Genomic DNA, 566,195 nt, shown 5'->3' on the forward strand with positions numbered 1-566,195 from the left:
ACCCGCAGCCCAGAACCGCAGCGTTACCGTGACGACCCTCCATCCCCTCAACGCTACCGTGACAATCTCGATACGGAGCCTCAGCGTTACCGTGACGAGCCCCTTCCTCCGCGCCGTTACAGTGATGACCCCCCCTCCTCCTCCTCTCAGGCGCGCAGGCCCGCCCGCAACCAACACCACCGCAACCAGAGCCAGGAGGACCACCACAACAGGTATGGACACACATGAAGACACACACACACACACACATACAAACATACACACATATGCTCACTATCTCTGCCTCATGTTGTATTTTGTAGGTGGAATCCTCGCTCAGAACATCTGCACAGGAAGACCTTCCGTACGGCTGGCCGGACCGGCTCACTGGAGGAGCTGGAGGAGTTTGCTGCTTCTCATAGGCAGCGGGGGGGCAGAGGGGTGGAGAGAAGGGAAGAAGAAAGCGGGGACTATGAGCTCGAGCTTCTGGAGTTCAGCCGGTACCCTTCCTATCGGGATGGCCCACCACAGCGTTATCACAACGATGAAGACGATCTTGGCGACGACAGTGACCGCGATGATCGTCCCAGACGAGACAAGAGAAATGGACACCACATAAGCCCGCTTTCCTCACCCACAAAGCGAAGGGGCACTTGGGATAGTGACCGCCCCGTCCCACCTCCTCCACGCGTCAGTCCACCCTCCACTTCTTCTCGAGACAAGGACTACGATGGCACGTTCCTTAGCAACCTGTTGGAGCGCAAGGCCAAGCTGCGAGGGGTCGGCCAGGGGAAGAGCGGGGCCCGGGGGGAAGAAGATTCAGACGCGCCCTCAAAGGGCAGCTCGAAAAAGAGCAGCGGTGAATCTAGCCGCCATTGTAGCCGCTCGCCTAGTAATAGGCCTGAGGCGGGGGAAGGAGATTCTCTACCAGCGTACTCAGAGACGGAGCGAAGCAGGACTGACAGGCCCTCGCCACGGCCGCTCGCCACACACACCCGCCCTTCTCAACCTCCTGCCCATTCCCTGCCCAGCCGCAGAGAGGATCCCAGAGACAAGTCCCGGAAAGTGGTGAGTTACCGCTAGAGACATGGGCTGTTGGATTACGTGTAGGCTTAGGATGGTGTATTGGTTATGTTGATTGTAGCTATTTAACACCCTGCCTTGAATATTTTATTCTGCATTAAATTCATAGCTATGGATCCTATAAAATGAGAAGTTTAGATGGGTTTATTTCATCTATAGTATTAGTCAACTTTATTCATCTGAACACCTAACCAAGATGTCATACCTAATCTGAAAAATTATATCAGTTCTGGTTAGATAGGATATTTGTTTTTTCAAACGACAAACAAAAATCAGCAGCTCTGTAGTGTGCCGCCACTAAAAGTGTGACTAAAAAGTGACAGGAATTATATCAGCTAGTGCAGCACAGGTGTGACTGACTCTGCACTACAGTATCAAAAAGCTTTATAGGCCTAAGTGTTGTTGTTGTACCTTTGACAGGTCAGGTTCAGATGCTACCAGAATGAAAACTAGGTAGAATATTCTGTTCTGTATCCAACCAACTTTATAACACTAAATGTCATGCCTGGTTGCCTCCTCCCTGCCACACCTGGGCCAAAATGGTATTCAACACCAAAGACTTGTCATTTGAAGAAAATTAATTCACCAGAGCCAACTCTGTCCATTCTGGCCCTCCAGGAGGGTGTTAGGCAAATCTTCAAATAATGTGAATAAAGTTGAAATGCAATTTGTCCCAGGTTCTACTGTACAGGACCCCAGACCAGCCTCACTCTTTACCCCTCCTGTAGTTAACAGTATAAGTTTCTAATCTACAGACTGGTGGCAGGAGGTACTCGTCCAGCAGCTGTCCTGAAGCCTTCCCTACTGCCACCCTAACTGCACCCTTACTGGCCCCTTTAAAGATACAGCATAGGGCCACTTCAGTTAATAACAGCTCCTCCCTAAGTGCAACAATGGTTAGTGTGGTTGCTGGATTAGTATTTAAGCAGCAAGTATACTTTTACTGCTTTACTCTAGAGCATTAAAATCTATTTTACATCCCCAAGCTAGTCCCCTCAGATGGGAGATAATAATAATACTTACAAAATTAAGTTAAATTAAAATGTATTTATGGAAAGAGAGAAAGAAAGGTTTCCCCGCCTAGTCTAACTCTCTAAAGGGTCTGAGAGGAGTAAGACCAAAAATCTGTTCAAAGGCAATGAAAAAGAGATTTCTCTGAATTCTATGAGTCTCGAGCAAAACTTCCTCCTCTTTGTTCAAAGGCAGTGAAAAAGAGATGCCTCTGAATTTATAGTAGAGTGAATAGTAGTATGAATAGTAGAGGAGTGATTCTCAAGACTTTTTAGACATTTCTTTCTCCCCTCCTTCACATCAAATTCTACAGAATCAACCAATCATCCACGGGTCATCCAATAAAATCAAAAGTAAAATTTTTTTTAACTACAAAATTACTCCTTACTACTTTTTGCAAAGGTTCCCATTGCTGAGCTCTATCAGCAATTCCATTATTGGTGCATCTGGTACCATTCAGCCAACACTCTAAAATTTAGAGAACTCTCCTATCCTCCCTTTCACTGACAGATGTTTTCTGAAGATGACCAATAGTTCCCCCGCATTCAGTTAACACTACAGATGTTTAGAAATATGGTGTTACTCTCGACCCATAACACTAATGACAAATTAACAACCATGATCACAATATTACAACTCTTAATATTGCTTTAACTTCTTCATAGTTACAGTATAACTACACAGTACCTAATACACATTCAATCATAACTGTTTATGATTGCAATGCTAACATTATTGTGTAAAAGTAATGAATAGATCTCTGCCTCCCTCAAGGGAAAATCCATATTTCCCTATAGGTCAGGCTCTTCTTGCTTTACTTCCTGCTTTGCCCCCCTGTAAAAAAAAAAAAGATGCAGAGGTCCCTGATTCCACTGATGGAGGAGGATATAACTCCCCTCTCTCTGTAGCTGGGTCTGGTGGAGGGTTAGGGCCTCACATACAGGCTGAGCTGTGGCAGGTTCATAGCGTCGCTTACGTTCAGGAAGCGAGGCAGCCAAAATGTCCGCCCTTTTGACACTTCACTACCCCTAACACAGTTTGGCTAATGTCTACTGCCTCTTCACTGTCTCACTCCACTAAAGAAGATAATGTTTTCATGATTGCCGACGCTCTCTTCTGTTGCTTTGATCGCTTGTGCTTTTTTTCTTCTCTCCAGAGCACGCTTCTCAGCCGAGACTCTCTCATCGTCTGACTGACTGAAAGCTACAGCGGACGGAGTGTACAGCCATCGGTGACTGTGGGACCTGCATGTCAACCAATAGGATGACAGAATCGCCTTTGAGGATATCCAGAGCGTGGATTACAACAACCGAGGAAGGCACAGCTGACCATGAAAAATATTACATTTTGATTGGAGTGGAAGCAAAGCTGAATCAATGCTGATGAATGAAAGAATGGACAACACACACGCACACACACAAACACACACTTTTACAACACCATCTAGACTGTTACGGAGCTTTCTGTCTGTGACGTCGCTGAATGATGAAGTCATCGCTGCTCGGTTTCTGTCACCAGCTGCCCCGTACAGCTCAGTTAGACTAACACTGAACTAATGTGGGGATACCCGGACTATCCCCTCGCAGCAGAACACGGCCAGTCACCCCTAGACACTTTAGAAAAGGCCCGGTCCAGAGAGACTCCCTTTACGCTCCCAGCACAATGAGCCCATTCATTTCCACTTGGTGAGACAACCACATTAAACAATCATGGTTGTGAAACAGTAGGTGTATGACAACACCATTATTGTAAAGGATCTAGACACTGTACTATAATACACACACTGTGTCGTTCAGTGTATGCCATGCAGTAATGTATCTAGGAAAGGAAATTAAATAGTTAATAAAATTGTTCCATGAAAGCAGTAGGCTAACCGAAAATTACCAAATGCAGATATGATGTTTATCTTAATCTTCATCTTGGATTTAAAGGTGTCAGAGTTGGCACAAAGTCATTATTTTTCTCAAAGGGACTAAAGCCTGACGGAAAGTCGAAAGAGGTTTTTGTACATTTTGGTGGAATTGAACTGCCACTTGCCTTAAAAAGATTTTTGTACTTTGGTATGATTCCTTTTTTTATATGTAAACTCGACCTATTTATGTGTGTGTTGCGTGTGTGATATTGTATGATCGCTGTAATTTGTAAATCATTATGTTTGTCTAAGCACTTGTGTATGACTGTGTATATAAGATCAAGTGTTTTTCTTAGGATTAATAATTGGTAAATAAATTGGTCTTTTCTTGTCTTATCAGTGCTGTGTCAACAACTAAACCAACACTTTTATCTGTTATCTAACACACACGCACACACACACACACACACAGACACACACACTACTGATAACATAATTTGTGGGAACCTGTCAGTCTTATTTCTTATTTTGTCATAAAATTATGTCTTACTTCCACTATGTTGGGTATGCTTGCTTTGAGGCAAGACTTATGTCAATGTATTGATCTGGCTTTGTTCCATCACTGATGGATTGTGTTTTCTGCTCTCTGGTACTTTATGTGTGTGCGTGTGTGTGTGTGCATGTGTGTGTGTGTGAGAGAGAGAGAGAGAGAACAGAGAGATGACTCCTTAGTTTTCTGTTAACGAGACAATGTGTAATTGAGTATGACTCATCACCCACAATGTCTTTGTCCATTGTTGTAATCACAGACTGCCCGTCTTTACTACACAACTGGGTCAACACGATTTCAAAACACACTAACCTCACACACACACAATTCTGTCAAAATGCAGTTCTGCTAGCTCAACAACAGATGTCAGCCTTATAGTTGTTTCATCGACATAATTTGTTATGTAACAGGAACATTTTTGTAATTTCATTTTTTGTAACACTTGCGTCCATTGATGATCTATTTATTAAACTGGCAAGATGCAGTGTAGCTTAATACAGACATTACAACCAGCAGTGCTTATCTTTGCATCTTCTCAGCAAATAAAGTCAGCAGAAACAATGAAAACCAGGTTGTATTTTATTTATTTATTTATTATTTATTTTGAAGCCTGTTTTCAACTCCCCGGGTCCAATAAATCATGACACGCAGGGATGTTTGGATTGGATAATATGCCACTGCAAGAGGAATCCTTTTTAAAACATTCAGTACAGGGAGAAGAAGACTGGCTCTGCTGGGTCCTTTTGTGTGTTTTCATATCTGTGTGTGTGCGTGTGTGTGTGTGTGTGCGTGTGTGTGTGTGTTTCAGAGAGAGAGAGAGAGAGTGTGTGTGTGTGCACGCAGGTTCACGTATGTGCGTGATGGGGAGGAGTTGGCCAAGTGACCGCTCACAGCTGTAGACTATGCCAGGAATGTAGTTGAGCAACTCCCTCCTGGGCTTTGCAGAGGCATCAGCAGGGAAATATGACATCACCATACTGAGGATACAAGTGTGTGTTTTGTGTGTGTGTGTGTGTGTGTGTGTGTGTGAAATAAACCTGTGCAAGGTGGAAGGTATAATGTAGTTCTACTGTATTGTTATTGGATGAGCTGTCGTTTTACATAAGCAAATTTTCCAGTGTTGATTTTTCAGTGACAGTTAATTTGAGTTGACAAGTGTTGAATGGAGTGTTGTTTGTTCATTCATAGCGCTGATGTTGCTCTGGGGCGGCTGTTCAAAACTATCTAAAAGTGTAAAATTAACTTTAATGGGTTTGAACTTGCATAGAGACTGGGATACTGTTGTTGTTTACACTCTCAGAGTTCAATTAAAACTGACTGGTCAAATGTAAGATAGCGCCGGTTTAATCTCCACTTGAACGCAGAGTGAACTGTTTGTGCTTCAGGGTCTCGGCAGAGCGCAGCAGAGGAACAGGAAACAACTGAGCACAAGTAGGAAAAACAGAGTGGTTCTTGGCAGAGTTTCTGGGAGGACAATACAATAGCAGGAAAAATTGCACTGGAGGTCTGTGCTCACAGGTGCAGAGTGGGTGTGTTTAAGGGAGAGAGGGAAAACAATCTTTGGGAATTTGAAGGACGCACCACGTATCTTAGCACACAAATAGACACACACGCTCACACACAAGTTAGTCCCATTCATATCCAGATGACTTATGGCCAAGCCTTTTGTCAAAGAAGCAATGTTTAAAAGCATATATACATTACCAGTCATTTCATTTTAGAATAATAGTAAAGACATCAAAACTATGAAATAACACAAATGGAATTATGCAGTGACCAAAAAAGTGTTGAACAAATCAAAACTATCTTATATTTTAGATTCTTTAATGTAGCCGCCCTTTGCCTTGATGGAAAGACAAAGGCTTTGGAAAGAAATTCATACATAGGCATCAACTTCACTATTTATATTTGTCTAAAAAACAAATTTTAAGCATTTAAGCATAAGCCTTTAGGTCAAAATGGTTTTAAGATAATGAAAAACATAGCACATTCAATCAGGTGTGTCCAAACTTTTGACTGGTAGTGTAGGCATAAATAATATGCAGATAGCAGCCATGTTGTTTAGTTTGAATTGCAGAGAATTCAACGGTTAACTGTCAAACTTATCCATGGCCAGAAATCAGAGCATGCAGAAGCCCACCTCAGATTAAAATAAGTTTAGGCTGACATCTAGTGGTTTTAGCCAGAACAGTCATTGTCACACAGACCCTGAGTGTTAAAAAAAAAAAAAAACATGTTTTCTTAAGTGAAATTGGTGTGGTCTTTTTCAAATATGGAGATGTTCTATTATCACTTTAGGAGGAAGAACTAGAGTTTGTTGTTTTCAATAGCTGCATCTATGCTATAAACTAATGAAGTAATCTAATCATGCATAATTTGCTGGAGAACACAGGCTATTCTGGTTTAAATTGAATCACTGTAACCTCTCCCTTCCAAGTCATGTGTGTCTACATCCTATCTACTACGGTGGGAAATAACTAGTTACAACTATATTAGTTGGATTTTTGAGTAGTACTGCTTACATTTCCAGTATTTAGGTGACACTCTTATCCAGTCCAACATGATGGATAATGACAGAGAGGAGCTCCTGAAGGAGATGAGGAGAATGGAAGAGGCATTGACCAGAGGGGGGAGTGGGGAGGAAGAAGAAGAAGAAGAAGAAGAAGAAGAAGAAGAAGAAGAAGAAGAAGAAGAAGAAGACATCTTTTGTCGCTTCTCTGTGCAGTGGAAGTTGCACAGTGTTAAACAGGGCTCTTTGTTTATCATTCATTCATGTCTTTGACATTGTGTTAAATGTTTATTATAATTTATATTTCTAAACTTGCCTTTCAGATGGAAGATTCATGTTGACCCATATAGGATTAAGTGGAGTGCATTTACCCTGTCCCATTAGGCCTATTTTATTGAGGAACTATATTTTACAAGATGCTTGTTGTTTGTGGAGGTGATTTCGTCACAGCAAAACTATATAAAACGCTATTTGTAAAAAAGGCCCCAAAGTTACGAGTTAGAGTATTAAGTACTGTTGCCCATATGGGGCTTCTATGTCTGATGTGCTGTATCTGTTTATTCAGTGCTGGTAATTTTATAGGGTGAGCCAACCCATGTGATGGTGTTATATCGTAACTGACGTCACGCAGTAAAAAGTCGTGTGCTTCAGTCAAGTGATGGGCTACGGTTGTGCAGTGCAATAACTTTATTACAAGTGATCTGTGCGTGAATGAAAGAGAAACCACAACCATAACATCCAGTTGTTATTGCATGAGCACTGGAATACCTGTATGTGTTGCTGCAAAAGGAGAAGTAAAGAAAGGAAGTAAACCGCATATCTACCTCTCTCAGCCCTTTATTTATCCATACTCTGAGAAACATGGCCTTAAGTGATGTTCTGGCCGAGACCCCGGGGTGAACCTAGTGACAAGCACCAAACTAGCGCCCAGTCTGAGCATATTATTATTATCTCCACTACACTATTTATCTATTTTGTGAAAATGTTGCTACCTGAAATTCAATAGGCAATATTTGAAAAACATAAATGATTTTGTCCTCAAAAATCAAAAATGAATAAGAAGCAAATGTCTTAAGATGACTCTTAACTTCAATACTAACCCATGTGTTTAGCTTTCATGCCAGTAGTCAATATGGGGGAGTGGGTGCCATTTTTTTCATTTTGGACCGAAACTCTTAGAATATTATATCATAGGAGATTAAAAATACCACTAAGGTAAATCATTTAAGGTCGTCATTTAAACTCTCTATTGATTATGCTATTCACTATGATATAGAGTCTATGGTATAAAACCTTATGGTGATTTTTCATAACATGGTTAGCATTCTTTCCACCACCGATCATTTGTCAGTCGGCTTTTCTGCCATAAACTGCTTATTTGGGGGGAATTTCTGTAGGCCTACCTGGTGACGTCACAGGTCTGAGAGATACTCACCTGTTTCGGGGTGTGGCCAGAGAGGATGACTCCAGTCCTCAGGCATCAAGAAGAAGCTTACTCTCACCAGACAAACTCACATCAAGACGGAGTAATGGGCAGTTGAGTAAGAGGTGTTTTAAATTAAGGTCAGACAACGTTTTGTTTTTGATTCCAGTAACTGTGCCTAACTTACTTCGCAAGTTTTATTCGGACGTCGGTCGTTTATTTGAGCGTAATTGCAGTGGTTTCAGTCAACCACAATGTGGAGACTATTAGCTGCTGCGATCCTTCTCCTCTTACTACCAAAAGGTAATTTACATTTCTTTCAATATAGGCACTATGTTGTTATATTATTGGTTAGTTGAACCTCTCTTATTTGTGAACGAGCAACGTTTCAAACTTTTTATTGAAACGACCTAACCGGGGGTATCGGTCACATGACAACAGTTTTTGTTTTTTTTTGATGGATGGATGCCAATCTTGCCTCATATCATACTTGCCCTACATAATGGCTATATATCCATCTATTGTTAGAGTTTTATTAGAGTATATCAAAGGCCCTTTTTTCAGTACTGAAGAATTATTTCTTCATTTTGGTTTTAGTTATAAAACAATTATATTTATGCTTATGCTACTGGTTAGTTACCTACTTATGGTTGGCTGTTATGGGCCTATTGGTAGTTATGGTTTTAGCCTGTAGATTTCAGGCACTTCATGGTGACCTGTTTACATGAGAGACAGATAAACCTAACAGGTTTCATTCTACCATTTGAATGTCGGGTTGGTGGTTTCAGAGTAAGCTATTTCCTGTCCCTTTGTCTGTGTCACTAGTTTTTCTGGTTCTGCCACTTTGAACCAAGCTCCTTGGTTGTGTATTACACACACACACACACACACATGCATACGTATTGCTACTTTAATTCTCTCCCCACTCTCTTCTTCCTTGACTTTTGGCACTAGGTATGTCAAAGCTAGTTTGTTTGTGAGTGTGTCCCCTCTCACACACAGACACACACAAATACACACACAAACTGCTGTAGCTAATCATCTGATTGTCCTCCCTCCCCAGACTTGGTGTGTATTCAGGTGAATGTTCCCCAGCAGGAGCGCACCACGGCTCTGTTTGCCTCTGTGATTCTACGTTGCGACTTCTCCACCTCTGCTAACCTCCAAGATGTTCTGGTCACCTGGAGGTTCAAGTCCTTTTGCAAAGACCCTGTACTTGAGTACTACTCCACATGTAAGTAATTGCACACATCCTTGGGTGTATAAGAATATATGCAGGAAAAAAAGTGATTGTACTTCACACAAAGGCTTGTATATGTGCATGTGACTCCCACAACACTACCTCATCACTGCTTCACCTTGAGAGGATTTATGCATTAGGTAGTTGGAAATTGAAAGGTCTTTATGTGAAAGAGAGGACTCGGGGTACATTAAGATTTATTAAAGAAAAGAAAGAAAGCTCAATGCATTGTGGAGAGAAAAGGACCAGCCATGACACAATTTCTTGTGATAGCCAAGACCAGCAGGATGTTTAGATACATTATCAGTCCCCTCTTCTTTCAGCCTATTCCTCTGTGCCAGGGCAAATGCATTGCAATATGCAGTCAGCTCAATCTAATTGGTTTATTAGATCAATTTAGTTGTCCATTGTCCCCATTGTCCCCTTATCAGTAATTTCCCCAGCTCATGGGTGATGACGACAATTAAGGGATTTGGGGATCAAAGTGGTGCATCGTGGTGCAGGGAGTTACAGATATTTTAAATATTTCAATAGATGATGATGGTGTTCGCTTTGGATGGAGAGTAATCCAATACAGCTGGCCCTTTTTGTGTTGCTTCACTAGCAAGACATGATGTGGATTTAACCATTATATCTATCTGGTAGACAGGCGTATGAAAAGCCGGGGTAAATATGGGTACCAGTCATAGAAAGCCTGTACTTTATCATAATCTGTGTTTTAATTAAAATATTGCCTCTGGTTTTGCAGCGTACCAGGCTGTGTTACAGTTGGGGCAGGATCCAGCGAACGACTGCCCAGATCGCCAGCGGACGGTGCGCACTGTGGTCCAGAAGAGGGGAACCAGTGAGCCTATACTGGGCGCAGAGTACCGCGAACGCAAGATCACCATCCAGAATAGTGAGTTCATACAAATACTTGCACTTGTATGGCCCCATCCAACACAGCAGTGTTGTAGTCGAGGTCAAGACCAGGCCCAAACTTGTCCTAGCTATGGGTCTTGAGGGTGAAGTCTCAAGAACTGCAACACAGTAACACTGCTGATACATCGATGGCTTCACTTACGATACACCCAAGGCTTTCATGCTTCTCAGTAAGGTTGGTCATCAGGGGAAAAGAAACGTGTATTGATAAATGGCTATAGTTTAGGAACAGAGTGACCCTTCCTCCTGACAGCTGATTGGACAAGCTCACACAGTTGTGAATGGTAGGTGTGAATAGGCCAGTCACCAACAATAATGGCCACTGCACCCACTGAGAGGAAGTTTGCTCTGAATATGAGAAGAGGATCTTGGAAGTTGTGTGAAAATGTGCTGCAGAGGTGAGGAGTTTCATAGGTCAAGTTACATTTTCATAATTATAAAACGTTTACTTGCTCTTAGATTCTGCTCAATGAAGAACAGACTATTTGTAGAAAATGCTGTAAACAGTGAGGACGTTTGATAGTGCACAGGTACAGAGGAGGTCTCAACCCAGACTGACCTGAATTTGGCTCTTGATGCTCATGTTGCTGTGGCAATAGTGCTGTGGCGAAAAAAAATCATGCATACTAGCATACCACAAATGAAACACATAGAGCGGTTCCAAACGAAGCAGCAGATGACTTTTACTCCAAATGAACCACTTCTTTCCGAAACATGAATTCTCCTTAACACCACTCGTGAAGCAATGTAGGGCATTTGGCTGAAAGTGTGTGTGCGTGTGCGCGTGTGTGTGTGTGTGTGTGTGTGTGTGTGTTCGTACAGAGGCAGACCTGGTGATCAATGAGGTGATGTGGTGGGACAACGGGGTATATTTCTGTTCCATTGATGCTCCTGGAGACACCAGTGGGGACTCTGACAGAGAAATCAAACTCATCGTCTACCGTAAGAAACCGCACAAACATAAACATAGTTGGCACCACAAAATGAAACCTGTATATGGTCAAAATGAAGACACACAGAAATACCTGTTGGCACGGCATCTGTATTTCTTTGATTTCTTCTGAGTTATTTATATTAAGTGAGCATCTTCCTCCCTCTCCTCTCTCAGACTGGTTGACAGTGTTGTTCATCATCATTGGAGCGCTCCTTCTGATCATGCTCTTCTGTATCTGCTGCTGCCAGTGTTGCCCTCAGAAATGCTGCTGCTATGTCCGCTGCCCCTGCTGCCCACAGCAATGTTGCTGTCCTGAAAAAGGTATTGCCCCCTAAACACACACACACATAACCACCACCAAATACTCATGCATGTATACATTACTCACCCCTGCTTTTCACAGACGCACCACACCCTCTAACATGGACTGAGAAAGTGAACAAATAATGCTCTCTCCTTCCAGCTACAATTATAAGGTGCTCTTGAGCAAGGCATGTAAACCCCAATTAAACCAGCGCAGCCGCTCACTGTTCAGCTGTGGAAGACTGTGGTGTAGCTCCCAGGTGTGAATGTGTGGATGAATTTAAAGCAGGGCGGTGCAGAAAAAAAAGCACGCATGCTCAGAAATGACATCCCTGGATGGACAAAGGTTAAAAAATGGTGTTGTTCTCATTTTCTAGCAGTGATGCAGCATCGTATGATCAAGGACGCTCAGAGGGCCATGGCCCCCTGGATGGGGGGACAGCCTGTATATGGGCCCATGAGTCACGTCTCCTCCTCCCAGATGAACCCGCTGCTCTACGCAGGTACAGACACACACACCCTGCCACACTGTAAGTTATTGTGCGTTCATATGCTGGTGGGAAGGTCTGATATCCGGGACTTCCAAGTCGGCTGCTAAACAGCGTTGCATTGACCTGCATTGTGCTACTTTGTCGGAAAATCAAACCCGGAAGACACAAGAACTTTGCACAGAAGATACAAAGATACAACAAACATGGACCTCCTGCAGCTTAACAAGCTAATTCAAACTACATTCAAACAAATGTTAGGTTAAAACCAGGTAGAAAAAACCTGGAATTTTCGCCTTGTTGAGAAGGTTAAAGGTCACCATTGCGTCATAACTCAGAAAGCTGGGGTACCAACATTTTCTCTGAGTTTAATCATCCGACTTTTGAGGCCGTTCATGTGAAATTTCTAAGTAGGAAATTCAGTTTTCCGATATATCTGATAGCACATGAATGCACAATCAGTTGATAAGCATATAGCTCAAATACCTGGTTTGATGGAAGGTAGTTATTTTTCCACAAATGTCTCCAAATGCTTATAACTTCCGTTTGTGAACGGTGATGTCTCTCCAGGATCTGCTTCAGGGAAGAGCATCCCCATGAAGCCTATGCCCCTCCCTCCTCCTCAGTCTTTGAACTACAGCATGCCCCCTCCCAGTGTCCATGGGCACCACACTCCTGCAAACACCAATCAGATGCTGGACTACCTGGAGAGCCAGGTGAGGGGGATGGACATGAACAGTCCTCTGCTACAGGTATGTAACTGCCCATGTTCTAAAATCTGTTTATAAGGAATATATCGGCATCAAAGAGTTTTTCCTAATCTCATCATGTTCAGTTCTTTCTTTCTATAAACACTTGCTGCTCACCACTTCAGCTCATTTCTTTTTTAGTGTGTTTTAGTGTGTGTGTTTAGTCTGTCAGTTTATATGCGTACTTGTATTGCAAACATTGGCTGCTGATGTTGTGTTTGCGGACAAAGTGCTTTGTGTGGGAAGGGGCTGGATTACCAGCAGTTTAGTTTAGACTGAACTGACTTCATATCTGCGTTTTTGAGGCATGTCTGAATTCTGTTATCTAAATAAAAAATAAATACAAAAATGAATAAAATATCTAAAGCAGTGGTTCTCAAACTTTTTCACGTCAAGGACCCCTAAACTGACACAAATTAGACCACGGACCCCCATTTGATAAGATTTTGTCCCAGGGTCCCCCATCTGATAGGATTTTTGCTTTTAGATGTTTTATTACAGAAAGTGTATGAAACCCATGACCAAAATAGTCATACATTCTGTCATTGTGTTACTTATGGATGGAATTATAGTGAAAATAAATTATTCCCCTTTTTGCTGGGGACCCCCTGGAACCCCCTCAAGGACCCCTGGGGGTCCCCGGACCCCACTTTGAGAACCACTGATCTAAAGACTATTCTGCACACAAGCTAACAAACAATTGTCATATTCATAACTTGTACAGAGAACGAAAATCAGTGGAGAGTGTTTTGGATGCATTTGCAGGTGCAAGGAGTGAAACTAAATTTGTTTGTGGCAGATAGAAAGTCATTGGTAGGCACTTGAATGAAACCTTCTGTCTGTGTGTGTTTCAGTTTGACTGAAAAAGACAATTGGTGGATTTCATTTGTATTTACTTTTCTACTTCTTCTTCTTCTGCCCCCCTCTGCCCCTCAGCCCCAGCCAGTTCCTCCCCCCCACCTCCAGCAGATCCCACCTCCTCCCCAGCACATGCCCATGTCTGTCCCCTTCTCCGCTGGCCCTCCCAGCATGCTCTCTGCCCTCGACAACCACGGCCCTACAGAGCGTCGCGTCATCACACTTCCGCCAATCGGAGAGCAGCAGTCAGGCAGAATCCCACCCCCTGCACCCAAGACACGCCCCCCGAGCTCCAGTGAGAGCAGCCGTAGCGGCTACGCCCATCGCCGTGACGACCGCGGAGGAGGAGGGGCGAGACGTTACCCGTCACCAACCCGGTCTAGAGGTGTTCCTCGGAGCTACAGTGAGGAGTCACTGGATGGACGAGGTCGCAGCGGGACGAGAGGAGGGATGGACCGCCCTCGCTCCCGTTCCCGGGACGACGTGTTTGAGACAAGGTCCCGAGGAAACTACTCGAGAGGGGGGTCCTGGAGCTCAGATGACGAAGACAGCAGTCGGAGAGGAGGAGGAGGAGCAAGGAGAGGAGGCGGAGGCTGGGCTGAAAAACCTCCCAGCTACACAGAGTACGAGCCTGGACAGAAACCAGGAGCGAGGAGGAATGAGCGCTACTCTGTAAGACAGTCACTGCTTTAAGAACAAGTTATACTTCTGCGTCGAAGTGCCGCCGTTGCTACGCTGTAGGTCTTTGCGGTGTTGGCGTAGCCCGCTGAACCTGCCACCGTAGCTTACACCCACCTCTCCAAAAATGTAAGGCAACACAAGACCGCAAGAACTGTGATTGGCTAGATTCACCCTAGATTGTGATAGTGAAGAACAAGATCGAAGAGAGACTAGCTGAAGAAGTTCGCAGATATGTTCATTTGCACAACACCTCATCTCTGAATTATAAAGACTACCAGATGTCATTGAAGTTGTGGTGAGAAATATCCCAGAACATGAGTTTCAGAGAATGTCAACACTACCACTACTACTACTACTTCTGTTATTACTTCCATGGTAACAAAGCACGCCACTGCCATCTAGTATTTGGGTGGTCTACGCGCAGAATCGCCAACGCAGAACCATAACTGCTCACACCAGCAACGGCGGCACTTCGACGCAGCAGTATAAATTGGCCTTTAGTTGACACACACACTCTTTTTAGATGACACACACTCTTGCCACTACACAAATGCACTTACATCAAGACAGATACACCAATACAAACTTTGACTTATTCTGATAGAGTGAATCTAAAGCCAGTGTGTCTCTCTCAGGACAAGAGTTCTCGCAGTGGCACCAGTGTCGTCATCTGAGCCTCCCTGCTGTGAAACGCCCTGTGACCTCTGTTTAGGAGAACATGCACACCTCACTAGAACTGGAAGTCGTTTGTTATCTTCAGGGGGAAAAAAACATATTGTTTGCTATGCTTTTAATATGCCACCATTTTTATCTAGAATATTAAAAAGGAAGTGCTGGCTAAGTGTTTTCCTAACTTTGTTAAGTTAGAAGCTGGGCAGTGGACTTCGCTTTACTCAGGTGGCAGCTGGCTTGCCCAATACAGAAGGATTCATGAAATGTGAGATGGAAAACTTTTACAAAATTACAATTTTATGTAATTTTTAGCCTCAAAATGTGCAGTTGGTGAAGCAAATGTTGGATGTCAAATGTAAAGTTGTTAAGTTTAATGTTAAGCTTTGACTAGAAGCCTGCTGTTACAGATTTGTATTTGCACAAATTCTTGTATATGTGTTTTTAGGGTAGATTTATTATTCCTTTGTCATTTTACATTAACCTATATTTTGTTGTCTGTAACACATATCATTATTGTATTACATTTTTAATCAAGCCATAAAACCAATGTAGGACCCATGAGCTTTATTCTTGTTTGTCTAAAACCAACAACTCTAACATTTGATGTTATATTCACTATTTAATGCTACATGAATAGCATGACTCTTGTGAATGCTCAGGTTAATTTTTGGCATTTTTTATTCATTTTGTAAGTAGTTATTTTTCATATCTCCTGGATATCTTGAAGTGACTTGTGTATTTTTTTTTTTATTAATCTTTTGAAGGAAAATCTGTGTGCCATTATAATGTGTAGCCTATGTTGAGACAATGATGAAGTGATGTTATTATGGGAACTATGTACTATATGCTAAATTAATTATCTTTAGACACAATGCATACAGTTATAACATGGTGTTGGTAAATGTCCTGTAGGAAATGAAGTAATGTCAATAAAGTTACAGGTGACCTGCAACGGGTGTGGGCTGCTGTTTTTTTTTTTTTTTTTTTAATTCAGAAGATATTACCACAAGCTGAAAATGTGTTAGAGTGCTCTGGGTTGCCATTTATTTTCCCTCTTTTTGGTTTTATCGTGGCAATTTACAGAAACACAACTCCAATGAAAAATGACTAGTATATTCCTATATGAACTTACAGTGTGTCTGTGGTACTAACATAGTATCCTGACACTTGTCCACCCAGTTTTGGATGTGACAGTTGGAAAGGTTTTGCACTTAAGCAAGAGAGGTCCTATACTGTCCTGTCATCCCTCCATTGTAGTTTATTTCTCATGTTTTCAGTTCCTGTTTTCACATTTCACTTTCAGCTTTAGTTTTAACCTGGTGCCTTACAGTGTAGTGTGTGATAACTGTTGTTTCCTGTGGAAAAGATGCGACTTTGATAGTCTTAACAGTTTAACTACAAAATGGTGATAGTGTGCCAAATTAATCACTGGTATCAGTTTCATAGTCTATATCAGTAGAAGGAAATAGTGATACTGACAACTTGGAAATTATCTGCTTTGCTATTTAGTTAGTATCACTGGTTGATGAAGTGGGTGGGACTACAAGAGCCATGTTTTTTTGTCCATTGAGGAAGAATGATGGGATACATTGTATGTAAAAGCCTCATTATTTGTATACTTTCAAAAATGATTAAAGAATGACTTATTATAGTTTTTTTTCATAAGGGAAAATGAGAAAATACTGAGACATGGCTTGGAATATTTTGTATATATATCTTGACAGACAAAAAGTAAGTTTTGAATTAACTGATAAAAAAAGAGAAGGTAGGCTTTCTCCATTTACAATACAACCATGAATACAGTAGGCTATGTACCCAAGACTATAATTAAATTCACTAGATCATGTACTCATTTGACGGTTGTCCATATAATAAAGAATATGTAGCATATAGATTCGAGAGTAGGCAGGTTATTAATCTTAAAAAATAACCATCCATGAATATATGGCAAAATTGTAACAGTAGAACATGAATAAAAAATGTACTTAAGTCTTCGCAGTATAAAAAGTACAATAAACTAACATGAGTTATAAAAGTTTCTGGACTGCACATCAGTGTATTAAAAGCATAAAAGCAGAACTGACTCCAGGCCAGCGGTCTGCTTTGCCCAACTGCGACTGTGCAGCCGATAGTACAAGTCGCACGCTGATGACGCTCGAGTAGAGGAGGTGCAGGTTTGCCACGTCGGTCTCTGTGCAGTGCGTTACACTGTTGCTCATCCAGCCCAGGGGCTAAGTTTTAAACCCGTTTGTGTTTTAAATCGGAGTGAAAGCAGCACCGCAACACCGTCGGCGGCACCGCAGCTCGCCGCAGCAGAAGTGCAGTTGAGGATATCGAGGCTGGAAGGCGGAGAAATGCTCGCTGCTGTCTGGACTCGCCAGCCTGGAAGCCACACAACTGACTGATGCATCCTCGTTTAGTTCACCCTCCGTATGTTGTCGATGCTGTGTGAGTAGCGGTGGCTTATTGAAGCGTTTGAGCATGCTGTGTCTGATTCTGCAAGCTACCGGGTTACTTATCTCTTTAGTAAAGTGTGTTCCCAAGTTTTCCTGGTGTGGAAAATGACAGCGGTGCATGATGTCATGATCCAGACGGTAGCTTAAATGCATGCCTTAGCAAGCTTCTGCAAAACACCACATAGCTAACAAGTGTCTCCCAGAGAGCCACGCAACACTTCACAAAAAAGTTCAGGTCAACAAATGTGTTCGCGACAGCTTGATTTACGAGAACATCGCGACCCTTTTCCACTTTGTTGCTCGCTTTTACAAAATACTTAGAAGCAGTTTTGGGATGTGACGACTGGAAAAGTTTTTTAGCAAAGATACGTCGCAGGCTTTCCTTCCACAAGATGCCATGCCGTCCTGTCATCCCTCCATTGTAGTTTATTTGCTTTCAGTTCCTGTTTTCGCGTTTGACTTTCAACTTTTAGTTTTAACCTGGTGCCTTGCAGTGCAGTGTGTGATAACTGCTGTTTCCTGTGGAAAAGATGCGGCTTTGATAGTAAGTGCAACTACAAAATGGTGATAATGTGCTGAATTAATCACCACCATCAGTTTCCATAGGTTATATCAGTATAAGGAAATACTGATACCGAAAACTTGGATATTATCTGTCAATGGTTTCTATTTATAACTTATTAACCCCCTATGTGCCTGGGCGTTCACTTGGATCGGTGGATAGGGCTCTGCTGGTTATTCCTAGGTCTCGGCTAGTGACCAAAGGTGACCGGGCCTTTGCTGTTAGAGCCCCCAAACTGTGGAACAGTCTGCCTGTCGAGATCAGACAGGCGACATCTGTAGTGTCTTTTAAATCTCTTCTTAAAACATTCTTTTATCGGAAAGCTTTTATTAATGTTTGATATGTTGCTGTGTTTTATTATCCCACTTTTGACAGTCTATACTTTTGGGTAACTTCATTTTATTCCCCTCTGTTTCATGATCTCTGTTTGTTTTTCTTTTGTTTTTAATTGTTGTTTTTTAATTCTTTTTATTAAGCACTTTGTAACTTTGTTAAGAAAAGTGCTATATAAATAAAGTTTTATTATTATTATTATTTACGCTATTATTGGCTGATGAAGTGGGCGGGACTACAAAAGCCAGTTTTTTTTTTGCCCATTGAGGAAGAATGATTCGATACATTGTATATAAAGGCTACATTATTACTCCCTTGGTAAACCTATTGGTTTGGAGTAGTCCATGAAGTAATTGGTTTTTCGAGTTCAGTTACAGTTGACACAAGTTCAGAGGGAATTTTTCATAGTTTTTCTTTCTAGCCAATGCATTTAAAGTGTGGAGAGCTATCAAGGATGAATGTAGCATTCGGAGATGCTGCCATCTGTGGCAAGGATGTGTGTGTTTTGTGCTTATCACAGAGGCAGGAATTGCTGTTGTAAAAAGCATTTATCAATACACAGGATATGATCTTACTATCCCTTGTGCCATAATCCAAGGTGAGCATTCACATAGAGGCCCAATTCTAACAGAATGATATACTACCATGCAAATGAGTCCCTTAGCAAACATAAGGCTATAGTGTAATAAATCTGCAGCACCATAAGACGGGCAGCAACATTCACCAGCTGCCTACTGTAGCTTTCAGGCTGAGTGTAGCCAAGTCATTGGGGTTATCAAGATTATAAAAATAAGGTACAGTCTTGTTAATTAAGCCTGTTCTTATCTGCTGTGATTTTTTTCATAAATCCTCTTGGTCTGCAAACACAAAGACAAACCTGCCGCTGTTAAAGAAACAAAAGAACTGACGTAGTGTATGTAAGTAATTGGTCATTTGTCAACACTGTATTTTCCAATATCTAGCAGCACCAGCGGTCTTTGGCTTGTGATGCAAGAACAGAAAATGAAAGCACAGACTCAGTCAAGATGCCGTTCAGTTTTGTATATTGTAAAATAGATCAATGTGCAACAAAAGGTCTTTCATATCAATTTCAAACATGCATAAAATAGACTTCCTATTGCAGTCAACAGAAAAAGACTAAAGACAACATTTTGAGGATTTCAATTCAGAGTGAAGTCCTATTACAAAATAAGTTGGGCTTATAGCCTGTCAAACAAAAGGGAAGTATGCAAAATGTGCTTTGCTGGCAGAGTGACCTAGAATGCAGGACTCTTAAGGCCAACCATCCGTCATCATCAAGGTTCTAGACAAATACTTTAATTTTGTGTAAACATAAAACTCTTAATAAAACAATCCAGTCTACTTAATCAAAATAACCAAACAGTTCTGTTACAGGACTAGGCTACACAGTGTGTTGAGATGAATCAAAACAAGTGGAAATAGTAAAACTACGCAAAGACTAAACGCCACCAAAGCGATCTAAAAAGTGCGGGCCGAGCAAAACAAATATAAAGTGGGCCATCATTTACTGAGTGTGCCCCTATTGCACACTCAGCCGTCCTGAATCGTCCCGCCCAAGGTTTGCATATAAGGTTTTTCTTGGGATTTTTTCTTCACTGAGGGTCTGAGGCTGCTGGTGCCGGGTAGACTAGGATCGGCTTGGTAGGATAGGTAGGTCTTTTATGTCATTTCAACATACTAATTTGTGTCTTGTATTTTGTTTTATTTTGTTGCATACTGTATTGCATCATTTTATTTCGGTAGGCTTGTTCTCTGTGAAGTCCATGCTTGTGATGAAGGGCTAGCCTATATGAATAAACTTGACTTGATCTCACAATGTTCCACATTATCAAGGGAGTTATCAAACATCTCAGAGTATGAAATTGAAATTTTTGAGAGTGACACAAATCTGGCCCTTCTTTGAAGCACAAGAATAAAAGCTAGTTATGAACATTTCTAATTTATGTAAGTACTCATACCTTCACAGGAATTAAGGACAGGCTGAGGCGTCCTAACTCAGTAAAAATTGCCAACCGATAGTGTTTTGGGACAAATAAGCGTTCAGGATGTGAAACATAACTACTTGGACAGCTAGAATTACAAATAACAGTTCAGTAATTTAAATCCATATCAAGTGTTCACAATTGAAGAACGTCAGTAGTTGATTGTTATTTTTTATATTGATAATATTTTTATACCCCATATAATCCATAATTCAATTTGGTGATGATAGTAACTGTCCTAATAACTGCTAATGTTGTGCTGAAGCTGGCAGGGCGTCACCATGTTATGCCTGAGCCTACAAAATGATGGTCAGTGTGGTCTCATACCATCACAGTTAGCTGTGTTATATTGACTGTGTTTTACATTATTAATTTAATGAACGTTAAAACATTCTGATAATCACTTCATGTAGACATTATCCCTAGAATCTGTCTACATGAAGTGACTGTCTCTGCAAACACCTCCTGCAGATTGTTGTCCAGCGTGAACTTAAGCAGGGAAACTGCACTTATACAGTTCTGAAACTAGGTTGCCGTAGATCAGTGACAGCTCCGGTTGTAATCGTGACTCTCCGAGCGTCGGATAGGGTTTGACAGTAGCCAGCAGGGCTGCCAGTGGGAAGGCCTTGGGATGGTCCTTGAAGTAATCGCTCTGCAGCTAGGTGGCAGCGGTGATATGATCTATCGCTCCTCTGCAGACGATCAGGTCACACACCTCTGGGGGGATAATGCTCTTGAATCAGTTTATATGCCACTTTGACTATATATGACGAATACATAGGGTATAATGTTATCAGTGCTTAGCAAAATGTAGCCTATTTTTTGTTCCATGATGCAGCAGATCATGGCCTAATCCAAGTGATAGAGTTCATTACCTTATATGCCTGTTTTTGGCATTCTTCACTGTATCTGCCTCTTCTGCCGTCTGTGGCAGAGCGCTGCTCCACGAGAGAGGGCACCGACTCCCACACCTTAAATATGGCATCAGTGAATGTGGTGATGGCCTTTTGTGCTTTGACAGTGTGAGTGTTTCTGACTGCAGGTGTGCAAACAGAAAATCCACACGCAACAGGATATGGTGTGACAGGTTGAGGTTGAGGAAGAGGAACACTTCCTCGTCCTTGAGCATCTTTGTAAATCCCCCGGCCTCTGTGAAAGTCCTGGGACTTCTGTATTGTCTGTGTTGTCATGCCCCCTCAAGTTCAAAAGCACCACAGAACCTGATACAGGCAATCAACGTCGTTAAACTACGTTGATTGTTGTCAACCTCCCTGTTCTGCTTCTTGATGTTAATATGATAGGCCTCATCTAGCTGGGTGGCAATGTTAGCTGTAATAGCTCTACCTAATGTGGACAATTTCAATGATGCCTCAATGTGTGCTTTGCTAACCTCATGTTTCTTCACTCTTTCCAAAGCAAAACTTTTCCTCTGCTTCATTGCCCCGATTTTAGTCCACAACTTCCCTTCCCAGAACTGAAGGGAAGGTTAGGGAAACAAAAGGCTGTGCTGCAAATGGGACAGCCACTTAGACACAACTTTTCCTAATACCAGCTCCTTGAAAACACTGGTATAGACACATACTCTCCATTAGTCACTGGACTGTTGCTGGATGTTTATGTCGGGCTTATACGGGCCAAGTCGCTTGATGTGGAGCTTTTCTTGTTGGTTTAGCTTCTCGAATTATGTATTTACCATAGCTTTCACACTGTCCGGTGCTAACGCTGCAGTTGTCATTTTAGCTATGAGGTAAATAGACTTTAGTGGCAGATGTCACTCTGTTGTTTTGGCGTCAAAATAAGTAGTCAGTGTGCATCTGTGCCCCATAAGGCCTTTTAGGTGCTAGCTGAGGTGCACTTATTCTCCCAACTGCTGGGGTGTAACATAATTCAATACTAGGAGCAGCACTGCAATTCCTGGCAAGATGGCGCACTGAGGACACAATTTTTTGTGCCTAAGGGACTTTTGTTCCTTCAGTAAGGCCTGTCAGTCAGCGGCCTCCTACAAGGCTGACATTCAGCAGCACGCCTCGTTCTGCAAAGAGCCAAGTGATGAACACTCTGCTCCACATGAGTCCTGAGCCAGTGAAAAAGCCACAGACTACACACTTTGCTTGTGAAATCTTAAAAAAACAAATTCCAAAAGTTTGTAACATGATTTTAGGCACAAAACCTTGCATTTTAGTGAAAGCGTGGGGTGAAAAACCTCATATGACTTGATATATGATTTGATTTGGAGATATGTGAGCTGCAGTTAGCTGGCTAGCTAGCTAAGCTAGTAGCTAAAGTTTTGGATAAGTGTCGGTAATTCACATGAGTTTTTTGGTGTATCACTAGCTATAGTAATTATGAGAACACACTTCATATTCTGTCACTGCTGAAATATTAACAATTCAAGTAGCATTGGCCTGCCGGACTGCATTTCACAATGAGTCTTCAAAGGCAGCAGGAACAAAATGATACTAACTACATGCTGCTAAACAATAAGCGCAGTGACACCTTAAGCCTCTCAGGAAGCCAAGCGAGAGCAGGTAGCTGCCAGGCAGCTTAAACAATGTTAGACAACACCAGATGCCTGACAGGAAGCAAAGCAACACAGGACAGTCTGTCAGCCTTGGCCTCAACTCTGAATAGGCGGATAACTCTGTGATAAAGTCAGCATAGAGAAATGTAAGAGATGTATGTGCATTTTTTTGTCACAAGATGCCGATGGAATGTCAACAGGACACAAACTACTGCTTTCTTTCTTTCTTTCTTTTTTCTTTTTAATTCATTGCACTATAGATTAGAGCCAATGTCCTTTTTAAAGGAAAATTCCACCCTTGGATACGCTTACCATGTCATACATCATCCATCGGTGATGTTAATGCAACCCAGGACTTAATTTGTGATAAAGTGTTGTAATTTACCTTTTTTGTTGTACCCACTTTCCTTCAATCTGGCTCATCTACTTTTACTTCAGTTAATGATTTCCTACATTTCCCAGGATGTCTTTCGACAACCTCCAGAGAACAGGCATGAACCTTTTCATTTAGCTGTGGGTTGCACATGACTGGAGTAAATTTAGCTTAATATTGGATATTGGCTATTTTCTCAAATTTTGAAACCAGTGGTAAATTGTTCTGTCTCTTCTAGTAACCACACATATATTCGTAAATGTTTGCTTTACAAGGTATTGAAGGTGGACAAAATAAATATCCGCTTGTGGAAGCAGAAGTGCTGAAGAGATGGAACAGCACTGCTAAACAACTACAGATGTGATAACAACTCTCCTCTTCTTCTGAGACTGTATTCATTCATTTTTTACCCTTGACGTTATATATTAGCCAGTTTGCAAACTATGGGTGCCTAGCACAAGACTGCCACCCAGTATTATATGTTTGCTGTACCATTTAAAGATTTTGAAACTCAAGATGCCTTTTGATATAGTTGATATATTTACGAGCACAAGAGTTGCATTCTTTCTTTCCTGAGGCTGAATGTTGGCATGGGGGAGTTCAGATGTGCAGCTGTCTCTATCTCTTAGATAATGGGAGGTTAGGAGTCCTTGGAGAATAATGAGTGTTTGTGACCAGAAAAGAAGGAGTTCACCTTTTTCTTAAAGTGTACATTTAACAATTATTATTGGTTGGCATAAGGAAGAAGTAACCTTTAACCAGTGGTAGTAATAGAAATTACCTTTTATTATCATAAATTCAACACTATAAAATTCTGTGTATTCCCCTCAGAGTTGAGTTTCTTAGCTCCCAAACTGCAGCTTGACTAAACTGTCGAGCGATAGTTAGGGGCCGACCAGCTCTGCTGTCCCTTTTGCACACCGGTCCAGTCCCATGCAAAACAACACCGACTACACTTGGACTATTACTGGAGCCAATAGTCCTCATGGTGGCGTTACAGGAATCAATCAAAATGTAAAACTTTAAAAACCTCTTAATCAGCAGTACATGCAACAGACCTTTTAATTTTCACAGTGACACTGTCAACGTGACGAAACTGTGCTTCACTACAACCTGTAGTCACTTTTGAGTCTATTCACTGTGATTTGATCAAAAACTGTAAAACTTTTTAAACCTAACTCCTCCCACATTTTACGTTCAACTGACACCAGACTTGCTGCACAGCATCTTCAGACTGTATAGGTTACCATGGTGATCTACAATGGTTAATAGTGAGACTGAAAAGCCAGGGTTAAGCCCAAAATTGGCTCGCTAACACTCGTTTCGTGAGACAGGGCCCTGGTTCCATTTGTATACTTCTCATGTGTTCATATGCTCAAAAAAAAAAAAAAAAAAGAAAGTGCACTATCATCTAATTGCAGGGACTGGAAAAAAATATATAATAATATAATGTGAAGGTGATATTTAACTTTAAAAAAGACAAATGGAGCATGATTAATGTAGGAGACACTTAAATGAAAACAGTCCAGGATGAGTTATATACATTTTTGATGGTGAATTATTGGTCAAATGCCACACTGACAGCAAAAACAAATGCCCCAAAAGGAAACTAGACAAATCATGAAATGACAAATTCAACTGTTAATATATTAAAGAGAGAACACAGTTGTGCTAAGAGCAGGGCAAATATATTGACTTTATAATAATCAAATTAAAAAAACTTGTTTGGGGCACCGCACACAATGCTCTAATAGGCCAGCCGGCATTAGTTCTTCCTCTCTTAAATACCTTTATATTATAACTTCACTTCACTTGTGTTTTACACATTAGTTGCTGCATAGTGTAAGTAAATTCCTATGGTAAATACCTCTGGCTAGATTTATTGGCTAATTATACTTAAAGAGGCCTCAGGATGTTTGGGTATAGTGTTGTAAATGTTGACTCAGGTTTGTTGGTCTTTTTTTTTATTTCTCCCTAATGTGTGTGTGTGTGTGTGTGTGTGTGTGTGTGTGTGTGTGTGTGTTTTCATGTACTAACTCGGTGCTCTCTGTTTGTATCTTCTCCAGTGGTCTGGGTGTGTTCGGTGGCTCATTGAGGAGAAGGGGGAGGAGTCCCAGTGGCTGTTGGTTGGTGGGCAGAGTCCGTGGTTGCCACGGTAACTGGCGACCATGCCAGGAGGTCGCAGGGGTCCCAGCAGACAGCAGCTAAGTCGCTCTGCTCTGCCGTCCCTGCAGACTCTGGTTGGAGGCAACCTCAGCAATGGCACAGGCCTCAGGAACAGGTATACACACACACACACACACACACGCACAGCCTCTGCAACATGTGGTTGGGCAAAACATGCATATCATTCTGTGTCGTGACAAGCCTGGAGTATCAGACTTCAAGTAGTTAAGACTGTGGTTGGTGGTTAAAGGCTTGTATTAGTGTCATCAGGTTTTTTGCTCATCTCCAGATGGTAGCAATAACTTCCCATCTTTCCTGCAACATCATAAGTGTCATCTGTTGCCTTGGCTGAAAAACTGAACTGAAATGGTCTTGCATAGTAACTCCCAATTCCTCCAAACTGCTTGTAAAACGCCCTCAATTTCAAGTTCTCTATCATTGTCACAATAATACTGCCACTTTGTTGACTGCTTGGATGGAAATTGTTTCAGAAACCGAATTCAGCCACGCCCCAAATAATACTGAAATAATGTCAGCTTTGTCATTTCTAGAAGTTGACCATAATGCAGTCTTAACTGTTGGTAACTCTGGAACCTCCCCATGCAAACCACTTCCTCTGAAAAACACAAATGTTTTGCAGTGATGGCATACCAACGCAGGCACAAACCGAAGACCTTTTCATCAGATTAGATTCGTTTTAGATGCATATTTGAGCTATATAAGACGGCATGAAGAGCCGACATTTTGTCTAAGTAAAGACAAACATGATTTTGATGAAAAGACTTTGAGGCGGGTGTCCTCCTTTTTATAAAAACTGGCAGCAGGGTGTCTTGATGGGGATGTTTCAGTAAGTCACTGACTGGTTTTGGCTGACATTTACTCTAAATAAGAGATTGGTGATTGGTCTAATAGGTATTAGGTTTACACTTAATACTGCAGCCAGGTTTTAGAAACAGAAAACAGTAATGATACTCTATTCTAACTGATTTTGTCTGTGTGTGTGTGTGTATTGACTGTGTGTGTGTGACTGTGCCTTCTTTCAGGAGCAGTAACTCGGTGGGTCTGTCCGCCCCGCCTCTCTCGGCCCTCATCACTCCGGAGCCTGTCCGTCACTCGAGGATCCCTGAGCTGCCGTTGGACAGTAGTCTGCTCTTTGAGTTCCTGCTCTTTCTTTATTTGCTGGTGGCCTTGTTTGTCCAGTACATAAACATCTACAGGACAGTCTGGTGGTACCCCTACAGCCACCCTGCTGCCTCTACCTCGCTCGTGAGCACACACACACACACACACACGTCACTGCTGTAGTTATGAAGATGTCCTGTTTACTTGCATTCATTCCCTTTCCCTTGACATTAACGATCACAAGTAAATGCCTGACCTAGATTCTAACACTAACCCTAAACTTTAACCCTAACCCTAAAATACATTTTGGCAAAAAATGTCCTTTCAAGTCCTTTTTCAGCAATGGACCTCTGAACCTCATTCTTATGTTCCACGTTTTCCACCTCTACCTCATGATAGTTCACAAATTTCGGTCTGTCTATTTAGAACGTCTAGGCTCACAACATGATAGATTTTGATTGAACATGTTTAGTTCTGACTTTAGATGGTACAGAAACAGCACAATGCTAAATTGTCTTCTTCATGGGAAAACTAATGATAACTGTGTCCCTGCAGAACTTCCATCTGATGGACTACCACCTGGCTATCTTCATCACAGTCATGTTGGCCAGGAGACTCGTTTGGACTATAGTTTCAGAGGTAAACACACCGACACACACAGACCTGTATGTACATACCACATGAACATATGCCATTTGGTGGATGCTTTTATTTGAAGAGCCTTATAGTGCCATGAGTGTATACATTTTTAGCATGGGTGGCCCCAGTGGGAAATGAACCCATTCACTTTTTTTTTCATCTATTTCCAATTATTGGTAAACATATTATTATATTATTCCATCGGCATAAGTTTCCTCTGACAATATTTTGGTGTTACACTTGTTCAAACTGAAAGGTTTAATAAACATAAAGAAAGTGACTCACTTAACCACAATTCAGCCACAGGACTAGTTTTTATATATTGTCAGAATCTGCTTTGTTCGCGTTTGTTTATTTTGAGGAAGTGTGATTTTGAGACCTGTTCCGCCATACGATGGCAGTGAATGGAGAGAGAAAAAAACGCAATTCTCCAATCCCCTCTCATGGAGCACAGGAGCAACCGATAAATAACCGCCGATTTTGGGGCTTATATCATGGCCAGGAAGCCACACAACCCAAGGTACTAGCAAAGTTCAACATCACTTCAAGCTACAGAATCTCTAACCGTGAGCGCTTCTGCCATGTGTCCACCCAGGTGTCTCAGAGCGGCGGAGGATCGCTGGTCCGCTATGTGGTTCTGATTGCAGCCCGGCTCAGCCTGCTCACCCTGTGTGGCTGGGTGCTCTGCTGGACCCTGGTCAACCTCTGCAAGAACCACTCTGTCCTCAACCTCCTTTTCCTGGGATACCCGTGAGTCTTTCACACACACACCCCCTTCCTCTCAATCCCACCAAACACACACACACACTGTACACACACATACGCAGAGCCAACACACACCGCCCCCCCGTAGAAGTCATGGCCCGCCCCCTTGCCCACCTCGAACCAAACATCTCATTGCTCCGTTTCTCTGTCCTCACTCTCCCTCCCAGGTTCGGCGTGTACGTCCCGCTCTGCTGTTTCCACCAGGAGGGAGGTAAGAGCCAAACGGCGCCGGTTGACTGCGATTACCCAGCCGACCACCAGCAGACCGACCTGACGGAGGCTCCGTTCTTTCGGCCGCGCGACTTCCTCTTCCTGTTGCGAGAGAACCTCCGAGAGCAGTTCGCCAGCCCCCCCCACACGCCCACGCACACCTGCCCCCCTCACACACACTCGCACACGCCGGAGCTGATTCGCGCCGAGGTGGAGGAGCTGAAGAGTGACTTCAACCGACGAATCAAGGAAGTGCTGTTCAACTCGCTGTTCAGCGCTTACTACGTAGCCTTCTTGCCTCTCTGCTTCGTCAAGGTCAGTATCTCTCACTTCATCTTTTTCCGGATTTCAGTTTGAATGGGCACGCAACTCCTATTCATTTCCTACAAAGTTTCGTATTTGTTTTTTTTCTCCCCAGACCCAATCATTTCATTACCCTTCATTAGTGCTGAAACAATTACTTGATTCATCGATTAGTTGATCAGCAGAAAATTAAGTATAATTTAATTGTTTTAGTCATTTTTCAAGTAAAATACCGAACATTTACTGGTTCTAACTTCACAAATGCTAAGATTTGCTTGCTTTTCTTAGTATCAGTGTATCAATATAAAATGAATACTTCGCCGTTTTTTGGCTGTTATTCAAGCAATTTTAAGAATATTTTGGGTTCTGCTTTTGTCATTATTTTTGACATTTTATAAACTAAATAATTTATCGACCAATCTAAAAAATAATCGATAGATTAATCGATAATGAAAATAATCGTTAGTTCCAGCCCTACCCTTCATGTTGCCTACACCTTGTACTCGTGTTTGTTTTTGTGTGTGTGTGTGACTTTACCTATCTCTAACACACTCTTTACTCCCATAGAGTACCCAGTACTATGACATGCGCTGGTCGTGTGAGCATCTGATCATGGTGTGGATCAATGCGTTTGTGATGCTGATGAGCCAGCTGCTGCCCCCCAGCTACTGCGACCTGCTTCATCGCTCGGCAGCACACTTGGGCCGCTGGCAAAAACTAGAGCACGGCTCCTACAGCAATGCGCCTCAGCATGTGTGAGTGGCCCTTTGTGCACACATTCATACACACAGGTCACACACACACACACGAGTATAAAATCACACTCTCACACATGTCTATGAATGTGTGGTGTTTTTTTCTTAGTATCTGTAACAAAGCTGTGTTTATGTGTTTTGCAGGTGGTCAGAAAGTACCATTTGGCCTCAGGGGGTGTTGGTACGACACAGCCGCTGTCTATACAAGGCAGTAGGGCCCTATAATGTGGCACTGCCCTCCGATGTTTCCCATGCAAGGTTTTATGTGAGTAACTGTGCATGTTTGTGCTTTAGAACATATTGAGAGCAGATGTAAACTATAAAATCTTCACTTAGAAGTACATCAAATGTTTTATTTGTGGCTTTCTATCTATTTTGTAGTTCGTTCTTTTTGTAGTTCTTCCAATCTGACCCTCTCTTCTTGTCTTTGGGTGTTTTAGTTCCTGTTCCACAAGCCATTGCGGATCCTTAACCTGTTGATCTGGATTGAGTCCAGTGTGGTCCTGTACCAGTTATACTCTCTGCTGCGCTCTGAGCGCTGGAACCACACCCTCTCCCTGGGCCTTATTCTCTTCTGCAACTACTATGTCCTTTTTAAACTGCTCCGAGACCGCATTGTCCTAGGCAAAGCCTACTCCTACCCGCTCTCCTCCAACAGCTTGGGGCTCAAGTCACAATAAAGGCACCCGATGGTTCCCCACTACCTGCCCCTCACCTGAGAACTCTGGACGTCAAGGGGAGATGGGTGAAGGCTTGATAAAGTGGAAGCAGCAGGCCAGGGGAGATGCTTAGTGCTGATGCTTGGAGGGTGAGGGACAGACTGTGAACTCATAATTGTGTTTTGATACGGTTCTATTTTTCATGCAATGTTTATATATACCTATTTAAAGAATATTTTTATTTTGTATACTATTTCGAGTTACGCCGGGCATTACCACGCTGACAACATCAGTATGTTGTGTTATGTTGTTGCTAGGCGACAGGAAAGTCAGGGAATGCCAGGAGGTGACTTCCGCCAAAGATGTTTTAAAGTGCAGATGGCCAATCACGGACTAGATTTGGCTTCTGTCAGTCTGTTAGATCGTTTGCACACCTAGTCATCCACAGAAGAGATTCAGAGCAGAGGAAGGAGTCGTGCCTAGATGCTGATCCATGATCAGATTATTCTACTTTGAGGCCCTCAAAGCTTAAATCTGGAACCAGTGACATTGATACAGCTGTTTGGGGTAGCAGGGTGGTTTGAACGTCAGCATTGCAGGTTTTCATAGCAGCAATTAATGCTAACCCATTAGGGCTGTAAATAATGGTTACTGCTCTTAACATTTTCAACACGTTTTTACTCCAATTTGAAGCAGGGCCTCAACGTGTGGTTTTAACCATCAGGTCGGATAAAATAAAATCTCTGACTCTAGATCAGTTTGTAGAAACAACACCTTAGGTACTCCTATCCACTGCCTCTGTAGAGAATGCTGTATTCTTCCTCATTCATTTTGTTACTGTATTTTAGTACGAGTATCTGCTTTTTTCACAGCAGTGGCTACCAAGAAGGCAGTTACAGCACCCGTCTTTACAAAGTTACAACATGTGAGAAGGCATTGGTTTCAGGCCAGATGTATGTCACTGGCATCCTTAAACTCAAAGCATCCACTTGGAATAATGTTAAATGCAATTCGACCCAGTTTCTCACCTCGTGTTATACCCCTGCCCTGGTTGTGGACACTTCAACGTGTAACTTTTGAAGGACATCTGCTGTAGCTAGGTGATGAATAGAGTTAACTCTCTGCCTGTTACTGATGTCTGTTCATGTATGGGCATGGCCATGTTGAAATTTTCTTCCTATGATGTAGCCCTATGACGCATTTGTTTTCCTTAAGGTCATCCAATCACTGTTTATTTTATTTAATCTCTGTGCCTGAATGCTAAAACCATAACAGAATTGACAACCATATCACATCAGGTCCACCTTTTTTATGGATTGGATGCAGACAACATAATGAATGTGGCTAATAGAGATGTCTGTTGGTACGTCCCAGGACTCGTACCCTTCTCCCCCTACAAGTATGTACTTGTCAGCACGCCCTCATATGGATTTGACAGCACAGGATTTCCATTAATAGCATTTTCACCAATGCTTTGCTTTCATTTCCATGGGTGAGTGCAGAATTAAGGGTGAAAACAACTGGAGGGGAAATACTGTATGTCACGTCATTACCAATACTTGTATTCTCAGTTACCAGAATGGTGTTACAAACAGGTTGCCTTGCATATGTGTTGCCTTTTTTGTTTAGTCACACTTCATGTGCATCTTTAAAATTTCAAGTGGTTTCCTCTCCTTTGTGCCTCCCCTCCTTCACCTTATGCTAATCTGCAGACAGTGGATAAATTGAGCTAATATTAAGGAGTAATGTCAGGGCTGTAATCAGGACACAGTATTCAGATATAAATTGATACAATTTGAACAGAAAAAAAGCCTTTTTGTTAGGAGGTGATGAGAAAATCTGAGAATCAATATTTTCTGCGCTGTCCTGAATTCAACATCGATTGCTTCAGTTCAGTTGTGTGAGTGTAGGTGAGGAGGAGGAGGAAACTACTTTTGAGATGAACCCAAGTGTACGTCTGGGTCACCGGTGCTACACAGTGCCTCGGCTGAAGTGTAAGGAATCTCGGATATGTTCAAAGTGCCATACATGTGCCCATTCTTCTGCTCTGTTTGTAAACTCAGCCCTAAATCAACTCCTTGGTTCCCCTTACATACTTGTGGAGATCTGAGTGAGTTTGGTCATTTTCCACTTGAATGTAGCAAACTTTGCAAGTCAATGGTGCTGTTGAATTAGCATGTTTTTGTAGTCGGTGGCATGGACCATCATTTTAGCACATCAGTGAAATAGTCAATTTGGAATGGTCATTGTGTTATATCATCTTTAACTTGCCCACATCTCCATTAGATAGCAAGGGGGACAGCTTATGGGGTTGGTTTAGATCCAGCTTCTCTGTCAGTTCTCAGTTGAATCTGAAGTCTTTCCTCAAATGACTCCCATCTTCTCTCCTTTCTTCTGAAATTACATTGTTTGGTGGAACCCATAAGTTCACTTCTGAAGTAGAGGATGGAGAGTTGGCTTTGGAAAGACTTGAGACTCGCCCGCCTCTTGCCTGTGGCCACAGTTCTCCACATTAACCTGAAGTGTACTTGCTCCTACTCTAATACTCCTAATCTACTCTTGGGGAAAGGATCAAAGCTGTTACATCAAAGCAAAAATTAGTGCAGAGTAGTTAATGCGTGTACCCTTCATGATAAAAGTTGTAGAATTGAAATGCAGGGTTTGTTTTCTACGTGCCATATCCCAGGATGCAGTGTGGACTCCTGGTTGATCCTGTTATGGAATGTGTGGGTGCTTGAGACGTCATGGGAGCTGGTCCTCATATTTCAGCTTTTTACAGTGTTCAGTTTTCCCACTGCATTTCTGAAAATGCATTTGACATCTGAAACAATAAAAATGGTGTTAAAACAAACATATGTGTGTGTATGTGCATAAAATATGGTGTAAGAGAAGAAATAAGTGACACGGTTGCTTATTTCAAAGCATATATTTCATAAATTGCGCCAGAGTCTCCCATTTCTTAAACACAAATAATACAATTATGCAAATGTTAAACAATGGAGAATGTAAAAAGTGCTTACGTAGGCCTAGGCCAAGATGGGATAAAATGTTCACTGCCGGTTTGTCATCGTGGACACCTGCAGTGTTATGTCTTTCCCACCAGAGGGAGCTAAGCGTTAATGATTAAGTACAACATTCAAAGAAATGTGCTTCATAGAACAGATCGTCGTTAACCTTGGTAAGAGTCATCTGCATTCATCTGCATCCATGTAAAACAAATGGAATGTTTTGCCACAACAGTGTAAGTTAGCTGACAGAATATACTATGCACATAGATATGCTATGTCCAGTGAGAGGAAATACATTAGAGTTTGGAGAGAAAGAATTGGCACCTTTGGCAGCTGACAGTTGTACATTCATCCACAAAAAATAACAATCGTTTACAGTAGAAATTCTTCAAGAGTTTTAACAGTGCAATCTTTAGTATTAGCACAATGAAGAGGCTATAATGCAAAGTAAAACAGTTCTACTCTGCCCCTGTCCTGCTCCTTGTAGTCCTGCTGAGTCCTGTAAAAAGACGTGAGCTAATTGTTTTCCCAATCTGTATGGATACAACTGAAAGTTCAATATTGTTGAAATGTGTTAGTGAACATGCACTACTAATTTGTAAATGAAATGAAGAAGCTTGCCCCCTTTTATACTATACACTGTCACTACTGGCTTTGTGTCTGTCATGTCTGTGTCAATGTCTGTATTTACATTGTTGGTGTCGGTGTCTCTTTATGGTGGCAACAAACAAATTTTGACCTATTTATGTTGATGACATCCTCACTCCTCCCCGCCTTCCCCTTCACCCCTCTCGGCAGTCCACATAGTTTCCTTTTATCCAATAGCAGATCTGGGCGTATTTGAGAGGGGTGATTCTCACTGCTACATTAAACTCCTGGGACGTCCCTTGTCGCTCCACCCACTGATGCCCAGAAAACACACCTATCACCTTCCGCTCCCAGCGCCGGCGCCGCCCGTCCCACATGCGGGCGTAGACCCCTGACCCGCTGGCGCCGGGCTGCGCGTCACAGTGCTGGTACAGCAGGTCTGACGTCTCCTCGCCGGCCCGACAGAACCGGTACACCAGCTGGCCCGGACGGTCATTATCGAACCCTGAGAACTGGACCCGCTGACCGGGCAGCCGCTGAGCCGGGGGGCTGACTCCCAACTTCATGTGGCGCCGCTTGTGGGGCTTCTTGAGTTCAAGGAGAGCGTAGTCATAGTCCATCCCGATGTCATTGGCGTTCCCTTTGATCCATCCTTTGGGCACGTGGGTGCGCTTGGCTCTGATCCACTGGAACTTCATTCTGTCGTTGGATGGAGGGGAGTAAGGAGCGGGGCCACCTTCAACGTGATTGGTGAAGTTGGAGGGAAGGGAAGAGGACTGTGCGTCTCGTTGCTTGGGTTTTAAAAACCCAACACGGAGCTTCTGGGCTCCTTTCACATAGTTCTTCCCGTCATGAACACAGTGGGCGGCCGTGAGAACGTGGCGGTCTCCCACCAAGGTGCCGGAACACCCAGTGGACAGTTTGACAGCCACTGAGAACGGATATTTAAGCAAGAAGTTCTGCCCGGCAATGCTAAAACGCCCATCATGGCCAAAGATCTGTCGTTTCCGCCTGACGTGTGACCGCTGAGCCTTTCCAGGGGCACCTGAGGAATAGGCGGGGCTGGTGTTAGGGCTGGGGTTGTAGCCATAGATGCCAATGGCGGTCTCAGTGAGTTGTCCGTTTGAATGGAGCGTCTCGTAGGCCAGGAGACGCCGCAGGTCCCAGTAGCTCGGGGGCGGGGCTTTCTTGTGGCACTCTGGGTCACAGGGGGAAGTGACGTCAAGGCGGGCTGGGGTCAGGAAGTGTGGGGCTGGTCGGTCCTCCGTCTGCTGGGGAAGGACCACAGGGACGCGCTGGAGCATCCACTGGGGGCGGGAGGATGAGGAGGAAGAAGAGGAAAAAACAGGGGGAAGGAAGAGGAGAAATAGGAGGGGGAGGATGGAGGTAAACCTGGGGGAGGAGAGGAGGACAGAGCAGGTGAGACAGCTAGGCATCATTGAACTACTTTCCTTGAAAGATGGGGTGTAAATTCCCGACCCCTAATTCTTTGGTGATTCTGTGCTTTAGCCAGTCTCTCCCTCAGACCCTGCATTTCTGCCAAAACACAAGGGACTGTGGTTCTACGAAACGTGACCGGATGTCTGGGCCTTCGTACAGTCAGCATGAAAACATTCCCATTCCTAAAACCAGCCAGCGTTGTGTATTTATAACTAATAGCAGGGGGGTTGAGCGAGGTTACTTCAGATATTTCAACTTAAGAATTTTTTTTTTATCTACAATGGAATTTGCCAGCTGTAAACTTCCACTGTTTTTGATACTAGAAATATGACCGACAGAGAGCAAAGATCAGGTCAGAGGCTCTGATGGAAAATTCCTGAAGTGGCCTGAAAGCTTGGTCTTATAAGTGTGGTTGAATCACATTTCATTACACTGGCTCTATATCGTTTCTAAATGAGTAAGGGATCATACAAGTCATATTTTTGTGACAGCTCAACCATACTGCAACAAATCAAACAATTTTCTTCATTTCTACTTCTTTGGTGCTCTCTCTCTCTCTCTCTCTCTCTCTCTCTCTCTCTCTCTCTCTCTCCTTATCCGCCTACATAAACTGGTATACAACATTAGAACTCATTTTACCAACATTTGTAGGCTGACATCAATATTTATAATGGAAATTCAACAGCAAGTAGGCTACTATCAAATTTATGTTAAATTGAAGATGGGTTCTTTTAAGGGAAAAAAAACAAAACAAACAGAATTAATGCTTTTCTCAAAATATAATAATTTAAATATTTTGTTTGTTAATATTGCTAGTTGTGTGCCTTATAATGATCACCATCCTGAAGTCATACATCACTGAAACGGTAGCCAATGCAGCCTAAATGTGCCATTGCTTCGTCTTCTACAAGTTTCCCCGTGCTTTGCAGATTCCCGTATCTGCAAAGCCCTCCGTTACGCACAGATAACCTAACCCAACACAGCTGACTTACCGAGAGAGCGCAGCCCAGGAGCGCATGGCTTTACTTCTGCAGGTGAACCGGTGAGCAGACAGGGGAAATACTGGGGAAACCCCCCTTCAAAGCAGCAGAGAACAGAAACAAACAGGGCTGAGACTGGTAAACTCCTCTGCTGAAGTGAGAGAGCGCTCTTCTCGCGCTCTTCCCTCAGGAACTGACTCCTTTAGTTATTCCGTGAAAGGTTGGAGCAATCCAGCAGCAGCCAGGCCGATAGCGGTGGAGAGGAGCGTCACTTTGAATCATGGTGTGTTGGTGGAGGTGGGTTCCTCCTGTCTGTCTGTCTGTCTGTCTCTGAGCTGTTTGACAGACAGTGCTAGGTCTGCCTCCTAGGGTCTGCAGTGCGAGCACACATCCGACCCCAGCACGGTCATGTGACAGATACAGCAGCAACTTAACTGTAAACCTGTTGCACATCATCTGTTTTGAGGCTGCTCCTTTCTGTTCAGTGCAGTAGAAGAAGACCGTTTGTGACTGTCCAGTTTAAAATGATGATTATGGTTGAGGGCCAAATATAGTTAATGCCATCTGTGTTTTGTGATTTATTTCCAAGCATTTGTTGGAATGTCTGCAGTTTGTGTCAAGGCAAATTTTGATGCACCTTTTGTAACTGAAATTTCATATTCCAATATTGAGGAGGAATATCCCTGTAAAAAAAAATCCCTGTAATGTTCCTATAACATTCCTATAGGGACTTATGGTTTGTCTTTACTCATTAGTAAGTTTAGTGACCTTATCATAGTTTATTGTTTTGATTTCTTTTTAATCTCCTATAGTGTCACTATAATATTCCTATAATATTCTCATATATATATATAGACATATAGTTTGTCTGTGGTACACAATAATGAGTTTAAGTTACCTTATCATAGTTTTATATATTTATAGTGTAAGTATAATATTCCTTATAGTGTGTTTGTGGTACTCAGTAGTGACCTTATGATATTTTAACTCAATAGTGAGTCTAGTGGCTATGGTATTTTTTCATCTCCTATGGTATCTCTATAATATTCCTATAGGGATTTAAAGTGTGTCTGTGGTAATCAATATGTAGTGACTTTATCATACTTTATAGTATTTTATCTCGTATGGTATCACTCTGATATTCCTACAGGGACGTTTTTGTGATATTTTAGTGTCTTTCTAAACTTTATTACAGGATGAGATCTTTTTCGTACGGGTAGACAGAAACCCACAGAACAAATGTACAGTCACTTGAACTCTGTCCCAGGACACAACAGCTGGACTGTGAAGTGTGATGCCCATCCAAAAGTGAGTCCATGGGGAGGAGAAGAAAGGAAATGAGAAGAGAAGGATATAAAAGGGCAGCGTGAGGGCAGAGAGGATGATGAAAAATAATGGTGTGTGTGTGTGTGTGTGTGTGTGTGTGTGTGTGTGTCTATGTTTGCGTGTGTTTGAGAAAAAGATAGAAACGCACACATCATGACCTACTCATCACACAAACACACACACCCACTGACCTTCATCCATCCACAGCCCCATGCCTCTCTCTCACACACACACACACACAAACATACACATATACAGTATACACACAATGCTGCCAAACAAATGATTATTATGGAATACCCATTACATGGTGTTTTGCCCAGACACACTGGGGTTAAGAGCCTCATTACCCTGGCATCATAAAGACTGGATTTACAAAGACTGTACTGTTTGTTTATTTCACATCCCATACCAGAATCTTTTCCAATGAAGAAACATACATGACATTTGCTGACTACAGTTACATGTGTTTCGATTTGAGCTGCAGCGCTGGCCCCTAACTTTCCTCTCCTTTGTATGCACAGAAAGACACTAAGGGAGCCGTGCATATGGGACAGTAGGGGAATGTGGAAGAGCTCTTGAGCTACTTGTCATGACTTGCTATGTAGTTCAGTGGGTGGAGTGTGGCAAGAATACTGCCAGGGTCAGATGTTTGACTTCCACTGTGGTACCACCCATGCTGAAAATGCGCAAGCGGTTGGTAGATATTATGCCATGTAATGATTTCATTATGAATAACGGCCACCAGAAAGAGAGGGAGAAAGGAGAGAGAGAGAGAGAGAGAGAGAGAGGAATTGGGACTCATGCATGGCTGGATGGTTAACGAACCCCCACCCATTCCCGTTGTACAGCAAGGGATCGTCATAAATGTAGCCATTGATGAGCTGACCTGGACTTCAAAATAAAAACAAAATGTAAACGTAAATATCATTGGATTCTGGTGCAGTGGATGTAAAATTTGTGCAGGGCTTTTAAAGAACCGAGGGCCAAATATTATTTCTGCAAAAGATGAAATTCAATTGGATTCTATTGGAGGTCTTCTGTGACTGATTATAGATCGGCACCTTTGCCAGGACACAGGGTGGACCTGCTGGCTCATCAAACACTACTGTGAATGTCCCACCACCCCACCCATCTCGCAACACAAATTTACAATCAACACACACGCAACTCTCTGTCTCTCTCTCTCTCTCTCTCTCTCTCTCTCTCTCTGTCTCTCTCTCTTTCTCAGGAACTGTATCTGGGGCAGACGGTTCTGCCAACTAAGCCTCTCATCTCCCTCTTGTCCACTTAACTCTGATCAGCTCCACAGTCTGGGCAGCCAGTGCAGGTTTTTGCCATTGAACTGAACGCAGATTTACCTGTGGTTTCATAGCTAGTTGGTAGAAATTCTCCCCAGATATGTTTTATTATTCATATCGTTCCAACAAATCAATATCAACTCCCTGACAGTTATCTCTTCTGGACAAGTATGCATTTGCACATACTTAAAATGTGACTATGGAGCACAGTGGCTAAAGTGAAGGGAAAGGAAGAATCTGGAATGTCTTTTTTTTTTTCTTCCGCAGGACAGTAGGGTGGGATGCCCCGTTTGGCCGATGTATGGGTGCTAATAAGGGAGAAATTTCTGTTTGTTTTGAATTGTTATGAAAGGGCTCATTTGTTTGGCTATGTCCACTGTTGTCATGGAAACCCGCATTCCCCAGAGTACTGCTCATGTTCATTGTTTTTTTCCTCCTCCTCTCCTCTCCTCCTCTCGCTTCTGGCCACAGACACAATCAAGCAAGTGTGGATGGCCTTGCATATCGGAATTCACACACACACACACACACACACACACACACACACACACACACGCACACTTCACTCACCCTTTCTCTCTTTTGTCTTTTTCTGTCTCCGTGCCTCTCGGTCTCTCCCTTCTTATTTGAATCGTCTCTCCCATCCTGGACCTCTTGCTTGTCCTTCCATTCCTTTTCCCTAGTGGCCATGAAACAGCTGTTTGGCAAAACTAGATTACCACAGAGGTCTTCTGAGAGGTTATTTACTGTGAAATGTAGAGGAATGCAAACTTGAAGGCAAGCCAGTTTGAAACCCAAAGCAAAGCCAATAGAAAGACAATAGAGCTGTTGGTGCAGCAGCTAGCACATTGTGACAAATAACTTTCAATTCCCTATCTCAAAGATGGTACAAGTCTTTGCTCAGCTTCAGTCAGAGGAAAATTCCACCCTTGAATATTCCTGCACTGTTATAATCAATGTGTTGCTCAATGTATTCCAGGAGTTATTTTGTGATGATAAGTTGTTATTTACTTTTTTGGCGTACCCACTTTCCCTCAGCCTGCCTCGTCTGCTTCTACTTCACTTAGTGATTTCCTATATTTCCCAGAATGTCTTTGCAGAACCTCCAGACAACATGCCTGAACTTGTTGTTGTGTAGTTGGGTAAGAGCAATAGCGATAGTAATAGCGACGATAGCATAGTAACAGAAACAACAGCTTTTCAACTTGAGAAACTCAAACACAACACGTCTTGTGGCTGCATTGCATTATGGTCTATTGAAGCTGCTGTTTGTGGAGAAATTGGTCTCTCTTCCTCTTCTACGATGGATTTCTCCCTGTATGATTGTTGAACATTTGTGCAAAATGGTGAGTCTAGAAAGAAGCCCTTGTTCTTTGATTCTGATGGACTAAACCAAAACCTGATGTTTGATTATTTTGATTTTTCTATTAAACTCCATTGTAGCTGGACTGGAAATATCTTTTTATGGCCAGTTATCTGTGGGAATAAGCAAAAAACACAACAAAATGGGCCCAGAAATGCAAGGTAAATCACTAATAGCTTTTAACAGTGTTAAAGTGTTTAAGTGTGGACTTCTCCTTTAAGGAGTCAGGTCTTTAGGTCTAAAGGAATGGTAGTTAAACTCCCTGACTGACGTCAATTATTCTAGTGGCCACAGGAAGTTTCTCAGAAAGAAGGATTTACTTTATTGTTCATTATATCTCCACACCCAGTCATTCATACAATCTCTTTCAAGTGGTCAGATAAAGGAAGCAAAACTAACACAATGAATAGGGAATCAGAATGGGAAGCAGCACACAAACTAGTCTTCAGTCGGTCCACTACAGTTCTTTCACTCCCTCAGCATCCTCCTGTCCTGACAAATGCTCTTGATGACTGAGCAGCTCTAAATAATTGTAGCCTACAGGAAAAGGATTTTGCACCGTGACTATGGGTAAACCCCTAAGATTTGGCAGGGCATATGTTCCTCTGGCTCCTCATAAAATGACTCACATCCTTGTGAAAGATATGGCAGAACACTTATGAAATCCACCAGGCTTGTGGTTTGCTGTTTCTAGTTTTTCTTGTTTACAATTTGATATAATTTGATGTACTCATAAACTTCATTTTGCTAAATTTTTTAGAAGGTGACGATTTCTCCTCTCCTCTCCTCTCCTCTCCTCTCCTCTCCTCTCCTCTCCTCTCCTCTCCTCTCAACACCTCTCCTCCCTCCTCTTGTATCCTCTCCTCATGTATCCTCTCCTCTCCTCTCAACTCCTCCTCTCCTCTCCTCCCTTTTCCTCTCCTCTCCTCCCTTTTCCTCTCCTCTTCTCTCTTCTCTCCTCTCCTCTCCTCTCCTCTTGTATCCTGTCCTCTCTTCTGCTCCTCTCTACTCCTCCTCTCCTCTCCTCTCCTCTCAACTCCTCCTCTCCTCTCCTCCCTTTTCCTCTCCTCTCCTCTCCTCTCCTCTCCCCTCTTGTATCCTCTCCTCATGTATCCTCTCCTCTCCTCTCAACTCCTCCTCTCCTCTCCTCCCTTTTCCTCTCCTCTTCTCTCTTCTCTCCTCTCCTCTCCTCTTGTATCCTGTCCTCTCTTCCGCTCCTCTCTACTCCTCCTCTCCTCTCCTCTCCTCTCCTCTCCTCTCTTGAATCTGCTCCAGTCTCTTTTCACTCATAAGGCCAATGTGTATAATCAAATCTAAAGGTAATTTGATCAAAATGTTTGATTATGCTTATAGGCCTGTGGCTGCCCATCCCATCTCTGTGGTATTTACCGTTCAGTTAGGTTCTGCTGGTCATGGGTGCAGTCTGTCCCAAACAGACTTGTGACCTGGCAGTAAAGAGAGATGTAGAGGGAATGACTAGGAGGAGCTGCTCTACACCCTCATGCTCGCTGGCTTCAGGTCTGTGAAGAGGCACAAACAGGGAACACTAAATGCAACACATGCCTGGATTGAAACATATTTCTGTCTTCCACACCAGGCTATGTTTTAGTTAAAAAGGTAACATATGTAGCTTTGAGCTCCAGCTCGTTTACACAGCTGAATATTTTTTTTTCTGAATTCATAGCTAGAGGGCAAAATACCGGCATTTATCAGCCTGTCCTTGGCTGAGCTAGTATGATATTTCACTTTGGTATACAAACTCACACATGCACATAATCAAGCTGGTCTTAATTGTGTTTTTTCTGTGTCCTTGGCTGCAATTTTCAAGCCTAAAAGATGTTAGTGCAATACCTGTGGCTTCATACTAGACATGGTTTATTGGACAATAGGGATCAAGCTGTCCATTAATACTTGAACACTAATTATAAATGATGTACTCCGTATATATTGGTGTAGTGTATATTTGCTTGAAGTATTACTTCTAGACTGGGTTCTCCAAATGTATGTACTGAACAGAGAGTGAGGAAAAAAAACATTGGCAAGTAGCATTGGTGATAATGACGTAGCTGATTTCTGTGATTCTCTGATTTTCCTCTGTTTATACACATAAGATGTGTAATGTAGACTTTGTTAACATTTTGTGTGAGTGGTTAAATTTAAAGTTATTGCAGTTTCAAAAATCCATCCTTTTTTCAGGCTGTTTCAACTAACTCCGGTCAATGCATCACAACTGGACTTGGTCTCGATTGGCTCTTCTCACTAAACAACTGCTAAAATCCTTTCAATCAGGTAAATTTGCAGAATTTGAACTGACATCCTCGACTGAAAGCCTCCACTCAGCAGGTTTAACTCATTTAAATTAGAGGAGCTGATATTATCTGTCAATCAGGGTCCAGTATTGTGACTGTTCTGCCTGTGAGGACTTAATCTTCAAATTCCTTTAGTAAATACCCTTTTAATTAAACTGCATGTATTTGCAAAACATCATGAGGAACATTATTGTTATCCTGAGGTACAGTGTATTTGAAAACAATCACAAAAACTGAATAATTTGTGATGTTTAAGGAACAACAGTTGAAAACACAGTGGTACGAAGTATTTGCATTTAGAGATCAAAAGTAACTGATCCCCTCAACTCTGTAGCCCATCTGAAACAACTACCCAACCACACACACACACACACACACACACACTCACACTCACACACTCTCACTCACTCCCTGCCTCCGAGTGCAGGGAGGTGACTCAAAGATGAGAGAGTTCATGTTGCACTGAGGGGCTTCGTCATCATAGGACGTCCTACAACCATAAGAATCATCAACCATTTGAATAAGAAAAACAGAAAGAAAAAGTACATTTTCAGTACAATGGGCAGGATCAGAGCAGAAATCTAATAAGGATGCACAATCGTCAAAGAAGTCTAACTCAATTGATCAGATACAGGCCTACTGTCAGTCTTCATCTGCACAGGAAGAGAGGTCAATTGCATAATACAGTGGCTATTTGTGTTTTTGGTATGTCAGTCCCGTCTGTGTGAAACCATGGCGACACACAGACAATAGGGAGGCTTTCATGGGCTTTTATTGGCTGTTTTAGAACGTAATTTGTCTGTTCTCACTGCTTCATTTCAGTGGCACACAATCAGCAGGTGTGTGTGTATGTGTGTGTGTGTGTGTGTTGCTGAGTGATGATATCCAACCTCAGAGGTAAGAGGTTAAAGGCAGTGCAAGCAACTTTTGTGTAAGCTTTATCATCAGTGTTCAAGGGAAAATAACTCCTAAATGTATTCACTGAGACTAGTTTACATTGCAGAAATGTATATTATGGAATTAGAATGCCATAACCTTTTTTATTAGTTTATTCAGTTCCTGTATACCATATGAGATCAGTGCAAGAACCTAGATTAATAAATTACCATACTGATAGATAGATAGATAGATAGATAGATAGACAGACAGACAGACAGACAGACAGACAGTGATTAAAGAGCATTTTGTTTGAATTCCTGGACAAGTACAGAAGTTTAGGGATGGGTTAAAAATGAGCAACAGGTTAGTTACTCATGTCCCCACCTTCCAAAATAACATTTAATCATGTGTGAGCAAGCCACATAATCCCAATTCCTCAAATGCAGTTGCTCAGTGGCCGACAATAAAAGGCTGTAGTTGGGCTGGGCAGCTTTCTGTGAGAGTGCCGAATGATGTGGGTGTGTAGCGCCGTGTTGTGAAAAAAGGTGCTCAGTCACCCTATTCTGAGTAAATGATGATACATAATAGACACTTTATTACTGCCAGAGGGAAATTAATTTGTCTCAACAGCAACAAACCAGACACAATAAGCAATATAACAAAACGTTACAGTAAAACCTAACCAAAACTTTATTTATTAGTGCACCAGTAACATGCTTTTATAGTCCAAATGCAAAGCCCTGTCAAAGGACGCTGTGACTCAGACAGCACCTTATTTGCTTGTGGTTGTTTCCATCCTGATCCAAGTTGAGTCACTGTGAGAATCCACCCATCCCAGAGAGAGCAACCTCACACCGAGGAGAGTGACAGTGTGTCGAGCACAGAGAGACCGCAGATATAAGAAGAATTCCTCAGAATCAAATCCATCTCTAAACCCCATGGGCCTTTAATAAGGATTATTGAAGGCTGTCATCCAAGGATTGTCTCATTCTCAGAGCAAATTATATTTATCCCTGAGTCTGTATCAGTTATGTGTGATTGAGAGGCTTCTTTCCCACAGTCAGAGCACATCTTGAGATGATATCTTGCCTCTCAAGGGAGCAAAGAGTGGTACAGTGTGCGATGCATTGTCACGGTGTCGTAAAGAAATGGTCTCATCACTCCAGTCAGCTTAGTTAAGCCTGAGACAAACACCGGGCTGAAGCTTTGTCTATGTGATCTGCTGTACAGGAGTCGTGGGATAAATCTCTAAGATCGTCAGTGTTCCAGTCGGGTTCGGGCTGCAGGGACAGTGCATGTTAGTCTCATTGAAACTATCTGTGTGACTCAGATAACCCAAAACATCATCAGCACAATGACTGTTATTCAGCAGAAGGTTTCCTGTTATGTTCCTCCGACTTCTGATAGGGAGAATGTGGTTTTCTATTTTCTCTTCTCTCTGTCTGTCTCTCTCTCTCTCTCTCTCCCTCTCTGTGTGTGTGTGTGTGTGTGTGTGTGTGTTATGATATTGCTGAGTGATGATATCCAGCCTCAGAGGTAAGAGGTTAAACCCTTCCAGCAAGACACTAGCATGAATATGGAATTATATCAGCATGTCAGTGTGTGTGTGTGTGTGTGTGTGTGTGTGTGTGTGTGTGTGTGTGTGCCTGTAAGGGTCACGTCCCAGCTTGAATGATCACTTCTGACCATAAACACCCAGCATGGCTCAGAAGAAGCTGCCAGAATCGTCTCCTTTGCTAGTTTGTTATGGAACGAGCTCCATTCCTCTGGACCGGACCCAGACCTCTCCACTGTAGCGCAGGGAAGCTGTGTTGGGGTTGGGGGGGTGAAAGGGTACAGGGGACAGGGTGAGGTCGGGGCTGGGGACCTGTGACTCACTCCTGGGTTGATGAGCTGCTAAGTTCCTGCCTCTTTTCAACCAGCACTGACATTGTAGTATTTCTAAAGGCTACATATGATTTTTTTCTCTGTATGACTGAGTCTGGGGAATGAGGTTTTTTTACATTTTACACATTACAGCAACTTACAATGAATGCAATGGTAGAATGAGCCCAATATGCCTAATTGCAAACATTACAAGCAACCAATACTATGGAGTACAATGTTTAGTTTAGTTTAGTTTAGTTTGACAATTATAAAAAGGAAAAACAGAACCTTCTTATTTCCATTGTGGTCCTTGGTTGTGAAAGAGGCATGGTGGCAGCATACATTAACATTAATACAACATATTAAAAGTGGCCCTTTACAATCCTCCCAAAGATAATATTATAGTGGTGCTGTGTGTTAGTCCTAAGTTGGTAAGCAGTGCTTCTGGAAATTATGTTGCAATGGAACAGTTGAAATGTTTGTCTCATGATGAATCAGTAGAGGATAGTGTATGTTCACAGTCTAAATAGTTTTGTTGGAAGAGAGGGAAACACAGAAGGGGGGGGGGATGCAACCACTCAGCTGATCACTATATGCCAGGAGGGAAACTTCATGGAGACTTTGCATTAACCCATTGATCTAGCCTGGTAAGACCATGCTGATCACGTGACCTCACATTCTGTTTCGCTCCACAGATCAGTCTGGACTTCTAGCCGCCCACATCGATTTCAGTGGGCGGGAGTACTTGCCTTGACAGACAAACTCCTTCAGCCAATCAGCGAATCCAAATTCAAATCCAGTCGGAAGAACGGCGAAAACGTCTTTTCCGCCAAGAAACTCCGCTAGTGCATACTCTTGTTCTTGTTTAATTGTTGTTATTGAGTCTATTTCTGCAATAACTGCACTTATGGCTGTGTTTACTCTACTAACGTTAACGTTACCGCTCGTTGCTTCGGGAGACGCCATTACTGTTTTGCCAGCGGTGGCCTGTATTTCACGTCATCAACTACGACGCAGTCCCTGATTGGCCCGGTTACACTGTAATTTCAGGAAATCGATGTGGGCGGCTAGAAGTCCAGACTGATCCGTGGAGCGAAACAGAATGTGAGGTCACGTGATCAGGATGGTCTTACCAGGCTACCACTGATGTGCTAAAGCACAATAGTGATTAGAAGAAATTAGTAGAAAGTCAGCTAATACCTTCGCATTCGTATGATGGAGTTTGCCTCTTCTGTTTTCTCTTTCTACATTAGCTGAAGTGCTCCCATTTGACAAGAGTATAGACTCCTACATAACCCTTACAGTTTAAATTAGAACAGAACTAATTCTAAACTGCTGAAAGACAAAAATTGTATTGTTTTGCATTGTATTTGCAACCTTCACAATGTTCCTTTAGCAGTGACAGAGCATGATGATCACATGAACAAAGAGACAGGGCTGAGCTGCTGTTGTATGCATTATTCAGTACTACTGCTTACTGTATGCTCCTCTTCTGTTTCTGCAACAGACAGACATTTCTCTGTAGCCGTCATTTGACCGATCTGTGTTCCCAAAGACCCTCACGCCCCCAAAACACCCTGTTACCATGGCAACCCCTTAACCAGGGTCCCAATCACTGACCAGCAGGAAGTGTGCAGCTTTTTGGGTTAATGAGAGCTTCTGAGTGTGTATATCTGTGTGTGTTTGTGTGTGTGTGGGAAGGGGTGTGTTCACAGCGGGAGGGAGACCTCCTCTGCGTCATTCCTCCGACAAAAGGGGTTTTCCATGTTTTTATGATGACGGGAATGTTCCAGTGTTATTCTGCTACTAAGTATCACTCCATCAGAACACTTTTCTGTTAAGGCCATTTTCGTTTTTTCCTGTCTGGGCTTTGTGCAGTTTCTTCCGTTCATTGTGTGTGCAATACCTTTAATGTATTTCTGACGACGTGTGTTTATTTTTCCACACACCTTACACACAGATTACACACCCAGTTGCATGTTGGGAAACAATGGCATATAAAGTCTGCATGCTTGTGCATAGTACACTGTACCAAATTAGGATGTCCATTTTAATAAGACATTTAATCCTGTGTCTAAAAATCTTAATTTCTTTACAACAAATGTGAGATAATTTCAGTTATTTTCAATGTTCATCAACTAATGTCAAGAATTTTCTTGAATCAAGTGTAAATTTTCTGATTCGAGTGGCTTCACCTGCCTTGCCTTGTTGCAAGATATTGACACTTGTTTCTAGAAAACTCTGACCAAGTGAAACTGCATTGGAAACAAGAGGAATTATCTCATTCCACTGGCCGAATATTTCACTTTAAAAAAAGTTTAAATTTAAGTTAAGATGGATGCATGTATCAGAGTTTTTCTCTCAATGGGTTACAGATGTAATCCAACATTTCCTCTAAGGATCCTTGACTGTGCTGATTGCAGTTCACTTAGGTCTTTTACGGCAATTTATCAAGTGAAGAGTGAGCTGTTGTTATATCAAATTCATAAAGCCCTGATCCACAGGCTCCGGCAGGAAATGGCCTGTATCCAGTTTGGCTCGACTCCAGATTGGCGAATAATAGCGTTGCGTGCTGTTATTGAATGTTCATACTCTGCGATGGATGATCCTGGACCTGACCTGAAGTCCACACACACACACACACACACACACACACACACACACACACAGTAGTCTAGACAATAAATATGTAAAACTAAACACCACAGCTTCTTGGTTTTGGCAAATTATCCACATTAATCTCAACTCCATCTCCCCAAACTGTCTACCTTTTCCTCCACTCACAGCTGTTCCTGTCTATCAAGACTCCATTCATTACCAGCAGGCAATTAACACATACACACCCACACCCACTCACACACACACACACACACGCACACATAGAACGTGATGTTCGCACTCAGGCACAGAGCAGCAGTGTAATCAGTCACGCTGTAATACCTTTACCCTAATCTACTTACAGCTGGATAATAGTGAAACCCCCAGAGTCTCCTCCAGAGAACCTCTCACCACCTGCTGACAGTCGTGCTGGGCCCGCAGGAGCAGCTCACTGGGACCTGTTCCTCTATCCCAGTACAATCCTCTAACCCAGCAAGAAGGAACACCCTCTATCCCAGTATGAAGGGACATTCTCTAATCCATCATCGTCTAATCCAGTATAAAGGAACATTTTCTAACCCAGTATCAACATCCTCTAACCCAGTATGAAGGAACATTCTCTATCCCAGTATGAAGGAATATCCTCCAACCCAGTATCAAGGAACATTCTCTATCCCAGTATCGTCCTCCAACCCAGTATCATCCTCTAACACAGTATCAAGGGACATCTATCCCAGTATCATCTTCTAACCCAGTATCAACATCCTCTATCCCAGTATGGAGGAACATCCTCTAACCCAGTATCATTCTCTAACCCAGTATAAAGGGACAGAATGCACTGCACTGCTGTTGATTACCAGGTGTTGACAAAGGGAATGGCCTGTATGCAATTACCATTGTTACTATGACTCACACTGTGTGCATGCGTGCATGCGTGTGTGTGTGTGTGTGTGTGTGTGTGTGTGTGTGTGTGTGTGTGTGAGTGAGTGAGTAAGAGAGAGAGAGAGAGTGTGTGTGTGTGTGTGGGTGTGGGTGCATGCCCTTATCTGGTACATGGGTTTTCTGTGCTCTGCTGGTTATAGGAATCCGTAGTATTTGGAATATTTGAGAGAGCAAACATTCGTTGACTTTTTTTCATACAGGCGATTTATGGGACTCAACAGGCTCATTATGCCAAGTTACAAAGCATCTAAAATAAATCAGTCAGTGTTGGAGCTTTAAAACATAAAGGTTTGGTAAAAGGTGGTGCATGTGGAGGAACTGTGATGAAGTGACATACATGCAGTTACACATCTGTCTCTCTCTCTCTCTCTCTCTCTCTCTCTCTCCTCTCTCTCTCTCTCTCTCTCTCTCTCTCTCTCTCTCTCTCTCTTTCTCTCTTTCTGTGCTCTCTGACCCAGCTAGCATAGTTTGTCCATAAACAGGCATGAGAGAAGAGCTGAAATCTAAGAAATCACACACAAACATGACATACACACACACACACATTCATTTGTTTTTACCCAGAAAACTAGCCCGGAGCAGTTTGCAATGCAAAACCAGCCTGCTACTTGCAGTAAATACAGTTTTAAAGCAACATGATGCTGCAGGATGCACAGTGGACTAGATGTTTGCTACCCAGGCAGCTCAGACTCTGTGTGAGAGGCTTTAGAGCTAATTTATTCTCCCACCCATATGGAAATAATTACGTAAAGTGTGGATTGCAGCTTGCTGCATGAGCAGTGCAAGTACTGTGAAGTAACTGTCAATTTGAGAAATAGTCTGTGATGATGACATAGTCTGCTGAACATTCAATGGCAATATAACACAATGCCCCCCCTCATCCACCCACCCACACACACACACACACACACACACACACACACACACACACACACACACGTGTACACACACTTTGGCATATCCATGTTGACCTCGCTTTGTTGCTGCCAAGATGGTTTCCCTGGAGCAGCTGTGGCTTTATGCTTCTAAATGAAGACATGTGTGCTGTAGCAGGATGGACAGGAACCTAACCTTCTCCTGAAAACACTGGGGACGGGCAAAAACAACTGATGAAGAAGATACTGTCGAGATGGAAAGAAAGGAAGATAGGACAAGTAAGTAGAGAGGTGGCGGAGGAGGAAGGGAAGACAGTTGGGAGGAAATTGAGATTAATCGAAGAAAATGAGACGAGCAAGGAGGAAGAGATGGGGAGGAGGGGGGAAGGGAGAGGAGAACAGCAAATGATGATCTTATAGCTGTGATCTCTCTCTCACAGGGAGAGAGAAGGGCGGATAAAAGAGGAAGAGACGGAGAGGAGAGGGGAAGGGAGGGGAAACGAGGAGAGGGGAGTTCGAATGTCAAGACTGTATGAAGTTTTGTCCAGAACTTCCAAACCACAACCACTGCTGCCCTTGAGCAATAATAGAATTATTTTCTGTGTGCATGCGTGCCTGTGTGTATGTGTGTGTGTGTGTGTGTGTGCAGGTTATCCATGTGTATACCATTAGGATGTGCCGTGTGATCTGTGATCGGAAGAGGAACAGGATAGGTGGAGGCTTCAATGGAAGTATATTTCTGTCAGGAAGTGAGTTTTTGACATGCAGAGACAGTGAGATGCCCTCTGGAAGTGTGTATGCATGTGAGACAGAGAGGGATAGTGTGTGTGTGTGTGTGTGTGTGTGTGTGTGTGTGTGTGTGTATATACACTCACTTGTTCATATGTGAGACGCACTGTTCAGGGACCGAGGGAACAGGCGGGGTCGTTTCTGTGTTCTGGCCTGCACAACACCAGTTTCATCACAGGGAACAAACAGCTTGCAGGTCGCTTACAGCTCGTCTCAGACTTCATGAATATTACTCTAATCAAAGACAGATCTCGCTCTTGAAGATAAATATTTTTTTCCCTAATCTCTATCATTTTTTTCCTACTATCTGAGACTCATTTCTTTTGTCAGTGCATAGTGTGTCATTAGATATTTAAATTCTGCTCATACCTTCTCATTCAGATTTAAAATATCCCGATAGCAGATGTTTTGGTCAAAAAGCAGCCGTAGTCCAGCAAACTCCTCAGTGCCACTTTGACAGCTTCCTTGTTCCTTTCAAGTGAGGATTTGATTGCCACATTTGAATCAAATTGCACTGTAACAATACAGGATAACCCTATAAAATACAAGCCATTAATTAGGCAGTAATGAATGGAAATAATATCCAAGTTAAACATGTAATAACCAGTTATAGCATTACAATGACTGGTAATTAGTAAAGTAAAAAAAAAGGTTCTTTTACCTGTAATTGCATTAGATAAGTGGAACTACCGCACACTTTTGAAAACTTGTGCTGGAAGTGAAGGATCAACTAGTTCAAATTTGTTTACAATGTAGGATGCATACAATTAACAAAACAAACAAAACATGGCTTCTTCTGGGGTTTCTGTTATTTTCTGTTGTCATTTGTATAGAGTTGGTATGGAGTATGTTTGTATACATATGTGAATATTATGTATTCCCCATTATAAGCAATTGAAAACCTAATGAAATTGTTCCTAATGAGATTGTTTCTGCACAGATGTCGTCACTTTCTGTAATGAATGTCCCTCCCGTCTGTGGAAGATAAATCAATGCAACTAGTTTATCCTTCGCCTCCAGCAACCTTTCTATGTTTTCAAAAGTGTGTGGTATAGTTTCACTTATCTAATACAATTACTGGTAAATCTTTTTTTTACTTGTATATTACTCAGTAATTACCAATCATTCTCATACTAAAATTAGCTATTACATCTATGTAACTTGGATATTACTTAGTTATTTCCAGTCTTTACTGCGTAATTAATGTCATAATTGATCATGTTTAAAGTGCAAGCTGTAAACTTTCGTTCCATGCATACAACACAAGCAGAGGGACTTTGCTTTTAATTTCAACAACAAAGCCATGCAATGGGAAGTAGCCTGTGGATAAAGCAAAACTGAGGTATGATGAAGGAATTTACCCAAAACCCTAAAAATAAAAACAGCATATGCCTTAAAAGAAGTTTGCTCACTTCACATTTTCCCTCTATCCAGCTTACACATCTTTCAGTGAAATACTGTCTATACGACAACCTTTGTGTTTCACTGTTCATGTTATTTAAATTCTGACCACAGTCCACATAGAACAGGTTGTCTTGTGGTCAACATATACAACAGTGTCAGTTCCCCATTAGCTTCTGTCATGGTGTGAACGACTGATGTTGTGTTGGTTATTATTCAAGGACACAGACGGCCCGCTCTCAGGGTGTGTTTTGGTTTTGTGGGGATTGTATTCTTGTCATTGTGGGATGGCGTGTGGTGGGCTGGGTGGGAACATCTGGATCTGTAACGAAGCTCAGAGACTCACTGTCAAAAAGCCAACTACAATCTGGTTCCCAGTAACACTAGGATGGATATCCATTAGATCTGCCTGCCTGGGAATCTGGAAACACAGACACACACACACACACACACACATACAATGAGAGAGAAAGAAAGAGAGAGAGAGAGAGTACAGTATGTTCACAGATTGTACGTCCTGTTTTTTACAGTTCCACAGATTTTCTCCAGAGGAATCAAGTTCACATTTGACCCAAATATACAGTAAGTGGACCCTTAAGTTCCTGTGAATTACCCAAATCGCCTCTTCTTCCTCCTCCTCCTTTTTGTGACCTCCCAGAGCTGTTGCAATACAAACATACCCCCCACTAAACCCCACACACACACACATTGTTCAGTGGATCTTGCACTCTCTAACAGGCAGTATGTTCTCACTGGCCCCCTGCTGTCTGAGTCTCTCGGGAAGCACAGATGCCACACCAGGCTGAGCTCTCTCCCCTCTCCTCCACTCCTCCCTGTACACCAATGACGGCATCTCAGTTTGGCCCTTCGGTCAAGCAGCTCAAGTTTGTGGACGACACCACCTTAATGTGTCACCAAACCTTGAAGTCTGAGTTACCAGTTCGAGTAATCCATGCTAGAACATGGAATCAGAAAGATCATATACAAATTAATATCTTCCACATTAAACCGTGGTTATTGGTTATAATCGTGACGCTTTAATGGGAAAAATCCACTCTAAAACACCGGCGACACACCTTGCAATCCTGGGCCCATTTTTGTGTATTTTTCTTATTCTTGTGGATAATTTGCCAAATGTAGACAATGTAATGTTACGTTGAGTTATTTCCAGACCAGCTACAATGGAGTTTAATAGGAGATAAAATGTCAACTATCTAAAACAGCAATGGTAAACGTCAGGTTTTGGTGTCAGTCCCTCAAGGGCTTCTTTCTAGACTCGCCATTTAGCACCGATGTTCAACAATCATACAGGGAGAAATCCATCGTAGAAGAGGCAGAGAGACCAATTTCTTCACCGATAGCAGCCTCAGTAGTTCATAATGCAATGCTCTCTCCACCTACACGTAAAAACTGGAGTAAAGTTGTTTTTCCACCTTCAATAACGGTAAAGTAAAGTAAACAAATGAAACCAGATTGTTGAATATATTTGTGATAACTGGAAGAAGAAGAACAATTTACAACTGCTGGTTTCAATATTTGAGAAACTATATCCACAGAACGTCAGTATCCAATCTCAATCTAACTTTAACTTTACCCCTCTTCTCCTTTTATACCATTATCCCGCTACACCTCCCTCTCCTCACTTTCTCACCATCCTTCTCCCTTCTTCCATCCTCTTCTCCTCTTCATATCTTCCAGCTGTCCAGGTCCAGTGACTGGATGCGGAGGCAGGGAGGAGAGCTTCTCTTCTCTCAGATCTCGACCAGAGTTGTTGTGTTTGGCAGCTCTTCACTGGCAGTAGTGGTGTACACAAGGCCAGGGGAGAGAACTGGAGATGGATATTTTCACTGAGTGATGCTAATTTATGATGATATATTAGGTGGCCATTTGTGCTATGTGATGTCTCAAGGAGATTGGTAAGTAATGGGCAGCAGAGTGGCCTCATAGAGACTGTAGGACTCATTGAACCATACGACCTGGGCTCAAGACCCGATGGCAGCAAGCACACACCCTGTTTAATAGAGAATACCAGTGTCATTTAGCGTTACAGCCCATTTACTACTATCTAGGTCTAATTTGCATTACCCCAATGATTTTGGAATGCATGCCATATGCCATTAGGTTTAAAATACAAACTTTACGGTGTCAAATCTAGCGTGAAATGAACTAAGACACCCTCAATAAAAAGACATGGATGTGACAATTACGTTTGACATGTTTTTGAGTGATCATTTCCTGTCAGAGAAATTACATTTCTTTGTGTGAGTGTGAGGTGATTGACAATGAGCAGAACCTAAGAAGAGCCTGAAATATTCTCTGGTCCAATGGGAGATCTCTGAATCTGTGAACTGATATGAAAACACTCAACTCAGGCACACTGAAACAATAATGAGAAACTTTGACAAGACCAAATTGAGGCCTCATGTTTACTGTGATGGATTATCTAGCTTGGGCAATTTCCAAGTCTGTGGAAGTTGTTTTTCATACTGTACAAAAATGAAATGTAGGAAAACGCGTTGATATCTCCAACTATGCTGTGTGCAGACAGACAGGAGAGCAGCAACCTAGTTAATTGGCACAAGTTTAAAAACGTAAGTGTCCCCAAGCAAGACGCTGACTCCCTACCAGCTCAAGAGGCGATGTTGCAGTGCAACCTGCACTCTGCCCTACCTGGGGATGGAGACGGGATCAATAGAGAGATCAATAAAGTATCACATTGTTATTATTAAATGCTCTAGGTCCACATGACATGAGATACAATATGGTTCCATTTGTTGTGAGTGAAATTATATTTAATGTTCCATAAATCCAAAGAAGAGGAAATGTTCCATATGCTATTTGAAACATATGTGATCTCCTATTTTGACAAATCCCAATTGTAACCACTGGACTACAGTACTTAGAATCATAGCGGATAATGATTTGTGGCTTGCAGCAGGTCCGCAAGTCTAAAGTCTAAGGGCTGGTTTACTGGGAACTCCATTTATCCATTTATCAGACCCTGCATTGGAGTGTGTGTGTATGTTCAGTGTGTGTGTGTGTACATGCTGCACAAATGTGTGTGTTTTTCAGGGGCCTGTAGACATGTGTTTCAGGGTGGATCCTCATCTGGAGCACGTCTCTTTCCTGAGATAGAGTGTTTCTGTGCCACCAGGGTTAAGGCGGGCTGCATACACATGCATGCTATAAATCAACCACACATAGACAAAACAACACAAAACACATGCACACAGGTACACACACACACACACACACACACACACACAGATACCTATTTGTCCACACACATAATCTATCAGTCAATTAATCAACCAGAGTGCATGGGACAGTCATTTGCTCTCTCATTTTTTCAACTCAGGAACGTTTTTGTGCATCTGTTTTAGCACAAAGACCTTCAAAATGCCTCTCCAAACTCATTAAGGGAGTAGAGGCTTGACAGAGAACTGGGACTAAAGCCAGGAGAATATTGCTGTGATCCTGCAACACAACATTCATCATCTATATAAACTCCACATTGCATGAACTCATCCTCCCATGTTCAAGCTACATTCTTTCTGTCATTCTTATCTGGTGTCCCTCTTTCTCCTCCCTTTTCTCTCTGCTCCACTTTCTTAGTTAGTCTGGTTGTGTAGGTGTGTGTTTGTGTCTGCATGCATGCATGTGTGTGGGTGTTATTCAACTGATCCCTAATGGGAAATTTTCTTTGCACTTGTCCCCCTCCACAGAGGTCAGGGGTCAGGGTCAGCTACAAAACAGTGACTCTGGAGCTAGAAAGGTTTTAGTGTCTTGCTCAAGGACACTTCAGCTGGGTGTCACACTCGCTTGAACCAAGGCTTTTCAAATGAAGGATGGTCTCCCTACTCACTGTGCCACCCTGCTGCCCCTGCACTGGTGAAAACCTTGCATATCCAAAATGTCAGCAAAATGTCTACAACTACAACTACTACTTCTACAACTACAGTAACAAAAAAACGCCTTGTTTTTAGCTTGGCAACCATGCATTTCTGACTTATCCAATGGGTTTTGAAAGGGTTTTAATAAGCACAAGAGTTGTCAACCCACAGAGGAGCATGTAATCCTTCAGTTGAAGTTAAAACACGAAAATCATCATGGAGATCTGAGGTTTTCACATAACAGTATGCTGTTTTTAACAAATCTTGTGTTGAAAAGAAACACAAATGTGTGTTGTCCCAATAAAGACACACAGATGTGTTACACACACAGGCACACACCTTTTGTGTGTGCCTGTGTGTGTCTGTGTGTACATTGTGTGCAGGAGAACAAAAGAGAGAACACAAGATCATTTTATTGACTTTTATTTTATTGACTTGAATACCTTATGGCCGAGTTTCAAAACACATAATCATGTGACACATAAATCGCATAATCAAAACAAACCTATTATGTGCAGAGGAAAAACAGAACAAACATGAACTCCAGAGAAACAAATTTAGCAGAAGGAAATGATTGGACCTCTCTTGTGTCCCTGCTCTGGATTTTTTATGGCCTGGCTAGGAATTGTGATTTGGAGTCTATTTAATTTGTTTCTACTAGGGTAGGGTTGTTTCTTTCTCTTTCCATCTTTTTATCTATTTTTTTCCTCCTCTTCTTTCTCTCTCTCACCCTACCTGTGAACATGTGACTGTCACCCAATGGGTGGTGCAATTCATTTTTTTATTAACCACACCTGTCTTTGTATGTACTGAGCACCCTGAGGAAGGCCTGCGTGTCACAATGCGTTGGTGTGTTTTTTAATTCTTGCCATGCATATAGCCACACCAATAAAGGCTTTTTAATTTTTGTACTTAAGGTAGTGTGCCTTGGATTTTTTTTCTTTTTGGATAATCTTAGCAGAAGGAAAGTCTCACATTAACGCAAAGGAAAGCACATACTGCAAACCATCACATCCAAGTATGCTTCACAGATGCTTAACTTTAATATTTCAATCACTGCTGGCCATGACATGATGAATTTAAACTGCGAGGTGTTGATGTTCAAAGTTCAAGCATGGCTAGGCTACGCTGATGATCAGATCATGAGCCGTGAGCCAGAGACATAATGAGAGTCTTTCCAGATGTTGCTCTCTCCCTGGTTGAAGGTCTTCCTCTCACACTGGTAGCAGCGCCTGTACTGCTCACACTGATCTATCAGGAGCTGACCGCCGGACCTGACAAGGAGAGGATAGATGTATGGACGGGTGAATAAACAAGTAAGCATGTCTTTCCCCATGAATGAGTAACAAGCTGCATCAACCATTCAAGTTTAATCAAAATTGGACCAGTGTTGTAGCAGCTAAAATGTTTATCTCAGACACCACTGGTCTGGGAACTCGGAGGATAATGCATTTTGGCAGTGTTCTGGTGTTTAAAAATTACACTGATTGCCCTAATGAGGACATTATCATTAAAGGTCAAAAGTTTTAACTCAAACGTTATATCGCTGACTCCACTGGTCCGATTTTGACAAAACTTGGAGGGGTAACGCATCTTGACACTGTGTTCTGGCATTTAAAAAATGTACTGATTGGCCTAATGGTGATACAAAAATGGTCGAAGGTCAAAATTTCAAACTTTCAAAGGCTTTAACTGAAGGCCAATCAGTGTAATTTGTAAGGATAGCTAGATTTGTGTATGAAGTTTCATGTCAATCAGGCTTATTGTGTAATTTTTTAAACGCTGGAACATAGTGTGAAGTTGCTCCATCCCTCCAAGGTTCATAGTATAATAAATCATGTTTGATGGGCGGACAGATGGACACAGCCCGATCCACAGTCCCCCCATTTCATCGATTGGGGCACAGTGATTGAGCGAGTGAATCACAAACTGATGAATGTATGCATGGATGCAAATGCATGAGTGGATGATGATGGGGAAGAAAGCAGGCTCAAGGTTGAGGGGTAATGTTTGATAGCGATCCTACTTCCACCCACCTGAGGAACCTCCTCTCTTCGTCCTCTCGTTGGTGTTTGAGGCCGGCGCTGCGGCTCCATGTGTCCTCCAGTGACGCTCTCATGTTCCGCTTCTTCTCAAAGCGAGAGATGCGGTCCAGAATCAGGCTGGGAAACAAGACAAAAGAGACAGACCCTTTCAGTTTCCTAAACTCGATCTGTTTTGGACTGTGGCATTTCTCTCCACTTCTTTATTGCTATCCCTTCCTTTCATTTTCCTCTCCCTGTCGTTTCTGTACTCACTCCCTCCGGTTGCGGGTGAGCATCTCACTCTCTTTTTTCTGCTGTACTTGGCGCTTGTACAGTTCATTCCTTTTCTTCTGAGTGGCAGTAATCAGCTGCTCCTGGAAGACCTGCCGGTTCAGAATAACATCACATTAGCTTAAATATACTCTAGACCAGAGTAATATATAATATATCGTCGCTGTCGGGTGAAAACCTTGTATCTCCAAAATGTCAACTTTTCAAGAGCTGAGAAAACAGTTTTAGCGTGACCACCATGCATTTTTGAGTTTATCCAATGGGGTTTTAAAGGGTCTCATTAGACCAAGAATTGTAGAATTTTGTCAATTCATAGAAGACCATGCAATCCTTCAATCGAAGTGAAAACATGAAAATCACCAAAATTTTGAGTTACAAGGTTTTCACATGACATCAGCAATATACATATAATATACAACTTATATAATGGAAGATCTGGCGAAAAATTGCAGGAAAATCCAACCTCTCAACCCGTGATTGATGAATCTACAATAGAAAAGGTGCAGAGACTTCTAAGGTAATGACACAACTTTTACTTTAGTTACATTTCTGCCACATGCCTGAGGCCTGCATTATAGCCACCAGTGAAAAGCAATATTAATACACAGTTAACAGCATCACTTGAGAAATAGAGATGACCTTCTGTGCTCTTTCTCGACCCTCGGCGTTGGTGGCTGGTGCCTCACAGCGTCCAAACCCTGAGCTGCTGGGCTGGTGCTGTGGAAGCCCTGTGCCCTTCCTGTCCTCTACCTAAAGGACAAAGGGTCAAATTACAACCTGTATAAAAAAAAAAAGCCCTGAAATAGATTCAGTTCAAAAGGTGTGAGGTCCAGCAGAGCGTATGCTGTGGTTTGTGAGAGGAACATGTGAAAGTTGGCTACATTGACTTGTCTACGGCAGCCTGCCTGCACTGTGTCCCTTGACTGGCTGATTTTCTCCTGGATGGGCGGGAGCCTCACTCTCCTGTCCGCCTTTGATCTATGCCCTGCCTCAACCTGCACAACACAGCAGCACATTGGGACATCGATCATCTCATGGTGAAGATGGGATCCTCCTGACTTCAGTGGCATCACAACAGAGTAGAGGAGAGACAGGCAAATAATCATCCCTAAAAAAAGATCTTCATCCCTCTTCATCCCTTCATCCCTCATCCCAGGCTTTGCAGCTATTCTACAATTCTACAAAATTGGATTACTCTAGATGTTTGTTTGAAGACAGTTTGGATATGTTCTCTGCAAAATACAGTAAACCTTGAATGCATCACTGCCAGGCTAAACAATGTGAAACTGTCTCTGTCATCTAATGTAAATGTTTTTATTGTATAAAGGTGAACAACTTAATGTAATCACCTAACGTCCTCATTTGACAATACTCTCTCCGTTGCCCCCTATACTAAACCCTCCATTTTTATTTTTATTTTCACTTTTTCTTAGTTCCAGCTCCATGTTGTCACTGGTGATGATTGCTTGTATTTTGTTGTTTCTTGAAAAGCAAGACAAATTATTCACCACACACAAAAAAAGAATTTCAAAAACAAAATATATATACAGCCAAATATCTCTGGGTGTATTTTTGAGTATTTTCTTGCCTGTGTGTCCAGAGCCATTTTATAATGTTTAGTTCTCTCCTGTTTCTGCTGGAACTGCTGGGCCTTCTGCAAATTAATCCTAACACACACACACAAACACAGCAGATTACACACTGGGTAACTCAACAGATGATTATTTGGAATGACTGTTACAGACTTACTCCTGGACCAGCTGGACCCGGTCTAGGTGCTCCAGCAGAAGGCGGTTCTGCTGGTCTTGGGCGTCGTGCTGCTTCCTGTTCCCGACCTGAGCCTGCAGCTCGTCCATGTAGCGATGCTGCTGAATCTTCCTGGCAGGAGTGAAGGGCCGATCCAGGAAGATGAATGAAGTCTAAACACAAGCACGCCCGAAGGGGAGTTTGAATCTAAATAGCCACTAGTACGGTAACAGGATGTAGACAGACAGTGAGGAGAGTTTTGACGTGTGTTTCTGTCCTTTAACCTCCTGCTTCTACTCACATGGTACGGAGGACAGTGAGCTTTCTCTTCCTTCACAGCCTCCGACACTTCCAGGTTGAATGCAGCCACCTGTTTGGCGTGCGCACGTTGCTCGTCCATGTTTGCCTGCCAGAGGAACACACACACACACACACACACAAACACACACAACCCATTATACCATTATACTAATATGAAAAAGAAAAGACACTGTCTAAGTATCATACAAACCAGGGTAAGAAATTAACTTTTTTTTTTTCAGAAGGCATGTTTTTATCCCCTTGATCTGATTTTTAGGGGCATTTTGGTCCTTTTTAGCAGCAATTTTTATATTAAATCATACTATACCACACAGCCCACACTTCTTTCCCACTGCTGGAAACTGGCAGCAGGGTTTACAAAAGAGGATGGTGTTGTTTTCCCAACTCTATTGCTCCAGTCTTCCTCTCCTACATTGTTGAGTTGGTTTTTTTTTACGAGATGAGTTTTTAGTGGTTCTTTTATTGTCTCTATTGACATACATCGTGGTTTGTGTGGGGTTGGAATTCTCTTCTACTGCCCGGCTGTGTGCTGTCAACACTTTCTACTGCTTCAGTTTGTTTTCTGATCAAAAACCGCTGCATTTTTCTCGCCCAGAACGCACTGGAAAGAATCCCCAGGGCCCCCACAAATCACCTACGGTGGCTTACGGGGGACAGTAGTCGTATTCACGCATGGATATTTGACAATGCAATGAATAAGTGAACAGGGTGAAGTGTAAAAAAAGGGTACTTCAAATTATCAGGGGCATTTTAGGAACTTTTTAGGGCATTTTTTTCCCTAAGCCCCTATTAATTTCTATTCATACTTTGTTGTCATAAACATGTACACACTCAGACACCTCCAGGTGCACACACACACACACCTGTTCTTTCTCCATGTACAGCTTGTCTCTCTGCTGTTCTTTGAGCAGTAAGAGCATCTCCTGAGCTTGCTCCTCTGCCAGCTGTTGCTCCCTCAGGTAGACTGGAACATTTCTTTGGGCACGCTGCATACACAGGTAGCACAGCTCCTGCAGGGACAGAGCCACAGGGAGCTGACACGGCCGCCACCAAGTATGAATGACAGGGTTCAAGTTACGGGGAGCCTGGGGGAGGTCAGCTCCCTTGACAGAGACCTGAACTCCCCTGAAAGCAAGTTGAAGCACTGTTCTCTTATTTATACTTTTCTCTTATATGTATAATTTGCACTAAAATCTAACTTCACAGGGAACACAGCAGCCTAATCTGTCTCCCCAGAAAATGAATCCTGTGCTGTGCTGGTTTGATGTGTGTGTGTTCATCTGCCTCGGCTGCTGGGAGCACACATTGTTGACTGTCACTGAAGCTATGGCGTGTGTGTGTGTGTGTGTGTGTGTGTGTGTGTGTGTGTGTGCTTGTGTGTGTTTGAGTGTGTGTACTATTGCCATGTATTAGAGGTGATATTTGCAACCTAACTGATGTAGACTTGCAGCACTGTGTGTCATGTATGTGTAGCCCCTTGAAAGCCTGATTCGATTTCAAACCCTGCTGGCTGGCACACACACACACACACACATACACACACACATTCTCACCTGTCCAGCACGGGTGTGGCCAGAGCAGCTAACATTCATATGAGATTCCTCCACTCTGAGAGTTCCCTCTGGTGGCGAGATGGTGGACCTGCGAGAGGAGACACATACTCTACTACTGGACTGTATATTGTATCATTGAAAATAAGATCCAAGTATTTGTGTGTGTGTGTGTGTGTGTGTGTGTGTGTGTGTGTGTACGTGCGTCTGTGTAAGCTTGCATGCATGCACTGTTGTTGGTGAAAACCTTGTATCTACAAAATGTTAACTTTTCAGGAACTAAAGAACCTTGTTCTTAGCTTGATGGCAATGCATTTTGGAGTTCATCTAATTGGTTTTGAAAAGCGTTTCATAAACCCAGGAGTTGTAGAATTTGTGTGTAAAGAAGCATGTTATCCTTCAACTGAAGTTAAAACATGAAAGTCTGGAGTTTTGAGGTTTTCACCCGACAGCGACCATATGTGCATGCGTGCATGTCTGTGTACATGTGTATGTACGCGTATGTGTGTGTGTGTGTGTGTGTGTATGTGTGTGTATGTATTGGCGAGGCAGGTAGCTGGTGACAGAAGAGGATCTGTCCCACAGGTAGATGTGCATCATTGATGGAGCTGGATGCTGCCCCAGGCCAGTAACAATATAGGACCACCACCGAGCTCTCAGTTCTCACCGACTCATCTGCCAGCAACAACAGCAAATGAAACTGCTCCGTCTGGTGTGTGTGTGTGTGTGTGTGTGTGTGTGTGTGTGTGTGTGTGTGTGTAGTACTTGTCAGTGGCCTCCATGGGGGTTTTTGGATTCAGTTCTTCAGAGAGGCTGACAGCTTTCATCTTGGCAGGCTGCAGTGTCTGATGGGATTTAGATTCTCGCGGTTGGGGAACTTCTGTAGAGACACACAACACTCTGTAAGTCGGTTCACTGGTCCTATCACAATCATAACTGTACTTCTCTATCTCTTCATGAAGCAGCTTCAAATGTATGTCTTACTATTGATCCTGCCACTTTGCACTCTATAGTTATTCTTTCCCTGTTGTATTACCATCTATTAGGCAGATTGTCGGCCTTGTGCGAAAAGCTGGAGTTGGCCAGATGCAGCATCCCTCTTTGCCATCAGTTTTGCTGCCTGGCTCAGGAGAGCAGACGCGGGGCAGGGTGACGGGGTCGGCGGTCTGTGGCCTCTGGAAGCGGGACAGTCTGCCTGACATCAAAGAGGCACTACTTCCAAGTCTCTGGAAGGGCGAAAATACAGATGATATGCATGCATACATATAAATATATAGGCATTTACACACATGAATCGCACACAGACTTAGAAACACATATGTACACACATGCAGATACACACAGACATGCAAACACACACACACACCCCTCTTCATTTACTCACATTGGAGAAGGCTAAGAGTAGTCTCCCAGTTCCATCCATAGCATTAATAAAGTCTCTGTTGAACTTCATCCGCACCTTTGAAATACATTTGTTTAGATTAGATTTAAAGTCAACGATCAACAACACGTCAACGTTCAGTGGAAATGTGAGAACAGGAGAGCCACCTTGTTTTCCTTGAAGGACAGAACTCCGATTCCCTGGAAGGTAAAGAGTAGGTTTTGTTTGGAGGCCAGAGCTCTCGGGAGGAGCAGCAGAGTTTCTCTAACGCAGCCCTCCACCGCGTCACGATCGAAAGGACTCTGCCACGACACAGCTGTGAAGTTCAGCTGCACCACTGGGATGTGTGTTGCTGCCAGGGACAAACACACACACACACACACACACACACACACACAAACACACACAAATGCAACAAATGTCTTTCAACACATATTTCACACTGGTAAGTAGAACAAAACTGAACTGATCTTCTCTTAGTCTTAAGATTATTCTTGTGTGTCCAATGCAATTCTAAAACAGAGACACCCAGCTATAAGATTCAAATCCCAACCGCTTATAATGCTGTCAGTCATATATTTTATTCTCTTCCTCTTTAAAAGCATCACTGTTTGGCCTTGTTTGGCTCACCTGCAGCCAGAGGCCTGGCCTGCTTCAGGCCCTGGGACTGAGCCAGTTTCTCTGCCAGGAGGAAAATGGGCCGCTGGATCATGATGAACTTGTTCCCCATGTCCAATTTCTGCTGAGAGAAAGTGAAGGTCCCTAGCCCTGCCAGGTGGACCCCCTGTCACAACGGATCAATCACTCAGTCAATTAGTCTGGCTGATAGATAGATAGATAGATAGATAGATAGATAGATAGATAGATAGATAGATAGATAGATAGATAGATCCATCCATCCATCCATCAAGTAAAAAACAAATCTAACAAATGGGATAGCACTCAATTCCAAACAAACAAAAAAAATGTTTTTAGTTAACATAAAATATAGGCTACTCCAAAGATATACTTAATGGACCTACATCTTATAAATAAATACTCACCTTTTGTAAGGTCATCTGACGTTCAATATAGGCGGACACATAAGCCCAAATGCTGTCGATATCTAAAAGACATGAGAGACATGATATAGTAGGTTATACAGAGACATATTATAGACTAATGATACACCTGCACACTAGCTTATTGGCCAATTGGAGAATCTGCATCACAGTTCCATATTTTGCATTGACCACAGGTACTAGAAATGTAAATATGTCTTTAGCCGACCGTTTTCCGACAGCTGGGAGAGCGCCGAGAACGCATTCCTCTCCGCATCTGACAGTAGACGCAGTAGATCAGTCATTTCAGGAGAGAGACCTGGAAATCTTCGCACTGTTGAAGTTTATTTGTAAACGAAACCGAGCAGACTTCGCTGTGAATCAGTCACTGTGTTTGTCCTGATCCTCTCCCCCACTTGGCTGAAAATGCTTGAGGTCAAGACCAGTCCCTTGGAGCCGGTTGCTATTAGCAATGATACAATGAAAGCGCTATTCACCCCCGCTGGGCTCCGGCCAGGTACCAGTGCCGGGATCTTGACTGGTCAGTTTCTCTGGAAAAAGTAACTGGCAAAAATAACAATCAATGCCCCGAGGTTCAATAAACCACTAAGCCGAGAGTCACTTTGCAAAGAAGTGAAAGTTTCCAGAGCGCAGTGGAGTGCGCCGCGTCATAATGCGTCTGTCGTCACTGGGGATGAGAGAACTGCAACAAAGCTAACGAGGAGAGTTTCACCTTGTCTATGCCTTGTACTGTTATCATTATAATGGAAATTACAATGGCAAAATCACCACAAATCTATTAGTTAGATTACACATATTACATACTTAAATACATAATAATAATATCAACAATAATAATAATAATAATAATAATAATAATAATATAATAACCTTTATTTGTATAGCACCTTTCATACACAACATGCAGCTCAAAGTGCTTTACATCAATAGAAGGATAAAAATATATAAATAAAAAAAGATAAAATTCATATAAAAGAACAAGCGAAATTAATTGCATTAAAAGAATCAAATCAAGTAAAATAGAAAGATAAAAGAACACAACAAATACTCCTATAGACCAACATTTCTCAGGAACTGCTTTAGATATAATTATTATAATATAGTATGGATTTAATATAGATATAGGCTAGGCTAAGGATATTAGTGGATAGAAGGGTATTATTATTAATTAAGTATTAATAAATACAATTGTTATTGTTATTATTAGTAGTAGTACTAGGCTAGTAGTAGTATTGTTGTTAGCTGTTGTTTTTGTTGTTATTATCATTATTATATTTTTATTATGCTAAATTGTATATCATTATAGGCTACTAAACTGAGCTTGAACTCAGTGCGTGTGTGTGTGTGTGTGTGTGTGTGTGTGTGTGTGTGTGTGTGTGTGTGTGTGTGTGTTAATGTTATTGCCATCACGTGGATGAGTGGCCATGGACGGACGGCTGGTTGCTCTTATGAATGACAAGGCTATAATGAGCAGACGATGGCGCTGTTGCAGTAAAATGAAAGCTGCATATACAGGCTGATTCTGAATCCTCACATTGGCACTCTGACTTTAATATGAACTGATACGGCACGTTTGGCCACTCCTCGTAAGGACAAACTCATTTTGAAACTAATAAATAGGTACAATCATATACATCCACAGGTTCTCCATTAGCAAATAAAAAGATAATGCATAATTAATATTACAATAATGTAATATTCATAATGTATTTTAATTTCTAATATTTACATACATGCTATTATATTATAGTATAATATGTCATAAATTCATATTGTATATTATAATATTATACTAAAATGAATTATTGATTTATTATTTAGATTATGTACATCCGCCTTGCTAATGCCCGGAAAGTTACTGATTAAACCAAAGATTTCCCCATCGCTCTTGGTGTGGAAGAAAAATAACACAATTCGGGGAAGTGGAATTACGTGTAACCAGACTTCCTTCACTTTCACTTTTCCTCAGGACAGGTGGTTGGCTCGTTGCTAGATAGATTTGGCTTTGAGGGCAATGTTCAAATGAAATTGATGGATTGGATTTTACAGCCAATCAGCAACTCATCCGCTGAAATTAAGAGACAGAAGTAAGGTGATGAAGGTGACTCATTCGCTTCTGGATCCTCGACTTGGAAGTGCTGCAGATTACCATGAAGCTGACAATTCTTCTGGCTCCTCTGCTTTTCCTCTCTACATTATTAGGTAAGAATATTTTAGTACAGTATCGTATGTCCCAAATGGCAATTTGGTATTTACAAAATCACATATATCACAAATCACAAATATTCAGAGCAGGTGTTAACTATAATAGGCGAATCTAGCCTCTAAACATCCATAGCTATACATTCAAAATGTTGTTAATCCTGTGAAAAGTATACTGTTGTATAGCATCTATAACTATAACTTGTCATAACAAGTTGTTATCCTCTTTGGACACACACACACACACACACACACACACACACACACACACACACAAACGCACTGAATTAATAATACTAATAATACTAGTAATATTACTACTAAGGGTGCACTTAGTACAAAAAATTGTTAAGAGGTCATCAACAAACATGGTAAAAGGACATGGTGAATTTCAAATCTTTTGTTAATGTTTGTGTAGTATCTGTTCTGTTGCCTTGGATGCCTTGGTTTTTATGTTATTTTGTGGATTGTTAGTGTACATGCTTAACGGTGTGTGTGTGTGTGTGTGTGTGTGTGTGTGTGTGTGTGTGTGTGTGTGTGTGTGTGTGTGTGTGTGTGTTTGGGGGGATCAAGCCCCTTGATCAGTATCAGTACATACTGTAAAGTGTCGTAATTGGTTTCCTCTGTATCACAGACCACCATAAGTTCTGAGGCCTGTACTACGAAGCAGGATTTGGGGTTAGCGAGGTAACTTCAGGTTTAACCCTGGGTTTTCAGTCTCACGAAGGTGGTTCACTTTTAACCGGGGTAGATCACCATGGTAACTTATGCTGCACGGCTAACCTGCTCCGGAGCAGGTTAAGTTCAGGGTATCGGATCAAAACGTATGAAAGGCCTTCTGACCAATCAGCTCTCTGGAAACAGGGAGTCACCATTCCTACAGGATCCCGATATGAACAAATATACAAATTAAAATCACAATAAAAAACTGAAAACTGTTAGGCTATTTTTGAATTAACAGACAGTAAAGGCCCTGACACACCAGGCCGACGGTCGGCCGTCAGGCAATGTCGGGCCGTCGGTAAGCGTCGGTGTCCCTAGTTTTTGCGGTGTGTCCCGCACCGTCGGCACTAGTCGGACCCTGTCGGCGTCTTTTCGGCCGATTGAGCATGTTGAATCGGCGTCGGAGCCGTCGGTGAGAGAGATCACTCTGAATGGTAGTTCGTGTTTTGCCTCTGGATGATTGGACTGATAAATTCCTTCAACATGTGGAACTGAACAGGAAAGAGCCGAGCGAAATTTTTAAAATCGGAGGTTTCATTTATCTCCAGCTCTCGACACAGGTTCGGGAAAGCCCCTTGAGCCTGTCGCTGGAGTATCTATGATTTCACCCATTTAGTGCGGTTTCTCCTTATTTTTCGCCTCCGCCTCTTCCTTTCTTCTTCCACAACCAAAAGTCCAAGGGCTGACAACGCCAGTGCCATTTGCAACTTCTTATCAGACATAAGGTATGGAGAGTTATTTCCCCTCACGCAGGCGCAGAACGTACGTGCTAGTTGGCCGTCGGGTGTAGTCTTTGCGGTGTGTTCAAGTGCAACTTTTTGGACCAGACGCAGGCGATGTGAGGCGACGCAACAGTCGGCCTTCGTCGACGCTGGTTCTTTGAAGTCGGTTTGGTGTGTCAGGGCCTTAAGAAGTGCTGTTCGCAGGGCGACGTGTTTACAGACCAGTAGAATCACGTTGTTTTCCATGATAACGTATTATATCGGAGATATAGCAGGTAGGCTACTTAATTGACCATATTATTAACGGATTAAAGTTATGTTGCATATATTAATTGCGCTGACTTTATTTAATTGGATTCCCGACAGTGTTTGGTTCAATGTAGGCTATTTCATATTCCATTACCGCAGCCCCGAAGAACATGAGGCCGACTTTATGAATAGAAAATCTTTTTACAGCCTCAATGTGTCCACAAACTATTTTATCAGTGAAAAATATGATCACTGTGTCCTAATGACGGGGCAGTTCCTCCAGTAGGCTAATCCTCTCTAGCCTTGGAAGCAGAAACAACTTTTACTTTTCGCGGTTATGTTTTGTAATTGTAAGAATTTGTTCTTCTTGAGAGAAGAACCCAATGTTAGTAGCTATCCATTTCTTTCCGATACCCATGTGTTGAAAATGTCAGCAGAACATATTAGGGCTTATATCATCCTATAATTAGGTCTATTGTCTATGGCTTTTATTGTTTGATTAGCCTATTTTATTATTTTCGCCTATTATTAGGCTATTACTTATTTTTATAGTTTTGCCCTTATATTCTATGTCCTTTTCCCCGCTGAGTCATATTACTTTTGCTGCGCAACAATCTAATTTCCCCACGGGGATCAATAGTTTCATCTTATCTCATCCGAATTGTCTGATCTGGATCTGTCCATGTTGCATGTGATTGGCTATTTGTTACAAACCCCGCCTGTTTCATGTGAACGCGCTCATTGCTAGATTGGGAAAACCTGGGTTGATTTATCGAGTTGATAACCACCGTCGTGTGACCGCTTAGCGTGATTGCGGTTGTTAGGCTTAGTGAGGCCAGATAACGAAAAGATATCCTGGGTATGTTGAACTTGCTTCGTAGTACAGGCCTCGGATCAGTTGAGTCACACAACAGCATGTTTATCTCAATGAGGAAAGCATGCATCAACATGTTTACTTCCACAAAACTTGACCCCATACCCATCATACTGAAATCACAAGACTAACAGTCACTCTGATAATGGGATGTGGTAATACCTACTGTGTTATTCATCCTCTTAAAGGTCCAGTGCCATAAGAACCACATGTCCCAGTCTCATGGTATTGCTTCACAAAGGGCATGTTGAAGGGCATGTCAGTTCAGAATCAAACCAGTTTAGATATCCAATCGACTTCCTGGTGTAAATAACATCATATACACCCATAATTGAATGAATGCTTTAATTGTCATTTGGATGACAGTACTAACAACCACTTTTCACCTATTGTGGGAATAATTTAATGATATTTCAGATATTTGGATCTCATTATTTTACCCTAACCCTAACCCAAGTCTTTTCATGTCATAGCTTGGTTAAAAAAAAAAAAACTATAACTAAAACACTAAAATTAACTACATTTTGTTAAACCCAACCGCAGGTGTGTGTCCTGTGAGAGCCAGGGCCCAGGAACCAGTGTATGTCAAGGAGGGTGACATGGTGATGCTGTGGTGCCCTGTCCGTATTGATCATAATCATAGTGATGTCAAACTGACCTGGACCAATCACACTGACCAGGAGATGGATCTGACCAATAAACTGCCATCTGCTGGGGACAGAGAGTCATCTGTGTTGACTCATGAGAGGAGCCTTGTCATTCTCAATGTTTCCTTTAGTCATCAGGGGAATTATTCATGCTGTCTGGCTGGGTAAAGTTTTCAGTCACACCTACACTGAGCAAATTCAACTAAAAATAAATAACAGTCATCTACATATATTAGAACTCAACCAAATTTTCACAAAGGAGCTGGTCTTGTTCCATCTCTTAATAGCCTACGATTTCAACAGCACATCTTCCCAAACATTTTTCCACTGCCTAGGTTTCCATACCACATTTGAGTTTGACATTAATAGCAGCATACATGTAGACACACTTTTCTTAATCTAAGTCTCTTACTGTGTCTTCAAACTATTATAATGATTGTCAGGCATTTATTGTAAGTGGAAGTGGATTTATTGTTAGCCTCAGCTAAATGTCCAAAATGTGAATGTAAAAGTGAAATCTTCCTAATGACCTTGTCTTGGATTGTTATGACAGGAATGCCAGAAGACGTTTTTGGTTTAAGTTGACAGTTTACCCAGCACTGTCACAGTCCAGACATAATCCAGAGATGAACCAGTACAGTAAACTGTGTTTTCATGGAGAGTCCTGCGAATTAACATGCCCTGATGTTTTACAAATCCCAAAACTTGCCATCAACAGCACCGTATGGCACAAGGTATTGTTTTTAATGCATCATCATCGAAAATTGATAATTCAACTTGAAATCAAGAAACAGTTTTAGGTTACATCACAGTGTGAGATTTGTGGGACACTTCAAATATTCAAATGATAAATATTAAGGATATCCTTTCTCAGTAGCTGCAGTTACATAAGTGAGGTCTCCAAAGCAAAGCTGCTGCATCCACTCTGCCAACTGGTTTCTTACTCTTATTTTGTAAAGAGATTATGGTGCAAATTGTGAATTTTACTATCCATTTACTACTATAATTTTAGGATCATGGGTCACCACCAGCTTCATTTACAGAGGATTACTTCAGCAGTGTGGATGAGAAGGACAGTGGTGTGTACACCTGTACCAGGTCTTACCTGCATCGCGGTCGACTATATAACATGACCCGCACAACGGACCTGGAGGTGCATCATAACAGTAAGAAATACTCGTTTTGGAAATGTTCCATTTTGATAGAAATCCCTTCACAAAAATATAAAGCTGTAATGTGTTTTCTCTTTGGGTTTCACAGAACACGTAGGACAACTTCCAGAGATCATTTCACCACGTGCAGAGGATGTATTTCCTGTAGATTTAGGTGAGCTTCAGTTTCTTGTGTGGCTACACTTGGCTATGCCTTTCAAAGTTACTGCTTATAAAAGGTCTGTGTAACCTCTGTTTTTTCTAGACTCACCAGCAGTGATTAATTGTACAGCTGTTGTGTACTCAGACTTTGACGAGGTGTTCTGGTTAATTGGAAAGTCGTTTGTGGAAAGGAATGAGAGCTTACCAATATACTACAACACTACAAAGTAAGCACTTCACACACATGCACAAACACTAAACACATAAGCACTAAACATGCGTGCACAAACACACACACACACACATACACACACACAGACAGAAACAATAACTAACAGTCCTCTTCTCTTCTCTTCTCTTCAGCGAGACAAGTGGTGAACAGACAAAGATCAAAGCATCTCTAGTCATCAGAAAAGTGTCAGAGGAAGACCTGACAAAGCGCTACACCTGTAAACTGGATTCCACCACCCCGTCCTCCAATGTCACCATCTCCCTGGCCCGAAGGGGTATGATAGATAGATAGATAAATAGATAGATAGATAGATAGTAGGGATGGACGATGTGCTTACCTCACAATATGATTCAATACACGATATGGGGTTCATGATTCAATACAACCACGATACGATGTAATAAATAAAAGTTCAATGAGAACAAAGTCTAACTGTGCAGACTTATGTTTATTTGTGAGCTGCTTTCTACCGATGGCATTGGCTTGTTAGAATGTAAACAACAATTTTAAAAATGTCATTACAAAGTGGAAATAATATAATTTGGATGGAGAGCTTGTGAAATTGTGATGAGCAAGTCATCTGATTTGTGATTACTACAGATAGATAGACTACCACGGCAGGTGGAGGCTGCTGTGGAGGAGGATGTTGCAAATAACAGCAGCAGTAACAGCGGCAGAGCGCACGTCAGCGTCTGCCAAATCAGTGCAGTGAGATGCAATAACTGTGGCAATGGTCAGCTGACACAGCATAGCATGACTTACAGTGTCCTGCCAGCACTAGCTTATTTTCTTTCTTTTTTTTAAGTTTTTTATTTGATTTCCTGGACCAGTAAGGAGGTAGAACAGGTTAGTTAAATTCCCACCTCCTGAAATAACATTTACTGTAATTGTGTATGAGCAAGCCATGAAATCCCAACTGCTCAAATGGAGTTCCTCAGCAGCCGGCAAACAATAATAGGTTGTGTTTGGGCTGGGCAGCTTTCTGTGAATATGGGTGTGTAGTGCTGTATTGTTGAAACAAGCTCAGATCCTGTACAGACCCACAGCGCATGTGTTCAGTTCTATGCACTGAAGCACTGCAACATGGTTCAATTACCTAGTTCCATAATGTTACTTAAATAACACAAGATAATAACGTTACTTTTCAGTCAGTAAAATATGGCCGCGGCTGGAGTGTTTAACTTTAGAAATGAAACACCATTTTAATATTGGTAATCATGGTATTCCATACTTAAAATGATGTAAATCAGGAGGTTAACTTTATTAACTCACCAACTCACTGGCTCCATGCAAACCGTCCCTGAGTGAGTGACCTGAAATAACCCGGAGGGTGGGGGGCGACAACTGATTTGCGCAGGTTCCATGCAAACTGTCCCTGAGTGAGTGAGTGAGTGACCTGAAATTACCACTTTCTGCCCAGGGCCGCATGACGCGCCATGGGAAAAAAGTACAGGTCCTTAGTCACCCTACTCTGAGTAAATGAAGATTACACACTGCAATGTGTATTCACTGCTCTAATTACTGTACACTTTTCTACTTTGCTTGAACTAGTTTAGTCGAGCCTGTGATTAATTGATTGGTTGCATTTTTTCTTCCAACTTTCTTCTCACTGTAAGATCCACAGATACAAGTGACATGAAAGTTGGATCTGACTGTGTCATCTTGCAGTCTAGATTGAAACAATCTGATTGTTTAGGCTATTTATTAATATAATATTTAATATAGCACTGTCTCTCCATTATATCCCTACAGCTCGCCCTTTCTCCTCCTCTGGGGTTCTCCGCATTGTGGGCTTCATACTGGTGATGGTTGTAACGCTATCAATTATTTATGTGAAGTTGAAAATTGACATTGCTCTGTTTCTGCGAGACACTCTTGGTTGCTACAGCAGCACCCCAGGTAGGAGTTATACGTTTGGCTATTTATTTCCAACTAACCAATTCTGGGTATTTGCCCCGAAATTGTACTGGTCTGGTTTCTCAGAGTAGCCAGCCATGTTGTTTTCTACCAGCAACATTGAGATAGCATCACTGTGATATGCTGAGCTTCAGACAGTGTGACGGCAGTGACAGAAATGTTATTGTTTGTTCCTTAGATGGGAAGAGCTATGACGCCTATTTGATGTCCTATAAGAGTGACACCGACACAGGACTAAATGAAGAGGACAGAAGATGGCTGGAGAAAGTTTTGGAAGATGAGTTTGGTTACAATCTCTGTCTCTACGATCGCGATGTCTTACCAGGAGAAGGTGCAGAATCTACTCCAAATAATGAATATATTAATGATAATATAAGTGCTACTGCTAAGATATACTTGGAACAAAATCAGCATACAATATTTGAGGTTGGACAATCTAACACTGCAAATAATCTCCATTTTAAGTCATTTAGTCTATTATTGAGTAATTTTCTTAAAATAAGTGAACAAATCTGCCAATGGCATTAGATAATTTCACTTGTTCAACTTGTTTCCAATGCAAATCACTGGACTAGCAGTGCAGTGATCTGAACTTTTTCTGACTTATTTCAAGATACTGACACTCTTTTCTAGAAAGTTCCTGAAACAAGTGAAACTGTGTTGGAAACAAGTGGAGTTATCTCACCTCACTGTCAGAATTTTCTCTTGGTTTAAGAAAAATAAGATTTGAAGGTTGAATATGAGACTAAATGACTCAATTTCGTTTTTTGCAGTGAACATGATGAAGTTATGCCTAATCTGAACTCTGGTTGGTTGCAGCTGTAGCCGAGGCGGTGCTGGGCTGCACAGAGCAGAGTCGCAGGGTGGTTTTGATCCCCTGCTGTCCAGATCCCGGTCCAGGGTCTGGCCTGCTGAGTGCCATCCATGCAGCCCTAGTGGAGCGTCAGACCCATCTGGTTCTAATCAAAACGGAGGCGACAGAAGCACCATCAGGATCTGAACCGGACAGCTCTTTACCAGAGGTCTTACAGCTTCTTAGCAAGGCTGGCCACTCTGTCACCTGGAAAGGCCTGAGCTCTCAGCCGCTCTCCTCCTCCTTCTGGAAGCAGCTGCGCTATCACCTACCTGCCCCACAGCACCCCAAAACTATGGCTGTTCCCACAGACCTAGAATGTTAGCTCATGTAAAAAAGGTAAAGTCAGAGTTAACGCATTTTATTTATTACATCTATTTTTTCAATATATGAAATAATCACGGAATACTACGAATGAAAAATAAATCACTCACTAATGACACTGACACTCATTGATGCAGTGCAACATGAACATCAACAGCTGATATATTGTATTTATATAGACAGTTCCATTTGAGTAGTTGACCAACTTTGATTAGTTGCTGAACATATTTTACTTATTTATATGCTTTGTAGTTATAGGCCTTTAGCAAACCAAAAGCACCACTTTTCAGCATTGTCCGTAAGCCCTTGTGGTTAGATTGTGTATATGGATGTGATGGTTTTTGTTCTAGCTAGATCAATCTTATCTTTAGGCACTGGGATGGGGAGTGTCTGCACACCTAATGTTTGCAAGTTCCAGTTAATAAGATAAAAATATAAATGTCGCAAAGGAGGAAGAAATTATGATTTATTGTTATATATTGCTTAGTCAAATTATTGGGAGTTAAAATACAAAACAAAACAATCTCTCATGGACGGCTCATATTACAGATCTTTCTAAAAGAGTGATGAAAATGGCAGGAATGGTTGGACGAATTGCAAAGTTTTTATCTAAAGACATTCTAAAGGTAATATCTCATAGTCTAATCTACAGTCACATTAATTATTGCTGTGCAGTGTGGGGCAATGCAGCTCAGAGAGATATGAGGAGACTGCAGATCACACTAAACAAGGCAGCAAGAATGGTCTTAAGGTGTGGGTTTGAAAAAGGAGTGAGTGAACTACATATCACAATAGGATGGCCCACAGTAGTAGAGCATGTGAGACAACATTCTGTTGCACTAATTTCAAAAATTCAAAAGTTTAAAAAGCCAGTTAGTATTAAGGACAAACTGTTATTAGTATGTGATAAACATCAAGTTAACTTAAGAATAAGAGATAAAAATCATTATGTACTACCAAAAATAAAAACTGAAATGGGAAGACAGACTTTTATTTTCAGAACTGTTAAATTATGGAATTCATTACAATAACTCACTCAAGAACAGTACGGCGGTTGGATTGTTGATTGCAAGATTTCAAGATTCAAATGTAGTTATCATCACAGTATTGTATTGCACTGTCAGTAGGTTTGTAGAGTGAACACATGTAGATGAATATGTGTATATATGTAGGTCCATACAGGATAAGTGTCAATGTATGTAGGTTATATGTGTCATGCATGTATGTATATGATATGTGTGTGTCAGCAATTATGTGTTGTATAATATGAATTATTGTATGCTTAAATGTTTTTAATGTGGACTCTTGGAAGATTAGCCAATAGGCTAAAAGAGATCCAAATAAAATCAAATCAAATTGCTTGATTTTCTTTTCATGTTTTTAGCAAAGATTTGTTCTTGAAGACAAAGAGAACTGAACTTTGACTTGACTTTTTGTTGTTTAGTGGAACCTCATTTGTTTGTTCAGATGTCCTCACTTTCAATAATGTATTAGCATTTACATTCTCAGTGATTGTTTATATACATCTTGTAATATATAATAAAATATAGTATTTAATCTTGGGAGAATATGTTGAAATGATCATGGATGTCAAAATAAAAGTAATCTTGCCATTGGAAATAAATAGCACAACAGCCGACACCACTGAATCTATTTTAGTTTATTTTAGTTCCTTTCTCGTGACCTCAAGTGTTAAAACACTTCCATCACAAAAATGGCCATGCAGAAAATATAGGAATTTTTTTTTTTTTTTTTTTAAGAAAAGCAGAAAGGCAACTCTTCTTTCATTTATTTAGGTCAGTGATTCTCAACCTTTTTCATATTGAGAACCCCTAATTTACTACACATTAGGGCCATGGACCCCCATTTGATGAGATTTTGTCTCTCGGACCCAAATCTGAGAATATTTTTTATTGTTAGATATGATTTTGTCCAGAATTCCGTCACTATCTGTATTGTAGGTAGAGAGAACAGTGAAACTATGGCCAAAATAGTAGTTTCTTCTACATTCTCTAATTGTAACTTCTTGTAAATGAAGTAATGGTGAAATTTAATACTTCATCAACTCCCTGAAGGACCCCTGGTGGTCCCCGGAGTTGGGTAGCCGTTCTCTGTCCAAGGAAACGTTACAGCAGGATTAGAAACCAGGCCAGCAAGAGTACAAATATATCTCTGAAACTGGGGGGCTTAACCACTAGCCTACATGTTAGCCCTACTTACCACTGATGAAAAAGTCAAACGTACGCACCGGTGTAGGGTGGGTTTTGACATCCACCTGGGGCCCCTTGTCCTATATTGTCATCTGTATGTTGCACAACAAGTCTTGCATAATCTGGCCAACATGCACATATCTGCCTCTTTCGTCTTTCACAATTCAATATTGATTCAATATTGATTATACTTTGTTGACTATCTTTTTTGTAACATATGTCGGTCTATATGTGTCGTTTTTTGTCCCTTCTTTGTTTTTTGTTGTTTTGGAACCAAATTTAGCAGGGCAACAGTGACTGTTAGGGTTAGGGTCTCCCTCCCTGAAGCAGGATAAAGCTACTGATATCTGCTCCCCTGCAATGCTTACAGGAAGTGGCTAGCACCTTCTAACAGTTTTTCGTAGTAACAGGAACACATCACCAGGGCGGGTTTCAAGTGAAAAACATTTTCAATGAAATATGGAACCAAACAGGAAACTCTTAGATACCACCTACAACATCGATTAGATGTTTTGAGAAAATTGTGCAGCAGGTTGCGTGGAATCTGGCTAAGTGATGAGGAACAGACATAAAAAAAGATGAGGAGAAAACGCTGCAGACCTGAGCCAAGCTGAACTACACAGACCTGGTTATGCATGCAGGGAAAATGAAAGAGAGGCGCTAAAATGTATAGAAGATGTATTTCTCGGCATCGGCATCATGACTGAAATCAACAAGCAATGTTTACAGTTCCAGTTCCAGTTCCCAGTTTACAAGGGATGCAAACTGGATACACTCTGTTTTTTGCAATCATCCCCATTTTTTTGGAGGGATGCTGTGTGGAGCGCAACAAGGAAAGGATAGGTATTTCATTTGCATTTTGTTGTGCACATAACATAATTATTCTCAAGTTTTCTACTGCAGTAGTATACACTAAATTGTATTTCATTATCAAAGATGCATCGTTGAAGAAGTGTACTTGTGTATGTGTATAGAGGGAGGTGTGCATGTAAACATACGGTATGTCATACATATAAGTATGGGGCGCCGACTGTAAAGTGGCGCACACTGAAATTAACAACAAGATTTCGCCACATTTAGCTCCAAACGTTTAAAAAAGTGATGTGAATTTTTTAAAGTCACTTTTTACCAGATTTACAGCAATATTTGTGAACTTTGTCATATTTACTTTTCTTGTAAAAAATATATTAAATATAATGTCAATGTTAAATCTAAATATTAAATGTTAAACCTAAATGTTTAATCTAAATCTAAATGTTAAATGTTAAATCTAAATATTAAATGTTAAACCTAAATGTTTAATCTAAATCTAAATGTTAAATGTTAAACCCAAATGTTAAATGTTAAACATATATATAAGAACTATGCAATTAAACTAAAACAAACATTTAAATGAGACTACAGCCAGCAGTTAGCTAACCTCCTATTCTGCCTCCAGATCTGCAACAGGCAACCACAGTCTACCACTACAGAGCTGTGGAGGGGGAAAACTTTATGATGCAGTGTGGAAACTCTCTGAACCAGGAGGTGGTGTGGTCTAATGACCACCCATCCATCGTCACAGGGTGGCAAGAAGGAAGTGGGATAGGTGTGGTCATTAGAGACAATGTTCTCCAGTTCCCAGCTATTGAAGCAAAACATTCTGGAAAGTACAAATGCCTCACAGGGTAAATTATCATGTTTCTTAACCCCTTGAGTTTCCCCTTAAATTCCCTCTTAAGTACAAAGTTAGAAAAAATACATTTTGTTTCATACTGTATAACACAGTGTCACATACATATTCTGTATCTGTTCGTTCCTACGCTTCATTGAAGTTATAGTACGTTGAGTACGTTGAGTGATATTGAGTGAAATATTCAAACCCAAAGTGCCATCTTTTTATGGCTTCACCATTACATCAAATGGAAAAAATATAGCCGTTTGTGCACCATTTTATGCACGTCCCTGTAATTCAGCATGACGTGAATTTAAAATAAAGTTATGTGGGTTTAAAGAAAGCTTGGCTGCGAAACGTGTTTGTAATCATGGTCCTGCATGCGGGACCGGCAAGGTAGAAGTGGTTTTAAAACCCATTACATCTACATTGTTAGCATGACTACTGCTTTTCCTAAACTAGTTGACCTATTTACTACTAGGGCACACTTTCCATCTGAAAGGGTATTGGTCAGTGACAGCAAGCTTTACAAGCAAGTTACATTTGTGAAACTTGTTTTATGCATTTATTTATTTTGGAGACAAATCTGACTCCGTACCAAACACACACTTTTTTTTGCTTTGTGATATTGCTGTGGAGAAAATAATGTAGAAAGAGACAAGGTAGATCTCTATTTTCCTCTCTTTTTTTGTCTCTGTGTGTGTGTGTGTGTGTGTGTGTGTGTGTGTATACTACATGTGACTGATGATGCAAGTGCTCATGTCCCTGTTGTCCAGCGGCAGGGAATTGGCCTTCCATTTACAGGTGTTGGAGAAAACCAGTCTGGGCTGCACCAAACCTGAGGAGAGCAGTGCAACCCTGATCCTGGGTGCGGGTGGCAAGATACTGTGTCCGGGTTTCAACTGTAGTGACCAGGCCTCCAACGTAGACGTCATCTGGTACAAGGTGGCATAACATTCCTGTCATACATCCGTAAATAGAATTATCTACTACTCAGTGTGTCTGGATCATAGATAAAAAAATCGGACAGTCTAAGCTGGTGTGTATTTCTGCAGGGTGACAGAGCGGTATCTGAACTGAGGAAAAGACCGATCTGCGAGGAGAAAGGTCACTTGCGTCTCTGCAAGGTCTATGAAACGGACCATGATGTATATTTCTGTGACATACGCACGCGTGAGCAAGGGGTCGTTTGGACCAACAGGAGAGCAGTTAACGCCACAGTCATACGTAAGTGCTTATGTGTGTGTGTGTGTGTGTGTGTGTGTGTTTGCACTTCTGTCACTAGGAGGAACACATCCTCACATGGACAGAAAGATGAGGGAATTCCTCCATAGTGAGTATGATTTGTTGGTCTTAGGTTTAGGTTTAGAGTGAGGTTCAGGTCAAGGCAGTGCGAGGCCTAAAGTTGAGTATCAGTAAAGGTGAGTAAAGATTATGAATGGAGTCTGTGCACATACAGTATATATACAGTATATACATGTATTCATATTCCGTAAGTCCGAGGCTGCGTTGGATAGTAGTAGGATCAACATCCAGGTCGAGGTCCTTGAGTCCTTTCGCACGATCTTCGGCGGGAAACGCTTCCATTACTTCCTTGCTGTTAGAGGCAAACTTGTGAAGTCTCAGATTCGAGATGGCGAGCATCTCCTGTGTCCGTGCTAACAGGTCGATGGCTCCAGCAGCTGTGGGCATTGACAGAAGTCCATCATCAACATAAAACTCTCTCTCAACAAAGCGCTTGGCATCTGAACCATACTCCTCTTCACCGTGGGCAGCTGCGCATCGGAGACCATAAATGGCCACAGCAGGAGACAGAGTGTTCCCGAACACGTGCACCCTCATGCGGTATTCAATGATTTCTTTGCTGGTGTAATTGTCCTTGAACCAAAGAAAACGAAGGAAATCTCTACTGTCCTCTCTTACAATGAAGCTGTGGAGCATCTGCTCAATGTCTGCAATCACAGCCACTAGTTCCCGTCTGAAACGCAGTAGAACCCCAAGTAGACCAGAAAGAAGAACATCATTCAAAGAGATGCCTTGTTTTTGCGCGCTAGAGTCGAAGACAACTCTGATCTGACCCGGCTTCTGTGGATGGTACACCCCGAAGATAGGTAAGCACCAACACTCCTGGCCTTCTTGCAGGGGAGGGGCCATCTCAGCGTGGTCACGACTAAAGATGTTCTCCATGAAGGTGACAAAGTGAGTCTTCATCTCAGGCTTCTTCTCCAGTGTGCGTAGAAGAGAAGTTAGGCGTGTTAATGCCTGGTCTCTATTGTTGGGGAGCCGCTGGCGTGGTGTTCTGAATGGGTGTGGTGCCACCCAACTGTTGCTGTCATCCTTGAACATCTCTCTATCCATGATTTCCAAAAAGAGTCTGTCTTCGATAGATAGTCTTCTCCTTGACACAGAACCGGTTAGGACATGGAGGATGAAGGGAAGGACGTCCATTGTCAAGTACATGGGTGCGGTAAGTACTTACAGCTGTAAGCTTGTGCACTGATCCTAGGCAGACATCTCCTACCACGACCCAACCTAGGTTGAGTCTCCGTGCGTAGGGGGTGTTGTTGGGTCCATTCCGTTGCTCCTGCACTTTGTGGACCTGGAGGATGTCACGACACAGGAGAAGAAGAATCTGGGCTTCCGGATCCAGTGGAGAAATGCGATGAGCAATAGGCCTTAGGTGAGCATGCCACTGCGCTGCCTCAGGAGTTGGTATTTTGGCCCTGTCATCTGGCATATTGTTGCATTAGATCAGAGTTGGCAGTTTCACCTTTGTCGCTCCATCTAAGGACTCCACAATGAAACCTGTGGCCCTTCTCCCTGTGGTTTCTGTCACACCTGCACAGGTGCGTAGGGTGTATGCCGAGTTTGCTCCCTTGACATTCAACAGGTCGAAGAACTCAGTTCTGGCAAGCGATCGGTTGCTCTGGTCATCTAGGATTACATAGAGCTTGATTGCCTTCTCTGGGCGGCCCTCTGGGTAAACCTTAGCCAGGCAGATCTTGGAGCAGGACCTTGTACTTCCACCATCTCCACAGACTTCGGTACATTTCGAAGTGACAGCAGGTTGAAGTGCTTCAGCTTCTCCCTCCCCGCCATGCTCAGTTGAGGTTAAAAGGGGTGGTCCTGGATGAAGGGCTGCAATGTGAGCGTCACTGTCACATTCCTTACATTTGATGGCTGCCTTGCAGTTCCTGGCCAGATGAGTGGTTGTAGCACAGCATCTGAAGCATATGCCATTTTCTTTTAAGAAAGTCTTACGCTCCTCTAGAGGCTTGCTCCTAAACCCCCTGCAGCGCTTGAGAGGATGGGGCTTCTTATGAAGTGGGCAATTCTTGTCAACATCATCCAAATCACTACTTGAACTGCCTGTCTGACTCACAGTATCTGGCAAGACCTCTGTCTTGTGGGTGTAGACTGAGCTTTTCCCTTGCCTCTTGGCTGGCTGCTCCAGTTTCGACAAACTTTGGTTCCCTGATAAAAGAGCAAAGCTTGGATCATTACGTATCTGTGCCTCTCTACAGATGAAGTCACAGAAGAACGAGAATGGAGGAAAGGCAACATGATGTACAGCTTTGTAATGGGACCCTTGAGCCATCCACTTCTCTTTAAGACCGTAAGGTAACTTGTCTACAATGGGTGCTACACCACGGGCGGTGTCAAGATAGGTAAGTCCAGGTAAGTAACCTTCATATTTAGCGGACTCCACCTCCTGCAGGAGATCTCCAAGCTCCCGAAGTTTTACGGCATCTTTATTACTGATCCTTGGAAAGTTGTCAATCCTGTCGAAAAGAGACCTTTCAACAACCTCCGGGGAGCCATAGCAGTCTTCCAGGCGCTCCCAAGCCTTTCTTAGGCCTGTAATAGGATTACCTACGTGCACGGCCCGAATCCTCCTCACATGATGTGCAGACTGTTCTCCCAACCATTTTGACAAAAGGTCTAGCTGCTCACTAGCTGATAGGTGCAATCCCTCTATGGCGTTTATGAAAGATGACTTCCACGGCCAATAGTTCTCGGGACGATCGTCAAACTTTGTGAGTCCTGAGTTAACGAGCTCATGGCGCGCTAAGTACCTTGCGACGTCACTCATGTTGGTATCTTTGTTGAGCGGTGGCTGTGGTGTAGTCTTAATAGGTGAGGAAGTGAATGGCGGTGCTGGGGAGTCGTGATGAATCACTGACGTTGACCTCTGAGGCTGCTGTGTTGTATCATCATTATCAAGCTTTTCGCAAGAAGCTCTAACATTTCAAGCTGTAGAGCGATGCTGCCTCAATGGTGTTTCAGGTCTGTATTCATGGATGATGGGCTCTAGAGGTGGTTGATATGGCTCAACCCCTACAGGAGTTGTCGACCCTAGCTGGGACTGACACTGGATGTAGTCGCGAATGCGTTCAGAGTCTACATCTGAGTTCTTCTCTCCACGCTCACCTTCTGCTGCTGCCTCCAGCACTTTCGTCTCAGTGATGGCTGCAGCTACCTCACTTTCATGCCTTAGAGCTGCTAGAGTCGCTTCCATACGAGCCTCTGTAACTTTCAATTGAGCCCTTTCAATCATAACTTCAGATTCCTTCTTGAGGAATTCAGCCCTGGCTCGGGCGGCCTCCAGCTTGGCACGAGCCTTGGCAGCGGCTATGCTAGCTGATGAGCTTCTTGATCCTCTTGTTGAAATGGAGGTTATGGATCTCGTCTCCAATGCTTTGTTTTGCTCCGTTGAACCTTCAATCTTAGGTGTTTTCTCTGCCATCATGTATTGTTGATGCCGTCTAGGCGTATGAAGCGTGATGATGAGCGAGGAATGCTTGAGGTGAAGCTTGCTTTCCTTGAACTGTAGCGCCCGCTGTGAGGTTGCTTTTTTACTATTCCATCCTTGATGTGTGTTCCATCTACGCACAAACTGACAGATAGCTAACAAACAAGATTCAGAGAAAGTCGAACACGGGAGTAAAGTTAAGGTGTTTTACTGAGTCCTCTTTTCTCTTCTCATTTCTTTGTAAAACTGAAATAAATACAAAGTTACAATGCTTTGGTTACAGACTGTTCTCAAAATACAGCACAAATGAATTTTCATTGCTTACAAATTGCCTCCATGCACATGCTACGACAAGAAGCTACATTTAGCTTAGCTTAGCATTTTTAACCTTAGCAAATGAAATTATCACAAAGTAGTTCGTTTTTAATCCAAACGTATGAATTCCAAATTATTTATATGCACATTTGCACAGAAAAGGTAACAAAACTTACAAGCAAAGGCTCTCCAAGGCACAAACGCAAAGGAAAAAAGGAGAGGAGCTTTCTGTCTGACCACATGGAGAACTTCTTGCACACTACAGTCTTTTCCTGGTTGACTTTTAACCTATGAGTCACATGATCTGAACTGACCACTAAGAAAACAGTTATCACCGTTTTTACAACAAACTGCCACAAGTTGGTGCCAAAGAATATAAATGAAGGAATTGAAGGCCACAGAATGTGTGCCACGACATTCTGTCTACCTTGGCATGCAAGTCTATCTTCTAGTTACACCCACCTCAGAAGGCCAATCAAGGGGCTCAGGTCTGATTTGTGTGTGTGTGTGTGTGTGTGTGTGTGTGTGTGTGTATGAGTGTGTGTTTTACAGTAAGAGACACAGTGAAATAGACAGAATATCATACTGAACTATGTGACAATATTCCCATCACCCCATCAGCACAGGATACGAGGGACTCTCCAATGATTATCTTCCCTCATGGCAGTGAGACCGAGGAAGTGGAGCTAGGTAAGTGTATCCAAAAGTGTTACCTTATATATTCCCACAATGCCTTGACATGCAGCAAAAGCGGCGTCAGTGTTAATTTAACTCTGAGACTGTAAAATTCAGGTGTTGAAATAAGTCCACACCCATCAGAGAGTTCATTTAACACTTTTGGATGGTTTTGAACAGCCGCTCCAGAGCCATATCTGCTGTCAGAATGGACGAAACACACTCAAGTCAACACTTGTCAAATCAAAATAACTGTCAGTGGAAAATCAAAACTTAATAATGGAAAATTTACTGTGTGGCATGGATTCAGTCCAATCTTGAAAATCAGTCATGATGCCAAATTGTGGTGATAATCAGCCTAATAATTATGTTCACAGCCAATATTCCAGTGTGAACAAATGTTTTTCAGTGACAATTGTTTATAAGTGTTGATTGGAGAGTTGCTTGTCCACTCACAGAGGTGATATGGTTCTGGGGTTGCTGTTCAAAACTAAAAGTGTTAAATTAACTCTGATGGGTGTGTACTTCTATAAACACTGGCATAGTGTTAATTTTTAACACTGACAATTAAAGGCATAATTATATGGCATAACTTTAACAGCCCTTATAATGATAAGGTGAATGGTTTCTCTTCTTTGAAACACTTGTTCATGCACCTTCAACACTTGTTGTGCAAGTATGAAAGGGCAAATAAGACATGTGATAACTCCTATTTGGCAGATGAGAGGTTACACTTTCATTATCTAGCTTTCTGTATTACCTCTAGGTCAGTCTCACACTCTGAAATGTGAGGTGACATTTGGTTTCGAGAGAAACTTTTCCCCACTGGTCCAATGGTACGCCAATAACCATGGCAACGAGGATGACATGAATCCGCTACAGATGGAGGATCAAAAGTGAGTCATTGGACCGTAGGGAAGGATGTTGTTCAGGCCCAATTAAGGAAATATTGTAATTGATCATCTTTTGTGTAGATATTATACTTTAGGCCCCTTATTAAGTCTTTGCTACTGCCACATTTTTCTGTCTTTCATTCCACTATCTGATTTTAGTGTGTGATAAAGCTATTGATGATTTGGGATGACTTGCATGATGAAATTCTTTCCCTGACTAAGAAAAAAAAGACGGAGCCTCACAGAGTACGTGGTCACACAGACAGCCGTCATACAAGAAGTGACATTAATAGACTTGAACCACACCTATACCTGCATTGCCAGTAACGTTGTGGGGAACAGCAGTGGCACTATCAAGCTCAAGAGGAAAACTGGAGGTACTATTTTTCTACCCTCAGTTCCATATCTGTGCTTTATTTATACTTTCCCGTGAAAGTACTACTACTTTGTCATAACATTCTCACTTTCTATCTCACCTATCATGAAGTAACCACCAAAATCCCCTGCTTCAGGGGTTTGTGGTCACACATTTGTTTTTGATTCTCCATGCAGGAAATCCTTAACATGTCTTATGAACCTTGTATACAATCATACACAATCTAACACATATATGAACTGTGGTGTGGATCATATGGGGGCAACTGCTGTTGGTGGTTAACAGTTCATGAACTCATAGAAAAAGTTAAACATTTTCAACTTAACTACCGTCTTCTTACTGTGAAGAAAACTCAGGACGAGAGAGTGGCAGTTTGACAGGATTATTCAATCTGCAGGTTGGGAGCCAAAGAACTCCAAATAATCTGGATGAGTTTTATAGTGTTGAATATTCATGATTATGTTAATACAGATAGAATATAATAAAACTATAGGTCAAATTGTATAAAGGTCATATGAACAAGACTGAACAACCAATGATAATTATAGTTCTAGCACTTTAAGGAAATGCGTAATAAGAAGTCACCACCTTCTTCGAGAAGACAACACGTTATTATTTTGTCAAGGCCACTTGGTCAATGTTATCTATGAGATTTGGGCATTTGCACATTCCAGGCTCACAGTTCTGTGAGAAACACACAATATGTTACTTTAGAGTTAAATCTTGTAATGGTGAAGCAGATTCAGTATTCTGGAGTTTTAGGCACTTCAGGTGTAAATATGGGTCAAACTTACATATTAAGTGAGTATATAGGAATGTTGCTTAGTATAGGTACTATTCCATTTCTTCCTCAACAATACCTCCAGTATCAAAAAAATATGGCCACTGGCTGTTACCGACAATCTCAAAATTTTCCTAAATATGTTATTGTTCAGGTGTTTTTTGTTCCAGTCAACCTTTAAACACATAATACAGTATCTAATGGGTGTATGCTGGACTATCTTTCAGTCAAGTGGCCTGCACTGGTTGGGTATCCCATTGCATCTTTGCTGCTGTTAGTTGGGCTGGGAATCATCGTGCGTGTCAAATGGCTGGAACTGTCTCTGATCTACAGATCCCACTGCCAACAAGCTAACAATGGAGAGGGTGAGAATTTCACAGACACACATTCGTGCTCATACATACACACACACACACACAGGCCTACAGACACACACACATATAAAGACACATACACAAAGGCACGCGTACACACATACACAGGAACTCAATCAGCACAATAACAAATAATAAGGTTACTATTGGAATTGGTACTAGTGTGCACTGAAATTTTATTTCATCAATTCATTATCAATTCCTTATTGATAAGACTTAATTGTTCTTTATATTCACAAGGGACTTGACTTGATAGTGCACTTTTTCTGACTCCTAATTTATGAGTTGAGTTTAGATGTCTTGGGTCAGAAAGTTGATGCTCTATCTGTCTCTGATTATCTTGTCTGATAATCAGAATATCAAGAACAGTTCTCATGCAGCTCATCTCCGGCATCATGACCGCTACACCTACATGCCTGTCTTTACAGGATGTGGTTTAGATTCTAGATAAAGCTCTACCACAATAGGAAAGTTTTTCTCTTAAAGAAATTTCCGTATACTAAGGGAATCGACTATCATTTTTGCAATAGCTTTTTTATTTTATTTTTAATCCTACTTGAAAAGGAAAAAAAATCACCAACTCTTGGAGGCCGATGGATGCTCTCCAAAAAAACTTAATTTGACGCAATTTATTGCATCAAATATTGGAAGTACACAATAATACTATACTTGATGTAGTACTTAATGAAAATCAAATTGACATTATGTTGTTACACCCTGGCCAGCACATTACCTATGAGGAAGATATTCATTAAGTATTATTGTGTGCTTATAATACTTTTCCATTGGTTAATACACTGGAATAAGATCAGTGCAAAGTGTCACTAAAGTCACATATAGAAAAGTATGTATAGCTAAAAAGAGAACTCAAATTTCTAATGCTGTGATGTCCAATTTTTCTCTCTCCCATCCATCGTTACTGAACAGATGAGAAGGAGTTTGATGTATTTTTGTCGTGTGTGTGGAGCCTCTCAGGACAGAGGGCGGCAGGTCTGGCCCTGCTTTCACCATCTGGCCCGGAAACTCATGCGGAAGGTAGACCTACCCGTTGAAAATATTTTTTCTCCACCCAGGTTTCAGTTACGTGGTAAAATAAGATAACAACAACTAGAAAAGGCTAAATTTTCTAAAGAAAATTTAAGTGTGCTTGCCGCCCTTGCGATGCCCCTGCCCTTAGACTTGGCGTTCACTAGCTTTGCTAAGCGGTGCAGCATTGCAATTGTTAGCATTTTGACAGACTAGACTCAGTAAACAGAGCCAGTTGCGTTCAAAGGCACTGGGAAACTTTTATCATCACTGCACAGCAACATGTTTGGTATCGAACGAAACTACAGATTCCCAGCTTTCCAAGGATCCTAAACGCATCACAAAGTCGGCGCCGAGGCTGACAGAAAGCCCATGTGGGGAACTCATGGTCTCTGTCGCCATCTGCTGGCTGTGTCGAAGCACTGACATGAATGAGCTCAACCATTTCATTTCATGTCATTTTATACAGTAAGGTCAAGTTATAAAAAATGCTGTCATCACATTGAAATGGTTACTATGAGGCCATATTTAATCACACATGAATGCAATTGGGCTCTTTGGATTCACAAGAGTCTCAGCTTTGTAGCCATGCCCAATTTCTACAATTCCATGACTGTTTAGGTACCACAGTGTGCAGAAATAGGGAAAGAAAAAAAGGCGAGAATAACATCTTTTCACTGCATGCAGAACACTGTGTCTTTAGTACCCTGGAGCTCATATACCCTATGTAGCTGACATATGTCAGATATGGCTGTAAAGCTAAGACTCTTGCGGTTCTAATGAGCCATTCAGATATCTTGATGTGAGAGGTCAAGGGACCCGTTTGAAAATAGTCATGCCCATTTACCTTTGTCAAAAACTTCGCAGACTTTGGAGCTATGTTACATAACATGGCTGGTACCTACGTATTCGTCTGGATGTCTAGTTTCCGCTAATAAAAAAAGCTCCGCTCTAGCTTAAACACTAAGCTCGTGAGAAGCTCCGTTAAGCGTCGGCCGACGCGCAGAAACCACGATACTCTGTGTGTGTACCTTAGCTTCAGTTAGATTCAGCTACTGTGTGTGAGAAACCAGACATACCTCCCAATCTCCGCAGCGCGGTCCGTCTGTCCCAAATGCATCAAGCCAGCCATTAAAAACTCTGCACTAGACTTTTAATATACAGAATAAAAGTCCAAATACATCCATACTGATCTGATTCTACCTTAGCTTCAGCTACTGTGTGGGAGCCTCCCGATCTCCGCGGAGAAACAAGGACAAAACCAAACTTAAATTTCTGGCTCTGTGATCCTGTGATTGAGTCCACACGGTTCTCAGGTTCTCATCCTTTTACAATGGGTGTGTATTGCGTCTAAAAATGCCATTTAATCATTCATATCTCAAAGAGCTTATGATGGATCTCTTAAAAAAGTAATAGCACACGATTCCTCAATGAGCTCGTGAGAAGCTCCGTTAAGCGTCGGCCGACGCGTAGAAACCACCATACTCTGTGTGTGTACCTTAGCTTCAGTTAGCTTCAGCTACTGTGTGCTAACGTACCTCCCGATCTCCGCGGCGCGGTCCGTCTGTCCCAAATGCATCAAGCCAGCCGGTAAGCGATCCCTCTGTCCCAAATGCATCAAGCCAGCCGGTAAAAAAACTCCGCAGTAGACTTTTAATATACAGAATAAAAGTCCAAATACATCCATACTGATCTGATTCTACCTTAGCTTCAGTTAGCTTCAGCTACTCTGTGGGAGCCTCCCAATCTCAACGGAGAAACAAGATGGCGGACAAAACGAAACTTAAATTTCTGGCTCTGTGATCATGTGATTGAGTCCACATGGTTCTCATTATTTTACAATGGGTGTGTATTGCGTCTGAAATGGCAAAATTGGCATTTAATCATTAATATCTCAAAGAGCTTATGAGGGATCTCTTAGAAAAGTAATAGCACACGATTCCTCAATGAGCCACACGTTTTGATGTCTCATGTGTATGTACTGTAAAAACTGTAGGAGTAGCGTGCCAAACTTTTTGGCGGAAAAATAATAAGAAGAAGTATGTGAGATAATAAGAGTGTGCTCTGCCTACGGCAAGCACACTAATAAAAAGAATAATAAGTATGCAAGATAGTAAGAGTGTGCTCTGCCTACGGCAAGCACACTAATAACAAAGAACCTAATCATCTTCTTGGCAGCATCTCCATCCAGCATGGACCAGCTGAACACTGAGGAGGGAGACGCCACCCAGAGGCCGCTGGAGGTGCTGCTGCCCCGGGTGCTAGAGGACCAGTGGGGCTACCGCCTCTGTCTGCTGGACAGGGACCTGCTACCTGGAGGAGGTCAGAGCAGGAGAGGGAGAGGGAGAGCGAGAGAGACACAGAGAAAGAGACAGAGAGAGAGAGAGAGAGAGAGAGAGAGAGAGAGAGAGACCAGCTGCAACAAATATCAAGACATCAGAAAATTTGATAAAATATTAAAATATCAAATACATTTATATATTTTTCAAGTACTGTCCAGACAATCCTAGGTGGGATTATGTTGCAGCCTGCCATAAAAGGAGGGGCAATGAGCGACTCTTGACTTGTGTCCAGATATGTTCGTTTGTTTGTCTGGCTGTTCTTTTCCCACATCTGTCTCTTCTAATATTGTATGTCTGTTGCTTGTTTCCCATTTCGGTTGTTCTTTATTATTCTTAGGCTATTATTACTACTGCATTTGTTTTGTTTTGTTTCATCATTACGCAATTTGATGCTTTGGCAATATGAGAATACTTGTCATGCCAATAAAGCAAATTAGAATTTTAGTTTGAATTTGTGTTACAGCGTACACAGAAGATGTGGTACATGCATTGCAAAGAAGCCGAATGCTGATCTGTCTCCTGTCTGCTGACTACCTCTCCAACAGCAATGCTGTGTTTGTGCTGGAATCAGGAATCCAGGTGGAGTAGGCCTGTACATCTCATCACCTGTGCAACCTTTTTTTATTATTGGAAAGTCATTTCCCAATGAAGACTGAACAATAGTGTCAAACCAGAGGGTGCACTACTACGTTGCAAAGCCTGATTTCTAGTACTAAACTAACAGCCTATCATAGCACTTATTTCTTTGGCAAAATAATCAGTGTTATAGCAGAATAACCTCTCCTAAATGCTAGTGTCTGGTTTGTATGAATATTCACCACAACAGCCTCAAAACATACTTCCATCCATGTCTTTAGGCTTTGCTACAAGGCTCCCAGCTCAAACTCCTGCTGATATGGACCAGAGGAACCGCAGCCTCCTTGGGCCAGCTGGACCCGCCTCTGCCCCCGCTGGTCTGGAGGGCCTTGAAGGTGCTGCCTTCTCTGGACTGGGCTTCAGGGAGACCAGCAAGAGCCAACAGCAACTTCTGGAGCTCACTGAGGAAAGCTATGCCAGTGCAAAGTAAAGCAGGTTGCGCACATGCAGAATCAGAGTGATTAGAGTTAATCACCATATTTCTTTCTGATTCGGTGCACGGCACAGCATAATGTATCCATAGATAATTATAAGGCAGAAATGTAACTTATGTTCACTGCACTCTTGACTCAAATTGATGTGGATGGCCAAGTATAACCGTCTAAAAATTTTTCAAGGGGGTTTCCACACAGAAGAATGCAGTCATAATGTGTTATTTCCAAATATATCGGAAAAAAACGTTATTTCATTATTCATGCTATTGTCAGTGTGTGGTAGCAGTGGGTAGTCTGACCTTTAATTTCCACCTGTTCACAAAATAACCAGTTTGAGTCGATCACTGCAAAATAATCACCTACCAACCCCAAGATTCTAAAAACAAGACACAAGGAGCATGCCTTCAAAAGAAAAATTGTAATTGTACATTGAAAAGTCTTAAATGTAAAAAATGCAAAAGAACTACATCACTCAGAAAAAAGTAAATCTATACTGTACATTTTTCTATATCAGCGACTGACTTTTTGTTGAAAGATGGACAGTGTTTACTACAATTAAAATGAAAACATTAGGTCTTATAGGCTGTTCTTACATCAGTTTCAATTCAAGAAACTGCAATAAAAGCAATAAATGCTTTACACAATACGCATCATCCTAAATCTTACTTCACTGTATATCAAATATGTATTCAACACAGGTCTGTTTGATGAAGCAAGCTGTTGCAGTGGATATTATTATTATTCATCGGGCATTCTACACAATAGGTACACAATTCACAGAGGAATTCAATGTCTTTATTTCCAATCAAAGGGTTTTTCAAAAGGAGTTTGAGGCACAGGAGAAGTCAGTGAGGTACCACAATTTTCAAATTATCTGAGCAAACAGTGGATCGGGTCAATGTTGCTGAGGGGCTTTCTGATGTGACAGGGGCAGTGATCAAAAGCATAAAGTTATGTAAACGTGCCCATTCATTACTAACCTAGGTACATAAACTCTAGGCAGTAAAACGCATGAAATATGACTGAGATACCAGAATCCTGGTAGTCAAATCACAGCTGTACTGTGCTGTTCTCCACAGGAGAGTTATTGACCGTTGATACTAAAACAGTATCAGTCCTTTCATTTTGAAGATCAACAGCACAACCACATTTCTAACTTTGCCAGATTCACGGGAACAGGGAGGAATTACATGTTGGGTAAGCAATACCAGAAACATTGACAGAAAAGGTTCATACAAATGAGAAAAAACAGCCTATGCAGTGGCACAGTTGGTGAAAAACCAATTGGGGTTGGACATTAATGTTGAAAGAAAAGATAAAACAAACTTCATCCTTCTGTGTCTAGGCTGTCTAGCACATAGTTTGCCACACACGCACATTAACATACACGCTGACACGCACTCCAAGCTTTGAATTTAAAAATAAAACATTATCACAGTTCATTCTATGTACATTTTTACACCAATAGCCGACAAGCAAAACAAAGAGCTTGCTCAGTACACTTAACCAGCTTCGACTAGAAACAAGCATGTATCACAACAAAGGGGTGTGGGGGCTTCGAGATGCAAGATTGTCAAATTAGCCAGCAAACAAGTCAAGATTTATTTTGGTAGAATCTTGACATTGTTTGTAGACTAACAGAAAATAACTCAGTTTATACAGTGCCATTGCAAATTTTAGACAGTTTAAACAATTTTCTGGCTAATTTGTTTGTACCATCTCTGCTAGAGAGATGCCCACCCTGCACCCCCTGCCCAGAGCCACGGCTCTCTGGCACATCTCCTATCACTTAGTGTCAGCTGGTAGTGATTACAATCGTAAAACAAGAGTCCAGTCACTGAAAATCACAGAAGGCTTAAATAGTTCCTGTCCAAAACACTAACCAGTTTCTGGAAGAACGTACTCAAAGCTTGTCGAAACATGGGCTACAGTTAGGAATCATTTGAGCCTCCGTGGATCTCTCTGACATGGTTTAACCAATAGAAAACCATCCCATAGTGACAAAAACTCTGGTAGTCGTTTACTATTGGTCTGACTGGGCCTTCAGCTTCCTCTCCCAAAGTTTTTGGTGGTCGGAGAAACCCTGCTTGCCCTTGTTGAAGGAGTTGGGTCCTGCAGATGTTGGTGTCTCCCTGAAAGCGATAGCGGGTTAGTCATTTCAAACGTCACATTAAATTTATTCTCACAAGATGGTGAGAATACTGTGAATGACAATGTAACTTCCTAACAAAAGGTCCTCATCCTTTCAGTAGGTCGTACTTAGTTGAGAGAATCGGCGAAATAATTCAATGTTGTCATCAATTTAAAAGTATTCAGAAGCTCAAATTAGCAGCTGAGGCAATATTTGGAAAGTGAATCATGTATATGTATGTGTGTGTATATACCTGCCGATGTTCTTCATTCTCATCTTAGCTTCTGGAGGCATCTCCTCAGGTTCACTCTGCATAGCAAGACAAACTTGTTAGCCTTGAAGCCTGTGCATATTTGTGTTTGTACACTCAGGCCTGTGTGTGCACTTACATCATCATCCTCATTAAAAACAGAGGCCAGCCCTGGCTTTTTAGCAGGAACCGTTGGTACAGGCTCTTTGGGTTTCTAGAACAGGTTGGGGAGGAAAAAAATAGAAAAACATAAATAAATAAAAATCTAGAAGCATCACAATTCTTCAACCTGCTCTCTGGAGTGTTTGCCATCAGATACTACGTTCATCTACATACAGTTATTTTGCATGACTATTTCTACACTCACTGTTGCTCCAAGTTTGATGGAGATGGGGTTGGTCTTCTTCCCCATCTGACTGCTCATGCTAAAGCCTATCTTGGAGATTTTGAGCGGCGCCGGTGGGCCTGCAGAGGACTCATCCTCAGCTTCAGGTGCGAGATGTTGGGCTGTGCGTTTGGCTGCAGTCGTTCCTCCTCCCACAGTGCTAGAAGAGACAGGCTTATTTTTCACTCTGCCTCCCTCCTCCTCCGGCCCTGCTTGAGGCAAGACAACTTACCAAGGTGAGCAACTGTTGTCTGAGAAATGGAGAATGAGCTATCACCATTACCTGAGTGGCTGAGTTTCAAGCCATCAATGAACTGAAGGTACATTCAACTCGACTACAATTTATTACTTTACCAGCCAGTCGGGACTGTGTGTACAAGAACCACCTAGCTAGAATATTAGGGTTTGTGTACACTGGACGATAACTTCTATGGGGCACGGAGGGTCTGACTCGAGTATTCATTCTCATCAAAATGACGTTGACCTAAGCTAAACTACGTACGTTAACGTAAACATTAGTGAGCTAACGTAACGCTAGCTAGCTAGCTAGCTAGCACGTTAGCAAGCAGACTGTGTCTTGTCATTGAGATTTAGCATGCCAGCATTTGTTTTGAGAATCGACCGTTATTTGCACTGATTTAGCTAGCGTCAACGTCCGCTAGTTATGGCCAGTCCCTGTGCCTTAGCTTAGCAGCTAATATATAATGTTAACGTCAGCATTACTTAGCATTAGCCAACGAGAAGTGGCTAACATTAGCTCTATAACTGATGTTACGATTTGTGAACTTGCATAATTTGCAACCTGTTAAGTTACAACAGCTAAATAATGTTTATACCTAAACATTATTTAAGACATTAAAACTGCACAAATATCACCTCCATCGTCGGTGTAACCCTTGCTGTGATGCTTATTATCCGCCATGATTTCTTCAATACTACGTTACTTGCAAGCTCCAACGCCTGTTAACGCCGCTAGTCCTCGCCAAGCGCTGTGCTCAAACTAAAGTGGTGTGTGCCTTCATCCCCTATTTACAAGAAAAGAAGAAGAGTAATGGGGAAACATGACAGCAAGCTAACGTAGCAAACAGGTAAGTTAACGTCACCCAATCCAGAATCGACATGTCCTGGCTTGTTTGGCATTGTATTGTATATGTAGATGTAGTTAGGGATTCGGGATAGATATCGACATTTATGTGGCATTGTGGCAGTTGTAAGTTAGCTCGGAAGTAGGTTGTTAGACGTTGACGATATGCATCTCTATTCAGCTTCACGACGGTAGGCTACTTGTTAGCCATTTGTGACACCAAATACAACCCAGGGCATACTCTGTGCCGTTACACCTGACTAGAAACAACGTTTAAACGACTGGCCCAACCATTCAGCTAACGTTACCTTTTAATTAGCTAAAGTTAACCAATTATTTAGCTACATTGCTCTCTCTCTCTCTCCCTCCCCCTCTCCCTCTCTCTCTCTCTCACTCTCTCACTCTCAGATGACTTCATTTTATTTTTCTATCAGTCCCTCATTAGCTTGGTGTTAAGCAATGTACCAGACAAGATGGGCCAGACCCTGTGCATATGCTCCCGTGGCTCCATCAGCATCGACAACAAGAGATACTACTTCATCCAGAAACTAGATGAAGGGTAAGATCACATGTGCCCAATGCAGGTTCAAAATCCAGGTCACAGTCCCAGACAAACCCATCATAGCCTCTTATGCTCTGTCTCTCTCTCTGTCCCCTTGTCAGTGGGTTCAGTTATGTGGATCTGGTAGAGGGGGTGCAGGACGGGCGCTTCTATGCCCTGAAGAGGATCCTGTGCCACGACCGTGAGGGCCGTCAGGAGGCCCAGACAGAGGTGGAGATGCACCAGATGTTCAACCACCCCAACATCTTGAGCTTAGCTGCACACACCTTCGTAGACCGTGGGGGCAAGAGTGAAGCCTGGTTACTTTTGCCTTATGTTAGAGTAAGTTGGTGCAGCGCTTTGTTTTGTTTTGTTTTTACCAGGAGTGACCTCTTTGGAGGGGTTGTGACACGTTGGTGTGTTTGTGTGAACAGAAGGGCAGCCTCTGGTCAGTTCTGGAGAAGCTGAGAGACAAGGGGAGCTTCATGCCTGAAAGACAGATTTTGCACATCTTGCATGGCATCTGCTCCGGCCTCAAGGCCATTCACGACAGAGGTTATGCACACAGGTACCTCCCTCCACACACACATACACACACGCACACACACACACACACACATACATAGAACTTCTCTCACAAACATGCACACATTGGAAATGTCTGACGAAAATAAGAATACATTCTTTACTGTTGTACTCTTTCCTAACCCTAACCCAACAAAAGCGTCTTAATAATCAATAAATAAAAAATCTAAAATTGCAATACAAAATTCTTAAATTTCCAAATCGCATAAGGCTGCAATTATTTTATCAGAGTGATACGTGCTCAAAATGGACTCCTAAACAGGATATTGTGGTGCTGAGCCCAATTTCTGGCCAATAAATTAAATTGCACATTGTAAAAAAACTTTCATTGTATTCAAACAGTGCAAATCTTAATCAACATCATCTGTTGTTTTATTAAAAATATTTCCAGAAAAATTTTAAATAATAAAAAATCAGTTTCTGTATACTTATTGCAATTTATATCGCAATTGCAATATTCAGCAAAATAATTGCAATATGATTATTTGCCAATATCGTGCAGCTCTACTTCATAAAAACACATTCATAACTTCTACCACGTCTTCAGTAAAATACAAAGCCAAAATAGCTATGAACAGTAAAATTATAGTAGCTCATTAATTAGCCTTTGTTGTAAACACAGACCACACTTTAAACATTCATGTTACCATTTAGTCATTTTTTCCAAACGGCAACAAAAATTGTTTTCTGCGTTTTTATTTTAACATGCACATGCCTTTCTTAACATACACACACAAACATTTTCTGTTATGATTTGTTGTCAGAGACCTGAAGCCTACAAATGTGCTGCTGGAGGAGGATAACAGGCCGGTTCTGATGGACCTGGGCTCTATGAATAAAGCCAGGATTGAGGTAAGGGGCCGGGTCATTTAGACGGTTCTTAAGATTTTACTGATCACTTTATAGGCATAGATACTGTAGGTCGGGCACCAAGCTATATCCCAGACTTGTTAACCCCATAAGAGCTGGATCATAGCCTGAGATCAGGCAGGCCCTCAGTCGCTGTTCCAAAGTCTAGATTGAAAACGACTGGTGATCAGAGCTCTTAGACTTTCAAACAACCTGCTGGAGGAGCTAAGGCTGGCTAAGTCAGTACTATGTTTTAAAAATAACTTTCATAGACTCTTCTGTAATGATCTATTATTCATTGTCTGTCACCCCCTCTTTATATGTTGCTTTTGTTTCTTAGTTTTTGTTTCTTTGTTGCTTACTATGCTATGCTTGCCTCCTACTATGTTTATATATATATTTTTTTTGCTTTTACTTACTTCTTGTAAAGTGCTTTGTAACTGTGTTTTCAAAAGTGCTACAGAAATAAATGTAGGTACAAAGAGCTATCTATGTTGTCAGTGCTAATCTCCTGAATAGTAGGTCCTGTAAATGAGTATCAATATGTGATGATTTTGATAAAGACTGTGAATTGATTACAGGTGAGAGGAACTAGGGAGGCTATGACTGTTCAGGACTGGGCAGCCCAGCGGTGTACCATTTCCTACAGGGCTCCCGAACTCTTCAATGTAGAGAGCCACTGCATCATTGACGAGCGCACTGATATCTGGGTAAGGTTTTGTATTTGTACTCGCTGTATATGATGTCTTCTCTAGTAACATTGTGTGACAATAGCTCTCTCAAACCTCAGGTCAAAATCATGCATCTGTGCACCTTTTAGTGACTGGTTCTTATTCTCACCTTCCTCTTTTGCTCTCCATCCCCTTCCCTCCTCCCCCTCAGTCACTTGGCTGTGTGCTTTACTGCATGATGATGCTGGAGGGGCCGTATGACCTGATATTTCAGAAGGGGGACAGTGTTGCCTTGGCTGTCCAGAATCCTGTGGCCATCCCACAGCCTTGCAGGTCAGTCCTGAACGTGTAGCAACTGAAAGTGTAGCAATCAATCTATCTTACAGTTTCCTTTTGTGGGATAGGTTTCTATTTCTGCCCCAGCTAGTGGTATGAACAACAACTGCTGGTGTTTCCATTTCTCCAACTTGCACAACATGTTTCCCTTGGCCCTCTGTGTCCTACAAGGGTGCAACCACCAGCTTGTGCCAGCTTGGAACACAATGGCCATCGGCCCTCTCAGGTCGAGTGCCGGCAAGCACTTTTGTGATTTGTTTGAAAGATATACAAACATCTAGGCCCTTTGAAAGGATATTCCTCTTAAGTTTCCCCAGACAATAGCTTATGCTGGAACATAATTCTTGACTCTTGGGTTGAATCCAGTTCACATCCCCTTCCCTTCCCTCATGTGAGCCCTCTGGTGGCAACTTTCTGCAGTAACCTATCTAAAGCATTTGTATTTAACTCTGTTAGCAAGTAAAATAAATACCCAATGCTTTTTTATTTCATGCAATTGCAAACCATGACTTTTGCGCCGCTTTTCTCTCTGCATTTACTGACAGCCTTTATTAGCCTGCATGTAAGCTGATACAAGCTTACTTGCAAATAATTGAATGGAGTTTATTTATCTTGCATATGAAACAGAAATGGTAAATAAGAACATTAATTTGTGCACATTATTTAGATTAGTGTATTTATATTGCATAAACTCTGCCCTGTCCTGGCAACCTCACCGATATTTTGTGCAGCATAAACAGAAGTAAGACTGATGTGGCTGTTACTGATATTTCCGATGATTAGTTGTGATTCAGTTATTATGTAGAATTTTTTTGTGCAGCAAATCACTTGTGAAGGATCATATAACTATGTTTCTTTTCTTACCTGGATCAAACTGAATTAGTACTATTTGGTGTTTGTTTTGTGCCCAGTTACTCGGAGGGCCTGCAGATGCTGCTTAGCTCCATAATGGTGTCCAATCCCCAGGAGAGACCCGACATCAACTGGGTTCGCGACCAGGTCCAGGACCTGCAGAGTCGCAGCCCCAACACCCAAACCAACATGGTCTGATCTGCCTGATGCCCATGGGTTAAAACAGCCTTGGAATGAGAACTTTGCACACTTGAATGGAGCATCTCTTTATTTGAGCTTGAACATGTATATGTTTTATTTATTGAAGTCTAATATAATGGCTTGGGTACAGAGTTTCATCCAGCTTGGGGAGCTTGGCAAACGGTTAGCTTTCAGTTTGTGTGATCAAGCTTGCGTATCACAGTGGACTCTTCGATTCCTGATAGGTTTAGGCAAATTATAAAAATATTTGAAAGGCCTTACATATAATTCTAATAATTCAGGTCTGCAAGACCAGCACCAATGTGGAGTTACGATGCTTCTGACTTGGGGCTAGTGTTGTTTCTAAGTTAATGAAGTGGCATTATGCTTCACCTTGCAATCAATAGACAAGAGAAAGGATTTTTTCTAAGTGAAAGTTTGAATTATATAATGTAACTTTTTGTTAACCCAAAAATGTGGTCAGAATTTTAGGTGAGAAAAGGGAAACCAAATAAGCATTGCCAAACTTTCCAATGGAAGGAAGCTTCCCTGAGTACAATACAGAGCAGATTACATTCCCTACCAAGATGTTGACATGATCTTGAGGCAGTATTAGGGTCCATTTCCAAACTGGACTCTTTTATTTTTACACTGATCACTGATTTTTTTGGGGTCTCTGTAACATCTTGGGGGTCACACCTGACTGCTGTAACCGTCTTAGCTCCAACTAGAACTTGACCTTCAACCTTTCTCCCCACCTTCACCCACACCGTATGCCTCTACTCGGAAAAGCTGAGAAGCCGAGCGCTCCTCACCCGCAATGCTGCATTTGAACACACAGAGGTGCTCCACCATCACAGTCCCCTTCTGTACATGCCTGTGCGGCAAATTTCATCTTTCTGTCTGTGTAGCTGATAATTTGTGAATGGGGTCTTTGTAAAACACATCAAAGATACATCAGGTATTTATTTACAAAGAAATGTAAGAAAGGAAATAGTGGGGTGCTACTGGTGCACACAGACCCGATTGGGGAGGGGGTGGAATTAACTTTGAACATGTCAAAGTTTTATTCTGCCTGCTCTCTAATAAGGGTCAGGCCCTGTAAAATGGATCCACTTTTAGAAATCTTTTATTAAAGCGAGAATTGATATCATCATCATATCCTGCTATTGCAGTTTAACCTTTGTACTTCACTTTTCACTGTATTCATTGTATTTTTAAACACAGTCAAGTATTTTCCATTCCAACTGCTTTTGCATAATGCGTGTATTTAATTTGTTATGTTTGAATGTTGAATATAAAGAGGATAACACGTTTTTGTTCTCTCAGGGTTCACCTAGTTCTCTCAAAAGGTCTGGCAGTCTATCTCAAGATCTGAATGGTACTTTTGAAATTATTTTTAAATAAAAAAATACTTCGGGCATTTAGGTGAAGGTTAATGCTTTGTTTTATGAAGACTAATGCTTTGTTTTGTGACTTAACCAGGTGATAATGGACCATATTGGAACTTAAACTAAATACATTTTATTTCCTTGGCAGTTGTCTTATACAGTTTGTTTATTGTTGGAACAGTTATTGACACAAAGCATGAATATGTTTTAATGGTACATTTGGATTTGTCAAATCACTACAAATTTTGTGCAGTTGTTAGTGGTAAACCAATACTGCTATCGGCCCAATAACAATCTAACAAATTTATAATTGTACTGGTCAAGTTCACAGATATAAAGAAGTAAGATTGCGTTGTTACTGTATTTGATTATGCAAAATTCTGTTGAAATTATGTTTATCTGTTACTCACTGCACAGGAAAAGGGGATATTTGATTAGATAAACCCTTCAAAATATTGTATATGTAGCAGTCTGTGTACAGTTTTTTAATACAATTTTCTGTTGAATAAAACTGCATTATCATCCAAAATTGTGAATCAAGAAAAGTAGGTTATTTGAATTAATTAAATACAATTACTTGCACTTGATCAGCAAAACACAGCATTTAGTGCTAATGAAGGTTGTGACTTTTTGACATTCATACTTTGCAAATACACTGCAACATGTACCTTGATATGTAAATTTATAAAGTGAGTTGATCTGGTATTAAGAATCATTATTATAATGAACTTGGGTGTGGTTTTACTACTTTAAATAATTTGTGGGCAACATTAATTCAAAGCTTAAAAAAGGACAAGTTTGTTTTTCATTGCTGTTTTCCATTGACACATTAAATGAGAAAGTGAAATACAGTACTTTTTTTTTAATGTAGAAGTTGCTTTGGTTCAGCCTCAGATGAATAGTATGTCATGGCAGGCAAGCCCAGCGTTACTCCTATTGACAGTGTTAAATGCAAATGGTCATTTCCTAAGGTCTGTGTGTGTGTCTGTGTGTGTGTCTGTGTGCACGTGCTTGGAAACCAGTATCAGAAACTGTGGCTGGATTTACAACCCTTGCGTTCACTCAGATCAATGGGACGTCGTACCTCACTCCTCATCCTAATTATTCTCAAAGGTGATTCTTACCCTACCAAGCACAGACACACACGGACGACCAATCTTACAGAACATATTCACATGCCCTTTTAGATACACACGCAAACACCCTATAAGGATTCATTACACTTTAATTAATAATATCCCAACTGATTTCTTCTCCAGGCCCACCTACATCCCCAGACTCCCATGGGATTGGGTTTAGGATGGAGGGGCTGTGTTTATGGGTTCAGCGTACACACACACACACACACATATCGCCCCCACCTTTATATTCACCATCATCTGCCTGTGAGGGTCTGAAATGATGTCATGCAATACTAGCGCAAGGTCAACTCAATGTTCGCCTACATTTTAGCACCCAATTTCATGTGCTTTTGTCTTTGTCATTCAGTTAGGGGGATTTGGATACTGTGTGTGTGTGTGTGTGTGTGTTTCATTGTACCCCGGCCACCCTCCCCAACACAAACACACCTCAGCTCTCACACCATAAACATAAACCATCTGCAGGCTTTATTGATTTGGCGATGAATCAATTAGTGAATTATTTAATTAGCCAAGCATTATGGGTCAGTGCTGAGCTGCTCCCACCCTGCAGTGTTCCTAGGTCTCTTTAAATCATTACGCGCATGTGTGTGTGCCCGTGCGTGTTTGGGTGGCGTGTCATATGTGAGTGTGGGTGTGTATGTGTTTAACAGGACTGTACTAGGTATTTGTAACTGATTCAGATTCAGATATTTTAGTAAAGCCTCCAAAGGGTCAGAGGAGGAGTGATGATCAGAGACCAGTAGGCCTTGGAAAGAGTTTCTGTAGTTATATTTCCAGACCAGAGATCCTGAGTGCTCCTATTCTCTGAAGCTTTATGCATAAGGACCTAGAACTTTTCCTGTCACTCAAGTCCAAATTAGCCTTGGCTGCGTTGAGAGAGAGAGAAATATGGACATTACGTCTACTCCGTTGAGTGGATGAGTTATGGCTTGTGCTTATGATCGGGGCGTTTTTTCTTCCAGGAGCTTTCTTTGTGCTCATTAATTCCGGGGAGTGTTTGGGTTAAAATGCATAATGAGTTCATTAAGGGGGATTGGCGTAATCAGGAAAGGTATTGCCTTAATTACTGGCACAGGGCCAGACCTATCCGTTCTCTGTGAGATCGGCAACCTATCCTGTCCACAGAGCTCGCTAATTTAATTAAGTGTACAAAATGCTACACACTAACGTCGCCCTCGGGGGCAATTATGGCGCTAGAGATTGAAAGATCTCCGCTGGGGGTATTTTACTTACTGGCAGGAGATTGCCTGTGTCAGTTAGCTGATTGCATTGATTATATTGATTTGTAACAGCTTTTCGGGTAATTTCATCTGCAAAGGTGAGAGCAACACGTTGGCCCAGAGACTTTTTTATTTATTCCTTCTTTATTTAGACCCTGGGCTGTTTTGCCAAGTGATTAGATGAAATGGAGCTCCACAATAAGTCTTTTAAAGTGGGAGTTGGGGAGAAGGTGAGGGAGGATCGATAGTTTTTATTTGCTGTATAAGGTCAGTACAGGTTGGGTGTTATGAATTCTTTTAAAGGCATCACAACTCTTTCACCTAGCTGCATGGCTGTGCTGAAGCAGCAAGAAAGTGGCATAAACGGGCAACCGGGGACAAGATCATCAGCACACAGCTCCACGGGAAAACACACACACACACACACAAGCTGGACTATGGAGATATATTCCTCCATTTCCAGTGTTGTCTTTGTTAATTAACTCTACACTTAATTCCACAGAGTTGGAAAGACCGCATCTCCATATGTTTCCCCTCCCATTCTGTATACCACACTGGAAAGATGGATTCTGTCTCAACCAACATGGGTTGCACCAGTTGCCATCCATTAAAAGTCTTACTTTCACAAATAATTTATTCAGATCTGCAAAGGTGAAAGAAAAAACTATCTATCTTCCCTCAGAATGTATTGGTGATGTTTCGATGAGCATGTTGCACCAGTTGTTGCCTATTGCATGCCAGTGCACCAACTTGCCACACTGTGGCCTTTACTGCAGGACACACTCCAACATAAGCTGTGGTCATATGTACTGCTATACTTTTACAGCCTGGAATATGTTTTGGGTCGTATCTCCTCGCTGGTGTCAATTAGGGTTTCACCAGTATGCATTTTTGAAGGCCAATACCCATACTGATATTTTTTAATTGAAGCTGCTGATAGCTGATATTTTATGCCATATTCAATGTCTTTGATTTTTTCCATTTTCAAGCCAAAAAATTACAAGCATTCAGTGTTTCCCTCAGAAGATGATTCTTGTCAGAGTGGAAAAGTCTCTGAAGCAGCATTTACACCATCATGGGACACTAAAACTCTCCATTGAAACCCAGACTAATGAAATTTGTTTTGGGTTAGCAGCTCCTTAAGGCAGGATGCCCCACTTTGCATTCAGTGGCAGGGAAGCTGAAGAATTAATTTACAAAAACATTTTTGAACAATTAAATGAACACATAAAATGTGCATAGTAAATATAAATTAATAAAGAGTAAAATTTCATTGCAGGTTTTACACAGTGTTTTATGCAGCTGTGGTCAAGGAGGAACCTCCATCATATCAGCAGTGGATCACATGACTGTCCCATATGTTTAATATAAGGCCAATGTTGGCCTGCTATATCAGCAAACTAATCCTAGTCTGTACATTAAGAAAGACACAAAGAGGGAGAATTTTCCATCTTCCCTTAGATTAAAAAAAATCTGGTATGTAAATAGAACATGGTGTCTACATGAACACCCACAGTGGAAAATAGTTTTGTGGTTATTTCCCTATTTAGATGGCTGATTTTTTTTATTTAAGGGAAGATGGAAATTCACCCTTTTAACTGTCTCTGCACGCCTCACAAGACAGAATCAGAATAGTTATGGACTGACAATTAAAGAGAGAAATGTGGCCCAACAGATTAGACTTAAGTATAGGCCTCTAACCTTTGCTCAGCATGGCAAAGGCAACAACAAGCTAATAGTTTGATGAGCAGTTCATCAGTGCAGATTAAGAGAATGGGATGACAAGATAATCCAGAGGTGGCATGGTCATTAACGCCGACCAAAGAAGAGCGAATTAGCTGATTAAACAAGTCCCCGCCCAGCCAATGCCAGGCAGGCAGCAGGGAGGGGCCTGGTGAGTGATGGATGAGGGGCGTAGGGGAAGTGTTTATGTAGAGTTGTCACTGAATGAGTGAAGTGTCTTCATCAATTTGGAACCATTACCATGTCAAAAGGAGAGGATGGTGCTTAAAGGAGGGGAACAGACAAGGGGGAGGAGAGGAGCAGCGTGCCCATCTGCATACGACAAGCTTATTCATTTTCACACACACACACACACACACACACACACACACACACACACACTCCCTCCCTCTCTCCACGCTGCCTGCTCCCAGCCCCTCCCCCGCAGGCAGCCCGGTTTACCGTAAGGCTGTTTAATTTTCCTGAAATAGGGCTGTGACAGCTGTGTCATGCTGATGAGAAGGTGTTGAGAAGAGTGGCAGCCTGTCACATCTCATCTGTCTCCATGCTGATACTGCTGACCAGCCTCCTCTTCCTCCTCCTCCTCTTCCTCCTCTTCCTTCACCTCCTTTTGTCTCCTCGCCCCTCCTTCTGAGATGTCAGACCATCAAATTTCCTCAAAACAAATGCAGCGGTCCCAGTTGTTGAAATGTATGTATGTATGTGTGTGTGTGTGTGTGTGTGTGTGTGTGTGTGTGTTGGGGAGGGGCATTGATTGACGTTGGAAAAGGACAAAAGTAATAACTGAGAGCTGTTTTTTATTTCACCTGTATTGATTGTTATAGGTCCCTTTATCATCTGACCCGGCTCAATTATGCCAATTGGATACTGCAGTGACACCATAAGGTTGTGGGGACAGTAAAACGAAACGGAGAGAGAGAAAGTGAGAGGGGGATTAAAGTGTGTGAGTGTGTGTGCGTGTGTGTGTGAGAGAGAGAGACAAACTGAGGAAGGTGGAGAGAGAAGTAAAGATGAAGTAGATGAGGGTAAAAATGGCCCGTTGGTGGAATATGCATCACTTAGGATGTATTACTCTGCAGAGAGAAGGACAACGATTGAAATGTTAGTGATGTCATTTCCACCTGTCAGTCATGTCAGGGTGCGATAAATGTGGAGCCATTACATAAATGAGATGTTGACGTGACCCTCTCTATATGCATGGATACAGACACACACACTGGTATCTTTGTAGTTTTATGTAAATAACTAATAACCTACAAGCCAGAATACAAATCTTGCAAATGACCTGAATCCCTCACGTCAACGAGGAATGTTTGTGCAGGTTGCATATCCAGAGCATACAAAAGCAACAGATCAGATTTGAATAAGTTCAAGTCTTTTCCTGTGTCAAATAAGTATAAAAAGCCAGGGGTTGTATCGCCATCCTGTCTCTCTTTCAACACATGTTGTCACCTGATCAGGTCAGCGGGCTTCCTGAACGATTCTAACCACTGAACTAGATCCTTTGAGTTGGGCCTGATCTCACAATCTCAGAATACAAAATTTAAGCTGCTCCTAAAGGAAAATTCCACCCTTGGATACTCTCACCCTGTTATATAATATCAATATAATCTCAATAATATTAATATCAATCTGTGATGTTCAATGCATTTCAGGAATTCTTTCGTGATGTGTGTAATTTACTTTTTTGGTGCATCGTCTTTCCCTCAACCTGCCTTGTCTACTTCTACTTCTGTTAGTGATTTCCTACATTTCCCAGAATGCCTTTCAAAAAAAAAACAGAACATGCCTGAAGTTGTTGCATTCGATACGTGTAGGTGGAGAGAGCAATAGTGATAGTAATAGCATAATAACAGCAAGAGAGCAAGAGTTTTTCCAGTCAAGAAAAAGTGAGAGTCACCAACCTTACTCAAAATGCAACATTTGGTGGCTGCATTGCATTCTGGTCTATAGAAAAAGGTATCTCTGCCTGTTCTACGATGGATTTCTCCCTGTATGATTGTTGAACGTCGGTGCAAAATGGTGAGTCTAGAAAGAAGCCCTCGCTCTTTAATTCTGAGGGACTGACACCAAAAGCTGACGTTTACCCTCTTTTTAAATAGTTGAAAATTGTTTTGCTATTAAACTCCATTGTAGCTGCGCTGCAAATATCTCAGCATGACGTCACCTGGTCTATGTTTGGTCAGTTATCTGTGAGAATAAGAAAAATACACCACCTAACACAATATGAGCCCAGAAATGCAAGGCACATTGCCAACAGCTGTTTTGCACACTGCTTAGGTTGGATTTTTCCTTTTAATATGTGTGTATTTGCATGCACACAAAAATGACGGTACATGTACATACATGCAGGTAGTGCAAGTGCATGTCTAACCTTCGGAGCAAACATGGATGGAGCCGCTGTGACTACGCCTCAGCCTGGGACTGTATTAATGATGCCAGCCTCTTTGATGCTGTCAGCCAGACAGATTGCCCTGCTCTTAACCCCCCTTTGAACCCAGTATGCCACACAAAAGCCAGCTGTATGCCTTCATACCAATGCAAACACTTCCTCACATTAATGCCACTTTATTCACTGTCATTACTTAACAAGTGAAGGAAGCGCTCATTTATTTTGAGTCAGTATTAAGCTCATATGCCACTCGGTGAAAACGGCCTGGATTAGAAAAGGTCAACAGCTCAGCAAATGCATACGTACTTAAAAGGGGGAAAGAATCATCATCATATGTCGATTAGCTCAACAACCCTGGGAAAGCAAATACAATTAGGAAACCTTGCATCACACAAGTAGATCAATGTTGGAAGAGTATTATAGAGTTGACCACAGTGTTCCTGTTTTCCGAAGAATAAAATGGGTTCGTTTGTTGCTTTGAGGTCATCGTTTGTGTTAATTCCATCCGTCAAAGTGCAACAGAGGAGCAGATTCTTAAGGCAGTAATCCACTCTCTAAAGCACTGTATGGTCTTATACCTGACTGGGTCAACATAGTTTAGTTATAGTTTCCGTAACACTTTACTTGAAGTACACTGTAAGGCATCATAACCCCATTATAAGCATATTATAAACATGTTAACCCTAAGCATGTATTCACTGTTCCATATTTAAAATCATATCAGAAAATGTCATGCAAATATAAAAATATTCAACTCCTGGAGGTACTGCATATTGTGATTGGTGTGCCTAGGATGCCTTACAATACCTTGTGACTATTACTTCAAGTAATGTGTAACTGTCATTTCTTCTCTTTCCATATGACAAAGCATACAAGATTACAGGTGTGGATGAATGGAATGAGCACTGAGTTGCAAGAACTGTCCTTCATGAAGCAGTGTGTGTCTGATCCAGTGAGGGCTACCACACAAAGCTGTCAGCCAGTAAGAGATTCTTCACGCTCTCCCGTTATGTAAAATTCAAAGATCCTAAGTGTGTATGAATCCTTGGTTAGCAACTTATTTCTCAAGTCTGTCAGGTAAAGATGGAGGTGTAAACCCACGAGAAGGAAGTGGCAGCAGAACTGAAATCTATTTCCATGTCTCACTTTGCAGTTTGCAGAGCTGAGGTGGGAGATGCAGGGGGATGGCTAACCTGGAGGGGGGAGGTCAGTGTCTTCCATGCTCAAGGAGGGGTTGCTGTGTGTGTGTGTGTGTGTGTGTATATGTGTGTCGGGGGGGGGATGGGAGGGGGGGCGGCGGTTTAATTAGAGCAAGTGCCTGCATCCCCTTCTGGTCCCCTGCTCCATATTACAACTTGCTGCCAAGGGTTAACTGGCCTGATAAATGGGATCAGCCGCACACACACTCACGCACACACACACGCACACACACACACACACACCCACAGAGACACCTGTCTTATAGAAATCTTGTAGAAAAGGAATAACACATGTATGATACTAACAAAGACACAGATACAGTACAGAAACAGATGTATGCATTTATGCCATATTCTGTCTGCACACTGCAGGCATTCATCTGGCAGTCACCCGTTCTCTCTCTCTCTCTCTCTCTCTCTCTCTCTCTCTCCCTCTCTCCCTCACACACACACACACACGCACACACACACACACACTGCAAACACACACACAATCAAGTTTTGCAGAGGTTATATTTGTGAGATGGCAATAGAAAGAATCCTAAACGAGCGCTCGTTAAGAGTTTGATTGGTCAGAAACCTTAACGAAGCGGGCCTGGCAACACGACACCGAGTGGCTGCCAATAAATTTGAAACTACCTTCACGTTACATTTGAGGTGATGTACCTGGCTCCGCTCTCAGAGCAGTTTGGTAAGTGCACTCATTTCCGCACTCAGAGATGTTTTAAATATTACTGGGAGTTTGGTCAATGGCATCCATCCATCCATCCATCCATCCATCCATCCACTTATCCATCCATCCATCCATCTGTCTATACTGTATGTCTATCTATCTATCTATCTATCTATCTATCTATCTGTCTGTCTGTCTGTCTGTCTGTCTGTCTGTCTATCTATCTATCTATCTATCTATCTATCTATCTATCTATCCGTCTATCCGTCTGTCTGTCTGTCTGTCTGTCTGTCTATCTATCTATCTATCTATCTATCTATCTCTCTGTCTGTCTGTCTATCTGGCCATCTAGTCGGACCACGATAATGTAAGAAACCAAAATATATATCATTATCAAATGTATCTATGCAAACTACATCAGTGTGAATTCTTGAATTGTATATGTAAAATATTTAATGACAACACCTGGGGGGTTCTGAAAATCATTCCCATTTTATAGGGTGCTTACTGTATGTTTCTGTTACTGTGGATATCAATAAGCCGAAAGGAGAAATTAGGAAATTGTCTTGTGTATCTGTCAAATTATAGAGGGCCCACTAATAATGCAGAAGCCTCCTAATTTGGTAACCTTCATAAGGTCACTCCTTGTCAGTGTGTGTGTGTGTGTGTGTGTGTGTGTGTGTGTGTGTGTGTGTGCGTGCGTGTGCGCCCACTTGCGAGAGCACGCTTCAATGAGCAAAAGTGTATTGAAGGGTGGTACGCCACCAGTGCGTGTTTTTTCATAAATCTTCTGTCTTAATCAAAGCGGAGGCCGTGTCCATTAATAACCCAGTGTGGTTGGCCTGATGACAGAACACAATGCACCTAATGGAACAATTTATTTCCATAATGCTGCATTGTCACTGCAAGCGCACAGCCTCAGGGAGGGGGGAAGCAGAGGAGCGCGCAGGAGACAGAGTGGGTCCAAGAAAACGGAGAGGACAGTGAAGGAGGCTGACAGTAAAGCCCCATTCTGGGATTTTTGACTATCAGTTATGGATATATTCATACTGATACATGAATGGCAGGACTTGCAGACAGGAAAAAAACTTTCTGCAACTTCCATATCTATCTATCTATCTATCTATCTGATATTTCTACATTCATATTTCTAGTGTGTGGTATAGTGGCGGAGCTCTCTTTTTGTTTCTGTTTAGATTACAGACTGTCCCTTTAAGGGGAACATGAAAGATCTGAGATAAATAGACAACGTGAGTGAAGAAGAGTAAGGTGTAGGCTGCAGAGAGGAGAGAATAGGAGGTCTAATTAGTGAATGAAGTTTTGTGTCGGGCACAGTGTGAGACGGGGCAGCAGATTAATCACCTAGTGGCAGCTTCAGCCTCTCAGCTTGTCAGAACCTCTGACAGAATGGCCAATTATCGAATTGCTAATTCCTCAGTTAGCCCACTCTGGGCCCATCCCGCCTTGGCAGCTCCGAAACATTTCCTGAAACTCAACACAGCACATCTCAATGCAGAAGTGCACAAAACAGTAAACAGCATAGCCTAGCTGGTCATATTAGGGACAGAGCCAATAGGAGTGTTTGAGCAAAAAACAAATGGAAATAAACTGTATTATATTAAGTTGTTATGTCATATATATAGCATTTTGTGTTTCTCAAAATTAAGACATATGTTGCTACTTGTCTGCCCTGACCCTCCCTGTTTATGTTTTGAAGAGCAAGAAGAAGGATAAGAGCCAATAACTGTCCTTGATAACAGCGAATATACATTCTGAAGCTAAATTGAAACTATGCCATTGGAACAGTGGAACTGGAATAAAATTGTGTATTATTTGCAAAGCAAAATGGTTCCTGTTTTGTGCCATAAAGTTGAAGTTGAAGTTGCGCACACATTTTTGAAAATGGCTGTAGTGAAGATTATGGTGTAAATAATGGTGTAAATGCAGGTCTTTTCCACTCAGTGCGATCATTTTGGATTATGGTGCACGAGTTGTATGTAATCATTTTAGGGTAATTTTTTGCCCTTTTTGGAACTTTAAAGAACTGGTCCCCACTGACTTCAGTTGTTTTTAGAGAAGGCTGCTAAGGAGTTGTGCTGGCAACCTCCCTGTGTGTTATGTGGACAAACAAACTGCATCTGTGTTTCAGTTGGCATGAGGGTGAGTAGATAATAACAGTCATTTTGGGGTGAACTATTCCTTTAATCTATCAAAAATTAATGTGGTAATGATTTGTTGATGTTAAAATGCTGCATGTAGCACCTTTAATTGTACTTCATGGAATTGTACACTAAATACATTTCAAGAATGGGCACATCTGTATCAGCACTATATGAGCACAGGTTATCCTCAAAGTTTGCCTGATTGTTCAACATCTTGTTCAACATCAGTGCAATTTTAATCCAAGTGCAATGGGAAATTTGTCCTCTGTAAGACTCCAAGATGTCTGTCGATGGCATTGCTTCTCCAGTCATTTGTGACAGGCTGAATAAATGATCTAGGCTTCCCACCAGGTTGAGCACATCTAGTTTATCAGGAGGAGGGGCAGCTTATTCGAACCAATTAGACACAACGACAAAGAGGGATGAGCTCTCTGACCTCTATACCCTTGTAGCCGTAAACAGAGGAAATATAATGAACAAGGAGGGACTAAAAATTAGTGAATGAGGTAGAGGATTGTATTTGAAACCACTTCAAATTTGTCACTTAACCTTCCCTGCTAAAAACAAGCACAGGCTACATAACATCTGTCTCATGGGCTATCATGATCTTAAGAAAATCCTTTTACAGTAAATATCATTGTGTGATATGTGAGCTGTTATGTTACCAATGAAAAGCTGTTGAAAGGCAAGTAGTGTTAGCTTTAAATTACATAGTTCTAAATTGTTAAAATAGCTCTAAATTGCTCCTCTCGTCATCTGTATCATATGCTAAGATGAGTCAAACATCTTAGCATAGTGAGGAGCAAGATCTGTGTACACATGTACTCTTGTGTGAATGTGAGGGTGTTTGACTGTTTTGGCTGCTTGTCACTTCATCAGAGCTCTGGTGCTCAAGGAGCCAGAGTGACCACACTTTGTCACACCTTTGGTGACATTTTGATCAATTGAAAGCCATCAAAATACGACACAATGCTATGATTTACCTCTTTGACAATTTCATAGATTGACAAATCTTAACAGCACTCCATTAGTCTATTGACAAAGTCTAGTGACTGATCAATTCATTTCAATTTTTGGAATATTGGCTCTGTGTCCTTACAGAAATGACCTGATAGTAGGCGGCACTATACTAGCATTTACCAGATAGTGATTTATTTGCTTAAAAGATTAGTCCGCTGCATGATTTAAGTTGTTTTCCAAAAGTAATAGTCTATATGGCCCATCACATACTGCTCTCAATAACTCAATAGTTTTCATTGTATTCTTCAGACCATTTGAGCAAAGCTACCTTGAATTTGTCCAAAAAGTCCAAACCCCCCCCCCCTTCGCCTCTCTCTCTCTCTCTCTCTCTCTCTCTCTCTCTAACTCTCTCTCTCATATTACAGGCGGCTCTGCAGCTCTAGCTTCTCTATTGTGTATGATTCTACCAATCTGTTCCCATCTTTACAACTCGCAATGGAACAATGGTGCAAACAAGGTTGCCTTTTGTCTGTGTGTGTGTGTGTGTGTGTGTGTGTGTGCGTGTGTGTGTGTGTGTGTGTGTGTGTGTGGTGCCAGTGTCGGTGTGTATATGATTAACTCCAAAAGAGCTAGGCGGGTCAACAACTACTCATGTCATCACTGAGGATTACCATATATACCATTGCATGACTAAATGACGTAGTGATGGGGCAGTGGGAGCCTAACTGTATCAGACTTCAAGCACAGCAGTTGAAATGTGGTGGGAAGTGATGTGGAAACTGAAGAGTTGCTCAACTTGCATCAACAACCTTTTATCAGCAGGTTTGGCCACAACTGTCCTCCTTACAGCTGTTGATCCTTCAAACTGGCCAGTGAAACTGTACTATCATCATGCTTCCTCTGTGTGTGTGTGTGTGTGTGTGTGTGTGTGTGTGTGTGTGTGTGTTTTGTCCCCAGATTGGCACTTTGAAAAATGAACATGTTATCACTGATATTATCTGGTTGAATAAAAGTGAAAAAATAAATAAATAAATAAATACCTGTCTGCTTCTTGCTCTCACTATCTTTCCCTCTGTCTGTCTCCCTCTCCTTAGTAACCTTTGGTTAGTGTTAAGCGGTAAATTGGGCAATAAGAAGACATTAACCGAGTGCTAATGGCAGTGGGTGATTTCCTCACAGCGGAAAACATGGCAGAAAACACGCTATCATGGGCAATAACCCTCACCTTCAAAGTAGCAATTAGATACAGATTGAAATGTCAGTTTAGAGATTGAAGTTCGGCTCACTGGGGAAAGAAAGACAGAAAGACACTGTATTTATAACAAGATGTAAAATTGAAACTGCATTGATCTGCCCATATCTGTGTAGTGTAAATCAAAGAGAGAGAGGGAAAGACTGAAGGAGATCTTCAAAGCGTTTGATGGTTCTGAATATCCTCATAAGTGGCCAGATAATGCATGGTGGAGAGGGCCGGTGAGATAGCAGGGTGAAAGTAATGATGTCTTGTTGTGGCTGATAAGCCGTGTTTATCTTCTATCACCCATGGCTGTGCACAATGGGCCCCTTGTATGGTGGGACAGTAAAACACAGGGCTGTTAGATGGAAGGACCCATTAAATGGTCATAAAACTCACACCAGACTGGATTATGTTGAAAGGGAGCTTTTGTTACCAGTGTGGAAAAAATAAACAGGTGAGCCTTTAACTGTGAGAGAGAGGGGAGAGTCGCAAGGTTGGAATTTCCCAATTTAGATATAGATTGTTTCTCAGCAGACTCTGAACCTACGCTGTGTTTTTTGTTCTAACTTTATTGTGGTTTATCAATTGTATCCACTTCATTAATCTGCCATATTTGATGAGCTGAGTTGATATATGAAGTATGCAAGGCAGCTATTAAAAATACCCCTCCAAAAACTATTATGTCATCCACTACATTCAATATTTTCCTACAGTCAGCTAATCTGATGAACACACACCCCATTTATTGTAACATTTTGAAAATAAACTGTTAAAATTAACCTGAGCATTTTGATGATACAGCATTCAATTAGACCAAATTGCTTGACTTCTACTCTCAGCAAGCAACTGCATTTTCTCTTCATACACACCTGATGAGAAAGAGAGAGGGGGGGGGGGGGGGGGGGGACCAAGCAAAGTAGACGGACAGACAAAAAGAGATTCACATGCAGTGGGCTAGATGTCATATGGCAAAGCTCAATATTAGTTAATAAATGATGGGTACAGGGTATGAGAACTGAGAAGAGAAGTGAACTCTTAATAAATTACCTTTATCTCCTTAATGAGCCGACATTAATTTGAGTCTCAAGGTCTGGCGGAAAGCAAGCTGATTTATCATCCGCCTCTAACGGTGTGAGAATTAGTCTAATTACCGGAGGGATGGAGAGCTGATTTTCACTTCATAGAAAGCCCATTGTGCACCCAAATCATTTATCAGAGCCGTGGTCCATACATTGTATGCCAAGCCTGGTGGGAAAACTCAGGTGCAGGTCCACGGCAGGTCCCATGGCAGCCACAGGTGCACAGAGTCACAAGCCTGAAGAAAGAGAAGATACGAAAACATGCACACACCACACACACACACACACACACACACACACACACACAGCAAAGAGAACCTGTAGGAAGCGACATGTGTTCCATGTCTGGACAGTTATCACACAGTCTCAAGTCAGGAAACAATTCAGACCGAACACTTAACCATAAATCAATAATCCTTATTATCGCTGTCAGGAGAAAAACACAAATTTCCAAAATGTCAGCTTTTCAGGAAATAATAATAACAGCCTTGTTTTTAGCTTGATGACAGTGCATTTTTTTTTTTTTTACATTATCCAGTGGGTATTGAAAGGGTTTCATAAGCCCAAGAGGTGGGAGAATTTTCTCCAACCTCCAGCATGTAAAACTTCAATTGAAGTGAAAACAGGGAGTTTTGAGGTTTTCACACCACAGACAACAGTTTTTATGTTTCATTGTCCAAGTCTTCCAGGGTGTCGTTGTGTTTTAACATGATCTGAGCAATCTTTTTTTTTTATTTTATTTTCGCTCCTGAATGGTCCTTAGTCTTACCCATCAAAGACATGGAGGGTCTTATCAGTAGGTTGAATAAACCGCTGTGACCCAGAGGGAGTCAATAAAGTCCTGACTAGGCCAGTGACGAGCACAGCGAGCTCAAGAACGCACCTTGATGTGTTATATGACAGGGCAAGCTGCCTCAAAGCTGTGGTAATGATTGAAAAATATGCCTGTAATTGCTGATAAGCCCTTTAATGTTTCAGTAAACTCCCGTTGGCCACTAAGTTTACTGACGCAGAAATTATTGATAAACTTTGACTTTGTAGTGCAACGGCAACAGCCTGCGGTCTCTTTGATCCAATTGTCCTGCTGTGAAGGGTGTACACTGCGCTTTGAGTGTTTGTATTCAGCAAAGGTTTTAAGTGTGTGTGTGTGTGTGTGTGTGTGTGTAGGTGTGCGTGCATGCGTGCGTGTGTGTGTGTGTGTGTGTGCAAGAGAGGAAGGGAATGGTGTAACAAGGGTTAAGGATAAATTCATGTTTTTCTGAAATTATAATTTAGTTTGTTTAAGGGTGGTTATTTAGCTTATGGTGATCATGGCTGGCATAGTGTATCCAACTTTATATTTACCACTGCAGCAATAGGTGACCTGACCTCTGACCTCTGGAGGGGAGCAAGAGAAAAGAAAATGTCCTAAGGGGATCAATACAGTATCACATTATTTTTTCACACCACAGGTTTACCTCATAGGACGAAGGAATTCTGGTATAAATGCTCATCCTGCCTGCAAGTTTCCAAACGTGTCTCATCTCTCAGGGGCGTCAGTTCACTAAAGCTTCAGCAGAGTACTTATAATATCATCCGGCACCAGAACTTCCATACTTTGTCAACTAAATTTCTGGAGACAAGTAGAGCAATGACTGATGACTGACAACATAATATAAGTCTAAATTATTAGGTGTCGGTCACCCAACTATCTTGCACAGATGAAAACATCCAAGGAACATTGGTCTTAAAAGCTCCCCTGATGTTAATTATGTTTTTAGGTATTCCAAATGGAATTGTGGTATTTTTGGACGTTTTGCTCTCCATTATAATGATAAAAACAAGATTAAATTTGGACTCACTAAGGCCATGCTATGGCCAAAGAGCACATAGGCCTACCTATACCCAGTTGACGCCCATTTGATCTCTGAAGCAGACTCAAGGAGAATGGCAGTGTGCAAAGCGCTGCTCACTCCAAGGGAGTTGACACTGGAAGCAACAGTGCAATTTCAGGCATTGATTCAATTTAATTTGTGCGCCTCTGTCAACAGGCGTGGATGACGGATTTACCCGCGGCCTGGCTACTTAAATTACTTTCAAATCATAAAGGCAAGGAAACGAGGCTAGGGGGGAAGAGGTTGAGAGAAACAGGTAGAAAGCACCACTGGCTTCCCTGGAGCAAATTACCTCTATATCAGAGCCAGCGACAGGCGGTAATCTGCCTGATAGGGAGCTGAGGGTGAGAGACATAGGGAGGGAGAGAGAGAGGGGCGGGCCTGCAGGAGTGTGTCACCGCTCCAATCTTCTCGAGGTCAGACATAACAACACAGACACACACACGAACACACACACACCAGCCAACACCATATCGAGAGTGGGGGTCTTGAAAAGATCCCCCCATTTAAGTGTTTTATTCATCTCCTCAGAATGGATTTCAATTTCTTGAGATATAATTTAGTGCTTTTTGGATTAGGGTTAGAGTTAGAGTTTGGATTAGGCTGTTGCCCCCTGGAGATGTTCACTTCTGCAGACATGATTTCATAGGATAATTGTTAATAATTAACAATCAATTGTTTCATAGAATAATTGTTTGTGTAGCCATCACAAACAGTACATATCCTGTACTTCAGATAAAAAGCAGTCACTTTCTTGATTCACGTTTTAACAAAGATACAACAAACAAGCATAACATTATCTAATCCTATATCACATAGATTTACACACATGCTTTATCCATTGTTCAGTGAAACAACAATGAAAGACAATAGGCCTCTTGCATTTGCACACCTTGCATTTCATCTTTGCAAGCAATTGGCAGGCATGCAGCCAGAGTCAGAGACTCTGTTTCAGCTCATTCTGTAGCCTTTTTTATACTGAAGGTCTATAAGAAAATGCCATAAGTTCACATTAAGCAAAAGGCCAATTAACTTATAGCCCTCCATGCCAAATCATTACACTTTTATATGGTTTGTGTGCAATTCTTGCTCATAAAATTTAATGACATTGGTATGGCCTTGGTATGAGAATGAAGCAAGCCATTAATATTACTGATCTAAATATAGGCTGTAATATTTTTTTTCTGATCCTCACCCAGTCAGTCACAGACAAACCCAATAACATTAAGCCTGCATTGAAAAACAGCCAATGTTTGGTGCTAAGGTATGGAGGCTGTTTGCACCAGTAATAATTAGTTTGGACAATCAAGCAGCATATATAATTCTTAGTTTATTGCAAGGTAGTTGCAATCTGTGGTAAGTAACAGGAGAGAACAGGGGAGCTGGCAATAAGATAGATACTGAAAATACAATTGCCTAATCTTCTAATGTACCTCAGAGCTTTGATGCAGTTGAAGGTGTTTGCAGGCGGGACAAGGGTTGGACATTACCTCACTCAGAATGCTTTCTGGGGGGAGAAACGAGCGAGTAATTAGCTGATTAGAGGCCCGTCAGAGCAGCTCCGCTCCAGCCAATCCCATCTCACACAGGCCGACAGGGGTGGAGAATGGACGGCTGATGGAGTGAAGCACATACCTCTGTAGTTTGTTAACTTACTATTAAACACCAGGAGGGACGCAATCCTGCAACCTGTCAGTTACTATCCATAGATAGCATAGACTCGAGGAAATAGGCTACATGGAAGGTTGTAGGCTATAGCATGCAAACCCCTTATAAATTAGGCTTGGCTTGTTAAAATTAGCTTGTGTTTTCTTGGAATAACATGTCAGTTGTTACGCTATCAGTTGATAATGTATTAGTCTGATTGCTTATTTTATCAGCCTATATAAGGGTTGTGCTGATACGTTCAGACAGGACTTTTATAAGAAGATAAGGAGGGACATATGAGTCCGTGACTGGAAGTGGATCCGCTGTCTCTGCGCGCTGACGCAAGGCACAGGTGCGCATCCGTAAGGTTTTGTTTGAGCAAGTCTCTGCACTCCTCCTGAGAAAAGCCGTCATGGAGAAATCGAAAAACTTCAGAATTGACGCCCTGCTTGCTGATGAGACCAACCGGGGCAACCGAGACCTCTCTCCGGGTCTGAGCAGCGACAGCCCCGCGGGAAGCCCCGTGTCCTGCCGGCGTGCGGACACCCCATCTCCCCGGGCCGTACAACTTCAGACCGGAATAATACCCAAACCGGGTCTTCTAAATCTCCCGCATCCAGGACTCGCTTCACTGCCCCAAGGGGCAATTCCAGGCATGTATCCTGCCCCCATGTACCCATTATCGGCTCTGGGTGGCCAGCACCCTGCCTTTGCATACACCGGTTTCACACAACTAACACAGCCGTATCCAGAGCACCTGAAGGCGGCTGCCATGGCAGGATCTCTCCCTCTGGAGCACTGGATCCGGGCTGGGATCATGATGCCGCGGCTTCCAGACTACAGCTGTAAGTAGCCAATTGGTCTTATTTTAAAGTAAGTTTTTTTAGGGGCCAAAATTATTCAAACTATTCATTCAAATAAAAAAATATTCAAAAATTAATGTAGGTATATTGAACTGAGAGCATTTTCAGGTGACAAAGTTAAATTGGCCTCTTTGGATCTAACTGGTTCCATAATGCAACTATATTTAGGCCTATTTCTCCATAGATAGGCCCAAGCCTATCACTTACAAATAGCCTAATGTATCTTCCGATAGCTTATCGTTTTTTACAGGAAGACAGAGGATTGTTTAGCCTAATCAGACCATTTTCTTAAGAACTCTACCGCCGAGATGTTGTAAAATCACTGAACACACACACGCACTCGCGCGCGCGCGCGCACACACACACACACACACACACATACACAAATTAAATTGGGTTAATTTTTGACTGAACCCTAGTTAGCCACAATCAAATACATTTTGAGAATATGCAAAGACCATTCAGGCCATTCTTTATTAGGTTATTATCATTAGGCTATTATTATTATTATTATTATTATTATTACTTGCTACTACTAGGCTATTATTATTGTTATTATTATTATCATCATCATCATCATTTTTCTAAGATAATAAAATTCATTAAAGTATTTGTATAGCCTCATATATATATATATATATAGGCATCATATATTTTAGCCTTTTCTTCAGAATTACAGACTACAGCTTGCCTTATTTAATTTCTAGTATTTTTTTTCCCTCATGACTAGATTAGGGAGTCCGAGATAAATTAGCCTGCCAACAATGCTGAAAAAAGTTCCACCAGCTTCAATCAGCCGAAGTGTTCGGTGACAATAGGCCTATATATAGTCTAAATGACATAATTGAACAGCCTAGGCTATATAATTATAATTTATAGCCTATTTTTGGAAGCAGGCTTTCCAAGCCCTGCTTACTCTAATATTTTATTCAAAGAGAAGGCCATACAGGCGATATTTTACTATTTTATGTGGAGGCATACTTTGTCTTTGTCCTGTACCCTGGCCTCGGTTTACTGCTTATCTGTATGTCATGTTTTAATTTTGGCCTATTTATTTCTCTATAAACGCCAACCCGATGAAAATTGTCTTTGTGTGACGAAGAAACTATAAACAAACACCTAAAACGTTCTGTAGTTCATCAATAAAATCCCAAAAGCCTTCATTGAATTTTCATTAAGTTAATGGCATGCCCGTGTTTTTATGGCCCCCGCGCCCGCTTCTGCCGTGTCCCCCCGTCAACAATAAACTGGAGTAAAGCTATTATAGTTAATGATGGCCAGAGAGTGCGGGCATATGTGTGCGTGTTCCCTCCCACAAAATTATATTGAACTTCCTATGTCCTTGGTATTATATATAAATAAGACAATTGACAGTCTCAGACCAAACCCTTTGAGGCTCATCTGCCATAAGGCTTGGGAATTTTCTATCTTCTTAAATGCGTCAACATCCCAAATAGGTTGTAGTTTAGAAAAACTTTCACCCAGACAAAAAAAGAACACTGATTTCCAAGAAACCAATGTATAGTTTCTATATAATTGGAAGAAACTGCTTTGCAAAGTATGATAAATCCATTATATATCAACTAAGAGTTGAGCTGTCGTAAAATAACTGTAACACTGTAACCTATCCACTTACATGTGGACATGAAGCTGCAGACATACAGGTCCAGCTGTCTCACTCTCCTCCCTCCTGTTTCCTCCAGCCGCCCCTCAGTCCGGTCTGCTGGGGAAATGCCGGAGACCCAGGACCGCCTTCACTAGTCAGCAGCTGCTGGAGCTGGAGAACCAGTTCAAACTCAACAAGTACCTGTCCAGACCCAAACGCTTTGAAGTGGCCACCTCGCTCATGCTGACTGAAACACAGGTAGGAGACACAGTCGGAGCAGAGGCATAGCTGTTTCGCTTTTCAAGGTGGAAGTAATCGTCCATCAACTGGTTTTATTTTCAAGGTGAAATTAATCTTAAATCATAGAGACAAGAAAACGTCACACTTTATGCTCCAAAACACCTTTATTTACTGAAAAAAGAAGTTCTGTCCTCTTTAGCCTCTTCATCTGGTCTCAAAGTGAATACACTGCCACTATATATGTCAGCAAGTAATAAAAACACACCCACTCAATGTCAAAACAACGTGTTTGTATTGGACAAATGGTTTTTAACTCAGACTTACCTCCGATGACTAAGGGCACCTTTGTGGATATAACTCCCAGAGGTAGCAGACCTTATGGCCATCGCACTGCAGTGAAGTGTCACTGTGAGATGTTCAATTCAGAAACCCCCATTCTGGGAAACTGCACTGGATGAAAGTATTCATTAATTGCTCAACCAAATGTTGCAGACATGCTTAAATTTCTATGTGGGCTTGCATATGGATTCAGCAAAGCGAGCGCCGAAGGCAAGGATGTCTGAACTTCAGAGTAGTAAAAGACCAAAGAAGTCCTGTAGCGGTACACTTTGAACAAGAGACACATGCCTCCACTTTACATTCTATCAATTAAGTAATACCACCAAGAAGTGGCAGCAATATAAACAATCTCTGACTGAGGACTCCAGTACGCTTCCCTTCCTCTTGTGACTGTCTAAAATTTGGTGTTGTAGGATTTGATGTTGAATGTTGTTCCACTGTTGCAAATGCACGTGGTACTTTTTCTGTTTATTTTCTGTTCGAGCAAAAAATTCTGTTAGTTTCTAATGTGGAATTATATTTACCATGAATTTGATTATAGAGATCTACTTTCAAATGTTTATGCATTTGTAAAGATTGTACGCAGTAGGTTGTTGGGTTTTTTTTCACAGCACATATATTTTCATCTGTACAATGTTTTGACATAGGGAGGATGTGTTTAACTGGATGTCCCATTATAGGTGCAGTGTATAGGCATTAATCTTAATAGAATCGAGCAGAAACAATGTCTTTTTTAATTAATTATTAAGTATTTTGGAGTAAAGTTCAAGTTCATTTCAAGTTCATTAATTTATATAGCCGTTCATCACATGCATGTTTCAAAGGACTTTACAGAGAATGAGCCCAACTAGATCTAACTGATCAACAGTCAATCACAGAACAATGATGTAATACAGTATGAACAGTAGAAGAAGAGTTGCAGGTTCTGCTCTTTTTCTTGAGTTGGATTTTACTCAAGCCAGCAATGGAGACCAGATGTCTGCACTTCTGACAAAAAACACACCAGCTTCGCTTCCAATGGGAGAAGAAAAAAGGGAATCTTAGAGGCTGAGATGAGAAATTGTAACTTGGCACCATAGATTTTTTTTTAAAAATCACTAAATTTAAAAAGCAAAACAAACTTGCAGGTTTTAGAATGACTTGTGCTCTAGTGTTGCATTGTGTTGCAAATTACAGGTTGTTGTTTTTTTGGCTGGTGTAATGGCAGAAAATGTGTGTTCAAATCTACACACACACACTGAATTGATCCTATAGCCCTGACCAACTTTTGACCACATTTTCATTGCTCTGTCGTCTCTTTCCAGGTCAAAATCTGGTTCCAGAATCGGAGAATGAAATGGAAGCGCAGTCGCAAGGCCAAAGAGCAGGCCAGCGCCTCGGCACAGTCTGAGGCAGAGCGGCAACGCAGCGGGGGCAAAGCAGCCACCGACAAATCAGATGAGAGCAGGCGGCCCGTTAATCCAGACGACAGAGGGATAGATCTGGAATTGGAGGAGGGAGAGGAGGAGGAAGACGAAGAGGAAGAGGAGGAGGAGGAGGAGGAGGAGGCCCAGCGTGGTTTTCCTGTTACTATGGCTGGCGGTGTCGGGTTGCCACGATCCACAGACTTCTTGCAGCGCACCGCAGACCTTGGTTACAATCCCCACAGCCCTTTCTCTGATGATGAGCTGGAGGGGGTGCAAGTAGGGAGTGACAGGAAGATAGGGGCGGGATTGTGAGAAGACAGTTTGCACCCAGGAAACGCTGGTTTGCTTTCCTTTTGTGTCAGACACTGTAGGACATTAAGAAACTCTGGTGCGGTCACTAGAAAAGACAAAAAAGTGACAATTTCCAAACGGAAAGATCTTTCTTTGGTGTGAACTATGTGTGATGGTCTGCCATGTGATGTTTGTGTGTTCCAGTTGGGACAAGGTGAATCTGTTCCTATTTGTTAGGATCACAAACCTACATTGTTATGTATAGCTACCAAATGCACTGTTTTTCTGTACATTTCCCAGAGCAAGCTATACAGTTACACACAAACACACACACACACACACACACACACACACACACTCACAGGATCATCACATACATACATAAACTGTCTCTGAATAAAATCATTTCTCAGTACTGTACATTTATTTCATAGCATGCCAAAAAAGGTGCTGCTTTTCCCCCAAAATTTAGCTGTTTACATGCCATCACCTTCTGGTCATCTTGTCTTGACTCCGCCCACTGACAGCTGAAGCTCCGCCCCTTGGACATACATGACTGAAGGATGTGAACTGATAAGCCAAGCGAACTGTAATGCGTTCTGCATCAGACAGCGTGAGAATGTAGGTGCCGGCCTCCACTGCACCAGTGGAACCCAACAGAGACAAAGTTCTGCGTCATGAGGACAGAAATGTGAAACGCTGTGATTGAAGACAACAAAACAAGCCGAGTAACATCAGTTCTGGATGTTTGTGGGCACAGACTTTGCAGAACATCTCACAAACTATCAATTTTGTGCATTTTATGTGAATATTGATGTGATGTTGGACTCTGTTGGTTTTTGTTCTCGATGATGACGTTTATGGATTTGTTCTTGTTACTTAACATGTAAATGCATCTAATTTATTTGAATGAAGAGGTGATTGCAAAGGGGAATCGTAAATGTATTTATCTGGAACTTGTTTGTGGTGTAACTGTGAAATAAAAAGAAAGTGAAAAAGAAATGAAAAATAATTGCAAAATGTATGATTTGTTTTACTATTGTTCCTGGTTACCACTGCAGTATAGTGTCAGTGCCAAGTAGCCTACCATTAGTACTACAGCTATTACAACTATAATGTGAAGACATAAAAGTTATAATGGGTTTGATGACACCCAAGATCAAGCCAACTCTCCCACAAGGTGAAAAATGTGACAGATTCTTTGTACAGGTCGAATGCTCTTCCTTCAAATAAGGGATGGTACTAATAGAGGTGTGGGATGGAGAACAATTTTTTTTCTTTTAAAAAAAGCATGTAAGCAAGAAAAATTACATATAAAATGTCCTAAGACCAACTTGTGAGTTGTGTACACGAGATTGAAGGGAAGAGCGTAAAGGTCCACCTGGAAATCTCACTCTTGGGACTTTAGCCCAAATTTTCACTTATACACATTGAAAAATCTTTGTCTTTTTTGTCTCAATCTCCTTCAACTCCCCCATCTGCTTTTAGGGCCACCTTGTTGTTTCTGATAGAGGATCGCAAAGCAACAGCACATCCATGGTAAACCCGAGTTCACAGTTTTAATTTATGACAAAGGCTCTCAGATATTAATTACTTGGGTTAGGTTTACTGATAGCCAAATAATTAAGTTAATGAAGGGGATGTAAAGCAATCAACGCCTGATGGTGATGTCACACGGGCCCACTTTAATTTCCAGGAGAAATACAGGATGATGAGTGTGTGTAGCCGAAGTGGGGCGTTTTATTGGGCACCCATGTAAGGGCCGTGATTAAATAGCAGACTGGAGGACATGCGGTATGTGGTATAACTTGTCCCCTCCCCAGACCACAGCCACATATTTATATAGTGATTAAATGTATTCTTAACTGGCTGGACAGACACTGGCTTGTCTTGTGAAAGAAACCAAGACAGAGTTGTATATAATTGGAAGTGCCTTTAAGCACTGATGTGTTTTTTAGAGGGGGGTTTGCTGTATTTGCAGGCAGAAGCTGCATGGTATAGTGGATGCTGCTCCACAACAATTTGGAACTGAAGAAATTCTCATTGTTACTATTGTCAGGTTTTAAATATATTCCTTTTTTTCACTAAATGTATTTGAACAATCTAAACAATCATTTTAGCAAGTATTTCATTCACAGATAATGTCATAAAATTTCCATGAGGGAAAAAATATCCACTAGAGGCAACATGACTTTCACTTGACCAAATCAATTTACAGCTGAAAAAGGAGACAAGTGAATTTGTAGTATAGAGAATGATTCAGATTCAGATTCAGATTCAGATTTTATTTACTCTAGACCACACATCTGGAGTACAAACATAAAACAAAACAGCAGTACAATGGTAAACAACCAGAATAGATCTTCAGCACAATTAAGTCATTTGAAGAGAGGCAGAACATTACTCACAAATGCACCCAGTTTACATACTATCCTTGGTTTATCTGTCTGCAATAATAATATAAGTTTAAACATAGACGGATGGTTAGCCACATTACACGGGCTTATAGTAAATTCTGTGCTGTGGTTATCTGTCAAAGTAAGGTTTCTTCATATATGATTCTGATAGTGAATTGTCTCACAGGTGTAATTTATAGCTGCATGGGCATCAAGCCAAGAATAGTGTATTTCTTAAACAGGCAATGCACTTTTTCCAAGATATTTGATTGACCAATTTCAAGTTTCGTACTAATCTATGAGATCTATGAGGTCTCCTTGTTTTCTTGCAGGTGTGGAAATTTCCAATGTGTAACATGTGGTATTATTTGAATCACTGAAAATTCATGCAAATCAAATCACTCACTCACACATTCATCACAGTATATGACTGTAGTGAAAACACTCGATTAAACTGAGTGGAAATGCAAAAAATTTATGAACACTATAAATATTTAAATGATAAAAATAGCAATTTGTGTGTTAGAAACAATCCATCTTCTCATCATTAAAGTCATATTTCTGTCTGATTTCACATCTGATCATCAACTGTGCAGTCTAATTCAATGGAAATTTCAATTGAAAAAAAATTCTTGATCAAGGACTTAATCCATGTCTCACCATTTATGGGAACTGGGCAAGCAAAATCCACACAATTACAACTGGTCAGGAGACACCACTTTGATTGGAGATATGGGGCTAAATGTGGCATGCAGCCATTTGTGTGACTGTAAAAGCTTCATCCAGGCTAGTCAAGGCCTGCAGACAGAAAGCTGCTCTTACAAGCCCAAACTACAGGGTCAAACCCCCTGTTCAAACCACCGAATCAAAGTTACAAGGATATATGTTTAAATTAGAGGACTTAAAAGGAGTCTTGACTAAACTTTTAGTCATGATTTAATAGGGGTGAACTGAATACATAATACGCTTGCAGGCTAAATGCCTACCAAACTGCAGCTTTTAATTTGGCTGATGAAAAATCATGTGAATCAATAGGAGCTCATTTAGTTGTGTGACTTGTCAGCTGTATGACAAATGCCATTTGGCCTGTTTTATGGCTCAGGCCCTTTCTGACACAGTACAGAAATCATAGCTAATTGATAAGGCAGTGGAGCAATATATGGAGATCATTGATTCCGTTTCTCGATTCTAATTTAATCTGAATACACCTGTCATGCTGATTAAAAATTCTCTGCATAAATTCCAGCTACTGGTGATAACGCTGTCAGTTTTCTCAGCAGCCGGCCTGACAGAAATGCTGACGGCCTTATGCCTCTTTCTTTTTTTAAACCAATAATGCAATCACCCGATATTGAGTGAGCCTGTGTCTTTCTATAAAAAATGTTGCACTGTCTATTGCTGTGTAACAATCACTCAAGTCACCCCCGAGATGTCAGCAGTCCTCAAACACAAAGTGTTTACCAGAAAACCCCCCATTTTCATAGTTAAATAAATAAATAAATCGCCCTCTTTTTTTTACTTTGTTGGATTATAAATCAGGGACAATAACTTAAGCGACACGACCCCTTAAAATATTTACACCCTGTAGTTTAATCAATCAGCAAAATGTCGGGCTCATTACGGAAATATGAACAGATTGTCCGATCTTTTAACGTAATCACACGTATTGGTTTAGGTTTCCCCCGGCCCTGTCCTGTCACTTAACTAATGGGTAAGTAAGGGAGTGAGTGACGGGGCCCTATAAATTCACATCTGTCCGACTTAAAACGCTGTTCCAAAGCATGAAAAAGGCCAAGTTTTCGCCAATAAAGTTTATTGAAAAGGCGTGGCCGGGGAATGTATTCATGAGCGTCATTTATTGTTGCAGGAAATGTATGTTACAGGTGTTTACCGAGGCAATGATCATAACGAAGTTCTCGGTCCCAATGTCACTGTCTCCTTGGTGCAGCCTAACATTCATGATGCCTGTTTGTGATCAGCAAAGGAAACCACTGACTAGATTTATCCTGCAGCAAACAAAAGCAGATTAATGCATTTAGGCTATATTGTAAATTCATTTAATCAAAAAAAAAAAAAGCATTGTTTGAGACCTGAGAATGGTCTAAGTTTGTAAAAATGTGGTTTTATTATAGGCTTTTTATTAGGCTATAATAAGTCAGCGTTATTTAAAGTGCGTCAATTGTGCAGCGAAAACGGATTTAAATATTAGGAATGAAGTCCTACAAAACTATAAGGCTATATGGGACACAAATAACAGTGGTAGGCTATAGTCCTTTAAGTTTTCCAAGGTACGGATTATAGGCCTATGTGGAGAAAAATATGGAGCTATGAAACTTGTCTAATGTACAAATATCCATAGAAACAAGTGGGAGAGAAGTAATCACTTAAAACATTCATTTAGACATTGTATTCCATCATTTGTTTTGTGATTGATTGTTGATTAGTTAGATTTGGGTAGGTTTTTTTCTTTGTACAGTCCTTTGAGACATGCTTTTGTGATGAAGGGCCATATAAATAAGCCTGAGTTGACTTGATATAATACAGATACTGAGAGGAAATGACCGTCAGTGAACGTGCGGTCCAGATCTGCCCTCTTGTGGCAAAGGAAGAAACTTTGCCTGCCTCGTTTCTTAGGAGAGTTGAATATATTTATGGACACATGGACACACAAGCAAAAAGACAGACAGACAGAGAGAGGCTTGTGAATACACACAAACATTGCAGTGAGTGTGAAAAGATGATGGTAGGTAGGCTAGATAGACCAGGGAGTGTCCTTTCTATCCATCCAGTCTCTCTCTCTTCTCTCAAATAAAACAGTAAAACCTTTACACGAATCATTAATTAATACTAGAACAAACACTGCAGGAAGAAATAACACATCGTAGATAGTTTGCTGTATTTTCTGTAGGATTTGCTGTATTTTCTCTCATCTTCGACGTTTCAAACTGTGCTTCAGATCTGATGTTTAATCACTGGACAGCCTAATCTCTTTGGACTTGTTTGTGTGTAAACTACACTTGTATGTTAGGGTTATACCGATATAGCCTACAGGTTTGGCGATAACGGGCTTTTAGGCTAAATTTCGGATATGGACCTGCATGTTTTCCACTGCAGATATGACGGCGGTTCCTCTTACAACTACATCAAAACAGTCTGACATTTTATTTTATTTGCACGTTATTTTTGCATTTCATAGTTTCATAATGTTTTAGTACATTATTAATTGAAGGCAGTAGCCTACCTAATCTAGGAGTTTCCTGTGCCATTGAATCAATGGGATGTGTCACCCCTAACTGTTTACCATAAAAGGCTTTAAGTTTCAATGGAGAGTTGTAGTGTCCCATGATGGTCTAAATGCTTTTCCACCCTGACAGGGAATAAAAGTCTGGTGGAAACACTTAACAGTTAATAAAGCACATTTTTGGGCATAAAAATGCTCAATGAATATCAGCACAGAATATAGGCTAGGTGCTATCATCAGATTCAATACAATCCTATCGATATTAGCAGCCTATCGGCCTTCAAAAATCCACCAGTCAGACACCAGTAGCCAATGTTCAATTATAACGAGTTAATATAATGGTTAAAAATATATAGCCAATATTTTCTATCTACAAGTGAAATTCATGAAGAAAATATGTGAATATACACATTTCGATGGCCAAATAGATTGCTGTTAATTGCTGGTTGTAAAATGAAGTTTTGATGATGTTTCTTGCATGTGGACCATTTGCAAAAGAGATTAGAGGGGGAGAGAGAGAGAGAGAGAGAGAGAGAGAGAGAGAGAGAGAGAGAGAGAGAGAGAGAGATTTGGTTAGGCCTACCAGCATTAAAATTAAATCCTTTAATTTTATCTAGGTCTACTTTTTGAATTTGCATTGACACCTATGAAACAATATGAAAGAAAAATTAAAGGAAAAAAATAAATCAATACATAACGGATTGCATGAATTGAAAAACTAACGCATATTTGAATATTTGCGTTCTCTTTTGAATTATCGCATATGGTTCAGTGGTTCTCAACGTGGGGTCCGGGGCCCACCAGGGATCCTTGAGGAGGTTCCAGGGGGTCCCCAGCAAATTGATGAATTGTGAAATTCATCAATTTGTGTTTGGTCATAGTTTCGCTGTTATCTCATACAGATAGTCATGGAATTATGGACAAAATCATATCTAACAATAAAAATATTCTCAGATTTAGGTCTGAGATACCAAATCTCATCCAATGGGATCTGTAGCCCTAATGTGAACTAAATTAGGGTCCTTGATATGAAAAAGGTTGAGAATCACTGTGGTAATGTCTTGCAGAGGGAGAATGCGCATTACTTGCGCCGCCTGGCTCTCTTGGGTGCGTTCGCGGGTCAGTCAGGGGCGGTTCGACCCCGGCAGGGCGGCTCTTTCTACTCATGAAGCATGACAACTCTTTTGATTTGTCTCTCCTCCCGCACGCCTCTTCCTGTGCAAAGTAGTGCTTGCTTGCTAAATTCAGACACCAATTAGCAGAAACCTGCTTAACATCCAGGCAAGTTACGGACTGTAGCTACTTGTGACTGTGGACATGGCCTGCTCAGAGCTCGGTAAGTTTCTCTGACATTTATTGAAGTTTTGCCATCATAAGTAAGCTGTAATATTCTGCACGGTGCTAACTTAGCTCGCTGGCTAACATTAGCCAACGTGGTTGACAGTACCTCGCTGAAATATGGTTTCTCCCTGGACTTTGGATGAAATGAGCGAAGAACTTTGCAAAGTTTCTCTTTTCTCTGGCTTGCAGCACTGTTGAGTGTGTCGGACAAGACCGGACTGCTGGACTTTGCCAAACGGCTGGTGAATGTGGGACTGTCTCTGGTGGCTTCAGGTGGCACAGCCAAAGCCCTGCGCGATGCTGGACTGGCTGTCAGGTGGGTGCATTCATATTCTGTGCAGTTTTGTTTAACTAAATCTAGCCACCTCTCAGCGGCCTGCCCTAACCCGTCAGTGTGTCTCCTGTGCGGCAGGGATGTGTCCGAGCTGACCGGGCACCCAGAGATGCTTGGAGGCAGGGTGAAGACTCTGCACCCTGCGGTCCATGGAGGCATACTGGCCAGGAAAACCCCCACAGACAAGGCAGACATGGAGAAGCTGGGCTACAGCCTGGTCCGGTGAGAGAAGCAGGGAAAATTACTGATGCTACCTGTAAAACTGTGGTTTGGGTAATATACATACCCAGGGGTGGAAAGGGTACTAAAACATCCTACTCAAGTTGAATTACTATTACCTTGCTGAAATTTTACTTATTGTAGAAGTAAAATTACCAGTGTAAAAATCTACTCAAGTAAAGCTAATAAGTGGTTCATTTAAAATGTACTCGGAGTAAAAGTTCTGAGTTACCTTTTAGAAAACAGGCCTTTGTCACATGTGATCCATGCAATTCTAAAAGGATGAGAGTACTGAGTTCAAACTAGACTCTTTTTAATTTGGAAAAACTAGAAATAAAGTGCATAAATAGTAAAGTACCGCCAGATTACTCTTCTCTTGATTGTTGTTCTTCTCTGATTGTTCACTGCACATGGCTCCACAATTTAAAATGCAGCCAAGTACAATTCAGCAAAAACTTGAGTAAAAATCAAATGACTGACATTAAAAAAAATACACAAAAAGCTACTAAATAACAGTAGCAAGAGTAAGTGTAATTAGTTTCCTCCACCCCTAGTAATACTCCATCCATTCCCTCATGTAGATTTACACACAGGCTATTGTCTTACAGCAATCCACATTTTTGAATAGGCTTCTGCTACGTATTAAGAAGTTTTGGGTGCACATTGAAAATAGGGGTGTATTAACTGCAGTAAAAAAAGAAGATAACGACCTATAGCCCAGTTCACTCAAAGAAACACACATGATCTGTGTATATTAGGTGGATTGCAAGCTAATAAGGTTAGAGTGCAGACTGTGGTGTGGCATCAGGAAGCATGTGTCACTGATTTAGTAACGGTTTAATTGAAACACTGCTGCCACCGCAAGCTCATCTTGTGATTCTCATTGTTGAGGCGTAGAGGAATCTGATTGGTTCACAGACGAACTTCGCTGCTTTGCGATTGGTGTGCGTGTGCGATGGGGAGGATAGAAGTTAAGAGGATTATCAGGTTCTGATGGAGGAATAAGGATGGAAGACATATATAGTAATATCTTCTCTAATGAGCTATGAATGGCTGGTCACTTCCTCGTGTAATTTTTAGCACATGGATCCTCATGAGTTCTCACAAGTTCAAAACCTTTGAAATGACCCAAATGTGTTCCCACTTTTTCCCAATTTTCAAAGAAATACAAACTGTGCAGGTGAGACAAATTCCAATACAATACAATGACACAAATGATATAAAAAATTAAACGAGGAGGAGAATGTAAAAGATAACGTAAATAACAACTAAGGGAAATGAGTGTGATCATGAGTAGGAGTTTGAGGTGTGTGTATGCAGTGTTACTGAAAGTGTGTGTGTGTGTGTCTTCAAAGAGAGAAGGATGATAATGGGAGTATGAGGTGTATTTATTTGCTTGCTCTTATCCAGGGTGGTGGTGTGCAACCTCTACCCATTTGTGAAGACCATCTCCAGCCCGAATGTTACAGTCGAGGACGCTGTGGAGCAGATTGATATCGGTGAGTCGTTGTGTGAATGTTGCTTCAGAATATTAAGCAAAACAACGGGAGGAGGGAAACCACTTGTAATGCAGAAAGTAAGAAAATGTATTCAACTTTAATATCACGTAAAAAAATCTTGTTGGAAATCTGTGGAACACCAACGCAATTTATAAATAAATAAATAAAATGTGATTTTATGCTTGCATACATTTTCTTACTTTCTGCATTACACGTGGTTTCCCTCATCCCATTATTTTGCTTAGTATTTTGGAAAATTCGGGAGCCCTTTGTTGTTTTCCACCTTTTACCAAGCTTCACAATATCGAAATGGCCATGATTATGGGTATGTGTTGTTCATAACTGCTGTTTTCTGTGTTTCCAGGCGGCGTAACTCTGCTGAGGGCTGCGGCCAAGAATCACGCCCGCGTCACCATTGTGTGCGACCCTGCCGACTACCCGCTGGTCGCCACGGAGATGGAGAGTAAAGAAGGCAAAGATACGACCCTGGAAACACGCAGGACTCTGGCCCTCAAAGTAACCACACAAAAGATTCACAGTTCATTTTGCTGTTGCTTATTTCTTTTGTTGTGTTTTTTTGCCTTTTCCTCCATGCAACTTTTCTTTACTTTAACAGAGTATCTGGGTGGTCTTTTAAAAAGTAAATGATCTAAATTTAAGGCCTTAAAGTAATAAAATGTCTTAGATACAGTTAAAGGTCTTTTTTTCACCAAGTAGTGACAGGTTTGGCACTGGATGTGTCCACTATTAGATGAATACACAATATGGATAGCAATACAACATGCAACATTGTTTATTTCCCCCATTGTATCGCTTTTCTAAATGATGATGTTTTGGACATCATGTCTCTTAGTAAGTTAAGTCTTGTTAGTCCTTCTAGTCCTTAGTGCCCTATGTAGTTTCAGGCCTTTCATTAACTCTTTTCTGTTGGAAGTAGGCTTGATTGCCAGATGTTTCTTTGTTTTTAATTGGTCTTAACTTCGATTCCAGGTAGCTTTAAAAAGGTCTTTTAATTCGGCTCTCTGAAACCTGCAGATACCCTTCTTAAAGTACAGAGACAGATGGGTTCACAGGTTCGAACCAGGAGAGAAAAGAGGACCGGGACAAATAATTTCCTGTTTTGCTCAAGCGTAGTCCAAGGCATGAATTATTATAAAAGGAGATACTGAAATGAGTCCAGCTCCAACTCAGAAATGGAAGGCCTTGATTTGCTAGTGTTGCACTCTCAGCCTTCCTTGAGCTTTTTATCACCTCTTCCTCCTTACACACACACACACACACACACACACACACACACAACCCTCCCTGTCGCTGTTCAGAGTTGTCCTCATCTAACCTCAACTATGAACAAAGATTTCCTGAGCTGTTGCGATGAGAGCTGCATCATGCTGTGATTTTTCTTATCTCTACCCTTCAGTCCTATATTGATGGCTGTATGGTTGCATAATAACAACCACATGCAGTGAGAGTGTTATGAAACAGAATAGTAGGGCAGTAGGTCTCTGAGTCAAAGGTCAGTCAACTTATTGATTATATTCACTATCTTCTGAGTCAAGAGGCCGATCATATCACTCAATTTCAGGTAATTTCATGATTACCAAATCATCAGTCTTGCTGAATAACGATTGAGCCTGTTCAGTTGGATGGTAATCAAGAGTCAGTCGGATTGTCTCCAAGGGAGTTTGGCCGCTGTACTTATTTGTTCTGTTTTTGTTGTGTTTGCTTAAGGGTGAGGGTCAGTACAAGACAAAGTCCAGTGTTGGCTTGTTATCACAGGTGTTGAAATATTCATGTTTGGGTTAGAGAGTTTATCACCTCCCTGATGACCCTTGAACTTTTACCCCATAGGTTGACCTCCATCTGCACATTGAATAGATACCTTTAAGCCTTTAAGCTATCAAATCTGCTGTAGTAGTCAGCAGATTTGTATTAAATTCAAAATTGTCAAATGATAAATTGTAAATGCCTTGAAGCTGATAACTCAGACTTTGGCACACATTACAAGACAAAATTTTTTCAGTCTGTTTTTTTTTTTCTCTGATCAGAGTATATTCTCTGTGATTCGCTTCTCAGGCCTTCACACACACAGCGCAGTACGACGAGGCCATCTCTGAGTACTTCCGTGGACAGTACAGCCGCGGGGTTTCCCAGCTGCCCCTGCGCTACGGCATGAACCCCCACCAAGCCCCCGCCCAGCTCTACACCCTGCGCCCCGTCCTCCCCCTCAAAGGTAAAGGCCTGCACATCACAACTATCACCCCCGACCCAAATGTTTTGGTGTTGATGATGTTTAGTGATTCATCTTCTACATTGATGATGTTTAGTGATTCGTCTTCTATATTGGTTTAGATAAGTGCCATACATATAAGATTATTTTTATTGTTTAGGGATTTAGCTGACGCTCTTATCCAGAGCAACTTGCGAGTGCAACAATAGAAAAAACTAAAATTCAAAATACAAGTAAACAATAGTAAGGAGAGAAAGGATTAGGGTCATAATGCCATGAAAATACTCCTGTCACCATAAAATGACCATGTAAAATAAAAGAAGAGTCAAGGAGTGAGAAGGGATTTCTTTTGAGAGAAAATGGATAAATAGAAAATGAGATATGATTCAGTGGGGAGAAGGTGACATGAGGTGTTTGAAAGCCTCTGATGGAAGAGGAGAGGATTATTTAAAGATTTAAAGATCCCCCTGATCCCCCACAACTGCTATCCAGATACACCCAGATTATTTTTGCTTGAACATCTATTTTGTCATATGACCCTTTACTAAAATTATCCATTATTTTCTCGCTCTCTGCTTCCGTCTCCATTCCTCTCCCTGCACACTACCAGTGGTCAACGGTTCCCCCGGCTTCATCAACTTGTGTGATGCGCTGAACGCTTGGCAGCTGGTCAGAGAGCTTAAGAGCGCCTTGGGCATGGCTGCTGCCACCTCCTTCAAACATGTCAGCCCTGCCGGTAAGAGAAACACCTACACACACACACACACACACACACACACACTGACATACATGTAGACACCTTACATGTATAAATGAATCTCTGTCCTTTTCTTCTGAAGGAGCTGCAGTAGGAGTTCCTCTGAGTGAGGAGGAAGCCAAGGTGTGCATGGTGAACGACATGCTGAAGGATCTCACCCCGCTGGCCACGGCCTACGCCAGGGCAAGAGGTCAGATAGTATGAATTATAGACCGTAGGGATCACTGGGAGTAGTTTTATCTTTAGCCTGTCTTCCTGTCTTTTTTTTTTTTTTTGGTCATGAACTCTTCCTCCTTCCATAGGTTCAGACAGAATGTCTTCTTTTGGAGACTTCATCGCTGTGTCAGATGTGTGTGACGTCCCCACAGCCAAGATCATATCAAGAGAGGTAGGATCATGTGTCCACTGTCCTAGTGTCGTAAAAGGACAGAATATAACAAGTTGAACAGATGAAATGGGGAAAGAATTCAGTGAAAATGGGGTTTCCTAGTGGCAACTTGCTTTGCTTGACCACGATTTTGGTCGTTTGCTCTCAGGTGTCTGATGGTATCGTCGCCCCCGGTTATGAAGAGGAGGCCCTCAAGATCCTCTCCAAAAAGAAGAATGGCAACTACTGCGTGCTTCAGGTAAGAGGCACCAGGAAAAAGTGAAGCAGCGATTTTTATAGGAATGATTATGATCAGAGTTAAGTAAAGGGATCTTGCATTTGTGGAAGTGGCCTTGTGTGTCTTTGTCTCCCAGATGGACCCAGACTATGAGCCTGATGAGGCTGAGGTGAGAGTGTTGTTTGGTCTCCATCTCAAACAGAAGAGGAACGGAGCACTCATTGATAAGGAGCTCTTCAGCAACGTTGTTTCCAAGGGCGCGGTGAGTCACACTTAATATTTACTTACACAAATATAAAAATGTATAAATGTATTTTGGGCTGATGCCGTACTTTCGTTACTACATTGCATTTTATAGATGTTGCGGCGCAATCATTGCTGTTTCACAATCCTTCATCCATTTATCTAAATGTCAAGTGTTAACCCTTTGATTGCTTCTGTGTCCACAAGCTGTCGGAGAATGCGGTGCGTGACCTCATTGTGGCCAGCATCGCTGTCAAGTACACCCAGTCCAACTCTGTCTGCTACGCCAAGGATGGACAGGTAATCTACAGGGAAAGGACAGAGAGGAGAAGGGGAAGGACAAAGGAATCAAAATGAGCCATAATCAGTTTTTGTCTTGTGTGGTGAACAGGTTATCGGCATCGGCGCGGGCCAGCAGTCTCGTATCCACTGCACGCGACTGGCGGGCGACAAAGCTGATAACTGGTGGCTGAGGCACCACCCAAGTGTCCTGGGCATGAAGTTCCGCAGCGGTGTGAAGCGGGCGGAGATGGCCAACGCTATCGACCAGTATGTCAGCGGCACCATTGGAGAGGTACGGGGTCACAACACACGTCAACAGACGCATTAAGACTACAGGCCATCTCGGCAAGTTATTGGAATAGTTAGTTAAGACTGTTAGACTGTTAAGAAGAAGTTAAGACTGTCTGACATACCTAGATATATCAAATCTGTGTCTAACAGTATGCAGGATTCCCATGGGCCTTGAAAATGCTTGTGGATTTGAGGAAAATAAAATAAGGCTTTTAAAAGTTTTTGAACATGAATGGATGGCCTTGAGAGTATCTGTTTTATTCATATAGTACTCAAATTCATCAATATGTCTCAACTCTCTGGTCCTCTCTCTGGCCTAGGGTCAACATTTTATGTTCTGATGATATAGCAGATATAAAGATATTGCAGATATAGCAGCAGTTTTAAAATGAATGATTTCACTGTTACTTATTGACTTGAGAAAATCATGAGTAAAAACGGAGTCCTCATGATGTCAGATTTTTACCAATGTCGTGTCTTATCACAAAATATGCTATAATCGTATATGTTTGAGGCCTTCAATTTCACCAAACAAGACCTTGAATGTCCTTGAATTTGATGCTCAAGTGAATTTGGAAACCCTGAGTGTGTTCTGTGTGGCAGGGCCCGGACCTGGCAGTGTGGAAGTCCATGTATGACGAGGTTCCTGAGCCGCTGTCAGACACTGAGAGGAGGAACTGGATCAGCTCCCTGCAGGCAGTGGCTCTCAGCTCTGACGCCTTCTTCCCCTTCAGAGACAACGTGGATCGTGCCAAGCGGGTAAATATCACACACACGCATCCTTACTGCACGCCTGCCAATAAAGCATGGGTACATACGCACACAATATCAGGGGAAATAGCATGGGTCTGGCCTGCAGACATCTACTGTAATCTCCTAGAGTCACTCTCAAAGTTTCGATGCTCTATTGACTCTGAAATGGGCGATTGAAGTGACTAGCTTGCTAACCGTCTTTACTGACTTTTCCCTCCTCCTGTCTCTGTCCGTCTGTAGAGCGGTGTTGAGTATGTTGCAGCTCCGGCGGGCTCCGCTGCCGACGAGATTGTGATTAACGCCTGTAATGAGCAGGGCATCACTCTGGTGCACACCAACCTGCGGCTCTTCCACCACTGAGCACCGCAACACCGCCCCACTTTTTCTCGGTACTAAACTCACAGTTTTGCATCCTTGTGTCTGAAGTCACAGCATTATTAAGAAAACAATCTAACATCCTTTTTGTAACATTCCTGATACTCTAAAACATTCCCACCCTAATGAGATGCACAAGAACGTAGAGACGTCACAAATGCACTATTTTCTAACGCATTAATTACATTCCTTCCTTGTGATCCTGCTTCTGAGATAACTGTTACTGTTCATTCAAGGTCAGTCACGTTTCAGTATGAAATAAACTGTTTCTGATGGTTCACAAGTATTTTGTCTGTTTCATTGACAGCTGGGTTGCCTCTGTGAATTCTCATGGACTAATACAATAAAGAAGAGTTTTAAAGTTACACATTGGGAAAGTGGGGTCTTGGAAGCTCCCAGTGGTCCTTAATATGGGACCCAGAAATATAAAAATATCTCACCTTTATTCCATTCACAATGATCTCATTCAAAAGCCTATCTTTGAGACCCTTGAGTCGATGCTCTACAAGCAAAGAGTTTGAGAACTGTACATGATGTAGAAAGCAGAACAAGAGCTTGTCTTTCTTCTCCATATTATTTACCAATGACATTGTCAAAACTATTCACACAACATACGGCAAGGCAAAGTTTGACGTTCTCTCCAGCTTTATTAAAATAAGGGATTCTTTTTGTCAAAGGTAGAAACAACTTTGGCACGAACAATAACGTACAAAAATAAAACAGTTCAAATTCACACACCCCAGTTCAAGCATTCACACATCGTGATTAAAGGGATAAATTAGAAAAACAAAAAGTTAGAAAAATCAGAATTCAGTAAGTGTCAATCGCACACAGTGCTACCCCTAGCGACAGAAGAGGGGCTACAGAAAAGAAAAACGCACATTTTCACAGACATTATAAACAAACCTTGTTAATCACTACATTGACATTCTTTTAACAGTGCTTAATTTCTGACAGTTTCTGCTCTTTGATTAGGAAAAGTTATTGAAAATTATTAGATGCAAAACACTACACGGCAGTTTTGTAAATATGTAAATCTGAAAGTTAACAAGTCCTAAATGAATTCCCATAGGAGCCACACACACACACAAGTAGGACAGAGGGTCTTACCCTCTTAAAGCCACATGAACACAGGAAATGTTACTTTATGTGGAAAAGGAAATTAAAATGACAGAAGTTGTTAATCCCCAATAGAGCATGGATTCATAGACTGATGAAAGACATATGAACAACGAAAAGATTGGCATTTGAAAAGTATCCAATAAACAATAGCAATTTGGTAAGGCATCGGGGCAGTGTAACATTTTCAGTTGAATGTGTGTCACAAAGGCACAAGGCGGTTAGGTCAGTTCAGTCACAGACAGGATGGCTCCCATAGGGCGAGGCAGTACAGCGTTTGGACGGTGGGGGAGCAAAGCAGATGAGAGACGGGCGGTCCTTTACTCCCGAGGATTCTGGGGAACGGGTGCATGTGCGTCTGCCAGCAGCTCAGGTCGAAGGCACTCGATGGGGCAGTGAATGTTCTGGAGGAGGAGTTGGGGAGAGAATTCGAGTGGGTGTTTTTGCAAGATGTTGAGGTAGAAACATGCACATCTGCATCAGATTTTGATTCTATCACATACAACACCTAAAACAGGGCAATGCTGTGATTCTCATAAGACTTAGACTCTTGCTTGTGTTTTTCTGTACTGATACCAAACACATTTATCATTTGTCTCCTGAGAAAAATGAATATTAAAATCATTTTACTTTAATCCCACTCACCAATTTGCGTAGAGTGTTGTCTCCATATCTGACAGGCTGCAGCAGGCTGGCATCGACCTCAGCACCCGGTCTGCGGCAGTTCTCACATCTCCAACCCTGATGAGACCAAACACACACACAGACGCACACATTTGCCCATGTTTCACTTGAGTCCTTGAATACCGTCACAAGTCATTCTGTACTGTGTATAGGGCTGGGTATCGAGAACAGGTTCTAATTTAATCCCCGTTCCAAAAGCCACCGCACTAACGATTCCTTTTATCGATCATTAAACATTTCGAACAGCTGGATGCTTCTCCAGTAACTTTTTGACCCTTTCTGTGCGGTAAATACAGTCAGAGGCAATTATTTTGTTGTTGTTCTGTGATGTTGACCTCCATTTACTTACATTTTTTTCACATGTTCATGTATTTTGTTCTCTAAAGTAAGGCATTAATGCCACATGTGCCTTAGCTGTTTTGAAAAGTAATTCTGACACTAAAGTAACTCTTCACAGCAATGTCTGTCTTGAGTAATAAAACAAAGTTAACTACACTAAAGCTGGATGTAGTCTTTTACCCCTGAAAATGTGTACGGTAGGAATCGATAAAGAATCGGATCGATAAGAAGAATAAAAAATGGCACCAGAATTGGTCAAATCCTAACGACACCCAGTCTTAACTGTGTACTGACTTTCAGAACCAAAGAAAAAGAGAGGCTAATGTGTCCCACCTGTTGTCCTCCAAAGCAGGTGCAGGTGCAGATGGCGCCCAGGTACTCCTTCTGCCACTGGTTGCCCACCTGGTACGTTTTTCCATCATCATAGCACACCGATTCATCTGCATGGGTACACACGCACGTTAAAGTTTACATGCAACTCAAGAGGGAAATAATAAAACACTTTTTTTTTTTTTTTTTTAGACACAGTCCTTGAAAACTAAGAGGTCTTACGTGGTTCACACTTGAACTCTCCCTTGCCGTTGCCCAGGCAAGTGCAGCTCATCATGTGACCGTTCTCTGCGCGGCGGTCCCACTTCTCTCCAATGCGATAGTTGTTGCCGTTGTCATGGCACCACTCTAATGATGGACAAAGCAAGATGTAGAGAGAGAACGAGTTAGATATATTCCACTCTGAACTCCAAATATATGATTTCGATATTGCAGGCGAATAACCAAAAAAGCCTACTGGAGGAGTCGCATCTGAAGTGGCCACTTCCCAGTCCCAGGCATCTGCACCACAGCTTGAAGCCCGTCTCGGACATGCGCTCCCATTCAGCACCGACATCATGGTAGGTTGCAGTAAAGGTGTCATAACATGAGTCCTTATTGGAGGGCGCCCCGTCTTTCACTGAAGGAAGAGGAGAAGAGAAGAATATGAGCAAAGGTTCTATAAGCCATTAGTTAGACACAAAGCAAAGATGCTGTGTTCTGCAATGAGGCAAAGTGACTGCTGCCCTTTTGGAATTTACTGCAACTTCTTTTAGGTCATGTCAGATTTTCAGGTGGGGGTAGTAGCTAAGCTGATCCTAGTTCAGGCATTACAGTTGCTGTATCCTTACCAGTGTTCCCAGCTGTGATGACCTCCTCCAGAATCTTGTGTTTGAGCGCCCCCTTCAGGGCCTCAACGATCACATTATAGGACGCCCCGGAGGTCAGCCCTATCAGGGTGGCACTGGTGGCGGTACCTGGCAGGCGCATCTGGGACAGGTAGAGACAGGGTTTGACCATGTACACATTGAATAGGAGTCACTCGAACATGAGATTGTATCCAATATGGCAACCGTGAGTGGTTAAAGACTGAATTCAGACAATGTGGCCTATGTCTTTCTGTCTTACCTGGAACATCTTCTCATTTATTTGCGTGAGTGGATTGCAAGAGACCAAGTAGGCGTTGCTCTGCCTGTACGGCTGCCAGGAAATGGTGGTCTGGGTCTGCGCCTCCTGTGGCACCCCCGTCTCGTTCTCGGGGAAACCAAACGCAGAGCCGACGGGCACGTTCAGCTTCACGATAGGCAGTCTGCGGCCCTCTGCGTCGGGAAGGGGTACAAAGACAAGCGGCTCACGCACATGCCCATAGGGTGTCTGTGGGTTGCCACTATTCCCGTTATACCCGTTGTCTCCATTGTTGTTGTACTCTGTGTACTCCACATGCTGGCCGTGACCGCCAAGCGCATCCTGTCCATTGGGGCCCACTATCTGGACACTGTTGTCCGCATCAGTCTCAGGCACATCCAGCCTGTCCCCGGGGCGGCTGGGCAGAGGCAGCGTAAGCAAGTCCGAGTCTAGGCGGGAGAGACGGGGTTAGGAAAGCAAGCAGGTTAGACTAGGGTTAGGGTAAAGCGGGGCTGCAGTAGCATATCTCAGCCAACAGATGGCGATGGATATGCAGCATTGCTACTGTACTACTTCATGGCAAAGTGTGTCATAATGCAGTATTACTAACACACCAGGAATATTTTGAATGACCTTTCTGAAGGCATTCAAAATAAAAGCTGTATTGTTTGTTTTAAAAGGCCGAGCCTACTGTTGGTTGACTGCATAGTTTATTTCCAGGCCTCAAGGCTGTTACAGCAATACCTTTAATGCAGCTGAGCACACAAGAGCTGTCATTCAAAACCTTATATTTGGTAAAAGGTTTTGCATATTTCCCATAAATCATTTGAATTTTTGCACTCTGTCACATCACTTTTACCATCACTTTTGTCATTCTACAAAGCAGACATTTTTCATCTGTGTTATCTTGTTATTTGTGTGTGAGAGAGAGAGACTCAAAATACTCACGAGTCCGGACTTTGCCCACCAGAGGAGTGCTTCTCTGTGTATTCTGGAGGGCAATGATCTTGATGATGTACTCTGTGGCCGGTCTCAGGCCTGCGGAGAGGGATCATTATCACATCTCACATCTGACTCACTTAAAATTACCATATGAGAGGATGAGCCTGTGGGTAGCTTTGAATTTTTCCATGAATCACAGAGTCGCAATTCTGAACTGTTTTTTGAATCGAAATGGAAATGAAAAATGAGACATATTATAGTCAGAGTAAGTGAAAGGATTTTACTGGGAAATCCCTCCCTGTATCTACACAAGTGACAGTTTTGGACTCAAAGACAGGCACCTACCGGATATGGTGGCGTAGTTTTGGCCAGCGTGCGGGCGCGGGGTGAGCTCTCGGGGTGCTCCTCCTGACTCCTCGTAGGTGATGTAATATCCTGTGATGCGTGTGGCAGGGGGCTGCCAGGTGAAGGAGATGGAGTTGGGGGTCAAAGATGTGATCTGGATGTTGGTTGGAGCCTGGACCACTGGTTTAGCTGCAAAGAAATCATATTGGGTTAGATCATCTGGTCACTTGGTGTGTGTGTTTGTGTGTGTATGTCTAGGGTTACCGTTATGGTTTGTTTCAGTGGCTACGGTTACACTCGTCATTTCAACTTGATTTTTGAGATTTGATTCTAAACATGAGCACACATTGCTCTATGTCCACACTTGGAAAATGACTGTTATGCATCTCCTTTATCTAAATCTGTTTGTATTACTTTTCCCCGCTCTTCCTCTCCATCGCTTCACATTTCTTGTATGCACATTGTGTCTGTATTGCATCCAGACTTCACTGAATTCTGATCACAACATGAGCTTGACCACCTCCATATATGCTTTTGAAGATCCAATATGAGCAAAATCCTATTTTTGTGCGTCCAGACCTGTGACTTAATGTGTACTGCTGGGATGAGATGATAAAAGTTGGTGGTTAAGCCAGGACTTATTAATCAACATTATCATTTTTGCTCATATTTCTATAAGATCTTCAAAACCAAGACTATGGAAGTGTCAGGCTTGCATTATGGATGTAAGTCAACATAGTCTGGATGCAATACAGACACAGTGTGCCTACAAGCAATGTAAAGAGATGGTGAGGAAGAGGGTAAAAGTAAGTCAGACACAGATTTAAATAAATGCAGCATCAGAAGAAGTGCAACAGCCATGTTGAGGCCAAGTATGGACATGCTGCGATGTGATCTCATAACATCCAATGTCTAGAATCAGATCCCAAAAATCACATTGAAAAATTTGTAAATGTAAATTAAGCATGTGCATTCACATACCTGTTTCAGCAGTGAGAGTGAAGGGAGCGCTCTTTGTGTTGCCGTTCAGGGTAAAGAGGTGGATGGTGTAGGTGGTGCCTGGCTCCAGACCTGCAAAAAATCAAACATGACATGAGGTGAAGCAAGACCGCACTACCAATCTCACACACACACACGCACACATACACACATGCAATCGCACACACTTCCACATCTCTTTCACATCTGGAAAAACTCTTTCCACCTTTCACCAGGTGTATTGGTAAGGCAGGTCCAGTGTACCTGTGAGGGTGTAGGTGCGCTGTTCTCCTGGGATAGTCTTTGTGATTGTGGGCTGTGAGCCACCGAGGGGTGTGGCATCGATGAGGAAGCCGGTGATGGTTTCCACCTTGGAGCGCCAGGTCAGCGTGATAGAGGAATCCTTCACATCAGAGATACGAACACGTCTAGGAGGACTTACCTCTGCATGGAGGGAGAGAGAAAAAGAGATGGTTGTGAATAATAATTGGTGATAATTGGTGTATTATCTGTGTGTGTGGTGTTTGGTTTATGAAGCAGCCACTTACCCTCCAGTGTGGTAGCTTCTCCCTCCAGCGGTCTGCTGGTGACAGAGTTCTTCAGAGCATAGACATGTATCTGGTATGTGGTTGCCACCTACAATGCACATACATACAATAGATATTAACCCACTGACAGAATGTTATCCATGTAAATATAGAGACAAGAACTCAGGCAGAGCTGTGTTCACCATGAGTCTTGGTATGACAACGCGGGTGGTGTCTGGAGCAACGTTCATCTCCTTGGTGGGGCCGTTGTTGTTCTTGGGGTTGACGACCACACGGTAGCCTGTCAGGCGCGAGGTGGGAGCGTGCCATGACACAACGAAGGAGGAGGAAGTAACCTCTGTGAGGTGCAGGTCGGTTGGAGCGGGGATTACTGAGGGAGATACAAATGCAAGCAAACATTTAGAATTTGAGTGTATTGTACCTACAAGTCAGGATACATATAAATCGAACCATGCATGTGTTGATGTTTTCTGTGCTGGAATCATTCATTAAGGAGTGAGTCCCTACCTGTGGCCTGTGTTCCCACCAGCGGGGTGCTGGGTGTGCGGTCATGGAGGGCGATGACTTTCACAGTGTACTCTGTCCCGGGGCGAAGGCCAGTCAGCATCACGCTGTCCTGGTCACCTCTGGGTGCTGGACGTAGCTCCCTCTCAACCTCCTCTGGGCTGGAGTACAGCACGCGGTATGATGTCACCGTGCCGTCGGGACTGTCCCAAGTGATGCGCAGGGAGGTGGAGTCGATATCGGAGAAGGTCAGGTCTTTGGGACGGTCCATCGCTGCAGGAAAGGAGGAGGGGGTTTTCATTTGCGTGCTGCACACCTGTCTCTCTATTTCTTCAAAGGCAGATTAAAGTAAAAGACAGATGTTAAGTCATTCTTAAATAAGTTTCCATTGAGTTGAGTCAAACCAACCAGTGATAGCATTGTCCACCAGAGGGGAAGAGGGCTCTCCATTGGTTCCCAGGGCATAGACACTCAGGACGTACTCTACAGTGGGCATCAGACCTGTGAACGTCATCTCTGTCTGATCTGTAACAGGAGAGCAAAAGGGAAGAGAAGGAGAAGTAAGGGTAAGACCCAGATGCAGGAAACACCAGAGGGTATTATACTGGAAATATATGAAAGTTATATATAAAAAGAAAAGTGAAAGCCTGACTGAACAGCTCTTTCTTACCAGGGGCCACCACCTCCGAGAAAGAGGGTCCCAGGCCGTTCTTGGGGACGCTGGTGACTCTGTAGCCTCTGATGGGGCCCTGAGCAGGGGACCAGCGCACTGTGATGGCATTGTCTTTCACATCAGTCACCGTCATGTCAGAGGGGGACTCAATGTCTACAGGCAGGGGTGAAAGACAGAGATGGACACATGACAAGCCATAATTTTAATTCAACCTGGAACATGTATATTTTGTTTCTGGAACAATTCTGAAACAGTCATGTTGCTGTACCGGTCTTGTGTGTGATGTAGATAGGGGTGCTGGAGGCGGGGCTGTCCCCTCTCCCGGTAACAGCGTAGACCGTGATGATGTAGTCAGTACCAGGGTTCAGACTGTGGATGGTGGTGGTGGTCTGTGTGCCTGGGATGGTGAACTCCTGAGGAGTCTCACCGCCTAGCATAAAGAGACAGAGGGAGAGGAAGAGAAGAATAAAGAGTCAAACCCAGACTATGGCTGAGGTTTATCCGCAGGCTAGAAGGCAATGGAAACTACAACAGGATGTACAGACCTGTCCCTCCGTAGGTGATCCTGTAGTACCTCACTGTGACAGAGGGGGCGTCCCAGCGGATACTGATGCTTGTGGGGGTGGATGATGTCACCTCCAGGTCAGTGGGAGCATCAGAGACTGGGAGAGGGTAGACAAATAAAACAGAGGAGATGAGAAGAGAGGGCAGAAGAGAGGAGAAGAGAAGAGAGGAGACACATTTTAATCGAGCCAGTGAAAAAGAAAAAGAACATAATCATAATCAAGAATGCCTGTTTGTCTGTTGGCACCAGAAGGAAGAGTAGACGTGACTACAGAAACCAATCAGCAGCCGTATAGAAACTCACTGGTGGCCTGTGTGCCAGTCAGAGGCTGGCTCTCCTGGTCGCTGTTGACAGCGTACACGTAGATCAGGTACTCGGTCTCCGGTGCCAGTCCAGTCAAGGTGTAGTAGGTCCTGGTTGGGGGCAGCCTCTCATCCTTGGCCCGCCCGCCGCTCGTCATCTGATAGCGAATCCGGTAGCCGGTGATAACGGCAGTTGGGGCCAGCCAGTGAACGGTGAAGGAGTTGGTCTGGATGTCAGAGAAGTCCAAGCCAGTAGGAGAGTCCAGAGCTGGAAGGAGAGGTATTGGTAGAGATGGAGAGACATTTAAAATCACATGCAATGATATTTCTAAAAAAAACACAAGGCGTAGTTTCTATTTGGATGGGGGGTTTTTGTACTAGTCATCATACTCACTAGTTCTCTGAATTCCAGTGACTGGTGCGCTCTCTCTTTCCCCGTACACACACACAACACTGATACGGTATTCTGTGTTGGGCAGCAGGTCTATATAGAGACAGAGAGGTAAATATCCAGCCAGATGGTCAGAATGGCTTGAGACAGAGCGACAGAAACAAAAACAATGCATTTTTTCTCACTCCGGTGTAGTACTCTCCTGCATTATTGTTCTGCCAGCCTGTATTATAACTTTTAAGTCAGTTTTCTGTCAGACATCTGGCTAAACATAAGCTCAGTATGGTGCAGTCATGATGTCATCAGTCTTACTCTGCAGCAGGAAGGTGTTGGTGGCTCCGCCCACGTTAACCTCCTTGATGTCATCATCAGTGGCTACAGGGTGGTAGCGGATGACAAAGCGCGAGATGTCGCTCGGCGTGGGGACGTTAGGCACCGTCCAGGTCACCCTGATGTGGTCAGGACCCACCCCTCCAAAGTTCAGGTTGGTGGGAGCTGGAATGGCTGGGAGAGGGAGGGGTTTTAAGTTTTAGAGACAGACAATATAGTAAAACAAAGCAGTACATCTTTATAAGTAACAGAAAGAGCAAATACAGGCTTTTTTTCCTCATAAGACAGGAGTAATTCACAGTTATATATCCAGATAAACATTTTTCTGCACATTTACCAATGAATTGCAAGAGTATCAGCATGACTTGATGAGTCCCTACCTTATTTTGATAACTGCTAAGAGGTTAACTAAATAAAAGTTGGTTTATATATATATTTTGATATGTGTTACATTTTTTTCAAAAATTTAGTAAAAATTGAGTTTAATATGCAACTTAATGAAATGAGGCTTTTTATATGTTTTCTTTCTCTGATATCAAATCCGAAGCCCTCCCCACTGATGGAGTGAAAGAGTTAAATCACCAGCATGTGTTTGCTTTGTGTATGTGGTCGGCTCGCTCTCCCCCTCCTCTGTAACCGTGAAGATACTGATGACATAGTCCACGCCAGGCTCCAAACCGCGAACCGTGTAATAACCGGCAGATATGTCCACCATATCTTGGATGATTGGCAGGTTCTCGCCCGCTGTTACCACCGTTATCCGGTAACCAGTAATGGCAGTATAGTTCAACGGGATCCAACGCAGGCCAATGGTGGTATCAGTAATGTCGACAAAGTCAACATGACTTGGTGGGGGTATGTCTGAAAGGGTTAAGCCGTGTGCAAATAGCAGGCAAAATTAGAAAGAGAGACAAGCACATAGACTCAAAAGCTATAATAATTACATTGATTATGTCAAACACACAAATTGAATTCCCAGTGAAGCATTCAGAGACCCAGGAACACCACTGAGTGTAACAGTAGCCATGCTTGATAGATGCATTACAAATTATCATTATCAAAAAAAATTACCTTTAAACTAGTTAAAAGATAAATCTCAAGCAAAGATTAATGCTATTGCTCTAGGCATTCTTCACAAACATATTAATCCACTTTCCCAATTAATAAACAATGATATTATCTCCATGCAAATAAGTAGGTCAGACAAATTAAGGTGTAGTTAACCAGACATGGACAGACATGTGGCTGAAAGAACATTCAGCCGATGACCATGTTAGTAGGACTGTGTAATTACAGTATCACAGCAAAACAGACAATTGAAGGTTATGATGATTAAGAAAGGGTGATATGTTTTTGAGGTTTTTGAGTTTTTTTTCATGAGAAACTAGGTCAGTTCCAGGAATAATGTTTGTGTGGAAACAGTCTCGGAGTGAAGAGGGATAAATCTTGATGGCGGGAATAATGAAAATAAAGGCAGGAGGTGGAAATATTGGAGTCGGTGCCACTTTGACTCAGACCCAACCTTTCCTGGCAAATCCATCTCTCTCTCTCTCTCTCTCTCTCTCTCTCTCTCCCTCTCTCTCTCTCTCTCTCTCTGTCTCACTCGAGATGTGAATGTTAGGTGAGACAGTTGTGTGTTCGAGGCCTGGCTCCTACCTGGTGTGACCGTGGTGGACAGCGGCACACTTTCCATATGGTCTTTGACAGTGAACACGCTGACGTTGTACTCCACTCCCGGACTCAGGTTCTCCAGTGTGCATGAGTTCTGATCAGGCCGGATTAACTGCTCCTGGGAGTTTCCTCGCTGACCATCGGTCGGCGTGCCTGTCACTCTGTAGCCTGTAATGTCTGCAGGAAGAAGAGGAGGTGGAAAATAATGTGAGAACTTTATGCAACGAGTCAGTGTGAGAAATGAGGAGAGAGAGAAACAACAGGAGGAGGAAGAGACGGTAACATTTGTCCTGGCAGAAAAATACCATCGGAAGGCCAAGGTCTAGACTTGCCTAAACCAGTGGTCCAATGGGCTAGAGGCGCGTGGGGAGCACAGTCAATATTTACCTGGTGTTTTGGCGCCTACCCACTGGACAGTGAGATCTCCTGTGTCCGGGTTGGAGTCCAGACTCAGGTCAGTGGGAGGAGACAGGGCTGCAGGGAAGAGAAACCAGAACAGAGACAAGCATATGAGAAAGTCTTTTCAGTGGTAAATTGATGGGATACAGCAGTAACATCTGATACAGACTCATGCAAAATGGAATGAAGCAGAATTAAATCCCACTGTCTGACAACCAGCTTCTTCATTAGTAGCTTTCGTCTAGCAATCATAGCCACGGCTCTGTTTTTCTCACAGGCGAATAAGCTGAGTCAGAAAGTGAATCACTAAAATCACTCACGGGTGACAACATTGCGGGTGACGGGGTTTCCACGGTTACGTCCGTTGAAGATGGGCTGAACACTGTAGATGTACTCGGTTCCAGGGGTCAGGCCAGACACATAAATACTTCCAGAGTCAGAGGTCACGTCTCTGGGAGCCTCGCCTTCCTGGCTGGGGCGCACAGACAGCTGGGAAGCAGGAAGGAGACACGCAGAGATCAGAGGTCAAAAACAAATTTAAAACGATACTATTTTTTTTTTTAAATACCGTTGGGCACAGAAACAAACTGGGCACAGAAAGACAAATGAGGAAAAAAAAGAACTTGCTGCATATTCGCACAAAGTTGTCACTCAATCTCAACTAAATCAACATATTTACAATCTTTTTAATGGTATTTTTTTACCACTGAAAAGACTGTAGAACTTTTAACTTAATTATGAACAACTGTTTTTACTAGATGATGAACTGATTTTCGATGCAGGTTTCTACCTTGTAGCTGAACCTGCGGACAGGTATCCAGGTGATGATGATGGAGGTATCAGTGACCTCGGCGCTGAAAGGAGGAGCATTACCCATCTGGGGAGCTGGAGGGAGGAAAGAATGGGGAAAAAATTGTTATCATTATCATTACTGCATTCAATTCTGCTCAACACTGATATATTCTGTTTCTCCTAATACTCACTGGTGGTGAAATATCCGGTGACGCCCTCGCTGAGCACATTGTTCTGCTCAGACTTCAGGGTGACGGTGTAGTGGGTGTCTGGGCTCAGTCCCTTGAGAGGGAACTGGGAGACGCCCTGTGGGACCCTCTTGGTGGTGGGGTTGGAGCCCTCGACGCTCAGGAGGAGACGGTAGCCCGTGACGACGGAGCGGGGGACCTCCCAGATGACCATCGCGCTGTCGGGGCCGATGTCAGTGAAACGCACATTGGTGGGAGCATCAGGCTCTGGAGGGGGGAGCGCATGAAGCAACACATGTAAGACAGGGAATCTGACAGGGTTGGGGTCAATTCATGAATGAGCTCATCAATTCCGATTCAACCTACAGGAAACTTCAGGTAGCTGAATTTAATTCAATGAAATTCTGTGAAATTCCATATTTTTTTTGTTTTTTCTTACCACATATCTGAGATTACATGTAGTGTGTAGTGTAATATATTATCAATACTGAATATCATAAAATGTTAAAGGGACCTCTCAAGTGGTATTTGATGCATAACGTAATTGTAATACATACATCATGAATGAATGTATTTGATTTGTGTAACTGTCTTTTATTTGATTCATAATGTTTAATTTTTAATGTTTAGCAAGTCATAACAACCTCTCTTAGAAGTGGAATTTCATGGAATTCAATTCTGTTTTCTGTCATTCCAATTCAATTCCAATTCTGTTTCCTTAGATTCCGATTCCAATTCATTTTCATTTTCATTATTTCCACCTTCAAGATTTATCCCTCTTCATTCCCAGGACCGCTTCCACACAATCATTATTCCTGGAACTGACCTACTTTCATGTTTCGGTCTAATCCTTACGGGTCTAATTTGGGCTCCCTGGTCTGATACTTACTGGTAGACCTCTCTCCCACCAGCGGCTCGCTCTCCACTCCTCCGTTGATGGCGTAGATGTTGAAGCGGTAGAGCGTGCCGGGCTGCAGGTGGGTGATCTCAGCGTACGCATTGGGTGACATGGGCAGCTGCAGGAGCCTCTGTTGTGTGCCGTCGGTAGCAACGGGGGAGAAGGTCACCCTGTAACCGGTGACCTCGCTGGGCGGGCCGGTCCAGGTGATGACGATCTTCACATCTGTAACCTCGTAGAACTGCAGGTCTGTGGGGGACTGGACCTCCTCTGTGGACAGGAAGTGGTAGATTGATTGACAGGGGGTATAATCAGAATCAGAACATATTTACAAGGCTTGCAATAATATAATAGTTAATTGTCATAATTATACATTATACTGTAATGTACAGTCAGTGAACCATTTGGCAGGTAATAGCTAGATTATTCGAGATGAATGAAACAACTGAGGGTCATCCAATTAAATATACAGTAAAACAACCTATAAACCTGCTTGTCTTTGTCATGTCAGTTTTGCGAAAGTTTGTAGCTCAAACACAAAATATTTGCATGACGCAAAGGGTTGAGCTATGTCCAGTCTGAAACTTCTCACATTAGAACATATTCCAAGAGATTGAAGATGCATTCAAACAGACAAGCTCATTATGAGCGACAAATTACAGTCTGAGTAAGGCATCAACAACAATGACCCAGTTGTAGCAGAAAATAGAAATAAAATATCAAAGCCAGACTTGGGTGGGGAAATTCAGTGCCACTCACTAGAGCATCTGGTTTTGCTCTTTTTGAACATAATAAAATTGCTGTGCCAGGCACAAGGAGGAAAGAGGCTTAAATGGAAATCTGAGTGTGTGTGTGTGTGTGTGTGTGTGTGTGCATGCATGTTCATAATGCATGTGCATAGGTGTGTGTTTCTCTGGAGCCCAGCATGAATTAATGAATTAATGACAGGTCATTTGGGGGCAGGATGAAGATGAACACCCTCTAAAAAGAATATTATGATGGTATGGAGGGCTATGAAAGCAAACTTTGACGAAGTGTTATGACAAGCTCAGTCTTGGCCCGAAACACAGGAGAAGCCCTATCCAAAGATCCCTGGCCCTATAAGGAAACTTCGGCTCCAAGTACTAACTTAATCTGCTCACTGTCAGTCACACAGCTCTCACTGATGGCCAGAAGACAAAGAATGATTTAAATTTTTCCATTTACTAGTAGAGAGAAAGAATAAATTAGTGTGAAGGTTGAATAAAACAAACATGGGCTCAAATTAAAAGGGCATTTCTATTCATTTAAAATGTTTATGTTTGTCCAAATACAGAGCAAAGTTGTGCCACCTTTTGTAACAGGAGTATTTCTGTTTTTTATAAGTTGAATGACACAGTATCTGTTTTACAAATACATGCATGCGTACCTGGAAGAGGTGAGCCGGCGGTGTTGACCTGAACAAAAACAGGCTCGCTCTCCTGGTCCTCCTCCACAGCGTAGATGCTGATGTTGTAGAGCAGACCGGGGCGAAGGTCCACCAGCCTCACTGAGGTCTCAGTATCTGGCAGCGTCAGCTCTGTGCTGCTGCCCTCCAGTGATGGCGTGTACACCACACGGTAGCCTGGGAGGCGGGAACGGACAGTTATAGACAGCCAGGGTTAATAACTCGAATCCCTAATTTGAATCACACGCATTTACACACACATACATACACATCATAGTTTCTTACCAGTAATAGGAGCCTGAGGCCTGGACCAGCTGATCTGGATGGAGGTCTCTGCCACCTCGCTGATCGAATGCTGAGTAGGAGCATCAGGAGCTGAGGAAGGGGATGGAAATCATATTATTAACAATAATAATAATAATATTACATCCACAAATTCCATAAACTCCATAGATCTACTCCATGGAGAAGAGAGCAGTGTTGGGGTGGTTACTGGAAAAAAATAATAAATCGCACATTTCTCGTTACTTTTCTTAAAAATTACTTTACTTATTACTCCTTGAGAAAAGTAATTAGTTACACTACTCGTTACATTACTTTTGCGTTACCCCCCTAAACGATTGTGCTAGGCTTACTTGTGTTCATTGGACCAATAAATATTGTAGACTTAAGCCCACATTAAATCTGGCAAATGAGAAAACATGGTGTGCTGTGGTAGGGGCAGGAAAGTCATGCAGATAGACCGGAGGAGAGAGATGTTCCTACCTGTAGTCTGCGTGGTGGAGAGGATGAGGGTGGGGTTTTTTCCATCGGTGGGAACCTCATAGACGTTGACGTTGTATCTGCGTCCTGGCAGCAGGTCAGTGATGCTGACGGAGGTGGCTGTCTGTGGCAGGTCTGTAGGAGCATGCAGCACGCTAGTTAATACACCTACTCACTAGATCCTATGTATGTACAGTACTTCACATATAAAACAACAAATCTGTTTCCCCTGAGATCCGTCAGTCAGAGCTTCAACAGAGAAACCACCCAGTCAGTCTATCATGCACGGTATAATGGAGGCAATCTCGCTCATTTTAACCCGTAGTTGAGGGTGCAGCAGTGGTGAAAGGCGCTCACCCAGTACTTTACGCGTAGTCCCGTCCTCGCTGAGCTCGTACTCCACCCTGAAGCCAGAGACGGTATCAGAGGCTGACGTCCAGGAGATGACGAAGCTGTTGGAGGTGATTTCTGTCACTGACTCCGAAGTGTCCACTACTGGAGGAGGCTGGGTGGTCTCTCCCTCCGATGTTTCCACTGGAGAGACGAAGAGAGGGGTTGTGGGGGGAAAGAGACATTAAGAGGGGTGTGATGGGTGTGAATGTTATTTTAATAATAGTGCCGTGCACCATAATTACACTACCAGTCAAAAGTTTGGACACACCTGATTGAATGTATTATGTTTTTCATTATCTTAAAGCCATTGTGATTTAAAGGCTTATGCTTAAATGATTGAAATTTGTTTTTTAGACAAATATAAATAGAAGTTGATGCCTATGTATGAATTTCTTTCCAAAGCCTTTGCCTTTCCATCAAGGCAAAGGGCAGCTACTTTAAAGAATCTAAAATATAAGATAGTTTTGATTTGTTTAACCTTTTTTGGTCACTGCATAATTCCATTTGTGTCATTTCATAGTTTTGATGTACTATTATTCTAAAATGTGAAAAATAGTAAAAATAAAGAGAAATGCGTGTGTCCAAACTGGTAGTGTATGCAAACAACCACGGTCTAGAATACCATCAGTGCTGATATTTCCATCTAATAGTATTCGTTTAGATTTGGTTACTGCCCAACTCTACTCACAAGAGCCATAGGTCGTGGTGAAGTCAAAGCGTGTGACCTCACGGCGTCCGTAGCGCAGGATGCTGATGAGCTGACCCTCGTAGGTGATGCCTGGCCGCAGCCCAGAGATGGTGTACGAGTTCATGTGTCCTGGGACGTTGGCCTCCCTCCAGGGCGCACGGGTATTTTTCTATCAGAAGGGGTGAGTTAGAAGCTTTTAGGTCAAGTTTCAATGACAGATAGCATAGATTAAAGAGGGCATAATCTACTTTTTCAACTTGTCTTTTCTGTTTATTATTGTTATTTTGTTCTGCTCTTTTTTGTTTCTTTCTTCTCATTTTCTTTTTCCCCACAAAGTATAGGCTCTTAAGAACTGTTTAATTTGCATTTTTATTTATTTGACTATGCTTTTTCTTCAATGTTTCAATGACAGATAGCATAGATTAAAGAGGGCATAATCTACACTGTCACACTGACTACTAAAGTTGAATAATAATATTATAGGACTTGAAAGAATTTAGTAGAATTATTAATCAAATCAGAAAGTTAACACTTTGTATAGTAGTGATGCCGGTCTATGAATATTCCCGGATTGGACGTTGGCTAAAACTCTTTCACTGCAACTTCATTTAGGTTGGCTTTGCACTCTGTCGGAAAACTCTAAACTTTCTCAGCAAGAGGGGGGACGAGTGAGAGTGGCTTTGCCAAAATATACAAACCACTTAAGAGGAAATGTGTTTGACTTCAATTAGGGGTCATAAACATTTCAAACAGCTTGTCAGACCTAGAGGTCTTCAAAGAGAGAGAGATGCGTGAAGAAAAACAAGGGGAGGGGGGGGCGTTTTCCTTTCATTCCCTCAAAAGGCAATTTGTGTGCGTGTGTGTGTGTGTGTGTGTGTGTGTGTGTGTGTGTGTGTGTGTATACACAGGGAGTTCATGCGCCCCTAATCACCTTGTTTGTCCATGCTCAAACCTCAGTCAACATTACTAACTACAATTTGACCTCATTCAGACAGAACAGCAAAAAATTCCACTATTTATTTGTTATCGTCACCACCTTTCAGAAACCCTTCCGAGAAGAAATGAGTGTTCACTTGCAATTACAAAAGGTAATTTGTAAGCACTTTGACCAACGAAAGAGGAGGTGGGACTAACTCATAACACATAGCAACAGTATAGCAATGGATCACAAAATCTTGAAAATTAAAAAAAGTTTGGGATTAGAAATCAAAAGGCTCACTCACCACTCTCCATTTTAGGATGTACTGGGTAATGTGGGCAGAGGCAGGGGGGTTCCACTGTATGGGGTGGGAGTCTGGCTGTTTCCCGGCCTCTGTGATGATCACCTGGACGGGTCTGTGGCCCCCTGGGGAGTCAGGGTGGCGTGTGTACGAAAGGATGGAGGGGAAGAGACGGGGAGAGAGTAGGAAGAAAAGGAACAAAGCTGCTATTAGTAACGAGGATAAGGCTCTTGATGAGTGAGAAAAGGCATGACACACTTATGTTGTACGTCAAGTCACACAGTGCCAAAGGAATACACTGTTGCCTATAGAGGGAGTGGGTGTAAGTCGGCTGCTTTTTGGCGAGGCTCTGTCAGACGGATTCGTCTCGTTGGGACAGAACCAAACCGCCAGACGGCCTGCTCAAACACTGCGTTTGCCATAGAGCGCTAAGTCCAGCTCAAACACCCGCTGCCCTCTTGACAGTCTGAAATAACACCGGAGTATTATATTCACCGTACCTTGTCCATCCCTGTGCCCGCTAGAAAACACACACACACACACACACAGCTGCCCACTCTCTTTCACAAGTTACACAGCTGTACTGCAGCTGAAGGTAATTTAGTGCACTGTTAGAAGTCCATTGACCTGCACAGACAAACACACTCTCCTCTGCGGCTGGTGACAGCAGGATAAATGGGTCAGCTGAGCGAGGGCAACAGTACTTTACTGGGTTTTATTCAGAATACATGGTGTGCTGCCATGGAGTGCTGCCTGAACTTGATCAGTTCATTGAACAAATAGTTAAAAAGTTCTCATCTAACAGACCGTTAAAACAAAGTATCACGTGGCCTTTACATATCCAGTGGGAAAAACTGTATGAGGTGTGGTGTTGAGAGTGACTGAGAGGCAGGAAGTGTGCACATGTTATTAAACCCCCCCTCCCCACAAAGCATCCCTTGTCCCCTAGCTGGCCAGGAAAACAACACAGGCGTGGGAGCAAACTACAAAGCCCATAGGGAAGACAGGGGTGATGTGATTGGCCCGCCCTTCTCCATTTGCCAGACTTCAAAGTTAAGCAATCAACCCCCCCCCCCCCCCCCCCCCCGCGCTAATCTGGCAAGTGAGCCAAGCCGCCCCCTCGTTTCATTTCAAAGACCGATGTGTGATAGGGTGTTAGGGCAAGGTGAGAGGTGGAGGGACGTCAATAACAAGTGGGTGACTTGACAAAAAAGAACAGCAAACACAAATGAGTTTCAGTTGTCTCATTCAGTGGTAAAAAAAAAAAAAGAGGGGGAAGGACTGAGAGGCAAAGGAGGAATGACCAGGAACTGACTGAGGAAGCCCAAAGACTCATCATTTGTTGGCCTATTGCCCCAAAACCTGCTCATCTCTTATCAAAGTCCTGTGTTTAGTCCGGCAAGCTCATTCACTGCATCACTTTTGCTGTTCATTTGATGTATATTAAATTGGTGAAATTGCCACAGTGATGTCTCCTACCTGCGAAGGTCTGCTGTGGCTCGCAGCTCAGCTCGCCAATCCCGTTGCCATAGCAATAGCAGCGGTAGCGGCTGCCGTGGATGACTTTGTCCCACGACTCTCCGATCTGATGGAACGCCCTGGTTTCTGGCTCCTGACACTGGTCTGGTGGGGAGAAAAACAGAGGAGGTGATGGGATGGGAGAATGGGGCGGGGCTGTAATGTGCTCAACGTGTCACTCCCTAACAGCTGAGCCAACGAGCCATGAACGCACCAATAGCGTCACACTTCCAGCGCCCGCGTCCCTGTCCGAAGCAGGTGCAGTTCATCATGTAGCCCTCGTCGTGGCGCTTGGAGAAGGCCTGGTTTACCTCGTAGGTCAGACCGTCAACAATACACTGGTCTGGACACATGGAGGAGAGAGGAAAGGAAGGGAATGCAGTGAACATACAACTCTTCACTCCGTTGTGTCTAATTATACAACCGCTATATACTTCAAGACAAACTCTAAGATGAATTAGCATTTAGCCCTCTGACCTCGCAGCTGAGAGTAGGCAATGCAGCTCCACTCCCCGCGGCCGTTGCCCTGGCACGTGCACTGCATCATGTGACCCAAGACATCATGGCGTTTGTCCCACTTGTCACCTACACGGTGCATCACTCCATCATTGGTGGTACACACTTCCTCATGGGCTGCGCACAGAAAGAGAGAAATAAGATTTAACAGTCAGTGTGAGTGAGAGAGAGAGACCTACTTTGAAACTGTGCCAAACATTTTTTGCAAGAAAGGCATTGGATTAACCCCTCTGTGTGCAGGTGTGTGTGTGTGTGTGTGTGTAGCACACATGCCTCTGTATCTGTTAAGACAGACCATTCTCCTCGGCCCAGTTAAGCCCAGTGTAATGAGTCTGTAACAGCCTTCAAAGACACATCACTCTCCCATGACCATAAACTTCCTCTCCTTTAAAGAGCAGCCATTTAGTCCCCCATTGACTGCAAGTGACCCATGCAGCCGAACAGTCATTAGCAGCTATGAGAACAAGATTAGATAAAGTCCAGTGCATTTAGCTTGATAATGTCCTTGCCAAAGAAAGAAATCTATTGAGTGAATAATTGAGTGTGAAAAATAACTAGTTTGGGTGGCGGTTCTGTGGTTAAATGGGCTCGGCTATAGGCTTAGATACATTAACTAACAAGCTTCAAAGTAACTGCCTCGTATTGTATGTTAAAAAAAACAACTTTACGAGCACAGCCCCATAGCCACAGCTCCCTCCCCTCCAAAACCAACACACACACACACACACACACACACTCACCAGCCATGGGGCAGAATCCAAAGCGCTGCTCTCCATCGTAGTTGTGGGTGGTGCCGCACCACTTCATGCTGTCACGGCGGCCATCAGAGGTGCAGTCGGTGTAGTTACGGCCGTTGTAGAGGAAGGGGAAGTGGCACAGGGCGCCATTGGAGTTTCCGCCTCGTGTCATCACCATGGCTGGAGATGAGAGAGCAACACAAGGGTTACATCTCTGATCTGGCTGTCCATCTTCCCACACTGCCTATGTCTACACTAGGGTTTGGTCCATATGGGTAGTTGAAGGCTGATACCAATGTTTTTAGAGTGAAGTCACCAATAGCTGATATTTTATGTCAATATTCAATATATTTAAATTTCACCATGTCAAAAATTAAAAAGTATTCAGCAGAATGTAGACCAATGTGACAGTAAAACTCCACTGCACCTATTCAATAGTAAGGGGAACGCTGAGATATATTAGGCCTTTAAATGAAGAATTCATTTACATAAAAGATAAATTACAATTGTGTGAAAGAACAAATGTGCAAAGAAAATAAAATTTCCTTGCAGGTTTTACAGACTGTTTTTTGTGGCTGTGATCAGGAAGAAACACCCATCATATCAGGTGGTGGAAGGCACCGACTGGGCAATAGCCAGTATTGAATAAAAGGCCAATATCAGCCCTATATATCGGTAAAACCAATATATCAGTCTAACCCCTTTTCATCTCTTCCCCTTCTCTCTATCCCACCCACCACTCCCTTCTCCCCTTCCTCCTCCCTCTCTCCTCTCCTGTGTCTCACCGTTCTTCTCAGTGCAGAAAGAGTACTGCTGGTCTGTCTCATAGTCGGAGGTGGTAGAGCACCAGAGCTGTCCGTCTGTGCGTCCGTCCGAGGTGCAGGAGTAGTAGGTCTTCCCCATGAAGACGAACGGGAACGCACACGGCTGGCCGTTGGAGTTGCCGCCATACACCTGGGACCGGGTCTCTGCTCAGATGGGAAGGGGAGAAGGGGGGAAACACAGGGCATTCGTAATGGAGACACAGTAATGTACATCCTACAATGATGAATATTTGAGCATTGATACCTAAATCAGGGATTCACAAACTTTTTCATGTCAAGGACCGCTGGTGGTCCCCGGATCCCAGTTTGGGACCCACTGATCTAAACCATGCCCTACAGAGTAACCACATACTCCCTCCCCTCCCCTCTTACCTCCATCCTTCCCTCCTTGCATCTCTACCTGCCTCTCTCCCACCTCTTTCCCTCATTCAGACCCATTCTGTTCCTCCCTCCTGCACTCACCCCAGTCCTGGCAGCTGACTCCATTGCCCAAGCAGGTGCAGAGAACCTGCTTGCTGCCCTGGTTCTTGATCCAGCGCTGGCCGTCATTGAAGGTGGCTCCTGAGTCTGTGCGGCAGGTTCCCTCGGTGGGGGGTTCGGGCTGGGGCAGAGGCTGGGGATGGATCAACACAATAGAACCTGTGCCTGTGGAGACAAAAGTTTTGAAAGGATGAATGATGACAGGATCCGAGGCATATGCCATTCAGTGAAAACTTTCATCAAAACTGCTTTTGAGTAAGTGGATATATTTCTATATTTCTCTCACTGGCAGTGTTAGTACCAAGGGTGGAAGTAACTAATTCCATTTACTCACACGTTACTGTAATTGAGTTTTTCTGGGTAGCCTACATGTAGTTGTTGGTTTTTTTGGTATTTTTTAAAGTCCTCTTTTCTAAAAAGTAACTCAGTAACCTTTACTCTGAGTACATTTTAAATGAGCTACATTTTACTTTTATTTCAGTAGATTTTTACACCAGTACTTTTACTTCTACTTAAGTAAAATATCAGCAAAGTACTGCTACTTAAGTAGGACATCCCAGTACTCTTTCCACCCCTGGTTAGTACCATGCTCTCCCTACTAAGCTACAGAACCACAGAGGAAACACTATGCTGCACAAAAGTGTAAAGTTTAAGTATTAAGTCTCACCCCGGCCTGCGTTGGAGGTGTGTCTCTCGCACTTCCACTCTCCGCGGCCGTTTCCTGTGCACAGGCACTGCAGGGTGTGTCCGCTCGCGTCGGTCTTGGTCCAAGTGTCTCCGATACGATAGGACCTCCTGACCTCCTGGTCATTGCAACGGTCTGGCCGGAAAACAACAACCGCAATGGTCAATGGCTGACACTGAAAAGTACAGTGCGTGTGTGTGTGTGTGTGTGTGTGTGTGTGTGTGTGTGTGCGCCCTACTTACTCCTTGAGGTACATGTGATGCGCCCATTTCCCTCTCCTAGACAGGTGCAGTCAATCATCATCCAGCCTTGGTACGGTTTCTCCCAGGTCTCTCCCACAACGTAGGATGATCCAGCAGTGTTGTCATAGCAACGCTCGGCTTCACAGAAAAGACAAGAGACCCTTAATATTGCCAGTTCATTATGCAACACAAGTAGCTAACTTGAATTCACAGCATTTAAATCACCAAGGATTACAGTTTTCATGAGAAACAAACCAAGTGATAATAATAAGTTGCAAAAGCCTCCTAATAGGGACTATCTACAAAGCAAAGTGAAAAGAGTCAGGAGGCAAATGATTGCTTATTAGTTGTTACTGTATTAAGTCAAGACATACAGAGTACAACAAACCAAGGGGAAATGAATAGTTGTGGCGTAAGATGGGCAAAGAGGAGAGGCGTGCTCTCTTGCTCTGACCTTGTTTGTCTGAACTGCTGTCAAATATTTGCATTGACATCAAACACAGACCTACTTCTGAGAAATTACCTCAGTGTGTGTGTGTGTGTGTGTGTGTGTGTGTGTGTGTGTGGAGGGGGGAGCTGTGGTGGCTGAACACAGAGGATTGCATGTTAAAGTCATGATATTTAATATTTACTTGCATTCCATAGTTCATATGGAATGTGATCACATCCTGCCCTATAGTTTACATACTATACATACATTTTTTCCCCTGTGTGCCCCTGATCCATCTTTTCACAACAAAAGGCTGAAATAAAAGAAGGATTGTTGGCCTGTTTATAGATAAAAATACTCACCCACAGGTTTGCAGGTCCACTCTCCTTTGCCATTCCCTAGACACACACACTCCAGCATGTAGTCAGCACTGTCATGAGGCCTTTGCCAAGTATCCCCGATTTTATAGGACCTTCCACCTTCATGGCAGCGATCTGAGAATAAAACAATTCAGCAGTTAATTCTAGCTTCTTTGGTTTAAAGAGATGTGCTTATGCAGTACAAAAACTGCCCATCTTAAGTGATTGAGTCTTATATTCAGTCTTCAAATCTCATATTTCTGTGTAATTCTGAGATAATTCCACTTGTTTCCAAGGCAGTCTCAGTTGTTTCAGGAATTTTCCGGAACCAAGTGACCATATCTTAAGAAACAAGTAATAACAAGGCAGATCAGTCCACTTGCATCAAGGCAGACTTTTTTCTCTTCTTGTAAGAAAAGTAAGATTGTATGATTCCATACTCAGTGACTTGTTAAGATTGATATTTTTGCATTGTGTTTAGTAATCAGGCAAACTCACTTGCGATGGTACAGCTGATCTTGCCCCGACTGGAACCAATGCAGGTGCAGTCCCACATCATCCCGTCCTTCGGCCTCTCGTAGGTTTCCCCGACCCGGTACGACTGGTCATTGTACTTGTCGTAACAGGACTCCTCCACTGAAAAAAAAACGTGACAGAGAAAACAAGGAGAAGGTTAGAAGTTGTTACTGTGAACTTGTTGGAATCTCATCGGTGCGTAAAGGCGCACTGGCGACACCTTAAAATGTCCATCTGTTTCAGGATTTTTCTTTAATAAACTGTATTTTCTTAATACTAGTAGACTAAATTGCTCTCTCTCTCACTAACCTTCGGGTTTAGTTTTACATTTGATCCCTGCTACTCCGTTGCAGGTGCACAACAGTGTACTTCCACGGTAGGTTTTCTCCCACTGCTCATTCAGTCTGTATGTGCGACCGTTTTCATCACAGCTGGCTACAAGGAGAAATAATATTGTATAATACCGTATATGTATAAAAAATAAAGTAGCCTATGCATAAAGTTGCTATAACCACAGACACACAGTAAGTGCCTATATCGGTATTACATTAAAGTGATACCCATAGGAGATAAAAAAAATAAAAAAAACATACCATAAAGTAGGCTACGATAAAGTCACTATAAACTCACTATTAGGTTCCACACACTGACTCCCTATAGGAATATTAGGCCTATAGAGATGTTTCAAATTGCGTTTTTATGCAATGGGAATGGGGGTTGAGGCTTGTTAAATTCTAGCATGCAAACAAACATTGAAAATATAAATCCTTGTACATACCTTGAGTAAGAGGCACTGTGTCCCCGAGCTCGGGAAAAACTTGCTGCTGCCCAATGTGTCTTTTGCTCTTCCCTTGGCTCTTTGGCATACAGTGGACCGCGCTGCTTACGCACAGCGCAACCAGCAACCCTGTCACTGGGCTACCAGTCATTTTGAAGAAGAATAACGGAGATTTGGAAGGTAATTAAAGTAAGCGTTGGTTAAGAAGGTAGAAAAAGAAGCGAGTGCAGGACTAAAGTTTTGCTTGGAGAGAGCGATTTTTTTCCCCCCTTATATTCAACTCTCCCTGCTGCTGCTTGTCCAGGCGGTTCTGTCTGTCGGCCGCCTCGCAGCTGGTTCTCCAGACCGAGGAGAGGGGTGCGCACTGTTTTTATACCTGGACACACCGACTGTGTTGTAGGGGGGAGGGGCGTGGAGCTTGGATGACCCCACCCGAGTCTGAGCAATGCTGACACCCGACTCTAATTTGCAGTCAGTAAGTAAAGAAAAGATGTTATGGCATGAAAAAAACATCCCACCAGATATGGTCAGGAGGATGAGGGAGCAGTTGAAGTCTGTTCGGCCATTTAAGACATGAAAACTTTAACTTGCCGTGTTTTGATGGAGAAATGACACACAGACCATGACGAAAATTAAGATTAAGATTAAGAAGCACTTTATTAACTATAATCCTGTAATAAACTAATAATAACTTGCTACTAATATCACTGCAAAAACATGTGTCCATATAGGAATATCATAGGAATATTATAGGGATACTATAGGAGATAAAATACCATAAAGTACACTGAGCTCCCTAGAAACCCTTATTGAGTACCACAGACACACTACAAATCCCTAAAGAAATAGTCTATTATATAAATATTACAGTGATATTTCATAGGGGAGAAGAAAAAGTCACATTTTAATGATTATTCCATGGTAAATCAAGCAAAAAGTAGCATGAGCTGCAGTGTCCTAAATGTACAGGCTTAATACAACTTTTTGTTGATGGATGAGGAAGATTATAACTGTGTTCTGCCACTGTCCAGATGGGAGTTCCCTGTAATGTATTTCTGCATGTTGAGAAATAAAACACACTCATCATGTTTCTTCAACACCTCCCTTGATTCATTGCTTATAGCTGCAGTTTTTCATCACTTCCTACATTAAACATTAAGCTGAAGGAATGTTCTGATACCACTTGACTTGTAGCATATACAGTTTAATGCTTTTAAGATGTTGTGCAAGAGTTTGTTAATTGACTTAGTGCCCAGTACAGACCACTGTAATCTGTATTCCCTCACACCTCACCCATGTCTCACCTCACCCCCCCCCCCCCCCCCCCCCGCAACACACACACACACACACATACACACACACACTGCTATACATCCATCATGGTGTAGCTCTTCTCTTCATCTATCTGTTTGATTCAACCAGGCGTCTGTGTGCTTTCACCTGAGTCAGTATGTGTGTGTGTGTGTGTGTGTGTGTGTGCGTGTGTGTGTGTGTGTGTGCCTGTGTGTGTGACAGAAAGAGAAAAAAAAAAGGGGGGGGGGGGGGTAGATAGATTAAAAGAAAGTGTGTTTCCATGTCCATATGGCCTGTATTTTTCCACCAAATATTTCCATGTTATTCAGTATTCACTCAAACACTATAAACATTGGTCATATTTGATTGTCTGTGATTGTGTAATTTTCACAAAGTAACATGAAGCGATTCATTCCAAAATGAGATATCCACCATTTGAAGAAATTGTTGGTTCCTCTGACAAAATGATTGCTGGTATGAAAGTAAAGGACATTATGAGTTACTGTTAAAGTTATGAGTCATCAGAAGAAATAGTGCTGTTTTTGTGGATAGGACATCTGTGTTTTTGTAGCACTGACTGATGAATTTCAGGTTTCTTTTCCCAAATAGATAGATAGTCTTTTGGATTGAAACCCTTATGGTGTCTGATGAATTTCTTTGCCCAGGAATAGAATATTTTCAAATGCAAAGAGAGAAAGGGGGAGAAAGCCAGCCACAGTATGCTGCCTTGCAGTAGACTGTTGGCATAAAGTGAGCAGTTGACATAGCTTTGAGCAGAAGTTACACGGCTCCACCAGGCTTACTCATGGGTCTGGTCTAGAGAGCGGCTTCTGTATGTGAGGCTGTGGTCTAGTTCCTGTCACTGGGCTTGTGAAAACGAGCTGGGCCTGGAGGGCTGAGGGAGGGACAAACAGCGGCAGTCGGTTCTGGAGGAAACGGCGGAAGAAAACAGCAAAAACATTGTCCTTGTTTTTGAAGTAGAAACTGACTCACCAATCTCTCACGTGTGGAGAGAGCTTCCACATACTTTCCACTTGTGAAACAGCGCCAAGTTGTGGAGAGTCAAAACGCGGGGCGGTTTCACGCTGCAGGATCCAAAGTATTATTTATATAAAACAGTGTTACTTCCATATTCATTGATGTTATGAAACACCTTTTTGCCTGAAGTGTACATTTGTGCACTATTGGTGCAAGAGAACATATAGATATTTCTGAACAAAGGGACATTCACTCCATAGTAGATTGGTGTGACCCCTTGAGTATTTGAGTATGACTTAATTTCCTGGGCTGCATTCTGAGCCTCCATCAGATTTACGACCTGTCTCTCTGTCTGAGCCTCTGGAAGGCAGCCTGGGTTGGATCAAAATGACTCACCTCATCTCTCTCTCTCTCTTACTCTCTCTCTCTCTCTCTCTCTCTCTCTCTCTCTCTCTCTCTCCATACATAACATCCATATCGAATGACCATTTATCCCCACTCTGGTTGTTTTCACACTGATTTTTTGTAGACCAGCTTGGTGCGAATGATTTGCATTTGGAGGCTTAGTGGACTAAAACCATGATTTAATGAGATTAAGAGAAATGTTGCAGCACATTAAATCAGGTGTGAACAGAGCAAGCAACGTAGGAATCTGTTGTTCCTCAGAAATGTCAGTTGTTTTCCCATCTCTGTCCCTTCTGCACACACACACACACACACACACACACACACACACACACGCACACACATGTTTCTAACTTTAGCTATAGCACATGCAGAGTCCTGGGACTGCTTGTTTTTAATCTGCGGTTTCCCACCCCTGCTTCACCAAACTGTGGATGGGCAGTTTGGGTAGTGAGAGCCAGATGGCCACAGCTGGATGACAGGGATGAAGGCCTGTGGACTGGAGGGGTAAGCCAGGATGGGGGTGGGGGCGGACAGGTGTGGGGATGAAGTGAGAGAAAGATGTAGAAGTGGGGTGAGACAGATGGAGAGAAAGCTGGGGGGGGTTAGAAGAGAGAGGGCTGGATGAGCAGCAGTGAGACTATGGCACTCTGTCACACCCATGTCTAGCTGTTTGCTCGCTGCCTGGGGATCTGTAAGCAAGCACTGGAGTGGTAGAAGAGGCGCGATTTGCGATTTAGTCAATGTTCAGAAAAAAATGAATAGAGGAATGGATCAGACATGTATGAGGGATAAAACATGGCGCTATGCACATAGTTTATAGGCTACTTTAGATAGACAGCCACGGGGTGAATATAAAAATGGTTGAGCAACATAATTTGAGGGTGTCAGCATTCTCACCGGTCCTCGTCATTGCTCAAGTCTGAATCAGTCTGCTTTCTGCACAGGATGCGAAGAGCGTTTGCTGGTTTGGTTATGATGAAGGCTATAGGTCGCTAAAAGAGTCGAGCACTCTGACGCAGCGCTTCCCAAAGATTCCACAACAAAGTGCTACAATACAGAGTTACCGTGGAAACCACAATGGGCGGGGCTAGCGGGAGAGTGACAGCAAGGGTTGAGTTGACAACTGAGGGGCTTCGCTGCCTGAATTATATGTTGAGTCACACGCAACACACACACCCTTGTGATGAGGTAACTTCAATCTTAGGCGCCCAGAAGGACAGCGAAAAGACTTCTTCTGGCCAGCACAGTTTCATTTCTCTCTCTCTCTCTCTCTCTCTCTCTCTCTCTCTCCCTCTCTCTCTCTCTCTCTCAATCTCTCTCTATCTCTCTGTCTGTCTGTCTCTCTCTCTCTCTCCCTCCCTCTTGCTCCTCTCTTTGACTCTCTCTCTCTGGTCTTCAATCTACACTGCTTTGTTTGTGCAATCTCAACTTTAAAAGACACCTTATTCACTGTAACACAAGGCTGCATCTGGCCTTTTAGTCCAGCTTGATCCAAGAACAGCACTCCTACTGTGAAGCTTTGTGAATCCTGACCCAGGCCCTGCACCTCTGCAGACTGCCGTTTGTCCTCAGTTTAGTCATGGTTTATGCATTCCCCAGTCAGACTTGACATTAGTTGTACTGCCATCTCCAGTAAGGGAGTCTTTCTAGCCACTTCTCCTAAAGGGGTGTGGAAACCCTGTCTGTGTTTTCACACCATGTCACCATGGGTGTAAATAAGCATGACCTTAACAGTGTTTGTGTTTCTATTTGTGTGTGTGTGTGTGTGTGTGTGTGAGAGAGAGAGAGAGAGAGAGAGAGAGAGAGAGAGAGAGATTGGAAGAAATGTGTGTGGTAGCGGCCGGTTGATCTGATAGTTAAATGAGTGTGATACATGCCTGTGTGATCATGTGTAGTTTTTTTTTTTGTATTAACACACATTCACTAAGGCAAGGCCACTGTGTGTGCGCATATGCATGCCTCTGTGCTAATGCTGTGTTTTTTTCAGCACAACACAACTCTTGCCATGGTTTGGCCATAGTAAATGCAGTCTAATTGGAAAGGAAGAGCTGGCCCTTCCCTATGAAGTTCATTCCCCAGACTGTCCCCATGGTTAATAAGGGCAATGGGAAAAGTAGAGGAGACAAGTCTGCATCTTGTTTACCCGCCGGAGTGAAAAAATAGCCGCTTTGTTAGTACTGCGAAATGAGCTTCGCAGACATGCACAGAATTTGGGACCCATGTGAAAACGTCTGTGCCTTTTCCTGTTGTCACACCAACTAAGACTGATTGTCTTATAAAACAGAAGCCATAATTCATCACATTAATGAATCCTTGATTATGCCGGCAGTGGAAAGGTGATGATATTCGCACAGACGGGGCACTTTTCCAGCGGACTTCCAGTAAGCCCTAGAGGAAGCGTGGTAGAGAATCACTTTGCCTTGACCCTGGTCAGCCTTGTTACTCACACTGTTGGCGTGTGTCTGAGACGTGCGTTTGAGCGCGCCCCCTCACCACAACCTGCCTCATCATCTCTCACTGAGCAAGCTGTCCTCAAAAGCTCCTGGAGGAAAGAAACAAAGAGGGGCTTTGAGTGGGCAGACCTTTCACTTGGCCTCTAGGAGAGGTGAAACAGTCCAATGTACAGGTAAATACAAATAAGCATACTGACGGAAAGGCAGATCAAAAGATACGCAGAAAAACACAATGCTTACATTGTTGTAAACTATAAACATAGATTCCATTCTGCAGTAAAAGCTGTTTGTGCCCAACAAATTACATGCCAATTTGGGTGATTGCTCTAGCTGGTTTACTTGTTTTCTTTCCCCATCTTTTTAAATGTCCGGCCTTAATGAGAAAGTAGTTTCCATTATGCTCTGCTTCACTTCCTTTTTTATATAGGGGCAGCTAGACAATAGGTTGTTTTCACTAGACCACAGTAGGCCAACTTCTCCACAGCATATAGTGAGACAGGAGGGTATATTCTAGTAAGGCATTAACTCTCTGCCTCCTAAAACTTCTTGATGACATTGCCGATGTTAAGCAGACTTTCACTATATCGATCCCATAGGAGAAGCAGAATCTAGGTTTACGGGACCCTAGCAAGTAACAAAATGTAATTTTGAATCTCACCCTCCCTCCGCCTTGTGTTTTTCTAAATGTCGGCCCTCTCCCCACCCCTTTCCTCTCTCCCTCTGCCAATGTCTGCTTTTAAGACCCAAAGACAAAACTATTTTCTTGCCAAGGCAGCAATCCTTTGTTCAGAATCCCCCCCCCCCCCCCCCCCCCCCCCCATGTGTGCCACAAACACACGCAAACACACACACAAATACAATTCCTGTACACTTTTCAGAGAGTATTAGCTCAGAAAATCTATACAGCCTTGGGGATGCAAACACACTTTCCAAACCAGTGAGGGGAAATATCATTAACTGAGTACCTTGCTGTAACCATCACCATTACTCACTCATTCCCGTCTAGACTACGTAGACATGCCAGTTCACCTGGGGCCGCAAGGAGGCGGGGGTCCACCTGCCTCCTGCCTCACACCAGGTGAAGTGAGTCTTTTTTGGGAATTGCATCACAAGCCTCGTAGGTCTGGCTCTCCACCGATTCTACAAACCTTATGTGTTGCGACGCGGTGAGCATTTAGGCTAAGATAACAACTTCTGCCATTTGAGATGCATGTTTTGGAACCACAGACTGGCTTCCTCCTGAACCCGACAAGGTCTGCTTAGCTAAAATAAGAGGAGCTGTGCCGACAGAAGCCTGTAGTGAAAACGCTCAAGAAGCGGGAGCTGTGTGTCAGACCATCACAGACCACCACAGGCCTCCGGCACGCTCACAGTCAGACACCTCCACAAACATACACATGCACAGAAACGTGCACAAACTCACAGACACCTTAGCAAACACAGTCTGCAAGGTACGGTGATATGTTTGTTCTCACCCTCCTCCACCTGTGTGTGTCTATGTCACTCAGGACCTTGTAAATGAAACAAATCTAAATAAATTCTATTTGAATAATATTTCATCAATGGGTAAAATCCTATTAGGTAGGTGCAAACATACTGTATATGAATATAATCCTTTTTGCAGCATTTTTTTTGGTGTCCACCCCCAAATCCTATTCAATACCCCCCTCTCACTCCTTGTCTTCCCCTCCCTTTCTCTTATTTTGCAGACAGAGTCGTGGTAAGATTCTGTTTTGACACCACTACTAGAACTGATATCCAGCCCTCTATATCAAGCCACAGTACGCCTGGGGAGAGTTGACTTAGAGAGGGTGAGGCGGTGGGGCAGGGCCGGGTGGGAGCGTGTCCAGCTGTGGATGAGCAGCCTCTGTCTCTTTCAGCTGCTGAGTAAAGCTTGGTTCACAGTTCACACCCAGACAATTATTCTACCAGCGGCTAGCAGGGAGGGTATGGTGCCATTTATTAGGCAGTGGTGGGGTGGTGATGATGTAGGGGCTCTGTATCAGGGATCTTTCCCGTAAAGACAGACAAGCAAGAGCAAAAACGACACGTAACAAGTTCGGAGATTTTGGACCTGTATATAATTTGTCTCTTACACACCTGTAGTACTTGGACCCGCAGAGAATATTGGCTCCCGAGTCAGCTGTCGGTTGAAACGGCGAGCTCTGTTGCTGGTCTCTTGCTGCTAACAATAAGTCCCAATGGGGTTTGTCAAAATATCTCCAAAAAAGCTAATCTGTGAAAATGACATGGCCACCAACCAACATACTTATATCCACAGCCCGGAAAGCAGCAGCACCGCACCATTTACACTCAGTGGATAGTCTTCTACCAAACTCTACCCAACTTGTGCAATTGTTTACAATCTGACCTGACCGTCCGTAAAGCTAGATCACACCGCCAGTAACGTACTTTCACCCCACAGCAGTCTGTGCTGCAGCAAAGAAAAATAGTTCTGTGATTTCCTGATTAGTCAAAGTGTGCGTAATGGCAGAATTGTGTCATGTACTTTGCAACTTTCCTGTTTACTCTCAACTCAACTGTGGAGCCCACAAATGGCTTTTTTGGAGATATTTTGACAAACCCTGTTTGGACTCATTGTTAGCAGCAAGAGGCAACGGGAGCGCACCGTTCCAACTGACAGCTGACTCGGGAGCCAATACTGTTTGTGGGTCTACAGGTACAGTATGTAAGAGACAAAGTATATATAAGTCCGAAATGGCCTTATTTATCTTTTCAGCTCATTGACATTGATCACAATGGTGATGAGGCAAAGAGAAAATGGAAGCAGTTACATCACATCAGCATCATCAGAGAATAATTTCACGTGGGTGAGGATATCATTCCACCTTGTCTTGCATTATCCTTTCCTGTTTTCTTTTCTTCTCATTTCACCCCCCCACCCCCCTCATCCCTCTCCCTCCCCCCTCATCCCTTTTACCTCTCCACTACCATTTTTGGTTTGAATGAGTCTGAATGATTCTCCATTTGGCTCCATGTGAGACTTAGCCTACTTCCAGCCCTTCTCGGACCATTTGCCATAGTGGTGTTTTCTGAGGGAAATGCCAGGGTATTTTAATGACTGTGCCACAGAGAGCCAGACACTATTACCACACCGCTCTTAGCTTACAGAGTACTTGCTATTTGGATTGTGACCGTTAACAGTTTACTGGACTGCATCTTCGACTTCTCAGACAGACTGAGAGACACAGGACAGACAGGTGGACACACACACACACACACACACACACACACAAATTTGCCAGGAAATAGGGCTAAGCAACTGCAGGACTCATTTGGCTGTGGCTCTAACAATACCCAAAGTTGGCAGTGACTTACATGTGGCAGTACAGCACAAAGAAATCATAACCAGACTATGCCATGACTCACAGTCTGTGGATGGGCACCCTGACAGATCCTATTAGAATCATTTCCCAGCATAATGCTTTTTTACATGGAGAACACATTAAAACAGAACTGTAAGGAGTTGCACTATGCCTTCCCCAAAGCCTGCCCGGTAAGCCACAAAGGACATGCGATATAGTAGTCGCACTGCACTGCAAGTAGAGTTACAAGCATATTAAAAACACCCTCAAACTCTTGGAAGCAAAACAGTCCTGTAATAAAGCCAGAATAGTCCAGTATATGACTTGTACTTCATTACTCAGTTGTGCCAGTCACTGAACGTTCTGGGCTGCATGATGCTTACAAGAAAGAGTAATAAGCATGGAGGATATTGAAGATCACAAAGGAGCTGCAGTACAAGACTCAGTCCATCCTTCTCAATAGCTTCTGACCCATGCCTGACCTCCATATTGGCTTACTTTGTAATTACAAACCAGGCAGAACATCCGCTGTTAACTCAGGATAATCAAACCTCACCGAAACCAGCTTTGAAGCGCACTGAATAGTTGATGAAAACAGTTCTTAGGCCATATGTATGAGATGGTGACGTCGGTGATGTGTATGTGCACGTGTGTGATGTTTTGCTCTATTGCTAACCTCCTATAATTACACAGCTCTTCTCCCCCTGGAGGTATCCAGCGGATGACATCACAGTGGCAGACTGTGCTTCGACCACAAGCCGGTTATTTATTTAAAGGTGACTAGATGGAACATTTCACATGTCACACATTATGGTGGATGTGCGATCTGCTCAAAGCTTTTGATCTGACTCACTGCAGACTGGTGACCAAACACCTACAGGAACAGAAGTTTGAAGTGCCAAGCACATACAGGTAGAGGAAGTGACATGTCAGTGATTACACACCTTTCAAAACCCGTAGATAAAAAAAACCTTTCTCCTGATATTTACGTTGATACGGTAATATCAGGTTGAACTATGGCTGAACTAACCACTGCATGAAAGGATTTAGAAACCTTGGGACAAAGCAGTTTCATAATAATATTAATAATAATAACTTTATTTGTATAGCACTTTTCTAAAAACAATGTTTGCAAAGTGCTTTAGACACAATAAAACCCAAAGAGACAGTGATGTACAAGTACCACAATTAAATAAAATAAAGTTGAATAAAAAGGAAAAAATAAATTAATTAATAAATAGAAATAAACTGTAATACAAGAGATACACAGATACAACTAGAACACAAACAAGGGATAAAACTAAAAACAGATTGAATTTTACATAAAAGTTTGTGCCTAACCACATGAATGCCCAGTCAGTACAAGTTGTCTCCTAAAGAGACACTAATAAATAAGTTAAAAAAAAAAAAGTAATAAAACGAGAAACACAATTACAAAATTAAAAATAAAATGGAAATACAAGTATAGAGAGAAATTCACATAAAAGCCTGTCTATAAAAGTGTGTTTTTAGAAGGGATTTAAAGGATGAAACTGAGTAAGTAGTTCTAACATAAGTAAGAACTCTAACATAAGTAGTTCTAACATACAGCAGCAACTAAATATAAACTCTGCTGCTGTTGGCAAACACGATGTGGGAGTGAAATGGACATGTGAAAGGCTTTGTCGAAGGGTGCTTGTTGTGGAGATGCTTTGGTCAGCAGTGAGTGTCTTATAGCCCAAGAGGAAGTCAAGGGGCGAGAGGTTACTGTGGTTAAGCCACTGACGAGGTATCAGATTGCCTAAACTTTTTCTTTTTTTTTAGCAAATTTGGGAATAATATGAAAATAGGAAGTAGTCTTTAACAAGTAGATGTAAAAGTTTTTAATGTAGCTTTTCTCATTTTTGGATTTGCAGTTGGATTTTTGCAATTGTGTGCACAAACGCAACATTGTGTTTGATGCATATTTGAGGAGCCTATCATTTTACAGATGCTTCATGCATCTGCATATCCTAAATTACAAGTGTGTAATTTGAATTCCACAACAATACTACTTGCATCTTGCAACGTCAGGAAATTTGTAAATGGTTCTGATGCCTTGCTTCAGAAAGAACTGATTTCTTCATCACTTAAGAGTCTAAACAGTTTTAGGAGGTCTTTGGCTGATATTTTGGCCACAGCGATAGTATTTCAATATTGTTTACCTTATTCTGAGCTATTATCTTTTTGAATCCCTCATTCTGGTCTGAGATTGTTTCTTTTTCCTCCAGTAGCCCTATCAAATGCTTATACTTTCTAACTGCCATTACAGTACATGTAGCAATGCATTATCAGTTATCTGCTCTATAGTGAGACCATGCATAGCCTTTTTTTATCCTGAGATAATAATTTTTCGTCTAACAAATGTTAACAATTTATGGGAGTTCTGTTGGCGGAATGGCCGAGGTTTCCCCAAAGTTAACCCAAATATTGAATAATTCCAGTTAAATTTTTGAACAATATGCTTTATATGTGTACTACAGGATTTAAAAGCAAAGTAATTCCATATACCACACATATTTCAATCTCTTGAGTGTTTCTGCAGTTTTTTCCATTTCTCATGTACTACCCACCATGCATCTCTCCATCTCTTCCTCTCTCCACCCTCCTGCCATGAGGGTGAGAGGAAGAATCTCTTATATAACCATCAATGAAAGGACAAAGAGTAAACATATTAGTCTCCTCTGAAAAGGACATGTGTAGCTTGTAGTGTTTTACCTCCGACATGTTTTGCTTTTCAACTTACTTTGTAGTGTGTGTGTGTGTGTGTGTGTGTGTGTACGTGTGTACATAAGTGTGTTACAGAGTTCACTGCTGACTTAAATAACACTGAGCCAGACGGTGAGTCCCTGAAGACTAGACCAATGAAAACAGCACCTCTCTTTTGTGGTTCTGTTCAGCATGGTCCTCTTTCCCTATGCAAACGCAGCCGCAAACTCACACACACCCACTCGCTCCATCTCCACAGGCCCTCCGCTGTGGAAACTCTGCGGACGGTGACATCATCATTCCGAGACCACTGAGTAACATTACAGAGAAGAGTGGAAATGTAGTCCTGGGCAACAAGCAACATCACAACATCAGCTAATGGTGTTGTTGTCATTATTGTAACACAGCTGTGGAACGCAACAATACTGAGACACAGAAACACACACAGATACACACACACACACACACACACACACACAAAGCAAAGAGAAGTGAAGCAGCTCTCTGGACTCTGAAAAAAAAAAATCTAACTAATTTATTTACCAAAATTTTCTCCCTGCCAAAAATTGAGCTTCACGATTAATACATTAAAGAAGGGAACATTACTGACACTGAACAAGCCATATTCGGGACAGCCCAGATGAGCTTTGTGTATTTCTTTTTTTTTTGTTGTTTGTTCTCAACAAAACAACATACACAACATACAATATTCAAAATACATAACATAAAACATACAACATGCCATAAACAAAAAAAAACATAAAACATGAGAGCACAATAAAACAAAAACACTGCAACACAAAAACAGAAAAAAAAGGAAAATAATAAATCCTAATAATAACAATAATGAAAAGGTAAAAATCATCATCATTCTGATAAACTTGGACTTAAACTGTTCCATTATCTATATCCTGTCTTTTCTATGTAGCTTTGTGTATTTGTTTGCTATCATATCGCTGTTGTGGGAAAATGTCATAACTCCAATGTTGGTAATTTTCATGTTTTTACTTCAGTTGAAGATTACACAGTTCTAAATCCTCCGACCTCTTGGCCTTGTGAAACCCTTTCAAAACCTGCTGGATAATGTCAAATATGCATCGTCATCAAGCTAAAAACAAGGGTGTTTTTCTTAGTTCCTGAAAAGTTGATATTTTGGAGATGTGTGGTTTTCACCCGACAGCAATGATATACTTCGCTTCTATCATTCATCTATCCAACATCTCAAGAGCCACCTTTAAACAAACACATTGAGGGGGGTTAGCCCCTCACTGATATGTTTATCTGTGTTTTGGAAGATTAAGTTCTGGTAAATTCTTGTGCTTATTTGCTCTCGACTCTTTCCCATGGATTGGAAGCATATGGCCCCATTGCATAACATAAACGAAGAGGGCAAACAGGGAGGAAATGACTTCATTAATTACAAGAATTGGTAGGACGGCAGACTCCCTGTGTGGCAACAGGTTTGGATGTTGGCTTTTGGCCTTCCAATAAAAGCCTCTCTGCTTTGCACTTTCATGAAAACATGAAATGGAGTCTTCATCAGTGACATGGCCCAGAGCACAAGGAGTTCCCCATCCACATTATTAGCCCAAATTAACGTCTCTAGAGCATCACACAGACACACAGGCAGTTAAACACCACTATTAATAAAATCATAGCATTGTGTGTGTGTGTGTGGGGGGGGGGGGGGGTGTCTGTGTGTTCTTTGACAGGAGGAGGGAGGCAGCGCCAGGAGTGAGTCTAGAGAACAGACTACACCTATGAGTCACTGTGCTGATGGATGGGGGTCAGAACAGGTCAGTCTGACTTATAAGGACATACTTAGAGAGACTAGCAGGCTCTCATCTCTCCACACCCCGACTATTACACCCTCTGCTTAACAGAAAGGCCAGGGAACGGGTCCATTGTTACACTGCTGTATGTTGGGTTTCGTGTACTAAATACAGATCAGAGGCTAATACAACTTGTTTGCGTGTGTGCCTATGCGAGCATGCGCATAGATGTGTGTATATTTATGTAAGAGAGAGAGAAAGGAAGGGAGAGAGAGAGAGAGAGAGAGAGACAGAGAGACAGAGACAGAGTTTGGGAGCTCCAGTGAATGGACGGGAAGTATATCAGACATAAACATTACAAATCATTTCATTTCATCTTTGTGAATTATGTTTTAACCTTTCCATATCAGCTGTTATAAGCCTATCAAAGAATTAAGGAGGAAAAAAAGAAAGAAAAACATCAATCACCATCACCACACCCTCCATTTCCTTCTCATATTGTTTCTCATTTATTTTTGACCTTACCCTGTTAAATAGGTGTATATTCTGCCCGGTAACAGCTGCTCAGATGAATCCACCCTCTCTTTCAGTCACCCATATAAGGAGCAAATGCACTCATACCACAAGTACGGGTGAATTTTCCTGAGGTGAAACTGTGGTTGGACTTGCCATCTTAGGCCCGCATGCTAAAGTCCAAGAAACAGCATCACTATTTTGCCAGCACTGTATCCATGCATTCAACATGTTCTCACTTTGGTTTGGGCTTGGCTCGCTCTGCAGATGATTAGTGATTCTTCAAACAATGATCTAACACCTCTGTCTGGCTCTGTGTTTGATTCAGAGCTAAATGCAAATACAATCCACATCCCACATATCTCAACCACAGATACCGTGCCCCCTCTTACAGTAGCAGGCACCATTTTTCACATCTTGTATACATTACTAATAGCCAGAACACATTGCAGTTGCCCTGCCCGTCTGTCTTGTTCTGGCTGGGAACATGACTTGAACTGAGCGGAGAGTGGAGAATTGTTTATTTCTTGGCTGAAGCGATGTGTTGAGAGAGTTAGGACTTCTGCATTTAGGGCACTCTGACTGATAGGGCAAGGCACACAGAGGGAGTCGGGGCTCTAACCTGATATAACACAGCTGTCTGGCAGATTGCATTACGCTCAAAATGCCCAAACGGGCCACGTTAACTTAGCTTGGTCACATTTAATGGGCAGTGAAGAAAGGTGAAGAACAGTTGGGAGAGAAAAAAGGAGTGTGCTTCACAGAACATTGTGCACATGGGAGACTGTGTGAAATCAGATCTGGGTCGGTGGGTGAGTAGGTTATACCCCCAAAGAGATCCTCCTCCAGATGTGTAGGACACACCCTGACAGTGGTGGAAAAAGTGCTCAAACCCTTTACTTAAGTAAAAGCAGCAATACCATAATGGAAAAATACTCCACTAAAAGTACAAGTTCTGCATTCAAAAGTTTACTTACGTATAAGTATAGAAGTATTAGCAGTAAAATGTACTTATGTATCAGTACTCATTCTGAAAAACGGTCCCTTTCAGAGTGTTAAATTATTGATGCATTAACCTGTAAGAGGTATTTTAAAGTATTTAACTGCTCCATATACAGTTGGGGAGTTTAAACTCGAACAATGCATTGTATGTTTTGCATGTAAAACCTTATTCTGCAAAGTAACTAGTAACAGCCATCAGATAACTGTAGTGGAGTAAAAAGTACTTGAGTAAATGTACTTAGTTACTTTCTTCCTCTGCACCCTCACCACCATACACACATGCAATCACACATACACACACACACACACATACACATGCACATGGACAGACAGGCAGAAACACGTACAGATGCAAAAGCACTCACACTTGCTCACAAATGCAGGCAAGTACGCACACACACACACACTTGTTCCTCCCATTGGACTGGTAAAAGATCTCTGATGGCAGATGTGTCCGTATCCCACATGACAACACTAAGAAAGGAGTTTCTCAGATAATTCATCATGGGTTCCGCACTGTCAGGGAAATAAAAGAACAAGCTGTCCCACTACCTCATTTCACAACATCTGTCCCAGCAACCAAGGATTTTAAGTATTTGACAATTCCCAAAAAACAAGAAATCGTCTTTGTTCATGTAGTAATTGTTCACATTTTTATAACACCCTATAACACTCACTGTGTGTCCGTGTGAGCACTCACTCATCCCTACAAAGCTTTCTTATGTCATCTTCTGGATCCCATCCACTGAGGCCGGGCAGAGAGCTGTGTACTCGACTGCGGCTTTATGGGAGTGATCTGTCCTCTCCCACCGCACCAAACGGCACCAGCATTTATTAAAGCCCTCATCTTGTTTACCAAGTCCCCCTTCAGCTCATCTGCTTGGAAGTGGTTTGCCACGTGAGGGAGCCGGGGAACACAAACCCAAGCATCAAAACACTCCTTTGAGCATCAGGAGGAGAAGAAAGGATGGGAAATTAGGACAGAGGTTCTCAACCTTTTTGGCTCGTGAGCCCTTGAAACAAAGGGATGCCTTCTCACGACCCCCGTCACGGGCTGCATATGCAGAGTGGTGAACAGCTCAACCAAAGAATTTTCCCATTTCAGGTTGTTTCATTTGATCATCAGAGGAGACCTAGAGGCTGAAAACTATCCAGTATTTCATGAGAAAAAAGCAAAAATTTGAGGAAAAATCAGAAAACATAGACATAACAATGAATTCATATAGTAGAAATATGTCTTTCCCCTATCCCATAATCCTGATTTTCAAATTTCAAGCTGTTTCATTTGATTATCAGAAGAGACCTAGAGGCTGAAAACTATTCAGTATTTCATGAGAAAAAACAAAAAAATTTAAAAAATCAGAAAGACATAAGACATAATGAATTCATATATTAGAAATATGTTGAGGTTTTTTCGATCCATAAGTCATCTTGTGACTCCTCAAAATTATCCTGTGATCCCCTGAGGGGTCCCGGTTGAGAACCACTGGTTTAGGAGAGGTGGAGGAGAGACCCAAGCATTTTCTTTCTGTATTTATCACTTGGAATGCGTCTCCATCTCTCTACATCCCCAGTGGATCAGGCTCCCTCTTATACAAACTTGGTATGCAGCATCCACATGTTCCATAGCGGCTCAGATGTACAATAGACCTGGAGTCTGGTATAGAAAGAGTGCTGCAAGAGAGGAAGCTATAAGAGAGTGAGATTACAGCTGTGTGTGTTCACAGCTGCCCAACCAAACCTCCACAGTATTAATGCACACTCATCCAAGGTAGACAAAGCATAGTCTAATCTTCTCCCATGTGCAGAAAGAGAGAGAGAGAGCGGGAGAGAGCTGGTTCAGACTTGTGTGCTAAAGTGAAGTGTGCTGAGGGGAAGTCTCTTATCACGGCCCTACAGCGATAACATTGTGTGAATCACTGTCCCATTATGCTTTCTATGCAGGACGCACGCGGACATGCACACACACACATTTGAGTCTGTAATCTCCATGAGACATCTCCTGACTTTTCTATCAGGACGGGCCATGTCTGCAAAGGTCTCCACGGTTTCAACTGGCCAGAATGAAAATATCTTGGTTCAGCCCTTTAAACACACAAAGGAGGTTACACATAAGCATGCATGAAAATTTGTGCTCACACAAACACAGACAGTTGGAAAAATCTGTCCCCCTTCATGTCTTCACCTTTCAGATCTTTTCCAATTGTTACACACAATGGACCCATGGAGGCAGATTATAAGTATGTTTTTGCAAAATAAAATTACAAACCGTCATTTTCATATATCATTTTGAAATTACCAATTTTTTGCTAACTTATCTTAACTTGTGAGGCCACCATGACAGTAACCTCAATCGCTTCTTGTACCATGTTAAAAGTTCAGCTTTTTACATCGATTTTTAAATTATGTAAAATACTTGGACAATCCCTCAGCTTCCTTGCTCACACATTTAAACGAAACAAAAAGTAAAGATGCTGGTTGCGCTCAGATGAAGGTCAATTGTAATGCAGGTGCAAGAATCAAAATATTGTCAACTAGAAAAATGGGAAAATAATTCTGCACACTGCAAGTAAAAGGCAAGGCAAAAAAAGGTTATTTAGTTCAGAAAAACTAATTTATTGCATAAGTGCTCAACTTAAAAGTGCAAGTGATAAAAAGTATATATACAAAAGAACTAAGGAGCAAACATTTCAGCCTTTTACTTGCAGTGTGCAGAATTATTTTCCCATTTTTCTAGTTCACACATTTATTTTAACTAAATACTCCAATTTGATTTTTAGAAGCATCTCAGCAATCCTTCCCTAAAACTAGGGATAGGAAGATTTTTTTAAAGATTATAATAAAGCTGGGAGTTCAACACATTGAAGGGGGATGATCTATACTGCTGGGTCAGTAGTAACATACATTTATCTTGGCATTTCTCTTCTGAATGTTTTCCATAAGGGCCTTATTTCTCGAACATTTGGGTTATGAATTTACCGTAAGGACTATGGTGGGGCCAGCTTCGACATTTCCCAAACGGCCAAAAGGAACACGTTTCATTTCACAGCCTGAAGCTTTCACATTTGTTGCAGTATTCTATAAAAGGATAAAGGCCAATTTCTGTGTGGGTTGCAAGGAACAAAAATTATGTAACTCAAAGACCCTTAAGGTCCATGCATTGGCAGGCAACCAAGTCTGTCATAACACTCTGTCTAGTTAGTATATATTGGACAGGGAGGAGAAAGACCATATGCTACATGTTCTCTGGTGTCTTTTGAGTTACTGCAATACTAGCGGTATCTCTGGCTGAGATCCTGTAAACCCATTATGGAGACCTTTTTTCACCATATTGTAATAAACTAAGAGTGAAACTGGCTGTTAGGCCCAGTTCCCACTATGAGAACACGACTCCCTTAGAAGAGGAGAACATCCCTTTGGATAAGATAATGTTGATGCTCTGCAAATGTTTCCTCAATTGCTGCTTGATAAGAGTCCTCCTCCTCAATCCAAGTTTAATCAACCAGGGGATTTGTCAGCTATATTGTTTGTACGGCATGTGCTGTTCAAGCCAAATCAGATATTAAATAAGTCTGTGATTCTATCCTAAATGTGTCAGGTCTTGTCCACAATGTACCACAGGCCATCAGTTAAGACCTCTTACGGCAGAAACCAAGGATCAAACCCTACCAGAAACGTTTTATTATCCCTTATTCCTCCTGTCCTGAGAAAAACAAAAAGATGAAAGAAGCTGTCATCAGAAATGCTTCGTTCAATGGAAATATGATTCTAGACTGAATTCCTCTTTCGCTTCCTCATTGCTGATGACTTCATACTGAATTTGATACCTGTCTACTGTACACTGCAAAGACAGACGCAAGTCAGACGCAGGCAAGAAAGGGAAAAAGTTAATCCTTTCTGTTAGTTAAGCTGCTTTCAGCACTGTTGTGCAAACCTATGACGCATATTTGTGAATTCATTGACTGGCTGCCTTTGAACTGACCTCCCCTTTCTTGTAACTTTGACTTTTCTGGTAAAGTCTGTGACTAAGCTCAAGAAAAAGTTTCAATTGGAAGACATCCTATTTTTGCCATATTTTTGATATTCAGGCAGCCAGCCGCTCACTCACGTGGACAAAGACAGACACACAGTGTGCTGGTAAATAGACAGTGGGAGAAAGAATGAACCGTATGCATCAAAGATGAGTAGTGATATAGTTTACAGTGGAGGTCACAGAAGAAAAGATGTAAAAAACATTAATATGTCTGTTTTGGCAGAGGAATTAATGTCTCTAATCCCTGCGTTTTACCTTGCCAATTATCATCTCTCCAGCAACTACAGCATACTGCCAAATGAACATAAAAAAGTCTGCCTAGGATGCTTTAACTCTGAAACAATAACTGGGTTGACATGTTTTATAGCATCTTTAAATGACTTCACCTGCAACTCAAGCTGCCAAGCCTGTTGCAGTATAAAAGTACTAACCGTGAATCAATGCATTCCATCTTGATCTCAGCTTGTAAAATAAGTTTCTCTCCATTTAACATTGGCTGAATCCATGAACTAATCACACAGGGCACCACACAGTGGTCAGAATTGGTATGACAGCAATATACCAACTGGCTCCATGTAGGATTTGTGAGCGCATTAAGAATCAGTTACTCAGCCTTGTGGTCGACCATTAAGCCATCAATGAGTGGTCAAACATGTTGATAAGAACGCAAATCCACAATTTTCCTCAACAAAAACAAGGTAGTTCGCCCCTTATTAGAAATCAAGGATGTGTCCAGGGAAACACAAAACAGAAAACAATGAAGTATTTGTCTAAAATACTTTACATAAGGAAAAAATCCTATAAATGATACTTAATAGTAGTATGATGTAATGATAGTAAGAAATGGCACACATACTCATACCAGACACAAGTCAATGGTCATCATTTCATACATACATTTACTTTATATAAAAGAAAACAGGGGTTGCAATATTAACAGTTATACACATGGGGCCCTCACTGGAAAACTACAGTATCCAACATGGCAGCTAGGCACTGAACGATGTTGGATGTCATTAAAACGTCTACATGCTCCTCCAAGTGCCTCTTGGGATCCTGCAGGAGTGACAGAGGAGCAAAAGATTAGAGAACGAAAAGGACAACAAGGAAAAAGCAAGTATGGGCTGTGATTTGTGGTAAACATATTTCAAGCAAATACAAAATTACATTTTGACTACTCTTTTGACAAACTTAATTTCTACAAACATAGTCAACTGTAATGACAAACAAAATGCACCCTGATCTACAGATTCTCGGCCTGTACTGGCATGTCAGTCTGCACACACTGGCATTCCTGGCATTCTGTCTTGATAGATAATCACCATCAACACGGGTCACAAACATTGGCCTTGGAATTTACATTTTAAAAATCAGGATACATGAAAATTTTGCTGCAACTTGAAATTTCATTGTTACCTGTTTTCCAACATTCTTGATGGCCAACTGCTCTGGGGTCATTTTGTCCTCTTCCTCGACAGCCTGGGGTGGAAAGATGCCAGTATTTCATTATTAGATGCTCGGGAGGAACGCCGCTGTAAGAGCCGGGCTCTGTGTTTGCATTTGTTCATTCGTGTGTAACGCATTTTGCCATGCACAGTGCTTAGGGCAGTTACGGTATTCACTTTTTAGGCCACACAGTGCTGCAAGAGCTATACATAAGGGAAATACAGCGTGTGCTTGTACACCAGGCAGTACGGTAGAAGTCAAGCAAGCATCAACCAACTCGAAGCTGGTGCGCTGTACATCCGCACACCAGGAAGTAGCTTGGTGATTTTCTAACTATAGCGGCTAAGTCAACGCATAACCCTAACCCGCAATGAAATATTTTGCCTAGCGATTCTTTCAGTCACAACATTGTGCTACCACAGCACTTTAGTGTTAACAGGTGTCGTTTTTAAAGTCAACACAATTTCACTCACTCCAATCACGTAAACTCCGCCACCCACCCCTCCACACAAGCACCTAGAAAGCGCTAGCGCACCATATTTGATTACTTTCAAGGCCATTTCAGTTTTGTAAAGAGACCAATAAAATCAACTTTACAAAGACCTAAAAAAAGCTTGTTGGAGAAGGTCTAAAATCCCTGAAGCCCGGCAGGTTTACCTTATTGTAGTTCTTAGCCAGCTCCAGCATTTCCTTGACAATGGTCTCATTGAGCTTGCAGTGCTCGCTGTAGTCCTGCAGGGTCAGGCCCTCCATCCAGCTCTTCTTATGCAAGTTCAGCAGCATCTAAAAATAATAATAATAAAACTGATGTTTCACATGTCCAGTTGAACACACCAGAGAAAACCCATATGTATGGTGTATGATTCAAACCTTTTGCTCCAGCTCGTTTTTCCTGTAGTTGATGGTGATGGAGTAGTAATGTCTGTTTAGTCCGTGAATCAGAGCCTGAAAACATAAAAACCTAGGGTTAAGAAAATTACACACAATATACACAGCAACTACAGCCTTTGCATTTAGGTCATCATCTGAACTGGTTAAAGTAGTATTTCAAAATCTATGTGACATTTCTCTGATCAAGCAAGGCTGGACAACTGAGCTCTGAAGAGTCCCAAACACCCTGTGAAAATGGGGTCTCTGTTCACAGAGTTTTGGATGAAACTTTAACAATCCCATGGGGAAATTAGGTGACGGAAGGAAAGGATTCATGTCAGGATTCGATCCAAGGCCGGTATGAGTGCATGTCTGGTTCCAGAGATGGGCGGGGTCACCACTCAACCAACCCTGAATCCACTCTTAAGCCATTTTAAAAGAAATTCACATATGACCCAAGTGGTGTCGCCATAAACAGTGTGTTACCTGGATAGAGGGCTTGTTCAGATGACCCAGGTTTGATGTGGTTTGTCTTGGTTCATGGCCCAACACCATCATGTTGGCATTGATCAATCTGAAGGCATCGATTACAACCTGTAGAAAATAAAGTTGCCTCACATTAAATCAGTTTAGCTACTGAAAAATGTATAATCCACTCAGTATTCATGTATTTCATGCATGTAAAAAGATGAGAGCTATTGAGATATATATATAAGAAAGCCAAATGATTATTTGCAGCAGCCATACATCCCTACCTTTCCTTTGACACTCTGAATGGGGTCGACCACCACTGCGACAGCTCGCTCTGACAGGGCCTCGAAGCTCTGCTGTGTGTTGATGTCCACCCCCGACAGCCAACAGCCAAAACCAGGGTGACTGTGGTACCAGCCCACCACCATCTCAGGCCTGGTGAAGGACATGGGCAGAGGACAGCGAACATGTTTAGAGGGCAGAGAGGATGGCCAAGGGAGGCTCGATTACTACAGACAAAAGACCCTACATTTTCTTATTCAATTCATTCAAAGAATATTTAAAGCAGATAAGATCATAGGAGTATGCCTTGAGTACTATTGAGAAAAAAAAGTCAGTATATCTGCAATAAACAGAAGAGGGAGTGATACAGCTTAATGCAGGAGGCAGTAGTTTCACTCAGAAAGAGAAGCTTATTGCAGACATTGTGTGCTGTATTTAGGCCTATATAGTTTTTATATAGTTAGTTGTAGTTGAAAGCTGCCTTGTAGCTTTAAGGAATTCAGCATTTGCTGACAACTTTGGAGGTGATTTAACTAGGTCATCTCTTTATTCGCATGCAAGACTTATGCATCTGCAAATGTCATGTCTAAGCAGTTGGTCATAGGGGGGCAGACTTTCCATGAACAATACATGCAACTTAATCGCGCAACAGAATCTTAAAAGAATATTAAAATAAGACTATTGTCACTGAAACATGTTTACGGTTGGTTAAGGAGGAGCTAGCTTCCACTGAACTGGTTTGACACAGTTGAGTATTGCGCAAAGCTATATATAAGGGATCACACTATAGCTCCAATGAGCACCTTTTTGCTGTCTGATTATGGCCATCATTTTTCTGGTTCACAAAAGGGCCTCTGAAAAATACATTTGCATTTCTAAAAAGCTGGATTTCAGATTGATTTTTTGAACCAAATTATTCATGAACATCAGGAATTTCTTGGTCAATGTGGGCAAACAATGATCCTAAGAAATTCTTCAAAATATGCATCCCTAGTGATATGTATAACAGTTTTACCTGCCAGTCTGCTTCAGCATGTCCAACATCTTGGCCTGGAACACTGGGTCCACCGCCTCAACACTCACACCCTGTTGGGTAGAGAATTGTCAGCAATTACGAGCCAAGCCCAAATGTTGTAATACACAGTTTCTTTCAAAACTGCCAACTACATCAAGGATACAACCAGGTATTTACTAACTATATATCAAATGAGAATACCTTAACTGTATTAACTACATAGGTGGCTAACCGGTTGAAATGTTCACTATAGCAGGTCCACAGTGATGCATAATCTTGATATCAGAAAGATACATACTGTTCCTGACTGGGGCATGGCAAACACATCAATCACTCGCACTGTGTAGTCATCAACGAATTCTCCCAGCATCAAGCCCATGACCTCCATTGGCACACCAGCACGCCCATGCTTCAGCATCTAACATGGATCAAATACATATATGGAGTCATGTCACAGGATAGGAAATGACAATGCTAAAATGAATATGATAACTTATTTTTTCACAGTACAGTTGGAGTGCGGTTACCTTGAGAAGAGCCAAAGACGAGATGTACACCTGCTCTGCTGTGTCCACAGCAGGGGCGTCTGTAGGGGGCCCCTGGTGGTCAAACCAAGCACAGTAGCTGTTAAATTACCAGTTCAAGCTTTTCAAATAGTTTCTCGGGACAATAACTACAATCCAACTAGGAATTCATATTTTATGTTTTTATACTATGAAGATGAGCCTCACTTCAGCACAAACATGTTTGTGGACTGGATAATAGGCAGGGATGTTGTGGAGGGTAAACTCACCTGTACTCAGTTTATCCAGCTTTTTATTTGCAGGACATATTTTACTCACTGTGTTTTTAGCCTGACGTAAATCTTTCTGACATAAATTCATAATATGTATCAACTAATTAGTATCACACTGACCTAGGTTATGTGAGGATAGGGTCGTTCAAAGGGGAAAAACATGAGTTTATGAGTTTCAGAAAATCTAACTGATTTATTTCTTTATACTGATGGCTGTTGCCTTTTCATCTACCACTATATCACAGCTTATAACGAATGACACAAAGAGGTATCTTAATATTGACAATAAAATAAAAACATTAGGGAAAAACGAACAGTCTCAACTACCAAACCTACCTGACCAAGACCAGGCATTCCGCCTCCAAGCCTCAGCAGCCGGTCCATATCGGTATCTCTCTGTTAAAAACATACACAAAAAAAAGAAATTAGCTTAGCGTTACATTGTCTAACTAGCATACTGCATATCACTTAAATTAGCTAACGTTAATGTAAATTGGTTAGTAAGCTAGGTTAGTTAACTTTAGCCAGCAACGTTAACCCAGTCACGTTAACACAACATAGCTAAACATTAGGACAATTCAAACCCGAACATTAATTTCTGGTTCAAAGTATCCTTGTATATAACTTGCAAGGTAACGTTGACGTTACTGGGTTATGACATTTGTAAAACTTTTTGTTGAAGCTAATGTTACATTAAATCGTAACTTACTAACGCTACCTAGCCAAGTTAGCTAGAAGCAGTGACTTGCTGTTAGCTTGCTGATGGTAGCCTTCGTCAGCTAGCATAACAAAAGCAACAACAAATAATTTACATTCATTCCGTTTTACAGTGTTTTCCTGTTAAATTGAAAATGCAGCTAAGTTTCCTATATTTTAACTTCAGTTACCTGTTGTCAAATCTTTCAGATCGTGAGAACAGTCAGATTTCTTCAGCGCTATCGAGTCAGACCAACTGGCTACAATGAATCAGCCAGAATTCTGTCGCTGTCTGAAAAATGTCTTCCGTCGCACTAACATGACGTATTTCGTTACAGCCCGTTTGGCATTTGCAAAATTTATACGCTGGGGGGCGCCACAACCATTATATTTGGGTAATGCTGCAGAATGGATATTAATAGGCCTAATAATAATAAAACTAATATCTGTATAGCTATTATTTATGTATCTCGAACTAAAAACTGTGATACACTCAATATTTCCAAATTATAGCTGAATTTGATAAGAATAATGAGTTTCACTTTTTACTTTATTTATTATTATTATTACACTGGTTCTGCTACATAGTGGCTGTCCTATGAGCTGTCCAGGAACTGAAATTGGGACAGTGTGGGGATATTTTAAGTACAACATATTCTTTTAAGAAAATAAAAATACTTTAATTCTAATGTACTTTGTACTCCCCACTGAATACAGAAGTTTGACTTTTGAATTGGTACTTCATATCAGTAGCATTTCATATCAGTAGGCTACAGTGCAGCTTTGATTGATCTATGCTGTTTTAGTCGTCTGAGAGCATTTCATCCCAGTATTTTTTTTACCTGGAAAAGATAAAACCCAAAGCTTCTCTTTTCTTGTGGTCCCCCTGAGTAGAGTGGTTGTGACTTTCAGTCTGAAGCTTGTGTAAACCTTATCCATAAATTATTATTTTGATAGCCAACAAACTGTCAAAAATGGCTTAATTTTTGAGAGTAAATGCTCTCAAAATAAGGAAATATCAGTGCTTCATTGGATATATATTTCCACGTCATCAAGAGCTGATATTTTTGTTCTTGTACATAAAAAAACATCAAACATTTATGTCATATTTGCTACATATCTAAACGTGCTTTCATTTTGAAAATATCAGAATGGAAGTGGTTCATTCTGCTTTTTTGAGCAGATTGGCTAGAGGTGCAATTAATATAAACTGTAACTGGAATGTTGATCTTCAAGTTTTGAGATGATTAGCCATACATTTTCAAACTGAATTGTAGGATCACCCAGAACTTTCCCTCAAGCATGTGCCTCCCTCATCTTGATGAAACACAGTATTAAAAATGATATACAGGCTTTCTCTTTCAAAAAGTGGAAAGAATGAAACGCCTGTGATTTTATTAACTGTGTGGTTTCTCATATTTCAACATGCAAGCATTTCATTATTCCCCAAGGAGCTGCAAACCCTGGGTCAAACTTCTCCATCACTATGCTGAAGAAGAAGCTTCTCCGTTTGGTCCCATATATTGCGGCTCGACAGCAGCCATCCAGCAGGGCAAACTCAGTCTAGCTAGCAGTGCAGTTGGCCCGTCTGGCAGACAGGTCAGCGAGAAAACTGAGGTCCCCACCTGGACTTTTGTTTTCCCTAATCCCTCATTAGATGAGGGAAAAGCAGCTAATCTTCCTCACTCCTCGGTCCCTCCCCCGCCACACCCACAGCACTTGCCTCACTACTAAATAAGGGAATACAATCCAATACACAGAGCAACAGTCTAATAGTTTCACACATTGCCAAGATGTTATTCCTTAGAGATTATACACTATTTTCTATAGTCTACTAGGTCCAGATTGGGATGCCATTCAGGAATAGAGATATAGATTATTATCACTATTTCTAATTTTTTTGGCATTAGTAAACATTGTTTCTTCTATTTCTTTTGGGTAATTGCAAATATAGGCATATTGCAATTTATTATATTGAGAATTAGCTATTATACATCTAAAGAATCTGATGTCAGTTATCATAATACATGACAAGGAGCTAAAGTCAAAGTGTCATTGTTTTTCCTTCGAACTGGATGGAGTTTGCCGTTGGCTGAATCACAATTACTCACTGAGCTAATTCACTGAATTCAGCAAACCCCCAAGACTGAACAGGCTTGATTCATATCCTGAAATTTTAAGTCTATTCACTATATTGTTCCAACCACATCGAATGGCATTCCTAGAGCTTTCTGAGATAATGATTGTATAGGTGGATAAATGCATCGAAGGCTGCAAGATCAATAGACCTATTGGCTATTGGACCCATATGATGTATCTCAAGTTTAAGGCTTTTAACTTGTGAAATATAGTTTACTCACATTTAAGCCAATATATCCTTTGGTATAAATTCATAGCATATGCTTTGTAAATACTATTCGTCTCTTATGAGTTAAATGAAAATATGGACATTTCTGGAAAATAAAGGATTATTTTTGGTGGTTATTTTCCTTACGTGTGCATATGTATTTGTATGGAAACCTTGCCTTTCACCAAAGGGAGTTGATGGAATGCAGGTTTATTAATCACTAACTACAACACTGGGTAACAAGCACAACAAATCATCTAGATAAAGGCTACTGTTGCAGCTGATTACCTCTTATTCAGATGGGATTGAACATTACACTTTTCAAGGAACATTAGAGGCAGCTTTGTAACATGACACCACCCTGAAACCATAATCCTACCAGCAGAGGAAATAAGGCAGAGAAATTTGATGCTTTAAGAGCCTCCCTGCATCCTGATGGGATTTGGCTTCACTTTATAAATCTCAAGGAGGATCTGCAGCAGGATGGGTGCCACTGGCAAGCACCGCTGTGAGCCTTTGTCTGATTGCATGTGAATATAAAATGAGTGTAATTAGACAAAAGTGAAAGCCAAATGTGTGCCCAGATAGTGAAGTCGTTAGGTCCGCTGCCTCTGGGGCCACATATGTGCCCCTTCTGGCCTGAGACTAAGAACTTTCTCTCCTCTACCTCCCCTACTCTGTCTCCCTCTCCTCTTTCCAGCTGTCAGAATAAATTTGAAAAATGCTAAACATGAGTGGACTGCCCACCAATAGGACTGTGTCATTCCATGTTGAAAGTTCAATTTTATTTGCCAAGTGCATTACATGGAATATGGTTGGCAAAGAGATACAGGTCAAATAATGTGGAGTCACAAGGCAGAAAGATATACAGGACCAAGAAAAGGGAGTTCCCAAATAGTGTGGTTGTCCAGTCGCCATCAGATTATGGTCAGATAAGTCATGTTATGTCATGACATATCATCATATGGTGTCACACCTTATATTGTATCGTATCCTATCGTATCCTATCGTATCCTATCGTATCCTATCGTATCCTATCAAGCCAAGTTTATTTACGAAGCACTCTTTTATCTGTACAAGAGATATAAAAAACAAAGGCAGACAAGGAAGACAGAGCAAAAGGACTAAAATAATTTTGCACAAACAGAAACAAACACATGAGGCCTAGAACTGGTTACGACATGAGTTTTGATTGAGTCCATTGAGGGGGTTGGACCTGACACAATGAGGGAGGTTGTTCCTCAGTCTAGGGGCCGCAACTGCAAAAGCTTCAGCCTAGACCTATAGGCCCGTGTCTGACGACCTGAGGGTCCTCGAGGTCAAATGAGGATGTAGGAAATCAGAAATATAAGAAGAGGCCGATCCATAGTAGATAGATTTGATAAAAACAAACAACATGAATCCTAAAATCAATTCTGAATCGCACTGGGAGCCAGTGAAGAGAAGCCAACAAAGGGGTGATGAGGTCCCTCTTCTATTATTTAGGTTCCCTTCAACAGAGCGGTTGTGACTTTTGTTCTGATGCCTTCGTGAGCTTTATCTGAAAAATACTTATTTGCAGAGCTTACAATCTGCCAAAAACGACTTAATCTCTGTGAATACTGTAAATAAGAAAAATGTTAATGATTCACTCGATTTATTAGTTCAGATCGTATTAGGAGTTAATATTTTTGTTCTTGTACTTTAAAAATACCCTTTAAACCTCTGTCATATAGGCTACATGATCTACAAACATTAATGCACAGACTGTCCTTTAATGAACACATGTTCCAGGCTCCATATCAGAACAGAGCTATATCAAAGATAGGCCAAATGGGAAAAAAATACAGAAATACAGACATACTAATTTTCTTTTCTAGCTTATAAATCTAATTCTCTCTCATTCTACCTACACTTGGATTCACGGGGAGGCTGTGACCTCCAGCCCAGGCCAGTCCCTGCTTATATTTCATTGCCTCCTGATTCTCTGACATGTCAGTGTGTTGGATGGGGGGAAGGGTTGGAAGAGGAGGAGGAGGAGGGGAAGCGGGGGGAGGAGGGGGAGGGGGGGGGGGGGGGGAGGAATGCTTGGTATGTGCGGACGATAATAACATGAAAGGGCGTCCAGTGTTCAGCCAAACTGATCGCACGACTAAGATCAAGCGCAAACGCATTCTGTGTCCGATTAAACCTAAAGCGGCAGACAGCAGTCGCCGTTGTGCCGCTCTGTCGCCATAAACAAATGAAGAATATGAGTTTTTTATGAGGCGGCCACGCAGTTTATTTGATGTGAAACACCCTGCAGTGGCGGAGATGGTTTGGTCTGTAGTAGGTGGGACTGTGGAGCGGTCTAGGACGTCGTAGATCAATGAACCGGACCGCTAGGGTTGGTCCATCGCCTGGGTGTTTGCATCTGACTGTATAGATGTGTCAGTACCTATGTAGGCTGGAGAGGACGGAGCGCGTTACAGCCTCGCATTAGTGTTAACCATCCTGATCAATATGCGGATGTTTTAAACCCATAGGCGATTTTGTATTCCATTCGGATTGCTCATTCTAGCGGCTCTGTGTTACAATTTTCGGATCCAATTAGGATATAAACTATAACTGTAACCTCCAGGATGATCTTTGCAAATACAGGCAACCCGCTGAAGACAGCCAATCGTAAGCAGGTAGGCCGAAAAAGAAAATAAGCACATTGGTTTACCTACTTTTCGCTCTACACTTGAGGTAGCATTTGAAACACCTCAAACAGTCTTTCGATACATTGTAAATAACATAGCAATAACTTCATGCCAAAATGACATTGGAAAGCCCTTCTCGGCTAACATATGGAATATACTGTATAGGCCTATATATATATGTAGGCTAATAGGCTAGATATTTTTTAACATTGCTTCTAATATCAAATGAATAAAACTCTTAAAAGATTGTGATTATAGACCTATTGGTCCTATTGCACCTTGGTTTAGTGGTCAAACGGGAATGTAGCTGATAAACCGATAGGCTAGATGGAGAGATGATCCCAACCGTATGTGCTGACCCATGTCTATAGGGCTATAACCTTGTTTTCCCCCAGTCATTCATCCTCAGTTCTTAATATGCATGTCGGCTGTGGTAGTCCATTTAGGTTAATGCATTCTGTCACCGTAGTGGATCCAGAGGCTGGGTCTCCTTCAGTGTGCTGGAGTGAACTGTTCACCACTGCTGCATCCTGAATTTTGACCTCTCAGGTGAAAAAAATGTGAATTCAAGGTCCTGTCTCCTTTACTTACCATATTACTCCCCTTTGATTCTCATTCCAAAACAAGATGGAAATATTAAGTGAGGTACAGCCTGGGACAGAGGTAGGAGGCCATTGTTGGTATAGCCATAATGAGAGGAAAATATATATATATATTTTACTCCTCCTGTAGATAAAGTGGATTGTGGTTTCTGCCATAGGGAGGGATCAGTTTAGAGCCTGCAGCCCACATAAACCCAAATATCCACCATTAGCATCAGAGCTAACTTGGATTTTTTTCATGTATTGGGTAAGAATAACCATCGGGAGATAGATTCAGCTTACTTTGCCACCAAGCAGACATGGATCTGAAACTAACTACAAATAATGGCTTGTTCTGCCTGCAAGGAAGAAGTCAATGAGGTTGTAGAGTAGGTGTAATAATGGTTTAGTCTGCTATGGTGACGACGTCTCTTTGAAATGTACCAGTGTAACTGCCCTTGGCTGTTCACTAATGTAGTAGGCGTACAGGCTCTGAGGCCTGATGTGAACCCTGTTGGACTCAGAAAAAGTCACCGTGGTAAATGTATAGCAACAACAGTGTGAGGGTTCTGCTTTAAGCCGTACAGGCCCGACAGATGTTTCGGCCATAGCAATCAATTCATCTGGAAAGGAAAAGAACTGGTATAAACATTTCGACATCACACGGTTGTGTAAGAATGTTCTAGTGTTCTTGTTGGCTTTGCTATGGAGGCATTTCTGGCTTTGGCACTTGATGTGTTACTGACTTGAAATGGATTGTCTTTTTGGTCATGGACAGATGGTGTGATTCTGCTGTTCTGTTTTGTTTCTGATCTGATGTGGAGCGGGTTTGGGTGGCTGGGAGCTATTTTAATGAATGAGTAAGGGGAAGGAAATGCTTTGCAGGGCAGTGCTGCGTGGTTTGGCTCAGAAGTCAAATGTGCACAAGACTGTAGGTTTCTGATGAACTCTAAAACAGGAAGTAAGATGTCGACACAGATTTAATTACATGGTGATTTTTAATGGCTCACACACAAGCGTAAATGTGTTTAATAAACTCCCTGATATTTTGGCTCATAGGAATCGGGGATAATTTCTTTACAGCAGCCAGCAGCTTGAGTGAAAACTAAACTGCTGCTGAGAGTCTAATGTTGTAGAAAAACCTAAGCTGTGTTGACTGTTGTGTGGATCATCGATGTGCCGTGCTCATCACCTTCAGAAGGGCACTCAGACAACAACAAGAGGACAATACAACAGTTCCTGCATGTATTGACCTAATACAGCACGTACAATAAACAATGATGAAAATTTAATGCGTCCAATTGTGTTGTGTGTGTGTGCGTGTGTGTGTGTGTGTTTCTGTGTTTTGGATCACACACATTAGATATTCTTGTGATCAGTATTGACCTAAAAAATCTCAATTAGATTATCTGGCATCCATACACTCCCTAACAGTCGCTTTCCTGTGTGCAGTCCTACCCCATGACTCCGTCCAGTCCCAGCAGCAGCAGCAACAGCAGCAGCACAGGCTGGGAGCAGCTGAGCAAAACCAACCTGTACATCCGCGGCCTCCCGCCCGCGACCACAGACCTGGATCTGGTCAAACTCTGTCAGCAGTGAGTACACACATGTAAACATACAGGCACTGCCCATGTTCACACACACTAGGATTAGACTGATAGATTGCTTTGCCGATATATCAGGCCGATACCGGGCTTTTATAAAATACCGGATACAGGCCGATCAATGTCATCCACCTCCAATATGAGGAAGGTTCCTCCCTGACCACAGCTACATAAAGACAGTAAAACCTGCAAAACCTCCACGTGTCATTTAATTGTTCAGTAATGTTTTTTTGTAAAATAAGACCCCATGAAGTGACATCTTTACTTCTTTGCTTTAATGTATTTCCTATTGAAACAGGATGCTAGGGCGGGACATAGCGCAGTGAGGGATCATTCAAAAGTCTTAACCAATGGGATATCAGTCAGGGACAGAAAGGTTGTTTTATTTGATGGGAGGGGCGGAGGGGCCGGTTTGTTCAAAAATCTGTGTTGTTTTATTGGCTGGAATTTAAAGTTACGCCTACTGGTGCGACATGAGGTCGCCATTAAAGATATTCTGTTTTCCAGGAGGTAAAAGTAATGGGAGTTAATTTCATGGGGACTTCGAATTCTTCGTTTAAAGGAAGGAATGTATCCCAGAGTTTCCTACCGTATAGGTGGGGTAGGTCACCTTGCCTAACCCTAAAAGAATTTCATTAGTCTGGGTTTCAATGGAGTTTTAGTGTCCCATGACGGTCTAAATGCTGTTTCTGAGGCTTTTCCACCATGACAAGAATTAAATTATGGGGGAAAACCTGAATACTTGGAATTTTGGGCATAAAAATTGTCAAATTTAAAGAATATCAGCAGCTTCAATACAAACATATCAGTATCTGCCTTCAAAAACCCATATCAGTCGAACCTTACTACACACTCACACACATGAATTGCCATGAATTGTACCAACCACAATACCCCACACAGACACATGCATGTAAAAACCCATAGTCCAATTGTGAAACGGATTGTAAAAATGTTAGTTTTCTGAAATAACAAAGTCATGTAAAGGGGCCCAGTGAATATGTTTGACACTACAGGCTGCAGTCCTATAGTAGTTAGTGTGGTGGATGCCATAATTAGCGGAGTTTTTGTCTCCTCTCTTTTTCCTCGGAATTACAAGCATATGGGGAGAGGCATTCAACCATGTAACCAGCAGCAGCAGCTGTTTGTGTCGTGTTTGCTTGTGTTTTGTTCCTGTTCCCAATGGTGTTTGCCAGCACAAAGCAGAAATGAAAGAGCTTTTCATAGCAACAAGGTTTGAATGGTGATGTAAGCTAGGCATTTAGCCTGTATGGTGTGTGTACTCAGATACCAGTTCTGCAAATGGTGCTTGTACCACAGTTCAACTTGTGTATGAATGATAAAACACTGGCTGAAGCATTGAAACTGGACACAAAGTGTATAGAAATATGTAGGGAAATGTAGTTCACACTAGATAGCTGCTGTTTTCACATGCATCACATGTATGTGTCTCTAAAATTGCCAGGTATCATTATGACTTTAGATGCTCGTTTTTTATTAATCCATTTTTTCTGCTATTATTGCTCGGCCTTTTCTATTTTTAGTCATGACAAGGGAAGGTAGTCTCTCCACAAATGTGTACCCCAAAGTGGAAAGGGATATACAGTAGAGAACAGGTGACTGACACATAAAACAATGTTGTGATGTGACCAATATTATAGATATTGTTATACATTAGGAATAGTGCAGGCCCGTGAGGTGATATTTGGTATAAATGAGAAATGATTAGCCTCAGTTTTCAACATATAAAGACACATTTCCATGACAGTAATCTACATGTTGATGTGTGCCCAGGTATGGCAAGATCCAGTCAGCAAAGGCAATCCTGGACAAGACAACCAACAAATGTAAAGGTCAGTATGGTCGTTCACTCATTCACTGACCCTTGTTGACTAGTATTGATAGCGGCAGGATAAAATGTAACATTAGTGGGTACATGTCTAATTTAGCGATGCTGTTTGTGAATACTGTTCTACCAACTACAGGTTATGGATTTGTGGACTTTGACAGCCCAGCAGCAGCTCTAAAGGCAGTGCATGCTCTCAAAACCAGCGGCATACAAGCCCAGATGGCCAAGGTGAGACTGATGTAGCCGTGTGTGTGTGTGTGTGTGTGTACATATTTGTTTTGTTTGTGAGTGTGTGTGTCTCTATGGGGCTGTGCTTTTTTTTTTCGACGCGTCCGTGTGTCTGTGTGTGAGTTAGAGAGAGACATTGGACCGGTCACATGGCCTCAGCTGACTGGCTGTTCTTCCCATGACCCCATTTACATTCACTGTAGAAACCAGATGTCACGTCTCTCTCTGCCAAGTAACCTGTCAGTCAACATTACACATTACACACAGGACCACCAACTCCCTGCCTCCCACACTATCCCTCCATCCCGGCTAGGTTATATAGATTAGTACAAATTAGCACTGTATGTATCATGCTAATTGATGTTAGCATATCTGCTCTACAACAAGTACTGTCATGTGCTTTGAGCTATCCTCTTATTTTTAATGAAGTATAGTGGCCTGATTTCTCATTTTTCCCAAATCTTTTGTAGAGGAAAAAAAAGTGTTATTTCTGTGATTTGTCCCGCCCATCCTCCTGGTGCATAGAGGAAATTCTCTGGATCGTCACATTTCTTTCAGTCCCTTTCCCAGCCCTGCCTGTGTTCCTGTGCTTAAATTCATGGGCGAGAGTTCACTGATGAAGGGTTGCTCTCTGGAGGCTTGTGTCGAGCTGCTCTGTTTGGACCAAGCGCAGCAGAACACAGTTTGTGTGTTGTGGTAGCTAGGCTACGTTACTCTCCTGCTGTTTCTAGGGAGGGCCTTAGAGGAGCTGATCTGCTGCACATAGTAGAGATGAAGTGCGTGTGTGTGTGTGTGAGTGTGTGTGTATGTGTGTGTGTGTGTTTGTCTGTGCAAAAGAGATTATTAAAGATGTTTGTTAAACCAAATACAGTACCTTCTTCTGACCTATAACTCTAGTTGGCCTGACTCTCACCCTAAATCAGATCAGACTAACTAGTTTCATAGTAAATCAAAATGTCATGTCTTTTGTTTGTATCATGCATTCTGTCTGCCAATGAAGGATTAGCATAGCATCGAAACAGGGCACCATGAATGTCTGATTTCAAAGTATGAAACAAACCCCACAAAGTCCTGGCACCACGGAAAGCAACGTTATTTGGAATAGAGAACATCCAAACTGCTTTCATCTGTGATACAATAGAATACAAATTCGTCTGATTTCCGAGAAATTGGTCTTGCATCGTAAGTGGTTCCATTCCGGTTATCTATTATATTACATTCACTGACACTGATGTCACATGCAACACATACTGTAGTACACATGGCATTCATTAAATTCCCTCTCAGGGCTTGGCGATATGGTTGAAATCAATATCACGATAATCATGAGGATTTTATTTTTATATTATGATTTCACGATATGGCTCACGTATGCAAAATCAAATGTTAAATAATCAAATAAATGAACTAAATGGTAATGTGGTGTCAAACAAAACTGAAAATTTCAAGTAATATTCCTAACATACCTCATTTTGTCAGACTTTTAAAATAGAATTAGCTTATTATCATCAATTTAGACAGCAGAATTGTGTGTCACGATATCCCAAAATCACCATATCGTCACGATATGATTCCACTGAAAGACGATAAACAATAGTATTGAGTTATCTCCCTATTTCATCCTCTCCATTCTCTGTTATGTGAGCAGCAGCAGGAGCAGGACCCCACCAACCTGTACATCTCCAACCTGCCTCTGTCTGTGGATGAGAAGGAGCTGGAGAACATGCTGCAGCCCTTCGGCCAGGTCGTCTCCACCCGCGTCCTCAGAGACTACAGCGGCAACAGCCGAGGCGTGGGCTTCGCCAGGTCAGTTAAAGGAGAATTACAGTTTAAAGGATCGCTCCGGGCCTCATTTCTGCCTGGCTGAATCACCTTTGAAAAATAAACGTACACCTGTGACCGCATAAATGTTCATTTAAATATTAATGCGCTGAACCCAGATGTTGTTTAGCTACTGTTCAAGAAGTATTGCTCAGGGGAAAATATAAATTCAGTTAATATTGATTAAAAAAAAAAAAGGGTTTCCTGAACATTTGCATTCTTCTTTTTTACAATGGTGTGTTATTGCCGTTTTACAAAAGGAATAAGCTACTCAAAGCTGAGATTTACAGTGATTTTAGAAGAGCTAGATTCAAGATTCAAGATTCAATACTTTATTGCCATACTAACTTAGTTGTTAGGAATTTGTGTGCTCATAACAGAACAACATCAACAACAAGGACCTCGGGCATAATATAACATAAAAGACACATGTTAAAATACATGACAAAAACACATGAACCCCCTCCCATCCCACCCCATAAATAAGAAAGTGCATACATCCATGGATAAAAGACATAAAAACCCCAAAAGTCAAATCAGCAGATCATTTTAGAGGTGTAATAAGAGATCTGGCACAATGATAGGGTAAAGTGACGGGTGCATTAAAAAGACTATTGTCTAACTGCATTGTCACTTGACATAATGTGCTGAAGTATGATTGGGGAGCCATTCAGTAGCTAATAGTAGCTAAGATGGCTTCACTCCATTTTGTGTCGTTCCTAACCATACTGCTTTCCCGTTCTAAAATCACTGTAAACCTCGGCGTCTTGTGGCTTATTGCTTAATCCTGCAAGTGGCGATATTTCTTCAGGAAGCCTAGCTGGTGGAAAGTGGCTACTTTTAAATGTGTCTCTGCGTGTTTGATGATTTAGCCATGGCTGTTGTTGCATCTTCCCCCGCTAGGATGGACACAACAGAGCAGTGTAACGCAGTGATCTCCCACTTCAATGGGAAATTTATCAAGACAGCTTCTGGAGCTCTGGGTAGGAATGAATTTATTCTTTCTCTCCTCTGTGATGAAGACTGTGGAGGTGGTGATGAAAACGATCATTAATATGTCAGTAACAATGACTGTCACGCTCTTCGTCCCCAGCTCCCTCTGAGCCCCTGTTGTGTAAGTTTGCAGACGGCCAGAGGAAGAAACACGCTCACAGTGCATTTGTTCCCAACGGACGGACATGGAACAGAGAAGGGGATCTGAGACTAGTATGTATCTGCCTATCGTCTTACATCTATTGTAACCTATCTCTCGCCGGTCTCTCTGTGTACTTGATACTGTGATGAGAAACGAAAAGGTAATACACTGAGAAAAGTCAAACGCTGAATTCATTCTCACAGAAACTGATTATAACCGACAAACTGATGATTCATTTTTAATTGTACTGATTTGTTCTGGGTTCTGGGTTCAATGGCTATGACACAGCAGTAATATAATAGTATCATGATATAATATTATGTAATTCCATATTATCTATCTTCTCATCTCAGGGTGCGATGACTCTTACCTATGACCCCTCCTCAGTAGCTATGCAGAATGGGTAAGTCACACAGATTATGGCAGATCAAGAGATTGTTATACTTCTTTCTTGCAAATGTTAAGCTTTATTTTAAAATTCCTCTGTGTCGGTTAGGTTCTATCCTTCTCCTTATCCGGTGACCAATCGGATGATGACTACGCAGCCTGCCATGTCTCCCTACATGTCCCCGGTCTCTGCCTACCAGGTAATGTGGAAGATCCCTCCCCTAACAAGTTGGTTTACACAATCAATGGGACTCCATTGGCCTGCAACTGTACTTATGTACACTAGTCACACTGTTTACACTGTGCTTATGTAAACATGTCCGAGAGCTAGAATTGGGGTTAAATCATCGCCATCTCTCTCTCTCTCTCTCTCTCTCTCTCTCTCTCTCTCTCTCTCTCTCTCTCTCTCTCTCTCTCTTTGCTCGCTCTCCTCTCTCTTTCTCTCTCTCTCTCTCTCTCTCTCTCTCTCTCTCTCTCTCTCTCTGTTATCTTTGAGGTGGTATGTGTGGGTGTATTTGTGCTCATGTGTGGGGGTGTGTGTGTGTGTGTGTGTGTGTGCCTGTGCGGGTGTCGTAGATGCAAGAGTAGGTGGTTTTATTTGGCTGAGTCAAAGCTGCACTAGGCAACTTTGAACTTTGGCGAGCCCCAAGTGGCAGCAGCAGATAAATGTTTGAATTTTCTGAAAAGTTTGAAGGACTTAATTACATCCAGAAATCATGTAACGCGACATCAGAAAGCTGCACAATCCTCAGGCCTAAATTTCGTGGCTCGTAGGGGTGGAGATGGGTAAAAAAAATCTTTTCACAGCAGGTTCTGCCATCATTTGTGAGTCTAGGTTTCTCTGAATGGTGCACTCGCTCGCTGCTGTTTAGGAAACAGTTTTTGTATTTCGTTCTTCAGTTTTGATTCATCACTTCCTGTGCGTCAAGGAGATTTCCCCTGCCAGTCACAATACTCAACACCTGAAACGAATTTGGGCAAATAGGGTGAATCTGTGGGGTCTCAATTAACGGGGATGGGACATTGCAGCCCTAATTTGTCATTTTGACTGATAAGACCAGTGTTTTTCTTTACCAAAAAAAACTTGCCTAGTGTAGTTTTAAGTTTCTCTCTCTGTAGTTTTTAAGTGAGATGTTTCATTAAAGACAAGTCAATGATTCTACTTTTCTCTGCCCATCTCTCTCTGTCTTTTTTCCTTCCCTTCAGGTACAGAGTCATTCTTGGGTGGCACATCCACCATATATCATGCAACACCCGGTAAGGGAACAACAGCACTGCCTTATAACCCCCCCTCCCCTTCCCTGTTCTGTGTAAGGGAAATGGGCGTATGCTGCTGCTGCTACAGCTGAAGTTCTGGGCTCGTAGCAAAGCAGAGAGTGTTACTTTAATCAGCCTGTTCTGCTGACAGTGTTAAACCAACAACTTCGAAAACTTCCCACTACGTAGGAGAAGAACACAGAGCTGAGTTCTAGGAAATTGCCAGTGTGTGTGTGTGTGTGTGAGAGAGAGAGAGAGAGAGAGAGAGACTGAATGTGTTTTCTGTGCATGTGTGCCATCAGACTGTAGCAATGGAACAACTAAAATGACATACAGCCACTGGCCTCCGCCCCTCCCTTCTCCTCTCTGGATCCAGCAGGAAATGCCTGCAGCAGAGACAGTCTTATGACTCTTGGGCTGTTTGACTCTTCCAACAGATGGTTTCCAGTAGAACAAGTGTCTGTGCTGATTTCCCCCCTCCCCCACTTTTGACTAGGAAATGGTATATTCCCAAAGGGCATCTTGTTTAAAGGAATACCCCATTTGAAAACAGAACCAGAGCTGACAGCTTCATACTTTTTCACGTATTCATCCCCTGTTGGAAACTAGAAGCATTAGAGAATACTTTACCTCAGACTAATATATTATCACACAGAGTTTGTGCTACAAAAGCATTAATCATGAGCAGAATTACATTTTGTCAAAGCTCTCAATGAGAAAATCTCCATTTTTCCTAGCTGAATCTACATACTTACGTTTTAAACTAGTCATGGGATATTTATACTCTTATCTACTTGCCACTGTTCTTTCAGACTATATGTGCTATTTGTGTATGTCAGAATGTGTGGATTCAAACTGTAATTCACTTTGTACAAGGCTGTGGTCTAAATATGATAGAAACTAAGCTCCCTTTTATTGCAGGCTGCTGTGATGTCTCCCTCTGTGGATCCCTCCATGTCACTGCACCCCACAGCCATGATTACTCAGCAGATGGGCCATCTGTCATTGGGAAACAGTGGAGCGGTGAGGAGGATTCTGGGATATATCCTAGATCACCATACACACATAGAGATTGCTCAAACACATAAGGACCGAATGCTATTTAATTAATATGATGCAAAATGTCACGATATTCACAGTGAATAAAATATTTTATTGTGTCAACCTATGTATGAAGTATGAATATAAGCTATAAGTTGATTATACCTAGTGCAAAATTAATGTATAACAAGGTAGTCTTTCAGTCCAGACTATATGAACATGCAATAGTTTTTGATTTGGAATTAAAAAAATATATTTTTTCCCAATTTGACAGTATATTGCTGCCAACCCTGCTGTGCAAGGAGCTTACATGCCCCAGTACCCGCCCATGCAGGCAGCCGCTGTAAGTATATTGAGCGCTCCTCTCATCTAATTCTCTAGAAGGTCCACCACATTCAACTTCTACCTCCCCATGCATAAATTATACATTTTGCATGTGTTATATACAGTATACACCATATGATATGATACATCATATCTTTTTAAAAAAAGAATCTGAGTAATTTATTTTCATTGCTTTAGAAAATTACATGTCATGACAGTCCAACACTTCCATTAAAGAGGCTTTGAGTTTATTTGTGAACTGTTCATCCTGTAAAACTATCAATTACCGTAGTGCAAACAGTGAAGATAGTCATTATCAGCCTCTAAATGAGAGATGCTGTTTTGCTCTTCAGGAAAATGGCACACAGCAGCAAGTGGATTCATCCAACAACTCGTCTCCTTACAGTCAACACAGCAAGTAATCCTAGGTATGCTCCAGTTTCTGAATGTAGGCCATCTTGACTTAAAGCAGGTTGTATATTTCAGCATCAACATTATTGCCACATAGTATAATTTATTATGCAATAAATGTTGAGGACATATCAACAACCATGGTTATTATCAATTATTTCATGATAGCACTAATACATTTTATTTGTAATGGACTTTTCATTACAAGTAAATCTCAAAGTGCTAAAGAGTAAATACTGAGTGCATAAAAACTGGTCAAATAAACCAACAACAAAGACCCATTAAACACAAAGGAAAGGCCTTGTTAAAATGGAAAGTTTATAGACAAACACATAAAAATAAAGAAATAAAATCAACACAAATTTAAGGAAAGGCTCTATTAAAAAGGAGGGTTTTTTACGAGGTTTATTAAGAACACATGGAACACATTTGTCATTGAATGTAGGGTTGCAATTTATGTGTTAGAGATATTAGGATTCGAATGTTGCTGGCTATAATAGTCTGTAGTCTTTGCTATAATAATAATAATAATAATAATAAACTTTATTTGTTTAGCACCTTTCATACAAGAAATGCAGCTCAAAGTCCTTTACAACAGAGAAATTACATGTACCGAGTGCTTCACATAAAACTTGATAATGATAGTCAGAATAAGATAAAGAGGAGAATAGAATACATAAAATGCATGACACTATGCTATGCTATGACACTTATGTTTGCTGTGTTTTTATTTTCAGTCTAGATTACCCCTCTGTGAGCCAGAGGATGTGAGCAGTTTCCGATGACATCACAGTGATAACTAGTCATCGCCTTCTCTGATTGGACCAGACACATGAACTTTTTGCACAGCCCCAACTTTTGTGGTGGAAAATGAGGACAGTGTAAATGGACTCAAGCAGTTGGCTAATCACGGAAAAAACAAGATTTATTTTGATAAGAAACAAACATGTACTTCTTTTTCTCTTTTCCAAGGATTCTCAAACAAATGCCAGAGGAACCCCAAGTGTGATGTGATATTCAAAATGCATGAGATTGAAATATTTTTCCCCAAGGTTTCTATGATTTTATAGTTAGTTTATTTGTGATATATGAAAAACCTTGCTTGCACTGAAGTTTCAAGTTTCAAAATTGCTTCATTTTGGTTTTGAAAGTTGTCATGAAGTAGCTTGCATAATCAATTAATTTTCAACTGCACTGACAACTGATACAGACAACCATTTCATTAGAAAATTAATGAATTTATTATTGGAAAAGGTGCCTTCTTTATGTCACATCAAACATTCTCCTACCTTTTTCATTGAACGTTATCTTGACAAGGTATCATATTTTCATTAATTGATCACAATGTGTGTGAAATCATGAAGATATCAATGGAGTGTTATGCTATCTAGTCTCCTGGTAGCAATAAAGACAATGAGAGTCCAACTGCAATACAGAGAAAATGAGAACCGACAAGCTCAGAGCAAGGTAATTCCATATTTTTCTCTTTACTTTGTTTTTGTTTTTTACTTCAAGACATGGCAGTAAGCAAGAGCCGTAGTTTTATGAAATTACAAGTTTTACACAGAATGGGCATCTTTTAGGAGGTTTTTGCTCTAGAGGTCAGTTTGACCAGTGATCTACCTCATGGTTCTGTGTCTGCTGGTGCTGCAGGGTTTGCAGGTACAGCCCTTTTCACCAGAGTGGACGAAGCAGAACAAAGCCATGCTCAGGAGCTGGCTAAATAGGACTTTTATGTCTCCCACATGCAATATTTCTCTTCTTGGTCCTCAAAGAAACATTTGCCTCATCTTTATTTGTCATTGCTCCTGTTCATAGTGTTTTTTTTCTTTTTTTAACATGTTGAGTGTTGTTCTGTTGTGATGCTCCATTTTAGCGATCCCAAAGTAAGAAAACTAACTAGCTTCTCCTTAAAATAAAGTTTGTTTACAAGGTGCTTGGAAAAAATGAATGAAAAAATGAATGGATTTACTTGGTGCATTCTCCTGCCTATGGTATCCTAGGCAGATCTTAGGTGAGACACCACAGTCCCTTACATCTTCTCTGTTTTCTTTAGAAAAATGACAAAAAGCCACCATCTTGGATTACACTGCTACAGTTACAAAATAAGGCTGGGATTTAATCAAATCTGAATTTTTGGTTTCTTCAACAATACTGCAGCTTAAATAAATGCCAAACAACAATATTACTTTTTGATAAGTAGAAAATCTACTCTCACTCAATTCTCACCACTTGTATAATAAATGTAGGATTTAAGGAAAGGAAGTTTATTTATGAAGTAGTTTGAGAACGGTGATATTTCATTAGTAACACAGGGAATGGGAATTTGATAGAAGTTCAATTACTTTGTGGATGTGTATTGATTGACTTTAACAGGGGCAGTTTCTGACAGCATGTCCTTCAAAGGTTGGATGACTGAAAAAAAAAAAAAAAAAAAAGAATTGTAAATTATATAAATTTATGGCCAAGAGAGAAAAAATGTGACTTTTTATGTTTGCTTTTTTTTGTTTTACATGTCTGGCTGATGTAAGAAATCTACACTATTATGAGACCTCACAGTCAAGAAAAAAGGGTGAAAGCTGTAAGGCCGCGGTGCATTCCCAAACCAATAATAGCAATAAATGTTCACTTTGGAGAAGTACACACGATAGCCAGGCTTTTACTGCATGTGCTTCCCCATTGTGTACATTTATTGCTGATGAAAAACGTAAAAATGAAGAAAAAAAAAAAACATTTTTCTTGTACATGTTACCCTCATTGTTTTCCCTGTCACTTTCACCTAAATCTCTATCGATCTTTTCCTTGCTCTTTCCTTTGAAAACATTGGAATAAACAGTGCTGAGACAACACTCTTGTTTATCTCAGACATGGATCCTGTCAACTTTAACGAAGAAAGACTCATGCTAACAGAGAAGTAAATGACTGGTCTCTTCATTTGTTCCCACTCTGTTGCTATGACTGTTGCATATTTTCACTGCTATCATTAACTGTGCTTTTAACAAGACTAGGTGTCACTATTATGGCTGGGACTTTCTGGCTGGCCACACCTCCAGGCATGCACACTGCAAAATGTTAAACTGGCAACATGTAAAACATCTGCTGTCAACAGTAGACACATTTCAAGCCTGAAGTCTAGTCTCTAAATGTGTCTAGTGTTGACAGCAGAGGGTGCTGTGACTCAAAGTTGTCCAGCATACAGTATTTTCAATCAGAACATTTTTGCAAGTTTGAATATCCTTGTGTATGATTACCCTATATCTGATCGTATGCATGCAATGCATGACATAAGATCAGATGAGTGATTAAGACAAAAAGTGCAACATGAGAGTTGTAACCTATAGCCCTCTCTGGCACTATTTCCAGCACACAGCCTTTGTAGTTTCAGTCTTATACCGGATCTTCCTTCTTAAGCTCAGAGACTTAGCGCAGCTGATCCCGGAGACATAAAGGCACCATGCCCCTATTTCTTACCAGTCAAAGGGATCAAAACGGCCGGGGTGCAAGATTATCCATCACACCCACTGTTACTCACCCCATCCCCACCTCCAGGAATATACTACATATATGTTCTGTGCACACAGAGATGTCAATCAAATGCCTGTTGTGAGGGCATCAACCCTATGAACATAAGGTCTCTCTCTCTCTCCTCTGTCTCTCTCTCTCTCTCTCTCTGCCCCCCCTCCTCCTCTCCTTCTTCCTCTGTCTCAGTCCCTTTTAATTCTCCACAGCTGAGGGGACACATGGCACAATCCCTGGAGAGAGTCCAAGGTCATATTAGGGCCACAGACTTGAGGAGGGGCGGCCTGCTCTAATATCCAATGTCATTCATTTATTACGGTACAGCAAATGCCGGTTCATGCTCAATGTGTTTCTGTATCCACAACTAATAAGAAGATAAAAAAAACACTAATACTTTGAACACACGTTACGATGCCCGCTAGTAATGAATTCAGCATATGGGATGCAATTGGTTACTCCATGAAGATGCAGGTATATTGACTGCTACTACTGGTAACGCTCAATATTAAATAACCACTCTGCCACTCTTTGATAAGAGGAAAAAGGCAGATAGGTGGACAGGCTAACAGACAGATTTAAACTGTACTGCACTAAATAGCATGCTACATGTTGTTAAGCCAGGGCCAATAAATCTTGTAGCCAAGGTGCATCTGAACATTTAAGGGCATCATTACAAAGAGAACAGCCTGGTTTGACCAGGACTGTAAATTTGTAGTACTGCTGCATTGCTGTAATCTTTCATTGAGTTTCCTAGTGTCTCACATTATACAGCGCTCACTGATCAATCCATTTAACCTTCTTTATGTATGTATGCCAGTCGATGGAGGCTAAGTGCATGTGTACAACCGATGAAGCTGCTTATGACATGTTTATCCTTTTATTCTGTGTATCCCTCTCGTTCTATTTGTCTACCTTTAATCTTCAATTATTCAATTATGTATCCTCTGTTACCTACACTCACACATGCATGTGTACACACACATTCCAGCCATACCACTGGAGAAAGGAAATTGCATTAGCCTACTGTGTTGACACTCCTTTTCTTGCCAGCCTCCTCCTCACTGGAGAAATTAATTGAACTTGAGTAAACACACACACACGTACACACACGTACACACACACACACGCACACACGCACACACACACACACACACACTCAGAACTAATCACAAAGACTAGCATTTGCAGGCAGGAGAGTTGTATTGCTGTTTACACCGGCTTTAGCCTCTAGAGCGCAACACTAGCACATCAGTCCGGTCTCTCGCCTGTTCCTTTATAAAGGAGCTGGCTGCTGTAGAGGTCTTGCAACTAGCAGTTGTTACTGTCACTCATTATCATCACAGCCTCCCCCTACCCCCTACACACACACACACACACACACACACACACTCACACTCAGACACACGCACACAAACATGCACATCCACACAGGGACAGACAAGCCGGAGCTTGTACAAACACCCACACATGACCCCAATATGCACGTACAAATGGGTCCACATACACTCACCCACTCTCACACCCACACACTTGAATGCACACGCGCATACACACACACATACATACACACACACACACAAGCCGGGGAGCATGGGCAGTAGGGTCACCCTAGCGCCATGCTTCATAAAGGGCTGTGTAACAGTAGGTTTACTGTTACTCTGGCCGCGGGGATACAATATAACTGAAGGTACTGGACTGATGCGTCTCCATTTCTCTCCATTTTTCACTTGATGACAAGGAAGAGAGACTCAGAAGGGACAGCATGGTATCAGAGGACGGCCCTGAAGGTGAGCTGGGGTTAATGGAACACCTCCATTTCCATGGATAGTAAATGTGAATGTCTTGAGGAGTACTGGGGAAGATATTTGACCACAAAGAATAGTTTATGAGTTGCTGGTTATTGATGGGATTCACTCCCTTTAGAAATCCCATTCAAATGAGCATACAAGAATGGAGTGGGGAATATATCATAACATGGTTGACAGATTTTTTTTAATGGAAAATCTTGATTTAATTTTAATATAAGTTTAAAATTCTGAATAGTAGTTAGTCAAATGAGATCTTTTAGCTTTGGGGTGTAACTATGGCATCTTATTAGACTTTCAGTATCTAACCCACAGACTCAAACTGGAAATAACACAACCTGACATCGCCTAAATAATGAGACATGCAAAAACAAAAAAAAAAGATGGGCTCATTGTGTTTGATTGTCTCAGATGTATTGATATATTGCTGTTGTTCATTCAGAAAATATGATGGAGAAGGGAAGGGAACAGAGTAGAGAAGAGGAGATGTCAAGAGAAGAGAGGTGAAGGTTTGTGAAAGATGACAGGAGAGGAGAGGGGAGGAGAGGAGAGGGGAGGGGAGGGGAGGGGAGAAGAGGAGGAAAAGAGGACAGGTAGACTGAGGACAGAAGATGAGAGGAATTAAACTGAGATTATATGAATGAAAGTAGAAGAGTCAGAGGCAATTTCACAAAGACTGACACTGCAAGTACTAAGTACAAAGAATTAGCATATACAGAGAATTGAGGAGAGGGGTGTCAATAAAAAAAAAAAAGAGACAGGCAATGAAATGGGAGGGGGGTGTGAGAGATGAGAAGAGCAGTGGAGGGGGGTTTTGGGGTAACAGATGGGGCTTACTGAGATTCAGAGGGGTGTGGTGCTGAATTAGGAGATTCCATTGAGTTGGGACAAGCGGGGAAATTTGTACCGCAGCTGTCAGTGGTTCAACACCTACGCATGCAGCTCCACACCCGCTGCCCGTGCTGTACACACACACACACACACACACACACACACACTGCAATCCATAATCCTCATAACATTTACGTTTTTATACCTACTACACAGTTAAGTGCAGAAAGTTTTCTGAGAGAGTATATCATGAAATGTTCACTTGCAGATTTCCTTTTTTCAGGCCATGTTTGTTTCGCCTCGTGTTAATCGTCAAGCTGAAAAACTGTCTTGTGACATGACACACAACAATGATCCATGCTGGTTATGTTAAATATTAACATTTCTGTTGTGCTGTCTGAGTAATGCGGGTATATTTGCTTATGGCGTGGTCTGTCTGTATTTTATCTTTCACATTTTCTCACAGTCCAGGAATTCATTTTATTAGACTGAAACCTACATTCAACATTGATCTAAGCACAGAATAAAACAGTTGTAGGTTTTTGTGATATTCCCTTCCGTTTACCAAAACGAACCTATAGTAATCCTATAATAGCCTACATTTTAGAATGACACTAATCATCACAAACTATAGGCCTATATTATATCCCATAGGATTATTATAGAAAAAGTGTGGTGATATTGGAGATAAAATATAATGTAGCCTACCATAGTACGATAAGGTCACTGTAAACTCACGACCTGAGTACAGACACACTATAAATCCCTGAAGGAATGTCATAGGAAAAGGTGATTTTTCGACCCGTGGCCTTCAACATTAATACATTGTTTTGTTTTTCACTGAGTTTTTCCAGCTCAAGGTTGCTGTCCCGTTTTTTTTTACGATTTGGATTCATTTAATTACGGAAAAATATTTTTCTCTCTAGCTTATCTATTCCCTTTTTAAATCCTTAAAAAAAATTGAATCATTGTCGGTTTTTTTAAAAAAAAAAATCGAGGCAGCCAAATTTATTTTCCCATACAGTTATATCGATTTCAAATGACACCCCTCGCGCCCGCCTCGTTTGCACCTCCAGTGCTCTCACCTGTACGGAAGTGAACACAACTTAAGAGGCAGGACAGGTAAAGCAGCACTCACCTCCTCCTGTCCAGGTAGGGCTGGAGCGCGCGCTATCTCTCTCTCTCTCTCTCTCTCTCTCTCTCTCTCTCTCTCTTAGCCTGCTTTTGGTCTAACACTGTCTATATTTCACTTAGACTCCTGTAAATATGAGACAACTTGAACTGTTTACATTATCTTTCCTCATAATCAGTAACCGCGCGGACTAATGGGGCTTGTACTACTGAGCCTAATTCTCCGGTATTGGATCAACAACGTGGAGGGTAAGGAGAGTTTTGTTTGGCTTTGCTTTATTTAAAACTCAAGGGCAACAGATTTACAATGTCTGAAAAAAACAAATGAATGACAGTTTCTCGTTTACAGTGCGGCCCATAAATATTTCCTCTTGGAAGCTGTGATTGGTTAATGTGTTCCTATTGCTCACAACACTGTTTATCAAACAATGTTATCTTCCTTTATTAGATTATGAACCAAAGGACGCCTAAAAGTTTTTTACTGCACTTCATCATGAGAGTTAAATGGGTCATAGGTGTTAATCAGTGCATCACATTATAAACAAACCACAAGACATAATGTTTTAATTAAGTATAAGAACTTAAGACATTTTTATTGAGTTATTTTCCACTGAGAGCCTTTAAGATGAGACTTCCCTATAGATGGCCGCATCTCAGTGTTCTGCTTTTTAGTCACCTCTGTTTTTCCCTGTTCCTATGCAGGGTCATGCTTAGTTGGAAGCGCTGTGAGTTGTGATGACTGTCTCCAGCTCAGTCCTCACTGTGCCTGGTGCTCGCAGGAGGTAGGCAGCTACGCTTGGCTTTATGAAACCACATGTGTAAGATGACCATGATCATAAATTCAGAAAAAATTGACTTTGATTTTGAGCTGCTGGTATGCAATAAATTACAGAGAAAACAACTTTTACTGACAATGGTTGGAAAGTTGCACATTCGGACGATAATACAGTTGCATATTATAATGTAACTAAATATTCATAGCATTGCACAGTAAAAGTGAACTCAGTCTTCAATCTGTGGACAGCTAAACCTTTGACTTTTTCTTCCATCTCTCAGAATTTCACCGACTGGTTCTCTGTCAGTGAGAGATGTGACACACCGGACAGCCTGCGGGAGAAGGGATGTATCAGCGACCGGCTGGAATTCCCTGATTCCCACGGCCAGATCCTCCAGGATCGCCCGATCGGGAAGAAGTCAGACAATAATACTAACAGCACCCAGATCTCCCCGCAGAAAATGACTCTCAAGCTACGGCCTGGTACGCAATCTGAAGCATTTTGATGATTTGTCTCCAGAAACCGTTCTTCATTTTCAGACAGCAATAAGCTGTTTATTTTGTTTTTGCGCAGGCAGTCAGATGACCTTCCAGGTCAGAGTTCAACAGACAGAGGACTATCCTGTGGATATCTACTACCTGATGGACCTTTCAGCATCCATGATCGATGATCTGGAGATGATCAAGGACTTGGGCTCCACTCTGTCTAAAGAGATGGCCAAACTCACCAGTAAGTTCCGCCTGGGCTTTGGATCTTTTGTGGAGAAACCCATGCTGCCCTTCATCAAGATCACAGAGGAAGACCTGGCCAACCCCTGCAGGTAGGCTGTAATTCAGCTGTGAAAATTAAAACAGAACCAGTGACTCATCTTCCACCACATTCTCTGTAGACTTATGGTTGAGGTTGCAAATGTTATATGGAACTATTTCTGAATCTCAATCTGAAAGGTCAGGTTGTATCAATAGTTGTTGCAATTGCAGAATGTTATTTTCTGAATGCTCATGCCTGACCTCTGGTGTGTCACAGGGGTGTAGACTCTGACTGTCCGCCAACATTTGGCTACAGACATGGATTGTCGCTGACGAGCAGCACCGACAAGTTCAACCAGATAATTTCCAAGCAGCGGGTGTCTGCTAATATTGATTTGCTGGAGTGTGGCTTTGATGCAATCATGCAGGCAGTGGTTTGTGGGGTAAGACATGCAATGCATCAGAAAGATTTATAATTTTGCTTACAGTCTGTACAAACAACAGGAATTTGTCAACTAAGGATGCAAATTTGTGATTTTGTCTTGTGTTGGGACATGGAGTAACACCCTGCTCTTGTCATTTAACCTCTTGTGAGTTGTCAGAAATCCCTCCTGGGTTTGCTCTGCTTTTAAAAGATATCTAATGTCTCTTGATAGGACAAGATAGGCTGGAGGAATGATTCGATGCGTTTGCTGGTGTTCGTCAGTGATGCTGACTCACACTTTGGGATGGACAGTAAGATGGCTGGCATTGTGATTCCCAATGACGGGCAGTGTCATCTGGACTTAAACAACGAATACTCCATGTCCACCATGTTGGTAAGCTCACAGAGGCTCATGTCCCTCAACTGAGTAATAGTTCATTTGATGTTTTTTTTTTTTCTTTTGTATTATTTATTGTTTATTGATAAGGATCCCCATTAGCTGTACACAACGGTGTTAGCTATTCTTCCTGGGGTCCCACTAAAACACAATATAAATCCAAAACAAATGCACAAAGTTTAAAAACAGGATACAATAAAATTACAAAAATTAGGACCACTTTGTCATGGCCCACAGCATGAAAGACAAATAGAAATATTAATAAGATAAGTCACATTTGTACAGTAAACAATGATTCTTACATATCAAAAGGCTAAGGAAAAGCTCAAATAAACAAAAGTGTGAATACAATACATATGCATGGATACAACAGTATAAAACAAGTGGAATTAAAATGAAGCATTTGACCTTAACTCATAATCAAATGTCTCTTTCATTATTCAGCATGAAAAATCACTGCCTTCCATTTTTAATTGTTGAAATTTTACCTAATTTTCCAGGAGTACCCAACTCTTGGACAGCTGATTGATAAATTGGTGGAGAACAACATCTTGCTAATATTTGCTGTGACAGAAAACCAGAAACACAACTATGAGGTGAGCCTTCTTTCCCATAGTGGTATTCATTTGACATTTGATTGGGGAAACCCAGCAGCAATTACTATAGGTTCAAACTACAGAACTGTAAAAAAGGAAATGTTTCTCTCTGAGTGCAACGTCACTGAGGTTAGCATATTTGATTCATTGAGCAGCATTCTCATTGGACCTGTTTGAACAAGCCCTCTTTTCTTCCCCTTTCCTTGCCATGGTATTCTTTCCTCTACGGGACTGAGCCAAGTCCGCCCGCATTTCTAACTGTGCTTTTGCTGTTATGTGTTTTTCTCATAGAACTATGCAAATCTCATACCTGGCGCCACAGTTGGAGTCCTGGCGACAGATTCGCGGAACATCCTGGAGCTGATTGTAACAGCGTACAAAGTAAATAAACAAAGTAAATCTGAATGTGTGGGCAGGCTGTATGTGCAGGTTGTACAAAAAAATGCTGCCATTATGATTCAGTATTACCTTCTTATTTTGTTTTTTATTTAACTAGGCTAATCTAATTGAAATTGACGTCTTTTCTTTTTAGGCGAGCCCCAACAAAGAGTTTCAGACAAAAACGTGACACATTAACATCAAGCGTACATGAATCAATCCTCTGTACATCATTTCTTTCTCTCTCATTAGAGCCAATATGACTCAGCCTTGCCTTCTCCATTCTTTCTTATTCTCTCGCTTTTCCTGTTTCACACTTTCTTCCTATCTCTCTCTTTTTCTTCCCGGCTCTGGGCCTGTCCTTTGCATCAGTATGTTTAACAGCAAGTCTATGCCTGTCCCAGTTGTTTGATCTCCTCGCCCCCTTCTATCTGTGGCTTGCTCTCTCTCTCTCTCTCTCTCTCTCTCTCTCTCTCCCCCTCTGTCTGTCTAGCTCTTGCACTTCATCTCCTCTTGTCTAAATCCCCCCTGGCGGCAGTGACTGGTGGCAAGCCTGCAGTCCTCTAATCACTTCATCAGATACATCCTTTACACCCACTTTTAGGCTCTGCCACGTTAACTACACTGAAGGGGAATCCCTATTATTATTGCACTGAACGCAGTTAGTGGTGGTTCTGAAGAGAAAAAACAGAGGGGTATATTGTTGATTGGTATTTCTTACTTCAGAGCAATTTTGGATTCATGTTTGTTATTTAGTAGATATATATTTTGGGCACCTTATATTAACTACCATACAACATATTCAGTGAAGAAGAGTTAAATATATATTGTACCTTTGCCTGCAGTACTGCAATTCCACAGCATCTTTAGTTGGGTGTGTCCTGTAAACTTTTCCTCATTTTCTCTAAACATCATCCCTAGCAACATAGGCAACACAGTACAATGGGAAGGGAAACACACAGCTAACCCCCTGTTAGCACCCAGTCAGTTTAGTTAGTTAGTCAGTCAAACAGGCAGTCTATCCTCCAGCTGGGCTGAGGTCAGCTGTCACTCTTCCCTCGGGTGCTGTGTACACCCCAGCACACCTGGGATGATGACTCACCCATACAGAAATAGCTCGATAGGAGTTTTCAAACAGTCTCAACATGTTACAGGTCAGTGCGGTCTGATGATTCCACCTAAAATGCCCTGACAGGTCCCGCTTAATGATAAAACAAGTCAATATATTGTTTTTAGATTTGTGTTTTTGTGATCTTTGCTGTCTTAGAGTGTATGATGGAGGAGCAACTTCTGCTCAGTACCACGCCTTACTTTTCAAACTGCATCCTCCTACAGGGGGCTACAATCTGTCTGTCTGTGCTGTTTTCCAGGAACTGCGTTCAGAGATCGAACTGGAGGTCCTCGGAGACACGGAGGAACTCCAGATGTCCTTCACAGCCATCTGCCCGGATGGGACAGTCCTCCCTGGCCTGAAACGTTGCTCCAACATCAAAGCTGGAGACACGGTCTGTTGATTTTTTTTCTCATAGATATAGAATCCAAATCCTCTCTAAATTGTATTCTCTATCTGGTCTGTGGTATTAAATTGAATGACAATTGGACAATTCTGGTGGATTGAATTTGCCTTTATGAAAACAAATCACAGGTTGCCAGGATTTACAATAAGGACTTACAATATTGTAGAGTAAATCACTAATTTAATATCACTCATGGGAGCTGTTCAGATTTTTAGTTGATATTTGCATGGAAAATTGTAATTAACAAGCTCTTTTATATGCCTGTTTTGTATAGAATTATTTATCTGTGTTTTCTTATGGTATGTTCTGTGACTCTCGGTCAGCCAATGACATGTTTTCTTAGCCTTCTTGTCTTTTAAAACTACACTGAAAATAAGTTTTGGAAATTTAATGTGTTGTCCTCAATGATTTTAATGAATGCATGACTGATAGCTGTGCATTATTTTTGATTATCAAACAAACAAACAAACAAACAAAAGCCTCCACCACCTCTTTGCTCCTCAGGTAGTGTTCAACGTGTCCGTGGAGCTGACAGAATGCATGCTGGGTCCGCGGCGCTTCTTCCTCAAACCGGTGGGCTTCCAGGACAGTCTGGAGGTGGAGCTGGAGTCCCTGTGCTCCTGTGACTGCCGGCGGCCCTCCGAGGCCAACAGCAGCCTCTGCACCCGGGGCCAAGGGGCTCTGCAGTGCGGTGTGTGTGTGTGTCAGCCGGGGTACCTGGGCCCGCAGTGCGAATGCAGTGAGGACAGCGCTCTGAGCAGCAACTGCCGTGCCACCGAGGAGGCCGAGTCCTGCAGCGGTCAGGGGGACTGCTTCTGCGGACAGTGTGTGTGTCACCCATCCAGCTTTGGACGCGTCTACGGACCCTACTGCGAGTGTAACGACTACTCCTGCGTTCGCTTCCGTGGGGAGCTCTGTGGCGGTGAGAGCCTGGATCACAGTATTACTGATCATGTGTGTATTTGGCAGGGGTGGAAAGAGTAATAAAACATCCTCCTCAAGTACAAGTACTGTTACCTTGCTGAAATTTTATTTAGGTAAGTAGAATTCAAATTACCAGGGTAAAAAAAAAAACTACTTACACTACCAGTCAAAAGTCTGGACACACCTGATTGAATTGACTATTGTTTTCATTATCTTAAAGGCTGATCATGATCTAAAGGCTTATGCTTAAATGCTTGAAATTTGTTTCTTAGACAAATATAAATAGTGAAGTTGATGTCTATATATGAATTTCTTTCCAAAGCCTTTACCTTTCCATCAAGGCAAAGGGTGGCTACTTTAAAGAATCTAAAATATAAGATAGTTTTGATTTGTTTAACACTTTTTTGGTCACTGCATAATTCCATTTGTGTCATTTCACAGTTTTGTGTTTCATAGTTTTTCATGTCTTTACTATTATTTTAAAATGTGGAAAATAGTCAAAATAAAGAAAACTTTTGACTGGTAGTGTAAGTAAAACTAAGAAGTGGTTAATTTAAAATGTACTCAGTAAAATTTACTGAGTTACTTTTTTAGAAAAGAGAACATTGTTAGATGTGATCTTTCCCGTGGAATTTTAAAAGGATGAGAGGACAGAGTTCAAACTAGATTCTTTTAATTGCAAAAATTAGAAATTACAAAATAAAGTGCACAAAGTAAAACCAGATTACACTTCTCTTCTTTGCTGACAGACCGTTCAATGCGAATGGCTCCACAATTGGCCAATTTACGACTTTCTAGTTTCTGATTCTTATGGAAAGCCTCAAAATTTGTAGTCTGTAATGGATGTGATTTAAAATGTAGTGAAGCACAATACTTCAGCAAAAACGTACTTAAGTAAAAGTAAAATTACTGACTTTAAAAAATACTCAAAAAAGTACAAGTACACCAAAAAGCTACTCAATCAACTCGACTCAAACAGTAACTGGAGTAAGTGTATTAGTTACTTCCACCCTTGGTATTTGGCAATGTGTATTGTGAGCCTTATGTATGTATGAACATATGATTGTGTGTGTGTGTATGTGTGTGTAGGACATGGACAGTGCGACTGCGGGGAGTGTGTGTGTCAGAGCGGTTGGACGGGGGAGTATTGCAACTGCAGCACCAGCACTGAGGCGTGTGTGTCGGAGGACGGAGCTGTCTGCAGCGGCCGGGGGAAATGTGAGTGCGGCCGGTGTGTGTGCTCCGTACCCGGAGCTTTTGGGGACAAGTGTGAGAAGTGTCCCACATGCGGAGACACCTGCAGCTCTGCAAGGTGAGAACACACTCATATCGTCAGCTCTTAAAGGTGAACAAGGTTGTAATGTAGAAGCTTCTGTCTGCTTTGCCTCGGTCATTCTTGGGTTGTTGTTTTTTTTTTTTGAACTAAAAGGTATAATATGTTGTCTCCTTAAACCACGTGATCTGTCTGTTCTTTTAAGTACGAGCATATCATGTTCTGGGCCTCTTGTTCACATTTGTCCACAGATTCCAGGTGACATCAAAAGACAACTAATGTCCCCAACACAGGGCTAAAAGATTTCCTTTCTCCATTGTAAAGCAGCTGTCAGGGCTGGTGCATTTGACACCGCTGTTAAAGGGTAGACGGGTGATAGGGAGCGAGTGAAGCCTTGGGAACACTCCGATAAGTGGCCAAGACTCTGATTTCTCTGTATCAGTGATTATAAAGCCTCATCAAACCATACCCTCCCAAGAGACGAGAACTCTGAGAGAAAAAAATGAGCGTTTGTTTGTCCGCTTGTTTTCTCCCCAGGACCTGCGTAGAGTGCCATCTCCAAGCGAAGGACAGCGCCGAGGTGTGCGTCCAAAGGTGCAGCATTCCTAAAATTTCCATCAACACAACAACAGGTGAATGTCTCCCAAGCCTACCTCGTTCTGTACCGGCATTTGAGACCATCGTTATTATTATTTTTACGTTTATTTAGACAGGGACAATGCACAACAACACATAAATCTCAAAAATAATGAGATAATGTGTTGTACCAGCTTTAGCTAATAGCCAGCTTCAAATATAAGATTCATCTCTTTAGAAATGATGAAATAGAGTTAGCTTCTTACTCTGAAACAATGCCTTATGTTCTTAGCAAAATCTACAGGTTTCTTTAATAGGAAATCTTTACCCCACCTGATCAAAACAATAGAAAACGTTGAGATTTTACTGTATGTGCATTGAAAGTAAGAGAAAGAAAGATTTACCATAGTGGACTGACTGTAAGTCTACATGGACCAGGCTCTTAGCATGATCCTAACTGTAACCTAACTGTACTGTAAATGCTCGATGTCGCTGGAGTTTGTTTTCCCAGCACAGTTCTTTTGATAAAGGTATCAACAGAGGGCCATGCTAAGTTTCCCCATGGGTCAGAGATTTGGAGGAATGCCGACCTGCATCGACTCAGGTGTCTCTCTGAAGCCCGCGCCCCCTCTCTAACAGAACACCGTCCATGTCCATTCAGCCAACACCAGACAATGGGGAACATATTATTTACCTTGTCGTACAGACAGTGCTATTGTAGTGTAAATGAATAGGCAAAGACCTCGGGTTCCTATATAGAGGGGATTATTTTGAACTCGGTTACACTTGTGCAAGCCGAGAGGTATATCTGATTATCACAGAAGATTTTCAGGCTTCAGATGTGAAAGACAATGGTGTGGGACATACACACACACATGCACACACATAAAAAAAGCATACACACACACACCAGATTGTAGTCTTTGATATGGAAATCACACTGACAGCAAAACAGAGGCGAGTGTATCCTCTTACGTTCTTAGCACAATGCAGAGGGGGAAGGCGATACACAATGGAGTCATGCCTTCATCCCTTCCTTATAGATATGTATGTTCACATTTCCTTTCAGAATATGACAAGAGCCATTCTACGCAATGCACCCTGAAGACTGAGAATGATTGCCTCATCTCATTCACTGTAGTAGCCAGTGACATGTTAACCACCGCCTACAATCTCCAGATGTATGGTAAGCTTTACAACAGCTACAACCCCTTATGTTTTAACATACGTAAAGAGATCTAGTTCCCACTTTTATGTTGTCTCCTCTCTTCCTCCTTCCCTCCCTAGATTGCCCTGAGCCGCCCAACATCCCCATGATTATTCTGGGGGTCTCCCTCTCCATCCTGTGCATTGGCCTGATCATTCTGGGTGTGTGGAAGCTGCTGGTATCAGTCCACGATCGGAAGGAGGTGGCCAAGTTTGAGGCTGAGAGGGCAAAGGCAAAATGGCAGACGGTGAGATCTTTTCTCTTTCTTGCACCTTGGATTTTAAATGTCCTCTCGTTGGAAGTTGGCTGTTGGTTGGAAGTGATTATGACCTCTGACCTCTTCGTGTGTTTTCTCTCTCCTCAGGGAACCAACCCTCTGTTCAAAAGCTCTACGTCAACATTCAAAAATGTAACTTATAGGAACACAGGGAGAGAAAAGGTTATCACAATGGATCACTTCTGACGATAAAGTGACAGCATGTTTTGGAGGCAATGCAAATCACCATCTGAGTGCACTGGATGTGTATATGTGCATTTGTTTGTGTGTGTGTGTGTGTGTGTGTGTGTGTGTGTGTGTGTGTGTGAGTGAGAGAGAGAGACAGAGAAAGAGATATGAACATTGTACAAATCTCTGTGTTGGTCAGAGAGGTTATAAGACAGTAGACAACACTATGAATGTCCTGAAACTAATAACAGGCATACACTTTTGATGATTTTGCTGCTGTAAGGTGCATTATTCACCTACAACTGTATGGTGCAAGTGCACAGTTGAACACTGTATTTTCCTGTTGCATGATCCAACAAGTTTTGAAATAACATACTGTAATGTGCAGCTTGGAAACAGACTCTACAGTATGAGTGGTGTACTACTGAAAACTGTTTTTTAATTAATGTAAATATATAGGTCCATGGTTATGATTTGTTAAATATTGTGTTTGTTTTATTGTAAAGCAAGGCTGAGCCTTGGACATTGATTACTGAGACTGTTGATAATTGAGAGGTGTTTTTTTTTTTTTTTTTGAGCTGCATGGCACATAAATAAAGTTGAACTTTGCCTTATTTTGAAATGATGCTTTAAGCATTTATGCTTAATTTTGTGTTGGGGCACAATGCTTAATTGCTATGTGGTCAACTCTTACTGTACGTTTACAGGTTATACCAAGGTTTCCCATACTTTTTCATGCCAAAGACCCCCAAATAGATAAGTATTGGACCACACACCCCAGTTTGATAAGATTTAGTTCCAAGAAACCCCAGGATTTTTGTTGTAAGATACCGTCTGTGCTGTAGGTAGGGCAGTAAAACCTGTAACCAAAGCAGTCATCCCTCTACATTATCTCTTTGCCATACTCTAAAATAGTAGTCAATTTAAACTATTCCACATTTTTTCATGGGGACTTCCTGGAACTCTACTGGATGCCCTACAAAGGGTTTTTTTGTGGGTGTTTTTCAAAGGTCAAATATAATGACTCAAGTTTGGATTTTATTTTAACAAAAATTAGACCCCATTTGCGACGAAACCATATTATCCACTTCTAATAATAATAATTTTATTTCTGTAAATTCTGTACCAAGAATACTTCTATCAGGACATGAGATAATGACAATGAAAATAATAAATTTCACTCAGTCTTGTACAATGCGCTTCCGTATTATGCAGTTGCTGCCCTTTAGCTATGTAGGGCAGTATGTATATTTCTTTTTCTTTTCTTTTTTTTTGTCGAAAACAACTTGAAGCCCTTATTTTTTTTTCTTTTTAAAGTAGAAAGCTTCGGTGCGGCTCTACCAGTGAGGAATGTGTGTTTCTCCACTGCAGACAGAGATGCAGACCGAAGAGCAGCGGCGGCTCCGTCAGACGTGACGTCGCGATTCCCCCTCTAAAAACTTTGCGGAAAGTTTCCTATGAGGGCAAAACAACAACCCGAAAATATACTTTGAGAATCTCGGAATGTGCGGACCTTTGCACCACAATACTGCATCCCGTCGTCGAACTGATAATGCAGTTGTTTCGCTGCATCGATTCCGTGGCTGTTGTGGCGACTATTTGTGCCGTGTTGTTGGCGAAAAGCTGCGTCTGTGTGAATGAGGAGGATGAAGTCCTGGAGAAAAACCAGCTCATGGAGTTTTACAGTAAGTCATCCGGCTCCTGCTGCAGCACAGAGGTCCCCAAACCTTTTCATGCCAAGGGCCCACCCACCCCATATAAATCCATATTACACCATTTGATAAGATTTTGTCCCAAAGAATCCCATCTGCAACGATTTTACGCTCTTAACACGGTGCAGAATTATGTAACTGTTTCTACAGTAGGTGGGGAAACCGGGGAGAGTGAAACCTCTAAGCAAAATGATCTTTCCAATACATGCTCCCATTGTGCTAATATCTAGTGCATGAAGTAACAGTGAAATTAAACTATTCCACATTTTTGCTGGGGACACGGTGAAACCCTGTCAGGGCCCCCTGGTGGTTCCCGGACCCCAGTTTGTGTCCCACTGCTGCAGCCTTCGTCCGGTTCATTTTGCTGGTGATTTCTATTATCCTGGAAATTAGGACAGCTTAGAAACTGAGTAAAAGCGGTTTCTCCTTGTACAAAATTGGGGATAAATACAAATGCATTGGGTCTTAAGTTTTTCCCCCCTTTGTATCTCCATTAGATATTCAAAATAATTCTTATCCTGAGTTATAAACGTTACTGCATCATCGTAGACATGCGAAATGAAGGGCATATTATACCTATTTAACATTTGGATACTGTGCAAAACTAACCATATTATCATTGTCTTTCAATAGAATCATATGGAGTTACCATGATTTACTATTCTGTTGTCTAAATTAATGATAAAAAGCAAATCATACTTAAAATCTGTAATAAAATGAGATTTGAAACAAATTAGGGAATCTTGTTTGAAAAATAGTTTTATCATATTTTATATTACAGTTCAGTGTGTTTAGCATCAATATGATTATTTAAGTGATTTTGCATATGTTGCAGATAGCATATGTTGCGAATATAGTTATATATCAATTTTGAAATAATTTATGATTAACCACACAACACACACACGCGTGCACACACACAAAATGCTTTGCAGCTAATGTCCTGTACAGCTATGCTATAGCTTCTAGTATAAACTTCCAAAACAGGCAACATGAACATTGATCTAGTGCTGTAACATGCACCCTGTTTTTTCGCTTTGGTGTGCATGAGTGACATAAAGGAAGAGGTTATACCCTCAGATGTGTAATCAGCCAGTCGGGGCATATATACATCCTTTGTTTTGTTAGTATATCCAGTTACACCGAAGACCCCTTTGACCTCGGAAAACAAAGGCCCCTCACTCTCCTCCAGGCTTTCATCTGGCTACAATATTACTCCATTTTGGTGCAAAGGCATCTAAAACTAGGGTGATTTCAGTCTGTCTAATAGTCCACTGGTTCTGAATGGTTATGTGATAGCTGATAGTACAAATATTCTCACTTTACATGGTTTAAAATCAGACATTACATCCTACTGAGGTGATATGCCATGATTTATCCATCTATGCCTCTGCTCACACAAGATAAACCCCTCACATCCATCCATCCATCCATCCATTCATCCCTTTATCTATCACCCAGCTCCATTTACGCATAAATTCCCCACTTCCTCCCTCTCTTTTTTATCCCCTCCTTGTCTCTCAACCCCCCCCTCCTGTCTTCCCCCTCCCCTCATCTCATCTACTTTCCCTTCTCCCCGTCTCTCGTCCATCCCTTTCCAGAAAAGGGTCTGTTCATCCTGGAGAGTTCTCAACTGAAGCGCTGCGTCACGGTGGATCGCTCCAACCTGGTGCTGGAGAACTGCGAGCGGCCGACGCGCCGCATGCTGTGGAAGTGGGTCTCCCGCCACCGCCTCTTCAACCTGGGCACCAGCATGTGCCTGGGCGTCAACGCCTCCGACGCGACGCAGCCGCTCGGCACGTTCGAGTGCGACATGGCCCTCCGCACGCTGTGGTGGCGCTGCAATGGAAACTCTCTGTACGGGCCGTCCCAGATGAAGCTGGCTGTGGCGGGCCGTTTGGTGGTGGTGAAGAAAAACTCGTACCACCAGTGGAGAAGGTACAACACACCTGGAGAGGGGCCCTGCTCACACCCATATGATGGTAGGCAGATTTCAGTGAAAAATACCCTGTGTATCTTTTGTATTTTCATGTAACAGCTCATCGATGAATTTGACACACACACCCACAACAAAATGTCTACCTTGGTTATTGTCTGACTAGTCATTTTCTATTTATTTCATTTTAAATCATACCGGGTGTGTTTTATATGCAGATATCCACACTTTGTTGGGGAATGCACATGGCATGCCCTGTGCTTTGCCGTTTAAATACAACAACAAGTGGTACTCAGAATGCACAGCCGAGGGGCGTGAGGACCATCGTCAGTGGTGCGCCACCACCACCCGCTATGATGATGCTGAAAGATGGGGCTTCTGTCCAGTTCAAGGTAAAACACACACACACTGGGGTAAGAAATTAACGTTTTTTTCAGAGGGTATTTTTTCCCCCTTGATCTGACTTTTAGGGGCTTTTCAGGGGCAATTTGATTGAACTATGAAATAATATTTGCATTGCATATTGGCAAATAAACCCTCAATTTGTACCACTAAGATTGGTTTCATTTTAAATCATAATATACCATCACATAAACAGAGTAGTAATAAGAGAAATGTACCGTTTCAGGATGCGCAATCGGTCAAAACTGCTCCATTTTTCTTGACCAGAGCACACTGGAAAGAATCACGCATCACATATTGATTCATTTTACCTCCTCCTTTATCATGTAGTGCTCTACTTTCTTCTGAACTCCTGGCTGTATAGATTCAAGCTGTGAGACATTCTGGGACTCAAACCAGGAGCTGCGTGCGTGTTACCAGTTCAACCTGTACACCATCCTGACCTGGAGCCAAGCGCTGTCAACCTGCCAGGCCCAAGGTGGAAACCTGCTGAGCATCACCAGCCTGGCAGAGCACAGGTACATCAGAGGTAGGCATCCCAGCTGGTAGAGCGACATATAGGCACCAAACCAGAATACAAGCAGCTCGTCCACCTGATGTAATGCAGGCACAGAGTCTCCTGTTGATATTTTTCCTGTTCGGTGGGAGAGTATGACTTCTGCCACTTACATTTCTAGGCTGTGGGGAGACATCAAGATTTTAGTCATTGTCACCTACAGTAATGAACTAATCTCTGAACAATGCAGAGATTTGGAGTTGTACAATGTTAATTTCTATCTCGCTCTATCTCTCTCTCTCTCTCTGTCTCTCTCTCTATTGCTCACCCTCTATCTTCCTTCTTCTAAGTTATTTTATTTGTCTTTCTGTCACTCTGTCTTTACTATTCCATATAAAAAGAAACAAAATGAAATAAAGTTATCGCACACTAGAGGCCTGCTAATAATTTGCCTCCGAAATTAGATATGAAGTTACATTCCTAGCTGATTTTCACAACTCATGCACAATTTTTGCACCATTTATGTTGTGTCAGATCGACTGGCTGACGTCGGGGTGATGGTGTGGATCGGACTGAACCACCTGAAGGATGGGCGGGGGTGGCAGTGGTCTGATGGAGCACCTCTGTCCCTGGTCAACTTCACCACAGGTACCGAGCCTTTACTTGTTCACTCCAGGGCCGAGTGAGGGGTGGTGGCTCTCTTAATGTGATGACATTTTAACATGGATATGTATGTAAGCATATGTATTTATCTTTGTTTGTATGCATGTAAAGATGTATTCAGATCTGCATGCATAACAGCATGCATAATGTGTACATGTACATGGATGACTATTATAATTGTTTAATACAGTATATTGTAATAGTGCAATAGAATAGGTTTATAGAGATTGAACACTGGTACAAATGTGGGAAAAAATGCTTCTTTCACATGTTTTTTTTTTTTGTTATTTGCCAAGAAATATTATACAGCACATTTACAAGCTGTACCTGACTGTAGGATTTTTGTAGTTACTTAACTCAAATCAAAACAGAAGTTTTTATATCGGGTCCATGTAGACCTAATAAAGAAAAAAAACTCTTTTTAAAATTTTCAAATAAAACGTGGAGGTGCAGCGCCGCTCCTGACACTAAGCCCCTCCTGTTGCTGTCTTCCCATCAGCTCTGTCTTCCAGCCCGCTGCAGGACAACAGGCAGTGTGGAGTGTACAACTCAGCCTTCGAGGGTCACTGGCAGAGCCTCTCCTGTGAGTCTGCTCTGCCTTACATCTGCAAGAAGACACCCAATGACACCCGGAGAGCCGAGCCGCTGGGTGAGAACGCATACACACACATGCTGCACACATGCTGCAAACACACACTTTGTCTGAACACTAGACATCCAGACAGTGTTTCCCCTTCCTCAAAGTTGTCCTAGATTATAGCAGGAATAAATTATAAGTCAAAGTGCAGAATGTGTGAGAGGCTTTTTGTAGCTCCTGTGGCTTTAGACCGCAACAGCTGCACTGCACCTGGGGAGCGAACGTTTGACCTTTCTCTCTACAGCACTGCTGGCTGTTAGACCAAAACAATGTTTGCTGGAGCTCATGTTTTAAAATGTGCGTCTCTCCTCTCCTCTCCTCTCCTCTCCTCTCCTCTCCTCTCCTCTCATCTCCCCTCATCCTCTTACAGAGAACTGGCAATATTACAGTACGGTGTGTCCAGAGGGCTGGTTGGCCCATAATGGTTTCTGCTACCGGGTGCTGTCAGAGGCAGAGGCAGGAACCTGGGAGGATTCATCCCAGGCTTGTGGCTCTCAGGGGGCAAACCTCACCAGCCTCCACTCGCTGTCTGAGGTGGAACTGCTGCTCAACCTCCTGGCTAACGGTAAGTTCTGTTTATTACACCAAGTGGATGCTAAACACCATTTTGTGTGTGCGCGTGTGAATGCTATATTGTGTGTGCATATCCGTGTGTTGCAGTCTCTGGGGAGAGTCCAGAGGTGTGGATCGGTCTGAGGGCACGGGCATCGTCGCCGGCTGTGGAGTGGTCTGATGGCTCTCCAGTTACTCTCACTCTCTGGCACCAGTACCACCCGCCTCACAACCTGACTGACGGGACTCTCTGTGCCAAGGCAGACAGGAAGGTGAGAGACCCTGTTTGTGCATTACTTGTATAAAAAACCCTTGTGAAGCTCACAGTGTAACCTGTGGCATCTAAACTATGGAACGCTCTTCCACTGGACTTAAGATCTGCGGTCTCTGTTGACACTTTTAAAAAGCAGCTGAAGACTCATCTGTTCAGACTAGCCTTTGTCTAGCCTCTTGTGTCTGTATTTCGGTGTGTTTTTATGTCCTTTGTTTTTATGTTTTATTGTTTCTTACTATTTGATGGTCTTATTTTAACTTTTTTACTCCTGTGAAGCACTTTGTGACTTTGCTCTGTGAAAGGTGCTATATAAATAAACTTTACTTACTTACTTACTTACTAACCTCTTCCACCCTGCCGGTCCCACTGGTGGTTCCATCAATGCATACGAATGTCTATACAGATGCATGTTGAATGGCCAAGCTTTGTTCAAACCCACAGAACTTTGTTTTCTAGTCAAGATCCCAAGGTTTCCAAAGATACCAAATATGTCATGTGGAGTTACAGGGAAATGTGTATAAAACGAAACATTGGAATACAGAATATCCATGTGACATTGTTGTACAGTATGGAAAACATGTTTTTTATAACTTTGAAGTTACTTGAGGGGAAATTTAAGGGGAAAGTCGGGGTGTAAGAAGTTAAATGATTATAGTATCTTACAAAAGATACATTAGTGTGAGTTTACCTCCTCCATCAAGTGGATTGAAATTGAATTGATCCCATGACACTGTTTTTGTATGTGTGTGTGTGTACACATCCATCAGGTGTTGTGCTTGTGAGAATAAAATGTAAGCTCTTCCACAGGAAGGTAACTGGCTGTTAGCGTCATGTGACAAGCGACTGCCTGCTGTGTGTAGGAGAGAAAGCCAAACTCCCTATCATCACGCTGGAGCGTGGGACGAGGGCTGTCCTGAGGTAGGAACACGAATACATACAGACACACGCACACACACACACACACACGCACTAAAATAGAAAGAGATACAGAAAATAATTTATATTGTAATAACCAAGCGTCTGTGTGCATCCGAACTGTTGAAATGTCCTTGCGCAAGACAAGGAGCCCCTGCCATCCAGGGTTAGTTGCTGTTAGGTTGCTGTTTTGTAGCTGAACCTTTGCTCTGACCTCCCAGGAGAGGGGGTGGCAAGCAAAAATCACATTACATTATTACGTAACATGCAATCTACGAGATAATCTGATAAGACTGGTAAGACAGCTCTGCTTCCAAGAAACGAGAAATCTGGCATCTTTATATTTGATACATTCTTTTTGTAAGGGGGTGTTTTAGTGTGAAAAATGCTGACATGAATTCTCTAAAAAGGCAAAAGGCAGTAACTGTTCAGAGTGTAAACAGAGTAAAACTCAGAAAAATGGCCCTTATAGTTTTTTGCTGAGCCAAATGACTTGTAAGGCAATCTTTGAAAATGTGGTGATTTGTTGACTTGGTCAGAGGTAATTCTTTTACCGTCCTCTGACGTGACAGCGATTAAGAAAAATGACCAACTTCTGTTTTGGACCAAAATTGAACGTACTGCTTTTTAACTTTGTGGGGCAGAATTGTTCTGTGCAGTTAGAGTAGCTCCATACATATCGGGCCGTGTACCAGGAGGAGCCACGCGCCCGCCAGAGTTCAAGTTGTGGGCGAGTCGGCCCATCCTGCCTTCAGAAGCACAATGAGCTGATTCACCCGACTGCTGACGTATTGTCTAGCATTCATGTTGCTCCCTGACTCTGTTTACAAGAATATCAAACGCTTGACTCATAGGGCTACTTGATAGGGGCCGATTCACATGCAGCGCTCTAAAACGCTTGGAAAACGCGAGGCGCGCTGAGTGGACAGCGAACACAGAACGTTTATCAGGTGCGCTTGGACGGTTGCGCTACGGGTGCGCTTGGCGTTGCCAAGCAACCAAAGACAACAACTTCACACGTTTGTTAGTAGTTATCTGAAATAATGGCTTACCATCGCAGTAAAACTGTCGTAGTAGCTTTACTTCTTGATCTACATGTGGAGCAGAAAGATCTCGCCATGAATACACCCCTCTCTCTTTCGCTTTCAGGCTGTGTGACGTGATGTGGTGCGCTTGGGGCATTCCAAAAAGTTGAGATGTTTTTATGTGGAAAAAAAGGCACGACCGCATCGGCCTCCATTGAAATGAATGGATTTGAGCGCGCAAAAGACGCGGCATGTGAACCGGCCCTAATACTCTGGCACTTGGGGGCGAAAATGGACAGAGGATCAGTGGACATGTTCAAGCAGTCTCTGAGGAGTCTTGCCAGGGTTTTAGAGGCAGATCTACTTGTTACATATCTACATTTTACACTTTAGCTTCTACATTTTCTATGTTGTGCGATTTGGTAAAGTGCGCGATCTGATCCGGTAAGGTGTTTCCTCTAGGCTGGTCTTGTTGATAAAATGACTCCATCAGCACACAGAATCATTTCTTACTCTAGTCTTAAAAAGAGGTGTTTTTGCGCTGTGGATTCCTTTTTCATGTGAGTTTTGGCATAGGCCTCTGGTCCCCAAGTTCAGGGGGGGTTGGGGAGGCCAAATGGACACCACTTGTGAAAACATGCCAATACCAATACCCCCCCCCCCCCCCCCCCCCCCCCACCCCCAACACACACACACACACACACACACACACACATACATACACAACCATGCACATATATGCAGACACTCATAGAGTATGAGTTTTGCTTCACAGATGGGCTTTGTTGGAGATGAATGGCTAGACGTTGCCCCCAACACCCCCCCTCCACACACACACACACACACACACACACACACACACACACATATCGCTGTCTGTCCTTTGTCTCTCTTTCTCTCTCTCTCTCTCTCTCTCTCTCTCTCTCTCTCTGTCTATCTCACTGACTCTGTGCCCCACTCACTTTTTTATTTTCTTTGTGTATGTTTGCTTGGCCTGCAATAGCCACTGTTGTCTGAAGTTAGATTTGCAGAGTGGGCTCTTTGCTGAACATTACTCTTGTAACTCCTTGTAATTCTTTTCAGGAGCATGTGTGTGTTTTATTGTGTCTAGTCCGCTGAGAAAACATATTTGCCAACATTTTTTCTTGGAAATTACAGAAAATCCGGACATCATAAAATATTCCTGATGGATAAAGTTCGTTTTTTTGTGTTTTTTTGCTGTTGCTCAACACACTGTCTGTGTCCTGTAGGGCTGGAAGCGCCATGGCCACTCCTGCTACATGGTGACCAGCCATGAACAGAGCTACAATGATGCACTGATGGGATATTACTGCAAGGCTCCTCTCCTTATTGTGGAAAACAGGTTGGCTGACCGATTTATTGATCAATTGAGTGGCATCATTTCAACTTATTCTGTCCTACTGTTTTGTGTTCAGTTCAGTTCAGTTCAGTTTTCTCCTCTCCTCTCCTCTCCACTCCTCTCCTCTCCTGTCCTGTCCTCTCCTCTCCTCTCCTCTCCTCTCCTCTCCTCTCCTCTCCTCTCCTCGCACTGACAGGTTTGAGCAGGCGTTTGTCAACAGTTTACTGAATGAGAGGGGAGCCAACAGCAGCGTGCGTTACTGGATTGCCCTCGACGACCAGATGACGACAGGAGAGTACAGCTGGCTCGGTCACAACGGCTCCTCTCTGCCGCTCACCTTCACCAACTGGAACAAACACCAGCCAGGTAGCCAATGGATGGGAAAGTTAGAGCTTTAAATACACTGTGGTTGTGCTTTCTGTGTATTCTTTAATATCCATCTTTTCCTCTCTTCATCACCTTACCCATTATTTCCTACTCCTTCCCTCCCCGACACCCAGTCAGTGCTGGTGGCTGTGTTGCCATGACAGGTGGCCCGGCTCTGGGTCACTGGGAGGTGAAAGACTGCAACTCCCACAAGGCCTTGTCAGTGTGCAAGCAGAGCATCAGCAGTTACCAGGATGTCCAGCTGCCGGAGCACCACATCGACGCCTACGCCCCCTGTCCCCCAGGCTGGGAATCACAGTCTGGGCTGCTGCACTGCTTCAAGGTCAGATCAGACTGTCTCTACATCCTCTGTATCCTCATCTCTTTCCTCCGTCCTGACTCGCAGCTCTGATCTAGCTTCATGTCTCCTTAAAACCCCTTGCACTCTGAGTTTCCCCTTAAATTTCCCCTTACGTAGCTTCAAAGTTATAAAAAACATTTTTTCCATACTGTATGACAATGTCACATAGCTATTCTGTATCTGCCGATTCCAACGCTTTATTGAAGTTATGTCATGCTTACATTGAGTGAAATATTATAGCCCAAGTTGACATTTTTATTTTTTACATCAAATGGAAAACATGTAGATATCATGTGAATAATTTTCCCTGTAATTCTGCGTGACATATTTGGTGTCTTTGGAAACCTTGGGATCTTGACTAGAATTTAAAATAAAGTTCTGTTGGTTTGAACAAAACTTGCCTGCACATCATGCGTTTGTAATAATGGACCCACCAGTGGGACCGGCAGGGTGGAAGAGATTTTAAACTATCTATCTATCTATCTATCTATCTATCTATCTATCTATCTATCTATCTATCTATTTATCTATCTATCTATCCATCCATCCATCCGTCTGTCTCTCTCCTTACACCTTCCTATCTCTCCTCATATTATCCACCTTCCTCCCTCATGTCATCCTCTTACTGCAGCAATCATTATTAACGATCAGAAGCCTATAGAATGTGGACAGTAAATCAATACTAGGATTCACTAGGTCACGGTCTGAAGGGGCCCTTTAGCTGGGGACACACTAGAGGATTATTGGACTGATTAACACCATATTTGACCATCCTGTCAATCAGGAGGAAAACCCCTCGATCTGAGTGCTTGTCTGGACCGATGGTCTGTGCTGTGAAGGATTTACAGATTCAATATGAACCACTCTGATACACTGGCAGACTGATCTGAGCAGGTCTGATCATATTAAACATCTTTGATATTTATAACCTGGCATCTGGACCGGTCCTTTGGTTGTGTGTGTGGGGAATCCAGATTCATTCCAAGAGTGGAAACTGCCAATAACCAGTGAGAGACGAGTTTACAGTATTATATTAAAAAGTTATGTTAATGATAGTAATGCAGGGATAACTCCTGTCCTACAATGAATGTAAGCTACTAGCATTAAAGCCACTACCATTACCTTTTTTCTGATGAAGCCTCCTCACCTCCAGCTCTCACTAAAAACTGTGTCTCTCCAGCCACAGCATTCCCCAAATTCCCTTTTTGTGTTTTTTATCTGTGTTTTTTTCCCCAGTGATGCACATTGCATCAATGTGCATATTACAGTAATACATGTTGATTCATGTTGGATCGCATGACTTCCTGCACGATAAGAAGTCCTGACGCCAGTTCAGGAGTCAGCAGGATAATCTCAGTTACATGGTGAAGCGTGTGATGCCCCATCCTTGCCTGATCATCTAGTGCGATCATGTAGTGTGACCATATTTATGACTGAGAGAGAATAAATCTGTGAAATCCGTCAATATGTATGTGATGCAAAATTAGTTAGGGTTTGAAAAGTCTTCTAGTGTGTCCACAGCCTTAGTCTGTGGTCCATCTAATCCGAAGTGATGTGTGGTTCATCTAGTTTGAAGAGGGCCTGCAGTAACCCTGAGTTGACAGTATGTGTGGTTCTTCTAGGTGTTCCACGATGAGAAAGTCCTGATGAAGCGTTCCTGGGTGGAAGCAGACTTTTTCTGCCAGGCCCTGGGGGCTCAGCTGGCCAGTTTCCACCACTATGAGGAGCAGGTGTTTGTTAAGCGGCTCCTCAGTACCATGTTCGAAGGGTTGGTACAGCCCTCTGGGCCTCGTCAGCACAGGAATATTATGGGAACTGATAGATGGCTGGGTTGAGGTGTTTTTGTTTAACTTTGCAGCGTATCACCTGCAGTTGTTTGCTATTGGCTTTTGAAGATGAGATATGCTTTAGGATTGCCTTGTAATCTGTCTACACTGCAAAAAAGTCCATCTTAACAAGTCATTTAAGCTATTATTAAGTCCTAAATTGTTCACTTTCTTAAACCAAGTGAAAAATCTGTCAATAAGGTCAGTTAATTTCAACTGTGTCCAATGCAGCTGGATTACAAGAGTTTAATAATTTTGTAGAATCAAGTGAAAATGTCCTGATATAATATAGATCACTCCAGTATTATCAAAATGATATTACCTGATTCAGAAAAAATCTTCACAGAAGTTCATTTACATTGCAAACAAGTGAAATTATCTCAAACCAGTGACATATTTTTCACTTGTTTTAAGAAAACTAAGATTTTTCACTAAATACAAGATTAAAAGACTTGTCAAGATGGACTTTTGCTACAGTGTGCTTGTGTTCTGCTGTTCCTCTTTAGAACAGAGGGTCGCTGGTTTTGGGTGGGCTTAAATAAGAGAGACCCTGAGGCGCCCGCGGCTTGGGAATGGTCCGATGGTTCTCCTGTAAGTACATATAGATTCACACACATTCACAAAAGTATTCTCTTGTCTCACTGGAACGCTTGATAATATCCAACAAGATGTGCACATTAATGTATGCCTATCTATACCTAATGGTTGTTTGCTGTTATGTCTCCTGTTTGTGTGTGTGTGTGTGTGTGTGTGTGTGTGCATGTGTGTGTGTGCAGGTGGTGTCGTCGTTCATAGAGGATAAGAACGAGGAGGATGACAGGCGTGACTGTGCTATGTACAGCGACCTGACCAACGCCCTCCTGCCGCAGCCCTGTGACACCAAACACGAGTGGATCTGCAAGATGTCCAGAGGTACGGGGTCCTGCCCACCCACCCAACCCACCCATCCCCCACCTACACATAGACACATCAACACCACATGACTTACCAATCTCTAATTTATTTTGCAGGTGATGAACTGAACAAACCATATTGGTACAGCGAGCGTAAGTAGCATTCTTACATTCCCGCAATCCTGATTACATTCAGGATACATTTCATTGCTTTTGGCAAACACCTCAGTTTATAGATACTGATACATATTCTTCATGTCTCTACAAAAAATAAAAATAATAAATTGCTATGTAATGGATAATGAACAGCAAGCTGGTCATTATTGTAAAATAATTGTCCTAGCAGGATGAATCAAGACACTATTGTGCTGAAGGGGCTTATTTTTTTATTTATCCTGCTTAATGCACAGTTACTTACCAAAAACATTTACCATTTGACACAAAATATTAACCTAAAATTATTTTATTTCAAGCTAAAGCAATTTGCAAGCTTCCACCAGCAGGACTGTAACCATAGAAACATCTGTAGCTAACATCCAAGCGCTACACTGTAACACTGTAACCATAGAAACGTAAACAAATCCATTAAGCTCTCTGTTCAGCCTCTAACCAGCATCCAAAGGTTTTGTGCTCTCTGAATAAATGAAGTTTTATTGGAACCTAGCTGAGTGTTTGTCTGCAGTAACCAAGGAGCAACGTCTTTTTGGCTCAACGTGTTGCTACTTAATTTAATTAGAAATCAACAAAATCAAGTCCACCTCTTGCTGGTGGAATGAATATTTGGATGTGAAATAAGAAATAACAGACCTCAGAATGTGTCTATTGGGCAATTAGAATTGAGCTTTCAACAAAGTCATGTAATAATTATTGATATTTTTGAAATTTGATTCATTGAAATTGCCCTGTGTGTAGTTTATATTGTCAGTTCTAGTTCACGTAGGAAGACAGATGTGTGATTGAAGTGTGGCTGACTGTGTTCCCTGCCCCTGATCGTCTGCAGAGAGCGAGCCCTGGGTGTTTTACCGCGGAGCCGAGTACCTGCTGGCCAAGCAGCTCTTTGACTGGGACGCCGTCTCTCTGGCCTGTCAGATGATGGGAGCCCAGCTGCTGTCTATCCACTCCAGAGAGGAGCTGCACTTTGTCAAGGAGCGCATGGGGAGGGTCTGTAGATCCGTGCACATGCACAAATACGCAAATACGTAGATTCACAGACATATGGGCACAGTGTCTTTTTTATTTTTTTATTTACAAGCTGGCATTTATTGTATTAGCATTTCAACAGTTTTGGGTGTTCATGCGCTACTGAAATACTGTTACTTTTCTCTGTAACAAGAAATGTAACAAATTCTTATTTCAATTACGCTGAAAAATATTACAGATGCCAAAAAAATTAAGTTGGTGTTTTTGTTGTCAGCCCTGCTAAACAGATTGAACCAACAAGCTGAGATGGCAGTGAAGTTTACTTTCTCACTTGGTTTTGATTAAGCAAAACGATAACAAGAACATTGGACATCAGCATTTTTTGGTTCTCCTGGTCATTCACACAGAAGGACACTGAGTTATCCTAATTGTTCAAGATAAAAGGAGGATACAATCATCAATTACTTTTGCTTTACGCTTACTTTGTTTGAGTAACAAGCCCAACACTGCATGTAAACATATACAAAGGCATGTTGCTGCGCATGTTGATGTGCAGGCCAGGAAGTTGTGGTTGTTGGACAGAATTGGACACAGATGCTCGTCTCCAGCCAATTGCCCATTAAGCCCTTCCTTCCTGACATTTCACACATACACACACACACACACACACACACACACACGCATAGGAAAACACACACACACATGCATGAACAAGTGTCACAACAATTGACACAATCTTTCCTCATACAAGTTCAAGTGTTTGCGCACAAGTGCACCCGGTCTCTGCAAACAAACACACACACACTTTCAATGTGCATGCACACACACGCACACGCACACACACAGGCTAAAACACACCTCATATGTGGACACTTTCATGCTTGAGTGCCCCCATGGACAGGGAATAAGAAAAGACCATTTTGGACCAGACTAAAGAACTCTCTTGTGCTTGTGAGGCTTGTGAGGGATAAAGGGACAAAACAAGAAGATGAAAGAGGAGAGGCACGGGCCAAGGAGAGCGCCTGAATGGCTGCTCATGTTGGAGAGGCCCTGAAAAGCCGAGTGAGGACAGGATTGCAAAGGAGGAGGGTAAGAGTCCTTGAAAGAGTGGAGTAAGTTTTTATTCTCCTCTCCCCTCTCTCTCTCTCTCTTTCTCTCTCCCCAGCTCTCCCTGGGCCCGACCGACTGGTGGATTGGGCTGTCCATTGACCCGCATAGAGAAGTCAGGTGTGTGTGCTTTTGAGTTTGTTAAACATTTCCTGTCACTGTCTTTGAGTCTATTACAGAATTCCACACTTTATTCAAGTAAAGACATTTTTGTGTGTGTGTGTGTGTGTTTGCAGCTGGGGTGACAAGACGGAACTAGACTTTCAGAGCTGGGCAGAGGGAAGTGCCTTTGGTGGCCCTGTGAAAAATAGGTTATGTGTTACCATGTCCTCTTTATCAGGTAAATTCACACACACACACACATACACAGAAACACTCACACACGCACACACACACATACTAACACGCGCTAGCAAGTATTGACGTGTTCCTGGTCTGTTCCAGGAAAGTGGTCGATGGGTGAGTGCAGCGATCATCATGGCTACGTGTGCAAGAGAAAGACAGTGTCTGTGGTGGAGACTCCCAGAGAGCCGCACTACATCGGAGGCTGTCCGGAGAGATGGCTGTACTTCGGACACAAGGTTCACACACACATAAGCACATGTACACTTGAATCGTTGATTTATGTCCATATTTAAACAAGACTAAAAGGACATAAACAATTATGCAACATGATACAGCGATGAAGTCTACCTCTCTAGCTGCCAGAGCGTACAAATGTAAAAATCACTAACTTGCTCTGGGAATGATGAGAGCCAGTTGGTACTTCAACAGCTTTGCAGACCTTTCAGCTTCCAGGGGAGAACGGGGTAAATTGAGCCGGTGGGTAAGATTAGCCACCCCTTGTATCTAGGCCTCCATACAAAAAATGAATCATGTGATCCCTGAATCTGTGATGGAGGAGAGTACATGGAGAAAGTCTTTACATTCACTGTCCCCAAGTGATCCCAAGTTATTAAAATAACTCAGATCAGCCGACAAAACAACTGATCTTCTGGATCTCCTCTTCAATTCAGGAACGCTGCGATAAATATCGATCTTAACAAGTCATTTTGTCAAGTATTCAGTCTTAAAATCTTGTTTTCTTTAAACTAATTAAAAACCACTTTTTTGAAACAAGTGACAATATCTTGAAATAAAGCTGATCACTCCACTAGTGTCGGTAGAATGTTGCTGTATTCAAGAAAAGTCTTGAAAAAGTTTATTTCCTTTGGAAACAATTGAAATCATCCCACCCCACTAACAGATTTTTTTCACCTGCTTTAAGAAAAATACGATTTTAAGATTTAATACTACACCAAATGACTTATTAAGATGGATATTTTTTGCCGTGCAGCAGGGTGTGAATCTCACTCGGCAGGGGGACCTTGTGTTGTGATAGATGCAGGAACAGAGTGGCTCTAGCTAGACTATCATTGTTAAGCATATTTAACAGATAGGAAAGCCTTTTAGCAATGTTTGTCCTCTGAAAGCCTTTCGTCTCATTCGTACCGTGGGTATTGGGTAATATGAGTATTTATCTACTTGCTTGTAAGGTTCCTGTCTTTATTGTTCATGCTGTGAAGTAATTTTCATGGGATATGAATATTGGAGATCTGATGTCATGCCAGTTGCAGTGTTACCTGTCTGATTGCCTCAAATTTCATAATAAGAAGCATTAAATCAAGTCCCGTAGAAAACCGTGGAAAGTGGTGATTTCAAAATTTTGCTGTTTTCTCTTTTCATTTGGCACCATCAAATTATGTCCAAGGTAGTTATATGTCTCATGCCAAGAATAGGCTCACAGCTGTTTATCACTGATTGTAGACATAGGGGACTTGTTTAATTTAGAGTGATTTCACCAACTCCACCTGTCAAAGAAAACAGCACACTTGGATCCTTTTCACCTTGTATCCTGACCTCTCCAAACAGCAGTCCTGGAGAGCTGGTGGTGATAGAGAAATGAAGAGTTGCATTTCAAAATGAGATATCTGTGTGTGTGTGTGTGTGTGTGTGTGTGTGTGTGTGTGTGTTGGCAGTGTCTCCTTCTGCACCTCCCTGACAGTCCTGAGGAGGGAAAGAGTTGGAAAGATGCCCAGTCCATCTGCTCCTCATTCCAAGGCTCGCTGGTCGCCATAGAGGACGAGATTGAACAAGGTAACAGCACCAGGCAAAGTGAATTGTACAACAGTCCACTGAACGGCACATTTCATACAACTGGTACAAATTCAACCAGAGAAGTTATCAGATCACTTTCATTTTGTGCTCCTCGGTCGATGTACCTCGGTCGCTGTTAGGCATGTCAAAAAGGAATACTGCTCTGTTTCAGTTTGTGTTTCCTATTTTCCTGCTGTCATGCCATAATTTCTGCAGCCTACATCACCATGCTGCTCCAGGGCAGCTCTGTCGGCGTGTGGATCGGTCTGCGGGATGAGGACACCATGAAATGGACCAATGGGAAACCAATCAGCTACACCAACTGGTCTCCGATCGAACCAAAGAGCTCTCTCACTGTAAGCTCCTGTGACTGCAGTAGGTTAGCCTACATTGCTAATTGTCACCACTGCATTGGTCGTAGTTCCAGTCGTTCCAAGAGCCTGTAATCTTATTGTGTGTGTGTATAAGTGTGTGTGTGTGTGTGTGTGTGTGTGTGTGTGTGTGTGTGTGTGTCCCTCACAAGACCTCTAGTCTGATCGAAAAGAGTCCAGGCTTTTGCAGAAAATAGCCTTGTCTTATTCCATGGGCTCAAGTGTGAAAGAGTCTACATATCGTGTGCTTTAGCTTCTCTGTGTGTGTGTGTGTGTGTGTGTGTGTGTGTGTGTGTGCAGAGACAGGGTGAAATTGCATGTAAACACAAGAGCATGTACAAGGAAAGAGTGTGTCAACTGAGATGGCACATGTTCATGAGTGTGTGTGCGTGTGTGTGTGTGTGTGTGTGTGTGTGTGTGTGTGTGTGTGTGTGTGTGTGTGTGTGTGTGTGTGTGTGTGAACCCCCAGGAGGAAGAGTGGCGCAGTGGGCCTGCTGACGAGCCTCTGTGTACTGTTCTGTCCAACAACCACAACTTCCACCTGACAGGGAAGTGGTACGATGAGAAGTGCACAGAGAGTGGGTATGGCTTTGTGTGTCAGAAACCACAAGGTAGGATTCCTTCAGTTTGTTTCTCTTTCTTCTTATCCTGTCGCCGCCTGTCTTTCATTTCCTCTCTGTGTGTTTTTCCGTGTCACTGCGCACTCGGCAGCGTGTCACTCTGTTCCCTGCCCTGCTGTCGGTCTGTGTGCATTCCTGGCTGTCAGTCTCTGTCTATACTTTTGTTCTTTTTTCTTCGCGCGCGACTCGTTCTCTGCAGTTCGCGGTAATCGGCGGCGTCTTACAGTGGAATCTGGAGTGTCGACAGATGTTTCTGTTCCTGACAGCTGAAACAGCGGAGGTCTGGAGAAATTCTCATCAAAAAAAATGTGAGATAACGAGACGTTGCTGAGTCAAAGGCAGCATCAATTGGCTCTGAATGTGAAACGGCCTTCTCGCACAAGCCCCCCCCGGAAATGGCACTTCTGGTTTGTTAGCTTAGCTACAACGCTAGCTACTTCGCCGAGTAAATAAACACACACTCTCTGGGGGAAATTAAACAAACGAGATAAAAATGGATGAACATTTTCTGGGGGTAATAACAGCCGCCGCGCGTCGTTTAAACCTCCCCTTTGTAACGTACTGTTTTCGCTAGCTAGCTAACTGTAGCAACTTCCTTGTTGTTCCTAAGACGGTAAACAAGTGAGCGCCAGTGCCATGCTCCGCCATTTTCTAACCAGCTGTGTTTGAATTTCTCCAGACCTCTGTCGTTAAATAGACTAATGACTATGGAGCAGTTGTATAAAGCCTCCGCATTAGTAAACAATGAAGTTTATGTTGGCCTCCGAGAGCTAAGGAGCTGTTTTTGTGACACATTAACATCTTGAAGCAATCATTCTGACCCAACCTCTCTTTCTTCCCTTCTTCCTATCCCCCCCCCCTCTCTCTTTCGCCTTTGTTTTCCCTGTCACAGATACATCCAAACCCCCCACCCACTCCTATCGCCACCCTCTCCCTGACAATATTGAGTACAGGAGCCACAGCTACAGGGTCGTGCCCGGCAACATGAGCTGGTACGACGCGCTGCATATGTGCATAGAGAATGATTCTGACCTAGTGAGCGTTACAGATCCCTACCACCAGGCTTTCCTTACTGTCCTTGTCAATAGATTGGCAGTCCCGCACTGGATTGGACTGTATAGTCAAGACGTATGTATCCCCTCACACAATACGTACTGTATACCTCTGCACTGTGTGTCTGTGTTTGTCTCTGAGAGGTGGCGTAGGAGCTAGAGCTGTGTGTGTATGTGTGTGGTGTGTGTGTGTGCATTTATTTGTGTTTACTGGTTAATGAGCATGAATTGCAGGCAATACATGTCTGTATGCATGGATGCCTTAATCCCACTCATTTCCCACTTACAGAGGAAACCGCAGGTGAAAACAAACGATGCTTTTTGCGAGGGAAAAAATAACAAAAAGCATAGTTTGTTTTCACCTGCGGTTTCCTCTATAACAGCATGTCTGCATCCTAAACCTAGCAAGTCTACCAGTCTTTTCCTATTCCATTGTTAGCCCTTTTAAAGTAGGATGCGGTTTGAAGGACAGTGCCACCACAGAAGCTTCCACTGTCTAAAAATGTACCTTAACACATCCTAAATCCATGAAAATCACAACATTTGATCACATGTAATGCTGAATATAGAGCTGTCTCTAAGTTGCTCTATCACAACATTAGAAGACAAGCCTCAATTTATTCTTGAGGATTTTTTTTTTTTCAAATACACACACAGGAAGCCTATGGTCAGAGAAAAAATGGCTAGAAAAAAAGGGAAAAGATGACAACAAAGATCAGATATCAAGGCAAGAATTACAAAAGATCCTCAAAATGCTAGTATGTTCCTTTAAATGGACACCTTAATTTTTCTGTGAGTTTATTAGATTACAACGCGACCCCACAGCTAGTTACAGTTGTCTAGCATGTCCCCGGGGCTTTTCTCCTGGCCCTTAGCCCATGTAGAAGTATGCTGCCCACTAGCACATGCTTTCCCAGCAGACAGCCAGAGGAGCCTCAACATTTGGATCCAAGTATCTCTGAGCCCCCGTGGAATGTCTTACTCATGAACACAGGAAGTGAGGGAATTGATTCTCTCTCTGTCTCTTTCTCTCTCTGCGTCTCTCTCTCTCTCTCTCTCTCTCTCTCTCCCTCCTCTCTTTCTCTCTGATCTTGTTCAATTTCTGACTCATCCACAACCTCAGCCTGTATGGTAACAGTTCATAATAACCATCCTTAATTAATGGTGAGTTTATCATTATTTAATGTTAGTTCATGTTATTGTTAACTATCAAATAATTTAGTTAACTAAGGATTAGTAAAGGCTTTAAATAATGTTATTTGATCATTAATTAATGTAGTAAAAAATGAGCAATTTACCGTTAGTATAAAGTTTCAATCCTACTCTTCCTACGCTTCCTGCAGTAGCACTGAGTTCATGCCGCTTCCGATGAGTCACTAGCTGGATACCATTCATGGTAACATGCACTTTTGTTTGCCTCCTGGACTGAAGCAAGGGCCACCTCTTTTGTTAAGAGGAAAACATGTAATAAAATAAAAAATAATAATAAAAAAAAGAAATTGTTTTTATATACACATTCTTTAAAGGCTCAACAAGAGTTTTACTTTTGAGGGTGTAAACACAAGAAAAACAGACCTGTGGGTATTTCAATAAATTATCAATAATCACCAAGTTATCAATAATCACGAGCAACACTTGAAGTAATTTAATACTTTTAGTAATCTAAGTGGATAACTGTACCTCTTTAACCCCACCCCCACCCCACCCCACCATATAAATGATAAACTGTTCATTTTTTATTGCATTAATGAATGATCAAATAACATTTCTGGCATTTACTAATCCTTAGTAAACCGTTAAAAATAAAGAATAGTTGTTAATTACTTGATAGTTAACAATAAAATAATACTTAACTAATGTTAAATAATGATAAACTCACTATTTATTAAGGATGGTTATTACAAAGTGTTACCACCTGTTTTTCTTTAGCCAAATGACTTGCATGTGTTGAATGACATCCACTGCTGTTACAGTTCAGGAGTCCACCAACATGCAACAGTGTTACTGACCCAATGCTGCCGACACAAGTGTTACCTCCTGACTGATCGATCTGTGGCACCATTTCCTTACAGAATGGTTTCAATTACCACTGGTCAGACGGCAGTGACACAGTTTACACACACTGGGATGCTGCTGACGACGAGGATGAGGACTTTGTGACGGGGGAGTGTGTGTACATGGATGTGAGCGGAGGCTGGCGGAGAGCGGACTGTGAGGCTCCGCTGCCTGGAGCGCTGTGTCACGTGCCGCCACCAAGTCAGTGCTGTTTCTCTGAAATATCAACATTCACACAGCTTCACACGGCATCGTTTCAACTGCGTGATTTCTGTTACTCCCTGTATGCTTTCATAGTGGAAGATTGACTGTGTTCCTCCGCCTGTCTCTCTCATAGGGAGTAATGCGTTTGTCACGGATGAGGCGGTGTGTCCCTCCACTTGGGTGAAATTTGGAAACGGCTGTTACAACTTTGAGCCTGTGGAGCAGAGACTTACTTTGGAAGAGGCCAGAGAGCACTGCAGACAGAAAGGTAGGAATTCATCAGATCTAATCTGCGTGAGAATTTATCTAAATATACTATATATTATTGCCAGATGAATTGTGGTAACATCTGTCAGTGCTATATTAGTAGTTTCCCGGCAGGTGTATTTGATATTCCTCCTTTCTCCACTGAATTTAGCGTGGAACTCACCAGTCCGCTATCTACCAGAAATAATTTTTGAGAACTCCCAACACATTAATGGGCCTACTGTTTGTAATGGTGACAGTTTGCTGCAGCATGTTAACGAAAATAAAGCCTAAAGTTTGATCGTTCTTTAGTCAGCACCATAAGTTGAACAGCTAAATTATTTCTCCCTGAAAATGTTAAATTACAGTTTTCTTAATCTCCTGCTGTATCACTGTAATCTGCAGGACGACACACACACTCCCCCTACAGGTCAAATGGGGGAGTGGTTCTGAAATGCGGTAGGCTTGGGAAAAACAATGTTGGTTCTTCTTGCTTAGTGAAGTGACTCATTGATTTACTCAGTAGGTGTTTATCCTGTTTAAGGCTATACCCTCTGTGCCAATGATACTGTTACATTTTCAGTGTTTATCAGTGCTTTGTATTCACCCTTTAGCTCTCTCTTGAGTGTTATGCTGCACAGTAGTTGATGGTTAAGCTTCATCACCTGGAATATTAAGTTTGCTGTTATGCTGTCGATTTCCAGCCAACACTTCAGATGTCCTGACCATCGAGAGCGAGATAGAGAACCGCTTTTTCCTGGAGGAGCTGTGGTCGTCCGGGTTCCAGCACCAGACTGTGTGGTTGGGGATGTACTTCAACACTGACAGTAGGAACTCACGCTTCTCGAATTCTCCCACACCCTCCCCATGATAACCCCCCACCCCCCACCCCACCACTCTCCATGTTGTAGCTGTTGAACTGTGTCCTCTGTTTGATTTTAGCTGATTCTATGTCGTGGGTGGACGGTTCCCCTATGGACTACACCAACTGGCCCTTCAAAGCCCCAGACGCCAGCCTGCTGAACGCAGACGTCTGCGTTTCTACCAGGTTGATTGACGGAGTGTGGCACCTGTCACGGTGCACCGAGCGGCTGGGCTTCGTCTGCAAAACCCACTCAGGTGGGTCGAACCATACTGTTGAATTGATATTTCCGACCACCTTGCTGTGTGTTTACACCTGGCCTCAAATGTGCATTGGGCATCTTCTGTGGCTGTGTATTCAAATCAGCGTCCACATATATTTCATGTTTCTGCACATTGCTCATGAGTGCAGTGTAGCAGAATTACACCCAGGTTGTGCTGAATTTGAATCCTAATATATGACCATCTCCAAATCAGGCCTGAAAGATACTACAGATATGCAAGTGGCACCTACATGTGTCACTGTATGCAGACAGTTGTGTGTTTATTCATTCATGATACATTTCATCTGCAGTGTGTTTTCAGTTGAAAAGTAATGACCAAGAGGATTGTTAGTTACAATATGGTGACAATATTAAATACTTTTCCACAGCCTTGAACCCATATTTGCTTGCCATAGATAACTAACACCCAATTTTCAGCAATGTGTCAATAAAGATCATCAAAACAATAACATCAAAAGGTTTTCCTGCTGATGAATTGTATTAATGTATTAATGCCAGTGTACTAATGTTAAGGTCAGGAGCAAATATTCCATAGCCATGACCATACCACATGGTCTAAATATCTGAGCTTTTTTTTCTGAAGTTATATTGAATTCTGCTTTACTTGTTCTTTTGCAGATGTAATTACTGAGGTGGAAGTGGAACCTTTAAATGGTAAAGTGCACTATCATTATCAAGCACTTTAGACAGCGTAAAGTGTGTAGGTGCCGTAAGCCTGAGCACTTCCATTCAGACTGCTAGAAGCTGAGTGAGCATACAGCACACGCAGATACGATTAACTACACTGACACTCGTTCTTGTGCAATAGAATCTGTTGCATTACGTAATGCGTGTTTCAAACATATATCAATATTTATGTTTTTATACAAGCGATTCAAAGAAAGGATCATTATATCGCACATGAAACATAAAAACACAAATACATGACTACATAAGAGCTGATGATGTCTCACAAAACTGCATAATAGCAATGATATCTGTCTGTCTCTCTGTCTGTCTGTCTCTGTCTACCTGTCTGTCTGTGTATTGCAGGGCTACATCACGGTATCGTCCCCGCTGCCGTCCTGGTGGCTATAGTGATCTTCGCCATGCTGGCAGGAGTGATGTGGTTTGTGTACAAGAGGAGCGGCGCACGTTTTCACAGGCTCCCCACCCTTGGCAGCGCTTATTACAGACAGACCAGCTCACAGGCAACAGAGTCAGACGGAAACGTGCTGATCACAGACCTGGAGGCTCACTCAGGAGAATAGTACTTTATCACTCTCTCTCTCTCTCTCTCTCTCTCTCTCTCTCTCTCTCTCTCTCTCTCTCTCTCTCTCTCTCTCTCTCTCTCTCTCTCTCTCTCTCTCACTCTCTCTCTCTCTCTCTCTCTCTCACCATTTCACTATCAGTTATGGATGCTGACTCCTCAGGATAGTGGTGAGACGATAACAGCAAACAGTTCAGTTCTTTCATGAATTTCTAAGTGGATTTGAAGGATGCCGGTGCCAACCTTTGTGTTTGTAAACCTCATTGTCACCCACTGAAGGAGAAAAACCTAAAGTGATGGGTCAGATGTTCTTTTTTGAGTGGATGGATTTCATTTATTCATATGATTGAAATGGGCCAATCTGTTACCAGGTTAAGTCTTTCTGTTGGCATTGACGAGCCATAACAATGGAATTTTTGTTATATGAAGTAGGTTAATATTTCACATGTTCACAAAAAGGAGACGTTGCATCAGGTACGCTTGAGAGTTTTAATCCTGGAAAAAACAAAAAAAACAACAGGTACTGAACACTAAATGTTTGTTAAAGTCCTAAAAAGAAGGATTCTGTCCAGGAGAAGGATTTGATCAATCCTAATTGGAAAGATTATAATTTTTTAGGAAAATACTTCAGATAATACAGAGACGTTTTACATATGAAGATTAAGATAGTTTTCATACTGTTGGGACGGGAAGAAAAGTCTTGGTCTACTTGTTAGGGTCAGGAGAAACTTTCCTTATTTTGGTCATTTGTATTCATTTCATATTGTGCAAAAAACACTGATAGGTAGGAGACAAAATAGAAATGACAGTGATGACTGTAATGTATTTGTAGCTTTTGATTCAGAATTCAGGACTCATATGAGCTGTCCATTCATATGGTACAGTCATTTTTGTCAGTATTACCTTTTTATTTTTAGTTTTTTTTTTACACATGCTGTATATTTGATACCAGAATTATTTGTGTGTTCTATGCTATTATAAGAGAAAATATATAAGGGGCATCACCGATGATTGAATTTGTTCACTGTTTCTATTGTCTGCTGATGATATGCATAACAAATTCGGTGGTGTATTTTGCACAGTTGTCTTTTGTGTTAATAAATTGAAGGTAGGCTTAACAATCCCAGTTTTATCCTTCTTTTATTTGCTACATGGCACCAACAAAGAGTCTAACTGCGTGGAGGTCACACTGAAGCAATGATGAATACTAGAAAAACAAAGAAAACATCCTGTCTGATAAGATGTATTGCATGTGGTTAAAAGGAAATGTGACTCAATCACTGCATGTTGATCTTATCAGTCTCTCAAGGAATTCACTTTTTTTTAGTTTAAGATGCTTTGCAAAATCAATCTCCACATACAGCATGAGCGTGCAACTTTGATCTTTTCCTGTACAAGACCCTAACCCTTAATGAGAGCGATCAGAGAATTCATAAAACAGTGTAATGTTACTGCACGAACTAGACTAATCAAAACAGTCTCTGATTCTTTGCAATTTTGGGCTTTGACTTGCAATTTTGCCCAATCCTTTTGGACCAATTTCTTGTATCCTTATGGAAAATGATGGTGAAATACTAACTTGTACTTTTACCACAAGTACGCACACGCAGGGTCACAAATTGTCTTGCATTTTTTTCAGAAAAGCCACATCAAAGTCACAGTTATAATAAAAAAACCTGTCTGTGAACCTATTTGTGAACACGAACAAACACAAGGACCAGAGAAGCAACACTGTCCTGTCATCTAATCAGCTTGTAGCGGCTCCATTAACAATGAGAGGGTACAGTCATTAAATAGGCTGCCCAGATACTGTATATAGCCTACAATGACTGACTTTGTAAACTCAGAGGTCTGTTTATTTATAGATCAAATTAGTTTCATATTGCAGAAGCGAGTTCCACATGAGAAAACACATCTTTGAAAATGATCCGGTGCTGTCACCTTTCTCCATTGAATTTGTCTGACATTGCTGTGAAAAAAAAGAGCACAGGACAAACTCTGCTTCTCTGGGTATTGGAAGCAATGCTGAGTTTGTATGCATAATAGCCCTATATGATCTTTATGTTACAGTAATCTCAATAAAGTTTCAGAAAATAGTAGCAGATTCCAAGAGCATTGATTTTAGATTGCTTATCAAAGCACCCAGTATTTGGCAGCAGCACCAAGGAAACCTCTGGAAAACAAAGAGGCTTGTGGGCCAAGTGTAGGTTGCTCTTAAAGCATTAATAATTCACAACAGCTACTGGATTTCAAAATAAAATGTAATGTGTAGTTGACATTTGTTAGGTAGGGTGGGGTCTTACACTGCGACGTAACTGCAAATTGGCGATTGAAACAGAACACGGACACAATCGAGTGGGCGGTGTCTGTGCGTAATCATAGGATAATATCTTGGCTATCAGGGAACGTGAGTTACTAACCTAGAAAGTGAAACAGTCAGATCGAGCTGCGTCAAGCTAGCCGTAAAAAAAAACAGGACAAGACCGGAATTTGGGTGATGTTGCCTTCAAAATTAAAGTGTATATTTTTCAGGTTTGGGAAAAAAGTATGGTACTGGACCTTCCATTGTGTTGCCTTTAAGAGCAGTTGTGCCACTTCTATAGTTTAAAATAACCTTTTCAAAATAGTAGACATCATTTCATGTTATCTGGTATAGAGATCTATAGATTAGATTAGATTAGATTAGATTATAGCCCACAACTGCAGGAAAAAACAGCCCATATTGCCTTATATGGTAGAGACACCTCCCTACATGCACTGAACTTCAGGCAAATATCTTTCTGATGGCACAATTATTTAAAAAAAAAAAAAAAAAAAAAAACATAAGGAGAGACATTGAAGAAACACACTTATAGTCATAGAAGATTTCCCTTGATCTCATTGGTTTACATTGAGGTGGGTGGACGTGCATTCGTCACCACCGGGGGGGTTTTATATTGAAAGTTCTAACCGGAAGTTGTATTTTATATTCTCGCTAGCTTGACGCTCGTGTCGGAACGGGATTCGGTCTACAGTTGACAGTTGGGACAAGTGGGTTAGTTAGTTAGATGATCAGTTTCGGTTTGGAGCTCAAATATTGATCGGCCTATATTCGCAGCTCAACTCGCCGGGAGGCATAATCTGTATGAATCCGAAAAAGAGACTTTGTGGTGACCATGTTGAAAATACCCAAAGCAACACTTTGCCTTTGTTTCTTGATTGTGTGGGAGACGACACTTTTCTTGGGAACTTGTGCGCAGGCTGTAAATTCTGGTAAGTACCTCAACCTACGACGTTTCATTTATGTGCCATGTCTGCCTGTATTTACAACTACGACAAAGGCTTTTCTGCAGTTCAAATTCGGCGCAGTTGGATAACCGCCCCCTGAAGCGAGACCTGATCCAGATCCATGACGGAGACTATTTAAATGTGCCAAACTATAAGTCTAACTTTTAACGTTAGTTGTTAAGTAATTTGACCTCGCTCCCGTTCCGCAATGAATTTGCTACCATGCTACATTTGACAGGCAAACAAATTGCACACTCATCGCTACTTCCTCCCTGCCTCCCCAGTTGTAAGCCATGTGTGGCCTGTACCTGTTACATCCATAAACAATGGTCATTTACATCCACTCTTAATGTTGTTTATATTCAGTACACTATATAGGCCTAGAACTAATTGGCCGCAAGTGAAGCTGTGATAAGATTTTTTTTTTTTTTTTTTTTTTACCATTTTATTTGGAAAGTATAGTCCCTCAAGTAAAGTGACTGCGTAGGTGTGTGTGATTTTTTTTTATTTTGCCTGGCTATAGTTTCCTTCTAATTTTGCTATAATCATCCCTTATTATGTCCAGTACTCTGTATGGGAAATGTTTTGATGTGCATGACGTCACTAAATACAAATAATTTGAGTCCTTTTTTTAAATCAAGGATTTTAGTTTTTTTGTCTGTTCTACCTATTTAACATAAGACATCACAAATAACCAGTAGCATTCATTTAAGCCCTTTAGAGAACTGTAGCCTCAACTTAGATCTTGATGGAGACAAAAGACACTCAGGAGATGTGTGGCTGAGGTAACCGCATCCTTTTGGACACTGATATTCCCTCTGTTTTGCTCTATCATCACAGATGGCGATGCGTTCACCATCCAGCACACCAGCACAGGGAAGTGTCTGGTGGCAGAGGCCCCAGCAGGTGTGAGCCTCGCCTCCTGCAGCACTAGCACCGGGTCCCAGTGGTGGAAGTGGGGTTCGGGCCACCGGCTCTTCCACGTACACACGTCCCTCTGCCTGGGGTTGGAGCTACGGTCCAAGACCCTGTCCCTGTTCGACTGTGGCTCCAAAGGCTCCAACAGCATGCTGTGGTGGCGTTGCCTGGAAGGGGCTGTTTACACCGCTTACCAGATGGGCCTGACCGTCAGCAACGGCAAAGTCGGTGCCAAGCGGGACTCGAGCGATGCCTGGAGGAGAGACGGGTCCCAGGACAACATCTGCCAGCGGCCGTACCGAGGTGAGCGTGCTTTCCCCTGTGTGAGGGAGAGACTGTTTACAGAGCTGAAAGCAGTAAGAAAAGTGAGGACTGAAGAGGTCTGAGGTCTGACTAATGCCTGAGGAGAATCCCCAGTCATTAGTCAAAGGATTGAATGTAGTGTGTTAAATGTAGTGTGAATGTAATTTTGAGTATGTTCATTCTGACAGGGAATCCAGTCCCTGAAGCTGAATTTACAGCAACCTTGTGATGTTTTACACTCCTGGATTTACAGCCTCCAATTTGGTGACACGTGAACAAACTGGTTTTTACACAGTTGAACTGTAGCATTTATGCGTGGTGAAAAGAGCTTGAGTGGTTTGTTATCTCTGTGTGTGGTTAGATGAAGGGATTGGCCTACTTTGAAAACTTGAGAGCTGAAGTGTAATCAGTGGAACGTCTGTGTCTTCGATAAACTGGGGGAATTCCTCCTGGTTTCCTTATGATTGTTGAGTGGCTTTAATTGTATTCATTTGTTCAGTGTCAGGTGACAAGTGTTATATAGGCCTGTGCAGGGCAAGATACAGTGTTGCTTTTACTTTTGTTTCACTACCCTGTTCTGATGCGTTTAAAATCCCCTGCACCTTAAAAATATTTTAAGTTCTGCTTACTGTGTAAAGCAACAGAATTTCATGTGATCTCTTTATCTGTATACAACACGCCCCAACTGTCTATAAATGTAGGCTATAGTCAAGGTTCACAGCTCGGAGTCCAGTTGGCCATTTTTCCGACTTAATTATCTGACTTTGGAGGCCGTTCATGTGAAATTTCCAGGAAATTTGTTTTTTTCCACTATATCTGATAGCACATGAATGCACAATAACATACCAATGGAAATTGCTTTAGCTTTTTAGCTAATTTCAATAACCATGCCTAAAATGTACTAAACCTGCCCAAACAGTAATACTTAATCTTGTATATTGGCTAACAACACAACAACTCAAAAGCAACAATAATTAATTATACCAGTTGACTCCCTACTGTATATAACCAAGGATATGATGGACTTCTGCTAATGCAATATAGGACATGTAGTGGTCAGCAGAAAAACTACGCCTGTAAATAACTAAAAAACTAAAGTGCACAAAATAACAATAATATATCTGAGGGGATTTAATAGGATTATTGATCAATACCAGTGACTCAGCGATTACTTCACCAGATGCTGAGATTTCTGGCTCTCAAAACTCACTTTCCGGCCTGTACTCTGTTTTGGAAAAAGCGTCTCACTATTGGAATCTCAACCCCCCTTACATTTCAGTCGTATTACGATGAGTGACGTTATCATTGTGTTTTGGATTTCTCTATTTATCACTCAGCAGTTGTGATGTTATCCCAGACTGTTAAGATATGACTTGTAACATGTTTCTACAAACTTTTTGTTGCCTCAGCAAGTGGTGCTGCTAAAATATGAAAGGTGTTATTTGTATCCACGACTGTCATAGAAAAAAACTTGTTTCATTATTTGGAAAGACACTCACATCTGGCAAGCATACAAGTAGCACTTAGAGTAGTTTTCTTAGTATTTTTTTTTTAAAGTAGTTTTTTCTAGATGTGTGTCCACAAGAAATAAACAGAGTCTTGAGTGGTTTTGGCTATCTCCGTAATAAAATAAGACAGGCATTGGATATAGAGGATCTACACTGTGGACTCAACAATTTCAAATACAGAATGAGAGCCTTTTTGTTTCTTATTTCTGTTTCTTGTAATCTATACATTTTTGTCATACTGTTTCTCCTTGTTGAGTCTTATTCACTCGTTTTATTTACCAATACACAGGATCTGATGTAACTTTCACTTGTGCTACTTGGGGTGTAGTGCTTACGAAATAAGATAATGTCTAATAGATCTTCCCCTTCTCCTTGTGAATTGCTTTTTTGCCACAAATCAAAGCATCTCTGTCCAAGTCTTAAGTTCGCCAACAGTCGTTCATAAGTAAATACTCGCCTCATTCAGTATCTATGTCTTAGTTTATTTTGGTCTCATTTTATGGAAATTTTCTGCTTGGCCTGTGTTTGCTTGTCATGAGATGGCGAGGCGGTTTGGTGTTACGCAACACCACACCACCTCTCAGTTCACTTTCAACCGATCACTGTCCTGACATGATTTCAGTTGGGGTTTTTTCACAAGTGACGTGAACGCCAGAGGCTTGTAATTGGTCTAAAAGTTTTGTCTTTGTTGTCTCTGCTCTTCTCTCCCCTCTGTGTAGTCGTCCACACCACCGATGGGAACTCTGCCGGCGCTCCCTGCGAGTTCCCCTTCCACTACAACGGCAGCTGGCATTACGGCTGCCTCCCAGTTGAAAACTCCCCCGGACTGTCCTGGTGTGCCACCACCTCTGACCATGACCAAGACAAAAAGATGGGACACTGCCTAAAACCTGGCATGTTGCATTTCATTACTTCTCATCATTCTCAGCCTTTTTGCTTGTTAAGATAGTGACTATGGAGACCAGCAGACGCTCACCAAACCATTTTGAATATGACGTAGAATTTCCTGGTTGCCATTAATGTGAGGGCAATCTAAATTTGTCTCCTCCATTTCCTTGGCATGGCTGGTTATTTTCCAGCATGCAGTCTTTGATAACAATGACCTAAAATGTCTACTATCAAAAGAATGCGTGCAGGCTATTTTCTTTAGTTTTTTTTCTCTCTCTCTCTCTAATGAAAAATGTTAAAACACATCCAGGATCAACAGAACTGAATAATACACATCACACACACACTCACACTCTCTCCTTGCCTTCACAGAGGAAGGTTGCCAGACTCTGTTTGCGGGGCCGGAAGGAGAATCCTGCTATGAGTTTGTTACCAGTGCAGCAGTGAGCTGGCAGGAAGCTCTGGACTCGTGTCGCAGCCAGGGAGCTGATCTGCTCAGCCTGTCTGCTCCAGAGGAACTCTCCTCCACCACCTGTAAGACTGACTCGCTGCCCTTTGCTACTAACAAACTTCTAGTGTAAAAGTGTAGCCTTCTTCTTTTTGTTTCGAGTCATTTTGCGCCCAGTTTGAGCATCTCTCCGCCTACTGTGCGATTTTGAAAAATGCAAGAAAGTGGGCGTCAAGAGCGGAGGAGAGGAGGGGGGTTTGGGGTTTGGCCGGGTTGGTGAGAAGGGCAACGGGGGGGAGTGTCTCAAATCTACCTGTATACTGGGGGTGGAAACAGTTCTTTATCAAATGTCGTATCTTATGCCAGTTTTGCAAGATGAAAGCTAATTTACTTTCTTTTGGTTAAATTTCCTTTTGATTTTGTTAAATTTTCCATGACATGGTGTTTGCAACTTTGCATATAATGGTATGATAGCCAGTCAGTTGGTTTGCTTCACAGTATTTGTGACTGTAATTGATTCTTAGCTCTCTTAACTGAGGCTCTCCAATCTTATTTCCTATTTTTGACAAAAAATCTCTTAATGATTTATGCTAGGCTATAATGACAGAGGGTTTAGAACTGAAAATGACCTGCCTTGAAATATCTGGTACAGTGAGCACTGTAACCAACTTATCATTTTGGAAAATGTTGAATTATGACCCACACTATTTCAGTCTCAAAGAACACTGACAGCACAGATGATCGATGCACTACATGTTTTCCGTAAGTTTTACATAAGATAATTTAATGAAAAAGAAGAAGAATTTAGACAAAGTTGAACAAACAATATAAATATTTCAGATGTAATCTAACCACAGTTCAAGCACTTAACCCCCAATAATGGCCTGAAGGTATCATCAGTGTGGTGAAGCACCTCTTTAACAATAGGGCTTTTGCATGATTTTGATCCCAGTTGTTGTGTCTTGAGGGTGTCACATGCAGTCAGAGCTTCTGACGCTCTTGTTTTAAGTTAATGTTGTTTACAAGGGAGTGTAGCAAATTCTTAGGAAATAAAGAAAGAAGCAACAAATCTGGAACCAACTGGTTATTGGTGTTTGTTGTTGGTTGTTGTCTTGCTATGAAAGAAACTTCAGTCAGTGTCTTGAGCTGACAGTTGAATACCATGTCGGGAGTGACTCTTGTGGTTAGATCAACAACAGTTCCTGTAAACTGGCCTAACAGGCTGATGGCTTCGCCTAAAATAACCTCTTGTCAGTTTCACTTAAGAATAACGCTCTACAGCTATTTTATAAAGGATGATGAGTTGGATTGGGTTGTACTGGGTTGTACAAACCGTTACAGTTCAAGTTTGGACTTCACTGTTAGCAGTGTCCTTTTGAATGTAAATATACACACAGTGAAAGCTACAATAGTACAGTAGTAGAAACTCTTTTTCTCTGTCTGTCTCTTCCTGTATCTTTTTTTTTCTCTCTCTCTCTCTTTCTCTCCCTCAGTGTCTCTTCCTGTATCTATCTTTCTTTATCTATCTATCTATCTATCTATCTATCTATCTATCTATCTATCTATCTATCTATCTATCTAGGTCCAAGATAGATAGATATCTTCTTGGTCCATTTACAGTATCCTTGTATTTTATTATATTACATTCACTGGTAGAAAATGATCTAATTTGCTCATATTAGACTCACGATTTCTAGTTTTTATCTCTGTGCATTCCTGTGCTGTTGTGTAATATGTGTGTGTGTGTGTGTGTGTGTGTGTGTTGTAGTAGTGGGCGGCCTGGGCAGAATGCCTGAAAAGATGTGGATCGGCCTTCACCAGCTGGACACATCTCAGGGCTGGCAGTGGTCAGATGGCTCCCCTCTCTCCTACCTGCGCTGGGAATCAGGTGAGAGACACGTTTTTGCCACGATGATGGTGGTATCGGTGTTTTATTTCCTTTTTCTTTCCGTTGTGTTACTTCTTAATTCTTGCCTCATTTCATTATCATTGTAAAGGTTTTGGGAGAGTGTTTGGAATAAGGGATACATATCTTATCAAATTAAAAAGAAATGTTTCATAATGGTTTCAGAAACATCACATGTCTGCGCTTTTTGGTCTCTGCCCAACAGTTAAGAAGCATTGAGCTCAGGCCCAGTCATGGTAGAAAAGGCTGCACAATGTTGACAAAAAGTCATATTGCTATTTTTACTGTTGTGTTTGTGATAGGAATTGTGAGACATGTAGACACCTATTTTCCTACATATTTTCTCTTTCAGCACCTATAAAATTAGATGAGATGCTAATGCTTGGGATTTGGACAGTCTGAATACATTTTTTTGTTTTTTTCTGGCATGCAACTTGATTTGCAGGCCAGGGATTGTACATGGCCCTAGAAAAACATGTTTAGGAAGCTGTCTGAAACACCTTTTCTTCTAAGAGGGAAAACCGCATCCTCTTGTGATATGATAATTGCAGCAATCAGTACCAGGATTTCAATATTTTTTCAATTCATCTTTCAGCCCTAATGGTCAAGCTGTGCTGTTGTTGCTGCCCTTCTATAAACTGAGACTCAGTGTCAGTCAGAGAAACAATGAGGCCAGTGTTGTAAACAAGCTCATTGTGACTGGTTATTGGACACAGTGTGGCATTGGGATTGTTAGCGTTGTTGAATAACCCATTAATGGTACTGAATGGAACGCTTTATAAAACCTTCAAGCTATTTGTAATTCGTCATGCTGTTTTCTGTGTCAGAGGGGAAGTGTTGTCCTTACTCTGCTTTCTGACCTGCGAGATTTCTGCAGCCATCCAGCCTAATACTGATCTAAGCTGTTTATGGCTATTATTCACAATTAGGGCTGAAACGATTCCTCGAGAAACTCGAGTAACTCGATTACTAAAAATCATCGATGCAAATTCTTTGCATCGAAGCTTCGTTTAATCCATATAACTATATACACGCTCAGTGTTTCGCACGGATGATTATTACTGTTGCACAACGCGCTGGAGAAAGAGAGAGAAAATAGCGAGGGGCGAAGAGAAGAGACAGGCCAGAGAAAACGACAGAAAGTGTCCAAAGTTTCGGATCCAGTGTTGCCAACTTGGCGACTTTGTCGCTAGACTTAGCGACTTTTCAGACCCCCCTGGCGACTTTATTTCTCAAAAGCGACTAGCGACAAATCTGCCGACTTTTTCTGACCATGGGAAGCAATGTTAATGTGTTGAATCCCAAAGCATTTGGCAATAAATTGGTTCGGCTGATGCCGGTTTTCTCTACTTGCTTGTCTAATCCAGAGGGGTCTGACGGTCACAGCGCTTCCCACACACAGCGTAGCTCCTTCCCTCCGCTGAGAGCAGGGACTGTAGGATAGGGTCCACTTGTAATTGCTACCGGCGTACGCCGAAACTGGCCGGGTGGGCGGAGTCAGCACTTAATATTAAAACGGGATGAGATGAAGGCTAGTAAAGAATGCACGTTAATTATGGCTATATGTAATGGCTAGTTAAGAACGTAAATCAATATGGTGGCTAGTTATGATGTCCCTAAGTTAGCTAAGTTTTGCTCAAGAAAATAACCACAGAAAATAAAATGCTGCAGTCAATTTGTGAAAGCCTGAGCTTCATTCATGTTATTATTATGATAGTCACACACACATACACACACACACACACACACACACACACACACACACACACACACACACACACACACACACACACACACACACACCTACTCCCCTCACAGTGATGCATAAAATACCCCAGAAAGCAAAATATCAGGTGGTGTAAGTAGCAATTGGAGCCTAAAATGCACCAGTCCAATACAGCAGGTATATTCAGTTTAGTTTGATTGCAGTGAGTAGGGTCAGCAGGTGTAGGGCAACCCTTCAACATAGTAAATAAATGTACATTAGCCAGTCTTATGAACTTGTATGATATTTAGGCCTAGTAATAAATATCAATAATAATTATTATTTCACCTCGTTTTCAGTAAATCACAGTGTCGTATGGACAGCTTCGTGCGGACAGCTTTTCTCTTTTGTATATTTACTATTGCTCTTTAATAAAGCAAAAGTATTTCTTATCCGATTACTCGATTAATCGATGGAATAATCGGTAGAATACTCGATTACTAAAATAATCGATAGCTGCAGCCCTATTCACAATGTGTCAAAGGCTTTACGTTTACTGGCAGCAGCATGTTGAACAACATAAAGATTATTTTCGGTTGAATTTTTATGTCTGAAATCCGATTGGAAAACTGAATCTAGAAAGATGCGTAGAGGTAAATGCCACTTAGTATTTTCTCTGGTCTGCTGTCACGATCATTCACTGATTTTGTGTGTGTGTGTGTGTGTGTGTGTGTGTGTGTGTGTGTGTGTGTATGTATGTATGCGTTTGTGTGACAGGAATGCCATCCACCAGCCTGATTACAGAATCGGACTGTGGAGTGCTGAACTCTAAACAGAACTACGAATCCGAGTCGTGCAACAAACGTCTGCCGTATGTCTGCAAGAAGAGTGTGAAAGCTTCTCACACAGCAAAAGCAGGTAGGTTAGCTGTTGCTTTCCTTTTCTGTGCTGACCTGTCTTCTAAAGCTTGGTTTATGCTTAGTTCTGAGAGGGTTTCAGATGGTCGGACGGGGCTTCTGTTTAGGGGGGGGGGGATGTGACTCTCCGAAACAGAACACACCGCCCACCGCCGCAGCTATTGGCCAAGTGTAATGAAGTGTGAAGGGGGCTGGGAATTGGAGGGAGCTGCAAATTTCTGCCTGTAGCTTCTCTTTAGAGCAACTTCCGGTAAGCTGCTGTGTAGACCGCTGCGAAGCTTTCAACTCCTGGAGGGAGACAGCAGAGGCTGGGATGCTGCGTTTATCCAGTGTTTCCCCTAGCATTTTATCTTATAACGGCAGCACGGTCCGAGGGAGAAACACTATAGCAGTTGCTATAGGAAATGACTGAGTGATTATAGAAACATTGTAGGTGCAGTTATTATAGGAAATTAATGATTTTAGAAACTAGTTACTATAGAAATGACTGAATGAGGCAGCAGTGTGTCTGTGTGTTTCTGTTGCTCTGTCTGTGACCACATGTTGCCATTTGTCACTTTGATCATGGTGTGTCTCAGCAGAAATAGGCTACATTGTTTAAAAAAAATCTGGCACATTTTCAACAGCCGCGCCTAGAAACACTGGTTCTAACAGCAGCTTAGCCTACCAAGTGAGACCATTTCAGCCAAAAACAAAAATTATTTTGAAAATATTTTTAGCATGGCTTGTCATGATTTTACGGTGGCGGCCAGCCACAGTAGAATATATATAGGGGAAACACTGAGTTTACGTGACAAGCTCAACAAAGCCAAAAAACGAGATGCAAAAGCCAAGGCACTTGCCTACAGCTACAGCTGCAGGAGTTGTAGGTGGAGCTGCTTGTTTTTGGCGGACAGCCTGCAGCACCTCCTAGATATCATAATGTTCTGAAAAACCATGAAGGTTCAGGGCTTTCAGAAGTTAGTTTCGGGCGGTTCTCAGAAGCACATCTGACGAAGCATATGCAAACCTTAAGTCATATTCCCCCCAAAATGTTATACATACAGTTGTTGATGGTGTGGTTTTGTTCTCTCAACATTGGATGCAGAATCAATAGTTGCCTTTTCCCACTCCCTCTCTTCCGGTCTCTGTCTGTCTTGCTCTCTCTCCCTCTCTTTCTCCTTCTCCCTCTATGCAGAGTCGTCTGTGTACAACGACACAGTGTGTGCGGACAACTGGGTCCCATGGAGCGGCTGGTGCTACATGTTGGTGAAAGACACGCCGCTGGGCTTCGCAGACGCCCAGTCGCACTGTGAGAACACCGAGGGAGGAAAGGGAGGCTCTCTGGCCAGCCTGCACTCCCTGGACAGCAAGGAAATGATCAGCACTAATTTCCATGCAGGTAAATATGGATATGGTCTCATATCTTAGGCCCATTCAAAGGCCCATTCAGTCCTAAAATCTTACTCTTCTCAAAACAAGGGAAATATCTGTCAGTGGCGTGAGTTAATTTCACTTGTCTCCAATGCAGGTTGGCTTGTTTCAAAAATGTAGTAGAATCCGGTTTGCCTGGTGTCTAGCCCCCATGAAGGGGTCTGGATGCAAGCCTATCCACTGGCAGTTATGTCCGACAGATACTGTCTGACATACCTGATTGGATGGTCGATGTAGGCGGGACAAACCTACTTATAACGAGTGTTACAGAGTGTTACAGAGTGCACGACAACAACTAACACAATGAAAGCACCGGCAAAGGAATTGGATGGATAGCAAGCTAAGATTTATGGATTTCATCAGTCCTCAAAAAACTTAATGGCATCAATGAATTAAAACAATCAGCATGTTTAAAAGGTTGGAAGTGAACACCGCCATGATTGTTGTTAGCTCTGAGGCGCTTCCAGATTACGTCAATCTCCTTTGCTACTGTGTTTGGCCAAAGATTTTGATAATTGACAACTAGAAGAAGTTCCGACAAGAAATTCCGTCAGTGAATCAGTCGTGGATAGGCTTGCGTCCAGACCCCTATGAATCCCAATGCAAAGAATCAGGCAAGGTGACATTGTCTTGAAATAAGGCAGATGACCCCACCCATATCCAGATAATGTCACTTGAGTCTAGAAAATTCTTGAAACATGTTGATTTGCATTGGAAACATCTGAAATGATCGCATCCCATTGGCAGTTTTTTTTCCATTTGTTTCGAGAAACATAGGATTTCAAGACTCAACTCAGGATTATATGAGTTAAGTTTGAAATTTTTTTGCTGTGCAGTTTTAACCATGGACGAAACAAGGGTTGAACCCAGAATGTTTTCTCACCTGACCCCCTGCCTTGACTGCTTGACTTTAATTTCACATCTTAAAAGTTTCCTTAAAATGACGTGCTCATGTGTGTTGTGGTCCATCAGATGGCAAGTTGTTGGATGTGTGGATCGGTCTGATCGGTACAAACATGAGCGCCACTGTCTTCAACTGGGCCGACCAGGCACCCGTCACCTTCGCTTACTGGGGCCCAAGCCAGCCCTCCCAGCCTACACAGGATCCCAGCTGTGTCTTCTACTCTGGACAGGTGTGTGTGTGTGTGTGTGTGCGCATGTATGTGCGTGCGCTTTTGTATAACCCCACTCATCATATCCTGCTTTTTGTGTTGTACCCTGTGTGTGTGTGGGGTGTGTGCGTATCACCTAGATCGTGTTTGTGTGTCTTCTTCTGATCGTCTGTTCCAGTTTGTTATTTTTGGGTCTGCAAAATCAAGCCTGTGTCCGTTCTCCCCAGTCTCATGGTTGGATGGTCGGGAATTGCAGTGAAAAACTACCTTTCATGTGTCAGAAGAAAGGAGAGGTCAGGGAGTCAGCGACAGTGGCCAGATGTCCGCCGGGGGATGTAAGTATTGTCAGCGTGACCTGATTTTTGCGTGTATGCTTTCATCTACAGTATGTTTTACCAAGGGAGGCCTGCAGTATTTTGCAGTACCTTTTTAAATATGGTAGTACATAGGGATGGGACGATATGCTTGTCTCACGATACGATTTGATTATGCAATATGGGGTTCATGATTCGATACAACCACGATGCGATGAAATAAATAAAAGTTAAATGACAACAAATTATGACTGCAGAATTATGTTTATTTCTGAGCCACAAGTGTTTCTAGCAATGACATTGGCTTGCTAGAATGTAAACAGTTTAAAAATGTCATTACAAAGTGCAGAAAATATAATTTGGATGGAGAGCTTGTGAAATTGTGTTGGGCAAGCTGCCTCATTTGTGATTACTACAGCAGAATAAAGTGTAGCTAATATTGCGATTCAATGTTCTGCTCCACGATACATATTGTCACATTTTTGTATTGCGATATATTGAATTTCAATATATCGTCCCATCCCTAGTAGTACAGTATGTGTGCAGATTTTTGTTGGCCTGAGAGATTCAACTGATCATGCTGAAGTTCTGTGATCGAGGTACAACTCTCCTTCCCTCAGGGGTGGAGGAGACACGGCAACTCCTGCTATCAAGTGAACCACAAGGAAGTGTCCTTCAAAGACCACTGTAACATCACCATAAGAAACAGGTAGGAGTTTGTTCAAATTGTGACCCTCCCGTCTGATCAAAGAGTGACACTTTGTCGCTTGTTTTTCCCCTCAGTTGTCCACATAAAAGCTTTCCTGGTACCATTTCAAAAGAAGAGCTGAATTTCTACAGAAAAACTTAGTCAAATTATGACTCTTTCATGCCAGTATGCCACTGTAACACATTTTAACTGTCCTTTCTATGTTTGAGCAGGAAAAAAACACTCATATTTTATTGTTCTTTCCAGGTTTGAGCAGGCTTTTATCAGCCGTCTGCTTGGGGAGCAGATCAGTAGGGAACCTCAGTATTTTTGGATAGGGCTCCAGGACATTAAGAACACAGGGGAGTACCAGTGGCTGAGCCAGGATGGAGCACACGGTGCGGTTTCATACACCAACTGGGGCTGGTTTGAACCAGGTTAGTATAGACCACACTGCTTGGCTTTATTACTGCTGGACAAATCCACTAGTACCGAACGGGTGAATACTGCGGGACTGGAAGATTTGTGTCATGACTGGCTCATGGGAATGGCAGAGTACAGTATTATAAAGTGCTGAATTGTCTTGCCAAAGTAGTTGGTGGTTTCTTCAGATGCGGAGGTTCAGATGAAAAATACACCAATATTAGACAATAGAGGAACCCACACACTGATTTGCTAGGACATAAAAAAGCCTCAAAAAGGGAAATCAGGGAGCTGATACAGCAAAAAGTGTAATTTAATGAGACAAGGAAAATTCCATACAAATACTGTTGTTTAAAAGCGGCAAACTTGAAGCATTTTTCACATAAACCCAGCTTGTTTTCCGTACTAAAAGGCAAGGGGTGCATGAAGAGTCCACAGGGGGAATGTTAATCTAGAATAATGCTTGGACAGAAGGGAAACCACAGTATGAATGCTATATGCTCCCCTAGCCACAACAGTATTATATGCAATTACCCTGTGTGAGCCTCAGCCAATTTGCTGTCTACACCTGTAACTCATCATCCAATCCTATGTCCTGTCCTTTGTACGTGATATGTTCTTTGCACTTATGATGGCCTGGTGGACTGAAATATGATAGTAATTATTCTTTGGTACTTTTCACTTTTTTTGTACCATCTCTTATTAAGGAACTCTTTTTGCTGTCTCAGCTCCCTGATTTCCTTATTGAGGTTTTTTCTATGCTCTATCAAATCAGGGTGCTTGTTCTTTTCTTGTCTTTGAGTTTAGTATTAAACTAGACATGAACAGCACACTGATTGTGCAATCACAAACAGCACAGTAGTGTTTTAGTAATATTAGTACAACTATTGTATAGTGATTTTGGCCAGCAATACCAAATGGCGCAAGCTGTGTGTGTTTTGATCTGTGTCTATATGTGAACAGGATCGTTTCTTTCTCATACTTGTATCTGTACCTTCATTTTTGTACAATATGATTATTTTCTTTGTGCTGTATCTGCTTGTGTCTGTCAGACCGGCCTGGAGGTTGTGCAGTCATGTCCACAGCAAAACCCCTGGGCAAGTGGGAGGTGAAGAACTGCACTATTTTTAAAGCCGGCACCATTTGTAAGAGAGACATCACTTCGCCACCGCCTCCAGAACCAGAGCCCGACCCCAACATACCTTGTCCTAATGGATGGATGTCCAGACCAAGCATCAAATACTGCTACAAGGTGTGTGTGTGTGTGATTGTGTCCTTGGAACACTTGTGTGTACGTAGGGCTGGGCAATAATTCAATATTATCGTTATCGTCTCTCAGTAGAATCATATCGTCAGGAAATTGTGATATTGTGATACATAATTCTGTTGTCTATATTGATGATAACAAGTCAATTTTATTTAAAAACTCTGACAAAATGAGGTATAAAACATTTTGAGGAATATTATTTACAATGTAAAAAAGATGCGCACACTGCTTCAGACTTGCAGTTAAAACTTTTAATGCGACGTTTCGGTCGTCAGACCTTCATGAGGAATAAATGGAGTAGTTAATATAGAATAAAATAAATAAATGGATAGAATATAATAAATAAATACATTTGGTCTGACTACCAAAACATTGAAAGTCTTTTTTTACATTGTTAAAAAAAATTGTGCAAAAGTACCTTTTTCTTGAGGAATATTATTTAAAAATTCAGTGCGATAAAGTGATTTTGCACACGTCAGCCATATCGTGATATATATATTGACACTGAAAAAAACCTTATAATTATCGTGATATTAATTTCAACCGTATTGCCCAGCCCTTTGTGTATGTGGAGTGTGTCCTCCCCCATCAGCAGCCTTGGTGCTGTGGGACAGACAGGCAGGAGCAGTTTTCAGGAGCTGTTGTGAACTGTGTCGCCTTGTCAGGTGTTCCACGAGGAGCGGCTGAGCAGGAAGCGCTCCTGGGAGGAAGCGGAGAGGTTTTGTCAGGCGCTGGGGGCCAACCTGCCCAGCTTCACGCAGCAGGAGGAGATGCTGGCCCTGCACTACGTCATGAGAGACACCATCAGGTACACACACACACACACACACACACTCACATACTGACTTAAAATGTAGCTAAGTGCAATACTTCAGTAAAAATTTACTAAGAGGACACAGTAATGTGAGTAAATGGAATTGATTACTTCCACCCTTGGTAGTAATAAAGATATCAACAAATCCATTTAGAATGTTGTTACACCCCTACACACACACCCATCACGCAAAACGTTGTGTGTGTGTGTGTGTGTGTTTATACATGTGTGTGGGAATCATTCCATCTCAGACTGGTAGTGCCAGTCTCTTCACAACAGATGAATGCTAAACATGCAGGTCTGTCTTCCCAGACACATATCTCAGAGTTAAACCTCCTGAAAGCTTCTCACATAAACACCCAGTACTTCACTTGAACACTGAAATAAACACACACCATCTTCTATCTCACACTTCACACTTGTTTGGGGAGAAGCAGAGTCGACACAGTAATGATATCATGCAGTTTGGATAAGGTACATAAACTTTTAACAGTTTGTATCCCGATCAGTAAATAAAGTGTAATGAATGACGGTGGTTTTCTCATGTTGTCCTTGTTCCAGTGATAACCGTTTCTTCTGGGTCGGCCTGAACAGGAGAAATCCAGCAGACCGCTCCTGGGAGTGGAGCGATGGCCGACCTGTGAGTGCACAACTAACACACAGAAAAAAAAAATTTAAAATAAGTGAAAAAATCTATATTAAAATAAGTGAAAAAATCTTCAAAAATAAGTGAAAAAATCTTCAAAAATAAGTGAAAAAATCTTCAAATGGGGTGACATAATTACATTTTTTTCCAATGCAAATCAACTTGTTTCAAGAATTTTCTTGAATCAAGTCACATTATCTTGATACCAGTGGAGTGATCGGCCTTATTTCACACACATTGTCACTTGATTCTACAAAATTCTTGAAACAAGTCAAAGTGAATTGGAAACAAGTGGAATTATCTCTCTGCATACATATGTCTTACTTGTACGGGAAAATGACACTTGAGGACTAAATATTAGATTAAAAGCCTTTTTAAGATTGTCATTTTTTTCAGTGCATAACCCTGCAGCTCTGTGTTCAACTCTTTTGTAAGAATAACACCATGATTGGTTTGGACAGATTCACTACATCTTGATAAAAGACATTGTTTACTGAGTGTAATGTCTATTTTTTCTAATGTCTCCGCAACAGGTGTCTATGGGTATTTTACACCAAGATTTCCATGAGGATGATGCATACAATCGGGACTGCACAGCATTTAAGGTAGGCTGGGTGGACTTGGAACAGATTAACAAGGGCCATGGCATTTTTAAGGCGGACTGGGTAGATCTGTACAGCCTGATCTGTGGATCAAGGCCATTTGCTCAGCTGTTTGTGGGTGGTCGTGACAAATGTTACAGCTGAAATCCGCCCACGTTGACCACAGTGATTTCATTTCCCACATGCTGTTTTGAAGGAAAATGCAGTAAAAGACTAAAAAACTGTGGTGGAACACATTTTTTTGTTTTGTTTTTTTTCATATCAAGAGGACATTGTCACATGCGTCTCTGTCATACAGCCGGTTTTGACCGGCCATGATCATATTGTCTTTTCTTTGACTGACCTTTCACCAAGTTGTTGGATCACTTCCCTCCCACCATGACACCACTGTTCCAGATGGAAGGAGTGCCATTATATTTTTCTCTTGGCACGCTCTGGCTTTGACCTGACTTTGATCATTGCACTCATTTACGTTGCTTGTGTTGGCAATCAAGGAAGGTCATTCTTCATAAACTATCACTGGATAGATAGCAACAAGACCCATAATGTCACAGACTATCTTATGCTATCAGCAGACAGGATAGCATTGATTAATCAGGGTTAGGGGTTGCAGTGTCATGTTTTTTTGTTTGTATGTTTTCCTTGTGATAATATATGATTTCTCCAAGTTTTGATTCAAACAATCTCTGTCCTCATCAGACGATGAAGAGCAGCTTGAAACACTTGTTTGAGTTCCTGCTCCACGACTTCCCTCCCAGGCCTTTCTATGCAACACCATTCCACTGTGATGCCAGGCTGGAGTGGGTCTGCCAAATACCCCGGGGTAAGATTACATGGTAAAACACTACTATGATCTGTATGTGTGCATGCATTCAAGTGTGTGTTGTTTTTTGTGTTTGTGAAGAGCTAACATTTCCTCATAAAGGCTGCTTATTAAAAGGGATTTGTAATTTCATAGATGTTTAATAAAAGGGATTTGGTATTTGACTAGTATTTGGCAGCCACATAATGGCCTATCTAATTAGTTTAATTCATTTATTTGCACAGTGATAAAACACAGTAGTGAAGTGATAAACATTTGTCCAAGTGTGATTTAAAAACCTTAGGAGCTTATAAATGAAACCAAAAAAATGAACTAGAATGTAACACAATCGGGTTATTTGAACACTTTTGGTCATATTCTGCTGCTAATTCACTCTTTGATTGTGTTTCAACAGGAAAGACACCAAAGAACCCCGACTGGTACAATCCTGGTAAGCCCAGTCTATGAATATCTTTTGAGTCTAGATTTTGACCTATCAGTGGCCAGAATTTTCCTGATTCAACATTGTCTTTTGCAATGGGTAGCACACCCAATTATTGTCGTCCACAGTATATCCTGATTTTAGACTGCTGTCTGTTGTGTTTTTTTAGGTGGACACCATGAGACGTCCATATTTGTAGATGGCCGGGAGTTTTGGTTTGTGACGGAGCCAAAGCTGACGTTTGAGGAGGCTAGACTCTTTTGCAGTGGGAATGGTAGCCAACTGGCTGCACCACTCAGCTTCACTGCTGCCAGACAGATCCACCAGCAACTATCAAACGTAAATGACAGGAGACCATATCTGACCATGGCAGGACAGACTCATAGTAGTGGCATAACATCCTATGAGATATGAATAGCACACTGAGTTTACAGTCCCAAATTATTATAATAATATTTCAATATGTTTCTTCATAATATTATTGTGTGTGTGTGTGTGTGTGTGTGTGTCAGGGTCAGAAATTAACCAGGGCTCGGGGCAAAAAATGACTTTGAAAGTTCATCAAATGCCTGTGAAATTAGAATTGAGAGGGCAAAAACGCTGTTCACATTTTTTTCATAAAAATGTCAATATTCATGTGTAAATACAACCACTGTCCCCCGTGGGCCACCATAGGTGATTCGTGGGAGCCTGTGACTGTGGAGATTCTTTCCAGTGTGTTCCGGGCAAGAAAAAATATACTAGTTGATTAATCAGAAAACGACTGCGCAGTCTGAAGCAGCAGAAAATGTTGGCAGCACGCAGCCAGCAGTAGAACAAAACACAGACTTCACACAAACCACCAAAAAATAAAATGACCAATATTGTAAAAAAAATCAAGGGGTGGAAGATGGACTGGTTCGGGACAGAGAGTGGGGAAAACCCAACTTCCTTGGGGTTCATTTGTATGCTAATATGCAATGCAAATGTATTGTATTATAGTTTGATGTAACTGCCCCCCGAAAATGATCGAAATGCCGCTAAAAATTGGCTCGGGGGTAAAAAATGATATAAAATTTATTGTGTGTGTGTATGTTTGCGTACGTGCGTTCATGTGTTGTGAGTAGAGCGCGGCACTACCCCTGCCATTTTTAGGGTTTTGATTTCCACTAGGGCCACCCATGCTTCCGTACATGCACTTTAGATAAAAGCATCCACCACATTGCATATGTTATGTCTTACATATGTTGTTATTTAATCCCATGATGCCGTTCTGAGACTTGTGATGTTGTTGAACAGATGTCAGGTTCTCCCAAGCAAAGCTGGTGGGCCGATATGAGACAGCCTGGGCGATACTACCCAATGACGTAAAGCAATACAGACACGCACACATATTCTCACAAACACAGTCAAATATTTATGACACATCCCTATATATATATACACACAGTAAAATATGATGTTATGAGCACAGACATTGGCTTTAATAATGTGTGCTTCATGTCCCAGGTTCAGCCAGATGCACTTCTACCATTCAGTTTTCCTGGGCAGATGCACCTCTATCAGTCCTGAAAACCTCTTCCCGGGTGAGTAAACATCACTCTGTTTCTATACAGCTGAGCTTAGTGGCAAACCCAATCTGGAGTTAATCCCTACAGAGAGCAGAAAAGGCTTCATGCGCATTATACTTGATTTGATTATGATTAATTGAATGTCAGGCGCACTTGTAGTCTCTCTTACTCACACACACACACGCTTGCTGTCATATATTTACTTACAGAGTATGAGTACAGTTGTGAGCGCCAGCTGCCCTTCGTGTGTGAGCGGCACAACGTCACGTCGGTGGAGAGAAACCCTCTGGAGCCTCACGCCGGAGGGCTTCCCTGTGAGAAGAACTCCTTGGCCTTCAGAGACAAGGTCTGACTCTCCTACACACTGAGTGCCTGTTTGGCTGACACTCTTACACAGATCGACTCACAATGAGTGCAGCAGCAGAATAAGGGTACATTCCTGGGCCGCCAGCTTTACAAGTGCCTAATAGTAAAAGAGTGTAAGGGTCAGATCCGCCAATATTCTTTAATCCTGGAATGATCATGTAAGAGAGAACTGCTAAGAAAAGAGAAGAGAAAGAGAAAGTAGAGCTAAGAGCAAAGAGGATGAAGGGATTTTTTTTTTTTTTTTACTTAAAGGGGAAATCCACTGTTAAAAAAAACAGGTATTGGCAATTCATGGGTACATTTTCTTCTTTGGTATTTTTTAGGAGGAAGAGATACCAAATTCTCCACTGACAGTAGCCTAAATAGTCCATAATGCAACGCAGCCACAAGACATGTTGTGTATTGAGTTAGGGGCGCGACTCACTTCATCTTGACAGGGAAAAACTAGATCTCTTTCTCTTACTATCGCTAATGCTATCACTAACACTATTGCTCTATCCAACTACGTGTATAACCCACAGCTGAAAGCAACAAGCTCAGGTTCGTTCCCTGGGGCTTGTCAAAAGGCATTTTGGGAAATGTAGGAAATCACTAGCTGAAGTGGATGAGGCAGGTTGAGGGAAAGTGGGCACACCAAAAAAGTAATTTACAGCACTTCATCACAAAATAACTCCTGGAATGCATTGAACACTGCAGATTAATGATACTGTATATAACAGTGCAAGAGTATCCGAGGGTGGAATTTTCCTTTTTAAAGATAAGAGTTTTCAGCACTAGCTGCTGGTTATCAGATGGTAAAATCGCTGACAGAAAGAGACAGACAGCAGGATCTCCTGATGAACACATTGTCTTTTTTTCCAACATGAGTGGAAAGGAGCAAGAGCACCAATAGCTCAAAATGTATCAAACACTCTATGGATCATACAGGTGCTGGTGAATTACCTAGGACCTGTAGACTCTTTGATAACCCACTAATACACAGGCTGAACCAAATATTGACTTAGTGTTATCACTCGCCTGGCAGTGAGTCTGGGATGTTGACACAAGCAAACATGGCTGTCACCACTGAGTACGATCTCAAAACATGAAGAATTTGAATTATTTTGGATTGCTGACAGCTGATAAAAATAACTGACAATAACTAACGCTATCTCATTACCAAGTGGTCTTGATTTGACATTTTGAACATACGCCCATGCTGACAAAAACACAAAATTATTTCGTTTAGATGGGCCAACATTGAAAAAACACTTTACCTTTGCGTCCTTTTGCTGGACATCTGTGAGCAAGGGATGAGATTATACACTGCTGGTGTCTAACAATGCATGTCTGTGTATGTCTTGTAAACGTAAACACATGGCTTAACTGATTGTGATTCTGACCTGTATTTTCCAGTGCTACAGAGTGATGAAGCCCAGTCTGCACCTGACATTCAAGGACGCCAATGAGGTGTGCATGAGCATGAAGGGAACTCTGGTCACCATATCTGACCAGGTGGAGCAAGGTGAGGACATCCACCCAGCTGTTCTTCTGGCACTACTACAGTTAATGAACATGGCAGGCATGGTCAGCATATCAGGCCTAGCATGACGCACATGGTGTCGACTGGCACGTGCCTCATCTTGTTTTTTAAGCCATAATAATTTCATGTTGACCAAGAAAACATGCTTTTGTTTTACAGCAGCAGCTGGTCAGATTAAGTTAAAGTGATGTTGAATTTTGGTAGTACCTTGGGCTGTGTAGCTTCCTGGACATTATATAACCCTAAAATTGAAGAATTGCATGTTTTTTTCTGCCATTGTATGAAACATTGTATGAAACAGGTCTGACAATCTAGCACAAACGCAAACAAAGCAAATTCTGACAATATACAGTATATAAAAAAAAATAGTAATTTTGCTGAATTTGTTTTAAGTTTTGTTTATGTTATTAAACCAACAAGTGTAACACCGAAATCCGGTCGGATGTCGCTGTTACACTTGTTCAGACTGAAAGGTTTAATATCGTAAAGAAAGCGATTCACAAATTAAGCAAAATGACTAGTTTTTATATATATTGTCAGAATCTGCTTTCTGCAGAATCGGCAGAATCTGCTACCAAAGTTCAACATCACTGCATGCCACACAATGCCACATTGAACCACTCCAATATTATTGGAGTAAAGTAAAAATATTTACTTTAATTGATTGTATTTAGACTTTATCACCACCCTGCTGCCGAACATAACGGAAATGGAGAAGATATGGATTGGTCTGAAACTGAAAACTAACAACCCAGAATGGGTGGATGAAAGCCCAGTCTCCTTCCTCAATTTTAACCCCCTGATTCACGGCATGCTGAGGCCCATCCGCATCCAGGTAAGTTCACTTCCCCTTCCCTTCAGTTCTGTATTCGCAGTTCTGTTTTCATGCTAACCTCAGAGTGCTGAGTTGTATTTTACCATGCATGATGTTAATTCAGCTGGAAAACACTTCTGCTACGTCATTACAGCTACTTCAGTAGTTAGAATATGTTCTCTTCTAGCACTGGCCTATGGTAGCTCATACTGAAGTACATTTTGAATGGAAAAAAAAAGACTCCACTTGAATAGACATTGTCATTTTGTTTGTTTGTTTGTTTGTTGGTAGGCGTTTGTTCCAGACCCTATGGAGTTGTGTGTGTTTATGATCAACAACCCCAACTCTGCCATGATGGGTACCTGGGACTATGGCGCCTGCACAGAGCAACAAGATATGGGCATTTGCCAGCACTATGCAGGTAAATCACGACCACCAGCACAGTAATGTGCACCGCAGGTGTGGTACTGCTTACATCAGATTACACTGCAAAAAGTTTTTAAAATGTTTCTATTTTTTATTTTACTTTTTTCAGAATATAGAACATACAAAGCAATTTCTTCTTTAAAATATATGTAATTTTCTCCAGGGGTTCACATCTATTAATTTATGAGAGCCAAAGTCCTATTGAGAGGTGCCAATTAGAATTTTCCGCCACACAAAGAGCTATATCTATTAATTTAATTTTTATTGTAGAATTCCCCTTAATTTTTGCAAAAACGATACTGAACAAAAAAAATGTATTTAGATTTTTTGCAGCACAGACTTTGACGTCTGATAGGGTACCTCTAGATCATTCCATTTTAAAGGGACAGTAAGTAACTTAACTTTTATCAACCGCTATTGGCGACCAAGCAATTGAATCAACATCGATGGTTCTCTGTAATTGACACAAATGATAAAGCCTCGTTTTTCACAATAGAGACGAGTAAGCTAGCTCATAAGAGCAGGGATCCAACAGAAACGTCTTGTGAACAGATAATAAATTACAATGCAAAATTGTGTAAAAATAATACTCCTTTGTCATTTGCTTGAGGATAAAATGTCTCATAACACCGTCCTCCATCGTTGAGCAGCTGAAAATACAAAGAAATAACTGTTCCGTTCAGAGGTTTAGCCTACTATCAAGATGTTACACAAGGCTTACTAACTTCCCTCTAATGTCAGATAAGCCGGAGGAGCCCCAGGTCCCCTCGGAGCCCTTCCAGGTCAACAACCACACCATCCTGCTGCTGCAGAAGAATCTCACCTGGTTCGAGGCCCTGGAGCAGTGCAATCAAAAAAACATGGACCTGGCAAGTGTGGCCGACACTTTCCTGCAGTCCGTCCTCAGCGTGCACGTGAGCCGCGCACGCACACCCATGTGGATCGGACTCTTTAGTGAAGACGTAAGTGTACCAAACAATTCATATTTATCAAATTACCAAACATATTCATATTCCAATTCACCACATCTTTTTTTTTTTTTTTTTTTTTGGTAAATCATGCATATACACTACCAGTCAAAAGTTTGGACACACCTGATTGAATGTACTATGTTTTTCATTATCTTAAAGCCATTTTGATCTAAAGGCTTCTGCTTAAATGCTTGAAATTTGTTTCTTAGACAAATATAAATAGTGAAGTTGATGCCTATGTGTGAATTTCTTTCCAAAGCCTTTGCCTTTCCATCAAGGCAAAGTGTGGCTACTTTAAATCATCTAAAATATGAGATAGTTTAGATTTTTTTGGTCACTGCATAATTCTATTTGTGTTATTTCATAGTTTTGATGTCTTTACTATTATTCTAAAATGTAGTAAATATAAAGAGGAATGCATGTGTCCAAACTTTTGACTGGTAGTGTACTTCTCTAGTTTTCCACAGGTTTCATGATTTGTTTTTATTTATTTATTGGTTTTTTGGTGTATGTGTTCAGGACGGGATCCATTACCGCTGGACCGACCACAGTCACACCGTGTTCAGCCGCTGGTCTTCAGAGGAAACCAGCGGCTCCTGTGTCTACCTGGACACTGACGGCTTCTGGAAAGCCACGGAGTGTGAGGAGGAGCTAGGAGGCGTGATCTGCCACAAGCCACATGGTGAGTGGTGGTACAGCACACAGAAAGACAGAAACAACTCCCTCCTATCTACTCCTGGTTCCCGCTGATCGTGGAATTTCTGGAATATTAAGAAATTAGGACATTTCATTAATTCTCTGAGGGATATTTGGGAATTGTATAAATGGGTCACTTCCTTCCATAGAAAGTCAAAGAGAAGTCTGTAAGAATTTTACATTCACCCCAGGGTGGAAAGCCTTTACTGCATTTACCATCCTTCACATCCACTCCAGTATTTCTGATGCAGCATGAAGGCATATTGATATATTGACTAGTGTTTATCTGTTTGCGTTGGAGTTAAAAAGCTTCACTATGGCATAACTATCTAGCCCATTTGATCTCTGTACCAACAATATATGAATACCCATTATTATCGTGGTCTATTGGACAAAACACTGGTACATAAAGAATTTCAGTCAGCTTGCTACTCTGCTAAGACTGAATAAGTCAGTATGGTGTTTTAAGTCACTTCTCAAAATATACTTTCTATAATTGTAGGATTATCTTCATTTTATTCTTGTTACTGTGTCTGTTCTTTATTTATTCTATTTGTCTTATCCCTATGGCTGGGACTATTTCTTACAATTTTACTTTATTGTTCTTTATCTTGATTTATATATGTAATTTGTTCTTTTTTATTTCGCTTTGTTGTAAAGCACTCTGTTTTGAAAAGTGCTCCATAAATATAGATTCTTATTCTTATTATTGTCTAGTGATTAGAGAGCCCTGTAACTAAAAGTCCACAGGTTTTATCTCCTATGAGAGTCCCTCCCTGCTGTTGTGTCTTGAGAAAGACAGCCTACCCTCCCATGGCTTATGATGGCCTTGTTCTGTAACCTCTGACCTCTCTGCTGACATGCATCAGTGTATGTGTCTCAGGGAGATATGCGAAGAAAGAAGAGCATTTTTGTTTTTAACTTTTTGTTAGAAACTTTGGTAGAAGTTGTTGAATTTTTGTTTTTTTTACACTCAAAAAGGCAGAGATGGGTCAGAGAAACATGAAATAGAAAAGGTGGGAAACCGTATAATGCACAAAAACTTTTTTTTTTTAACCTCCAAATTAGAAATGTGAATATTCTGAAATAATCTAAATAAAATGTTCAACTTATTTATTATAGAAGAGACCATCACTACACCAGAGGATGTTGCAGTGAGGTGTCCCCACAAAATCAACAGTCCACCCTGGATCCCCTTCAAGAGCAACTGTTACTCCTTCCAGCTGGTGGCCTCCAGATGGGAACACTTCGACAAAGGACGGATTCATGACACCTGCAAGAAACTCTGTAAGGATTTGACTGCGGGCTGTTGTATGGCTATTTCCTAATTAAACAATAACAGACTGATGTATAGTAAAAATGATGATGATGAAGGTGCTGATGATTGCATTTATGTTTCAGATGAAAGTGCAGACATCCTAACTATCCGGAATGCAGAGGAGAATGAGTTTATCAAGCAGCAGCTCGTACCCTTCAGTAACCTGGTCCAGTTTGTGTGGCTGGGGCTGTACAAGGATGAAAACGGTTGGTACTTTTCTATTTTTACCACAAAGTTTAGTAGGTGTATCTGTGGCCAATATATGTGACTACCTCTATGGACACCATGTCTTTCTCCATCCCTTTCTCTTCTACAGTTAAGGCTGCACTAGGCAAGTTTGTTATGTTACAATACACTTGTCATTCCCAAATCACAAAGTGAAGCTGCAACAGAGAAGAGCGTCCCATCCCCACTAATTGAGACGCCGTAGATTCACCCAGTTTGCCCAAATGAAATCCTGGTGTTAAGTATGGACGTGTCTTTGGCTGTTGTGTTCTGCTGTAGATAACCAGATGACATGGTATGATGGCACAAAGGTCCAGTACTCCAACTGGAGGTTCGGCAGGCCAGACATAGATGGAGACTTCATGGCGGGTCTCAACGCTGACGGAGTCTGGGAACTCATCACCAACAGGCACTATTTCTCGCCCTTCAAACAGAGGAGCATTGTGGTCTGCAAACTGGACAATGGTTGGTGGATCCCACTTTACCTCTCTACGCCATTCTTCTTCCCTCTCCTGACACCGTTTACTATACTTATTGCAAACATTTCATGGTCAAAATCATCTTTTCTCATTCGTTTGCTTTAATCCTCCCCTCCTAAGAATCAAAAAAGGAGTACAACCAGTCGTCCAAGGATTTTCAACAATACGGCAACCTGACTTACCAGGTTGTTACCAGAAAGTTGAGTTGGTTCCAGGCGCTGGAAGAGTGCGGTCGGCGTGGAGGGCACCTGGCAAGTGTCCATGACGTCCAGCACCATGGACATGTGGAGCTCATTGCCAGGACCGACGGCTTCCCGCTCTGGATTGGCCTGTCCAACCAGGAGGTAAGAACCACCGCTGAACCAGAACCTGTGCTTTGAATGTTCCTATTTTCTTTTCTTTTTTTTCTGCTGAATTATAATTGAGCTTCATTATGAGACAGTAGGTCCATTCAGATCACATTTCTGCTGACAAGTAAGATTGTGTATTTTATTCAGATTGAACTCAGATTTAATTTTCATTACGGTGAAGATGCACGCAGTCATGTGGTATGAGGCATGCCAGAGCACCTCATACGTCTTTGCTCATATTTCTCTCCGACTGTTAACCAGATGGGCTAACATGACTGTGTCGCTTCACGCAGGCTAGTGGCTCAGCCTATGAGTGGTCTGATGGGACCAGATATGACTACAAAGCCACCATCTCTGACTCGCGGGAGGGGTCCAGCTCGGACCGTCAACAAGGCGGCTGTGTGTTCATTACCCCTACCGGAGGCTGGGTGAGAACCAGCTGCCACACCTTGGTAGACGGAGCCATCTGCTACAACACCACCATCACCACCGCTTCCCAGAGTAAGACACTGATGTGTTTTATGTCACAGGCATTGTTCGACTTCCATCACACAGGATACAGAACTGATTGAAATTGTCAACATTGAATGGTTATTAGACTCCTAGCACCTCCTTGCCCCTCCTAGCACTGAATCCTTTAGGGCAGTGGTGCTCAACCTGGGGGTCGGGACCCCCCGGTGGGTCGCGAGATGATTTATGGGATAGGAAAGAAACATATTTCTACTATACAAATTCCTAATCATGTCTATTTTTTTTAGATTTTTCGCAAAAAAAAAAAAAAATTCTTGTGAATACTGAATAGTTTTCAGCCTCTAGGCCTCCTCTGATATTAAATTTCCTGAAAAAGGAAAATCATTCTTTGGTTGAACACTCTGCATATGCAGCCTGTGACAGGGGGGTCGCAATTTGAGGGGTCACGAGCCAAACAGGTTGAGAACCACTGCTTTAGGACATTACAGAAAAAGTCATAACATTGTGTAATATAGTTGTGCATCTACCCTTCGACCTATTTCTGCTAACGTTACATCAACTGTCTTCCATCTTGTCTCTGTGATGTTATGAATCAGGGGCCAAACTGCAAGTAGCCCCAGTGGCCAATGACTGTCCTCGGAGCAACGGTGCGTCCAAGTGGGTGCAGTACCAGGACCACTGCTACGCCTTCGACATGAGCTTCTACAACTACACCGTCTACGACATGGAGCAGGCCAAGAGCATCTGTCAGAGTCTGGGTGAGTGGTTTTTATATCCTCTGCCATTTATATCCTATATTGTTGTGTTTGGTGCAGGAAGCAATTGAATTATGAAGGGTTGTTATTATTAGTGTTCATCTGAAGCACTAGTAGTCCATTGTTGCTGGATGGAGTTCAGTAGACATAGCATGGCCTCTAAAGTTGTTGTTTTGTTTTTTCCTGACAGATGCTCATCTGCTGACTATAAATACCAAAGAGGAGAATGACTTTGTGACAAAGTACATGTCTGATAACCCTCTCATCACCAGTCGAGTATGGCTGGGTATGGACCTTGATACTCAAGGTAAACTCCACCCTTTGATATAGAGGCTAGACAGTAAAGACTTGGATAATATTTAAAAGGAAGAAATAAAAAGAACTTGCAAGTAATTACATCAGTGTTCAGCCGGTAGCAGAGAGCAAACCACAGGAGCATTCCTCTCTTGATTTAATCAGAGAACTCATGACTAAAGACACTAACTTCTGTTGAGTAAGACAACACAATTTTCTTCATTAGCTTGTATCCCATGACCTGACTCTTCTCTCCGTGGATTTGCCGTTAATGTATAATCCTCATTTGAGTGTGATATTTACCCTACACATCTGACAACTGCGCGTATATAGAAGCACACACACTATGTGAAGTGTGTATTGTGAGCAGTGATAGTCCATTCATCTATTTTCTTTCTCCCGCTCCCCTCCTCTCTCCTCCCCTTTCATCACCTCTCCTCCTTTCTCTGCCAGGTGCGCCTGTAGCCTGGCTGGATGGTTCAGCGCTGGCCTTCTTTAACTGGAAGGGCGGGGAGTCTGTGACTGGGGGGAAGTCGGAGCCTTCCTGCGCCGTCATGGTGTCGACGGACAAAGGCGCTTGGAGTCGCGTCAGCTGCAAGGCTAGCCAGAGTCGAGTTGTCTGCAAAGCTGCTGCAAGTGAGTAGTACTGCACAAACCCCTCTCAACACCACAGCTCCACCTTTTTGAATGGTTACACACCCTAACGATACTGGACTGTTCATAAATGATAGGCAGGATTGTTATTCATTTTGTCATTCATTGCATTCCATAATCTAATTTTATATTGGGTACTGAGCAAATTCATGAATGGGCTTCTTTGCTCATAGGGATTGGTTATGATTTAACATTACATTGACCTTAATAGAGTTTATATTTTAGGGTGATAACAATAGGGAGAAGGAAACCGATGATCTTAATGGTCATTGTTATACATTGTGTTATTGTGCTAGTGAATAGAACACATAATTAACTGTTTCTCGTTTTGCTGGGGACCCCCTGGAACCCGTTCAGTGGCCCCTGAGGGTCCCCAGACCCCACTTTGGGAACCGCTGGAGTAGAGGATAGAGTCTTTAATATCCATGAGGTGAAATTTGCCTTTCAGACTGCAGGAAAAAAAAAAAAAAAAGCAACAACATACAATAAACATAACATAGTACAAACAACCAAGTGCAATAAATCAATAAATGAACAGGCTCCTCCACAGTTGCACATGTAGCAGGAGAACATCATCTATAGTATTAATGTCAGCATTATCACCCTCCGTAAAACCATGATGACATCAATAGGCCAATAAATTACACTGTACACTACTAGCATCGTCATCACAACCCCCAACCACCAGCCATCAGGTTTAGAGGACATGGGATCATAAGTAATATTTGTCGATGAGGTTATTTGCATCTGGAATAAATTTGTTTTTAAATATATTCGTCTTGCACACAGACGCATATGCACTCACCCTCGATATCGATAATGTGACAATATTTTTGGGATGAGTATTCGTGCTTTCATAAGATATTTACTCTACTGAAAATTAGTAATGATCTTTAGTAATCAGTAATGGGTAATCAGTAGTAAGTAATGTGGATATCATGAGCAGGTAAAGCCAATCATTGTTCATTTTACTACAATAAGTTCAGAAAATTGTATCACTTTACTGTAACGCAGCCTTTAAGACCAGGGAGAAGTAACATTTAAGTTATTTAACAATATAACGATAACCAAACTCCCAGACGATATCTAGTTTCATATCACGGTATCGATATTATACGATATATTGCCCAGCCCTACTTGTGATCGTACAACACATCTTATTGCTCAATTATAAAAACAAACACTGGAACCACTTGATGACTGACTGACAGGCTTACTGTCTCCCTGGCTGACCCTTACCGTCTGCTCCTCAGGGTCTGGAGGCTCTCCGGTGGCTCTGGGTTTCTTCCTGGTCATCCTGCTAGCTCTCCTGTCGGCCATTGGCTTCATCATCTACAAGAAGAAAAGAGCCTACTTCACCTCTACCGTCCGCTACAAGAGGAACTTTGACGAGGCAGACTCCACCAGTATTATAACAGAAGCTGATTGAGTCTACTGAAAGTAATCAGCCTCAGGAAGTAATGATGTGCCTACCCTGTGAGCATTTTAGTACTTTCAGCAACAGCAAATGCAGCCTGCCTTTTTTTTATTATTTTTTTTTTTTATTATTATTATTATTTATTTGAGTTTCTCAAGCCAGCGGAGTCTTTAGAATTGTCTCTAAAACTGACTGTAAATATTGATAGAATTATAAATTTCCCCAATTTCATAGTTGTTTTATTTGTATTATTTTAGATCTAGATTTAGATTATTTAAGGGATTGATACCCTCTCTTTTTCCCCCACGTGGTGAAGCCCTATAGTTCAGCATGAGTTTGAATAGTTTGAATGCTTGGTTTGGTTCTCTTTGGTAATTGCCAATCATGCCAAATGAATTTTTATTTTTTTTTAAATCCTCATTTTTTTAAATGAAAGAAAATGTTTTAAGTTGATTTCAAGAAATATGCAACATGTCAATTGCCCCTAGAATCCATTAATTTTGCATTAACTGTGGCTAAATTCCACTGTTTGTGTGGCTGTTATCAGAGAGCCAAACCATGCACCATCATCCTTTAAAAGAGACTGTCAGTGGTTATAGGCCAACTATTTTGTTTTTCAAACTCATAAAGTTTGAGTTCCAAACAGATGCATTTTAACTCTTGCAGCGATAAGAACCTATGTCATGGATGAAAAATATCACTGACTGCCTTTTAAGACTATTACTTGAGAAAACCTTGTGAGTTTTCAAAGGAAAGCACTGGATAGTGTATGTGCATTGTTCTTCTAGTAAGAACTGCTTTTTGTTTTTGTTTTTTTAATATTTACCCATTCACCTGGCATCTTTACAACCTAACAATAGGTGTTCAGTAGTCAGAATTTAATTGATGAAAGAGAAAATCTGATTAGTAATTTTTTGTCCTGCTGATTAGTTTTAAGATGCGTAGGACTTTGTCTGAGCATCAAGATCTGAAGCACACCTGTTTGTAGAATGTATATGTTTGTATATGTATATCTGTCTTTCCTATGCACTCAAACTACTGAGCAAGTACGCACTTTAATATGTCATGGAGCAACAGTTCCTACTGCGTTTAAGCACAATGAAGTTTGGAGATGATTCTTCTTTACTGCTTTCTTAAGGATTCTGAAATTGGTGTTTGCACTGGTGTTTGCTGTAAATGCTTTGTAAATATGTGATGTATGTTTTTATAACTGTCTCAGAACTGAACCAAAGATGCTTTGAATCTGTTGAATGTCGATAGCCTGGGCATTCCTCTCATTTTCGGGAACTGCCTCAATATGGCTGGTTGGGCTTGCTAACCCATTCATATCAAGATGTAAACCAAATGTGTTTCTCCTTTCCCACTGGTCCCAAACACATCCATCAGCTCAAATCAGGTACAGTCAGTATCCTTCCAATAAAATGACCTGCCTTCAAGAACTTATTTTTGTATCTTTTTTCATTGTGGTTTACTTAGTTTGACATGTGGTGTGTATCCCATCATGATCAAGTGAATGTGTTATTCTTTATATGCAACTAGAAAAACATATTTATGCTCATGTCTTAAAGTCTTGAGAATACTCTCAACACACTTTTCTAGCAATGAAGGGCTTTTTACTTTAATAGAGGGAGCTTGATCTGTTTTAGTGAGAGTTGTCATAACGTGTAGTGCAGAATTTAGCTCACTGCATTAAAGTGATGGTTAACACTGTTTTCTGGCCCATGGTACACTCTACAGTCTGTGGGTAAAATAAACAGTGACAACTTTGGCACTTTGCAGTCCACAATAACCACTGCCGCAAGTCAAACTATCAAAGCCTACCCAACACCAAACAGGCAATTTAATTTGAATATCAATATTTGATCTATGTAACCACAAAAATATATTTTTTGGGGTGGATGCGGTATTTACTTTACTCTAGCAGTTTTGCCAAAGAAAAACTGGTGTGTGAAATCTGAGAAACACTGCCTAAGTGCCTTTCTAGTCTAAATGTAAAAAATTAGATCCAAGCCACATTTCCAGCCAGATTTTACTGGAGTTGCTCTTTCTGATTTGGACAGAATTCCTTGTGACTTGAACCTTTCTTTGGACTCAAATCAAGTTGACTTGGTACCACCACTATTTCTAATTCACATTGCGGAGATGACTTTATATTTTCTCCAACAATTCAACTCTAGGGTAAAGTCAGGCAAAATTAAGAAAGAATAGAGCCAAGATTCAACTCATCAAGGAGTCCTGTCAGAAAGGGCAGATATCACACATCAAATGCAGATTTCAACATTTCAGTAACAAGCGACTCCTCCCTAACCAACTCTTTCCTGCAATAGTTCTGTAGAAGCATGACACTTGATTACTTAAAATTATACTGCGTTCGCATTCAAATCTTTATTGCAAAAATTAAAGCATTAAACTAGATTTTAACATACATAAAGCATTTCCAATAGCGACACTGAAACAATACAAATGGAGAAAAGAAAACTTGTCAATTCAGCTGTGAAAAGGTATCAATATTCACATTGCATCTTCACATATTTTAGAATACTCCGTGGGAAAGGTCACACAGGAAAACAGACAGTAAAGGGAATAATTGTTTGCCACTTTTTAAACATCCTCTCCCCTAACAGCATCTGTTTTCCATCACAGCTAAAATACAAATAACTGACATCTGTCACTGTTGGCCAAATCCATCCCATTGGTTACAACATTTCTCTGTTGCCATTTCTGCCTTAGCCCAGTAAACATTAAAGCACTCATGGTATAACAGTGCATTTTTATAACTGAATAAGTTATTAAAGTGCACTCAAAGCTCAAAGAGGAATGGAAATACATTGGCGGAAAACCAAAATATTTCCCCACGAGTTCATTTCAAAAGTTTGCATATCTACGAAAGCCGCCACCTGCCAAAAAAGGCAAGATATGTTCTTTCTGTGCACTTGGCATTTTGTTTACAATTTTCTTCAAGGTTCCCCCACAGCCCCCCCCACCCCCACCCCCAACCCCACCCCCAGAGCCATTGCATTCAGTTAGACAACATGACAACATTAAAGCATGTGTGGAAACAACGGGGTGCGCTACCACATGGCATGGAGTAGCCAACCAAACTTCAGTTCCTCTGCCCCACTTTCTTTTATCCTTATTCTTCCACTCCCTCATAATCAATACTCCTCTTCGAGATCATCATCCAGGTCAGAAAATTCAATTGACGGTCTGCTGTCCCGCACCACCACCTCGTCCTCCTCCTCATCCGTTTCCCCATGGGGACCTGCAAGGGAGAGAAAGCGATGTTCAAGAAAAGATGTGCAGCCACATAATGCTAGTCCATCAAAAAGTGAGTGATCTATACTGGAGTGCAAAGAGGGCTGGTAGCTTTGAACCCGTTTACTGATGTGAGCTTGATGTTAAAATTCATTGCTGGAAGCAGATATGGGCTGAGTTCTCCAAAATCTTCACAGCCCATTAAGCATTAAAATCACTTAAGTGTGGCAATATAGGATTTCTTGTAATTAATGTCGGAAAGCCAGTCAGTCCTCATAAGACACTTTATTGGTCTAGGAAATACATGATTATATAAACAAATTCCACACTTTAAGCTACAGACACTTTGGGAGACGAGCCATTGAGTGGCTGTCAAATGCATACAGACAATACTTTAGCTGCTTTTCCACCGCATGGTACCGGCTCAACTCGACTCGACTCTACTCTACTCGCTTTTCCACTGCAGATAGTACCCCCTCGATGTGTGGCAGACGGTCCTGGTCCCAAATCTCCAAAAACATCACAGCAGATTTACAAACAGGCGTTATTTGGATAAACTGACCACATATTGGGAATCTACATGGTTACTTTCTCGCCTGAAAAAATATTAAAACTTAATAAAGTGACATATTAACAGTCGTAGAGCCAAAATTACAACAGCTTTTAGCCTGCTTTAAAATCCCCGCTATTGCTGCCGGCAATGATGACGATTCTCTCTGACCAATCAGTAGTCTGCAGTGTTTTCACGTCACCTTTTGGTATCGCCTCAGCTCGCTTGGAACCTCGACGGAGGTGCTACCAAAAAAAGTACCAGGTACCAGGTAATATGGTGCCTGGTACTTGCCCAGTGGAAAACCAAAAAAGGCGAGTAGAGTCGAGTCGAGTCGAGTTGAGCCGGTACCATGCGGTGGAAAAGCGGCATTTGATTCAGAAGCCATGATATTTAAGAAGTTCATTTCATTCATTCATCCTCTAATACCCAATTTAAAATGTCTTAGATAAGTGTCCTTTCAACAAATGCATACAGTAAGCATGGGAGAGAAGGGATTGAGCAACATACTTTCAAGATTGTCCATGTGTTCGTGAAGAGTTCTCGCCAGGTTGAAAAACTGAGCAAGAGAAGGGGAGAACGTTTGAATTTCTACCACATCTGAGATTATTTCCATCCAATACATTCATAGCGTATCTTGAAACTAGCAAAGTTTTAAAAAATGCCTTTCGTCAGTGAATAACTTTCTTTTTTTTTTCGTCAATCAGTATTGACTTCAGTTGGCTGTGGTTCACCGTGTAAGACAGCTACATGCAGATCTAGAGTATGTCATACAATATCAGTACTCTGCTGCTGCTATATAGGACTTGCAAGGTTGGATCTTACAGCCAATGTTAAGAAAACCTAAGTAAATTCAATCAACAGTATGGTTGAATTAGCAAAATGCCGAAATCCAGTGCAGCATTCTAATAAACATTCACATCATCCCAATGAACACTTGTTTTCGCGTAGCAATTAAAGATTCCTCAACATTCATATGAAATCAACATAATTCAGCACCTTGAACTTGTGTGTGTGTGTGTGTGTGTGTGTGTGTGTGTGTGTGTGTGTGTGTTCACCCCGGCTTCATTGGCTGCTCCCAGGACATCAGAGAACCTCTGCTCACACAGATGCAGCAGCACCACCAGATAGAGACCGCTGCTGATGAACTCATACTCCGACTGAGGAAGAGCAAGAAACACCAGTCCAGACATTAAGGTGCAATCTACTTTAGTTCTTTGCCGAGTTTGTATATTCAATATTTTATATACAATTGTAACCTCCTACTATGATGTGATCTTCTGTGATCTTTTAGTCTATGATTCGATGTGTGGTGTAATGTGTGTGTGTGTGTGTGTGGGTTTACAGACTGAATTTACCCTGGATGGACAATAAAGATTGATTGAGGTTAGGGCTGGGCAATATGACCTGAAATCCATATCACAATATATTGTCACATTTACCTCAACGATAAATTAAACAATAATTTGTTTATATTTTTTACCTCTGTGCACGAATATTGCATTCTCCATTAGTGTTGTGGCCATTACTGTTGTTAGCATTGCCCAAAATTTATAAATTCAACACCGGTTATAATTAATATTCGCAGGCAAAGATATTTTTGGTCACACAGACTAGCGACTGCAGTTACACTGGGATACTAACAACCAGGCAAGCAAGCATCACTCAATACAAGGAGAGAGAGCGCCGGTTCGTCAGCATTGGGTAGCCTTTGCTAGCCAAATCTAGCTGTAATCAAAAATATTAGCCAGCAAATTATTTTTGCTGAGACAGTTACAAGTCATCTCTTCTATACATATTTGTCTTATTTCTGCAGTCTGCGGGAGATTGCATTTACCCAACATACAGAGGTGGAAAACTAGGCCGGTGAAAGTGTTGGTATACAGCCCGGCCCTAATGGAGTTTATACCGTACAGGTGAATGCAGTAAAATTAGGTACAGTAGTTTGCATCTTTCCAATACTTTTATCCATCCATACAGCCCATGTCTGTATATGTGGGCTCACTGTTTACAATTTTTGCTGATAATTTGACATGATTTAGGTACAATAAATTAAGCTGCTAAGATATTCTACTTTTCAGATAGCTACACCTATTTCTACAAGAGTGCAACTTGAGCAGAGATGACGCATTTGAACACTCCAATTCTCTTATTAAAAAAAACAAAAAGGGGGTGAAATGGTGACTCACTTGCACATGTGTCCTGTATAACTCATTAATGTCAAAGTTGTCTATGTTCAGATGCAGCTTCTCCTTGCAGAGTTCACATGTTGTGATGGCCTCAAGATCTGTGCCTGAAAGGGAAAAAAAAACACATGAGGCTGAAAGAAAAAAAAAGAAGACTTGGGACACACTGTTGAGATAATCAGCTAAAAAGCAAAAACATTTTTAGACAGCTTGCTTTTGGTGAAACCCCCTGCCAAATCAGAGCTCTGCGTTTACCTGAGCTAATTTTGGAGCGAAGCCACTTCTTGATGCATTCCTGGTGGACGTATTGCAGACTGCCTGTGCAGCTGCACGGCTCAATCAGAGGGTTGGATGCCAGTTCCTCTCCCATCTGGCAGATACGGCACAGGTCCCCTTCTTCCTCGTCAGAATCCTCCAGCAATAGACTACAGCAGGGAAGGGGGACATTTTATTCTTACTAGGACTTTGATACAGTAGCTATTCTTTATACACCTCCATTCCATTTTGTGAAGCTATTCCACCATCTTGCTTATACCTATACATTTAACATATTTGTTCCAAGAGGACTAGGAACAAAAATAACACATGCATGCTTTGCGTGGGAAATCAAAATCTCACACCTCTCCTGGATCTTGCGCAGCCTCTCAGGATCCCTAGAGGGGATGGGCTTCTCCTTCTCCCGGCCCTCTGGTTGGCTCTCAACACCATCCATTGGGTCCACAGCAACCAGTATGTTTTCATATAGTCTGACTCTGGGGGGCGCCGAAAATGCAATCCGTTCATTCCCGAAGGTACCTTGCATCCGTTCCACCAGGATAGTGCTAGCACCAGCAGCACCAGGGACCTCCACGCCGACTGCTCCTACCGCTTCCCCATCATCCTCTTCTTCCTCCTCGTCCTCTTCCTCTGATGCTTTATGCTCAGGTTCATCCCACCTCCTCAGTGAATGCTGAGGATGACTGTAGCCATCTTCCAAGCCTGCGGCTGAGTGCGTGCTCTCGTCCCTTCCCTCTCTTCTGTGGCGTGAGAAGAGGGGAGGGCAGCGGTTACGGAGGGAGGAGGAAAGCCAGGAGGAGCCGCCGCCGCTTCCACTACTACTGTTATTACTACTGCTTGAGCCGGGCTCCCTCCAGGCGTCCAGGCTGGACCGGGCCGGGCCGACACGATGGCTCTCGCTGCGAGTTTCCTGGATAGGGGAGAGGTCCAGTCTGCGGCGCCTGAGGAAGGCAAAGGCCTGGGCGGTGTCCGAGCTTCTGATGTCAGGCTCCACACTGGAAGTCCGGGCTCCCTCCTCACTGTCCACAGCCTCTCCACCCGTTGGCGGACTGTCGTCGGTTGATTCGAAGGAGCGAGTGCTGGAAGATCCGCTGGAGGAGTCTTGGCTGGAGCGGCGCGAGAAGAGTCGGGAGAAAAGGCGCCGAGTGGAGCGACGTCCATCTGGCTCTCCGCTCTCGGGGGCCGGCCTTGGCGCGGGGGGGACAGGGGCGGTCGGGGACGGAGGGGGGTTGGTGTCCTGTCTGGCGGCGGGAGGGGTGTACCAGTAAGAGATGTGAGAGGTGGAGGAGGAGATGACTGAGACGGATTCAGGGTTTGCTGTCTGTTCCTGGGATGAGTGGTTTGAGGAGCTGGTGAGGGTACGGGCTGTGGTTCTGGTGCTGAAGTCACGGGCTGAAGGAGAAGACCGGTAGAAGGAGGAAGCGGAGGAGAGATGCCGACTCAGGGAGCTTTCTCTAGCAGTGGAGGAGGAGGAGGAAGAGGTGGAGGAGTACACAGTCTCTTTGGGCCGTGCTCCCTGCGCATAGGTGGAGGTTACCCTGTCGGGCTGATCTGAAATCAGAGAAGAGAACGGCAGTTTGTGTGAGACTGGCTTATATGTAATAGCGCATTCAAGCATGTTGTATAGAGTGTGTGTAAACATCGTAGCATATCCCTACACAAAGAGGAGGACAATCCAGGGGTCCGAATCCTGCTTTCTCCCAAACCAGAGAGACTGGACTCGTGCCTCGTCTCCAGCTCCCTCCTGGACAACAGCGGCTTGGAGGAGGAAGTGGAGGACGATGAAGACGATGACCGAGACAGTAAGCGGCACGAGCTCCACGATGAATCTAGCCAGGTATCACTTTGTTTTTCACCTGTACCTGTTTAGAAAAGATATGTTCCAAAGGACAACCTTATTAGAGCTTTATTAGAGCTTTGGTGGCTTAATTTTCAAATTAGTAGTAGTTTCATATTAGCAGAAATATGCAGCATTGCTCCACATCACAATTCAGTTCTCTAGTACTTAGAGGCACGGTCAAAATAATAGGGGTGCACCGATACCATTTTTTTCAGACCGAGTAAAAGTAATTTGAGTACTCGCCGATACAGAGAACTGATGTGAGTATTTCACATGATATATACACACCAATCATGCAACCTGTTCAACAAGACAATATTTAATAACCAGATTCCTGCACAAGCCACCTTTTTAAAAACATTTTGGCTGAAACGCACACAACCCAGGCTGTGGCCTGCACAGGAGTACGCACAAGCTACGGTATTGAATCTCTTGGCATCGTCTCACTTCACCAATGCCAAGTACTTACTTTTTGGACTGTATTGGCCCAGATACCGATATTGGTGCATCCCTAAAAAACAACATGGGCAACATGAAATACATGAAATGTGTGAAAAAATTATGACCTCTAAAAGCCTGATGCTCAGTACCTGTGCCACTGCCAAGCCCATTACTGGAATAGGTGGATCCTGTAACTGAGGTGGAGGACGTCCTCGAATAGGCTCCTCTGTTGCTGCACGACAGTTTGGCCCTTTTAGAATCGCCATCATCGCTGGCGTTCAACAGTCCCGAGTACGTCCCCAACCTCCTCTCAGAATCACTCTGGAAAAATAAACCCAAAACAGCAATCAAAAAGTCCCCAACTGAGGCTTGACATTTCACCGACATGATTCAACAATCTTATTTCTTAACTATTAAGTACATTTTCAAAACACTTTGAGAAATATACATTACAGTAGCTGCCTGCTGTAAACAAATAGCACAGAACATCCTCAGTACCAGTTTGCTCCTGCTGCTGAGAGCGGAGTCAGTCCAGGGTCGGTCGTATGATGAGGTGGAGGACGTCAGAGAAGACGGCAGCTTCCAGCTGGTGGAGCGACTGTCAGAGCTGCTGTAGTCTCTGGGCGAGCTAAGGCGGCGAGAACTCTACAAGGGAGAGAGAGTGTAAGACACAGGGGGGTGGTCAGTATTCTTGAATGGGCACCATTATTAAAAATTAAAAAAATAAATAAAAAAATAAAAATCCAGTACTGGTCCCATGCTAGCATATGTTCTGGGGGCAAGTTTTTGACTTTTCATCCTTTTTTCTTTTAGTAGTGGTGACAATTATCACACTTTGTGGCCCATGCAGAAGAATAACATTTGTGTACACACATTTGTGTTAGTCTAACAATTTCTTCACATGATTCATCAAAGACAGAAACCCAAGTTTGACAAAACTCATTGTTTTTCTCTAAGCAACCAAGCCCACTATGGTCACAGTGTTTCCGCTACATTCATTTAATGAAATGTCAAGTGGAGTTGTTTTCAGAGCCACTTCTATTCGTGCATTACCAAAGCTACGCGCCTTCCATTGTGGTGAAAGTACACACATCCATTGTGGGCGCAGAACCAAAGCGCCTGAACACTTGGCTGTTCAGCGGGGGAAAAAAAAGCATCTTTTTCAGAGTGGGGAGGGTCAAACTAGAGCAACAGAGAGAGAATCAGCCGACGTTGCAAGGAAAGTAACAGCAAACAGCAGCGGCTAGATTTCACAGTTTACATAAACATTCATAAAGTATCCTAAGGTCTTGAATAACAAATGTGTGCTAAAATTAGTTATGTCATTAACTGTCATTTTATTTCTTAGTTGCAAATTTTGCCAGTGAGGCCTTCAATATTTCCATTTACGTGACCTTTATAAAGTTAAGAATAAATTCTTGTTTAAAATTTTATGTTAGGATAAATGTTTGCATTTCAAAAGTAAAGGTCTGGGATAGCAATAAATGTGTGAGAAATAGGTTTATCATCAAGTGTAATTTCATTTCTTTTAGTTGCAAACTTTGCCAGTGAGGCTCTCACTTTTTCTATTTACCTAACCCCTACCGTTTTATGTTAGGCTACATTTTGCTGTTTCGAAAGTAAAGGTCGTGGACAGCAATAAATGTGTGATTAATTAGCATAATTATGTCATCAACTGTAATTTTATTTGCAAACAGCACCCCCACCACCACACCCCCCCCCCTCTTTTCCCTGCCACCACTGCTGAAAAACTTCCTATGGATTGGTTTCCTATGGTAAACACGTAAACACTGGGTATGCTCAGGTGACATAGGTTTGTTTCTGAAATCACACCATTTTAAGAGCACAGTTCAAATGTATCCTCGACTCATTAAAAATATTAGTAATGCATAAATAAAGTCACGGAGGGATAGCGCTAACTTTGGCTTTGCACCTAGCCTGGACTCTTCTGGAAAGAGCAGGAACAAGCAGCCGGGGCACAGGCCAAGCAGTAACTCTATCTTTCTATCGAGACGGGCCTTGACGAGCAGCAGGGCTAAAATACACACCGAGCGCCCAGGAATCTAGGCTGGCCTATTAAAAGCCTCACCAAAGTGGCTGCTGTTGGGGCACCACAGATAAAGTCGCTAGCTACCACGCTCCTGAGGGAACTCATAGGAAAAGAACTTGCTAGAGTGTTCTCTCTCCAGAACGCTCTAGAAAGATGTGTGGCTAAAGTCCCAGCAGCAACTGAACCACATACAGGCTGACAGTCTAGCCTAATAAGTGCAACTGGATTGTTTACTCTTGTTAGGTTTGGCTTCGTAAAACGGGCTGTTTTCTCCAACTTACACCAACATTATTCCAGTTGAGATATCATTCTGTATTCGGGTTGGACCTAAATAAAGTCAGCTTTGATAGACACAAAGAGAAAAATATAACAAAAACACATAAAACAAATCCTGAGAACCCAAACATTAAAGCATTTCTGTGACATAAGCTGAATCCAAAGGCAGCCTTCTAGATACAGTACACTAGGGAATTGGTGTAGTCCAGTTGGATTATACATGCAAAATAGAAAGCGTTGTGTATTGTGCATATGTGCATTAGATAGCAATGCCACGGTTCCTAGCCTTTAGTCATTTCAACCCTGTGGTTTGTGTTATCAGCCTACCTGGTGGTCTAGGTCTGGTTTGAGCGCTGATGAGGTCCTGGGGAAGCAGTCACTACTCAGCACCCTGTCCCTGCCATACAACCTACTGGAGCCCAGTGAGGAAGAGGAGGACGAGGAGAAGGATGAAGGGGACGTGTAGGAGGACCGTGAGCCGGACACAGAAAAAGGAAGTCTGCGAGACCTGGAATCCATCATGGATTGGCTGTTGTAAGACAAAGATGAGAGAAAAACAAAAAGATATAGGCTATTACTGCAGAACAAAATATTAACATTGTCTAAGACTTAGGGCTCTAAATCGCAATATGAACTTCTGCAATTTCCAAATCACAGAGGCTGCAATTAATTGCTTAAGAGAGGGGCGTTCAAAATGGACTAATAAACAAGATGTTTTAGAGCTCTAGGTAATCTTTGGTCCTAAAAACCTTTCATCCCAAACAAAATCCTGCACACTGACATTTTTTTTTTTTTTTTTTTTTTTAAACAAAATCACTTTTCTTTAAACAATTTCAAAAGTTCTAAAGAAATTTGAGGATTTGAATCACAAATATCTTTCACCCCTACTAGATGTGCTAGCAGGAAGCCGACTTGCTCACAAGCACATCTTTTATTCCCCACCCAACAACAAGATGGGGCATGCTGTTTACACTCGGCTAGAAAAAAAAAAAAAAAAAAAAGGACCTGGAATCTCTCAATCAGATAAGTCGGTAACACTCAGAGCTTGGTGGAGCGCTAGTATGTCTGAGTTTGCTGATGCAGCACATGTGAATGCAAACGTAAACCACGCCAGCATGCTGCTAACTGGACTTGGTATCAAGCCTCAATGCCTGTCCCTGGGACTGTGAACCCAGTCACTTGAACGTGATATTTCCAAGGAGCCAGCAGTAACACTGACAGCCGAGTGTCTGAGCAAGCAAGACGTTACACGTGAGAGTAATAAAAGCTACACGGAGATAATTTATTATTAAGCTGCATTCCCAAATCCGGCATGTATCACAGTGGCACCAGTAGCATGTGTGGGAACAGACACCGGCCTGACCTGGCCCTGTATCTTAGAAAAACACTCCTTCATTTCTTTAACTCCGGAAAAACACAACACAACTCAAAATATGAAGATTAAAAAAAAGACCCAAACATACGTATTTTGCCCCAGGACTACCCACGTGTTTTTGATTGAGTACTCAGATAAGCTGAGGTAGACTGACTGGTGTAAACAAAGTCTCATATGCTGCAGTAGTAGTATTTGTAGTAGCTGTAGTTGTATGAGAATGAGGCTATCCAGGGAGAGAGAAACCTGCAAGGCTTTTTACCATCTGTACTCACAGGCAGGAGTGATACTAAACTTAGCAAACCACCAGCATGCAAGGGGTCCTCCTGCACTCTGCAGACCAGCTGTTTTGCCAACAGTTCAATATTTAATCTGTAGACACTTCAACCATGTTGGGTGTTAATGGACCAACTGCCAAAAAAACAACATCTATGCTAGTTGCATGTAGGTGAAGTTGGGCTATAACTAGGACAAGTTGCAATTATGGTTTCCAGTTCATTTTTGTCTATTAAGGGTCAGGGTTCAACGATGTGAATTTTTGAAGGCTGACATATTTTTGGATTGAAGCTGCTGGCAGCCTATATTTTTTGTTGTATACTTCAATCTGACCATTTTCATGGCAAAAAAAAAAAAATCCAAAATGATAACAAGCATCCAGTTTTATTCTTTGCACAGTGGAAAAGCCTCTGAAACACTAAAACTCACCATTAAAAGCCATGCTAACAAACAGGTTTCACAAATTGCCACTCCTGAAGTTGCTTGAGTGAAATCATAACCTCACCTCAATATTAGGAGTGAGCAACACCGACTGGCCGATATTAGATTTTTATTGAAAGGCCAATATCAGCACAATCTATCAGCTAACCAATATATGGGTCGAACCCTGGTAAGGATACAGGCAATAGCTTTGATCCATGTAAGAAAGATACTTAAAGCAAGAGGCATCTTCTTGTCTATGAGCACAATCTCACCCCAGCCCTGACAGGAGAAATTGGCGCCATGCTTCAAGTTCTTCATTGCCAGTTTCATATTTCAAAAGTAGCAGAAATTGGGATCTACTGACAAACTCTGTTTCCAAGTTGATGTGACCAGGTCTTCCAATTGGGAAGCTTGCTCACTTTCACCTTATGACATGCATCCAGGGTGACCTCTAACCTCAGCGTGCCTCTACGCAACATCACGTGTTCACTTGTTATATTATTAGGCCAGTTAATGTCTGAAGGGTTGCATTTGAGAATGTTATATAAAAGGACATATAGCTTTCCGTTTTTATAATCCAACATGAGCAGAGGTTTGTGGTCAGCCAATAACTTCAAAAAGGTGCTACATGGTGAGGTTTACCTTCATGCAAGTCAGCAGCCATTTTGCAAGAGTAAGTTTCTTGTTTGAAGAGATAGATGTATCATTTTGGACTGAAACAATTTTACATCAACAGTATGGTGTCCAACTTGTTCTTGTGCTTTGTAGGGCTGAAACGATTCCTCGAGAAACTCGAGTAACTCGATTACTAAAAATCATCGATGCAAATTCTTTGCATCGAAGCTTCGTTTAATCCATATAACTATATACACGCTCAGTGTTTCACATGGATGATTATTACTGTTGCACAACGCGCTGGAGAAAGAGAGAGAAAATAGCGAGGGGCGAAGAGAAGAGACAGGCCAGAGAAAACGACAGAAAGTGTCCAAAGTTTCGGATCCAGTGTTGCCAACTTGGCGACTTTGTCGCTAGACTTAGCGACTTTTCAGACCCCCCTGGCGACTTTATTTCTCAAAAGCGACTAGCGACAAATCTGCCGACTTTTTCTGACCATGGGAAGCAATGTTAATGTGTTGAATCCCAAAGCATTTGGCAATAAATTGGTTCGGCTGATGCCGGTTTTCTCTACTTGCTTGTCTAATCCAGAGAGGTCTGACGGTCACAGCGCTTCCCACACACAGCGTAGCTCCCTCCCTCCGCTGAGAGCAGGGACTGTAGGATAGGATCCACTTGTAATTGCTACCGGCGTACGCCGAAACTGGCCCGGGTGGGCGGAGTCAGCACTTAATATTAAAACGGGATGAGATGAAGGCTAGTAAAGAATGCACGTTAATTATGGCTATATGTAATGGCTAGTTAAGAACGTAAATCAATATGGTGGCTAGTTATGATGTCCCTAAGTTAGCTAAGTTTTGCTCAAGAAAATAACCACAGAAAATAAAATGCTGCAGTCAATTTGTGAAAGCCTGAGCTTCATTCATGTTATTATTATGATAGTCACACACACACACACACACACACACACACACACACACACACACCCCACACACACACACACACCTACTCCCCTCACAGTGATGCATAAAATACCCCAGAAAGCAAAATATCAGGTGGTGTAAGTAGCAATTGGAGCCTAAAATGCACCAGTCCAATACAGCAGGTATATTCAGTTTAGTTTGATTGCAGTGAGTAGGGTCAGCAGGTGTAGGGCAACCCTTCAACATAGTAAATAAATGTACATTAGCCAGTCTTATGAACTTGTATGATATTTAGGCCTAGTAATAAATATCAATAATAATTATTATTTCACCTCGTTTTCAGTAAATCACAGTGTCGTATGGACAGCTTCGTGCGGACAGCTTTTCTCTTTTGTATATTTACTATTGCTCTTTAATAAAGCAAAAGTATTTCTTATCCGATTACTCGATTAATCGATGGAATAATCGGTAGAATACTCGATTACTAAAATAATCGATAGCTGCAGCCCTAGTGCTTTGTGATGTAGGTGTTTGCTCAGTGGTAACTACAACTAGGTTTTGGCACTGGCAAACCCTCTTCTTTCTATAGGTTGACTGCTCTTCCTCTTAGACTTGGTAACCATATATGCATTGCTTGTCTCTCATGTCCTCCATTTTACTCTGGTGAAGGTTTCTGACTGAAAGAGTAATTAAAATTCGGCAGTATATGAATGAAATTTTATCTTTGTGTCATGCCAAATTAATTGCCCATCCCACATGAGATTATATGACACAAAACGTCACAGGGTAAGGCTCAGTAGGAGAGGAAGTAACCCAGTCAACTTCCCACCCCCAGCACAACAAGGTACAACTTCCATAATACTGTTTTACCTGTATAAAGCATATCTATGATTATACACAGAGAAAGGCAATACAAAATAAAAGTACTCATTCCACTTACACAATACAATGCCTTTTTTCTCATCTCCCATGCCTTCTCTCTATATAAATTGCAACTAAAAAATTTTCATTTTCAAAAGGCCAACTAAGTGTTTCAGTATCTTCTATAGACATGAAAATCAATGTCCCCATATATCTTACTAAACAAAACCTTTCTCTATGTATAATAAAAAGGACAGTACAACTTAATGAATTTCATCCTCAGTAACATTTAAAATACCACATAACAAAGCACAAAGCTACCCAGGAACCACATGAAAAGGTAATATAGCCTACCTGATCTAATTTGAGCACACAATGATCTTTTCTTTTTTTGTTAAATTATGCTTCACACAATTTTCAGTAACAATCACTTTTTAATCACACAATATGTTCTATTATTTTGTCATTTCTGCCCCATCTAGCCTCGACTCGTGCCATTTACTCTATACATGGGAAGAACTTCAAGCCAAACTCCACAGCGAAATATGTCAACAATTGTCGGCAAACACGTCAGGGGACAGGACTTGAGACCTTTTCCGAGTCGTTACGGTCCACTGGTAAATTCGGCATAAAGATGATCCACCGAGCAGCACTAAATTCTTTAAAATTTCAACTTCTACAGAATTAATTTGCCTGATATTCCTAGTCTTTTACGGTGACGGCAGTAATGACCGTACGCCTTGAAATTGAAGTAAGTGTTGCATCATCAGTATGCCGAATTTACCAGTGGACCATAACATTACGGGTATGGTCTTACGTCCTGTTCTGCGACGTATGCATTTTTGCCAATAAGCAAGGCAAGCTTTAAGTGCCAGATTTCTCAATGGAGTTTGGCGTGATGTTTTCCTCCTGAAACGGCACGTATCGGGGCTATTGGTCATCGAGCTAAAAGTTAACGCGTAACACTTAGCCATGCTTCTAGAAATAGTTTGGACAACGTTAATCTTCTTAATTTAACATCACCATTTCCTGCTCGGAACTGTTATTTCGTGTTTTGCACAACACCTCTGATTGACGCTAGCGTTAACGTTACACTTCTCATGAGCTAACGCTAGCTAGAACAAGCGAAGCAAAGAAGGTGCTAAGGAAAAGAACGCCCATTTGCATGTTTAGCTACATATTAGCTAACATTACTTCGCTGGCACGCTGACATCATAGATAACGCTAGTTGTTTGGATATCCAACAGTTCAGCTCCTGTTTGAGTGTTATCGACAGAGCAGCTAGCAGTTAGCTGCTGCTGCGGTTGACAACTATCTGTACGCTAACATTACGAAGTCTGGAAATGTAATTAGCAAACGCTAACCGACATTGGTGTTCGGTTGAGATGATCGATTTCCTTACCAATTGACATACCGCATAAGTCATATTCACGACACAAAGCACTGGTTAACATAAGCGGTTTAAATTCTCACCTTTGATTTCAATCCCTCTTGCGTTCAGCATTGATGATGGCGTCTGTGTGTTGACAGAGAAGGTCATGTGATTTATAATGGTCGCTGAGCCCATGACCCATAGACCTGGTGGGCGTGGCCGGGTCTGCAAAACACTCTGGTTCATTTATTCCCAACAAAGATGTGGCAAGTTTATGCACCCCGAGTAGAATAAACACAATGCTTCCAGTTCTATCACTGAACGTAACAAACCCCACATTGTGTGTCTCCAAAGAAAATGCCAGGCAAAAATAAACCGACAGTAAACATGTTATCCTCCACAAAGCAGCGCCTCTTGTGGCCCAAATAGAAAAAAACGATTCAAATTTCCATGATGTGCGAGACTGGGGGGAATTCCATTCCAAAGGGGGTCATCCTCCTTAAACCAAACTACAAATGCTCGCAATGCAATACAGTGTGTGGGGTAAAACTGATCTGCTGGTGGTTTTAGGGAGTAATAGCCTATAATCTTGGCTGTTCTGGTGTTAATGAATTAATTGGCCTATTCACTGTTCCACTGCTGCATCAGTAATTCAATTAGCCTTTGGTTGCTACACTGCTGAGGAAATCACTTAGCCTGGTAGAGAGCACAACTCACAGCACATCAGAAACAGATGAATAAACTAAAGATTTAGGAGTTTATTTTGCTGATCCATTTTAAGGTATAGGAGTATATTCTCCTCAAGAGACCAGTGGTATCCTATGATCAATCATTTCTTAATGTCATTTTCTTAAAAGGCCTTGAAACATGTCAGGTGTTGGTATAACATTTGAAACTTCCTTTGTTACTTTCATTTCACACCAAGATTTCGGTACCCAAACAAGTACATATAGAGCCATCTGATCCGCAGCTATCAACACAAAACCTCAACCAGTTGCAATTTCCTCTGTGTTTAGAAACACCGACACACATATTCTATCAGGTTGCAAAGTAACTGTTGCCCAAGTACCATAGCTACACTTAGCGGCATAACCAAGTATAACCAGTAGGCCTATAGTTCCTGGCAGCAGCACTCAAGAGTAAACAAATATAAATTAATTCTTTAACTCTTAGTACGGAGAGTCTGGTGTTTCAAATTGGCTTTGTATGTGAAGGTAAGGAAAGAATTACTGAGTTGGCACAAGTTAGGGCAGTTGGAGCAATCTATGGACTGAGAAATGTGAGGAGACACAGGGCAGCAGCTTAAAGCCCGGCAGAGATAGTCGGCACCAGTCTAAGACCTTACCAAGGAATTATGGTCCGGATAAATGTTTGCTTTATAGAACTCACTGTGTCATGGGAGGACACGGTACATGAGGCGTATAAAAGGAAGAAGCCTGAGCCAGCAGCTGAGTTTGAGCAGCAGTGGTAGTGCCAGGGTTCGCCCTGGGGAAATTGGGTGCCATGGATTTGTAGCCACATCCGCTACTTGTTTACTGAAGGAGTTAGGGATTATGGAAGGGCACAAAGGCAGTTTCTGAAGCGTCCCAAAACACCAGCCAGTGGCTCTGGCTGAAAAGAAAAGACACCAGTTGGGGTCCAAAGTGTGGAAATATATCTCAAGACTAAAGCAGGAGTTATATATTTGATATGATGGCATAGCAACGGTTGCAGGAGTGGGTTGTCATACATCATTCTCAGCCCTGAATTTGTTAATTAGCAGCTATTGGCAGCTTGTCAAGTCAGCTAGTTTGTAAAGTTTTATCAAGGTAGTCTGAAACTGATGGAGGGAGAATCCTGTCATGCCTGTAACATTAGTTTAGGCTTCCTGATAGGTGTTCAGGCCATTAGGTACGACAGGACAGGGATTCTCTTTCCATCATTTTTTGACATGGCTGATCACGGCGGACTAGATTGATAACCTTTGCAAACTAGACGACTTGACGAGCAGCCAAGACACGGATGAGGAAAAACTAATTTAAGACAGCCAAAAAACACCCTGTAATATAAGACTGCAAATTAGAAATTCATAAACACAAGGAGAATAGAGAGACTATATAGAATTTATGTCCTGATGGAATATATTACCCATCTCGGTGGCAAAGTGCAAATATATGGAAAGAGATTAGTGCCAGCAGAGACTGTATTGGAATTGCATAAATCTGAATTTGTCATGCTCATGTCGAACCACTGAATTCAAAAACATGAACTTGTTGAATAAATACATTCAAAACTTGAATTTGTAAGGCACAGTTTGAAATAGAATGTAATGGCTAGAAATGTAATGTGATTCTTATTAAAATATAATTTGTAACTATAATTTCAAATTCAGTTTTCCCAAACCAAATTCATCTTTCTTAATTCAGATTCACTTTCCTGAGACACAAGTCTGACACAACAGACTTTTGTTCCCTGGGTGTCGACTGACAGGCTGCCGCCTCATCCAAGGCCGCCAGCATTGGCCCCGCCCCACTCTTCACCAAAAGCCACAACAGACAGAAAATTCACCTGATCACTACCAACACTAACTTAAGATGCTTGCTTATCCAACTATTCCAGCATAAAATTGGGTGTTTTACTGCTACAATCAGGTACAGCCATGTAATAGCTTTGTCAAAACCAGCTGTAATTCAACATCTTGGCACGTCACATTTGTATGGATTCATATGGATCGGTCTCCCATCCGTCTGTGCATCCATTCGTCCATCACACGCAGAATCTCAGACATCACTGATCGAATTTTAATAAAACTTGGGGAAATGATATCCAAAAAGAAAATAGAAACAAAATCCACTGGACTTAAAATGAAGAGTTGAAGATGTTTCACCACTCGTCCGAGAGGCTTCAAACGTCTTCAACTCATCATTTCCAACCCGTCAGTGGATTTTGTTTTGCTATTTTCTTTTCTGGACATCTTTCTACCCGGATGAATGAAATGACATATTGGGGAAATGATGCATCTTACCACTGCATTCTGGCATTTTCAAAATTACACTGACTGGCCCAAGGGAGGCACTCTAATTATGGGTCAAAATTAAGTGAAAACTAGCTTAGAGCTAGTTACATGCTTGCCGGCTGTGTGCATCTTGGCAAATAATGTAACAAGTGTAAGCATTTTCTATTCCAGTCATGAATACAGACAACAAATCTAATATTTTAGCAACACCTCTTATTGCGATGACAAAGGATGGATGTTGCAACTTGTTTATTTACTTAGATAGCAACATGACAACTGAGTGATGAGATTAATAGGTTGGGCAGGGAGAACAGCAAATTGTATTAATGATCTCATGTATTATATTGCAATTGAAATGTAATGGTTATTGCAAATAGGTTCAATAAAAAAAGTGTGTAGGTGTGATAATAAAGTGTGCTTGAGTAGTTACATCGTTCAATCATTAAATATTCTGTATTTTAATAACTGATTTTGCATGTGAGGTGAGAAGATTTTATGAGGTTGTAACAAGTAGTAGTTAGTGATTGCTTTGAATAGCATAGCATTACATAGGCTATTTTATTTAGACTTCTGTGCTCTTTTACTCTGAGTTTTATTTTCTTCTAACTCTTTAAGGCTTTCCTGACAAAGACATAATGTATGATTTTGACGTATAAAAACATTTGTCTAGGTGAGGAGTTATTTATTGTATGCATTGATTGTAATTGTGGTGGCAGTCCATTAAGTTTTTGTGGGATGGGGGCCATGCAGCTTATTTCATGATGTTGCATTTGATGAGGTATAAGACTACAGTAAGTTTTGTACTCTGGCAAGGATATGGAGATCCAGTACTCAAGATTAGTGTAGAATAGCAGGTTATACTATAGTTGTGAGTATTATTAAAGTTTAGGCATGGCAGTTGAAGTTAAAGTAGTTTTCAATAAAGCTGGTTAGTTTTATGTGTTGAGTGATAGTTTTGAATGATAATCAGGGACTGCATCCATTGGTGTGCTGCGTCTTTTTACGACGTCATTTGTTTCACTATGTTGTGTCTTAAGGATGATCTTACATGAGCGCCATCAGGAGGCCTATAAAGGTTACTACTGCAGGCATTTCAGACATGCACAGTTCAGTAAGGACCCAGTAAAACTCACTTAGCGACTTTAGCAGATCAAGAGGGATCTGGATGTAGATCCAAATGCTTGGCTTGCTGGCAAGCATGGACATTTTTTTGAAATCTCCCACATCACGAGTTCAAGTGAAATTTGGAGGTCCATGGCAAGGTGTGGCTGCCAAGCAAAACATCCCATTGAAAGACTGCGTGCCAGTTTATTCAGTGACTACCTCAGTTGTTTTGAAAGGAAAATGTTTCCTGGCATATTAGCCTGATCAGTCACTGCCAACAAAAGTTTATGGAAACACAGTCACCTGCTTTACTGTGGACTTATCAGAACTGCTCACACAACATGGTCAAGAAATTGGAGCATGAGATGGTCTTGGTTACACAGTTATCAGCAGGGGTTGAACTCACACAGGTGTGAAGCTTCTCCACTTTGACCTGACAGTATTAAGAGTGAATCAGGCTGCAAAGACTGAAATTTTGCGAGGTGTCAGTTTTCTGCCCTGGATTGTCATCCTTTGTTCAAGTCTGATCTGTGGTGTCTGAACAAAGCCCATGTGAACATAATCTCTGTCCAGGCCCACCATCATCACTTCATGAGCAATCCAATCATCAGTTGATATATGAATTGCATCATCTACACTGAGATTTGCATCACTCACCTTCCCACCTGAACTACAACACTCTCTTTGTGACAGTGATTTCAGTGCAACATTGCGTCCCCATGGAGCTCATAATCGTGACATGGCAGCAGTCTGGACATCTCTGCATTTCATTTTGGCAATCTTAATATCATGCAATGCATAATCAGATTTTTTCTGTCGTGTATCACTCACCAATCAGTGATATTTCAAACATTGTATTTATCCTGACCACATTAGTCAGTCATATTCTTGTGATAGTGATTCACTATGGAATGATCTTCAGCTCATCATCTACTCATCAACGTGGAGGAATTTTTGACCTCATCGTCACCAACACTGCAGGCCTCAAATCTGGACTCATATCACTCATTAAATTCATTAAAACGAGTCAATTTGCAAGGAAGCATTAAGCTGTAGCATGCCTGCCCTCTGACACGCAGTATGGCACCACTGCACTATTCTTTTTCACTTTATTCTCCATTTAGATAATCTTTATACTATATCTATCTGTCTATCTGTCTATCTGTCTATCTATCTATCTATCTATCTATCTGATTGTTTGCTTGTTTGTTTATTGCAGACTGATACTGTATATTATTTGGCGGTGCATACATTATTTCTTTATCTAGCTATGTTGATTGATTAATTGATTAATTGACTGATTGACTGACTGAAAAGGGAATGTTCAGAATCTTTTCACTTACACCTATGGGAAACTTTTTTCTTTATTCATTTTGCAAAAAATAATCCAAGAATCAACATCATGTTCAAGTCATCCTCAATGGCTACAAAATCCCTAATGTTCATTAAATCAGAGTCAGAGGGTAGGCTGCATGTACAGAATGATTAATAATACTGATTCAAGTTTTTATTAGCACTGCAATTCAAAACATATGAAAAAGACAACCTTCAGAATAGAGGTTAATTCCAAGAAGTGTAACTAGTGTAACATAGTATCTGGATGGGCTGAAAATTCTCAAAACAGCTGCTAGTAGCACTAAACTAATGCTATGCTCGGCTATTTGAAGTGGCCTATCTCATTTAAAGCCAGATTGGAGATCGTGTAAGAAGTAAATGCATGTATTTATTGGCTCTTTCAATTAGAGGGCAGGACAGTACGGGCCAAGCACCCTCCTGAAGCACAGATGGTGGTTCTGCCTGGTGGCTGCTGTTGAAAACAATGGTGAAAGGTGGTAATAAAATGAAGCGTTAATGGTTCAAAATCAGAGAAGCAAACTGCATTCCTAGAAGTTGTGGAATTAAAGACTCATTTCTATTGAAAGGCAAGCCATTCCAAATAGGGTCATTTTGTGTCTCTTTCTAAATTTAGAGGCTGCTTAGGAGTTGATAATAAGCAGAAAATATTTTATCTGATGGCCAGCATTTGAACTTTCTACAGAGTCAGTAGCTTTGTTCACATTCACCTAGTGAACTGCAGTGAAGAACCACTGACCAAGATGCCAGTGATCCAATGTCTGTGTTTCTGTCTAGGTGATCAAACATACTTTCTCTTACAGGCCTTCATCCAAACAGTTTGTTGTAATTATTGTTGTTGATGCTGCTGCTGCTGATGCTGCTGATGATCTGAGCTCACTGGGAAGTTATCAGTATCTGGGTCATCTGCAACAAAAGCAAGAAGGGTAGCCTATACACACACTATAGTCCAAGGCTGACGTCATTATGAAAATAAAGGTTAAACTAACGACCACTAGGGGGCGCAGTAGTTCACACTTTGTTCACACTCCTTGGAAAAACAGATTGAGCTGCACTATTATTTGCATGCCAGAACTTGCTGTTTGTTTAGTCAGGGAGGTAATTAAAGCCAATTTCAACAGGTTTAATTAGATTGATTTGAATAATTGTTTTGAAAGGCATTGTAGATCCCGTCATCAGAGTAAATCCAGGATTAGAAGCCTTCATATTTGATTTGCAATTTTAAACTCCACACCTAATTTAGCAGACCTCAGCAAGCATTGATCAGAGATATTCTACACACTTACAGTCTTTGCAGTTTTTTCCCCCCACATTTGCAGCCATTGCTGTCATAATTATTTGAAACACTGTAAAACAACATTTGATATCAGCACAATTAATTTGCTATGTAAAACTGTAATACACTGCATTCATGTTAAGTGTTCGGGGTCCAGAAAGGTCAGTGTGAAGCAGAGAGGGAGTACCGCTGTACAGCAGATGCATAATAATGTCAAGGTCAACAAGATACTCATCGTGCCTGGTAAAATGTAGCACTTAGAAAGGCGCAGCAATCCGTTATTAGCCGCATGTATAAAGCAGAACAGTGATCAAACCAAGTGTAAATCTACCCAAGGCCAACAGAACAGGAGGTGAAGGAGAAAGAGAGAGCGAAAGGGATAAATATAGGGGGGCGGTGCTGCAGATTAATTGCTGACAAAAAGGACGCATGACCTAGACAAATGAGGAAGTGCAAGGTCTGGTGAGTTGGGGAGGAGGCTGCTCAACCCAATTGCAGGTCTGTAGGCCAATGCCATTCACTCCCCTTCCTCCTTCAGACACATGATTCTGCACACTGCTACGTGAATAGAGACTACAAGCTCTCCTCCCCCAGTGCCGCTGATAGGATGATAATGGAGCATTCCTCAGAGCTGTTTCTCATTCATGCTAGCTGTGGCAGGGGAGGAACATGCATTTTCCATTGGGGGTAGCTCACTCTTTCAGCCAGGCTTATGGGCATGTAACCTGAGATTTCACACAATGCTCTCCTCTTACTTGAGTCCTCTTTTCTCTGCAGCGGATAGGAGATGGATACTTAACTGTCCCTCTGAGCTGCACTTCATTCACTCCAGTTGGGCAGGATGGCACACTGCAACATCAAAGTAGCTTGGTATATGGAGCTATAAACTAAATGGATAACTACTGCAGATTGATGGTGCATTTTCCCAAGTTTTTAAACAAAATGGCTTGATAAAATCGTTGGAAAACAAAACTCCGACAACGTCTCTCTACATCTATAGGAACAGAGAGGTGTTGATGTTTACACCCAGTTTATGAAATTGAATTTGACTTCATTCTACTCAGGCTTCAGACACAGAATGGCTGCAAGAATGTCTGGATTTCTCCAGCAATGTGTAATCACAAAGGAATGTCCTGAGACATTTCTGCTTTTCCTCTACAAGACCCCTCTTTTCCCACGGCTCGTCCAGGTCTTGAGAATCTCTTTCCGCTCTCTCCCTCTCCTTCTCCCTCCCTCTCTCTCTCTCTCTCTCTCTCTCTCCCTCCTTCTCTCTCTCTGTTTGTGGAGACACATGAATACCACAAAGGGTGGTTTATAAAGGAACTACAATACAAGCTCAGTGTCTTCAAGAGCACAAAGAGCAAGAGTTGATGCCTCCTGTGAAACCTCTAGGAAGGAACATCTAGGCTAAAGTTTTGTGGTATTTCCCAGCTGGAATCCAATGAAGATCAAATGGAAGAATCATTTAAAATGAAGTACAAAGCCACACAGCAAAGTTGCTTGACCTTGCTAAGCACATACTGTCAGCTGTCCCAGAGGAATTTCCTATGTTTGGGTGCTTTGAGAAACCCACTGACTGAGAGATGACATTTTCTTATCTCTAGAAGTCCTGTAGGATGAAAAACCTGAGGCTAAATCTGGCCAAATCTTGTACTGTAATCTTATGGAGTTCGGTTCTATGCTTACAGTACAATGCTTCTCTTGATGATACTGTCATGACAAGTTGGAGACAATAGACAGAGGGTAAAATTACTAATATTCCTGTTGTTTGTCTAATAAGGAAGTCTTTGTCCATTTGATGACCAAGTTGGACTGTGAGTAAACTTTGTGTGAGCGCAAGAAGTCTTGAACCTGGTTCATTCTCAGGACTGGAGACATACATCTGAACAGATCAGTAACAATGGGAAAAAAGCGAGGCCACATGTGTTAACACTTTAGGTCACATGTCTGAGGGGCACCATCTAAAACACTTGTGAGCTATTTACAGACATTCCTCGTTCTCCATAGGTTTGCTCTGTTGCAATGCAAATCCTAATTTATTACATTTTATATCAATTCATTCCATGTACATATACGTATACAAAAAAACACATAGATGACACATATATAGAGCGAAGGAAGCCATTTTTTCAATCTTACTGTTTTTTCTTTCAGGTGCGGTAATCAGTGACACGATCACACAAACCTAGTTCAGAGTTTTAGAAGCAGGGCTTTACTCCATACAGCCACTAAAAGCCTTCTCAGAGGATTCGAAGAACATTTGTTGGTCTTAATGTTCCCCAGACACAAAGTGACATCTGCCTCCCTCCCTACATGCCTGCTGCTCTTTGTTCAGAAGAGCACCGAGGGGAGAGCACATTGAAGACAGAGATGATGTCACCATTGTGATCATTACTGTGCTGTGTGGTGCCCTATTTTTGACCAGGCGTCACTGAGGGCAGTCCAGCATGTCTGCCTGCACACTGCCAGGAGGAACAGTGGCCTGCCAGTATTAATTAACACAGCGCCTGTTTTCATCAGTCTTAAAACAGTCTGATAAGACTGCCTGCATGGGCCCACCTAAGATTAAGCTCAGATACTTCTCATCAAATAGATTATTCAAGCAATCTAAGGTTTTGGATGGATTCTTAAACCCAGAGATATTTTTTAATATCACGCTATCTCTACTATCCACTGGCTAAAAATGTTGATTAAGAATTCCAATACTTCATTGATTTTGTGTTTCTAGATGTATAAAAATCCTGTGAATTCCTCAGATAATTGTTTGTCAAACATGGGAAATGGACCTATATCTCAGACTCTACTTTTCACTCTGTACAAGCGTGCATTGGGCTTCCTGGAGGAACAAACTGAGGGTCTTCAGTGTGTGTCTTAAAAGACTTAAAATTACAAAGCAAGAATTTTATACACCTCCCAGTAAAACCAGCACTTGGCCACAATACAAAAGCTAACATCAAACCTTTGTTTTTCATGTGTCACAGAAAAACTAGAGCCCCAAAATTGATATACTTCATTTATCATTGTAATACAGAGCCAATCACTGTAGTCCTTGCCAACTGTAGTAACAGTATATAGGTCCATGCGAATACATTTGGTGAATAATTTAATTTTATTGATCAAAGAAATAAATAGAAATACACACTAAATCACTTTTAAAATTCTAAAGGAAAAGATATCAATGAAAATATTTTATAATTTCTTATATGAAAATCATCTAAAGAAGTTGCTGGATGGAATAAGTGTATATAGTCAAATTTTGCAAATGCAGGCCACAGGTTGTGTCGTTTTTAGTGTTATGTTATGGTTATTTTATATTCATACTTAGTACAATGGATCATTTATTTCATACCAAATATGTATTGTGTTTCTGAAAGGCAATATTCCCTTTGACATCGTCATGTATTAATGGTTCATTTACGTGCAATTAGTCATATTGAAACTTTCAGTCAAACAGGCAGGTGTGATAGTCTGATTGATAAATGTCATCACTGATTCACTTGAATATTCCAGCAGCACATTTTCTGAAACCACCATAATGCTTGTGCTGTGTGTTAATGCTGGAAATGCATAAATTCATTTAATCTTTGAGGGAACAGAACTAAATTTTGGCGGGAAAAAAAAATCAGTTTTAATGGGACATATGGCTTCATTAATCTCTGACTTTTAATAATATCAAACATTCTTATCCACTTATGTTTAAAAATCATGCCCATTTCTCAGCTTTCCAACTACTACATGATGAAGTTTCATAAAAGCACATTTCACATAAGCTGAGTTACAAACACCAGATTGCCTCAAAAACTAAAACGATAAGCAGACGTTACTGCGCCAAGAATCATTGTCATTTCATTTTGTTTTATTCATTTGCTTATTTAAAAAAAAAAAAATAGAAGTTGGGAAGCATTATGTATGCGGACCTTATGGGGGGGCTTTTTCATACATTTTATAATAGCTCTAAGGATTTATGCACAGTTCAAACACAGGCCTAGAATAAATATGAGAGCTTGTTCAAAAGATGGATTTTTGATAGCCTTGATGCACTCTATATGAAAATAGCTCATATGCATGTCTGTCAATTTTTTTCACATTTAAATTAGGCTTTAATGTCTATAATTAGACTCTAAGGTGGCATTCTGATACCATATATCAACAGCTATTTCACCTTTGAATAATTGGTCTTTTTGCACTTTTCTGAAATGATCTCTCTGAAGGAAAGGTAATGAAATGCTATGGGAATAATAATCAACATGGAGGGAAGCCCAAAGCCTCATTCACCATGCAGACAAATACATGCCCTCAAAAATCCTCCTATAGTGTGCAAAAACCAGAAAACAAGATGCAGGCAGATGTGTTGTTGAAATCACTCATGTTTCGGATTGCTCTTATAATCATTTTAAACCACAGACAAAATGTCAGATCCAACCCTTAATAATTTCAATTTTGATGCTGAAATGTCACATATCATCTAACCACAATATGGATGTATATGACAATAATGGAAATTTGTATGTGAGACTTTAACAATATTATGACATGTATATAATAAAGAGCAACACTTGTTCAGAGACATTTAAGGCAAATTAAACAAATTCATCTTGTTATTTTTGTAAGTAGCAATACCAAACACAACCTTTCAGAAGCACAATTGAATCTAATTATCCTTTTTCTGATGTTGTCAAAACACTAAGCCTCACACACACACACACACACACACACACGCACACACACACACACACACACACACACACACACACACACACACACGCACACACCTATTTTTAATCTCTGCTGGCGCTTCACTTGATCCATCAGATTCATTCTGAAAGCAATTAAAGATTTTTGAAATATCTGATAATCTGTTTTTTTCCCCACAGAACTTGTTGATTTCTTCAACTATGTACTTGAAAGGAACTGATGAGTTTCACAGTTTTAAATAACTGCAAAAAAGCCATCCACAGTTGCGATGTGACTCCTGCAACACTGAGATTGCAGGGCGGCACAGCAATTTGAAACTACACCTCTATAAGATAATGTCTCCTACCATCATGCTGACTAGATAAGCTTTTAAAAAGTCGGCTGGAGAGGTGTGTGTGTGTGTGTGTGTGTGTGTGTGTGTGGGGGGGGGGGGGGGGGTAATTGGGGGTGGCTGTTCAAAGTGAATTATCATTGAATTTGACTTTTTGGTCAATTTTCCTCATCACACCTCCATCATAAATGATCCAGGAGCTATTTCTAGTTGCATGGCTTTGTTGCTGTAATTGGGGCAAAGTCCCTTAAATGAAAGCTCACATGATGCTTGGTCACATGAGTTTGTATTATGTCTTGTAAAAAGTTTGTGTTCATGCTGAATGGTGTTTTCATATAATACAAGGCATAGCAAATTAGAGATTACAGTTTCAGTGCAGTGCAGCGTAAACAACACCTTTCCTGTTCCATGCTTTGGTGCACATGTTCAAGAACTCTCCGCCAAATCAAAGTTTGGTTTTTTCGTGTGTCATAGATTGTCGTAAATTGCTTGAAAAGAACAAGGAAGCGCTTTCCCTGCAGAAACTGAACACTGATAAATGTAATGATGATTGATTTTGGCAACAGTGATGTCTGTCAGCAGGAGTTGACAGCATTTCAGCGGGATAGGATTTGGGTGGAATCCCATGGAAGGTAATTCACCTTTGCATTATAAATCACTACTGGATGACTTTCTATCGCCCAAAAGTAAGCCTAGGTCTTCCCGGAATTAAGATAATAATTCTTGTTTTCCAAATAATAATGTGTATTTTTATTTTCTTTACATGTTTGTAATAGGCCATGTGAACTTTGATGTAAGAGAATGAAAAGAGTGGAGTTACAACTGCACACAGCAACAGCGATAACTGACCGCATGCTGTGCATTGATCTAGGTGGGTCTGAGCAGAGAAATGAAAAGGGAGAACAGCTAAACCTCAATAACATAATGACAAAACCTCAACATTTTCCTGTAAAGCGTATAATGGCTACATACAGTATCTTCTAATGCTGGAGAAACTTGGAAGTATGTTTTTTTTTTATGTTATTTTCAAAGATATATGCTAGCTGTGGGCAGGAATCAAAGCTGGTTTATAACTTACCCTAACCCTGACCACGTTAAAGTAATGCACTGAAGCTTGAAATCCCTTCAACTGTGACAGTAATTTCCCCTGAAATTCCCCCTTACCTTCAACTGTCACACAACACAGAACGAGGTCAGAAGGTATCTTAACGACATCGTTTTTTTGGGGGGTATTGACCCTTTGGGTAGTGACAATTTCATGCCACTTTTTTTTTTTGTTAATTCAATTATAAAAGTAAATACACAGCTAACTAGAAATGATTTTAGTCAGCAGTGAGGTTTCTCCAGGGTGATTCTGATGAAAATACTAGTTTGCTTGTCTTAGCTAAACCCCCTGCGCTTAGGAGTAGATTTAGCGAATGGAAAACCTGCTGACATTTGTGTGGTGTATGTGTGTGTGTGTGTATGTGTGTGTGTGTGTACACATTCACATGGGTAAAGATGTGTTTTTATTTGATTCAAGGTCATTTGGCTTTGCTCAGGTTGGGGTGACATTTGCTTGTGATCTCATCCTTCATGGAGAGATGCATCACTGTAAGGCCGTGACTTGTTTCTCCACTTTCCTGGCACAAATGACTCCTCGTTCCCAGAAAAGGAAAATACTAATGTACTCTCTCTCTCTCTGTCTCTCTCTTTCTCTCTCTCTCTCTCTCTCTCTCTCTCTCGCTCACACACAGACTGCCTCTCTTCACTGAATGACAGTGTGAATGTACCTCATCAACGAATGAGTCACTCTACTACTCTGCTATTATGATGATTTCTCCCTTCTGTGTATTACATCATACAACAGAGGGTTCTGCTCTGTTATATTCCTCACAGTAAACACTCTCCTTGTACTGTCATTTTAGTCGGTGCGCACGTTTATTTGTCTACCCTGCATGCCAAATATTGTTTTGTAGCTAGATCTCATGAATCACTTTTTTTTTCCATATCTCATTAATTTCATCTGCATTTACTGACAAGCTCCTACATGCTGCCAGTGCCTCATTCCCCTAAAGTAAGGCTGATATTAACATGGCTAAAAGCATTTGTGTGGCTAAAACACTTGATAAAACACTTGATGTACAAAGGCATGCAACATCCCCTAACGTGCTTCCTGTAGATGTTTCTGTGCTGGGGTTAAAGGTCAAGGATTAATACATACTTCACTGTCACATGTATTCCCATGAGCCACTATGTCTAGCGTGGCTTTCAGAATATCTGCGACTAGAATGTACACACTCGAAGCCATTACATTTATTGCAAAACCTTTTCCAGCCGAGGATGGTGGGATACCAATCAATAGCTGTGTTCATCTGGCATAATTGCTGAATTTCATGTCAGTGAGAGAATATGAGCATTACTTCAGGCTCACCAATATTCTACATATAGCAGCCGCAAATTGGTCCCTTGCGCTTCAATCACACAGGCAGTTCAATTCATTGACTTTGCAAATCATTACATCTCACAAGGAATTGTGTTCAAGACTACTGATGTATTGAAAGGACGCTACAAAGAGAAGATACTGCACGGATGGGAAGAATAATTACGGTCTGGTTACAGGGTTCTTACATTAATTCAAAACAAAAGATTAAATTAAGCCCGACTATTATAGCACTGTAAGACGTCAAATGCAGAGGGGAACAATAGTGCTTGACTCATTCTATACAAGAGAACATTGTCTTAATTTAATTTATTGGGTGTTTATTTAATGCTTATTATGTAGGACACAACAATAAGTGAGGCACTAATTCAATTGCATAAAAAGACATCCTTAGGCCAGTTTTCTTGTGTGTGAACACTATTTTAAGCTCCATTTGTGTTGTTCAAATTAAACATCTCAGAGTTGCTGGAAGCTTCTTGTGTTAATGGAATCCCACATAGTGGATTGTGTGGGGAGGAGAGGAGATGAATCTGTATTCCCTGAATGTGTCTGGGCAAAAATCAATAAATGCAAGCACAGCTCCTCGCTTCTGACGGCTGTCCCTGTCTTAGCATGGTGGACTAATAGAAAAATAATAATTAAATCCAAATCACCAGATTAATTTGTTTTCCATCAGTCTCAGGAGAGATCATTTTTTTGCCTCCTTCTTTAGTGGCTCATTATACTTTCTAATCAACACAAAAAAAAGTCCCTCTTTTAGACAGACATGCTGTCTCCCTTCCCCCTTCTCTTCCCTGTGGTGTGCTTTCTCGCATTGCAGTCATTGTGCTGGCACTTATTATGTTACAAATGACCGAGGTACGGCAGGCATTCTCAGTGTGCATGCAAAGAGGGCCCACCCTTCTAGGCTGCTAGTGCCTTCTTCTAATGACGATGCTCCGAGTGCCCCCCCAACGCCGCCCCATACAGCCCTCTTCCCCATACCCGCCCCCATGCGCTCTCTTTAATGAAGATTCTCCAATGCAATTAAAAATCCTTGCTTCTTGCTGCTACTGTATGACAAACACAGCCACTGTCATTCCTCATGGCCTGTCATTCCTACTACATGAGGCGGAGGAGGTGGAGAAATACACCAGGGTGCCAGTGGCTAGAGAGAGAGATAGAGAGAGGTTTTGTGTGTGTGTGTGTGTGTGTGTGTGTGTTTGAAGAGGAGCAACCCCCCCTCCCTCCCCCTTCCGCCCACCCCCCCCATCTCAACAGGTAATGGAAAGGGGCAGAGAGAAAAATCAATGACCAAAGAGCATGGAGAGCAAGCTTATAAAATGGCTTTAACTGCACACCACAAGCTGAATAAGGGGTTCTGTGTCCATCCTCCAAACTCAGGTGATCATGAATGTTTCATCAGACCCCCCCCAACCCACCCCCTATATTGTTGATGTTAGATGTTTTTTTTTCTTCCCTAAAAATAATTAACATATCAATCAAATAATTAACATAACAATAACATATCTTTGTAACTCTTACAATAAAGTCAGGATAGGTAGGGTGCCACTTTTGTACATTGTGACAAAACAGCGGAAGAAAAAAAAACCCAGAAAAAAAACCCAGAATACATTTATGGTCATTTATAATGTTTATGAAACATTAATATGAATGCGCTTGTAAACCAACACTCCATCACAGTGGTAACAATGAGTTCATTGTGTTTGCGTTTGATTTACGAGGTGTCTATAAACCAACAGTGAACAGTTTGTTAATCCTGCATAATACCTGTTAAAATGGATACAACTGGTGGCGATGTGACGTGCGGGGACACACCAGTTGGCTCTCTGGCTCTCTGTGTGACCCATCCTCATCCTCATCCTCATCAGGGTGGGGCATAAGAACAGTTGCCCATTCCATCTGCAAAACTCCCCCCCTCCCCCTTGTTGTTTTCCAGTTGAATGAAATAATCTTCCCCCGTCTGGAAACCCAGTCTGGGTCAGAGGGCCTGCGTTCAGCCTGTTGCTTATTGTGTGTTCAGAAGAGGAGGTAAAGCATACAATTAGGCACAGATGGCTGTCTTTGCCAGGCAATGTATTGATCCTCTCCTGAGGAGGATCTGTCCCATTTTGTTTTTTGTTCAGCAAATGCCTTCTAATTTCGACCCTGTGTGGACTTGTGTACTGTTTGATCATGTATCATCTTCCCAGGTCTCATCATTTGGTCAGTTAATAGCGAGTTACATAAACCTTTTTTTTCTGCCTCCGCATCGACACATGACTATACAGTTTTTCCAAATCCAAAACTTGAAATCCATTAAACACAAGAGTTTAATTGAAGTAAATTATTAAGTGATTAATTCATTACATACAGTAGCCCGAGGATGAGAATATTACATGCCTAATAGCCTTTTAAAATTAATTAAGTCAATGATGATTCTTCCTCAGTCCAACATCAGCTGAGCATTCAATTTAAATTACAACAGGTTTCTTAAATATAATAATAAACTTTATTTATATAGCACTTTTCAAAATAAAGTTACAAAGAAAAGGGGAAAAAAGATAAAAGGACAGTTTACTATGCTGTCTGGTAATATCTTATGGAGTGGATTTTATAACTTCTCTCTCCTAAACAAGCTGCCTAATCTATGTACACATTGTTGATTTAATGCAGACCCATGTTCAGGGATGCAGTGGAAGATAAACCCACCTAAACCCAGTTTACTCACCAGTTAGACTAACATAAATCTTCATGACAGAAATACAGACCATACATCATAATAAGTAGCCTACTAACAAACTGATTTAAGTGATATGAAAATAGGGGAGGGGAAAGGCACGAATTAATGATTTTCTTAAAAATAAAAAAAAATGTATATAAAAATAATTTCTCTTTACATTGTTGGATGCTTGCCTCGTGATTATCACTCGCGGTTTAAGTTACGACTACATCATTAAAGTTACCGCTATGTTGTAGAGCTAATTACAATGTGACATTAAAAGTAATAATGGTCAGTAATTGTATCCTCCGTTTACTACTGCTGCTGCACAAATAATAAGTTTTCTTTGTGTGGCAGTAGTGAGCTGACGTCAGGTCGGTTCCTTGAAGTGGAGCTGAATAAACCTTGAGAAGAGTCTCCTTCAATCTGCTGTTAGTAACTAACACACACACTCACACACCGAGACTCAATTACTGCCCAATTCCCTTCTTTAGCATTCGTCCCCGACCTCTTTCATAACCATAATCGAACAAGGAAAAAGAGACAAGAAGAAGGTCACCCGAAGTGTTACTTGAACTAAAAAATCCACGTTGGAAATAAGTAAAGTGTCGAAACTAAAAAAAGGTAAGTGTTTTATTTCACAGCTACGCTCGGTGTTTTTTCATCCACAGAACAAGCGATGAGCAGTGTAGCTGGCTTGATTTCTAGTTTCTTTGCTTTTCTGCTTGTGTCAACTGGATATTGGTAGTAACTTGTTATAACGTGACGATGTAATTCATTCAATCGCTATCCGGCAGTCGTCGGCGGTAGATTCGGTTAAATCCATAAAGTTTTTTTCTTAATATAAAACGAAGTGTTTTTTCCTCTTCAGAGTGGTGACCTGATAGTGGGAATCGTCTTTGTGTCCCTCTCTCTCTCTCCCTCTTGCGCCGTTGACTTAAGCTGTTGTCTTTGATAACAACAACTTGTTTTATCATTCAGAAATTAAACTTTTGTATGCTCTAGGGTATTGTTTTTTGCTTTTATGTACCGCGGATATATATACGGTTGTTCGTTTTGGGTGCATATTTGTGTTGATGTTGTAATCGTCAACGTAAGGGGGGTAACTAGGAGGCACTGGACTGCCGTTGGTCCTCGCTGTCCGTTAAATCCATCCAGTTTAATAGTCCCTCAACGCGAAAATAAAACAATTAGCGACAAATACATAAATATCCCCTTCGACTCGGATTAAGTTGGACGTATAATATTCATTTCTTTTTCCACAGCTGGTCCGAGTTTGAGCTTCGTGTTGCTAATATTGGCCAGCCAGCCAGAGCTGTTATCGCTGTCGCTTCCTCAAACGGAGAGGCATGCAGGCAGGCTAGGCAGCCGCCTGGCCGAGTTGTTGAAATTTATCCCTTTGTGTATATTACAATATCCTCCATTTTTTCTGCCCCTTCCAAAACAACAAGCCTCTCGCCATCTTGGTTGATTTAAATTCGTCCCCCAAGCACCTCTACCTTTCTCTCTCTCACTCATACTTGAAGGAATAGGATCCATGTTTTTTTTTTTTTTTTTTTTTTTTTTTTTTTCACACTGAGAAAGTTTTAGACTTGTAAAGGGGGAAAATGTTGCTATCACGGAGGCTGGCGTGTTGTGAAGTTTTTTTTAGGGAGACATTTTTGTCGGTTTAACGATTGTCAGCGATGAGTTGAAACATATTTAACACCGTGAAGGGGAGGGATAAGGGGCTTCGCTGTTACAGTGACCAAGACATTTGCTTTGAAAAGCAAATATAAAGTGACGTAGTGGTATATGACAGGATTATGCTTTTTGGAGACAGGTGGAAATGGCATTTCTTCGTTGTAAAGAGACAATTTTAATGAAATAGATGGTACTTGTTTAGTAAATGTTGAATTTGATTTCAGTGTGCTTAATCAGTGCTGCTTAACGTACATATGTGCAACTGAACATGAATGAATGAATGGATGGGGGAAGGAATTAAGGAAAGAAGGAAGGAAGGGAGGAAGGAAGAATACTACCGGGTAATTACCAAGAATGAGATTAAAGGAAGTACAGCCAAACTGAAACATAGAAATTAGATGTCATTATAACAGAAGTTTTTTGTTGATTAGCCAAGAATTGCATCTTGCCGTTGTTTAAAATAATAACAATAATTTAAAAACAACAACGTGTCCCAGAAAACCTTTATGTTTATTTAGTGTGCTGATCACTTACACGAAGTTGAACAAAAGTACGAGTTATTGATTTGCCTGTTTGACAAGCTTAAGACATGCACACTCACATGTGCATCTCTCTCTCACGTGCACGCACGCACGCACACACACACACACACACACACACGATGTTTGCTTTAGCCCTGACTGAGCTGTAATACTCAAATGCTTTGCAACAGTTTAGAGATTAGATAGACTCTTTTGCCAAAACAACTGTCTAGTGACTGGAATATGGTGACCGACCTTATTCAGTTTCTATCAGCGTCCTGAAAACTGCGTTACCTTAGCTCATCCATTTGTCCTGTCCTCCGAATTTAAACTTGATCTCACTTCTGCCTCATGTCCAGTAAGCACTTTAAGAAGAGAGGGGAAAGAAAACACACCATACAAATGCTTTGAGATGGAAAATCTAATCATTTCACCTCCCACCTCTTTTGTTTGCCCATTTATTGCTGCAAAGCTGAAGTGCAGAGGAGCAGATGTTTAGCCAAACATGAAGGCGCGATGCCTCTGTCCTTATGGGGATGACTCTCCCTCCTCTCACTGCTGATGCATCGACATGACAGCTGCTTGATTTCATGGAGCTGCTAAGAAGCCATTAGTGGTATCAGTGAATTGAAACGGAACAGTTTCTCCCAGTTTTCCACCACTATTACAAATGTCTATTGTTAGCTTCATTTTGCACGTATTTGTGTGAATGTGTGTGTGTATTTTTGTGTGTCTCTGTGTGTGTGTGTGCTATGTGCAAGTGCTGCAGCTGCACACACAGCCCAATGAGAAGCACTAATATACTTGTGCAGTGTGTTTCCCCATAATTTGAGTGAGAGAGCGAGAGCAAAAGGGGAGAAAGGGGGAACAAATCTGTCAGAGTTTGTTTGGGATGTTGGTTTGAAATGAAAGCACACTGTGCTACCTCAAGCACACTCAAATCAGAGATGTCTCTCCTTGCCAGGCCAAGAGAAAAAAGAAAATCAACTCCGGGGTTGGAGTTTCATTCATTTCATTCTCTCTCTCTCTCTCTCTCTCTCTGTCTCTCTCTCTCAAATTGGAAATGTTGTTTTTGAAGAGATAAAGAAGGACTTCCGCTTGACTTGAACATTCAGGAATTAAGGATAGACATAGTTAAGCCCTATTTGCATGTCTACCAAAGTCACAGCAAACGGTTGCTATTGACTAAGCTGATTAGGTGAAATTAGGTTCACGAGCTCTGTGTCTGGGGGTGCTGAATCTGACAGAACTTGGACAGCTTTTGAGAAGACAATCCCATGTGCACACAAGGCTGTATTCTCTGTAATCCTTTACTATTGAAATGGGGGCTATCAATTTTGGAGGAAGCCCATTGCTTTTTGTACTTTTGAAATGAGGTAAAGTGAGATTGATGTACTCGATAGTCACAGTTTGTCGCTGATTATCGCTGATTGTGTGAATTTATCTTGGGATGAATATATTCTAAGTGACAGGATGTATCATAATATAAAAGCTGCATGTTTTAGGCCCATACGCAGAAAACTACATAGAAAGTGGCAGCTTTATTAAGACTCCATGTTGCATGTTTCCTAAATGGACAATGTGTTGTCTCTTACCGGTAAGATACATTTACATAGCCTATATAAAGCATTTATGACTCCATCTCTCAATGTCTGCCAGCCTAAATATTTAGTGGCTTGGATTTCGCTTTTTCATAATTTGACAGAGATTAATTAGACATATAAACAATCTATTGATAATAATGACCATCTGGGAGCCCTGACAAATCTCTGCATGACACAGAACTGTGAAATTTACAGAGGAAGTAGAGGTCTGCTCTGTGTTAACAGAGCGATCCAAGAGCTAATAGTTAGACAGGGTCCTGCTTATATTTCCTTATCCCTCTCCATCCTTCACTCATTTACATATGAATGTGCGTGTACACACACAGCAAACAATAACGACAAATGAAATAATGTACCAAGACATAAGGACTTTAACAGATGTTTTTGAAGTAGACATTAATCCTATAAGGGCTAATGGCCCTTTGAGAAGCAGCAGCATTTTAGCAAAAGCCCTAAAAGCTTCTAGGCATTAGATTGATAATGCCTCTTATTGTTGGTGATCAAATTGGTGCTGCTGTGTATCCACGCCTTGGCTCACTGTTTTGTGTTGTGCTGCTGGCCCATGCAGGCAGTGCACTCATTGATATTTGTTTACATAGCCTCGCAGGTTAATGTCCTCTCAGTTGGAAAGTTGGTTAGCTCTCAGATGATCTACCTAACCTTACTTTACCTTGCTATTTTGGTCACACCGCATGTCCACTGGATGTCCTGATAATCATCAGGGTACACAAATAATTGTCTAAAGTGCATGCACAGCCATAGCCATATTACATGTGAGCCTTTTCAAATATTGTGGTTATCTTTGGCAAGCGTTGTCTGTGTGTGTCTGTATGCGTATAATGAGAAATGCATCTATGTTTTCTCTCAGGATAGGGCTAATGACATTGGTTACTTGATTTTTCAGCAAAAGGATGTGCAAGTCTCAACTATATAATTGAAAGAAAAACAGCCACATTGTAATTTTTTTTTTGTCTGGATTACGTATGGTGGATTAACTACCAGACAACAAGCAGTGTAAAGTGCAACTGGGTCACCCCATGTTGACTTTCAGGAGACACAGAAGACAGAGCGGCCAAATTTGGGAGGGGAAGGCGATAAGCTGCTTCTTTGCTGTTCGTCCCCTGGGCCTCTATTTATCATTCAATGTGAGAATTTCCTTGATGAAAGTCAAGGTTGTTTGTGCATGGGCTGTCTCGTTGGGATGCCTGTTTTTCCACCAGCAAGGTGAAAAGGTTGATTTTCCCCTCCAAAGAGATGCCTTGTTTGGAAAGTCTAGGCTAGTTTCTTTAATGAAGTCTCAAAAGGTCTTGATGATTTTTTCCACTTCAGGGCTGTTTTTGTTTTCTACATTAGCGAGAAGGTGAAAATACAGATGCATTACTTGCTTGGCAGAACCACGGTACAGATGCTTAAAAGTCCTCACAGTTCACTGTTTCTCTCCATCACATATTCATGCAGTACAGATAAAGCAAAGAAGACCATCACCTGATGTGAGCTGAAAGCATCCATTTAATGTGGTCTTTACAAAACTGAGTCAGGGAGCAGAACAAACATGGCAAAAACAAGTGTGCATTTCTCCCTTGAAAAGAAATCGCATTAGCGTCATTTGGCATCACGAAACATCGAGACGTTCAGTGTGTCTTAGATGGACTATGTTGGGCTGGAGCAGTACAAACCTGATGGAAAGGGATTTTGTTTTTCTAAGAAACCAAACGTCTATGTGTTTTTGTCATTGTAAGCCCTCCCCCTCTCTCTTGCCTAGATGACAATCATTTTGGTTTGGCAGGAACGTGATAATGGAGCCAATGATAATGGAAATGAAGTCTGAAAACCCCACTATTTGGTTTGGTGTTTATCACACCTTGACATTCTCAATCCGTTAGCAGGGGGCCTGCATTTACACTTTTCCTGGAATTCGCCCATGCTGGAAATGCTCAAATGGGAAAGGATACTGGGATGGGAAAGGAAATGGGAACGAGGTTTTGGATGTGGGAATGGGAATGATATTGGTTTCTCTATTGGTGTGCCACCTGGGTCAATGGGATTCTTGATGATACTATAGAAAAGCTTGTAGCAGCCAGGCAGAGGAGCTGAGAGCCTTGGTGGCTGTTAAGACGCACGTATACACACACACACATAGCCTACACATACACACACACACTTGCTGTCAGAACACATGCGTTTGCACACAGGCAGGGACAGGACACACACACACACACACACATATTCGCACAAATGCATGAGATTGCGCCTCGACAGCCCCCATTTATTGATCTTCTTCAGCATTTAAAATCTGGTCACTGCTGCCACAAAGGCTTTTTATTTTAGCTGTGCTGGCAAAGCTTGCTCCCAGCTAAGCCAGAATTTTAAATATTTAACTCCTACAGAACACCATGAGAAATGACAAGGATAGAGAAAAACAAATAGGAAAACAGTTTTGAGCTATGGAATAGCCATATGTATATTTGTTCAGAGGCATGTTTTATGTAAACCATGCTGCTACAGTCACCTCTCACTGTGTAAGGCTGTTAAAGTGCTTCAGTTTTGAATACAAATCTGCATATACAGCACCTGATCCTTCATGGAATTTTTATTTGGTTATTGCGGGCATCTTTTATTTCTCTCCAGAAAGAGTTATAGAAGAGAAACACATCCTGAATTGAGCCTAACTCAGTACTCAGCTACATGTTGCCTTGTTAGCAGAGCAGGGTGAAGTGCGAGCAGTCGTTGGATTAGTCATTATTGGACCTGAGACAAGCTGCTGTTTTTAGCATTTTAAGGTTAAAAAAAGGATACTCTTCTCATGTATGGAGAAGGGAATCAAGTATGTCTAATCCACAGAGGCACTATAGCACATTGACTTACTGTTGTACTAAGTGCAGTCATTACCATCTCTTCCTTTGAACAGATGTCAGGTGTGTTTGTCTTAGTCTGTTCTCACTCCACACAAAACAAGAGAATGGAAAAATAAATGTGCCTTTTCTTTTTAGGAACCTGTCAGACCGTATCGTCAGCTTTACACCGGAGTGAGGTGCTACAGAGAAAATGCCCTGTCTAGCTCTATTCACACCACATTTAGAAATAATTTGCCATGAAAAGGTCAAGGCACATTTCAGTGGTTCCAAAATACTTTCACACTGTAGTGAATATTTACGTTTCATTTACATTACTTACTAAGGCCCTAATGCACCAGGTAACTGAACCACAGTGAGGGCTTCTCATGCAATTGAACCTGCTGTTGTTGTTTTTCTCCTATCCAGCCATGAAAGCCTAGCCCGCTCAGTCTGCCTGGTGCTGTGGCATTGTCCCGCTTTCCCTATCTCTCGCCCCCTCTCCCCCTCTCTCTCTCTCTCTCTCTCTCTCTCTCTCTCTCTCTCCCTCACTCGCGCTCTCTCTTTCTGAACGATGACACTGAGAGACAGCTGTAACGTGAGACGCCTCTCGATCCTGGCAGGGGCTTGGAAAGCCGAGGCAGAGGGAGGGAGAGGCCTTTATCTGAGGCTGGGGGCGCTGACCTCCCTCATTCCCCCTCTCTTTTCCTCCTCCTCTCTCGCCCTCGCTCTCCACGGAGCGGGGAACGTCTGGTAGTATATCCTATCCTCCCCCCACCAACGGAGGCCGAGACTGCACTCTTAAAAAGTGCCATGTGAAAACATCGTGTCCCCATCGCAGAAACCTGATGAAATGGTGGGTGTTGTTTCTGTTTAGAGAAGTTGGAGCTGTGTGTGGCGATTTTGTTTTAGTGACTGTGGGGGAATAGGGGCGTCTAGGTTGCTTTGAAATAGTTAACATCTTTGCGTCTGTTCTCTGAGTTTGATGGATGCGACTTTAGTGATTTTGTCAAGGGTTGACAGAATATGATCTGTGATATTTGCTTAATATGTGTACGTGTGCGAGGATGTGCTTGCGTGCATGTGCACATCGCTGTCTGCCCATTTGTTATCTGTATAAGGAGACTATGAGTTGGGGGAGGGGTGTGTGTGTGTGTGTTGGTGTGTTGGTGTGTATGCGTTTGCATGGGGATGGAAACATCCACACATCCCTTGGCCTCTAGGCTATGGCTGCTAAATCCTCTGTGAGAGCTCCCGCGTGTAATCCAAACATTTAGAGCTAATTTAAGCATGCAGGCAGGAGCAGCATCCTTTAGGAAACAACAGCTCTCTCTCTCTCCATCCTCTACTGTGTGTGTGTGTGTGTGTGTGTGTGTGTTTGTGAGAGAGAGAGTGTGCATGTCTTGTTGTCGCTGGAGGGAAATGAAAGCACTCAATCACTCACCTGTCAGAGTACTTCAAATTCTGTCCAGAACACGCCCGCACACACACACACACACGCACACGCACGCGCACATGCACACACATGTACACACACACTTACCCCGGAGGGTTTGACAGGACTGGCCCTTTATTGACTCCCTGATCGAGGAGACAGCAGATCCATTTAATAGAAGCTCCAGACACAGAAGCATAGAAACCAAACGGGATTCACATCTGCTCTCCACACTGTAGCCTTTTCCTCTTGTACAATAGACCTGGCAGTCATTTAGAATTGTGGCTACACTGTGTAGTAAATTCAATTTTGAAAAAGCCAATACTAATTGATGTCACAAACAATGTTGATTAGAGGAAAAATATGTCTTTGATTGTGGGGTACGTCAAGGTTGGCCAACAGCTTCCTTGTCACTGCTGCGATGTAATTTCCCCAAAACAACACTGATGCGACTCGTAGCCACATCTGGAGATTGTTTGTCAGGAGGGGGAGCGGTGTCATGATACGGGTCCAGCAGCCCGCGTTATAGGCATATTCGGTCGGCCTTGGCCCCCCGCGCTCCCCAGTTGGCCCTGTGTTGTGTAAGGGGCCACTGAGTGTTTTGGAAGGCCAGTTAGCCAGGGGGGTGCTGGGAAGAGGTGTGACAGCTGTGTTGGTGACGGCTACTCTGACCTTCACGCGTCATCTTGATGGATCATCAAGGCTGGAACGATGCACTGAACCTGAGTGGCGTAGGCCTGATCGCACACTGGTGACGATCTGGACACTTGCTGTGCTGATATTACTGCTCTAAATGCAGCCATGGACGGCCAGCAGCCAGGCCAGGTAGTGTGCATTTCTCAGTTATGTGTGGTGGAGTTTATCTTGCGAAGGATATAGCAAGAAAGGAAATGGATTGACTAATACAGAAATGGGCTCTCGGCCATAAAGAGAGAAGAATTATCATGACGACACTGAAACATGCGTAAACAGAGACAGATAGGCACTCACATGCACGCACTTACACACACACACACACACACACACACACACACACAATAGAGCGTGGTGTTTCGAACGTCTTCCCTCTCTCATAAATGGATTGCACTAATGTTCCGAGCTTTTCGCCAGTCTCAAAGCGCTTTGCTTTGTGTGTGGTGTAACCCATTCCCTTGAGATGGGACTTGCTCCATCAAGTCAAGGAAGAAACCATTTAGTGGAATGACACACACACACACACACACACACACACACTCTCTCTCTCTCTCTCTCTCACACACACACACATACACACATCACTTTTGAGAAAGCTGGAAGGATTTGAATTGCACTTAGACAAACGTTTCACACACAAGTTCTTTATTCCTCCACCCGTTCCCTTCTTTGCCCTGAATACACACACACACACACACACACACACATACAAAGGTACTCACACACAGATTCCATTTTGTCAGCTTTCAGCCCCAGATCATGTAACGATAAAAGATGCTGCCCTGCAGTTAAACACTGCCAGTAAATCACAGGGCAAAGAAAGCTGGGAGAAGCACTTATTTTTAAGCAGCATGAGAGACCACACTGGGGGAAGGGGGCTGAGGCAGATAGGGTAAGACAGAGAGAGAGAGAGAGAGAGGAAGAGAGAGCTTCTTTGTGTGCTGTGTACTGGCATTGTGTGTGATGAAGAGATGAATCACTGCTATTTAGGGATTGGTTTCCTGCAACTGATTGTGTGACGACTCGGTGGCGGACAGACTGTCAAGACTTGCCTGTTTTGTTCTGGGGGCTTCAGGAAAATGTCTGCGGCCAAGATCTCTCTCTAGTTCACTCCCACAAGGCCCGGTGTGCCAGAGATCAACAGAGACAAACACCTCACCAGTGTCACTCTAACAAGGCATCAAATATTAAAAAGAAAGGGATTTTAGGCCAATCTCAATATGTGTATTTTCAGAGTACACTTGTTTTCCATGCTGGAATGCAAACAAAGTTATTTGTGAAGGAGGCTCCCTCGCAGCAAGATGTGATCTTTCTTTTCTTTCCATTCTTTCTCTCTTTCTCTCTTTCTTTCTCTCTTTCTTTCTTTCTTTCTTCTCTTTCTCTTCATTCATTCAGTGGTCAGGCTGAGCATTCGCAGACTGAACCGTAATGATGCCTCAGCTACTCTATGTATCCTAAAGTAAAGCCAACGCCTGTGTGGCCGAGGCGGGGAGTAGATTAGGGAAACCAAACAGGTTGTTGCTGAGACGATCCAGGGAGACGTCATGACAGTTATACATTGGCCATGTGCAAGCATGCCTGGAGTGTAAAGGCAGATAATTATAACTTTGTGGATCGTTCCTGTTATTCTGTTTGTTTTTTGCCCTGGAAGTTAATTCGATGGAATCTGTAATTACAAAGTAATGATGGCTATTACAGGAAGCGGCATTTGGCTTGTTACTCAAAAAGTAATAAATGCAATAACATTACTTAGAGCAGTAATTTGTCGTATCACTTGTTCATTTCTTTTGTGTTACTCCAAAAATAGGTGACTGCACCTCTTCTCTCTTATTAGGTTGTAGTCACAGCTTGTAGGGTTAGGATTCAATGTAGCGATTGAATTATAGGCTTTATTTCTTAGGGAAAAGTGCATGTATCGTGCTATTTTATCTCCCTCCCTCTGCCATTGATGTAACAGTGGTAAGATCTTACAGTAAGATGAGGTTAATACACTAACAGCCTGATTCTCACTCAGGTAAGTGATGGCAGACAGCATTGGCTTTCTTATCCAGTGTAATTCACCTGCTTCATGGCTGGCAAATCATTTTCTGAGCTGAAGCCCTATGAGCAAAGATCCTTTAATCATCCACTAATAGGCCTTTATGAAAAAGCTGAAGATGAATTCAGCCTACCTGGCTCTCCGTTATCATTATCAGTGCTATGAGTAATCAAAGTATTTGTGTGTGAGTGTGTGTGTTTCTGTGTGTCTGTGCAAGAGTGTAGATGATGAGGGGAGCCATTACAGTTCGATCAGTGCAGTTATTATGAACACTGTCAGTCTAGGTGATGTCTGTTCAGTGATAAATTGAGCTGTAATGACAGATGTGCGTTGCATTACGTGCTGGAGACTTAGACATGGCTGGAGGGCATCCAGCGAGGGACACAAAGACAGAATCGCTTGGGCTCTTGAATCACAATCTTCTGGGTTATGGGATCTTTTCTTATTTCGCCATGGCAGTCAATTCAAAGTGACACTTTGTGGAATTACTAAAACATTGCAGATTTATCAGTTTAGCCGAGTCAAAAATCTGAAAATACGTGCAACGTTTGATCACCAAATTAAAAATTGGAAGTAGGCTATTTACTAGAAGAGAGTTTCAGACATCGTTTTTTTTTTGTTTGATGTATCCACAGACCACAAATGAGCTCTGAGACTGAAAAAAAAATGACACTTTGTGGAATTGCTAAAACACTGCAGATCCATTAGTTTAGTCGAGTCAAAAATCTGAAAATACGTGCAACGTTTGATCACCAAATTAAAAATTGGAAGTATTTAATAGAAGGAGTTGACCCTGTCCCTGCTGACGAAGCGTTCGCCAGACTTCAGTGTGTTGCTGTTGACCAGATGGACGTGTTTACTGTCAACAAAACCTTGTTAGCTGGCTGCCCACACATGTGCTATAACACTGTGTGTTTCTGTGCGTCTATGTGTCTGTGAATGTCTGTCAGTGTTTGTGTCCGCCTGTGTGTGTGTGTGTGTGTGTGTGTGTGTGTTAGTCTGTGCTTTGCTTTAGTGTGACATAGTTAGCAGTATTCTGCATTGAGGGTGGTGTCTGTTATGGTGAACTGCTTAGATCAGTCTCTGGCTCTGAGAGCACAGGAGGGCCTCAGAGACAAAGCATGAGAGATGGGCGTGAGAACGCTGGCAAGGCTTGGTTCTCTGCAAGAACTGTCTTGTGTTTGGGGAAAATATCCTCACACTAAAAGCTCCAGTGTCTAGATCCATTTCTAACAAACAGGTTTTGCAAGAAAGGGCTCAGGGAGAAAGAGAGTTTTTGTGTGTATGAATATCTTTCTGTGTGTGTGTTTCTGTGTGTGTGTGTGTGTGTGTGTGTGTGTGTGTGTGTGTGTGTGTGTGTGTGCGGCCACAGCTGTGTTTCAGACGTCACTGTGCTTTCTGTTTGATGTGTCCGTAGACCACGAATGAGCTGTGAGACTCTAACTTTGATATCCGGGTAGTTTGGGGGCTTTCTCCCCTCAGGCCCTCAACAGGGACACATTCATCATTATCACCACACTGCATAAAATCCCAACCATTTCATGATCATATAAATCAAAGCACACTGGAAAAACCGCTTGTATTCTTATGACTCAGATTGTATTTTTGTCCTGAATAACAGAGATCTATGGTTTCTGCTTTTCTTTTCCTTTCAGGTGTTACAGCAGTAATGTCAAAGAGCTGAAGACATCTCTAACAGTGAGTACACAGTATATTCTAAAAATGAATATTCAGGTCTCCCTGCTTTTCACTCCATGCCACTGGTATGGCCACGCATGTTATAAAATAGTCGACGCTTGACTTTCTAAAATATATATTTTCACACACTTCTGCTTTTACAGTTTTTATGGTACGCCAGAACAAACTTGCAGACTCCTTCAGTTTCAGGCCTAATTTGATTTTCATTCATTCAGTGAAAGAGGATGTTTTTTTTCTCCCCCAATTAAATTTAACAAGAGCCCCTTGAAAAGCAGTTGTTTTGATTACATTACAAATTCGGGGTTCATTCAGTGAATCGAGCAATTAATTAGATTTCTCCCATTCTAATCAGAATATTTGTCTGAAGCGTACGCGCCTAATAAACATCTTTTGAGTTTGCTATCTGTTCAGAGCTAACACTGAATGTAAATGGTTGTTAGCTGTGCCCTACTGTGCTGCTGGGTTAGCTGGATCTTGGATTGTGTTTAGTTGTTTATGTGTATTGCTACGTGCAGCTTTGATCTCCCTCCCTCCCTCATGCTCTCTATCTCTCTCTTTCTCTCTGCGTCTCACTCTCTCTCACTCTGTCTCTGTGTGAGAGCTCAGTTTAGTCAGGGGCGCGGCTGCGTCCTCAAGGCTTCACTTCACACACACCAAGGTGGCAGTTTGTTGTTCCACACACAGACAATGACTTGCACTTTTCTCTCTTCCCTGACTCGATGGCCTTGTGCCTGTGAGTGTGTCACCAGATCTAATGGGATCCTTTATAAGGTTTTACTGAATGTAGAGCTCAGGGAAATTCTTGTCTCCGGCGTGACTCGCTCTTTAGCCTTGTGTGTTAACTTACCATTACTGGTTCTATCAGCGCTGGACGTTACTGCTTCATCTCTAACTGTGGATGATATATTCCTATAGGTTGGGGCAAGGTGGTTGTATCATTTGTGATAAGTATTGATGAGCCCTCTCCTGGGGAATCAATTTCTAGAGGGGGTGTAGGCCTGTAGCAACAACCCCCATCGCTGGCTGTGCCTAACTGGTGTCTTGGCTGCCTGACTCTTCCTGCAGCCCATAGAGAACAAGCAAGCAGAGCACAGGGAAACATGGACCCCATCCAAACAGCTATGGTGTAATTAGCTGACATTTGTTGCTTGGAAGACAAGAGAAGGAAAAGGGAAAGAGCTGCTCAACTCAAACACCCAAAGGAATATGCAAATGTTGAGAGAGAGAGAGAGAGAGAGAGAGAGAGAGAGAGAGCGAACGAAAGAAAGAAAGAAAGAGAGAGATGTGTGTAATAGCACAGAGATGTAATTATATTATGTGTGTGTGTGTGGGTGAGTCTGTGTGTGTGTATTATGAACCCATTGAACTTTTTGTGAGCGTTCTTGCCAGTGTTTCGCCACTAGAAGGCATGAAGCATTGGTCTCCAGAAAGGACTAATAAAGTCATTAAGATAGAAGTGACTAACCAGGACATTTTCTCTGCCAAGAAATGATACCTTTGTCTGCTTTTCAGCGTTCTTGTCTTGTAGAGCGAACCTCAGGAAATACACTTAGGGTATTCAACTGCATCAGCTAGGCAGGAAAGAAACACAGTACACAGTACCCACATGAAGCAGCCATCCACAACCAGGCACTGATTCTGCTGTTCCAGGAAGGCTTGTGCGTGTGTGTGTGTGTGTGTGTGTGTGTGTGTGTGCGGGCGTGCTTGTGCGCATGCATTTGAGGGAGAGTGCTGTAATGCATGTGGGCTATCTGTACTTAAGCCAAGGTGCTGCGTGAAGGAGCAGCAATGCTTACACAGCCCCATCTGTTTGATCCGGGCTTGAAATGCAATGCCTTTTAATGACAAAATACTGAGTGGCTGGGAGGTGTGCAGAGAAGGGAGGAGTGAGTGTGTGTGCGTGTCTGTGTGTGAGTGAGGGCGTGTGTGTGTGTGTGTGTGAGCGTGAAAGAGAGAGGGATAAAGGGAGAGGGGGGAAGGAGAGAGAAAAACATCTCGAAGGTCAGGAGCAGCGGGCGGCCGTAGGGGAGAGACACGTGAGACAGAGATAGTCTTGCGTCAGCCCCACAGCAGTCCTCTCTTTGTGTGTGTGTGTGTGTGTGTGTGTGTGTGTGTGTGTGTGTGTGTGTGTCCTGTGGGGCCAGCATTTCCATCCGCATCCCACCGTGTGTTACAGCAGGGCAGCGTGTGCAAGTGTTTCTATTCTGAGTGCCTAGATGTGCAAGATAGATAGATCGACGCATGCATACATACATGTTGTACATTACATACAAATTAAATAGAAGCAGTCAGTCATCGAGCTACATATAATTTTTTACACGTCTCTTGTCACAGTGGAAGGGGAAATTACACCTTGTAGCCTGAGGGGGAAGAATTTGTGCGTCTCGCTGCCGGTTGGAAAAGCTGAACAGTGTTTCATCAATCCCACCAAGTACTATCATTTTTCAGCGCTTATTCATGAGCCTTCTTTGTTTCTCACAGTGTCTTCTTCCCGGTGCCCTTTAGACTGGTTCTCTTTTAGATCGGGGAAGTGTTAGAGATAGCGCCTAAACATTTAGTACTTTGTACTTGCCTCGAAGCTAAGATTGTTAAAAAGCCGCTGAGAGATTGTCCTCGGGATAGGCAGCAGCGCAGATTCAACACACACACTCAGGCATTAGTTTGGGCTTACCCATTTCTGTCTCTTTCTCTCTCGCTCTCTCTCTCTGTTTCTCCCTCACTCTGTCTCTCTCCCTCCACCTAGAGACCCCACACACACGCACCAGGCTCAGACACACACATTCTCACGAGAACACTCTGACCATTCCCCTCCTGCCCCCCTTGACCCGCGTGGTCTCAACAGGGTTCACTCCTCTAGCCGGGCTCTGATTCATCCCCGCTGCAAAACAGCCTCTGCTCTCCTTGTCCCCATGAAGGGCCGGGGCGCAGGGAGAGGCTGCTCTTTTACAGACCAGTGCACCATGAATCACTGCTCTCACACGGGGAGCCTCGGTCCACTCAGGGGCTGCCTGCCTGGCCAATAATGTGCGTGGTCATGAGGGGGCCATTTTGAATGGAGGGCCAGACAAAACAGGGGCTAAAAACCCAAGCTGTGAGCTTTCCCAGCGAGGGCGAGGACGGGAGTGGTCTGAGTACTGTGGCTTTGTGTGTGTTGAGAGTGTGTGTGTGTGTGTGTGTGTGTGTGTGTGTGTGTGCCGGTGTGTGTGTTAATGTTTGTTTGAAATGGAGGAGAGATGTTGGACATCTGTGTGCTGTGTTTTGGCTGTTCCAAAATCACAATGGAACAAAATTGCATGGTAGTAATCTATGAAACATTAGGACTGGACCTTTTAACCCCACACATCACCGACCCTTTAACCCCACACATCACAGGCCTTTTAACCTCACACGAGCAGGAGTGCAACTTGAGCTCCTTGGACCTGGCCTGATGGCTCTAGATTGAAAACAAGAGATGATCAGGGCTTCTAGACTTTGGAACGGCCTACCTGAGGAGCTTAGGCTTAAGTGTTAAGTTTCTTACATCGGTTTCATCTATTAAATTTCTTCTTAGAACTTGCTTTTAGGTAATGATGTAATGGTATTTTATGTTTTATGTTTCTTGCTTTGCTTATATTGTTTTTCGAGTTTACTGGTTGATTTTGCTGTTGAATTTATTTTATTTTTTGTTTTTGTTTAGTTTTTTAAAGTGCTAATCAAATTTGTTGTTGTTGTTATTATTATTATTATTATTATTATTATTAGGCAGCCTATTGTTATTGTAGGTATTTTCTTCTTCTTCTTCTTTTTCCTCATTTCTTCTGACTAAAACTGCCTTCCCATGAATGGAAATGCACTTTGCAGCTACTATTATTATTAGTTTGTGTGTATGTGTGTGTATGTGCAGGCAAGCGGGTGTGTCAGGCTTATCCTAACTGTTTCGGTGATGATTAAGCAGAAGGGTAGAAGTAGTCCCTGTAACCCCCACCCATCCCCCACCCACCCCCACCCCTGCTGTTGCCCTCCGAGAGCCTGCAGGTTTATTGGGCCTATCTGCTGCGCTAATGGCCAAACCACATCTCTTCATCTCTACTCTGTTTCTCTCAGTCATTCACTTGGTCTCTGTCTCTACCTTGGCTCCTGTCTCTCGCCGTCCCCCACAGCTTCCTGTCTCCCCCCACCTCTTCAAACACCCACACACCAAAACACACAGTCCACTACGGGCCTGGCTCTCTGACTACAATGCATGGCTGTGGCTGGGAGTAGTTTATCCGTCCTGGGCCTGTGCGTCCCCAGGCCTGTGGGCCGGGCCGGGCTGTAACCTGGATACAGCTGCAGTCCAGAGGAGCCATTAGCAGTGCCAGGAGGCCCCCAGCTCCCAGCGAGAGCTCATTACTGTATTTGTGCAGTCGCACTTCTCCTATGAAACGCAGCAGTGTGCCTGGTGAAACATTGAGCCTCGGGGAAACCATTACGGCTCCATTTGGAGTTCTGAGAGAGAGACAGAGAGAGAGAGAGAAAGAGACAGAGAGAGAGAGAGACAGAGAGAGAGAGAGAGAGAGAGAGGTTTCATCGAAATGCCCAGGGCCATTTCAGATAAATAGGTGAATGAATACTAAGAATGATATTAATCATTAAACCCATCCAGCTTTTCCTGTACTTAACTGTGAGGGTGTGAGTTTGAGTATATGTATTTATTGGATTTGATTTGCTCTTTGTTCCGTGTGTGCGTGTTTGTGTGTGTGTGTATGTGTGTGCGTGTATGTGTGTGTTTGTGTACTCTCTGAGGCCCAGTTCAGCTGTCTGGTCTGGTGTGCAGATGGCCAGGCAGGGGCCTGCTGAATGAGACACCCCTCTTCTCTTCTCTCTCTCTTTCTCTTTTCCCTTTCCTGTTCTTTCCTGTCCATTTCTTCCCTTCACTTCCCTTCACTTCCCTTCCCTTCCCTTCCCTTTCCTTTCCTTTCCTTTCCTTTCCTTTCCTTTCCTTTCCTTTCCTTTCCTTTCCTTTCCTTTCCTTTCCTTTCCTTTCCTCCCCTGTCCTCTCCTCTCTCTTCTCCTCTCCACTCCTTTACTTTCCCCTTCTCTTTTTGCCTTTTCTGTTGGGTTTCATTTACCAGTTACATCCCTGGCTGCCTCCTCTCTTTCATCACTGCATCTGCTGAGGGCCATCTTGGGCAGAGGGGAGTTTTCCACCCCTCTATTTTCTCTCTCCCTCCATCTTTATGCGCCTCTCAGGGCTCGGTGCGGCAGCTATACGCGGCGGCTTTGGAATGAAATGTCTCTTAACCGAGCCATGTGCCCCGGAGCTACGGTAATTGCAGGTGAAATTCAGCTTCCTCTTTAAAATGCCATCTCTCATTTCCAGTTACCGGCCCCCTCCGTATCTCTCCCTCCCTCCCTCCGCCCCCCCCCTCTCCCTCCCCCTTCTCTTCTGCCTTTCTCTCTCTCTCCCTCTCTCTCTCTCTCCCTCTGGCTGTCTTTCAGAAGCGTGTGAATCCCTCAGCCCCTGTCGCGTCTCTCTGCCCCAGAGACACTCCCACAATGCACAGCGCTGATGGTTGCACAGTGATATCAGCCATGCAGAGGAGAGGGAGGGCTGCTGCCTAGACACATAGACACTCTGTGTTTGCGTGTGTGTGCGTGTGTGTGAGTGAGAGAGAGAGAGAGAGCGAGAAAGAGAAAGAGAGAGTGAAAAGATAGTATGTAATGACAGAAACCGAAAGAGTGTGTGTATCTGCGTGTGAGAAAGAGAGAGACACAATGAGGGTATGTATATGTCTGTGCGTGTATGAGAGGAAAATGAAATGTGTGTGTGTGTGTGTGTGTGAGAGTGTGTGTGTGTGTACAGCGTCAGCAAGGCGTGAGCCGTGTAGAGGTGACATCAAGGTGAACGCGGCGTGTGGAATGCTCTGCCGACTCGGGAGGCAGCAAATGGCTCTGTGGCAGATGGAGTCTTTGTCAGGGAAGAAAAATGGCAGCTCGAGAGCGTCAGAGAGCCATCCCCCCTCCCTTCACACACACACACACACACACACGCACACACACACACACTCACACACCACTCTCTCTGTCTCTACCTCTGTTTCTTCTTTTTTTTTTTTTTGCTCAGTTGGTCACTCATTCACACGCGCACTCGTACACACATGCGTAGATACACGCACACTCGTGTACGCACACACACACACGTATACACACACGCGTTCTGACACACACACATCTCCCCTCCTCCTCAGCGAGCTGGGCTGGCGGGCGGTGACCTTCCCCTGCTCAGAGGGTTCCCTGGCTGTTTGATCAATTATCCCTCTCCCATTGTTTACCAGGAAGCGGGAGTAGAGAGGAGAGAAGGCTCAAAATGGCCACTGTCAGGTGGAGGGATCCATTTCCCTGCCAGAGTGGGGGTGGGGGTTAGGGAGGGAGAGAGAGAGACACAGAGAGACAGAGAGAAAGAGAGAGAGAGACCAGAGCTGTGAAGCATGCTTAGAGGGAAGGGAGGAGCGTTGTTCCCTGGCAGCTGTGATGATATGACATTATACTGGAAGTACAACTCTGACAATGGTTGCCATTTGTGTTGCCAAATATCATCTGCTGTAAGGCGTTTCTTACTTCCCTAAACTTTGGAAAATCAACCATTAGTTTTCTTGATTGTGATCCTAAGGAAGCGGATTTTTTTTGTCCCCTGCTCTCACCGCGTTTCCTGCTCAAATCAAGTCTGTATAAATTCCTGAAATAGCATGAGTGTATTGTCATGGCCCACTAATGCTGCATACACACACTCACATGTACATGCATAATGCCACAGTACTGCAGGTACACTTCCTATTTTTAGCGCGGAGAAGTGTGTGTGTGTGTGTGTGGGGAGGATGGAGGGGGGGGCGCATACTCTAAAGGTCAGGTGGCAGAGAGAAAAAACCGAGTGGGAACAAATGATGCACTAAGCGAATGACACTCCGAGGTCCTGCTTTAATATGTATGTATCGCAGGTTGATGGCTGATTTCATTAGCGCCTCTCATTGTTATGCATAGATTGTCCTCCTGCAGCAAAATGAATATTGTATTCACACACGCGCGCGCACACACACACACACACTCATACACACATAACATCCGCGTTTTCCAGGGAATATGTTTGGATCTTGCGGAGGGCTTGAAGAAAAGGTTGATGTTTCCACGGGCTGTTATCTGTGTCGGCCATAATTAAAACAATTTACAGTGCTGTCGTTTTAACACGGGTCTTCGGCGCTCCTGTGGACAATTCCTGTCGGGTAGTTGGTGTGATTATTTAAGGGTCTTTGTTGATATTAGAGCGAATTATTTTCTTAGCGGAAAAGGAAAGCTGTCTTTGTTTAAACAACTTGAACAGAATAAGTCTACTCGTGTGTGAGGGTTCAGCTTACATCACTTCAATTTACCTACGTCTGTGTGTGTGTGTGTGTATGTGTGTGAGAGGGAGAAAGAAAGAGTCTGTACATGAACACACATTTAAGAGTGCATACCCATTAACGTATGTGTTTATGCGAGTGTGTGTGTGTGTGTGTGTGTGTGTGTGTGTGCTCGTCCTGCTCATAGAGAGTGCATATGGTGAGTGTGTGAAAATGCCTGGCCGCCTCGTTCTAATCCTCCAAGTTGACTGTGTTTCAGCAGGAATTCCAGTCCTTAGTGGGACATGAGCAAATGTTCTGCGTGAGATATTAATAGCTATTGTGGGCGGAAAGGGAAAATGCTTCTGCATTTTTCCATATGTTTTGTAAGGAAACAGTCCAGATGGATTATCTCTTGGTCTGGAGCTTTCTCTTGCCTCCACCAGCTCCAAGTCCAAGTGGCGTTGGGCTTGCCAGGGACACACACACACACATACACACACATACACACACCCCTCCCGTCTGAAGTACAACAAGCTATTACTGATTAACATGTCTCATCTCACTCAGCTCAAAACCCCATTCTAATTCCTTTTCCACCTTACTCTTATTTTTAAATCCTGGATGATGTGACTATCTTTCTTCCTAACATACCTCACGTTCCTCACAATGACAGAGATATGTTTGTCGCCTTTCTATTTGTTGCCTGAGAAACCATGTTGGCTTGTCTTCTCACATTTCACACTTGGTTTCATCCCCTTAACCCCTGCGCTCAGCCTGGATGGGCTGCCTGACCTCTTGAGTCATGGATGTTAGAGACTCATCGGCATCACAAGGGCCACGGTTAGGTTTTATTTTGCCCAGTGATTGTAAGCACGGACGGGGCGAGCTTGTTTGGATCATGGATGAAAAAATAAATCCCTGACATATTCTTTGTCGACATATTCCTTTTGTGTCCATTCCAAACTTTAATTTCCAAGCCATTTGTCCGGTCTTTTTTAAAATTCTTTCTGTGGATTTCTGTTCCAGTGTTCATTGTCCTTGTGAGCATCATACATCTGAGGAGGTGTCAAGTATTTAAACATAGAGGTTCATACATGCCCTTGCACCTTTAATGCGGAAAGACAAAGCAAAACACCCACACTCACTCCTTCATTCCTGAGCGTGCACGCACACACACACACACACACACACACACACACACACACACACTCCTTGGTGTGACAGGACGTCACATATTCGGAGATTCACAGCAGGCTGGCATTCCAGGACAGCAGAGAAGAGATAATGTCAGTGCGCTGCTGGTTAACTCAGTGTTTTATCCTGTTTCTGGGCCACAAGGCGTGAAGGGTGTCTGTTTATTACACACACACACACACACACACACACACACGCACTCAAACAGTCACACATACCACACACACGCACCACTTACACAGACCGCTCTGCCTCCCCCAGCCTGTTAGACGACAAAGTCTATAAAAAAAACAAGTGACAAAAGATGGCACAAAAGATGCCCATGGATATGGCTGCCAGTATAGACAATAGCTTTGTGGGATCATGTTTGGATGCATCTTTTTATCAAACATGTTTTTTTCTGGAATCAGGAAGTGTGCCACACTGACTGACAGGATGTAGGATGATGTCGTGTTGGCGTCTGAATCATACTTGGCGTTCTTGGAGGTCGCAGTCCCCTAAAATAGCTGTTTTGCGTATTACTGTGGAACGCATTGCTATCGCAGCTGTTTAAAGGGCAGGCTTTGCGAAAGTGTTGATTCCAGAGTGGTGAATTCATAAACCAGTCGTGCAATATTTAAATGAAGAAATCACGAAATTCACCTAGTCAGCAGCAGGGAAAAAAAAGAGCTTCCCCTCCAAACCGCCCACACTGCTTTCAGCCTTGTTGTGACTTGTTTGTCTGTCGTTGCGGAGGATTTCTGCTTCTTCCAGAACAATTGCACTTTAAAACTCCCAGCTCCAGAGGATGGGGGCTGGTTACACAGCAACAGAACAGAGGTAAAAAAAACACAAAAACACAAGTGGAGCCGATGAGAACGAAAGTGGAAAATACTCCCTCTCCCACCTCGATCTAGCTCTCTCTCTCTCTCTCTCTCTCTCTGTATGCATGTCAGGTGCGTGCATGCTGTTGTTACTTTCATCACTGGTGTGTGTTGTCATGTGCAGCTGTTTGCTCTCCAGTTAGTGTGCTGTGTAGTGAGTTAGTGGAGCTACGGCAGTGTGGAGCTTCTCTTCACTGGGAGCTTCTCTCTGATTTATTCTTAACATCTGTCTTTGGCAGGTGTGTGGAACCAAGAGGTCCTCTCTCTGAGCCTGTGATATAGCTATCATTGTGGGCAGCGTGCATGTGTGTGTGTGTGTGTGTGTGTGTGTGTGTGTGTGTGCAAAACAACAGAGAGAGAGGGCCTCCCTCCACCTCCACCCCTCCTTGGGATGAGTCATATTTGAGCCCTGTGTAATCCAAGCCTGTGTTTCATGTGTGTGAACAGACAGACCCTGAACAGTGGTCTTGGTCCTGACTCCCTCTGGGGCACTGAGTGGGTGAGACACGGCTATCAACAACAGGCCCAGGCAGCTTTGGTTTCAGCCTCACCACATGAGGAATCCACTCATCGTGACATAGGCACAGGCACACACACCACGACACACACAGACACAAGGATACAAATACACACACAGGGCAGAGGCTATTATTTGTCCCCCTCCACAGCTCCTCCTTAAATAATATCAGGTAACAAAGGAGGCTGATGTAAGCTCTGTGATTGGTTCAACTATAAGGAAGTGTTAGGATCCAGAGGATGGGCCAGTGGATATAGTTTCACATGAAAAGATACTGTGACACAACGGTGGCGCTAAGTCTGAGACAGAGAACTAAGTGTGTGTCTGTGTGTGTGTGTGTGTGTGTGTGTGTTTATGGTCACGTGTGTGTATCTACCTGCCAGAGTGTGATTGCAGTGCAGATGTTGCAGCGGTGTCAAGGTTGGATTTGACACAGTCAACAATGGAGGCTCAAATATTTTGACTTTTTTCTATGAAATCACACCGGTGAAGTGTGGTGCCACAGGAAATAGGGCCATGTCACAGGAAAAAAAGGAGCTCTATTCTGTTGGATATTCCATGTTTCAAAGCACTCCACTGCGGGTGTGACAGACGCTTTTAAAGGCACAGCTGGACTTTTAAAAGGGTCTTTTACATTTGTCCCCAGGGGGAAAAAGAGGTTCCAGGACAGAACTGCAGAAAGGTGATATGGGTAAAATGTTAAAGTGAAGCCGTTTCCTTATGACACTCATTCACCGTTGACTTATACACAGGAGTAAAAGTGTTAGGCTGTATGTTATCACACGCTGGAAAATCAACTGCAGAAAATCACTGTTAGAGTAAAGAAACCATTACAGAAATACATTTGTGAGGAAAAGATTCTGGTCACAATGTTAGATTCATTTTGAGAAGCCAAGCAAGAATAACGTTCAGTTCCTAGATATGTCTTGACCTGATTTTGTCATTTGACAATGATGAAAAGCTAGGTAAAGGCCTAGAAACAAGAAGACCAGGATTGGACAATGGTATTATCACATTGTGAACATCGTTCATGGCATCAGTATTGGGAGCAGCTTTTTTTCCCCAGAACTGCTTTGAATCAGACATCAAGAAAACAGAGCAGAAAGAAAGAGCAAACCATGTGAAAGTAACGTGCTGCCTTGAGGCAAACTGTGGTGACCACCATGTTCTGCAGTGCTGGTCCTATCTCAGCTCAATGAATTGTGGATTTCCTTAAATCTTGACTCTGTCTTGTAATTTTCAGCCCAGGCAGATATTTGTTGTATAGCCTACATTATATTATAGATACACAATGGCCATGTGAGTCTTTGTGTGGTACAAGTAACTTGCTTCCTATGCTACCAGTCTGTCTTTGGTTTATTAGCATTTTGTTATTAAATCTTGCATTTTACAGTCGACGAAATACAAAAATACAAAATAGGTGTTTGGATTTGGTTCACTATGATTGAAACATAGGAAGATGTTTCTCCTTTCTGTTTTTCCCAACTCACTTCTGCCTCTGTGTGTGTATGTTTGCAACAAGACACACTGACATACTGTGTAAATTTCAGATGAAAACCCCAATTCAGCACACACTCATGCCTACTTTTCCTGTACTACCAAAGAACAAATAACCTATTTTCACAAATGTGCATGGATCAGTGGAGCTCAAAGTGAAACTGATTAATGGCAGCCTTTTCCAGCTCCTGATGCGTCCTGAATTGGCATTTTGCTTTGATTTATCACCTAAAAATTCAAAAACAAGTGGAATCCAGCTTTGTTCTAGTTACATGCTTGTCAGCCGTGTGCATTTTGCCAAGTTTTGTAATAATTGTGTTTTCTATGACTGTCAAGGATACAGACAACACCTAATCTTTTAGCACACCTTTTCTTGGGAAAATAAAGGATTTGGAGTAGAAGTATGTTTCATGTTAGTGTACAGTCTTGCACATCTAACCAGACAAAGCTATTTTTGACCAGTGTCTATAGATCAGTTTCATTGTTTGCAAACATTGCCGCTCATGTGCACAAAGTGGTGGCAGAAAACAACATTGCACTGCTTCATGTGTTTGGTGTCAGTAAGCGTCTCAGTGCTTAGCTAGCCAGCTAAATGTACAAACAATCAAATGGCTTGTCGAGACACTTGGTTTGATTAATACAGTAGTTTATCAGCACGAGACAGAGAAAGTTACGCTAACAAACTTACCCTGAGTGATGGATCCAACCTGACAGAACCATTCTCCCTTCTGTCCTGTTGGTGGATTTACGACACGACTAAATGGCTTAGCCTCCAGTGGACAGATATCTACAGTATGTGTATCTAGTTGAGAAACCTAGTGGATATACAAAAGTAAAACTGAAGGCATACCGGTTGCTAGATGCCTGTAATTATGTTGTATGTGGTCATGTTCAGGATTAGAGTTCCTGTTAATGAGCTAGTTACTAATAGATGAAGAAGAAAAGCCTAACCCTAACCCTCGCTGCCGTCCAAAGATTTCACTAACTTTTTGGGGCATCTTGTTTGTGTTTGGTTCATGCCCTCCATGCTTATGTTACTATCATCATAATTTAGACCATATGTCATAGATGTGGCATGTAGTTGTCCAGATGTGTGTCGGTGTGTTGGACGCAGATTTCTCCATGTATTGCTGTCAGTTACTGGCAAAATCCTTATCTGCTACAACACAACGTTTTTCTTGTCTTTTTTATTACTTTACAGTTTGGATTCCTGTCTCTCCTAGATGTGTCACTGTTTGTTTTGCCACCACTGCCGCCTACAGCATATAGGCGTCGTAAACATGACATCGACAGAAAATGTTCTATCTATTGAAGAAAGAGAAAACTAAGATAACATCGTGACCATATTCAAGTGCTTACCTCATCAGATAGTCGGCCAAATGTGCTTACAATCTCCAAAACAGCAAAATCCCAAACACTTTGGCACTGTCTCAACTACAGCTACTAGGAACAGGAACTCAAGTCGGCAATCCAAGGGAGTTTCTCTACCTGTGATCCTTGCAACTATCAATTACATGGAATTAAGATGACTCCTCTTTATTTTTTATCAAGAAATCATGCAAATAAAAAGACAAACATTTATATTTAAAGGCGTTGTAAAATTCAGTGTTATAGTTACACATAAGCATCTTAACACACCATGAAAGTTATTCCTCTACAGAAAGAGAGGTATATAAAGGTTGCACTTGCTTCCCTATACACCATTATGGGGTGCTATCTCACTGAATGTGAAAACACCCAAGTAGTCAATCAGCACTGTCTGCAGGCCAGTAGGGATTACCACCACAGCTTCAAACACATGACAGTCAATTTGGACATGTGCAGTTCAACACTGACTTCATGAAAACCTTAGTCACTTAACCTGACAAACCAACATGTAGATGCTTGCCACCGCCGCTGCCAAGCCTTACAAAAGGGACGTGTCTAACGAGCAAGTGGACAGTGTCGTCACACGACATCACAGGAGCTCAGGATGGGGAGAACCACAAACATGCAGTGGCAGGTTTGAAAAAAATGTGATGAGATTGTTGAAGATTTGCACTTGACACTGTCTTCCTCCCCTTCTCTCTGTCTAGAGCCGTAGCGTGGGAGTGAATGCCAGGCTTTATTTGTCTGGAATTTCCTGCTCAGTTCATCAGTAAAGGTTGAACAGATTTACTAACTGTCACTGTTAGTTTGCAAAGACTTAGCTGTGATATTTCATTATAAAACCTACGCAAGTATAGCATTTGCTCACTTCTCTGCTTCGGCTGCATTTTGTGATTCTTGTGTAATATGGATGTAAATCAGTGCTAGATGTTGAGTCTTATGTGTTTGTGTGTGTGTGTGTGTGTGCGTGTGTGTGTGTGTTCATATGTAAGTGTGTGTGTGTGTGTGTGTGTGTGTGTGTGTGTGTGTGTGTGCATATGTGCTTTTTGTAACAGTACAAAGATGTCCCAAGGGTCTTTTCCCTATTCTCATTACAAATGCTAATGTCACATTAATGAAATCGGCTTAGTTTAAGGTTTATAGCATAGCCTACACTGAGAGATTTGGCCTTGACACTTCCCACATATTTCAAGTTGAATCATATTTTTTTCCTGTGGGCATACTATTCTAAGTTATTCTAAAATGCACTGGCCCTAAGTGAAACTTTGGGGCGAAAAGTTTCGAGCACGAATGCCAAGCTTTGTCATCGTTGTAAATTGTGGAGCCGCTGCCTGCCGGCTGCCCGGCTGCCCGGCTTCTGAAGGAGGCTGTTAGCTTAGCTACAGCAGTAATGGCCTCAATGAGAGGCTGGCTAATGTAAACATTGTGTTAGTGTGCTAGCAGCGGTTTGTGGAGTCACTAGCTGTTAATCATTGCTCAGCAGAGAGTTTGTCAGGCACAACAACATGCCAGAGAATTAATCACGGCTATAGATCCCTGGTTTTATGGAGAGGACATTTTAACTGCTATGTTTCTAATCATTAGGCTTTTGCAGTAAGCACATAATATCAGCAACCAAGGCTCCAAGGGTCAAACGTAGATGTGAGGAAACTACAGCTTTAAGATTTACACCTCCAAATTCATTTTTTTTTTACCATCTAAAATAAAAGTGATGGGACATTTACTTGATCACTGATTCATAATGTAAGAGTGACTGGAAAACATTATTTCAAAAAAGCCTGCAATTTAGAAATAAATCCCAATGATTTTTGTGTTGTTGTTTTTTTTTCCCCTGTTGCTTTTTACTTTAGCCATCAATCCCTAGTCATTTCTCTCACTTGAGTCTGATGGGTAGCATGTACCCTTTCACTAATTTTTTACTCGTGCCTCAGTGTGGCATTTTGGAAATACTAAGACATTCAAAGCTTAAACTGAGAAGAGAGCGTTCTTGGTAATTAAAAGGCAATTTTCTAAAATTGATTAGATTATGCTAATCAAGGGAGATAATATCTTAAAAGCGGTGTGAGAAAGGGAGATAGAGGGAGTGGGAAGAGAGGAAAGGAGTGACAGTCCAGCCGCCATTACAAGCTGCTGATTTCTGCAGAGTGCTTCATAAAATGTCAGAGCGCTTCTCCCTGAGCAAGACACTGAAAAATGGCAGCGCTGTGATGCGCTGGCACCTCACCTGCTGCACTGTGTGTGCGTATGTGTGCGTGTGTGTATGCATGCATGCGTGTCTGTGTGAGTGTGTGTGCGTGCGTGCATGTCTGTGCGTGCCTGCGCATGTGTGTACATCTGTGTGTGTGTGTGTGTGTCCATGCTGGCCTCCCTCCCATGTTGCAGTGAAGCAGAACAGAGTGGCTGACTGCCCGCTGCTTTGCCTCCCTCTCTGTCAATACAACACTATTCTCTTCCAGCCAGTCATTTTCACATGTTTAACATTAAGTAAAGCATCAATTTGAACAGAGTAATACAAATGATTGGCATATTGAGTTTAATGCTTGTGGATTTTCTCTCATCAGAGCTTATGTTGCCAGATTGTTGTTCTGAGGCTATTCAATATCTTTTAAGACTTTCATCTGATTTCAATACGCGAATACACACTGCAGCACTGGATCGTGCAGCACTCTGAACACCAAACATTTTTTTTTTTTTTGTTCAAATAGACTGATACCTGATGTGGAGCACATATTTACCTTCATGTGCAGTGTAGCATTTCTCCGTGTCTGAAACAGAAAGCAAGCTCTTTTAATGGAATCAGTATTACACAATGTTTCAGGCCCAGGCGTTATGAATGTATTGGGATTGGGAAGGACGTAAAAAGAGACGAGAGGAGAGTAAAAGGAGTAGACTGAGAGAGGAGAGAGGGAATGAGGGAAAGGTGTTGAGGTAGATGCGGGGACAGAAGAGATGACAAACAGGTGTCAAACCAGAGATGTGTGCAGGATTTTATTTAGCAATGTTACTGTAACAGCTGTGTGAGCTCATTATTTCAGCACTGGGCAACTGGTGGGCCCACAGTTTTTTTTTTCTGTATGTGCACTCACAGAAACCAGGGAACTAAAACACTTCTAATAGTGATTTTAGGACGATTATGATTCTGCAATTTGTATGAATTTAGTATCATTGGAAAGATAAGATATCATTTTCCCTAAATGCTCTTCCAGGGTTTGGTGTGACCTCAAGGCATGTCAGATGCAAAAAGATATTAGAAGATCATGTGGTCACATGTTAGGGAGTTGTTTTAGGGTCCTGGAATCTGTGAGGACAATTTCACACAATGAAACAGTGACCTGTTGAAGACTAAGCAAGGTCTTTTGAAATGTTATGGCTAATATTTTGAATTAATATGAATTACTAATATGTTTGGTCATTTCTGCCCATACAATAAGCATAAATCTGTGTGTAACTACAATGGTTCAACCCAAGAAAAAGTTTTTTGTTTCACTGTAAAGCAGAATCAAATTGAATTGAATTGTCACACAGAATATGTAACACTGTAGCAATTGTAAACCTGTAAACATTTAATAGGATATCTCTATTCCAGACTCTTCTTGTGCCATAGATGACACAGTGTTCTCCTGCATTAGCTATGTTAAGTCCATATTTTATTTTGTAGATTTCATTACAGTAAGTCCACTGACTTATAATTCTGCTCTTTCGAAGAACACACTGTGTGTTCTAGGAACAGTAGCAAACAAGGCTGTTGTAGTTGGTAATCATGAATGAGCTATTTGTGCCTCACAATGGGCATCTGAATTCCATCACATTTGCACAGTGATATCAGTTATCTCTTGCAAGTAAAAATGCAGTTCAACAGAAATGACTGTAAATGGTTTCTTCCCATGGAAAGGGACAGAAGGGGCTCCAGTGAATGCTTAAGCCGGCCTTGCCGCTCTCTGGATATTCCATTGTTCTGTCAATGTCAGTTTGTTTTGCGTTTTGACATGCATGTCATCTGCATTATGCATATCTTAAGTATTGCGCGCTCTCTCTCTTTTTCTCTCTCTCCCTCTCTCTCTCTCTCTTTCTCTCTCAATCTATCTCTCTATCTCTTTTTCTCTCCCTATCCTTTTTTTTTCTTTTTCCCTTTCTGTCTGAATCTTTATCCTCCCCCATTCTCTACCTCGATATGCCCACTTCCATGATTGGAGTGGCCGAAATACAATACCTTCTGATGCTATTTCCCATTGTTCAGTTTTATGTACTTTTTGTTCCTTATATTTCTTTAAATCTGTGCAGTTTGCACAATAAGGGATATGCTTCTGGCCTGCATCTGCAGATTAAAACAGTAAACCACACTCCACTTGGATATTCCATGGTTTAAATCAGAAATGTACGCTACAGTTTTTTATAATTGCTTTCACTCAATTTTCACAACAGAGTTTCAAAGTGCAAAACTCTTGTATGCAAAATGCTTTACTCCTGATTTTGAGAAAAATCACATACAGCATGCAAAATAAAAATAAATGAGGTGGTAGGCCTACATCATGCAAAAGTTTATCCCAGCATCAGAACATTGGATTTGTTGCTTGGTTAATTTTAGTCCTTGCTGAAGTTTAATAAAATAAAATGTTAATTATAAAATCATGCCGTCACGAAAAAAATAATTCTCAGTGGTCAGATGCAATGTTCATTTTCTAATATTTAGATTATCTAAATAGCACTGAGCAAAAGGTTTTCAACCCCAGTTGTAATCATTTTTGAAATTATGTACAGTGACCATATTGTACAAGGCAAAATGAATGAACTGATGTCCATCCTGGTGCAAGAAAAAAAAAAAAAATGAAGTTGTTTCCAAAACACAAAATTTGTGCAAAATGAGATGAAACACATTCAGTGATTGTAGCTTATGGCATCAATTTGATGCCTACATTCTCTGTTCTGCAAAACACCAAAGCATGAGATATTTTGGTCACTATACTGAAAGCAGTATGTGTTAGTTGTAAGTAATGAGACATGATTGAAAATGTGTGTGAAGTTGATTTAATCAACTGTCTAGTAATAAGTACAGGAACATTCTTATGTGGAGGGTGAATTCTGAGAAGTGAGGTTGTGATTTAGAGTTGTGCACTTTGTATCTAAGCACAGTATTTTGGGTCTTATGTTAAGATTTTGGCAAGTCCCTTTGGCTCTCAGCATTAAGAGTTTTGCACAAAATTGAAAATTGGGCCAAAGCAATTGTAAAAAACTGTAATAATCTGTAGTCTAAATGGTAATTAACTTTAACAGGCATTGGCTTACCATTCATCTTGCCCATGTATCGTGTGTGTGTGTGTGTGTGTGTGTGTGTGTGTGTGTGTTCGTCTGTGCGCGCACTGGGGAATGAAGAAGGGAGAAATAAAGGGAGTATGCATAATATGCATACAATGTAAATGTGTGATTGAGTGTGTGTGTAGGTTTCTGCATGTTTTTATGTGTGTGTGTGTGTCTACTTGTGTGTGGATACACGGGCATGGTTTTTTTTTTCTAACTTTTTTCCTAAGGACTGGGAAGTGTTATTCTGTGCTTACAAACTGCTCCAGAGTCATTATGGACTCTTGTAGACATATGCAGCCAGTGGCGGCCAGATCTGGTTTGGTCTGAAGAGAAACTGTAATGAGCAGTGAGACTGGCTGATGAGTGTGAGTGGCTAGCAGAGGGAGAAGGGCAGATTCATCAGGGATGATTGCCTGATGCACACTTCTGGTTTTTTGATGTGAAGACCCTGCTAGGTTACCATGGGGAGAATAATTAGCTTTGGCTGGATGCAGATGCGAATGAGCGTAAGAGATGGGAATTTTCTTATTGAGCTTACTTTATGATAGTTAGAATTGTGCACACGGGTGTGTGTGTGTGCAAAAATACACACTCACACACACACAAACACACACACACACACAAAATAGACTCAGGCAGAAACACACACACACACACACACACGCACAAACACACACAAAATAGACTCAGGCAGAAACACACACACACATGCACACACACACACAGCCGGCTCATTCTCTTCTATTTATGGCCAGGAAATGGGACTAGTGCTATGTCTGGTTGAGCTGAGTAACACTATTCTGTCACACATAGGTTTGACATCAAACACAAGTGACAAGCCTATCCTATTCGTCTTCACCGAGTCATCACCATGTCCCAAAATCACATTATTGTCAGTGGGAACCCAGCAGAGACGGATGGTGAGTAGGGGTGTTGATTCCAGCCTGTGGCATCTACAGTATGTTCGCAAAGGCAAATAAAGCCATTTGGCAAGAGCTGATATCCTGTCGTTTCAAAAATATACAGCATGCGTGTGGCATGACTTTTGGCTTAAGATTTTATTTAAAGCGTCTTACAGTGACATGGGTGCATGTGTGCGTGTTTTGACTGGGTCCAGCAAATATTGAAGCTGGAAACGTTTCAATGCTAATGCCATGCTTTACTATTTGAGACACACAGGACCATATCATTACCTTTTTGCCCTGGCAGGCAGTAAGCAGCTCCAGTGTGGTAAGCTCCAGTGTTACATGGAGGCAGGCAGGCAGACAGGCAGGCAGTAGTGGTGTGGCTGTAATAAGACCTGTGGCCAGCACCGCTGCCAAGGCTAGCCAAGGCGGGGTGAGAGATGATGCCCATCCCCTACATGCCCTGCTCTGCCATCTGTCACTGGGCAGGAGTGGAGCAGAGGGAGGGGTCTGAGTCACTCTAGTTGTTGTCACCTAGATAGGCCACACTGGGGCATGCTGTCTCTTTGTATGCCATTCAGGGCTTGGCTCAATCCACTGTCACTTCACAAAGTATTTCCGCTTCTGCAACTAATATCAGCATTTATTCTGTTCTCAGTCGGGCTTAATAGATTGAATGACAAGTTTCTGAACAAATGTTTCAGCGTTGATTTTTTTATTTCCTGAATTGAACTGAATTTGACACAAGCCTTGGTCCAAATTGTCAGAAATTGCTACAGTCAATTTATAAGTTAGTTATACTACTACTGTTATTACTGTTCAGTGGTGAATTCTGCTGCTAGTGGTGTAGCATGATATCAACTACTGTCTCTTTAAGTTTTCTAAGTCAATGTTTGACACTGGACAAAGGTTGTCACTTCATTTTTGCCAAGACGCCTGGTTATGTCATTTCCTGGCTGGCGGAGTGCAGGGAGGGAGGGGAGGGGAGGGGAAGGATGAAGGGAGGAGGGGAGGAGGGGAGGAGAAAAGGGGTCAAGGAAGCTTGTGCGTGCGCTCTGCTATAAGCAAGATGATCTGGCTCAGTTAGTGTTCATTGCAAACAAGCATGCAAAGTACAAACATGCACATCCATATGCGCATGTCGTGCCTGCAAGAGCACACTCACACAAACACAAACATGAAGAAGGAGAGAGAGAGAGAGAGAGGGAGAGAGAGAGAAAGTGAAAGTTAAAACAATAGATCTGTGCTGCACAAGGTCAGAATTAAAAGATGTTCTGGCAGATCCAGTCAGGGTCAATGATCTCACTTACTCGCACACACACAACTGCAACCAAAAGTACCTCACTGTACTGTGTGTGTGTGTGTGTGTGTGTGTGTGTGTGTGTGTGTGTGTGTGTGTGTGTGTGTGTGTGTGTGTGTTTGTGTCTGGCCACATCAGTGCCTTTCAGTAATAAGTGATTTATGGGGACTGACAGACAAACACAGTGTGTCACCTGGCAACCATGGCTTCAGTGAGGCCACTGGATACAGGAATTGTCAATTTTCAGAAACTGAAAAATGGCCTTATCATTCACTGGAAATGGCAATATCATCAAAACAAATCAATACATTTTGTGTTGAACAATGGGTGTTGAAATTGAGTTTAAAACAGTGATGACTGCCTTAGACCGGTTAAACAAAACGTGCTGGTGTTGGATTACTCATTCTCTTCCACTTCTTTACTGGCAAAGGTTGACATTTTCTCTTGTTAGCGTCGTGGAGCAGGACAGAGCTAAATAGAGGGCTGCGTTTGACACAGTAACGGATCACAATAGAAGACGGAGAGCAAGAGATCCAGAGGAGAGAGTGAATGTCGCGGAAGCAGTGTTGATACTGTCTTTGTCGGCTGCGGCAAGGAGAAAAAAGAAAGAGAGCTGGGAGCCACCGTGTGTCTTTGAATGGGGTCAGGGCATCATGGGGAATAATGCATTTCCCTTCTCTTGCGCCAGGCGCTCCTTCCATTAGGGCTGGAGAAGAGACATTGTGTCCACACTCTGATTACCACTGATCCATGCTGATGACTCTGTTGGCGGATTATCTCAGTTAGTATCAGCCATCTGTTACTGTGTGTATGTGTGTGTGTGTGTTTTTTGTGTGTGGGCGTGTGTGTGTGTGTGTCTGTTGAAGGAGAGAGGAGGAAAAGGGGCAGGAGGAGTGAGACACACAGGGGGTTGAATAGTTTGAGGTTGAGACACACACACACACTTCCACACGCACACGCATCGCCGGCCCATGTAAAACCGCTGCGTATGTAAGTCGGCACGGTTACACATGCAACACAGACATGCAACGCCATGAACCAAATGCATGTAAGGCCACACAAACTGAGCGGCACAGGCCATCACACCGCCGCCGCACGCACACACACACACACACACACACACGCTCTGTCTCTCCTTTATACGATTCTACAGCCAGCGCCGCCCGCCTTTCAGATGATGGTGACACGTGAAGGCTCCTATATGAAGGCCACATGCAATCATAAAACCGCAGCGCTGTTTATAGCTACACTATCTCCTGAAGGACCGTTGCATCCAGCCACTATTAGCTGTGTGCGCTGACAGCTGGGTGCTGTGTTGTATTTGTGGACGTGACTGTGAATCCGGTGTTAGAACACATCTTATAAATCATAGTTCAGCCATTAGCATAAATTCTACCTCTACTTGCATCTGCGGGACCTGCTGTTTCTGGTTGCAGCGCTCCGTGTTGATTGGTTGGCGTTGTTCAAGTCAAATTGATTTAGCCTTTCACGGAGATTATAACACTTGCCTTATACCGCCGCTGTGGTGTGCCGTTAATTACCTATAAAATCAAGCTAATTCTGATGCTAAATCCATTTTAATTTCTCATAATTAAGTCAGGATTGGATCCTTAAATACCTTGGCGCTCCATTATTGTTGCAATCATTGTTGTTGCTGTGCGTTGGGTGGTACATTGCTGAGCTCAATCTTATTATTGTTATTAGATTTAATTGCGCTAAGTGATCAGTTTGTGGTTGTCGGAGGAAGATGGACTTGCCTCGCAGTCGTTTTTTCCCCCCTGTCCTTCTCCCTCTGTCTCTCATCTCGGAAAGAGGCCCTTTGAGAGATTGTGAGGAGATGAGAGGAGATGAGGGGGAGGGTAGCTATGCTTTCCACCTCTGCAAAGGAGGGATTGCTTTTTTGTTGTTTGTTAGGGGGGAAATCAATTCTGTTCACATCATCACGTTTTGACAAGGCGAGGCATTAAGTGCAGATATTGAGAAACGACAGGAATGGTTTACAGCCTGTCCTTCATCTCCTCCACTGTTTTCTTTCCGCTATTTCTTTTTTTTTTTGACAAATTCAGAGCCTATTCTCTCCCTCACCCTTTTCCCCTCTCTTTCTTTCTATCTCTCTTTTCTCTGTCTTTCTCGTTGTCTTTCTCTCTTTACCTCTCTCTCTCTTTCCCTCTCTCCCCTCTCTCTCTCTCCTTTTCTCTCTCCTTCTCCCTGAAAAGGTAGGGAATGATCCGCTTCACTTACCAGCTGACACCACATAAGCTTGCTCGTCCTCTGAGACATGAGCCTTTTGTTTTCATGTGCATTATGATAATTATGAAGGGCCACAGCTCCTCTCTATTTCCATCACACTTCTAATGATCCTTACTTTTTTTTTTATTGTCAAGAGCAAACATCAACAAAATCACTCCTTTTTTTTTATCATGGGAAGGAATCCTCGCTTTTTTCACCTTTTTTTTCCCCCTCACCTGACATTTAAAGGGTGACAGTAGAAGTAAAGGAGCGCAAAGTGTGACAGCCGTTCATGCAAGAAAATGTGGCAAAAAGATAACAGTTTTGGTGAGACTACAATAAAGAACTTTGCGTCATCTGCACTCAACCAGAAATTATTTCTGCTCACTAATAACGTTCATTCATTCGGCGCTCTAGTTGATAATTTGGCTCTTTAACCCACATCTTGTCACCTTGCATGAGGGGCCTTCCTAAGGACCTTTGACCTTGCTCATAATTACACACCCGCCATCTTTTCACTGCAGCAATGGCAGTCATGGCTGCCCAAGTCCGATGGCACACCAGCCTCCTCCCCGTGGACTGCAGCAGGTTTTCTTGTCATCCGCGCCTCTCCCTCTCTCTCCCTCTCTCTCCCTCTCTCTTGTCAGTGTTGCTCCTGGCGAAAGGCTGATACTTGATATTCAGAGGATAGCAGCTTTTGTCTCAGAGATTTAATCAGTGGCTCTGCTCCCACTGCAGAGAAGAGAGGGAGGAGGGGGCGAGGGGGGGTGGTGGTGGTGGTGGTGGTGGTGGGGGGTTGGGGCAGGAGAGAGGGAAGGAAAGAGACGGAGGCAGAGACTGTTTATGTGTAATGACACAATAACAAAGCCTGCCTGTAAAACACAATCTGCAAACTGTGCTTTTGAAGGGGATTTTCAGTCCTGGATTAGTGTCAGGCAGAGGGATATGGAGAAAGAGGGGAGAGAAAGAGTCAGGTTGACGTGATAGACAGGGGAGGTGATTTTGTGTGTGTGTGTGCTGTGTACGCATGTGTGTGTGTGTGTGTGCAAGTACATGTGTGTAGAAGGTATTTTGTTTTTATTCGGGTGTGCAGTTAGCAGATGTGTGGGCATAGGCGCATTGTGGTCTTGCTTGTTAGCAAAAGGGGATTAGAGTTAAATAATGTAAGTAAAATATTTGGCTGCAGAATGGCCAAATGTTTCTTGTGAGGGCTTATGTTGTTGGTTGGTTGATAATGGCTGGCATGGTGACTCTGTGAGGCTGATAATGGAAAACTACCTAGTGGTTAATGCACCATCATCTAAAAGCCTGCCCATTTAGTTCTAGTTTCAACAGAAAGGACGCCAGGAGCAAAGTCTCTTTAAAGGCCTCAATAAAGCTCTTGAATGTAAATGAAATTCTTTTTTAAAGAGAGTGTAAAGGGATCTTGGTTGTCAAACACAGGTGTGTGTGTGTGTGTGTGTGTGTGAGAGAGAGAGAGAGAGAGAGAGAGAGAGCTTGAGTGTGCATGTGTGAGTTTGTGTGCCTGTGTGTGTGTGTCAGAGAGAGAGAGAGAGAGACACATAGAAAAGTAAAAAGTGTGTTATATTTGTCCATTTTGTTTGGTATTTCACGTTTTTCACTTTCAAACAGACCACTTCAAACTCAATAGAAATACATTCACGGTAATTAGCTCACGATTACAAGTGAAGGCACTGTTGCAGACTGCATTTTCAGGTCCGGTGTTTCTTGTGTGAAACCGTAACGCTGTTTTCTCGTCCAGTACCTTAAAGATGTCATCCTCCTTCCTAGCCCATATAGAATCAATAGAGCTAGGAGCCAGTGAGCAGGGCTAAATAGAAATATTGTTCAGGGGAAGTGAGATGTGAAAGGGAGAGTGGCGGGAGATGGGTGTGTGCGTGCGTGCGTGTCTGGTGTGTGTGTGTGTGTCTGTGTGCTCGTTCACTTGTGCGTGTTAGCATATGTTGTGTATGTGTGAGGGTATGCATTTGTGTGTACGTGTGTGTAAGTGTGCGTGTGTGTGGGTGTGCTTTGCTATTGTAACCCTGCTGATTGGATTGTGTTTGACAGATATGGAGTCTGGAGAGCGGCTGGCCTCCCCTGCGCCCACCCTGTCTGCTGCTCGCACCTCCTCCCCTGCGGCCTCCTCCTCCTCCTCTTCCTCCTCTTCGTCATCCCCTGCTCCCCACTCCAAGAGCAGCCTGGCCCCCAGCCCCTCAGCGCTGGGATCCACCCTCAGCACCTCCGGTAAGACACACTTTTTCTCTGTCTGTCTGTCTCTCTGTCTTTCAAAAAAAAAAAGATAAAGTATGCACAAAAGAAAAATGCCAATGCACAGCACATACAGTTTCAATGTAACCATAACAACATGCCACATGTGCTCACCTTTATCTCTTGATTGCATTCAAAATCCTCCTAATTTCTTTCCCATGAAAAAAAAAGACTTTCCTCCAGTATTAATTATATAGTTATTTTGCAGCCTGTGTGAATACACCTCTCTCCCAGCTACAAGCCTTTTTTTTTCCTGACAGCTTGGGTTGCAATTGAAAAGCTGCTGCATTAATGAAGCCCAAACAATTAGGGGGCTCTTTTGTGTGAGAAACACACACATGCTCCGCCATGTCTCCTGACAACCTTCAGCTCTCTGGCTCCAGCTGCCTCGGAGTCAGGCTCAGCACGACACTGGGTGTGTGTGTGTGTGTGTCTGTGTGTGTGCGCATGTGTTTTTGTGTGTGGGTGTGTGTGTGTCAGCCTCTGCCTGCATGATTTAACATTTGTCAGCCACTCAATGTTTAGTCAGCCCTGTCCAACATCCAACCTCCTTTCTATGTATTGGTCAAAGCCATTAGGCAAAGAGGGGTGTGTATATTTGTGTGTGTGTGTGTGTTTTTCAAATATCTCTTGTGAGAGTGAGTGAATCATTTGCTCATACTCTCTTTCTCCTCCTCTCTTAATCTCTCGCTCTTTTTTTTTCACACATACATCCTCCCACCACACATACACACACACACACACACACACACACCAGATCGCACTGTCCAGGAAATGCCATGTATGTAGCTTTCTCTCTTTGATTGCTGTGTTTTCTCTCTTTTATGATAAGAGGAGGAAGGAGAGAGAAAAAATAAAGCCCCTTGTTTTGTCCTCCGTCTCTTCAGTGTTGCCCCAAAGAAGAAGCCATTAGGAGCATCTCCTCCTTATGCATTATACATCCCTCTTATCCCTCTGTGCCATTACGTGTGCTCAGATTTTCTAGATAAGCGATTTTGGACTGAGCGTCAAATGAAATGCTGAGAGGCAGGCTGTTAGCTCTGAAGTTCTGCTGCGCTCTGTGAGGATCAAGCAAGCGCAGTTCTTTTGTATGAAACGCCTTGTTCCCCCCACGGACGGTAACCTAACCAGGATATATTATATATATCTGAACGAGCGGTGGTGTTATCTTAGCTCTCATAACTGTAGAACGACCGAAAGAGGCAAAGATCTGTATACACATACCCAAACACCCACACACACACGCACACACACAAGCCTAAGAAGGTAATGTCATCTTTTTCCCCACATCCAAGTATCATAATCAAAGGGTTAGAAAATTCTCAACCAGAACAACATGAATATGTCAGGTGTATTGCGTGGGCAGGTAACATTTCATCAGTAATTTGGTATTGCAGAGGTACAGTATCATCAAAGAATAAGGAGGCATTGATTCAAGGTCCTTTGCCAATGTGCCAATAACACTTAAGAAAATAATCTGAAGAACACTCAAATGAGCAAGGGCTGTGTGTGTGTGTGTGTGTGTGTGTGTGTGTGGGGAGGGGGTATTTTTTGGTAGGGGGAGGAGGGTTGGCAGAGGCTGCTTGTCATTGATGAGGATATCACTTTGAGAATAAAAGCTGATCGGCGCTTGTAGCACTCTCTCCTTCTGGGATCAACTCACGGATGCAATTAACTTAAATCTGTCTGTGGAAATTTGATTGACTGCAACAAACAACAAATTAATCCCCCTTCGGCAGCATCCAAACATGAAAAAAGCAGGCGGTGCAGTTTGTCAGAGTGGAGGGAGGATTGAAACGGAGTGAGAGAGAGAGGGAGAGGGCGAGAGAGAGAGAGACAGAGACAGAGAGGATGAGGAGGAGAGAGAGTAGGTAATCCTAGGTATGTCTTTGCTGTGCTTCTCTCTCACTTCAAAATTTTCAGATTTAATTATTCGCCTTCTGGAAGCCTGCATTAATATTGAAAAGGCATTTGCAGATGTCACTTTGTGTTGCCTGGGAAGGAAAGGGGTGTGCGTCGAGAGGCGAGGTGGGGGGAGAGAGGGGGCACCCCAGGCAGAAGTGAATGCTGTTGCTGGCCTTTCTGGGGGTTGCATTGCAGTCGTTTATCTTCGTATCCGCTAGCTGACTTTGGCAAGGCAGGCTCTACATATTCAGCATATTCTAATGACATTCACAAGGCAGATTTTGCTGTCTTGTGGCAGAGAGGGGCCTTGAAGCCAACACAAAGGGCTACACTCTCATGCGTCACACTGCTGGCATGCTGGTAAGGCTTTGTTTCTCTCCACATAACCACTAACACTTTGATTCCCTCTTCAAAATAGCCTCTGAGAAGAGATATAAGAAGAGACGTATCTGTGGAATCATATACCTTTACAGCATCCTTTGGCGTTTCGGTGTACATTCCTGCGTAAGGTCTCCCTCTGGATAATTAGATCTTGGACTGCATTAGCTCAAAAACACTGTGTTCCGGTGTGTCACTGTCTTTTACGGTTTTTGTGGCGTGTGCAAGTGTATAGTGGTTTGACATTTTCATATGCTCCATGAACAACACTTTTCTTTTCTTCAGTCATCACTTTTTATGCATGTGTATTACCTGGCTTATGCAGAGGCATCAAGCAGGCTTGCTCCCCTTCTCTGGAATAGAAATTGAATTTGCATGAAATATGCTCGGACCAAATTGCATCTGACTCTGGGAGGAGGTAATACGTGGCAGTCGCCCCTGCCAGAAATGATTGTGCTCAGGAAAACGCTAGACGATGATGATGTTGATGAAGTATTCTCCTGTGCTGAAATTGAATGCCAAAAGCACAGAAAGAGGTTAGTTTTATACACCTTATACACAGTACCTTTTTCTGACCAAGAATATCTCATCCAGTCGTTGTCACACAGTACATATTCTGACACTCAATCGGAACTGAAAAAGTGTCAATAGACAAATTGTTCTACTTTGAAATTGGATCATGACAAAATGCTCTGTAATTTGAATCTGAATGTTTTACTGTACTGAGATAAGCATCATGCTGGAGCAATCGGCAATCTGTCATATACTCACAAACACTACTGATACCTTTTTAAATCATCTACACTGCAAGCTCAGTGAAAGCAAAATCTAATGTTAATTCCTACGCAAATGGTAGGCAGTTGTTGGTCTTCTCTGTATTTAATTCTTCTAAAAACAGGATGGATAAGTAATTACAGCTTGAAAAGCTATTTAAATCTAGCTTTCACACCCTGTCAGTCCTTGTGTCAAGATCTCAGTGATGTAATTTGAGAGCAAAAAAATGTCTTCAATAAAAAAACAAACAAACATAAACAAAGCTAGTGTTGGGGCAATAGGTGGCGCTATAAACGACTATCATACAGCATTAGCTGTACTTCAATTCCGAAATCGGACTTTCAGGAAGACAAGGTTTGTTAAACTTGTACATAGATCTGAATTGAATATTTTTAAAACACCAGGGTTTAAAACAAAATCCACCTCCAGAATGAAATTCATCTGTCATTTCTATGATCTATGACTGTTAAGTCAATATCTGAGTTTGTGAACATCTCTCTCCCAAGGCTAAAAACCACACGAGCAAGGCTCCAATCTGTGATGTCATCAAGAGAATTTGGAGCTGCTCCAGCGACAACAAATGAAAAGCTGACTTAGTGAACACAGAATGTTTCAGCATTTACATCCAGTTGAGCTTTATTTCATTACAATACTAAGAATTATCAACCAGAAAATGTGCCCATTTCCCTACAAACTCATCCAAGACATTAGATTACTGTGTTAACAAACTCAGTGTCCCATTCACTGTCAAAGGAGCAGCTCTTTGGGTGTCTTGTTTCAAGCTTTGGTGGAGACTTGTTTTTGATCTCAAAGACTGAACTGTCAAAAATCCTAACAACATAATTTCTCCTTTATGGTAGATTTTCCCTGCAACAGCACAAAGGGGCTTGCGTATTAATCAGACATGGCTTTAATAAAAATCACTATCTGTCAACTAATAGAAAGCCCTCCTCATGTATCACCACTTGTTGCTCTGCATCATTGGCCAGTGAGTTGCTTTGCCCACGCTATTTGTTCTGGATGACATTTAAAAAGTTTTGAACTGCTCCCCCTTGATTTACATCTACCGCAGGCCGTCTGTTTGGAGCAGCGGGAGAGCAGCCCTTCATCGGCTCCACGTTGTCAAGTGCCTTCCCTCTGGTCAACCACCCAGCCTTCGGAGCCATCTACACCACCGGAGCAGGCAGGCCCGAGTTTGGAGGCCTGGGCTCCCTGGGCATGTCAGCCGCTCTGGCTGCCCACCCCCAGCTAGGAGTCCTCTCTGGTAGGACATAGGAAATGTAGGAGGATGAGTGCTGATGCATTAGGTTAAATAGGAGATGCATCTACAATTCACCTCTCCTCTCCTCTCCTCTCCTCTCCTCTCCTCTCCTCCCCCCTCTTGTTCCAACAGAGTGGTGGCGAGCTGCAGAAGCCCATGGACGGGGAGCTGCTGCCTTTCTCCCTCCTTTCCTCAGCTTCCCTCCATTATTCACCCCCCACATCCAGCCCAACCACAGCGTCAGCCCTCTTCAGAGCAGGATGCCCAGCAAGAATAGCCGTGCCCCACCTAAAGGTACAGCATCGCCTTGAGCACCCGCTGTATTGATCCACGCAGTTACATCACTTACACAGGAAATGGGTTATTTGTTCTGCTCTCACAAGTTCTCTTATAGCCAGGTTGTTAATGTACAAGATAATGTGTTCTCACCTATTTGAGCTGCATAACCATAGTACAAAAATATCACATTGAATATTTATAAGTAATAGCAGCAGACAAAGGGGCATTTTACATTTTCATTTACATTTGTTTTCAAGCTTTGTTTTCTAATAGGCGAAACATCAACTGATATGATAGCACTAGTTCTTTTACATCCCCCCCCCCCCCCCCCCCCCCCCACCACCTCTGCTATAGCGGGAAAGGGTTGGGTGTAAAAGAGATGGGGTTGGGGTTGGGGATGCTCCGGCTCTTTCAAAGTATGTGAATTAATTAATCACTTTTGTAGGAGGTAATGGAACTTTGCACTGGAAATAAACGAGCCAACTCTCTCTCTCTCTCCTCTCCCACTATCTCTCTTTTCCCACTATCTCCCACTTCTCTCTTTTATAGCTGCTGCTCCTCTCCCACAACCTAAATCCACTTTGTCTTATGATGAGATTTCTCTTTTCGAGAAGCATTTAATGACTTTCAGTCCTCAGTTAGTGATTTTGTCAACCCCTCTCTCTCTCTCTCTCTCTCTCTCTCTCTCTCTCTCTCTCTCTCTCTCTATCTCCTTCTCTCCTTCCCTCTTGTAATCTCCTTTTTCTTGCACTCTTTTAATTTAACAGTATCTTTTAATTTATCTTTTATTATGTAAACCACTCATGTTGGGCTTGTGCCATGCGCAGCCAGCATGTTTGATGAGATACACGCATAAATCAATATTTTTTTTAGCCTTATTCCATTCTGTACTTAGTTCCAGATATTTCATTAGCCTCTGCAGCAAACTCTGTTCTGAGAAGAGATGGAGCTGATTAGCAGTACGGTAAATCTGTCTTGTGTTTCTAGGAGTGAATGGGGCAGTGAATGGAAGTGGGGTGTCTCCCCCCACCACACAAGCAGGGAGCTATTCAGTGAGTCCGGCCCCCATTCAGGCATCAACCAAGCCAACCAAAAATTCAGACCCCTCTAATAGTCACCGTAGCAGCCCCCAGAACAACCCAGCAGACGTGGTGGAAAAACAGCTCCAGAAACCTAAAGATAAGGTCAGTACTGCGTTTATCTTATTGTACACTTTGAAGAGAAGTGACTTTGCATCTAAACACTCAAGTTTTGCATTATACAGTGAAGCTGATTCTTTCACTTTTTCCCCCCAACCCAGAAGCCTCGTAAGAAGCCAGTAGATGCCTCTGGGGTGAGCAACAGTGAATCAGGCACATCCTCAGACAGCTCAAGTGACGGGTCCCTCAGCAGCGATCTGGAGGACCTCGCTGAGGAGGATGATGATGATGATGATGATGACGATGAGGATGACGATGAAGAGGACAAACAGAGCGAAGTGTCAGACTCTGAGAAGCGGACAAAGAAAAAGACGAAGGTAAAGAACAGCAGGACAATCGAGGATAACAGCGTTTTTTTGTCATTTGGCTGTGAAACTGAAATAATACTATATGGAGACAAAATGTTTATCGTTTTTTTTAATTAAAATATATTATCAGAGAGTAAAGTTATGTTTTGTACTAACAGGATTTTATTCCCTTTCCTCCCCAGGTTTTGATACCAAGCTCTGGAACTGGAAAGACAGACAGACAGACAGTAGCAGAGCCCCAGGATCAGAGAGACAGCCAGCCCCACAGCCTCGCCTCCAATCCCCCAACCCTGGTGCCCTTACCCTGCTCCCCCTCCCCACCTTCCCTGTCCCAAACCTCGCCCCTGGCCCTACACGGCTCCAGGTCCCGGACAGAGGGGCTGCAGCAGCACTTCAGTGTGATCCAGTCCACAGGCCTGGCTGCCAGCTCCAAGCCCCTGGCGCTCCTCACCCAGCCCCGCCGGGAGTCTTCACCGTCTGCCTCCCCCATCACCACATCCCCGAAGGCGCTCTCCAGCACTGCCTCTCCCAAACCTCCCAAACTGCTGCCCTCTTCCTCCCCCCAGCACCTGCCCCTCTCCCTCTGTTCTTCCCCTAAGCCTCTCTCCGTCCCCTCTCCGCCCCGCTCTGCTCTCCCTCTGTCTACCTCCCCCAAACCTTTTGGTTTGACCTCACCTGTAACAAGCTCCCAGAAGCCTTCCCTGAAGCCACCTCGGCAGGCTGCACCTGGCGGTGCCAAAGCCCAGAAGAGGAAAATGTTGGAAGCTTCACTTGCGCAGATCAATGAGTTCAGGATGAAACAGGTAAGCCAAGCATCCTTGATAACAATTACTAGAATAGTCTTTTTTGCTGTGAAACAGCAAAAAAGTGGTGCACATACCATGTCCTGCACTGTGAGAAAACAAGGTACAGATTTATACCTTTTGTCACTGGGGCTGTACTGGGGCTTGTTTTCTCACAGTGTAGGTTTGAATCTGGCCCAGGACCTTTGTTGCGTGTCATCCCCCCCTCTCTCTCCTAATCTTTCCTGTCTCTCTCCACTTTGAACTGTTAAAGGCAAAAAAATGGCAAAATATATGCAGTATATATATTTATAAATGGTGCAGCCAGCCAACCTTACTGTGCAACCCACAGTTTTTAGATTCTGCTGACAGGTTACCATCTTCACATTGACATCACATTAGTACACAGTACGCATAGTACTGTGAGATTGGTAGCAGCAGTGTCAGGCACAGAACTGGTGCTGGTGAAGGTGGTAATAGAGCTGCACAGTCAATTGAAAAAAAAAAAAAAGAAATCATAATATTGACTACTGCAGTTTCTAATTCGCAAGAGGCTGCTAGTTTCTATCAGAGGGAAAAGTGCTCCAGAAGCCTCCTGAACAATATATCACGGTGCTGAGCAAAATCTCCTACAACTCAAGTTGCACATCAAAGAAAGTCTTTCTGTTATGTTCAAGCCAAGCATATCGGAGCATTATACTTTCTTCCCCCGTTTTTTTTTTTTTTTTTCATTTTCTCAAGTGATGAAAAAATATTGAATTAAATAGCTGTGCTGACACGTATCAGCATATATTGAGATCACAATGTTAAGGAAAATAAAAGGCAATAAGATTTTTCATCAATATCCTGCAGCCCTAGTGAGGGTTAAGTGTCTTTCTCAAGGTAGTATAGCATCTTCACAAGTTAAATCAATAGTCGCAATCCAGTATTTCCAGAATAGCTTTTTTCAAACTCAGAGTTTGGAAAAATGTTAATGTTGTTGGCCACTGGTCAGTTTGTCCAGCACTCAAAAAAACACCCAAATGTGCAAATGTTGCATTGTATCACATAAATTTAAGAGTGATCCTTCCATATATAGGTCATTATTCTAATGATCTATGTGTTTTCATACTATATCTTCCTTATCATAGACTAATAGTTACAACAATATTTAATAATATTTACTTTGCGACAGAATGACTGCCATTTGGGCTGATTTGGTTAGTTCTGCTACTTTGAGGATCAGCCAGTTAATATAAAGGTTGATGCTTTGAGCCTCATTACCTTGCTAAAGCAGACAGTGGCTCTGTGCATACACACACATGCTACTATTTAGGGTTTTCGGTCTATTCAAATAAAATGATATAAAAATATTGACATTATTCGTTGCCTTTTACTGCACAAAGGCAGTTTCTTCAGATGAAATATGAATGATAGTACAATAATCAATAAGCTAAACCCATTGAGATCAGCGTTTCCTGCGAAAATCTATTTCCCCTTTTCTATTTTACCAGTAGAGAGAAGTTTCCAACGAGCCAAATTCCCCCTGTGGTTTCAGCACTGTTACTGTATTTCATGGTCTGTGAAATTGATTTGTTTCACTTCATATCACATCTAGTTGAAAGTGGACGTCAAAGCCTAACCTGCGTTTGTTTAAACACAGATTGAACCAAACTTTCCATCAGTGTGAAAAACCAAACATGCCCAGGTGCATGACGATAATGACGATGGAGCTTTTCAAATGTACACACAAGTAATTACACTTTTAGAGAGATATAGAGATGCTCAAAGTCTCGTTTCTTGAACTTTGCCAAGTGTAATGCCTTTGGTTATTGCATTTATGTTCTTTTTGTTTCCCAGAAAGGGGCTTAGACACAGTTAACTGTACCAGTGTTGGGCATTGTGGTTTTGTCACCTGCTCAAACAATCAACAGTGATGCGAACTGACAGCTAGAGCAACTCCACTTTGTCCCTTTTCTTTTCTAATTTTTTTCTCATCTGTCTTCCTCCCTCCCACTCCGCCGTTCCCTCTCCCTCCCAACCACTGACTCCCTCTCTCTCCTTGTTCCCTCCCTCTCTCCTCCCTCTATTCCCAGTCTCTTCTGTCCCAAGGGCAGCCGTTCCCAGCTGATCTGAAGAAGCAGCAGCAGGGGTCGAAGAAGTCCCCCAAGAGGACGTCTGTGTCTTCATTGCCATTGCCCCCCGCTCCGCCTCCACCCCAGAACAATCACTCCAACCTCTTCCTCTCCAGCGCCTTGCTGGGGCTCCCCGAACCCCACCACCCCAACGGAGTCATCCAAAGCACCACTCAGGACGCGCCTCTGGCCCTCATCACCAAACCTCGCAAAGACTCTGCCTCTCAAGGCAAGCCCCCTCAGTGCGACTCTGATGCCGGGTCAATGCCTGTCAACCTGAGCACAGGGGCCAGTAGGACCCAAGCAGCCCCCCAGGCAGGGCCTCTGTCGCGGCCCCCCACTACCTCACCCCATGCCACAGGCCATGGATCCAGAAAGAACAAGACCCCCAAGGTTAAGGGACAGGCTCCAGGGCTGGGACAGGGACAGGGACAAGCAGACCCTTTAGCTGCCTGGAAGGGCTTCTCTCAGAACCACCTGGTGCAGTCTCTAGTAGACTTGTTTCGTGGAGGGGAGTCCGGGATCGGGATTCCCGGAGTTAGTATCCCCGGGGTTGGAATTCCCGGGGTTGGGATCCCCGGGGTTTGTATCCCGACGGCCGGTCTCCCCGCCAACAAGGAATCTGATGATTCTGGGGACGATGATGACGACGAGGATGATGACCTTGAGGATGAGGAAGATGAAGAGGACTCAGATGATAGTCTGTCAGGTTTGTGCTTTCTCTGTTAGTTTGATGATAGTAGATTGACCGTAAAAGATCAAAGTAACAGTCACTCTGTTCGAAATCCACAGAATACAATCTAGAAACAAAAAATTCCATTTTATCACCTTTTATTTATCAGAATTGATACCACCTTGGCCTACAGACTGTGGCAAAGCTCTGAATTATCAACCACTTTTTTGTGTTCTGGTTTCCCCCTACAGAGTCTGACAGCAACTCAGACAGCGACATATCTGGGAAGAAAGTGAAGGAGTTAAAGCTGCTGCCGTCGGGGTTGTCATCGAAGAAGGAGAAGGCCCCCCTCAGGCTAACCAAAGGCCCACAACTACTGAGCACCTCAACCAATCACACAGCCACCAGCTGCTCCCCTCTCAACCTACAGGTCATCAAGTCTCCCACCATTGTCACCAGCTCCAGTGCCTTGGCCTATCACAGCTCTCCTGGCTCTTCCTCCTATACCCTGGCCACTCCATCAGGTAAAAATATGTTTAAAGTTGCTTTGTGTGTAATCAGACAGATTTTAAAATGGGCAAAAGGATTGTCCCTCTGCAGAAAGTTTCAGAATGGATGGTTTCAGGAGGTTTAATCGGATCTCATATTAGAAGGGTTAAAGTTTTGATTGTTTAGAGCAGAAGAGACTTGAGTTATGAATTACAAAGGGTTGGAAAAAGTTCAGCTCTTTAACTGAGGAACTGGAATTGGAATTTGAAAATACCTACAGGAAACAGAATTCCATGTATTTTAGTTTTTTCTTACCACATATCTGAGATTACACATACTGTTATATATTATCAATACTGAATAATATAAAATGTAAAAGGTACCTTTCAGGTGCTATTTGATGCATAACATGTAATTGTAATACATGCATTATGATTGAATGTATTTGATTTGTTTAACTGTCTTTTATTTGATTCATAATGTTTGATTTATAGTGTTTAGCAAGTCAAGACAACCTCTCTTAGAAGTGGAATTTCATGGAATTTCATGGAATTTCATGGAATTCAATTCTGTTTGCTGTCATTCCAATTCAATTCCAATTCTGTTTAATTAGAGCTGGGTGCAATTCCAATTCCAACTCCAACTCCAGGAATTCAATTGGAATTTACCATGCATTGTGAATTCAATTCATGAATGGCCCCAACCCTGACCACTATGAAAACTATTGTTTCTTCATAGCACGTGGTCTCTGCTCTTGAACTGCAGAGTATCCCAGCATCCTCAGATGACTGTGAAGAGGGGGTCGTTATTTTTAGTGAGGCAGGAGGAAGGCAGTTCGTTGTCCTGGCTTAACCAGAGCTGTGAGGTCCTGCCGGGGCATGTCCAAGGGCCTAAGAACCCTGACAACATGTTTGGCACAGCGAGGGGACGTTCATTTCCGCCTTCCCTCGGTGCTGCGAGATTACCCAGATCAGAGAAAAGAGGACACACATGTTTAGCTTGCCAGGAATGTTCCAGGAGACATTCCAGTCTCTCCCCTCTCTAGCTTACTCATTTTCTTTTCTCTCCTGCTTGTCGTAAATGGGTAATGTTTATCAGTTAAACACCATGTGATACAGACCCGTAGTACAAACTCGCTCCTAAGTTCAAATACCCCTGCTTTTGCATTTAAATTGGATCCTTTTTTGTGTGGCGGATCAGATAATACTGCGTGCATTCAACTTTTGTGGTCACATGGTGCTGGTGAGTGGAGGGTTTTTGGAGGGCAAGCGCTGGCCATGGGTTTACAAAAGTGTGTTTCTTCCTGTTTCTGTGTGTGCATGCGCTTGGTTGCTGGCCCTCGATTGTACTGTGTGATTAAGTTGAGGGGCTGAGAGTACAATTACTATATGTGTGGGGTTTTCAGTGATATGTTGTGCTGTCAAATTCACGGCTGAACTCTGTCTCTCCACAGGCTTAGGGAAGAGGAAGAGGGTGATGGATGAGAAGGAGTTGATGATACCTCTGGAGTTGGGGTACGTACAAGAGACGGAGAGAAATAAGGCTCTGGCTCACAAAGTGCCTCACTTCAGACTGAGTCTAGCTTTTTGTCACTTAGCCCGTGCCTGGTTTGCTCTTAGAGGCATGAATGCAGGGACACACACACACACACTCACATCCACACAAGCTCACAAATGTGCCGTACACACTGTTTGTTCATGTAGAACTGTGCTGTTTTTTTATTTAATTTTTAAAATACCCAGGTGGCAGAGAGAAACAAGAATCAAAACAGTGGCTGGGCGGCCCCAGGGTGAGGTGGCCTACTACGCCCCGTGTGGCAAGAAACTAAGGCAGTACCCAGATGTGATGAAGGTACCATGGCCTAGCAGCACTGCAACAAAGTCTTACAGCTGCGATGCAGAGGCAATGTTTTGAGGCAAAACAGATGAGCAGTATAGCTTAAAACTGGGATTAGAGGGAGAAGACAGAACCACGAACCACGTCATTGTGGGCAGCATGGTTTATGATTTATTGTGAAAGGATATTTGTAATAATTGCTTGCAACACTGCTCATCTTCATTGCCCAAACAAATGTTTGTGTATCATGACTCTCTGTGTGAGCCACAGTATCACTCCTGCTGCACTCTACCCACCCCCTACCCCCACCCCCCTTTCTGTGACCCTAATAGTGAGAGATGACACTCTTAGATTCATTTCTTGTGCCGCTGCCTTTCCCCTCTCCCTCCTAAAATAAATTGTTAGTTTTTGGGATGCACAGCTTTGGCCCCATTTGTACATTATATTAGAGATTCTACCAGTCTTCTGTGTTTGTTTCATCAAAAGCCACAACCGCACTGATTGTCACAGCTGCGTTTGACTTTATTGGAATCCCAACAGTAAAACTGTCCACTCAGTAATATTCATTCATTCAGTCAGTCAGTAGGCAGCTAAAAGCCGAACTTGGCTACAGATAAATAAAAGAGGGCCTGAGTTGTGCACCCCAAGGTCAGAACCGTTTTTCTCTCCTGAGAGCTTTTGCTCTTTTTTTGTCCCCTGGCTTTTATGATGATTAGTAGTACTGCACAGATGCACACTGTAACCTTAGACTCCCTCCAATCTAGCTGCCTCCCAGTTGCTTTTCAATGTCGCTCATTTCACAATTTTTTCTGCCTAAACATTTTACCAACGCCATTATTATTTTCTCTTCTGTAGTATCTATCCAGAAATGGAGTAAGTGGCATCACGCGTGATAATTTTAGCTTCAGTGCAAAGATAAGGGTTGGTGACTTCTATGAAGCCAGAGAAGGACCCCAGGTGACTGTCTTTCATCTCTCTCTCTCTCTTTCCCTGATCCCTGTTCATCTTTTCATCTAGTGACAGGCAAAGCTTTATGCAGCAGTAGCTGTCAGGGCCATGAATAGGAATCAGCCGTAGACCTCAGTAGTTCTAGTTCATAGCCCTCTCACTGTGCATGGAGAAATGTAATAATCACCTGACATTACTTCCACAGGTGACCAGTCATGTATGCCATGCTATGTGTCTGTGATACAGAAAGATAAACTAGAGAGGTGGATGGTCGTGGAAGATTGGAAGCAGCATAGAGATAAAAGTTAGAACAGAAATACAGACAGTACTCAGGGGCCAGAAAAGAGATAGCCAAAAAAAATCCAACAATGGAAAAGCTCAATAGTAGATAAGTAAATGAGTAATGTGAATCTTTTGAATCTGTTGTTTAAATGTTTTTTACTGCAGACTCTATAATGTAGCAACAAATTGCAATAGCAAAGTGTGACAGGAAAAAAAGGAGAATATCTTATTTCAGCCTCTGTTGAATACATCCAGATCAGATCATAGTCTAGCTAGCTAACGAATGCATTGTGCCTCAGACAAATAATATGACAGGAAACCTGTGCTGCCTTTCAACAAGTCATTCACTGTTGTGCACAAACTCCTCCGTCTCTCCGTGTCTCTATCTCTACCATTTTCTCTCTCTCTCCTTTAGGGTTTACAGTGGAGCCTGTTGAAGGAAGAGGAGGTCATTCCTCATATTTTGGCCATGGAAGGCCGGAGGGGTCGTCCCCCTAACTCAGAGCGTCAGTCAGGGGGTGAAGGCGGCAAAGGTAGCCGCCGGAGGAAGGGACGGCCCCCCAATGTGGGCGACCCGGTGGCCCCAGAGGGCCCCAGCCCCAGTGAGGTCAAACTCCTGCGCAAACTGGAAGCTCAAGGTTAGCAGAGGAAAATGAGCCTTGAAATATGTTTGTCATAAGCACATTATTCGGACAGCAGAGGATTACAGTATTAGTGTATCTGAGTTTTTATTATTTTTAGGGTTGTGCACAAGTCTTTTTTCTCATGGTCGACTACTCGGTGTGTGGTGTAAACGCTCAAATTTTGTTATGATAGTTTGGCTAAATCCATCTTCCTCACATGTAGAAATAGCTGGATACTTTTCTAGATGATTCAGCATTGTTGTCATGGAGCATTGGTACCTTACACTGAACAAGATTGTACTTTGTCTTGAAGTTTGGACTTGTGTGTGGCTTTGATCATGACATAGCTGCCCAAAACATTGCAAGAGACAGCTTGGAGGGTTTTTTTTAAAATGGTGCCACAATCACCACAATTGGCTGGTCATAGCTCTTTCTCAGCCATTTGAACACTGCACAGTTAGTTCCACTCTGTTTAAATTATTTTAATAATGTATTTCAGTATTTAAAAAAAAAAAATACTGTTAATGGCCAAATTACAAAAGTTGACATTGATCCCCATGAAAAAATATTCAAATATTTGTTTTTTTTAGCACCCAGTGTAGTTTAGTGTGTAGTTATTTTATCTAGATTTTACAAAAGCTAAAGACCTGTCTGAAGTATATGTAGTGGGACAACAACTTTAAGATATTTTCCTGTATTTTCTCACTGACTGTATCTTTCCTTTCTCTCTGTGCAGAGATCGCCCGACAGGCCGCCCAGATGAAGCTGATGAGGAAACTGGAAAAGCAGGCGCTAGCTCGCGCAGCCAAAGAAGCTCGGAAACAGCAAGGTAAACTCCAATTCATGTGCCTTAACATAACATAACCTGCTCATTTTTATTTATTTTTCATTATTATTTCCGTGTTCGTTTTAAAGCAGTAAGTTTTAATCTTCTTCTGTGTGAAATTCTTTGTCTACATTTCTACAATTCTTCTGTGAATTGATCTAGCCGGTTTCAAATATTATGCTTACAATTCCCTTGGATATCAATATAGTATTTAGCTTTGAAGGTCATTTTTGTAGATACTGATATAAACCTGACTTGACTTTCAGCTATCATGGCAGCGGAGGAGAGAAGGAAGCAGAAAGAGCAGATCAAGATTCTCAAACAGCAGGTGAGTCTCCTTTATGTGTGTGCTTTTCTTTCCTTTCTCCTTATCCAAGTATCCTGACACACACACACACACACAGTCCCCGCATGCATTACAGGAAATGCTGAATGGTTGTTTTGTAATCCTTTAAAGTATCAATTACCACCATTACTGCTAGTACTATTTTTAAAACTTATTACTGTTGTGTGTCTTTGCCCCATCCCAACTTGTGATTGGAAGGTGCTTTTATGTAGGGATGTTTTCCAATATCTGAAACATTAAGAGATAATGTTGTTTTCACAGGAGAAGATCAAGCGTATTCAGCAGATTCGGATGGAGAAGGAGCTCAGGGCGCAGCAAATTTTGGAGGTACAGAATCTGATCCAACAGCACCTCTGATTAAGCAGAACATTCCTGAATAGCTTCAGCCCCTCAGTCTATAGTGTTTTAATCTTCCTAAAGCCCATTACTGAACAGTAGCATGCATTGGAGGGAGTTGCGTCTTCTTAGGCATAATTCCACATGGAACTAATGCTAAATTGGTCTTGGTTGACGGCTGTTGAATATTAAAATGGCTGTCGCTGCCTCTTCAGACCTTATTTAAATTGGACAGAAAAGTCTTTTTTTTTTTCATCAGACAACAGTAACAGTTTAGCATAAGTGGGTCGAGGAAAAAAAAGGTGCTGTTTTCCACACTCAAACACACACACGCGTACACAAGCGCACACACAAATACACATATGCACGCACACACAGGCACGCAGAATTACACTGTAGGAGCTTCAAAGTGTTTTAGCAGGACTAAATCAAATTTGAGTTGACACGGTTGGCAAGCCACTCTTAACAGGAGGCTTCAACATTTTCACAATTACGCGTTAAAGAGATACATTATTCATTCTCTGTGTTTTACAAATTTGACTGGCATTCAGGAGCATGAAATCTTTCCTTAAACCAGAAAACTGCAAACAAATCAGTTAGAGTGCAGCAAAGCAAGACAAGCTGATTGATATACGTCTGTCTCTATGACTCCTGGCACCCTGACCTTAATCTTTATTCCCAGGCGAAACGGAGAAAGAAGGAAGAAGCCGCCAATGCCAAAATATTGGAGGCTGAAAAACGGATAAAGGTATGATTATATTTCCCATAATGCCTTGAAACAGATGGAAGATTCCAGCTGATCTGATATTCATACATAAATATATACATACTCATGCTTACGTACGTACATACATAACATTGCTTTTTTTTTTCTTGTTTGTCCCAAAAAACACATGAATTATATCATTCCATACTTACCGAAGTGTGTAGCCAGCAATAAGATTAGAGTAGCCATCCCTCTCTTAAAAATGGCCTTAAATTCTATCATTCTGTAGTGATTTTCATGATATTGGCAATATGGAAGCATATTGATTTTTCCCTCATCTTCTCTTTCTTGCCTTCAAGGAGAAAGAAATAAGAAGACAGCAGGCAGAGATTCTAAAACACCAGGTAGGCATTCACTACAACCTGCATAGCCTCTTCAACATGATAGCTATTTCTGTACTAAAACCATATGCCTCATACTTCTTACTTCACTTAAATAAGAGTTTACAGGTGTGTGTGTGTGTGTGTGTGTGTGTGTGCATCTGTGTGCGGTTATATGCGGGCATGAGTGAGTATATACAGATTTGTCTATGTAAGTGGTTAAATTACCAAATCTATTTAATGAAATTCTTCAGTATTTCTCTTTATCAAATCCCATGCTTATTGGTATTGGATATTACTTCTGTTCCATAATACTTTGCCAACTCTCTCTGCCAGGAGTTGGAGAGGCATAGACTAGATATGGTATGGGTATGTTTATTTTTGTACATCTAACACCTGCATCGTGTAACTGGTTGTGATATGGTTGTCATAGCAATGCATTAAGTGTAGCACTGGCTGCTGTCATACTACATTCTTCTGCATGGCTTTCCAGCAAAACCAACAAAAGAGAAAAGAGTCAGTATGCTGCCTCCATCTGCTAGTCCTGAGGGACGACTGACCCCGTCACGGTGGCCAGGCAGCTTCTGTCCCCCTCCCCCATCCTCCCCCTCCTACTCAGAATGCATTGCAAAGACCGCTAGCCAATCCACACTCACTGTCTCAAAGTGCACTCAAGGAGTTTCCATCCATCACATACATTGTCTAACTGTTGTATTGGAGTAGCCCGTGTTACCCATGAGTGCTTGACGATTCGGCCCAGACATTGAGCTTGTGTCTGTCCGTCCATGCATCTGTTCTGCAGTCCACAGAGTGCTGGACTTTAACCCGCCCCATCCAGCCTCTCTGTCGTTCACTGTTCCTGTACTCTGCACAAAGAATGAAAAGAGCTACCGAGAATCACTTTGTCTCCACAGTAGAGTCGCTTCCAGGCAGATTCCCCTCAGGTCGGTGAAGATGCGGCACAACCTTCTTTTGGTTCAAAATAGACCTGACAGGGCCTAGAACAGCAATTATCAATTCTGCCATGGGGACAAATGTGGTTCTGTGTAGCATTTTTTTTAGCCTGGCTGTCCTGCTTGTAGCCCTTCTCACTCATACACAGTTGCAGCTGAATCTAAAGGTCTGCCTATCTGTTTCACAGCGGCATCTGTGCCGACTGATGAACCAACCCCTAGTCCTTTCATTCAGAGCCCAGTGAAATGGGGCTAATTGAGACACATGAAGTAACCCTGGAATTTAAGGGGTCACTCCTAATTGTATTACATTTGATTCACTGTAGTTTCTCATACTGGTCCCGTAACATATCCTATAGTTCTGATGAATTGGGGAGCTACAAAAAGCCAATTGCCACAGGTTTGTGTCTATTTTTAACTTGGTGGATTTTTACCCTACTTCTCACAGCTTTCCATTTTAAGATGAATTAGACCAAAAAGGACATAGACCTACTGTAGTCGGGTGCTTGGCATCAAGCCTGTTTTGTTTATCACAGTTACAAAATGATCCTCACACACAACCTATTTCAGTCACTATGCACTGGAAATGTCCTTGGCAAGCCTAAATAGTGGCAATTGTGCCTTTTGGCGGATCATAGAGAGTGACATGTGTCTGATGTGGTGGCAAAATGGGGAACCTAAAGAGATCAAATGAAGTGATACTCAGTCACTGGTGATCCTTTTGTAGACTCTGTAGCATGCACCCCAGAACAAAATAGATGTTTCATGCATATCGTGCTAATACTTTAACTGCCAACATCACTGGAGTGGAACTGCTCTTTTTGTAGCTACTCTTTAACCATCCATCCCTCCTCGCTGTCCCCTCACCAAATACCTTATCTTATCTTATCTGTCAAATAAACCATCAGGATTGATTCACGTAACAGAATTTATTATTTTCATTGTAATGGCAAATGCCAGAAGACCTCTGGCAACCAGTATTTTGTTGCTTTTGTTGTGTCAGCTTTACTTTAGAGGCGCCGTCACCGATTCCAGCTGCTTCTCTTTTTGAGCCTGTCATCACATCTACTTTGTATCGCATCTCTGTGTTGCTTTTTGGTTGTCATCGTACTCCTGTACTCTTCACTTATGCTTCTACCATACATGTGAAGTGTATACACGTGAAGCATCGTTTTGTGTTTGTTCAAGTATGGTGCCTCTACTGAATTTAGTACATCAGAATTTTAAATTAATACATACTAAATTCAGTCGACCTTGAGTGCCGTATGTACAATGTATGCGTGTTAATGTGTTTGTGTTTTCTGCCGCTCTAGGAGAGGGAGAGGAGGAGGCAACATGTTATGCTGATGAAGGCAGTGGAGGCTCGCAAGAAAGCAGAGGTAGGCAGGCCATATGCACACAAATAAACATGCAAACACACACACACACACACACACACACACACACAGTCCACTCCATAAAAAGAGCCCAAGCCTTTATTCCCTGGATGGATTCCCTCTTTCTCTCTTTTTATGCTCTCCCACTAGTCTTTTCCTCCATTCATTTTTTTCTACACACTTACCGAGTCAAAAGAATCTGGCCCTCAAGCACTTTTCTTTGAATGCACAGCAGCATTAGGCTGAATTCTAATACTGCTCAGCAAAGTCAAGTAAACCTTCTTGTCTGTTTTCACACACACACACATACACACACTAACACACACTCACACACAAACACACACACACACACACTTCGCTTCCTAACGCTCTCTTGAATTTTGGACTCTCTAGGAGCGTGAGCGCTTGCGGCAGGAGAAAAGGGATGAGAAGCGTCTGAACAAGGAGCGTAAACTGGAGCAACGGAGGCTGGAGCTGGAGATAGCCAGGGAACTGAAGAAGCCAAATGAAGACATGTGTCTGTCTGATCATAAGGTAGTTAAGACAAGAGCTCATCCAGTATTTTCATCCAGTCAATTCCATGAGCGTAAGATTGAGTAAAAAAAAACCCCACTTATTTTACATTTTAGTGCAGTATTTCTACATGTACTGTGTGGTACAACAATTTTCCCACACTTGGGTGGCACTAGTTAGGTGGATTTCGGGCACCAGGGTGGCAAAGCCCGTAGGGAAACCACTGCTGGAGGAGCTGGAGGAGTAAGGTTCAAGTCCCTGGGTCAGCAATGCATCCATGCTGCTGAAGTTCCCTTGAGCAAGACACTATTTCCCCTGTCAGCTCTGTGCTGCCGTTACACTATGGAGAATTTACCTATGGAGATCAATAAAGCATCACATTATTATTATAATTTTAGGTTGAACCTTTTCTTGAGGGCAAATGGACATAGGATTACGCTTAGCTATAATCATCTAGAATTATTTTTATGCAACTTGCACCGTGATATCACTAGTAAGACCAAAGTAAAGCTATTTACCCTTGAAATTATTGTTTCTTTGCAAGGTGTAACAGGATATAACATAACATCACACTTGTAATTTGACACTCATAGCAGTGAACATCATTTTCGTGTGGAATCGTGTGCCCCCAAGTGGTTAAAGAAGAATACTGCACACAAAAAAGCAGTCATTGCTGTGAATTGGAAAGTGATAGTAATAGAAGAGTGACGTAATGACAACTTTGCCCATATTTTCCCTGGTGGTTTCAATCTTTCATTCCTATATTCCATGTTGGATTTAGTGTAGCTCACTAACAATAATATATATGTTTATAATTAATAAAAACAACAACTAAGCAGTCCTACCTTTACCCACTTGCCCCTATGCAGCCTCTCCCAGACTTCTCCCGTATCCCGGGCCTGATCCTGCCGGGACGTGCCGTGTCGGACTGCCTGATGCTGATGCAGTTCCTGCGGGGCTTTGGGAAGGTGCTGGGGCTGGACGTGAACATGGATGTTCCCACCCTGGGCATGCTGCAGGAGGGCTTGCTCAATGTGGGGGACAGCATGGGCCACGTCCAAGACCTTCTAGTCAGACTGCTTTCTCTGGCCGTGTGTGACCCCGGTTTGCCACCAGGACAAAAGGTGAGCTACGTTTCCCATGTGAACGAAAAAACCTGTGAAGCAATGTTCTAACTAATGCAGATGTACATTGCATTGTTAGTGATAGAAATATGAGACAGAATTACTAACAAACTTGGAAGTCAAAACAACTTAAATTTCTCAACAAGCTATTTAATTCGCCTTCCTTTGTCTCTCCCCTGCCTGCCCTCCTTTCCCTTACTCTCCTTCCTTGCCTGTCTCACTCCCTCTCTTCCAGACAAAGACCATGCTTGGGGACCACCTGACCAACGTTGGCATCAACAGAGATAACGTGTCTGAGGTGCTGCAGATGTACATGGGGGCTCATTGTGCCAACACAGAACTGGCCCCTCTGGCCCTCAGTCTGAAGACCAAGGCCTTCCAGGCCCACACGCCCGCCCAGAAGGCCTCTATCCTGGGCTTCCTGGCTAATGAGCTGGCCTGCAGCAGGGCTGTTATCAGGTAGAGGAAGCAGTTAGAACTGAAATGTCTGACTGAAAGTGTTTAGAGCATGGTTGAGGTCAATATCATCTCAATATACTCTGCTTTAGGGACATATTGTTGAATGATTATAAAAGGGTCAGTATACTTCCAGTGCTTATGGATCTGAATAATAAAAAAAAAGGAAACGGAAACAGCTGATATCAGTTATCATTAGCCACACATTGACACAGTATATTCATCTACCGCATCTGTGCTACGCTACCGCTTAACCTCAATTTATTCATGTGCCAATAATGGTATGTTTTATTAATGCAGTGGAAAAGACTCAATAAATCTGCTAATTTGCAGTGTAGAGTCTTTCTGATTTGAAGTAAATTATTCAATTATTAATTAGCGCTCCTGGGTACTAGCTTTTCAAACTATTTACTTTGGCTTTAGATAATTGCCTGCCTGCCCGATCTTTTATCTTTTACTCAATATATTTGAACTTGTTTATTAGTCTCTGGAAATACCAACAATACAGATGTGTGTTTAGGCTCAAATGAAACTGACAGGACTGCCTCTCTCCTTGCAGCGAGATTGACAAAAGCCTGGATCAGATGGCAAACATGAGGAAGGACAAGATCATTATGGAGGGAAAACTGAAGAAGTAAGCATTCATTAACCCTAAAAACAAGAATGTTTTATTTCTTTGTGCACTGTCATGCTGAATTTGTGTGTGTGTTTGTCCAGACTGAGGACAATTCATGCCAAGCGGACCGGGAAGAGGGAGGCCAGTGTGGGTGTGGAGGAAAACCAGTCCCTTGGCACTCCTTCCTCTGCCCTGAAACGCAAGAGGAAACCAGGCGGAGACAGCGAGGATGATGACGATGAAGACGAGGACAGCGACGACCAGGCCGAGGAGGATGATGATGAGGAGGAGGAAGAAATCAAGAAGTCTAAAAAAGTGGAAACATGTGACGAGGTAAAACAAATATATGTATACAGTGTTCGGATGTTGGTGCATCCATTTGATGCTCTACAGATCAATCATCAAGGCTGACCTGGGATCTGCTCACAGACATTTATGTGTTCTGTTCTGTCAGGATGAAGGTGACCAGACCACCAGTGTGGAGGAGCTGGAGAAGCAGATAGAGAAATTAGCCAAGGTACGTTCCTATTTAAAATGTTCAGTGTTCAAATGTGCAGTGACAAATGTAATACCCATTATCTTCAATTTAAAAACATCCAAAAATTAACGCATGGTTGGTTGACTGGTTGCGCTGTTTATGTCTGATACAAGAGGAAAATAGAGTGAGATTAAAAAGTCTCTTTAGGAAGCTACAGGGAAGTGATGAAACACAGCAGTAAACCACAGAAACTTCCCACTGAGCACTAGACGTCATTTCACGTTACGTCTATGCTTCTCATATAGCCCAGGATGTGTACAGTCCAGTTTTAGACCAAGCAGTAAATGCATTATTGCATATTTAAACAATGCATAAACAATATCAAAAATATGCACCACAGAAGTACAAGATAATGCTTTATTTTTGTCATTTACGCCAGAAGACGTAGTCTAAGACCGACTAGACTAAACTTTCACTTTTAAACCCTGTATAGCTTCATTTTAGCCTAGACATCTATACATCCATTTTGTCTGTATAGACACATTCTTGTAAACACAATAACTCAAGAACAATACATGATAGAAACGTCATACTTACACCACAGATTCCCCCTATAGAGTAGATTATCTGATTAGATTTTGGAACTGCATAAATTTGCATATTAATGAGGAGAAGGACATTTTCTTGAAACTACTAGAACACCTTAATGCTGTAAGATACAGACTTCATATTAATACCACCCATGTGTTATGTGAAGACAAGTATGCTGACATAGAAATATTTGCTAATTAATGCATTAATTAGCTGAATTAATGATCTCATTAGCATAACATGTTATGTTTAATATATCATGGTGATTATAGCAGGACAGTAGGCAGCTCAAGTGTCTCTGCTGTATAAAATAACGGATTATGTTCTTTGCCTTCGCAGCAACATCACCAGATCAGAAGGAAGCTGTTTGAGGCGTCCCACTCTCTGCGCTCCATGATGTATGGTCAGGACCGCTACCGCCGCCGGTACTGGGTACTTCCCCACTGCGGAGGGGTCTTCATTGAAGCCATGGAGAGTGGAGAAGGTAATTACAGTACGGTCCACACTGTAGCTTGTTCCCTAGTTTGAAGAGTCCTTGTTATATGTCGATGAGAATTGATTCATTTTGCTCCATTGATTAAGGCTTTCTTAAAGGCATTTTATGCACACTCCAAAAAAAATAGCTGGACAAAAAAAGGCATAGTGACAAATATAAAAGCACAAGAGCAAAAACAAAAAGAAGACATTTTGTAAATAAATATGTTTTTTTTGGCTGGGTGTTTGTCCAACAATTTTTTGCCATTGTGGAATATGCTGTTGAGTTTTTACTTTATCTGGAAGTTAATTCCCTGCACCTCTGCTAAGACTGATTTATCTGAGTGCAACTACAAACTAATCTAACGAATCTAACACAACTCTTCCTAGCTTCCACAAGCAACTGTAGAATAATGCGTGGCTTCATCATACAAGTACTAGGATACAAAAGCTACCAGTATAATAGGGTTGTGAGCTTTAGTGACATTTGGCTCTGTCATCCCCCCGCAGCTCCAGAGGAGTTGGAGGAGGAGAGACAGAGGAGGAGGAGAGCAGCGGAGGAGGTCAAGGTCAAAGAGGAGCCCCAGGAGGTGGAGGTGCAGAAGGACAAGCCCATCACCAACCTGGATGGGCAGAGCGCACGCATACAAGGCTCAGAGCAGCAGAACGAGGAGGACAAGGAGTATGAGGGGAAGAAAAACTCTCCTGCCCTCTTCTGCCCGAAACCGGTCTGTGTCTCCAAAGTTTGCAAGCTGCGGCATGTCACCAAGGAGGGCGTTAAAGAAACTCTAAAGGCGGAGGACAAGGAGAGTTCCCGCCCGAGACAAAATGGCAGCCCTGTGGCCGCACTGATTGCCACACCCACAGTCACATCATCCTCACCTACTCACAATACCTCTGAGCCAGCATTAGCCACAACCGCTTCCATGGTGACCACTAATGACGCTACAAACGCCCCTCCCCTAGCCTCCACCTCTTTATCTGTCCTGTGCCCGCCGGCCCCACGTGAAAGCCCAGGGAACACCCCCCCAACCTCGTCCCCCGCCCCGTCTCCGCACCTCGCGTTCCAAGCCAACGACCAGCTACTTAGAGTCCTGACTGAGAGGAGCGGACACTGGTTCAGTCTGCTCCCTCGCAACCCCTGTGACCTGTCGTCCCTCACCACCTCTCCCCTGGGAGCGCCCCGTGTCGCTCCCATCTCATCCTCCACCCCAGCCAGGCCCAAATCCCCTCCTCCGTCCCCCGCCCTGCCTCTCACCCCCTCTGCTGCCTCGGCCTCTGCCAGCCCGCACCACCCGGCCGGCCTCCTCACCTACCCGCTGTCGGCCCTGCAGGTGAGCTTACTGTTCTGGCGTTGAGACCAGCATGAATAGTGGGGATGGGACGATATATCGGAATTCAATGTATCGCAATACAAAAATGCAACAATGTATCATGGGGCAGAAAAATGAATCGCGATATTGCCTACATTTTATTCTGCTGTAGTTATCACAAATGAGACGGCTTAGCAATCACAATCACAGTCCCAAGCTCTCCATCGAAATTATATTGTTCGCACTTTGTAATGACATTTTTAAATTGTTGTTTACATTCTAGTAAGCCAATGCCATTGCTAGAAAGATTTGTGGCTCAGAAATGAACATAATTCTGCACAATCACACTTTGTTGTTATTGAACTTTTATTTATTACATCATATCACGGTTGTATCAAATCATGAACCCCATATCGCATATTGAATCGTATCGTGAGATAAGCATAGCGTCCCATCCCTAGTGAATAGAGATAGCCAATGTTTGCCGTGTGCCAGAACTGCAGTGTTGTAATTGTGACTCACTCTCTCTCCTGCTCTCTCCTCTCTACCTCCTCTCCACCCCCCTCTCCTGTCTGCAACCTGCCCTTTTGTTTTCCCCTTGTCTCTCCAGGCAAAGTCAGGTGGTCCGTTGCTGGGGGTTCCGTTTGGAGGCTGGCCCAGCGGCATGATGAGTCCCAGCCTGCCTCTGTGCAGCAGCCCCAGCCCTATGCCAGGTCACTCTCTGGAGGGCAACACAGCCGCGAGCGTCTCCAGTAAGAGTGAGTCACCGTTGCCCCGCATCGAGAAAACCCCATCCGTGCCCTCTCCTGCCCTGGAGATGCCCAAGTCCCTGGACCACCTCACACCTCGGCCCATTCCTGAGGGTGAGTGATATAGAGCCATGGAAAGAATGTTAAATATGTATCGCTCTAGTTCAACGGTAAATTATTATTTTGGGAGTATACTAATTGCATTAAACTTTGTATATCTAAACCTCAGACAGCTTATAATGTGCAGGATGCACCAGTGCATGCTATTAAGGGCAAAGGTGTGTAAAGAAGGTGACCTGATGGTGGGATGTCAGTTACTCTTTCGGATAGGTAATAACATTAAGGGAGATGCCGCCATCTTTACACACTTGGCATACATGTTTCACACAACACCCATAGTTTCAATATCTTTCAGTCATTGGAAAGATTTCACTTGCCTGAAAGGATTTCACTTACCTGAATAATCAAGGATAATTGGATTAGTGAGGTTCTGCTCTGGTATACACAATTTCATTTTTTTAAAATGATTTCTAAAAAATTGGGCATGCCATAGCGTTTTGTTATGGTGATATACTTCAATATCTTCTTGCTTACATGCCTGTTTTTTCTGAATTCTCTCTCTTCCTCTGTCTCTTTCTGTCTCTCTCTCTCTCTCTCTCTCTCTCTCTCTCTCTTTCTTTCTCTCTTTCGTGTGTGCCCATGTAGAGATGCTAACAGGTTGGTGGCGGGTGTCTGACATCGAGGAGCTGAGGGCCTTGGTCAACGCTCTCCACAGCCGGGGCATCAGAGAGAAGGGCCTCCAGAGGCAGATGCAGAAATACGTGGAGATCATCCCCCAGGTCTGCACCAAGCACAGAGACGGTAAGTGTCACCCCACGCCTTCTGATCACAAACTACAAACTCACCCTGCACAGTTAAACAAGACACAGAGCATATAGGAAATTGATTCTTTTTGTAGTACTAAATGACGTAGTTTTGACGTGCTGTCAGTCAAACTTATAAGCGCTTTAGTTGTCCCTGATGATCACAAAGACTTAAATCCTGGAGCACTCCTTGTGCCCGGTGAATACCCTGTGAGCATAAAAGCTGCAGCGTTTACAATGCCATTTACCATTTGATTTTGCTGCAATGCTCAATGTTCCCATTTATTCCAAACATAAAGGATAGCAGTAGTATTATTTATGATTGAACTGGATTATACTTTATAAATATTCGTGTATGAGTGGGCACATTGTGTATGTGTTTGCCTGCGTCAGTGTGTGTGTTTGCGTATGTATGCGTGATTGACTGATCCCTGACATAGTATATATCTGCCATGTGCTCCATCCAGTGGCCATGATTGAGCTGTGCGAGCTGGAGGAGAGCCAGGTCAGCGTGGAGTCGGTGCGAGGCTGGTGTGTGGAGGAGCAGGCGATGGAGATGGACATCGCTGTGCTGCAGCAGGTGGAGGAACTGGAGAGGAAGGTCACCACAGCCAGCCTGCAGGTCAAGGTAAAACACCAACACAAATGCACAGACACCCACACACAGAAATGCACATATCCAGATATGGAAAATATACTTAAAACCACTTCTACTGCCGGTCTCTCATGTGGGATCATCATTACAAACACATGTTTTGCAGCCAAGCTTTGTTCAAAAAACTTTAGTTTAAATTCTAGTCAAGATCCCAAGCTTTCTAAAGATATCAAATATATCATGCTGAATTACAAGAAAATGTGAATATAATGATGCACAAAACATTTTGATTTTTCCATTTGATGTAATGGTGCAGCCATTTAAAAGTGGCATCTCGGGTTTGAATATTTCACTCAGTATAAACAGCTATAGCTTCAATGAAACGTTGGAACGAGCAGATACAGAATATGAATGTGACATTGTGACATTGTGTCGTACAGTAGCTAGCTAATTAAGGGGAAATTCAAGGGGAAACTCAGGGTGCAAGGGGTTAATTGTTTGATAGATCTGTGGAGTGCCACGATCAGAGGCGGAAAGACTTCACAGCTCGTTTTCCTCTCCCAGGGCTGGACGTATCCGGACCCTCAGTCGGAGCGGGAGGACCTGGTGTATTATGAGCACAAGCCCCTCACCAAATCGTCAGCGGCGGCGGCAAACGCAGGAGACAAGGACTCCAAGGAGCATCAGGAGGAGCGGGTGGAGAAGGGCGGGGTGATGCGTCACCCGGACAACCCGCTGGACATAGCAGTGACACGTCTGGCCGATCTGGAGCGCAACATCGAGAGAAGGTACCTGAGGAGCCCCTTAGGTACCACCATTCAGATCAGGCTGGATAATGTGGGTACGGTCACTGTCCCTGCCCCCGCCCCATCCACTAGTGCTGACAGGGAAGGGTAGGTCATCTCTCCAACCAACGCTCCCCCCCCTCCCCCCCCACCAAAAAACCTCTTTCTGTGTGTGCTTTATGTTTTCCCACGTTATTTGAAAAAAAAAATGAGGGTCTTCGCTGCCTTGACAGCAGAATTTGTTGCCGCCTTCTTGTTTGTTTCTTTGGTCTTGTGCAGTTTTTTTTATTTTTGGCTCCACTCAGTTTCTGTTTCCATGTGGGGGTTTACTGACATTGTTTTTTCTGCCTTTCCTGCAGTCATCTGCATGGTGTTGTGCATCAGTAACCTTGGTTATGGGCTCATGACTCCCACCATATACTCTTGTCAGGTCCCACCCCTTCTCTCTTTCTGCATGGATGTCCCTTCTACATGGCAATTTCAGTGTGTACTTGTCCCCCAATGCCCTGCACCTTCAAACTCCTCATGCCTGTTTCTGCACAGCTGGAGCTCTGTGTGGTCTGCTGTCTTGTTGGCGGCTGGTTCAACTGATAGTATTCTGGTGTGTGTGTGTGTAGGCCGATGTGTTAGCGTATATTTGTGCTTTTAATGTTTCCCCTTTTATCTTCCCCCAGGGGTGAGGAGGAGGTGGCCCACGGTATGAAGGTGTGGAGGAAGGCCCTGAGCGAAGTGCGCAGCGCTGCCCAGTTGGCCATGTGCATCCAGCAGCTACAGAAGTCTATCGCCTGGGAGAGGTCTATCATGAAAGTGGTGAGCAGCCGATAGAATAGAACCGTAACCCCAATGCATTTCCTCCTCGTTGTTTAAAAATGCGCTCTATCCGGGGGGCTGTGGATGTGTTTTTAATGAATGCACTCGTTCTGTAGTACTGTCAGATGTGTAGGAAGGGAGATAATGAGGACCTTCTCCTGCTGTGTGATGGCTGCGACAAAGGCTGCCACACCTATTGTCACAAACCCAAGATCACCAGTATCCCCGAGGGAGACTGGTACTGCCCAGCCTGCATATCCAAGGTATCAAAGCCATTTATAATGCATTGTCATCTGTCTACAATAGATCACTTACTCTTTATCTCTGAGATTAATAGACTAAAATTATTTAACTCACATTATTTTATACATTTTTTGAAACATCTCCTGTGCTTTTAGAGTATAGGAAAATATCTACACTATACTACTCTTTGATTTTCGAAGGCCAATACTGCTATTTTGCCAGTAGCCAATATTTCGTGCCGATATTGAACATCTTAAAATCTGACCACTTTCATGCCTTAGAAATTCCCAAAAATTGTAAGGATTCACAACAGCATTTATACCCACAAGTGACACTAAAATCCTCCCATTAAAACCCATACTAATAAAATTTGTATAGGTGGTTAGCAGCTCCTAAAAGAAAATAAAGAAAATACAATTTTACTGTACATTTTTCAGGTTGTTTTTATGAAGTTGTGGTCAGGGGAGGAACCTCCATAATATGGGGGTGGATGTCATGACAGGATGATATCTGACATTTCATAAAAGGCTAATATCGGCCCGATCTATCACTCTAACGTTCTCTACACTATTAGTTTTAATTACACCACAGCCCAGATAATGGATTGTTTACTCTGTGTAGGCAAGCGGCCCATCTCCCAAGATCAAAAAACCTCCAAGCAAACCGTTAGCATCCAGCGGAGGAGGAGCGGGAGGTAAGAAGGGTGTAGAGGTGAAGAAGAACGGGAAGCAGGCCGGCAACGGCGAAGTGTCGGAGGACGACTCGGCCAGCGCCAGCAGCACGCCTAAGAAAGGAGCGAAAGACACCAGCAGGAAGAGGAAAACGGAGGAGAGTTCGCCTGCCCCGCCAACAACCAATCAGGAGGGTCCTGTGTGCGTGAAGCGAGCCAAGACGGCTAGAGACAACAACAGGGACCTGGGATTATGCAGGTATGCACCGCTGGCCTGCTCGTACTTGTCTTCCTCTTGAATTCTTCATACATTTCATGTCACCTTCTTCTAAACAATTATACAGTAGCCGGCACCTACTAGTCTAGTCTAGTCTTGTTTATTTATATGACTCTTTATCACAGTTAAGTCTCAAAGGGCTTTACATACATACATATACATATCATATACTACATCATACATATACATACCAGGGGTCTTTCAGGGGGTCCCCAGCAAATTGATGAATTGTTAAACTTCACCATTAATTCATTTAAAAGAAGTGAACACAATTAGAGAATGCAGAAGAATGATTATTTTGATCATAGTTTCACTATTATCTCTCTACCTAAAACACAGATAGTCATGGAATTCTGGACAAAATCATATCCAACAATAAAAATATTCTCATATTTAGACAAAATCTCATCAAATGGGGGTCTGTGGCCCTAATATGTGCTAAATTAGGGGTCCTTGATATGAAAAGGGTTGAGAATCACTGTACAAGATCATATACATCATATTACTCTGATATATATGACTACAACCTACCTGTCTGTTCTTTTATGATTAAATGATATGCTTCCAAATGAGAGACAGTAGGCTTCTCAGTACGCTAGAATAGGCTTTTTCCCCAACAAATAAAATTCATGCTCTGTATCCAACCGTGTGTGTGTGTGTGTGTGTGTGTGTGTGTGTGTGTGTGTGCTCGACAGGGTCCTCCTTGCTGAGCTGGAGCGGCATCAGGATGCATGGCCTTTTCTCACACCCGTCAACCTGAAGTCAGTCCCCGGATACAGGAAGGTCATCAAGAAGCCCATGGACTTCTCCACCATACGTGAGAAGCTTGTGAGCAGCCAGTAAGTTCACATAAGTCCTGTTGGTTCTTTTTCTGCCTCGTTAACGAAAGCCTGCAGGGCTAGGGGAAATTAAAAGTCAGAATAGTTTTGATCAGGAAAAAGATGTTTTAGATGTTTCAAATGTTTTACTTACCACTCATTCCTTAAATATGCGTGGTGTATCGGCAGAGGTGGAAAGTAACTGAGTACATTTACTCAAGTACTGTGCAATTTTGAGGTACTGGCACTTTACTTGAGTATTTCCATTTTATGAGACTTTATACTCCACTGCATTTCAGATTGAAATATTGTGCTTTTACTCCACTACATTTATCTGACGGCTGTAGTTAGTAGTTACTTTGCAGAATAAGGTTTTACATGCAAAATATACAATAAGCTCATAAAATATATTGCATTGTCAGAGTTTAAACTAGCCAATAGTATATGGAGCAGTTAGACCTACAACATTAAAATACTTCTTACAGGTTAATGCATCAATAATTCAACACGCACAGACCGTTCTTCAGAATGAGTACTTAAGAATGTACTAAAGTACATTTTACTGCTAATACTTCTTTACTTTTAATTAAAATTTTGAATGCAGAACTTTTACTTTTAATGAAGTATTTTTCCATTATGGTATTGCTACTTTTACTTACAGTAAGTAAACTGTTTGAGTCCTTTTTCCACCACTGTGTATTGGTGGATTTTGATGTGCTTTCTCACCAACAGACTTCATTTACTTTTATTTCAGGTATCAAAACCTGGAGACTTTCATCATCGACGTCAACCTGGTCTTTGATAACTGCGAAAAATTCAATGAAGACAATTCAGATATTGGTAGAGCTGGTCACAACATGAGGAAGTTCTTCGAGAAGCGCTGGACTGAGCTTCTGAAACAAACTAACTAAGTCTGTTCAGATTCTCCCCATAAACCCATTCTACTTTTCATAATGGAGCACCAGGTTTTTGTTTTTTGTTCTTTTTAAGAATGTGGCTTTGCAGGATGGAAGAAGTCAATTCCTTAATAAGGAGCCTAGGGTGTGTTAAGAGAGATGTCACCTTGAGAAAAAAAAAGCCGCTATATGAGGTGCGCTGGATTTACTACAACAGGGATAAAAGCCCCAAAGAGTCCCAGAGAAATGGGGTGTCGTAGTGCAATACCATTCCCTGTCTCAGAACACTGCACTGAATGAATCCTCAACTGTCACTGATGTATCTGCGCTAGAATACTTTCCACTACCTGTAAATATCCTTTTTTTATTTAATCGTATTATAGTGAATGTATTTAATTTTGTAATAATTATTTATGAATCAAGGTCCACTTCATTTTCTATGAAAAGGAAGAATCAGCTGAACTGCTTTGAATTGAAAAGGAATGTGTCTTTGTGTTATAATTTTTCTCCCAAATATCAAACGAAGCCAAGAAAAAAAAAAAATAATAACTGTTTACACTGTTCAGTGCTTTGGGGCATCAGAGGACTGTATTCATTATGTTCAAACTGTAAAACTGCATTTATTTACAGGAACAGCAGAGGAACAGTTAGACAATGGTGATTCATGTGTATATACTGTTTATTAATGTCAATATTATGTCTTGTTTGGAACGATGTGTAAAAATTGTTTAAGAATATTAAGATATTGTTTATGCCTTAGAATGATTGTAGCATTCTATTTTAGTGAACGTGATGAAAACATTATCATAAATATTGTTTGTACAGTATATACATATCCTCTGCAAACACTGTGGTATCCTTAATCTTGGTAGTGCCTACCCTTCCAACAGGGGCATGTAGGGGATGTTATTGTTTTTAGTTTTAATTTTTACGACAACATTATTTTTTTATATGATTTCAATCCAACAAGGCCTCCAAAGTTGGACAGTGACACAGTAATCATTCCTTCCCATAGCAGAAAAAGGAACAACAAGCATTCAATTATGCTTCCATGATGCATTTCCTCATATCTGCCACAGTACAGAGGACCTAAGGCCATTTGTAACCACTGTGTTGAACCTTGCTGTGTGTTGTGGCCTGATGGAGGCAGCTAGAGTTTTTTTGTACCCAAGTCAAGAGTACTTGAAGTTACTTTATTTAAGATATTGTGGAATAAAAGTATCATTCTTTTGTAGGAGCTTTATTTTTCACTAGTGTGTGGCACGGACCTATTAAAAGGATGTTTTTCAACCTAAATGACTTAAACTTGTTTTCTTTTCTGTCCATCCTATCTCACACACACTTTTGGTTAAAGGCCTAATGCTGTAAGTCTGTGGAATATGCCTTTATTAGAAATCATACTTATGTTGACCTCATTTCAGTTGACAGTCTGTAAATTAAATATGTAGACTAGAGGGCAATTTTTTTTTTCAAGCTGTGTATCAGTTAACAGCTTAATGATGTAAATGCAGTGGTTTGCAGTTACTTTGGGGAGAAATTGTTTCACTATATCACCTGCATTGCTAACAAATGGTAAGAGGAGACTGGTGCCAAAAACACAAGCGTGAAAAAGGTCGTAAAAAGGCATTCATATATACAGCCTAGAGGTTTAAAAGTATAATTTTTTTTTAAATGATGCAAATTCCGAAATGAGGTCTTGAAGTTCAACAGCTCTCTAAACACTTAGTCACACTAAGATGCTCGGATCTGGCAGAAAAAGATCCATAATTTGAATGAATAAAAAAACCCCAAAAAGTGGTTATTCTGTGAAAGTGAGATTAGATTTTATGCATTCAGCTTTTTCATTTTGAAACTAGTTCAGCAGCTTCACATAAACTTGATTTGTTGCACACTTGAAAGTATGAATAATAACAGTCTTTATTTATATAGCACTTTTCAAAACAAAGTTAGTGCTTCACAATAAAAAAAAAAAAAGAACAAAGATAGCTTAAAAAACAGCATTTTGTCAACAAAACCATACAGGCTCCAACATCTATAGTGTGCCATACAGCAACAAGGAAGTGAGCTTGATCAATCTGCCAAACAAAAGTAAATAAATAAAAATATAAAAAATATTTCATTTTATAGGGAATGGTATGTATTGGATGCAAACTTCAAAGAAAATCCAAAGTTTTCTCTGCATTAAGACCTTTATTTTGATGTTCACTATGTGACTGTGTATAAGGTGCAAAGTACAGTGCAAATGTTTTTCTCTCCAAACAAGGCAACTTTTCACAGGTGAGTTGGTCACATGACTGACTCACAGGTAGAGCATGATGATTCCACATGATACAAGTAGGTCAAAATACATGAGTGGGCCTGCATAATGGATTCCAATGTAGTCCAGATAGCAAGATCCAGAATTGCCACAGGCTCTGAAACACTAAGAGTAATCACACAAACCAAAACATACAGTGATGAATTGCAGGTATCACAGTGCTCAATACCCTGCAGTCTTTTTTATAAGCATCGGTTTAGTTAGGCAACTCATTTAGTCCCTCAGGTTGAGCAGTGCAGAGGTGATCAATCCACTGTGATTCATAATGCAGCAGCTTCTTTTCAATATCTCTTCCACGTCGAGACCTTGTGATTTTTTGGGTTGCTGCAGAATTGTCCTCCTTGAAGTACCATAACCACTGGAGTGGGGAATCAACTGTTTAAAATGCATCCTTGTGTTCTGTTATTCTTGTTTTAAGTAGTGTGTTTGTCTTGCCAATATATTGAGGTTTGCAGCGACGTGGTCAGATAAACGTGTAGATGCACAGCTTCTTAATGTTGATCAGCGGGGTTACAAAAATGTCCAGTTGTCTTAGACTTGGGCATAGATTTTCTTTAAAAAGGTGTTTATGTATATACATTTTTCCATATAAAAGAAATAGAAAATGTATAAATAACTCAGCTGCTTTGTCATCATTTTCATAATAAGTTATGTCTATGACATATACAACACATTCAAATGTTTAGAAATATCCTCACTTAAATCCCTCCGGTAAGAAGTAATACTGCAATCATTAAACTCATATTGAATAGTCTCCTCTGTATCTTTACAAAATTAACATACATTATATCTTCAATATCCCAAAAAATAGATAAAATATTATTGTAGGGGCAAATTGTGTGTAGAATTTTTAAGTGGGGTTCTCTAACTTTGATACTGACCACTTTATTTTTCCAGTTTATTTCTTCAGCACATGCATTCCAGACAGATACCTCTGGGTATGATCTTCTTTTTGGCTTGAAGGCACTTAGGCCTACATATATATATTTTTTTTTTTTCAAGAACAGGCATAATAATGATTTGTTTTGCCTGCATATTCTAAATGTCTTAATCAGATGGAGAATCCCAGAGGGCTTTACAGACAAGATTACATTCTCTAAAGGGTAAAGGGAAGTTATGTAATGTTCATATGTTAGTATGTTGCCGTCTTTATCAACCATATAAAATATGAATAAAATGTTGTGATTAAACCATCTGGGGAGGAATAAAGATATATTTTTTGTGGTGATATCAGAGTTATTTCATAATAGCATTTTATGTGGGGGAAAACTGTGGACAAAGCATATCTTCCAAGGGAGGAGCGCTTACTCATGAAATTTGGAAAGTTTGAGGTAATCTTGCAGGGGTGTAATTGCATTTTCTCAAGAACTCCAGTTCCTCCCAAATGCATTCTGGGTATTCTGGGCACCTTTTAACCCTCTGCTTTGAACAGTAGGACTGTACCAAGGATCATGAATATCAATTGAATATCAATTCAGTTTTTTTTTCAACCAAGGGTGAAAGTTGGAGCTTTGACGAGTGACTGGACTGGACATCGACGTCAAGGTATTCTACACAATATTTGACTGCAATATAGTGAATTGTACTTTCCTTTGTATCATAACGACAACGAATCTCATATCTGTTCACATCTGAGAATATTTATTATCATTATTATTATTTTTTTAATTATTTTGTTTAAATTTTGAATGTCAACCCACAAGTTTATAGCTATAGCTGGAACGTCATTACAATTCCAAAAAGTAATGTAAAAAAAAAAAAAAGTATATATATATATATATATATGTATATATATATATATATATATATATACATATATATATACTATAATCAGAATCAGAATCAGAATCAGCTTTATTGGCCAAGTATGTACACATACAAGGAATTTGACTCGTTTTTTTCTTTGCCCTCAATGTACTTGCACAGAATAAATATACAGCTAAAAACAAGGACAACAAAATGAACAGAGGTAAACCTAAACATCTAACTACTATGTACAAATATGCATATATATAAAAAAGTATATAAAAAAAGTATATATATATACGCATATGTAAACAACACTAGGACAATAGTGCAATGGTGCAGAGTGCAAAGATGCTGGAATAAATGCTGGAATAAATATTATATATTATATACACAAATCAGATTGTAAAGATGATGATGATGATGGGGGAGGAGGAGCAGGAGGAAATCCCTGGTCTGGGCCTTTCACTCCTGTTAATATGTAATACAACTAAAAAGATAAAAAACACACACACATATATATATATATGCACACTGAGTAAATAAATATATGAATATAACAGAAAATAAAATGAAATACAATTAGGCTAAATAATATAAAATATTGTAACGGATTCTCGCTTCGTGACGCAAGCACGCATTACGTCATGGTCAGCTGTTTGATGAGGAAGTAAACAGACAACAAGACGGAGTAAGGTACAAGACACTGTTCTATCTGTTGTAACGTTGCATATATATTTTATATAGTTTACCCACTCAGCCTGTTTGTTGTTCTGCTTTCTCACAGTTTTTCCACTGGTGAATAATATTCGCTTTATCAACAGAGACTTGCTGTGGAAAGTCAGTTGCATCTCGATCGGCTCTTCTATCTTCTAACGTTAGCTAGCTTCAGCCTAGTTTAATCCATCCATGGCTTCAGTTTACTGCTTTGTACGTCACATAAAGGTGTCCGTATCTCTTTTGGTTTAACTAAGTTAACGTTAGCGTTAACTCAATTTATAGTTCAGGAAATCTAATGTTTTTCTTAACGAGTAGGTTAGCTACGTCAATTTCTCACCCCCCTTCTTCTCCTATTATTAAGTTATATGAAATTGAAAATAACATGAACAGCTCAACTTAACTTTAGTTAGCTAGCCCATGCCAGCAGCATATTCTTTCTCCATTAATTTGAAGCGACTTACACACAAGTGCCACTTTTATTTGCCTCTTACCTAGACTACTGCAACTCTCTTTATTTGTTGCCTAAATAAAAAAGTTTCTCAAACGCCTCCACCTTGTATCTAGAATACAGCAGCTAGGATTTTAACTGCTGCTTACAGAAGAAATAGCATCATCTCCATTCAGGCATCAATTCACAAACATTTGGGATACAATATGAGCTAAGCAGGATGGAATACAAAGTAAGAACTTACATTATTGTCATTTTAGGGTAATGTTAGTGTTTTAAGTTCAGCACTCGCTAATTCACCCTGAATTTGAAGGACTGGTTTTTCCTTGCTATATTATATTTTTCTGAACCCTTCCACCCTATTGGGTTCAGGTGTTGCTATTTTCACTTTCTATAATGTTTTAAGTTTCTCATTTCCTCCAAATTTAGGACCGGCTCTCCAAATGGTGTCTCTCATATGCACTTTGCAAGACCATCGAGACGATGTCAACTGGTGTGCGTTCTCCGCATCACTGTTAGCCACCTGTTCTGGGGACAAAACTCTCCGGATCTACAACACCCGTGACTTCTCAGAGTTGCCCTACTCACCTCTATCAGGTCATGGCTACGGTGTCCACTGCTGTTGCTTCAGCGCCTGCGGACAGTTCCTCGCCTCGTGCTCGACAGACGCAACCACGGTTGTCTGGTCGATGGCCACTGGTGAGATTGAGGCCGTCCTAGAGCATCCTGGTCGCAGCCCTGTCAGGGTCTGTGCCTTCTCTCCTGACTCTACTTACCTGGTTTCCGGTGCATCTGATGGCTCTTTGGCTCTGTGGGATTTCCCTTCTAAAGTGCTGCGCAGGTAAAGTTGATAAGGATGAAGTACTGTTTTCCACTGTTTAATAAGAGCTACAGGTTAGCCATAGGTCAATGATGTGTATTCAGAAACAATGTCTTCAAAATGATTCCTTCAAAAAGAAAATCTTAAAAATGATTCCTTCAAATTATCCATTCAAACACATATTGACAATAGCATATCTATTCCTGTCCTTGTTGCATCTGGACAAAACAGGCTAAAGCCTCAATGCAAAAAGACATGTTGCCTATGTTAATGTCGTTGCTGTTGGTTGTGTTTCTAAAGGACTGGAGCAGTGAATGACACAACGATGGTAGCCTGCTCTTTCAGCCCCTGCGGCCAGGTGTTTATGACTGGGTCCACCTATGGGGACCTCCGGCTGTGGGACCTGGATATGAACCAGCTCCATGCAGAGAAGAATGCCCACGACCTGGGAGTCACCTGCTGCACCTTCGCTCCCAACATCCTCAGTGGTGAGAAACATGAGTTGGATATGTCCCATCAGTTATTCTGTGGTACATATCTTGATCAAATGTTTCTGGCACAAATTACATACATTTTTCCACAAAGTATACATATGACCTAGTTACACATTGTCGCATTCTTTTAACAAATAACCAAATTGTTAACTATCAGCCTCATGTCAAGACTGTTTGCTGTTTATGAGAGATTGAACATAGTGAGTGGTTCATTTGGAATCATACAATCATTTGTGTGATTTTGTGTGTTGTTGTGTGTTTTTGTCTTTCAGGTGGTCAAGTGGTGCAATTTCATCTGGCATCCTGTGGGCAAGACAGCCACCTGAAGATCTGGGCCATTAATCAGTCGAGCTCTGGGGGTAGAAAGACCTATCTTTGCATCTCTCTCTCTCTCTCTCTCTCTCTCTTTCTCTCTTTGCCTCTCTCTCCCCGTCCCTCTCATATTATCTTCTCTATCATTAATACTATCTCTTATGGATATCAATTAAGATTGTAAACCCGGTTTATCCAAGTCCAGTGTTCCTGTATAGCAGCATTGACATAGTGTTACCAACTATTAAAGTGCTGCTACACAGGGACAATTCTTTGGCTAATGAATGTATAATTATAGTGTGTCGAGTTTACTGACATACAAAACCTTGTTATGTTTTGTTCTGCACCTAGTGCACCAATCCTTGATTGTGTAACTGTCTGGTAAAATGTCAGCACCAATATACCAAGACAAATTCCTGGTGCGCCCATTGTACCCGGCCAATAAAAGTGATTCTTATTGTAATTCCAGCTGACATATTAACCTTTGTCACTCACAACACACTCCTACCTTCAGCACAAAAACAGTCCCACCTACAGTATGTGTTGCTGGGCATGTTGACAGTCAGTCAATGGGGATAATTTACTGATGTGGGCTTTTCATTTGTTTCTTTCTCTCACTTTTAGCCTATAAGATGCAGCTCCTGCACACTCTAACCGGGCAGTCGGCTCCTGTCCTCTCCTGTGCGTTCTCCTCAGATGGACAGCTGCTTGTGTCTGGGTAAGATATTACTTCAAAGAAAGTCAAAGTGTTTTATTTATCAAATGCATAGTATAACACAAGGTCATTCTGAACAATGAAATTCTTAGGACAAAGCAAACAACAACTACGTAGTAGGCATAAGAAAAATAAAAATATAAAATATTAAATGTTAAAAAGAGTCACAAATAAGGGCAAAAATAGCAAAAGTACAGCAGTTCCAGAGCCAGTAAAGATGGGCAATATGGACAGTAAGAATAAGAGTATTAAATATTATAAAGGAGTATTAAATATTATAAATATAAAGTGTAGGAGTGCTATTCTGTGGGTGAGTATGGGGGAGGAGGAGTAGGAGGAAATCCCTGACCTGGGCCTTTCACTCCTGCTTTTTCCTACCCATTGAGGTGATCATGTGATCAGTGTGATCACTGCTGGTTGAGAAGCCGGATGGCCTGGGGGTAAAAACTGTTTGTGAGTCTGGTAGTCCGTGCCTGGATGCTTCGGTAACGTCTACCAGACGGCAGCAGCGAGAACAGTTCACAGCTTGGGTGGCTGAAGTCTTTTATGATTTTCCGTGCTTTCCAGAGGCATTGTGTATGGTATATGCTTTGCACGGTGTGGAGGTGGCAGCCAATGATGCGCTCCGCTGTCTTCACCACCCTCTGGAGGGCCTTACGATCAGCAGTGGAGCAGCTGCCGTACCAGGTAGTAATGCAGCCAGTGAGAATGCTCTCAATGGTGCACCTGTAGAAATTAGTGAGAGTTTTGACAGACATTCCAAACTTCTTGAGTCTCCTCAGGAAGTATAGGCGCTTTTGGTCAGTTTTTACTCCCGCGTCCGATTGCCTGGACCAGGAGAGGTCATCATTGATGAACACACCGAGGAACTTGAAGCAGGAGACTCTCTCCACTTCAGCTCCATCGATGTGAATGGGGGCGTGACCCCCCCCCTGTCGCTTCCTGAAGTCCACGATCATTTCCTTAGTCTTGCGGACGTTGAGAGAGAGGTTGTTGTCCTGGCACCATTCTGTCAAGGCGCTGACCTCCTCTCTGTAGGCGGTCTCATCGTTGTTGGAGATGAGACCCAGGATGGTGGTGTCGTCTGCAAACTTAAAGATGGCGTTGGAGCTGCGTGTGGCCACACAATCATGTGTGAACAGGGCGTACAGGAGGGGACTGAGTACGCAGCCCTGAGGGGCTCCGGTGCTCAGGGTCAGTACAGAGGAGGAGAGGTTACCCATTCTCACCACCTGGGGTCTGCCCATCAGGAAGTCCAGGATCCAGTTACAAAGGGAGGCGTTAAGACCCAGGATCCTGAGCTTGGGAACAGAGACATTTCAGACATTACTAACCATCCTGGCTCCCTCAAAAAAGTTCATAAGGAATCAGCAGGATAACCTTCAGTTGCATAGCCATGTTTTAGATCAATTTGGCATTGTTGGCCTGGACATCTGTAGGCCATCCTTGACACAAATAAGTGTGGTACTCCATTCAACCACAGGAGGGAGACATGCATTGCTTTATTCCCCAAAGTAAGGCAAAATGAACATGAAAATATTTTGGGGGTTTGCTTTTCATCTGCATTTCAAATGAGTGAATGTGGGTCTAAACATATCAAGTAGTGGGTAATTTAAACATTGCTGACATGATTAAAATTTCAGCTTTTTATTTCCCTCAGCTCTGTGGATAAAACTGTTACCATCTATGATGCAGTAAGTACCTCTCTTTTATATTGATTAACTCAGTATTAGGTTTATATCATAGAATTAACTCAATTATGTCTTCTGTAACCTTTATCACATAATATTCTTGGTTTGTTTTGCACTGAACTTGATCATTCTGTTTTCAGAATAATGCAGTTTTGCTTTACACATTGAACCAGCATGAAAGGTAAATATTCACTCTTAGTACTGCTGTGGTTACATGATGTGTGTATTTTGAGTGAGTTTTCTTATTTGGTGTAACCATGAATAAAAGCGTTACTAAAAGTACCAAAGTAAATATACCCATTTCTCACTCATCTCTATCAGAAAATGTATCTTCTGTATAGTCCACCACTTGCCCCCTTGATGCTGTTCCTACAAAATCCAAAAAGAGGTCTTTCCTACAGTTGGTTCTGGTATTTTATTGATAATCAATAGCTCTCTGGCAACTGGCACTTATCGATCTGTTTTTAAACATGCGATAGTTCAACCCCTCTTAAATAGCCAAGCCTAGATCTCTTACAGGGAAAAATCCACCGTAAAACACCTTAACACTGTTATATAACAGCTGTTGGCAATGTACCTCGCATTTCTGGTCCCATTGTGTTGTTTGGTGGTGTATTTTTTTTTTTTGGGGGGCATTTTGCTTTTATTAGATAGTTGAGGGAGAGGTCAGGAGAGAGAGAGGGGGATGAGCTGCAGCAAAGGTCCTGGTCCAGATTTTAACCCAGGATGGTTAAATTGTATGTGCCTTAGACCACCGAGCCACCAGGACGCCCCTGCTGCATTTTTCTTATTCCCACAGATAACTGGCCAAACATAGAAGATGTGACATCATGTAGAGATATTTCCAGCGCAGCTACAATGGAGTTTGATTGCAGAATTTTTTTTTCAGTCCCTGTCAGTCCCTCAGAATCAAAGGAGCAAGGGCTTCTTTTTAGACTTAGCATTTTGCACTTTGATATTCAACGATCATACACCGAGAAATCCATCATAGAAGAGGCAGAGATACCAATTTCTCCACTGACAGTAGCCTCAATAGACCAGAATGCAATTCAGCGACAAGACATGTTGCGTTTTGAGAAAGGTGCACGGACGCTATTTCTCTCTCCACCTACACGTATACGCCACAGCTGAATGATCACATTTACAGGCTATTTAAATGCCCATACAGCCACATTTGACTGAAAGCAATAAGCTCACGCCCCTTCTCTCGGGGTTGAGGAATGTCATTTTGGGAAACGCAGGAAATCACTAACTGAAGTAGAAGTAGACGAGGCAGGCTGAGGGAAAGTGGGTACGCCAAAAAAGTAAATTACACCTACACTTCATCAAAAAAAACCCTCAGAGAATGCACTGAACTTCACAAAAGGATGATATCTTAACAGTGTAAGAGTATCCAAGCATGGATTTTTCCTTTAAATCACAGCAACTACAGGCCTGTCTCCAAGCTTACATTTTTATCTAAGGTTTTAGATAAAGTTGTTTCAAGACAACTAATTGCTTTCATGAATAAAAGCAACATTTTTGAACAGTTCCAGTCAGGTTAGAGCAATGCATAGTGTGGAGACTGTCCTCATTAAAGTTACCGTTGGCTTTCTTTTAGCAGCAGATTCGGGTGAAAATTCAATTTTAATCCTTAGATCTTAGTGCAGCCTTTGATACTGTAGACCATCTTTTTGTTCACCCCCTCAAATTCTGGGTTGACATCAAAGATACAGCACCTTATTGGTTCAGTTCATATATAGAGCATTCTTTATTATATTATACTTCTCTTCTTCAGCACCCATTACCTGCGAAGTTCCTCAAGGTTCAATCTGGCCCCCATTTGTTTTCTTCCATTTCTACACTCATGATACACAGATACATCTACCCCTGAAATCCAGTGACTCGAACAGTCTAGCCATTCCCAAGTGATATAAATTGCTGGATGTCACAAAATCTTCTGCAGCTAAATGAAAACAAATTAGATCTAATTTTATTTGGACCCCCAAACACATTTGAATTGTTTTTTAATAAAATAGGAATACTATCAGCCAATGTGAGGCAAGCTGCCAGAAATTTGGAGTAATTTTTTATGCTGACTTAAGCTTTGAAGAGGTAAAGAGAGTAGTCCAGTCTTCCTTCCTTCAGTTGAGAACAATTTCTACATTTTCGTTTAGACTACTGTAACTCCGACTTTATTCAGGGTATCAATCAAAAGTCTCTTTCACATTTCCAGCTTGTTCAAAATGCAGCAACTAGGATTTTAACTGGTACAAACCAATCTTATTTTCTGCTATTTTTCCATTGTTTTATCCTCTATTCTTATTTGTTTTAATCTTGTGCTGTGTTCTTGTTTTCACTTGTTTTAATTTATTTTACAAGTTTGATGTTGATGTGGTTTTAATTGGTTAAGTCACTTATTGTTAAGTGCTATACAAATGAAGTTTATTTTTCTTATTGTTATCATAAAAGCAGACGTTCTTTAATTAAACTTCAAGGAAACAGAAAATGTATTGTTGAAATAAGTGACATTCAAGTGATTGCTCTCCTGTGCTGCAGGTATGTGACAGCTTGTGCCTTCTCTCCGACTTCACCACTGATCGCTACAGGATCTATGGATAAGACCGTAAACATCTGGAGGGTAGAAGACGGATGCAGTGGCCACGGTGGGGAGAAAGAACACACACACACACACACACACACACATCAGTCTGATAAAGAAACTATATTTTGATGAAGATGAACTGCATTTTTTTATTGTCTTACACTTACATTTTTGTGTTTACCTTCTTCACTTCACATCGTGTTCATGGGAAAGATGGGAAATCATTGCCTGTTTAGTTTTCCTTTTATCTACACTTTATACACTGGAACTGCTTTTTTGACGCATGAAAGAATAATTTGTCTCTATAACGCCAGATGTGCACTAAACAATAGCAGCCAGGACTCTGCAGTCACAGACCAATTTAGATAGCTTCTGTCATAATTCCCAGTTGGGGGCAGTGTGTTTACCAGCTCTGAAAATAACTTAGCTAAGAAAACTGATGCATGATCTTATTTTAGGTGGTGTATACTTTCTGTAAAGCGTGGTCAATATTTTAAAATGTCATGTCAGATAGCCATCACTAGTCACTTAAATCATATTGTTGCAATGTATGCTAGGTGGAAGAGGCCTAAGCCCCAAAGGAAAAAGTTTCACCTCAATACTAGAAGGTTTTGTCTTCTCCTTAATAGCGTTTCATGTTTGCTCTAACAAATGAATGGCTATAATTTCCAAAGTTGTCATATACTGTATTTAGTATCACCATGTACAGTTTGTTTATGCATATTTCTGTGTTTCAGAAGAATCTGCATTGACCTCAAGTGAAGGTAGGAAGCCTCTTCCTTTTCCGGATTTTGAAAAAAAAAAGTCTTTTGGTAAGTTAACTAGGAATGGGTCACATGTATTCCAGTGGGTGCCATGAAGTCCAGTTTAGGTTCCAGCATTAAACATACATCTGTCTGCAGTGTGCGAGACTTTTCCACCTCTTAGATTGAATCCTGTGTCAATGATGGTTTAAGCCTTTCAATAACCTCTAAAAAAACCCCTAGTTGTTCATTTGTATTATGATACAAACTATGCTAGCCATCAATAATCAGATTACCCCCAGTCAGCAAGATTCCAAGATAGTCCTGCATGAAGACCACTTGGCCATTTTTCAAAAGGTGCTGCAGCTGGCAAGGACTCACTTCCTATTTTGCTTCACTCTCTCAGGGAGAACCTTAGCAGGCCAGTCCAAGCTGTTGGTCAGTGATTGGTCGGAAGAGGATGTGTCAGCATGGTTGGTGGAGGAAGGCCTGGAGGAATTGGTGGACAAATTCAGAGCCAACAACATAGACGGCACAGAGCTGCTCAGTCTAACCAAAGAGACATTGGCCTCAGAGCTGCACATAGGTGAGGAAGACAAACATCACTCACAGTTCAGCACATACAGCGCAACTTTTCCATTCACTCACAGTTCTGCTGCTTACTTTTGAATCACTAGATGGCTGCAATATCAGGAGTGTAAACACAGCGTTATGGGTATTATATGCCTGGTCTCTTGTGGGAATTAACATATGGATTTGTTTGGTTTAGGATTTAACGCCTGGCTTCTTACCTATTTACTTGGATATTATAAAGGCGGAGAATTAAATAAAGAAAAGGTGAAGGAGTGAATGAATGTTGATGTGGGTTTTAATCTGCAAGATTACATATTATAGGCTGTACTGCAAAGGCATTAGGCTGTGGGGTTTCAGCAGTTCTGACTGTAATCTGCTTTAGGAGCAGTCCATCAGTTACGTAACCCAATCTCCAAAACTGTATTTCCCATAAGGTATAAAATGGCTTTACGCCTAATATCATTAGGCCTTCTTGGTTATTTCCAAGTCGGTCTGAAATGGGGTGAAATGTGGTTCCTGGAAATTTGGTTTTTATCAGATTTTGAGAACCTTTCTGGCTTTTTCTGTAAGATGTGCAACACCTAGGCTAAAATAAGAGTGTTCTGTTGTTGTCAGTCCATCAGCTTGGTTAGTATTTGTCTAGTAATTGTCAGCAAAAGTTTGTTGTAATGCCCTGCAGACATCTCCATCCCACAGTCACTCTATATCAGCCCCAAAGTGAGCGCTGTCAGTCACTCCTCAGTGTACACGGCTTAGCTTGTTTGCTGCGGCAGCATGTGTTCATATTGTTCTCTGTTGTTTGCACGGGGTAACATGTATCCTACATTTTTTGGCAGAACTAAGTTTGAGAACACCATTGAGTAGCAAACATGTTTTGTCTAACCCAAAGAAAGATAGAGAAATGGCTGCATTCCTTCATTGGTAGGAATAAAATTTCTGCTTTTCTGTGGTAAAGGAAGAGCAGCCATAATAAAATGAAACAAAATGTTGCAGTAAGGTTATCCGGGAGTTTGCGAAAGAGTTGTGTGTTCAGCTGTATTTAACTCTGACAATCTTCAGTCCTTTCGTTTCTATGGCAATCTGCACGAAAAACTCTTAGTCTTATCTTACTTCAAAGATGATGTTCAAACTGAAATACACAAATGATGCTGCCTGCTTAGTCTGTAAGTTTGAATTGGAACCAAAATAGAAATGGGCTCAGCACAGGAACAACAAACACTAGTGTGGAGATATAGCACTTAAAAAGGCAATATGATTTTTTTTCAGGGTTTGAAGGACCTGATATTGATATTATTATGTATGTGAGTGTTTGGGTCAGAGGGGGCTTGAGTCAGTCTGGCCTGTTCCACTTGGCTCTTGGCAAAATCCATTCTCACAAAAGAGCACACAAAATAAAGTAATAAAATCTGTCTATGTCTCTCTTCTGTCATGTTCTCTGATTGCGTGTGTGTAGAGTCAGTAGGTCTCCGCAATAAAGTCCTGAGGAAGGTGGAGGAGCTGAAGAGTGCGTCAGTGTGTACGGGCATTCCTGACGAGTTCCTGTGTCCCATCACCAGAGAGCTGATGAGGGAGCCGGTCATCGCTGCTGGTGAGAGAGGAGCGCACCACACAGCAGCTAGCCTGCCTGCCTGCCAGTCTCCCTGTCTAGTCCACCATCCACCTCACAGCTATTCCACTTCAGCACATTAGTTGGCTGCAGAAGCGGGGACTCGAGTCACATGTTTAATTACTTGAGACTTGATGCATGAACATAATACTTGAGACTTGACTTGAGTTCTGGTGACTTGGGACTTGACTTTGACTTGTACTTTGATGACTTGAAAAGGTTTATAAAATCTTGAAAGTGATTTGTTCCACCAGACGACTGAATTTAAATTGTTCTCTGAATTTGTATGAAGCAACTGAATGTATTGAAGTTGAAACTGATTATAGAAATCAAACTCATGATGCACACCAAGTTTTTATCCTATTAAAACGATATTGCATTGAAAAGTCCTAGATACAGTATTTAGTTTTCTTTAAGATATTAAATTGATATTGGACTCGTGATTTGTTCTGACTTGACTTGGTGTTCTCCATTTAGACTTGGGACTTGACTTGACATTAATGACATGGACTTGACTTGGTAATCTACATTTAGACTTGGGACTTGATTTGAATCTTGTGCCTCAAAACTTGAGACTGACTTGGGACTCCAGCAAAGTTGACTTGGTCACATCTCTGGTTGCCTGTAATGGCATCACATATGAGTTTGAGTCAACTTATGAGCCACAGGGACTTTGTTGGATTTTTCATATAGCACATCGCTGGAAGAGTATTTCTTAAACACTGTAAAGTTGTTGTTTGATATTTCTTGAGTGTGAACTTATTTTCTATGCACTTGGTATGTAATTTGAGGTTACTGTGTATGTTTCCCAAACAGATGGCTACTCATATGAGAGAGAGGCCATTGAGAGCTGGATCAACACCAAGAACCGCTCCAGCCCCATGACCAACCTCCCCTTACTGACGATTCTGCTCACCCCTAACCACACCCTGAAGATGGCCATTGGCCGCTGGAAGACCAGCCACTAGAATCCTAACGACTGCCCCCCCCCAAATTATGTTACCTAAAGAAGACAGAAACAAGAATACAGGGCTCGCAGGAATACCTTGACATTTCAAATATGTATTTCGTTTGGCATTCAGTTTAGTGAAAATTTGTTTTTACAATTATGTCTCGCTGAAAACAATGGGCATCACTATCTGCAATCCAACAAAGTAGCATTGCATATGTGTTGATGTTTTCAGGCTGTCTGCACATTTTTGAACCTTGCTATTCTGAACCATTTGGGAATGGAGGCTGTTCAAATGAGTGGCTAACACCCAGCTGATGAAATTTCATGTATCAGTGAAGAAATTTGAGCAATTTTGCAGAAGTAGCCATATTCACAGCATCATGATTAGTTTATTTTGCCTGCTTTGTTAAAGGCGAGTTTGGATGTCTTAGGTTTGGGTAAGTGAGGTTGTACTATGTGAGGGCTGGACTCTGTGACCCATGCATACACACTCTGATTATACTGTGAAAGAAGTAGATGTAGAAATGGAATTGTGGGACATTTATGTAGAGGTGATAAAAAAAAAAAACCCATCTAGGCAGTAGATACAACACATTAGTCCTCCATTAATGTTTTATTATACCACAGTGATAATGTGGTAACATTCTGTAATCCATAGTATGACTCTGAAAAGGGCATATGACAACTATGGACATATAGTTATAAGAAGTCTCTTAAGGTGTTTATCCTTCTGTTGCTTGTGCAAATGCTCTCTTTCATGTCCAAATAAACCAATAAACACTTCATATGAATATGTTCTCTGCTATGCAAAAATAAATAACATACTGTGTATATTGAAGCAATCAATTCAATACTAGATTATGACAAGAAAGTTCCAACAATGTCATGTACAGTGCCTTTTTATCAAATGTACCAAGAAAAAGAACCTCCAGTACACAAAGTAATTTCTTTTGAAGCCTGTAATGCTGACAGATAATTACCACTTACAGGGAAATATATAATCTGCAAATATAGTGTACACCGTACAAATATAAATGTTCTTCAAAAGACACGACAATAGAAATGTTCATATCCTGCAACTAATGCCATGACCTTTTGTATATTCGTGCACAATGCTTTCTCTATGAGTTTTATATTTGCTATAATAAACCAAAGGTTGAGACACTATACTACAGATTTTTCACTTCCTATTTAAGGTATGTCAGGTTTTCTTGAATATACTAGTGTAGCTGTAGACACATGTAAGCAAAAGCGTAGTAGCCTGAGTTTAACACTGGTTCTAGATTGTAAACGCAGTGCAGCGGTGAAACTCTACAAAACAGGCTCAGGGAGCTATTCTCAAACCAGTCTCCCTTGCTACCTTATATGGGACATAGTCCGTTGAAAAAAGCCTGTATCTGTGCTTTGATAAACTATATTCAGACATTGGACTCTATAAAGGAGCGTTTGGGTTTGATGGGAGCCATGTGAAGGGCCGGGTTGTCTCTCGTCAGGCTGGCCTGCCTATGCCTCCCATCGGGGAAGCGGAGCTGGGAGGACGCAGCGGCTCTGGCCTCTCGCTGGTGGAGCCGCTCTCCAAACTCCCTGCCCTGCTGCTGGCTGCTGGCCTGACTTCCAGGGAGCTGCTCCTGGTATGAGGCGCGCTTGAACTCATTGTTCAACACTTGGAATTCCATGACAGACATATTGAAACTCTCCACCCCTCCTCCCTGCCCCTGGCCCTGTCGGCCTAGCCCCGAGGTTTGCTGGCCCTGGACTCGGACTGCCTTGTCCATGACCCCCATGAAGGGCCGGGGTTTTAGCTCAGGTTTTGCCTTGAAGCTCCCACTGCTCTTTGCAATGCATGGGGCGTCTGGCACCTGCTGCCTGCCGCTGTCTGACAGGGTCCCACTGGAGGCCTGACTGGAGCTAGAGCCCCGTGAGCCGGCGGTGCCCCCGCCACCCTCCCTCCTAACCTCCATACCGGACCCCAGAGCAAGAGCCAGGCCGTCCAGAGCCACAGAGTGGGTGGAGAGTCTGTCAGAGCCCCTGGAGAAGCTGGAGGAGCGGGGCTGGTAGAGCTGGACAGGGCCTGGGGGGGAGGAGTTGTTGGGGGACATGGGGTGATAGTGGTCAGTGGGGCTGTGTCCAGAGTGGTCACTGCTAGGTACGGGGCTGATGTCGATTCCCAGCACCGCGGTCGGCCTCAGGGAGGTGGAGATGTGTCTGCCTGGCAGAGGGCTGGAGGGGCCGCACAGAGAGAGAGGCCTGCCCCCGACTCTGCTCCCCGACTGGAGGGAGTGGCAGTGGTGCTGGGTCCTGCTGCCCTGTCTGCTGGGCGGAGGAACAGGCTCAGGCAGGTCCACAAACTGTTGGCTCTGTATGGACTCCTCTTGAGGAAAACACGGCGCCTGATCCGCCAAACCGAAGGCCATACTTCCAGGGAGAGTCCTGTTGGGAGCGTAGGGATTCAGAGGCCAAAATTCTGGGCTTTTCCCACATTGCAGGGCCACCTCCTCTCCCTCTTCCTCCTCGTCCTCCTTCTCTACAGCAACCTGCTCCCCGGGGATTTGTCTCTCTAGGCTTCCCTGGGAGTAGACGTCTGTCTCCCCCTCGGTGGGTTGATGGTGGTGGGAGTGGGGCTCCTGGTTGTAACCCTGTGGCGTGTTGTTGCTGGATGTCTTCTGATGATGCTGGCATTCCTCCTCTACCCGTGATAGCAGGCGGCGGATCTCCCGGTTGGAGGGGCAGAGTCGTGCTGCTTCGTGGAGGTCTGCCAGCGCTGCAGCAAACTGCCTGGGGAGGCCGGAGAAAATGAACAAAGGAGCGTAAAACTACTTCATTTACATGGCCACCGCGATGATTAACCTGCACAGGAGCAATGTATGACTTTGCCTTCCGATGCTTTGCTGGCCCTCGCATGAATGAACTTCCATTGAGTAAAATAACGCTGTATTGTTGACAGTTTATAGATGCTTCGTACTGATATACTCCAGTTAGCATGGCCTTACCTGCTACTCCTCTTGGCCCGTGCTCTGGCATAATACGCTTCATAAGACCTGGGTTTGAGGTCCAGGGCTTTTGTTGCAAACTCCTCAGCTATGCCAAAGTCCTGTGTTTTCAGACAGAAAAAAAACCTCTTTAATGTAATGCAATATCTATTTAAAATTAGACCTGGGAACAACTGAAAATTTGCTTTGCCTCACATTAGACACAGCATGTTAACAGAATAAATGCAGGGTGTGTTGAACTTTGTAGTTAAGTGACTAGAATGGACAATGTTTGTGAAGCAGAAGTAATAACTGGATATTTAGTGCATACAGAGCAGCCTGGGGCTCTTCCAATAAAAATGGTGTGTGTGTGTGTGTGTGTGTGTGTGATGTGTGTGTGCATCTACACTGAAAGCATGTGTGTATGGATCTGAGGAACAAAGCCTATTCTATCAAATATAACACATGCTCAAATCATTTTCATTGAAGTGTACCCAGCTAAAGAGAGAGTGGGAGAAAAACAAAGACAAAGAGAGGCTTGTTTTTCAGCGGTTTTTCACTGCTCTCATCATCACTCTCTCAGGTGAATATTTAATGAGGCGAATGCATTGTGATTCTGTCCTTGAGAGTGAGGTCAAAACGGCAGCCTTGGATGCGAGGTTGTGAACATTGCTGCTGAATGTTTAATGACGGTATCATGTAGTCTCTCTCCTGGCCCTTATTGCCTGCATTCTGATATGATATGTGGCTTTAGTCGGCCCACTTGCACATCCACTGTAAATAACCCCCCGTGGAGAGACCGAGGAAGAGAGAGGCTGCACTCCGGTCTGCGAGAGAGTGACCTTATCACATCACATTATCTGCTCCATTATTCATCGGCCACGGTGACCCTCAGGATGGCATTTTTACACAGTCTGCTAGGACGTCTGTCATCGCCGGGGTGGGTTCCAAACCTGGCTCCGGGCCACACACATCTAACAGCACACAGCTATTCATTATGTCGCCACTGGACCACAAATGTTGCCTTCAGGTCTTACGCATGCTTTATGTTTAGCAGGCAAACATGAAATTAGATATTATACGGAAAAGCGGTGATATTTCTTAGGGCGAGCTATATTGATGCTGATATTATCTTTCTACGTTGATGCAGATAAATTATATATCTTAAGGGATGATCTACCCCGCCTTGCCCCACCTCCTCCTCCTCCTCCTCCTCCTCCACCCCCACCCGTCCCTCCTGCGGGCCCCTTCTGCATCTGAAAAACCTGATGCTATTCAATAGTGCATGAGCAGTTTGACACCATTGAAACAGCCGTGGGCCTTACATTGGTTTTCCTGCGGCAGCGGGAGAGGTTGAGATAGAGGGAGACCCGCAGATCTTTCAGGCCTTTCAGCTCCTCCCCCAGACCCTCGCGAGGGAACTTCCTCAGGGCGTACTGGTAGCGCTGACCCGCCTCCTTCATACGGCCCTTCTGAAAAACACACAGGGAGAGGGGAAATCTTTTGAAGATACCTGGTTCTTCTTTTTACAATACCTTCAGCGCTGATTCCTCTTCCCACAACTGGTCCGTAATACTAAAAACTAACATACCCACAGAACAATAGTTAAGCATGAAGTAATCGCGCAATGTGCAGTCCATTACCACACCTGCGTTGTATATTTAGTCTTGTTTGTCTTATTCCTTTAAGTTCTGTCTGTCATGTTATATGTGTCCTGCTCTACCCCCTCTATATGTAAATATGCAGAATGATGTATTGTATGTTACTGTACTGTCTTGTTGTATTATTTGCAAAAAAAACAAAAACAAAACAAAACACAGGGAGAGAGAGAGAGATTGAGGAAGATGGTGTGGGAGATGGAGAGCGAGAAAGAGACAGACAGAGAGGAGAAGGGAAGGCAACTGCTGAACCGTTTTTGGCTACTAAACCACAAAAATAATTTGAGGAATTGCAAGTCATTCAAATGGCTGCAAGGTTGTCACCCCGCCACAAGCAGCCAGTTGTCACACTGTCAAAAATAGACTTTCACAACATATTCAGTTTTTCGTCCCTCCAGCGGTAACCTACCTTGTACAACATGTTGCCCTCCTCCATCAGCTTCTGTAGCAAGATGAGGAGAATGTCTGGTTTGGAGGAAGCCATAGCCCACGTCGCATGACCTGAAGGAGTGGTACAAAGATTTATCTTTCTTTTCTCTTTCTCGCTTTGTCTCTTTCACTCTCTGTCTCTCATAAATCATGTACCTGATCGATCGTGTGGAGCCGTTCTGTAGCCTTTTAGTCAATCAAGGAGAGCACCCCGAGGAGAGCATCAGCCGATGAAGAGAGAGGTAAAAAGAGAGTTTGAGATGTGGCTGTAAAATTGGAAGTATTACAGAATGGAGACTAACAATATACAGAGGTTAAAATAGGTGAATTAATAGGTTACAGGTGCAAAAGTGCAAAATAAAAAGCACTGTCTAAGCTCTGTGCCAAAAAAAAAAATAGAAAAGAGCAGTGAAGATTTTCCTACCTATCCAAGCGAGCACTTTCCTCATGTCTTTTTTTATATATATATATATATACACTTATTTTTTTTATTATTTTAACAGGAGTATAATCAGAAGTCAGTAATGTGAAAAAAACAAAACAAAACAGAAATTTAAGAGGGGAATAGGTTGCCAGGAATTACATCTTCTTTTTCCCTTTCTTAAACAGACAGTTCAACAGTTAAAAAAAAATCTTCCTCATGTCTTAACATAATGGTGAGCATAGCTGTTTATACCCATCTTGGATCCTTTCTTCAGCAGCGAGGCCACCAGAGCCGGGTTCTGGCAGCCACTAGTCTGGTCTGGAGCTCTGGTACTGTTGTTGTCAGCCCTCTCCAGCACCGATCCATGTTCCACTAGGCAATGAACCTGACCACGCATGCAACAACAACAGATTAGAGACTATTTGTGTTTTTAAATGCAGATTGTTGGGAAAGTGGTTATCTATTCCAGTAATTTGTCTGATTACACGCTGTATGTTCTGGTACGTTGAGAGAAAACTCAATGACCTCGCAGTAGCAGAAGCCGCGGCCGATCTCCATGAAGAATGTGGTGACAGAGACGTTCGGCCCATTATATCCTGATGATGGTCTTGATGAAATGTTTGATCAATACGATGGTTTTGATTACTCCCCTGCTGATCGATGGGATGGTTGCATGGATGTGTATCAAGGCGCTTTGACTGAAGTTACTTAACTCTATATGAGGTGTGAGTGCAAATAACCTCCTGTGTTGCGGTTCTTGAAGGTGTGATTAATCTACCTGATTATGCTCATTATGATTTAATTATTTTATTTGATTGAGAAATGCTTAAATATGGGGGACTGTGGGAGTATAAGAGTATTATTATTATTATTTATTCTCATTTACTAATCATCTTCTCTTGATTATAATTTCTGGTATAATCATTAGTTTTGTAACTTGTTTTCCGCTACAAACTTTTCCACTTTTCCAGGTCTTATAGGCTGATAAGGATGTATGTGAAAAGCCATGAGGCGTCGTCACGCTCAGGAAGGCACCTCGAACAAGCTGTAATCTACTGAAGACGACCTCTTCACATGCGTATAAAGCTTGCCTCTCTTGGTCTAGCCTTTCAAAGACTGAGCAGACACCTGTGCGTTATGTTCCCTCTCGCCTTTCGGCTGTAATAAACGTTTGATCATCCTGTCAGTTTGGCGTATGCTTTTTTCTTTAAACATCTCTCTTAACTTTAACATAGTGTTTAGTGAGCCTGTCCCCCAGCTGGCAGGCCAGGTTTCAGCCCCCGATGTTGCTATATCATCCTTGAATATCCTTCAAAGGATAGGTTTTGCGATTTTAGACCTATATATAATTTGTCTCTAACATACTGTATCTGTAGTACTTGGACCCACAGAGAATATTGGCTCCTGAGTCAGCTGTCGGTTGAAACGGCGAGCTCTGTTGCTAGGCCATTTGCTGCGAACAATGAGTCCAAATGGGATCTGTCAAAATATCTCCAAAAAAGCCGTTTCTAGGCTCCACAGGGGAGTTGAGAGTAAACATGACACAGTTCCTCCATTACGCACACTTTCACTAATCAGGAAATCACAGAACTACTTTTCTCTGCCTCAGCACAGACTGCTGTGGGGTGAAAGTGCGTAACTGGCGGTGTGAGCTAGTTTTGTGGACAGTCAGGTCGGATTGTAAACAGTTGCACATGGAGCCGGGTAGAGTTTAGTAGACTATATGAATGATGCGGTGCTGCTGCTTTCCGGTCTGTGGATATAAATACGTCGGTTGGAAGCCATGTCATTTTCACAGACTGGCTTTTTTGGAGATATTTTGACAAGCCCCATTTGGACTCACTGTTAGCAGCAAGAGACTAGCAACAGAGCTCACCGTTTCAACCAGACAGCTGACTCTGGAGTCAATATTCTCTGCGGGTCCAAGTACTACAGGTATGAAAGAGATGAATTATATATAGGTCCAAAATCGCCAAACTTATCCTTTAATACTCATCTCCTACCTGCTCCAGAGATGAATAAAAAATCGATCTATTCATCCACCATGATGTCTGATTCTAAACAACAGCATGAAACCCACTGTGTCTGCGTCTCCGTTAAGGGCGGCCAAGTCAAGAGGAGTCCGCCCGTGTCTGTCTGCCTGGTTCAGGTCGGCGCCGCCCTCCACCAGGAGCTGCACCACGCTCTTCTGACCCTTCAGACAGGCCCAGCTTAGCGCAGTCAGCCCCTCCTGATCCACAGAGGTCACAGAGGCACCTGGGACCACAGCCAACACAAACATTGCTGTACAGTTCATATACATCATTCATCAGACACGCTAGGAGCTCAGTGGGGGCGGCGGGGACGCTCGGTGACCTCTCACCCTTTGACAGCAGGAGTTCAACAGTGCTCAAATGCCCCTCAGTGGCAGCCAGCATCAGCGCAGTGCGACCCTGCTTGTCAGTGATGTTGACGTCCGCGCCGTGCTTCAGCAGCAACTCTACTACCTGGGAAAGAGAGAAAGAACGCTCCAAAAAGGTAAAAAAAAAAGAGTGAAGTGATTCTGTGTCATTAAGAGTTCAAAACAGAACACAGTCCTCCTCACCTGTGTGTGTCCATGTTTGACGGCGCTGAGCAGCGGGACCATGCCTCTGCGGTTGGGTAGCTCCAGCCCTGCCCCCCGCTCCAGGAGGAACGCACACATCTCCATCCTCCCTCTCCCTGCTGCCGCACTCAGCGCTGAGAGAGGGGCGGAATAGAGATGAGACGACGAGGCGGAGGAGAATACATAATTGACACATTTAGGAGAGAAATAGAAGCAGGAGTGAGAAACACAGAGAGAGAAGTAGGGCTGGCGTTATTTCATAATCTAATTGATTGCAAGGCAGGTGTTGTAGCTCTTTACACCGTGGCCTGGGTTAATCTGTTGAACTGTAACATGCTCCAGTGAGACAAACCTTTTTGACGTTTGCTGTTTTAATGCAAATCTACACCTCTGTGACAAGTACTGGATATCAAAATTGCTCAAAACAGATGCCTTAGCCTGCATAAGCCCTTACTTATAGCTCCTCTTCAACAAAAAAAACAAACAGTGTAACTAGTATGTACTAGTATGTGAGTCCTGCAGCTAATTGAGCAGCTGGAGATGGATGAAGGTATTAATGCCATTCTCTAACCTCCAAGTAAAGTTGACGTAATGTGTCATGTTACTGTACTCATGAGTGAACAAATCAACAGTAAACTGCTGTGTTTTAAATAGAAATTCTCAGCATATATGACAAAAAAAAACTAGAGTGATACAATTCTTTTTGCTTAAGGTGACTTTGCGCAGCTACTCAAAATAGTAGTTAGAGAAGCAATTATTCCTATGCAAATTAAACCATTGAAATGAATATTCCTACTAAAAAGGTGATTATATTTCACACCGTTTCAGCCCCCTCGAAAGCTGTCCATTATGTCTCCGATAGACTTAATTGTGCTGTAGAAGGAAAAGAGGAGGTAGTAGCATGCATTTTTCATGTCATTTTACCCTCTAAAATTCTACACTTTTAGGCCTTCAAGTCTAGTTTTCAGAATTTCTATGATAACCTATAGACTAAAATTACACTTTAAATAATAAAATATTTAATTGCAATGTCCTTGGCTATTGTTATTTTATTTTCGTAAATGGACTGTAGTCCAATGATTAGAATTACAGTTTCTATCCAACACTGAACATAAGCAAGACCAAGCACTGGTACATGCAAAGGTGCATGTTTCAGAGGGTATTTCATGCTCGCTCTCTTTCCCCATCTCAGTTCAAAACTAGTGGAGAACATATAATAGTATTACTCTAATGGTGCTGTAGGGAGAGAGCCAGGCTTCATCCGACAAGCTTTTAGGAGATGGACATAACAAAATTCTGAGAGCTGCACTAACGTCTCTGATGGAGGAAAAGGTATGACAATTCAATAACAACTGCTTTTTAGACAGTGCAAATATGGCTGGACACGATATGCTCAGTGATAAATGTGATGCTCCATTTCTGCTAAAAACAATAAACAATTTACAATCTAATCAACTATTTGATATCAACCAGACCATCTTCAAATCATAACACTGAAATCTGGTAAGAGGGTAGCTAATACTACTGGGCCTGCAGCTCCATTCAAAGACCTTGGTGTGCATCCATAAACAGGTAGTTAGCTGTGTTTAATATTAATTCATCACGCAGAACTCATTTAGTCTAGAATATACCTGAAATACAAACCCTAGTGCCCTTGAACATGACTCTAGAGCCAAACACACGGACAGGAAGAGGTGAGAAAGCTAAATTTGTATGACTGATAGGAGAAATGCACCCGATTCTCCCCAGAGAGAGTCGTGAGCGTCCATCTGCACAGCCAGCTGTTCATCATTCAAGTCCAGCAAGCTCTTCACCACCTGCAGGAAAACACAATATTATAGTCCTCCGTGTTACTGGATATGTGCAGTAGCATAACCGATGCACCCACAGTCCTTGGCCATAGCAAATAGCAAACTGCACCTTATTGTACCTCTGTGTGAAGACCTACATTGAGCTGGACAGGCACCACACTCTCCTTAAAAACTAATTTCAGCAATGCGTTAAAAATGTGTTCAGCTGATACTGTACCTGAGTGTGTCCCACACTAGAGGCAGCTGTGAGGGCCTGCTGCACTGCCTGGTTTTTCCCAGCCCCAGTCTCACTGCAGTGTTGGTGCTGTGGGTCAGTGGGGTTCTCTGATCCCCACTCTTGGCCCAGCAAGATGTGGATGATTTCTGCGTGGCCTTTCAGCCCCGCGTGGACCAGAGCGCACTGGCTGCTCTTGTCGACGTGGCCCACCTGGCACACAGGGGCACAGAGAAGGACTTAAAACACACTGGTCCTGGCCGGTGCCTGCAATACGCTGGCCTAGATCAGGCCTGTTTATGTCATCTCTCTCCCAGAATAGATCCTGGAACAGTGGTGAATGTAAAACCAGGTCTGCTCAGATCAAATCAAATAATATCACTGGTGTAACGGCACTGAGGCACTGAGCACTGAGCACTCTTTCATTGAATTATATTTGATTCGGCCAGGATAAGTACAGTATTCATAACCCTCCAAACCCACATTTTGCCTGTCTCCCTCCCTCCCTTTGCGCAGAATTGGGTTCCCATACCGACCTTGGCCCCTTTCTTGCAGAGCAGGCTGACCAAGTCGGGGTGTCCTGCAGCGGCGGCCAGGCAGAGGGGCGTCATGCCGCTGTCAGTGGTTCCGTCTACAGGAGCCCCCATTTCTAGTAGCACGGCTACCATCTCCAAATGTCCCAGGTGGGCATGGACACCCAGGATGGGGGCGTGGCCTAACACCTCCGTACACCAGGTCACACTAGCCCCGCCTAGCATCAGCAGACGACTTACCTGCAGGACCAAAGAGAATGAGTGGTATGAAATTTTATGTGAATATGTACGCCTATATCTATGTGCGTACATGCATGTATATGTATGATATATGTGTGTGTTTGTGCGTATGTATGCGTGTATTTTTTAAGTAAAGCAGGTGTGTGTAACCTTGATGTTAGGTGTGTAGAGGTTCCTCAGGGAGGCCAGTGCAGCGGACAGACTGTCTGTGCTGCAGTTCACCCACATGGCCTGCAGAACACTGGAGGACACACCTGTCCTCTTACTCAGACCCTGAGAGAGAGAGAGAGAGAGAGAGAGAGAGAGAGAGAGAGAGAGAGAGAGAGAGAGAGAGAGAGAGATTGTGTAAGGATGGCTTGGGGCATGGGTACAATCTGTTCCAATCATATAACCTACATAACCACCGAAATCTGTGATCATATATATCAACTATATATATATATATTTATAGTTTCTGTTACCTTGAATATGTGAGCCTTGAGGATGTGGTGTCCCAGTTCCATGGTCTGCTGCCGGTTCAACTTGCCCTCCTGTCTGGAGAACATGAAGGCCAGGAGAGCATGGCCGCTCCTGTAGGCGTGGGCACACACACACACACACACACACACACACACACACACACACACACACACACACACACACACACACACACACGCGCACACACACCGCAGTCACAGCACAATAAAACAGGCTTATTTATCAGAAACGGCATGCATGCATCAACTGAAATTCTAATCTATCAATCAAAGGAATTTACTGACTTGTTCTTGGTATTGACAACTGACTCAGTGCGCTTGTTCAAAGAAGCTTCTGCTGTATGACCTTTGACTTTTAGCCTCACCTAGGGTCGCAGAGAAAGTCGGTGCTCTCTCCATCCGCCCTCCACACCAGCCACTCTCTGAAGGAGGGGTGGCACAGCATGCGGGTGCCGTCCCTGCGTCTCACCTACAACCAGATTCACAAAAGAAAATTCAGAAAAAGTAATTGACATGATCTGTTAAGTCCCCTGAAATCCCTCATTGTAAGTGACCATGAATAAGAGCATCAACTAAATTCCCCAAATGTAAATAAATTATCTATTTAATAACATTAACAAAACAAATACAACTTTGCCAATAACACCCCAATCAAACCTCTCTCTCTGAAACAAAAGCTTGAATCATGCGGTTCCATTCCATGCAGTCATATCATGAGCCTTACCATGAATCCAGCCAGGCTGTCTAATCTCTGCTGGAAGTCCTTCCACTCCATCTCGCCCCTCACACTGCCTGCATTCAGCGCCCTGAACATTTGCTCATCAGTCAGCGGGTGCAGAGACGCCAGTGCCACATTTAGCACTGGCAGTACCCGATCAAAGACCTCTCCATCTGGGAAGCTGACACGACACATCAGCAGGTAGACCTAACAGATATTTATACAGTGAGCAGGCGTTTTAAATTGATATCGTACCACAATTGCTTTACGTTTACATTTAACATTTAACATATTTTACATTTTGCCTAATTTGATTCCAAGGCAGTATAGGTAAGAACAATGACTAAATGACACAAATGGCAATGCAAAAATGAGCATTTTTTTAAATATTTTTAGTTAGAATTTAAAACTGCAATATGCAACTTTTTCTCATTAAACTAACAATAAACAATTTGAACATATTTACATTATCAGCCTGTGTCTGTCTGTGGCTGCCTAAATCCCACCAGAAATTGGCTTTTCAATGGTGTTTGGGACATTTTAGAGCGTACACCATTTGCCAGCAGTGGGCTGCACTATGGCTATCAAGTGCAGGGAAGTCATAGCAACAACAACATGGCGGGAAGCAGTAAGAAACCAGCGGAAAGCTAAACATGCTCCAGACAAGCTGTTCAAAAACACAGGTGAACATTGGCATTGCTCTTTTTTGTTATTGCAGATTGCCTCCGTTCGCCGTCTCCTTCTTTAACGCGTGTGGTGGCTTTACAGATGCTGGTTACCTGGTTACTAGATGCCATTTCAAGGCAGCTCATCAAAATGAGCAACAAGTGTTGGGATGTGAACTTCACCAACTGAGGGGGAGGAGGGCAGGACTAACGATACACTTCACTGCCTCCAGGCGAAATGTTGTATTCTGTAGCTTTAACTGACTGTTAGAGACTTAAACTTTCTAGTTTCCATAGAAAGTGCACTGATAACTTATTGACACACACATTACTCTACGTGGCTGACCTCCGCCAGGGAGACAGGCACCACCAGGTAGTTTCCTCCTTTCAGGGCCAGGTGGCCCTTGTGGAACAGATCCAGGGTCAGCTGCAGGTAGAGAATAGAGCCGTGACTCCGTGTTGACAGGTGGCTGCTGAACTTGCTGAGGAGCAGCGGGTCGGGAGCGGAGCCTGTCGGTGTGGTGACGTTAGTGGCGACCTGGGTGCTGCTGCTGACCCGGTGCTGAATGTAGTCACTGAGGTCGGCTCCCAGATCACTGCTGTCAGGCAGGATGTCCAGGGAGATGCCAGAGAAGGGAAGGAGAGTGGTGATTTCCTAAAGGAGAAGAAAACAGACAAATGATTGGTGCTTACTGTCAAAATAGATGGCATACAGACAGACAAATGCTCTAATATTTAAGGAATTCTGAGCGCAATGTCTCTGGTGCATTGACTAAAGACAAATTATAAACACCAAAATCAGCACTCATCTCCTCAGATGCTTTTGCCTCTGACTCATACAGAGCAATGGAATACAGTACAGTAAAGAGTGTGACAATGACTCAAGCTCCCACATCGCTCACAGGCTTCTCTCAGAATCACATTTCATCTCCTCTCTCACCATCAGCAACTGCTCAACACCGGCCAAAACCAGCTACGACTGAACCAAAAATCCCATGTTATTGCAAGTTCAGTTCCTCATCGCAGAAAAATGACATTTCAGCTCTGCTCCAAGCAGTTGACTTGGGTTCACGGACTGTGCTGTAATAAACCCTTTCACAATATCCTGCAGTTTGTGAAAATCCAGGTTGTTATAAAAGAGCTGGCACTGCCTGTGAATGGGCTGGTAGGCAGAAAGGATGGAAAATGAACCAATCAGGAGCTGGTGGGGCTTAAATGGTTAAATAGCAATACTCTTCATCTTTAAATGGAAATTCAATTCAAATATTCTTGTCAAGCTGAAATGCTTGCATTAAAGAGGAATTGACCCTAAATGTGTATTGCGCATCCTCCAACACCAACCCAATTATGTAACTGGCTGGCTGGCTGTCAAGCTCCAGCCTCCCGGCAGCTTCCCAGTTGTATTACCATCCATCCAGGGCGTAATCCAGGCTGCATTTGGAGGCTTGGCCTTGGCGTTAGGCAGATGTGTCCGCTGCTCAGTGGGATTACCAACCGGATTGAGGAAGTGAGTGCCAGGGCGGCCGGGATCAGAATAGCTAGAGCTACGGCGCCAAAAGCCATACTCGCTGTGCCATACCGGCTAAAGCACGACATCTGATAGACTGTGTGCGCAGGGAGCTAAGAGAGAGGAGGCAGGTAATGGGAATGACAACCTCATTCATTGGGCTAATGGCAGGCGAGGTGTAGAAATCGCTCTAATGCTGTAATTTAGATAGTCTCACCAACAGGCCGGTCCGGACTGTGACCACCAACTTGAGCCAGACGGGGAATTTGGACATGATCTTGGTGATGAAGGTGGCAATGGTGTCTCCGTAATCTGGCTTGTGAAACTCTGCCTCATTTAGACTGTCAACCAATATGATGTAGTCTTCTTCAGGCAGCCTCCTCTCTGCACACCCACAGAGAGAGAGAGAGAGAGAGAGAGGGACAGAGACAGAGAGAGAGAGAGACAGAGATGGAGGCAGATTAAAAACAGGCAATGAGGAATGGTATGGGAGTTTTATGTTAAGCCTCTCGTAGATAGAAATGGGTGCATCTTCATTTTTCCAGTACCTATTACCTATGTTGAGAAAGGCACAGACCACTCTGATATTGATTCTGCTAAAAGTGACCAGAGGCCTTTGCTGTTTATTAGCTAGAAACAGGAAAAAGCAGGGACAAATCCATCACGTTTCACATCATCTAAGCTGTCAATGGATCCCTGCGAGCCTGTGGGCGCTCATACGCTCTGGCACAAGGGCTCTCCATTTATTCTAACCTGCTTAATAGAGATGGAGTAGACAAACACTCCTCTGCTCAGACTGTCGAGACCCTAGTCATAATAACACATCAATCTAGCCGACCGACTGTATCATGAGAAAGTGAGCTGGCTAATACGCCTGTAACATTCACCGCCTCTCCAGAGTATTTGGTGACCTTGAAACCCCGTGGGATGCTGATGATTCACTGGGGCAAAAATAACACTCATCATTTCCCTATGTAAATGACCTAACATCTGTTTCACACTCTGCAGCGTTTCAAATCATTGACCTGAACTGGAAAAAATAATCTATGGACCCATCATGGAGCCATTAATGGGCTATTTCACACAGGAGATAGCAGCAGCCTCCCTAATTGCCAGGTGAGGGGGAGCAGACAGTTTTCCACCTTGAAACTGATACTATTTTAAACTTTAAAAAGGTCTTTAAACTTGAATATCACATTTATCTTAAAACTTTGTGTGTGTGTGTGTGTGTGTGTGTGTGCAAGTGAAATAGAGTTTATTACCCTTGCGCAGGCTGGCCATGGGCTCTAGGACACCCTTGCGGAAGGCGGCGATGGGGTCTTGAACGCAGGATCGCAGGCTGAGTGTGTTCTGCAGATGCGGCTCTTGTACCAGCAGCTCCCTGTAGGGGGCGAGCTGCGGCGCTCTGGCCAGCAGGGCGGCGACACTGTGAACAAACTCCGGCACCAGGCAGGTGTAGGTGTTGTCGGCCTGACAGAAATGGTAGGCTACCACCTAATGAGAGAAAGAGACGGAGAGAAAAGAAAGGAGGTGAAAAGGCAAGGAGATGGAAGAGGAAAAACATAAGAGAGAAACAAACAAGGTGTGAGACTAGCATCACAGCAAATAACAAGAATGAAGGTGGCAATAAAATAAAACAAAGATGTAGATGCACGTTGCTCAAAGAAGAGTACTCACAGCAATCACTGAGGGAGCTGAGTCATAACCTAGTTTCCACACATGAAACTCAACAACGGGAGCTTCATTCAATCTAACATAGTGCAGAGTATCTCTAAAAAAACACTCCCTCAATAAATACTAGGTGGTTTATTCATGCAGTCAGCTGAATGGTAAGCAATAGTCTGAGAAGTCAAACATACTACTACCAATTAGGGTGATTTTATTCAATGCAGGAGCAGCGACAGCAAAACTGAACAAAAGCATAAAATGCAGGATAACGTCAAGATAATTGCCACTATTTGAAATTACAGCAATAATTGTCTTGCTGGAAGCCGATTAAGAGTTAATCTGTAAACCGTAATGGTATTATAGTAGAACGATTAGTAGAACTTGTATTAAATAGATGTGGTTCAGAACTGTGCCAGTTAATACCAGATGAGAGGAGAGGTCCACATGTAACGTTATCAATGATTTTACTTTTGAGCGAACAACATCTATCACAAGTCGTCTGACTAGTTCCCATGGAAACTGTTATTGAGGCCAAGTTAGTAAATTTAGAAGCCTTCCATGTCATCTATGTGATGCAATCAGCAGCATGTTCTACATGAGCCTGAAGAGAGAGAAGAGCACTGTGACATTAAAATCCTGCGCCTCGGAAATGTTGGACATAATTATCTAAAAAAGAAAAAGAAAAGAACAATACTTGTATACTATATCTATTTCTACAGATGTAATCTTTCCTCATCAGTGCTACATGAATGCTGACAGCAGTCATAATTCCCTGCATTATTGTTTATGCCATATTGTGTTATTTACAATTTTGATGAGAAAAAAATCCAATTGTTATTATAAAAACAGCCATTTTGAGAAGCGGGATCTAGAGACATTCCCGTCATGCGAGTCCAATTTTTCCACCTTCCAATTAATTACTGTAGGTTAGTCAGCAGCCCTGTCAGAAACATGATAAATAACAACTATTATGCAGCAGTGCAATGTGTGTGTGTGTGTGTGTGTGTGTGTGTGTGTGTGTGTGTGTGTGTGTGTTGTACCTTGGCAGCCAGGCATTTGACAGCATCCTTCCTGTGCGTTGTGGTATCGCCTGTCCCTGGAACAGCACTCTGGTTGGGCTGGGAATCTTTGTGGGGAGGAAGGGGCTCTGGAGGCTGGTTGGAGGCTGCTTTTCCCTGCCGATCCCCACCTGAACTCGCCGCGCAACAACAACAAACACAAAGCTGCCAATTACAGTAGGTAAATGAAGTCTCTGGGGTAAACGTAGGAATGCCAAGAGTGAAGTCTATGAAGAAACACTTTCAACATCGCTGCAATTAATTAGTGCCTCTTTCAAGCGAGATAGCTAAATGGGACCGTTAAGCAAAACCACTTTAGATGGCACTGAGAGTGTTTGTTTCATAGAAGGCACCCTACTGTTACGTGAGTACAGAATGATCGGATTTGATTCTCTGTATACCTTAGTTAAATTTATATCAAAATTACAACATGCAGTATATATCAATGGAAAGTGCAACGATATTGAAAAATGAATATTGTGGTATTCACTCTTTTGAACACAGTACAGACAGGGACATTGAGACCATCTGGCTGACAATTTGGCATGCTCTGTTGACAATTTTCTGGCATTTTTTTTGTCTTTTGCCAACAATACAAACAGAACTCGCTATAGCACTATAGGAAAGGATTGCGAGAAGGTGATATGGAAAATCTGTATTCGTGCCCATCTCTGATTTATTTCCTTCAGAGAAAAGAACAGTTCCAGTGCCACTCAAAAGAAAAGAGGAAAAAGCACAACAATCTCAGTCCCCTTGCACAATTGCAATCAGCAGAGAAACAACAGGGGAGGACTGGAGAGAAGACTGTGTGACCCAGTTTCCAGCCCATTCCTCATTCCTCCCATATCCCACATAGATTTAAACATACAGCATATTGGAGGATACATTAATTTAAACCGTGGCACATTGGTATGTGCGCACACTTAGACTGATGCTTTGAGATCCTTAGGGAGAAGCAGAAGACAAACTATAATGAACAAGGATGCGAGTCTTACATTTAGGGGAGGAGCCGGGGCTGTGAGGGACGGGCCCTCCCTGCAGCGTGCGCATGCCGTGGCAGCTGAGTGTCACCAGCCGCCAGATGATAGCAGTCTTGCCGGAGCCTGCGTTACCCACAATGACAGCGCCACGTCCCTCACAGCTGTTCGTTTTCCTCAGGACCTCATCCAGGCGTACGAACAGCCAATCGCGGCCCACAAAGGGTGTTTCCGCAGTGATGCCAGGGACTTCAAACAACAGCGGCTTTAGCATGATGTCGCCCTGCTTGAATGGTACCAATCTCACTGGATAGAGTGAGAGAAGAGAGTTAAGGTTGTATAAGAATGGAAAACATTTAGGCAGTGAATGTAAGGTCAGTTTGAACATTTGACCAACAGGTTCCATACAAGTCTTCAGATATTTTTGCACCATGCAGTATTTGCTCATTGATTTCACCCCATGGTTGAGCCACATGGTACCTTTGGAGTCATCGTTTGTGCGACCAGCTGTGTTGTGTTTGCGAACAGAGCCCCTGTGCCCAGAAACCCTTTGAGTGTCCAAATAACTCAGATCCTCCAATCTAGTGGAGCTGGTGGCTGGAAGGAGGGAGGGAGTAAGAGATGGAAAGAGAGAGAGAGAGAGAGAGAGAGAGAGAGAGAGAGAGAGAGAGAGAGAGAGAGAGAGAGAGAGAGAGAGAGAGAGAGAAAGAGAGAGAGAGGGAGAGAGAGATTTGAAGAATCAGAAAATGTGCAAGGAGAGGCACATACACATGCATACCACACAAGTGCCTGACCCATTGCTCAATTACTGTATCCATGGAGATGTGAAACGTAAAGAAGTCTTGCCCTCACAGAGAAATGTTCAGTAACCTTGAGGAATGCTAAAGGAACAGAGAGAGAAAAGAAAAAAAAACAATTTCACATCCTGTAATCTCAGGCTAATATGTGTCTTGTAATGGCCAAATGTTTCATATTGTCTCACGCGTCAGGACACCAAATTGGTGATAATCATTGGAAACACATCGCCATCTGCAATGTAAAAACCTATCAGCTGTCAATAACAGGATTTCACACATTCCTGTAATCACCCAATAAGCCACATTAAGGCCAACAGATTGTTTGCACCAACAAAATTTCCATTCCCACGCTGTAAACCAAGGACATCAAGCAACTGAAAACCACTGGGTGAAAGCACATTTGGTTGTTTGCAACACAAACATACTCACACATACACAAAATAAATAAATACAATAAAAAAGGTATACAGTAGAGAAGGTCAAGAGACGAGAACAAAGAGTCGCTCACTCCTACATTCACTCCCTCACCCACCTACCCATCCACCCACTCACACTATAGAGTTTACAGGTTAGCCAGGCTTACTTTCTGCACTCTTCAAGGTATTTGGCAAAGACTTCTGGGTCTAAGCTGTTATGAATAAAAAGGAAATGTGCTTTTTGTAGTCCAGTGGTTCTAAAACTTGGACCTAGGCACCCCTAGCCGTCCTTATAGGACCCCTAGTTTATTCCTGTTATTATACATTATTATACGTTATTATACAGGATGTATAAGAATGGCTATTTGGATCATAATTTATCTCCACCCATCTACAGTAAAGAGAGTGCATTTATGTACTAAATTTAGCTTAATTTATAAACTAAACCTTCTCAGACGGAGGTTCCTGTGGTAAAATGTCATACTCGGGCCAACTGCTTATCTATCTTTGGAGCACTTGGCATGAAAAAAGGTTGATAACCTCTGTTCTGGTCTGTCTTAGCCTCCCCTAGCTCTCTTTCTCTCTCTTAATGAAGGGAAATCCAATCCAAGTGGTTTATGAATCCAACACTGGCAGAGAACCAGCTAACTAGATTACACGCATTACATCCGAAAGTGTCTGCGCTTGTTGGGTCTTCTAGGGTTGTAATGATAAGAAATTTTCAGAATGTTTTGGTTTGCTATTAGCTATTCCATGCTGTGTTGCAGGGGGACACAGCTGATTCTAGTGCGGGAATAGTGAATAGCAATAGAATTGAAAGCAATATAGATAGCATTACTGTCGAAAAAGAGCCAGGCTGTTTAATAGAAAAACTATTATTGATTTCATGAGGTTATTTTAGATGACATAGACCCCTCCCTCTCCCACACTCTCATTCACTGCTATAACACAAAAACACACAACACTGGCCTAATATCCTCTGTGAAATCTGGCATTACTGCCGCCTCTAATCCCCTCAGAGTGGGATAAAAAAGGACCAAGTCACGTTGCACTCATCTATAAAATACTGTAGATGGAACGCCCGTCAAACAGGCAGCGGACGAGGAGGTGTGACCCCTGCGCACATGATGACATCACATTACCAACATCATATACTGTTCATGTTTAATTCAGTCATAGGGCATCTGGGGGAACTGCAGTACATCTCTGAGCTGTTACTGGACTTAAAGCTTTAAAGCAGCAATTACAGTTGCAGCTTGGCAATACCAGCCAGCCTCATCCTAAGACTAATCACCCACACTTCAATCAGACGTCTGACACACACAAGTGTCGCTGCGTGCGCTAGTATAATACTAGTCTACTATATAGTATAATACTGGACTACTATATACTATAATACTGAACCATGCGTCCTTCTCCTCCATTCTGACTAACATCACCCAACATGTGAATATGTAATACTAGGGAGCGGAAGACACTGGACTAGCTGTATGCAAATGTTAAGGGCACATATAGCTGCACCACCTTTCCCTCCCCCCTACGGCAGATCACATCATAATCTGATACATCTAGTATCCAAGCATGTGTCCATTGTCCAGCAGCAGCCAATTGCAACCAAAAGTTTAAGTGTGTGATCTCAGAAGTCTACAGAGGCTTAAATTTATTTTACAGGACATGACAGCTTAATTAGTGTGTGGACATTGCGATTCCAATGACAACAGTTCGGAAAATGGCACACAACAAACCCTGGAATACAAAAAAAACCAAAACATTAAATCCCATTCAATAAGTAGAAGACGGCTTTAAGGACTGGGTACAGGGAGGAAGTTAAGTCTGTCCAGAGGGAGCTGAAGAGGAGAATTAAGGATTCAAAGAACACCTACCGCGAGAGGATTGAGAACAGTCTGCAGCAAAACAGTGTGAAGGAGGTGTGGAGTGGGATGAGAAAGATCGCTGGCTACCGACAGCCGGGCCAAATGGCGGACCAAGGATAGAGTGAACGAGCTGAACCTGTTTTTTCAGCAGGTTTGACACAGGGACTGCAGGCCAGCTGCTCCCCCCCCAGCTTGGGAGGATGACCTAATGGGACCCCATTGATCACCACCAAACCTACGTTAACGCTGCCCATCTTTAAAGGTCAACTCCACAGCCCCCAGCCCCCCCGACGGCATCAGCCCCAGGGTGCTCAAAGCATGTGTGAGGCATCTAGCAGAGGTTCTCCAGCACCTCTTCAAGCTATCCTTGAGTCTGGAGATGGTGCCTCCACTGTGGAAAACCTCCTGCATTGTCCCAGTGCCCAAGAAACTCAGAGTGACGCAGGTGGACAGCGCCATGTTTTCATGGATCATGGGCGACCTCATCGACAGGCCACAGTTTGCCCGAGAGCAGCTGCAGAATAACCCAGGGGAACTTCAGAGGACTGTATCGTCACGTGTCTTGTTAACCCTCTATATGTCAGACTTCAGATTCAACACTGATCATGCCACCTCCAGAAGCTGTGATGACTCTGATGACTCTTCCTGGGATGCATCAGCAAGGGCAATGAGGAGGAGTAGAAGAGTCTGGTGGACTGATTCGACAGGTGGTGCAAGAAGAACCATCTACAGCTCAACGTCAGTAGGACGAAGGAGCTGTCAGCAGATTTGCAGCAGAGCAAGAATCCACTGATATCGGTAACCATCCAGGGTGAGGAGGGGGACATGGTGCAGTCCTACAAGTGGGGGTGCATATCACCAGTACTCTAAGTGTTCTACCAATCTGCTGTGACCACCGCATTGTTCTTCGTGGTGGTGTGCTGGCGAGGCGGCACCAAGATGGGGCTGGCAGGCAGGATAAACAAACTGGTGAGGCTGGCTCTGTTTTAGGGCTGAGCCTGGACAGCCTGGAGGCACTGGCAGAGGGGAAGAGGAGGACTAAACCGAAATCCATCCTACATAGCAAATCACACCTCCTCTATGATGGGCTGCTGCAGCTACAGAACATCTTCAGCCTCTGACTCATCCACCCAAGGTGCAACATGGACTGCTTTAGATGCCCTTTTTTACCAACAGCTATCAGACGGTACAATGCCTCCTGCCCAAACGGCCCCAGTCTGAGCCAACTAGGAGGGTGCTGAAGCAGGGTGCCTGCATTGCCTCTACAAACTATCCTGAACTACTTTTTGTATCCCTATGCCCCAGAATAATCTATAAGAAATTTGTTGCGCGGTTTCTGATTTGTACATATGTCTGTGCATTTTCTGCAAATGTAAATTCAGTATGTATGGTACCTCTATCCACAAATATGTTGATTATGATGGTGATAATGAGAGTTTCTGATGTTTGACAGCTAGTAATGTGCATATCCAAATCTGCACATCTGCAATTCTGTATGTTATCTACATTTCTAAAAAAAAAAAAAAAAGGTATATACCATGCATGTCTACACTCTTACACATTTCTATATATGTGTATGGCCCTCTGTAGACTTGTTCATATGAATACGAGCACATTTTTTTCTGCACATATTGTATATATGTTGTAATTTCACATAGTTTTTTATATACAGTATATTCACATTTTCCTCTTATTTGTTATATCTTGCATATATGCTCATATTTTTTCATATTTCATAGTGCACATATTTCATATTTTTTGGTATATTCTCAGATTTTACATATTTTTCATTCATTCTTTATGTACATTTTCTTAATACCTTTTGTGTTCAAATTGTGTTGCATATGTTAATATAACCTTCATTTGCAATATTCTTATTTATATCCCATTTCTATGCTGTATCATATTACTATTACAGCCCAATGTCCACATGGAGATCATTAAAATTTCATCTTATCTCTTATCTTTAAAATACTGGGCTGGCACACACTTGTGCTTGAAATATGTATAATAATATATGCATAGGCCATTTCTATTTTCCAATCTTTCATGAATGTGCAGTCAATTCTAACAGCTACAGTACCGTGTGTCTTGCTTCATCCTTATTTTGAGTTTCATCAAGAATACCTAGATGAAAGCCGCAGCTGACAGAGAAAACTGTCAGGCGTTAACTGTGACTCCACTCCTTAGGGAATCTCTTCTTTTGCTCCCTCCACAAATGAACTGACATCTAAGGGAGAGAAAAAGAGCCTTGTGCTCTAGCAAAGATAGTGGCTGGAGAGGGAGGGGGTTTAAGATGACAACTTGAGGCCTCCCAGGACTGTTAACTGGTACTGCTCACTGTGTGTATCCAGCCTCAGTGGTAAGTAGAGCACCGAAACGTGGTGCAACGAAGTTTCCTTCTGCGTCACAGAGACCTACCAAATTATGCCTTCTCTGCATCAGAGGAAACATGGAAAATGTTACTCTGACACTGTCTCAATCAATTTGTCAATCAGCCATTCAATCAATCACTCGGTCATAATTGTATCACGTGCGTACACACATCAACATAATTCATCTACTGTATAATGAAAGCTTCCACAACTCACAGTAGAAGTGTTCAGGTGGGACTTCACAACCTTTGACCCTGACAATAAATCCCCTTTATCTTAACATGACAATATCTTGCTTAATCATAACCTTGACTGTCACTGATCTTAATTAAAACATGGTGAATCTAAACATCCCATAAATGCAGTGCAGGAGTTGCGACATACCTGCCACAGAATTAGGACGGGGCATCACAAGGGATGAAGTGCTATGTGTGTGACGTTGTGGGAGGGGCCTCTTCGGTGGGGGCGGAGTCCTGGGCTGCATGATGTCTGTTCTAGGTAAGGCCTCATCTGGTTGGGCGGTCAGAGTGTCCCTGGAAGGTCCGGGATGGCGGTCCTCACTTGCATGGCCACCAACCCCGACACCGCCCCCCGGGCCTTCATCCTTAGTCAGATCCACACTGGAGCAGCTGCGCTCCTCATTCTCAGAAGAACTAGTGATGGTCGCTGAGTCACGCAAAGAAAGTGTGGGCGGTGGTTGGGAGGGGGGCAGAGAGAAATCAAGAAAAAAGCTAAATCTTACTCCTAAACAAGTGTATAGTACAGCACAGTTGCCTTTTATTTGTCTTTCCTAAGCAATTAAAAATGACAAAAGCCCCAAAACTAAGCAGAACCTTCAACAGGCATTGAAAATTTGAACATTTTAAAGGGCATATATTCAATCAACAATAAAAGAAGCCTCTAATACACCTTGATATTTAATCAGCTAGGCACTGAAAGCATATCAATCAAGGGGTTGTATTGTACTTGACGAGCCCTTTGCCCTTTTGTATTTAACTATAAATACAAACTCTATTTAGGGAGAAAAAGTGTCCTATTTTAGGAGAATCAGACCCATAAGCAACAAAGACAGCAGTGTCCCAGTTTTGACAGGAGGGAGCTGAAGCCTTGAGGCTGAAGTGGCACAGGCAAAACAGAGAAACTAGCTGTGGGGTAGGGGTGCAGACTTGACGAGGACTTAAAAGTAACATGAAGCTGTATCTAACGCCCTATCTCCCTGTAGGATGCTGTGGCACTTCAGAGTCATCAGTCATCATTTGGGATAACTGATAAGGTAAGTGTTGCCACACAGAGATAAGTAGGCCACTGGTGTTTTTTTTTGCTTGTTTTGCTTTTTCCCATTAGTGATGCATGGCTTGGCTTTTGTATTGGACGCGCTTGACCTATTGTAAAGCCAATCTGAAACCACTCAACCTCATACCATGTGGATTAAACATTATTTGTAAAACAGCCAGCCCTGGTCTCATTATTCTTATTAGTTAAATCAAATATACATTGCAAAAATTATCCATCTTAACAAGTCATTTAGTCTATTATTGAATCGTAAAATCGTAATTTACGTAAAATAAATGAAAGAATCTGCCAATGGGGTGAGATAATCTCACTTGTTTCCAATACAAATCAACTTGTTTTAAGAATTTTGTAGAATCAAGTGTCATTTTCTTGATAGTAGTGCAGTGATGCAGTGTGGAGTTATCTCACCTCATTGGCAGAATTTTTCTCTTGGTTAAAGAAAAGAATAAGATTTGAAGGCTGAATATGAGACAAAATGACTTGTTAAGATAAAGATCCAAACCGTAGATAACCCAAGGATCTCTAACAGATATACAATACAACTCTCACCTATGATCCCACTATCCTTGCTCTCCAGTGTGGAAGTGGGGCTTTGAGGAGGCCCAGGGCTGTTTCCAGTGAAGAGTCCAGGACTGGCACAAGGAACAGGGTTGGGCGCAGGGCTGGACAGCGTCCCGCAGGGGCTGGTGCTGGAGCCACAGCGGGGTAAAGGCAGGGATAAAGGCAGGGGCGCAGGCGGCCCACCAGCACCAGTGCTCAGGGTGGAAGAGGGGCTCTCTGAACAGGGAGACGCAGTGCTGCAGGTCAGAGTGGAGCTGGGACTCCCCCCCTGGGCTGAGGTATCACACTGCAAAAGCAAGAGAGAGCAGAAAGATAGAAGAAAGAAAGAGCGAGGGGGTAAAGGCAAATATAACGTAAAGTGGGATAGAGAGACAGAGGGAAGGGGATTGAATAGATCAGCTGTGTGCCAGGAGAGAGCGGAGAGAAAGAAGAGAAAAAAAGCACGCCTAAACGATACTGTTTTAGATGAACAGCCTCAGTTGGCCCCCTTTTCAACAGTACTCCCTTCCATGTGACCGTGTATTTAGGTCAAAAGTGAAGTTTGTATGTGTGTGGTGTGTAAATTTATTAAGGTGTGCCTCCGTCTCTGCCTCCACCTCATGCATACTGTGTGTGTGTGTGAGTGTGTTTGTGTATGTTTGAGTATGCATGCAGACAGAGCATTAAGACAATCTTATCCATCTCAATCCTCACCCAAACCAACCCCTTTCTTCAAAATGTCATCTTGGCTCCATCATGATAAATATCACAGCTATTGGATGAAAACCTTTTCAGGAAAAAAATGATTAATTTTTGTATACTATACAGTTCTACAGCGAGGTCTGAATAGGTTTCCTGCACCCTATAGTGATGAATGTTCCTGAATCCACAAAGAAACCTCTTCACCTTCAGGTTTCAAGCAAAAACAAGAAAATCACCAAAGTTGGAGGGACAAGATTTTTCTGATATATTTACATTGAAACAAATATTTCACTGGCCTTCAAAAATATTTCAAATTGTTTCAAACATGTTTTGTATCCACTAATGATTTGACATTTACTGACCTTTTTAATGAAAGGCAGTGGTGAAAAGAGCCATGTGATATGTTTTGGAGAGAATCAAGATTCTTTCACAATATCCTTAAAACATTTTTTGTTAATAAATGGATAAAAAAAAAGTCTTTCTAAAACATAAAGTCATTTTTTTGATTTTCCTTGTGATTAAGTGCAGTTTAATTACATGCATTTCATTTCTCTTCATCACCCACCCAACATTTCTGCAACGCTGAGACTGCAGGGAGACAAGGCAGGAGAGGCGAAGCAGCTCACTGTTATTCCCTTTATACCACAGCCTCATCTATCTTAGCCAGGACAACCCACATTCCTCATATGAGGCTTCGCTATCTCAGTAAAACTGACTGAATCTGGAGCTCAGGTGGTGGAATGAGGCTGAGAAAGTGGGCCAAGGCTGCTGAGCAATGTAAAGACACAGAGAAAAGATATAAGCACACAATAACTCTCACACAGTGGGGACTAAGCTAAAAAGATACTAACTATGGGAATGGAGCCATGTAGGAGCAGCCAGCAACATAATCAATACACCAAACGTACCAAAATATAGATTCATCTGCTTTTCCAAGGGGGTTTTGACTAGTCAGATCACATCTTTTATACAATGTTTCCTTGTACACAATCAGTTTAAAAACGACGACTGATTTGGGATAAAAAAGAAATGATGAAAATGTGATTTTTCAATGTTTAAGGAGAAGAAAAGATCCTAGTGGCCATGTAAGTGCAAAGAAAAATCTCTCACATCATAAACCTCCCACTCCCACCCACCCTTTTATGTGCCGTGACAGCAGAAGGCCAGTAGATCAATACGCTGCCCTACCTTCTTTTCCCTCCTGTCCTCCATAGGAGAGCTAGCTGTGCCGGGCGTTGCTTCTCCCAGTAAGAAGCATAGTCTGGTCATCAGTTCCTGGGTGGAAAGGGAGGAGCCCGGCTGGGGCTCCACGTGGAGGTCTGGAACACACAGATACGGGACGGGGAAATTAATGGGCGAATGGAAACATGGTAGGCCAGATGAAACCACCACCACCTCACTGAGGCTCGTTTCAGCTCGGGCCCCCTCACGAGCCTCCCGCCCGGCAGCGTCGCCACTGGACGGCGTGTAATGTATGCATCCACAGGTCAGCGCGGCCCCATGCAGCTGCCCTCATTAGGAATGCACAGACAGTGGCTTTCCAGTCCCAGGCTGAAACGGCAGCGAGGGGTTGTGTGAGGTTGTGTGTTTGTCTGCGCACACGCTCGCCCGGTGCTCTCAGTTAAGAGACGGGTTGTGAATGTCAATGAGCTCAGCGTCGACTCTGTGAAGGAGTGCCTTGGCTGTTGCTCCTGGAGAGATTGGCTGACACAGGCCATGTGGTGCATTCATTTATCACGCTTTAAGGCTCCCTGAAGCTTTGACCTCCAACCCCGGCTCCTCTCAGGTCCACGCTACAGCCTCTGAAGAGCAAGGCACCAGTAGTCCTCACGTCTCATATCTGTGCTTTGATCAGCTGAGTAATACATTTCTCGATTCTCGTGTCTCATTTATGTGCTGTAATCAGCTGAGTAACATGCATATTGAGTAGGCATATAAACAGGATGACAGGACATGACGGATGACAGGAACAGCTCACTCCTCCTCACAAACATCTTTGGGTTTAGACATCACATTCATTTCTCAGTGCCTCCACTGATTCTCTATCTTTTTTTTGCTTCTGTCTTGCTGGCTCTCTCCCCCCCTCTCTCTCTCTCTCTCTCTCTCTCTCTATCTCCTTTTAAATGCACCGCATCACACCACTGTTACATCCAAACCAATTGTGTGTCAACAACAGTCTAGCCTTGTAAGGATCAAGGTCAGTTTTGAGAGGCAAGCCTGGTCATTGTTGTCCCATGGGGCATCCAAATTATAGCCTTTGTCAACACTCATTTCACTTCACAGCATGAAATGCTGTTGAAGAATTGGGTAGATAGAGTGGATGTGTATTTCAGGGAGGGGGAGGAGAGCAAACTTTGCATTTAGTCAGCAGAGCACTGTGATCCAATCTGGAGTAACATGAGGACACACTGAATGTCCAGTACTATTCATCAAACCACCTAGCAGTTGCCATTGGAAACGGGAAGCTGAGAGGTGCCTGGCAACCAGGATGGAAGATGCCTCATAAAATCTGTGCAGCCTCAGGGCAGCCCTCTGGTCGAAAACATACAGAAAACTGACTGGGATATGGACATTTACAATATTATTGCTATTATCTAACCTTAGCTGTACTAGCTTAACAAATCACACAAGTAAGGGAAAAGACATGAGCGATTTTGATAAAAAACACATACACTCACAACAAAACACTGAGGATTACACAGACATTAACATCCCTACATACATCTGACAGGAATAAGAACTTAATGCAAAGCCTTTTGGACATAACAAACTATTACTTTAAAGTATCCATTTACCCCCTCAACCCCCCCACCCCCCAAACACACACATACACACACTCTCTCTTTCTCTCTCCTCTCTCCCTTGCATCTCACAGCCTTCCTCCTCTCACCTCAGCCATTCATTCTCATTCAGCCTCTGATTAGTACCTGGAAAAATAGGCATAATGACAAACATACACCCACACGCTCCTTCTCTCACCTCTGTGGTCTGCCTTGCCACGGCACGAGGCAAAGACAAGAGGTTCTCTCGCATAGGAAGAGCCATCCACATACTCCAGCTTCCTTATCAGTCCTTCAGCCACGGCAAAGAGGGAAAAGGGAGAGGGAGAGGGAGAGGGGAGAGGGAGAGGCGTGAGGGAGGGATTGAGGGTGGAGATAGGGAGGGATATGAAAGAAAGTGAGTGAGGGAGAGAGGGAGGGAGGGAGGGAGGGAGAGAGAGAGAGAGAGAGAGAGAGAGAGAGAGAGAGATTAAGCTTCCCCAGATGAGATCTGTGGTGCAGAATTTGAATTGTGTCCCATGAGTAAAGCAGTATGTACAGAGTGCAAGGCATGCATGCAAACAGTACAATATTCACTGTACCGTGGGCGTTTATCTATAATATATTAGCATTGCTAATGTGTGTGCGTGATGGCAGGGACAGGGGTGCACTCTTATTGGTGTGTGTGGGTGTGTCTCAATCTATGCAATAACATCTGAGGCTTCTCTGGATACACAGCGCAGGATTTTGTTTATCTGAACCCTTTGGGAATGGAGGTCATTCAGAAGGATGAGATGAAACGTGCTGAATTTTTGCACCAGAGGTTACTCAGTGTTAGATAAACAACATCTAAAATGCTCCGCGCAGTCTAATTCACAGTTTAATGTTTAAATTGCATAAGCGCCAAAGAAATGACAGCCACTACATTACATTATATATCTTTTCATGGCTACATTTTTTCCCTTGTCACGCTCTTTTAGTATACTGGATGGGTCAGAAGTCTGAGGCTGGGAAAAATAAGGTTGTGTTTAATGCCATGAAATACCTCCTGTTTTGAATGGCTATACTTGCTAAAGGACACTGCCACCTAGTGTTGTTTTTTTTTTTTTTTTTTTTTTTTTTTTAAGTTAGCTTGCTCAATCATTCAGTCTGAGAATCTGTCACATGTTTCGGCCCTGGGGGTTTGTATGCTCTTGTATTGGCCGTCACATGGATGGAACAGCTGAATGCAAGAAGCTCAGCGCTCACAAAGGCAAACCTGTGAAACAAATCCCTGATGGGCAGCTTCTTGTCATTCTCTATTGTTCATACTGACTTCACGTTTTGTCTATATTATTATTTAGTGCTGAAACGATTAGTCGATGAACCAATTAGTCGATCAACAGAAAAATAACCGATTATAATTTTGATAATCGATTAATCGTTTTAGTAATTTAGTCAGGTAAAAATACCAAGCATTTGCTGGTTATAGCTTCACAAATGCTAAGAGTTGCTGTTTTTCTCTGTTTCATATCATTATAAGAATTCATATTTATGAAAACTTTGTTTTTTTTTGGCTGCTGGTCAGACTAAGTAAGCAGTTTTAAGAATCACTTTGGGCACCGGTAACTTGTGATGGGCATTTGTCATTATTTTTGATATTTTATAGACAAAATGACAAGTTGCAGCTCTATATTATTATTCCTAAGAATCCAACCCACCTGGGGACTTGATCCAGGACTGGGAGGGTACGATGTAGGACTGGCGAGGGAGCAGAGGGGAGGAGGGCAGGGACACGGACACACCCTTGGTCAACCTCTTCGCTTTCGCTGGGCTTTCAGTGTGAGCGCCGCCTCTGTCCTGGAGGTGTGCGACTCGCCCACCGCTGCTCCTCTGCAAGGTGCTGTGGGTGTAGACCTCACCACCTGCATGGAAGAGACCGGGAGGGTGGGGAGGAAAGAGAGGGAGGAGGGCAGCCAGGGACAAAAGTGAAGGAGGTGTAATGGAGAAAACTGTAGCACGGTTCATAGAACTGAGTTGATTTAACAACACTGTGGCTTTAACTGAGCACATGGGGCGCAGTATTAAATATGTTTCACATAAGGCTGCGAGAGAGGGAACATATCTTGTCTTGGAGGCATATTGCTGAATGAGGTAATGGAAAGTTGGCAGTAGATGTCAGAACATCTATTTAAAGGAATGGGATCACACTCAACAAAGAGGCTACATTTCAACATTTTAGTCATTTTCATGTCCGCACATATTACGGTCATGAAATGTGATCCCATGCCTCCCAATAAATATTATGCATGTGAACACACTGAGCAGGCTGATGGCAGAGGCCTTATTACCAATTAAATTGGCCATACCAGATTTCTGTGGTTTTCCCTGTGGTCTTGCAACCAAAACAATGCATAGCATAATTCAGTCATTCCTGTTCTCCACCACTCCCTCCTACCTTAAATAAATACAGTTCGTTTAGGTGATTTATTATTAACTTAAGCAAAACAAGGACACAGAGGTGGGACACTTGCCACCAATTAATATTTCAAATTCAGATGATATACAGTTGCAAATCCTAAATGTATGCAAGGAACATCACCTATTACAGTGTGTTGAAACGTTTGATGAGCAGCTTTGGAGAAGCAGTGATATCTCTGCTCAAATGTTCAGAGCCATTGCCAATGTACTGTAAATATACTATATCATTTTAATGAGACTGACACAGTTCTCTAGCTTTCTCTCTGTTCTTGCCAACAAGAGCAGCACATTATTAAATATTAATGTGCAACATGCTTGCTCTAACACTTGGCCCTATATTCTTCCATCTCCCCACTGTGCTCTCTGAATTCTCCTCTGTTCTGCAGCAGTTGGACAGTTTTAGCCTGTGAGAACACAAATAGCTTAGCTTCATTTCAGCAATAAAACGTTAATATTGTTCAACATACATTTTAGTTTCCACCTTACAAAACATTCAGTTTGTCTAACAGTAGATAATGGTAAGTGGAGAGGCTGAGACACAGAGCGAATTACAACAAATGTATAATAAATGTACAGAATCCACCAACAATTTTCATGCATTATCATCACAGTTATACTCACAAGTTCTACAGAAATTCAGTATGCTTTTTTTTTGTAGGTCAGGATGTTTGCCTAACCCACTCTAACTTCTCCTGACACACTTTAATGCATGAAGGGCTGGGACACTGTATGAAGGACGGGGACACACTGATGAATTAGGCTAATTGAATTGGCTCTACTTAAATCACCCCAGAGAAGAGAACTGAAGCTGAATATTGCCTTCAAATGATTCAAGACCTGCACACAACAAATGTCAAGGATTCAATACATTTGTCCCCCATACATAATTTGTAGATCAGAGACAGTGTAGCACAGGTTAAAAATCACATTAGCCTACTAATTATCACATTCCTTGCACTGATCAAAACTGATGCAGTGTAATAAAGGACAGAACTAAATGCAACCCTATAGGTGCAATATTGGCTATGCTATTGTGCACAAGTGCTACAATTTTGTTCCAATATAGTTTCAGTGGTTATGGGCTTACCTGAATCTCGTTTGCTCTTTTTCTCTCCGCGTTTTCCTCCTCCTTCTCTCTTGTTGCCAAACACTGCTCTGAACATATCTGGGCTGTAGTTTCACTTTCTGAAACCTCTGTGGAAGATGAACCAAATGTTAAAGTTGAATTAGGAACTCAACATTAGTCCCATTAACATCCCTCCTACTATTAGTTCAATATTCTACCACAACTAATTTGTGCAGGTTTGTTAGACCAGGATGGCATCTGTTTAGTTTGCAAGAAAGAGTCATTTCATTAGAAAGAAAATAAAGTTGTCATCCTAAAATTAAGCCTGAAGTTACCTGCTCTCACGTCTTCTTTGTTGCCTGCATATTTTCCTCATAAATTCACAGGAAGCTGGTCGAAGACAATTTGTATCCGCGAACTGCAATTTAGATTTCCCTCCTCTGTCAATTAGTCACAGATTGAACTCAGAATGAAGGAGGTAGAGTCGGGCGCGCACACATGCACATGCGTGGTCGCGCACGTACCCAATGGGCTATATGTGGGTAAGAAAAAAATGTTTGGGGGGATGTTGCAGTTATGGATCCTAACGTTATTTATTAGATTCTCCTATTTTCAATAAACACAACACTGGCTACAATTGTGCTGCACGTGTTTATTATTCCATAGGCTATATCATCAGATTTAGCCTACTGATAAAAATATGAACCCTTGTTGCTAAATGGAAGGAAAATTATAACTGCGGATGCGTTCATTTTAGAGAAAATCCCCACTAATTTTCCATTGACAATTATTTTTTTTTATATTATGAACAATCAAACAAAATGCACAAATTTACATTACAAATGTTCAAAAACGACTGATTAAGTTGGAAAAGATCAACTATAACCTACAGTAAAGTTATTGGCGATAAAACCTTGAAAACGTCCTCTATAACACCCTCAAGTAATTCAAATCAATAAAGTAAGTTTGTTTCTATATATATGTGAGGGAACGAATTGGGGTCATGATTAATTCAATGTGTAATTCTCTATAAATTATAGAGAAGTTGTGTTTTTTCTCGTTGACTGCTTGTGAACACTAGAGGGCGACATAATGCATTTCCCTCCTCATCCTGAAGGGGGCGGAAAGTCGCACACCGGTCGCCTATTTAACTCTGGAAGCTCCGTTTCCTCGTTCTTTCACCAGGAGAACTTAGTCTAGGAAGGATCGACAGCCATCGTCTCTCAAAAGTAACATCGAAAACGTTGTAATTCGGTCATCTTTAACGACATGATCACTTGTAAGTATATCATGTCGACCTGCCTCGCCTTACTATGATAACAGAAGTGCAATCTTAAGACTCAAATCTGTTCATGTGTAGACCTAGTGTCACAGGAAGGGCCTCCTTGCTACCGTTGGTGTTCCTGCTAGCTAACGTTAATGCTAACTAAACTAAATGCTAAGTAAACCAGTCATGATAAGTGTCCCAATACCACGGTTTTGGGGTGTTAATTGAAATTGGTGCGTTTTGTAGAGACACTCGTAATTAACCACTTAAAGCTAGGTAACGTTAATCGTTAAGTTATGGGGCATTTCGTCGAAAAATAACTTTTGCTAGGTGTTAATTTCTCTAAATATTCTCACTTTAGCCTTGAATTCTCTCGATATTGCATTATACTGCTTTATCTTAAGTATTCAGCAAGTTGTTCACTACTACTCTGATAAACTGTAAGAGTAGGAGGCAATCTTTTAATATTTAAGAATTGATATTAGTGCTGCAGCTATGAATCATTATAATTTTCGAATAATTCTTGGATTTTATAGCAGATATTTGAGTAATCTATATAAAACACAATATGGCAGTTTTGCTCACATAACAGTGTAGCAAATATTGCGCTGGACAGTTCTCCCAGTCTTCAGAGCACAAGTATGTGGACAGACTGATGATCCTTAGGAAGCAAACTCTCTTCACATTTCAAGCCGTGAAGAGAGCTGCTATTCATTCTGTTATGTAGGTACAGTACTCCAATAAAGGCTAACCTATTTCTCTTGCACGTTCCTTGTTTCTAGGTGATCATATGCCATTTGGTGGAGGCTTTTATCAGCAGGATGGAGGATGATGGCTGTGCATCAGCAGAAGATCCGGGTGATAATGGTGCTGATGTTACCTCAGTCTGCCGTGTCGGTATAGTCACTGACAAATGGCTGCAAGAAACCAGCTCCAACCAGAAGAGCTATAACGTATACTGATCTACATCAAATCATGGGTGAAAATGTGAGTAAAGGTGACAGAAGCAGTTTAGTTTGTGAAAAAAATATGTTTCGTTATTGAACTGAATGTTGGACCAAGCCTTGAACCCAATGACATGCTGCATCTTTGACAGCCTGGGCCTTCTGATGTGGGGAACCTCGGGTTTTATTATTACAGATGCAATATTAACATCCCTGCGCTTTCTGCCCGCTTATTTTCCATGGCGTCTCGGATTGAATAGGGGATGACAAATGAAAGCAATGTTTTAATGTCATTAACTTGGGGCTCCCAATAATCTTCTGCTTTTCTCATTACATTAGTTGTTACTATCTCAAGACACTTGCAGGGTGTCTGCTAAAATGGGCTTAAATGTGACGTTTGTCTCTTCTCCTTCCAGTGTCAAGGTTGAAGTTGGAGGAGGTGAAACCAGGAAGCAGAGGAATTTGCAGACGCTGCACCAGACTCAGTCAAGCAAGTGTTGGACAAAAGTGATGCTTTGCAGGTGAGCAATGAGCATTAACTCATTCCTAGTATCATTCGTAGCGTTGTCTTTACTTGATGTAGATTTAAATCTGCATCCACTGATAGACCTGAAGCAGGTTACCTTGGCTTTTAGGTTTGCATAGAGATGCTAAATTGAACTTTCCTCGCGCTTTCTGACTGCCACATTACATGGTGGCCCAGATTGAATTGAGGAATATATTTAAACCCATTGAGTGACAATTTTGAAATTAATTGCTGTTCAGAGCAAAGTCTAATCTACATAGGAACTTTTCTAGTGTGTGACTACTAAAGGGTGTATCCCTTTTTATAAACTAAATCACATTAAGTGGAAAAAGGTTTGTTAGATCTGCTTGCTAGAAATAAGCATTACACTAAAGTATACTGACTCACTCTAGGGTAGAAGTTTTGTCAGTTCAGCTTTACCACCCATCATGGCAGCCATTACAAAACCCTGAAGCAGCTCTTAACTTGCAGCAAGAAAGATGACAGAATTTCTTCCTCAGGAAACATAATTCATCACTGTTCGTCTTTTATTTCCACCCCCTCAAACATTATCGGTTGTGGTTGCTGGGTATTTGGTTTGTGCTGTCACCGAGGAGATGCACCCACATTCTTCAACCGAAAGTCATATTTGCTTATTTAATAGGCAGATTTTAAAAGTATTTTGTCCATCTACTTGGGACGTGTCTGGTTTAGATCTGGAAGTACAAAACTTCCATTTGTTGCAGGATGATGATTTGTTATGTGTTTGCATGCTGTGTGGCTCTTTGCTGTGTTCTACTAAATAGTGGACTGACCCTTGTTCCCATCTCCTTCCAGGGAATAATCAAGAATGCTGGAAAGGCGTCATTCAGACACATTTTGCCCACTGGACAGACTGTGGACCTTAACATTCAGACCTGGGGAACAGCTGTTTGCCTGTTAAGAAGTTTGTTTGTTTTTTGTTTTGTAGTCCAGATAAACACACAATCTTGTTTTTCTGTTTGTCACTTTGACCCTCTGGGAAGAAATCTGGATGCTGGCATGTTGAACTTGCTGTGCATGTCATATGTGTAAATTGGCACCCTTACTGTCTTTAAAGAAATAAATGGGCCATTGGCTGAAACACCAGTCAACTTCATGTGTTTTGAAGTTTTTTTTATTTATTTTTTTGAGTAGGATGTGGCCAAGTAACAGCTTCACTACTATTCCCATCACATCTTGAGTACCAAGTAGTAAGTGGCTAAGGCAGATTATTGAGCACTTTGTGGAAAAACTACAAATTTGGCACATATGTAGCAGAGGTAAATTGTATTTTCAGCTGCTGGGCCACCAGACTGTGCCTGTGGCCCCCATATTCCCTGTCATGGGGCCAGACTATACAGACTTTGTGACCATAACCCAACGCAAATGCAGTAAGATCAATAATGGCTTGAAATGCTGGAGTACAAGGAAAGAAACTTGAGTTGCCTTAAGTGCATCATCTGAGAGCTTTTGTTATGTGAAAATGAACTCAAATCTTTTGGGGGCACCAACTTTCCAAAACATGCACTGAGCAGCTTCTTTGGCTCCAATTGAAGTTCATTCCAAAGACCATAATTAAGCCACTTTAAGATGGAAAAACTCTATAAATCTATGGATTGCAGAGAAAGTAATCTACTACCACAGCGTGTTGCATAGGTAGAATATGTATATTCAAGAACAGACCCCAAATTGCTGCAGTCCAGTCTCTTAGGTGGCCATTTGAAAATGATGCACAATAACCAGGTTGGTTGTTTAGTTCTCAGTGTTTTATCATGATTTTTTTGTTTTCTGCCATTACACTGTTGTATGAAGCTTTTGAAAATGTTGTTACCACACTTGGCTGTTAGTAAACATGTATTAGACTTCCAACAGTGGGATTGTTGTACTAAAATTATTTTATTGCAGGAGTCAATCAATTGAAAAAAAGACAATGAAATTTAACATCAACGTGAAGACAGGCTACTCCTACGACACCTTAAACACAGACTTGAAGGTTTATAGTAGTGGTAAAGTTACTACTGGCCTCTTGTAATGGAAATAACAAAAGCTGAGGCTGAATGATTTTCTGGGAGTCATGATGCAGAAGCCTGTTATTAAGTTGTTGGAAAAAAGCACATTACACTTCATCTGAAAACGGCATATAAACTACAGTTTAAAAAAATAAGTAAAATGGCACAATGTCCAAACATCTCAGAAAGACAAACTATCTCCGTTTTTGTCGGCTGAAGAGGAGCTCAGTTAGTCTCAGGTAACATAATACAGTATTTTAATTCCTGTCATTGTAAGTAGAAATTTGTTCCTAATTGCCACCCACTATATCAGTATTTTGTATGAGCTTGGTTGTTTCATTGCTCTTTAAAATAAGCCTGTCTTGGCGGGCTGCTGCAGGTATACAGATGATACATCGAATGGCCACAGCTGTGAGCCGTGTCACATCATCCCTCTCCATTAGGTTTTTGTTCAAAACACTGAACCTTTTCCCTCTGGGTGTACTCTAGTATCAACACAATCAATACTAAGAAACCAGTGGTTCATAAACTCAATTCTTTGCCTCCTAACACTATATGCTCTATGCCTCTGATGGACAGAACAACTAATTCAAAACACTGAAGGCCCTTTCCTCGGGGTGTGTGCCACAGCTGTGATGGAAACATCCTGAACTGATAGTGCACACTTGAGAGTAAAACCTTGAATTGTTCCCCGTGTCCCCTCTTCATGCCAGTACCTGGAGAAGATATACAGCTTCTCTCTTTAAAACTCTGCCTTTGCTTCACCCCATCATCCAGTGTGTTTTGAGACCCGATGCAAGGAAATCGGCTAAGAACTCCCAAGATCCAACCAAGGCCCGGTTTGGGAGCGAGCCCCGAAAGATGAAGCGGTGGTCTGTCGGCCTTGGTAGGGGGCAAAGCTACTCGTCAGTCTTTTCCTCGCCTTGGTAGTGTCTGTACTCTGGCCTGAGTTCCCAGGTGTTCTTGTGAGTTCCCTTCACATTGTAGATGCCGATGTCACGCAGGATTTCCTTCAAGTAAATCTAGAAGAGATAAAAAGGACCGTTTGTAAGGAATGTCAAATTCACTGCTCTTGTTCTGTCAAAAAGCAAGAGACAATGTACTGTATGTTTATGAGCAACAGAAGCCTTTTGACTTGAATAGTCAATGGACAGAAATAAGTTATTACACATTAACATATGTCTGCAAGTTTCAAATTAGATTGAAGACTTTTTAAGACCATATCAATGCCTGTTAGAATGAAACAAGACCAATTTCATGATTGAAACTTTCAACCTATCAGAATATAGCTCTGATTTCTCACCAGAAAAAGCAGTGCACCAAGAAATCTGAACATTTTTAAGACCTCTAATCCTTTATTTAATTGTATTCAAGACCTTTTAAGGCTTTGAGTTTAGATTATATACTTTAAGACATTAAGACATTTTCAGGACCTGCAAATACCCAATTAAGGAAAATGTATATACTTGGAAATCGGTATCTCTATGAAAATGAGTTCTTCTTGCGTTAAGTTATCTGTAGTCTTATGCAACAGACGCAGCCCATGGCCTGATTCACTCAAAATGACCCAGATCTGATGGCTTTTTCTGTGTTTAGCCAGCAATGTTCATCAGATTTTCTCCTCCTGTGTAAATCCCAACTTCATCATTGTAAAAGTAACATTATATCTGATAACCGAACCATCTGTTGCCCAGTAGCCTTACCACAGGCTGTTTGGTGATATCCACCAGGTCTTTGATGTTGTAGTATTGGTGCTTCTCAAAAGCGGAAAACAACATGTCCAACACTTGCTGTTTGTCGGCTCTTGCTCTCTTGCCCTCCTCCTTCTTTTTCCTGTCATACTCGAGCTACAGAAAAGCAAATAGACAAAAGTCCGTCATCATACACAGTGTAAACTTAGGGTGAATACATGCCCAGGTACACCGATGCACAATGTTGCATGTGTGGGCTACATTTTGTACAGACTAGAAAAATAACTGCTAGGTGAGTTATGAAACAAGACATAGACAGTCATGCTTGTTTTCTTACATTGTAAGCATGGTTGGCCACAGGTTTGTAGTTGTTGGTGACAGCCTTGTCCAACTGTTGAGACAGCCTGACAGGCTTGGAGGACTCTTCGATTTGTATCCTGTCACATAAGCAGAATCACTTTACTTGCTGAGTACAATACAGGAGTTTTCCATACTAACACACATGGAACGATGACATTCAGTTTTTGATGGTTAGATGGTACAAAGCTTTTAGGACCGAGTGAAAGCCGAACCTTCCACTGAAGCCAATTTCTATCTTTGGGGAACAAACATCCAGTGTTGGAGTTTCGGCAACCAGCAACAATGGAGACATGGAGATTTTGGCTACTTTGACATGTAGCTGGCTATTGTCTTACAGACTATGGGGCACCTCATTAACTATGCATACTGATGACCAATCAGAACATTCATTAAAACCTGGGTGTAGGTGGCATCATTTACACCAGGAAGTAGACTGGAATTCTAAATCAGTTTGATCCATCATCAGGACATTAGTCAGATTTCCACAATTCTGACAGTTATAATAATTTGGGTAACTTTACATTAACAGGTCCTTTGTTAAATTATTTCATGAAATTGAGAAATGCAATTCTCTTTGCACTGGATCCTTGAGACCTTCACATACAGTCCCAGACATACATGTATATACACACACACACACACACATATATATATATATATATACATATATATATGTATATATCCAACATTACAAACAGCATATAAATATTTTGGTATAGATACAAAAATTGTGTGTGTGTACTGTTTCACTGAGCGCTCACCTCTTCAGCTTCATATAGTTTTCACTGACAGCAGGTCTGCATTCTGCTCTCTGTACCACCACTCCCTCCAAGGCTAATTTATCTAAAGAAGAGAGTTAATCAAACTGTCAGTCCAAACTAAATAACTTCATGTGTTCCCATGCATTTGCAGTGCATGTTTATTTCATAGGTAAGAAGGGGTGTGTGGGTGCATGTGTGTAAGAGAGAAGGCAAGAAAACAGACACACAGAACAAACCGGATCCACCCTAAATCCACCCTAAAAACAGAATTTAATTGTGCTATTCAAATGATTCTGGTTCAATCCAGTCAATAGACATGAAGCTTTCTCCCAAAGCTGGAAACCAGAGAAAAAGATTTGAGCAATCATGATGCTGATGATGTCCATTTTTCCCCCTTAATCAGAAATTGCAACTGCACTCATATCTGATATCACTACAGATAGTTACAAGTAAACTATATGTTACCATGTTTATTGTAGGCTTCTTCTGTGGATTCCCTCTTTTGATTGATCGCTCTTTATAAGTCAATTATGGTTTCAGCTTTCTGGTGGCAGCAGTCCACGCTGCAAGTCCACTTTAAGTAAACAAAATGAACGAGTCTGATGGCGACGATGGTTATTAAGTTGTGGACCCAAGAATGGTGATTTGTCTCACGCACACACACAAAAGCTTAATTAGTGCAGTTGTTGGCCATAATATTAACCCAAATACCAGGAGAAGAATAAATAAATAAAATACCACCCAGGGAACTTGTCCATAATGTCCACCAACATGCTCCCCTATTCATTGTCAAGAGAAGACTAGAGTATTAGCTCTGTTACTTCTAGCTTTGGGAGAAGCTTGCTTATGTACATTGTACATAAATCTAAACCAATGTTTCCAAGAACATAATAACATTCTTTAGGGCAGATTATTTATACAAGTTTGCTGCTAATCATTGAGTCGGATCTGCATTCTCTTCACCAACACCACATCACAACTGGCCTGGCCTTCCAAACAAATAGCACTCCATCCATCACCGCCAGCAAGATGCAATTCTGGATCCCGTTTGACCGCAGTCCCACCACCTTTCCATCCTCCACTGGAGACGGTGGAAACGAAGTATTGAAGCTCCAAATGGAAATTCACACATTTTCCCAAAGAGACAAGAGGCCTTAGCTCTGCTTCAGGGCAAAGTTGGCCACCTATATGGATCGGCGTCTAGGGTTTCGGTGCCAAGACAAGCACCTACCAAGGCATGTATACTGGGTAGTTTAACCAAAAAAGTAAACTATTGAAAAATATTTTTTTAAAAAGACTCTCGTCCTGTATGATTCCCAGTGATGCAGCTCTGTGACTCACTGGGGATAGAGACGGAGGACTCACCTGGACCTGCCCCTGCCCCCGAACCTGAGCAGCTGCCATCAGATCTCTCTTCTGACTGGCCTACAGGGAGGGAGGGAGGGAGGGAGGGATGGTGAAATGAAAATACAGGGGTGGAAGACGGAGGGGAGGAGGAGGGGATCGAACAGTAAGAACCACACCCAGGGTTTAGTTGGCCCTCAAGTCTCAGACCAAACAATTAATGACACAGAGAGCTTCTCAGTGTATTCACCTCTTATGAGCACACAAGCGTGCATATGAGCAAGCAAGCATGCGCTCACACAACAAGCGAGCACAGATACACCCCCCCCCACCACCACCCACCCACACAGCAGGGCTGCACGATATTGAAAGAAAACAAAAAATATGAATCTTCTGCTGAATACTATAATTACAATATGAATTGTGATACATGTGGACAGATTTGTCTATATACTTTTGTTTTTTTAGCACACACACAATACACAATTAGATGCTAGTGGTTGTTATGTGTGATTTGTATGTTATTGAAGATTTTCTCCAGTTTCAATTTGATTTGTAAACTGGGGATTCTGCACAACATGTTTATGTAGCCGTCTGTAACACTTTTTCCTCTGATATAAAAACGCAGCCTTTTGCAATTTGGAAAATGCAGCAGTGAATATATCTCTCTCTCTCTTCCAACTATTGCATTTTATATACTGTATCATTATTATGTGCAATCATGTCAAAAAGAGATTTTTAATCTCAAGGGAATCAAAATACCTATACTATGCAGCCCTAACACACACACACACACACACACACACACCTTAAATGGTGTCCCACTGTGAGCACAGTAGCACAAGCTCACCAGCACCCATAACGAAAAAAGACCTACATTACAATCGAAGGGCAGACCAAGTTGGTGAAATTCAAACCAAACAAACCCATGCACAAATTAAAGCAACTCCACATTCAGCAAGATTTGTGTTGATTGATAAGTCTATGTTAATGAGTCCCAAATCACAAAATATCCCGAGTGTTTGCACCACTGTCTCTGATCATATACCCACTCTGCTGAGCTGATTGGCAGTGGACTGAAAAGTGCAAACCACAAACAAATGATTGATAGAGAAACAAACAAAAAAATGAAAAGAAATAGTCACTTGTCTATGCGACAGTAGAAATAAGATAAAAGACAACCAGATTAGCTGATCAGTAGTATGGGATGTGAAAAAGGCACAATGAAAAGAGAAGCAAGGAAACATGTAGTGTATGTAGAGAGAAGAGCAGGTTGGGGATGAGTGAAGACAAATATCCAACGTGCCAATTCTCCTCCCTTTCGCCTTGAATGTTCACTTATCCACTACATACATGTCTTATGCATATTCTCTTAGGGTAGAGGACAAAAACACACTCTAGGGAAAAGCTACTGAGAGTTTAAAACACACAGACAAGCAGGGCAAGGGAAAGACTGTGCATGACGACAGGAAGCTGCACACCAAGTAGCAGGATGAGCGCCTCCACCACCTGATCACACAGAGAACTTACCCTTAGGCTGTTCTACAAATAGATATCACACATCACAGATAACCATTAATTCAGTTAATGGATCGTTGGGTTATTAGAAAGCCTCATCCTGCAGCAGGGGCATTCAAAACAGGCAATTTTAGCACTTGGCCGTTTTTGTCCGACTCGGCTCAAAGACGTGCAGAAGCTCACCTGACGAAGTCTCGGTGAAGACTGCCAACGTCTGACCTCCCACTGTCTGCATGGTGAACGGGTGCTCACGAGGCGCACGCACCGATTTGTCTCCAATACCCTCAATCACAGTCAGCTCTTCGTTCAAAGTGAAAGACACCTGTAAAGAGCAGCGTCATCCAAGACTTAGTTACTTTAGCCAGTTTCCTTATTTTTGGTCTTACTGCCATTTTCCTGTGTCTAGAGTATGTATAAAGCAAGTAGAGTATAAACAGTGGATTCAAAAACACAGGCATTTGAGCAATACCTGACACATACTGTGAGCTCTAAATGTATTTGTAAAGTGACACATTTTTTGGATGTTTTGGCCTCTCATTACTTTGGATGTGAAATCAGGTAATGACTAACAAACTGTCAGTTTGACTTGGGGTACTTTCAGTCATATCAGAAGAACAGTTAATGAACATAAGTCTTTAGCCTATTTGTACAGCCCCCTCTCCCTAAATCTGACATGGCATTCTAATTATTAGAATGCCATCTCTGGATTATTCTCTGCCATATACAGATTATCTAAGAATCTAATAACCTGTGTATTATGGGTGTATTACATCATATGCATTGTTATCATAAATTATGCAAGTTTCAGAGTATTACATATCCAACCAAACAGATGCAGAAGGTAACTTAACCCTTTTAGCCCACTCACACTCAGCAAAGAGTTTTTTTAACCCTCACTAAAGCTGTCCATCCCTTTGCTAGACTGCAAGCAGTGGACAGTGACAAGCAAGAGAGCGAGACATGACATCCCATCGAAGCTGTGAGTATGACTCCAACCCAGAACGTTGCAAGTCCATGCGATACCTCTACCACCAGATGCACTGTGATTTTTTTGCGTTTCATTTACCTCTGCTTTTCCTTGGTTTCTGAAAGAAATGACAGATAAACAAATAATTAGCAAGCTAGTTATCGTACCAATCAGAAGCTCTTTATTGTCAAGAATACCAGTAGTACACAGCAATGCCTAGTGCATAAGAGTAATAGCAACATTTACAAGGTAACAGAAATCAGCCTGTATAACTATCTAGTTAACCAAATGTATTTCTTCCAGTCTTTGAAAGCATACTTTATCAGCACATACTATATTTCCATTTTTTCCATTTCCCCTTCCAATACTCACGTTTTGTGTACGGATAACATAACTAGCTTGCACATACTGAGAGACACATAAATAAAGTTAGCTTCTGGGTTTACATACTTGGAGATCCTGAGTTTCCCGACATCGCCTCTGCCACTTGCTTTTGCCCATTGCTGAGAGAGATATTTGGGCACCTGCATAAAAAACATGGGTATATTTTACACAACGGGGGAACAAAGGGATGTCTTCCACATCTTGATAAAGGTTATTAATGGTTCAGATGGAATACATCATTTATAAGCATTATTTTAAACAATGTTTGTCCCTTTCATATGAGGTCATTTCTGGCTGCCACTTCAAACTACATGTAAGATGAAAACACGGTAAAAAGGACTTAAAGCAAGCTGTTGTGATAAATTGTCTGTCAGAAACGGTGTGTGTCTACGTTCATTTGGACTTCGCCTACCATTAGGAAAACTGGTTACTCTGGTATATATTGAATAACTTGGTCAATCAATTATCTACAAATGCACGTTAAATGAAGTTAATAATATGGTTAAGTCTTCTCATTCCGTCTCTTGTCCTCACTTGCCATATACCTAACGTTACTGAGACCACATAACACATTGTTTTCATTTCTACAATAGCCAAACGGTGGTCTCTGAACTAATAATTAACATGGTTATATTACGTCTGTTTAATGCGAGTGATACATAGCCTTTAAAGAAGATTTTAAGAGGCCCAATAACTTACTTAGCTACATAATTTAACTAACAACGTACATTAGGGTATCTGGATTACTACTGTTAACATGCTAAGCTACGCTACAGTTAGCATTAGCTGTGGTATCCTGCTAAGTTAATGATAATATATATTCAGTTATAATAAGGTTGTTTATAAACATTATACACACCTTTACCAACCATACACCCGTGTTCTGCTTGGCACCAGTTAGGTCAACTTCTCCTTTCTCCGACATGTTTTAAAATAATGCCTTCTTCACACTTTACCGTTATCACAAGCGACGAAACCACAATACACACACGCATGCGTAGAGGGGGACCGGGAAACTATGGTGGCTGTACAGGAACAAATCCACATCAGCGTTGCGTGTTTATTACAGTGGAAGTCGCCAGTAGCCTAGGGGTTGTCATGAAAGCTCAAACGCATAGTAGTGAATGTCATTTGTGGCCTTTATCCGTTTTCGTAGTTTGAAACTGTACATGTCGGAAAAACAAGGTTTTCATCCACCAGTGACGATTTACTATTGGTTAGGTCTGGGGGCGATGGGCAGTTACCTCCACTAGTCAGTAGATGGTGCTATAAGCTCTGTGGATAAAAGCATGTATAGGCCTTAGCAGGATGCCTGAGTACGGTATAGCGATGCCTTGGGTCTTCTTTTGTTAAAGTAAAACTCTATGAACACTGATCAGTGATCAAAGTACAGCAGATAATCGATATGACAAAACTCCACTTCCATTATCAAAATGAATGAAATCATGAATCTTTACTTGCTATACGCCTACTCTATGGATTTTGACAAAGAACTATATTTTTTAAGAGGTTGTTACAGTGCATTTAGGTGAGTTTATCCTCCAAAATACTACTACCTAATAGCAACTAACATCATCATCTAAGTATGAATAACAACATGAGGAAAAGTATGTTTCAAAATACAATTTTATCAACTTTTAAAAAACAAAAAGTAGCAAAAGGAGCTTATGAAGACACAGAAGTAGATCACAAAGCTACACGGGGAACAGAGGGTGCATGCAGCCCAACAGTGTGTTTTCACAGCAGTCTGCACAACTTGTTTTCAAAGAAATCAAATATATCACTAAGGATTTCATTTTACAAGTAAGGGTTATGTTCCTATAAAGGCTTGAGGCATTAAAGGATGATGGTTTTTATGTAATGAATGTGATATGCTGAAGAGCAGTCAGGTGACAGAAAGGCGTGGTTTGGTTCACTGATTACAGACACAAACATCTAACAAAGTGAGCCACCTGTAATGTGGCTAAAATGAATGGGAATCATTGACATGCTTCTTAATTCTTGGTCAAATCACACATACCCAACATTTGAACATGCCAGGATTATCTGTTGACTCCCATTCATTTAATTTCTGTGATTCTTCTTCTGTGTATGTATTTTTGTATACACTGTCTCACGGGAAGCTATATAAGATAAGCTATATCAGCAGTTTTCTTTCACATCAACATATAATTGTCTGAACCACTTTACAACATTTGCTGTAGGCATTAGGCTTAATGACATGATCTCCCACAAATGGATACATCTTACAAAAGTCTGACATGTCATAGTCTAATATTTAGCCCAATTTAGTTTAGCCCACAGCCAAACATTTCACCCAATATTCCTTTTGTCTAACGAACCAGCGTGCATGGAAACACAGTCCATATTATACAAACCCTGGATAAAACTTTCACCCTCCAGACACTAACTGGGGGTCTGCACACTCCTGCAGGCTGCAGCCCTCCTGACAGTTATTTACAGGAACATGCGGTCCTTGCTGTGGGAGAAGCGTGTGTTCAGTTCTTGAGACTTCTTCAGCAGTCGCTGCTTCTGCGCTTCGTCGAAGCGGTTGACCTGCAGGTCGTTGTCCCGATCGAACGGCCTCCTCTCCACTGGCTGGTCGGACTTCTCCTCTGCCTTCTGCTTCATCTTTTTTGTGTGCAAAGTCATCAGGGACTCGGCGCGCTTGGAATCCTGACAAAAAGGATTGGGAAGTGATGTTTAAACAAGTCATCACATTTTGTATTAATCATACATTAGGGATAATTAGGGCGAATTAATATCTATTTCGTGTTATAAGTTCATAAAAACATCCCATAATTGTATTTAAATGTATAATTCCAATATACACTACCAGTCAAAGGTTTGGACACATCTGATTGAATGTAATATGTTTTTCATTATCCATTTTGATCTAAAGGCTTATGCTGAAATGCTTGAAATTTGTTTCTTAGACAAATATAAATAGTGAAGTTGATGCCTATGTATGAATTTCTTTCCAAAGCCTTTGCCTTCTCATCAAGGCAAAGGGTGTCTACTTTAAAGAATCTAAAATATAAGATAGTTTTGATTTGTTTAACACTTTTTTGGTCACTGCATAATTCCATTTGTGCTATTTCATAGTTTTGATGTCTTTACTATTATTCTATAAAATAGTAAAAATAAAGAAATATGTGGTGTGTCTAAACCTTTATCAGTATTTTGGACAGTAGCACCACTTACATTATACTTCGACACCTTCTCTGCCATTGCCAAGTCCTTGTGGGACATTTCTGGGACGCTGTCTTTCTCCTTCTCATCCTTCTTCTTTCCCTCAAGGCGCTCCTGTTGGTCAAGAATAAAACCATGAGAGACAGGGAGTCAAACATACAAGATAGTTAAGAAGAAGTATAGAGACAGTTATTTTTTATTTATCAGTGGGTTGAGGTGTTCCTACCATGATCTTGCGCTCCCTGTCTGCGGGTGTATCTGTCCAAATGGAGCGGTCTTTGTTCTCTGGACCCGACTTCTTCTTGAAAGTGCGAGCCCCCAAGCCGATGTGCTGCAGCTCTGGTGGGAGCTCTGTCATCCACGTTTCTCTGGTCAGCACCTCGGGACCATCCTGTGGACAAGATACACACAGACACAAACACACAGACACACATGGACACACACACACACACACAAGAGAGGGAGAATACTTTTTATTCCCTAGCTACATCTACATCCCCAGTGTTAGTCTGAGTTTACCAAATCAAGACCTAAACCTAAATCAGCTATTCAGAAAAAAAAAGTGCCCTCTATCACAGAGGCAAACACTGATCATGGAAATGCTACCATGTCATAGAAAAGTCAAGGGATCTGATCACAAAAAAAGCATTGGAACATAGTTAGAGAGCAGAAGCCCTGTCAGGAAAATCAACTCTTTACCATGTAGTGAGTTGTCCTTTCTTCTCAAACTAATGCATAACATTGTTGAAATCTCACTAGCTAGACACACACATTTTGCACAACTACTGTTTGCATATCTTATTTATAGGTTCCTGCCGCTTTACCTGTTTTTATACTTGCAGTTGCTCAACTTACTTTGTATTATACTTTGATATTTTCATTAACTTTTATTGTAAATATTTTGCTTGGATCTTCCTACTTTATATTAGTGTTTTTATGTTTACTATCTACTTTTTTTTTGCTGTCTGTTTAACGCTATTATCGAGAAGGTCCGGAAGTAAGCATTTTATTGCAGCGTTTGTACCATGTGTAAACTGTGCATATGACAAATAAACTTGAACTCACATCTGAGGTCAGCTTCTCCTTCATCCTTTGCGCCCTGCGCTCAAAGTCCTGAGCCACGGAGTCCTGAACAGAGTGTTTGGCCGGCATCGGTCCGATCACGTCCTCATCCTCTCCGTCACTGCTGGACGGCTCGGCCTGGTAGCCCGGCGGCAGGGCCGGCCCCGGGAACCCCTCTCCATCTTCATCATCGTTATCGTCGTCATCCGCTGCTCTGCGGAAGCCTGGAGGTAAGGCTGGGCCGAGCACAGGCGGCCTGAAGGAGGAAACACTGTGAAATTAAAGCTTCACAGGGCAAACTCTTTATCCAACCACTCATCCACAACAAGTTAATTTCATTTCTGATCATTCAGTGGAATATGTCTGGCAGAGGGGGACTCGTCAGACTCGGGTCACAATTTTAATAGCTTGAGACTTGACTTTGACTTGTACTTTGATGACTTGAAAAGGTTTCTTAAGTCTTGACAAAAGATCTTGAGCATGTGTAAATGACTTAGATTGAAAGTGATGAGATGTGTTCCACCAGACGACTGAATTTAAATTCTGTTTTCTGAATTTGCATGGAATGATTGAATTTACTGCAGTTGAGACGGATTATAGAAATCAAACTCATAATGCACTTACCAAGTTTTTATACTATTAAAACGAGATTGCATTGAAAAGTCCAAGATATTTTGTTTTCTTTAAGCTATCAAATTGATACTGGACTCTTGGTTTGTTTAGACTTGGGACATGACATTAATGACATGACTTGATAATCTACATTTAGACTTGAGACTTGACTTGAGACTTGTGCCGATCTTGACTTGAAGACTTGAAACTGACTTGGTCAGACCTCTGATGTCTCGAGTTGTTTTGCTCACCTCTCTGGTGAACTCTGTTGCTTCTTAAATCCTGGAGGCAGAGCTGGCCCGAAGAAGCCATCATCATCGTCATCATCGTCATCATCATCTTGCGCTTTCGTCTCCTCCTCCCTGCACAAACGACATTATGTTTAGTTGTGTGAACTTTTGTTTTCTTTTACTTCCAGAGTAATGAACCTACCTCTCCGCGGGTCCATCTCCAGCTGTATGCTTGGTCTTGGCTCTCTTGAACACCACCTCCTGCTCACTTTCATCCGAAGAACTCGACGGTTCTCCCCGTTTGTAACCGGGAGGCAGAGCTGGACCAGCGACTAATAATACAGAAGAAGAAAAATCAGCAAAGAACGACAACAACTATCAGCTAATAACTGTTTACTATCCAAATCAGTCTCGTGAAACACCGACTCAACTGACATGGTTATAGCCTTTGATTCCACTCAGAAAACTGAAAATTAGACAGAGACTTAACTTACATCCTTTTTCATTATCTGAATCTTCATCGCTTGATTTGCTGAACGTCGGGGGCAACGCAGGTCCGATTACATTATGACAGGACATATTTATCACGGAGTCACTTAGTCACCTCTCCAAAAATACAAAACAATTTCGACTAAAGTAAGAAACGCGCTCTATTCAAGGTTAACTTGGGCCATACGCTGCAGAAAATAAGAGCTCAGCTGGTGAAAGATGTGTCTGAAGAGCGGATCCTCACAGAACGAATTTGACCGTTGCCTCAGGAAGTAAACAGTAACAAGCCAATTAACGAACAGATATAGGTCACATGACTATCACCACGGAAGGAAGCTCAGTAATGTGTGTGTGCGTGGTTCGCTTTGCGTCAAGCTAAAGATAGCCAGAATACGACCAGAAGGAAGGCCAAATTATGCTGTAAAAATACAAGCGCAAAATTGCTATTTAAGATAATGTGGTTTAAGTTTACGTGCTTGTTAGGTTATATGTCTTTTGGTCTCATCTATAGTTTGTAAAATTAAAAATAAAATACAATAAAACACAAGATTTGTCACTCCAGCAGAATACATAATACTCAGTTGAATCATTGAAATAAATATGGAGTGCAAATCTAGCTGTTAAATAGATATTTTTGGAAAAATGTCAATTTCACAGCATACAGGGGATAGAGAAAATAACTGAAACACCTACCTAGTAATCAGTTGCCTTCAGAACAGCTTCAAATTCTATTTTCACTTACTTTAGAGTCTTCTTTAAATGCTTTATTCATTTTCACTTTTGTACTTTAAACACTACATTACCTAGCTGTCAACAAGGGTTTTATTTTGAAGGTTACGACCGGAAGTCGTGTTTTTGTTTACTCCAGTTGCCTTGATACTGGTGTTGTGTCTGCAACTTTTGCATTATCACAATTCATCTTTGTAGAATTTCTGTAGAACATCGGGCTAATGTTAGTTATCTGTTTTTTTCTAATATGTTTTAAAAAATATTAGATATCTTTTCATAGGCTTCTAACATGGGGAAAAAAGATAGAGGAGATCGGGGTGAGTAACGTTACGTTTTATCCTAGCTAGCTAACGTTAACCTAGCGGCAAGCTGAAAGGTGCTACGCAGTTCTCTAACGTTAGATCACCTGCAATGTTAGCATCTAAAAATGATATAACCTAACTCAAGGTGGCCGATACTTTACTAGCACATAAAAAGAAACTGTATGATCCTGTGTATGAATTCATCTTATCATCCTACCTACACACTTACAGCTCTAGTTAGCTGTGTGGCAGAGTTATGGCAGAGGGAAGGAAGGTTGCTAACATAAACAAACTCACAAACTCACTACACTGTTTGCTGTGTAGTACAACTGTAGTCTCGCACTTGCAGCTATTGAACATCTCCACTAATGAAGTTGTGTCTTGCTATAGGACAGTTCATTGGTTAAGAGTTAAGGGAAGCCATTCTCTCCACACTCCTGGAAAGCCTGGAAAGTCGTGGTATTTTAAAATGGTACTTTCCAGACCTGGAGAAGTTATGAAAAATGATAAAAGGGAGACACGTTTTGGGAAAAGTCATGATATTTCTTGAATACTGTCAGATGTCACAAAAAGCTGTGGCTGGCCCCGAAGGGATTATGCAGAAGTCATGGAAAAGTTTTGGAATCATCAGTGAAAGGGGTTGGAAACCGTGTACGTCTCTTGTGTCTGTCCATGGCTACTGGATAGTAATGTCAGGTTTTCTGACTCATTATATCTGCCCACAGACAAGAAGTCCAAAAAGCGGTTCTATGAGGAAGAGGAAGATGACGAAGAGGTGGCGGGCAGTGAGTCGCAGGAGGCCATACCTGCAGCTGCAGGGAAACAGGTGGATGAGTCCAGCACCAAGCTAGATGAGTATGGAGCCAAAGACTACCGAGCTCAGATGCTGCTGAAGAACGACCACTCCTCACGCCCGCTCTGGGTGGTAAGACAGTAGGGATTGTGATTGTTGACCAGGGGTGGAAAGAGTATTAAAATATCTTACTCAAGTAGAATTGTTGTTACGTTGCTGATATTTTACTTAAGTAGAAGTAAAAGTACTGGTGTAAAAATCTACTTAAGTAAGAGTAAAAAGTGGTTCATTTAAAATGTACCTTAAAAGTTACTGAGTTACTTTTTAGAAAAGAGAACATTGATAGATGCAATCTTTCCTATTCAATTGTAAAAGGATGAGAGGACCGAGTTCAAACTAGATTCTTTTAATTGGAAAAATTTGAAATTACAAAATAAAGTGCAAAAAAAGTAAAACCGGAGTAGTCTTCCCTCTACAGACTGACCGTTCACTGCGAATGGCTCCACAATTTGTCAATTTATGATTGCTCAGTTTCTGATGCTTATGGAGAGCCACAAAATCTGTACACTGTAATGGATGTGATTTTAAAATGTAGTGAAGGACAATACTTCAGTAAAAATGCACTTAAGTAAAAGTAAAATTACTGACTTGCAAGTACACAAAAAAGCTACTCAATGATGTAATTAGTTACTTCCACCCTTGTTGACTTCTTGAAGTGAGACGTTCAAGAGAAAACCTCTTCCCAATTTGACACAGCATTATAAGTGACTTCTCTTTGTATCTCTCTCTCTCTTGTCTTCTTTTTTCTCTCTGCCACGCTCCTCTCCCTCAGGCTCCAGACGGACACATTTTTCTAGAGGCCTTCTCACCAGTATATAAGTACGCCCAGGACTTCTTGGTGGCCATTGCAGAGCCGGTGTGCAGGCCCGTCCACGCCCATGAGTACAAGCTGACGGCGTATTCCCTCTACGCTGCTGTCAGTGTCGGGCTGCAGACCTCTGACATCGTGGAGTACCTGCAGAAACTCAGCAAAACATCTGTACCTGATGGCATTGTGCAGTTCATTAAGGTCTGAGTGCTTGGTGTTTTGAGAGGGAGGGAGGAGGTTGGATAGATGAGCAAATGTATTGATTTTATTGGATTTGCCTTTATCTTCTAGTAGGGATGGGACGATATACTTATCTCACGATACAATTCAATGGCGTTCACGATTCGATACAACCACAATACGATGTAATAAATAAAAGAGAACAAAGTGTTACTGTGCAGAATTATGTTTATTTTTGAGCCGCAAATCTTTCTAGAAATGGCATTGGCTTGCTAGAATGTAAACAACAATTTAAAAATGTCATTATAAAGTGTAAATAATAAAATTTCGATAGCGAGTTTGTGAAGTTGTGATGCAGAAGCCGTCTCGTTTGTGATTACTGCAGCAGGATAAAATGTTTTTTTTCTGCCCCACGATACATATTGTCACATTTTTGTATTGCGGTACGTTGAATTTCAATATATCGTCCCATCCCTAATATCCACTAATCATGTGCGGTTATGTTATTGTTTTTAATCCCTCTCTTTCTCTCAGCTCTGTACAGTGAGCTACGGTAAAGTCAAGCTGGTGCTCAAGCACAATAGGTAAAGTAATTTCAACTCTTCCTTCTGTCTTTCCATCCCTCGTTTTCCCTCCAACACGCTTCTTAAATGGTGCTGTTTTTCTCTACCTCAGGTACTTTGTGGAGAGTGCCTTCCCTGACGTGATACAGCGCCTCCTGCAGGACGGTGTGATCCGTGAGTGTCGTCTCCGTACGGCAGAGGGAGCCGACACTGAGCTCATCACTGAGGTCATCCACAGCAAGTCAGCGGTGCGTCAGCCCCCCTCTCCTCTAACACACATTTTATCACACACACACACACACCCACATACACACACAAACATTCAAATACATAAGTTATTTAATGCCACATCAACAAAAGAGACACAGGGACATAAACAGTGAACATACATATAGATACTTTTGCTTAATTATGGAAAATATTCTTAATATACACATGCAATACTAATGAAGTAGAGTGGCTGCCAGTAAAACCTGACACTGAACAACAATGTTCCTTATAATTTTTCAGTGCCTTTAGCAAAATCAGGCATGTGATGAGCGCTGAGCAAAATGGGCATCGTATGCTGTCACCACCTGTAGGTTTACCTGCCATCCACAAACTAGTCAAGCACTATTTAAAATTTGGCCCACACATAAAAGTCTTGTGAAATTGTTGTAAAATTCTGGAAACTTTCCCCTTTTTGGAATTTTTTGTTAGATTTGGGAATTTGGGAATTTTGGGAATTCTGTTATTATTGGAGTATTTAAAATATTTTCTTAAATTCACTCTGACTCTAACAGGCTAACACTGTGGCCTTCACTGTTGCCTCTTATGAAACAACCATATGATTTATCTTCTACAGTAAGCCTATTCATTGTTATTGAACTGGGATTATGCGCACATTTTACAGGAATAATACTAATACAGTAAGGAATTATTACTTAGGATGCAGGTGAAGAACAAAGTTGGAATGAAAAAATGTATCAGGCCCTGTAGGTAAATGGTTTGCATTAGGGTTAGGGTTTTTCTAACCTATAATTTAAAGTACACACTACCTCCAAAACTCATCACTGACAATAACATGTCAAGTGTTGGCAGAACCCAAACATTTCCAGTTGGGTCTCTTTACACAGAAAAACAACTGTTATGTTCTGACAAATGCCCCTCTCTGTCTCCCTCTTCTCTGACAGATCTCTAAGTCTCTTCAGGACAAGGGAGGCACTTCCGCCTCCCAGCAGACCGAAGAGGGTCAGGCTCCAACCCCCCAGGTTCCTGAAGACATCTTCAGCTACTATGAGCAGATGGATAAGGAGGAAGAGGAGGAGGAGGAGACTCAGACAGTGTCCTTTGAGATTCGACAGGTGTGTGTCTGATTTCACGGTTTTTGCTGTTTAAGTAGAGGAGATCAATGAACAACTTATCTTCCTTACTAATCCAATAAAGAGGCAGTTTATATTTTGTGATTCTACCTCCCACTCACCTTTTTTTCTGTTCTATTCTAATCTGTTCTATTCTAATCTGTTCTGTTCTCTCCTGGTCCGGTCTAGGAGATGATCGAGGAGCTGCAGAAGCGCTGTATCCAGCTGGAATACCCTCTGCTAGCGGAGTATGACTTTCGCAACGATACGGTCAACCCAGACATCAACATGGACCTGAAGCCCACTGCTGTGTTGCGGCCCTACCAGGAAAAGAGCCTGCGCAAGATGTTTGGGAATGGCCGTGCTCGCTCCGGGGTCATCGTGCTGCCCTGCGGTGAGAGAGCTGGTTTGCTTGTGTGTGTGTGTGTGTGTGTGTGTGTGTGAGAGAGAGAGAGAGAGAGAGATAGAGAGAGAGAGAGGGCTTTTGTTGTTTAAACGCTTTGCCTCCCACTTAGATTCAAAGAAGCCCCCCAAACCTTTTTTATAATTCCATAAAAAATAATAGCCGGGTCATTATAGATCACTTAGCCTATATACTGGGCCAAAACATATTCAAAACAGAAAACATGCATCCCAAATAATTTGAGGTAAAAATACATGATTTTCGGAGTTGCTGAGTGATAATAATTTAATGAGCTTTATTGGCACAAATTAAGTAGTACAGAATGTTGCCAGATCATGTTGGCAATAATATCAGTATATATGTAGGTTAGTCAGAGTTTGGTCACTTTGAAGTTGCTATAATTACAGTCATGCTCAAAAATGTTTGCACATACTATATTGTTTAAAAATCCATTTTTGGGGAGGCTGAAATCTACAAAAGACCATACCAAAGTTTTCCATCCCAGTAAAGATAAAAGTCTTGGCACAATTTAACAAGCTATACTTACAACCAAAACATGACAACACTTGATACGGAATGTTGAACAAATATTTGCCAGTAGCTCAGTTTTGCCCCAAATTTTTCTGATTTGAATATTTAAACAAAAATCCTGAATAGTTTTTTTTTTTTTTTCATTTTGTAGCATAACAAGGTATGCAAAAAGCTTGTATGCCTCTATAATTATATTTCCCCCTTTCCTTCCCAGGAGCGGGCAAGTCTCTGGTGGGAGTCACAGCTGCGTGCACAGTGCGGAAACGCTGCCTGGTGCTGGGTAACTCCTCGGTGTCAGTGGAGCAGTGGAAGGCCCAGTTCAAGATGTGGTCCACAATCGATGACTCTCAGATCTGCCGCTTCACCTCCGATGCCAAGGACAAGCCGATCGGCTGCTCGGTGGCCATCAGCACCTACTCTATGCTGGGCCACACCACCAAGCGCTCCTGGGAGGCAGAGCGGGTTATGGAGTGGATGCGTAGCCAGGAGTGGGGACTAATTATCCTGGATGAGGTGCACACTATCCCTGGTGAGCTGTTACAACAGTCCCCCATGCAACAAAATAATACCTGTCCATGTTATTCTAAGAGTGTTTTGAAGATTCATACATATTTCCTCCTTCCCTTGAGGTAATACAGTATGTGTCCTGATGTCATTTATATGATTAATGTGATTCAGGCTGGGTTTATAAAAAGCACTGAAGCACTCAGACCTTGCTTGGCATACGAATGAATGAATATGGACATTTGGTGGGGTTTACCAATGTTATGGTACATACTAGGGATGTTAATAACGAGTCATTTAGTAACCGAGTACTTGTTTTCTATTACCGAATAATATTCGATACTCTTTTCTCCGGTATGGGGGGTTTAGTCTGAGTGAATGAGAGTGCAGATGGCTGAGATGACAGTAGGATGCTTTGCTTTAGGTGGTTACGCATACTACTTGCACTTTACAATGTCGTTGGACTATGTGCAATAACTCCATGTTGACTGCATTGGTTTCTCTGCATTATGTGTGTGGTTGGTAGACAAGCTAATGTTAGACTGCCTAAAGTAGACACCAAAGGTAGACACGACTGTAGCCAAGCTTTGCTGGGTAAATTTACTTCTTTAATATCGCCCTTGTATGTTCAGGAGGTATAACGTCCCTTTTTTACGTATTCATTTGCATTATCCAAGTTTTAAATTTCACTATTAAACTATTGTTTACATCCCTACATACACAGTGTGGTAACATAATAATTCTGTGCTCTCTCTAGCCAAGATGTTTCGTCGTGTCCTGACCATCGTCCAGGCGCACTGCAAGCTGGGGCTCACTGCCACGCTGGTCAGGGAAGATGACAAGATCGTGGACCTCAACTTCCTAATTGGGCCGAAGCTGTTTGAGGCCAACTGGATGGAGCTGCAGAACAACGGCTACATTGCCAAGGTCCAGTGTGCTGAGGTGAGTCCTGCTGTTTGTGAGTTAGAATAAGACAAAGGAATTGAAAGATACAGGAGGAGCCCACACTGAGAGATTGATCCCATCCCATCTGGTGAAACATACATCAGAAACCTGTGGCTGTGCGTTCTTCTCCTCATAGGTTTCTGTTTTCCTTATTAACAATGAATTTTTACCTTCTGGAAACAAGACAGAAAGCAATTTGATAGATGTTGAGCAGTCTTAAATTCCTGTTTTTCCAGATTTTTATTTAATCTTATTAAAATCAATAAATAATATTAACACTGGGCTAGTGTCAGTGACTCACACACAGGAGATATTGCCAGGAATCTATGACCAAATGATTTCTTTGTAATCAAAGAGATGCTGAAGGGAGGTAGAGATGGTGAAATTTGCTGATTAAAATCAGCTGAAATTTGCTGCTTTGCATACCTTTTGATACCGTATGGGCCAGTGATCCGTGGCCAGGGGCCTTTTGGCCGGAGCTACAGTCTAGATTCAAAACTAAAGTTGAGTAGGCTTTGTCACCTGGTTCAGTGAAGTCAGTATCATCTGTTGGATCTCTTCTTAAAACACTTTTACAGACTTTTATCTAAGGATTTATTAGATTGCTTTGCCTATTTTTGGGGTGTTTTTTTCCTGTTATTTTTTTTTGTTGTTGTTGTAAATTACTGTTATGCCCTGTTAGTGATTTGTAAACTGTTTTAGGGAAGTGCTAAGCAAAGTTTCTTATTAATATTTGTATGTATAGCTATTATTATTATTATTATTATAATGATTATTACATACACAAAGGATAGGATAGTACTTATACCAGAGGGTTGAGTTTAACTTTATTTCTTGAACACTATCAAATATATGTGGTGGCTCTACTGATGTAATTAGACACAGTGAACCACAAGAAAATAACCCATTATAGCATAGATAAAGTAGGCTACTGTTTTTGTAACTGCATATAATGATCGCTCTTGGGCTGGGAATTGTACAACTCAAAAATGAGTGGATGGGATAGGATGAACTCCCTGAAGAAATGACCCGTGTCTCTGTCCTCCAGGTGTGGTGCCCGATGTCTCCGGAGTTTTACAGAGAGTATGTGGCCATTAAGACCAAGAAGCGCATCCTGCTTTATACTATGAACCCCAATAAGTTCCGTGCTTGCCAGTTTCTCATTCGCTTCCATGAGCGGCGCAATGACAAGATCATCGTCTTTGCCGATAACGTCTTTGCCCTGAAGGAATATGCCATTCGCCTCAACAAGTAAGTCATTTACAGTATGAGCACTCTCATTGTTGCAGTGTAATCGCCTAATATATTTCGGAAAATATGCTTCATGTTTTTGATTGTCCTCTCTCACTGTCCTCTCAAGGCCTTACATCTATGGTCCCACCTCCCAGGGGGAACGCATGCAGATCTTACAGAACTTCAAACACAACCCCAAGATCAACACCATTTTCATCTCCAAGGTAAACCGATCAATATGGTATGGTCTTTTATATTCTATTAGCTTCTGTATCATAATATTGCTGCATCATAATGTCCCTCACATTGGTGCACTTTGGTTTCATATATATAAACATATCAAATAAATGCTCACATTAAATTTTTTTCCAGTAACAGTTGAGGAGAATGGATGCTAAAGCTTAGGACTTTCTTAAATATAATGAAACATTTTCTCTGCCGGCCAGGGATTCAAGGCTCTGTTTAGGAGACGACCTGAAGCATGTTTTTGTCTGATAAAGCAATTATTACATCTTTGTTTGGAAATCGCAGTGGTAACATTGCATGTCAGTGAATTTGTATACTCTGCCACCGTGCAGGTTGGAGACACCTCATTTGACTTGCCAGAAGCCAATGTCCTGATCCAGATCTCCTCTCACGGCGGATCACGCAGGCAGGAGGCCCAGAGGCTGGGCAGAGTGTTACGAGCCAAGAAAGGTCAGTCCCCTCTGCCTATCCAAACAGCCATGACAAAAGCACACATGGCATGCTTTTTTAGCTTTTTTGCATATCTGTCACACGTGGTTGCTTATCTTGTGTACCTACACCCATGCACAAAGACGGTCTCACTCCTTGTCCACCTATTTAGGGATGGTAGCAGAGGAGTACAATGCATACTTCTACTCGCTGGTGTCCCAGGACACACAAGAGATGGCTTACTCCACCAAGAGGCAGAGGTTCCTGGTGGACCAGGGCTACAGCTTCAAGGTGCGTTAACCTCTGCAGCGTTCAGTCGTTCTGGGTCGCTCCATCCGGCTCAACACAATCCAGCTTTCTCCAGCCAGCCACTCCACAGCCGCTCACACGTTTCACCTTATCACCTCCACACAGTTTCACACCCTTTGTGTCTCCACAGAAATTCACACGTCTAATCTCACCCAGTTCACATACCAGATGACACCTTTCTTTCATGGGGCTCTGTGTGACCCTTTTTTTTTGTGTTGTTGATGGTCCAACATTCAACACATTCCCTACTTAGCTTCACAGTTTTGCACAGTCACTATAGACAATTGTAACACAGATTCTTAGCCCGGCTGGACTACACAATCGTCAGGTCGGGGGAGGTGGACGGGGCACTCGGTCCTGATGATGGGTGCAGATGATCCATATTTAGCCCTATGAATTCAGACTAGCCGGAGCCCGACAAGATTTTTTCAAATGTGTTTGGTTTCATCTGACCCAGTCTGGTTAGGCTTGTGTCGTTTGAAGTGGTCTAAGACTCACCAAAACTGAAATCTGATAGTGATCCTGGCAACAACCAATGGGAGTTTAGCTCACGGGGGAAGAAAAAGAGAATGAGCTGGAAGAGAAATCAGTTTTAACAGCAACTCCCACTCACGTAGATGGTTTACATCAGCAGAGATTTCCAGCTCCACTTGCTCCATAATTGATAAGCTGCTATACAATTTTACATGGAGGAATAAATCTCATATAAAATGGCAACATTCCTAGATAAATCCACATAAATCCACATAAATCCAAATACGTATGCAAGTAAAAATTAAGTGAAACAAGTCTCATACAAAATTCTTGATCAATGTTATCCTTGCAATAATGTCAGTTCAAAATACATTTGTAACATAAATGTAAACTGTTGCTGCTTTACCATGAAGCAAGAAACGATAGAACACATATTTCCTAAACGAATTTACAGTGAACTGTTCTGGACAAATGGAGGAATGTTTTTGAATGACAAGATCAGGTAGTGTGTGATCCTCATCTTCACCTCACTTTGCCCCGTCACGGAGTGTGCACAGCTTCTGTGCAAGCATTTACTCAGGACTAGCCATTTAGTCTGTATTGCCCTCGTTGGGCAAGATTTGAACAGTCTTGTAGTCGGTCCTAGACTTGACACATTCAACACATTCCCTACTTTATGAATTTGTCAAATTCATTCATTCACTTAGCTTCACAATTTGGCATATTCACAGCGAGGAAGGCTTTCTCCATTGACACATTCAAACATCAACCATGCAACATAATGAAAGATTCATTATTTTCATCATCATTTATAGTATGATCGTCCCTCACATGTATTTTCCAATTCCCTCTTTACCTTGCCATGTTCCTCTCCTCTCTCAGGTGATCACTAAGATGACAGGGATGGAGGAGGAGGACCTGATGTTCTCCACCAGAGACGAGCAGCACCAGCTGCTCCAGAAGGTCTTAGCTGCCTCAGACCTGGATGCCGAGGAGGAAGTGGTGGCGGGGGAGGTGGGCGTACGACCGCAGGTGAGGGTCCAAACTTCAAATTTACAAAATACTGACTCAGAAAGCACATGTCGTCACTTTTGCATGCTTACATTTTTTTGCTTTGTTTCATATTGTTCTTACGCCATATTTTTTTCTCTCTCTCTCCCCGCTTCCCAATCAGTTCTCGAGGCGAACGGGCACCATGAGCTCCATGTCGGGTGCGGATGACGCCGTCTATATGGAATACCGAGGCAGCAAAGCCTCCGCAGCGGGCAAGAACATCCACCCGCTCTTCAAACGCTTCCGAAAGTAGATGCGCTGACTCAAACCCGGCCACCTACTGGGTCACTCAGAAAGCTACAGGGTAACGGAACTAAGGGAGGGACCAATAATATATACTGAGGCTAAGGACCAGTTGGTCTGGAGAGGGAGAACAACTGGAGATAAGCTGAAGCTGAATATTAAATGATGTACGTTGCTTCTTTCTAATGGATGATGTTGGTGTTAGTGACTTGTTCATCTGGTTAAGAAAGTGTAAAGAGGGGGTTCTGTGTGAAGACTAGCTAATGCCCTCTGGTCTCAGCTGCTCTCTGTGACAAACCTTACGTCCCGGATGAGCTCCATGTCCCTCCAGAACGATACCTAATGAGAGAGAGTGCTTTGCTGAAGTACGACGTAAAGTTGATATTAACCTTTTAGGACAGCTAAGGGTCAACTTTCATTATTCTTACTTCTATCAGTCATTTGGCAGAGGGGGGGTAATTTGTGTCTGATAGTATCTCAGAGCAATACAGTTAGCGGTTGCTTTACGAAGAACACAGCTGTGACCAGTTGTGTGAAAACCAAAAGGATATAGTATGAAGTGGACCTTTGTCTACGCAGCTTTTTTTGTAAATGTGGCTACATTTTACACATTAAAACACAAATTAAACCCACAGGCAGTGGACAGTCATCTGTCCCATACTAAGTAGCCCCATGTGTTTTCTTAAATGATTTCTTGATGTAATTTTCATTAATGTGTTGTGTGTTTTCTTCTGTAAAATCTTCTGGAATATTTATTTTTTGTTAAAGAAGCATTTTTTGGTAAATCTGTTTTCGCCATAGATTCTCAAAAGGATGTGAAACCAAGCAAATAATATTTTTAAGTGTTAATCAGATGTTTTGGCAAGAAGAGATGATTCAGCTCTACCTAAAAAGTCTGATAAAAGAATAAAAGTTGTAAAAGTTTTTGTTTTTCCTTTCTTCAAACAGTTTTAATGAGCTGTAAGGGAAAAATCTGTCCACAACATTAATTACAGGAGGCTTGAAGAAATGTTAGTCTCTCAGGGAATTAACAATGATGGTAACATCAAATGTGTTAAATACAGTAGAACTTGATGTAGTGCATTACTGAATAAAATGTTAGTGCCATTTTAAAAGTTTATTAACAGTTTGCAGTAAACTGGAGCATTACAACCATGTAGAGCAATGCATAAAAACCCTCAGGATTTAGTCAACATATATAAATAACTGCTATTATTGCCAACAATTGATAGATTTTGTCGCTATTGATTACACATTAAGTTTCTCTTTAATTTTCCCAGTACACTACTTTCTTTTAATTTGGCTGAGTAAAGAAGTTGTACAGTTATGCACAAGATGCATTTTTCATGGTTTAATGGAGGAATGGAAGGAAGGAGGGCTGTGGAGCTTTATTTGGATTTGGCACGAGTCCAAGCCAGGGCCGGGGAGGGGAGATGGGGTCCACTTACCCCTCAGCTTGAAGACTTGAGGATATTCCAAAGGGAACATCCGCAGCCTGGTGCCTTGTGCTAGCTGCCAAAATGGTGAGCGTGGGAAAATACCCACCTCTGCCCAGCCACCCATCACTGAACCACAGTGTGACATGAGGAGAGCAAGATTCCCCCTGAAGAGCCCCTCTGCAGCCTGGTGCCTTTGCTTTAATCCCTGTTTCTATACTAGATTTAGTAAAAGCTCAATGGTTCTGGAGGACGCTTTTATCACAAAGTGGAGAAGTAGTGGGGTAGATGTGAATGAAAGCGTCTGCCAAAATGGGTAGAGAGTGGAGTGTTGCTTGTGTCAGAGTAGAGCGGGAAGAAGACTACACAGAAAACAAATCAGAAAAGGAGTAACACTGTTCAGATGAGGGTAATAAAGGCAAACTATAGGTTAAAAAAACAGTGCCTGACCCAGACTAACTCGATCAATTCTAAAGGTTATGAGCCTAAGTCTATAACAGTCTTTTCTAATGTGCAAATCTTAAAATTGCTGAATTGATACACAGTACAACAATGGCGTACATGTATTTATGACTTGGAATGCATACCCAGTGTAGCCTGTAGGCTGCTTAAAGCATGGTCTGCTAACAGTTTCAGAAGAAATATCATGTTTTTCTTATTGATCATCATACAAAGTCAAGTACTCATACTATTTTGGACACAGTATTACTCTAGCGGGGAAATGATTTCCTTTGCTTGATACAGTGTAATTCTAGAAAAGTAGGCTAATACAAAACTTTTGGGTCCCTGGATTGTGAAGAAAAGGGGGAAAAGATGTGTGTGTGTGTGTGTGTGTGTGTGTGTGTGTGTGTGTTGCTACCAGATATGTTTTATTGTGTTGTAATGTTATAATGTCAGGGATGGTAATTATCTACAAAAATGTCTACCATGCATTACATATGAATCTATGTAATGTCCATAGTTTTGCATATACTGATTTTTCCTATTCTTTATTGTTCCATATTAATCTATATTGTACATTAATTTCTCCTACTCTATTGTAATATGAGAGAGAGCGAGAGAGAGAGAGAGATTTTACAATGTTTTATAAACTTGTAATTTGGCTTCATGCTACGTTACTCTAATCCTCCCCTGTCTCCTTCCTGGGGAAGGTGGGGGGCTTGGACACACAGGTTGATTGATTGGTGATGTAACTGTGTTTTGGCACGTTGTAATCCACTCCTTCCCGATGGAAGAATGAACCCAACAGCTTTTTTGGAGGGAAACGCCCACTCCCGAATACAGAGTTATCCCTCCCTTCTTTTGAAGCGAACATCCAATCCTCTTCCGCTCCTTAGGTTGCACAAGCAGCTCTTTAAAAGTACACCACAATACAATCCTATCTAACATTACATTACCACACGCAGAGGACCGGTTTCTCACGTGCGAGGAACATGCATTTGCAGATGTGAACTCCGCGTTGAAAGACTTTGCAAGGGACTTGATCAAAACTTTTTAAGCAAGAAAACAACAAGAAAAGATTCAGACAATGGCACCTCTGAATCATATTATAAATGTATGCTGCAGGAGTTTGCAAAGCGACCCGCTAAACAGGCAGTTGTCCCTCTTTTTGCGCGCTTTGCACAAGTCAGCGGCCAGCAAGGCGTTACGGATCTCCGCGGATGGAGAAGAGGCGATGCCCGAGGGCTCGATCACACCGGAGGCTGTCGGCGAGAAAACCAGCATCAAGTCCCTGAAGGAGATGCCCGGACCCAGCACCACATCCAACTTGATTGAGTTCTTCTGGCGAGACGGCTTTAGCAGAATTCATGAAATCCAGGTAATCACGTCTGTTTGTCTACCTTTAGGTTTGCCCCTTCGTCCGACGGCCCGGGGCCTGTGTGTAGATACAAGTATTCAAGGTTAAGTCGTATCTTTGGCCTTTTTCCCCTTGGCAAATTTGATATTAGACTCAGTCTCGCCGCCAGCAGTTTTTGCCACCTATGCGTAAAATGGCACGGACTGTTGCGTAAAAGCGCATCAGGAGTCTGACCACTGGTCAGCTGTCCCAGTCAAGGTATGTTAACCCAGAGAGTTTTGTAATAGCTATATTATAGAGTCAACTAAAACACTGAGAGCTGGTTGCTCGGACATGGATTAAGCCTAGTCCTACACTAAAAACTTTACACCGATGGCGATCTCCATTGAAAATGAAATCCTAAATCAAGAACTAGGCTGAATCCATTTTCGACCAACCAGCCCTGAAAGTTCGTTTACTCACTTAAGGGTGAACATGGTTTCAGCAGGTAGGCTTACTACAAAAGCGCTTTGATCGCAGTCAACAATTAGAAAAGCTTCGAGTGGGAAAATGTGCAAATTAGTTTCAATCACCATGACAAAATCAGGCTACTCCCTATTCTTTCCAAGTGAATACGCGACGCTAAAGTAGACGATAGTCTTATCAGGATAGGCTACCGGTTTCGTTACCTCACAGAGTAAATCAGTGGGAGGCATTGTATGAATCTGCTTTTGTAAATGGAAATGTTTTTATATAATGTCATCTAATCAGCCCCATTTTCTGTCTCTGTACTTATAATAAAAATAGAAGATCTGATGGATATTCACACCTCCTGTTTAATTAAATTTCTTTCTTATTTTTTATTGTATTTTCTTCTTCTTCTTCTTCTTCTTCTGCTTCTTCTTCTTATTATTATTATTATTATTATTATTGTTAGGATTATTATTATTATTATTATTATCATTATTATTATTATTATATTTTTTCAAACATTAAGTAGGCTATTGGTATTGCAGGCTAACTCTTATCAGTGCTATTTTCTATTTCTTCCTTACCCACCCCACCCCACCCCAAGGGCTTGTATTTTCACATTTCCATTTTTTTTGTTTTTTTTGTTTTTTATTTAGCACAGAAAGCATTGTATGGTATCTACTTACTGACATTGTTCTGTAAGAGTATCAGCATGGTTTGATTTCCCATTTTACTGTAAGTTACACTTGCATAAGAAATGTTTCTTCATTTGATGTGGAAATTTAGGCCAAATGACAGTGAACGGATGGCACATGTAGGCTGATAACAAATCATTCTCTGTATTAAGAAATTGCACTTCAAGCAATATTTGAAAAATGTTGTTCCAAAATTAGATGTCCAGCATCATTACAACATAAAAACAAATTAAGGTACTTTTGGATGCTGGGTAATGACTGAACTGACAACACTCTTACAGACTAGATCCTCTGGAGATATTAAATGATACATAATAATCACATTAATAACTTTTAAGCATACTCCTCCAATATTAGCTGACCTCAGGATCTGCTGTCAGCACTGGCATTCAGGTTTTTTGTTTTTCCCAGTTCTATTGATAATTATAGACAGGAAAATATTTCCTTGTTTGTAGATTTTTGTTTGTAGAACATTTTTTAGACTTTTAGGTTTTAGGTAGGTATGAAAAGTAGTGATTGGAAGCAGCAGAATAGGGCAGCCAGTTTTGGTGGATTGCCATTCATAATATATAAATATAAGATCTTCTATTAAAATATCACTGTAAGAAATAAATATATATCAAAATGTAATATATTAACAATAACATTGTGTTGCTGAAAAGTACTCCATAAACATGATCAGTTATACATTGATACTATAGGGTATTTTCACTATTTAAATTATACATAGCTAATTACCATACCTAGCATTGTGATCAGTTACAAAATTCATACTTAAGCTCAGTAATGTAATTTTATTATAAATACTCAGCATAATAAAATTACATTACTGAGCTGAAGAATGGATTGTGTTACAGTTCAACCCAACAAGTATGATTGAAGTTTGATTTTAAAAGGGGCTGTGGCTTAAGAAATGTAGCAGAGCTATGAGATTGTGACATGTGAACGCTCATTGAAAATTAGGTTTGCTCCAGCTCCTAACAATATCTGCTTGAATTTGTGTCAAAGAAGCAAGAAATATGAAATATGACTACTTATCCATGCGTGTCTAGCAGAGAGAATGATTGTGTTGTGGTCATTATTGCTTTGTAGAATGAACACAGGCAGAAGTATGGGAAGATTTTCAAATCCCGGTTCGGACCCCAGCTGGTGGTGTCGGTTGCAGATCGTGATCTGGTGGCTCAGGTGCTGCGGGCGGAGGGTGTGGCCCCTCAGAGAGCCAACATGGAGTCCTGGAAGGAGTACAGAGACCTGAGAGGCCGTTCCACAGGCCTGATCTCAGCGTGAGTCCCGTTCCGCCTTTGACCTTTGACACCTAACTTCCAAAATAAGCCACTCAGAGGGCCAGATAGGATGATAACTCTAGTTTCTGTGTTTTTGCACACATGTGTGTGTTTCTGACAGAGTGTGTGTGGGTACAGCACAAAATTTCTTGAACTAACTTGGTATCCATGCTAAATTTAGAGTTTCATCTCACTGTTGTATGTGTAGAAATGCCTGACAGGGAATAAGTCTGGCCAATTTTGTAGTGTGCATCGACCCTCAGTGAAAAACCACAGTGTGCATGCTGTTTTAATTCTAGTTTGCATGCTCCTTTACTTCTCAGTAGTCTACTTTTGTATGCCTATGATCTTTGAAATACTGTACTATAGTTTCTGTACAATAGTTTAATTCTTCATTAAAACAATCTTGCATTAAAGGAAGACAATATCTGCGAAAGCTCACAATTCATCTTGTCTCCTGTATGTTGTTGTCCAGCGAGGGAGATGATTGGCTGAAGATGCGGAGCGTGCTCAGACAGCTCATCATGCGTCCGCGCGACGTGGCGGTGTTCTCCGACGACATCAACGAAGTGGTAGATGACCTGGTGAAGAAAGTCTGTATGCTGCGCAGCCAGGAAGCTGACGGAGCGAGTGTCTACAACGTGAACGACCTCTTCTTCAAATATGCCATGGAGGGTTGGTAAAGAGCGAAGGGGTTGGGTTGGTCCCAGGGTGGGTTTGAGTTGAGGGAAAGGAGGAGAGAAAGTTGGAAAAGGATAGGACAGGTGCAGTGTAGATGAGGGGGAGAAGGAGGGAAGGCAGGCAGGAAGAGATAGAGAAAGACAGAAAATAGATGGTAAAATTAGTAAAATGAGTGTATCTATACTCTAACCATGATATTCAGTACTGAGGCTTATGTTGTAATGCTCTCAGACTCAGGATTGTCACATAGTGATACTTGCCAAGCACTGACATTCCATAGACAACTGCTAGAATTGTCACTGCTGTATTATTTATCCCAAAAAAAAATCATCTCCTTGCCATGTTTGATGCAGAAAAACCTTATTTTCACAGACAAAGGCACCTCTGAGTTTGTCATTAACATTAACAGACTCCAGTGACTCTTACATGTAAATATTACAAAAAACGAGTCCTGGGCAAGAAATTATTGCAACAGCTCTTCTGGGCAAAGAATCAGTGTAGCAGTTTTAGTACAGAAAAGAAGTACAGAATAGATTGTTGAAACTCTTTATTCCTCTTACCTCTTCCCTACCTTCGTCTTTGCAGGTGTGGCAGCCATTTTGTACGAGTGCCGGCTAGGCTGTTTGGAGAATGAGATTCCCCGGGACACTCAAGACTACATCACCGCGCTGCACCTCATGTTCAGCTCCTTCAAGACGACCATGTACGCCGGGGCAATCCCAAAGTGGCTGCGGCCCATTATCCCCAAACCATGGGAGGAGTTCTGTAACTCTTGGGACGGCCTCTTCAGATTCAGTAAGTAGTTTACACATTGTTTTCTTTGAGAACTTTTTGGTAGATGTTGCCGCCGTTGTTTCCGGTGAATTGACTACTTACACCTCAGTGGGAGTGCTCTCTTATTAAGATTTGCTGTTTTTCTGAAAGACCGAGAATGTGGTTAATAAAGTCTTAGCTTAGCTTTCATGAATTCTTGAAAGAATTATTTTCATTCCTAGAAACAAGTGGGACAGAGAAAAATTGTGTCCTACATGCCAATTTTTTTGTTTTAGGCTTTGTTTTCAGAAAGCCATTCTCCAATTCAGTGAGTTGGTGCCAAGTCCTTTGAAAAGATTATTGTAAAAGCTCCTTAGATGCGTAAACATGTTATAGTAATGACATCACCATTGTCTTTTTTTAAATAAAAAAAACAGTAAAACTTAGATTTGGTTAAGAATTAGCTGAAATCTTGAGGATAAATCGTTTAGCATCAACAGAATGGAATGCAGAATTGCATATAAATCAATACTGCTGTGCTGTACTGTGGGAGTATGGGGTCCCTCTGTTACATAACCTGTCCTCCCCTCTGTTTCCTCCCCTTTACTACCCTCCCTCATCTCCGTCATTTTTTCTCCGTCTGGTCCCAGGCCAAATCCATGTTGATAAGAGGCTGGGGGAGATCAAGGCCCAGCTGGAGCGGGGAGAAGAGGTGAAGGGGGGGCTGCTCACACACATGCTAGTTACCAAGGAGATGAACCTGGAGGAGATCTACGCCAACATGACGGAGATGCTGCTGGCCGGGGTCGACACGGTGTGTGTGTGTGTGTGTGTGTGTGAATTCAGGGAGAAGTGTCAATGCATATGTGTAGAGAGGGGAGGGTTTGGTAGAGAGTATTGTGTGTAGTTGAGGAGTGTAGAGGTGCAGTGAGTGTGTGTTCAGCGGGGTGTAGGGGGCGCTGTGAATTGTGTGTGTGTGTGTGTGTGTGTGCATGTGTGTCAGTGTTGAGTTTCAAGGCTTGGGTTTCTGGCGCCACATCTATGCCTGTGTAGCTGTGCCAGCGTCAGGTCAGAGCGGTGAATCGGGGGGTTACAGAGTATCCCACTGACAAAGTTGTTCTCACTCAGATTTAGTTTCTTCTCATTTGTCTCTGCCTGTTAGATCTACACAGGGGGGCTTTTGTCTTTTTCTCTACCAGACATCTGTGTTAGGCAAGTGTGTGTGTGTGTGTGTGCATGTGTGTGTGTCTCCACATCATACAGTATGTGGGTCAAACAGTGCTTTCAAATAATTGTTACTGTTGGTACCAGATGTTTCTTGCCACATAAATGAAAATCCAGCGAGTGACAGAAAAAGAAAGATGATCTCAGGAAATTATTCGAAAGTCAATTCAAAAATATTTCTCTGTGATTGAAAACTTACCTGCCACTATCTGAACTGTCCTGATGCAGTAAAAGCCCTCCCATATTGTACTCTAAGGATGTAAAAACACACTCAAAAAATTATTTGGAAATGTTATTTGACTCTGTCTGTTACGTGTGTGCGTGCGTGCATGTGTGAGTATGTGTATGTGTGTCTGCTGTGTGCACAAATGCATAGTTATGGCTAGATTTGTTTTGGGTGCTGTCAGATTAACGAGAATTATCGAGGTAGGGGGTTTTTGCGTCGAGCTGGGGCCACGGGATGAAAGGGTGTGTGTGTTTTTGTTGAACTTGTTGCAACGGCCACATCCCGGTAGGGGGTGGGCTTAGCTGAGCCATTACCTGACCTCATGGTGCACTTGCCTTTACTCAGCACACACAGGAGCTGTCGAGACACGTTAGCCACAGCCAGAGTTATAGCACAGGCTGGGCAGAGGTGAGATGAGGGGGGGGAGCCTGAGTAAGAGGGACACTTCTCAAAAAACTGTAAAGACGAGGGTAGTGGCGTGATGAGGGGGAGGGAAGAGGAGCCGAGCGTGAGACGAGATTTTGAAAAAAGGACAGAAGATGTGGGGGGGATGGAGAGGAGAGCGGGTGGAAGCCATGTACAGCTGTGTTTGGATGAGTTTTCATCATATGATTCCTCTTTGGCTTTGTTTGAGGTGTTGCCAGAGTCTGTGCCAGCTGGGGTTGATTAGGAACAAATGGGGTTGGGTGGGGAGTGTGTGACGGCCGAGAGGGAAAGAGAAACTTGGGAAAGGCAGAGGGGCGAGGGGAGATGGAAGAGGCAACAATGAAAAAGATGGTGGTGAGGGGGCGGGGGGGCATAAACAAGGGGGAGACTCTTGGGCAGATATTCTTTTCATCCTTATTCAGTCCTCTGGGAGACGTTGACCTCGGACTGGCCTATGGAGTCTATTCACTGTGATGTTAGCAATAACAAGATCTCCAGATATATCTATTGAAATGCATGGGTGTAAAAGTGAGGAGGCTGGTTGGAAAGTGGATGACAGGAAAATAATTGGTTAAGAACTAAGATGAGATAGTGCGGTGTGGTAATAAGGCATACAGCACAGTCAGTAGCAGCATGGCATGAATACAGGGAAGATGATCGCCCACATGTGCTGAGTAGAATTTCAGTGGTATTGACGTGCGGGCACATTTCTTCTCAATGAGTCAGAAAAAAAATGGGTAGGACAATTATGGCCAATGAGATAAGCAACTGAAAGACACATGAGAGTGGGAGGGGTTGGTTTGAATAAAGGAAAGAGGAAATTAAAATGATGAGGGTTTGTCTGAGAGGAAGGGAGAGCGTGAGACGAGAGGTGATGATTGAGACAGAAACCGATAAGGAGCGTGCTGTGGAGAGAGAGTGAAAGATTGGGCAATGTACTGGGAATTTGAAGGATAGAGGGAGATAGCACTAATGTAAGCTTACATACTGTACTAATAGAACTCTATTATCTTAAACACTGATTATGAATTATATTTTTTTGTATTTTGAATATCCATTACATTCAATCTATTATATTTCACCTAAATTGGATGGATGTAAAACTGTTAAGACGGGCGCAACTGAACATGTTTATAGAATGTGCAGCAGTCAGTTGAGAATGGGTGAGTGAGATGGATATGACTGATGTAAGCTGGGGATAAGGAGCTGAGAGTGCAGCTGGTGATGTGACCTATAGTGTCACCACCAGTACCCCCCCCCCCCCCACAGCCCCCCCAAGGCCCCCCCAAGCCCTCCTCTGTTTCCTAACACTTATGCAACATCATACAAGCTCTTATGTCAGCTCATAGTTGAAGTCCTTGCAAAACACCTTTCAAAACATCAAGAAAACAAGGCAACATCTCTAAAAGTCTCAATGATGCTTTTTGATGAGAGTTAATGGAAGATATAATGAACCATCACACCCAACCTAAATCCAAAGAGCAATTAATACATTTTCTTAAAAATAAAATACTCTCTCTCTCTCTGTCCGCTTGTCTCTCTGTTTCTCTCACCACTCTACCTCTCCTAGACGTCTTTCACCCTGTCGTGGGCCAGCTACCTGTTAGCGCGTCACCCTGAGGTGCAGCAGCAAATCTATACGGAGGTGACGAGGACTCTGGGACACGGGGCCGTCCCCACAGCTGACGATGTGCCTCATCTGCCTCTTATCAGAGGCCTGGTCAAAGAGACTCTCAGGTGCAGATTGCATGCAGCCCTCAACTCTCCCAACTTGCTATCTGTTGTTGTCTCTCATGTTGTCATGTTTTTTGTTTGCTTTCACTTGAACTGTTAGAAACAATTTAGCAATAGATTATGTAATGGAGTGCTTGCCTTTGCCCCATATCTCCCTCTCCATTTCTTTCCCTCTTTCTCTTACCTTGGAGTTGTTGAATAACAGTCTTTGTGTGCCCCTCCCTGGGAGCAGGCTTTTTCCAGTTCTCCCTGGCAATGGACGGATTACCCAGGATGACTTGGTGGTGGGCGGATACTTCATCCCCAAAGGGGTAAGAGTGATACGGAGCCTCCGGGCGACATAATAGATGTGGGTCCGGAGTGTGCATGTGTTTAAGAAAAAGCTGTCTTTAAGAATCAGCCAAAAACATTACAGTGGAACCAGATGTAACATGATCCTGCATTACTCATGCATCTCTCTTTGTCTCTCTCTCATACAAATGCATGTGCAACGGCCAGCTGTTTTCATTACACCACTAGCATTTTTCTCTTTTCACTTTGTTAGACTCAGTTGGCCCTGTGTCACTACTCTACATCCTTGGATGAGGAGAATTTCCCTGGTGCTTCAGACTTCCGGCCTGATCGCTGGATACGGAAAGACACCACAGATCGTGTCGACAACTTTGGCTCAATCCCCTTTGGCTACGGCATCAGAAGCTGCATCGGCAGGAGAATAGCAGAGCTGGAGATGCACCTGGCACTCGCAAGGGTACGGGATTACATCCACTCTTACCCACAAATGTACACACACACACACACACAAACACATACATACACACACACACACACACACACACACACACACACACACACACACACACAAATCTGGCCACACCAATTTGTCCACAAATGTACCTGTAAGCATACCCACTTACAAATCCACTCAGAAAACATTTGACTTTGTTTATGACAGTGAATTATACCGGTTGATTGACAGTTTTGTGTTGTTTTCCTTGTTCAGCTCATTCAGAAGTTCCACATTGGCGTTTCCCCTCTCACTGCTGATGTCAAGGCCAAAACCCACGGCCTGCTCTGCCCTGCTGCTCCCATCAACCTGCAGTTTATCGACAGGCAGGACTAGACACATACTCTTCTCTTGAAGGTCTACTGTATATTTTACGTTTGTCACTATTAGAGGGTTTGAACACATCTGCTTTTTAGTACGCCTTCCCTGTTGGATCACAAATTATCATTGCCGGTCTGTGACTGAGGTTTTACTCAGGCAAGAAATGTGTTTTACCTTCTACTGTTTGATAGTGAAGAGGACACAAAAAATAGTACTGGAACAACGATGTAAAGACAAAAGCTCTGTTCTTTATTTGTTTATTGTTTGTAGTTACTTAAAAACCACAGCAATGTGTTTGGACTGTTACTCCTTCCATTCGTCCTATTTAAAATAGTGAGTGGAAAAATGTTTTATAATCTAAATACTTTACACTGTATCTTTTCGCATGAACGTGCATGCATGTGCACACACAAACACAAAGATTATTACTTAATCACATTGTGTTGTTTCCTCCCCGTGTTTGAGAAAGCGATTCTCTGAGAATGTTGAAGGGTGACACTGAATGTACTGAAGACGTGCTGTTTTATGAAGTGTGGTATGTTAAATCACTTAAATGGCATTGCATGTTTTCCATCAAAGTATATCCGTTATACATTAAGCATACAGTTAATTGTTAAAGGGGTTTATGCATAGGATCACAAAGGAGTAGGACATTATAATGCTGGCTGAAAGATTTTGCAACAGAAAGTCCTTTGGCTCATTCTTTTTGTTTTTGTTGTGGTTTTTTCCCACATCCTGTGAGTTCCTATATAGATAAAAGATGATGTAACATAAATAAAAGCCTGGCAGACAAAGTAAGTGAACCCGTATTTGGTAAAATTTCATTTAAACAAAATTTAGCTTAAAGTGTGAAATACATGGTTAATTAATTGGGCTGATATCAAGCAAAGCAGGCCACAAGTTGATAATGGGCCATTCATGACAGCTAATAAATTAGGCTAATGTTCTTAATGAACTCAAGAGGAAGATTAGCATAGCAAATTAGCACTGATTAATGAGCCATCATTAACACAGAGCATAAATAATGAAATGTAATGACTTATCTGGTGTGTCACATAATGTCATAATAGGGTATGCAATGATGAAAACATTTCTACAAACTCTCTGGTTTATATATTGTTTGTATATGAGTACAAGCAACAAAAACAACAAAGGTTGGTTAAATCATGATTTGTTGAGAGAGATATTGTATGTTATTGAACAGTTTGTTGAAAAGGGGAAGCGAAGAGGTGTGGGAGTGTGCCATTTTGATGGGTCACACTGGTTTGCATAGTAGAGGAAAACGGAAACATTTATAAGTCTATCTATTTATCCACTCTTGTGTCTTTCTGTTCCTGTTTCCTTTTTGTAACCTGTACATTTCTACTGTAGTTCCAGTGAAACTGGGAGCCAATAAAAATGATCTAATGATTCTTTTAAACAGTGTGTGTCATTTTCTGTCAAGGGATACAAACCCAGAATACTTGTAAAAAGTCAGTATCGGCAGTGTATTAAATATAGAGATGACCAAGCAACAACTCAAAGTATCGGCTATAGATCCATAATACTACAGTCATAACCACTGAGCCATGAAAGAAAATACGGAATATCAACTGTAGAGGAAAGCTCTTTGCTCTGTACCTTTTAAGATTTAAGACCTTTTAAGATTCAATGTTTAAGACAACACAAGAGATTTAGAGTGTATAGAAGGTCAATGTTGCCAGGAAAAGTAAACTTTGGTGTCTACAGTTCAGGTTGATGCCCTGGTTGATGTGAACATTGAATGCTAATTTCTGACACAGCAACACAGCGACAGACATCCTGTGAGGGTGCAGAGTTAGCAGTTAGCTCGTCCCAAGGTAGATGCACTTGGTGCTGTATCCAAGTGTTGAACTGCTCAGTGTCAATTAATGAGTAAAGAAACCAATTCAAGCATTTCATGACAAAATCACAATCGTTTACACTGAGATTGAGACTGCATTGAGATTGGACATGGGACAAAATTCCGCATTTACTCTGGTTGGGGTCTATCAGTCTCAGTCAGCCTCAGTGGATTCCTTAGCCAAACTGGCAGAGCTCCTCTCCCCATATGTAGGACTGGAATTAATAATTATGGGTGAGAACTAATAATCATGGGTGACTTTAACTTTGGCTAACAAATGCCTTGGATAACCTTAAAGGAATCTGTGGTGAATTTGGCATCACCCAACTGGTTACAGAGCCAACCAGGCGTAATTTAAAAAATCAAATAAATTAGAGGAAGTTACTGCCAATGGTGTTTTTGTCCTGGAATAAGTGACCACTGCCCAATTGCATGTATAAGACATGAAAGATTGAAAAAATCCCAACCCCAGTTTGCAGTTAAGAGAAACTTCATCAATTTCTATGAACAAGTCTGTCTTCACGATCTCTTTCATAGGCAATTATCTTATTCTCCTGAAATCCCAGAGAGCATGGAGGCATTAAATCATATAGGCTACTTTTAACTTGGTTGTTAATAACACTAATTCCACTAAAGAAGTTACGCACAAAAGACAGCTCTAGCCCTGGCTTCTTGTTCAGGGGATCCCTCTCATTAGCTTGCTTCTAGTAAATTTAGGAATAAATGCATCTCATTTAACATATGGAAGCATATATGGAAATTTTCATCAAAATGTGATTTTGCTGAATGTTTCCATATATTTCTTATGCATATTTAATTTTGGTGTAAAATTGGTGTTTTTTTTGTTACTCTGACCTCTTGCTCCACTGAAAATGAGACCTTGCCTCAATGTGACTCCAAGGTGAAATAAAAGTTATCTAAAAAATAAACGAATAAACAGCCAAGCAAGGTTTCAACAGGAGCTTACAGAAACTGACTTACAGAAATGACTTACAGTAATGTTAAATGTTAAATGTCTTGCAAAGGTTTTTAATCTTTGAAATGTATAGACTTAGGACATACAGATGGTTCAGTTTTTGATGCAGTGTCATAACGTGCAGTAAGAGGCACAGAAAACAACTTATTTTGAGTTAATCATACTGTGAGGCAGCTTGCTTGAGGAGGAAGAATCAGACTCTAAATCTTACAAGTCAGCATTGTAGCTGCCTTTGCACTGTGCTCTGAGGTAGAGAGGTAGACAGTTTTAAATCAACTTTACCGTCTGAATACTCGTGTAACACCAGTTACAACAATGAATACGTGTTCTTTCTCGCGATATTTTGCAAACGAGAACATAAGCGGAAGTAAATAGTCGCCAAGCCATGGCACGTTAGCTAATGAGGAGATAAAGTGGCAAGTTAAGAGTGGACGCTCCTAAAATTAGCAAACTGATAAGAACCATCCACAATCTTTGGAATTAATTGGGGTGGATGTTGAGCAAATAGGCTCTCCCCCTCTGCATTTCTACAATAAATAAATCGCTACAGTCAGGGAATCGTATAGCACGTTTGGGCCTTGGGAGATATGTGCTAGCTAGCTAGCGCGGCTACGCTAACGTTGCCTTTAGCACCACAACCTGGCCAAGTACCACTGAAGTGGCTAGTAGTTCACCGGCTAATGTCGGCTATCATTTTAGACAGATAAGTAACGTTACCAGCTAACGTGAACTCTGGCCGTTGTGGAGGAAAAGTTCGGCTGAATCTAAAATGATTATTGAAAACCTTGATGCCTTGAAAACATGGCTTTCTAAAACCCTCGAGCCCATGTAAGTAGCTAGCTAGCTGTTATCCCAACATAGCTTTAGCCAACTAGCTCAGGCTGAGTAGCATAGCTAACGTTAGCTTGCCTCACACCTGCTTGTATTTTGGAGGCATACAGTATTATGCATGCGGATTTAATTATTGTGTAAGATTATCTGCAATTTCCGTTATCTTACTGGGTAACTGATCCACACCCTAATCAAAATATAGCTAGCATGTCAATTTGCTGTATGTAAATCTACTTTTTTGTACTTCACTTTCCAGCTGTGAAGCAGATCCGTCTGCCCTCGCTAAGTATGTCGTTGCTTTGGTGAAAAAGGACAAAAGTGAAAAGGAACTAAAAGCCCTGTGTATTGACCAGTTGGATGTGTTTCTTCAGAAAGGTAATTGATCTCCCGCTAACATTCAATTTTTATTGTCTAACTTTGCAAGCCACTTGCGACACAATTTCATCTGGCATGTGTTCGTTGTTATGTCTGCAGAAATGTTGGGTATATGTTGCTCTTATTGTCTTCCAGAGACCCAGACATTTGTGGATAAGCTATTTGAAGCTGTAAACAACAAAAGCTACCTCCCACAGCCGGAGCAGCCATCCTCTGTGATCAAAGTTGAGATTCATCCGAAATTAGAGAAAGATGAGCAGAAAAAAGATGAGGTAATTTGATGATGATGTTAAGAATGTTGAAGGGGTAATTGGTTAAATGATAGTTTCATTAAGTAAATACTACACAGTGCAACACAATATGGAGGAGCTCTCAAGTCTGTAGCAATCTGTCATTTCTTTTATATGTACCATATGTCTGAAATTATTATTATTTTTTTCTTGTCCAGACAAATCGGGAAGAAGAGCGAGACAAGAAATTTTCTCGGAGAGTGAATCACAGCCCTCCACAATCAAGCTCTCGCTACAGCAGAGATAGCAGGTGTGTGCATCTGCCTGTTGCTTTCTGTTTTTCTGTTTTTCTGTGCCATCTGTATGTCTTCATTGCAGTGTGTCAATGATTGTTCCTTACATGGTTTGTTTCTTTTTGAACTCGTATTAAACTAAGCTTTTGCCTTGAGCTCATTTGCATGTCTTTTCTTACCCAAATTCTTAGGAGAGGGGATGACCGGAGCAAGAGGGACGACCGCTCCAGGAAGAGAGATTATGACCGCAACCCTCCAAGGAGGGACTCGTACCGAGAACGCTACAACCGCAGGAGGGGCCGCAGTCGCAGTTACAGCCGGAGCCGCAGCCGGAGCTGGAGCAAGGACCGCGTCCGAGAACGTGACAGAGAGAGGGACAGGGATAGAGACAGAGACAGGGATAGAGACAGGGACAGAGACAGGGATCGGGATCGAGACCGCAGCAGGAGCCGGTCACACAGCAGGAGTCGATCTAGAAGCAGGAGTAGAGGTGAGAACCTGACGGGTCTCTAAAATGATCCAAGACTTACAGTTAGACTAGCTGTTGCTTAGCAGGTCAACTAATGACAAAATTCAGCAGAACAAAAGATGGTATTATCTGGCACAAGTATAGTTTAGGCACATTGTCACTCTTACAGGTGTTCATGCCATACTGATATAGTTATATTCCTCTTAACATGCTTGTCTCCCTACCAGTTAGGTCTACTTGCCAGTCTGTATTTTAGCATCGAGTTGTGCCTTGCTCATGCTCCTATACATCCTAAAACCAAATGGGTACATTGTCAGTATTGTACAGCAGGGCTGCTTTTATGCTTGTGTTGCACTGGAATCAGCAGCATGTAGTTGCCTAGCTTGAAATAGAATAACTGACTCCACTTAAGTGTTTAGGGCAATATGTGCCATGCTTGAATTCTAATTCTGGAAATAATTCCAAGCAAGTATTAGACCTATGGTGACATTGCCCCAATAATAAAGTACTTACTTACGCAGAGATTATCTCTGTGGAGAGTGTTTTCATTACCCTTTGGATGCATTGGGAGTTACAAAGGAAGCCAGAAGTAACAGAGTTCTGGAAGAAGCATGCAAAACTATAGACGTTAAGTGTAAAGTTATTGTTAGTTACTGGAGAAGAGTAAAGCACTAATGCTGGTTTATATAGCAGATTGCTCTGTTTCCTTACTGGTTGGCGACAACAACTTTTTTGCCCTCATCCGTTTACAGAGCGTGATTCTGGGAAGTCAAAGTACGACCACGACAGAGCAGACAGGTCTGAGACTGGTGAGGGCTACACCCCTGCAACCCTGGTCTCCACTGCAACCACTTCACACTTCCCTGTGCCAACACTGAGCAGCACCATTACGGTCATTGCACCCACACATCATCACGGCAACAACAACACCACAGAGAGTTGGTCGGACTTCCGCCCTGACCACCCTGTGGATCGTGGTCCCTTTGGCAGAGGACCGCTTCCCCAACAGAGGAAGCGTTGCCGCGACTACGATGGTAAGAACTGATCCAACTTGTTTTTTTCTTAACAGTGTGTTAAAATTGGCTTGGCAGTTTGTGCATCCCACTATCTATAAATAGAGTGTCTGTAAAAAAGTCTGTAAAAGCTGACCTAAAAATTAATTTAGAATATTTTTGAAGACAATGAGGAACAAAGACACTTCTTTAGTATTATAGTTCTGTACGTCTGTGTTGTACTGGACAACTCTTCTGTCTTTTCCAGAGAAGGGCTTCTGCATGCGAGGGGACATGTGTCCTTTTGACCACGGAAGTGACCCGGTTGTGGTGGAGGACGTTAATTTGCCCAATATGCTCCCCTTCCAACCTCCACCCATCCCGGGTGTGGACACACAGCCGCCCCCGGGCCTTCCACCCCCTCCACCGCTCATGAACCCCCCTCCTGTGAACCTGCGCCCACCTGTGCCCCCACCAGGCACCTTGCCACCTAGCCTTCCACCTGTTGCAGGTAGGAATGCAAAAAAATCTGATTATTTTGTCTGAAATGCATTCATTTGTTTTTCCTGGGTCACACATGGTCAGTATTTACACTGATTTTGTTCAGTTTTGAGTTATTTACAATAGTTTTGCTACGTGCAATTTTAAAAACATTCTATGTTGTTTTGTTTCCATATTATTTGCGTTAATATAGCAATAATATATAAGATTTTGTTGTTTACTGTGATTAGGAGTATGACAGCAGTGTTTGCAGTGGCTATGTTTGCAACACAGAAGAACCCATGATCACAATTACACATATACAACTATTACAAAAGTCAGTTTTCTTCAAAGTAGCTTACATACATAACAATAACAAAGCAGAAAGCAAGAAATTTGGTTACCACACCAGTTAGATAACAACCAATTCCATAAGGTACGTTATAACATTTGTTTTACCAATCAGAGTGCTTGCCTGGAATTGCCCAGTATATAACATTTTATGTTTTTTTGTTCTTCATTCAACCCAGGTCCCCCTCCTCCTCTTCCGCCTTTGCAAGCCTCAGGCATGGATGCTCCTCCCAACTCCATCACCAGCTCTGTTCCCACCATTGTCACATCTGGGATGCGATCCTCACTTCCTCAGCCCTCGGCACCGCTCTTCACTTCTGGTAAATGTGTGTTTGTGTGGGTCCATTGTTTGAGTACAAAGAATGACCATGGGTGTTGCATGCATGCCTTAATGTGACTGTCAGATTCATCTGGTTTATTGTCCTCCAAGTTAAGTTTTCCTCTCACTGCTCATCAGACACCTATGAGACAGATGTGTACAATCCAGAGGCTCCCAGCATCACCAATACCTCCAGGCCTATCTATCGCCACCGGGTCAATGCCCAGAGACCCAACCTGATAGGCCTCACCATGGGGGAGATGGACCAGCCACCAAGAGGTATTGTTCACCACTCACCTCAGACTAACTGAACCATTGGAACAGTGGTGTGGTCTTTCCCCCTTGTCCTTCTGAGTTATTCTCATAACCTTTGACAGAAGGGCAAAGTGTAAGAACCTTCACCAATGTGCTTTGAGGAAACAAAGAAAGAGAATGCCAGAAATCAGTGACACATTATATAGTCACATTGTGGTTGTTCGCTACATGTTGCTTTTGTTTCTGCACATTATATAGTCACATTGTGGTTGTTCGCTACATGTTGCTTTTGTTTCTGCACATTATATAGTCACATTGTGGTTGTTCGCTACATGTTGCTTTTGTTTCTGCTGTGTGCTGAATGCAGACACTCATGAGTTACTATATTTTTGTTACTGCTCTAGTCAGTCAGAACTGACCTGTCAATGTTTCGCTGTCCTAGATAAGATATCAAACAACAACAGTATGAGGGTGGTTATGGAGTCCGACTGCAGGAAGAGACCAGCTATCTCCCACGATGGAAGCATGCCCCCCAAGAAACCTTGGTTTGATAAGTAAGACTGCTATCACTGTAATGATACAATGGAAATGCTGTCTGTGAATTTCTTGTTGAAGAAAGAATAGAATTGGAGGATGAAGCAAATTGGCCAGAATGTGTGTTTAGTAACGGCTTTATTTAACAGGTTTAATGATTTATCTTATCTCCTCAGGCCCAACTTTAGCAAGCCCAACCACCAAGGCTATCACAAGAGAGCACCTTTCAACTCGCCTAACACCAAGCTGCTGGTCCGGCAAATCCCCCACGAGCTCAACAACATCAGCAAGCTCAACGAGCACTTCAGCAAGTTTGGCACCATCGTCAACCTGCAGGTCAGTCTCTCTGTCTGATACTAGACTTGCAGTTTTCAGCTTTGATGGTGGTTTGCATTGCAATCCATAAAAGTATATAGTCACTCACCATAAGGAAACCCAAAGGTGAGCACATGCTATTAACTTGAAACCCACATATCATGTGATGTGTAATGTATGTGATGCAATGTGTGATGTAATGCAACAGTTTCCCAGTACATGGACAATATGTGTGAATCTGGTACCAAAAGATTGCTGAAATTTGAGAGTTTGAACTGTTAAAGCTGTTAACCTTAAATTCAGTTTTAGATGTCTTAAAACGTCTTTAGTTTCCTTGCTGTCTTGTTGAGAAATGGGCCCACGTATATTCTGATAGTTCTATAGTTGCTGTCATTATCATCATTTATTTCAGTTGTGAAATTGGTCTCACATTTCAACATAACTGCCTTTAGAAAGGTCTTTAAAAGTGTTAAATTTAATGCAATCAAACTTGCAAATACCCTGATCATAGTTCTTTAAATTACAAAATAATTGACGTGATCATTTATTTTTGGCTCTGCCACATCACCTACTGCAAATTTTACCCTAATCTGTTAAAATGAAAATGAATGCATCATCAACATCAGGATTTATGTAAGACACTGATTGCACATAGATGCAACACAGCACTGACACAACTTCCATAGCTCACATCTTTCTTCCCTTCCTGACAGGTGGCCTTCCAGAATGACCCAGAGGGGGCGCTGATCCAGTTTGCCTGCCCAGAAGAGGCCAGGCGAGCGATGCAGAGCACCGAGGCGGTACTCAACAACCGCTTCATCAGGGTTCACTGGTACCGTGAGGATGGAGGCGAAGCACAGGGTCAAGGACAGGGGCAGAGCCAGACTCACTCACAGCAACAGCCTCAGCCACAGCCAGTCATGGTAAAGTTACACTACAAAAATGTCCATCTTAACAAGTCAATGAGCATTGTATTTCAGTCTTGAAATCTTTTTCTTAAAATGACTGAAAAATTCTGCCAATGGGGTGAGATAAATCCACTTGCATGATTCAGGGAAATATTTGCAGAAGTAAAATTAACCCATTGGCAGATTCACTTGTTTTAATGAAAATATAATTTTAAGACTCAATAATGACTAAATGACTTGTTAAAAGAAAAATCCACTCTAAAACACAATTAAAAATGGCTTTTGGTGATGTACCGCTCATTTCTGGGCCCATTTTGTTGCTTGCTGGTGTATTTTTCTTATTCCAGCAGATAACTGGCCAAACATAGACAACATCACGTCATGTTGAGATATTTCCAGTGCAGCTACAATGGAGTTTGATAGAAAGATTTTCAGCTATCTAAAACATCAACAATAAATGTCAGGTTTTGGTGTCAGTCCCTCAGAATCAAAGAGCAAGGGCGTCCATCTAGACTCACCATTTTGCACCGATGTTCAATAATCACACGGAGAAATCCATTGTAGAAGAGGCAGAGATGCCAATTTCTCCCCCCAAAGTAGCCCCAATAGACAACAATGCAGCCACAGCTTGCATCTTTCTGGATCTGTGGCAGTTAGTGTGTGAAATATGACACCCTCTTTCATGCCTTGTTTGTTATTTGAACAACCAGACACGACACACCACAACACTTTTCTCTCTTGACTCACACATTTTCTCGACTGGAAAAACTTACTACGCTATCGCTGTTGCTCCTTCCACCTACACATATACAGTATAGAGAGCTGCCTTCTTTGTGGTTTGTTGAGTCATTCTTCACCACAAAATAACTCCCGGAATGCATTGAACATCAGAAATTGATGGACAACAACACACCAATGTAAGAGTATCTGAGGCTGGATTTTTCTTTTTATTAAGATGGATAGGTTTGCAGTTTAAGTAGGTTTTCAGTGACACTGGAGGGGTAGGAGGCGGTTGAATTTATTGTTAAAACTAAAGAGTACGTCTCCTTTTGACATCCAGCAGCCCTCAGCCACGTCTCTGAAACAGTCGGTCAAAGATCGCCTTGGACCCCTGCTCACTGGGGGCTCGGAGCCCTCCCAAGATTCCAGCGTAGCCCCTCAGGTGTGTGTGTGTATGGGTGATGATGGTTGAGGGTGTGCATTTTCCTATGTGCTTGTCAAAATCTGCAGAACATAAATGTATTTATTTATTTTTCGGTGCAGAATGCTGCCAAAATGTCAGTGAAGGAGCGTCTGGGTTTCTCTGCCAAACCAGCAGTCCCTGTCGAGAAGGTAAGAATCCACTCACTTGGCAGCATTACTGCTTTTCACACGTATATACCTAGGGCTTCTTGTGCCATGTCTCTCTCTCCCTCCCTCAACTTGCTTTTTTCTGTGTCCCACTCTTCATCTCCTTCTCTAAACACATCCTGAATTGTGTATTTAGGACACAAGAAAAATGGCTGGAAATGTTATGTTCAGTCGCCTGTTTCTGATGAATCTTATGCATTATTATCTTCTCCTTTTTAGGTGTTTTCAACCTCCACAGGTCTCACTAAGACTGTATACAACCCTGCCGCCCTGAAGGCAGTCCAGAAGACTTCTGAGGAGGCTCTGAAGAAGAAACAGGTGAGAGGACAGAGGGAGTGGTGGGAAAGGGGGGAGGAAAGGACTCAGAAGTAAGGCGATGGGCGATCTGCTAAATGCAATGGGTGACAAGTTGTCACCTTTATTCTCATACAAAGGAGGACAGGAGAGAGCGCCAAATCATTTCCCACAATTCCTTTCACAGGAAGCCCTAAGGCTGCAGCAGGATGTAAGGAAGAAGAAGCAAGAAATCCTGGAGAAGCACATTGAGACACAGAAGGTGAGATCATCTGGAAGACATGCCATAATATGGCCATCATGTCATCGCAGTTCTCATTTTTATGGTGCACAACCACATACACTTGTTTTTTTTTAATGTATATTGTGTTACTACCATTGTGGAGTATAGATATGGGCTGGTTGCTAGGGCATGAATTAAGCCTAGTACTAGACTAAAATGTAATTTTCAATGGAGATGTCCATTGGTGTTTTTTTTTTGTCTACGATTAGGCTCAATCCATGACTGAGCAAGCCCTATATGTTTTAACTGATTTTAACCAGTTTGGCTATCCGGACTGAACTGTTTTTTTTGCGTAGACTAGATTCACCAACTGTTTTTCAAAGCTGTGTTTGGGATCCGTGAGTCATTTATTGTGTGATCCTCAGTCCTTGCTTCATCTGTCAACAAACTGTAGTTTGCCTGCTTTTAAAGTGACATGACAAGGAATTTTGAAAAGGCCAACTGTTCAGAGTGAAATGATGAATTTTCACCATCTGATAGGATTATAAGTCCTTAACCTGTGAATGAAGGTGAATGAAGGTTTGGTGTACCTGTATTAGGGCACAAGAAATCTGTTTGAAGGAGTGCATGGAAAGGTGTAACCTCTGAGGTAAAAAGCAATTCCACCTAACCTCTGTTCTGCCTGTCTTCCACAGCTGCTGATCTCCAAGCTTGAGAAGAACAAAGCAATAAAGGGAGAAGATAAAGCTAAAATCATGGAAACTTTGGGCGCTCTAACCAAGAGCATCACCAAACTACAAGAGGAGATCAAGGGAATCTCAAGTAGCAACAACCCACTACGTACAGCCAAGAGCAAGGCCCAGGTAGTACATTCTCCCAGCTAATACTATGCATGCGACACACACACACACACGCACACATGCACACACAAACAAAGGCCCACTGATAGATTTTGGTTATTTGTTCATTTTGTACTATTGGCTCTTTGCGTTTCAACTGGCTGGTGATAGAAATTGATCGTATCTCACTCCTGCTGTATGACAGTTGCCCTCTTAGCAAACAAACATACACAGGATTCGCTTTCCTGCTTTGCTTTATGGTCTTGTATTGGCTGGTGACAATATATTTGAATATAAGCACACAGTGTAAGACTCCCTCTGAGCCATTGGAGAAGGAACCAGTATTTGGTGTACAGTTGTAGGTTTTTGTTATTAACTTACTTTCACTCTGCCTTGTTATTCCTATTGGGACAATTGAAGACAGCTTGTGGAATACTGCATCTCTGTTCAGTTGTATTTACAGTATCCAGAAAATAAATGTACACCTATTAGATAAGCTAAGGGGTAACTTTATTGATCCCAGTGGGGAAATGGATCATTGGAGCTGCAAAAATAATAGGATTCAGCAGGGAAAGAAGAAAACTAGAACATAAGCATGCAAATACGGGCCTTGGGGTTATGTAAACGTATCCTGCCGACAGTTTAAACACTTACACTGCAGAGTGGGAGGTATAGTAAGTAAGTAAGTAAGACTTTATTTATATAGGCCACCCATGCTACTCTGCAGCATATCTGACAAACTGCTCCGGAGGCGGGCAAACTGTGGCCTGTCTGTTAAATAGTCCATATTCCAGGAGACCATGGCTTTGTGTACCTGCATTGGTCTGAGCTTCTCCCTGACCAGGAGGGGCTGGATGGTGTTGAAAGAGAAGAGCCCCAGAGAATTAAAAAAAAAAAACATGACTCACCATGCTTCCCAGCTTCTCCTGGTGGGAATAAGCCCTATGAGCACTCAGCAGGTATGTGATGGCGTCATCCATGTCTGTGTTTACCTGGTATGCAAGCTGGAGAGGTTCGAGGGAGTCTTTCACCAGGGGTGTGAGGTGTTGCAAGACCAGCCTCTCAAAGGCCTTCATTATGTGAGAAGTCAGTGCCAAGGACATGTAGTTGTTCAGGGTACAGGAGAATCCCTTTTTAGGCACCAGGACCAGGCAGGAGGTTTTCCATAGTGTGAGCACCCCCTCCACCCTCAGGGATAGGTTGAGGAAGTGCTGGAAAACTTCTGCTAGTTGGCTGGCACATGCTTTAAGCACACTCACTGTGCTATTGTCTAACTATGTTGTCATTCACAAGTTTACTTTTGATAGTAAAAGCTGAGGATACATGGTGAAAGGGTTGCTTGGTATGTGTGTGTGTGTGTATGTGTGTTTTTACTCTTCTTACAGCCTATAACTTCTAACCTGCCTTGCCTACAAACTGCATGTGAGTGCGCAATGCATTGCTTCAGATCAGTAAAAACAATAAGGCATATAATAATATATATAGGCCATATTAATAATAAATAATAATAAACCATAACAAAAAGCCATAAGTCCATAACAGATGTCTTATATTCCTACATTTTGATTAAGCCTATAGCTGGTATTTATTTACTAGAGTCTAGTTGAGTGGTGCAGGTTATAATGATAGCATGTAGAGTTGATAAAAAAACAAACAAACAAAAAACTCAGTATGATATTGATGTGTTTAGGCGCAGAAGGAGCTGCTGGATACAGAGCTGGACCTGTACAAGAAGACTCAGGCTGGAGAGGACACTGCTTTGCTGAAGATTAGGTATACCCAGCTGCAAATTGAGGTATGGACTTCATCTTCCAAAGGGGAAGGGGTGGGAGTGCTGATTTTGAACAAAAGGTTTTTTGGTTAAAACTGTCCTAACAGCTACTCGCATAGCAGCCACTTGGTGGCACTCATGCTCCTGTGATTTAGCATCATCTGTTATAGTCACCAGAATTTTGAGGCACTTTCAGAAGCTTGTATCTTCACTTTTCTAATTGTGTGTTTGAAGAAAATGGAACGTGTTGTATGATTGCAGTAAAGTTTATGGTGACTTTTACAAACCAGATATTTGTGTCCTGTTTGACTCCCCCCCCCCCCCCCCCCCTCCCTTTTGCCCAGGCGGCTAAACGGGGTATTCTGGCGCCGGGTCGAGGCCGGGGGGTCCATGCTCGGGGCCGCGGTTCCCTCAGAGCGCGGGGGAGAGGCTCCAGAGGGCGAGGAAGAGGTGTGCCACTGCATGCGGTTGTGGACCATCGACCACGAGCGCTGGAGATCTCTGGTTTCAGTGAAGCAGACCGTGTAGACTTGCTGCCACACTTTGCTGTAAGTCACCTTCAAACTGCATTATTGGGAAAGGAAGGTTTGATATCCAGATATGAACCAATATGGCCATGCGATGGAAATGCCGCTTAGGATTTGTGTTCTGGATAGTAGTATAGTGAGTAAATCATAGAATTAGAAGAGAAATCAATGATGCAAGAGTTTCATTTTATCAATAATTGCACAGGATTAATGCTGGCTTGTCTAGTCTTGTTTATTTATATAGCCCTTTATCACAAGCATGTCTCAAAGGGCTTTAGATAGCATCATGTGAAAAAAGTGACCAAAATGTTTGTGTTTCCCCCATCTTGAAGCAATTTGGAGAGATTGAAGATTGCCAAATTGATGAACACACCCTGTGTGCAGTCATCACTTACAGGACCAGAGCTGAAGCAGAGCAGGTGGGTTACCTACCAGGCACACACACTAACTGCTTTTCTTGACCTTCATAAGATTCAAGTAGTGCAAGGCTTTTCCAATATTTGGACTCTGATGTTGTGTATGACGCACTGTCTCCACCACAGCACCAAAAACCACATGATTCATTTTAATCTCTTTCTTCTCACCATGTATTTTCCCTTCTCGTTCTGTGTGTTTCTTCTGCCTCCAGGCGGCAGTTCATGGAGTGAAGCTGAACAACCAGAGTTTGCGTCTGGCCTGGCACAAGCCTGCGACGGCCCTCAGCACTGTGGATGCTGATGAGGCAGAGCCAGAGGATGACGAGGTAAGAGGGGATTTCTCATTTTGCACGCACTTAAATTGGCATCATACAAGCACTTATGGTAGCTGATTGGTGCTCTTGATGCTGCTTCAGTTTATCTGTACAGATAATCTCTCAAAAAAGGTCTTAACTTATTTTTACTCTCACTCTAGTATCCAGAACTGGGAAATATTTAGTGTAAAGCAGGGATGTTTCAGTGTTTTTCGTTTGGAAATCACATCAGTCAAGCTTATCGAATTAAAGAAATTATTTTCAGTAATCGTTGTGGAAATTAACTTGAATTGTATCATCACAGCGTGTGTTGCCTTGATTGGCCATTATTTTAAGGAATAAGTGTTATATTTAGAAAACACACAAGAGGGAGCCATACACATTACAGCGGTGTGCTCACATGGTGCTTTGTGTGGTGGGTCTGTTGAAATTGGCTGATTTATAACAGACTTATGCCTAACATTTTTTTTTGTCTGTGAGGAGAGGAAATACTGTGTTAATAGTGATAGATTAGAAATTGATTATTCTAAATTCTTGAATTGTATGGTCATTTTAATCAGGAAGGCTTTAACTGCACATGTACTCAAAAGTATAAACTTATTCCCTTCCTTTCTCACATACTTGCCATATCCATCAATAGTTGAGTATATACTTCTAGCATCAAATTGTTGATGTGCTCTGTGATTATTTAATTTTACCCTCACTCATGCTGCACTGTCATAGTTTACCATTTTCCTGATAAAATCTTTCTCAGTCAAACCCAGAAACAGGATAACATCCCAGAATTTTCAGTATACTGATGTTGGAGGAAAATGTGTCCACCAAACCCCTTCAAATTCACTATACTCGTGCAGTACAGCCTACTGATTAGCAGGTAATACAGTTTTCAAAAACATTGGCTGTACCTATAAATACTTAGCAAGTAGGTATGTAGACAGGCAGAATTAGGAGAACCGGGAAGAACCAGGTGGGCTGGTGAGTGTGTGTGGGTCGGCATGGAACAGTTTTATAAACTGACCAAGTTGACTTGATGCATGAATCGACCGCTGGTGGTCTGTGTGGTTTCACTGACCCACTCTTCCCTTTGCTCTGTGTCTCACACACACACACACATGCACCCCCCACCTGGATTGACCAAGTCCAGGTTTGTTTTACAGTGTGATTAGTCAGCTAATGACAAAATGACAAGTTCAGGAAGGTCAGATTGTAAACAAAATTGCGAAAAAGGTGGAGCTGAAGAGGTGTGGATTAAAAAAATTAAATCACTGCAATAGGATGCAGCAAAATATGCCTGACCAACATGTTTTGCGTGTAAATAAGCTGGCAGCCATAAGATAATAATGGTTATAATGAGACAGGTAGAGAGAGTGGACCAAACCTCAGGCACGCGGTATGGAAAATGCGTTGCGCAATGTCCTTAGCGCTGTGCTGTTAAAGGATCTGTTGGCCTGAGTATAAATTATTGCGCTTTTAACAGCAAAATGGTTATGAAATGGCCATCTGAGTGATATGCAGCAGTGCATTGACTTTGCCATGTCATTAATGATCTAATGATGTAAGAATCTCATTTTGATGATGCTTTTTGAGTCTAGGCCCAGTTATTGATGAGTCAGTGACAGGAGGACCCTTGAGGACAGGACAAGCTGCACAATGGTATTGGAAAGGCACTTCACTATGCAAACTGCAGTGAGGATGTGTGGATTACTACTACCACTCCAGTATTATTAATGTTTTTATTATTACTGAATTGATTCAAAGTGCAGAAAAAAAAGAAGACATTATAAAGGGAATAGGACTAGGGGAAATGAAATAAGACATTTCAGCATGTACAAAAAAAAAGTCATAGTGGTTTCAATCAAACAATGTATGTTCATATTATCCCAGTTTTAGCTGGGTTAGGGTTACACACACATGCGCACACACACACACACACACATATACATCCTCCCCTTCCTGCGTGGAGGGGAGATGACACTCAAAGGGTCTCACCATCTAAAACGCCACGTGTGCACTTGAAATTGTCTACGGAGAGCGTTTATCTCCGTCTGTATTCTCATACCAGTTCCAGGAAGAGTCGCTGAGTGATGATGCGTTGCTTCAGGACGATGATGAGGAGGAAGATGACAACGAGCCTCGCTCCTGGCGCAGATGAAGATCCTTCAGAGGACCCCCGGGTTGCACTGGTGTGGAAAATATGCAGCTGTTGCAACGACTCGACAAGTTTTCAATGCCCGTTTTTAAAACGACTAGGCACATTTCACTTTGGCTAGACTTAACAGTTCTTTGTTTTGAGGTTTTTTTTTTTTTGTTTTTTTTTGCAGAAATATGTACTGGCAAAAGTACTATGTGTAAGTTTGATTACGTTTAATGTGTATACCAGTTTCAACAATGGTGTTTTTTTTTTTAATGCTCTTAAACTGTAGAAATAGTTCTGTAACTTGTCTTTTGTTATTTTGATTGACAAAACCTGAGCAAATTTGTCTGGACACGTGACAACTAGTCAATTTATGACACATATGTTGAACTTTTGGTTTAAGTTGACAGAAAACAACGAAACCTGTTGTAACTTTACTGAAAGACTAGGTTTTGCTGAATAGTATTAGATTGACTGAATAGTTGCTCATGTGTAAATATTTTATGTATGGGTTTTAATGATTTGTATGACGGCTTTGCTTCTCAATTCTTGGCTTTACTTTGAATTGTAAAAAAAAAAATAAAGAATTGAAATGGTCTGAAAAAAATGCTGCAAAAAAAAAAAGCGAAAATATTGTGGCAATGAAAAAAGAACAATCAAAAAAAGAAGAAAAAAAAGCTGAAAAAAGACCATTTCAAAAAAACACCCTTACTTTTTCCCAAAAGAGCAAAATTCCTACCAAAATTCCCTTTTCCCTTAATCCACTTTTGTGGATTGGTAAGTAAAGCTGCTATTCAGTATTGATTTCCTTGCCAAGGTAAGAAAACGTTTTAATTTTTTTAGTTTTATTTTACATTATGTTCTCATGAAATGTTGAATTTAATGCTTTTTCAGTGTTGCCTTGCATAGCATATTAAGAATTTAACTTAATTAAATGCTGTTAATTAAACTTAATTTGCATGGCAGAACTGGAATACATGTGGATAGAAAAAACATGATCTTAATTTTGATGCCACAAGAGTTCATGAATGGTAAAACATTTGTTTGTGTTAATTTTGCTGCAGGAGCCGTCAATCAGCAGGATGCAGCTGCACCACGTCTTCCTCCAAGAGGCTTCAACAGTCAACAACAAAGACTTTTTATTCTTAAAATGTAATCATGTATTTACTGTAACAATCCGTTTGGTGTTTTGTCCCTAACTAAATTCTGCTGTTTCAAACATACAAAGATTTTTTATGAGTTACTTGTAATTTAAATTAAAACATTGATCAGAACTTTACCTTGTGCTCTGGATAATTATTTGCTTACTACAGGTTTCAGAGAGCCATCTGGGTTTATAAAAGTCTGGAAAGGTTGACCACTGTCTATATGCAACAAAAACTCCAGATGATTCAAGCTATTTTAGTTTTCTATACCTCAGGAGAACTAAAAATATCCATCCAGAAAAATACCTATATGTTGCACTATGTGACATGGTAGACCGTCCCTTTTTGGACTTTTCCAAAGTCTAGATTAAAGACAAGTTAGGATGAAATTTTATTGATCCTTGTAGAGAATTTGGGTAAATTTGGTTAATCAAGCATTCATTATCTAACCAATAAACGTTGGAACAGCCTGCCTGAGGAAGTAATAGTTTTAAGACGCATCTGAAAACTAATTTCAGCTCATGCTATAGTAGGTTTGTTAATTTGCTGGGAGAACAGTTTCTGAATTGGATATGGTTTCAACAAGCCAGAAATGCCAACTTGACTTAGATTTTATGGTTTACTTTGCGATGAACTGTTGAGTGGACTTTCAAGCCTATGGTGTTATATTTTTATTTTTTCATTTGTATTGTTGAAATTACAGTACCGTTAGTACCATAGTCTTGTGCTATTTCTTTTCACCAGTGTGGGCCTTAATAGAGCCATCACTGCAAATCTTCCTTTTATTTTAGCTGATTCTTTTGTTTGATTTGTTTGTTACTTTTACAGTGCAGCAGGTGCAATATAAAAGCGCTGTACAACAAATTATCATCTCCCTCTATCTTTTAATTTTGATTACCCATTGCCTACCTAACATAGGCTAAAAATAACCGGCCAAACGCTACATGCTTACTGCAAACCTAAAGTGTTTAGGTGCAAAAGACGATTACTTTCTATAAGGGGTTGCTCTACACCTGCAGAGCAGCTCTCTGCAGTACAGCTCCCACAATTCCTCAGTCTTGAATAAGAGAGGACAAATAACCCAATCAGGGTGTTCACCAGTTCAGTGATGCTGGCCCCCCCTTGGTGCTTGTCAGGCTTGCAGGGATAATTGTGAGAAATCAGATTTGCTCTTGTAGACTCTCTGCTGTTTATCATTTTAGCCTTTTTTCCCTCTGCCCTTCCACCAAAATACCTTTTTCTCACATCCCTCCATCCTCAGTATGTGAGTGTTAAATGCCCCCTCCTGCCATGTCATTTACCTACTGGGGCTTCATCACACTCTGCACACAAGTGAAAAGAGAATGCAAGATTCATTTGTGATCTAACAAGCCGGGCCCTTGCGGTTTTTGTAGCACAATCCTGTGGCAGACATGAACCTGTAGTTTTCATTCCTGTAGCTTTCTTTTGTCATGTCACTGGTTTGACTGACACACGTTCTCCATGTCCTGACAGTTGTTTAATAGCACCACTTGGAATGGCCGCACTAATAAATGTGGTTCAGAGAGTAAGGCTCCGGGATCGTTCCCTATGCGGTCCACAGCCACTTTGACTGCTGATGTGACCGGCATGCTGGAGCGTCTCTGACTGCCTCCCTTTGTGTCTCAGTGGGGAGAGGATGTTTATATGCTCCGTGTGAGCGCAGAAAACACGGGCTAACGAGTTTACGACATCTCTGCCATCCGTTATATAGATCTTTACTTGCTGATTTGTGTCAAGGAGACAAATGGCGTGAAATTTTGGAATGAGTTTTAATAATGCTGATTGATTGATTTTTTTCAAAATATGGACTTGGGGAAGAAAGGATTTGAAAGAATGTCTTTATTCTCAAAGTTTCAAAGAAGAAAAATAACTCAAGGATTCTTGTGTTCAAAGTCACATTTTTGTTTGCTAGGAGATATAGGCTATCTGTCAATGAATGTGATTGTTGCGTTTTTTGAAGGCCTCAGGGGCTCTAGAAGTCGGTCATATGGATATGGAACAACTGGGACAAGGCATAACATTACACACTTCTAATGCATTTATTCACATTCATTTGAATAGCATCGCTGCATTTTCACAACATGAAAAAACATTGCTCCATGCCAATTAATACCAATTACCAATTAAGAAATTTTGTCAAATAAGACGTGCGAGATAAGTGCTCCTTCTGTCGATGGAAAGTGTGGTTACACAAATTTTCGGTCACTTTTGTCATTTTCAACCTTTATGTTGAAGTCTTAAGATGTAAGGAAGGCGAAGCCGGTCTCAAATAAACAGTGACCCCTCCCAACACACTCCTCTATGCTTTCACACGCCTTGCCCCCATCGCTACAATGCCAGTTCTCTGTATAGCCATTAATATTTTATGTGATCATGGGCCTCCATAAGCAAATTTCAGTCCCTAGCAAGTTGAGCCAAAGCATGATTAATTTAGTATTTATACCCCGACAACCCTTTAAACAACACAGGGCCCCCGGCCACAAAGCAAGGCACAGTTTGAAACAAAACTAGCAGCCCCTAAATCATAATCAACATAGTCATTCAGGATCATTTGAGTTTGGGGACACATTTTTTTTTCCTGTAACACCAGCTGCAGTTTTGGTGAAGAATCAGCGCCTGTGCGAGGAACGTAGTCTCAGTTGTTAGCCTCACCAGTCAATTTTACTGTTACTTAAAAGAAATCTTTGTTATTGCTCTGCTGCACAAGACAAAGCCACTCTTGTTTGTTCTAAAACCCTCTCCATCATCCTCAGTTTGTCTGCTCAGTGGGCATGTTGACGGGAAATGCTGCTGTGCTAGACTTAACAGGGGCCTTTAACCCACCCTGCTGGCCTCTGCTGGACCACAGATCCCAGGTAACCCAGCAAGCAGGGAAATGCCATCAATAAATCAAGACATGGCTAGTCTGAAGCTGTTTAGTGTTTACAGCTGAAAACATGGGAGTGTTTGGAGACGATGGAACAATGGATACTGATTCTAGTTTCTTTGTGGAATACATTCAGAATAGCCATTTTTTAAAATTCTTTTGGGACATTTGTTTTTAATGTACAGTACACATATTGGTTAGTGCAGTGGTTCTCAAAGTGGGGTCTGGGGACCCGCAGGGGTCCTTGAGGGGATTCCAGGGGGTCCTCAGCAGAATGAGAAATGGTTTAATGTATACTATACTACTACTATACTACTGCTACTATAATTCACTTGAAATGATCTTGATTAAAAAATGACTATTGCAGTCATAGGTTTCATTCTCACCACTATTAGCTCACCATGTACAGTGTAGACTGTTCTACAACTCAAATCAATTACAACAAAAATCTTCACATATGAGAAAAATCTTGTCAAATGGAAGTCCTTAAAGCCCCCAATGAAATGAACTCCCATTACTTTTACTTCCTGGAAAAGTAGTACCTTTAATGGTGACCTCATGCTACACTAGTAAGCGTAAATATACATTTCAACTAATAAAAGCACACAGATTTTTGAACAATTCTGCCTCTCTGCCCCTCTGATCACATAAAACTGCTTTTCTTTCCCTGACTGATATTCCATTGGTTTAGACTTTTGAATGATCCCCCACTGCATTATGTCCCACCCCAACATCCTGTTTTAACAGGAAATGCATCAAATCAAGGAAGTAAAGATGCCGTTTCATGGGGTATTTAATGTGTGTGTATTTAGGGTCAGTGACTTGGAAATGTTTGAGATGGAGGGAGAGAGAGAGCATGAGAAAGACAATGACATGCATAAAAGGCTGCTACTCATGCCTATAATGTGACAAGTACATGTGAGGCCTAGCTGCTGACCAATCAGGACACCCAAAGATAACTTTACATGTGTTGGTAATTGCTCTGTTCACATAATAATTTGCATAATGGCCAAAGTGGGATCAAGTTAATATGTGACTAGACATTGTTAGTGGCTATGCTAAATTGATTATTTCTCTGTGTGTTTGTTTTTGAGATGCTGCCTTCCTATTACCTTATCTGTAGCTCCACTGCAGTCTCCTTTCCCCTGTTAGGATGAGTGTCTTATTGTAGTAAGTCATTTAAAATGTAATTAGGCTATACACTAACATGATCACTGTACAGTTCAACTTCATTAAAGATAATCTCTCTGCACGGTGAAGCAGCAGAGGCTCTGCTTGACACTCTAGGCCCCTCCCTCTACCCTATCTGCTGTCATTGATTGGCGCAGTGATTTGCAGCATGTAATCCAATGCTCTGTGACAGGTTGTAACTGAGGTTAAAGATGGCAATTTAATTATGTGTCAGAGGTCACATTAAAGACTGACCCTTGACCCATTACCAGAAGACTCTGCTGATTAGTGACAACCTTTTGTTATTGTTTGAACCGAACAACATGAGAGAGTGATCTTGTTGATGGTGAGTGCAGAATAAGAAGTAATGGATGCAGTATTCAGTTTAATGCAGGATCAGTGGCTTTCTAGGAGCTCTGAAATGGAAATTTAGGTATCCAAAAGAAAAATAAATGCAGAACTAATATTGGTTGATTTCCTAGTGTATGGCTTGGAAAAATGCATCCATTCCTATTTTGTACATTGTATACCACACCCAAATTCTTGGCTACAGGCTTAATGTTAATGCTAGGTTTCCAAAATATAGTCTAGAACCTGATGGAATTTAGGGGGCCAAATAGAACAATCTCTGCCTTATTTTTGTTAAGGAAACTTTGGGACATCCAGCACTTTAGATCTGAAAGACAATCCTTAAGGCTATTGAGGGTGCTGGAGTCTCCTGGTTTTATAGGTACATATATCTGTGTGTCATCTGCATAACATCGAAAATGAGTATCATGTTTACGAATGATGTCACCAAGTGGAAGCATATAAATAAAGAATAATAGAGGGCCTATGATTGAATCTTGTGGAACATCATATTTAAGAAGACCTGTAGAAGAAGTGGAGTAACCAAACACAGAGAACGTTCTATTCAGAAGATCAGATTTAAACGTCCGTGAGCCCTAACCAAATTTCCAGGCGATAAAGCAAAATATTGTGATCAGCTATGTCAAAATCTGCACTAAGATCAAGGAGAATCGGGATGGACTGTACTATGGAGGGCTCTAAAGCCTGACTGTGTGATGTTGTTCGTATTCATGAAAGATATTAGAGACAACGATTTTAGTGCCTTGGCTAAAAATGGCAGTTTGGTCTTGTAATTATTGAGAGGTTTTTTTCAGGAGGTGTTGGACAATGGCATATTTATAGTATCTTTTAAGATAGATAGATAGATAGATAGATAAGTAGGAGGTAGGTAGGTAGGTGGGTAGATATGAATAATGGCACTTTGAACGAACCCATGCCCTTCACATAAAAAATGAAGTTCATGGAGTTACAAGGGTTTAGGTATTTTGGGAATTCAGGGTGTTGCAGACCTCTAGCTGCTTTGTTTTTAATATAACCTAAATGATTAATCAGGCACTTTTTATTTTTTGAGAAAATGAATGACTTTGACTTGTTTATGACCGTGTGAATAAGTACAAAGTAGTTCTATTCTGTCATTAGGCCCCTGGGTACAAGCACCGACTAACATTTCTATAGCCAGCCACATATGCAAATGATAGGGCAATTGTAGATATACAAATATGTACCCATGGTCCACACGGCCTAATGGCCTCCCTCCCTCTGGCTAGCTCAATGGCTCATTTAGATATCTGCTTGGTTTATTATGTGAATAAGTCACGCCTGGCTTGTTACGACCCTCTAGGTTCCTGTTTCTGCTGTGTAGCTTAGATGTGTGGTGCTCAATTAGGCTGCCTAGCTGGCAGAGTTAACCCTTTGCGCCAGATAAGCTGTTTTTCCTTGGCCAGATGGGGTTGGTACAGTATGGGGGTTCCAAGCAGGGATCAAAAGATCAATCCTAATACAGTGCTACCAAGCTGACCTCTCAGATGTAATAAAGGCGCCATCTTTCACCCTTGGGGCCTATTCAGAGCCCCCCCACCCAATGAACAAACCTGGTATCTCTAAATTAGCTGACTTGGTTGCCCTGCAGGTAATTGCATTAGTTTATCAATGTTCAACACAATTTATTACTTACACCAGTACCAGTAGGATCCCGGTGTTAATGTCCTCTGTGAAGAGACAGCAAAGTAAGGGGGATGTGTTTGTCTGTGTGAGTGTGTGTGTGTGTGTGTGTGTGATTATGTCTGTGTATGTGTGCCTCTTAGCAAATAAAGAAAAGTAAACACAATGACACCAACAAATGAAATTAAAAGTTTTTAATGCCAGAGGTTAGGGTTTATACATTCAAATCTAATCTTAAAGACGACCAAGATCTTATTATGTAGGATTCGGACCTGTTCTCAACCTTACATCTCACTAGATGTGAGAATATTCCCATATTCACATTATTTATAGGTGACCTTGTTGTTGCCTTGAGCTGTCAGATTAACTGTCCCTCCCTTCCTCCCCCCCACACCTCCAACTCCCTCCAACCCCTTTTTCTCACCCGTCTCTGATAGTCATCATTAGTGCGAGCACTTGTTTTAAAACTTTATAAGACAGCAAACTCCAGACTTATGCCTTAATAGGTGCTTAAATCAGATTGCCTTTCATTACACTCAAACAATATTGCTATCTGTAGCTTTCTATGGAGTCTTCTGGCCAGAGGCTGCTGCATGCCTCCCTCACATCTGTATGCATTATGGATCTGTCTGAGGTTGTAATAAACAGACCCTGCTCTTATTCCTGCTTCCTGGTATCATTATTCCTTGCCCCTCAGATGGATTATGGCCCACTGTGCAACATGTAGATGAGTGGCGCTCCTCTGATTGCCTTATGGCCATCAGGCTTTGCATATTTACTGCCCATGAATCATGGTGCACAGAAAACCCACAGCAACATATTCCAAGCCTCCCCCCTCACTTTTACCCTCCACTCTATTTTACCCTTTCTCTGTCATTTGGTCTCTCATTCTCTCTTCTTTTCCTCTAACTCTTTTTCTCCCTCGCTCTCCCTCTCTTTCCCCCTCACCACTTTTCTCTTGTTCTCTCTCTGTCTCTCCCTGTGCCTTGATCCTGCTCTATGCATTCCCAGTCGCTTAATTAAAGCATGTATTATTAATACTGCTATATCTTTGTCCATCCTTCTTCCCTGCTCATATGACTGCTACATTAAGTGTAAATTGTTTCGCTGTAATTCCCTTTTAATGTCCCTGTTATAATCAGTGTTTCTGGTGTGCGGAGGAATGGGAGGGAAGAGAGAGAGGAAGGGGGGAGAGAGAGAGAGAGCATAGAAAGGCTTTTACTGTAACTTACTGTTTGATGTGTGGATTGCATACTTTGGGTCCCGTAATTAGGTCTGTTTTACAAGTCAAATGTATATGGCAGCAGTCTGCGAAATATGAGACTAATAAAAGTTGTCAGATGTGGCTGAGTACAGTATGTTGGCTGTCTCTGCTAAGCTCTAGGGTAAGAGCAGCTCACTTCAGTGCTTAAAACGTCACTTTTTGATGATGGCTACCCATTGTCCTCTGAAAATTGGTCATAACCTTAACTTAAACCCTCACATGATTTGTAACATTTTGAGAGCAAATCTGACGTTTTTATAGTGAAGAATTGTTGATAGCTCCCTATTGATTCAATGGGATGTGTTTGTCTTGTCTTTTGTCCTGCTTTTTTTAAGATTCATCAAACCTTATGAACAGTTTGGTGGGGACTAGCACTGGTCAAAATGAACTGACCCATGAGATTTCTGTTCCACGTCAAAGGCACTTTCTTCCACCCTCTTCTAACCATCATATCTAATGAATTGGTGCTGATGCTGTGCCATTTATCAGTCGCAGAGAGCCTGGTCCACCGTTATTGATTCTGGAAGGCCAATTGGCCGGGAGGGCACCGTAAACCAGTGGATTTATAACCCAGAACCTTCAATGTCAGATGATGGCTGCAGAATGAGATCGTAAGAAGCTGAATGAGTGTAGTGACAATAAATAAAGGGAACGAAATATAATCTGGCAGACAGACACAAGGCTGTCGATAGCATCAGCGTCTCCGATGTCCTCCGAGTGATTACCGGGGCAGGGATGATCGGCCGTGGTGTATGACACTGGCGGGGTGTGACATTTCTTCCTTGTATCTGAGTTCTGTCTTTGGTGAGATAGATGTTGCCCATGACTAATGGCATGGCTATCATGTCAGACAGAGGCCGGCCCGCTCCGTGAAGCACGTAGGTAACGGGGGAAATAGTGCGAGGGCCCGGTAATATCGTAAAACAGTGTTTAAATATTTTAATTTCATTTGTCAGAGGGGCCCCTCCCTTGCACTCCATTACCCTGACAACCATCCCTCATCAGCTGAATGAGTGCATTATTCATTAGCACTAATTATTTTCACATAACGTCTGCCCCGATATATTTAACCTCCACATTACACCCGGGATAATGGCCTTGTAAAATTGAATTGCGAGAAAGAAGTGGAGTTGGAAAGCTCATTTAAAGAACATAAGAGGGAGAAAAGGAGTAAGGGAGGTGTGGGGGGGGGGGTGAGGAGTTGAAGCAGCTGGAGTGAAGAGGGGGGTTGACAAGAAGAGTGCTAAGCACTTTGGGACATGGAGCCCCAGAAGTGACGGGACATTTGTTCCTGTCTCATTTGCATGCTAAGAGAAGAGCCCGGTGGTTCTCCGTTGGGTTGAAGAGATACCTAAATGCCCTGTGGGGTGAAGGTGCCCTCCAGCCAGGGAGTTAAGATTAGCTCTCGCTGACCTGACACATGACCTCAGCCATCAAGATAGAAACACCTGACCCGGGACGAGTGGAATGGGGAGCAGACAGGCGAGTCTTTGTCTCTTCCTGTGTGTGTGTGTGTCTGCAGAGGGTAGGGCCCGTCTCCACGAACTACATTGTTTTACCTCTTCTCGTCTTCCTCCTTCGTCTCCGCTTGCTCCTCATCTTCCCCTCTCTTCTTCCTCCTCCTCTTATTTCGCTTTATATTCTGCTACTTACCTGCAGCTGGCTCACAGATGATTGAAAAAAGGGCTAAATCAGCCACTCAGGCCTTGGCTCCTATTCCCCACTGAGAAGTACAGGCATTCTCTATACAGACAAACTTCAAAACAGGCCGAGGACCAAGGAAGCCTTTATTCCTCCTTTGCTTATTCATGAGATTGACATTCACCAGCATGCAAAATTTAGACCTTTACTGGGCTTGCTGCTCCACTTGCTTTATCCCCGCTCTCTTCTGGGCAAGAGCTGTGACCCCTGCCAATACCATGCACACCCACACACAAATAAACAGAGGAGCGCACAAACAAATATGTATACTGAAATAGACAGTCACACGCACACATAAATGACGTGAATGACGTAAATGATGTTTAGTCAAACTGCAACATACTACTTTATCGATACAGTGTGCCCCATCCCACCAAATCAATCAACTGAACTGATTTCAAGTTTTGGGGAAAACATTTTTTTTCTGTAAAGAGAGAAAAATCATCACAGTTCCACTCCATTCATAACACTGAGTTGACACACAGTGATTGTTAACATGTTTATTTTATTTTTTTATGAGTATATAGACTGTCATAAGTATGTGGAATATATTATTATGGTAATTCAGAATTTACTTCGTTGGAATTAAGTGCATAACATTTCAGTTCAGTTCATGCACAGATTTCAGATTGTAATATACTGTGTATGTAAAATCTCTCTATTTTTCCCTGTGCCATTAAATGAATGCATTCTTTTGCTTTTCTTGTGCTTTCCTTTGTTATTTTATTTCCTGAGTAATGTTGTGAACACAGTGACCACGCTCCTCTCCAGGCTATGGTAAATGTAAGTGTACTACTTTGTAAGCTTGATGCTGGGTAATTGCAGTTCATTTCAACTGGGAAAAAATGTTATTTTCACGCCTTTTGTGTTACGCCCAGAAGGCAGCACTCTCTATGTGTAAAGTATCTGTCTCTCTGACATTTAGATTTGCCTTTTAAAGATGACATTTTTCAAAACTGGCACTTCTTCATATGTTTTCTGGGAGCGGCGAAAATATTCTTTTACATCTCAGTCAGAGTGTTCTTATAAGCGTCTAATTTATCCAACCTTAAGTTGTTTGGTTGTTTTCCTTTATGTTATTTGTGCTATCATTACAGTGTCTGATGCTGTATGAACATCATCTTTATGACACACATTGCCCAAATACTTGTGACAAATCCATGATTGCTTTAATAAATGTTTCAGTTTTGTCTTTGAAATCAAAATCATGAGGAAGTCTACCAATGAGTTACCATTGCTCGGCCGTTGGGGTTCATGAACAGATACTGGTGGCTGAGGCTGGGAGCGTGCCAAGGCTCATCTGCAGAAAAAAAAACACAAAGTGCACATTAGTCAGAACAATCATCTGTGTGATTTATATCTGGTACAAATAGCCTCGATGGCAACAGCTTGAAAGGTTTGGATGGCGGTTGATAGTTTTTAGGTGCCTGACTGAGGGTTAATGGTGTGTTGAACGCACATTGATAGAGTAGACATGCTCATCTTTGAATGACTCCTTTGAATCACTAGAGATTTCCAATTACCGCACTCTGGTGCCTCACAATGAACCTTTATCCATTCTGCAAATTAGCATGCTATCCCTAAATGATTTCCTCTACAAAGATGGTGCGACGCATTATGAAATATTCAGGGCTCAATTTTCCTCCTCTATCAGACTTTGGAAAGATTCATAATTACACGATAATCCACAATGCAATTCATTTTGGGTACTTTGGGAATATTGAGTTCTCTTCGTAGTAAAATGTTAAATATGTCGGTGAATTGGAATGAAGCCCGCTTTCTAACAGTTTTTTTTCTTTGTGATTATTTTAAGGGCGTTAGGTATGACATTCCTGGATCACCATCGCTTCACAATGTTAGACAGGATCATTCATAAAGTCAGTTTGAGACACTGTGGCCTGTACAGACAGGTGAGCCAGGTGATGCCGGAGTTGGACAAATATACAGTAAATAAGGGAAAAGAGATGGAGAATAGTAATTGAGGAAAGTGTGGAAATGCCTAGACACATAAACCTCCTTTTCAAGTGGCTATAATATCCTTAGAATGGCAGGTTTATGTTAAAAAAATGAACTAACAAAATCCCATTACATTGTACTTCCAGGCAAGACATAATAAGAACAGTAATAGAATGGTATTACTGGAGAGGTGCAGTGTGGGATGGTGTTGGATTATGGCGGGCTGACCAAAGATGTGGGGTTAAAGTGCAGTTAATGTGCAGTTCAACTCGGTCAGCAGCCACTCAGGAGAGGCATGTGTCAGATATATTGAGATTTTAAAGGCAAAGTGAAATGGTCAGCTGCGTATTTGAGAGAAGACCATTTCGCCAATGTGTTCATTGCCAATCTGTGTGAGGATACAGTACTGAGCCGCAAATGAGGACAAGTATATTATCTACGCTGAGTTTACCTTGAATTGTGTGCCATAAAGAGTGTATATGGGCTTCACATTTCCATTGTGGCTGGGGCCATACTTGTAGAAGTTTATAATGTATAATACAATTTAGACAGCACTATCTTACTATAAGATATTTAAGAAAGTGGGCCATAAAAAATCCCTCTTAGCCACTGGCTTTATAACCAATAAAGTTAAATGGAACCGCTGACATTTTTAGTATTGCATTATTGTAAGTCAGCCTCCACTGCATGTGTGTGTAGTCTATGAGGCAGAGAGTGTCAAAACAGCTGTCAGTCAGGGCGACAGGATGCTCACCGAGATGACGTTAATGACGCTCTTGTTAAAATGTGAAGCCCGAGTGATAACAGTGCCAAGCTTAAAGGCCAAACCTGTCACAGCAGAGGAGAACAGAAAGCAGCAGCGGAGCGGCGTGGGGAAGAGGAGTGTGGGAGGCTGCTGGAGTTTCACTACAGATACTGAGCATCGCATCGGCTGCAGAGATGATCCACGTTCCACTGACAAACTCCCTGAACACAGTGAATCAGACACTCAGTGTGGTGAATAGGTATTGTTTTCTGCAAGAAATCTGTGACCAAAGCACTGATGAAGTTATATGTTTTGGTATCATTGCAGAATAGAAAGATTGGGTGGCTAATGCTGACAAGAGTGATGAGGTTCAGGTGGATTTTTTGGATCACAGGAAATATATACACATGCATTATTGTTCAAGAATTAAAAAAATAAGCTGAAATATATCTATAACAAAAGGACAAAGCCAGTTGGTCATGTGTGTGTGAGGGGGGTTTTCAGTGTAATGCACACTTGTCTATTGTTCATAACATTACTCATTTTACTCTGGAAAAAAAAATACATTTTTGTCAGTGTAATCAAATCCTCATATCCCTCATTTTCTCAATACCATTTTGTGATGAATCCCCATCTGCAAAGTATTTCCGAACACTTTGCCCAAGGAGGTGTAATTTAAATAATATCACTCACCGCGCTGCTCCCAGAATAAGAATTATGTCCACACTAATATCTCATCTGACACGAAGCAGAGAAAAGATTTTCCTCCTAAATAACAAAAGTGCAATAATTCACTCAACCTTATTATCAACCTAATTATAATGGGAAATATAGTCTAGTCTCTTTTCCTGCTTGAATCCAGAACAAATTAGTAAAATGATCAATTATTTTAATCTCGTTCAGAATGGTTGAAAATCCTTCATCATCGGACTACATATAGATATTTAATAGTTTTGATTTACCAGACAAAACAGGCCAAATACGGCCCCAAAACGTAACAAGAAGTCAACAATACCTTTTCACCATAGTCTAAGTAGAATATTTTAATCAGATGAACCATATAAATATTCAAAATTCATATCAGAACTGTCATGACAACTACCATAGCATCCAAACCAACCACACAATCAACTTGCTTAAAAACATCATATGTAACAGCTAGTTTTCCTGCCATGTTTTCACAATTACACCACTACAGCAAATTTAATGAGAGCAATCAGCACCGAACATTTTTGCCTCGGAGGAAGCAGAGGTCCCAGTCACTCACAGAGGGAGTTCTTGGTCATTCTCTATTAATTTGCAGAGTGTGTTCTCCGGGTGTCGGGGTCCTGGCAGTGTCGCTCCCAAATGACTCCCACCTCCAAGCCCGCCACAGAAAGGGAGGGGGGGGCGGGGGTCCTAATTAGACTCTCATGTGTATTTAATGGACTCCCTGCCTTTGGTCCTGAGAGAGAGCGCATGATGCTACAACCTCTGCATGAAGGTGCCTCCACTCATGGGAGTCACTTTGGAGAGGGACTCAGCATATAATATGTGTGTGTGTATTTGTGTGTGTGTGTGTGTGTGTGTGTGTGCTTGTCAGGGGCCTCGACCTAAAGCCAGACTGAAGTAGTCGACCTTTGTGCGTCTCCCTGGCTTTGTCCACTCTTCGGGTCTGGGGCCGAAATGCTGTCACTTTGATGGAGAGCACTTTTAACCTCTCCAGTCTGTGAAGGGAATATGTAATACAGGAAGTCTGCTCTTGTAACCTCTCATCCACCCTCCCATCCCAGCGAAAAACCACTCTCGTTGTCATCCTCTACACTTTCTAGATAGATGCATTCTCCCTTCCATCCAGGCAAGTTGAAACGAAATGATAAAAGCATCCAGAAATCTGTTTCCAAACCTTCAATCTGCATACATACAGAAATGTAAATCTGCGAGTTTCGATTTTGTACATGGGAGAATGGCTGGATAGCTCTTACCCGCTTGAATGTTTTCACTTTCAGAGCGGCCCTTTCTAATGAGGACAGACATCTGGACCCATCTTACAATACTGGGCTGTGATGAATGTGACCCCTGTGGTCAGCCCTTGCCCCCAAACCCACCAGGACACATAAAGCAGTAGCACAGACCCTGTTAAAGCGCTGCTCTGGAACATAAATCGGTCCTGGCGCTTCTTAACTGTCCAATTTGCATGGCCCCTACACAAAGAGGCTAATGATGTTTTACAAGACAAAACATGCATGCACACATCTGCAAAGACACAGACGCACATGCGAGTAAATGGAAAAAGTAAGACGGCCGGCGATCGCTCTTCATACAAATATCATGCGGTATGTGCATTTGCATAAACACGTGAAGATACGATTTAATTTAAACTTGTCTGCCATGACAATTTTGGTGCTTATAAAACTTGAAAATAAAAACACGACTGAAACTAGACAGACAGACAGGCAGAAAGATGGAATGTTTGAGATATAAAAAAAACAAAAAACAAAAAACAAAAAATGAGAGAGAAAAAGAAAACACAAAGACAGAGAGAAAAGAGAGAAGGGGAGAGGCTAGCCTGCCGATGGGAAGAGGCAAGATGAAGAGGGTGGTGAGATGGGAGTCTGGGTAGTTTTATCTGGTGGGCAGGGAGACGGTGGCGGGAGGATCTGTCTCTGTTAGAGAGAACACGGCCCTGTTATTAAAGCCATTTATCACCGGCTGAATATTCTCCCTTTAATAGGCTCTGTCGTTAATTACCCAACTTTGTCAAGATAGGGAGTCAGGGGCTCTCTGTTTCTCTCGGCCCGCGCACACACACACGCACACACACACACACACACACACACACACACACACGCACACACATACTTATCAAGTGAGGGGGCACATTTCCATGGGTGCAGGGGGCAGGAGAAGACACACATACACACGCATCAAAAGCAACATTTTCTTCATTTCTTTATCTGCCTCTTTTGTTTCCAAGAGGCCGAGGGTTTACATATGTAAGTGCATCCACTCAAATAAATGCAATTTCACACAAGCACAACCCTTCACAGGTTGTCAAGTATCGGCATTACAGCTCACAGGCTGTGATTAGTGGCAATCTGATTGGAAAGCCCAGGTGAACGAGTAACTGTCTTTCAAACAATAAAGGAAGGATTAGTCTGTTGTTAACGTGTCTTTGGGCAGTTTCATCATTCGTGTTGACTTGATGGTGTCATAGCTGCCCCATGTGGCAGAGTTTAGGACCACAGAGCCACCGTACCTACGCCCCAACCCCCTCCTCTTCTCTTTTTTTTAATCCTTAATCAGACTCTTTTGTGATCCTTTTATAATTAGCCACTTAACTAGGCGAGAATGGAGCTGCGGCTGTAAAGCATTTTACAAGGGTGCCCAACAGGACACGCCAGCACCTTTTGTTTAGCAATTAGTCTGTCTGTGAAGGGGACAAATAGGCCGGGAGAGCATCTGGCCTCATAGCTCTTACTGCCTGAGAGAGAGAGAGAGAGAGAGAGAGAGAGAGAGAGAGAGAGAGAGAGAGAGAGAGAGAGTTCAGAGCCTATCAGCAACAATAAGGATTGTACCACAAGGATTTGCTACGAGAGGCTGTAAAGTTTACAGTCTGAGGAACCTGATCTGGAAATGAATAAAGGAGCTCTGACAAATATGATGATAAGAGACTCAGAGAGGACGGTGTAATAGGGACCTATTTTTTGGCGCCCTACTGATTAAGAACTGGCTAAGTGTCTGCAGAGATTCCCATGTGCACAATGCAGCATAGGTAGAGTTCAGTATGCGTCCCAGTAGGGGTTCCTTTAGTACCCAGTCATTTACATTGTAGTTATCCGAAGATGGAAGGAATGCAAGGCTGTGTGACAACTGCTCCATTGATCCCTTTGGCCTGATTAGCTCACCGCTGTAACGTCACACCAAACTAATCAGATACATTGATCATGGAATACTTTTTAACGCTTCCCCAGGCAATAATACGATTTTTTTCCAAGTCAAATTACTGGTTAGTTATCTGTTGAGACGTGATGCCACACATCTGGGATTTGAGCGTTTCCTATGAGATGTCAGTAAGAGTCAGTGATTCAATTTCACACCAAATAACTGTTTAACAGAAATGTAACAGTCATGACAATAAAATGCCATTTAATTTCCTGAAGCGTGATAATATTTTTTTGTAAATCTAGTTTTGTCAGACTCATAGTGATAATAGATATCCTATTATTCAGGCTTCATTACACTCTCTGCTACTTTCACTTTTGTCCAGAAGAGGTTGCTGTGTTCCCTGGCAACAGGAGCCGGATGGCCATGATAGATCCTAAAGCCTTCTTTCTGTCAGATATAGTGAGAATTAACAAGGCAAAGACTAAGCACAAAAGCACTGGAATTGTATATCCACTGAAATTAGCTTCTCTACTTATTGCACTACATAGGATTTATAATCTATACTAATCAGTACATTCACCCACTTAACAGGCCCACATCGTTAAGTGTGAATGAATACGTTATTTAATGACTGAGTTGTTTTTCACACGTTTTATGTTCAGTGTTTAATCTTGATTAGATTCAGATAAAGTGCAATGAATTCAAATAAAACTCAACATGTCAGCGTTCAGAATGTAATAAAACACAAGTCCACACATCTTTATCGCTGAGATATGTATTTGGAAAATATTTAGCAGTGATTTAGCATTACATGTTTCTCATTGGTAAAAGGTAGCAAGTCAGTAACAACACCATGCACGGTTATTATTATTATATTATATTATTACTGTTAAATCCAAATACATCTTCATCACACAAATCCTCATTTTTGGTGCCTAGTCCCCAAACTTTCCCCCCAAAAGGTCCAAGTGAAAGGAATGATTTTGTTCATGCTTCTCAAACTGCAGCCCTTCCACATTGGATCCCCACTAATTGATTATAGATGTCATTTTCATTATTGACAGTAGGGGGCAGGATCCATACATTGATTAGACTTCCACTCATTCTATGGAAGCCAGGTGATTGTACTGTGATGCCTATTAACACACAGTTAACACAATTATACAGCTTTGGAGACAAAGGAGAACTCCATTGCTGCACTATTAGACACCACATGGTACTTTTTTTGTTGTTTTGTGAAGTTGACTCACACATTTGCTAGAATTTTCAATTTATTTTGAAAGACCTAAGTGTACAAGACTATTGAAAGGGCAACTGTATAAAGGATTTTTAAAGAAAGACAGCATTGTTAGTATTACTTCAATTCCATCCTCAAAAACAAAGTTAAAGGTTGCTTAGCCCATTTAAACCAATATCTAAACAAGCCCCATGACGGAGGCTGAGCAGTTGTGAAAGATGTGAGCCTCTCTCTGATACCTGTGTTCCCGTGACACCAGTGATCAAACGCTGTGACAGCATAACATCCCTTCCTGTCTGTCACACCCTCAGGCTAAACATCAGCAGAGCTCCATGCAGCCGCCAACTGTTCTCATGACAAAGTTAAAATGTCTAGATTAATATCTGACTATTCTGCTTTTTTTGTCCCTCTCCCTGCTTCTCTGCTTTAGCGCCTCATCCATCTTCTGGTTTCTGTTGGAAACATCTAGCTATAATGTTACTGTTGGGACGGAGAAATGATTCAAACCGAGGAGAGGTGAGTCAAAGGATTGCATCAAATTGAATCTTTGATGATTCAATGATGATGGACTTATGATACTCTGCCCACCACATGGCTTTTAATATCTGTTTCTGTCCAGATTCAAATGCCCTAGTGCCTAGAAAACCTTTTTGACTTAACTTTTTGATTTGTGCAATGGAATTCTGTTGTATTAGAGCAGAATGACTAGATGCTATTATGTCATGGCCATATCTGATGATTAAATGACAGTAATTAAGGTATATCTACTGCCATGGTATACATTTTAATTTTTGTCTGTACAAATGTCTCCAAATGACCCCTAGACGTCGGCCACTCCAACATCAACACGCCAGGAGGTGAACGTCCCATCAGTAGTGTCTCTCTTCTGCTTGGCAGTTAACGTCTCATCCATCCATCAACTTTTAACCAGGCCTTGTGATGGCGTGTGACTTAAAAGCCTGGCTAGTCAGACCTAATTAGCCAATGCCTAATCAGACAGGTCCCCAGAAGGACACAAAGTGGATTGTAGGGAGCGGTAAAGACCTTCTCCCTCGTTGACTCAGCATAGGAACGCAAAACACATAGAGGCAGACAAGGGCACCATCTGTGTCGCAGTCACAGCATCAGCAGCAATGTAAAAATAGTATAACACCTATATAAACAATATATGTAGATGGTGATCTGATGGGACAGGAGCTCATGTGACCGCCAATGTTCGTTTTTTTTTAGAATAAATACAAATGAACCTTCCTCTCATTCTTCACACAATCTCCTGTCTCTGATTTCTGCGTTCCTCTTGTGTCTCTGTTTCCACATCTGTTCAATAGCCCCTCTGTTAATCATTTCTGTAGCGTAGGCGTTTTACTGGACCTCTGAGACCCGTACCCTAGTGTACCTGTTCGGAGTTTGATTAACACTGTATTTTAACACGTAGTATTCAATGGAGGGAACTTAAAAGGGTGTGTGTTGAAGTTAATGCAGCCGGTGGTACAGGACAGATGGTAGAAGTGATAGATGGGGAGGAGGGATGGTTGTGAGTCAATCTTTGTTGGTTGCATTGTGCAAAATCGGGGCTGAAATGGAGATGAGCCGAGTTGAAAAGGGTTTTTGAGGCAGCGTTTTTTAGGGTGGTGTAATCCAAGAGGAGAGGAGAGGACTTCAGAGGACGGGGGAGAGGACAGGACACGAGATAGGAGAGGACTAGACAGGAGGAGGCAGAACAGCAGTGCGGCCGTGTCTCCTCACTCTGTCAGCTCCCTGCACACTGAAATATTGAAAAGCTTTTGTTTTGCCTAGTTAAACATGCACTGATGTGACACAAACTGTGAACAATGCCATTTCACACGCACGGGAATCCTCTTTTTTATAATTCATGATCAAGTGACTGCAGTCGTGGCGCACAGTTTGCTCTCAACATAGTGCAGCCAACGCATACACCTTTAAGCACAACATTTTTGCATAATATAGTGAGACAAATGTTGGTTTTGTTTTCATTAATGTGATGATTTCAAAATATATGTAAGAAAGAAAGAATAATGGAGCAAAAATTACCTTTGTTAAAGGACAGGTGTAGTTTGTCTCCTGCAGTCATGAGAGAGAAGAGTTTGTCCTCTCCTCTCATCTGTAATATCATATAGATGTAAACAGAGAATGGACAGAAAAAGTTGAAAAAGGTGACTGTGACGGTGCCCACAATAACTTTTTCCCAACATTGGTATTTTCTGGCCGAAAATGGACAGCACTATTGTAATATGAAGCTCATTTAGATGTAAGTTCAGACAGTCTATGAACCCAAGTCAGTCTCCAATTCTTTGTCTATAGACCAGGAGCCAGGCTCACAAAAACACTTTTAAGACAGACTAAAGAACTTACCTAAGAAGAGGAAATTTAAGGAAGTTGAAGGATTTTAAGTGCAATTCCCCAATATTTTTTAAGATTAGTCTCATCTCTTACAAACTTCTCTTGATTTCTTATTTAGGAACTTCCCAAATAGACCTAACTAGCTACTGCAAATTAAACAAGCGTAAAAGGGGGATTTTCCTCCCTAGCTGCAGCCCATACCATATAGAAAAAACAATTATTTAGGGTGGCTATATTCATGGTTTACTTAAATAAGTTACTTTGAGTATAGAAAAAGGCTCAGACATTGGTTACTGGCCTGTGGCTAAAGGCCTAAGTTCTAGTGTGTGTTACTAATTTGCTACCTTCTTTTCATGAGACAGGTGACATACACCAAATAAACATAGTGACAAGCTAAACTTGAGAATAAAATGTTAGCTTAAAATGTAATGTAATTGTTTAAAATTAATGTTTAAATTAATGAATTTTGAGGCTTACCTTCACTGCAACAATTTTAACACAAGTGGAAGGTTATCTTAACATTAGGAAAAATATGTTACATTTTATTAAGATGAGAAGAAAGTGAAGAAAATACTTCACTATTTTGATGAATATCGACTTTTCTTAATTTTTTTCTTACGACTAAAGTTAAAAGAAATCGCACGAAAGAAGATTTTTCTTAGAAGTTTTTGTGAATCTGGCCCCAGGTGCAGGCAGTTCATCTTGATGACATCACAAATTAGCATTTCCCTTCTCTTGTCTCTAGCTTTAAGATATTCATGTTCCCAAATGCTGACTGGGCTGACGTAGGAAAATAGGAACAAAGTATATGGATTCTGAGGCTCAGTGATACCAGAGACATTAAAATGTTCAGATGAATGAATGAATGGAAGTCACAGCTCACCTTTGAAATAAAAAACAAAACAAAAACACAGTCTTGATAAATGCAGTGAAGCCTGATGTGAAGAGAGAGGAGAATCCCACCATGACTGACTCACTGTTGGCCTGGGTAAATCCAATCGGTTGGCTGCCTCGCCCCTTAGAAACAAATGGAGATAGGGATTCAACAAATACAGAGTGATCCTACAGCATAAAACACTATCCTAGTTTCAGCAGGGCCTACACACACACACACACACACACACACAGACAGAATGCTTGGTATGTCATGAGCATGAATTATAGATCTCTCTTGAGGATTTGCTCTTTCTGGCTTTTCTCTCTCTCCCTTTCTTTACCCTCTCTTTATTTTTCTGTTTTTATTTTTTATTTCCTCTTTTTCTGCAGTGACTATAAGGTTGAAGTGAAAATCAACAACACTATGAGGATTAAACCAATACAAGGAGAGCAGTGTCTTTTTTTAAGTTAATGCGAGGGAGAAGCCGTCAAAATACTCGTTCAGACTACAGAGAGTGTTTTAAATGATCTGTTATGCAGCGTTGCATCAAAGACTTATGAGGAAGAGTTACAACAGTGAATGTTTGATGAACGCAATTTTAGATACTGTCATGGATACCTTCCTGCCCAGATGTGTATCTGTCTCTCTAGCTCTCTCTCTCTCTCTCTCTCTCTCTCTCTATCTGTTTGTGTGTGTGTGTGTGTGTGTATTTTAAGCAACACTCATTTTTTTGGTGGTTTGAATAAACAATGCATGCATCCTAAGAAATCTGCTTCATTGAAAACATCTATTTTAGAATTGGTTACGGTACGGCAAAAAAAAACAACAACCAATACAGATGTGTGAAACATTGACGGTGAAATGGCTTTAAGTCACTCATGATGAATAAATTATATCATTTCATCATCACCGCGGGGAACCTAATTTCTACTGACATTCAACGGACATGTTTTCAGAAGGTGTGGAGGCATGGGTCAGCAAATTAAACTGGAGCAACACACATTCCTTTGTGTGCGTTGTGCATACTTGTGTGTGTGTGTGGTTGTGTATGTGTGTGTGTATTCACGTGCGTATATCTGTGTGTCTGTGTGTGTGTGTGAGCATGACTGTCTCAGATAAAAAAAAAACCTACAGCAACAGCCCAGGGACTGTGCAACCATAATTGTGCAGGTGGCATTTTAGAAATACTCACACAACAGGGGTCAATTTCTCTCCAGGTCACTGAGAATGACATCATCAAACCACTATTAACTCTGCAAACAATCCTAGCTCTGCCGGGTCTCGTATTGACAATGGATTCCTTCAAAACAAACGGCAGACTCCGGGCTTTGCCCTCAATCTAAAACCATAACCTCAGAGTGAATAACAGAGAAATGTCCATCTACCCCAGGAAAGACCAGCGCTGAGGAGAAGAGGGCTAAAAATGACACAGGCAAACAAATCTGAACAGCCGCTTCCCCCTCACCTCCAGCTCCTCTCTGTTCTCTCTCGCTCTTTCCCTGCCTGTCTCCGTCCATCTCTATCTGTCTGTATGTCTCTCTTTCTCTCTCTCTCTCCCTCTCACACACACACACACACACACACACACACACACAAACATACACTACCAGTCAAAAGTTTGGACACATGCATGTTTCTTTATTTTTACTATTTTTCACATTTTAAAATAATAGTAAAGACATCAAAACTATGAAATAACACAAATAGAATTATGCAGTGACCAAAAAAGTGTTAAACAAATCAAAACTATCTTATATTCTAGATTCTTTAAAGTAGCCGCCCTTTGCCTTGATGGAAAGACAAAGGCTTTGGAAAGAAATTCATACATAGGCATCAACTTCACTATTTCTATTTGTGTAAGAAACCAATTTCAAGCATTTAAGCATAAGCCTTTAGATCAAAATGGCTTTAAGATAATGAAAAACATAGTTCATTCAATCAGGTGTGTCCAAACTTTTGACTGGTAGTGTATGTTCCCGAACAGCGTACCAGCTTACAATGGTTGGACAAACCATGTTAAAGAAGCCCTCTTATTCTTGAATACTGTTGTTGTTATATACTGTTTTAGACATAGCCCATCTGAGTGACCTGTTAAATTGGTGTTTCACTGCAGAGAGATTTGGTGCCGTGTTTGTGAATTTGACCTATTCAGAGCTCCTTGTTTTAAGATGTCAGAACCACAGTGGTCTGGTTTGCCCACAAGGGCAAGGTGTTTTCTTATTGACATACAAACGCGGGCAAATGTCCAGATGCAGTCCACTATTTTTCTGTAATAATAGCTAGCAGCCATGGTGTTAAATAATTAATGTGGTCTATTCAATACAAACTGGGTGGCATGCAGGACTGCACTCCTCCTCATTGCACAGGACCGGCCCAGTTTGTTCTCTATCTCGTTTCCTATCTCCCCTGACAAGCACTGTGCGCATGACTGTGCTTGTGTGTGTTTGTGCGTGTTTCATACACATAGAGGTAATAGGAGTCAGCTCATTTTGTTACATGTTCATATAGGAAAAACCTTGGCCAAGTGGGCTCACCATATCACGACTCTCATCCCGCCAGACTGCCATGTTTTTACGTGAATCAGCTCGACTGGACTAATTAGACTAATGTGAGAATATTATCAAGGTTCAGGGTCTAAACTCATTGCAAAGATCTGTCACTCCTTCATTATGTCAGTTTTTATCCTAAGGCCTGACCTGTAAACCTCTTTACTTGCCCTGTCAATTTATTCATATCTGAAAACTGAATCTGAAAAAATAATATTAGTTTCAGATAAATGTTTTTGCATCAAAGATATCAATGCATTTACATATATAAATAATTGACAGGCCCACTCAGCACAGATGAATATATTCTATGGAAGAAGCTTTGTAGAGGCCAAAGTCTAATGAAAAAAGGAAAAAAAAATTGACTTGATAAGTGAAATGAATGAAAGCAGCTTAACGACTCGGTGCCTAGCCTTGCCCTTTCATTGAGTGCATTTTGTTTTTCTCTGCTAGTTTTTTTTTTTTTTACGAGGAACAATCTTATTTGGCATTACAGTGCAATAATAGCACAGAGGCATATCGGAGGTTATGGCGGGAGGAGTCACATGATCAATACTGGAGTGGTGCGGGTGAACACACTGACCCCCGTCCTCCTCTCCATGCCCCCCCACCCCCTCCCTCCACCCCTTTTCTTCCTTTCTCCCCTCACCACCTTTCCTCCCAATCAATTAACTTCCCCAAGTAAACAGATCTGTCCCCACGCTCGCTGCTCCCCGCTGTAACAGGATAGGCCTCCTTCTCCTCCTTCTCCTCCTTCTCCTCCTCCCGCTTCTTTCTCCTCCTTGTCCCAGCCAAGTCAAAGAGAGAAATCAGATACCTGACAGAACGTTCCTGCTCGCTCCCTTGGAGTGTATATTGAGGTAAGAGGGCTAAATAAAGACCGGTGACATCATCAGCATAATCTTCATCATCGCCATCAGTGGCATCATGACCTCTGAACAAGTAAACTCCAGAATCATGTTATAAATCATTGCATAAACACAGCTGTCTCCTCACAAACTCAACATTTCTCTCAAAATGGTATTTTCTTTTCATATTGCTGCTGTTGGGTGAAAACATTCTATGTTCAAAATGTCAATTTTTCAGTAACTAAAATAAAAACAGCATTGTTTTCAGCTTGACAAGCATGTATTTCTCAGTTTATCCACTGGGTTTTGAAAGGTTTTCACAAGCCCAAGGGCAGTAGAACTTTCTTAACCTATAGAGGAGCATGTAATCCTTCAAGTTATGTTACAATAAAACATGAATATCACCAAAATTGAAGTTACAAGGTTTTCACCCGACAACGACGATGTGTACAACCACTTTGTAAATTATTGACCATCACCAATAATCAGAATAGCTACAGATAGAGCTCTCTCAGTGAGTTGGAATTGAATTAGTTTTAGTTATTAATGACTTTTCCATTGTATATTTTGCTACAGTATAGGCCTATGTGTACAGTAGCTTTCATTTTCACCCATACATCACGCTTCATACTCTTAACCACAATACCATTACTAACTCCTCATAGTTCCTTCTGTAGCAGCTGTTTATGAAAGGACAGATGTGTTCATCATCACAGCACAATATCACAGACAGGACTTTCACTCTTTTATTTAGACCTCCATCTGGGAAGCCAGTCTGCCACACCCCAGACAATGCTGAAAGTGTGTGCTGTTTGTTAATTAATGAAACATCTCCTTATTCTCTACGCCAGCTCCAAGACTTTCTTCCAAAGAATAACAGTGTTGAGTCCTAAGCACACGTCAGCTATAATCACATCAGGTATATGAAGTAAAATCTATTTTCTAAAGATGCAGAGTATGTTTTTACATACTGATAGTGAGGCGGTAATGCTAAAATTACACAAAATACACATATGTATGTACACATTGGGAGACAGACTAATTGCAGTAGCAGAGCAGAAAGTTTCACAATTAAAAATACTCCAAATCAACCAGCTTGGTCTTAAGCTTGCCTGTTCTACCGCTAGGTGACTGTAACAGAAACCCCTACTGTTAAACATGTGTCCTTGAACACAAAATACCTTGTACTGTTGCCCATGCTTGCAACACATTAGTGCCTCGGCCAGTGAGAGCGGAGACGCAGGCAGAACCAATCCATATCTCCTGTGACCCTCAGCAACATGTCGTTATGCTTGCTAATCAGATTTAGAGACAACAAGTGAAAGGACGGCCTCTCCGGGCCGTTTGCTTTCACAAATGGATCTGCTTAATATGGGAGATTAATAGACTACTATCTAATCTTCCCTGTGATTGCAGCTATGATCTGGTTACAGAGAAACATGATGGATGTTGAGGCAGCAGGACATGGGAGACATGTTAACCCTTTCGAGACGGAATCTGAGCTTGCTTTGCAGAGCCTTGGCTATTGAATAAACACCATGCAGGGCTGCAGTCACAACAATCAAGATGTCTGCAGGGCGTTTGGATTATTAGCAACAGCCAACAAAATTGCTCCTCTCCGCTCCCAACTGTGTTTTTTATGTGCTGAATTTGAATTTTGGTGTCCACTAAGGCTCAGTTGGTGTAAGACAATAACAAACTTTGTCTCCAGCATTTTGTGTTGCGCTGTTTGTCCCACAGTGGCATTCAGCCTTGCATAAACAAGATTTTGTTGTTCTTTGTAGAGCCAGAACAATTTCAGATCTAGACTCACCAGTTAAATGTCGTTTTCTGTTCGCCTTCCTCCCCCTTTCATTTTGTCTATACGGCCCTTTAAGTGTCTGCTATACTTCACCTAAATCTTACAGTAACTGCAGTCGAACCACAAAAATGCACATGGGTTCAAAACAAATATGTGCTTTTATCCAGTAAAAAAATATATTACATTTGGTTTGTTCTTTCGCCCTAAGCCTCTCAGAAACATACAATCTAAAAAACAAACATCACATCCAGCAGTAAAATCAAATGATCAAAGATTACACATTGTAACACATTGTTTCCAGTGTGATTCACTGACAGTGGTGAGGCAGAGGTTTCTAATTTATGTTTATGGGATCTAAAGACCAATATGAGGTTGCTTTCTCTTGCTATAATGGGATTCTCTAGAACAAAGGTGTAATATAATGAATGTGCCTCAGGTATTTGATGATGGGCAGGTTTGCAGAATTAAAAATACCCTGTTGCAGACAGAAAACAATGATTGTGATTGATATAAAATGATTCCAACATTAAAATAAATCACTCACAGATGTCACAAATTATCAGCCACAAATGCTCAGCATGGACAGCTAGAATAATGCTCTCAAGTCTTTGGTATCTGCTGATTGTAGTCATTAAAAAAAAGGGCATGATGAAGAGCATATTAAATGATAGTAAACAATACGAGTGAAAGAATTTTTAATCATGAACTACTGCAGAACTATAGTCACAGCAGTGAAGAGTGTATAGGAAACTGCTATTAGTTATGTTAATATAATCATACATGTGTAGTATGTGTATAATGATGACATCACTAGTGGGTGGGCTTTTAATACCTCCTCTCGTTAAGTCCCCTATGTGTCTTTCTCAATAGACAAACTCAAGGTCAGTACTCACAGTGTCTTTGCAAAAGGTGACTAAGATGTCCTTGTGAGGCAGATAAACCCCCCCACCCACCCACTTCACCCTCCACGCACACACACACATCCACACCCACACACACACACACACACACACACACACACACACACACACTGCCTCTCTCTCTGTCCCTGAGTACCTGGACTGATCAATACAAAGACAGGGAGACAGTATTTATATGACCTGTTGAAACAAGAACAATTCCAGCTGCTGACTGGAAAAAAAATACATCCAGGTCTTCAAAACATATACAGTAGGGAAGAAGAGCTGCCAATGCTACCAATGAAAACAGGATATATTTTGTCAGAATAACTGTTCTCCGTCTGGGATGTTTTTTTTTTTTCTTTTTCTGCAGTGTTCTGCTGTTTTTTAACTGTAGTGGAAAGGCGTAGCAGCATCGCTGTAAGACCCTGTGTAAATCACAGAGAAAAGCTGTCGTCCCCGATAGGGCCTTGTTAGTCGCTACAGATACATAATGACTGATGCCTCACAGGCAAACTAATTATCAGGTACTTAACAGTCCGAACCTACAATACATCTGCCATAGGCGGAGGAGGGATATGGGGCACATGCTCACCCCCTCCGTCTCTGCTTGCCTCTCTCCTTTTCCCTCCATCTCTCTCTTTGTATCTCTTGCTCTCCCCCTCTATTTCTCTCCCTCCCTCCCTCTCTCTCTCTCTCTCTCTCTCTTTCTGCATCTCCTTTTCCCTTTCACCGTCTCTGTCTTCTTTCTGTTATTCTGTTTCTTTCCCCCTTCTCTCTGTTCTCTCAGGGAACCAGCTGGGAAACTGGCCTTGGGATACAGGCTAGAAGCATGCAACCATATGCTAGATATTTTCATGGAAGGTGTGTGTGTGTGTTTAAAAAGCAAGAAAGATGGTTAAGCAGAGAGAGTGAGAGAGAGGGGGGGGGGGGGTGGACTTCTTGTTGAAATGCAGCACTGTGTAATAGCTAAGTAGGACATTTATCTGGCAGTGGTTTGTCTTCCCCTGTTGTGCATGTATATAAGTTCCTGGGTTCCTCCTCTATCCCACAGCTAAATGCCTTCAGTATAGAGAATTTCTGTTGCTTTCAAATTTGTACTCATGCACAAGCATGCGTGTGTACGCACGCACGCACACACACACACACACACACACACACGCACAAACACACACACACACCCCGAGCTGCAAACTGTACAGGCAGACTGCTGAGAGGGAGCTGCTGGAGACAGTGACACAGCTTGCTCATTAGACAGTTTCTTCTTGGATTGGGGCCAAATATCTGCAGGTCATAAACTCACTGATGTAACAGACAGTGTAACACGCTGATCTAGGGAAGTGTTCAAATGCTCCACATCCCTTTGTAGGGGAGCCTTTTATTATCATTTACTATAATCCTGTCGACCTTTGTCCATGAATATAAAGAGATTGTAGTGTTAGCTCCCATAGTCGAGGGATAGTCTTCCCTCCACAGCAGGACTGTCATTACACTGTACAATTATTGTCCTGCCAATCATGTCTCAATAGTTCTGTGTTAAATTGCATTAAATTATGTGTCCTGAGTATCAATTATCTAATTTCTATTCATTTTCTGCTTTCCATTCAAGCTTTAATCAAGCTACAGTATGTTGACCAATAAACCAATTTGACCAATTTGACACTAGAATGACCCAAATAAGTTCTGAAGCGGGTATTTGCGATATTGTAGTCGCGACACTTTGTGTTGTTCCTCATATTGCTGTTGTCGTTTGAAAACTGCGTCACGTTTTCATTTCAATTGAAGGATTACACGGTTCCTCTATGGGTTGAGAACATTTTCCGACCTCTTGAAACTAAGAAACCAATTGAATAAACTCAAAAATGCGTTGTCATCAAGCTCAAATCGTGGCTGTTTTTCTCAGTTCTTCTAAAATTGACATTTTGGAGATACAGGGTTTTCGACGGACACTGACACTGGAGATTACCCTTGTCATTTTTCATTTGTTTCTTTATGTATTCAATACTGCTGGCACTTAAGTAAGCCGGAGCCATTTTTGTGGCACTTAAGGTCCCATCCTCTAATCCCCATTCCACTCCACCCCACTCTTCACATACACCCTTTTTCACTCCCCAGGCCAGGAGTGAAGGGGCCAGGCTCCATCTCTCATTAACCTACTGGCTGGATAAATCAAAGTGCAGGGCAGAGTGGAGAACCTCCGACTCTGCCATCCAGATAAGAAGAAAACTCTACACCAGCCCATAGCCTACAGCTCAGTGATATATGGATCTGCAGAGGCTAATAGCAAAGTATTGACAGGAAAATGGTGTGCTTATCCTGCTCCTGCTGCAGCATGCCGGGGAGAGGTCCCCAAAGCAGATGGGATACACTTTAGGGAGAGGAACAGGAGAGGGAAAGAGGAGGAGGAGGGTGAAGGGATGAGGAGGAACTGTACTGGGACAAATTACCCAGTCTTTATTGCTTTATTTCAGCTAATTTGTCTCTTTGAGTTTGGTGCCACAAACAGACAACACTAATAGGCTTCAATTTGCTGTATGAGTGGAACTGTCAACAGAGGCCACAATTTTCGCTACTATACATCAGTGCTTATTTTTTTACTTTTTGTTGTGACTTGACATTGTTAATAATTGTCAGACAACAATCAATAAATGGCTACTTCACTGTCATTTTGATGTGTATGAGCATATATCACTTATGATCCTTTGGAGACCAGGAGATCCTTCGCCCTTTAACCTCTCTCCTAATCTTCTCCTCATTTTCCTTGTTCCTCCATGGAGGTATTTGTCGTGCTTGCAGCCAGAGCTACAGGAATAGGGAATACACAGACTATATGGCCCGGCATTACTCTTCTCTGACAACAGGCAATAGATCAAGATGTAGGCTGTCCTTCCTGTTGGTGGGGTCTTTAATGCTGGAGTCAGTAGGTTATCGCTGTGGGGCCTGCACCTTGCTCTAAGTGCCAGCTTTATCAAGCACAGCCGATTCTGCCTCTGAAGTGGCTGGAGATGCAGGAGATGGGGCCTAATGGCAACACTTCATCAACCACAGGGAGGATGTACAGAGAAAGTGGAACCTCTAATGGTGGGTAAAGATTTCAATACTGTACTGTTAATATCAGCATTATGACAATGGAGTTGTTCAGTGTAGACAATTAGTGTTTTATTGGCCATTTGGAACGGAATTTACCTTTTGCATAACGCAGAGGAAAGCTATACGCTTCACCTGGCATCATTTGGTCAAAGCCTGCAGTGTAGCAAAGTAGTTTAGGGCTCAGTGCCTTGCTCAGGAGCACTTCATCAGCAATGGGAAGCAGGACATGCGAGGCTAACTCTCCACTGCAACTGTCAGCTGACATCCAGCTTCTTGGAGATTGAACCAGCAACTTTGAGCTAAGTAGACGGCCTGTCTGACTTATACATACAAGATGTAGAGTACAAGTTGATAGTGCTGCTGTTATTTTTTTTTTTTAAGTGATCTTTTTCCATTTCCACACACAAAACTAAGATATTTCATTTGCTCACTTTCATCCCCCATCAGTCCCATCCTGCAAAAACACTCAGATACACTTCATGCCCAAAGTCTCTCAGTGTCCAAAAACACACATGGATGAGGAATGTCTGCTTACTTATCTAAGAGCCACTTGTGACAAACTTTCATAGTGTGTTTACATGTTGGAGGAAAGGCCAGTTCTCACTTTTAGACAAGGTGACTCAATTGCATTTTCCACAGGCTTCTTCTTCTAGGCCTCTGTGATTTTGACTACAATCTGAATCAGCACTTTTGTGGTGATTATATTTATGAGAGGACCAAAAACATGACAAAACTATTCACAAAGAGATAACTTATGTTATCATCAACACTAGAATATAATGAGCATGCATCTGGATCAATGAGCGTCATGGGCAAAGACAATTCGCCATCCTCCCAGTGCCAAATGTCTTTCTTCCTCTAAAGGAGACCACATATGACCATCTTTACATCTGGACTCCAAGCACTGCACAGGGGCCTGTCTATGACCGTGATTACCCAGTTGACATCTTTATAGTTCCATGGCAGACGTCCTCTTCTGCAGAACTAGAGAGGAAAATTCAGAATGCCAAAATGGCCCCACAATGCTGGTGTGGGACATCAGAGTTTTGTGTTGAAATAATTAGCCTGCTTAGCTGCCATCTGGGCTCTGGTTGCTGGCGTGTGGCCTAAGCCAGGTGCTTCATGGGTAATACCACAGAGAGGCATACAGCAGATGCTCATGGGTAGAGCTGCCCACCTTGGCACAGATCTGGAATCAGCTAACCCCTATGCAAATCTGAAGTAAAACCACAGGAGGGAATACAGACAGCACTGGTTTGAGGCCAGTGTCTTGAAGCATGGCCATTTAAGGGTTTTTAAGCAATCACAATCATCAGCTAAGCCAAGTTCAGTTAAGTCTGAACGCAGCAAACGCAAAAAGAAAACTGTTACAAAGTGCGCAAGCTCACCCAGCAAAAATCTATGAAATTACATCCCGGCCATTTCTTTGCTCAATCATTGAAACCTTGATAACCCCGCTCCATCCAAAATAAAACACAAGCCGAACAAACCAAATAATCAGCACTCTTATCTATGGAAAGCAGGTGCCATTTAATTACTGCCCTCCCCTCACAGAGCACAAAGTATAAGGAGGTTTGAATGTTTTTTTGCGCAGTTCAGTAGGCCAGTAACTTGATAAGGCCCCTGGATTTACTCGATGAGGTAGAAAGTTCCTGAGCAAGCAGCAGGCGTGTGGTTGTTGTTCCCAGAGGGCTGGGAAACCGTATCTGCCCTGGAGGAGCATCCTCTTTGGTAAGCACTTCTTATCCAGGCCATCACTGCAGGCCGATAGCGGCAGGGTAATATCCAGTAACTGCAGCTTTATGTGCGATCCAATACTTGGATCAATCCCTAGGACAGGAGGATTGCCATTAACCCCTGAGATCTCTCTCTCTCTCTCTCTCTCTCTCTGGCTTTCTCTGTCTCTCTCTCAGTGGATCTCTTTCTTTCTTTCTTTCTTTCTTTCTTGTGATACTGCAGCAGAAATCAATTTAGACATTTTTCAGAAACATTTTTTCTTTTGTTTTTAATATAGATTAGACATTGTTTTGGGCTCTATAGCTTTAAATTTAATACAAAAATGTCAAATGCCATCTAGAATAAAGGCGTTATGATTTACAGTATGTTATCTACTCTCATGTATCCCTTCCTAAATTGTTGATTATTTGGACATTCACCTCAGAGTGTCTTAATAATCAACAATTTGAAACTTTGCATGGTAAGGGGCAGTGTGTGTGTGTATGTTAGTGTGAATGTGTGTGTCTGTATGTATGTCAATGTGAATGTTTGTGCCTGTTCTAGGTGTGTGTTGGAATGTGAAATAATGCACACTTGTGTTTTCGTGTATCTCTGATATGATTACCTATGTATGTGTTTGTGCACGAGAGTGGTGTGTGTGTGTTTATGTGTGTGTGTGTGTGTGTGTGTGTGTGTGTGGGTGAGGTTTTGTACGTGTGCACGCCAGCATACGTTTGAGTGTGTGTACGTGTAGAGAAAGCAAGAAAGATGGTTAGCAAGAAAGATGGTGTGAATAGGAAAGAGAGAGTGGGTTTGAGAGTTTGTTTGAAACTCCCAATACTTTGGGGAGTATTGTCCCATATATTGTCCCATGTGACTGAGCAGAAGAAAGATAGAGGGAACCAAAGATATGTAGCTCTGCATGGCATTCGTATTCCTCTCACTGAATATAAATGGATTTATAGTCACTGAAATTAACCTGCATTGCTACTATTACTCCTTTTTAACATGCTACAAAATGGGTATAACACATATAGTTCAGAAGTGACATTTTCAACAAAGACTGATCAAACAAAATCACAAACATCTTTAGGTATAAATATGCATTATTGCAGCAGATACTTGTATTGTCATACGATTTAGAATTGTGTATTGTCTGTAAATGTCAAATCTAAACTACAATCCATTTTATTCAGACTTATTCAGCATATATGCCTAACAATAGAGACACTACAGTAGAGTACGTGAAATTTCAGAAAGAGTTCCTATATTGTAATCATGCTAGGTGACATAAAACAGTTCAGTGGGCAGTTTTCATCACTCCACAATTATTCAGATTAATCCAAAAAAGAGACTTGAATAATGCCTGTGTGGTGCAGGCGTGATAAATCCACTTATTTACCATGCATTCTGCACTGCAAATAGTCAGTATGTAAAAATGACTCACTAGTGAATCAATATGGCATCGGTGGGAAAACAAAATAGAATATAATATAAGCAAACAAATGGACTACATAGAAAAGGCTACTCTATTCTTATCAGAATATTGCATGAAATGGTTTGACATTAATTCAATTTTACTCATCAAGCAATAATATACAGTTTACTTCCCACTGGTGATGTACCCTAATATTATTACTATTATGCTTTTTTTCTGTAAACAAATCATTTAATTTTAAAAAACAGAAGGGACTCAATGTGACAAAAATAATACTTTCTAAGTACTGAAATAATAGTGAAGCTGAATTTTTCTAGCTGTTCATTGAAAGAAGAGGAGAAAACATTCTATTTTTTCCCTAAGACATTTGCAAGGGACGAATGCTTCACAAAAGCCAAGCAGTTGGACTAATTAGAAGTCTGAGAAGTTTCACTTACCTTTTTTTTAGGAGGGTCAAGACCCCGGAGCTTGAAACACAGGTGTACAACAGGAAGGTTGCGCACATCCTCTCTTTTCCACACGAACATCAGAGGCCATGAGGCAGCTAGCTGTGCTCGGCTACATTACTGTAACAAGCATGGGTGCAAGTAAGCCGTCCGGCCAGGCTGGCGGCCGGTCTGTCGGCGGGTCGGTCAATCAGCCCGGCAGCAGAGACCGGGGGACAGGCACACAGGGAGAAGGGCTGAGCTGGAGTGGGCTCTGCTGGAAGGCTTTTTCGCCTCTCCTTCCCTGAATGAAAGCAATCCCTAAGACTGAATGGGTAATGAGAGACCGGCTCCTGAGATTTTAGCTTTCTTAATCATGTTCATAATTAATTCAAGAACATTGATAATTTCATTACATTCTTTTTGTCTTATCAATAAATGATGTGCCTGCACTTTTGGTCTTGTGTATACGGGAGAGAGGGAGGAAGAGAGGGAGAGAGAGGGATACTCCAAGTAATACTGCACTAAAAGCACAGGAGATGGAAAATGATACAAACAGGGAAGTGGTAATTATAATCTTTGACCAAGCCACTGGCAGCACAATATGAAGTCAAGTGGCTACAAATAATTAATAAGGCCTCCTGGTGCGTGTGTGTGTGTGTGCGTGTGTGTGCGTGTGTGTGCGTGCATGTGAGTGTGTGGTAAGGGTGAGGGGGAGAGTGCAGACAAATGTCTTTGTCGAACATATTTCACCAGCACACCTATAGCAGTTGTTTTAATAAACAAGATACAACTAATAAACATCATTTTGTTTTCACCAACATGATGTCGTACACACTGCTACTGTTAGGCGGATAATAATACACTCTGAATCCTCACCTTTAAATAGGGGGTGGAGAGCGCCTGTCTTATAATGCCCTTCAAAACCAATGGGGGATCAGGTTTCAGAGACATTAGTGTACTGAAGCAGTTTTTAAAAGACCACTCTCCTCCCTTCCTCCCTCACTCGCTCACATGCCCTCTATCAGGTCAAGAAAAGAAGAAAAAAAAGAGAGATGAGAACCCTTTGCTGTCTTGTGGCATACATAGTTCCAGTCATTTGGCAGTAGGAATAATGAGATAATATGCATTTTTAATAGTTCATCATCAGAATATTCAATAACCCTTCACCTCTGCGCGTGCTGTTATGGATTCTGCGCTTTATCAATCGCACTTTCTGTTAAAAACAGTGCTGAAAATAGAACGAGAAAGAGGGCAGGGGGGGAAAACGGGATGTAATGGATATCTCTGTCTCCTAAAAATACTGTGCGGATGATAGAGTCTGAAGATGGCACTGAATTACAGCCTGCTCTTTTACACCAAAACAAGACATGTGGATGGATGTCTTTGAGCCGGTTAATTGGACAGTGAGTGATTGATCGCTCTGTCAAAGGTCTGATCTGCTACCAGAATAGTGGAGCAGGTTGTTTATTCTGATCAGACTTTCTTGATACATAATATCAGGTTAATCTATTGCATAACAGTTATATGAAGAAGAATTAAGACCTACAGGTTTTGGGATTTTCCCACTGGACATCACACAACAAGCCTATTATCAATTATCATAACTGCTATATGGATATATCACCTGGATTTCTTCTGTCTCTAAAAATAATTGGTTGGAGAATTTCGCATGAAATCAGGGAAATTTGACCGTAAGAGCTGCACAGTTAGACCATTGCAAGACTATTTGATTTCTGTCACATTCTAATGGATTTCTAGCCCGTGACATGCTACAATATAGATTGGTAAAGCAATATGAGGCATTAGAGATTCAAGTACATTTATGTCCTATTTATTCCTTATGTGCCACGGGCCCCCGTCTTGAGATATGACCAGCTCAACACAAGAAACCTTTAATAAAATAAAAAAGTAAAGAGGGGAAAATAGAGATTTACGGCCGGCCATTTTGACAGTAGACTTGATATAAGGTGTTCATAACAAGTTTTGCATTTTATTCCTGGTCCCCTCACACACATTTTAATCATATTTTATGTGATCTATGTATGCAGCACTCATCCCCTCTCTGTCACCCTACCTCTCCAACGCGTCCCTCTTAAACAGATTGCTACAATACTTGTAATGATGGTCCTTCCCAGCTGTGCTGCAGGAGAGGGGAAGGGAGCAGCAGGCTGTAGTATTACCATAATACCCCCTCCCTCCCTCCGCTGTCCCAAGGGCCCATGTGGGGCTGCATGGGGATGTGGGGTAACTCTGTTGTGGAGGCGACTCAACTGGCTCTGGGTCCTGCAGGCTGTGTGGATGTGTGTGTGTGTGCGTGCATGTGTGTGTGTGAGACTGTGACAGGGCTGAACCTGCCTGTGGGCGATGTAATAAAAGCGCCACACACTGCTGGTAGTGATGGTGGCACTGCTGCTGTAGCTGCAGAGGAGGAGGGGATAAATATAAACCCGGCTCGCATCAAGGAGGAGACGGCCCTCCAGTCACAGCCTGACTTACATCCTAATAATTAGGCCCCTTTCCAATAAAACAGGGATTTGTGGCTATGCATCTATTTTACTTCTGTTTGTTACTGCAGGGAGAGAGATGCACGATCCGCTGCAGTCTCTGGATGAAGATGAGGCGTTGAGAATAATTAATTTCAACAATCTTGAAAAGTGATCAGGGAGATTTGCAAAGCCCAATTTACCTTTTGATATTAAAACTTCAGTACAAAAGTTTTTGATTTATGGTACAATTCCTTGTGACAATATCTGGAATTTATATCCATATGTTCATATATAGTGGTGATATTGCAAATTCTCCAGAAAAATGGTTTCTTAGAAAAAAATGATTGCACATTATAATAGCATAAAATGAAAATTCCTAGTCCACACACTCTTTCAAAGCACGTTCGCTCTATCAGGGCACAATGCCAACATTTTACCCCCTATATAATCTGCCATTCCCTTAAACATACACATACACACACACACACACATTTGGTTTGTCTTGCTGTTGGTACTTCACTGTCTCTGATAGTGGCTAATCAATAGATGAGGCCTGCAGGTGGCCATTGCATGTTATCTTAAACCTCCTAATGTGCACAGGCTAATCTTTTTACTCTTACATTCTCTCTCCTCAACATTACCTCTTTCTCTGTCCTTTGTTTGCTTTAGTCACACTGTCAAATACATTGTTAAATATCATGCATGATCACAGAAAAGTGGGTGATTATGTCAAAATATATTATCATATGTTTCAAACATTACAATTTCTAAGCATGGTCTTTATGAGCAATATTATTTCCTGAGCATATATAACATACCAAAGTTGTAAGGCATTGTCTTAATTAGTAATATCACATGTTATTTTATTAGATATCTAATTTGAATTTTGAGACAACATCATATTTGTCTTAAAGTTTTTTACATACATATTTGTCTCCCTTACAGGAAAAGTATTACTTCAAGCAAGGTTTTACACATTTTGTCCCATCTCTGGCTGCCCGGCTGTCAAGTTGTTCTATTTTTATCAATGACCTGGATGGGTGTTTGAGAATTTGAGAAAGGGAGAGTGTGTGTGTGAGAGAGAGAGAGAGAGAGAGAGCGAGAGAGGGAGGGAGGGAGGGAGGGAGAGAGAGAGAGAGAGAGAGAGGGGGCTGGGGGTGTCGGGTGGCGGTCCAGGCAGGGGGTATTGGGCTAATTAAAGCAAGCATTTGTCAGAGATTAAGCCTTAAACAGAAAAGGTCATCTGAGCAACGGAGCGCACTGTTTCGCCGCTGTGCTCTTAGGGCAGTCTAAACCTTTCCAAGCTAAATGGTAAAGATGCTATTTGCCAGAGACGGGGGAGGGGATCCAGGTCCCACCCAGTACAAGTCTGACACCCGGGTCACTGGTTCTTCACTGTCCATTACACATGCTGGTCAAATCTGGTGATCTGTGTCATTTAGGGATGAAAAATAAGTGCTGGGACAAGATCAATAGATGCAGCCGTCTGAACCAGCTGTGATTAATTGACTGTCACCAATTAATGACCAGCCTGTTGCAAACCAATGCAATGGCGATCTCAGAGGGACAATGGGACCTTGTCGAAAATGGGCATTTCTTTCATTTCAGTCTGTCATTGGTTATTCTTGGGTGTGTTTCCCAGTAACAAATTCATGAACCGCTTCAGCAACAATTTGAAGATATGTTGCGGCGGACTGGAAAGTGTTTCTGACAACATCGTGTGAGTCAGGTGCTCTTTGAAGTCATTTGTGAGATTGAGAGGAATCTGGGCTTGAATGAAAGGTTGTACTGCAAACACATCCACAGGTTTTTTTTTTGTGTATTCAGAAGATGGTTACTAAAAATATTTGTATGTCACACTATTTTCTTGTTTTTATATAGCGGGTGTTCCAAAAGTCGGTATACATTCAAAACTCTGTATACATTTTAATACATTTTCATTATACAGTAAAGAATTAGTGGAAACAGAGCAAAATGTATGTAAAACAATACTACACTTACTCCAATTGTTGTAATCAAACATATTATCATCATCTCTCTCTTACTGTACTTGAACTTGTAAATCTTGTATTTTTATTAGACAAATTCTCATCGAATTGAATTTGTCATGAAAATAGATGAGAATCCATGGTAGCCTGCGATCCATTTAATATTGTGCTGAAAACAACCAAACAAATACTGGTGAAGCTTTCAAACTGGGATCAGTGTACAAGCTCATTTTGCATCCAATCAATTCTAATCATGTTAGATCTGGAGAAGATGTCCTGGTCTGCTTGGGCTTGAGATACGATGAAGAGCGGGACATGTTGGTTTAGATATGAGTAATGGCTCTGGAGGGCCAAACTGTGGTGGAGATGTCGTTTGATAAATTTGTAGTGGAAATTATGCTAATACGACATCACTAGGCATCATTATTTCTAAATTAGATCACTTACCTGAAATAAGCGTTTGTAAAATAATGGACATTGCCATCTTCATTATGGGCTTTAAATGGATGAATACGCTGTTGACTTTGGTCTCATCTAGAAGAAGGAGAGAATTTTCATCTCACAATATATTCTATGTTTGAGATACAAACGTATATTTTTAAGTATAGTTCTATTTGATATCATTATGAAAAGGTATTGTGAAAAAACACTAAAAATGTGAGAATAATTATGTTACTATTCTCAAAACCTCATTATGTTAAGAAGAGGCTTTGTTCAAACTCTAGATTGGCTCAGTATTACATCAGATCACATTAACCTATAGCATCTTAGATCTCCAGTACAGCCCTAGACATATTGTACAGCACTCAAAGTTTTACCACAACTCCATTGTTTAAGATATAGCCTACCAGGAAGTTTACTGGAAGAACAGCTATATTTGTTTGCATGCTAATTTTAACCCAAACAGACAGCATGTTGCCTTATCTGCAAGTTGAATACATTTTTTTCCAAGTCCTTTTTTCATGGTTGTGTTTTGCTGTCACTGATTTTCCAAAAAAGCACACACAATTTTAAGTTTCACAGCTCAGATAAGTGACATCTCCCTGATTTGGATGACGGGTAGCTTATTAGATTCTGATGGGGAATCCAGTTGGCATGTCCATCGAGCATAAACCAATCAGCCAACACATTTGCACTGGCAAATGTTGTCCTATCTGTCATCCATGTGCATGCTTGTGTTTGTACTGGAAAACATGTGATATACAACTTTTCAATGCCTCGTTTTCCCCTTTGATGTGTTTTGGGTTAGCCAAAACTAGCCTGTGTGCACACACTTACATTAGCTTTGGCTGGTAAGACTGCTAGTTCACTTGTGATGAATAAAATGGTGCGTGGATTTGGGGTAAGACAAGGCCATCAAGTCATCAGTTGAAGAGGGTAAATGCAGCGTAGCCTACATGTGTGAGCTTTTGGTAAGAGTGTGAAATGGAGCAGACAACAATGAAAAAAACTACATAATGGTGATTGGCTTACACACAATGGCTAAAAATAGTGAAATCCATTTTGAGTCAACAATATCTCAGTTCTATTCAACATGCTCATGTTCTCAACCTCCCTCATTAAGCAATTCATTTGATTAATTCAGTGCCAGTGATATAGCCTAGTTGCCATGAATTAAACAATATCCAATCCGATTCAGCAACTTACTTGATAAGTCGTTCACTCTCTGAACAAGTTATACAGTCAGGATTCACATGGAAGTCGACTGGAGTACTTTGTTCATATACATAAAAGTTAGTGAGTGATTAGGAGCCGTTCCTGGAAAGGCATTTGTCAAATGCTGCTGTTGATTAAATATGTAGTCAGTTATGTTCTAAAGTGACAGAAATCACTCACTTTAAAGACTCGTTCAATAAGAGTTATTTGTTTGTTTATGTAAAGCCACACTGATGAGTAGGATAGTAGTACACAGTTCATACAGTATGAGCAAAGTGCGAGCAAGGCTGTTGCCAATGCAGTCGAAAAGACTTCCGTGAATCGCATTTTATAATCGCTTTTTAGGCCTTTTGACTTGCCGTAGTTGTGAGCTACGGCGCGCGACGCCGACTGGTAACAGTGGGAAATTTGTACTTTCGCAGGGAAGTGTGTGTGTGTGTGTGTGCGCAGTACTCCTCCAAAACATGGCTCACAACTTTCAAACCTCAACTCTTTCTCTCACTTTACCCATATCGTGCCAGATATGCCTCGGAAAGGTAACTGCCGTTCAAATTTATAAACACTAACGTCCGTCAGCAGCTAGCTTCAGACAAAGATGATGTGCTTCATGCGATAACTAACTCCTAACGTTAACTGCCAGTCAGCTACATTAAACTCAAGCTCTTCAGTTTGTAACAGAACGGGCAAGTCACTCATGTAGCTAACTAACTTTAATCATGTTTTCGTGTCAAACGCTACATAATGTACTTTATTGGAACAGTTAGCTCAAAATGTGCCAAAACAAGCTAAGTTTTCTTTCGGTACAGGTTCGGCAGCCGGTCATTTGTGCCAACTACCACGTGTTCTGTTCAACCTGCATGGAAATGTGGTTAAAGAAAGCCAGCCAGTGTCCCACCTGCAGAGTCCCTATCACGGCAGAAAACCCCTGCAGAGAAATCATTGGTGAGTAGCAGGCTACAATCAAATGCCAACAGAGACACAAACTGTCCTTAACACAGACAAAAGAAGAGAGGAGGGGGAAACTGAGACTTCAAGTGCGCCCCAGCATCTCTGAGTCAGTTGGTCATGATGACATCATGTCAGATAAGAAAGGACTTTTAAAGTTGCAGTCAGTTTAAATGTTTCTGGTTTTTCAATAGCCATTAGTCATGGTTATGCTTTTGTCCTTGTTGACGACTCTTATTTTACAAAGAAATCAAACATGATGTTTGATTGGGCTTTGCTGAGCAGATGTCAGACATGCATCTAGTTTGCTTCCTGGATAACTTGTCTCTTCCCTGTGTCTGATGCAGCTTCAGTTTGTTTTAAGAAAAATACACTGAATCATGACTGAAATGGACTGTTTACAATCCATCCGTCTGACAGCGGATGAGACAGCAGTTGATTTGTTGTGCACATGCTGAATGGAAATGTGCAATGGTGGTGTTGTGGTGAAATAAACACATTTTACTCTTGAGATGAACTTTGAAACCATTTTGAAATGTATTGCATGGGTACCAACTCAACCAACCAAACAACCTGTGTAAACAAGGACTAATAGTGAGGAGTGACAGCCAGCTCCATTACAACAATTATATTAGCTATATTAAACAGCTTTATTATTCTTAAGTGTTAGTAAACTATCCATTATACCTGCACATTATTTACTTATTGTATTTCTAATAGTGATACCATAGTCGCTTACGCCACTACATGCCTGTTAGTGTCATTTGTGGAGCTCTACAGTCAGGACAGATTTCTCTATCGATCCCAAACATTTCAGAAAATCCAGCTGCGCATGTAGAGCTGCAGATTACAGAGATACAATACCTATAAGTTTCTCAGGCAGCCACACTGGTGTTTTAGCTGAATTAGTAGAGCAGCAGACTTTCATGCGAGGGTCCTGGGTTCTAATCCCAGCGTTAGCAAATGATGACTCTTGACTCTTGAACCCAGTAAGTACAGAATGTTTCTGATACGGTCAATTTAGGATTTTTGAGATATAAAGAAACTAAGAAAACAGTTACGCCCCACACCAGAATTGATCTTTTGATAACATTGACTGATGTTGCACACAGTTAAGAATAGACCTAAATAACAGATTAGGCCTATTCGTGAGTATCATTATTAGTGCCTGCACAATCTAAACAAGTACAGGCCTAGTTTAGGCTACCACTTTTCACAACCGCCCCAATAAGGTAACGTGCCCCAATCTGGTCACAGTTTATCACAAACATGCTTGTTTGTGATTGACATTGCAGTGTTTGGTTTGCTGTAAAACATAAGCTTGAATGTCATCACTCATTAAGTGCATGTGTTTTAGGTGTGAAAAAGCTAAGAGTAATTATCATGAGCAATTATAGTCAACAGAAAACTTCAATCATGACATTCATGGTTTCAAGAAAATATGTGAACACATCCAAGTCAGTGCTTTGAACCGTCAATTATATTCATATTTCTGCTTTTCCCCAGATTTTTCTGGGTGATGTCTCTAAAATTGCACCAGATAGATGTATTAGGCAATGATTTTTGTTTTTGTAACTCTCCCCGGTAGGATGCCCCCAGACTCCCCTACAAGGGTTATGTCGTTGTCTCTTGGCTAAGCCTGATATTATACAATCCTAATCAAGCCCCTGCATACGCAACAGACTAGACCTTCCTGTTGGAGGACAGAATTGTTGGTTGCTAACTGTTTTTTGTTGACAGAGTAAAAATAATATTATAATCCTTGATTTTAAGGTGAAAGACAAACTAATGCATATAGTTAGTGTAGTTGATTAGTAGTTAATTCAGTCTCATTAAAATTTGGCCATGGACATTTGAAAAGGGGTAATGGAGAAACCATGGAAAAGTTTTGGAATTTCATGAGTGAATAGGGGTGGGAACCCTGTATGTATTTTGTTGTCTAGTCTAATTCTCTGTTTCTGTCTGGTCCATTTCTCTACTCCTGTATTTCTGTTACAGGAGGCACCAATGAGAGTGAGCACAGTGAGAGCCATTCTGTGAAGAAATGTCTCCGAAAAACCAGAGGAGAACTGCTTCTGCGGGAGTATGAGGTATTGTTTCATCATACCATTATAAAGGTAGATTCAAGGGTATGTTTTCACTGCAAAAACAAGCAGGATGATTCTCTTGACATGATAAATTTCCAAACATGCTGTCTTGAAAGGCATAAACTGGCAGTGTGCAGGCCTGTTGTGCAGTTTATCGCCACAGAAATGTCAGCCTAGGCTATGGGATACTTTGGTGGTTCCACATTTTAAGTGTATACCTGTGCCAACTTTGGCTTTGAGAATAGCCGCTTAAGAGACAGAATTATTGACGGATAGATTTCTGTCTGTTGGTTTGTTTTGGAACGTCAACATGGTGGGAGAGGCAGAAGTACAGGCAAAGCTTTGCTCATAACAGTACTACTTAATAGAAAAAAGAAGAAACAGACTATACAGTAGAAATTAAATAAGACACTGACCTGGAAAACCTAGTCATCCCAACGCTATACCGGCTTTCTCCGCTTTATCTCTGTTTTGGTCATACCGTTGTCTCTGTGCTCGCCGGTATTTTTTCAAAAACAAACGTAGGAACGCCTCTGATTAGCTAAACAGATGGTGACGAATCAGTCTGTCCAGAAGAAGTTCAACTGGGTTGAACTTTCTGTCCGTAAAAACACAGATGGAAATCTGACAGAGACGGACCTAAGACCTAAGATTTGATGTGAAGCAGCTGAAGTGCTGCATCTTGATAGTCCAAGTTCAGCAAATAGTGGAGGATGAGATGTTCAAAGATGCAGTCTCATCAGTCTGATCTATTCACATTTATTGTCCCTCAAATGCAGTGTGTTATTATATGATGCCAACTCATTGGACTCAACTCAGCTGCCAACTCATTGGAGCCTGAACAGAGTATGGCAGATAGTAGGAACCAACCAAGGATTGATTATTTCAAATTACATGATAGCATTCAGCCATGTTTACCCCCAAAGAGAGGAAAACAACAATATATTTTACAGTGGTAATGGTGGTGACATCCCCAACCCTGTGGTAAGCCTCCGTATACTGTGATGTGGCATTATTGCGGTTATTATTACAACCCTATTTCTCTGTTCCATCTTCTTCAGTGTGTTTCAGTTTCAGGTCATTTCTATCTCAACAGGATGAAATTGAAGGACTCCACAGAGAAAATGAGGAGCTGAAAACAAAAAACCAAACTCTGGAGTCACAACTGAAGACGGCCCTGGATCCCTGCAGCATTAATGCAGTGCAAACAGACGACAAAAGAGTTGACCCCAATGTCCTGGAAGAATGGACAAACAAGTTGAGAGCTGCCTCAGATGTTTGCAGTAAAATAAAGCAGGACATGGATAAGCTTAAGGAGGTATGCAACCTATAATACTCCAAAAATTGCACATTTTTTGATACTCTATTGATCCTTGAAGGAGAAATTTGCCTTTCCCTCCTCCACAGGGAGGTCAGAGCACAGGCTCAGCTACAGAGCAATGCCCCTAGAGCTGGTAAGGGATTAGTGTCTTGCTCAAGGGCACTTAAGCAGGGCAGATGCTTGCCATCAGGCGGGGATGAAGTGCAGTCTCCCTAATCACTACATTTACATTTGGGCCTTAAACCTCAATGCATTGACGTATAAAAAGTTAATTCCCTGACGCTGAATAAATTGCAGTGGTAGTTATTTTGTACAAACTAATGGCATAGCCTGCTTTTAATGTCCATCAGTGCACACACAGGTGGAATTTCAAATACCTTATAATTGTAGTCTTTCTAGAACAGGTTAAAGCTTGATATATGAAATCAATATATTAAATCAATATGTAAACATTCTGCATAGCCTTGTTAAAAGCTTACCACACTATTCCTCTGCCTGACACTTTCAAAACGAGAAAGAGCTATATTAAAGGATAAGGCTGGTGTTTTTTAATGCATTGCTTACCGTCAACAAATCCTATGAAAATAACAAAATCAACAATGCATTTGCTCTACTCCCGTTACTTTCTGACTTCCCACGTACCGTTTTTAGCCGTCAACCCGGAAGTCATTTGTCAATTGTAAGCTAAAAACCTTGAAATACAGCTCACAAAGACATAGTTTCAATTTTAAAAATCTAACTGTTACCACAAAAACTCAGGCTGTTGTAGTTATTACCAAATCCAATTCAAATGGGAACAAATTCTTCATTACGCCGGGGACTATTTTCGGTGCTACGGAACTACTTTCCTGAGATCGCAAACGTGTTTACAGCCGGCTTATTAAGTTGTTTGAGGAAAAAGTCGGCTGGCCCGGTGCATCGTGATGATGAAATATGCTGCCCAGAGCAACGGCATGGCTCTTTGACGTGTTTTTAATAATTTTTTTTAATACAATGGAGTTCTATGGCTGCTGGGACATGGCTTCATTGGGCACCGGCTACATGGACGAGACTTGTTGGTAAAACAAAATCATTGCTGATTTTGTTATTTTCATAGGATTTGTTGACGGTAAGCAATGCATTAAAAAACACCAGCCTTATCCTTTAAGACTAACACACTACAACATACTAAAATTTCATCAGAGTAGAAATGTCAAAAGTGTTCATCCCGGTTCCTCATTTCATATTAATGAAATGGGTAAACACAATGATTAGTTTTCTTTTGTTTACCCAATTAAAAGTTGAAAGAGTTGTTATTATTATTACACAAGGACTGTAGGTTTGGTGGGAACACTTTTATCACAGTCACTTTTATGGATAGTAACACTAGGATAAAGAAAAGCTTACTTCATATGAATATGATAACCGTAAAAAAAAAGTACTTTGCATAAATATTAGACTGGATTGATTTGATTGAAAGGTAAGTTGATACCTGTACGGAATGATTTGTTATGTGCTGAAACTGTTACTTTCCCCCATCCTTAGGCAAATAAGACACTGCGGTCTCAAAACGTCGACCTTGTACAAGAGAATATGCGATTGAAAGCAGAGGTGGCGAGCAGATCTCCTCAGAAGTATGTATCCTTCTTAATGTTCCGTCTCTGAAAATTACTTGCAGTCAACTCAAAGAACAAAATGCTATTGACCCTTTGCAGATTTTTGTTAAAGCAGCATACTGGCATTATAATTTTGTTTTCTCGTCTAAATTTAGTCTGTTTGCTTAAATGAGTCATACTGTTTGTGTCATCTATTCATCTAATCTACAAATTTGTCTGCATTTTGCCCTGTCACTCCCAGTGACTCAAATACCTTTTTGAAAATACATCTCAAACAGGATTGGCAGCTTTGGGTGCTTGAGCCCTGTTAAACTAGTGGCCTATGAAACTATCATCATGTAACTGAATCATAACTGTATAATTCCAAAATACCAAAGATATTCATGAGGAACATGGGATAGCAGCACGGCAAGACTTGGTCTCAGTTTACCATTTTTTTTTATTTTGGCTTCATCAGGCTATCGGCATCAAGCCTGCTCTGATGAAGGCTTTATGCCAAAACGCGTTAGCCAGATGAAACCAAAATAAAAAAAATGTTAAACCGAGACCAAGTCCTGCTGTTTTCTGGATTTTTGGAGTGCCGATATCCCATGTTCCTCATGGCTTTCCTCATGTTTTAGTGATAGCAGAACACCCAGCCAAAAGGGCTACAAGAGGGAGCGCACCTGCTGTACATTTGAACCAAAGATGTTCATGTTTTGAGGTTCATCAATGTCCCAAACTTCGGTGCCTAGGGAAAGATCACGGCTCATGGCAACTGGCAATCTGCAGGCTGCCAGTTGCCCATCTGAGCTGACCCTGTTGATGGTGTGTATTAAGATTGGCTTTTAATCACTCGCATCACATAGAAAGAAATGGCAAAACTGACCCCATGTCAGCATTTCAGGGGCATTATTATGTATGTCCTATCATATTTTCCAAAACGATTTTTATGACAGTATTTGGCACATGCCTCAAGATTGTTGTCACAGATAGCTTGTACAGACAAAATTAAGTCTTCTGAGAGCATTTCAGATGCACTTTTGAGGCACTGGGAGCTATGAGGTAATTCAGTTTCAATTCAGTGATTCTGACAATGGAAATGGATGCAACTAAAGATATCTGGTGTAGTTGTATGTCATCACTTACCGCTGAAGTTAGTAACGCCTGGTTGATTCTCTAGTCCTACCTTCCTCAGTCATTGCAGGATGGCCTCTAAATGTTTTATCCAATCAAACCTTTAGAGATCACTTTCTAAATTTAATCTCCAAATGATGAAGTTAAAAACAAGTAACATCTTTCAACCTTCAGCCAGCTATGACACTATAAGTAAGTGGACATCAGGCCGGTATAGGAAGTTGGTAAAATATTTTTAAAGGATAAAGAACTAATCAGCGTATTGGCCATCTAGAAGCAAAACTGTTTAAACACACACAAAAAATCATATTGCATGCATGTATCTCTAATTGATATGCAGGCTACTCCTCAATCAAACTGTTTATTTTTCTGTTTTGCTCAGTTCTTCATCCAAACAGTCTGCGAATCTTAGCTCCCCACTGCATGTAAAATAAATGCACATCTATTGATTTTTTTTTTTTATATCAACTGCTTGTTGTAGTATGTTGGCGTGGCCAATGATGGATGCATTAGAAATGGAGCAGTCTTATTGGTTATTGAGCCTAATAATATTTAAGTCGACATATTAAAGTCATATCATGTTAACAATGTTTTTTATTTCTCATGGTTGTATTTTCTTGTCCATTCAAATGGACTACCTTCTATTAGGGAAACTTGGTCAAGGACATGACAGATTTAAACAAAGATGTATTTTTATGTGTTTTGCTGTATTTTTGTTGTATATTTTATGTTGTGTTTTCTGTCACACACTTGACCAAACAAACACTAAAGCCCTGCCAGGATAATTATTTTTATTCTGGCCTTATTGATCCTTGAATTCTTTCAAGGATCAGTCACATTGTATTTCCTCAGTCACATCATATTTTCTCCATGAAACTTAGCCTGTGAAGTTAAAGACACTAAATGATCTGTCCTCAGGTTTGGCCGTTATACAGTGGCAGCACTGGAGGCAAAAATCCAGCAATATGAGCGTGATGTGGACCACCTGAAGAGGGCTTTGGAGCGCAGTGACCAGTACATTGAAGACCTGGAGTCTCGGGTCAGCGAGTGTGAGAGGAGACCTCCGGAAACGCAGGACGCATGTGGGGATAGCAAGGCTGGGTCAGAAACTGTCATGGAGCAACAGAGAATCAAAATGATGAAGAGAAGCTTGAGCGACACAGAGAGGGAGTCTATCTGCAGCAATCCAGAAGCAGAATGTCAAACACTCTCTGGCAATCACAGTTTGATCTTCACACCCTCTGCAGGACTTCCCGATCACAGAGAGTTTGGTGAGAAACTGACTGGACAACAGAAAGATAAGGACTTGGAAAGCACCTCCTCTGCACACTTTTCGCCCTCCACTCCGTCCTCCGCCTTCCGTTCCCTGACTCTGAAAAGCCCCGGCATCCGTGAGAAGAAAGTTGCTTTTAAGCCCATGTCCTATCTGAGGAGGCTCAATTTTGAAGAGTTTCCTGGTCTTGGGAACAGTGGCAGTACTCCCTCCACCACAGAGAACCAATTCTCCAGCGTCTCTAAATTCCCCAGTGGCTTGCCGCCCGGCACTGAGGTGAAGCCCTCAGAATCCGACTTCTGGGGCGCTTGGCAGAGCTCCCAATCTAATGACCAGTCCGATCCAGGCCCGAGTAAAGAAACTTCACCAATGGTTAAAGGAGCCGCGTCCCATAATCTCCTAGGTAACGAGCCTGATGGCTTCCAGATGTCCAGTGAGGCATCCATGGACGCAGCTTACCTCGACAAAATCTCCGAGTTGGACTCCATGATGCTGGACGGAGAGAGTTCCAGTAGCCGGGGCTCGCAGCTCTCCCTCGCTTCCTTGCCTCCCGCAGACTTGGATGTCACTCTCGTCCCAGAACCAAAAACCTGCTCCGATATCTCCACAGGCTGCAGTGGTAAAGGTGAAGCTGCGATGGAGGGTCGTTTGACTTCATGTGACGTCATGGATGGCACCTTGAAAGACACGGGGGAGGAAAGAGCTGCTAGACCGGCGCCAGGTACGGAGGATGACGCCCATGGGAGCGAAGGGCCGTCTCAAACTGATGAACTGTCTTTCGACTTGCTGTTTGATCAGTTGGAGGACAATAAGGATGGTTCCTCTGGCTCTCTCAGTCCAGCAGGCAAACACCATGATCACCATGTAAATCCCGCCTCCTCCTCCTCCTCCAAACCTGTGAACACAACAAGAGACAGACAAACACTGAATATCAGTCAGCCAACAAAGCGAAAGTCTCACAGTCCCTTTAACACAAGCAGTCCCACAAAACTTTCAAAGCTCATGTGAAGGTTTTAAAAGCTTTCTGTGTGTGTCGCCTTCCTGTACCATGCAGTATAACATATTTTGGTCTTTGTCACACATATTTGAGAACATCAAATCCATACATTGTTGCAGATTTAACCCATGAATGCGATGCTTGGGGATTGATCTAGTCTTGACTTTTTGCTGACTGCTTGACATCATTGTCTGTTGTGATATTGTATGCATTGAGGCAAAAGGTGACACTTTTGTCAGATGATAGTTTTTGTCTTGTCTGCCTGTAGATCCTAGTAGCAGCTAAATAGATTTTTAGGTCAGTCTTTGCATAGAGCCAAACATTACACTCTAAAACTTCTGTTCTGTGCAAATCTTTCGCTGTAAGTTGTTTTTGTCATACCATAACGCATAACTTTTTCTATTGAAGCATTTTTATCAAACTTACTCTAAACTCACTTATACACCTCAAGCTATATAGTATAGACATGGTCCTATTATTAGTATATAATCTTCTCGTGATGACATGCTCTATTGAAAACTATTGTGAACATGTATGTCATGAAAACCATAAGGATATAATTTTGAAAACATTTTTACAATGTTGTTAGATGTATTTGGAAATAAAATGACAATACTCTGAGTAACAATGTTTGAAACTGTTGTTATTTTATGTTTACCAGTTTGTGTTTTTTTATCAAAAATACTTTAGGCTACAGTGCCATGAACACATCTTTTAATACGGGATACATTGGCAATCAAAGTCTTAACTCTGTCGGTCTTAAAGCCATTTGTGGTGAAATTGCCATATTTTTGTTTCAAGGATATTTTGAATTTTCAGTGAGGTTAGGATTTATCGTCTAAAACGTGACATAATTCCTCAAGTAGCCTATTGGATTTTTTTTTTCTTTTTTAAACCAGATTCCTCTCCTTTGATGCCACTGTCTCCCGATGCGTTGCATTCCTTTAAACGATAACAATTATTAATTTGCCACCATTATTAAATAATGGTTATTAAAGAAGTGAAAGCATGGACTATTCACGCCGATAAATGCATGTTGTACAGCAAAACACATTACAGAGACCTCACACGCGCACAGTAATTCCAGTGTAGCAGAGAGCACCTTATTTATTATGCAAATTTAACGATATCATGTATATTTCACATACCTCTAATCGCTGCATGAAATTTTAATTGGGTAACCGTTGTGGTTTGAATAAATGAAGTGTTAATTCATTGGGATTAATTAATTTAGGTAAAGACTGTGTACAAGGTTACGCTGGTGTATTAAATCAATTTGTTTAGTGCTCATCTGGCGATGATGGGCTTTAATGATAAGGCGGGGGTCTCATTACTTCCAAGGGTTAAGATGAGAAACGGGACGAATAAATGTAGGACAGTGGGCCAAGATCACAGCCTATTGGCAAAGGGTGTGTGCATAGCCAAAATTTACAGTGCAAGTTACCAAGTACTGTAGTATGGTTTCCTGTGATGAAGTCAATAAAATGTTTCCCGTGAATGGAATGTAAGATTTTCATCATGCAGCGTTCAGTAAAAACATTTCTTTACTGTCTTTATGTTTTAGTCAAAACTTTTGCAGTTTTGGCATCAAATAAGCATGATGATATGCCATGAAAACCAAAACATCATTATATTGAAAGCAAAGTGGCCTGTATTTTCTGTTTTTCCCCTAATGATTCTATTTGAAAACAACTCTACAAAAACGGTCTAAAATAAAAGCCTACTAAAAAGAAGTAAGACCGCTTTAAACTGCTTTAAGTCAATGATTTAAGGCCTCTAAATGCAGGATAAGGCCTAAAGGCATTGGGACCCGCGCAGTTTCGTGTCTGGGTGGAGTGCAGTGAGCCCTTAAAACGCAGGCGTCTAGTCTCCAGTCGTAACAGCCTGCCCTATGAGCAGTTTTTTTTTTTTTTTTTTTTTTTATCTGACAGCCCGTTCACTGTTCTGGCAGTTTATGTCTCGCGAGAGCTGCCGTGCACGGGCTTGACGAGATCTGAGGCGCTCAGGTGTAAGAGCCTCTCTCATCCCCAGCAGTGGGAAACAGTAGACAGATAAGTGCGTCTGAGAGACTGCAGGCATCTCTGTGATCTCCGGGCTCAAGGCTGCACTCGGCGCAGCACACAGCGAACTACATTGCATCATTACTGGACAGGCAAAGGATCACTGTGTATCTATGACTATTTTTCCAGCTCTTGTAGCCGTTTCCCCCCCTTATTCCCGTGCACTTTAATTGGAGAAGCTCGCCAAGATGATGTCCATGAACAGCAAACAGCCGCACTTCGCCATGCATCCCTCCTTACCCGAGCACAAGTACACCACCCTGCATTCCAGCTCGGAAGCCATAAGGAGAGCCTGTCTACAAACTCCACAGGTAAATTATCCCCGAAAACTTCCGTCTTTGTCCTTTTTTTTTTCTGGTACCCAGGCTGAATGTAGCGCTGAATGCGGTATGTGCGTAATAACAAGGGGCGCTCCAAGGCACATTCAGCCAAGACGCACACTTAATGTTTTTTTCATGTATTCCACGGCAATCACTCGAATCGTCTGTGATCTTTTTGAAAGCATGCTCACGCAAAGCCTGGCTTTACTATTTTTGTATTAATTTTTATGACTTGAGGCTTCTGAAGGAATACTCCGGCTGTGTTATGTGTTGCCAAAAGTCCCGGCTGACAGATACATTTATTCATGTTTTTCTTTTTTTCTCCTGTCATCTTTCTTTCTTCTCCTTGCCTTTTCTTTTATCTTATTCCTTTGCACCCCTTCATTCTCCCCTCCTCTTCTTAATTTTCGCCCTTGCAGCTGCAGAGTAACATATTTGCGAGCCTGGATGAGACCCTGCTGGCCCGGGCTGAGGCTTTGGCGGCCGTGGACATCGCCGTGTCCCAGGGCAAGACGCACCCGTTCAAGCCCGACGCCACCTACCACACGATGAACACAGTGCCATGCCCGTCGAACTCCACCGTGCCACTGGCCCACCATCACCACCACCACCATCACCACCACCACCACCAGAACCTGGAGACGGACATCATGGACCACATCAACTCGCCGCCTTTGGCCCTGATGGGCAGCGCGCACGACGGGACCGGCGGAGGCGGTGGCGTGGGTGGTGGAGGTGGCGGCGGCGGGCTCATCTCCACCCCCTCTGCCCACCCGCACTCTCACTCTCACATGCACGGCTTGGGCCACCTCTCCCACCAGGCTATGGGCATGAACTCGCCTCTCACCCACCACGGGCTTTTACCTGGCCACCACGGAGGGAATCAAGGCGGCCCGGGGCTCACTAACGCCGGACTCCCCTGCATCAATGACTCGGACACAGACCCAAGGGAGCTGGAGGCTTTCGCGGAGCGCTTCAAGCAGCGGAGGATCAAGCTGGGGGTAACCCAGGCGGACGTGGGAGGCGCTCTGGCTAATCTCAAAATCCCCGGCGTGGGATCACTGAGCCAAAGTACAATTTGTCGATTCGAGTCGTTAACTCTCTCCCACAACAACATGATTGCGCTCAAACCCATCCTCCAGGCCTGGCTGGAGGAGGCCGAGGGGGCCCAGAGGGAGAAAATGAGCAAACCGGACATTTTCAACGGAGGGGAAAAGAAACGCAAGCGGACCTCGATAGCGGCCCCAGAAAAGCGGTCTTTGGAGGCTTACTTCGCCGTACAGCCTCGACCGTCGTCCGAGAAAATAGCAGCTATAGCTGAAAAGTTGGACCTGAAAAAAAACGTGGTGCGAGTGTGGTTTTGTAACCAAAGACAGAAGCAGAAGAGGTTGAAATTTTCCGCTGCTCACTGATGGGCAAAAAAAGAGTTGTGTGACTGAATCTGGGGACCAAGGGACATTAAGACACCATTTTCAGTCTTTTGTCTCCAACGATTTTAAACGTTGGTGCACAATGGGCTTTAGATACCCATTTTATGAGGCTTCATATATCTTGTTTATTTTCACGTTATCGGTGAATGTGAAGTATGCAAATAACAGATTACACAAATTTCGCTCAGTTGTTTCGAGGGAAAAGTATACCGACGTCGACATTGCCTTTTAAAACATGTGGAAAGAGGTAATTTGCTTGATTCTAGCGAGTTATTTTCTTCTAATAGGCCTATTATTTGAAGTATAGCCATTTACGAATTACCTCATTGATTGTTGAACTGTGTTTGGTTTGATTTTTTGTCGTTGTTGGTATAGAATTATTCATGAATCTGTTCATTTATTCATCTGTTATGTTTTTTTTTTCTTATTTGGAGGCTGCTGTAAAACTCAAATTTAGTTGCAAACTTTATGGCTATGAATCTAACAATTTTAGGCCTGCATGAAATCCTAATTCACAGGCAGTAATTTAGCCTCTGAATGTGGAAATATAGGCTGTCACCTCTATAGATATATTTATTTTGAATTTGCACAAAAAGCGGAGACCCTTTTAGGTTTATAGATTGGTTATGTCGAAATGGTTTTGTATATACAGACATCACTTTATCACTTCTCAGATTTCCTGAGTTTTGGAAATAAATTATAGGGCCTATCGAGACTATTGGCTTTCACAACGAAAAGTTTTCAAGCAGATTTCGAGAGCATGATAGCCTTCTCGGCTTCATTGAGGAAAAATGATGATCACAATGGAAAAAAAAACACAATTTTCTTTCATGTATTTTAGTTTGCAGTGCAAACATTCTATGCATTGGAAAAGACTCACTCACATACAGTAGAGCTGTCTACTGATAGACCTTATTTTGTGGATGGTGTAAGTCACTGTTAAATGCCTGTTTTCACATTAAGATCACCACGTTGTTTGTCGTGTTGTTATACGGAAACGTTGTGTAAGTAATATTTTACTTTGTGCACAAGTATGTTTACAAACTGCGGCGACATGTGCATCATGGAAATGTCCCACTGTCTCCTTCCCTCTCTCACAACTTCTCCACTCTCCTCTGTTGTCCTCTTACTTTCATTGGTATTATTCATCCTGTAAGCCAAATTCAACAGGGAGGTGTGTTCCAGCAATCTTCTAATAAATTAAAGAAAGAAAACAATGCATTCCTGGTTGTGACTGGGCCCACACTGACCATGGTTATTAAGGTTTTAATCTAAATGTTGGTCTAATGTGTTCACGTGAAGTGTTATTACAACCATAAAAATTCGATACAAATGACGACTTGATTTTCATCTTAGTAGTAAATTTTATTGTTTTGATGTCAAATGACCTGACATGTTTTTTTCCCTGGAATATTTATCATCGAGCAAGAAAAGGCAAGTAACGAAATAAAACTTGAATGTCCTCAGAGTTCATGCAAATCATGGCAAAAAAATAAATAAAAAATAAAAATAGGCCAAATTAGGCAGCAGTAGCCCCATATGTAGCTTAATTTATAAACCATATCAAGTTTTAGGATAGGTTGGATTAAACATATGTCACTCTGTCATACTGAGATTTAGTATAAAATGTATGCCAATTATTCTTCTTTCACTCAATAAGTCGCTATAGATATTTTTAATGAAAGATGGCTTGGATTGGAAGTGAGCTATGGGCAAACAATATCTTCTTCGTGTAGAAAACACATAATAATGATAATAATAATAATAATAATAATAATAATAATAATAATTCAGCTGTTATATGCATGCTCACTCCATCAATTCAAATTTATAAATTAAACAGAATTACCTGAGTAACTAACTTGTGAAGGCAGACTGTTAAGACAAATTACAGGAATGTTTCCAAATTTTGTTTTACTTACAAGAACAAGTTAATTGATCTAATTATGATAAGTAATGACGAATCATAGTATGAATGATACATTAGCAATGTAGCTACATGTTGTAATTCAGTTGCCCAACATCTGTTTGAATGTTTGCACATGATGAATTTCACAATTGCAGCTAAATAAGATCTAATTTGTATACTGAACTTGGATTTATATTTATAGTTACTTTCTTTCTTTCTTTTTGCTCTTCTGAAGCAGGCCCAACAATAAACATTTGATGAAGTCTCACAGTCAGATTAAATCAAACCAACATTAAAGCCTTGACACCAAACACGAGGAGAGAAAAAAACACTTAAACCTGATTTTTTATTTATTCAAAATGACCACTGTGTGACCAACCCAACCCTCCTCCAAATATTTCTCTCCACTATATTGGCGGATATTTTTTGGTGGGCTTCACTTTCCGCTGCGTTTAGAAAAACGAATTTTTAAATGCATGTGATGCAATATTAATCGCGCTTTGCTGATATAAAATGCAATATTTTCAGACAGCTACCGGGGTTTCAGGGGAAGCAGCCGGATGAAAGAAGCCACTGCTAAAGAGCAGAGAAAGCTGCTGCTTATTGCTTTTCTTTAGCTTTTGGCTACGGAGAGAGGAGTAAAGGATGCTTAACGTGAGTAAAAAAAATCTTTTCAGTCTAATGTTGGTCAGTATAGTTTTTTAACCAGTATTATTTAATTTCATTTCAGTGAAGACCCACATGAACTTTATATTTATATATCACCTCTTTCAAGCTCATAAGCTTAATTTTTCAAGTAAATTCTGATTTTTCTTCAAGGTTAAACTGTAGATTGCATGCCAATGAGTCTGGATGTAGAGTTTGTGCTATTCTTCTCTCCACAGTTTCACTTTATTCTTTATTAATAAAGTGTTTTTAAGTCTAATCCTGTCCGTCCCTCAGACAAATTCGTTTATATTGTTATCATCTAAAGATATTTAGAAGACAAAGATATTTATATTCAGCCCCAATTAAACTTTCTCTCGCCATGTGTGAAAATCATAGGGTCATTTTTTTCTTGTTTTTTTTTTTTTGTCGCAGCACACTGATCCAGAAGAAATGTCTTGGATAGAAACCTTTATGCTCAATTGTAAGTGTAAGTGTGGTGTTTATTTTATCCATTTTAATTTGCTCGCGTTAGGTTATTCTTATCAGAAATGCGAAATTAATGTTTTTATTTTTCATGTGGTAAATTCACTGAATTCAAGCAGCTCCTTGTTCAGCATAGTGTTTGCTCGTTCATGTATGCATGTGTGTATTTATGTGCGTGTGTGCGTGTGTGTGTATGTGTCTATGTATGTATGCATGTATGTATGTATGTATGTATTTATCTATTTATTCACTCATTCATTCATCCATCCATTCATTCCCTATCTATCTATCTATCTATCTATCTATCTATCTATATATATATATATATATATATATATATATATATATTTTATTTTATTTTTTTTAATTGTTTTTGTCCTGTTTCAAAGTTTCCCACCCAGCACTTCCTGCCTTCCCACCACCCCACTTGCCTGGCGCTGAACACGCTACTTCACGCGCGGCACCACGCGCACCACACATGGCCATAATTTCAGCACCACGAACAGCTCCGTCGCAGGATTGAAGAGTGATGCATTATTGAAAGCCTATATCAAACAGCTCTGGGGTGCTGTCTCTCTGCACAGGGGCTCTGGATGAAGTCGGACTGTCTGCCTGCACAATAGCCTCTAATATGTTAATGGCCGTAGGGGATGCCTGAGGTACCGTCCCCAGCTGCCTCGCCTACCATATGTCAGCCCGTTACGACAGGGTCCGCTATTAATCAGGGGGATATTTCATCAGGAACTTCACCGATATCATAACCCTTAAAGTTCTATCAATAGTGGGCCACAGCACCGCCTGATCGCACGGATCGTTATTGGGCCTGAAAGGACCTTTCCCCTATATTCATGTCTGGAGCATTTAAGTGACCCCCCAACCCCCCTCCACCCACCTCACCCCACCCCACCCCACCCACTTACCCATCTATCCCATCCCGTCGCTTTTTTAGACCGTAATAAACTTGAGACATAAGCTGACGAGTTGAAAATCAACCTGGAATTTGATCACATCAATGAAAATGAGCGTAAATCCCAAATAGCCTACTTTGTAAATAACTATGTCTAGTAATAGTTGAATAACACATCTAACCTTGTATGTTAAAAATTATTATTATTATTTTATTATTATTATTGTTGAATAACAAAGTTTATTCTCCTATCTCGCTATTTGTTTGCAGGATCGCATCCATCGCCTCCTCTCCTCTACCTTCGCCTCCTTGCCTAGGCCATGGCTTAATCACAGCGCCTACCAAGGATCTCATAACTTAATTCCTTCAGGCTACTAGTCGGGGGAGTAATTAATCTATAGCGTGGATGTAAATAAAAGGAAATTGGATTCCTGACAGACGAGATGAGAGAGCCTCTGACACCACGGCGCCAAATAATGATTTCACCACACGTTATGGAAACGCAGTCGCTTAGATTTACGAGCGCGCGACTTTTTACAATAGCTGTGAGCGAAGGGGAGAGGGCCTACCCTAATCGCAGCTGTTAGGCGCCCAAGTTAAGATGGATTAGAGTATGATAATTACAGAGCTATACACAATAAAGTGAAAAGAAATGGACTATACGTTCAAACTGCACGTTCGGAATTTAAATTTGCGTTTTCCCTGTGTCTTCTTGCTGTTCTCGTTGTTTTTGTTATTCTTCCTGTTATTCTTCTTCTTCGGTATCTTAAAACACAGAAATGAGAGCACCCACCGGGGGCTCCGTTGATCTAACAGTGCACAAGAAGGTTGGCCTTTGGACGGAAATGTCAAACCGGGGATGTGGAGGGGTAGATCCCCCAGATCTGCACTCATTTCCCACTTATATTTGCTCAGTAATCCGCTGTGGCAGCCCTCCACCGCCCGGGACCCGGTTTGAGAGGCGATGCTGTTGACACAGGGGTATATTTCAATCACAGAGGGTTCAGAGTCAGACGAACAACTTATTTGTCTAATAAATCCGTCATTTAGTAAGAAAAATATTTGATCTTGAGGGGCTGACCTCTTGCCATGTAGCTACTGACGGATAAAAATGGGAGCTGCTTCACGGATATGCAGGTAGCCTGCATATCAAGAAAGAACATTTAGATGCATCTTAGTAATGTGTGAACACATGAAGGTCTGAGAAGCAGATTTTCATATTGTAGCCTATGTCAGCAACACAAAACTTTAATTGGTCGACACCATATCACGTGCGCCTAAGAATGTTCTGTAATCTAGTATGAATAGAATGAATAGAATAGAATAAAGCTATCAGTCTTGCCTAAAAACTAAAATTGAACATTTAGGTGAATATTAAAGAAACAGTCGTTCAGTTTTTATGCGAAACAGACAGATAACTCTATAGGGGACAGTGAGGTGGGCTATAGGTCTTTTTACATACAAAGTCTGGCTAGGTAAAGAGTCCAGTCTCTCTATACGCTTTCACTTGTAATGTATCTGTGAAAAATTATAGAAGTCTGTGGATGCAGCTTTAAATTATGAACATTAAAACAGGGTTTGACAGTGCATTTTCCTTAATGAATTAAGTTTACCACAAATGGGAGCCAAGAGTGATACGAATAGAGTTAGTTAATGTTAGTTTTAGTAAAACATAGCATAAGATAATAAATGATGCAAAAGTTATGTAATTTTTAAAAACACCATTGTTGAAGAGGATGCTGTGTAACCTATATACTGTATAGTGAACTCCAAAATCTGTTTGGATAATGCGACATAGCCTATCTTTTATTATTTTGGCCCTGCCATTTATTACTTTGAATGTGGAAACATCTAACATGAGATACTGTTACTGAGCTTTAATTAGAGGGCAGTTTCATCCAAATTGATTGAACAGCTGAGGCGTTAAGGATGCCAAATAAACATTTTCAGCACTTTATGGTATTTGGATGCAGTAAGACATTCAATCAAGTAGCCTAGTCACTTTAGTGTGCCACTAAAAGTTGTGAAATCCAAATTCTCCATAAAGATGCTAATTTTCCCTAATATTCACTCAGCTGTCCAAGATCATCCAAGACCAAGATCACAGTCTGTTGCAGGTTTTCCCTTTAACATGGAATAGCTTCTTTGATATGCAATCAGGAATGCAGCGGCAAACTTTGATATCTTACTTTCAGGTATGCTTAGTCATCACTGTAATCTTTTTGCTGCATAGTTTCCCTCTGAGAATTCATATGTGGACTAATCTGCTTTAGATTACACTGGAAGCGGATGAACACAAGGTTAACTAATTGTGAAGTGAACAAATGTCTGAAGTTTATAACCAGCCTAAAACCATCATACTCAGAGCTCCATAATCAGCATGGATGACTTAATTACTTATTTCTCTTCAATAACTTTCCTGTTGATCTCTATTGGAAAATTACTCAGGATATACTGATGAGATACCTTAGCCTCTTGGGGACTAGTAATTATTTTTCCACTCAATACTCCATACTACATCAGATTAATTTATGTAAAATGTAGTCCTCAGATGAGTTTTCAATTCTGAGTTTTCAAAGAGTGCCTGAAAATAAGATAATCAACAGTCTATGTAGCCTATCTGGAATGCATACTTATTGAGGCTGATGATTTTAAGCATTTTCATGTCATATAACAAAATCACTTTATTGAATATAATTTATTATGTGTTCTAACACATCTGGTATTATGGATGAAAACACAAAATTCTGATGAAGACACCCTCAGATTACAGCACACTATATCTTAACCCCATAGTAACCGTGGCCTTAACGCTTGACATCCACATTGACAAAGTGCAGAACTAAAACATCAAAACATGCGTCACTGTCTGCACCGGCTCGTCGGGAGATGTTTCACCTCGTTCAAAAAAATCTGTATTGCCACCTAAATGTCACTTTATGCAAAATCCGCCTCACTACCTAAATGTCATTTATTTCCCAATCCCTGCCTCTTAGAGCGGTGATGGCCCTAGGCAGCGCGCTCTTTGAACCCTCCTGCTGAACCCATTTCCTCGTCATCATTACCCGCACGTGCTGCAGCCCGGGCGCGTGGGATAGGGAAGCACGCGACCGGAAACCCAGACACCATATAAGGACATTGCCCATCAACGCCAATGTTAACGTTTGCTGTCATAACTTTTCCTGTGTTCCGTCAACAAATAAGACATCTTTGTCTATTCCTCTATCCCATATCTTGATGTTATTTATGAGAAGCAAATGCATGACTAGCCTATTAAAATCCCATTGGCTTAAACCACTGAAATGCTAACTGGCTAACTGCGGCTAACGAAAGCTGTGAGATAGTTAACCTATATTTTCCCCATGCTTTTTTTTTGAGAGAGTTTTGTGTTTTTTTTTTGGGTGCAGAAAGATGTCCAGTTCTTTGTCATATTCAAGTTTGGATGTCAAAGGAGACTCACAGTAGGCTATGAGTGCTAACGTTTGCTAACATGCTAACATTAGCTATCATTTGGCTTTTTGATGCCACAACTATGCAGCAAAAATTCCTGTCCCGTTTGCATTTTGTGACGCTGAATCAAGTCACTGTTTTTATGGTCGTGCAGTTGACTGACAACAGAAAGACAAAGACGTGTCAATAACAACACCTGCTGTATCATCTTATGTTTAATTAACAATCATGGCTTTTTAACATTACTGGCAAGGATGAAAGTTCTCTTCCCCTCACTTCCAGGTAGGAACTCTACTCTGTTTCTACCCAGATAGACGGCGGATCGGCCGAGCCTGTTATCAGAGGAGCAGTCTAGCCTGCATTTACGTGCTTGTTCAGCTTATGTTTCACTGAGCTGGACTATTTTATTTTGTAAAAAGATTGGTAAAAAAAAAAAAGACATTCAAATCATAAATCCTATATCCATCATAGACACGAATGAATGTGTAGGCTTGTCTTTGGAGTGTCGCTGACCTTGGTGCTGAAAAAAAAAAGAAAAAAAAAAAAAGGAAAACACGTAATGTCTGGTCCTCCAGATGCTTTCTGAAATAACTGTGACCATTGGGAATGAAAATGTTTGATCTCGAAGTGGTCGTTTTGTCTTTTACTTATATAGGCTATATTATATTTTTTGTAGGCTATGCAAAAATATAAGCTACTTTTTCATAGCCAATGATAAAGATAGGCTGGACTGTTACAGCAAAATATGGAGCCGGTGTGTGAGCACAAAAATGTTTTCCTCTAATCTTTACACACAGAAAAAAGAGGGTTCTTCAAATCTCTTTGATCGTGCTTAAGGTGTAATAACTCAAAGAACTCTCTGATTTGTTAAATGGTTCTTGGTAACCATTTCAGGAGTTCTTCACTGGTCGGTTTCCTTTCTAAAGGATTCTTCACAGCACCAAAAAGGGGTTTTCTCTGGTTACAAGCCTAAAGAACAATTTTCTGGTACTATATAGAACCATTTTTGTTAAGAATCTATAGCTTTTTATTCGTTCAGGATCAATTGCGGGCGTGTTGCGGGCGTATTTGGTGCGGCTGAGAAAGGCCGGTTCCTGACCGGTAGATATTGAATATCCTCCTCTGTACACATGGACTTCGATAATGAGGAGAGAGTGTCGGCCACCGTTTGCCCGCCGCCACGCCATCAAATATTCATCACTGTTGATTAAACAGCCGGCAGCTGCCGATCGGGTGGGTGTCAAATTTGTATCCAGCTATACCTCTACGCGCGCCCAGCCCAAATAAAATGAAATGGGATGAAATCACCCACGAAATTCTCATAACATGGCATGCATTGTCGAGCGGAGGTTTACCGAGGAGGGGGGTCAGCTGCAATCTTATAACATAGCGGGGATTAAGCGGACACTGACGTTTCCATCCCAAGACCATCAGCCGGAATGAGAGGAAGGAAACTGTGTGAGGAAGCATGATGTGTGTGCGTGTGTGTGTGTTTGTGTGTGTGTGTGTGTGTGTGTGTGTGTGAGAGAGAGAGAGAGAGAGAGAGAGGTTATACTGTGAAGCACATTAAATATTTCATGAGGTGTTGGAGTAGAGAGGAAAGACTGGCCAGGAAGGTTGGTTCAACTCATTTGCTGAACTGGGGCTAGGAAGCAAGGGAACAAATGTTGATGCAGTCATGTACCACTGAGACACACACACACACACACACACACACACACACACAGAGAGAGAGAGAGAGAGAGAGAGAGAGAGAGAGACAAACACTTTATTGGTTAGAAGACTTTCCTCTGGAATATCAACTAGAATGCAAATAAGAAAATTTGTAGCATTTAGGTGTAGGCTATTATGTATTTGTCCTATTTCAGATGGGTTATGAATCATCTGTGGGACAATACAATCCCTCTGCTCTCTCTCTCTCTCTCTCTCTCGCTCTCTCTCTCTCTCTCTCTCTCTCTCTCTAAAATGCATATTCCATTGGGCTGTACAACTTCAAAGTCCCATGGCTCATTTAGCAAGACAACAGAAGTGTAATTGGATGATTGACGACAATTTGATTTTTGCTCGCATGGGAAAAAACCCCCCCAAAAAACATGTACAATTTTCTTACTCCCTTCTGCTTTGCATACACACACACACACACACACACACACACACACACACACACACACACACACACACGCACACTCCCACATTCTGACACCATTTCTTGTTTAAATAATTTCTTGGCTCTTTTCAGCATTTAAAAAAAAAAAAAATCTAAGCATCTCTCTCTTTAACCCTAACCCATCTATAGGCATGTTCAGCATTCTTTGTGAAAAAAAATATCTTGCAAACACAGTCAGCATTCACAGCAAAATGAAATGAGAGTCACACAGAGAGAGAGAAAGAAAGACAGAGAGAGAGAGAGCCTCCATAGGCAGATCCCCGGGTCAGTTTACTGGCCATTGATCGTCTCTCTGTGATCTTATTAGCCTCTTGTTACTCAGACTGGAATATCATCCTCTAGATCCCCTTACTGGAATATCCGACTCATGACACAGCTGTTAGATCAGCACCTCAACCTGACTGTCACTAATCTCTGTCATCAAACAATCAGCCGACACACAATAAAGATGACAAGTGCTGCGCCATCTGAGTGGTATGTATGTTCCTGTGAAATGTCTCCAATCCCCTGTAGAGAGAAGTGCCGGCACGCAGGTGCAAGCTAATGTCTTGTCAGTACGACAGGTGAGATCATCTTTAACGGTGTTAACGAGTGAGCAAGTAGGGGGTTCAACGTTTTGCTCAAGGACACTTCAACAAGTCAAGTCAAGTCAGGTTCATTTATTTATATAGTCCTGTATCACAAAGCATGTCTCAAAGGACTTTACAGAGAATGAGCCTAACTAGATCTAACTGATCAACAAGCAACCATAGAACAGAATAATATACAACAAACACAAGACACACAATAGCAGATGGTTCTTCGGAGTGATGCAGAACCATTTCTGGTTCCACAGTGAACCTTTCCAGACTTCCATAAATAACCATTTCTGCGTTCCTTTGCTTAGACACCTGCATTGTGTTTTTGTTTATCTGCCCTTGTATTGCCTTGTTTGCAATTGCACAATATATATGGAGGGGTTTGGTTATTTTCCACATTTATGCCATCACCCACCATCCAATAACTAAGAATAAGAATTTTTAATATCCCAAAGAACCACAACAAAAGGTTCTTGAAAGGTTCTTTGTGGAACCAGAAATCTGAAGAACCATTTACGGTTCCAGTTCGCATCTTTATTTTTCTGTGTGTACCTATTCTACATAGCCTATGCCTACCCTGCACCATCAGCCTGAGACCCTCAAAGCATACAAGGATACAAAACTTCCAAGAAAACCTAAATTAGGAAAACAAAAATGGAAGAAACGTTGGGCGGGCCAAGTGAAAGAGGGATCCCACATCAAGATAGGAGCCGGGACAAGCAGTGACAATAACATGGAAAATATGAGAAAACAAGATCCCAGGACAGTTGCAGGGATCGAATGTGCGACTTCTCAGTGAACGGGACGGTCCCGCTAGCCACTAGGCCACGGCTGCTCTTGCTCCTTACACTACTGTTGTGCCACACAAGACACTCTGTATTAATCATGATCACGCCCCAGAGACTCCCACTGAGCGCCTGCAGGATCTCATGTAAGTTCCAGCCATTTCTGACACCTTTCATCAATACCGCATGTTCTGACATTGATTGTTAAGTCCTCGGTGTCCTGACTTCACACCTCACGGGTCACACAGTGTGAAATCAGCTCTCCATTCTATTGCTCAGGGGACCTCATCGGCTCCTCAGAAGACTGACAGCTTTGACAGGTGGAGCTGGAGTCGAGTCTGACAAAGTCCTGATTAGCCTGTCACTCTGAATGGAGGCAAGATATGAACTATGTAAAATTAATTCATTGTCTCCCTGTGAGGACACTGAGGAAGATAGGTAGCGGGTTGAGTGCGTCATCATTATCAAGCTAGATAAATTGAGATGACTAATTATACTTGAGTTATACACACCTGTCACACTGAAGCATCTGTGCAAGAGTTTGAGAGCATCATGTTGGTGTCATTTGAGTAATTACATCCCAGTTTATTAACTACTATGATGTAATTATCTAGTGAATTAACAATGTTTTCAATTTGTCCAAATTTTTTCAATTTGTCCTCAAAACCACCAAGATTCCTTGGAAAATGTCTGGCACTGAGTCGTGTATTTGAGTTTCTGTAGGTTTTTGTTTTTGCAATATCTACCATCTTCTGTGGGGAATAATGTCTACACACCTCTTTTTGCTCAGATGGGAGTAAAAGTCAACACTGTGCAAAGTCCATTCTTTGACCCACAAGAAGTTTAAAGGATGACATAATCTAATATCAGTTAACAAAATAGCATAGCATTAGCTTCTATACCTTAGGGCCTTATATATGTATATATGTACATAATAGTATGTGTATATATATAATTTCCCTCTGCCTAATCAAATATTCAGTATTGGGAATACGAAAAAAAACCTGCAAGTTGTTTGCAAAAAATTAAGCTTTTCTGCAATTCCAAGTAGGCATGAATGGATAAACATGTTCAAAAGCCACAACAAAAATCTTCAGTAAGGCCTATTCATTCATTCATTCATTCATCTATTCATCTATTCATCCATTCATCCATTCATTCATTCCAGCAGTAGTGATGGCGTGAACTTCAACACATCCTTTACCTCAAACCTCAATAGACCAAACCACTGTTGATACCTCCTCTAATTACCATGATTGACTGTTGTGCAATATTATCTGTCTGGGTCCTCCCACCCACACATCTACACCCTTCGAGTCACCCGCTCACACACACACACACACACACACACACACACACACACACACACGCAGGATCCAAAATATCCCCCCACTTATTGACCAATGTGACAAGCGGTATGGAAGGGGTGAGGAGAGGGGTGGCATCCTGGGGAGAGGGGAAGGTGAGGAGGGGGGTGAGCAGATAAAGTGTACCGCTGAATAATTCAGAATGAAAACACAGAGGAAATCGATCATGAGGGCAAAATCTGATATTAACTGCAAATTACACCGTGATGTTAGGTGGGAGGTGGCGTGTGTGTGTGCATGTGTGTGTGTGTAAGAGAGAGAGAGAGAATGAGAGAGAGAGAGAAAAACAGAATTGCTTTAGTAACTGTCATGTGCATCAAACTTACTCCGTGAGCTCACTTAGCTTTCATTTTACGACTTTTAAAATAACCATCTGCACAGAAGTCCAATGTTCTCGGTGTTAGTCGAACACTTAAAGAGTCGCTAAGTAATTAACGCTACATCAGATTTATAATTGGCTATCATGGGCCTTTATTGGTCAATTACCCACTCAAATCAAGTGACTCAGCCAAATGTAACAGTCTTATTATTACTCAATTAAAACAAATGCTCTCTGTGGTAGGGGGGGTCCAAGGGAGGGGGAGGGGGGATGGGGGAGGGGGGGTTGGGGTGGGAGCTCCAGATTCCCAGTATATCATCAGGTAATTAATATTTTCATTAACTCGCTCTGTGTTGAGCTGCGACCTGGCTCTGATCATTTCATTTCCTCTCCATGGGTTCGATACTGTAGCGGCTCCATAATTAGTTTGATTTATATCCAGTCGCTGTAATGAAGGAGAGCGCTCATTCCTTCCTCTTTCTCTACCAAAGCACTGCTGCTCCACTCGCCCTGCTAATGTCCAATAAATACGCCGGGCCGCACTCCACGGAAGGAATAAGGCCTCTGTGTATTGAGACAGCCCATGAACAAGAAACAGAGACATGGTTTATGAAAAATTCACACCGGGATCTTTGAGAGAGGGAGTAAGGGCTTGTGTGTAACACGATGAGGAAACACGGCTTATTAAAGATTGAAGCGTACATACGTGATTCTTTTTTGTCTCAGGACTGAAATTCTTGATATTGGTGCCCGAAAACCTTGGGGATTAAGAGAAATGTAGAGGATGAGTGGAGACACTGAGGGGGGAGTAGAAAGTATTCAAGGCCTCGGGAGAATCTGATCTATGTTAATGGATCGTGATCAATGCTACCAATAAGGTCTCTTGATGATAACAAAAAAAAAAAAAAGCTATTTAAAAACCATTAAAAAAGTTGTTTGATAAGTCTGACAACATAATTTCCAGATTATAGCTAATGATAATAAGATTCTTGCTATAATGATAGAATAAATATAGATCTCAGGTATATATGCTATACCCAATACTGCTAGATATGCTTTTCTACCATGATGTGTATAATGCAATCCTGTATGGATTGTACATAAGGTCTACATGGCTTCAGTGGCTTTACACTCAGCAGGGTGGAGTGCACATAAATGATTTCAACATTAATAATGCTCCATTGATTATTGTTCGGCTGTTTAAAGGTGAATGGCAAAGCTTTCTGAACAGCAGGGGAAGGAAGAGGCCTGTGTGTCTCAGCGAAGGCCTGATTTACATTTTGGAAAGTGCACCTTATTCCCGGGGGGTTCACCTATCGTTTCCAGTCAATACTGACTCTGAACTTTCTTTGTTGTGAAGGACTCACCGGTCCTTCACACATAAGCAGCGTTGTGGCTGCTTAACATTTTTTGCAGCTTGGTTGTTGTTGAACGCTCATGTCCAAAATCTATAAACACAGTTATTTTATCTAAGCACCAGGATAGCTAATGATTGGTGATGCTTTCTACTATATCAGAGAAATTAAGATTGCGAATGTGTACGGGTTTAAATTCTTAGTTATAATCATAATGCAATGATTGTTGTACACTTCCTACATATTTGTCAGGTTGCTTCAGTTGTTGATAACTTAATAAGTAAAATTTTCAAGGTTGGTTTTCCCTCAGTAGGCCGTCTACATTTTTGCTGATCACATTATTCACGGGCGTGATTGGACTGCAGCAGACCTGTGGCCTATTTCACAGGCAAACTCCCTCTTCCAAAGACGTGAGCAACAGCTCTTGCCAACAACTGCCCTCCAGCTAGCTCTGCATTAAGGTTATCCCAGTCTCGAGGTTTCTAGAAAGGTATTCGTCAGCATAATATACACAAGACAACACAGAAGTAAAAAACACATCCCAACATCAGCTTTACTCTATCTTGTTCCTGAGATGTAACCTACTCAAGAGGTGTGCGTGTAAATGTGTGTGGAGTTGCATGATTTGCTGTAAGATGTAGAAATGTAAAATGATATGAGCGAGAGAGAGAGAGAGAGAGAGAGAGAGAGAGAGAGAGGGAGAGAGAGAGAGAGAGAGAGAGAGAGACATGGATCCATTGTTAGTCATAATTTAAAAACTCACTAACTAGCTCCCAGTAGTTGCTGATGAAATTAATCTCAGAAAAGTGAAAAATAGTGGCATTTATATTTTGGGGTGTTTACACTACAGTGTGTGATTGTAACCCCTGTTTTTCCTTTCTTCTCATTGATAGAAACTTAATTTAACCCACATATCTTTTGTGATATGATATCATTTAGGATGTTGCTTTTTATCAGTTTACCTTTATTTATACAAGAGAAGTCAAAGGCTCTCATTCAGAAGTGAGTCCTGTGTCCTGCATGATGAGACTTCCATTTCAGGCATTTCACATTTTCTTTGGGATCGATATTTACTACAAAACAATTGATATACGACAAGGACAGGAAATACTACTTGTTCGCTTCCAAGGATTCATGAGAGCCAAAGCTTAAGCGGGTGGAAACATAAAGATAATCTTCAGTGCCACATAAAAGGGAGCCAAATTAGCTAGCTAGCCAGACTGTCCATCTCAGCATCTCTCAGGCACATTTACCGAGCATCGAATGCAGCTCTTTCTACCATTTCCCCTTACTCAATTATTGATGGTAATTATCATGGTGTGCTTAGTCTGCACCATAACAATATATTCTTAACAAGAATCAAGTCAGTGGGCACACTCTGAAATTAATTTTTATTTCTTGTGGGACGCTCTCGGTTTTTCCTCTTGACTGGAAAACTCTGATGGTGGTGATTTGTCAACGTGACGATTTATGTGACTAAAAACCACCTTGAACAAGTGATAGATAGGAAACACACACTTCAAGCCCCTTTATAACACATTTATAACACCAGAACAGAAGCTTTCATAACTGCTACATGACACATTCATAAGGTAGTTTTCATAAAGTTGCACATAAAAGAATATGCCAATGAACTGCTTAAAATTGCCAATATAATAATACTCTGAACTTAACTCCTCACAGTATAGTAATGCATTATCGAGTATAATTTGAATAGTGTTATTGTCATGCACAACCATAATTATCCATTATGTGGAAAATTATATCTGACATAATGTTAATGTCTAGAATCTCACAATGCCCCTTTCCCTTCAAACATGTGTATGAAATATCCAGACTGATATAGTTCTTTGAAGGTTGAAATGTTTGAATACAAATACTGATATTGTTCTATAGAAGCTCTAGATAACAATATTTTGTGGCAATATTCAATTTATTTTTATGCGCAAAAAGGTATTCAGTAGTTTCAAGCAGAACTGTATTCCTCTGAAACAGATTTTAAACCTCTGAAACTCATTGAAACCCAGACTATGAAATTCTTTTAGGTGGGTTAGCAGCTCTTTAATGCAGAGTGACCCATTGCATTGATTCAATGGTAAGGGAAACTCTGTGTTACATTACTGCCTTTAAATAAATAATTAATTTACCAAAATGTTATTGAACGATTAAATGAAAAAATAAAATGTGCAGAGAAAACAGAATTTCATTGCAGGTTTTATAGACTGTTTTGATAACTGGCCAGTATCCGATATTTAATAAAAGGCCAATATCGGCCCAATATATCGGTGTAACCCTAAAAAATAGCCTCCCCCCCTTCCTTCAGGATATGACAATAAAGTCAGCCAAAAAATGTGCCAAAGTCAACATTTCGCCCAATAAGCAGCATGTCCCAAGTATGTAAAATCAAACTGCACTATACATGTAAACAGACAAAAGTGACAAAAACTAAACAGCCTCCTCCCTCCTGATTATGATCACGGCTTTTTCTCTCCTCTATTTCCCCTTCCATTCCAGTGGAAGGCCCTTGCTTGCCGTCTTCCAGCGCCGCAGGGCATGGAGCTAGCCGGCGGTGAGTTTCCATCAATTAGTGCACCCCCGCGGCCTCGTGGCAGAACCCACCTTTGACTGCAGAGAGATATTGATTAGTTCAGCTGCACTGTCAGGTCTGGAGTGAGCAGGGCCGGGTGATCCAAGGCCTTCACCGGAGACAAGCTCATGTCGAGTTTCTGACACATGTAAGCACACACATATACACACAGACACATGCATGCCGGCAAGCACGCACGCATGCACACACACACACATACACCCACACACACAATCGTGCACATACACACATGTGCACACATACAAATCCAATGAATTGTGCACTCTCAGATGACTGCAAGGTGAGAGAGAGGGAAGATAAGAGGAGAAGTCCAGAAGAGTGGCTTGTCAGGAGAGTGATGGCTGAGAACTGACAAGTGCTTGTTAGTTTTTTTTTTCATCCTGATACTAGAGTTCCTATGAAAACAACGAGCTGGAGAGCTTACAGACTCACAGAAAGATGGAATATCATGGATAAAGCCAAATATATTCAGGGAAGCAGTTGAATTTGAGGCCATCTTCTCTCACAAGACGATGGGAAGCAAAATTAATTTGATGTTAGCTGATTAACTACTGCTTGAAAACACAGAAAGTCTAGACAAAGTATGAAAATGAATTAAAGCCAGCATAAATGTGTGTGACTGAAGCAATGAAACATTTGTACCTGTACTTGTTTATGAAACGTGACTTTATTTTTGCTTAAGTGCTCAACAATGACAGTGGCAGCAAAATAAAAACGAGAAAAGAGAGCAAACTAAAAACCCAGATTATAAACTCATTGTTAGTGAGAGAAGACTGCAATATAGGAGTTTTATATCCATTAGACGACTGGAGGAACAATGGGAATAAATCAGGATCTCTCTGTGTCATTATATCCATTTCAACAACAGGCTGGTTCATTTGTATTTCCATTAGCATATTAAAATAAACTGTGCATTCTTAGCATTCTTCTTTGCAATGATGCAATCAATGGAAACTATGCATGTGCTCACCTGTGTTTCACTTTTTGATGCATATCCTTCAGAAAACCTCTATTTTGTGTTATCCAAAGGCCATGTAGAATTGCATGGCTTTATTATTATAATTTGGAGTAAATTTCTTTAATGAGAGACCACATGATGCTCAGTCACATGAGATCTTAAAAACCCCAGAACCAATATAAAAATGGGCTAGACAATAATGTCAGTACATACCAAAATTCATAATTCCTGGGACCAGAACTCAGACTAGAATTCAGATATGCGGCAACTCAAATAGTAAAGAAACAATAGAAGAAGAAAGTACAGAAGATGTGAAATAGGCACCAGAGGCAACTATTTGCATTCTATCATGCTGGGTCCATGTTAACACAATGTTGTTCACTTCCACAAGACCCGACTTAACACTCATGCATGGAAAAACATTGAAAGTTGTGGCTAGACAAGTGCTTTCTATTGATACACAACATGGATCAAATATACAGCTATCATTTCCAACATGAACTATGTTGTCTATGGAGGGAACCTGCAGCCAGTTATATATTCTTGCCTGAGAAGAACAGGGAAGCTATTTCTGTGAATAAACTGGACGCTGCTCAATGGCATCATGGCATTAGACTGACAATGATGTCTGTCAACAGATGTAGTTTCATAAACAGCAGTGGATCATGTGACTTGCAGTGGATAATGTCTTGAATATCTCAGAATACACCATATGCAGTGAACAGCAGTCTGTGGGTTGTTGAGTGGATAAAGATGAAGAATTTCATTCCAAAATGAGATATTAACCATTTGAAAAAACAAAAACAAAAACTTGGCTGCCATAACGCACATTGAACGCACTATTAAAGTTATGAGTCATCTTAGTATCTTTATAGAATCATTTGTGTTTTTGAAATATTGACTGAATTTCAGGTAGCATTTAAAAAAAAAAAAAAAAGATATATGTAATGTCTAGGAATGAAACTAAAACGACAGAGAATAAACTAAAATAACAAAGAAGAACACAAAACTTACAAACAAAACAAAAAGCTAGGCTGTTCGGCAAGTTATGAGTTAGTCCAGAACTGAATCCAAGCTGCAGTGGCAGTTTGTGCGTCTCAGAAGTTAATCAGCGTAAAAAATAAAGGGGATGCATCCCCTTTATCCCCAGCCTGCCTGCTGTGTGCCCTATACCACACCGCTCAGTCTGGAGCAAAGGGGTGAACTCAAGACTTCCTGTCTCCTCTCTACTTTATCCAAGCAGAACAAAGTTACTGATGGAGAACTGAACCCCCCTGCAGTTCCTGGCTCTCTGTTGGTTAAATAAGCCATTTCACCTTCCTTTCATCCCGCTCGCTCTGCTCACACGAGCTGTCATCCTATTATGCTGAGACGTCGAGAGCGGGAGCTTTGCATATGCGGGTTACAGGGGTTCGTCTGAGGAAAGTTCTGATGCTCGTGTTTTTGAGCTGTTGCACAACAGATTGAGCACAACATTGAGCTTGTCCAGGAGAAATGACAAGTTCAAGTTTGTTTATTTATATAGCGCTTTATGACAAGCATGCCTCAAAGGACTTTACAGAGAATGAGCCTAACTAGATCTGATCAACAATCAATTGTAGAACAGAATGATACATGATGGATGATAAACATAACAGACAGAAACAGAACAAAGCACAGGACACAAAAGCAAATTTCCGTAAGACATAACAGCCTACCTATTCTCCGAAGCATACAAGGAAAAACTTCCAAGAAAACCTTATTAGAAAAAAAAAAATTGAATAAACCTTGGGCGGGCCATCTGTCTAATGGCAACTGGCAATGTTGCAGGACATGTTTTGTTTGAGTTTCTTTTTTTTTTTTTACACTAAGAGTGATTTAATACATTGCAATGATGTGATGCAATGACAATTCAATACAATGATATCTAATTAATGTCACTGCGAGTCCAGTGCCAAAACTGGTTCTGACTTGAGAGAAGTTATCAACTGTGCCTTCCTTAGGTTGTTATGCTAATGGTGTCACTCTGGATTGGGTCAACATGAGATTTACATTTTCTCTACAAGACCATCTCAATGTTGAATGCTGTCCAATATACATTATGTCTGTCTCTCCGTTGCTTTTCAGTGAGTTATAATGCCATACCCATCTGACAGACAGTGACATCATCATGTATGCAGGAAATGAGTTGACACAGGGGGGGCCCATCTGGGCCGCCTGCCTCTGATTTGCAGCATCAGTAAGGTGTCATTTCGCTGCTAAAAATGTATACCCCAGCTCAAATTGATTGTGTAGCCTCATTGCTTCCAGGGCCAATAGGGCAAAGGAACGGTCATAATTGAGAGGAGAATTAGCAAAACCTTAAATATATGGCAGGTGATATATCATTACCCATAGACTTGACCCCTCCTGACCCCTCCGTACTCCCATGTGGGCTCCTGCTCAGGCTAGCGTGTAGTAGACGGAGGGCATGCCGCCTCTCAAACAGCTAAATCAACAGCGTCTCGCCACAGCCCGTGTTGGAGCGTCTTGCTTGAATGGTTTCATGAAAAACTAATCATCTGTTCATCATGGAGATCAAACACACGCAGGGTGCAATGATTAGGAAAAGCAATCTGATAAGCCTTGAAGAGCCAGTAGTCCAGATATAATAATTTTGAGATTAAAAATGCCCCCTCCCCACCTCCTCATCATTCTCATCCCTATTCCTCCTGTCAGCTCTTATACCCTCCTCAAAGTTCAAGCAAGGAAGCAAAATTGTTATCTTGTTTGTAATTGCTGTTCAATTGGCTTCTGGGTGGCCACAGTCTATCTGTATTTCCTGAGCATTTGTCAAAGGGAGAAAACCAAACCTTATCAAGACTAATTTCTATTCTGTATTCCACTGAAAAGACACAGACACAAATCAAAAGACAGAATTTTCCAATTGTTCTTGTTCAATGTCAACCCACCTATCACACTCTCTCATACGCAGACTACATCAAATTTACCTGATGATCTTTAAAAAGCTTTCATAAATTATATAGAACAAAGTAACCACTCTTTACAAAGGATGACTATTTAAATTTCTAATATCTATATGCTGTCTTTAATCTTGTATAGTAAAGTTTTCCTATTTCAGATGAAGAATGCATCCAGTAATTAGAATAGACTCCGTCGACCGGCAGGCCACTCAGTTATATATTTCCACTTTTGAAGCAAACATGTGAACTAAGACAGAGGTCAAAGCAATCTCCCCGCTTCTCTAATAGCCTATTCCAACAAAAATGATTGGGACGAGAAAGTTTTACAAAGTGAACGGAGAGAAGTGGAGTTGTTCCAAGGAAGCCTTTTAAAGTTGGCCAACGTCAAGGTTCCCAGGAGATCAGAGGAGAAAAAGATGATTTATTATGTACAGAGACTCTCTCAAGCTTAAAACAATTACCTGCAGATGCCCCTGTGTTACTTAAGCAAATAAAGTGAAAATAAATAGTGGCTATGTAATGTTTGATACACCCGCTGAACGTAATAACATTTTGTCGTTTCCACAAAGTGGATTGGAATGAAATTAGAGGTCCCTGCAGTCTGTAATGAAATGTGGTGCCTCGCGACTCTAATGCATTTTGTCATCATGAGGACATATTAATGCTCTTCTCTAACTTTCTCTTGATTGATGCAGGCTTCAGAAATAAAGACAAGCAAAAACATTAATATTGAAGGACTCTAGCTGGATACTGCGGTACAATTCAGTTACGTTTTTTTTTAGAGATGAAAAATGATATGAACAGCTAAAATGAAATTTGTAAGATTGATTTATAAATTTGATGTTTTCTTATTAAAAGTGATTTACATCTAAAATGGATGCGGTAATGAATACTACACATTGAGGTTTACTGTATTAAACTTGTTAAATAACAGTAAACCACATCACTATTTTTTTGATAAATATACAGTATTTGAAAGTTTCATTTTTATGAATTGCCATCAGGTTGTTAGAAGGTGAAGTGTAATATTCCAAGGTTTAACATTATCAGTCAAATCGTCACCAAGATACAGAAACATTCAGTTTTCAGGTGGAAAGGAAGAACGGCAGTTTGAAGAATGAATCCCACTCAATGTACAGTATCTGCTCTCCCAAATCCAGAAAAACCAGAAAACACAACAACACAACGAAGCTCATGTGGGTATAAAAACTCCAACAAACATTATTTGGGTCTATAAAATCACAGTCTCACATTCATTGTCTATTAGAGAAGCTCCAGATTTTGCTTTCTGTTGACAAAACAGGTTTCAGTCTTCAGATTTGTGGCTTTGGGAGAGAGGTGTTCCTGCTCATAAATACTGAAGGGTTTGTCCATACAGGTAAAATACATTATTTCTTAAATCCAGGCAATACCATAGACATAACTGCAATGGATGATAATAAATCAAACTCATTACTATCTCATTTGTCACCTCATAATTTACCATGTAACAATACGCCCCTCATCTGAAGAGTTGAGAGTCGTATATGGTAACTTTATTACTTGGAAGCAGCTGACAAAGGCTCACTGGTGTTCAAATGGCCCACTGGACATCCCACTGGGACGAGGGAACATGAAATACAGTGGGCCCACAATGGAGTCCATCACTACAAATCCCCGGGGCCGCAGTATCACTCGCACCTCTATTGCATTACGACTCATTACAAAAACCCCACCTCAGGGCAAAGTTTGCAAAATACGTTCCAATTGTAAACTTTGTGCCTTATCTTCATAATGGTATATAATAGTCATGTTAGCCCTTCCTCCGGTGGTATTAGGTTCATTTAGGCCTTGCTGTGAGACCCACAAATAGACCTTAGTGTGTCTAATTTTACTGTCACCCTCCAGAGCTAGATTAGGAGGGAGGGAGGTCATTATCGGGTGAAAGGGAGGCGTTGGTTAATCTGTGAATAATGTCGGAGGTGGGGGTGGAGTGATGTGCGAGGGAGGGGCTTTCGGGGCGGAGGGGGGCGCATGGATGGTGTCGTCTGGCAGCTCATCTATATTTTATGCTGCCACTCAGACAAATGAAACAGGAGCCACCCGGAACAAGGGGGGACCCTCTGACACTTCAAAGGGAAGTCCTATGGGTGGTTTCTTATTGAAGCTGGGCCCGTACCAACCCCGATCCACATACATACCCCCAAACCCATGCTGAGAAGCTGCTGGGGCCTCATTAACCCTTAAACAGGCTTGTGAGGGGCGCTACCGTACAGGAGACTAATTACCCCGCCAGCACAGTGGAGGAAATGCTCCCGCCCCGACACACAAACACACACACACACACACACAAACACACCACACACACACACACACACACACACACACACACACAGTAACGGTAGTAGTGGTGGTAACAGTGCTAGTGCTGGATGCTCCAGAGTGTAGGCCTTAATTGAAAACCCAGATCACTTCTTTTTTCTTTTTTTTGTGTTATGATTAGCGGGTGTAGAGCCTCGTTACCCCCCATGCCCCATCCTTGCTGTCATACAATAGCAGCATTTCATGATTAGCGGAATCTGACAGTGATAACGAGGAGAAAGGAAAGATGAAAGCGGAGGAAGGAGAAGGGACGGAGAATGAGAGAAAAAGAGGCAGATATCAAAGGAGGGTCTAATTGAGGTAACACAACCAGCCAAACCAGTCCAATTTGCATAAAACAGTGCAGCTTCATTTGGCCATCTCTAACGACGCTAATGTCTTAACAAATTAATTTTGCTAATTAGGCACGCCCAGTGGAGCTCACCAGCAGATTAAGCAGATTAAACAAACAGACGTTGATTACCCCTGGGCGGGCTGAGAGGTGTAGCTTCCTGGCTGCAACCATGTTGTCTTCCCACTGCTGCAGTACCAGACTCAACATATATGATATATGATATGATATGATATGATATGAGATGATATCCTGATGCTTTGGACTGACCATGGAGTCATATAGATAATAGATAAGATAAGATAAGATAAGATAAGATATCAGACCAAACATTTTAGGTAAACTGCCAGGTACTCCACACCTGTCCCACAGACTCATGGTGAGAAAAAAATGGAAGCAACTCGTTCTCATGACTGCAAAGAATTACCATTCACACAAAATAACTGATTAATATGCCTCATGTACGAGGGAAACATAAGCATGAAAGTGGGATCATTTTTACCATATAAATATTTGATATGCAAGGCTGCAGTGCTTGGCAGAGAGAGAGAGTTAGAGAGAGAGAGAGACAGAGAGAGAGAGAGCTTGTTTGAATGCAATAGTGGTGTCATTATCTTTGTTCTCTCATTGACTGACAAATAACACACATGTCCTCTGCTTGGAGTGAATTTAGAACATACACTAGCAGCATGTGCAGCAGTGCAACACACTCAAAAATCACATTGCCTTATAGCGTCACAAATCCACTCTTGGATACTCTTAAACTGTTATATATCCTCAGTCTGTAATGTTCAACGCGTTCCAGGAGTTATTTTGTGAGGAAGTGTGGTAGTTTACTTTTTTGGTGTATCCAATTTCATCTACTTCTAGGCTACTTTAGTTAGTGATTTCTTCCGTTTCCCAGAATGCCTTCCTTCAACCCCCAGAGAAAGGGTGTTAACTTGTTGCATTGAGGGTTTTACGTGCAGGTGGGGAGAGCAAAAGCGATAGGTAGGCCTATAGCATAATAAGAGCAAGAAAGCAGGAGTTTTTCCAGTCCAGAAAAAGTTACTCAAAATGCAACATGCAACACATCTTGTTGCATTGCATTCTGGTCTATTGAGGCTACTGTTGATGGAGAAAATATTGTCTCTGCTTCTCTGCTTCTACGTTGGATTTCTCCCTGTATGATAGTTGGGGCGGATGTTAAAACCTACCGTTTACCGCTGATGTTTTAGATAATTGAAAAATATTCTGCTATCAAACTCAATTCTATCTGCACTGGAAATATCTCAACATGACGTCACTTCATCTACATTTGGCCAATTATCCACAGGAATAAGAAAAATACACCACATGACACATCACCAGTAGTTGTTTTTAACAGTGTTAAATGTGTTTTAGTGTGGCTTTTTCTGTAAACAGACAATTCCATCACTCCACTTTAAGTAGAAATGTATATATCATTTCATATAAACTGTATAAACTTTAATTTACTGTATACTGTTGTCAAAATGAAAAACTGTGGAATAAGCCAGCATTTCCCTGTTGGGAATCGCTGGTTTCCTGTGACATCAACAGCAAATTAATTGTTAGATCAAAGGGACCCAGTCCCAAATCACAGCATACTGAATCCATTATAAAATGTCAAAAAAAACCCCCCAAAAAAACAGTTGTGGAAATGCTGTCTGTTTTCTTGGTGTGAAATGTCTGTAAATTAAATTCCCTCAAAGAATTATAAATGCATACTGTAAGGCATTCACTGTTTTGCTGCAGTAAATGCACAAAGCTAATAAGCAAGTAATAGATATACAGACAGATAGATAGATAGATAGATAGATAGATAGATAAACAAACAAACAAACAAACAACAACAAGAACACACATAAATGAACACACTGAATGTACAAAATATTACGGACATTTTCTCATAAGTTGACACTTTTGCACAATCCACATGTCTCAAAGCTTAAAAATCATTCTCTCTGCTTCTCTTCAGGGGCTTTTACCTGGATTCACCTCTTGTGTGCACTTCATGAAAAGAGCAAGTGTCCTTAATATTTTTTGTGCATTCAGCGTGTTTATACTGTACATGCACAAATACAAAAACGACACATTTGTGTGAAATGCCTGCGGCCGCATCTGAGCCTCTGAGGTTAGCGGGCAGAGAGAGAGAGAGAGCACAACACAGCGCCTGACTAAACCTATCCACTGTCTTATTAATTCTCCACAATCTCACTGTGATAAACACATTCAATAAGGCAGAACGGCGAGCGCGTGTCTGCCCCTAGACACCCTTCATTCGTTTAGCTGCCCTTTTGCCTCTAACTGCCAACACAATACTCTTTAACCCCCCAGCATAATTTTGTTCAGTGGTAGTCGGAGAGCACTAAAGACTTAAGGTACAATTGCAAAAAAAACATCGCTGTCACATATCAAATCTCATAAAGTCTGGGTCAGTTTTAGAGTTTAAGCACATGAACACCTTAGGAGTGTATTTTTTAAGAATGCTACGCCCAGCCGCCATTCTTCCCTCCAAATTTTTTTAATCCCCGCTCTCCTCATAGTTTCCGTCCCCAGTATCCCACCTCCAGTCCCTTGGTGGTGTGTTGTGTGACAGCTGCTGCCCTCTTTGGCTGCGGTGAAATGAATAGATTATGAGCAGTAATTAGGTATACAGCAGAATCAATGTGCTCTGGGGCAAGGCCTGGGGGTGGGGCAGGGGGTAGGGGGTAGGGGGTAGGAGCAGAGGGGTGTGTGTGTGTGTGTGTGTGTGTGTGTGTGTGAACGAGAGAGAGAGAGAGAGAGAGAGAGAGAGAGAGAGAGAGAGAGGGGAAGGAACAGCGGGGGAGTCAGGAAGAGACCGTAGGGGGGCAGTGACAGGTTGGTGGGTAGGTTGGGGTGGGGTGTGTGTGTGTCTGTGTGTGTGTGTGTGTGTGTGTGTGTGTGGGGGGGGGGTCAGTTAGAGGTGGTCATGGTGATGGGTGCATGGACTGAAAGGAGAGCATGCATCCTGGCTTTAGCGCGAGTTGAGGTTACAGCTTGTGGGGGCGAGACAACTGCAGAATGTGAAGAAGATAATGTTTCCCATAACAGCACCGAATCTCATCCATGGAGACTTGTAATATAACCATCTTCCTGTGTCTTCTTCATTTTGTTGTGCGCTACACATCTGCTTACAGGAGAGCAGGACAGTGGACATCATTACTGTATTGTAGCAAAACTTTGAAGCAGGGGGAAGATGTTTTTAAAGGAACAAATAATGAGGGATGTGTTTGGTATGGGGGGGAAATGGAGAGGGGATTTGGATGGGTGGGGGTAGGGTGGGGTGGGGTGGGGGGTGTTAAGGGTAGGAGGAGGCTGGAGAGAGAGAGAGAGAGAGAGAGAGAGAGAGAGGCGTGGGATGGTGTTGTACCCATCCCCAGCCCCAGATATGCCCTCCAGAAATGCATCTTACTCCTTTTTAGTGGCAGAGTGCTGGATGACCTGCCTGTGATCTTCTCCATAATTAACATATGCTTGTTAGCCAAGGTTGGTTGGAGGCTCTGAGACCCAGTGTACATACACAATTCACATGTGCACGCACACACGCACACACACACACACACACACACACAGAGCCACCAAGAATGAAGACCTGCTTCTCACACTGGTAGTTAGAGAGGAATGAAGGAGAGACTGTGAGCGTTGCACTGAAACACATTTATATAACACTAAGGAAGGAATAGAAGTACATAGAGAACAGGTTTTGCATGATGTAGTGTGTGTGTGTGTGTGTGTGTGTGTGTGTGTGTGTGTGTGTCCCTCTCTGTCAGTTGGTGCATATTACCAGATGTGTTAATTTCCGTAAGCTCTTTCATTTTGTCAGAGTTCAAATAACACTTATCACGTCAATGCCGAGGGTCTGATCTGATCAAATTTACACTGAAAATGGGTCCAGTCCACTTTAATAGGGTCATGAATATGAATATGAATATGTGCTGTATTTGTCCAATCTCTCCAACCTCATTTGGACATAATGAAGACATGGCCCTTCTGTGATTATTCCTGCCGTTTCCCAGGGCTCTTGACCTCTCAGAGAGAAGATAAATAAAATCTCCTTAACATATCAGGATAAGAGATGAGATGAGATGAATCGCTGTGTATCCACGCTAAATTATGCCAATGTATTCTCCAGCAAAGATGCAAATTATGTCAAAGTGTATTATCACGATTACCAGTGGGATGATTTTGTTGTAGATTGTATCATGCTGTACAAAGTCAAGTACCAGAGAAGGCTTTCAAGCCTTTTATTCAAACCTCTAGATAAGATGAAACACCCTAATCATCACAAAGCACTGATGAAGGAGGCTGAAGACTCACACACACACACACACACACACACACACACACATACACACCAGCGGCCTTGACAATATGTTGTTTGTAAAGAGTGAAAACTTCATGAGTCAGAAACAGAGAGAGAGAGAGAAGGAAAGAGAGAAAAAGAAAGAAATGTGTGTAGATGCATGTGTGGTGCTGCAGCCACGTGCGCATCTGTGCTGTATGTGATTGTCTAGTGTGTATATATGTGTGTGTGTGTGTGTGTGTATGAGGGGAGGGTGTGCTGTCTAGTTATGTAGAGGTGTCTAGTGAATGTGTGTGTGTTTGCTCTCACAGCATCTCAATGACATCAAAGCGCTGTGCAAACTGAGCCCCTGGCAGCTCTTTAGAATCCCATCTCCCCTCTCTGTTTAAAGCGGGCAAGAGAGAAAAGACCCGAACTAATAAAAGAGGTGTTATTCAAAAGAGGAATAGACTGCTCAAATGTGTGTCATGTGTGTGTGTGTGTGTCTGAGAGAGAGAGAAAGAGAGAGAGAGAGAGAGAGACAGAGGGAGAATCTACACAAGTGTCTGTATTGTTGTGCCTTGTGCGAGAGAGAAAGAGACAGAAAAAGAGAGCAAAGAAAGATAGAGAAAGATAAGGAGACAGAAAGATGATAGAGAAAGATGGTAAGAGAGAGGGGGAAAGAAAGAGGGTGCGGGGGGCAAATAGGGAACGGAGCAAAAAAAAAAAGGGAGGAAGTCAGTGCTTCCCCAAAGCCTCGCTCTTCTCACACGGCCCCCATCGCTCATTTCTCCGTGTGATGCTGACACAAAAGGTGAAGCGATTGTTTGTATAATCAAACAAAGCACAGGCCACAAATCTCCCATTTTATCTGCTTTGTTCCATGCCAAAGGTTGTGCTGTGTGCTGTCTGAGATTGTTTTATGCTTAAACACAGCTGGGAGGAAGAAACAAAAGGGGACTTGTTAACAGTCAGTACAAATAGGTTGTCATCAAGAACAATTTGGGCTTCAAACACTAACCTGCATGAAAAAGATTTACTCTGTGAATTGATTTTCATCATCACTTCTTGCTACTTTCAGTCTCATAGAACGGGCTTATAAAGCACTATATCTTGGCCGTGCTATAGCCATTATCACTGATTATAATTCACTGTTTATATGTGTCTACATAATGTGATATTTTCCTCACTGTTCCCTCTCAGTAGACAGCCAATCATTTCCATAACCTGACAAGATTTTGCTGAAAAATTAGATGAGCAGGGTTAAAATACTGTGTTTTTTTTTTAGCTTAGCTCTCTGACATGAGAGAGGCGACAAGAGAGAAATAGAGAGCAAGAGACAGAGAGAGGAGTGCAGAGGGAAAAAAGCCCAGTTCAATTAACGTTGTAAAATAAAATACTTTGTAAAAGGGAAATAAATGCTGCAGTGAGTGGAAGATTCATGCGCTCAAATAAACTGGGGCTTTTGAATTTTTAATTGGAAAGGCCCTAATTATGGCCATCAGACAGTACTTCTAAACACACTCACTGCACTTTCTCCCCATTGCTCTTTCCCCCAGCCTCTCCAGTTTGGCTGTGGACGAGGCCCCAGTCCGGGTGTATTTTTCCATGCCATTAATATTTGATGAAAATGGGCCAGGCTGCATCAGCTGCTCATCGCCACTAAGAACGTGGCCTCCATTATGAGCCCTGTGCTTCCTCTCAGCCATGTACATTAGCAAGATGACAGAACGCAACACAACGCACGAACAGTTGGGAGGTGCGAATGCGCATGTGTGCATGTGAGGTTAAAGTATCGGTTGTGTGTGTGTAGGTGTGTGTGTATGTATGTGCGCGCGTGTGTGTGTGTGAGTGCTGGCTCGTCAACCATCCCTGTCGATTGATGCTATTAGATGTTGAGAAACAGTTGGGTGTGAGCTATAATTGAGCTGACACTAATAATGAAAGCAGATACTGTCTGGAAGCCCTTGGCAATATGCTAAAGATATTGATGCCCCTAATAATTCAGAGGCTCGAAAGAGTGGTGGAGAAATCTTTTTTTCAGATCTTGCCCAGGAAGCAAGGAAATAAGATTTAAAACGGCTTTAAAATGCAGTGAAGCTCCATCTCTTAGAGCTTTTTTCTGGTCTGGTATTCAGTCGTTATGCTTCACTGACAAACGCATGGGGGGAATTCAGGCAGTATAGATTATTATATCATGATGCAGTTTTTAAGGAATTGCTTCCCATTGCTTAGAAGTGGAAATAGGAGAACAACATGCTGAATATAATATTTGGTGTGACGGGGCCAGGAGTTGCCCACCCTGTCCCTCACCTCCCCCGCCTCCAAAACACACACACACACACACACACACACACACATACAACACACATGTACACACGGCTTATGTCCACATGAAAGCGAGGATGTATCACTCACTGGGGAATGTAGGAGGCCAATGCTAGGGACCGTAAGTTTGTGTGAGCCTTAGTCAAGGACCTCCATAATGACCAACTCAACCTTGTGACTCCTGCCTGAGAGCCGGGGTCCCTGGGGGCGATATGAGTGGGTTGTGGTGGAGTTGGGGGGGTTGAAGGGGTGGGGGGTGGGGGGGGGGGGGGCAGTTAAATGAACCCCGTAATCTGAGGATAAGGTAAAAGGCCCGGTCGATTAGAGGAATAGAGTAAGGAAGGCTAGATTTATACGTTTGATTATAGATAGAATATGGCTTTATTTGAGGATGCAATAAGACAATATAAGCTACATAAATATTATTGTCACATTTACATGCAGCATTACGCTAGGAAATCATGAACAGGAAAACGCATGAGTACTTGGAAATGGAAAGAAAAAAAAATGTTGAAAAAAGATCAGTTTCCAAGTTTCCAAGCTTTCCTTCTAGAACGGGATACACACACGTTGAATTGTGTGTACCCGACTCAAACAAATTCACAGTTTTCCATGGCTTGCATTTTTATCTAACAGCTTTTCTCGCTAATCAGTTTAATTATTCACAGGGCCAGAATCAGTCGCAGACATGCACTTTGGTCCAAACCATAAATGCTGCTAAAACGTGAAATGACTGATTGGCAAGTTCCATTTGACGGGGCTAAAAAGGGCAACTTTCAGTTGAAGCTCAGCAGTGATGCCAAATGGAAAGAGACAGGGGTAAGTAGAGTAGAAAGCACCTGTCATCTCTAGCTCTCAGTCTGCTTGATTAACATCAAATTTTAATTTTTCTCTCAGAGTTGTGCGCTGAAAGGTTTTTATGCTTCTGCCAGTAGCTCTCGTTGCTCTGAGTTTGTAGGTTATAAGGCTAATGCTAACCAGGAAAAGCAATAGAATATGACATGTGTGTGTGTGCGTGTGTATGTATGTGTGTGTGTGTGTGTGAGAGAGAGAGC

The 566,195-nt window shown here is 41.9% G+C and overlaps 28 protein-coding genes, 1 long non-coding RNA gene and 1 other non-coding gene across 55 annotated transcripts in view; 21 read left to right on the forward strand and 9 right to left on the reverse strand.

The window, feature by feature from the left end:
* LOC139924090 (immunoglobulin-like domain-containing receptor 2) overlaps positions 1-4,984 on the forward strand; it is an 18,744-nt gene extending 13,760 nt beyond the window's left edge. The window contains exons 8-10 of the mRNA XM_071915022.2: positions 1-212; positions 303-1,047; positions 3,230-4,984. The exon at positions 1-212 is cut by the window's left edge and continues 137 nt beyond it. Of these exons, the coding sequence (XP_071771123.2) occupies positions 1-212; positions 303-1,047; positions 3,230-3,265 (993 nt within the window). The 3' untranslated portion in view covers positions 3,266-4,984. The remainder of the gene's footprint in view (positions 213-302; positions 1,048-3,229) is intronic.
* A 3,472-nt stretch (positions 4,985-8,456) lies between these two features.
* Positions 8,457-15,844, forward strand: LOC139924080 (immunoglobulin-like domain-containing receptor 1). The gene is made up of 9 exons (XM_071915008.2): positions 8,457-8,710; positions 9,471-9,641; positions 10,396-10,545; positions 11,391-11,510; positions 11,677-11,823; positions 12,183-12,308; positions 12,864-13,045; positions 13,979-14,572; positions 15,217-15,844. The coding sequence occupies exons 1-9, from the start codon at positions 8,662-8,664 to the stop codon at positions 15,253-15,255; spliced, it is 1,578 nt and encodes a 525-aa protein (XP_071771109.1). The 5' UTR covers positions 8,457-8,661; the 3' UTR covers positions 15,256-15,844.
* Positions 15,845-17,421: 1,577 nt separating this feature from the next.
* On the forward strand, positions 17,422-32,971 carry tmem39a (transmembrane protein 39A). The gene is made up of 9 exons (XM_071914995.2): positions 17,422-17,701; positions 25,568-25,782; positions 26,711-26,933; positions 27,345-27,428; positions 28,024-28,178; positions 28,361-28,718; positions 29,274-29,461; positions 29,606-29,726; positions 29,902-32,971. The coding sequence occupies exons 2-9, from the start codon at positions 25,670-25,672 to the stop codon at positions 30,139-30,141; spliced, it is 1,482 nt and encodes a 493-aa protein (XP_071771096.1). The 5' UTR covers positions 17,422-17,701; positions 25,568-25,669; the 3' UTR covers positions 30,142-32,971.
* Positions 32,972-33,031: 60 nt separating this feature from the next.
* On the reverse strand, positions 33,032-36,334 carry LOC139924091 (serine protease 23-like). The gene is made up of 2 exons (XM_071915023.2): positions 36,149-36,334; positions 33,032-35,108 (listed from the first exon to the last, which is right to left on the reverse strand). The coding sequence occupies exons 1-2, from the start codon at positions 36,172-36,174 to the stop codon at positions 33,911-33,913; spliced, it is 1,224 nt and encodes a 407-aa protein (XP_071771124.2). The 5' UTR covers positions 36,175-36,334; the 3' UTR covers positions 33,032-33,910.
* Positions 36,335-56,686: 20,352 nt separating this feature from the next.
* On the reverse strand, positions 56,687-64,336 carry LOC139924074 (coiled-coil domain-containing protein 81-like). Its single transcript, XM_071915000.2, has 17 exons — positions 64,261-64,336; positions 64,035-64,096; positions 63,622-63,775; positions 63,159-63,343; positions 62,995-63,069; positions 62,647-62,836; positions 62,376-62,490; positions 61,614-61,701; positions 60,924-61,070; positions 60,041-60,145; positions 59,743-59,912; positions 59,582-59,660; positions 58,899-58,988; positions 58,633-58,743; positions 57,976-58,085; positions 57,715-57,840; positions 56,687-56,952 (listed from the first exon to the last, which is right to left on the reverse strand). Exons 1-17 carry the CDS (start codon positions 64,334-64,336, stop codon positions 56,814-56,816), a joined length of 2,022 nt encoding a protein of 673 aa, XP_071771101.2. The 3' UTR covers positions 56,687-56,813.
* A 1,703-nt stretch (positions 64,337-66,039) lies between these two features.
* On the forward strand, positions 66,040-75,210 carry LOC139924092 (interleukin-18 receptor 1-like). Its single transcript, XM_071915024.2, has 10 exons — positions 66,040-66,254; positions 69,366-69,633; positions 70,023-70,203; positions 70,482-70,635; positions 70,730-70,795; positions 70,886-71,009; positions 71,146-71,288; positions 72,767-72,913; positions 73,110-73,262; positions 73,751-75,210. The coding sequence occupies exons 1-10, from the start codon at positions 66,203-66,205 to the stop codon at positions 74,107-74,109; spliced, it is 1,647 nt and encodes a 548-aa protein (XP_071771125.2). The 5' UTR covers positions 66,040-66,202; the 3' UTR covers positions 74,110-75,210.
* A 1,655-nt stretch (positions 75,211-76,865) lies between these two features.
* Positions 76,866-90,777, forward strand: LOC139924082 (interleukin-18 receptor accessory protein-like). 2 transcript variants are annotated; one of them, XM_071915012.2, is made up of 12 exons: positions 76,866-77,161; positions 77,757-77,985; positions 78,749-78,917; positions 79,028-79,199; positions 83,662-83,730; positions 84,482-84,611; positions 84,831-84,985; positions 85,993-86,130; positions 87,067-87,174; positions 89,344-89,487; positions 89,971-90,086; positions 90,365-90,777. In XM_071915012.2, the coding sequence occupies exons 1-12, from the start codon at positions 77,038-77,040 to the stop codon at positions 90,602-90,604; spliced, it is 1,794 nt and encodes a 597-aa protein (XP_071771113.1). In that variant the 5' UTR covers positions 76,866-77,037; the 3' UTR covers positions 90,605-90,777. The 2 variants fall into 2 exon arrangements, with proteins under 2 accessions (XP_071771113.1, XP_071771114.1); XM_071915013.2 differs by lacking the exon at positions 77,757-77,985 and having other exon boundaries at positions 76,870-77,161.
* A 418-nt stretch (positions 90,778-91,195) lies between these two features.
* pcnp (PEST proteolytic signal containing nuclear protein) lies at positions 91,196-94,269 on the reverse strand. The gene is made up of 5 exons (XM_071915014.2): positions 94,220-94,269; positions 93,326-93,552; positions 93,098-93,172; positions 92,962-93,017; positions 91,196-92,709 (listed from the first exon to the last, which is right to left on the reverse strand). Exons 1-5 carry the CDS (start codon positions 94,263-94,265, stop codon positions 92,601-92,603), a joined length of 513 nt encoding a protein of 170 aa, XP_071771115.1. The 5' UTR covers positions 94,266-94,269; the 3' UTR covers positions 91,196-92,600.
* A 13-nt stretch (positions 94,270-94,282) lies between these two features.
* On the forward strand, positions 94,283-100,580 carry stk16 (serine/threonine kinase 16). Of its 2 annotated transcripts, none has more exons than XM_071915011.2 (8): positions 94,283-94,431; positions 94,862-94,986; positions 95,091-95,310; positions 95,403-95,536; positions 96,318-96,405; positions 96,984-97,112; positions 97,285-97,406; positions 98,321-100,580. In XM_071915011.2, exons 2-8 carry the CDS (start codon positions 94,901-94,903, stop codon positions 98,457-98,459), a joined length of 918 nt encoding a protein of 305 aa, XP_071771112.1. In that variant the 5' UTR covers positions 94,283-94,431; positions 94,862-94,900; the 3' UTR covers positions 98,460-100,580. The 2 variants fall into 2 exon arrangements, with proteins under 2 accessions (XP_071771112.1, XP_071771111.1); XM_071915010.2 differs by lacking the exon at positions 94,283-94,431 and adding an exon at positions 94,449-94,618.
* A 16,959-nt stretch (positions 100,581-117,539) lies between these two features.
* mnx2b (motor neuron and pancreas homeobox 2b) lies at positions 117,540-121,926 on the forward strand. Its single transcript, XM_071915032.1, has 3 exons — positions 117,540-118,005; positions 119,727-119,887; positions 121,513-121,926. Exons 1-3 carry the CDS (start codon positions 117,573-117,575, stop codon positions 121,924-121,926), a joined length of 1,008 nt encoding a protein of 335 aa, XP_071771133.1. The 5' UTR covers positions 117,540-117,572.
* A 6,815-nt stretch (positions 121,927-128,741) lies between these two features.
* On the forward strand, positions 128,742-136,739 carry atic (5-aminoimidazole-4-carboxamide ribonucleotide formyltransferase/IMP cyclohydrolase). Its single transcript, XM_071915019.2, has 15 exons — positions 128,742-128,878; positions 129,073-129,199; positions 129,296-129,439; positions 130,847-130,935; positions 131,300-131,451; positions 133,009-133,165; positions 133,773-133,898; positions 134,002-134,109; positions 134,222-134,307; positions 134,456-134,545; positions 134,661-134,786; positions 134,975-135,067; positions 135,159-135,341; positions 135,944-136,099; positions 136,334-136,739. Exons 1-15 carry the CDS (start codon positions 128,860-128,862, stop codon positions 136,451-136,453), a joined length of 1,776 nt encoding a protein of 591 aa, XP_071771120.2. The 5' UTR covers positions 128,742-128,859; the 3' UTR covers positions 136,454-136,739.
* Positions 136,740-137,090: 351 nt separating this feature from the next.
* Positions 137,091-161,463, reverse strand: fn1b (fibronectin 1b). The gene is made up of 46 exons (XM_071915033.2): positions 161,145-161,463; positions 160,676-160,801; positions 160,349-160,486; positions 159,854-159,985; positions 159,062-159,199; positions 158,802-158,954; positions 158,117-158,299; positions 157,616-157,798; positions 156,834-157,010; positions 156,055-156,210; positions 155,792-155,920; positions 155,539-155,682; positions 154,063-154,184; positions 152,840-153,008; positions 152,116-152,292; positions 151,762-151,893; positions 151,282-151,371; positions 150,979-151,173; positions 149,562-149,840; positions 148,676-148,939; positions 148,483-148,577; positions 148,013-148,181; positions 147,681-147,767; positions 147,279-147,470; positions 146,205-146,483; positions 145,605-145,796; positions 145,296-145,385; positions 144,903-145,169; positions 144,580-144,696; positions 144,303-144,464; positions 144,032-144,187; positions 143,770-143,886; positions 143,365-143,634; positions 143,040-143,227; positions 142,858-142,945; positions 142,574-142,753; positions 142,313-142,402; positions 141,332-141,520; positions 140,993-141,082; positions 140,048-140,493; positions 139,771-139,909; positions 139,398-139,559; positions 139,163-139,288; positions 138,944-139,050; positions 138,233-138,328; positions 137,091-137,991 (listed from the first exon to the last, which is right to left on the reverse strand). Exons 1-46 carry the CDS (start codon positions 161,293-161,295, stop codon positions 137,908-137,910), a joined length of 7,416 nt encoding a protein of 2,471 aa, XP_071771134.2. The 5' UTR covers positions 161,296-161,463; the 3' UTR covers positions 137,091-137,907.
* Positions 161,464-180,530: 19,067 nt separating this feature from the next.
* On the reverse strand, positions 180,531-185,511 carry psmd14 (proteasome 26S subunit, non-ATPase 14). Its single transcript, XM_071915016.2, has 11 exons — positions 185,417-185,511; positions 184,866-184,925; positions 184,261-184,332; positions 184,032-184,151; positions 183,734-183,804; positions 182,721-182,871; positions 182,452-182,559; positions 181,966-182,040; positions 181,753-181,878; positions 181,066-181,128; positions 180,531-180,705 (listed from the first exon to the last, which is right to left on the reverse strand). Exons 2-11 carry the CDS (start codon positions 184,911-184,913, stop codon positions 180,607-180,609), a joined length of 933 nt encoding a protein of 310 aa, XP_071771117.1. The 5' UTR covers positions 184,914-184,925; positions 185,417-185,511; the 3' UTR covers positions 180,531-180,606.
* Positions 185,512-189,895: 4,384 nt separating this feature from the next.
* rbms1a (RNA binding motif, single stranded interacting protein 1a) lies at positions 189,896-203,755 on the forward strand. Its single transcript, XM_071914984.2, has 14 exons — positions 189,896-190,223; positions 192,269-192,411; positions 194,215-194,273; positions 194,406-194,497; positions 196,146-196,303; positions 197,222-197,301; positions 197,412-197,524; positions 197,807-197,856; positions 197,950-198,040; positions 199,047-199,097; positions 200,019-200,120; positions 200,413-200,481; positions 200,816-200,890; positions 201,611-203,755. Exons 1-13 carry the CDS (start codon positions 190,173-190,175, stop codon positions 200,882-200,884), a joined length of 1,128 nt encoding a protein of 375 aa, XP_071771085.1. The 5' UTR covers positions 189,896-190,172; the 3' UTR covers positions 200,885-200,890; positions 201,611-203,755.
* Positions 203,756-208,153: 4,398 nt separating this feature from the next.
* itgb6 (integrin, beta 6) lies at positions 208,154-218,035 on the forward strand. Of its 3 annotated transcripts, XM_071914992.2 has the most exons (16): positions 208,154-208,180; positions 208,339-208,408; positions 208,862-208,941; positions 209,216-209,417; positions 209,509-209,755; positions 209,962-210,127; positions 210,341-210,502; positions 211,006-211,101; positions 211,393-211,482; positions 212,850-212,984; positions 213,501-213,918; positions 215,010-215,232; positions 215,731-215,825; positions 216,839-216,955; positions 217,057-217,223; positions 217,341-218,035. In XM_071914992.2, exons 2-16 carry the CDS (start codon positions 208,354-208,356, stop codon positions 217,437-217,439), a joined length of 2,352 nt encoding a protein of 783 aa, XP_071771093.2. In that variant the 5' UTR covers positions 208,154-208,180; positions 208,339-208,353; the 3' UTR covers positions 217,440-218,035. The 3 variants fall into 3 exon arrangements, 2 of the variants coding, with proteins under 2 accessions (XP_071771093.2, XP_071771092.2); XM_071914991.2 differs by lacking the exon at positions 208,154-208,180 and having other exon boundaries at positions 208,232-208,408; XR_013507593.1 differs by lacking the exons at positions 208,154-208,180; positions 217,341-218,035 and having other exon boundaries at positions 208,218-208,408; positions 215,731-215,892; positions 215,981-216,955; positions 217,057-217,088.
* An 804-nt stretch (positions 218,036-218,839) lies between these two features.
* pla2r1 (phospholipase A2 receptor 1) lies at positions 218,840-243,290 on the forward strand. Its single transcript, XM_071914997.2, has 30 exons — positions 218,840-219,106; positions 220,735-221,115; positions 221,288-221,461; positions 221,836-222,000; positions 222,502-222,615; positions 223,130-223,279; positions 223,638-223,832; positions 223,928-224,091; positions 224,901-225,011; positions 227,284-227,396; positions 227,590-227,759; positions 227,894-228,102; positions 229,743-229,888; positions 230,453-230,537; positions 230,723-230,858; positions 230,957-230,992; positions 231,840-232,000; positions 233,145-233,206; positions 233,323-233,426; positions 233,531-233,667; positions 235,105-235,222; positions 235,439-235,578; positions 236,063-236,204; positions 237,106-237,341; positions 239,338-239,521; positions 239,658-239,792; positions 240,475-240,597; positions 240,713-240,889; positions 241,534-241,569; positions 241,948-243,290. The coding sequence occupies exons 1-30, from the start codon at positions 218,974-218,976 to the stop codon at positions 242,163-242,165; spliced, it is 4,455 nt and encodes a 1,484-aa protein (XP_071771098.2). The 5' UTR covers positions 218,840-218,973; the 3' UTR covers positions 242,166-243,290.
* Positions 243,291-245,181: 1,891 nt separating this feature from the next.
* Positions 245,182-276,294, forward strand: ly75 (lymphocyte antigen 75). Of its 3 annotated transcripts, XM_071914985.2 has the most exons (35): positions 245,182-245,416; positions 246,272-246,652; positions 248,880-249,053; positions 249,421-249,582; positions 251,265-251,384; positions 253,885-254,025; positions 255,202-255,405; positions 256,410-256,570; positions 256,777-256,884; positions 257,484-257,572; positions 257,819-257,988; positions 259,027-259,226; positions 259,907-260,049; positions 260,617-260,695; positions 261,235-261,306; positions 262,003-262,126; positions 262,521-262,556; positions 262,717-262,886; positions 263,826-263,893; positions 264,036-264,112; positions 264,307-264,443; positions 265,859-265,967; positions 266,660-266,820; positions 267,091-267,220; positions 267,967-268,187; positions 268,716-268,878; positions 270,015-270,179; positions 270,294-270,416; positions 270,715-270,900; positions 271,035-271,258; positions 271,558-271,765; positions 272,332-272,493; positions 272,681-272,797; positions 273,238-273,420; positions 274,692-276,294. In XM_071914985.2, the coding sequence occupies exons 1-35, from the start codon at positions 245,320-245,322 to the stop codon at positions 274,865-274,867; spliced, it is 5,241 nt and encodes a 1,746-aa protein (XP_071771086.2). In that variant the 5' UTR covers positions 245,182-245,319; the 3' UTR covers positions 274,868-276,294. The 3 variants fall into 3 exon arrangements, with proteins under 3 accessions (XP_071771086.2, XP_071771087.1, XP_071771088.2); XM_071914986.2 differs by lacking the exon at positions 253,885-254,025; XM_071914987.2 differs by lacking the exons at positions 272,332-272,493; positions 272,681-272,797; positions 273,238-273,420; positions 274,692-276,294 and having other exon boundaries at positions 271,526-271,649.
* A 932-nt stretch (positions 276,295-277,226) lies between these two features.
* On the reverse strand, positions 277,227-291,735 carry marchf7 (membrane-associated ring finger (C3HC4) 7). 2 transcript variants are annotated; one of them, XM_071915002.2, is made up of 12 exons: positions 291,673-291,735; positions 286,057-286,258; positions 283,902-284,048; positions 283,553-283,724; positions 283,432-283,473; positions 282,781-282,984; positions 281,467-282,673; positions 281,102-281,271; positions 280,850-280,953; positions 279,719-279,820; positions 279,171-279,219; positions 277,227-278,117 (listed from the first exon to the last, which is right to left on the reverse strand). In XM_071915002.2, the coding sequence occupies exons 2-12, from the start codon at positions 286,249-286,251 to the stop codon at positions 278,011-278,013; spliced, it is 2,499 nt and encodes an 832-aa protein (XP_071771103.2). In that variant the 5' UTR covers positions 286,252-286,258; positions 291,673-291,735; the 3' UTR covers positions 277,227-278,010. The 2 variants fall into 2 exon arrangements, with proteins under 2 accessions (XP_071771103.2, XP_071771104.2); XM_071915003.2 differs by lacking the exon at positions 283,432-283,473.
* A 17,164-nt stretch (positions 291,736-308,899) lies between these two features.
* On the forward strand, positions 308,900-378,071 carry LOC139924073 (bromodomain adjacent to zinc finger domain protein 2B). 10 transcript variants are annotated; one of them, XM_078286969.1, is made up of 38 exons: positions 308,900-309,072; positions 320,909-320,951; positions 345,530-345,706; positions 349,860-350,051; positions 350,181-350,342; positions 351,315-351,511; positions 351,628-351,843; positions 352,017-352,637; positions 354,692-355,439; positions 355,655-355,927; positions 357,346-357,406; positions 357,635-357,743; positions 358,584-358,685; positions 359,374-359,596; positions 360,318-360,410; positions 360,674-360,735; positions 361,015-361,080; positions 361,772-361,837; positions 362,155-362,199; positions 362,512-362,538; positions 364,442-364,507; positions 364,898-365,038; positions 365,887-366,141; positions 366,377-366,600; positions 367,157-367,231; positions 367,315-367,546; positions 367,668-367,730; positions 368,622-368,766; positions 369,267-370,090; positions 370,680-370,932; positions 371,524-371,679; positions 372,149-372,309; positions 372,841-373,169; positions 373,736-373,871; positions 373,988-374,134; positions 374,736-375,043; positions 375,757-375,900; positions 376,634-378,071. In XM_078286969.1, the coding sequence occupies exons 3-38, from the start codon at positions 345,532-345,534 to the stop codon at positions 376,788-376,790; spliced, it is 7,254 nt and encodes a 2,417-aa protein (XP_078143095.1). In that variant the 5' UTR covers positions 308,900-309,072; positions 320,909-320,951; positions 345,530-345,531; the 3' UTR covers positions 376,791-378,071. The 10 variants fall into 10 exon arrangements, with proteins under 10 accessions (XP_078143095.1, XP_071771099.2, XP_078143200.1 ...); XM_071914998.2 differs by having other exon boundaries at positions 308,900-309,069; positions 320,907-320,951; XM_078287074.1 differs by having other exon boundaries at positions 308,900-309,069; positions 320,907-320,951; positions 372,841-373,064.
* A 3,421-nt stretch (positions 378,072-381,492) lies between these two features.
* Positions 381,493-393,580, forward strand: wdsub1 (WD repeat, sterile alpha motif and U-box domain containing 1). Of its 5 annotated transcripts, XM_078283116.1 has the most exons (13): positions 381,493-381,534; positions 382,436-382,847; positions 383,127-383,314; positions 383,593-383,679; positions 384,257-384,350; positions 386,008-386,041; positions 386,179-386,219; positions 388,577-388,683; positions 388,836-388,852; positions 389,359-389,386; positions 389,772-389,951; positions 391,392-391,526; positions 392,361-393,580. In XM_078283116.1, the coding sequence occupies exons 2-13, from the start codon at positions 382,450-382,452 to the stop codon at positions 392,510-392,512; spliced, it is 1,461 nt and encodes a 486-aa protein (XP_078139242.1). In that variant the 5' UTR covers positions 381,493-381,534; positions 382,436-382,449; the 3' UTR covers positions 392,513-393,580. The 5 variants fall into 5 exon arrangements, with proteins under 5 accessions (XP_078139242.1, XP_078139237.1, XP_078139246.1 ...); XM_078283111.1 differs by lacking the exon at positions 388,836-388,852 and having other exon boundaries at positions 389,360-389,434; XM_078283120.1 differs by lacking the exon at positions 388,836-388,852 and having other exon boundaries at positions 389,360-389,386.
* Positions 393,581-393,914: 334 nt separating this feature from the next.
* LOC139924071 (protein TANC1-like) lies at positions 393,915-424,806 on the reverse strand. The gene is made up of 28 exons (XM_071914996.2): positions 424,731-424,806; positions 422,884-423,087; positions 421,404-421,496; positions 419,613-419,743; positions 417,732-418,029; positions 416,274-416,555; positions 410,908-411,024; positions 410,446-410,733; positions 409,433-409,581; positions 407,987-408,218; positions 406,942-407,108; positions 405,564-405,872; positions 404,559-404,759; positions 404,200-404,303; positions 403,820-403,928; positions 403,509-403,631; positions 403,122-403,358; positions 402,589-402,798; positions 402,296-402,377; positions 400,561-400,694; positions 400,339-400,462; positions 400,057-400,232; positions 398,229-398,361; positions 397,709-397,738; positions 397,533-397,624; positions 396,791-396,937; positions 395,487-395,587; positions 393,915-395,271 (listed from the first exon to the last, which is right to left on the reverse strand). Exons 1-28 carry the CDS (start codon positions 424,804-424,806, stop codon positions 393,915-393,917), a joined length of 5,706 nt encoding a protein of 1,901 aa, XP_071771097.2.
* A 1,058-nt stretch (positions 424,807-425,864) lies between these two features.
* Positions 425,865-428,553, forward strand: LOC139924079 (uncharacterized). Its single transcript, XR_011785224.2, has 4 exons — positions 425,865-425,988; positions 426,759-426,963; positions 427,337-427,441; positions 428,263-428,553. It is a non-coding gene; the product is annotated as an uncharacterized LOC139924079 (long non-coding RNA).
* On the forward strand, positions 427,512-427,644 carry LOC139924100 (small nucleolar RNA SNORA31). Its single transcript, XR_011785225.1, has one exon. It is a non-coding gene; the product is annotated as a small nucleolar RNA SNORA31 (small nucleolar RNA).
* Positions 428,554-428,697: 144 nt separating the features above from the next.
* LOC139924093 (general transcription factor IIF subunit 2) lies at positions 428,698-437,470 on the reverse strand. Of its 3 annotated transcripts, XM_071915025.2 has the most exons (10): positions 437,340-437,470; positions 436,547-436,620; positions 436,196-436,214; positions 435,313-435,451; positions 435,142-435,153; positions 433,633-433,692; positions 432,268-432,349; positions 431,484-431,583; positions 431,159-431,302; positions 428,698-430,477 (listed from the first exon to the last, which is right to left on the reverse strand). In XM_071915025.2, exons 1-10 carry the CDS (start codon positions 437,403-437,405, stop codon positions 430,355-430,357), a joined length of 819 nt encoding a protein of 272 aa, XP_071771126.1. In that variant the 5' UTR covers positions 437,406-437,470; the 3' UTR covers positions 428,698-430,354. The 3 variants fall into 3 exon arrangements, with proteins under 3 accessions (XP_071771126.1, XP_071771127.1, XP_071771128.1); XM_071915026.2 differs by lacking the exon at positions 435,142-435,153; XM_071915027.2 differs by lacking the exons at positions 433,633-433,692; positions 435,142-435,153.
* A 618-nt stretch (positions 437,471-438,088) lies between these two features.
* Positions 438,089-442,289, reverse strand: gpalpp1 (GPALPP motifs containing 1). 2 transcript variants are annotated; one of them, XM_071915005.2, is made up of 7 exons: positions 442,071-442,289; positions 441,779-441,908; positions 441,598-441,708; positions 440,738-440,990; positions 439,899-440,063; positions 439,685-439,786; positions 438,089-439,156 (listed from the first exon to the last, which is right to left on the reverse strand). In XM_071915005.2, exons 1-7 carry the CDS (start codon positions 442,153-442,155, stop codon positions 438,938-438,940), a joined length of 1,065 nt encoding a protein of 354 aa, XP_071771106.1. In that variant the 5' UTR covers positions 442,156-442,289; the 3' UTR covers positions 438,089-438,937. The 2 variants fall into 2 exon arrangements, with proteins under 2 accessions (XP_071771106.1, XP_071771105.1); XM_071915004.2 differs by having other exon boundaries at positions 440,738-441,005.
* A 660-nt stretch (positions 442,290-442,949) lies between these two features.
* ercc3 (excision repair cross-complementation group 3) lies at positions 442,950-454,123 on the forward strand. Its single transcript, XM_071915020.2, has 15 exons — positions 442,950-443,111; positions 443,822-444,021; positions 444,722-444,958; positions 445,472-445,521; positions 445,613-445,748; positions 446,673-446,843; positions 447,030-447,234; positions 447,989-448,303; positions 449,036-449,220; positions 450,272-450,474; positions 450,584-450,680; positions 451,035-451,152; positions 451,304-451,422; positions 452,797-452,946; positions 453,089-454,123. The coding sequence occupies exons 1-15, from the start codon at positions 443,084-443,086 to the stop codon at positions 453,218-453,220; spliced, it is 2,346 nt and encodes a 781-aa protein (XP_071771121.1). The 5' UTR covers positions 442,950-443,083; the 3' UTR covers positions 453,221-454,123.
* Positions 454,124-456,054: 1,931 nt separating this feature from the next.
* Positions 456,055-466,416, forward strand: cyp27c1 (cytochrome P450, family 27, subfamily C, polypeptide 1). Its single transcript, XM_071915021.2, has 9 exons — positions 456,055-456,465; positions 458,682-458,872; positions 459,348-459,547; positions 460,139-460,348; positions 460,957-461,120; positions 463,753-463,919; positions 464,149-464,227; positions 464,461-464,664; positions 464,917-466,416. The coding sequence occupies exons 1-9, from the start codon at positions 456,175-456,177 to the stop codon at positions 465,034-465,036; spliced, it is 1,626 nt and encodes a 541-aa protein (XP_071771122.2). The 5' UTR covers positions 456,055-456,174; the 3' UTR covers positions 465,037-466,416.
* A 1,816-nt stretch (positions 466,417-468,232) lies between these two features.
* rbm26 (RNA binding motif protein 26) lies at positions 468,233-483,345 on the forward strand. Of its 3 annotated transcripts, none has more exons than XM_071914988.2 (22): positions 468,233-468,686; positions 468,946-469,064; positions 469,200-469,336; positions 469,513-469,604; positions 469,779-470,077; positions 470,809-471,090; positions 471,317-471,559; positions 472,059-472,199; positions 472,337-472,477; positions 472,896-473,007; positions 473,164-473,323; positions 474,016-474,225; positions 475,271-475,372; positions 475,474-475,542; positions 475,780-475,878; positions 476,042-476,116; positions 476,773-476,940; positions 478,607-478,711; positions 479,032-479,235; positions 479,547-479,633; positions 479,843-479,956; positions 482,007-483,345. In XM_071914988.2, the coding sequence occupies exons 1-22, from the start codon at positions 468,628-468,630 to the stop codon at positions 482,094-482,096; spliced, it is 3,108 nt and encodes a 1,035-aa protein (XP_071771089.1). In that variant the 5' UTR covers positions 468,233-468,627; the 3' UTR covers positions 482,097-483,345. The 3 variants fall into 3 exon arrangements, with proteins under 3 accessions (XP_071771089.1, XP_071771090.1, XP_071771091.1); XM_071914989.2 differs by having other exon boundaries at positions 475,274-475,372; XM_071914990.2 differs by lacking the exon at positions 475,271-475,372.
* A 39,301-nt stretch (positions 483,346-522,646) lies between these two features.
* On the forward strand, positions 522,647-531,931 carry obi1 (ORC ubiquitin ligase 1). Its single transcript, XM_071915029.2, has 6 exons — positions 522,647-522,730; positions 523,001-523,136; positions 525,138-525,229; positions 526,323-526,544; positions 528,072-528,160; positions 530,177-531,931. Exons 1-6 carry the CDS (start codon positions 522,659-522,661, stop codon positions 531,537-531,539), a joined length of 1,974 nt encoding a protein of 657 aa, XP_071771130.1. The 5' UTR covers positions 522,647-522,658; the 3' UTR covers positions 531,540-531,931.
* A 1,845-nt stretch (positions 531,932-533,776) lies between these two features.
* pou4f1 (POU class 4 homeobox 1) lies at positions 533,777-535,320 on the forward strand. Its single transcript, XM_071915028.1, has 2 exons — positions 533,777-533,899; positions 534,328-535,320. Exons 1-2 carry the CDS (start codon positions 533,777-533,779, stop codon positions 535,318-535,320), a joined length of 1,116 nt encoding a protein of 371 aa, XP_071771129.1.
* Positions 535,321-566,195: the final 30,875 nt, after the last annotated feature.

Source organism: Centroberyx gerrardi, chromosome 1 (assembly GCF_048128805.1).
Source record: "Centroberyx gerrardi isolate f3 chromosome 1, fCenGer3.hap1.cur.20231027, whole genome shotgun sequence".
NCBI lineage: Eukaryota > Metazoa > Chordata > Actinopteri > Beryciformes > Berycidae > Centroberyx > Centroberyx gerrardi.

Bases quoted from the DNA above. Each gene is read 5' to 3' on its own strand.
- pcnp (XM_071915014.2), bottom strand. From the start codon at position 94,265: ATGGCGGATAATAAGCATCACAGCAAGGGTTACACCGACGATGGAG. The intron at 93,018-93,097 runs GTAAGTGCACAC...CTTGCTATGCAG, and splicing joins TTTTTAATGAGGATGATGAT to AGTGAACCTGAGGAGATGCC. The intron at 92,710-92,961 runs GTATATACACAC...TATCGCTTTCAG, and splicing joins AGAATGAAGAACATCGGCAG to GGAGACACCAACATCTGCAG.
- psmd14 (XM_071915016.2), bottom strand. From the start codon at position 184,913: ATGGACCGGCTGCTGAGGCTTGGAGGCGGAATGCCTGGTCTTGGTCAG. The intron at 183,805-184,031 runs GTATGTATCTTT...TCTACCCAACAG, and splicing joins CCATGCCCCAGTCAGGAACA to GGTGTGAGTGTTGAGGCGGT. The intron at 180,706-181,065 runs GTAACAATGAAA...TCACTCCTGCAG, and splicing joins TCAAGAATGTTGGAAAACAG to GATCCCAAGAGGCACTTGGA.
- tmem39a (XM_071914995.2), top strand. From the start codon at position 25,670: ATGCCAGGAGGTCGCAGGGGTCCCAGCAGACAGCAGCTAAGTCGCTCT. The intron at 25,783-26,710 runs GTATACACACAC...GCCTTCTTTCAG, and splicing joins GGCACAGGCCTCAGGAACAG to GAGCAGTAACTCGGTGGGTC. The intron at 28,179-28,360 runs GTGAGTCTTTCA...TCTCCCTCCCAG, and splicing joins CTCCTTTTCCTGGGATACCC to GTTCGGCGTGTACGTCCCGC.
- atic (XM_071915019.2), top strand. The intron at 131,452-133,008 runs GTAACCACACAA...TTCGCTTCTCAG, and splicing joins GCAGGACTCTGGCCCTCAAA to GCCTTCACACACACAGCGCA. The intron at 135,342-135,943 runs GTACGGGGTCAC...TCTGTGTGGCAG, and splicing joins TCAGCGGCACCATTGGAGAG to GGCCCGGACCTGGCAGTGTG.
- LOC139924071 (XM_071914996.2), bottom strand. From the start codon at position 424,806: ATGTTCAGAGCAGTGTTTGGCAACAAGAGAGAAGGAGGAGGAAAACGC. The intron at 419,744-421,403 runs GTGAGAGAAGGA...TGTGTGTTCCAG, and splicing joins TGGCAAGGCAGACCACAGAG to ACCTCCACGTGGAGCCCCAG. The intron at 411,025-416,273 runs GTATGTCGCAAC...CCCTCCTTCCAG, and splicing joins CCGTCCTAATTCTGTGGCAG to CCACCAGCTCCACTAGATTG.
- pla2r1 (XM_071914997.2), top strand. From the start codon at position 218,974: ATGCAGTTGTTTCGCTGCATCGATTCCGTGGCTGTTGTGGCGACTATT. The intron at 229,889-230,452 runs GTTGGTACAGCC...GTTCCTCTTTAG, and splicing joins CTCAGTACCATGTTCGAAGG to AACAGAGGGTCGCTGGTTTT. The intron at 230,993-231,839 runs GTAAGTAGCATT...GATCGTCTGCAG, and splicing joins ACCATATTGGTACAGCGAGC to AGAGCGAGCCCTGGGTGTTT.
- LOC139924073 (XM_078286969.1), top strand. From the start codon at position 345,532: ATGGAGTCTGGAGAGCGGCTGGCCTCCCCTGCGCCCACCCTGTCTGCT. The intron at 366,601-367,156 runs GTAGAGGAAGCA...CTCTCCTTGCAG, and splicing joins TGCAGCAGGGCTGTTATCAG to CGAGATTGACAAAAGCCTGG. The intron at 368,767-369,266 runs GTAATTACAGTA...ATCCCCCCGCAG, and splicing joins AGCCATGGAGAGTGGAGAAG to CTCCAGAGGAGTTGGAGGAG.
- obi1 (XM_071915029.2), top strand. From the start codon at position 522,659: ATGGCTCACAACTTTCAAACCTCAACTCTTTCTCTCACTTTACCCATA. The intron at 525,230-526,322 runs GTATTGTTTCAT...CTATCTCAACAG, and splicing joins TGCTTCTGCGGGAGTATGAG to GATGAAATTGAAGGACTCCA. The intron at 526,545-528,071 runs GTATGCAACCTA...CCCCATCCTTAG, and splicing joins ACATGGATAAGCTTAAGGAG to GCAAATAAGACACTGCGGTC.
- pou4f1 (XM_071915028.1), top strand. From the start codon at position 533,777: ATGATGTCCATGAACAGCAAACAGCCGCACTTCGCCATGCATCCCTCC. The intron at 533,900-534,327 runs GTAAATTATCCC...TCGCCCTTGCAG, and splicing joins CCTGTCTACAAACTCCACAG to CTGCAGAGTAACATATTTGC.
- LOC139924092 (XM_071915024.2), top strand. From the start codon at position 66,203: ATGAAGCTGACAATTCTTCTGGCTCCTCTGCTTTTCCTCTCTACATTA. The intron at 69,634-70,022 runs GTAAAGTTTTCA...TTGTTATGACAG, and splicing joins TATTCATGCTGTCTGGCTGG to GAATGCCAGAAGACGTTTTT. The intron at 71,289-72,766 runs GTATGATAGATA...ATATCCCTACAG, and splicing joins CATCTCCCTGGCCCGAAGGG to CTCGCCCTTTCTCCTCCTCT.
- fn1b (XM_071915033.2), bottom strand. From the start codon at position 161,295: ATGACTGGTAGCCCAGTGACAGGGTTGCTGGTTGCGCTGTGCGTAAGC. The intron at 160,802-161,144 runs GTATGTACAAGG...TTCTCCTTGTAG, and splicing joins CACAGTGCCTCTTACTCAAG to CCAGCTGTGATGAAAACGGT. The intron at 158,300-158,801 runs GTGAGACTTAAT...TTGTCTCCACAG, and splicing joins CACCTCCAACGCAGGCCGGG to GCACAGGTTCTATTGTGTTG.
- rbms1a (XM_071914984.2), top strand. From the start codon at position 190,173: ATGATCTTTGCAAATACAGGCAACCCGCTGAAGACAGCCAATCGTAAG. The intron at 199,098-200,018 runs GTAAGGGAACAA...CTTTTATTGCAG, and splicing joins CATATATCATGCAACACCCG to GCTGCTGTGATGTCTCCCTC. The intron at 200,482-200,815 runs GTAAGTATATTG...TTTGCTCTTCAG, and splicing joins CGCCCATGCAGGCAGCCGCT to GAAAATGGCACACAGCAGCA.
- ly75 (XM_071914985.2), top strand. From the start codon at position 245,320: ATGTTGAAAATACCCAAAGCAACACTTTGCCTTTGTTTCTTGATTGTG. The intron at 263,894-264,035 runs GTAAAGCAATAC...TTCATGTCCCAG, and splicing joins GGGCGATACTACCCAATGAC to GTTCAGCCAGATGCACTTCT. The intron at 268,188-268,715 runs GTAAGTGTACCA...GTATGTGTTCAG, and splicing joins TCGGACTCTTTAGTGAAGAC to GACGGGATCCATTACCGCTG.
- stk16 (XM_071915011.2), top strand. From the start codon at position 94,901: ATGGGCCAGACCCTGTGCATATGCTCCCGTGGCTCCATCAGCATCGAC. The intron at 95,537-96,317 runs GTACCTCCCTCC...ATTTGTTGTCAG, and splicing joins GACAGAGGTTATGCACACAG to AGACCTGAAGCCTACAAATG. The intron at 96,406-96,983 runs GTAAGGGGCCGG...AATTGATTACAG, and splicing joins TGAATAAAGCCAGGATTGAG to GTGAGAGGAACTAGGGAGGC.
- itgb6 (XM_071914992.2), top strand. From the start codon at position 208,354: ATGGGGCTTGTACTACTGAGCCTAATTCTCCGGTATTGGATCAACAAC. The intron at 209,756-209,961 runs GTAGGCTGTAAT...GGTGTGTCACAG, and splicing joins GACCTGGCCAACCCCTGCAG to GGGTGTAGACTCTGACTGTC. The intron at 211,483-212,849 runs GTAAATAAACAA...GCTGTTTTCCAG, and splicing joins TGATTGTAACAGCGTACAAA to GAACTGCGTTCAGAGATCGA.
- LOC139924093 (XM_071915025.2), bottom strand. From the start codon at position 437,405: ATGTCGGAGAAAGGAGAAGTTGACCTAACTGGTGCCAAGCAGAACACG. The intron at 436,621-437,339 runs GTGTGTATAATG...TTTTTTATGCAG, and splicing joins CGGGTGTATGGTTGGTAAAG to GTGCCCAAATATCTCTCTCA. The intron at 431,584-432,267 runs GTGAGCGCTCAG...CTTATGTGACAG, and splicing joins AACTATATGAAGCTGAAGAG to GATACAAATCGAAGAGTCCT.
- marchf7 (XM_071915002.2), bottom strand. From the start codon at position 286,251: ATGATGGATTCCAGGTCTCGCAGACTTCCTTTTTCTGTGTCCGGCTCA. The intron at 280,954-281,101 runs GTAAACGCAGAG...TTTCCCTTTCAG, and splicing joins TCGCTCCAAAATTAGCTCAG to GCACAGATCTTGAGGCCATC. The intron at 279,220-279,718 runs GTGAACACACAC...TCTCTTGCTCAG, and splicing joins GAGCAGCCAATGAAGCCGGG to TTTTTCAACCTGGCGAGAAC.
- LOC139924080 (XM_071915008.2), top strand. From the start codon at position 8,662: ATGTGGAGACTATTAGCTGCTGCGATCCTTCTCCTCTTACTACCAAAA. The intron at 9,642-10,395 runs GTAAGTAATTGC...CTGGTTTTGCAG, and splicing joins ACTTGAGTACTACTCCACAT to CGTACCAGGCTGTGTTACAG. The intron at 12,309-12,863 runs GTACAGACACAC...ATGTCTCTCCAG, and splicing joins GAACCCGCTGCTCTACGCAG to GATCTGCTTCAGGGAAGAGC.
- rbm26 (XM_071914988.2), top strand. From the start codon at position 468,628: ATGATTATTGAAAACCTTGATGCCTTGAAAACATGGCTTTCTAAAACC. The intron at 475,543-475,779 runs GTAAGAATCCAC...TCTCCTTTTTAG, and splicing joins CAGCAGTCCCTGTCGAGAAG to GTGTTTTCAACCTCCACAGG. The intron at 476,117-476,772 runs GTGAGATCATCT...TGTCTTCCACAG, and splicing joins AGCACATTGAGACACAGAAG to CTGCTGATCTCCAAGCTTGA.
- ercc3 (XM_071915020.2), top strand. From the start codon at position 443,084: ATGGGGAAAAAAGATAGAGGAGATCGGG. The intron at 445,522-445,612 runs GTAAAGTAATTT...TCTCTACCTCAG, and splicing joins CTGGTGCTCAAGCACAATAG to GTACTTTGTGGAGAGTGCCT. The intron at 450,681-451,034 runs GTAAACCGATCA...GCCACCGTGCAG, and splicing joins ACACCATTTTCATCTCCAAG to GTTGGAGACACCTCATTTGA.
- LOC139924091 (XM_071915023.2), bottom strand. From the start codon at position 36,174: ATGCGCTCCTGGGCTGCGCTCTCTCG. The intron at 35,109-36,148 runs GTAAGTCAGCTG...CTCCTCCCCCAG, and splicing joins TCCTGGGCTGCGCTCTCTCG to GTTTACCTCCATCCTCCCCC.
- mnx2b (XM_071915032.1), top strand. From the start codon at position 117,573: ATGGAGAAATCGAAAAACTTCAGAATTGACGCCCTGCTTGCTGATGAG. The intron at 118,006-119,726 runs GTAAGTAGCCAA...TGTTTCCTCCAG, and splicing joins GCGGCTTCCAGACTACAGCT to CCGCCCCTCAGTCCGGTCTG. The intron at 119,888-121,512 runs GTAGGAGACACA...GTCTCTTTCCAG, and splicing joins TCATGCTGACTGAAACACAG to GTCAAAATCTGGTTCCAGAA.
- cyp27c1 (XM_071915021.2), top strand. From the start codon at position 456,175: ATGGCACCTCTGAATCATATTATAAATGTATGCTGCAGGAGTTTGCAA. The intron at 456,466-458,681 runs GTAATCACGTCT...ATTGCTTTGTAG, and splicing joins GCAGAATTCATGAAATCCAG to AATGAACACAGGCAGAAGTA. The intron at 460,349-460,956 runs GTAAGTAGTTTA...GTCTGGTCCCAG, and splicing joins GGACGGCCTCTTCAGATTCA to GCCAAATCCATGTTGATAAG.
- gpalpp1 (XM_071915004.2), bottom strand. From the start codon at position 442,155: ATGTCCTGTCATAATGTAATCGGACCTGCGTTGCCCCCGACGTTCAGC. The intron at 441,909-442,070 runs GTAAGTTAAGTC...CTGTATTATTAG, and splicing joins TTCAGATAATGAAAAAGGAT to TCGCTGGTCCAGCTCTGCCT. The intron at 439,157-439,684 runs GTAAGTGGTGCT...CCTTTTTGTCAG, and splicing joins AGAAGGTGTCGAAGTATAAT to GATTCCAAGCGCGCCGAGTC.
- wdsub1 (XM_078283111.1), top strand. From the start codon at position 382,450: ATGGTGTCTCTCATATGCACTTTGCAAGACCATCGAGACGATGTCAAC. The intron at 384,351-386,007 runs GTAAGATATTAC...TATTTCCCTCAG, and splicing joins GGACAGCTGCTTGTGTCTGG to CTCTGTGGATAAAACTGTTA. The intron at 388,684-389,359 runs GTGGGGAGAAAG...TCTGTGTTTCAG, and splicing joins AGACGGATGCAGTGGCCACG to AAGAATCTGCATTGACCTCA.
- LOC139924082 (XM_071915012.2), top strand. From the start codon at position 77,038: ATGTTTACAGTTCCAGTTCCAGTTCCCAGTTTACAAGGGATGCAAACT. The intron at 84,986-85,992 runs GTACTATTTTTC...ACTATCTTTCAG, and splicing joins GCTCAAGAGGAAAACTGGAG to TCAAGTGGCCTGCACTGGTT. The intron at 90,087-90,364 runs GTGGAGTAGGCC...CCATGTCTTTAG, and splicing joins TGCTGGAATCAGGAATCCAG to GCTTTGCTACAAGGCTCCCA.
- LOC139924074 (XM_071915000.2), bottom strand. From the start codon at position 64,336: ATGACTGATCTACTGCGTCTACTGTCAGATGCGGAGAGGAATGCGTTC. The intron at 64,097-64,260 runs GTCGGCTAAAGA...CATGTCTTTTAG, and splicing joins CTCCCAGCTGTCGGAAAACG to ATATCGACAGCATTTGGGCT. The intron at 59,913-60,040 runs GTGAGTAGAAGC...GCTTGTGTTTAG, and splicing joins CTCACTGTCCTCCGTACCAT to ACTTCATTCATCTTCCTGGA.